This window comes from Bombina bombina, chromosome 1, assembly GCF_027579735.1.
Source record: "Bombina bombina isolate aBomBom1 chromosome 1, aBomBom1.pri, whole genome shotgun sequence".
In the NCBI taxonomy this organism is placed as follows: Eukaryota; Metazoa; Chordata; class Amphibia; order Anura; family Bombinatoridae; genus Bombina; species Bombina bombina.
Window position 1 is genome coordinate 690,161 of NC_069499.1, and position 473,371 is coordinate 1,163,531.

Below are 473,371 nucleotides of genomic sequence, written 5' to 3' on the forward strand. Positions count from 1 at the left end.
ATTGTGTGTGACACTATGTGTGTGTGACACTGTGTGTATGTGTGAGATGTATCTTACAGTGTGATTTACTGACACAGTGTGACACTATGTGTGTGTGACACTGTGTGTGTATGTGACACTGTGTGTGTGTGTGTGACACTATGTGTGTGTGACACTGTGTGTGTATGTGACACTGTGTGTGTGTGTGTGACACTATGTGTATGTGACACTGTGTGTGTATGTGACACTGTGTGTGTGTGACACTGTGTGTATGTGTGAGATGTATCTTACAGTGTGATTTACTGACACAGTGTGACGCTGTGTGTATGTGACACTATGTGTGTGTGACACTGTGTGTATGTGTGAGATGTATCTTACAGTGTGATTTACTGACACAGTGTGACACTATGTGTGTGTGACACTGTGTGTGTATGTGACACTGTGTGTGTGTGTGTGTGTGTGACACTATGTGTGTGTGACACTGTGTGTGTATGTGACACTGTGTGTGTGTGACACTATGTGTGTATGTGACACTGTGTGTGTATGTGACACTATGTGTGTGTGACACTGTGTGTATGTGTGAGATGTATCTTACAGTGTGATTTACTGACACAGTGTGACACTATGTGTGTATGTGACACTGTGTGTGTATGTGACACTATGTGTGTGTGTGACACTGTGTGTGTATGTGACACTGTGTGTGTGTGTGAGATGTATCTTACAGTGTGATTTACTGACACAGTGTGACACTATGTGTGTATGTGACACTGTGTGTATGTGTGAGATGTATCTTACAGTGTGATTTACTGACACAGTGTGACACTATGTGTGTATGTGACACTGTGTGTATGTGTGAGATGTATCTTACAGTGTGATTTACTGACACAATGTGACACTATGTGTATGTGACACTATGTGTGTGTGACACTGTGTGTATGTGTGACACTGTGTGTGTGACACTGTGTGTATGTGTGACACTGTGTGTGTATGTGATACTGTGTGTGTATGTGACACTATGTAAGTGTGACACTGTGTGTATGTGTGAGATGTATCTTACAGTGTGATTTACTGACACAATGTGACACTGTGTGTATGTGACACTATGTGTGTATGTGACACTGTGTGTGTGACACTGTGTGTATGTGTGAGATGTATCTTACAGTGTGATTTACTGACACAGTGTGACACTGTGTGTATGTGACACTATGTGTGTATGTGACACTGTGTGTGTGACACTGTGTGTATGTGTGAGATGTATCTTACAGTGTGATTTACTGACACAATGTGACACTATGTGTGTGTGACACTATGTGTGTGTGACACTGTGTGTATGTGTGAGATGTATCTTACAGTGTGATTTACTGACACAATGTGACACTATGTGTGTATGTGACACTGTGTGTGTATGTGACACTATGTGTGTGTGTGACACTGTGTGTATGTGTGAGATGTATCTTACAGTGTGATTTACTGACACAATGTGACACTATGTGTGTGTGACACTATGTGTGTGTGACACTATGTGTGTGTGACACTGTGTGTATGTATGGTGACACTGTGTGTGTATGTGACACTGTGTGTTTATGTGACACTGTGTGTGTGTGACACTATGTGTATGTGACACTATGTGTGTGTGTGACACTGTGTGTATGTGTGAGATGTATCTTACAGTGTGATTTACTGACACAGTGTGACACTATGTGTGTGTGACACTATGTGTGTGTGACACTGTGTGTATGTGTGACACTGTGTATGTGTGAGATGTATCTTACAGTGTGATTTACTGACACAGTGTGACACAATGTGTGTATGTGACACTATGTGTATGTGTGAGATGTATCTTACAGTGTGATTTACTGACACAGTGTGACACTATGTGTGTGTGTGACACTAGTGTGTGTTGTGACACTGTGTGTGTGTGTGTGTGACACTATGTGTGTGTGTGACACTGTGTGTGTATGTGACACTGTGTGTGTGTGACACTGTGTGTATTGTGAGATGTATCTTACAGTGTGATTTACTGACACAATGTGACACTATTGTTTAGTATGTGGACACTGTGTGTGTGTGTTGACACTGTGTGTGTATTGTGACCTACTAATGTGTGTGTGACACTGTGTGTATGTGTGAGATGTATCTTACAGTGTGATTTTACTGACACAATGTGACACTATGTGTGTATGTGACACTGTGTGTGTATGTGACACTATGTGTGTGTGACACTGTGTGTATGTGTGAGATGTATCTTACAGTGTGATTTACTGACACAGTGTGACACTATGTGTGTATGTGACACTGTGTGTGTGTGTGACACTGTGTGTGTATGTGACACTGTGTGTGTATGTGACACTATGTGTGTGTGTGACACTGTGTGTGTATGTGACACTGTGTGTGTGTGTGTGAGATGTATCTTACAGTGTGATTTACTGACACAGTGTGACACTATGTGTATGTGACACTATGTGTGTGAGACTCTATGTAAGTGTGACACTGTGTGTATGTGTGAGATGTATCTTACAGTGTGATTTACTGACAGTGTGACACTATGTGTGTGTGTGACACTGTGTGTATGTGTGAGATGTATCTTACAGTGTGATTTACTGACACAGTGTGACACTATGTGTGTGTGACACTGTGTGTATGTGACACTGTGTGTATGTGTGAGATGTATCTTACAGTGTGATTTACTGACACAGTGTGACACTATGTGTGTGTGACACTGTGTGTATGTGACACTGTGTGTGTGTGACACTATGTGTGTGTGACACTATGTGTGTGTGACACTATGTGTGTATGTGACACTATGTGTATGTGTGACACTATGTGTGTGTGACACTGTGTGTATGTGACACTGTGTGTATGTGTGAGATGTATCTTACAGTGTGATTTACTGACACAGTGTGACACTATGTGTGTATGTGACACTGTGTGTATGTGTGAGATGTATCTTACAGTGTGATTTACTGACACAATGTGACACTATGTGTATGTGACACTATGTGTGTGTGACACTGTGTGTATGTGTGACACTGTGTGTGTATGTGATACTGTGTGTGTATGTGACACTATGTAAGTGTGACACTGTGTGTATGTGTGAGATGTATCTTACAGTGTGATTTACTGACACAATGTGACACTGTGTGTATGTGACACTATGTGTGTATGTGACACTGTGTGTGTGACACTGTGTGTATGTGTGAGATGTATCTTACAGTGTGATTTACTGACACAGTGTGACACTGTGTGTATGTGACACTATGTGTGTATGTGACACTGTGTGTGTGACACTGTGTGTGTGTGACACTATGTGTGTGTGTGTGACACTGTGTGTGTGACACTGTGTGTATGTGTGAGATGTATCTTACAGTGTGATTTACTGACACAATGTGACACTATGTGTGTATGTGACACTGTGTGTGTATGTGACACTATGTGTGTGTGTGACACTGTGTGTGTATGTGACACTATGTAAGTGTGACACTGTGTGTGTGTGTGAGATGTATCTTACAGTGTGATTTACTGACACAGTGTGACACTATGTGTGTATGTGACACTGTGTGTATGTGTGAGATGTATCTTACAGTGTGATTTACTGACACAGTGTGACACTATGTGTGTATGTGACACTGTGTGTATGTGTGAGATGTATCTTACAGTGTGATTTACTGACACAGTGTGACACTATGTGTGTATGTGACACTGTGTGTATGTGTGAGATGTATCTTACAGTGTGATTTACTGACACAATGTGACACTATGTGTATGTGACACTGTGTGTGTGACACTGTGTGTATGTGTGACACTGTGTGTGTATGTGATACTGTGTGTGTATGTGACACTATGTAAGTGTGACACTGTGTGTATGTGTGAGATGTATCTTACAGTGTGATTTACTGACACAGTGTGACACTGTGTGTATGTGACACTATGTGTGTATGTGACACTGTGTGTGTGACACTGTGTGTATGTGTGAGATGTATCTTACAGTGTGATTTACTGACACAATGTGACACTATGTGTGTGTGACACTATGTGTGTGTGACACTGTGTGTATGTGTGAGATGTATCTTACAGTGTGATTTACTGACACAGTGTGACACTATGTGTGTATGTGACACTGTGTGTGTATGTGACACTATGTGTGTGTGACACTATGTGTGTATGTGACACTGTGTGTGTATGGGACACTATGTGTGTGTGTGACACTGTGTGTATGTGTGAGATGTATCTTACAGTGTGATTTACTGACACAATGTGACACTATGTGTGTATGTGACACTGTGTGTGTATGTGACACTATGTGTGTGTGTGACACTGTGTGTATGTGTGAGATGTATCTTACAGTGTGATTTACTGACACAATGTGACACTATGTGTGTATGTGACACTGTGTGTGTATGTGACACTATGTGTGTGTGTGTGACACTATGTGTGTATGTGACACTGTGTGTGTATGTGACACTATGTGTGTATGTGACACTGTGTGTGTATGTGACACTATGTGTGTGTGTGACACTGTGTGTATGTGTGAGATGTATCTTACAGTGTGATTTACTGACACAATGTGACACTATGTGTGTGTGACACTATGTGTGTATGTGTGACACTATGTGTGTGTGACACTGTGTGTGTATGTGACACTGTGTGTGTGTGACACTGTGTGTGTATGTGACACTGTGTGTGTGTGACACTATGTGTATGTGACACTATGTGTGTGTGACACTGTGTGTGTATGTGACACTGTGTGTATGTGTGAGATGTATCTTACAGTGTGATTTACTGACACAGTGTGACACTATGTGTGTGTGACACTATGTGTTTGTGACACTGTGTGTGTGTGTGTGACACTATGTGTGTGTGTGACACTGTGTGTGTATGTGACACTGTGTGTGTGTGACACTGTGTGTATGTGTGAGATGTATCTTACAGTGTGATTTACTGACACAATGTGACACTATGTGTGTATGTGACACTGTGTGTGTATGTGACACTATGTGTGTGTGACACTGTGTGTATGTGTGAGATGTATCTTACAGTGTGATTTACTGACACAATGTGACACTATGTGTGTATGTGACACTGTGTGTGTATGTGACACTATGTGTGTGTGACACTGTGTGTATGTGTGAGATGTATCTTACAGTGTGATTTACTGACACAGTGTGACACTATGTGTGTATGTGACACTGTGTGTGTATGTGACACTGTGTGTGTGTGTGACACTGTGTGTGTGTGTGACACTGTGTGTGTATGTGACACTGTGTGTGTATGTGACACTGTGTGTGTATGTGACACTATGTGTGTGTGTGACACTGTGTGTGTATGTGACACTGTGTGTGTGTGTGAGATGTATCTTACAGTGTGATTTACTGACACAGTGTGACACTATGTGTATGTGACACTATGTGTATGTGACACTATGTAAGTGTGACACTGTGTGTATGTGTGAGATGTATCTTACAGTGTGATTTACTGACACAGTGTGACACTATGTGTGTGTGACACTGTGTGTATGTGACACTGTGTGTATGTGTGAGATGTATCTTACAGTGTGATTTACTGACACAGTGTGACACTATGTGTGTGTGACACTGTGTGTATGTGACACTATGTGTGTGTGACACTATGTGTGTGTGACACTATGTGTGTATGTGACACTATGTGTATGTGTGAGATGTATCTTACAGTGTGATTTACTGACACAGTGTGACACTATGTGTGTGTGACACTGTGTGTATGTGACACTGTGTGTATGTGTGAGATGTATCTTACAGTGTGATTTACTGACACAGTGTGACACTATGTGTGTATGTGACACTGTGTGTATGTGTGAGATGTATCTTACAGTGTGATTTACTGACACAATGTGACACTATGTGTATGTGACACTATGTGTGTGTGACACTGTGTGTATGTGTGACACTGTGTGTGTATGTGATACTGTGTGTGTATGTGACACTATGTAAGTGTGACACTGTGTGTATGTGTGAGATGTATCTTACAGTGTGATTTACTGACACAATGTGACACTGTGTGTATGTGACACTATGTGTGTATGTGACACTGTGTGTGTGACACTGTGTGTATGTGTGAGATGTATCTTACAGTGTGATTTACTGACACAGTGTGACACTGTGTGTATGTGACACTGTGTGTGTGACACTGTGTGTGTGTGACACTATGTGTGTGTGTGTGACACTGTGTGTGTGACACTGTGTGTATGTGTGAGATGTATCTTACAGTGTGATTTACTGACACAATGTGACACTATGTGTGTATGTGACACTGTGTGTGTATGTGACACTATGTGTGTGTGTGACACTGTGTGTGTATGTGACACTGTGTGTGTGTGTGAGATGTATCTTACAGTGTGATTTACTGACACAGTGTGACACTATGTGTGTATGTGACACTGTGTGTATGTGTGAGATGTATCTTACAGTGTGATTTACTGACACAGTGTGGTGACTGTGTATGTGACACTGTGTGTATGTGTGAGATGTATCTTACAGTGTGATTTACTGACACAATGTGACACTATGTGTATGTGACACTATGTGTGTGTGACACTGTGTGTATGTGTGACACTGTGTGTGTGACACTGTGTGTATGTGTGACACTGTGTGTGTATGTGATACTGTGTGTGTATGTGACACTATGTAAGTGTGACACTGTGTGTATGTGTGAGATGTATCTTACAGTGTGATTTACTGACACAATGTGACACTATGTGTGTGTGACACTATGTGTGTGTGACACTGTGTGTATGTGTGAGATGTATCTTACAGTGTGATTTACTGACACAATGTGACACTATGTGTGTATGTGACACTGTGTGTGTATGTGACACTATGTGTGTGTGTGACACTGTGTGTATGTGTGAGATGTATCTTACAGTGTGATTTACTGACACAGTGTGACACTATGTGTGTATGTGACACTATGTGTGTATGTGACACTGTGTGTGTATGTGACACTATGTGTGTGTGTGTGACACTATGTGTGTATGTGACACTGTGTGTGTATGTGACACTATGTGTGTATGTGACACTGTGTGTGTATGTGACACTATGTGTGTGTGTGACACTGTGTGTATGTGTGAGATGTATCTTACAGTGTGATTTACTGACACAATGTGACACTATGTGTGTGTGACACTATGTGTGTATGTGTGACACTATGTGTGTGTGACACTGTGTGTGTATGTGTGACACTATGTGTGTGTGACACTGTGTGTGTATGTGACACTGTGTGTGTATGTGACACTGTGTGTGTGTGACACTGTGTGTGTATGTGACACTGTGTGTGTGTGACACTATGTGTGTGTGACACTGTGTGTGTATGTGACACTGTGTGTATGTGTGAGATGTATCTTACAGTGTGATTTACTGACACAGTGTGACACTATGTGTGTGTGACACTATGTGTGTGTGACACTGTGTGTATGTGTGACACTGTGTATGTGTGAGATGTATCTTACAGTGTGATTTACTGACACAGTGTGACACTATGTGTGTGTGACACTATGTGTTTGTGACACTGTGTGTGTGTGTGTGACACTATGTGTGTGTGTGACACTGTGTGTATGTGACACTGTGTGTGTGTGACACTGTGTGTATGTGTGAGATGTATCTTACAGTGTGATTTACTGACACAATGTGACACTATGTGTGTATGTGACACTGTGTGTGTATGTGACACTATGTGTGTGTGACACTGTGTGTATGTGTGAGATGTATCTTACAGTGTGATTTACTGACACAATGTGACACTATGTGTGTATGTGACACTGTGTGTGTATGTGACACTATGTGTGTGTGACACTGTGTGTATGTGTGAGATGTATCTTACAGTGTGATTTACTGACACAGTGTGACACTATGTGTGTATGTGACACTGTGTGTGTATGTGACACTGTGTGTGTGTGTGACACTGTGTGTGTATGTGACACTGTGTGTGTATGTGACACTGTGTGTGTATGTGACACTATGTGTGTGTGTGACACTGTGTGTGTATGTGACACTGTGTGTGTGTGTGAGATGTATCTTACAGTGTGATTTACTGACACAGTGTGACACTATGTGTATGTGACACTATGTGTGTGAGACACTATGTAAGTGTGACACTGTGTGTATGTGTGAGATGTATCTTACAGTGTGATTTACTGACAGTGTGACACTATGTGTGTATGTGACACTATGTGTATGTGTGAGATGTATCTTACAGTGTGATTTACTGACACAGTGTGACACTATGTGTGTGTGACACTGTGTGTATGTGACACTGTGTGTATGTGTGAGATGTATCTTACAGTGTGATTTACTGACACAGTGTGACACTATGTGTGTATGTGACACTGTGTGTGTGTGACACTATGTGTGTGTGACACTATGTGTGTGTGACACTATGTGTGTATGTGACACTATGTGTATGTGTGAGATGTATCTTACAGTGTGATTTACTGACACAGTGTGACACTATGTGTGTGTATGTGACACTGTGTGTGTATGTGACACTGTGTGTATGTGACACTGTGTGTATGTGTGAGATGTATCTTACAGTGTGATTTACTGACACAGTGTGACACTATGTGTGTATGTGACACTGTGTGTATGTGTGAGATGTATCTTACAGTGTGATTTACTGACACAATGTGACACTATGTGTATGTGACACTATGTGTGTGTGACACTGTGTGTATGTGTGACACTGTGTGTGTATGTGATACTGTGTGTGTATGTGACACTATGTAAGTGTGACACTGTGTGTATGTGTGAGATGTATCTTACAGTGTGATTTACTGACACAATGTGACACTGTGTGTATGTGACACTATGTGTGTATGTGACACTGTGTGTGTGACACTGTGTGTATGTGTGAGATGTATCTTACAGTGTGATTTACTGACACAGTGTGACACTGTGTGTATGTGACACTATGTGTGTATGTGACACTGTGTGTGTGACACTGTGTGTGTGTGACACTATGTGTGTGTGTGTGACACTGTGTGTGTGACACTGTGTGTATGTGTGAGATGTATCTTACAGTGTGATTTACTGACACAATGTGACACTATGTGTGTATGTGACACTGTGTGTGTGACACTATGTGTGTGTGACACTATGTGTGTGTGACACTATGTGTGTGTGACACTGTGTGTGTGTGACACTATGTGTGTGTGACACTGTGTGTGTATGTGACACTGTGTGTATGTGTGAGATGTATCTTACAGTGTGATTTACTGACACAGTGTGACACTATGTGTGTGTGACACTGTGTGTATGTGTGAGATGTATCTTACAGTGTGATTTACTGACACAGTGTGACACTATGTGTATGTGACACTATGTAAGTGTGACACTGTGTGTATGTGTGAGATGTATCTTACAGTGGGATTTACTGACACAGTGTGACACTATGTGTATGTGACACTATGTAAGTGTGACACTGTGTGTATGTGTGAGATGTATCTTACAGTGTGATTTACTGACACAGTGTGACACTATGTGTGTATGTGACACTATGTGTGTGTGACACTGTGTGTGTGACACTGTGTGTATGTGTGACACTATGTGTGTGTGACACTGTGTGTGTGACACTGTGTGTATGTGTGAGATGTATCTTACAGTGTGATTTACTGACACAGTGTGACACTATGTGTGTATGTGACACTGTGTGTGTGTGACACTATGTGTGTGTGACACTATGTGTATGTGTGAGATGTATCTTACAGTGTGATTTACTGACACAGTGTGACACTGTGTATGTGACACTATGTAAGTGTGACACTGTGTGTATGTGTGAGATGTATCTTACAGTGTGATTTACTGACACAGTGTGACACTATGGCCTAGATTTAGAGTTCGGCGGTAGCCGTCAAAACCAGCGTTAGAGGCTCCTAACGCTGGTTTTGGCCGCCCGCTGGTATTTGGAGTCAGTGATTAAAGGGTCTAACGCTCACTTTACAGCCGCGACTTTTCCATACCGCAGATCCCCCTACGCCATTTGCGTAGCCTATCTTTTCAATGGGATCTTTCTAACGCTGGTATTTAGAGTCGTTTCTGCAGTGAGCGTTAGAGCTCTAACGACAAGATTCCAGCCGCCTGAAAAAAGCAGGAGTTAAGAGCTTTCTGGCTAACGCCGGTTTCTAAAGCTCTTAACTACTGTACCCTAAAGTACACTAACACCCATAAACTACCTATGTACCCCTAAACCGAGGTCCCCCCACATCGCCGCCACTCGATTAAAATTTTTAACCCCTAATCTGCCGACCGCCACCTACGTTATACTTATGTACCCCTAATCTGCTGCCCCTAACCCCGCCGACCCCTATATTATATTTATTAACCCCTAACTTGCCCCCCACAACGTCGCCGCAAGCTACTTAAAATAATTAACCCCTAATCTTCCGACCGCAAATCGCCGCCACCTACGTTATGGCTATGTACCCCTAATCTGCTGCCCCTAACATCGCCGACCCCTATGTTATATTTATTAACCCCTAATCTGCCCCCCACAACGTCGCCTCCACCTGCCTACACTTATTAACCCCTAATCTGCCGAGCGGACCTGAGCGCTACTATAATAAAGTTATTAACCCCTAATCCGCCTCACTAACCCTATCATAAATAGTATTAACCCCTAATCTGCCCTCCCTAACATCGCCGACACCTACCTTCAATTATTAACCCCTAATCTGCCGACCGGAGCTCACCGCTATTCTAATAAATGTATTAACCCCTAAAGCTAAGTCTAACCCTAACACTAACACCCCCCTAAGTTAAATATAATTTTTATCTAACGAAATAAATTAACTCTTATTAAATAAATGATTCCTATTTAAAGCTAAATACTTACCTGTAAAATAAATCCTAATATAGCTACAATATAAATTACATTTATATTATAGCTATTTTAGGATTAATATTTATTTTACAGGTAACTTTGTATTTATTTTAACCAGGTACAATAGCTATTAAATAGTTAAGAACTATTTAATAGTTACCTAGTTAAAATAATAACAAATTTACCTGTAAAATAAATCCTAACCTAAGATATAATTAAACCTAACACTACCCTATCAATAAAATAATTAAATAAACTACCTACAATTACCTACAATTAACCTAACACTACACTATCAATAAATTAATTAAACACAATTGCTACAAATAAATACAATTAAATAAACTATCTAAAGTACAAAAAATAAAAAAGAACTAAGTTACAGAAAATAAAAAAATATTTACAAACATAAGAAAAATATTACAACAATTTTAAACTAATTACACCTACTCTAAGCCCCCTAATAAAATAACAAAGCCCCCCAAAATAAAAAATTCCCTACCCTATTCTAAAATACAAAAATTACAAGCTCTTTTACCTTACCAGCCCTGAACAGGGCCCTTTGCGGGGCATGCCCCAAGAATTTCAGCTCTTTTGCCTGTAAAAAAAAACATACAATACCCCCCCCCCAACATTACAACCCACCACCCACATACCCCTAATCTAACCCAAACCCCCTTAAATAAACCTAACACTAATCCCCTGAAGATCTTCCTACCTTGTCTTCACCATCCAGGTATCACCGATCCGTCCTGGCTCCAAGATCTTCATCCAACCCAAGCGGGGGTTGGCGATCCATAATCCGGTGCTCCAAAGTCTTCCTCCTATCCGGCAAGAAGAGGACATCCGGACCGGCAAACATCTTCTCCAAGCGGCATCTTCTATGTTCTTCCATCCGATGACGACCGGCTCCATCTTGAAGACCTCCAGCGCGGATCCATCCTCTTCTTCCGACGACTAGACGACGAATGACGGTTCCTTTAAGGGACGTCATCCAAGATGGCGTCCCTCGAATTCCGATTGGATGATAGGATTCTATCAGCCAATCGGAATTAAGGTAGGAATTTTCTGATTGGCTGATGGAATCAGCCAATCAGAATCAAGTTCAATCCGATTGGCTGATCCAATCAGCCAATCAGATTGAGCTCGCATTCTATTGGCTGTTCCGATCAGCCAATAGAATGCGAGCTCAATCTGATTGGCTGATTGGATCAGCCAATCGGATTGAACTTGATTCTGATTGGCTGATTCCATCAGCCAATCAGAATATTCCTACCTTAATTCCGATTGGCTGATAGAATCCTATCATCCAATCGGAATTCGAGGGACGCCATCTTGGATGACGTCCCTTAAAGGAACCGTCATTCGTCGTCTAGTCGTCGGAAGAAGAGGATGGATCCGCGCTGGAGGTCTTCAAGATGGAGCCGGTCGTCATCGGATGGAAGAACATAGAAGATGCCGCTTGGAGAAGATGTTTGCCGGTCCGGATGTCCTCTTCTTGCCGGATAGGAGGAAGACTTTGGAGCACCGGATTATGGATCGCCAACCCCCGCTTGGGTTGGATGAAGATCTTGGAGCCAGGACGGATCGGTGATACCTGGATGGTGAAGACAAGGTAGGAAGATCTTCAGGGGATTAGTGTTAGGTTTATTTAAGGGGGTTTGGGTTAGATTAGGGGTATGTGGGTGGTGGGTTGTAATGTTGGGGGGGGGGTATTGTATGTTTTTTTTTACAGGCAAAAGAGCTGAAATTCTTGGGGCATGCCCCGCAAAGGGCCCTGTTCAGGGCTGGTAAGGTAAAAGAGCTTGTAATTTTTGTATTTTAGAATAGGGTAGGGAATTTTTTATTTTGGGGGTCTTTGTTATTTTATTAGGGGGCTTAGAGTAGGTGTAATTAGTTTAAAATTGTTGTAATATTTTTCTTATGTTTGTAAATATTTTTTTATTTTCTGTAACTTAGTTCTTTTTTATTTTTTGTACTTTAGATAGTTTATTTAATTGTATTTATTTGTAGCAATTGTGTTTAATTAATTTATTGATAGTGTAGTGTTAGGTTTTATTGTAGGTAATTGTAGGTAGTTTATTTAATTATTTTATTGATAGGGTAGTGTTAGGTTTAATTATATCTTAGGTTAGGATTTATTTTACAGGTAAATTTGTTATTATTTTAACTAGGTAACTATTAAATAGTTCTTAACTATTTAATAGCTATTGTACCTGGTTAAAATAATTACAAAGTTGCCTGTAAAATAAATATTAATCCTAAAATAGCTATAATATAAATGTAATTTATATTGTAGCTATATTAGGATTTATTTTACAGGTAAGTATTTAGCTTTAAATAGGAATCATTTATTTAATAAGAGTTAATTTATTTCGTTAGATAAAAATTATATTTAACTTAGGGGGGTGTTAGTGTTAGGGTTAGACTTAGCTTTAGGGGTTAATACATTTATTAGAATAGCGGTGAGCTCCGGTCGGCAGATTAGGGGTTAATAATTGAAGGTAGGTGTCGGCGATGTTAGGGAGGGCAGATTAGGGGTTAATACTATTTATGATAGGGTTAGTGAGGCGGATTAGGGGTTAATAACTTTATTATAGTAGCGCTCAGGTCCGCTCGGCAGATTAGGGGTTAATAAGTGTAGGTAGGTGTCGGCGACGTTGTGGGGGGCAGATTAGGGGTTAATAAATATAACATAGGGGTCGGCGATGTTAGGGCAGCAGATTAGGGGTACATAGGGATAACGTAGGTGGCGGCGGTTTACGGAGCGGAAGATTAGGGGTTAAAAGTGTAATGCAGGGGTCAGCAATAGCGGGGGCGGCAGATTAGGGGTTAATAAGTGTAAGGCTAGGGGTGTTTAGACTCGGGGTACATGTTAGAGTGTTAGGTGCAGACGTAGGAAGTGTTTCCCCATAGGAAACAATGGGGCTGCGTTAGGAGCTGAACGCTGCTTTTTTGCAGGTGTTAGGTTTTTTTCAGCTCAAACAGCCCCATTGTTTCCTATGGGAGAATCGTGCACGAGCACGTTTTTGAGGCCGGCCGCGTCCGTAAGCAACTCTGGTATCGAGAGTTGCATTTGCGGTAAAAATGCTCTACGCTCCTTTTTTGGAGCCTAACGCAGCATTTGTTTGAACTCTCGATACCAGAGTTAAATTTATGGTGCGGCCAGAAAAAAACCCGCGGAGCGTTAACAGCCCATTTACCGCCAAACTCCAAATCTAGCCGTATGTGTGTGTGTGACACTATGTGTGTGTGACACTATGTGTGTGTGTGACACTATGTGTGTGTGACACTATGTGTGTATGTGACACTATGTGTGTGTGACACTATGTGTGTGTGACACTGTGTGTGTGACACTGTGTGTATGTGTGAGATGTATCTTACAGTGTGATTTACTGACACAGTGTGACACTATGTGTGTGTGACACTGTGTGTGTATGTGACACTATGTGTGTATGTGTGAGATGTATCTTACAGTGTGATTTACTGACACAGTGTGACACTATGTGTGTGTGACACTGTGTGTATGTGTGAGATGTATCTTACAGTGTGATTTACTGACACAGTGTGACACTGTGTGTGTGACACTATGTGTATGTGACACTATGTGTGTGTGACACTGTGTGTGTATGTGACACTATGTGTGTGTGACACTGTGTGTGTATGTGACACTATGTGTGTGTGACACTATGTGTGTATGTGACACTGTGTGTGTATGGGACACTATGTGTGTATGTGACACTGTGTGTGTATGTGTGAGATGTATCTTACAGTGTGATTTACTGACACAGTGTGACACTATGTGTGTGTGACACTGTGTGTGTATGTGACACTATGTGTGTGTGACACTATGTGTGTATGTGACACTGTGTGTGTATGGGACACTATGTGTGTATGTGACACTGTGTGTGTATGTGTGAGATGTATCTTACAGTGTGATTTACTGACACAGTGTGACACTATGTGTGTGTGACACTATGTGTGTATGTGACACTGTGTGTGTATGGGACACTATGTGTATGTGTGAGATGTATCTTACAGTGTGATTTACTGACACAGTGTGACACTATGTGTATGTGACACTATGTGTGTGTGACACTGTGTGTGTATGTGACACTATGTGTGTGTGACACTATGTGTGTATGTGACACTGTGTGTGTATGTGACACTATGTGTATGTGTGAGATGTATCTTACAGTGTGATTTACTGACACAGTGTGACACTGTGTATGTGACACTGTGTGTGTATGTGACACTATGTGTGTGTGACACTGTGTGTATGTGTGAGATGTATCTTACAGTGTGATTTACTGACACAATGTGACACTATGTGTGTATGTGACACTGTGTGTGTATGTGACACTATGTGTATGTGACACTGTGTGTGTGTGACACTGTGTGTATGTGTGACACTGTGTGTATGTGACACTATGTGTGTGTGTGTGACACTGTGTGTATGTGTGAGATGTATCTTACAGTGTGATTTACTGACACAATGTGACACTATGTGTGTGTGACACTGTGTGTATGTGTGAGATGTATCTTACAGTGTGATTTACTGACACAGTGTGACACTATGTGTATGTGACACTATGTAAGTGTGACACTGTGTGTATGTGTGAGATGTATCTTACAGTGTGATTTACTGACACAGTGTGACACTATGTGTATGTGACACTATGTAAGTGTGACACTGTGTGTATGTGTGAGATGTATCTTACAGTGTGATTTACTGACACAGTGTGACACTATGTGTATGTGACACTATGTAAGTGTGACACTGTGTGTATGTGTGAGATGTATCTTACAGTGTGATTTACTGACACAGTGTGACACTATGTGTGTGTGTGACACTGTGTGTATGTGTGACACTGTGTGTATGTGTGAGATGTATCTTACAGTGTGATTTACTGACACAATGTGACACTATGTGTGTGTGACACTGTGTGTATGTGTGAGATGTATCTTACAGTGTGATTTACTGACACAATGTGACACTATGTGTGTGTGACACTGTGTGTATGTGTGAGATGTATCTTACAGTGTGATTTACTGACACAATGTGACACTATGTGTGTGTGACACTATGTGTATGTGTGAGATGTATCTTACAGTGTGATTTACTGACACAGTGTGACACTATGTGTGTATGTGACACTATGTGTATGTGTGAGATGTATCTTACAGTGTGATTTACTGACACAGTGTGACACTATGTGTATGTGACACTATGTAAGTGTGACACTGTGTGTATGTGTGAGATGTATCTTACAGTGTGATTTACTGACACAGTGTGACACTATGTGTATGTGACACTATGTAAGTGTGACACTGTGTGTATGTGTGAGATGTATCTTACAGTGTGATTTACTGACACAGTGTGACACTATGTGTATGTGACACTATGTAAGTGTGACACTGTGTGTATGTGTGAGATGTATCTTACAGTGTGATTTACTGACACAGTGTGACACTATGTGTATGTGACACTATGTAAGTGTGACACTGTGTGTATGTGTGAGATGTATCTTACAGTGTGATTTACTGACACAGTGTGACACTATGTGTGTATGTGACACTATGTGTGTGTGACACTGTGTGTATGTGTGAGATGTATCTTACAGTGTGATTTACTGACACAGTGTGACACTATGTGTATGTGACACTATGTGTGTGTGACACTGTGTGTATGTGACACTGTGTGTATGTGTGAGATGTATCTTACAGTGTGATTTACTGACACAGTGTGACACTATGTGTATGTGACACTATGTAAGTGTGACACTGTGTGTATGTGTGAGATGTATCTTACAGTGTGATTTACTGACACAGTGTGACACTATGTGTGTATGTGACACTATGTGTGTGTGTGACACTATGTGTGTGTGTGACACTGTGTGTATGTGTGAGATGTATCTTACAGTGTGATTTACTGACACAATGTGACACTATGTGTGTGTGACACTGTGTGTATGTGTGAGATGTATCTTACAGTGTGATTTACTGACACAATGTGACACTATGTGTGTGTGACACTGTGTGTATGTGTGAGATGTATCTTACAGTGTGATTTACTGACACAGTGTGACACTATGTGTATGTGACACTATGTAAGTGTGACACTGTGTGTATGTGTGAGATGTATCTTACAGTGTGATTTACTGACACAGTGTGACACTATGTGTATGTGACACTATGTAAGTGTGACACTGTGTGTATGTGTGAGATGTATCTTACAGTGTGATTTACTGACACAGTGTGACACTATGTGTATGTGACACTATGTGTGTGTGACACTGTGTGTATGTGTGAGATGTATCTTACAGTGTGATTTACTGACACAGTGTGACACTATGTGTGTATGTGACACTATGTGTGTGTGACACTATGTGTGTATGTGACACTATGTGTGTGTGACACTATGTGTGTGTGACACTGTGTGTGTGACACTGTGTGTATGTGTGAGATGTATCTTACAGTGTGATTTACTGACACAGTGTGACACTATGTGTGTATGTGACACTATGTGTATGTGACACTGTGTGTATGTGTGAGATGTATCTTACAGTGTGATTTACTGACACAGTGTGACACTATGTGTGTATGTGACACTATGTGTGTGTGACACTGTGTGTGTATGTGACACTGTGTGTATGTGTGAGATGTATCTTACAGTGTGATTTACTGACACAGTGTGACACTATGTGTGTGTGTGACACTGTGTGTGTGTGTGTGACACTGTGTGTGTATGTGACACTATGCGTGTATGTGACACTATGTGTGTGTGACACTGTGTGTGTATGTGACACTGTGTGTATGTGTGAGATGTATCTTACAGTGTGATTTACTGACACAGTGTGACACTATGTGTGTATGTGACACTGTGTGTGTATGTGACACTGTGTATGTGTGAGATGTATCTTACAGTGTGATTTACTGACACAGTGTGACACTGTGTGTGTGACACTGTGTGTGTGACACTGTGTGTATGTGACACTGTGTGTGTGACACTGTGTGTGTGACACTGTGTGTATGTGTGACACTGTGTGTATGTGTGAGATGTATCTTACAGTGTGATTTACTGACACAGTGTGACACTATGTGTGTATGTGACACTGTGTGTATGTGACACTATGTGTGTATGTGACACTGTGTGTGTGTGACACTGTGTGTGTATGTGACACTGTGTGTATGTGTGAGATGTATCTTACAGTGTGATTTACTGACACATTGTGACACTATGTGTATATGTGACACTGTGTGTGTGTGTGACACTGTGTGTGTATGTGACACTATGTGTGTGTGACACTGTGTGTATGTGTGAGATGTATCTTACAGTGTGATTTACTGACACAGTGTGACACTGTGTGTGTATGTGACACTGTGTGTGTATGTGACACTATGTGTGTGTGACACTGTGTGTATGTGTGAGATGTATCTTACAGTGTGATTTACGGACACAGTGTGACACTATGTGTGTGTGTGTGACACTGTGTGTGTGTGACACTGTGTGTGTGTGACACTGTGTGTGTATGTGACACTATGTGTGTGTATGTGACACTGTGTGTATGTGACACTGTGTGTATGTGACACTGTGTGTGTGTGACACTGTGTGTGTGTGTGACACTGTGTGTGTATGTGACACTATGCGTGTATGTGACACTATGTGTGTGTGACACTGTGTGTGTGACACTGTGTGTATGTGTGAGATGTATCTTAAAGTGTGATTTACTGACACAGTGTGACACTATGTGTGTATGTGACACTGTGTGTGTATGTGACACTGTGTGTGTGACACTGTGTGTATGTGTGAGATGTATCTTACAGTGTGATTTACTGACACAGTGTGACACTGTGTGTATGTGACACTATGTGTGTATGTGACACTGTGTGTGTGACACTGTGTGTATGTGTGAGATGTATCTTACAGTGTGATTTACTGACACAGTGTGACACTATGTGTGTGACACTATGTGTATGTGACACTGTGTGTGTATGTGACACTATGTGTGTGACACACACACACACAGTGTCACATACACATAGTGTTACATACACACATAGTGTCACATACACATAGTGTCACACACATAGTGTCACACTGTGTCAGTAAATCACACTGTAAGATACATCTCACACATACACACAGTGTCACATACACACAAAGTGTCACACACACACAGTGTCACATACACACAGTGTCACATAGACACAGTGTCACATACACACACACACAGTGTCACATACACATAGTATGTGACACTGTGTGTATGTGACACTGTGTGTATGTGACACTGTGTGTGTATGTGACACTGTGTGTGTATGTGACACTATGTGTGTGTGACACTGTGTGTATGTGTGAGATGTATCTTACAGTGTGATTTACGGACACAGTGTGACACTATGTGTGTGTGTGTGACACTGTGTGTGTGTGACACTGTGTGTGTATGTGACACTATGTGTGTGTATGTGACACTGTGTGTATGTGACACTGTGTGTATGTGACACTGTGTGTGTGTGACACTGTGTGTGTGTGTGACACTGTGTGTGTATGTGACACTATGCGTGTATGTGACACTATGTGTGTGTGACACTGTGTGTGTGACACTGTGTGTATGTGTGAGATGTATCTTAAAGTGTGATTTACTGACACAGTGTGACACTATGTGTGTATGTGACACTGTGTGTGTATGTGACACTGTGTGTGTGACACTGTGTGTATGTGTGAGATGTATCTTACAGTGTGATTTACTGACACAGTGTGACACTGTGTGTATGTGACACTATGTGTGTATGTGACACTGTGTGTGTGACACTGTGTGTATGTGTGAGATGTATCTTACAGTGTGATTTACTGACACAGTGTGACACTATGTGTGTGACACTATGTGTGTGTGACACTGTGTGTGTATGTGACACTATGTGTGTGACACACACACACACAGTGTCACATACACATAGTGTTACATACACACATAGTGTCACATACACATAGTGTCACACACATAGTGTCACACTGTGTCAGTAAATCACACTGTAAGATACATCTCACACATACACACAGTGTCACATACACACAAAGTGTCACACACACACAGTGTCACATACACACAGTGTCACATAGACACAGTGTCACATACACACACACACAGTGTCACATACACATAGTATGTGACACTGTGTGTATGTGACACTGTGTGTATGTGACACTATGTGTATGTGTGAGATGTATCTTACAGTGTGATTTACTGACACAGTGTGACACTGTGTGTATGTGACACTATGTGTGTATGTGACACTATGTGTGTATGTGACACTATGTGTGTGTGACACTGTGTGTGTGACACTGTGTGTATGTGTGAGATGTATCTTACAGTGTGATTTACTGACACAGTGTGACACTATGTGTGTATGTGACACTATGTGTATGTGTGAGATGTATCTTACAGTGTGATTTACTGACACAGTGTGACACTGTGTGTGTGACACTGTGTGTGTATGTGGCACTGTGTGTGTGAGACACTATGTAAGTGTGACACTGTGTGTGTATGTGACACTGTGTGTGTATGTGACACTGTGTGTGACACTGTGTGTATGTGTGAGATGTATCTTACAGTGTGATACTATGTGTGTTTGTGTGACACTATGTGTGTGTGACACTGTGTGTGTATGTGACACTGTGTGTGTGACACTGTGTGTATGTGTGAGATGTATCTTACAGTGTGATTTACTGACACAGTGTGACACTATGTGTGTATGTGACACTATGTGTATGTGTGAGATGTATCTTACAGTGTGATTTACTGACACAGTGTGACACTATGTGTGTGTGACACTGTGTGTGTGAGACACTATGTAAGTGTGACACTGTGTGTGTATGTGACACTGTGTGTGTATGTGACACTGTGTGTGTGACACTGTGTGTGTGTGTGTGAGATGTATCTTACAGTGTGATTTACTGACACAGTGTGACACTATGTGTGTATGTGACACTATGTGTGTGTGACACTGTGTGTGTATGAGACACTGTGTGTGTGTGACACTGTGTGTATGTGTGAGATGTATCTTACAGTGTGATTTACTGACACAGTGTGACACTATGTGTGTATGTGACACTATGTGTGTGTGACACTGTGTGTGTATGAGACACTGTGTGTGTGTGACACTGTGTGTATGTGTGAGATGTATCTTACAGGGGATGTACTAAATATCTATTTGATATGTATCATAGTTTAGTTTCTATAGCACTTTTAATTTTACATCCCATTATAGTCTATGGGCATTCCATTTTGTCATTCACCCTTGTCATTCCATAGAAAGCAGCTATAATCTGATGTAATCTCACTTTCAGAATATGCTACTGTACCTGGGGAACATATCTGGTAAATATCTATTTGATATGTATCATAGTTTTGTTTCTATAGCACTTTTAAATGTAATCCCATTATAGTCTATGGGCATTCCATTTTGTCATTCACCCTTGTCATTCCTTTTAGTACATCCCTTTAAAAGTGCTATAGAAACTAAACTATGATACATATCAACTAGATATTTACCAGATATGTTCCCCAGGTACAGTAGCATATTCTGAAAGTGAGATTACATCAGATTATAGCTGCTTTCTATGGAATGGCAAGGGTGAATGACAAAATGGAATGCCCATAGACTATAATGGGATTACATTTAAAAGTGCTATAGAAACTAAACTATGATACATATCAAATAGATATTTACCAGATATGTTCGCTTTGCTAACTGCCACAGAAGGCCTATAGATACGTCATGTCTTCACTATACTCCCCTTGAATGCCCAGCTAACTCCCTAATACCGTCTACACCTACGGCATGACTTCGCTATACTCCCCTGGATTGCCCGGCTAACTCCCGCAGACCGCCTACACCTACTGCATGTCTTCCCTAAACTCAACTGGAATGCCCAGTTAACTCCCACAGAACGCCTACATCTACATCATGCAATCTACCTCACTAAGAAATTATACAAAATAACCTCACTATTATAACTTATACTAGCTGCTGGTGACATCTCCCCTAATCCTGGTCCCCAGCAACTTCCTAGCCGTGCACATCCATGTGTACCCTTCCATAGACTCAGAAAACAAAACTCTGGTAACCTTACTCACATTTTTCTTGTATCTAAACCCACTAACCCCTTCACTTTTGCACTCTGGAAATCTCCCTCTGTTTGCAACAAGCTCACTTCTATCCATGACCTCTTTATCTCCCGCTACCTCAACCTTCTGGCTTTAACAGAAACCTGGCTCTCTCCCTTAGACACAGCATCCACTGCTGCTCTGTAACATGGGTGTCTCCACTTCAGCCACACTTCTAGGTCTGGTAATAGACAAGGAGGTAGTGTAGGTTTTTTACTTTCCCCTCGTTGCACCTTTCAACAAATTCAACCAATCTCTTCCCTCACATTTTCCTCATTCGAAAACCACATTATTTGCTTATTCTCTCTATACGTGTTGCAGTCATATACCGACCCTCTGGCTACTCAACTCAATTTCTAGATCACTTGGCTGCCTGGTTACCTTATTTCCTCAGACACCCCTGCCCTTATTCTTTTTTGTCACAATGGACTGACTCTCCCACTCATAAAGGTGGTCACTCCCTTGACTGACCACCATCTCCTCACTTGCAACATCACCTCCCTCCCTACAACTCTCCCTCCGTCTACTCCTCACACCAAACTTCACAGAAGCATTATGTCTTAGATCAGCAACAGCCTGTTAATTCCCTCAAACCTCTCCTCTCATCCATCTCCTCCTTTTCCTGCCCTGATCAATCTATCTGCCACTATAATTCCACCCTTACATCGGTCCTTGACAATCTCTCTTACCATAGCTGGAAATCACACACTCATCCTCAGCCCTGACATACTCCTTTGACACGGTACCTATGCAGATGTTCCCATACTGCTAAGTGGCACTGGAGAAAATCTCAGAGTTCAGCTCACTACAAGTTCATCTTGAACTCCTACTATTCGGCCATTAATCACTATAAGCAACATTACTTCTCTACTCTTATCTTTACTTTCTTCAAACCCAAAATGTCTGTTCTCCACATTCAATACTCTTCTCCGCCCACCCCCACCTCCTAACACAACTTCTCTGTCAGCTCAAGAATTTACCAGCTACTTCAATAGCAAATTAACTTCATTAGAAACTAAATCAGCTCTCAACATACTTCCATTCTCTCACCTCCTCAAATGCTTGCACTCAACCACAACCTACATAGCCATAAATGTAGCTCTTTCTCCCCTGTAACTGAGGAAGAAGTCTCTGCACTTAAACTGTGCTCTCACCTCACTACCTGTCCCCTTGACCCTATCCCCTCACAGCTACTCCGCTCCCTCTCTTCTACCCTTACCCCTATACTAACACACATTTTCAACCTCTCACTCTGTATATTTACCTCATCTCTGAAACATGCACTGGTCACACCTCTCCTCAGAAAACCTTCTCTCGATCCAACCTCCCCATCCAACTAATGCCCTATTTCCCTACTCCATCTTGTCTCAAAGCTTTTCGAAAAGCTAGTATATGCACACCTATCCCATTTCTTTACATTAAACTCCCTCCTTGACCCACTGCAATCTGGATTTCGTCCCCATCACTCCACAGAGCAATCAAACAATTGTTACAGCAATCGTTAAGGTTACCATCGACCTATTTAGTGCAAAATCAAAAGGCCACTTCTCTTTGCTTATCCTCCTTGATCTGTCCGTAGCTTTTGTCCACCTTCTTTTGCTCCAAACCCTCCAATCCTTCAGCGTTTGTGACACAGCCCTCTCGTAGTTCTCTTCCTACCTGTCTAACCGTAACTTTATTGTCGCCTTCTCTGGGGCTTCCTCTGCCCCATTACCACTTTCTGTTGGTGTACTGCAAGGCTCCATCCTTGGTCCCCTTCTCTTCTCAATCTACACGTCATCATTAGGTTCCCCAAGTCCCACGGGTTCCAATATCATTTGTATGCCGACGACACCCAAATCTACTTCTCTGCACCAGACCTATCTCTTTCCTTGCTAACCCGAAGTCCTCTCACTACCTCAAACTAAATCCCTCCAAAACTGGGGTCCTTATTTTCACCCCTTCTTCCAAAATCTCCACCTCTAATCTCTCTAACTGTTGACAGCTCCATCATTACCCCTATTATTATTATTCTTTATTTATAAAGCGCTGACAGATTCCGCAGTGCTGCCCATGGGTACAAGGATAACAGTACAGTGGAGAAACAATACGATAAGACACCTACCCTGCATGCCTGCTGTCTTGTGGTCGCACTTGACTCAGATCTTTCTTTCACTACTCACATTCAGTCATTGGCTAAATCCTCCCGCCCCAACCTTAAAAACATCTCTAAAATTAGACATTTCCTTACACAAGACACAACTAAGATTTTAATCCACTCTCTCATTCTTTCCCGCCTCGACTACTGCAATTCTGTTCTCTCTGGTCTCCCTAGCTGCTGCCTAACTCTTTTTGAAATCCATAATGAATGCCTCAGCCAGGCTCATCTTCCTTACACATCGCTCTTCATCTACTTCACCTCTCTGCCAATCCCATCACTGACTTCCTCTTGCCTCCAGGATTAAACACAAAATTCTCACTCTGACATACAAAGCTATCAACTGCACTGCTCCCCCCTATATCTCAGACCTTGTCTCCAAATACTCTCCCTCCATCCCCTTCGCTCTGCTCACGACCTCCTACTCTCCTCCTCTATTGTCACCTCATCACACTCCCGTTTACAGGACTTCTCCAGACTGGCTCCCATCTTGTGGAACTCTCTGCCTCGCTCCACAAGACTCTCTTCTAGTTTTAAGAGCTTCAAGTGCTCCCTAAAGACTCTACTGTTCAGGGATGCATTCAACCTACGCTAACCTTTCTTTATACCAGTTCCTCTCCTCCATTGCTATCCCCTTAACTCCCTTAGCATGTAAGCATAAGAGTCCAGCTGTTTGTTGATCACCTTCTCAATAGATGACTACAACAGTGAAACTCTTGGCAGGGCCCTCTACCCATTTGATCCCTATAATTGTTTTGTTGTACTCAGCCTTTGTTAATAGCGCTGCGGAATCTGTTGGCGCTCTACAAATAACCGATAATAATAATAATAAATAATAATAATAATATCTATGTAATATGTGTCATAGTTTTGCTGCTATAGCATTTGAAACATTACATCCTATTAAAGACTAGGGGCATTCCATGTAGTCATTCACACTTGTCATTTCATAGAAAGCCGCAATAATCTCACGTTATCTCACTTTCAGAATATGCTACTGTATCTGGGGAACATATCTGGTAAATATCTATTTGATATGTCTCATAGATTTGTTGCTATATCACTTTGAACTTTACATCCCATTAAAGTATATAGGCATTCCATTTTCTCATTAACCCTTGTCATTCCATATAAAGCAGCTATAATCTCACATATTCTCACTTTCAGAATATGCTACTGTACCTGGGGAACATATCTGGTAAATATCTAGTTGATATGTCTCATAGTTTAGTTTCTATAGCTATTTTAAATGTAATCCCATTATAGTCTATGGGCATTCCATTTTGTCATTCACCCTTGTCATTCCATAGAAAGCAGCTATAATCTGATGTAATCTCACTTTCAGAATATGATACTGTACCTGGGGAACATATCTGGTAAATATCTATTTGATATGTATCATAGTTTAGTTTCTATAGCACTTTTAAATGAATTTCCATTATAGTCTATGGGCATTCCATTATGTCATTCACCCTTGCCATTCCATAGAAAGCAGCTATAATCTGATGTAATCTCACTTTCAGAATATGTTACTGGTTCTGTGGAACATATCTGCTAAATATCTATTTGATATGTCTCATAGTTTTGTTGCTTCAACACTTTTAATTTTACATCCCATTATAGTCTATGGGCATTTCATTTTGTCATTCACCCTTGCCATTCCATAGAAAGCAGCTATAATATGATGTAATCTCACTTTCAGAATATGATACTGTACCTGGGGAACATATCTGGTAAATATCTATTTGATATGTATCATAGTTTAGTTTCTATAGCACTTTTAATTTTACATCCCATTAAAGTCTATGGGCATTCCATTTTGTCATTCACCCTTGTCATTCCTTTTAGTACATCCCTCTTACAGTGTGATTTACTGACACAGTGTGACACTGTGTGTATGTGACACTGTGTGTGTATGTGACACTGTGTGTGTGACACTGTGTGTATGTGTGAGATGTATCTTACAGTGTGATTTACTGACACAGTGTGACACTATGTGTATGTGACACTGTGTGTGTATGTGACACTGTGTGTATGTGTGAGATGTATCTTACAGTGTGACACTATGTGTGTATGTGACACTATGTGTGTATGTGACACTGTGTGTGTATGTGACACTGTGTGTATGTGTGAGATGTATCTTACAGTGTGACACTATGTGTGTATGTGACACTGTGTGTGTATGTGACACTGTGTGTGTGACACTGTGTGTATGTGTGAGATGTATCTTACAGTGTGATTTACTGACACAGTGTGACACTATGCGTGTATGTGACACTGTATGTGTGACACTGTGTGTGTATGTGACACTGTGTGTGTATGTGACACTGTATAAGTGTGACACTGTGTGTGTATGTGACACTGTGTGTGTATGTGACACTGTGTGTGTGTGTGACACTGTGTGTGTGTGTGACACTGTATATGTGTGACACTGTATGTGTATGTGACACTGTGTGTGTGAGACACTATGTAAGTGTGACACTGTGTGTGTATGTGACACTGTGTGTGTATGTGACACTGTATATGTGTGACACTATGTGTATGTGACACTGTGTGTGTGTGACACTGTGTGTGTATGTGACAGTATGTGTGTGTGTGACACTGTGTGTGTATGTGACACTGTGTGTGTGAGACACTATGTAAGTGTGACACTGTGTGTATGTGTGAGATGTATCTTACAGTGTGATTTACTGACACAGTGTGACACTATGTGTGTGTGTATGTGACACTATGTGTGTATGTGACACTGTGTGTGTATGTGACACTGTGTGTATGTGTGAGATGTATCTTACAGTGTGACACTATGTGTGTATGTGACACTGTGTGTGTATGTGACACTGTGTGTGTGACACTGTGTGTATGTGTGAGATGTATCTTACAGTGTGATTTACTGACACAGTGTGACACTATGCGTGTATGTGACACTGTATGTGTGACACTGTGTGTGTATGTGACACTGTGTGTGTATGTGACACTGTATAAGTGTGACACTGTATATGTGTGACACTGTATGTGTATGTGACACTGTGTGTGTATGTGACACTGTGTGTATGTGTGAGATGTATCTTACAGTGTGACACTATGTGTGTATGTGACACTGTGTGTGTATGTGACACTGTGTGTGTGACACTGTGTGTATGTGTGAGATGTATCTTACAGTGTGATTTACTGACACAGTGTGACACTATGCGTGTATGTGACACTGTATGTGTGACACTGTGTGTGTATGTGACACTGTGTGTGTATGTGACACTGTGTGTGTGTGTGACACTGTATATGTGTGACACTGTATGTGTATGTGACACTGTGTGTGTGAGACACTATGTAAGTGTGACACTGTGTGTGTATGTGACACTGTGTGTGTATGTGACACTGTATATGTGTGACACTATGTGTATGTGACACTGTGTGTGTGTGACACTGTGTGTGTATGTGACAGTATGTGTGTGTGTGACACTGTGTGTGTATGTGACACTGTGTGTGTGAGACACTATGTAAGTGTGACACTGTGTGTATGTGTGAGATGTATCTTACAGTGTGATTTACTGACACAGTGTGACACTATGTGTGTGTGTATGTGACACTGTGTGTGTATGTGACACTGTGTGTGTATGTGACACTGTGTGTATGTGTGAGATGTATCTTACAGTGTGATTTACTGACACAGTGTGACACTATGTGTGTATGTGACACTGTGTGTGTATGTGACACTGTGTGTGTATGTGACACTGTGTGTGTATGTGACACTGTGTGTGTATGTGACACTGTGTGTATGTGTGAGATGTATCTTACAGTGTGACACTATGTGTGTGTGACACTGTGTGTGTATGTGACACTGTGTGTGTATGTGACACTGTGTGTGTGAGACACTATGTAAGTGTGACACTGTGTGTATGTGTGAGATGTATCTTACAGTGTGATTTACTGACACAGTGTGACACTGTGTGTATGTGACACTGTATATGTGTGACACTGTATGTGTATGTGACACTGTGTGTGTATGTGACACTGTGTGTATATGTGACACTGTATGTGACACTGTGTGTGTGAGACACTATGTAAGTGTGACACTGTGTGTGTATGTGACACTGTGTGTGTGACACTGTGTGTATGTGTGAGATGTATCTTACAGTGTGATTTACTGACACAGTGTGACACTATGTGTGTGTGACACTGTGTGTGTATGTGACACTGTGTGTGTGACACTGTGTGTATGTGTGAGATGTATCTTACAGTGTGATTTACTGACACAGTGTGACACTATGTGTGTATGTGACACTGTGTGTGTGTGACACTGTGTGTGTGAGACACTATGTAAGTGTGACACTGTGTGTATGTGTGAGATGTATCTTACAGTGTGATTTACTGACACAGTGTGACACTATGTGTGTATGTGACACTGTGTGTGTATGTGACACTATGTGTATGTGACACTGTGTGTATATGTGACACTGTATGTGACACTGTGTGTGTATGTGACACTGTGTGTGTATGTGACACTGTGTATGTGTGAGATGTATCTTACAGTGTGATTTACTGACACAGTGTGACACTGTGTGTGTGACACTGTGTGTGTGACACTGTGTGTATGTGACACTGTGTATGTGACACTGTGTGTGTGAGACACTATGTAAGTGTGACACTGTGTATATGTGAGATGTATCTTACAGTGTGATTTACTGACACAGTGTGACACTATGTGTGACACTGTGTGTATGTGACACTGTGTGTGTATGTGACACACTATGTAAGTGTGACACTGTGTATGTGTGAGATGTATCTTACAGTGTGACACTGTGTGTGTGAGACACTATGTAAGTGTGACACTGTGTGTATGTGTGAGATGTATCTTACAGTGTGATTTACTGACACAGTGTGACACTATGTGTGTGTGACACTATGTGTGTATGTGACACTGTATATGTGTGACACTGTATGTGTATGTGACACTGTGTGTGTGAGACACTATGTAAGTGTGACATTGTGTGTATGTGTGAGATGTATCTTACAGTGTGATTTACTGACACAGTGTGACACTATGTGTGTATGTGACACTATGTGTGTGTGACACTGTGTGTGTGACACTGTGTGTATGTGTGAGATGTATCTTACAGTGTGATTTACTGACACAGTGTGACACTATGTGTGTATGTGACACTATGTGTGTGTGACACTGTGTGTATGTGTGAGATGTATCTTACAGTGTGATTTACTGACACAGTGTGACACTATGTGTGTATGTGACACTATGTGTGTGTGACACTGTGTGTGTGACACTGTGTGTATGTGTGAGATGTATCTTACAGTGTGATTTACTGACACAGTGTGACACTGTGTGTATGTGACACTGTGTGTATGTGACACTATGTGTGTATGTGACACTGTGTGTGTGTGACACTATGTGTGTGTGTGTGACACTGTGTGTGTGACACTGTGTGTATGTGTGAGATGTATCTTACAGTGTGATTTACTGACACAGTGTGACACTATGTGTGTATGTGACACTGTGTGTATGTGACACTATGTGTGTATGTGACACTGTGTGTGTGTGACACTATGTGTGTGTGTGTGTGACACTGTGTGTGTGACACTGTGTGTATGTGTGAGATGTATCTTACAGTGTGATTTACTGACACAATGTGACACTATGTGTGTGTGACACTGTGTGTATGTGTGAGATGTATCTTACAGTGTGATTTACTGACACAGTGTGACACTATGTGTGTGTGACACTGTGTGTGTATGTGACACTGTGTGTGTATGTGACACTGTATATGTGTGACACTGTATGTGTATGTGACACTGTGTGTGTGAGACACTATGTAAGTGTGACACTGTGTGTATGTGTGAGATGTATCTTACAGTGTGATTTACTGACACAGTGTGACACTGTGTGTATGTGACACTATGTGTGTGTGACACTGTGTGTATGTGACACTGTGTGTATGTGTGAGATGTATCTTACAGTGTGATTTACTGACACAGTGTGACACTATGTGTATGTGACACTGTGTGTGTGACACTATGTGACACTGTGTGTGTATGTGACACTGTGTGTGTGACACTGTGTGTATGTGTGAGATGTATCTTACAGTGTGATTTACTGACACAGTGTGACACTATGTGTGTATGTGACACTATGTGTGTGTGACACTGTGTGTATGTGACACTGTGTGTATGTGTGAGATGTATCTTACAGTGTGATTTACTGACACAGTGTGACACTATGTGTGTGTGACACTATGTGTGTGTGACACTATGTGTGTGTGACACTATGTGTGTGTGACACTGTGTGTGTATGTGACACTATGTAAGTGTGACACTGTGTGTATGTGTGAGATGTATCTTACAGTGTGATTTACTGACACAGTGTGACACTATGTGTATGTGACACTGTGTGTGTATGTGACACTGTGTGTGTGAGACACTATGTAAGTGTGACACTGTGTGTATGTGACACTGTGTGTATGTGACACTATGTGTATGTGACACTGTGTGTATGTGTGAGATGTATCTTATAGTGTGATTTACTGACACAGTGTGACACTATGTATTTGTGTGACACTATGTATTTGTGTGACGCTATGTGTGTGTATGTGACACTGTGTGTGTGTGACACTATGTAAGTGTGACACTGTGTGTATGTGTGAGATGTATCTTATAGTGTGATTTACTGACACAGTGTGACACTATGTATTTGTGTGACGCTATGTGTGTGTATGTGACACTGTGTGTGTGAGACTCTATGTAAGTGTGACACTGTGTGTATGTGTGAGATGTATCTTACAGTGTGATTTACTGACACAGTGTGACACTGTGTGTATGTGACACTGTGTGTGTGTGACACTGTGTGTGTATGTGACACTATGTAAGTGTGACACTGTGTGTATGTGTGAGATGTATCTTACAGTGTGATTTACTGACACAGTGTGACACTATGTGTATGTGACACTGTGTGTATGTGACACTATGTGTGTGACACTATGTGTATGTGACACTGTGTGTGTGTATGTGACACTGTGTGTATGTGACACTGTGTGTATGTGACACTGTGTGTATGTGACACTGTGTGTGTGAGACACTGTATGTGTGAGAAACTATGTAAGTGTGACACTGTGTGTGTATGTGACACTGTGTGTGTGTGTGACACTATGTGTATGTGACACTATGTATATGTGTGACACTGTATGTGTGAGACACTATGTAAGTGTGACACTGTGTGTGTATGTGACACTGTGTGTGTGTGTGACACTATGTGTATGTGACACTATGTATATGTGTGACACTGTATGTGTGAGACACTATGTAAGTGTGACACTGTGTGTATGTGACACTATGTATATGTGTGACACTGTATGTGTGAGACACTATGTAAGTGTGACACTGTGTGTATGTGACACTGTATTTGTGTGACACTGTGTGTGTGAGACACTATGTAAGTGTGACACTGTGTGTATGTGTGAGATGTATCTTACAGTGTGATTTACTGACACAGTGTGACACTATGTGTGTGTGACACTGTATATGTGTGACACTGTGTGTATGTGACACTATGTATATGTGTGACACTATGTATATGTGTGACACTGTGTGTGTATGTGACACTGTGTGTGTGAGACACTATGTAAGTGTGACACTATGTATATGTGTGAGATGTATCTTACAGTGTGATTTACTGACACAGTGTCACACTATATATGTGTGACACTGTGTATGTGACACTGTGTGTATGTGACACTGTGTGAGACACTATGTAAGTGTGACACTGTGTGTGTGTATGTGACACTGTGTGTGTGAGACACTATGTAAGTGTGACACTGTGTGTATGTGTGAGATGCATCTTATAGTGTAATTTACTGACAGTGTGACACTATGTATACGTGTGACGCTATGTGTGTGTGATACTGTGTATGTGACACTGTATATGTGTGACACTGTGTGTGTGACACTGTGTGTATGTGACACTGTATATGTGTGACACTGTGTGTGTGAGACACTATGTAAGTGTGACACTGTGTGTATGTGTGAGATGTATCTTACAGTGTGATTTTCTGACACAGTGTGACACTGTGTGTGTGACACTGTGTGTATGTGACACTGTGTGTATGTGACACTGTGTGTATGTGACACTGTATATGTGTGACACTGTGTGTGTGAGACACTATGTAAGTGTGACACTGTGTGTATGTGTGAGATGTATCTTACAGTGTGTGATTTACTGACACAGTGTCACATACACACACAGTGTGACACTATGTATTTGTGTGACACTGTGTGTATGTGACACTATGTAAGTGTGACACTATGTGTGTGTATGTGACACTGTGTGTGTGACACTATGTATTTGTGACACTGTGTGTGTGTATGTGACACTGTATATGTGTGACACTGTGTGTGAGACCCTATATAAGTGTGACACTGTGTGTATGTGTGAGATGTATCTTACAGTGTGATTTTCTGACACAGTGTGACACTGTGTGTGTGACACTGTGTGTATGTGACACTATGTATATGTGTGACACTGTGTGTATGTGACACTGTATATGTGTGACACTGTGTGTGTGAGACACTATGTAAGTGTGACACTGTGTGTATGTGTGAGATGTATCTTACAGTGTGTGATTTACTGACACAGTGTCACATACACACACAGTGTGACACTATGTATTTGTGTGACACTGTGTGTATGTGACACTATGTAAGTGTGACACTATGTGTGTGTATGTGACACTGTGTGTGTGACACTATGTATTTGTGACACTGTGTGTGTGTATGTGACACTGTATATGTGTGACACTGTGTGTGAGACCCTATATAAGTGTGACACTGTGTGTATGTGTGAGATGTATCTTACAGTGTGATTTACTGACACAGTGTCACATACACACACACAGTGTGACACTATGTATTTGTGACACTGTGTGTATGTGAAAATGTATATGTGTGACACAGTCCACTGTGTGTGTGAGACCCTATATAAGTGTGACACTGTGTGTATGTGACAGTATGTGTGTGTGACACTGTGTGTGTATGCGACACTGTATATGTGTGACACTGTGTGTGTGACACTGTGTAACACTGTATTTGTGACACTGTGTGTGTATGTGACATTGTATATGTGTGACACTGTGTGTATGTGACACTGTGTATTTGTGTGAGATGTATCTTACAGTGTGATTTACTGACGCAGTGTGACACTGTGTGTGTGACACTGTGTAACACTGTATTTGTGTATGTGACACTGTATATGTGTGACACTGTGTGTATGTTACACTATGTAAGTGTGACACTGTATTTGTGTGAGATGTATCTTACAGTGTGATTTACTGACACAGTGTGACACTGTGTGTATGTGACACTGTGTGTAACACTATTTGTGACACTGTGTATGTGACTGTGTGTGTGACACTATGTATTTGTGACACTGTGTGTGTGAGACACTGTATATGTGTGACACTGTGTGTGTGTATGAATGTATGTGACACTATAAGTGTGACACTGTGTGTATGTGACACTGTATTTGTGTGAGATGTATCTTACAGTGTGATTTACTGACACAGTGTGACACACTGTATTTGTGTGACACTGTATATGTGACTATGTATTTGTGACAGTGTGTGTATGTGATACTGTATATGTGTGACACTGTGTGTGTGACACTGTATATGTGTGACACTATGTAAGTGTGACACTGTGTGTGTGTATGTGACACTGTATTTGTGTGAGATGTATTGTATCTTACAGTGTGATTTAATGTGTGTCCTTGTCACATTGTGTGTGTGTGTGACACTATGTATATGTGTGACACTGTGTGTGTATGTGTGACACTGTGTGTGTATGTGACACTATATAAGTGTGACATTGTGTATTTGTGTGAGATGTATCTTACAGTGTGATTTACTGATACAGTGTCACATACACACACAGTGTGACACTATGTATTTGTGTGACACTGTGTGTATGTGACACTATGTAAGTGTGACACTATGTGTGTATGTGACACTATGTATTTGTGACACTGTGTGTGTATGTGACACTGTATATGAGACCCTATATAAGTGTGACACTGTGTGTATGTGTGAGATGTATCTTACAGTGTGATTTACTGACAGTGTCACATACACACACACAGTGTGACACTGTGTGTATGTGACACTGTGTGTGTGTGTGTGACACTGTGTGTGTGAGACCCTATATAAGTGTGACACTGTGTGTATGTGTGAGATGTATCTTACAGTGTGATTTACTGACAGTGTCACATACACACACACAGTGTGACACTATGTATTTGTGTGACAGTGTATGTGACACTATGTAAGTGTAACACTTTATATGTGTGACACTGTGTATGTGACACTATGTAAGTGTAACACTATGTATATGTGTGACACTCTTTGTGTGTATGTGACACTATGTATATGTGACACTGTGTATATGTGTGACACTATGTATTTGTGTGAGATGTATTGTATCTTACAGTGTGGTTTAATGTGTGTCTTTGTCACATTGTGTGTGTGTGTGACACTGTATATGTGTGACACTGTGTGTATGTGACACTATGTATATGTGTGACTGTGTGCGTCACTATGTATTTATGTGACACTGTGTATGTGACACTATGCAAGTGTAACACTGTGTGTGTGTATGTGACACTGTGTGTGTATGTGACACTGTATATGTGTATCACTGTGTATGTGACACTGTGTGTGTGACACTATGTATTTGTGTGACACTGTGTGTGTATGTGACACGGTATATCTGTGACACTATGTATTTGTGTGAGATGTATTGTATCTTACAGTGTGATTTACTATGTGTCCTTGTCACATTATGTGTGTGTGTGACACTGTGTGTATGTGACACTGTATATGTGTGACACTATGTAAGGGTGACAGTGTATGTGACACTGTGTAAATGTGACACTGTGTGTGCATATGTGACACTGTATATGTGTGACACTATGTAAGTGTGACACTGTGTGTATGTGTGAGATGTATTGTATCTCAAGTGTGATACACTGTCCTTGTCACATTGTGTGTTTGACACTATGTAAGTGTGACACTGTGTTATGTGACACTATGTAAGTGTAACACTGCGTGTGTGTATGTGACACTATGTATATGTGTGACACTGTGTGTATGGGGCACTATGTATATGTGTGACACTGTGTGTGTATGGGACACTATATGTGTGACACTGTGTGTGTATGGGACACTATGTATATGTGTGACACTGTGTGTGTATGGGACACTATGTATATGTGTGACACTGTGTATGTGACACTGTATTTGTGTGACACTGTATTTTTGTGACACTGTGTGTATGTGACACTATGTGTGACGAGACCAATCTTGCCACTGTGCATTGGAGGGCCTGTTATGGAACATTCTTTGGGCTGGAGGTACATGGGCTTAAGGATACCCAGAGACTGCATGGAAATGTGGGATTTTATATGCTGGACACCCCATGTACTTTCATAACTCTGTCTTATGTCCATGTCACCCTGTATCCATAAATACAGGATGGGTACAGGGTGTGAGTGCCCCTTGTGGGAGCAATTGTGACTCTATAAACCTAGCTGTTATTATATTCTGTAATAAGATGTATTTTATTTTCATTTCTAATCTGTATTGTGTCTCGGGAGCCCCAAGGCAGAACATACAGTGATCTGAGATGTCATCGCAGAAAATGCAGCATGTCTGCAGAAAGAACAGGAACTGTTAGCACTTTAACTTTTCAGCGCTGCTCCACATTAGGCTGTTCTCTTTAAACAGAGCTGTTCTCTGGCTGCATTGTATACGTTTTCCTTAACACAGTGCATCCAGAGCAAAGTGCTGTTTGAAGAGAACAGTCAAATATGCAGTAGTGCTGCAAAGCAGCAGTGCATTGATTGTTGCCTGGCTCTCAGATATTTTTGCAAGCTTGTTCCCTAGCCTTTCACAGTCTGCAAAGCTGTTTTTCTCGTATGAGCAATGCACCTTTTTTATTACTACATTTCTATGTTAGACAAAGAAAACAAATTAATTCAAGCGACATTTTACAATTACTTTTTTTGTCTGTAGCTAATTTGCAATGCAATTTTCAACTACTACACTATATTATGAAACTTTAAATATTGCTTCATTCTCCAGTTAACCAACACATTCCAATTGATCTGGTGATTTATTGTAAATGACAAATTTACAATTTTATTTTATTTAAAAATGACCTACAGAAAAAGTTTCACTAAAAAAAATCTCATGGCAGAAAGTGAAAAAAAGTTCTGCCTCAGGAGTCTGTCTGGGTAAACTGATTTTTTCCCAATTATCGCAAGGATAGGGAGGAGGGGTTCACTGGTACCAAGGGGAGCGTTTATGCCTGAGCCACTGCGATTGGCTAATGTACTATACTTGTCCACCAGGTGAGAGACCTGCTTAAATACCGGGCATGTAGCCCTCAATAAAGAGATTCCTGTTTTACCCTCAAGACGGAGCTTGGTCTCGTGTTTGGGGGGAATTGCTACTTTGGGTTATTCTTTTGCCTGTTCCCGGGGAGAAGGATTTCGTGTATTTTCTCCGTTCTGTGAATTAACTGGGTTTGTGTGTTGCTATTCCCGTATTAAGGGCATCTTTCATCTGGTATAACCCTCGATACCCGGGTTATACCATAACAAGTGGGTATCTATGTGAGCCTGTTTGCTGATGGAGAGGGATATATCTGTTTGCTTTATATGTGCTAGTTAGACTAGTGTGTATCTATGTGACCATGTTTGGTGATGCCGAGGGCTATATCTGTTGGCTTTATGTGTGCCAGTTAGACTAGTGTGTATCTGTGTGAGCATGTTTGGTGATGGTGAGGGCTATATCTTTTGGCTTTATGTGTGCTAGTTAGACTAGTGGGTATCTGTGTGTAATGTTTCAATTTCAGCTCTTGATAAGTTTACAAGATGTGTCAGTTTGGTACTTGGAATTTAGTAACTAAGTATTTTATTTAGAAATAAATGATATGATGTTTCACAATGCTAACCCGAAATAGGAGTGTCCTAAGTTAACAAAATGAATTAATATTGCCAGAGATTAACCCGCTGTACTCCGGAATGCTAGGAGTTCAGAGTGGTTATTAGTGGCTCAAGTTATGGAATACAAAGTTCATACCTTCCTTAGGTGGAGATGGAAAGAGTTAGTGTTACCGGAGGTTTGTTGGAGCAGGTAAGTAACACTTAACGGCAAACCGCATCAACCGCTTCTCAGGGGGAGAGAGACGCTGCTGATAGGTGCGGGCGGTAGCTGATGACGTAACCGCAGCTCCGGCGTCTGTGTCCCAAGGTGTGAGAGCAGGAGCTGACAGGAACAAATTGTGCTGAAGGAAAAGGTATAAGTTTGCTAATTTTGTCAGTGGGGATATCCAAGTTAGATGGCTAGTAGTAACGAAGCTTCTAGTAGAGTAGTCTGCTTCAATAATCCAGCCACTAACTATGCAAGTTATGCTAATTTATAGTGAAGAGGAGGAGTGTTCTTAAAGGGACAGTATGAGAGAAACGGTATTCCTTACATAGTCCCCCCCCCCCCAAGGAAACCACAGCGAGGTTTCAAGGACGAGGTCTGTCCGGATGCCTCCGATGGAACTGAGAGATCAGCCGGGGCACAGAAAGATTTGAGACAGGTTCCCATGAGTCCTCTTCCTGACCAAAACCCAGCCAACGGACAAGGTAAAACAACTGTCCATGATCAAGTCGGGAGTCTAAAATACTATGAACCTGGAATTCCTCCTGGTCAGTTGGTGCTGAAACACCCGGAAGATGAGAAAGCAGGGGTACATCCGAATTACAAGGTTTCACCAGAGAAATATGAAAAGTCGGGTGTACCTTAAGTGACGGTGGAAGATCCAGGGTAACGGTGAGAGGATTCGAGATTGAGGAAATAAGGAACGGGCCAATGAAAGTACGTCCAAGTTTTTTAGATGGGTAGTGCAATTTTAAATTCTTAGTGGACAACCAAACACATTGACCAACTGTGTAGGTTGGTCCAGGTCTGCGCCTCAAGTTGTAGTAATTACTTTGAGTGGTTTGGGAATCAAGAATGTGCTTCTTTACTGAGGAGAAAATTCGGGAGATGTCATTCACCGTATCATTTACCTGAGGGCAAGGTGTGTCGATCCTGGGCAAAAAGTCTGCTCGGGGATGCAAGCCATAATTTATAAAGAAAGGAGTGAACTGAGTTGAGGAATTCACATGGTTGTTATAAGAAAATTCCGCTAAATGGATATAATCAGCCCAGGTATGCTGTTCTTGAGAGCATTAACAGAGTAAGAACTGTTCAATGCTTTGGTTCACTCTTTCAGTTAGTCCATTTGACTGTGGGTGGAAAGAAGTCGTGAGGGACTGTTCCATATGAAGTGATTTGCAGAGATTCTTCCAAAATCTGGATGTAAACTGTGACCCACGATCGCTTATCGCAACCTTCGGGATACCATGTAAGCGAATGATTTCTTTAAGGAATAGATCAGCAGTGATTTTAGAGGTAGGTAAAGCAGTTGTTGGAACAAAATGAGCCATTTTGGAGAAGAGGTCCGTGATGACAAAGATGATATTAAATCCGTTGGATCTAGGAAGATCTACAATAAAGTCCATGGAAACTTTCTCCCAGGGTTTATCTGGTACTGGTACTGGTTGTAGGAACCCAAAGGGTCGCTGTTTCGCATGTTTAGAGGTGGCACATGTATCACAGTTGGATATATAGCTACGTACGGATTGTCTGAGTCTTGGCCACCAGTAGAATCGAGTGAGAAGTTCCATGGTTTTTACCACACCCCTATGTCCTGCTAAGGGTGAGTCGTGTACTTGCTTTAATAAAGATTGGCGAAGGTTAACAGGTATGAATAGTTTGTTCTGCCTGTAATACAAACCATCGGTGTGTAATGTGAGATCGTCTAGGTTAATATCAGTGCTGAGATTCTGATCCGCTTTGATCTGAGATGTAGTTAACCCAACAAAACACTCTTGTGGAACAACAGTAGTAGGTGGATAATCTGGATTTAGATTGATGGGCATTCGAGAGAGGGCATCAGCTTTTCCATTTTTATCACCTGGCCTATAACAGATGGTAAAGCGAAATCTAGAAAAATAGAGGCTCCATCTCAATTGTCTTGAGGAGAGTGTCTTATTAGTTTGAAGGTATTGCAAGTTCTTGTGGTCGGTAAAAATGATTATTGGATGTTCTGCACCTTCCAGGAGATGTCGCCAGTGATCAAATGAACATTTAATGGCCAATAACTCCTTTTCTCCCACTGGATAATTCCTCTCTGCCGGTTGGAGGACTCTGGAATAGTATGCAACGGGATGGAGAGATTCCTTACAAGAGGGCCTTTGTGAAAGGATTGCTCCAATAGCATAATCCGAGGCATCAACCTCCAAAACAAACTGGTGAGATAGATCAGGATACCTCAGGATAGGTTCCGAGGAAAACTTTTGTTTTAAGAAGTCGAACGCCTCTTGAGCTTGGAGTGTCCATGAGAATTTAAGATGTTGTTTAGTGAGATCCGTGAGAGGTTTGCAAATAGCAGCGAATCCAGGAATAAACTTCCTATAAAAGTTAGAGAATCCAAGTAAACGCTGTACGTCCTTCCTGGAGGAAGGAGTTGGCCAGTCTAGTATAGCACTAATCTTTTTGTTATCCATAGAAATACCTTGTTCAGTGATGTTATAACCTAAGAAGGTTATGTTTTTTGCTTCAAATATGCATTTTTCAGGCTTAGCGTATAATTTATTTTGTCTTAACCTGAGTAAAACTTCCTTGACATGACTTCTGTGTTGGGTCAAATCAGAAGAGTAAATTAGAATGTCATCTAAATAGACTATAACGTACACGTCAAGTATATCCCTGAAGATGTCATTTATGAAACATTGAAATGTAGCTGGGGCGTTACACAGTCCGAATGGCATTACAGTATACTCATAAAGACCATATCTAGTCCTAAATGCTGTAAGCCATTCGTCCCCAGCTCTTATTCTTATCAGATTATAGGCTCCTCTGAGATCCAACTTTGTGAAGTACGAGGAACCTCGTAATCTTTCCATTAATTCCGGGATTAATGGAAGGGGATATCTGTTTTTCCTAGTGCGCTTGTTTAGCTCCCTATAGTCTATTATAGGCCTGAGTGTACCGTCCTTATTGTTCACAAAAAATATTCCCGCACCAGCGGGGGAGGTACTGGGTCTTATGAACCCCTTTTTAAGGTTATCGTCAATGTACACCTTTAGGTGCTCTAATTCGGGTTTAGACAGTGGATATAAGTGTCCAAAGGGTATGGACACCCCAGGAAGGAGATCTATGGGGCAATCGTATGCCCTATGTGGTGGAAGACTTTCTGCTTCGGTCTTATCAAATACATCTCTAAATTCCTGATAATGTTGAGGAATAAGTTGTTCACTATTAATCACACTGAGGAGGATAGAGCTGTCTGTCATTTGTGTTTTATCTATTTCCTTGGGAAAAGATATGGTTAGGTGAGCCCAATCTATATGTGGTTTATGAGCCCTTAACCAATTTATTCCTAGGATAACCTTGAACATGGGGGAAGATATAACATCAAATGATATCATGGCAGTTTTATGGTTCTCTAAGTGTAAAGTCAAGGGAATTGTCTGGTGAGTAAGTGGCCCACTTGAAAGTATGCTACCGTCAATAACTTTAACAGAGACAGGTGTTTGCTTTGAAATTATAGGTATTTTATTTTTAAACACAAAATTCATGTCAACAAAGTTTCCACAGGATCCGGTGTCAATTAACGCTGTCGTCTGGATCTTGCAGGAATCCCACTGTAAATTGACAGGAATAGTGAGGTATGTGGCAGAAACGAGTTTAGAAAAGAAATTATGTTGATGGTTTTTTATCTTACCTATTTTCTGTTTTGCCAATTGGGGGCAGTCTTTTACCTCATGTTTGGGTGATGCACAGTATAGGCATAGGTTCAATGTCTTCCTTCTGGTTTTTTCCTGAGCAGATAGAGGGCCCTTTATAAACCCTATCTCCATGGGTTGTGGTAAGTCCTTTGTAGAAGTGGTAGGTGGGATAGAAGGCCTCTTTGCAATACCAATTCTTTCACTACGTCTCTCTCTAAGACGCCGATCAATAGAGATAGCAACTGTATAGAATTCCTCCAAAGTGTCAGGTATTCCTATACGGGAGATTTCGTCTTTAAGTTCCTCACTTAAACCTAAACGAAATTGATTTTTGAGAGAAATCTCATTCCACATAGCATCTCTTGCATAGATCTTAAATTGTGTAATGTAAGTTTCAACTGGGTTTTTTGACTGTTTTAAAGCTCTCAAATTATTTTCTGAAGATATCTGTTTATATGGATCCTCATACAGTGTAGACATCTCAGAAAAAAATGCTTCTAGGGATCCCAGGATAGGATCTTCGGATTCAAAAAAAGCATCTGCCCATGCCCTTGGTTCACCTCTTAGATATGAGATCACAGTTAGTACTCTGATTCTTTCTGTGGCGTAAGTCTTGGGTTTCAGTTGAAACATGAGTAAACATGAATTTCTGAATTCCCTAAACTGAGCCCTATTACCAGAGAACCTTTCTGGAGTTGAAACAGCTGGTTCAGGAGACTGATCAGTAGCAGGTGATTTGGCAGATAATGTTTCCCTAAGACAGGCTTTTAGGGCCTGGTTCTCCAGTTGTAATTCTCTGAATGAGTTAGATAAAAGGTCAACCCTATCAGACAAACTTTTTATGTGGTCAGCCATAGTGTTAGGCTCCATTTCCATGATGAAATAACAACACAAGATAATAGTTTTTTATAATATAACCTTAAACAGGTTGATATGAGCTGTAACTTTTTTCTGGCTGGATTATTATGTAATGTTTCAATTTCAGCTCTTGATAAGTTTACAAGATGTGTCAGTTTGGTACTTGGAATTTAGTAACTAAGTATTTTATTTAGAAATAAATGATATGATGTTTCACAATGCTAACCCGAAATAGGAGTTTCCTAAGTTAACAAAATGAATTAATATTGCCAGAGATTAACCCGCTGTACTCCGGAATGCTAGGAGTTCAGAGTGGTTATTAGTGGCTCAAGTTATGGAATACAAAGTTCATACCTTCCTTAGGTGGAGATGGAAAGAGTTAGTGTTACCGGAGGTTTGTTGGAGCAGGTAAGTAACACTTAACGGCAAACCGCATAAACCGCTTCTCAGGGGGAGAGAGACGCTGCTGATAGGTGCGGGCGGTAGCTGATGACGTAACCGCAGCTCCGGCGTCTGTGTCCCAAGGTGTGAGAGCAGGAGCTGACAGGAACAAACTGTGCTGAAGGAAAAGGTATAAGTTTGCTAATTTTGTCAGTGGGGATATCCAAGTTAGATGGCTAGTAGTAACGAAGCTTCTAGTAGAGTAGTCTGCTTCAATAATCCAGCAACTAACTATGCAAGTTATGCTAATTTATAGTGAAGAGGAGGAGTGTTCTTAAAGGGACAGTATGAGAGAAACGGTATTCCTTACACTGTGTGACCATGTTTGGTGATGGCGAGGGCTATATCTGTTGGCTTTATGTGTGCTAGTTAGACTAGTGGGTATCTGTGTGACCATGTTTGGTGATGGCGAGGGCTATATCTGTTGGTTTTATGTGTGCTAGTTAGACTAGTTGGTATCTGTGTGACCATGTTTGGTGATGACAAGGGCTATATCTGTTGGCTTTATGTGTGCCAGTTAGACTAGTGGGTATCTGTGTGAGCATGTTTGGTGATGGCGGGGTGCCAGTTAGACTAGTGGGTATCAATGTGAGCATGTTTGGTGATGGAGAGGGCTATATCTGTTGGCTTTATGTGTGCCAGTTCGACTAGTGGCTATCTGTGTGACCATGTTTGGTGATGGTGGGTGTGACTGATACCCCGGCTACCCCGACTGGGTAGCTCCGCCAAACGGGTCCTGCTTCCTCCCTGCCAACTGCAGCTATGTAGCTGGCAAGTGACCACAGCCTGTAGCCACCCCTGATGCCCAACAGCATCAGTACCCAGGGTCCCACCTTGTGGCAGACTCCAGCTACCCAGACTGGGTAGCTCTGCCTCATGATCCTTTCTCTGCCTGGAACAGGAAAGTGATTTTAGCTGGAGCCAACCCAAATAACTAGACAAACTAGCATTCAGGTTAAACAAGAACTGGTTTTATTGTAAAACATACACTCCTTTTATACACACAGCTCATCTTGATAACACAAAGGACAATCTCACAATTTTCCCGCCATTCCCGCCCCTCCAGACAGCCCGGCACCTCCATAGGAGCCACAGCCTCACATAATTCCAATACATAGGGGTGGCGGTTTTGGGGTGATCCCGGTGGAGCGGTGTCATTTTAAAGCTCTCCGTCCCCAGATGCCACAGTCCAGAAATCAGCATGATTCGTTACTGGGGACCGGAGTTACAGTCCGTTGAAGTTATTGGGTTAGTGGTGTCCAAAACCCCTGGTTCCCAAAGCAGCTCCCCTCTGGCAATTCCCCCACCCCTTGTACTCCCCAGGGGCTACAAATCCCCAAAAGAGCAGAGCTCTGGGGCACATGGTTGCTGGAGCGACCTGGGTTAAAGTTAGCGGGTGTCCTGCTGTCCCGTGGCCGACCGGGAGTTCCAGGAGCCTGAATAGTCTGAGAGGGGTTAGGCGGGTGTCCGTGGTGGGGCGGCCGACCGGGAGTTCCAGGAGCCCGGCCAGCCTAGGAGGTTTTCCTGGTCATACCCCAGCTCTTCATAAACAAGCAAACCAAAGCTTCCACTAAGAAACAACAGGGGTGAGTTTTTAGGGGGTATGGATTTAACCCTTGCAGCCCAGTATCCGTGACAACTCCCCCCTTCCAGTTCGGCAGACCCGGCTAGATCCCCACGGGTCTACTGGGGGATGTCCGAGGAGCATTCTATTTCAGTCTGCCGGGAAAGTCCATCGGCATTCCCATTGCTCTTTAACGACCTATACTGAACGTTAAAGTTAAAGGGCTGCAGGGCTAAACTCCATCTTAGTAGACGTCCATTATCTCCCGACACTCGATTAAGCCACACCAGGGGGTTCTGATCGGTGAGGACAGTGAAGGGTCTTCCATAGAGGTACGGTTGTAATTTCTTGGGGGCCCATACCAGTGCCAGGCATTCCTTCTCCACCGCCGCATAGCCTACCTCTCTGGGCAGCAGCTTCCCACTAATGTAGGCTATGGGGCGGTCTTGTCCTTCTTCGTCTATCTGGCTTAGTACTGCTCCCAATCCAAACATGGAGGCATCTGTGTGGACACAAAAACGTTTGGTGGGGTTAGGCGCGGCCAGGACTGGGGCAGAGATCAAGGCAGACTTGAGGCTCTGAAAGGCGTTTTCACATTCTGAGGACCACAGTACCTGTCGGGGCAGTCTTTTACGAGTCAGGTCGATCAGGGGTTTGGCTAGGGTGCTATAATTGGGGACAAACCTTCGGTAATAGCCGGCGGTTCCTAGGAAGGCTAAGACCTGGGTCTTAGATCGAGGAGTGGGCCAGTTTGCCACTGCCTCAACCTTGGCGGACTCCGGCCGCTGCTGCCCATAGCCTACTTGGTGGCCCAGGTACTGGACTTCCGAGCGGCCTATGGTGCATTTGTCGGGTCTCAGGGTCAGCCCGGCGGTTCTGAGGCGATCTAGAATGATGCCAAGGTGGATCAAATTATCCTCCCAGGTGTCGCTAAAGATGGCAATGTCGTCCAAGTAGGCACAAGCATAGTCTTGGAGGCCATCCAGCAGGCGATCCACCATCCTCTGAAAGGTGGCTGGAGCGTTCTTCATCCCAAACGGCATGACCTTAAACTGGTAGAGGCCGAAAGGTGATAAGAGAAGAAAAGATAGAAGCGCACACAGAGAGAGTACAATTCAAGTGAAGTTTTTTTACAACAGGTCACACGCAACACATTAAGTTGCACTTACTAGCTCCACGATAAAAACAGGCACTTTACAACTAAGGCTGATACAGATGGTCCGTGGTAGATGTTCAACCAAAGATAAGAAAAACTCGATCCCAGCTTATGGCTTTAGTGTCCCCTCGGCGTCCGGACTGCCTACTGAAGACACTGTTGATCCATGCTCACGGAGAGGTATACAGTTCACCTTACGCTCCTCAACGCGTTTCCCCTGAACTTCGGCCGGGCTTTTTCAAGAGGTACAAACTTTTTGATTTTAGCGCCCTTACCGGCTTTTTAAAGTGTCCCAATCACAGACCTTACTTGCGATGAGTCATCCGGTGGGCGTGCCAGATTACTACTACTAACAAACAATTGATATATACTGCTATAACATAGAATCATTCAATAACACACATAATTTAAAAATCACATAATACATTAAAATACACTTGATTCACTTATTTGGAATATATTTCATCATTTCATTAAATAACTTTATCTTACGGCACACTTAGTTCTCTTATAACGTTTAATTATACCTTTCGGTTTGTGTGTCAATTCCCTAAAACAATTGATGCTGCCTACTAAAAGTTAAAACTAATGGTGTCACATATAAAAAGAATTGTTTCAATCAGAACACAAAAAATATTTCAACTGATACAAATAGACTCTAATATAAAAACAACATATTTGTGATATTTGAAGTACATTTACTCGCTGCATTTAAATCGTATTAATTGTATTGCCGCCCACTTTGTTCTTTTGTAACATTCACTAGTCTATTTCGAGTTATTCCTAGCGCATATTAAACAAAGTGACGATGCTAATTATATACCGGTTAAAAATAAAGTTTGAAACAGGAAAAAAGATGTCTATTTCCCTTGATCGTATATTGACCGGTGAGGGATTTATTGTCTCAATACCAACATTGCTACAGATTATACCTTATAAAAATCTCTAAAGTTTGGATGTTTAATATTTATTGTAACACTACTGAATATACCAGAATTTGATATTGTTGTTGAAAGTGATCTTATTACCCTTACTGGTTTACCTAAAACTTGTAGCAACTTACTTAGATACTATATATTATCTATACACCTCATTGATCTAAAAAATTGTTGTTTCAAATTGTTATGATGCAGAGCTTAAAACTCGGTTGGAACCCTTAATTCAGTTAAAATAATGTAATTACATATAGTCTAATACATCCGATACAACCTACCCTTAAATGTTGCTATATTTTAAAAAACCATGTATGGTATTTAACTCTTTCTCGCAGTTTAATGCCAGAGTACCGGATAGTTGGTTGATTCAACTATATTTGTATAACTAGTGGCCCAATGATTTTCACTATGAGTCAATTCGTAGTGCAGATGTAATGCAGTTTAATGCATTTGATTATACATTAATGCTATATTTGGAACTACCCATACACATCTATTGATTGTGCAAAATATAAATGAACTCCAAAAATGCTCTTTTCATATTATTTTGGCTGACAATAACCCTAAGAAATAAGTTGTACAATAAAAAGGGATACTTCCAATTTTAAGTCTGGCAAGATAAATCACCCATGTTCAAATTATGAATTTTATTTTGAACATATGGATTAACCTAGTGTCATAGGATTACAAACTAATTCCCTACATATAGGCAGCCACATCGATGTCTATGTTCATTCCTAGTGGCTGTAAGGTTTTTAACCTATATATCCATTTAGTTTCCAGCTTTCTTAACTCTAATAGTCTATTTGGTTTAGTGGGCGGAACCCAATCTATGACTTGTACTTTTAATGTTTGTGGGTTTCCACCATGAAGGTCCAAAAAATGTTTTGAAACGCTATGTTTAATAAATTTCTCCTTTATGTTGTAAATATGTTCATTTACTCTACGTTTGATTTTTCTTTTAGTGCGACCTACATAAAGCAGGCCACACCCACACTGCAGAAGATAAACTACATATGTAGAGTCACAGTTTTTCTTTGAATTTATGGAAAATGTTTCAGTTAATTCTGAATTTGAGAAAGTTGGGGATTTGTCCACATGTGTACACATATTGCACCTAGCTTTATTGCACTTAAAAGTTCCCTTCCAAGATGTTAACCAATTGTTGTTTACTGAATTGTTGACAACATTTTGTTCTTTTTTATTTTTTAACTTACTGGGTGCAAGAATGTTCTTAAGGCTCATTCCAATAGGTTTATCATTTAAACTATCTTTCAATAGAGAATCTGTCATAAGTAAGGGCCAATGCTTTTGTATTTTCTCTAGTTTTTTTGATCCTTCATTATATGTAGTAATGAACCTAACTGGTTCTGTGTTTGTTGAAAGTGATGTAATAAATTTATTATGTACCTTTGTCCCAATAGGTTCAATGGACAGTTGTGATTTATTGGTGAATAAAGAATTTCTATCTTTTTCCATGGCCTTGTTTCTTGCTTTTTTAATTATATCACTATTATAACCTTTCTCAAGAAATGTATTTTCCATAATATCTGCTTCCTTCATAAATTCTTCTACATGGGTACAATTCCTTTTTAAACTCAAGAATTGGCTATAGGGAACATTTTCAATCCAACTTTTCTTGAGAGCACTTTTTGCTTGAATAAAACTATTTCTATCGGTAGTCTTTCTATAATTTTTAACCGCTACTTTACCATCTAGATCATTATATAGGATAAGGTCCAGGAATTCAATTTGATCTTTAGAGTGTGATTTTGTAAATTTTAAGTTATAATCATTATTATTAATGTAATTAAGAAAACTAACTATTAGCTCTTCCTCCCCTTTCCATAGAATCAGCACGTCATCAATATATCTCCCGTATTTAATAATATTTTGTCTGAAAGGATTATTGTTCCAAATATGTTCCAGCTCAAAGGCATTGACATATAGGTTGGCATATGTGGGGGCAAAAGTAGTCCCCATTGCCGTTCCCTGTAACTGCAAATAAAACTTCTGTTCAAAAATAAAATAGTTATGGTGAAGAATAAAATTCATACTATTGATAAGAAAATCTATATGTCGTAGTGGTATTTGCCAATTTTCTAATGTTTCCTTTATTTTCTGTAGTCCTTTTTTGTGGGGGCTACAAGTGTACAGGGAAGACACGTTTCAAGTGACCCAAAACATATTGTCTTCCCATTTTAATCCTTCATAGATTTTAATGACTGAGGTGGTATCTTTGAGATATGCTTCCGTGTTTTTAACTATAGGTTGGAGGTAATGATCCACATATTTGGAGACATTATCACTAATAGACCCAATCCCAGAAATGATAGGTCTACCCGGGGGATTTATTGGATCTTTATGTACCTTCGGGAGGTGGTAAAAGGTTGAAATATTAGGTTGTGAGGTACAAAGAAATCTAAAGTCATCAATAATATTATCTTCTTTTGCTTTAATGAGCATCTTATTAAGTTCTTTTGTAAAGTCCTCTGTGGGATCCCTAGGTAATAACTTATAAGTATATTTATCATTCAAGATTTTATAAGCTTCCAAGAGGTAATCTTCCCTTCGCTGGATAACTATATCCCCTCCCTTATCGGCCGAACGTATTACTATCTCGTCGTTATTGGTTAATTTTTTAAGTGATTTTCTTTCAAGAATCGTTAAATTGTCATTATATTTATTTAAGCTCTTATCATCTTTCTTGAAAGAGTCCTCAATATCTTGTAATACAAGTTTAGAAAACATTGAAACTTATTCTCCCTGTGCACCTATGGGATTAAAGCTAGATTTCCCTTTGAAACCTGAATGCTGAATACTTGGTTCAATCTCATACATGGATAAGTTTAAAAGATCTTCCTCTTGATCAATTCCTATAGCGGGTTGGCTAGGGACAATTTTTGATACATTGTCCTCCAAATCTTTTAGAATACTGAGGGTACCCAGATCCCTGGAATCTATATGACACAAATTCTGATTTGTTCTAATTTCTGGATTCTTCAAATAGTACCGTTTTAACGTTAATTTACGTACAAATTTATGTACGTCTACGTACATCTCAAATTTGTTAGGTTTCGATTTGGGTGCAAATTTTAATCCCTTTTGGAGGAGACTAATGTCATTGGAATCTACGTCGATCTCAACTAGATTGAAAATTTCATTCTTAGAATGTTTCACTCTATCCTTAATCGCCCTGCTTGTCTGTATTGATTTTCCTCCTCTAGTTCCTCTTCTCCCCTTTCTAATGATCTTTTTCTTTGTCTTGCCCTTTGATCTCCTGTTTTTTGTTTGAGGAAATTTTGTCCTTCTCCTAAAAAATGATTATGGTTTTCAGAGGTATTTTTTGATCTTGCCCCTTTAAGATCCCAAATTGACACTTCTGGTTCCTTATAATTAGCTAGTGGTTCAAACCTATTATTGATGGGTATATGTTGTTTTTGATAATTTCTATTACTGCTTGAATTACCATTATCTCTATATGAATCTTTTCTTCTCCATTGTGGACGATGGTTTGGACTATTCCAGTTTACATTTGTATTAGATGTATGGAATCTATGTTGGTAATTGGGAGGTCTATGGTTCATATATACATCATTTTCAGGCCTAATGGCTTTTGGGTAGTGTGTTTGATATACATCTGTATTGTAACTCCTGTGCATATCTGTATTATTACTTCAATTCATATAGTTATTCGTATGAGGTTTAAAGTCACATTGTGGATATTGATTCCTTTTATAATTATAGTTAGAGGAATTGACTATGGAACCTCTATCTATAACTGGATGATTTATACTTGTTGTTGCTTTATCTTTATTGAAGGATTTACTTCACCTTCATTATTATTTCTATTTTTATTTTTATATGTATAAACTTTATTCTCTTTGAAATCGTCAATATCCCTCCTTAATTTTTCTGTTTGTCAATTTTGAGTTCCTTATCCAATTGATTTACCCTATATTGAATGCCTTTGTTTCTATTTATCCATTTTTCAACTTTCTTATAAGGTTATATTTTATTTAAAGTGTCATCTTTTTCTAATCTATGCTCTCTATATTTGCTTAGAATCTTTATAAACTTGTTAGAACATTCTTGAATTGCTGCCTCCCATTCAGTTGTATATTCAACTTCATCTAGCTCGAAGGCTGGCTTAAACCCCTTGGTATAACTTTATGAAGCACATAATTTTCAAGCAAAATTAGATCCTGCCAATCTTTGGCATCTTGGCATAATAATTTCTCCAAATTTTTAAATAGATCTTCTGGATTCTCTAAAACGTCCTCTGCCCCTTCTATATGAGTATCTAAGAGATTATATACCCTTGATCTGTTCTCTCATCTGATTATTACCAAAAACACTAATGTGATCACTAACATCCACTCTTTCTACCATAGGCTCAGACATGTCAGCTGCAATTTCAAAGGAATAAAAATAAGCTCAAAACAGGACATTAATAAAATGATATTGCGCTTAACTTGTCTCTTCTGAATAAAATTATTGTTTAAAAAATTATTAAAACAGATCTAAAATATTCAATCTAAAAATATAGAATATAATATAAATAATCTAGTTACATCAATACATAATAATCTAGATTAGGAAAAATATATTGGCTTGAAGAAACTCTATTTTATCTTAGAAAAACATCAGTACTTATATGCCAGAGGTTAAAGTTATACCAAGGGGTTTAAGGCTTTTTAAAAAGCCAGCCTTCGAGCTAGATGAAGTTGAATATACAACTGAATGGGAGGCAGCAATTCAAGAATGTTCTAACAAGTTTATAAAGATTCTAATCAAATATAGAGAGCATAGATTAGAAAAATTAAAGGTAGAAATAGATGACACTTTAAATAAAATACAACCTTGTAAGAAAGTTGAAAAATGGATAAATAGAAACAAAAGCATTCAATATAGGGTAAATCAACTGGATAAGAAACTCAAAATTAACAAACAGAAAAAATTAAGGAGAGATATTGACGATTCCAAAGAGAATAAAGTTTATACATATAAAATAAAAATAGAAATAATAATGAAGGTGAAGTAAATCCTTCAATAAATAAAGATAAAGCAACAACAAGTATAAATCATCCAGTTATAGATAGAGGTTCCATAGTCAATTCCTCTAACTATAATTATAAAAGGAATCAATATCCACAACGTGACTTTAAACCTCATACTAATTACAATATGGATAGAAGTAATAATACAGATATACACAGGAGTTACAATACAGATGTATATCAAACACACTACCCAAAAGCCATTAGGCCTGAAAATGATGTATATATGAACCATAGACCTCCCAATTACCAACATAGATTCCATTCATCTAATACAAATATAAACTGGAATAGTCCAAACCATCGTCCACAATGGAGAAGAAAAGATTCATATAGAGATAATGGTAATTCAAGCAGTAATAGAAATTATCAAAAACAACATATACCCATCAATAATAGGTTTGAACCACTAGCTAATTATAAGGAACCAGAAGTGTCAATTTGGGATCTTAAAGGGGCAAGATCAAAAAATACCTCTGAAAACCATAATCATTTTTTAGAAGAAGGACAAAATTTTCTCAAACAAAAAACAGGAGATCAAAGGGCAAGACAAAGATAAAGATCATTAGAAAGGGGAGAAGAGGAACTAGAGGAGGAAAATCAATACAGACAAGCAGGGCGATTAAGGATAGATTGAAACATTCTAAGAATGAAATTTTCAATCTAGCAGAGATCGACTTAGATTCCAATGACATTAGTCTCCTCCAAAAGGGATTAAAATTTGTACCCAAATCGAAACCTAACAAATTTGAGATGTACGTAGATGTACATAAATTTGTACGTAAATTAACGTTAAAACGGTACTATTTGAAGAATCCAGAAATTAGAACAAATCAGAATTTGTGTCATATAGATTCCAGGGATCTGGGTACCCTCAGTATTCTAAAAGATTTGGAGGACAATGTATCAAAAATTGTCCCTAGCTAACCCGCTATAGGAATTGATCAAGAGGAAGATCTTTTAAATTTATCCATGTATGAGATTGAACCAATTATTCAGCATTCAGGTTACAAAGGGAAATCTAGCTTTAATCCCATAGGTGCACAGGGAGAACAAGTTTCAATGTTTTCTAAACTTGTATTACAAGATATTGAGGACTCTTTCAAGAAAGATGATAAGAGCTTAAATAAATATGACAATTTAACGATTCTTGAAAGAAAATCACTTAAAAAAATTAACCAATAACGACGAGATAGTAATACGCTCTGCCGATAAGGGAGGGGGTATAGTTATCCAGCAAAGGGAAGATTACCTCTTGGAAGCTTATAAAATCTTGAATGATAAATATACTTATAAGTTATTACCTAGGGATCCCACAGAGGACTTTACAAAAGAACTTAATAAGATGCTCATTAAAGCAAAAGAAGATAATATTATTGATGACTTTAGATTTCTTTGTACCTCACAACCTAATATTTCAACCTTTTACCACCTCCCGAAGGTACATAAAGATCCAATAAATCCCCCGGGTAGACCTATCATTTCTGGGATTGGGTCTATTAGTGATAATGTCTCCAAATATGTGGATCATTACCTCCAACCTATAGTTAAAAACACGGAAGCAAATCTCAAAGATACCACCTCAGTCATTAAAATCTATGAAGGATTAAAATGGGAAGACAATATGTTTTGGGTCACTTGTGACGTGTCTTCCCTGTACACTTGTAGCCCCCACAAAAAAGGACTACAGAAAATAAAGGAAACATTAGAAAATTGGCAAATACCACTACGACATATAGATTTTCTTATCAATAGTATGAATTTTATTCTTCACCATAACTATTTTATTTTTGAACAGAAGTTTTATTTGCAGTTACAGGGAACGGCAATGGGGACTACTTTTGCCCCCGCATATGCCAACCTATATGTCAATGCCTTTGAGCTGGAACATATTTGGAACAATAATCCTTTCAGACAAAATATTATTAAATACGGGAGATATATTGATGACGTGCTGATTCTATGGAAAGGGGAGGAAGAGCTAATAGTTAGTTTTCTTAATTACATTAATAATAATGATTATAACTTAAAATTTACAAAATCACACTCTAAAGATCAAATTGAATTCCTGGACCTTATCCTATATAATGATCTAGATGGTAAAGAAGCGGTTAAAAATTATAGAAAGACTACCGATAGAAATAGTTTTATTCAAGCAAAAAGTGCTCTCAAGAAAAGTTGTATTGAAAATGTTCCCTATAGCCAATTCTTGAGTTTAAAAGGGAATTGTACCCATGTAGAAGAATTTATGAAGGAAGCAGATATGGAAAATAAATTTCTTGAGAAAGGTTATAATAGTGATATTATTAAAAAAGCAAGGAACAAGGCCATGGGAAAATATAGAAATTCTTTATTCACCAATAAATCACAACTGTCCAATGAACCTATTGGGACAAAGGTACATAATAAATTAATTACATTTTTCAACAAACACAGAACCAGTTAGGTTCATTACTACATATAATGAAGGATCAAAAAAACTAGAGAAAATAATACAAAAGCATTGGCCCTTACTTATGACAGATTCTCTATTGAAAGATAGTTTAAATGATAAACCTATTGGAATGAGCCTTAAGAACATTCCTGCACCCATTAAGTTAAAAAATAAAAAAGAAAAAAATGTTGTCAACAATTCAGTAAACAACAATTGGTTAACATCTTGGAAGGGAACTTTTAAGTGCAATAAAGCTAGGTGCAATATGTGTACACATGTGGACAAATCCCCAACGTTCTCAAATTCAGAATTAACTGAAACATTTTCCATAAATTCAAAGAAAAACTGTGACTCTACATATGTAGTTTATCTTCTGCAGTGTGGGTGTGGCCTGCTTTATGTAGGTCGCACTAAAAGAAAAATCAAACGTAGAGTAAATGAACATATTTACAACATAAAGGAGAAATTTATTAAACATAGCGTTTCAAAACATTTTTTGGACCTTCATGGTGGTAACCCACAAACATTAAAAGTACAAGTCATAGATTGGGTTCCGCCCACTAAACCAAATAGACTATTAGAGTTAAGAAAGCTGGAAACTAAATGGATATATAGGTTAAAAACCTTACAGCCACTAGGAATGAACATAGACATCGATGTGGCTGCCTATATGTAGGGAATTAGTTTGTAATCCTATGACACTAGGTTAATCCATATGTTCAAAATAAAATTCATAATTTGAACATGGGTGATTTATCTTGCCAGACTTAAAATTGGAAGTATCCCTTTTTATTGTACAACTTATTTCTTAGGGTTATTGTCAGCCAAAATAATATGAAAAGAGCATTTTTGGAGTTCATTTATATTTTGCACAATCAATCGATGTGTATGGGTAGTTCCAAATATAGCATTAATGTATAATCAAATGCATTAAACTGCATTACATCTGCACTACGAATTGACTCATAGTGAAAATCATCGGGCCACTAGTTATACAAATATAGTTGAATCGACCAACTATCCGGTACTCTGGCATTAAACTGCGAGAAAGAGTTAAATACCATACATGGTTTTTTAAAATATAGCAACATTTAAGGGTAGGTTGTATCGGATTTATTAGACTATATGTAATTACATTATTTTAACTGAATTAAGGGTTCCAACCAAATATGAGAAAAATGAGTTTTAAGCTCTGCATCATAACAATTTGAAACAACAATTTTTTAGATCAATGAGGTGTATAGATAATATATAGTATCTAAGTAAATGCTACAAGTTTTAGGTAAACCAGTAAGGGTAATAAGATCACTATCAACAACAATATCAAATTCTGGTATATTCAGTAGTGTTACAATAAATATTAAACATCCAAACTTTAGAGATTTTTATAAGGTATAATCTGTAGCAATTTTGGTATTGAGACAATAAATCCCTCACCGGTCAATATACGATCGAGGGAAATAGACATCTTTTTTCCTGTTTCAAACTTTATTTTTAACCGGTATATAATTAGCATCGTCACTTTGTTTAATATGCGCTAGGAATAACTCAAAATAGACTAGTGAATGTTACAAAAGAACAAAGTGGGCGGCAATACAATTAATAAGATTTAAATGCAGCGAGTAAATGTACTTCAAATATCACAAATATGTTGTTTTTATATTAGAGTCTATTTGTATCAGTTGAAATATATGTGTTCTGATTGAAACAATTCTTTTTATTCTTTTTATATGTGACACCATTAGTTTTAACTTTTAGTAGGCAGCATCAATTGTTTTAGGGAATTGACACACAAACCGAAAGGTATTATTAAACGTTATAAGGGAACTAAGTGTGCCGTAAGATAACAAAGTTATTTAATGAAATGATGAAATATATTCCAAATAAGTGAATCAAGTGTATTTTAATGTATTATGTGATTTTTAAATTATGTGTGTTATTGAATGATTCTATGTTATAGCAGTATATATCAATTGTTTGTTAGTAGTAGTAATCTGGCACGCCCACCGGATGACTCATCGCAAGTAAGGTCTGTGATTGGGACACTTTAAAAAGCCGGTAAGGGCGCTAAAATCAAAAAGTTTGTACCTCTTGAAAAAGCCCGGCCGAAGTTCGGGGGAAACGCGTTGAGGAGCGTAAGGTGAACTGCATACCTCTCCGTGAGCACGGCTCAACAGTGTCTTCAGTAGGCAGTCCGGACGCCGAGGAAACACTAAGGCCATAAGCTGGGATCGAGTTTTTCATATCTTTGGTTGAACATCTACCACGGACCATCTGTATCAGCCTTACTTGTAAAGTTCCTGTTTTTATCGTGGAGCTGGTAAGTGCAACTTAATGTGTTGCGTGTGACCTGTTGTAAATAAACTTCACTTGAATCGTACTCTCTCTGTGTGCGCTTCTATCTTTTCTTCTCTTATCAGCGTTCTACATTCAGAGTCAAAGCAAGGATTACCTGACCTGACAGGAGCGGCACCGGAGGCGATTATTCCTATAATAGGATCAATTGGAATGGTGAACTGTTGAACATAAGTATACCTGTGGAGACTTATTGTACTCAAACCACAAGGTGACATACAAACTTCTTATTTACATGGAATATGAACTATCACTTTAATTATTGATTTCAATTCAGTTTTTCATAATTTTTTTGTTTTACATGTTTTTTCATGTTGTTTGGCTTTTAATATTTTGATATTGTTATACGAATGATTTTGATATTTTTTATGAATTAATTGGTGTTTTTGTTATAGATGAATTATTGAATTTTAAATGTTTCAAATTGCTAATAATTTGTAACAGAACAAAGACTTTATCCTCTTACATATAAGCATGGTTATTAACCTCTGGCATATAAGTACTGATGTTTTTCTAAGATCAAATAGAGTTTCTTCAAGACAATATATTTTTCCTAATCTAGATTTTTATGTATTGATGTAACTAGATTATTTATATTATATTCTATATTTTTAGATTGAATATTTTAGATCTGTTTTAATAATTTTTTTAAACAATAATTTTATTCAGGAGAGACAAGTTAAGCGCAATATCATTTTATTAGTGTCCTGTTTAGAGGCCGAAAGGGGTGATGAAGGCGGACTTGGGAACGGAGTCAGGGTCTAGTGGGATCTGCCAATACCCCTTGCAGAGGTCAAGGGTAGTTAGGAAGTAACCCCTGGCGATTCTATCTAAGAGGTCATCGACGCAGGGCATGGGATAGGCGTCGGTTGTGGTTCTGTCATTGAGCTTACGGTAGTCAATGCAGAACCGGGTAGTACCATCTTTCTTGGGGACCAGCACCACCGGGGAGACCCAGGGACTGTTGGACGGTTCAACAACACCGAGGTCCAACATTCCTCGGAGCTCCCGGTGCATACTGTCTCTGACAGCTTCAGGTACTCTGTAAGCTGCCTTTCTCAGGGGAGCTTGTCCCGGGGGTTTCCACTCGGTGCACAGTCACTGTGGTGTACCCAGGGACATTGGAGAACATCTCCTGGTGGTCCTCTAGTAAATGCCGGATCTGCTGTCTCTGTCCAGCTGCTAACTTCTCATCCAGGATTATGTTGGCTACTCCTTGAAGGGTCTCATCCGGCCCGGGGAGCTCTGTCATGGGAAGGCTCTCTGAGTCTTCCATAGCCGGGGCACAGATAGTGGCTACATCTTGGGGTCTTTCTACATACTCCTTGAGCATGTTCACATGAAAGGTCCGTTGGACCCGATCATCGGAGCATTTTGCTACAAGGTAGGTGGTGTCATTTAATTGTTCCACCACCCGGTAGGGCCCTTGCCAGGAAGCCTGTAACTTGTTCGTTTTGACATGTTTCAAGGCAAGAACCCTCTGCCCTACTGTGAGAATTCGGCTACGAGCATTACGGTCGTACCACTGTTTCTGTCTCCTTTGGGCGCCCTGCAGGTTCTCCCGCACCATGGCAGTGAGGTACTTCAGCCGATCCCTGAACTTCAAGACGTACTCCACAACGGAGGGTCCTTCCTCCCCTGCTGATCCTCCCAGTGGGCTCGCAACAAGTCTAGGGGCCCCCTTATTTTCCGGCCATACAGCAGTTCAAAGGGTGAAAACCCGGTGGATTCCTAGGGCACCTCTCTGTAGGCAAATAGGAGGTGCGGCAGGAATTTTTCCCAGTCTTTGTGAGTAGCCGAGAACGTCCGAAGCAATTGTTTCAGTGTCCCGTTAAACCGTTCACAAAGCCCATTGGTCTTGGGGTGATAGGGGGCACTGTACAGGGGTTTTATCCCACACAGTTCCCATAACTTTTGTATTACCTCCGCTGTAAACTGCGTCCCCTGGTCAGACCATTTCTCGGGGGAAGCCTACCCTGGTGAATACCCGGAGCAACGCACTGGCCACCGTCTCCGCCTGGATATTCGCCAGAGGTATGGCCTCTGGATACCTAGTGGCATAGTCTACTACCGTGAGTATGTATTTTTTCCCGGAGGGACTAGGTCTAGGTAGGGGCCCTACTATATCCACAGCGATTCAGCTAAAGGGTTCGTCAACGGGGAGAGGGTTAAAGGGGGCTTTCGTATGGTCCCCGGTCTTCCCTACCTTCTGACACACTATGCAGGTCCTACAATATTCCTTAATTTCTCTTGTAAAATGTATCGAGTCCACGGATTCATCCATACTTGTGGGATATTCTCCTTCCTAACAGGAAGTGGCAAAGAGAGCACTCACAGCAGAGCTGTCTATATAGCTCCTCCCTTAGCTCCCCCCCCCCCCCCCACAGTCATTCTCTTTGCCTGCTTAACTGCTAGGAAGTGTAAAGTGAGTGTGGTGACAAAAATGTTAGTTTTTATTTTCTCAAGCAAAAGTTTGTTATTTTAAATGGTACCGGTGTGTACTATTTACTCTCTGGCAGAAAAGAGATGAAGATTTCTGCAGGGAGGATGATGATTTTAGTACTTTGTATCTAAAATCCACTGCTGTTCTCACAAGGACTGAAGAGTACAGGAAAACTTCAGTTGGGGGAACAGTTTGCAGGCTAAACTGCTTTGAGGTATGTTCAGTCTATTTTTTTCTAGACAGACTGTGTTAATTCTAGAAAAGGCTGGCAATATCCTCATGAGGGAAGGGTAAGCTGTATTCAGAGACTTAGTAAGAATCCCAGCTTGCACAAAGGGCTCATTAGTTACTGGTGACACTGATAAGGAAACATGTTTTTATTATTATTGCAATAATGTTTTTTTGAGGGACTTTAAGGGGTCTTTGTGGCTTGTTTAAGGGTTATTAACCCACATGGCTAGTTTAGGAAACACTCTGTTGTGTTTCTTTTAGGCCCCATGACATCGAGTGAGGTGGGAGGGGCCTATTTTCGCGCCTCAGTTGCGCAGTTTCTTTTCCTCAGACATCCAGCTGCTTCTCCAGAGGGTCCTGCTGTGTTTGAGGGCTGTAAAGAATTTTTTTTTTCCCCACAAATCGTTCATAAAGGGCAGGTAGGAGCCACAGCAGAGCTGTGGCAAGATGCTGAACATTTTTTACCGGTTTTTGATGTTTTGTCAATCCGGTTTTTACATTAAGGGGTTAATTGTTTATTTGCATAGCTGTGCAAAGTTACTAAGGCTTTATGATGCTACTGTAAAAATTTTGTTGAGTTTACTGCTTTTTTACACTGTTTTGCAGAGTTTGTGCAGCTTTTTTTCTCTTAAAGGCACAGTACCGTTTTCTCCTGTTAAGTGTAGTCAGTCCACGGGTCATCATTACTTATGGGATATTAACTCCTCCCCAACAGGAAGTGCAAGAGGATCACCCAAGCAGAGCTGCTATATAGCTCCTCCCCTCTACGTCACACCCAGTAATTCTCTTGCACCCAACTAATAGATAGGATGTGTGAGAGGACTGTGGTGATTAAACTTAGTTTTTTATATCTTCATTCAAAAGTTTGTTATTTTAAACGGCACCGGAGTGTGTTGTTTCCTTCTCAGGCAGAATTTGAATAAGAATCTACCTGAGTTTTTTGTGTATGATCTTAGCGGACGTAACTAAGATCCGTTTGCTGTTCTCGGGCATTCTGAGGAGTAAGGTAACTTCAGATCAGGGGACAGCGGGCAGGTTCACCTGCAAAGAGGTATGTTGCAGTATATTATTTTCTAAGGAATGGAATTGACTGAGAAAATACTGCTAATACCGATATAATGTAAGTACAGCCTTAAATGCAGTAGTAGCAACTGGTATCAGGCTGATATGTATATATGTTTACACTTAAGTATTTCTGGGGAATGGCACTTCACTGGGAAAATACTGTATGCATATAACTTTTAGCCTAACTTGCAGTGTGAGCGACTAGCAGCAGGCTTTTTAATGACATTTCATATATTAGATTTTAAACGTTTACTGGCATGTTAAATCGTTTAATTATCTGAGGTACTTGGTGAAAATTGTTTTTGGGCTTTATTTCTTCTGTTATGTGCGATCAGTCCACGGGTCATCATTACTTCTGGGATATAACTCCTCCCCAACAGGAAATGCAAGAGGATTCACCCAGCAGAGCTGATATAGCTCCTCCCCTCTACGTCAGTCCCAGTCATTCTCTTGCACCCAACGACTAGATAGGATGTGTGAGAGGACTATGGTGATTATACTTAGTTTTTATGACTTCAATCAAAAGTTTGTTATTTTACAATAGCACCGGAGCGTGTTATTACTTCTCTGGCAGAGTTTGAAGAAGAATCTACCAGAGTTTTTTTTTACTATGATTTTAACCGGAGTAGTTAAGATCATATTGCTGTTCTCGGCCATCTGAGGGAGGTAAAGGCTTCAGATCAGGGGACAGCGGGCAGATGAATCTGCATTGAGGTATGTAGCAGTTTTTATTTTCTGAATGGAATTGATGAAAAAATCCTGCTATACCGTTATAATGACATGTATGTATACACTTCAGTATTCTGGGAATGGTTTTTCACCGGAACTACTCTGTTAAAGGTCACTAATCCTTTTAATAAATATTGTCATGTTAAACGTTTTTGCTGGAATGTAGAATCGTTTACATTGCTGAGGTACTGAGTAAATAAATGTTTGGGCATTATTTTCCACTTGGCAGTTGTCTGCTTTAAATTGTGACAGTTTCGTTTCTCCTCACTGCTGTGTGTGAGAGGGAGGGGCCGTTTTTGGCGCTCTTTTGCTACGCATCAAAAAAATTCCAGTCAGCTACTATTATATTTCCTGCATGATCCGGTTCACTGACAGATCTCAGGGGTCTTCAAACTTCTTTGAAGGGAGGTACATTCTCTCAGCAGAGCTGTGAGAATTTTTATTGACTGTGAATAAAAACGTTACTCTATAATTTTTTATGTCAAATTTAGTTATTTACTAATGGGAACAAACCTTTGCTAAAAGTTGTGTTATTTTAAACTTGATGCTATAACTGTTTCAGTTCATTATCTCAACTGTCATTTAATCGTTTAAGTACCTCTTTGAGGCACAGTACGTTTTTGTTAAAAAAGATTATAACCAGGTTGCAAGTTATTGCTAGTGTGTTAAACATGTCTGACTCAGAGAATGATATCTGTGTCATTTGTTCCAATGCCAAGGTGGAGCCCAATAGAAATTTATGTACTAACTGTATTGATGCTACTTTAAATAAAAGTCAATCTGTACAATGTGAACAAATTTCACCAAACTGCGAGGGGAGAGTTATGCCGACTAACTCGCCTCACGCGGCAGTACCTGCATCTCCCGCCCGGGAGGTGCGTGATATTATGGCGCCTAATACATCTGGGCGGCCATTACAGATAACATTACATGATATGGCTACTGTTATGACTGAAGTTTTGTCTAAATTACCAGAACTAAGAGGCAAGCGTGATCACTCTGGGGTGAGAACAGAGTGCGCTGACAATACTAGGGCCATGTCTGATACTGCGTCACAGCTTGCAGAGCATGAGGACGGAGAGCTTCATTCTGTGGGTGACGGTTCTGATCCAAACAGATTGGATTCAGATATTTCAAATTTTAAATTTAAATTGGAGAACCTCCGTGCATTACTAGGGGAGGTCTTAGCAGCTCTCAATGATTGTAACACCATTGCAATACCAGAGAAAATGTGTAGGTTGGATAAATACTTTGCGGTACCGGCGAGTACTGACGTTTTTCCTATACCTAAGAGATTAACTGAAATTGTTACTAAGGAGTGGGATAGACCCGGTGTGCCGTTCTCACCCCCTCCAATATTTAGAAAGATGTTTCCAATAGACGCCACTACTCGGGACTTATGGCAAACGGTCCCTAAGGTGGAGGGAGCAGTTTCTACTTTAGCTAAGCGTACCACTATCCCGGTGGAGGATAGCTGTGCTTTTTCAGATCCAATGGATAAAAAATTAGAGGGTTACCTTAAGAAAATGTTTGTTCAACAAGGTTTTATATTGCAACCCCTTGCATGTATCGCGCCGATTACGGCTGCGGCAGCATTTTGGATTGAGTCTCTGGAAGAGAACCTTAGTTCATCTACGCTAGACGACATTATGGACAGGCTTAGAGTCCTTAAACTAGCCAATTCATTCATTTCGGAGGCCGTAGTACATTTAACCAAACTTACGGCTAAGAACTCTGGATTCGCCATACAGGCACGTAGAGCACTGTGGCTAAAATCTTGGTCAGCTGATGTTACTTCTAAGTCTAAATTACTTAATATACCTTTCAAGGGGCAGTCTTTATTTGGGCCCGGGTTGAAAGAAATTATTGCTGACATTACAGGAGGTAAGGGCCACGCCCTACCTCAAGACAAAGCCAAAGCTAAGGCTAGACAGTCTAATTTTCGTCCCTTTCGGAATTTCAAACCTGGAGCAGCGTCAACCTCCACTGCACCAAAACAGGAAGGAGCTGTTGCTCGTTACAGGCAAGGCTGGAAACCTAACCAGTCCTGGAATAAGGGCAAACAGGCCAGGAAACCTGCTGCTGCCCCAAAGACAGCATGAACCGAGAGCCCCCGATCCGGGACCGGATCTAGTGGGGGGCAGACTTTCTCTCTTCGCTCAGGCCTGGGCAAGAGATGTTCAGGATCCCTGGGCGCTGGAGATCATATCTCAGGGATACCTTCTAGACTTCAAATTATCTCCCCCAAAAGGGAGATTTCATCTGTCAAGGTTGTCAACAAACCAGATAAAGAAAGAAGCGTTTCTACGCTGTGTACAAGATCTGTTATTAATGGGAGTGATCCATCCAGTTCCGCGGTCGGAACAAGGACAAGGGTTCTACTCAAACCTGTTTGTGGTTCCCAAAAAAGAGGGAACTTTCAGGCCAATCTTAGATTTAAAGATTCTAAACAAATTCCTAAGAGTTCCATCGTTCAAAATGGAAACTATTCGGACAATCTTACCTATGATCCAAAAGGGTCAGTACATGACCACAGTGGATTTAAAAGATGCTTACCTTCACATACCGATTCACAAAGATCATCAACGGTATCTACGGTTTGCCTTCCTAGACAGGCACTACCAGTTTGTAGCTCTTCCATTCGGATTGGCTACGGCCCCAAGAATCTTCACAAAGGTTCTGGGTGCCCTTCTGGCGGTACTAAGACCGCGAGGGATTTCGGTAGCTCCGTACCTAGACGACATTCTAATACAAGCTTCAAGCTTTCAAACTGCCAAGTCTCATACAGAGTTAGTTCTGGCATTTCTAAGGTCGCATGGATGGAAAGTGAACGAAAAGAAAAGTTCTCTCTTTCCTCTCACAAGAGTTCCATTCTTGGGGACTCTTATAGATTCTGTAGAAATGAAGATTTACCTGACAGAAGACAGGTTAACAAGGCTTCAGGATGCATGCCGTGTCCTTCATTCCATTCAACACCCGTCAGTAGCTCAATGCATGGAGGTGATCGGCTTAATGGTAGCGGCAATGGACATAGTACCTTTTGCACGCCTACACCTCAGACCGCTGCAATTGTGCATGCTAAGTCAGTGGAATGGGGATTACTCAGATTTGTCCCCTACCCTGAATCTGAATCAAGAGACCAGAAATTCTCTTCTATGGTGGCTTTATCGGCCACACCTGTCCAGGGGGATGCCATTCAGCAGGCCAGACTGGACAATCGTAACAACAGACGCCAGCCTGCTAGGTTGGGGCGCTGTCTGGAATTCTCTGAAGACTCAGGGATTATGGAATCAGGAGGAGAGTCTCCTTCCAATAAACATTCTGGAATTGAGGGCAGTTCTCAATGCCCTTCTAGCTTGGCCCCAATTAACAACTCAGGGGTTCATCAGGTTTCAGTCGGACAATATCACGACTGTAGCTTACATCAACCATCAGGGAGGGACAAGAAGCTCCCTAGCAATGATGGAAGTATCAAAGATAATTCGCTGGGCAGAGTCTCACTCTTGCCACCTGTCAGCAATCCACATCCCGGGAGTGGAGAACTGGGAGGCGGATTTCTTGAGTCGCCAGACTTTTCATCCGGGAGAGTGGGAACTTCATCCGGAGATTTTTGCCCAAATACTTCGACGTTGGGGCAAACCAGAGATAGATCTCATGGCGTCTCGCCAGAACGCCAAACTTCCTCACTACGGGTCCAGATCCAGGGATCCGGGAGCGGTTCTGATAGATGCTTTAACAGCACCTTGGAACTTCGGGATGGCTTATGTGTTTCCACCCTTCCCGCTGCTTCCTCGATTGATTGCGAAAATCAAACAAGAGAGAGCATCTGTGATTCTAATAGCGCCTGCATGGCCACGCAGGACTTGGTATGCAGATCTAGTGGACATGTCATCCTGTCCACCTTGGTCTCTACCTCTGAGACAGGACCTTCTGATACAGGGTCCATTCAAACATCAAAATCTAACTTCTCTGAAACTGACTGCTTGGAAATTGAACGCTTGATTTTATCAAAGCGTGGTTTTTCTGAGTCGGTTATTGATACCCTGATCCAGGCTAGGAAGCCTGTTACCAGAAAGATTTACCATAAAATATGGCGCAAATACCTATACTGGTGCGAATCCAAACGTTACTCCTGGAGTAAGGTTAGGATCCCTAGGATATTGTCTTTTCTACAAGAAGGTTTAGAAAAGGGTTTATCGGCTAGTTCATTAAAGGGACAGATTTCAGCTCTGTCCATCTTGTTACACAGGCGTCTGTCAGAAAATCCAGACGTCCAGGCCTTTTGTCAAGCTTTAGCTAGGATCAAGCCTGTGTTTAAAGCCGTTGCTCCGCCATGGAGTTTAAACTTAGTTCTTAACGTTTTACAAGGTGTTCCATTTGAACCCCTTCATTCCATTGATATAAAATTGTTATCTTGGAAAGTTCTGTTTTTAATGGCTATTTCCTCGGCTCGAAGAGTCTCTGAGTTATCAGCATTACATTGTGATTCTCCTTATCTGATTTTTCACTCAGATAAGGTAGTTCTGCGTACTAAACCTGGGTTCTTACCTAAGGTAGTTACTAACAGGAATATCAATCAAGAGATTGTTGTTCCATCCTTGTGTCCAAATCCTTCTTCAAAGAAGGAACGTCTTCTACACAATCTGGATGTAGTTCGTGCCCTCAAGTTCTACTTGCAGGCAACTAAAAATTTTCGCCAAACTTCTTCCCTGTTTGTCGTTTATTCTGGACAGAGGAGAGGTCAAAAAGCTTCTGCTACCTCTCTCTCTTTCTGGCTTCGTAGCATAATACGTTTAGCCTATGAGACTGCTGGACAGCAGCCTCCTGAAAGAATTACAGCTCACTCCACTAGAGCTGTGGCTTCCACTTGGGCCTTTAAGAATGAGGCCTCTGTTGAACAGATTTGCAAGGCTGCAACTTGGTCTTCGCTTCATACTTTTTCCAAATTTTACAAATTTGACACTTTTGCTTCTTCGGAGGCTATTTTTGGGAGAAAGGTTCTTCAGGCAGTGGTTCCTTCTGTATAATGAGCCTGCCTATCCCTCCCGTCATCCGTGTACTTTTGCTTTGGTATTGGTATCCCAGAAGTAATGATGACCCGTGGACTGATCGCACATAACAGAAGAAAACATAATTTATGCTTACCTGATAAATTCCTTTCTTCTGTTGTGCGATCAGTCCACGGCCCGCCCTGTTTTTTTTTTAAGGCAGGTAAATATCTTTTAAATTATACTCCAGTCACCACTTCACCCTTGGTTACTCCTTTCTCGTTGATTCTTGGTCGAATGACTGGGACTGACGTAGAGGGGAGGAGCTATATCAGCTCTGCTGGGTGAATCCTCTTGCATTTCCTGTTGGGGAGGAGTTATATCCCAGAAGTAATGATGACCCGTGGACTGATCGCACAACAGAAGAAAGGAATTTATCAGGTAAGCATAAATTATGTTTTTCCACATGGCTGTCGTTTGTTTTAAATTAAAACAGTTTACTGAGCTCCCTCACTGTTGTAGTGTGAGTGGGAGGGGCCTATTTTGGCGCTTTTACTACGCATCAGAAATTCAGTCACAGTCTGTCTTTTTCTCCCTGCATGATCCAGGACGTCTCCACAGAGCTCAGGGGTCTTCAAAACTAGTTTTGAGGGAGCTAATCACTCACAGCAGACCTGTGAGACTGTGCTTGACTGTGATAAAAACGCTTATATTTTCAATTGTTATACGTTTTTTTCTGATATTAAGGGTTAATCATCCATTGCTAATGAGTGCAATCCTTTGCTAAATTTGGTTTCTATAACTAATCCGGTTCATTGTTATTCAACTGTGACAGTTTTTGTGTGCTTCTTAAAGGCACAGTAACGTTTTTACATATTGCTTGTAAATTTAGTTGAAAAGTATTTCCAAGCTTGCTAGTCTAATTGCTAGTTTGTTTAAACATGTCTGACACAGAGGAATCTCTTTGTGCAATATGTTCAAAAGCCAAGGTGGAGCCCAATAGAAATTTATGTACTAATTGCATTGATGCTACTTTAAATAAAAGTCAATCTGTACATGTTAAGCAACATTCACCAGACAACGAGGGGGAAGTTATGCCGACTAACTTGCCTCACGTGTCAGTACCTGCATCTCCCGCTCAGGAGGTGCGTGATATTGTAACGCCAAGTACATCAGGGCGGCCATTACAAATCACTCTACAAGACATGGCTAATGTTATGACTGAAGTTTTGTCTAAATTACCAGAACTTAGAGGTAAACGAGATCACTCTGGGATGAGAACAGAGTATACTGATAATGCTAGGGCCATGTCTGATACTGCGTCACAATTTGCAGAGCATGAGGACGGAGAGCTTCATTCTGCGGGTGACGGATCTGATCCAAATAAACTGGATTCAGACATTTCAAATTTTAAGTTTAAGCTGGAAAACCTCCGTGTATTACTAGGGGAGGTGTTAGCGGCTCTGAATGATTGTAACACAGTTGCAATCCCAGAGAAAATGTGTAGGTTGGATAAATATTTTGCGGTACCGACGAGTACTGACGTTTTTCCTATACCTAAGAGACTTACTGAAATTATTACTAAGGAGTGGGATAGACCCGGTGTGCCTTTCTCACCCCCTCCTATATTCAGAAAAATGTTTCCAATAGACGCCACCACACGGGACTTATGGCAAACGGTCCCTAAGGTGGAGGGAGCAGTTTCTACTTTAGCTAAGCGTACCACTATCCCGGTGGAGGATAGCTGTGCCTTTTCAGATCCAATGGATAAAAAGTTAGAGGGTTACCTTAAGAAAATGTTTGTTCAACAAGGTTTTATATTACAACCCCTTGCATGCATTGCGCCTGTCACGGCTGCGGCAGCATTTTGGTTTGAGTCTCTGGAAGAGACCCTTGACTCAGCGACATTAGATGAGATTTCTCACAAGCTTAAAACCCTTAAGCTAGCTAATTCATTTATTTCTGATGCCGTAGTACATTTAACTAAACTTACGGCTAAGAATTCCGGATTCGCCATTCAGGCACGCAGAGCGCTGTGGCTAAAATCCTGGTCAGCTGATGTAACTTCTAAATCGAAATTACTTAACATACCTTTCAAGGGGCAGACTTTATTCGGGCCCGGTTTGAAAGAAATTATCGCTGATATTACGGGAGGTAAAGGCCATGCCCTGCCTCAAGACAGAGCCAAACCCAGGGCTAGACAGTCTAATTTTCGTGCTTTTCGTAACTTCAAAGCAGGAGCAGCTTCAACTTCCTCTGCTCCAAAACAGGAAGGAGCTGTTGCTCGCTACAGACAAGGCTGGAAACCTAACCAGGCCTGGAACAAGGGCAAGCAGGCCAGAAAACCTGTTTCTGCCCCTAAGACAGCATGAAGTGAGGGCCCCCGATCCGGAAACGGATCTAGTGGGGGGCAGACTCTCTCTCTCTTCGCCCAGGCTTGGGCAAGAGATGTCCAGGATCCCTGGGCGTTGGAGATCATATCTCAGGGATATCTTCTGGACTTCAAAGCTTCTCCTCCACAAGGGAGATTTCATCTTTCAAGGTTGTCAACAAACCAGATAAAGAAAGAGGCGTTTCTACGCTGTGTACAAGACCTCTTACTAATGGGAGTGATCCACCCAGTTCCGCGGTCGGAACACGGACAAGGGTTTTACTCAAATCTGTTTGTGGTTCCCAAAAAAGAGGGAACCTTCAGACCAATATTGGATTTAAAGATCCTAAACAAATTCCTAAGAGTTCCATCGTTCAAAATGGAAACTATTCGGACAATCTTACCCATGATCCAAAGAGGTCAGTTCATGACCACAGTGGATTTAAAGGATGCCTACCTTCACATACCGATTCACAAGGAACATTACCGGTATCTAAGGTTTGCCTTCCTAGACAGGCATTACCAGTTTGTAGCTCTTCCCTTCGGGTTGGCTACGGCTCCAAGAATCTTTACAAAGGTTCTGGGCTCTCTTCTGGCGGTACTAAGACCGCGAGGAATATCGGTAGCTCCGTACCTAGACGACATTCTGATACAAGCGTCAAGCTTCCAAACTGCCAAGTCTCATACAGAGTTAGTACTGGCATTTCTAAGGTCGCATGGGTGGAAAGTGAACGAAGATAAGAGTTCTCTCTTACCACTCACAAGAGTTCCCTTCTTGGGGACTCTTATAGATTCTGTAGAAATTAAAATTTACCTGACAGAGGACAGGTTAACAAAACTTCTAAATGCTTGCCGTGTCCTTCATTCCATTCAACACCCGTCAGTGGCTCAATGCATGGAGGTAATCGGCTTAATGGTAGCGGCAATGGACATGGTACCTTTTGCACGCCTGCATCTCAGACCGCTGCAATTGTGCATGCTAAGTCAGTGGAATGGGGATTACTCAGATTTGTCCCCTATGCTGAATCTGGATCAAGAGACCAGAGATTCTCTTCTATGGTGGCTTTCTCGGCCACATCTGTCCAGGGGGATGCCCTTCAGCAGGCCAGACTGGACGATTGTAACAACAGATGCCAGCCTACTAGGTTGGGGCGCTGTCTGGAATTCCCTGAAGGCTCAGGGATCATGGACTTAGGAGGAGAGTCTCCTTCCAATAAACATTCTGGAATTGAGATCAGTTCTCAATGCCCTTCTGGCTTGGCCTCAGTTAGCAACTCTGAGGTTCATCAGGTTTCAGTCGGACAACATCACGACTGTGGCTTACATCAACCATCAGGGAGGGACAAGGAGTTCCCTAGCGATGATGGAAGTCTCAAAGATAATTCGCTGGGCAGAGTCTCACTCTTGCCACCTGTCAGCGATCCACATCCCAGGCGTGGAGAACTGGGAGGCGGATTTCCTAAGTCGACAGACTTTTCATCCGGGGGAGTGGGAACTTCATCCGGAGGTCTTTGCCCAAATACTTCGACGTTGGGGCAAACCAGATATGGATCTCATGGCGTCTCGCCAGAATGCCAAGTTTCCTTGTTACGGGTCCAGGTCCAGGGACCCGGGAGCGGTCCTGATAGATGCTCTGACAGCACCTTGGACCTTCAGGATGGCTTATGTGTTTCCACCCTTCCCGATGCTTCCTCGTTTGATTGCCAGGATCAAACAGGAGAAAGCATCAGTGATTCTAATAGCGCCTGCGTGGCCACGCAGGACCTGGTATGCAGATCTAGTGGACATATCATCCTGTCCACCTTGGTCTCTGCCTCTGAGACAGGACCTTCTAATTCAGGGTCCTTTCAAACATCAAAATCTAATTTCTCTGAAGCTGACTGCATGGAAATTGAACGCTTAATTTTATCAAAGCGTGGATTTTCGGAGCCAGTAATTGATACCTTAATACAGGCTAGGAAACCTGTTACCAGGAAAATTTACCATAAGATATGGCGTAAATACTTACACTGGTGCGAATCCAAGGGTTACTCATGGAGTAAGGTTAGGATTCCTAGGATATTGTCTTTTCTACAAGAAGGTTTAGAAAAGGGTTTATCTGCAAGTTCGTTAAAGGGACAGATCTCAGCTCTGTCCATCCTTCTACACAAACGTCTGTCAGAAGTTCCAGACGTTCAGGCTTTTTGGCAGGCTTTGGCTAGAATTAAGCCTGTGTTTAAGACTGTAGCTCCACCGTGGAGCTTAAACTTAGTTCTTAACGTTTTACAGGGTGTTCCGTTTGAACCCCTTCATTCCATTGATATCAAGCTATTATCTTGGAAAGTTCTGTTTTTAATGGCTATTTCCTCGGCTCGTAGAGTCTCTGAGTTATCAGCCTTACATTGTGATTCTCCGTATCTGATTTTTCATTCAGATAAGGTAGTTCTGCGTACTAAACCTGGGTTCTTACCTAAGGTAGTCACTAACAAGAATATCAATCAAGAGATTGTTGTCCCATCATTGTGTCCTAACCCTTCTTCAAAGAAGGAACGACTTCTGCACAATCTAGATGTAGTCCGTGCCCTTAAATTTTATTTACAGGCAACTAAAGATTTTCGCCAAACTTCTTCCCTGTTTGTCGTTTATTCTGGACAGAGGAGAGGTCAAAAAGCATCTGCTACCTCTCTATCCTTTTGGCTTCGTAGCATAATACGCTTAGCCTATGAGACTGCTGGACAGCAACCTCCTGAAAGGATTACAGCTCATTCTACTAGAGCTGTGGCTTCCACTTGGGCCTTTAAGAACGAGGCCTCTGTTGAACAGATTTGCAAGGCTGCAACTTGGTCTTCTCTTCATACTTTTTCCAAATTTTACAAATTTGACACTTTTGCTTCTTTGGAGGCTGTTTTTGGGAGAAAGGTTCTTCAGGCAGTGGTTCCTTCCATATAGAGATCCTGCCTGTCCCTCCCGTCATCCGTGTACTTAGCTTTGGTATTGGTATCCCATAAGTAATGATGACCCGTGGACTGACTACACTTAACAGGAGAAAACATAATTTATGCTTACCTGATAAATTCCTTTCTCCTGTAGTGTAGTCAGTCCACGGCCCGCCCTGTTTTTTAAGGCAGGTCTAAATTTTTAAATTATACTCCAGTCACCACTGCACCCTATAGTTTCTCCTTTCTCGTTTGGTTCTCGGTCGAATGACTGGGTGTGACATAGAGGGCAGGAGCTATATAGCAGCTCTGCTTGGGTGATCCTCTTGCACTTCCTGTTGGGGAGGAGTTAATATCCCATAAGTAATGATGACCCGTGGACTGACTACACTACAGGAGAAAGGAATTTATCAGGTAAGCATAAATTATGTTTTTTTCTAAGTATTTTTTACTTTGAATAAAGTGTTTTCCAAGCTTGCTTGTTTCATTACTAGCCTGTTTAACATGTCTGACACTAAGGAAAATCCTTGTTTAATGTGTTTAGATGCCATTGTGGAACCCCCTCTTAGAATGTGTCCACTTGCACTGATATGTCTATAAATTATAAAGAGCATATTTTAGCAATAAAAAATATAGCAATAGATGATTCTCAGACAGAAGGAAATTAGTTTTTGACATCTAGCTCTCCCCAAGTGAGTAACGCCCGCACAAGTGACACCAAGTACCTCTAATGCGTCAAATTCATTTACTTTACACGACATGGCCACAGTTATGAATAAAACCCTCACAGAGGTTTTCTCTAAACTGCCTGGTTTACAAGGAAAGCGTGACAGCTCTGGGTTAAGTAAAGCTGAGCAGTCTGACACTTTAGTAGCCGTATCTGATATACCCTCACAATGTTCTGAAGTAGGGGTAAGGGATTTGTTATCTGAGGGAGAAATTTCTGATTCAGGAAAGACGCTCCCTCAGACAGATTCTGACATGACGGCCTGTAAATTTAAGCTTGAACACCTCCGCTTATTGCTCAGGGAGGTATTAGCGACTCTAGATGATTGTGACCCCATAGTGGTTCCAGAGAAATTGTGTAAAATGGACAAATACTTAGAGGTTCCTGTTTACACTGATGTTTTTCCAGTCCCTAAGAGGATTGTGAATATTGTTACTAAGGAGTGGGATAAACCAGGTATTCCGTTTGCTCCCCCTCCTGTTTTTAAGAAAATGTTTCCCATATCTGACACCATGCAGGACTCGTGGCAGACGGTTCCTAAGGTGGAGGGAGCTATTTCTACTCTATCTAAGCGTACAACTATACCTATCGAAGACAGTTGTGCTTTCAAAGATCCTATGGATAAAAAATTAGAGGGTCTCCTGAAGAAAATTTTTGTTCATCAAGGTTTTCTTCTCCAACCTATTGCGTGCATTGTTCCTGTAACTACTGCAGCTGCTTTCTGGTTCGAGGCTCTAGAAGAGGCTCTTCAAATGGAGACTCCATTAGAGGATATTATGGATAGAATTAAGGCACTTAAGTTGGCTAATTCTTTCATTACAGATGCCGCTTTCCAACTGGCTAAGTTAGCGGCAAAGAATTCAGGTTTTGCCATTTTAGCACGCAGGGCGTTATGGCTTAAGTCCTGGTCTGCTGATGTATCATCAAAATCTAAACTTTTGAACATCCCTTTCAAAGGAAAGACCCTATTCGGGCCTGAACTGAAAGAGATTATTTCAGACATCACTGGAGGGAAAGGCCATTCTCTCCTTCAGGATAAAACAAATAAATTGAGGACCAAACAAAATAATTTTCGTTCCTTTCGGAATTTCAAGGGTAGTCCCGCTTCAGCTTCCCCTGCTGCAAAGCAAGAGGGGAATTTTGCCCAATCCAAGTCAGTCTGGAGACCTAACCAGGCTTGGAACAAGGGCAAACAGGCCAAGAAGCCTGCAGCTGCCTCTAAGACAGCATGAAGGGGTAGCCCCCGATCCGGGACCGGGTTTAGTAGAGGGCAGACTCTCTTCGCTCAGGCTTGGGCAAGAGATGTCCACGATTCCTGGGCTTTAGAAATTGTGTCCCAGGGATATCTTCTGGACTTCAAAGACTCTCCCCCAAGGGGGAGGTTTCACACTTCTCAATTGTCTGCAAACCAGACAAAGAGAGAGGCGTTCTCACGCTGTGTAGAAGACCTAAATACCATGGGAGTGATCCGCCCAGTTCCAAAAGCGGAACAAGGGCTAGGGTTTTACTCAAACCTGTTTGTGGTTCCCAAAAAAGAGGGAACTTTCAGACCAATCTTGGATTTCCGCAGAGTACCATCATTCAAGATGGAGACTATTCGGACTATTCTACCTCTGATCCAGGAGGGTCAATATATGACTACCGTGGACTTAAAGGATGCGTATCTACACATCCCTATTCACAGAGGTAATCATCAATTCCTCAGATTCGCCTTTCTGGACAGGCATTACCAGTTTGTGGCCCTTCCCTTCGGGTTGGCCACGGCTCCCAGAATTTTCACAAAGGTGCTAGGGTCCCTTTTGGCGGTTCTAAGACCGCGGGGCATAGCGGTGGCGCCTTATCTAGACGACATCTTAATTCAGGCGTCGACTTTCCAGCTAGCCAAGTCTCACACGGACATCGTGTTGGCTTTTGTGAGATCTCACGGGTGGAAGGTGAACATAAAAAAGAGTTCTCTCTTCCTCTCACAAGAGTTTCCTTCCTAGGGACTCTGATAGACTCGGTAGAAATGAAAATATTTCTGACGGAGGTCAGAAAATCAAAACTCTTAACCACATGCCGAGCTCTTCATTCCATTTCTCGACCATCAGTGGCTCAGTGTATGGAGGTAATCGGTCTCATGGTAGCGGCAATGGACATAGTTCCTTTTGCCCGCCTACACCTCAGACCACTGCAACTATGCATGCTCAAACAGTGGAATGGAGATTATGCAGATTTATCTCCTCAACTGCATCTGGACCAGGAGACCAGAGACTCACTTCTCTGGTGGTTGTCTCAGGACCACCTGTCTCAGGGAATGTGTTTCCGCAGGCCACAGTGGCTCATTGTAACGACAGATGTCAGCCTGCTAGGCTGGGGTGCAGTCTGGAACTCCCTGAAAGCACAGGGCTTATGGTCTCGGGAAGAAACTCTCCTCCCGATAAACATTCTAGAACTGAGAGCGAAATTCAATGCGCTTCAGGCGTGGCCTCAGCTAGCTGCGGTCAAATTAATCAGATTTCAGTCGGACAACATCACGACTGTAGCTTATATCAATCATCAAGGAGGAACACAGAGTTCTCTAGCGATGATGGAGGTAACCAAAATAATCCGATGGGCGGAGGATCACTCTTGCCATCTCTCAGCAATCCTTATCCCAGGGGTAGAGAACTGGGAGGCGGATTTCCTAAGTCGTCAGACTTTTTTCATCCGGGGGAGTGGGAACTCCATCCGGAGGTATTTGCCCAGCTGACTCAGCTATGGGGCACACCAGAATTGGATCTGATGGCGTCCCGTCAGAATGCCAAACTTCCTCGTTACGGGTCCAGGTCCCGGGATCCCCAGGCGGTACTGATAGATGCTCTAGCAGTGCCCTCGTCCTTCAATCTGGCCTATGTATTTCCACCGTTTCCTCTCCTCCCACGTCTGGTTGCCAGAATCAAGCAGGAGAGAGCTTCGGTACGTCTGATAGCATCTGCGTGGCCATGCAGGACTTGGTATGCAGACCTAGTGGACATGTCATCGGTTCCACCGTGGACTCTGCCATTGAGGGAGGACCTTCTAATCCAAGGTCCATTCACGCAACCAAATCTAATTTCTCTGCGTCTGACTGCTTGGAGATTGAACGCATGATTCTATCAAACGTGGTTTCTCTGAGTCGGTCATTGATACCCTGATTCAAGCTAGAAAGCCTGTCACCAGGAAGATCTATCATAAGATTTGGCGCAAATATTTTTATTGGTGTGAATCCAAGGGTTACTCATGGATGAAGATTTGGATTTCTAGAATATTGTCCTTTCTCCTAGAAGGTTTGGAGAAGGGATTATCAGCTAGTTCCTTAAAAGGACAGATTTCTGCATTGTCTATTCTTTTACACAAGCGTCTGGCAGATGTTCCAGACATTCAAGCGTTTAGTCAGGCTTTAGTCAGAAATCAAGCCTGTATTCAAACCTGTTGCTCCACCATGGACCTTAAACTTAGTTCTTAATGTTCTTCAAGGGGTTCCGTTTGAACCTATGCATTCCATAGATATTAAGCTTCTATCTTGGAAAGTTCTGTTTTTAGTAGCCATCTCTTCGGCTCGAAGAGTTTCAGAGTTATCTGCCTTGCAGTGTGACTCACCTTATCTTGTTTTCCATGCAGATAAGGTGGTTTTTACGTACCAAACCTTGATTCCTTCCTAAGGTTGTTTCTAATATAATATCAATCAGGAAATTATTGTTCCTTCACTGTGTCCTAATCCTTCTTCAAAGAAGGAACGTCTGTTGCACAATCTTGCAAGCAACCAAAGATTTCCGTCAAACATCTTCATTGTTTGTTGTATATTCCGGTAAACGGAGAGGTCAAAAAGCTACGGCTACCTCTCTTTCCTTTTGGCTGAAAAGCATCATCCGTTTGGCTTATGAGACTGCTGGACAGCAGCCTCCTGAAAGAATTACTTCTCATTCTACTAGAGCAGTGGCTTCCATATGGGCTTTTAAAAATGAGGCTTCTGTTGAACAGATTTGTAAGGCGGCTTCATACTTTTTCCAAATTTTCCAAATTCGATACTTTTGCTTCTTCGGAGGCTATTTTTGGGAGAAAGGTTCTACAAGCAGTGGTGCCTTCCGTTCAAGATACCTGTCTTGTCCCTCCCTTAATCCGTGTCCTAAAGCTTTGGTATTGGTATCCCACAAGTATGGATGAATCTGTGAACTCGATACATCTTACAAGAGAAAACAGAATTTATGCTTACCTGATAAATTTCTTTCTCTTGTGATGTATCGAGTCCACGGCCCGTCCTGTCTGTTTGACAGGTAGTATATTTTTATTTGAAAAACTTCAGTCACCTCTGCACCTTATAGTTGCTCCTTTTTCTTCCTAGCCGTCGGTCGAATGACTGGGGGGCGGAGCTAAGGGAGGAGCTATATAGACAGCTCTGCTGTGGGTGCTCTCTTTGCCACTTCCTTTTAGGAAGGAGAATATCCCACAAGTATGGATGAATCCGTGGACTCGATACATCACAAGAGAGAGAGAATTTTATCAGGTAAGCATAAATTCTGTTTTCTCGCGTGATTCTGGGCCAGAAAAAGATCTGAGTAAAAGGCGATGGTGTGTTCGGGAGTTGCCTAAAAAAATGGGATATAGTGCCCTATTCGCAGCAGGTTGGACCGATATTTTTCCGGTGCCACCAGCTGACGTTTGGGCACTGGCCCTTTCTTCCGCCGGGAGACCCGATACAACAGGCCGTTTTCCCATTGGAACCGTTCTTCCCCGGGGCCCTGGGGATCAGTCCCTACTCGGTCTCGGAAGGGGGTAAGGGTCGGGTCGCTCAGAGTCTCTTGCGCAAATTCAGAAGAGAAGGCCCAGGATAGTTGGTCGGGAAGGAGGGCAGGGAGCGGGGTTGGGCGTTGGGGCGTGAGGGTAGGCCGTCAGGGAAGGAAAGGAGTCGGGTGGGGGGTCTTACCTGGGTCCCCAGCTGTGGTGTGTTGGCTTGCCGCTGAGCTTGCCTGCGGGTGGTTACTGGGCAGGTGTCCAGGGGAGTATCCCCCAAAAAGGTTTCCTAGTACAACATCTGCGGGATCTGGCAAAATGGCCACGTCCACAGTGCGGGCTCCGGCGCTCCCAAGCTAGATGGACACAGGCCATAGGGACTCGTATCGTGGCACCTCCAGCCACTCGAACAGCAAGAGTTCTCCTAGTAGCGGTAGAAGCGGAGGCCAGATGAGGCTGGATCAGGGTAATGGTGGATCCAGTGTCCTGTAATCCCTGAGCCGCCTTTCCATTGATCCAAACAGTCTGGCAGTGGTGCTGACGGTTGTCTGTGGATGCCAGGTAGGCTAATTGTAGGGTGCCAACCTCCTCTTCAGCCCATTCAGGATAGTCAGCCAGTGCATAAGCATAGTGGGCAGCGGCTGGGTAGGTTGGGGCGGGAGCTCTCACCCAAGCTGTGGGCTGGAGGTGTCTTGGCTTAGTGGCTGGCTGTTGTCGGACCCGACTCGGGCATTCCCGCCTGAGGTGGCCGGGGTGTCCGCAGGAAAAATATCCCCGTGAGTCCCTGACTCCGGGTGGAGGGACAAAGGCCGGATGGCCCGTAGGCTTATTGGTAGCCGCTGGGGGTTGGACTACTCCCGAAGCTGTGTGGGGCATAGCAAACTTGGCGGCGGGCATCTGTGTACTGATTTGCCAGGACAGCCACCTGGTCTGCTGTGGTGGGCCGCCGGTCCTGGACCCATTCTTTAATCTTGACTGGAATATGATTATAAAAATGTTCCAGTAGAAAAAGCTGTGCCACTTCGGCCCCAGTAGTGGCCTTGCAGCTGGCTAGCCAGGACGTCATCGACCGGGTGAATTGGTGGGTTCATTCTGTGAAAGGCTGTTCAGCCTGCTTCCTTAGTGCCCGGAACTTCTGCCGGTGGGCCTCCGGTGTGAGCCCATATCGGGCAAGGATACGGTCTTTCACCTTGTTATAATCCTTTTGGTCCTCAGAAGGGGTAGCGTGGAAAGCTGCCAAAGCCCGCCCTGACAATTTACCGATCAGGACAGACAGTCTATCGGCATAGGCTACCCCCTGCAGTTCGCATTGGGTCTCAAAGACCTGAAGGTAACAGTCAATATTCTCCTCCTCTTCCTTGTAGGCTCGAGAAGCCCCATGGGGTAGCTTGTGCGGTCGAAGAGCCGGCACTCCATGGGCTGATGGAGCCCCTCCTATGGACTGATGGATTTCTGCTAACTTGAGCTGGGTAACATCCAAAATGATCTTGGTGATGACCTCCTCTGGTGGCCGGGTGTCATATAACGCCAACCGCCACTGCACTTCACGCTGTACATCAGACGTGGATGTCCCCGGAGTAGATACTGTACTTGGGGCTGAACTTGGCGTTGTAACGGATAGCTCATTGCCCGGTCGTCATCCAACCCGCCGGCCGTCTGGTCCTCTCCCAGAATTTCTCTGGTGGGTGTAGTTCTGTTCCTGGTACCCGCAGTCTTTCCTCGAGTCTCCATTCAATATTACTTCTAGCTGGTGGTTTAAATGACCCAGGAAGTTGGAAGCATCCCACCTCTGCCAGCCAATGTGACGGATACCCCGGCTACCCCGACTGGGTAGCTCCGCCAAACGGGTCCTGCTTCCTCCCTGCCGACTGCAGCTATGTAGCTGGCAAGTGACCACAGCCTGTAGTCACCCCTGATGCCCGACAGCATCAGTACCCAGGGTCCCACCCTGTGGCAGACTCCAGCTACCAAGACTGGGTAGCTCTGCCTGATGATCCTTTCTCTGCCTGGAACAGGCTGCTATGTAGCCCAGGAAAGTGATTTTAGCTGGAGCCAACCCAAATAACTAGACAGACTAGCATTCAGGTTAAACAAGGACTGATTTTATTGTAAAACATACACTCCTTTTATACACACAGCTCATCTTGATAACACAAAGGACAATCCCACAATTTTCCCGCCATTCCCGCCCCTCCAGACAGCCCTGCACCTCCATAGGAGCCACAGCCTCACATAATCCCAATACATAGGGGTGGCGGTTTCGGGGTGATCCCGGTGGAGCGGCGGCACTTCCAGGCTGTCATTTTAAAGCTCTCGTCCCCAGATGCAACAGTCCAAAAAGCATGATTCGTTACTGGGGACCTGAGTTACAGTCCGTTTAAGTTATTGGATTAGTGGTGTCCAAAACCTCCGGTTCCCAAAGCAGCTCCCCTCCGGCAATTCCCCCACCCCTTGTACTCCCCAGGGGCTACAAATCCCCAAAAGAGCGGAGCTCTGGGGCACATGGTTGCTGGAGCGACCTGGGTTAAAGTTAGCGCGTGTCCTGCTGTCCCGTGGCCGACAGGGAGTTCCAGGAGCCTGGATAGTCTAAGAGGGGTTAGGCGGGTGTCCGTGGTGGGGCGGCTGACCGGGAGTTCCAGGAGCCCGGCCAGCCTACGAGGGTTTTCTTGGTCATACCCCAGCTCTTCATAAAACCAATGCTTCCACTGAGAAACAACAGGGGTGAGGTTGTAGGGGGTATGGATTTAACCCTTGCAGCCCAGTATCCGCGACACTGGGGGCTTTATCTGTTTGCTTTATGTGTGCTAGTTAGACTAGTGGGTATCTGTGTGACCATGTTTGGTGATGGCGAGGGCTATATCTGTTGGTTTTATGTGTGCTAGTTAGACTAGTGGGTATCTGTGTGAGCCTGTTTGGTGATGTCGAGGGCTATATCTGTTGGCTTTATGTGTGCCAGTTAGACTAGTGTGTATCTGTGTGAGCATGTTTGGTGATGGAGAGGGCTATATCTGTTGGCTTTATGTATGCCAGTTAGACTAGTGGGTATCTGTGTGAGCCTGTTTGGTGATGGAGAGGGCTATATCTGTTGGGCTTATGTGTGCCATTTAGACTAGTGGGTATCTATGTGAGCCTGTTTGGTGATGGCGAGGGCTATATCTGTTGGCTTTATGTGTGCCAGTTAGACTAGTGGGTATCTGTGTGACCATGTTTGGTGATGGTGGGGGCTATATCTGTTGGCTTTATGTGTGCCAGTTAGACTAGTGTGTATCTGTGTGAGCATGTTTGGTGATGGAGAGGGCTATATCTGTTGGCTTTATGTGTGCCAGTTAGACTAGTTAGTATCTATGTGAGCATGTTTGGTGATGGTGGGGGCTATATCTGTTAGCTTTATGTGTACCAGTTAGACTAGTGTGTATCTATGTGAGCCTGTTTGGTGATGGAGAGGGCTATATCTGTTTGCTTTATGTGTGCCAGTTAGACTAATGGGTATCTGTGTGACCATGTTTGGTGATGGTGGGGGCTATATCTGTTGGCTTTATGTGTGCCAGTTATACTAGTATGTATCTATGTGAGCCTGTTTGGTGATGGAGAGGGCTATATCTGTTTGCTTTATGTGTGCCAGTTAGACTAGTGGGTATCTGTTTAAGCCTGTTTGGTGATGGAGAGGGCTATATCTGTTGGGTTTATGTGTGCCATTTAGACTAGTGGGTATCTATGTGAGCCTGTTTGGTGATGGTGGGGGCTATATCTGTTGGCTTTATGTGTGCCAGTTAGACTAGTGTGTATCTATGTGAGCCTGTTTGGTGATGGAGAGGGCTATATCTGTTGGCTTTATGTGTGCCAGTTAGACTAGTGTGTATCTATGTGAGCCTGTTTGGTGATGGAGAGGGCTATATCTGTTGGCTTTATGTGTGCCAGTTAGACTAGTGTGTATCTATGTGAGCCTGTTTGGTGATGGAGAGGGCTATATCTGTTGGCTTTATGTGTGCCAGTTAGACTAGTGGGTATCTATGTGAGCCTGTTTGGTGATGGAGAGGGCTATATCTGTTGGCTTTATGTGTGCCAGTTAGACTAGTGGGTATCTGTGTGAGCATGTTTGCTGATGGAGAGGGCTATATCTGTTGGCTTTATGTATGCCAGTTAGACTAGTGGGTATCTGTGTGAGCATGTTTGGTGATGGAGAGGGCTATATCTGTTGGCTTTATGTATGCCAGTTAGACTAGTGTGTATCTGTGTGAGCATGTTTGGTGATGGTGGGGGCTATATCTGTTGGCTTTATGTGTACCAGTTAGACTAGTGTGTATCTATGTGACCATGTTTGGTGATGGTGGGGGCTATATCTGTTGGCTTTATGTGTGCCAGTTAGACTAGTGTGTATCTATGTGAGCCTGTTTGGTGATGGAGAGGGCTATATCTGTTTGCTTTATGTGTGCCAGTTAGACTAGTGTGTATCTGTGTGACCATGTTTGGTGATGGTGGGGGCTATATCTGTTGGCTTTATGTGTGCCAGTTAGACTAGTGTGTATCTATGTGAGCCTGTTTGGTGATGGTGGGGGCTATATCTGTTGGCTTTATGTGTGCCAGTTAGACTAGTGGGTATATGTGTGACCATGTTTGGTGATGGTGGGGGCTATATCTGTTGGCTTTATGTGTGAATCTGTGTGACCCCATTGGTTGATGGAATCTACTATCTACATGTTGAGTTTGTACTGTTTGTGATACATATGAACATTTTTTATTTTTTTTTCTTGTTAGGCTTTGGCTCGTTTCCAGCAAGCAAACTTCTCTTCTGCAGCTGGCACTGTGGTGAGTCCAAATTATTATGAGGCAAATGTATTGCTGTTTAGCTGATCCATCACAGGAGAGGTTTTGTGGGACATTATACACTAGATTTTTCTTTGCATAAATGTTTTGTAGATGATCCATTTATAAAGCCTATACCGTTTTTTGTTAGTTTTTTTTTTAATGTATAGTTTTGCTTATTTTTAAATAACATTGCACAGATTTTCAGACTCCTAGCCAAGCCTAAATTTTTAGAAGTACACTTATGTATACTTACTGCAGCTTGCTTCTGTTTGTGTAAAGAGAGGAAGGGGGTGTTCATTGGGTTTTCCAGCTAAACTGGGAACTTCCAAGTAAGTTTTTTTTAAACGGTTTTATACTGGATTTCTTCTACAAGATACGACGAGTCCACGGATTTCATCCTTGTGGGATATTATCCTCCTGTTAACAGGAAGTGGCAAAGAGCACCACAGCAGAGCTGTATATATAGCTCCTCCCTTCCCCTCCACCCCCAATCATTCTCTTTGCCTGTGTTATACTAGGAAGAAGGTAAAGTGAGGTGTTAGTTTTATTTTCTAAAATCAAGAAGTTTTTTATTTTAAATGGTACCGGTGTGTACTATTTTCCTCAGGGGGTTATGGAAGAATATTTCTGCCCTTAGGTTGATGATCTTAGCGGTTGTAACTAAGATCCACGCTGGTCCCTACAAGACTTCTGAAGGTAACCATGAGACATCTTCAGTGTGGAGACCGGTTTCTTGCTACAAGCAGCATTAGGTATGTGCAGCCTTTTATTTCTGAGGAGACTTGGTATATCAGAACTGGCTGGCATTTATTTCTCTATATGGGAATGGGGTAAGCAGTAGACCTGTTATACAGAGGGGTGTTACTGGAGTCCCTTGTTATTATTTTTCTAAGTGACATTATAAGGGCATGATATGACACTCTGGGAGAGGCATAAAGGCAGTAAAACGATTGGTGTTTTTATAGTATAACCAGCATGACTTGCAGGGATGTGTTTGGGGTGTTTTAGTTTTCCACTTAGCTTGTGTGCAAAACCGCTTCTCCATGTGGTTGTGTTTGGGCCTACTCTGACATCGGCCATAAGGGGCGGGGCTTGTTTTCGCGCGCTCAGATGCACACTTCCTTCTGACAGAGAAGCAGCAAGCAGTAACTCTGGTTGCTCCTGAACAGTGGTTCTCTGGTCCGGAGTGTTGGCTAATCATTTTGAAGTACCCTGGCGGCAGGTAGGCGCCACAGCAGAGCTGTGGCGAGGTGCACGGGGTATTTTTGTGTAAACTGATATGTCACTTTAGAGCCTTATTTCTCCCCTTATTCCTGGAGTGCAGTAATTTTTGGATAAACCAATAAGTTTAAGCTAATTTTTTAGACAAATTAACGTTATTTAAGCAGTTTTGGAAAAATTGTTCACTTTTTATTTCTTAAAGGCGCAGTACACGTTTTTCAAAAATGTATTTAAAGCAATAAATAAAGTGTTTAAACGACTTCTGTGGTTATTACTAGTCTGTTCAACATGTCTGACATTGAGGAATCTCATTGTTCTATGTATTTAGAAGCTATTGTGCAACCCCCTCTTACATTGTGTACCTCTTGTACTGAAAGGGCCTTACATTGTAAAGACCATATTTTAGGTCAAGATAGTGTGCCTAAGGATGATTCTCAGTCTGAAGAGAATCAGGATATGCCATCCAATTCTCCCCAAGTGACACAACCTTTAACGCCCACACAAGCGACGCCAAGTACCTCTAGTGCGTCTATTTCTTTTACTCTGCAGGAGATTGCTGCAGTTATGTCAACTACCCTTACAGAGGTATTATCTAAATTACCAGTGTTACAGGGTAAACGCAGTAGGTCAGGTATTAATGTGAATACTGAATCCTCTGATGCTTTATTAGCTATTTCCAATGTACCCTCACAGTGTTCTGAGTTGGGGGTCAGGGAATTGCTGTCTTAAGGAGAGATTTCAGACTCAGGGAATGTGTTACCTCAGACAGATTCGGACGTTACGTCCTTTAAATTTAAGCTTGAACACCTCCGTCTGTAACTTCGGGAGGTTTTAGCGACTCTGGATGATTGTGACCCTTTTGTGATACCACAATAGTGATGAACAAATATCTAGAGGTGCCTACTTACACTGATGTTTTTCCGGTTCCTAAAAGAATTTCGGAAATTATAAAAAAGGAGTGGGATAGACCAGGTATACCGTTTTCTCCCCCTCCTAATTTTAAGAAAATGTTTCCCATATCAGACACCATTCGGGACTCGTGGCAAACGGTCCCTAAGGTAGAGCGAGCTATATCTACCCTGGCGAAGCGTACAACTATACCCATTGAGGACAGTTGTGCTTTCAAAGACCCTATGGATAAAAAATTAGAGGGTCTCCTAAAGAAATTATTTATTAATCAGGGTTTTCTTTTACAACCTACAGCTTGCATTGTTCCAGTAACTACTGCAGCAGCTTTTTGGTTTGAGGCTCTGGAAGAGTCTCTGAAAGTTGAGACTCCGTTAGATGACATTTTGGATAGAATTAAGGCTCTTAAGCTAGCTAATTCTTTTATTACTGATTCCGCTTTTCAAATTGCTAAATTAGCGGCGAAAAATGCAGGATTTGCTATTCTAGCACGTAGAGCGTTGTGGCTCAAATCTTGGTCTGCTGATGTGTCATCAAAACATAAGCTTTTAGCTATGCCCTTTAAAGGTAAGACACTTTTCGGGCCTGAATTGAAGGAAATCATTTCTGACATTACAGGAGGTAAAGGCCATGCCCTACCTCAGGATAAGTCTGTTAAGATGAGGGGTAAACAGAATAATTTTCGTTCCTTTCGGAATCTTAAGAGAGGACCTTCTGCTTCCTCTTCCTCCACAAAGCAGGAAGGAAATTTTATCCAATCTAAGTCAGTCTGGAGACCCAACCAGAATTGGAATAAAGGTAAACAATCCAAGAAGCCCGCTGCTGCTACAAAGACAGCATGAAGGGGTGGCCCCCGATCAGGGACCGGATCTAGTAGGGGACAGATTTTCTTTCTTTGCCCAGGCTTGGGCAAGGGATGTTCAGGACCCCTGGGCACTAGAAATAGTGACCCACGGTTATCAATTGGAATTCAAGGATTTTCTCCCAAGAGGGAGATTTCATCTTTCAAGATTATCTGCAGACCAGATAAAAAGAGAGGCATTCTTACGCTGTGTAAAAGACCTTTTTACCATGGGAGTAATTTGTCCCGTTCCGAAATCGGAACAGGGACAGGGGTTTTACTCAAATCTATTTGTGGTTCCCAAAAAAGAGGGAACTTTCAGACCCATCTTAGACCTCAAGTGTCTAAACAAGTTTCTCAGAGTCCCATCGTTCAAGATGGAGACTATACGAACAATTTACCAATGATCCAGGAGGGTCAATATATGACTACCGTGGACTTGAAGGATGCTTACCTTCATATTCCTATCCACAAGGATCATCATCAGTTTCTAAGGTTTGCCTTCCTGGACAAACATTATCAGTTTGTGGCTCTTCTCTTCGGGTTGACCACAGCACCCAGAATCTTCACAAAGGTTCTAGGGTCTCTTTTGGCGGTTCTCAGACCGCGAGGCATAGCAGTGGCGCCTTATCTGGACGATATTCTGATCCAGGCGTCAACATATCAACTGACAAAATCTCACACGGACACAGTGTTGTCTTTCCTGAGAACTCACGGTTGGAAGGTGAACATAGAGAAAAGTTCACTTATTCCACAGACAAGAGTTCCTTTCTTGGGAACTCTGATAGACTCGGTAGCCATGAAAATATTTCTGACGGAGGTCAGAAAATCAGATTCTAAATACTTGCCAAGCACTTCAGTCCATTCCTCGGCCATCAGTGGCTCAGTGTATGGAGGTAATTGGATTAATGGTAGCGGCAATGGACATCATTCCGTTTGCTCGCTTTCATCTCAGACCGCTGCAGCTGTGCATGCTTGGACAGTGGAATGGGGATTATGCGGATTTATCTCCTCAGATAAATCTAGATCAAGAAACCAGAGACTCTCTTCTTTGGTGGTTGTCGCTGGATCATCTGTCCCAGGGGACTTGTTTCCGCAGACCCTCGTGGGTGATAGTGACAACGGACACCAGCCTTCTGGGCTGGGGTGCAGTCTGGAATTCCCTGAAGGCTCAGGGTGTTTGGACTCAGGTGGAGTCTCTACTTCCAATCAATATTCTGGAACTGAGAGCAATATTCAATGTGCTTCAGGCATGGCCTCAGTTGACTTAGGCAAAATTCATCAGATTCCAGTCGGACAACATCACGACTGTGGCATATATCAATCATCAGGGGGTTACAAGGAGTTCCTTAGCGATGAGAGAGGTATCCAAGATAATGCGTTGGGCGGAGGCCCACTCTTGTCATCTGTCAGCAATCTACATCCCAGGAGTAGAGAACTGGGAAGCGGATTTTCTAAGTCGACAGGCTTTTCATCCGGGGGAGTGGGAACTCCACCCGGAGGTATTTGCCTCATTGAATCTCCGATGGGGCAGACCGGAATTGGATCTGATGGCATCTCGACAGAATGCCAAGCTTCCAAGATACGGATCCAGGTCGAGGGATCCTCAGGCCGAACCGATACCTTGGCAGTGCCTTGGTTGTTCAGCCTAGCTTATGTGTTTCCACCGTTTCCTCTCCTTCCACGCGTGATTGCTCGAATCAAACAGGAGAGAGCTTCAGTGATCCTGATAGCGCCTGCGTGGCCACGCAGGACTTGGTATGCGGATCTAGTGGACATGTCCTCTCTGCCACCGTGGAAACTTCCTTTGCGACAGTACCTTCTTATTCAAGGTCCTTTCCGACATCCAAATCTAATTTCTCTGCAGCTGACTGCGTGGAGATTGAACGCTTGATTTTATCGAAGAGAGGATTCTCTGATTCGGTTATCAGTACTTTGATACAGGCTAGAAAGCCTGTCACTAGAAAGATCTATCATAAGATATGGCGTAAATATCTTTATTGGTGTGAATCCAAGGGTTACTCATGGAGTAAAGTTAGGATTCCTAGGATTTTGTCTTTTCTCCAAGAAGGATTGGAGAAAGGATTATCAGCGAGTTCCTTAAAAGGACAAATTTCAGCTTTTTAAATTCTGTTTCACAAACAGATGTGCCAGATGTTCAGTCTTTTTGTCAGGCTCTAACTAGAATTAAGCCTGTATTAAGACCAATTACTCCTCCCTGGAGTTTAAATTTAGTTCTTCGAGTTCTTCAAGGGGTTCCGTTTGAACCTATGCATTCCATAGATATTAAATTATTATCTTGGAAAGTTCTGTTTGTGGTTGCTATTTCTTCTGCTCGAAGAGTTTCTGAGCTTTCAGCGTTACAGTGCGATTCACCTTATCTCATATTTCATTCTGATAAGGTGGTTTTACATACTAAACCTGGTTTTCTTCCCAAGGTTGTTTCCAATAAGAATATTAATCAGGAAATTGTTGTTCCTTCCTTGTGTCCTAATCCTTCTTCTAAGAAGGAGCATCTGTTACATAATCTGGACGTGGTCCGTGCCTTAAAGTTTTACTTACATTCAACTAAGGATTTCCGTCAATCATCTTCATTATTTATTGTTTATTCTGGAAAGCGTAGGGGTCAGAAAGCTCTCTTTTTGACTGAGAAGTATCATCCGCCTGGCATATGAGACTGCTGGACAGCGGCCTCCTGAAATAATTACGGCTCATTCTACCAGAGCTGTGGCTTCTACATGGGCCTTTAAAAACGATGCATCTGTTGAACAGATTTGTAAGGCTGCGACTTCGTCGTTCCTTCATACTTTTTCCAAATTTTGCAAATTTGATACTTTTGCTTCTTCTGAGGCTGTTTTTGGGAGAAAAGTTCTTCAAGCAGTGGTGCCTTCTGTTTAGGTCTCTGTCTTGTCCCTCCCTTTCATCCGTGTCCTGTTGCGTTGGTATTGTATCCCACAAGTAAGGATAAAATCCGTGGACTCGTCGTATCTTGTAGAAGAAAAGGAAATTTATGCTTACCTGATAAATTGATTTCTTCTACGATACGACAAGTTTACAGCCCTCCCTGTCAATTTAAGACAGATTATGTTTTTTATTATTTATAACTTCAGTCACCTCTGCACCTTATAGCCTTTCCTTTCTCTTCTTATAACCTTCGGTCGAATGACTGGGGGTGGAGGGGAAGGGAGGAGCTATATATACAGCTCTGTGGTGCTCTTTGCCACTTCCTGTTAACAGGAGGATAATATCCCACAAGTAAGGATGAAATCCGTGGACTCGTCGTATCGTAGAAGAAATCAATTTATCAGGTAAGCATAAATTTCCTTTTTTATATCAGTATCTCTGCATATTATTCTTTATAGTAGTGTCTGTTACATGCAGTTATATGAAAACTGGTAAATACTGTCCCTTTAATAGGGTCTTGAGAGAGAGGGAATTAGTTTGCGCTCTATAAGTACCCAATAGATAGATAGGGAACAGTCAGGGCCACAGAGAATGCATTATTTTGTAGTCTTCATAAACATGCTGTTAACCTCAAATGGTTTTGTTTGTATTAATCCTGTAATTATAACCAACGGTCTGATGTGTTGTATGACCAACGTTTTAAGGTTAAATACTAGCGACAGGAAATTCATTTGGTGAAAATATGATACTTAACCTTCTGTTAATGAGCTTGGCTCACATTAGCTCTGAAATAAAGCCCGGTGTTCGCTATAGTAACCATTTAAATAGACTGGTCTGTGTTATGAAGCATTATATTGTATTAAAGGACCAATACAGTAGGATAGAACACCTGTATAACACAACACAAAAGCACTTACTATAAATATTATATGAGCAGTAGATTTTTTTTTATAACATATTTCACAATTTACTTCAATTTGCTGACCCCTGTTTCATGTGACAGCCATCAGCTAATCACACTCATATACGTATACACTGTGATCTCTTGCACATGCTCAGTAGTAGCTGGGGCCTCAGACAGTGTGCATATAACTGTATCATGTGACAGCCATCAGCTAATCACAGACTCATATACATATACACTGTGATCTCTTGCACATGCTCAGTAGTAACTGGTGCCTCAGACAGTGTGCATATAACTGTATCATGTGACAGCCATCAGCTAATCACAGACTCATATACGTATACACTGTGATCTCTTGCACATGCTCAGTAGTAACTGGTGCCTCAGACAGTGTGCATATAACTGTATCATGTGACAGCCATCAGCTAATCACAGACTAATATACGTATACACTGTGATCTCTTGCACATGCTCAGTAGTAACTGGTGCCTCAGACAGTGTGTATATAACTGTATCATATGACAGCCATCAGCTAATCACAGACTCATATACGTATACACTGTGATCTCTTGCACATGCTCAGTAGTAACTGGTGCCTCAGTAAGTGTGCATATAACTGTATCATGTGACAGCCATCAGCTAATCACAGACTCATATACGTATACACTGTGATCTCTTGCACATGCTCAGTAGTAACTGGTGCCTCGGTAAGTGTGTATATAACTGTATCATGTGAGAGCCATCAGCTAATCACAGACTCATATACGTATACACTGTGATCTCTTGCACATGCTCAGTAGTAACTGGTGCCTCAGACAGTGTGTATATAACTGTATCATGTGACAGCCATCAGCTAATCAGACACTCATATACGTATACACTGTGATCTCTTGCACATGCTCAGTAGTAACTGGTGCCTCAGACAGTGTGTATATAACTGTATCATGTGACAGCCATCAGCTAATCACAGACTCATATACGTATACACTGTGATCTCTTGCACATGCTCAGTAGTAACTGGTGCCTCGGTAAGTGTGTATATAACTGTATCATGTGACAGCCATCAGCTAATCACAGACTCATATACGTATACACTGTGATCTCTTGCACATGCTCAGTAGTAGCTGGGGCCTCAGACAGTGTGCATATAACTGTATCATGTGACAGCCATCAGCTAATCACAGACTCATATACATATACACTGTGATCTCTTGCACATGCTCAGTAGTAACTGGTGCCTCAGACAGTGTGCATATAACTGTATCATGTGACAGCCATCAGCTAATCACAGACTCATATACGTATACACTGTGATCTCTTGCACATGCTCAGTAGTAACTGGTGCCTCAGTAAGTGTGTATATAACTGTATCATGTGACAGCCATCAGCTAATCACAGACTCATATACGTATACACTGTGACCTCTTGCACATGTTCAGTAGTTACTGGTTCCTCAGTAAGTGTGCATATAACTGTATCATGTGACAGTCATCAGCTAATCACAGACTCATATACGTATACACTGTGATCTCTTGCACATGCTCAGTAGTAACTTATGCCTCAGTAAGTGTGTATATAACTGTATCATGTGACAGTCATCAGCTAATCACAGACTCATATACATATACACTGTGATCTCTTGCACATGCTCAGTAGTAACTTATGCCTCAGACAGTGTGCATATAACTGTATCATGTGACAGCCATCAGCTAATCACAGACTCATATACGTATACACTGTGATCTCTTGCACATGCTCAGTAGTAACTGGTGCCTCAGACAGTGTGCATATAACTGTATCATGTGACAGCCATCAGCTAATCACAGACTCGTATACGTATACACTGTGATCTCTTGCAGATGCTCAGTAGTAACTGGTGCCTCGGTAAGTGTGTATATAACTGTATCATGTGACAGCCATCAGCTAATCACAGACTCATATACGTATACACTGTGATCTCTTGCACATGCTCAGTAGTAACTGGTGCCTCAGACAGTGTGCATATAACTGTATCATGTGACAGCCATCAGCTAATCACAGACTCATATACGTATACACTGTGATCTCTTGCACATGCTCAGTAGTAACTGGTGCCTCAGTAAGTGTGCATATAACTGTATCATGTGACAGACATCAGCTAATCACAGACTCATATACGTATACACTGTGATCTCTTGCACATGCTCAGTAGTAACTGGTGCCTCAGACAGTGTGCATATAACTGTATCATGTGACACAGCCATCAGCTAATCACAGACTCATATACATATACACTGTGATCTCTTGCACATGCTCAGTAGTAACTGGTGCATCAGACGGTGTGCATATAACTGTATCATGTGACAGACATCAGCTAATCACAGACTCATATACGTATACACTGTGACCTCTTGCACATGCTCAGTAGTAACTGGTGCCTCAGACAGTGTGCATATAACTGTATCATGTGACAGCCATCAGCTAATCACAGACTCGTATACGTATACACTGTGACCTCTTGCACATGTTCAGTAGTTACTGGTTCCTCAGTAAGTGTGCATATAACTGTATCATGTGACAGCCATCAGCTAATCACAGACTCATATACGTATACACTGTGATCTCTTGCACATGCTCAGTAGTAACTGGTGCCTCAGACAGTGTGTATATAACTGTATCATGTGACAGCCATCAGCTAATCACAGACTCATATACGTATACACTGTGACCTCTTGCACATGTTCAGTAGTTACTGGTGCCTCAGTAAGTGTGTATATAACTGTATCATGTGACAGCCATCAGCTAATCACAGACTCATATACATATACACTGTGATCTCTTGCACATGCTCAGTAGTAACTGGTGCCTCAGTAAGTGTGCCTATAACTGTATCATGTGACAGACATCAGCTAATCAGACACTCATATACGTATACACTGTGATCTCTTGCACATGCTCAGTAGTAACTGGTGCCTCAGACAGTGTGTATATAACTGTATCATGTGACAGCCATCAGCTAATCACAGACTCATATACGTATACACTGTGATCTCTTGCACATGCTCAGTAGTAACTGGTGCGTCAGACAGTGTGCATATAACTGTATCATGTGACAGCCATCAGCTAATCACAGACTCATATACGTATACACTGTGATCTCTTGCACATGCTCAGTAGTAACTGGTGCCTCAGTAAGTGTGCCTATAACTGTATCATGTGACAGACATCAGCTAATCACAGACTCATATACGTATACACTGTGATCTCTTGCACATGCTCAGTAGTAACTGGTGCCTCAGACAGTGTGTATATAACTGAATCATGTGACAGACATCAGCTAATCACAGACTCATATACATATACACTGTGATCTCTTGCACATGCTCAGTAGTAACTGGTACCTCAGACAGTGTACATATAACTGTATCATGTGACAGACATCAGCTAATCACAGACTCATATACGTATACACTGTGACCTCTTGCACATGCTCAGTAGTAACTGGTGCCTCAGACAGTGTGCATATAACTGTATCATGTGACAGCCATCAGCTAATCACAGACTCATATACGTATACACTGTGACCTCTTGCACATGTTCAGTAGTTACTGGTACCTCAGACAGTGTGCATATAACTGTATCATGTGACAGACATCAGCTAATCACAGACTCATATACGTATACACTGTGATCTCTTGCACATGTTCAGTAGTTACTGGTTCCTCAGTAAGTGTGTATATAACTGTATCATGTGACAGACATCAGCTAATCACAGACTCATATACATATACACTGTGATCTCTTGCACATGCGCAGTAGTAACTGGTGCCTCATACAGTGTGTATATAACTGTATCATGTGACAGCCATCAGCTAATCACAGACTCCTATACGTATACACTGTGACCTCTTGCACATGCTCAGTAGTAACTGGTGCCTCAGACAGTGTGTATATAACTGTATCATGTGACAGCCATCAGCTAATCACAGACTCATATACGTATACACTGTGATCTCTTGCACATGCTCAGTAGTAACTGGTGCCTCAGTAAGTGTGCATATAACTGTATCATGTGACAGTCATCAGCTAATCACAGACTCATATACGTATACACTGTGATCTCTTGCACATGCTCAGTAGTAACTGGTGCCTCATACAGTGTGTATATAACTGTATCATGTGACAGCCATCAGCTAATCACAGACTCATATACGTATACACTGTGATCTCTTGCACATGCGCAGTAGTAACTGGTGCCTCATACAGTGTGTATATAACTGTATCATGTGACAGCCATCAGCTAATCACAGACTCCTATACGTATACACTGTGACCTCTTGCACATGCTCAGTAGTAACTGGTGCCTCAGACAGTGTGTATATAACTGTATCATGTGACAGCCATCAGCTAATCACAGACTCATATACGTATACACTGTGATCTCTTGCACATGCTCAGTAAGTGTGCATATAACTGTATCATGTGACAGTCATCAGCTAATCACAGACTCATATACGTATACACTGTGATCTCTTGCACATGCTCAGTAGTAACTGGTGCCTCAGTAAGTGTGTATATAACTGTATCATGTGACAGCCATCAGCCAATCACAGACTCATATACGTATACACTGTGACCTCTTGCACATGCTCAGTAGTAACTGGTGCCTCAGTAAGTGTGTATACAACTGTATCATGTGACAGCCATCAGCTAATCACACACTCATATACGTATACACTGTGATCTCTTGCACATGCGCAGTAGTAACTGGTGCCTCATACAGTGTGTATATAACTGTATCATGTGACAGCCATCAGCTAATCACAGACTCCTATACGTATACACTGTGACCTCTTGCACATGTTCAGTAGTTACTGGTTCCTCAGTAAGTGTGCATATAACTGTATCATGTGACAGTCATCAGCTAATCACAGACTCATATACGTATACACTGTGATCTCTTGCACATGCTCAGTAGTAACTGGTGCCTCAGACAGTGTGCATATAACTGTATCATGTCACAACCATTAGCTAATCACAGACTCATATACGTATACACTGTGATCTCTTGCACATGCTCAGTAGTAACTGGTACCTCACACAGTGTGCATATAACTGTATCATGTGACAGCCATCAGCTAATCAGACTCATATACGTATACACTGTGATCTCTTGCACATGCTCAGTAGTAACTGGTGCCTCAGTAAGTGTGCATATAACTGTATCATATGACAGCCATCAGCTAATCACAGACTCATATACGTATACACTGTGATCTCTTGCACATGCTCAGTAGTAACTGGTGCCTCAGACAGTGTGCATATAACTGTATCATGTGACAGCCATCAGCTAATCACAGACTCATATACATATACACTGTGATCTCTTGCACATGCTCAGTAGTAACTGGTGTCTCAGAAAGTGTGTATATAACTGTATCATGTGACAGCCATCAGCTAATCACAGACTCATATACATATACACTGTGATCTATTGCACATGCTCAGTAGTAACTGGTGCCTCAGACAGTGTGCATATAACTGTATCATATGACAGCCATCAGCTAATCACAGACTCATATACGTATACACTGTGATCTCTTGCACATGCTCAGTAGTAACTGGTGCCTTAGTACAGTGTGCATATAACTGTATCATATGACAGCCATCAGCTAATCACAGACTCATATACGTATACACTGTGACCTCTTGCACATGCTCAGTAGTAACTGGTGCCTCAGTAAGTGTGCATATAACTGTATCATGTGACAGCCATCAGCTAATCACAGACTCATATACGTATACACTGTGATCTCTTGCACATGCTCAGTAATAACTGGTGCCTCAGACAGTGTGCATATAACTGTATCATGTGACAGCCATCAGCTAATCACAGACTCATATACGTATACACTGTGATCTCTTGCACATGCTCAGTAGTAACTGGTGCCTCAGTAAGTGTGCCTATAACTGTATCATGTGACAGACATCAGCTAATCACAGACTCATATACGTATACACTGTGACCTCTTGCACATGCTCAGTAGTAACTGGTGCCTCAGTAAGTGTGTATATAACTGTATCATGTGACAGCCATCAGCCAATCACAGACTCATATACGTATACACTGTGACCTCTTGCACATGCTCAGTAGTAACTGGTGCCTCAGTAAGTGTGTATATAACTGTATCATGTGACAGCCATCAGCTAATCACAGACTCATATACGTATACACTGTGATCTCTTGCACATGCTCAGTAGTAACTGGTGCCTCAGTAAGTGTGCATATAACTGTATCATGTGACAGCCATCAGCTAATCACAGACTCGTATACGTATACACTGTGATCTCTTGCACATGCCCAGTAGTAACTGGTGCCTCATACAGTGTGCATCTAACTGTATCATGTGACAGCCATCAGCTAATCACAGATTCATATACGTATACACTGTGACCTCTTGCACATGCCCAGTAGTAACTGGTGCCTCATACAGTGTGCATCTAACTGTATCATGTGACAGACATCAGCTAATCACAGACTCATATACGTATACACTGTGACCTCTTGCACATGCTCAGTAGTAACTGGTGCCTCAGTAAGTGTGTATATAACTGTATCATGTGACAGCCATCAGCCAATCACAGACTCATATACGTATACACTGTGATCTCTTGCACATGCTCAGTAGTAACTGGTGCCTCAGACAGTGTGTATATAACTGTATCATGTGACAGCCATCAGCTAATCACAGACTCATATACGTATACACTGTGATCTCTTGCACATGCTCAGTAGTAACTGGTGCCTCAGTAAGTGTGCATATAACTGTATCATGTGACAGCCATCAGCTAATCACAGACTCGTATACGTATACACTGTGATCTCTTGCACATGCCCAGTAGTAACTGGTGCCTCATACAGTGTGCATCTAACTGTATCATGTGACAGCCATCAGCTAATCACAGATTCATATACGTATACACTGTGACCTCTTGCACATGCCCAGTAGTAACTGGTGCCTCATACAGTGTGCATCTAACTGTATCATGTGACAGCCATCAGCTAATCACAGATTCATATACGTATACACTGTGACCTCTTGCACATGCTCAGTAGTAACTGGTGCCTCATACAGTGTGCATATAACTGTATCATATGACAGCCATCAGCTAATCACAGACTCATATACGTATACACTGTGACCTCTTGCACATGCTCAGTAGTAACTGGTGCCTCAGTAAGTGTGTATATAACTGTATCATGTGACAGCCATCAGCTAATCACAGACTCATATACGTATACACTGTGACCTCTTGCACATGCTCAGTAGTAACTGGTGCCTCAGTAAGTGTGCATATAACTGTATCATGTGACAGCCATCAGCTAATCACAGACTCATATACGTATACACTGTGATCTCTTGCACATGCTCAGTAGTAACTGGTGCCTCAGACAGTGTGTATATAACTGTATCATGTGACAGCCATCAGCTAATCACAAACTCATATACATATACACTGTGATCTCTTGCACATGCGCAGTAGTAACTGGTGCCTCAGTAAGTGTACATATAACTGTATCATGTGACAGCCATCAGCTAATCACAGACTCATATACGTATACACTGTGATCTCTTGCACATGCTCAGTAGTAACTGGTGCCTCAGAAAGTGTGTATATGACTGTATCATGTGACAGCCATCAGCTAATCACAGACTCATATACATATACACTGTGATCTCTTGCACATGCTCAGTAGTAACTGGTGCCTCAGTAAGTGTGAATACAACTGTATCATGTGACAGCCATCAGCTAATCACACACTCATATACGTATACACTGTGATCTCTTGCACATGCTCAGTAGTAACTGGTGCCTCAGACAGTGTGTATACAACTGTATCATGTGACAGCCATCAGCTAATCACACACTCATATACGTATACACTGTGATCTCTTGCACATGCTCAGTAGTAACTGGTGCCTCAGACAGTGTGTATATAACTATATCATGTGACAGCCATCAGCTAATCACAGACTCATATACGTATACACTGTGATCTCTTGCACATGCTCAGTAGTAACTGGTGCGTCAGACAGTGTGCATATAACTGTATCATGTGACAGCCATCAGCTAATCACAGACTCATATACATATACACTGTGATCTCTTGCACATGCTCAGTAGTAACTGGTGCCTCAGTAAGTGTGCCTATAACTGTATCATGTGACAGACATCAGCTAATCACAGACTCATATACGTATACACTGTGATCTCTTGCACATGCTCAGTAGTAACTGGTGCCTCAGACAGTGTGTATATAACTGAATCATGTGACAGACATCAGCTAATCACAGACTCATATACATATACACTGTGATCTCTTGCACATGCTCAGTAGTAACTGGTACCTCAGACAGTGTACATATAACTGTATCATGTGACAGACATCAGCTAATCACAGACTCATATACGTATACACTGTGACCTCTTGCACATGCTCAGTAGTAACTGGTGCCTCAGACAGTGTGCATATAACTGTATCATGTGACAGCCATCAGCTAATCACAGACTCATATACGTATACACTGTGACCTCTTGCACATGTTCAGTAGTTACTGGTTCCTCAGTAAGTGTGCATATAACTGTATCATGTGACAGTCATCAGCTAATCACAGACTCATATACATATACACTGTGATCTCTTGCACATGCGCAGTAGTAACTGGTGCCTCATACAGTGTGTATATAACTGTATCATGTGACAGCCATCAGCTAATCACAGACTCCTATACGTATACACTGTGACCTCTTGCACATGCTCAGTAGTAACTGGTGCCTCAGACAGTGTGTATATAACTGTATCATGTGACAGCCATCAGCTAATCACAGACTCCTATACGTATACACTGTGACCTCTTGCACATGCTCAGTAGTAACTGGTGCCTCAGACAGTGTGTATATAACTGTATCATGTGACAGCCATCAGCTAATCACAGACTCCTATACGTATACACTGTAATCTCTTGCACATGCTCAGTAGTAACTGGTGCCTCATACAGTGTGTATATAACTGTATCATGTGACAGCCATCAGCTAATCACAGACTCCTATACGTATACACTGTGACCTCTTGCACATGTTCAGTAGTTACTGGTTCCTCAGTAAGTGTGCATATAACTGTATCATGTGACAGTCATCAGCTAATCACAGACTCATATACGTATACACTGTGATCTCTTGCACATGCTCAGTAGTAACTGGTGCCTCAGACAGTGTGCATATAACTGTATCATGTGACAGCCATCAGCTAATCACAGACTCATATACGTATACACTGTGATCTCTTGCACATGCTCAGTAGTAACTGGTACCTCAGACAGTGTGCATATAACTGTATCATGTCACAGCCATTAGCTAATCACAGACTCATATACGTATACACTGTGATCTCTTGCACATGCTCAGTAGTAACTGGTACCTCACACAGTGTGCATATAACTGTATCATGTGACAGCCATCAGCTAATCAGACTCATATACGTATACACTGTGATCTCTTGCACATGCTCAGTAGTAACTGGTGCCTCAGTAAGTGTGCATATAACTGTATCATATGACAGCCATCAGCTAATCACAGACTCATATACGTATACACTGTGATCTCTTGCACATGCTCAGTAGTAACTGGTGTCTCAGACAGTGTGCATATAACTGTATCATATGACAGCCATCAGCTAATCACAGACTCATATACGTATACACTGTGATCTCTTGCACATGCTCAGTAGTAACTGGTTCCTCAGTAAGTGTGCATATAACTGTATCATGTGACAGCCATCAGCTAATCACAGACTCATATACATATACACTGTGATCTCTTGCACATGCTCAGTAGTAACTGGTGTCTCAGAAAGTGTGTATATAACTGTATCATGTGACAGCCATCAGCTAATCACAGACTCATATACGTATACACTGTGATCTATTGCACATGCTCAGTAGTAACTGGTGCCTCAGACAGTGTGCATATAACTGTATCATATGACAGCCATCAGCTAATCACAGACTCATATACGTATACACTGTGATCTCTTGCACATGCTCAGTAGTAACTGGTGCCTTAGTACAGTGTGCATATAACTGTATCATATGACAGCCATCAGCTAATCACAGACTCATATACGTATACACTGTGACCTCTTGCACATGCTCAGTAGTAACTGGTGCCTCAGTAAGTGTGAATATAACTGTATCATGTGACAGACATCAGCTAATCACAGACTCATATACATATACACTGTGATCTCTTGCACATGCTCAGTAGTAACTGGTGCCTCAGACAGTGTGCATATAACTGTATCATGTGACAGCCATCAGCTAATCACAGACTCATATACGTATACACTGTGATCTCTTGCACATGCTCAGTAGTAACTGGTGCCTCAGTAAGTGTGCATATAACTGTATCATGTGACAGACATCAGCTAATCACAGACTCATATACGTATACACTGTGATCTCTTGCACATGCTCAGTAGTAACTGGTGCCTCAGTAAGTGTGTATATAACTGTATCATGTGACAGTCATCAGCTAATCACAGACTCATATACGTATACACTGTGATCTCTTGCACATGCTCAGTAATAACTGGTGCCTCAGACAGTGTGCATATAACTGTATCATGTGACAGCCATCAGCTAATCACAGACTCATATACGTATACACTGTGATCTCTTGCACATGCTCAGTAGTAACTGGTGCCTCAGTAAGTGTGCCTATAACTGTATCATGTGACAGACATCAGCTAATCACAGACTCATATACGTATACACTGTGACCTCTTGCACATGCTCAGTAGTAACTGGTGCCTCAGTAAGTGTGTATATAACTGTATCATGTGACAGCCATCAGCCAATCACAGACTCATATACGTATACACTGTGACCTCTTGCACATGCTCAGTAGTAACTGGTGCCTCAGTAAGTGTGTATATAACTGTATCATGTGACAGCCATCAGCTAATCACAGACTCATATACGTATACACTGTGATCTCTTGCACATGCTCAGTAGTAACTGGTGCCTCAGTAAGTGTGCATATAACTGTATCATGTGACAGCCATCAGCTAATCACAGACTCGTATACGTATACACTGTGATCTCTTGCACATGCCCAGTAGTAACTGGTGCCTCATACAGTGTGCATCTAACTGTATCATGTGACAGCCATCAGCTAATCACAGATTCATATACGTATACACTGTGACCTCTTGCACATGCCCAGTAGTAACTGGTGCCTCATACAGTGTGCATCTAACTGTATCATGTGACAGACATCAGCTAATCACAGACTCATATACGTATACACTGTGACCTCTTGCACATGCTCAGTAGTAACTGGTGCCTCAGTAAGTGTGTATATAACTGTATCATGTGACAGCCATCAGCCAATCACAGACTCATATACGTATACACTGTGATCTCTTGCACATGCTCAGTAGTAACTGGTGCCTCAGACAGTGTGTATATAACTGTATCATGTGACAGCCATCAGCTAATCACAGACTCATATACGTATACACTGTGATCTCTTGCACATGCTCAGTAGTAACTGGTGCCTCAGTAAGTGTGCATATAACTGTATCATGTGACAGCCATCAGCTAATCACAGACTCGTATACGTATACACTGTGATCTCTTGCACATGCCCAGTAGTAACTGGTGCCTCATACAGTGTGCATCTAACTGTATCATGTGACAGCCATCAGCTAATCACAGATTCATATACGTATACACTGTGACCTCTTGCACATGCCCAGTAGTAACTGGTGCCTCATACAGTGTGCATCTAACTGTATCATGTGACAGCCATCAGCTAATCACAGATTCATATACGTATACACTGTGACCTCTTGCACATGCTCAGTAGTAACTGGTGCCTCACACAGTGTGTATACAACTGTATCATGTGACAGCCATCAGCTAATCACAGACTCATATACGTATACACTGTGATCTCTTGCACATGCGCAGTAGTAACTGGTGCCTCAGACAGTGTGTATATAACTGTATCATGTGACAGTCATCAGCTAATCACAGACTCATATACGTATACACTGTGATCTCTTGCACATGCTCAGTAATAACTGGTGCCTCAGACAGTGTGCATATAACTGTATCATGTGACAGCCATCAGCTAATCACAGACTCATATACGTATACACTGTGATCTCTTGCACATGCTCAGTAGTAACTGGTGCCTCAGTAAGTGTACATATAACTGTATCATGTGACAGCCATCAGCTAATCACAGACTCATATACGTATACACTGTGATCTCTTGCACATGCTCAGTAGTAACTGGTGCCTCAGAAAGTGTGTATATGACTGTATCATGTGACAGCCATCAGCTAATCACAGACTCATATACGTATACACAGTGATCTCTTGCACATGCTCAGTAGTAACTGGTGCCTCAGACAGTGTGCATATAACTGTATCATGTGACAGAAATCAGCTAATCACAGACTCATATACATATACACTGTGATCTCTTGCACATGCTCAGTAATAACTTGTGCCTTAGTACAGTGTGCATATAACTGTATCATGTGACAGCCATCAGCTAATCACAGACTCATATACGTATACACTGTGATCTATTGCACATGCTCAGTAGTAACTGGTGCCTCAGACAGTGTGCATATAACTGTATCATGTGACAGCCATCAGCTAATCACAGACTCATATACATATACACTGTGATCTCTTGCACATGCTCAGTAGTAACTGGTGCCTCAGACAGTGTGCATATAACTGCATCATATGACAGCCATCAGCTAATCACAGACTCATATACGTATACACTGTGATCTCTTGCACATGCTCAGTAGTAACTGGTGCCTTAGTACAGTGTGCATATAACTGTATCATGTGACAGCCATCAGCTAATCACAGACTCATATACGTATACATTGTTATCTCTTGCACATGCTCAGTAGTAACTGGTGCCTCAGTAAGTGTGCATATAACTGTATCATGTGACAGTCATCAGCTAATCACAGACTCATATACGTATACACTGTGATCTCTTGCACATGCTCAGTAGTAACTGGTGCCTCAGACAGTGTGTATATAACTGTATCATGTGACAGCCATCAGCTAATCACAGACTCATATACGTATACACTGTGATCTCTTGCACATGCTCAGTAGTACATGGTGCCTCATACAGTGTGCATATAGCTGTATCATGTGACAGTCATCAGCTAATCACAGACTCATATACGTATACACAGTGATCTCTTGCACATGCTCAGTAGTAACTGGTGCCTCAGACAGTGTGCATATAACTGTATCATGTGACAGAAATCAGCTAATCACAGACTCATATACATATACACTGTGATCTCTTGCACATGCTCAGTAATAACTTGTGCCTTAGTACAGTGTGCATATAACTGTATCATGTGACAGCCATCAGCTAATCACAGACTCATATACGTATACACTGTGATCTATTGCACATGCTCAGTAGTAACTGGTGCCTCAGACAGTGTGCATATAACTGCATCATATGACAGCCATCAGCTAATCACAGACTCATATACGTATACACTGTGATCTCTTGCACATGCTCAGTAGTAACTGGTGCCTTAGTACAGTGTGCATATAACTGTATCATGTGACAGCCATCAGCTAATCACAGACTCATATACGTATACACTGTGATCTCTTGCACATGCGCAGTAGTAACTGGTGCCTCAGACAGTGTGTATATAACTGTATCATGTGACAGTCATCAGCTAATCACAGACTCATATACGTATACACTGTGATCTCTTGCACATGCTCAGTAATAACTGGTGCCTCAGACAGTGTGCATATAACTGTATCATGTGACAGCCATCAGCTAATAACAGACTCATATACGTATACACTGTGATCTCTTGCACATGCTCAGTAGTAACTGGTGCCTCAGTAAGTGTACATATAACTGTATCATGTGACAGCCATCAGCTAATCACAGACTCATATACGTATACACTGTGATCTCTTGCACATGCTCAGTAGTAACTGGTGCCTCAGAAAGTGTGTATATGACTGTATCATGTGACAGCCATCAGCTAATCACAGACTCATATACGTATACACAGTGATCTCTTGCACATGCTCAGTAGTAACTGGTGCCTCAGACAGTGTGCATATAACTGTATCATGTGACAGAAATCAGCTAATCACAGACTCATATACATATACACTGTGATCTCTTGCACATGCTCAGTAATAACTTGTGCCTTAGTACAGTGTGCATATAACTGTATCATGTGACAGCCATCAGCTAATCACAGACTCATATACGTATACACTGTGATCTATTGCACATGCTCAGTAGTAACTGGTGCCTCAGACAGTGTGCATATAACTGCATCATATGACAGCCATCAGCTAATCACAGACTCATATACGTATACACTGTGATCTCTTGCACATGCTCAGTAGTAACTGGTGCCTTAGTACAGTGTGCATATAACTGTATCATGTGACAGCCATCAGCTAATCACAGACTCATATACGTATACATTGTTATCTCTTGCACATGCTCAGTAGTAACTGGTGCCTCAGTAAGTGTGCATATAACTGTATCATGTGACAGTCATCAGCTAATCACAGACTCATATACGTATACACTGTGATCTCTTGCACATGCTCAGTAGTAACTGGTGCCTCAGACAGTGTGTATATAACTGTATCATGTGACAGCCATCAGCTAATCACAGACTCATATACGTATACACTGTGATCTCTTGCACATGCTCAGTAGTACATGGTGCCTCATACAGTGTGCATATAGCTGTATCATGTGACAGTCATCAGCTAATCACAGACTCATATACGTATATACTGTGATCTCTTGCACATGCTCAGTAGTAACTGGTGCCTCATACAGTGTGCATCTAACTGTATCATGTGACAGCCATCAGCTAATCACACTCATATACGTATACACTGTGATCTCTTGCACATGCTCAGTAGTAACTGGTGCCTCAGACAGTGTGTATATAACTGTATCATGTGACAGCCATCAGCTAATCACAGACTCATATACGTATACACTGTGATCTATTGCACATGCTCAGTAGTAACTTATGCCTCAGTAAGTGTGTATATAACTGTATCATGTGACAGTCATCAGCTAATCACAGACTCATATATGTATACACTGTGATCTCTTGCACATGCGCAGTAGTAACTGGTGCCTCAGACAGTGTGCATATAACTATCATGTGACAGCCATCAGCCAATCACAGACTCATATACGTATACACTGTGATCTCTTGCACATGCTCAGTAGTAACTGGTGCCTCAGTAAGTGTGCATATAACTGTATCATGTGACAGCCATCAGCTAATCACAGACTCATATACGTATACACTGTGATCTCTTGCACATGCTCAGTAGTAACTGGTGCCTCAGCCAGTGTGCATATAACTGTATCATGTGACAGCCATCAGCTAATCACAGACTCATATACGTATACACTGTGATCTCTTGCACATGCTCAGTAGTAACTGGTGCCTCAGTAAGTGTGCATATAACTGTATCATGTGACAGTCATCAGCTAATCAGACTTGTATACGTATACACTGTGATCTCTTGCACATGCTCAGTAGTAACTGGTGCCTCATACAGTGTGCATATAACTGTATCATATGACAGCCATCAGCTAATCACAGACTCATATACGTATACACTGTGATCTCTTGCACATGCTCAGTAGTAACTGGTGCCTCAGTAAGTGTGTATATAACTGTATCATGTGACAGCCATCAGCTAATCACAGACTCATATACATATACACTGTGATCTCTTGCACATGCTCAGTAGTAACTGGTGCCTCAGTAAGTGTGTATATAACTGTATCATGTGACAGCCATCAGCTAATCACAGACTCATATACATATACACTGTGATCTCTTGCACATGCTCAGTAGGGGCTGGTGCCTCAGACAGTGTGCATATAAAATAACTGTGCACAATTTCATGATGGAAGTACATTTGAGAAGTCTCTTAAAACATTACGCTCTATCTGAATCATGAAGTTTATTTTTTTTTCTTTAGTGTTTCTTTAATATGTGTATTAGAGTTGGGTGTGGGCTAGAGTTGTTTATAAGGGTAGGTGTAGGAAAAAAAACTGACTTGGTTATTAAAGTTGGGCTATGGGCTAGTCTTACTTTAGTTATTAGGGTTGGGCTGTGGATAAAGCTGACTTGGTTATCAGGGTTGGATGTGGGTTTAGCACACTTGGTTATTAGGATTTGACTGTGGACAAAGCTGACTTGGTTATCAGGGTTGGGTGTGGGTTAGGCACACTTGGTTATTAGGGTTGGGCTGTGGATAAAGCTGACATACTTATTAGGGTTGGGTGTGGGTTAGGCACACTATGGTTATTATGGTAATGCTGTGGATAAAGCTGACGTGGTTAGTAGGGTTGGGTAGTGGATAAAGCTGATGTGGTTATTAGGGTTGGGCATGGGTTAGGCATACTTGGTTATTAGGGTTGGGTTGTGAATGAAACTGACATGATTATTAGGTTTAGACTGTGGATAAAGCTGATGTGGTTATCAAGGTTGGGTGTGGGTTAGGCACACTTGGGTATTAGGGTTGGTCTGTGGATAAAGCTGACTTGGTTATTAGGGTTGGGTAGTGGATAAAGCTGATGTGGTTATTGGGGTTGGGTGTGGATTAGGCACACTTGGTTATTTGTGTTGGGTAGTCTATAAAGCTGACATTGTTTATAGTGTGGGTTTGGCAAACGTGTTTATTTGTGTTGGGCTGTGGATAAGACCGACTTGGTTATAAGGGTTGGTCTGTGGATAAAACTGATGTGGTTATTAGGGTTGGGTAGTGGATAAAGCTGACGTGGTTATTAGAGTTGGCCGTGGGTTAGGCACACTTGGTTATTAGAAGACTAAAAGTGGGATGGCTGGAGAAAGCCTTGGATACCCACCAAGAAGTTTGCACAACGAGCACTCTGGGCCCTGACTTATGAAGGCAATTGCCTCCACAAAAGGAGGGAATAATTAAAATATAACTTTTATTAATAAATATTAGAATCAAACTCAACACACATTTTAAAAAAATCCAGAAATACCTTTGTGATACTCCTAATAATTATTCAGAGAGGGAATAATAATATATCTGGCCTGGATATAATGAGGTAAGTAGTCCCTCTACTGAAAATTTACGTTCACACCACTCTATCTTGGGTATAGAGTAAAATATACCATACGTATATACAACTGCTTTAAACCTAACATTAAAATTATATAGTAATTAGGGATGTGGGATAATTGGGGTGATCAAACGTAGAGAATATTATACTATGCTGGGTTAATTCTTCTTTATTATAAGATGGTTTGTATCTGAGATCATAAAGGGAGGGTTGAGTGAAATGAATTAGTTGTCTGACAACTCTTGACAATAAACCCCAAGATGAGAAATAATGATAATTTGTACCAGCAGTCTAACACTCTGTCTGGTATATCTATTATTTAAAAGGATATGTTGTGCTTAAACACATGTGGTTATACTTGGTTGTTACTTGTTCAATTAAATCTTACACCACCAGATTGTAGCTCAATGTGATCAAAAATGTTACAAATCTACTAGGAGATCATATAAGATCACACTATGATTCAGAGGTTCACTTTAATTCAACCAATGTTAGTTTGTACCCCTTGAATTAGTCACCGGCATAGTATTTATACTGAGGGATCTGATCAGATCTCACTATTATAGGTTACCTTACGATTAACCTCTATTGAAACATATACCTAGTATTAGTCTCTAATGGACTTATACTGCATGTGTATTGCATTTATATTATTTGCAATGTGTGCTATTTATGCTGTTAGAATGATCCAAAGCATATGAGGTTAACTTCATTTAAGGGTGTGTTGTCCGCCACTAGTTTGTATCTATCATAGAGCAAATAAAATCTAACCTAGTGTGAATCTAACCCTAAATCATGTAGCACATCATATGTTAACGGTAAATTGTATATCCGTGTTGTGACCCACTATTTGTGTGATGGATTAAACTCTATTGGTCAAGCTGTGCTCTAGAACATATAGTTAGGTCACATAAAAGTGTTTAGTACAGGGATGCTCTAAAAAACTGGTACATTGCCTGCGATTTGCGTACTGATATCTACTGGCTAGATCTGACATCACCCAGATCACAATATAGTACAATTTGTCAAATTGGACTTAATTATGTGAATTAAATAAGTAAACTACTGTTCTGACTGATTGGAAAAATGCCTAAAATTCAGGCACGGCTCTCATATGGCTAGATCTGACAAAACCCAGATCTCATGATGCTACAATATGAACTTATTAAGTTAGAGTTTTTATGTAGGTAGTATAGATGTTTGGTAAAACAATATTGCAACAAATCAATAAGTTGCCTGTGTTCAAGCAAGGCTATCATATGACTAGATCTGACACAATCCAGATCGTATTGTAGTACACTCAAATATAATTTGTTAAGTTAGAGTATTAATTGTGGATTGTAAAGGTAACACTTGGTTATTAGGGTTGGGTTGTGGCTAAAACTTACATGGTTATTAGGGTTGGGTGTGAGAAAGGCACACTTGGTTATTGGGTGTGGGATAGGCACACTTGGTTATTAGAGATAATTACTGGATAAAGCTGACTGTTATTATGATTGGACTGTGGATAAAGCTGACTTGGTTATTAGGATTGGACTGTGGATAAAGCTGACTTGGTTATTAGGATTGGACTGTGGATAAAGCTGACTTGGTTATTCGGATTGGACTGTGGATAAAGCTGACTTGGTTATTAGGATTGGACTGTGGATAAAGCGGACTTGGTTATTAGGATTGGACTGTGGATAAAGTGGACTTGGTTATTAGGATTGGACTGTGGATAAAGCGGACTTGGTTATTAGGATTGGACTGTGGATAAAGCTTATTTGGTTATTAGGATTGGACTGTGGAAAAAGCTGACTTGGTTATTAGGATTGGACTGTGGATAAAGCGGACTTGGTTATTAGGATTGGACTGTGGATAAAGCGGACTTGGTTATTAGGATTGGACTGTGGATAAAGCGGACTTGGTTATTAGGATTGGACTGTGGATAAAGCTTACTTGGTTATTAGGATTGGACTGTGGATACAGCTGACTTGGTTATTAGGATTGGACTGTGGATGCAGCTGACTTGGTTATTAGGATTGGACTGTGGCTAAAGCTGACTTGGTTATTAGGATTGGACTGTGGATAAAGCTGACTTGGTTATTAGGATTGGACTGTGGATAAAGCGGACTTGGTTATTAGGATTGGACTGTGGATAAAGCTTATTTGGTTATTAGGATTGGACTGTGGAAAAAGCTGACTTGGTTATTAGGATTGGACTGTGGATAAAGCGGACTTGGTTATTAGGATTGGACTGTGGATAAAGCGGACTTGGTTATTAGGATTGGACTGTGGATAAAGCGGACTTGGTTATTAGGATTGGACTGTGGATAAAGCTTACTTGGTTATTAGGATTGGACTGTGGATGAAGCGGACTTGGTTATTAGGATTGGACTGTGGATAAAGCTTACTTGGTTATTAGGATTGGACTGTGGAAAAAGCTGACTTGGTTATTAGGATTGGACTGTGGAAAAAGCTGACTTGGTTATTAGGATTGGACTGTGGATAAAGCTGACTTGGTTATTAGGATTGGACTGTGGATAAAGCTGACTTGGTTATTAGGATTGTACTGTGGATACAGCTGATTTGGTTATTAGGATTGGACTGTGGATACAGCTGACTTGGTTATTAGGATTGGAATGTGGATAAAGCTGACTTGGTTATTAGGATTGGACTGTGGATGCAGCTGATTTGGTTATTAGGATTGGGCTGTGGATAAAGCGGACTTGGTTATTAGGATTGGACTGTGGATAAAGCTGACTTGGTTATTAGGATTGGACTGTGGATAAAGCTGACTTGGTTATTAGGATTGGACTGTGGATACAGCCGACTTGGTTATTAGGATTGGAATGTGGATAAAGCTGACTTGGTTATTAGGATTGGACTGTGGAAAAAGCTGATTTGGTTATTAGGATTGGACTGTGGATAAAGCTGACTTGGTTATTAGGATTGGACTGTGGATAAGGCTTACTTGGTTATTAGGATTGGACTGTGGATAAAGCTGACTTGGTTATTAGGATAGGACTGTGGATACAGCTGACTTGGTTATTAGGATTGGACTGTGGATGCAGCTGATTTGGTTATTAGGATTGGACTGTGGATAAAGCTGACTTGGTTATTAGGATTGGACTGTGGATAAAGCTGACTTGGTTATTAGGATTGGACTGTGGATAAAGCTGACTTGGTTATTAGGATTGGACTGTGGATACAGCTGACTTGGTTATTAGGATTGGACTGTGGATACAGCTGACTTGGTTATTAGGATTGGACTGTGGATGCAGCTGACTTGGTTATTAGGATTGGACTGTGGATGCAGCTGACTTGGTTATTAGGATTGGACTGTGGATAAAGCTGACTTGGTTATTAGGATTGGACTGTGGATAAAGCTGACTTGGTTATTAGGGTTGGACTGTGGATAGAGCTGACTTGGTTATTAGGGTTGGGTTGTGGATAAAACTAGTTAGACAAGGGTATTAGTTAGACTCAGTGGTTTATTAGGATTGGGCTATGGGTTAAAGGGACGTGAAAACCTATTTTTCTTTTTTTTCTTTCTTTCGTGATTGAGCCACAGTACCCAATTTAAACATCTTTCCAAATTATTACTGTTATTTAATTTACTTTATTCCCTTGTTATCCTTTCTTGAAATGCATATCTAGATAGGCTCAGGAACTGCTGATTGGTGGCTGCACATATATGTATGTATGTTTTAGGGATGCACCGAAATTTCGGCCGCAGAAAGTTTCGGCCGAAAATGGCATTTTTGGCTATTTCAGTTTTCGGTTTTTTTGCCTGTTAGTTTCGGTAAAATTATTGTGTAGCATATTTCAAATTTGATGCTAGCCTAGAGCTGCTGTTTAAGTTTATTACTTCACTTACTGTTTATGTGTGTATATGTGTGTGTGTGTGTGTGTGTGTGTGTGTGTGTGTGTGTGTGTGTATATATATATATATATAGATAGATAGATAGATAGATAGATAGAGAGAGAGAAAAAAAAAACAACAACATTATCTTAGTTAGGTTAAATTCTTAATTAGGTGCAGACCCTGTAAAACATGTATCTAGACTTAAAGAAACAGAAACACTGGGGGACACTATCGTGACCCCGCAAAAGCCAGGGATTTTAGCACTCAATATTCTTGTATGAAATAACTTAGTCAATCACACATATTTTAAATAAATCAAAAAAATGAAATTTATTTTGGTCATTTTCACTCCGGTGCAAATTACAGCCGAACTGATAGATGCCTTGGCAGTGCCTTGGTCGTTCAGCCTAGCTTATGTGTTTCCACCGTTTCTTCTCCTTCCACACGTGATTGCTCGAATCAAACAGGAGAGAGCTTCAGTAATCCTGATAGCGCCTGCGTGGCCACGCAGGACTTGGTATGCGGATCTAGTGGACATGTCCTTTCTGCCACCGTGGAAACTTCCTTTGAGACAGGACCTTCTCATTCAAGGTCCTTTCCAACATACAAATCTAATTTCTCTGCAGCTCACTGCGTGGAGATTGAACGCTTGATTTTATCTAAGCGAGGACTCTCTGATTCGGTCATCAATACTTTGATACAGGCTAGAAACAGTGTAGGAGTATGGAGTGAGCGCCAAAGGCAGAGGTGGTAGGATTAATGATATGAAGTGTAGGGCAAATTTTATAAATATATTTAATACATAGTCTATAATAAAATTTAATAAACAATATAAGTAAAACACAAAAATTTACAAACATGGATCCATGTGTACAGATATAAAAGTTCCAAAATTACAGTAATAATGTTAAAAACAATAGAAATACAGCATAAATGGTTTCTAAAAGGGGGATGTTAAATCAGGCGTATCTGATATAAGAACCAGGGTAATATAATTTTGTAAAAGTTCAAATATGTAAAGGACCAAATGTGGTGGACCAATCCAGTGAAAATATCCAAAACAACCAAGTGTATAACTTTATCTCCTGGGTAATTGAGTGTTCAAGAGTGCTGTGGAAAAAATAGAAGTGGTAAAAAAAGGTCCTGTTGTGGTAAAATCCAAAAATCACAAATATGAAAAATCCAAAAAGTGAAATCCAAAAATGTGACAAAGTGAAAAAATGTAAAAAATATAAAATAGTAAAAATTTAAAATTGTGGCAAAAAGGCAAAAAAGAACTTAAAATGGCAACTAAAATAAATCCAAAAAGATGCAATAAAACCTGTGGAAAATGAAAAACAATGCTAAGAGCAATATCAAATACTGGTTTAGAGTATCAGAAAGTATCTCACTATTTATGTCCGGCTAGAAAGCCTGTCACTAGAAAGATCTATCATAAAATATGGCGTAAATATCTTTATTGGTGTGAATCCAAGGGTTACTCATGGAGTAAAGTTAGGATTCCCAGGATTTTGTCTTTTCTCCAAGAAGGATTGGAGAAAGGGTTATCAGCAAGTTCCTTAAAGGGACAAATTTCTGCTTTATCAATTTTGTTTCACAAGCGTTTGGCAGATGTGCCAGATGTTCAGTCTTTTTGTCAGGCTCTATCTAGAATTAAGCCTGTATTTAGACAAATTACTCCTCCCTGGAGTTTGAATTTAGTTCTTAGAGTTCTTCAAGGGGTTCCGTTTGAACCTATGCATTCCATAGATATTAAATTATCTTAGAAAGTTCTGTTTTTGGTTGCTATTTCTTCTGCTCGAAGAGTTTCTGAGCTTTCAGCGTTAGTGTGATTCGCCTTATTTCATATTTTATTCTGATAAGGTGGTTTTACGTACCAAACCTGGTTTTCTTCCTAAGGTTGTTTCAAATAATATTAATCAGGAAATTGTTGTTCCTTCCTTGTGTCCTAATCCTTCTTCTAAGAAGGAGCGTCTGTTACATAACCTGGACGTGGTCCGTGCCTTAAAGTTTTACTTACAGGCAACTAAGGATTTCCGTCAATCATCTTCATTATTCATTGTTTTTTCTGGAAAGCGTAGGGGTCAGAAAGCTACGGCTACCTCTCTTTCTTTTTGGCCGAGGAGTATCATCCGCCTAGCATATGAGACTGCTGGACAGCAGCCTCCTGAAAGAATTACGGCTCATTCTACTAGGGCTGTGGCTTCCACATGGGCCTTTAAAAATGATGCATCTGTTGAACAGATTTGTAAGGCTGCGACTTGGTCGTCCCTTCATACTTTTTCCAAATTTTACAAATTTGATACTTTTGCTTCTTCTGAGGCTGTTTTTGGGAGAAAAGTTCTTCAAGCAGTTGTGCCTTCCGTTTAGGTCTCTTTCTTGTCCCTCCCTTTCATCCGTGTCCTGTAGCTTTGGTATTGTATCCCACAAGTAAGGATGAAATCTGTGGACTCGTCGTATCTTGTAGAAGAAAAGGAAATTTATGCTTACCTGATAAATTGATTTCTTCTACGATACAATGAGTCCACGGCCCTCCCTGTCAATTTTAGACAGATTATATTTTTATTACCTCTACACCTTCAGTCAACTTAAGTCACCTCTACACCTTTTAGCTTTTCCTTTCTCTTCCTATAACCTTCGGTCGAATGACTGGGGGTGGAGGGGAAGGGAGGAGCTATATATACAGCAGGAGGATAATATCTCACACGTAAGGATGAAATCCGTGGACTCGTCGTATCGTAGAATAAATCAATTTATCAGGTAAGCATAAATTTCCTTTTTTCATTCAGATAAGGTAGTTTTACGTACTAAATTAGGATTTCTTCCTAAAGTTGTTTCTGATCGGAACATTAATCAGGAGATTGTTGTTCATTCATTGTGTCCTAATCCTACCTCTCAGAAGGAAAGGCTTTTGCACAATTTAGACGTGGTTCGTGCCTTAAAGTTTTACCTGCAGGCGACTAAGGAATTTCGTCAGTCTTCTGCATTGTTTGTGTTTTTTTCAGGAAAACGTAAGGGACAGGAAGCTACGGCTACTTCCCTTTGTTTTTGGCTGAAGAGTATCATATGTTTTGCATATGAGACTGCTGGAAAGCAGCCTCCAGAGAGAGTTACGGCTCATTCTACGAGGGCTGTTGCTTCCTCATGGGCATTCAAGAATGAGGCTTCTGTGGAACAGGTTTGCAAGGCTGCAACTTGGTCCTCTCTTCACACTTTTTCAAAGTTCTACAAATTTGATACTTTTGCCTCAGCTGAGTCCGTTTTTGGGAGAAAGGGTTCTTCAAGCAGTGGTGCCTTCCGTTTAGGTTCCCTGTCTTGTCCCTCCCGTATCATCTGTGTACTCTAGCTTGGGTATTGATTCCCAATAGTAATTAGATGATCAGTGGACTCGTGTCATTAAAAAGAAAAGAAAATTTATGCTTACCTGATAAATGTATTTCTTTTTTGACACGATGAGTCCACGGCCCACCCTGTTTTTGAGTAGACAGGTTGTTGGTTATTATAAACTTCAAATACCTCTGCACCTTGTTACTTCCTTTCTCTCCTTTACTTCGGTCGAATGACTGGGTTGGGAGGGAAGGGAGGTGATATTTAACAGCTTTGCTGTGGTGCTCTTTGCCGCCTTCTGCAGGGCAGGAGTGGTATTCCCAATAGTAATTAGATGATCCGTGGACTCATCATGTCAAAAAAGAAATACATTTATCAGGTAAGCATAAATTTTCTTTTTCCCCTTTTTCATGGCATCTTGTCTAATAAAAAGGTGGCATAGGTCCTGTTCCTCTGATGGGATACATCTCTTGTGCACATTTCTATCCATTGTGACAGAAATTATTGTTGTACATGAACTCGAATCAGAGGCTGTGAGGGTTGTGCCTCGGCGTGTTAATTGCAGGACAGTGACAAGCTTTACATATTCCCTGTCATGGGGTATATTAAAATGCTAGGCACTTTTTTAATGCAGGCTGCTGCAATGGGTGGTGCCTTGTTCCCACCCTAGGGCATGTTTGCACCTATTTCACCTTAGATCCACTGCACAGTACTCCTATGGAAGAGCAGAAGTAACACGGCTCGACCAATCCGGAGTGGGTAAGATGCCCTAAATAGGGTATAGTTTTTTTGGTGCGTAGGACCTAAATACCCAGCTGTATGTTCACAAATAGCTTTTCGTTCATTATGGACGATTCTATGCTGTTAGAAAGTCTGGAGGTATGTGTATGCTTTGCAAACTATCTACTGTAAACCCTCCGGCACAGCTTTGTGACAATTGCTTATCATAATGTCATGACTTCTCACGCAGGAGGCCCAAGCGGTCAGATTACTGTGGAGCCCCTCGGGCCCGTTCCCTAGAAAGCACTGCTATGGCTTCTCAGGCCTCGGCTGATGTGGACATCCATGTTCAACAGCCTTTTAATACGGAAAGCAGCTCAGCCCTGGCTGGGGTGGGCCATCTACCCGATGATCTTTTTGCCCACATTGAGGCAGCTGTGTCTGCTGCCCTGATTGCTAGACAGGTATCGGGGAAACAGAAGAGGAAGGTTTAAATATTGTTCTCTGACATGTGGCGCAGCGGAGGTCACAACAGAAAGTTTTGGGCAACCATCTGAAGAGGACTCTTTTTTTTTTATTTAGCTCTAAAGAAGAACTTTCTCCAACATAGGTGTGTCCGGTCCACGGCGTCATCCTTACTTGTGGGATATTCTCTTCCCCAACAGGAAATGGCAAAGAGCCCAGCAAAGCTGGTCACATGATCCCTCCTAGGCTCCGCCTTCCCCAGTCATTCTCTTTGCCGTTGTACAGGCAACATCTCCACGGAGATGGCTTAGAGTTTTTTGGTGTTTAACTGTAGTTTTTATTATTCAATCAAGAGTTTGTTATTTTAAAATAGTGCTGGTATGTACTATTTACTCTGAAACAGAAAAGAGATGAAGATTTCTGTTTGTAAGAGGAAAATGATTTTAGCAACCGTTACTAAAATCGATGGCTGTTTCCACACAGGACTGTTGAGAGGAATTAACTTCAGTTGGGGGAAACAGTGAGCAGACTTTTGCTGCTTGAGGTATGACACATTTCTAACAAGACGATGTAATGCTGGAAGCTGTCATTTTCCCTATGGGATCCGGTAAGCCATTTTTATTACATAAAGAAAAAAAGGGCTTCACAAGGGCTTTTAAGACTGTAGACATTTTCTGGGCTAAAACGATTGATATATAAGCATATTTTATACTTCATAGCTTTGAGGAATTATTTTATTCTTGGGAATTATGTAAAATAACCGGCAGGCACTGTATTGGACACCTTATTCTCTAGGGGCTTTCCCTAATCATAGGCAGAGCCTCATTTTCGCGCCTCTATTGCGCACTTGTTTTTGGGAAGCATGACATGCAGATGCATGTGTGAGGAGCTCTGATACATAGAAAAGACTTTCTGAAGGCGTCATTTGGTATCGTATTCCCCTTTGGGCTTGGTTGGGTCTCAGCAAAGCAGATACCAGGGACTGTAAAGGGGTTAAATATAAAAACGGCTCCGGTTCCGTTATTTTAAGGGTTAAAGCTTTCAAATTTGGTGTGCAATACTTTTAAGGCTTTAAGACACTGTGGTGAAATTTTGGTGAATTTTGAACAATTCCTTCATACTTTTTCACATTTGCAGTAATAAAGTGTGTTCAGTTTAAAATTTAAAGTGACAGTAACGGTTTTATTTTAAAACGTTTTTTGTACTTTGTTATCAAGTTTATGCCTGTTTAACATGTCTGAACTACCAGATAGACTGTGTTCTGTATGTGGGGAAGCCAAGGTTCCTTCTCATTTAAATAGATGTGATTTATGTTACACAAAATTTAGAGAAAATGATGCCCAAGATGATTCCTCAAGTGAGGGGAGTAAGCATGGTACTGCATCATCCCCTCCTTCGTCTACACCAGTCTTGCCCACACAGGAGGCCCCTAGTACATCTAGTGCGCCAATACTCCTTACTATGCAACAATTAACGGCTGTAATGGATAATTCTATCAAAAACATTTTAGCCAAAATGCCCACTTATCAGCGAAAGCGCGACTGCTCTGTTTTAGAAAATACTGAAGAGCATGAGGACGCTGATGATATTGGTTCTGAAGTGCCAGTCTGAGGGGGCCAGGGAGGTTTTGTCTGAGGGAGAAATTTCAGATTCAGGGAAAATTTCTCAACAAGCTGAACCTGATGTGATTACATTTAAATTTAAATTGGAACATCTCCGCGCCCTGCTTAAGGAGGTGTTATCTACTCTGGATGATTGTGAGAATTTGGTCATTCCAGAGAAATTATGTAAAATGGACAAGTTCCTAGAGGTCCCGGGGCCCCCCGAAGCTTTTCCTATACCCAAGCGGGTGGCGGACATTGTAAATAAAGAATGGGAAAGGCCCGGCATACCTTTCATCCCTCCCCCTATATTTAAGAAATTGTTTCCTATGGTCGACCCCAGAAAGGACTTATGGCAGACAGTCCCCAAGGTCGAGGGGGCGGTTTCTACTCTAAACAAACGCACCACTATACCCATAGAAGATAGTTGTGCTTTCAAAGATCCTATGGATAAAAAATTAGAGGGTTTGCTTAAAAAGATGTTTGTTCAGCAAGGTTACCTTCTACAACCAATTTCATGCATTGTTCCTGTCACTACAGCAGCGTGTTTCTGGTTCGATGAACTAGAAAAGGCGCTCAATAAAGATTCTTCTTATGAGGAGATTTTGGACAGAATTCATGCTCTCAAATTGGCTAACTCTTTCACCCTAGACGCCACTTTGCAATTGGCTAGATTAGCGGCGAAAAATTCTGGGTTTGCTATTGTGGCGCGCAGAGCGCTTTGGCTAAAATCTTGGTCAGCGGATGCGTCTTCCAAGAACAAATTGCTTAACATTCCTTTCAAGGGGAAAACGCTGTTTGGCCCTGACTTGAAAGAGATTATTTCTGATATCACTGGGGGCAAGGGCCACGCCCTTCCTCAGGATAGGTCTTTCAAGGCCAAAAATAAACCTAATTTTCGTCCCTTTCGCAGAAACGGACCAGCCCCAAGTGCTACGTCCTCTAAGCAAGAGGGTAATACTTCTCAAGCCAAGCCAGCCTGGAGACCAATGCAAGGCTGGAACAAAGGTAAGCAGGCCAAGAAACCTGCCACTGCTACCAAGACAGCATGAGATGTTGGCCCCCGATCCGGGACCGGATCTGGTGGGGGGCAGACTCTCTCTCTTCGCTCAGGCTTGGGCAAGAGATGTTCTGGATCCTTGGGCGCTAGAAATAGTCTCCCAAGGTTATCTTCTGGAATTCAAGGGGCTTCCCCCAAGGGGGAGGTTCCACAGGTCTCAATTGTCTTCAGACCACATAAAAAAACAGGCATTCTTACATTGTGTAGAAGACCTGTTAAAAATGGGAGTGATTCATCCTGTTCCATTAGGAGAACAAGGGATGGGGTTCTACTCCAATCTGTTTGTAGTTCCCAAAAAAGAGGGAACATTCAGACCAATCTTAGATCTCAAGATCCTAAACAAGTTTCTCAAGGTTCCATCGTTCAAAATGGAAACCATTCGAACAATTCTTCCTTCCATCCAGGAAGGTCAATTCATGACCACGGTGGATTTAAAGGATGCGTATCTACATATTCCTATCCACAAGGAACATCATCGGTTCCTAAGGTTCGCATTTCTGGACAAGCATTACCAGTTTGTGGCACTTCCGTTCGGATTAGCCACTGCTCCAAGAATTTTCACAAAGGTACTAGGGTCCCTTCTAGCGGTGCTAAGACCAAGGGGCATTGCAGTAGTACCTTACTTGGACGACATACTGATTCAAGCGTCGTCCCTTCCACAAGCAAAGGCTCACACGGACATTGTCCTGGCCTTTCTCAGATCTCACGGGTGGAAAGTGAACGTAGAAAAAAGTTCTCTGTCTCCGTCAACAAGGGTTCCCGTCTTGGGAACAATAATAGACTCCTTAGGGATGAGGATTTTTCTGACAGAGGCCAGAAAATCAAAACTTCTAAACTCTTGTCAAATACTTCATTCTGTTCCTCTTCCTTCCATAGCGCAGTGCATGGAAGTAATAGGTTTGATGGTAGCGGCAATGGACATAGTTCCTTTTGCGCGAATTCATCTAAGACCATTACAACTGTGCATGCTCAGTCAGTGGAATGGGGACTATACAGACTTGTCTCCGACAATACAAGTAGATCAGAGGACCAGAGATTCACTCCGTTGGTGGCTGTCCCTGGACAACCTGTCACAGGGGATGAGCTTCCGCAGACCAGAGTGGGTCATTGTCACGACCGACGCCAGTCTGGTGGGCTGGGGCGCGGTCTGGGGACCCCTGAAAGCTCAGGGTCTTTGGTCTCGGGAAGAATCTCTTCTCCCGATAAATATTCTGGAACTGAGAGCGATATTCAATGCTCTCAAGGCTTGGCCTCAGCTAGCAAAGGCCAAGTTCATAAGGTTTCAATCAGACAACATGACGACTGTTGCGTACATCAACCATCAGGGGGGAACAAGGAGTTCCCTGGCGATGGAAGAAGTGACCAAAATCATTCAATGGGCGGAGACTCACTCCTGCCACTTGTCTGCAATCCACATCCCAGGAGTGGAAAATTGGGAAGCAGATTTTCTGAGTCGTCAGACATTTCATCCGGGGGAGTGGGAACTCCATCCGGAAATCTTTGCCCAAATTACTCAATTGTGGGGCATTCCAGACATGGATCTGATGGCCTCTCGTCAGAACTTCAAGGTTCCTTGCTACGGGTCCAGATCCAGGGATCCCAAGGCGACTCTAGTAGATGCACTAGTAGCACCTTGGACCTTCAAACTAGCTTATGTATTCCCGCCGTTTCCTCTCATTCCCAGGCTGGTAGCCAGGATCAAACAGGAGAGGGTATCGGTGATCTTGATAGCTCCTGCGTGGCCACGCAGGACTTGGTATGCAGACCTGGTGAATATGTCATCGGCTCCACCATGGAAGCTACCTTTGAGACGAGACCTTCTTGTTCAAGGTCCGTTCGAACATCCGAATCTGGTCTCACTCCAACTGACTGCTTGGAGATTGAACGCTTGATCTTATCAAAGCGAGGGTTCTCAGATTCTGTCATTGATACTCTTGTTCAGGCCAGAAAGCCTGTAACTAGAAAAATCTACCACAAAATATGGAAAAAATATATCTGTTGGTGTGAATCTAAAGGATTCCCTTGGGACAAGATAAAAATTCCTAAGATTCTATCCTTTCTTCAAGAAGGTTTGGAGAAAGGATTATCTGCAAGTTCTTTGAAGGGACAGATTTCTGCCTTGTCTGTGTTACTTCACAAAAAGCTGGCAGCTGTGCCAGATGTTCAAGCCTTTGTTCAGGCTCTGGTTAGAATCAAGCCTGTTTACAAACCTTTGACTCCTCCTTGGAGTCTCAATTTAGTTCTTTCAGTTCTTCAGGGGGTTCCGTTTGAACCCTTACATTCCGTTGATATTAAGTTATTATCTTGGAAAGTTTTGTTTTTGGTTGCAATTTCTTCTGCTAGAAGAGTTTCAGAATTATCTGCTCTGCAGTGTTCTCCTCCTTATCTGGTGTTCCATGCAGATAAGGTGGTTTTGCGTACTAAACCTGGTTTTCTTCCGAAAGTTGTTTCTAACAAAAACATTAACCAGGAGATAGTCGTGCCTTCTTTGTGTCCGAATCCAGTTTCAAAGAAGGAACGTTTGTTGCACAATTTGGATGTAGTTCGTGCTCTAAAATTCTATTTAGATGCTACAAAGGATTTTAGACAAACATCTTCCTTGTTTGTTGTTTATTCTGGTAAAAGGAGAGGTCAAAAAGCAACTTCTACCTCTCTCTCTTTTTGGCTTAAAAGCATCATCAGATTGGCTTACGAGACTGCCGGACGGCAGCCTCCTGAAAGAATCACAGCTCATTCCACTAGGGCTGTGGCTTCCACATGGGCCTTCAAGAACGAGGCTTCTGTTGATCAGATATGTAAGGCAGCGACTTGGTCTTCACTGCACACTTTTACTAAATTTTACAAATTTGATACTTTTGCTTCTTCTGAGGCTATTTTTGGGAGAAAGGTTTTGCAAGCCGTGGTGCCTTCCATCTAGGTGACCTGATTTGCTCCCTCCCTTCATCCATGTCCTAAAGCTTTGGTATTGGTTCCCACAAGTAAGGATGACGCCGTGGACCGGACACACCTATGTTGGAGAAAACAGAATTTATGTTTACCTGATAAATTACTTTCTCCAACGGTGTGTCCGGTCCACGGCCCGCCCTGGTTTTTTAATCAGGTCTGATAATTTATTTTCTTTAACTACAGTCACCACGGTATCATATGATTTCTCCTATGCAAATATTCCTCCTTTACGTCGGTCGAATGACTGGGGAAGGCGGAGCCTAGGAGGGATCATGTGACCAGCTTTGCTGGGCTCTTTGCCATTTCCTGTTGGGGAAGAGAATATCCCACAAGTAAGGATGACGCCGTGGACCGGACACACCGTTGGAGAAAGTAATTTATCAGGTAAACATAAATTCTGTTTTCTTCCTCTGACCCTTCTGATGATGAGTCAGAAGATGACTCCAAGGAGGGGACGGTTAGGCTTGCAATAACTCATATCAGCTTCTGCGCTTGCTAAAGAAGGTTGTGTCAACTCTGGGGGTCCTGGTGGCCAAGCTGCCTGAGGAGGACCAGGTTCAAAAACTGGAACCAGCGTTTAGACCTTGGGCTCCAGAGGCATTCTCCATTTCTAATTATTTAGAGGAGAAAGCTGTTCTTTGTATTAAATTATGATTTTCTTCCTAAGGTAGTTTCTATGGAAAATATCAGTCAAGAAATTGTTGTTCCTTCATTGTGTCCAGATACTTCTAACTCTAAGTAGCTATTGCATAATCTTGATGTAGTCAGCGCTTTGGAATTCTATCTCCAAGCTACTAAATATTTCAGACAAGCTTATAATTAGTTTTTTCACTACTCTGGTACTCATAAGGGGTAGAAAGCTACTAGAGTAGCTTTGGCCTTTTGACACAAAGTGATTCACAAGGCTTACTTAAAGGTGGGAAAGTCGCCCCCTAAGCGTATTACAGATCTTTCTATGAGAGCAGTTGCAGCATTGTGTGTTTGTTTTTTTATGTATCTTTGGAGCAGATTTGCAAAGCTGCAACATGGTCCTCTGCATACTTGTTTCAGATTTTATCGCTTTGATGTTGTTTAGCTTTTTTGCTAACAACTTTTGGCCAGAAAGTCCTTCAGGCCACAGTTTCAGCTAAAAAGGAACTGCCAGAAAAATTATCTCACCCTTTCTGTAACATAGACCATCTGCTTGGGTATTTATCCCATATGTTATGGAGGACTTTAGATCATTATCATTTTACAAAACTGTTTACATTTTTGGGCAATAGTTCTATTGACACCTCTTCAGACCCCTACTTTTTCCTTCCTACCTATGTTTTCTTCATAGATAGAAAGAGTCCACAGCTGCATTCATTACTTTTGGGAAATAAGAACCTGGCCACCAGGAGGAGGCAAAGACACCCTAGCCAAAGGCTTAAACACTCCTCCCACTTCCCTCATCCCCCAGTCATTCTTTGCCTTTCGTCCCAGGAGGTTGGCAGAGAAGTGTCAGAAGTTTGTTTTCTTCTCTTATGGAGGGTTGTACTCTTTGACATGGGTCGGGAGTTTTAAGTAGTCCTGTCAGTCTCTCAGTGAGGGCTTGGATGAATGTTAGAGTCCGGAGATGCAGGGAGTTTCTTTCTGCGAAACCATCCCGACTCATATTTTAACAACTCCACAAGCAATTGGCTTTCTCAAACTTCGCTTCGGTGCATAGACTCTCAAGTCTATGGCGGAGGCAAGGCTACTATCCGTCACACTTGAAGGGCCGTGTTCCTGTTCCATGGTGTAGATTCCGGTAAGATAGTTTCATTTTACTTCTTCATGAATGAGCTGTAACTCATTTGTTCCTGCGAACTCACATGAAAAATACAGGGTCTCAGTGGGACTACTTTTAGTATCTTGGAATCAAGGGTTAATATCTCCTGAGGGAGATATTATTGAACAGGGTTTTTTTTTAATCATGTTTATTTGATTTAATCTGTTTATGTGTAGTGTTAACTGGGCTTGTGGCTTTTGGAACATAACTGCCTTTCGAAGTGACGCAACCTTACGGTTGGGCGCACTTTTTTTGGACTGTACGGTTCACCTTGTGACCGGGCGTGTCTACGTTCTGCTCTCCCATTCCCGCATTTCTTACTGTGTGGCGACAGAGAATTCTGCTGGTGTCTGGTTCATAGGAGGTGGTGAGTGCCCCAGCCATTGTGGGTGTCAGGTGTCATTTAAATTGTTTTATATATAGTCAATTTTTTTGGTATCCTTTATCCAGTTATGGAGGATGCTGATGTTGAGATTGGTCAACTTTCTGATTCAGATTCTTCGTCCTGTGATGAATGCAAATTGGCCCCATTGACTCAGGTCAGTCAGTTATGTTTTTTAGGCCGTCCTAGAGTGCCTTGTTCCTCAAGCTTGGGGATTCAAGGGACTGCTGAGCCATCCGCCTCGGGTGGGCCCTGTCCTCCGGGACACAAGTTCCCTACCGCTCTCTACTACCACTACACATGCAGGTAACCCAGGTTATGTGTTTCCCTCCTCGGAGGGTGAATTGTTCCCCCCGGAGGTTGTGGCACGTTTTTGCTTTTACATACTTTTGGCGCTTGCACGTCTACAAAGTCCAGATGTTTATTTGCGATTGTGCTCATTCCTGATTGCCCCAGGTCTCTCGGCCACTGGAGGGCATGTGCAGTTCCTTGCGGGTGTAACTGTTCCTGAGTGTTGTGCCTTTCGTTACAGGCGGGCTTGCCTTTGTGTTTTACTCAGACACGTTTTTGAGCTGTTTGGGGACCCAATCCTTCTCGGTTATGGGACTCATCAGTCTCCTCCTTTGAATGGCTCACCTCATTAGACATGGGGGGATGAAGTAATCTCCTTTAAGTCTTGTTATCGAGATCATTCCCAGTTTTGTTGGAAGACCAGGGTTTCCGTTAGGCTGGTCCTGCGAAACTTTCTGTTCTTCTTGGGCATTAACCCTCGGGTTGCCCGTTATTTTATCTGGTTAGGATGAATTTTATTTTATTTCTCTTGTTAAGTGTGTTCAGTCCACGGGTCATCCATTACTTATGGGATATATTCTCCTTCCCAACAGGAAGTTGCAAGAGGATCACCCAAGCAGATCTGCTATGTAGCTCCTCCCCTCACATGTCATATCCAGTCATTCTCTTGCAACCCTCAACAAAGAAGGAGGTCGCGAGAGGAGCTGGAGTTTTTACTAATTATTCTTCAATCAAAAGTTTGTTATTTTAAAATGACACCGGAGTGTGCCGTTTTTTTATATCTCAGGCAGTATTTGGAAGAAGAATCTGCCTGGGTTTTTCTATGATCTTAGCAGACGTAACTAAGATCCACTGGCTGTTCTCGACATTCTGAGGAGTAGGGTAACTTCAGAAAGAGGGGAATAGCATGTGGGGTCCCCCGCAAATGAGGTATGTGCAGTACATTATTTTCTGGGAATGGAATTGACTAAGAAAATACTGCTGTTACCCATATGATGTAAGTACAGCCTTAAATGCAGTAGTAGTGACTGGTATCAGGCTGATAAATGTATGCGCAGTTGAGTTATTTTCTAGGGACTAGAATTTGACTGAGAAAATGCTGTTAATACTGAAATTATGTTTGAGCCTTATCTGCAGTGGAAGCGACTGGTAGCAGGCTTAGTGATAACTTTGCATGACATTTAAGATGTTGTTTTTAAAACGTTTACTGGCATGTTATTCGTTTTGTGAGGTACTTTGGTGATAAATCTTTTTGGGCATGATTTTTTCCACATGGCTAACGTATTTTCTGCATAGAAACCGTTATATCAGGTCTCCCACTGTTGTAATATGAGTGGGAGGGACCTTGTTTTAGCGCCTTGTTGCACAGTTAAAATTCTAGCACAGTCTTCCTGTTTCTTCCTCCTTGATCCAGGACGTCTCTAGAGAGCTCAGGGGTCTTCAAAATTCGTTTTTGAGGGAGGTAATCAGTCACAGCAGATCTGTGACAGTGGTTTGACTGTGATAAAAGCGTTTATTCTTAATTTGATATCCGTTTTTGGGTATTAAGGGGTTAATCATCCTTTTGCTAATGGGTGCAATCCTCTGCTAATTAATACATTTCTCGTTAAGAATTGTTGACTGTAACTGAATTGGTTTTCTTTATTATTCAACTGTGTTTTTAAAAGCGCTGCAGCGTTTTTTATATTGCTTGTAAACTTATTGAAAGTGATTTCCAAGCTTGCTAGCTTCATTGCTAAGTCTGTTTAAACATGTCTGATACAGAGGAATCTGCTTGTTCATTATGTTCAAAGGCCGATGTGGAGCCCAATAGAAATATGTGTACCAATTGTATTGATATTACTTTGAATAAAAGTCAATCTGTACCGTTTAAGAATTTATCACCAGACAACGAGGGGGAAGTTATGCCGTCTAACTCTCCTCACGTGTCAGTACCTGCGTCTCCCGCTCGGGAGATGCGTAAGATTGAGACGCCGAGTACATCAAGGCCCTTACAAATCACTTTACATGATATGGCTAATGTTATGAAAGAAGTATTATACAATATGCCCGAGTTAAGAGGCAAGCGCGACAGCTCTGGGTTAAGGACAGAGCGCGCTGATGACACGAGAGCCATGTCTGATACTGCGTCACAATTTGCAGAACATGAGGACGGTGAGCTTCATTCTGTCGGTGACGGTTCTGATTCGGGGAGACCGGATTCAGAAATTTCAAATTTTAAATTTAAGCTTGAGAACCTCCGCGTGTTACTAGGGGAGGTGTTAGCGGCTCTGAATGATTGCGACACGGTGGCAATCCCAGAGAAATTATGTAGGTTGGATAGATACTATACGGTACCGGTGTGTACTGATGTTTTTCCTATACCAAAAAGACTTACAGAAATTATTAGTAAGGAGTGGGATAGACCCGGTGTGCCATTTTCCCCTCCTCCGATATTTAGAAAAATGTTTCCTATAGACGCCACCACACGAGACTTATGGCAGACGGTCCCTAAGGTGGAGGGAGCAGTTTCTACTTTAGCCAAGCGTACCACTATCCCGGTGGAGGATAGCTGTGCTTTCTCAGATCCAATGGATAAAAAATTAGAGGGTTACCTTAAGAAAATGTTTGTTCAACAAGGTTTTATATTGCAGCCTCTTGCATGCATTGCGCCTGTCACGGCTGCAGCGGCATTCTGGTTTGAGTCTCTGGAAGAGGCGATTCGCACAGCACCATTGGATGAGACTTTGAGCAAAGTTAGAACATTTAAACTGGCTAATGCGTTTGTTTCAGATGCCGTAGTGCATTTAACCAAACTTACGGCTAAAAATTCTTGATTCGCCATACAGGCGTGCAGGGCGCAATCCTGGTCAGCAGATGTAACTTCTAAGTCCAAACTACTTAACATTCCTTTCAAAGGGCAGACGTTATTCGGGCCCGGCTTGAAGGAAATTATTGCTGACATTACGGGAGGTAAGGGCAACACCCTTCCTCAGGACAGGGCCAAACCAAAGGCCAAACAGTCTAATTTTCGTGCCTTTCGTAACTTCAAGGCAGGAGCAGCATCAACTTCCTCCGCTCCAAAACAGGAAGGAACTACTGCTCGTTACAGACAGGGTTGGAAAGGCAACCAGTCATGGAACAAGGGCATGCAGGCCAGAAAGCCTACTTCCGCCCCTAAGACAGCATGAAGACAATGCCCCCTATCCGGAGACGGATCTAGTGGGGGGCAGACTTTCTCTCTTCGCCCAGGCTTGGGCAAGAGATGTACATGATCCAAGGACGCTGGAGATTATATCTCAGGGATACCTGCTGGATTTCAAAACTTCTCCTCCACAAGGGAGGTTTCATCTGTCAAGGTTATCAACAAACCTAGTAAAGAAAGAGGCATTTCTACAATGTGTACAAGACCTCTTAGTCATGGGAGTGATCCATCCAGTTCCGCGAACGTAACAAGGACAAGGGTTTTACTCAAATCTATTTGTGGTTCCCAAAAAAGAGGGAACCTTCAGACCAATCTTAGACTTAAAAATCTTAAACAAATTCCTAAGGGTTCCATCGTTCAAGATGGAAACCATTCGGACCATCCTACCCATGATTCAAGAGGGTCAATATATGACCACAGTGGACTTAAAGGATGCCTACCTTCACATACCGATTCACAAAGATCATTATTGGTAACTAAGGTTTGCTTTTCTAGACAAACATTACCAGTTTGTAGCTCTTCCCTTCGGGTTAGCTACGGCCCCGATAATTTTTACGAAGGTTCTGGGCTCACTTCTGGCGGTACTAAGACCACGAGGCATAGCGGTGGTTCCGTACCTAGACGACATTCTGATACAAGCGTAAAGTTTTCAAAATGCAAAGTCTCATACAGAGATAGTTCTAGCATTTCTGAGGTCGCATGGGTGGAAAGTGAACGTGGAAAAGAGTTCTCTGTTACCACTCACAAGGGTTCCTTTTCTAGGGACTCTTATAGATTCTGTAGAGATGAAGATTTACCTGACGGAGTCCAGGTTATCAAAGATTCTCAATGCTTGCCGTGTCCTTCACTCCATTCCAAGCCCATCAGTAGCTCAGTGTATGGAAGTAATCGGCTTGATGGTCGCGGCAATGGACATAGTGCCATTTGCGCACCTGCATCTCAGACCGCTGCAACTATGCATGCTAAGTCAGTGGAACGGGGATTACTCAGATCTGTCCCCTTTGCTGAATCTGGACCAGGAGACAAGAGATTCTCTTCTCTGGTGGTTATCGCGAGTTCATCTGTCCGAAGGAATGACATTTCGCAGACCAGATTGGACGATTGTAACAACAAATGCCAGCCTTCTAGGCTGGGGAGCAGTCTGGAATTCCCTGAAGGCTCAGGGACTGTGGACTCAGGAGGAGAAACTCCTACCAATCAACATTCTAGAATTAAGAGCAATATTCAATGCTCTTCTGGCTTGGCCTCAGTTAGCAACATTGAGGTTCATCAGGTTTCAGTCGGACAACATCACAACTGTGGCTTACATCAATCATCAAGGGGGAACCAGGAGTTCCCTAGCGATGTTGGAAGTCTCGAAGATAATTCGCTGGGCAGAGTCACACTCTTGCCACCTGTCAGCGATCTACATCCCAGGTGTGGAGAACTGGGAAGCGGATTTTCTAAGTCGCCAGACTTTTCATCCGGGGGAGTGGGAACTTCACCCGGAGGTATTTGCTCAACTGATTCGTCGTTGGGGCAAACCGGATCTTATGGCATCTCGCCAGAACGCCAAGCTTCCTCGTTACGGATCCAGATCCAGGGACCCAGGAGCGGTGCTGGTGGATGCACTGGCAGCCCCTTGGGTTTTCAACATAGCTTATGTGTTTCCACCTTTTCCGTTGCTACCTCGACTGATTGCCAGGATCAAACAGGAGAGAGCATCGGTGATTCTGATAGCGCCTGCGTGGCCACGCAGGACCTGGTATGCAGACCTAGTGGACATGTCGTCCTGTCCACCATGGTCTCTACCTCTGAGGCAGGACCTTCTAATTCGGGGTCCTTTCAACCATCCAAACCTAATTTCTCTGAGGCTGACTGCTTGGAGATTCGGTTATTGATACATTGATACAGGCTCGGAAACCTGTTACCAGAAAAATTTACCATAAGATATGGCGTAAATATTTATATTGGTGTGAATCCAAGAGTTACTCATGGAGTAAGGTTAGGATTCCTAGGATACTGTCTTTTCTACAAGAGGGTTTAGAAAAGGACTTATCCGCTAGTTCACTAAAGGGACAGATTTCTGCTCTGTCTATTCTTTTACACAAGCGTCTGGCTGACAATCCAGACGTCCAGGCTTTTTGTCAGGCTTTGGCTAGAATTAAACCTGTATTTAAAACTGTTGCTCCTCCTTGGAGCTTAAACTTGGTTCTTAAGGTTCTGCAGGGTGTTCCGTTTGAACCCCTTCATTCCATTGATATTAAACTTTTATCTTGGAAAGTTCTGTTTTTGATGGCTATTTCCTCGGCTCGAAGAGTCTCTGAGTTATCTGCCTTACATTGTGATTCTCCTTATCTGATCTTTCATTCAGACAAGGTAGTCCTCCGTACTAAACCTGGGTTTTTACCTAAGGTTGTTTCTAACAGGAATATCAATCAAGAGATTGTTGTTCCATCATTATGTCCTAATCCTTCTTCAAAGAAGGAACGTCTTTTGCATAATCTAGACGTAGTCCGTGCTCTGAAGTTCTACTTACAGGCAACTAAGGATTTTCGGCAAACTTCCTCTCTGTTTGTCGTTTACTCTGGACAGAGGAGAGGTCAAAAGGCTTCGGCTACCTCTCTCTCTTTTTGGCTTTGTAGCATAATACGTTTAGCCTATGAGACTGCTGGACAGCAGCCTCCTGAACGAATTACAGCTCATTCCACTAGAGCTGTGGCTTCCACTTGGGCCTTTAAGAATGAGGCCTCTGTTGAACAGATTTGCAAGGCTGCAACTTGGTCTTCACTTCATACTTTTTCCAAATTTTACAAATTTGACACTTTTGCTTCTTCGGAGGCTATTTTTGGGAGAAAGGTTCTACAGGCAGTGGTTCCTTCCGTTTAATGTTCCTGCCTTGTCCCTCCTATCATCCGTATACTTTGGTATTAGTATCCCATAAGTAATGGATGACCCGTGGACTGAACACACTTAACAAGAGAAAACATAATTTATGCTTACCTGATAAATTTATTACTCTTGTAGTGTGTTCAGTCCACGGCCCGCCCTGTCTTTTTTGATGCAGGTTCTAAATTTTAAATCATAACTCCAGTCACCACTACACCCTATGGTTTCTCCTTTCTCGTCTTGTTTCGGTCGAATGACTGGATATGACATGTGAGGGGAGGAGCTATATAGCAGATCTGCTTGGGTGATCCTCTTGCAACTTCCTGTTGGGAAGGAGAATATATCCCATAAGTAATGGATGACCCGTGGACTGAACACACTACAAGAGAAATAAATTTATCAGGTAAGCATAAATTATGTTTTTTCATACTATGTTTCCTGCGGGAACTTAAAAATCTCTGGGATCGATACTCGCTGTTTTCTTCTACGAAAGTTGTTCGGGACCCATGTTTGTCTGTTTTTTCTTCCTCCCTCTTTGAGGGCGGATTTAGCCAGCTTGGCAGTTATGACCCTGGTTGCAGGCTGGTCCTGCTTGGGTTCAGATCTTTGGTCTTGCGGCTTATTCAGACACGTGCTGCCTATTATACCTTGCTGGTCAGGTTGGGGTGCCGAGTGCTCTTAACATTGTTTATGTTACTTGTTTTACTAGTTTCAGCAAACCATTCTCAAGAGGACTTGCGGGTCCGTGCGGCTCTCGGGATTGTTTCAATCCTAAATAGCCGTCGCTCTGGTGACTGGGTCAGTGAATTTTGCTGCGTCACTCTCTGTTGTTTCCGATATCCTCGGAACCTAGAGTATTCCTTCCCACATGGTGGGAAAATTAGAGGGTTTAGCGCCTCTTTCCGCCGGCGACGGTGTTGCTTTAGGAAATTGTCCTTTGTGGACTTGTTCCTTTAGTGGTTCTCTTCTTCATTGAGACCTATTGGATTGTCCGTTTCTCCATGGGATGGGTCGCTTTCGGGGGACTTGGATTCCCTTCGGGAGTTGATTGCTGCTTTTTCGGGACAATAGACAGCGGGGTCCTTTTGGGCTCTGGTTAGGGGTCCTTTCCCGGTGTTGGGAATGCTCTGCATCTCTTTCTTTGGATAGAAGAGGTCCTAGTGGTTTTCCACTCATATGGTTCAGGTATTGCCATCCAGGTGGCATCCAAACCCATGTTTTACTGTCCTCTGACTTCAAATCTGAGGTGATGTGGAGACTTGATGTTGCCTTGTGTCTGGAGCTCGTGGCTAGCTGGACAGCTAGCTCAGCATACTAATGCTCTGTGGCTACTCTGTACTGTTGCAAACTGAGGGTTGCTAGTTCAATCCCTGCCGAGGTCTACTCAGCCTTGCCTCCTTCCGAGGTTGATAAAATGAGCAGCACCTTGAGTCCCTTTTGGGGGATTTGCCGCACTTTTAAAGCACAACCATGTTAATGTTGCTTGGGCTCCTGTTAGCTCTAGTGTCCTTTTATGGCCCTGGCTCTTTGGAGTGTTGGGCTCCTGCGAGGGGTGGTCTCTTCCCTTTGGGTCGGGACTTGCAAGGGCTTCTTGCTTTTGTTATCTGGGTTTTTTTGGATTTTTCCCTGGGAGGGTTTTTTTTTTTTATGTATATCAGACGAGGGATTTATGTTCCTGGAAGATTGTTTAATCTAAACATTTGTTCCTGCGAAATGTTTTAATATGTCGCACAGCCCTAGTTGGGTGTTAATAAAACCGACTTGGTTATTACGGATGTGTTGTGGATAAAGCTCACTTGGTCATTATATGTTTGTCAGGCACACATGGTTATTAGGGTTGGGCTGTGGATTAGACTCTGTAGTTTATTAGGGTTGGGTTTTGCATATCCAGTGTACTTAAATTACTATTCACACTGTGCATATTTAATACAATTTATTACTGTGCAATTTACATACAAATTTTACATTTTTGGTGCAATGCAATTTTTTTTCCCAATTATTTGTTTTTAGTTTATGATTTTCATTGTGCAGTGTTTTCAGATTAAAAGGTGACTTTAGGTATTTCCACCAGGGAAAAAGTGCTGGCAAGCATTCTTAAATAATCACTCTAGCCCAGAGACCTTTACATAATCTGGCCCTTGATTATTAGGGTTGGGCTGTGGATAGAACTGACTTTGTTGTTAGGGTAAGGTGTTGGTTAGGCACACTTGGTTATTAGTGTTGGGCTGTGGATAAAATTGTCTTGTTTATTAGGTTTGGATGTGGGTTATGCTCACTTGGTTATCAGGGTTAGTCTGTGGATAAAACTGACTTGGTTGTTAGGGTAGGGTGTGAAATATGCACACTTAGTTATTTGGGTTTGAATTGTGGATATAACGGACTTGCTTATCCGGATTGCGTGTGGGTTAGGCATACTTGTTTATTAGGGCTGGGGTGTTAATAAAACTGACTTGTTTTTTTTGGTAGGCTGTGGATTTATACTGACTTGTTTATTAAGGTTGGGTGTAAGTTAGGAATACTTGATTATTTGTGTTAGGCTGTGGATAAAACTGACTTGGTTATCAGGGTTGGGTGTGGGTTCGGTTCACTTGGTTATTAGGGTTCACTTGTGGATAAAGCTTGCTTCTTTATTAGGGATGGGCTATTGGTTAGGCACAGTTAGTTATTAGGGTGGGTTAGGCACACTTGGTTTTTAGGGTTGGGCTGTGGATAAAACTGACTGGGTTATCAGGGTTGGGTATGGGTTAGGCATATTTTGGTTATTTAGGTTGAGCTGCAGATATAACTGACTTCGTTATTAGTGTTGGGCTGTGGATAAAGCTATTTTCTTTATTAGGGTTGGACTATTGTTTAGGCACAGTTATTAGGGTGGGGTGTGGGTAAACTCAGTTGTTAGGGTTAGGAGTGGACAAAGCTCACTTGGTTATTAGGGTTGAGAGTGGACAAAGCTCACATGGGTATTACGGTTGTGTTGTGGATAAAACTGATTTGGTTGTTAGGGTTGTGTGTGGTTTAGGCATATTTGGTTATTTGGGTTGGGCTGTGGATAAATCTGACTTGGTTGTTAGGGTTGGTCAGAGTTAAGCACACTTGGATATTTTGGGTTGGGCTGTAGATAAAACTGACTTGGTTATTAGGGTTAATTGTGGATTAGGCAGACTTGGTTATTAGGGTTAGGCTGTGGATAAAGCTGACTTGGTTGTTAGGGTTGGTCTGGGTTAAGCACACTTGGATATTTGGGTTGGGCTGTAGATAAAACTGACTTGGTTATTAGGGTCAAATGTGGATTAGGCAGACTTGGTTATTAGGGTTGGGCTGTGGAAAAAGCTGACATAGTTATTAGGGTTGGGTTTGGGTTAGGCACACTTGTTTATTTGGGTTGGGCTGTGGATAAAACTGACTTGGGTATCAAGGCTAAGTGTGGGTTAGGTACACTTGGTTATTTCGTTTGTGCTGTAGATAAAACTGACTTGGTTATTATGGTCGGGTGTGGGTTAGTTATATTTGGTTATTTTCGGTTGGGCTATGGATAAAACTGACTTGGTTATAAAGGTTGGACAGTGGATAAAACTGGCTTGGTTATTAACCCCTTGAGTGCTAATGATGGCTCTGGGCCATCACAAATTGTCTCAGTCAGGTGCTAATGACGGCTCAGAGCCGTCGCTAGCACTCTCCCACTTTGAGGGAGATCTGGGGGCTCCCACCGTCTCCTACCCCGGCGATCAGGCATGCATAGTGACAGGCATCGCCGGGGCTTCACGTTACGCACAGTGACGTCACGCGCAATGACGTGATGACATCACCGTGCAACTTTATTTAACATTAACAATGTTAAACATAGGAGCAAGGGGGGCATGCTGCTTAGAAGCCTGTATCTCAGGCATCTAAGCAGCTACAGACCCCCAAGACTCAACGTTGGAAAGGTATTCGCATAACCTTTCCAACAGTGTAAGTCTTGGGGATCTGAAATTTTTTAAAAAAAGTTAAAAAAATATATATTTTTGGACTTCCGGTGGGCGGCTCTAGAAGATGGCTGCGAGCCTCTGTTGCTCTGAAGAGCTCTTCTTCTAATTTAAGCTATAGTGCCATTATTCTATGCCATCTGCATTTCCCTTGACAAGAAAGCTGTCCGGGAACCTCAGGCAGATAGAAAGATACCACTCTTTTCTTCCACGGAAGTCATTTGACAGAAATTGAACCCACGAGGGACTTTGTAAATATTATTTGCAGGACTGTTGTTTTAGGGATATGGATCCAGGGTGTGACATGGCTGCGCAGATACTTGCAATTCTCCAGCCTTCATTGGATCGCATATTTCTGAGCTTTGAGAGGCTACATGAAGCGGTACAAGCTGCTGGGAAACCTAACCTTAGAAGCAGTGAGCCGGTATACATGCAAAGCTACCCTCCAGATCGAACTCCGCAAAATCTGCACTGCACTCATCTACATGGGTCTGTCAGAATAAACTACTCACTCGCTCCTGCTTTGGAATTAGCCGATCATTTATCGACACACCAAGAGGAAAAGGATTTGCCCCCTCTGCATTCATCTTCTGATCCGGCGTGCGGCTCTGAAGGAGCTGCTGGGCGTTTCACTTCGCTGGAGAACTCCAGCCTTGCTCATTGTGTGAGACGACTTACCATTGAGACACCACCTGTGTCTATCCCACTTTGGACGTTTTTTTCTAAACTTGGAGCACAGCCAGCCTATATGATTATGGACTGCCACACAGACATCCCAATATACATAAATCCTATCTCGAGGAGATTTTCTACTAGCATCTTAATTGAGAGGGCAGACTATACCAGTGGGAAACGCCTGTCTACACTGGGCATCTCTGAACGCAGCGCAGCCGAGCAATCTCTTCAATTACCGCAGCTGAGATGGCCGCCAGGCCCATACTTCGAACCGCTCGCTCTATCCAGGGCAGGAGTGGGCTAACGCCGGGTGGATCCCAATCTAGCTGTTTCCTACGGCTGCTGAGAAAATACTTCTATTAATTGGACCGGCTACTTTGCACCTTGAGAAATAACCGCAGCCTGAGTTATTTCTATAATGCACACTGTGGAAAACTTAGCAAGACCTCTTACAATACTCATTTTATGTTGTAGCAATTGATTGGGAGCTAGCCTACCAACTCACTACAGTGTGCTGTTACTGTTTCTTGCCTCCCGTTGTAGTTGTGGCCCTGTTGGCCTGTTACGTTGTTTCATTTTGCCTTTCTTTTATTTTTTTTTCTTTCTATAAAGCGGCAGCAGATTTTATACCACACCTTAACCCCACTAATTATTAATTATCAGTATTCCGTTCACCTTATACCGGAACCCCTAAAACTCCTGCCCTCCAATTTTCAATTTTCTTTCTTATTTATTTTTTATTTTTCATATATTCTGGACAATATCGCTTTCGGATAAGTAATGTGAGGCAACACAACCTTAGTCTGCTTGGCATAGCACCTTACTAAGTATAATCCTGTCTATTAAACCCTGGGAATTGTGTTTTACATAACTTGCAAAAGGTTTTTTAAACATAGTGACGCATGATACAACCCTAGTTTACAATATCGCTCGGTCAGACAGAGAGGCTAACCTTACTTAATGTTTGCAATGTCCTTGCAGTTTACTGTCTGCAATACTTGCTCTGACAGTTTATTATATCATCTCCACACCTAATTTATACTGAGCACCTACATGTTCTTTCATTAAAGTCTTTCATACTTTGTCAAATCAAACTAACTACTCTCTCTGTAATAGGAATACATTGTACTGTGGTATGGGGTGATGTTGCCTTGGCCCTGTTGGTCAATTGCTATGTTTAAAATTGTCATAGTCTTGTTAACATAGCTGTTCCAGCGGAATTCTTGCATAGTCCCTGTAATAGTTTAAATAAACAATCAGTGTAGGATCTATGTCTTGCTTGATTTCTCTGTATCTATTTGCTTGTTCTTGACAATATTCTTGTTCTTGACTCACCACTGTTAAATTTGACTTCATGTATTGACCCTGCATAGTGAAAGGTATATGTATTCAAACTATGGCACCATCTGCTCAACTACTGGGCCTAGAGTAGTTCTGGACCCCTCCAATATCATTGCTAACCATACTAGAAAACACTTAGCTTAGTCTGCCCACTGTTACCAAATATGTCACCGAGACTGATATATTCTGTCAAAATAAAATAAAAGACTGCAGGACTGGTTGGAAAGGCCGTGAGGACAGGGATGTTTTATTCTATTTTACTTTATTTTATTATTTTATGTTGTTTGTTAAGTTTTGTTTTGTGTTAATGTATTAATATTAAAAAACTGAGAGGTGCAGGTGCATTATGAGATAACATTCATTCAATGTTTCTATAACCCTTGCTGTACTGTTAATACCTTTGAACTAGTGGATCTCAAATGTATCATACTTTGTACTCACTCTATCATATGAATTGTAATATCGCTGTAACCCTACCTATCAGGGTGTTCACTTAATCATATGTACCTGTGTTTCTTCAATGAAAAGAATTTAAAAAAAATATATATTTTTTTAAAAATTAAAATAAAAAAAACCTTTAAAAAAAATGTAACACCCAGGTGGGAAAGTGCTTAGCACTCAAAGGGTTAAAGGGACAGTCAAGTCCAAAAAACACTTTCATGATTCAGATAGGGCATGTAATTTTAAACAACTTCCCAATTTATTTTTATCACCAATTTTGCTTTGTTCTCTTGGTATTCTTAGTTGAAAGCTAATCCTAGAAGGTTCATATGCTAATTTCTTAGACCTTGAAGACTGCCTCTAATCTGAATGCATTTTGACCACTAGAGGGCATTAGTTCATGTGTTTCATATAGATAACATGGAGCTCATGCACGTGAAGTGACCTAGGAGTGAGCACTGATTGGCTAAAATGCAAGTCTGTCAAAAGATCTGAAATAAGGGACCAGTCAGCAGAAGCTTAGGTAGAAGGTAATTACAGAGGTAAAATGTGTATTATAACTGTGTTGGTTATGCCAAACTGGGGAATGGGTAATAAAGGCATTATCTTTCTTTTTAAAAAACAATAATTCTGGTGTTGACTGACCCTTTTTAAGGTTGTGTGTTGGATAGGCACACTTGGTTATTAGGGTTGGGTTGTAGATAAAACTGGCTTGGCTATTAGGATTGGGCTGTGAATAAAACTGACTCGGTTATAAGGATTGGGCTGTATATAAAGCCCACTTGTTTATTAGGGTTGGGCTGTTGGTTAGGCACAGTTGGTGTGACGACCAGGGTTAACCAACCCTGCACCAGTCACTTGTTTGGCACAGAATTGGTTAACAGACGTTCTCCGCTTTAACCAATCTGTCACAGTCTAGACACTCCAGGCAAGCCTGTGACTTAGTTCAGCGGGTGCAAGGATTAACAACACTCTAGTCTGTCCTAGACTTAAAAAAAATGCACAAAATCCCCTTTAATCACACCCACACTAAACTATCTCTAAGCTGCCACCACTTAAGATTTATTATATGGGAAATCTTAAGGAAAACCCAGACTAACAAATTAAATCTTAGAATATAATTTAGCAAAAAAAAATAATAATGTAAAATTACAGTAACGTTGTTGAAATATTAGGAAAGGCAAAGACTTAATAAAGGAATTATTTATTATGCAAAAAAATGAGGCACAGTGCATTATTAATAAAAAAAAAGATCTTAACAAATAGAATTATAAACAAGCAAACAGTTTTAAAAATAAAAAGGAGAAATAACAGATCTAATAATTTCCTTGCTTAGATGTCTGTGCCAGGGAGATTGGCAAGAAAAGATGGTCACTCGAGCTGTAACAGCCTCCCATGTAGAATGAACAACTTGCATTGTTAGACACATGGTTTTCATATTTTCATCATCTAGTGTCATAATATGGTTAAAGGCATGTCTCAAGTTGTACTAGTGTTCTCTGATTGACCTTATCTAATGCTGGTTAAAGGGCACTGCTTTTGTCTCTGTGCTGAGATGTTTACTTACTTGATGCATCAATACATATGCAATAACATTTGGTCAAGTGGAACTTTGAAACTATTTATGACAGGAGGGCCTGTTTGGTCAAGGAAAATACACAGGGACATACAACCTCTCAAATAAAACAGAATAGTAGATAAGTTAACCCCTTGCACCTAAGTTTTAAGGGTGGGGTGTGAGTTAGACTCAGTTATTTATTAGGGTTGAGAGTGGACAAGGCTCACTTGTTTATTAGGGTTGAACTGTGGATAAAACTGCCTTTGTTATTAGGGTTGGGTGTGGCTTAGGCACACTTGGTTATTTGGTTTGGACTGTGGATAAAACTGACTTGGTTGTTAGGGTTGGGTGTGGGTTATGCACACTTGTTTATTAGGGTTTGGCTGTGGATAAAGCTCACTTGTTTATTAGGGTTGGGCTATTGGTTACGCATAGTTGGTTATTAGGGTGGGGTGTGGGTTAGACTCAGTTGGTTATTAGGATTGGGTTGTAGATAAAACTGACTTGGTTATTGGGGTTGGATGTGGGTTAGGAATACTTGGTTATTTGAGTTTGGACTGTGGATAAAACTGATGTGGTTGTTAGGGTTGGGTTGTGGATAAAACTGACTTGGTTATTAGGGTTGGGCTGTGGATAAAACTGACTTGGTTATTAGGGTTTGTTGTGGGCTAGGCACACTTGATTAGTAGGGTTGGGCTGTGGTTAAAACTCACTTATTTATTAGGGTTGGACTATTAGTTATGCACAGTTGGTTATTGGGGTGGGGTGTGATTCATTTGGTTTATTAGGTTTTGGAGTGGACAAGGCTCACTTAGTGATTAGGGTTGGGCTGTGGATAAAACTGACTTGGTTATTAGGGTTAGTGTGTGGGTTAGGCATTATTGGTTAATAGGGTGGGGGTAAGTTAGACTAAGTTTATTAGGGTTTGGTGTGGACAAGGTTCACTTGGTTATTTGGGTTAGGTGTGGGGTAGGCACAATTGGTTATTAGGGTTGGGTGTGGGTTAGGCATGCTTGGTTATTTGGGTTGGGTGTGGGGTAGGCACATTTTGGTTATTTGGGTTGGTCTTAAGATGAAACCGGCTTGGTTATTAGGGTGGGGTGTGGGTTGGATTCACTTGTTTATTATGGTTGGGCTATTGGTAAGACACAGTTATTAGGGTGGGGTGTTGGTTGGACTTGGTTGGGAGTGGACATGGCTCACTTGGTTATTAGGGTTGGGAGTGGACATGGCTCACTTGGTTATTAGGTTTGAGCTGCAGGTACCCTCCCTTTGTGTGCTAACATTTCCTGTCAGTTTTGAGGTAACTGTTCCTTTAAATGTTTTGAATATGTCTTCACCTATGCTGATTGTTTGTTTGTTTATTTGCAGCCACGGACCAAGCTTTTTATCAATGGAAAGTTTGTGGATTCCCAGACCTCTGATTGGATCGAGATCCACAATCCGGTAAGATAATTTTTTTTGTTAGTGTGCCATATTCGTTTTTGGAGTATTGTTTGAGGACAATGAGTGCTTTTGGGGGGAATTGGTATTTGTTAAATTAAGGTGTCCATTATTGTGTAATGAGAGAATCAGAGACTAATATATCTATATAAGATCAAACCAATTGAAATATTAATTTAGTTTTGTTGTAATTCTCTGATTCCTTAGAAATAGACTAGGGCTGCAACTAACGATTACCTTACAGGTAAGGTAGTTAATTTTTGGTTTCACCTATATTGGTGTATAAAGGTCCACAACAATTGGTTTCCTGAAATATTGTGTCTGTTTTTTATTTTTGTTTTGTTTTGTTTTCATGTACCATGACGGGGGGGGTTATTTTTCTATCGGATTCACCTCTGACAAACTCACATCCCAATGCTTGTTATGATGTTTTTATTGCCCTATGCACCTTTACCTTCCTATTGTGTCAGCAACCACCTCTTATTGTTGTGTAGAGGCCTAATTTTACCTAGCATTAGTTCTTCCTCTACTTGCTATTCAGCAGGAAACCCTTTCCTGAGCTCTACCCAATAACCCATATTTAGCGTCTTTGTATATCCTATTTATATAGGACTGTAGTTCCACACTGTATTATTTCTCTATTTAATTGCCTTTCCTTTCATAAGTTGAGGATAGTCCATAGGTGTCCATAAAATGTGGGATATATTTCCTTCCACTAGGAGGAGGTCAAGAACCCTCACAAGAGCTTTAATCCCTCGCCCCTCCTTTCCCCACTCAGTTTATTCTTGGCCTCTGAGAAAAGAGGTGCTCTGCAAGCAAGATTTTATTATTTTCTTTCTAATCATTTATTGAGAGCTCAGACCTGACTTAAGACCCAGTTACCCCTCTTCCATCTTCACTTCAGGATAATTTCTCCAAATTTCTGAGTGAAGCAGGGCTAAAGGAATACCTCAGTTATGGCATGTCAGTACCCATAACTGCCCTCAGGCGTTGCGGTGACCCTGTCTCTTAACCTCTGCTTGAAGGGTTGCTGGTATATCTGACAGTATCCTCTGCAGTATTTACTTGCACTGGATCAGCATTCTGTGAGGGAGTAAGGCCTCACCACACTGGTAAGATACAATGGAGGGGTGCTGCAGTCCAGTTAAGTGACTCAGGCACTAAACACAGCCCAGGAACTATTCCTAGTACACTGCTTTTATAGGTCCTACATAGTTGGGGGTTCTCAGCCTTTACACATAGTGCTTTACCTATGGGCTTAACACACAGCATTATGGAATTCAGAGTTAAAATACCTCTTTGTTTTACATGCCTTATTACCCCTTAGCAGCCCTTAGTATGTTTAAGACCTGGGTTCACTTTTTCCCTCACAGAAAACAAAACAAAACTATACTTTCTCTTTAAGAAAACTGCTAATTGCCTTATATAATAAGCGGTTAGCGCTTCAGCTCATGTTGAATTTGGTTAGGGTTGGTGTGTTTTAGTGTTTCTTCTCACAGGCCTTAGCCTACACATCGTTCTGGACTTAGCCTCCGCCCTCCCTTTGGTGTCCTTTTTCCTTCACCTGATCTCCAAGTGGCTGAAAATGTACCCTGGGCTTGTCTCCAGACCTTACATGCTATCTGGGTCCAGTTTTAACCCTTTTATATGCCCAAAAGGTTGGTGAGTACCCTCCTAGGAGCTGCTGAGGGGGTGGGTTATAAAAAAAAAATTCTTAACAAATTTGTTCGGGTAATTGAAATGATTCATACAATTTTGCCTCTAATTAAGGAGGTATAAAACAAATGAAGAGAGGGGATTCCCTAAATTAAAATCCCATTATTATATCAAGCATGGGGATACAGACAGCATCACAACGTTTTGGGGGTGTTCCCCTTAATCATGTGATAACAATAATGAGATCTGCACAAACTTATAGTCCTATCAATTAAACAATTAGTCTTAATTAGTCAGTTATTTCCTATTCTTAATCACAAGAGGGCAGCAGAGCACTATAGCATGGATTATGCATCAAAGAATATATACCATTTTAAAACCACATTTACAAATTAAAAACAATGTCACAAAGTATCATGAAAAATAGCACCATAGCAAGAACATTGATCATGGAATAACAATACACAGTTTACTCTTAGATGGCTTAATAAAAGACTGATCAATTAAGTTCCCTGTTCATGCCCTTAGGTTCCATAGTGTCTAACTTAAAAATCAAGTGTACTTCACGTTGTTTGAGAAGGAGTTCCCTATTACCCCCCTCCTAGGGGTATTTACCTTTATTATCACCTGAAAGCGAAGCTGATTTATCTGATGACCTGCCTCTAGAAAATGGGCAGCCACTTGAGCCGTTATTACTTTACAGTGAATATTACTCTTACGTTCGCTTAAACGGTCACCAATGTGCCTAGTGGTCTCACCCACATAGCCATGTCCCCAGGGACACTTAATGAAATAGATGACATACAAAGTGTCACAAGTAAAGTATGTATTATAAAAAAAAACTTTTAATCTGTTGTGGGTGTGCTACATTGACAATAACTTTGGGGTCTTGGTGGGCAACATTGGAACTCTTGAACTTTTTGTAAATTAACTAAATACGGCTACTAATTTCATTAAATTTTAATTGACTTACAGTGAGGTGAGTTTGGATTTTTTGAATGTCACCATTATGAAGGAGGGTGCTAGCTTTAAGACTAATATCTTTAGAAAACCTACAGACAGGAACACCCTCCTCCAGTGCACACAATCTCCTTTTGATTAAATCTTTAACATGGAGCCAATTGTTAAAGTGAAAGTAAGGTTTTCAATACCCCAAGATATTTATGTATTGTACAACAGGCATACATTACAGTCGCTTACTTCATATTTTTAATATAGCGCACCTTTTCATCGCTTCTTCGGGGTCTCTAACTGTTAGACATAATAGCGGTCCCACCCGCTCAATACTTCATTAGCCATGCTCGTTCTCGTTATCCCATTTTTTTTTTGGCGCATGCGCAATGATACGAGCTATGCTATGATACTAAACATTGTATCACTGGTTTCATTGTTTAGTATCATAGCGGTGATCATATGAGTATTTTCGACGACTCTAACAAGCAATCTATATTCGCCCGATAGTTTGTTGCTAATGAGTGAAGTCACTATTAAGATTTCCTTCAGTGGTTTAAGTGTGCATGAGGCTATTGTGAACGCACATCCGATAATGGATTAAATTCTCGGTTAGCCGCATGAGCATAGGAGTAACATGTGGGCATAAAACTAACAGTTTGAGACACCCATGGGGGACCAATTAGTTGTATAGAATGCTTGCTTGTCACGATTAACAAAAAACTAATTAGAATGCGGGCAGAGAGTCAGCTAACTAGATGGACGGCTTTCATGAGTGTAAATAGGTCTATAATTGAATTTGCAAAAAATTAATAAATGAAAGTGATATTTATTTTAGATGAATTATTTAAACATAGATTGCAGGCTACTCAACTTTACTTTCACTTTAAGGGTTATTTTTTTTTTTTTTGTCTCTGATGAGGAGACTGTTCCTTTAAGATTAAAAGAAACGGATGTAATGTTTCTGGAGAGAGGATACCCCCTGAGGAAGTGATTAAAATCCCCAGAAGTAAGAGAGAGAATGACTTTTGTCTCTGAGTTCTCTGTACAGAGTCCTATTGTCTTGAAAACTTTACGTAAACATTGGCATTTGTTAGGAGAATGCATCCCATATGTGGAAGAATTCAGATTTCTTTCATGTAATTGGCAAGAGTCCATGAGCTAGTGACGTATGGGATATAAGGTTAACACAAAACAGTGTAAATAGGGGTGCTATCACTTTAAAATTGTGCAAGTCTGCACAAGACTCAGATGCTAGGTGTGAATAGATACTCAGAGTGTCTATTAAACACAATGAAGTGTAAAAAGGGGCACTATCACTTTAAGATAAGCCATTCTGCAATGAATGGGGAAACAAATATTTGGTATAAATTGTTACTCAGTATTGCAATAAGTGATATGTAAATATGTAATGTGTAAATACAAATTACAATAATGCATATATAAAAAATAACCTATATAGCTATACTATCTAGCAGACCGGATCCTCTGAGTAGTCCGGTACACTCTCTCCAGGTATATATGACAGGAACAGCTGCATTTTGCTAATAGATGGATACATTTCTCTCACTTGTGGTCTAGCACTGTAATGTAGTGTAGACTAGGCAGGCCAGAGCCTCTGAGCTGTCTGGTGAACTCTCCTCCACGATCAAGTGAAACCAGGTGTATGGTGTATCTTTCAGCTTGCTTGCAGAGTTCAGGGTGTGGTTAACAACCACAAAAAAGGTTTGTTATTGTGAATAAAAAAAGTGGATGAAAAATAGCAAGTAACTTTGGAAAACTTAAAAACAAGTGTTTATTAAACACGTAGATAAAATACAGCAACGCGTTTCTCAGTAATGTTACCGTTTCCCCAGTCTGATAAAAATGGTAATTACTTGCTACATGATATACACATGGCTGACCAATCGGAGAGCCAGAAATATACACACACCCTTACTAGTCACATTACTTAGTAAATGGTTTGTGTTTACAATAGGGATAGGTGTAATATGACAGTTTCATGCAGCATACAAACTATATACAGGGAGTGCAGAATTATTAGGCAAGTTGTATTTTTGAGGATTAATTTTATTATTGAACAACAACCATGTTCTCAATGAACCCAACAAACTCATTAATATCAAAGCTGAATAGTTTTGGAAGTAGTTTTTAGTTTTTTAGTTATAGCTATTTTAGGGGGATATCTGTGTGTGCAGGTGACTATTACTGTGCATAATTATTAGGCAACTTAACAAAAAACAAATATATACCCATTTCAATTATTTATTTTTACCAGTGAAACCAATATAACATCTCAACATTCAAAAATATACATTTCTGACATTCAAAAACAAAAACAAATCAGTGACCAACATAGCCACCTTTCTTTGCAAGGACACTCAAAAGCCTGCCATCCATGGATTCTGTCAGTGTTTTGATCTGTTCACCATCAACATTGCGTGCAGCAGCAACCACAGCCTCCCAGACACTGTTCAGAGAGGTGTACTGTTTTCCCTCCTTGTAAATCTCACATTTGATGATGGACCACAGGTTCTCAATGGGGTTCAGATCAGGTGAACAAGGAGGCCATGTCATTAGATTTTCTTCTTTTATACCCTTTCTTGCCAGCCACGCTGTGGAGTACTTGGACGCGTGTGATGGAGCATTGTCCTGCATGAAAATAATGTTTTTCTTGAAGGATGCAGACTTCTTCCTGTACCACTGCTTGAAGAAGGTGTCTTCCAGAAACTGGCAGTAGGACTGGGAGTTGAGCTTGACTCCATCCTCAACCCTAAAAGGCCCCACAAGCTCATCTTTGATGATACCAGCCCAAACCAGTACTCCACCTCCACCTTGCTGGCGTCTGAGTCGGACTGGAGCTTTCTGCCCTTTACCAATCCAACCACGGGCCCATCCATCTGGCCCATCAAGACTCACTCTCATTTCATCAGTCCATAAAACCTTAGAAAAATCAGTCTTGAGATATTTCTTGGCCCAGTCTTGACGTTTCAGCTTGTGTGTCTTGTTCAGTGGTGGTCGTCTTTCAGCCTTTCTTACCTTGGCCATGTCTCTGAGTATTGCACACCTTGTGCTTTTGGGCACTCCAGTGATGTTGCAGCTCTGAAATATGGCCAAACTGGTGGCAAGTGGCCTCTTGGCAGCTGCACGCTTGACTTTTCTCAGTTCATGGGCAGTTATTTTGCGCCTTGGTTTTTCCACACGCTTCTTGCGACCCTGTTGACTATTTTGAATGAAACGCTTGATTGTTCGATGATCACGCTTCAGAAGCTTTTCAATTTTAAGAGTGCTGCATCCCTCTGCAAGATATCTCACTATTTTTGACTTTTCTGAGCCTGTCAAGTCCTTCTTTTGACCCATTTTGCCAAAGGAAAGGAAGTTGCCTAATAATTATGCACACCTGATATAGGGTGTTGATGTAATTAGACCACACCCCTTCTCATTACAGAGATGCACATCACCTAATATGCTTAATTGGTAGTAGGCTTTCGAGCCTATACAGCTTGGAGTAAGACAACATGCATAAAGAGGATGATGTGGTCAAAATACTCATTTGCCTAATAATTCTGCACACAGTGTATCTCTTATTTGTTTAAAATGGTTTTGGTGCATGTTGAAACTAAAAATACATTAGTTTAGAAATTGGCCTTCGATAGAGTGGAGTGGCCCTTCCTCTTTCAGGTTCTGGGGAGATTTGGGATTGTAGGGCATTTTAGAGATTTTGTTATAAATGTCTACTCAGATAGTAAAGCTTCTATATTGATTAATAATGGTATCTCAGATGCCTTTTGTTTGACAAGAGGAACCCGACAAGGGTGTCCTATGTCTCCTTTATTGTTCGATTTGATAATTGAGCCCTTGGCTATCAGACTGAGAAAAATGCTGACCGGAATTAGCATAGGGGAGGTGACACTTAAAACTGCTTTATTTGCGGACGATCTTCTGCTATTTGTAGCTAACCCAAAAAATCAGATCGATGAGATTGTAAATCTTCTGGATCAGTATAGTATAGTTTCAGGTTATAAAATTAATCTTGCAAAATCCAAAATTCTCTGGTTGAAAGAAAATCCGGGGGAGTCCCAGCACTATCAATTTATAGAAACTAAAACTTTGAATTATTTGGGGCTGAACATTTCTGCCAATATGGTAAACTGGTATAGGGATAACATTCTAACGGTTTTGAGAGACACTCGAGACAAGCTGAAAACCTGGGCAACTTCCCCAGTTTCCTTAACAGGTAAAGTGGCTTTGTTTAATTGGTCTGATGGTAGCTGCCATGGACATCATTCGGTTTGCCGGGTTCCATCTCAGACCCCTGCAGTTATGTATGCTCAAACAATGGAACGGGAATTATTCAAATCTGTCTCCGCAGACCTACCTGGGTGATTGTGACCACGGATGCCAGCCTGCTGGGATGGGGAGCAGTCTGGGGCTCGCTAAAGGCTCAGGGGATGTGGACTCGGGAGGAGTCTGTTCTCCCCATAAACATTTTAGAGCTGAGGGCAATCTTCAATGCTCTTCTGGACTGGCCTCAATTAGCTTCAGCCCAGTTTATCAGGTTCCAGTCGGACAACATAACTTCAGTGGCTTACATCAACCATTAGGGAGGAACTTGGCGTTCCTTGGCCATGACAGAGGTAGCCAAGATTATTCAGTGGGCGGATACCCACAACTGCTGTCTATCTGCTATCCACATTCCAGGAGTGGACAACTGGGAAGCAGATTTTCTGAGCAGACAGACCTTTCACCCGGGGGAGTGGGAACTCTATCCGGAGATGTTTTCCAACTTGATTCTCAAATGGGGACAGCCGGAGCTGGATCTCATGGCATTTCAACAGAATGCCAAGCTCCCGAGGTACAGGTTGAGGTCAAGGGATCCTCGGGTGTACTGATGGATGCTCTGGTGGTTCCTTGGAATTTCAGTCTAGCATACCTATTTCCTCCATTCGCTCCCCTCCCATGGGTCATTGCGCAAATCAAACAGGAGAAGGCGTCGGGGATCCTCATTGCACCGGCCTGGCCTCGCAGGATCTGGTATGCAGACCTAGTGGAGATGTCTTCTCTTCCACCTTGGGGACTTCCACTGAGGAAGGACCTTCTACTTCAAGGGCCCTTCCTTCACCCAAATCTTGTTTTTCTGAAGCTGACTGTTTGGAGATTGAACGCTTTATTCTATCTAAGCACAGGTTTTAGGAGTTGGTCATTGCGTAAGCGTGTAACTAGAAATATTTAGTATAAGATATGGCGCAGATATCTATTCTGGTGTGAATCCAAGGGGTTCTCGTGGCGTAGAGTCAGGATTCCTAGAATTTTGTCCTTTCTCCAGGAGGGTCTGGAAAAGGGTTTGTCTGCGAGTACTTTGAAGGGTCAAATTTTTGCCTTATCTATTCTGTTGCATAAACGTCTGGCAGATGTACCAGATGTGCAATCCTTCTGTCAGGCCTTGGTCAGAATCTGGCCTGTGTTCAAACCTGTTACTCCTCCCTGGAGTCTTAATCTTGTTCTTAAAGTTCTTCAGCAGGCTCTGTTTGAGCCCATGCATTCCTTAGATATTAAGCTGTTATCTTGGAAAGTTTTGTTTCTTGTTGCAATTTCTTCTTCTCGTAGAGTCTCTTAACTCTGGGCGTTGTAGTATGAATCCCCTTACCTTATTTTTCATTCGGATAAGGTAGTTCTGCGTACTAAGTTAGGTTTCCTTCCTAAAGTGGTTTCAGATAGGAACATTAATCAAGAAATTGATGTTCCTTCTTTGTGTCCTAACCCTTCTTCTCATAAAGAGCGTTTGCTGCTCAACCTAGATGTGGTGCGTGCGTTTTCTCTGGGAAACGCAAGGGTCAGAAAGTTACGGCTACTTCTCTTTCTTTGTGGCTGAAGAGTATAATTTGCTTGGCCTATGAAACTGCTGGACAGGAGCCTCCTGAGAGAATCATGACTTGTTCCATGAGGGCTGTTTCCTCTTCCTGGTCATTCAAAAATGAAGCTTCTGTGGAACAGATTTTAAAGGCTGCAACTTGGTCCTCTCTACATACTTTTTCAAAATTCTATAAATGTAATACCTTTGCCTCGGCTGAGGCTTCTTTTGGGAGAAAGGTTCTTCAAGCAGTGGTGCCTTTTGTTTAGGTTCTCTGTCTTGTCCCTCCCTTATCTGTGTCCTCTAGCTTGGTATTTGATTCCCAATAGTAATTACTGATGATCCGTGGACTCACCGAGTCATTAGAAAGAAAACAAAATTTATGCTTACCTGATGATAAATTTATTTCTTGACACCATGAGTCCACGGCCCACCCTGTTTATTCAGACAGTCTTTGTTGTGTAAACCTCAGGCACCTCTGCACCTTGTGTTACCTCCTTTCTCTCTTTTTCCTTCGGTCCAATGACTGAGCGTTGTGGGAAGGGAAGTGATACTTAACAGCTTTGCTGTGGTGCTCTTTGTCTCCTCCTGCTGGCCAGGAGTGATATTCCCAACAGTAATTACTGATCGGTGGACTCACCGTGTCAAGAAATAAATAAATTTATCAGATAAGCATACATTTTGTTTTTGTTTTTTTCTTCAGGCCACAAATGAGGTGATTGGACAGGTGCCACAAGCAACACAGAGTGAGATGGAGGCGGCAGTCAGTGCATGTCAGCATACCTTCCCAGCCTGGTCCGAATCATCTATTTTACACAGACAGCAGATTTTTCTGCGTTACCAGCAGCTTATAAAGGACAACCTGGTAAAAAAACAAACACTTTTCAGTGGGGAGAGCAGATGTGAGGTAAAGCAATCTTGTTTTTATTTATACAACCTGTTGTTTACAGAAAGAATTGGCGCATCTGATCACTCTGGAGCAGGGAAAGACATTGGCTGATGCAGAAGGAGATGTTTTCCGGGGACTACGTAAGGTTTTGGGCCGTAGGAAGCAATGTGTTTGTGATACCTTCACATTTACCCTACATTAAATGTTTATTGTAATGTATTGGTCTGGTTCCACATATCCTATAATATAAAAGGCCAAGTGTGTTTGTCCAAAGCTGTCATGCACAGTAGAGACAGCACGAGGATTAACACACCTGGCCTTACCTGACATGCTGTTTGCGACAAAAGTGGGCGTTGCTGGATGGGTGTGTGTGCGTGGCCGGATAGGAGCGTGGGCGTGACCGGGCATGGCCGGGGGCGTGGTCAGGTGCGGTCAGCGCGAAAGAGAGGGGGAGAGACAAAAAGAGATGGGGAAGAGCAGAAGAGAGGGGAAAGTGCAGAAGAAAGGGGGAGAGAGCAAAATAGAGGGGAAAGAGCAAAATAGAGGGAAGAGAGAGAGAAATAGAGAGGGGGGAGAGAGAGCAATAGTGAGGGGGAGAGAGAGAAAAAGAGAGGTGGAGCGAGAGAGAGAGCAAAAGAGAGGGGGGAGAGAGAGATCAAAAGAGAGGTGGATAGAGTACAAAAGAGAGGGGGAGAGAGAGAGCAAGGGGTGGGACCGCTGTACTGCAAAAAATGGCCCGTGTGAACGGGCTTTAGGACTAGTAGCTTATATTTGAATTTTCCCTTGCAGAGGTAGTGGAGCATGCATGTAGTGTAACTTCTCTCATGCTTGGTGAGACGCTTCCCTCCATCACTAAAGACATGGACACATACACCTTTCGATTGCCGCTGGGCGTCTGTGCTGGCATTGCACCTTTTAACTTCCCTGCAATGATTCCACTGTGGATGTTTCCCATGGCCATGGTCTGTGGAAACACATACCTTATGAAGCCATCTGAGCGAGTTCCTGGGGCCACCATGTTGCTTGCCCGCCTTCTGCAGGACGCAGGAGCTCCTGATGGGACCCTGAACATCATACATGGCCAGCATGCAGGTACTGGTAATGAGGGGTTTGACTTTTTAGAGCACTGGGCACTGGGTACAATTTGTACAGTAAGGATGGATTGTACCTGAATGACATGGGTGCAGATGTGTTGGGGCAAAGGATGGTAGCACGTTTAGAAAATCTTTTAAACTAGGCAAAGGGGGGTGGGTCAGTCCATACATAGTAGAAAACAGACAGATCAGTCTGTAAATATGACACACCTAGAAAATCTCAAGGAAGGGATGGCAGAAGGGTACGTTTAGGACATGTCACATTAGAAAGTTTGGAAGAAAGTGCATCAAATAGCAGCAGAAAGCACATGAAAATTAAATGTATGACAGCAAATGCAAGAAGCATGATGGGTAAAATGTGGTAGCTCAAGCTCTTAGTTGCAGAAGAGGACTATATCAGCATAACTGAAACCTGGTTGGATGTTTTTATTAAAGTGATGGTAAACCCAAGCGTATAACAAACACTAGGATTTACCATCACTACAAATAAACAGATGTTTCTCTCATTGTTTCGTAAAAAACAGCATTGCACTAACCCTATCTGTTAGGGGATAAGCTGCATACATAAACCTGACGTTTCCACCTCTAGACCAATAGCCGTGTGTGAACTGACATCCTTGCACAGCTAGAGGTGGAAACATCACCTCATTGGAGAAGAGTGCTGTGCCGTGGGCGGGCGGAGGCGCTGTGCTAGCGATCTACTTTCCTAACAGATAGGGTGAGTGTAATGCTGTTTTTTACGAAAGGATGTGAGAAACTCATGTTTATTCCAAGAAAATTGTTTGTGAAAAGAGGTCACAATTTACGTTGCTGGAGATTAAATCTCCTTTCCACCAGCCTTAAACATTTTTTCACTGTAAGAGCAGTCAAATTGTGGAACTCATTAATAAATGCCAATACCTTAGATACATTTAAACATGGTTTAGAAACGTTTCTGGCTAGAAACAGAATTCAGGGATATAATTGCTTGTGTTAAATGGGTCACATTTTTTATGGGATTAATTTAAGGTCAACTGGAGCTTTTGTTGTAAGTATATTAAGATTTGTATAGGATGAACTCAATGGACTTCCGCCTTTTTTTAACCTCATCTACTATTTTACTAAATGACCATCAATCACCGCTAGAACTCGTCTAATGATTTGTGTAGTTTATGATCTCAGTTTTACTTGGGTGTGAGGTGGGAAGAGACACAAAGTCTATTTGATAATGCCGAAAAGCTTGCAAAAGTCAAGCACTTGTGTTAATCTCTGACATAGCTCCTGTTGTCCTTGGTTGTTGTCTGTTGTGAATAATAGGGAGAATGGTTTCCAAGCCTAGAGTTGTATGATTGCTGAGGAATTGCTTGGAAATTGACCCCAGTACCTGCATTCATGATGGAAGTCTGTGGCTTGTCATAAGTTGTACATTTTGTTTACATTTACTCCTTTGAAAGCTTTGACAAATAACAAAAGCCAAGTAATCCTCTATATATGGCTCAAAGTGTATGATTATATGAGCTATATAATGCTATATGATAAACCTTTAGCAAGTTTTACATTTAAATTGCTGGATTCCACTGGAAATAAATAGCCTTAGCTGACCTCTCACTGGTATTTAATCTGTGTGTCTGGCCCTCTGGTTCAAGCAGTTGTCTCTGTGGCCATATTCTACTGCCTGCAAACTTCCTCATGGGGTGAAGCGGCTCGTGAACCCCACTGCAGCCAACCTTCCACCTCCAGCCAATGAGGAATCAGAGATAGTACTCTTGGTCTGACATTTCCTTGTAGCTCGCTGCTAAAAGGGATAAATAAGTGCCATAGCTCAAGCTGCATACATAAACCTGCATATAAAATCCAAATAGCCAGCAGGCACCACAAAAAAGGCACTTCTTTTTGTTCAAAAATGCTGGTCCATTGTTTTCTTTTTGTTGTTTTTTTAACCTATTTGCTTTATATTTTGTGCCTTCTCATTACTTTAGAAGCACTGATTTTATTTTGTTTTTGTTGAGAATGGCATTTGACAAAATGGGTTTCCTATATAAGAACATATTTATTTTTTTAAGAACTGGATCACCCATAAGTATAATGTCTAGGTAGGGAATACTTGCCGATCAAGATAAGTTAACTGTAAATTGACCTGATTAAATACAGAATTAAAGTGCTTCCTCATCAGTTAACCAAACAAATAAGAGATAATCTAAGTACCTCTTGTATGCTTTGATGTAATGTCTGAAGGGATTTCCACATCCATTCACATGAAAATGCTCCTACCAACCCATAAGCAGGTTGATGTAGGCTGGGACAAATTTTGCCCCCATACAAGTCCCACATCACTGAAGGTAAAAATCTTCCTGAAAATAATTATGGATCAGTAAGAAATATAGAACTTCTCCTAGATTCTTTTTATTTTTTTTTATATTTTTTATTGAAGTCTTGAGAATTGTTACAAACAAGAATCGTCCAAAAGTTGTAATACCACAGAAACATAATAAGCATTGCTATCACACAAACATAACCAGTAAGAACATAGACTGTGGTACTATTTGTTAACTAAAATAATATAGCCAGATCAGCGATAGGGCCATCATCATAGCGTGTAGAGCTATATCTGGTGTAGTGATTATTTATAGAAAGATATCAAAATCTGCCTTGAGAGATAAACAAGAAGGAGTGGTATCATCAGACAGGCTTAGTTACTGTGTGACAGACAAGTCTGGACTAGGGGAGATGGGACTTTATTTTTGTATTATGTCATATAACGAATGCTCCTCGTGATGCCATAGGGGCTACTCTTGGGCCCATCAAATCTAATGAAGTTATTCCGCGAGGAGGTAGCTTTTGACGAGGCCATAGTATATAAGGGGGAAGTGGATACAGCGGGCAAAAGCCGCTCTAAGTATTGAGGGGGAGGGTGGGGGCGGAGCTAGCCAGGGTGGCCGAGTGAGTTAATGAGGGGAGTGAGAATAGGACATATAGTAATGGTATAGGGGTAGCTTCAGAACAAGGTAGCCATTTGCAGGAAGGCAGGGGCACTGTAGGACATTTATCTATGCTACAGTTTCCATCAGAGTAAGAGTGGTGCCAGCTTATATATGTTATAATAGTGCTGATCTCAGAAATGGAAATCCTACGATCTGTTATAGTAGCGTACAGAGCATAGTGCATATCTACCAAGTTTATATACAACAATTATAGATAGAAAATAGGTCAACTAAGTGATTTATAACGGGGAAACATCTGGAACCTCTAATATACAGTATATAACAGTATGCCATGATTCCTTCATTAACATAGGAGGTCACTCTTGGATCTAACCAGAATTATGTAATCTAAAGGAGGAGAATTAGTATTTGAGGTTGGTACTCTTGGACCTAGCTACCTAGAAAGAATTAGCACATTGTGTGATGTAGTTGTAGACAATGCATTATAAGATACCGCAAGGTTATGACATAGAGGCTACTAGGAAGTCTCCTTCCGCTCGGATATTGATATATCTTAGACATTACCAAGGCTATAACCATCAGATTTTACTTATGCAACTTGTGTCAATATATAGGAAGACCAGCAGGTAGTCTATCTCGGGTCAATATGTTATTTACTGAAGGAAATAGTAGAAACAGTCACAAGTATAGTAGATAAGAACTGCATAATATATAACAGTATGTAAAGTAGACCCTTATAATATATATACCTTAAACCGTGATTTCCTGAGGTGTTTACTATGCTATATTTGGGCTAAATTGCAAAATTATGGGGTAAGTCTGGTTAAGATCTCAAAGGTAAAGCCACCCTGTGAAAATTATGAGATGGGAACTCAAGGTAGAAATATTACCATGGTAACTTTTATGGAGAGTACTATATACCACCATATAGACTAGGTGCTGATGTATAAATAGACTTAACATTAAGCTCTGGGAGGCAAATGAACAATTATATAGATAATTAGTCACGTCATAGTTGTGTCTTTATGAATGATAACGAAGGAGTATACTACTGCTGATAGGATTTCCTATTTGAGAAAAAACATTTATAATGGGTATAGTGCTAGCTTTAGGAGGAGGTTGCTCATCATTTAACTTACTATGGCAGGGATTAATTTCCGTTTAACTATGGTTACTCAAAACGAGTCAGAATAGTCCCCACTGTCTCGGCCGCCAACAGAAGGACCACAAGTGACTCAACAAGTATCGATAGGTATTATGTTATACGTACCCTTTTGCCAAGTATAACAAAGAAAGCTGTAAGTTATGTACAAATATTAAGGGTTAAGGTGTCTTGTACAGGAGGAGTTGAACAGAACATTCAATAGTTTGTTTAGATGAGAATCACACATGGCATTCCCAGAGGCTCTTCTAACAAAAGCTTCTTACTTTAGTTAGTTTAGGATCGAACCTCCTTTATACTAATAATATGAGTTAACGATATCAGGAAACTGTTATATAATCATACTGTAAATAACAAATATGGGGAAGAGAAAGCAATAGAATATTCTGGTGAGCATTAAACTCCAAAAAATACTTATTACACTAAAAGGTCTATCCGACTCCAGTTCTCAGAGCATTCAGGATGTGATCAGCGAAACACAGCTGTAAGAGTTTCAGGCATGTCTGTTGAAGTAACCTCTGTGAATCATATATACTGACTATATATATTGTAATATCAATGTGCGTGTAATCCTAGGCACAACGATCAGAGGGGCAGAAGTCTTTATACTCGGTACACAGTCTCCTTTCTCATCTGTAACCGTGAAAGTAATTGTCCCATGTTCTCTGCTGTCGGATGAATCATCTGCACCCTTCAATCCTGTAGAATGATCCTCTATGTCCCCCCTGTCGGCTGTGACCTTTGATATGATGATCAGGGACTTTCCCAAACTAGCTGCTTCTGCTATGGGGTTATAGTGAGATATACTAAATCGTATCGGTTCAGTAGATCTAAATACCCGAGTCTCACCATCCGAAGGTAGTTGATGGGTCACTGGGGATCCCGCTGAAGGCTCTAAATTGTCAGGTGGAGGACCGCTGATAGTTCTCAAGGAGTTCCCATCCTCTGTGAGAATTGTATGGAGCTCGAAAAAATGACCATCCAGCCTCTCCGCCATTTCCTTCAGAAGCGTGATTGCTGCCTCCTCCATCTTGAGTATGCCTTAGCATCAGTGTATATCCTTATGAGGCTCTATGAGGACGTACGTTGCTTTGACGGAGTCACAGCCCCTTTAATCTTGCTGACGGGCTGAAAGACCGTGGTGTTGCCGTTCCCGGGCTATGTAGAGCAATTACTGGACAAGATAGCGACTCGTGCCACATAGATGCGGACCGCTGCAGGCTCCGTTGTCAGGCCCTGTAGACTCTGGCGTTGTAGTAGGTGAGCGCCTTCTAGTAGTCGAAGTCGCCACTTCTCTTAACTCTTATGCTGTAGGGAAATGAGTGTCCAAAGAAGGGTTAGTTAAGGCCGGTGTTAGATCTCGTGATAAGGAGATCTAAGTGGCAGTCAGCAGTTGTAGCGGCGCTCCGGATCAAGGTAACGGAGTTTGGTCCAATTAATTCTGCTTCACTGCTATGCTCTTTTCAAAGCTGTTCAGAGCAGATTATACAGTCAAATAACTTAAATTAGTAAAACTGCTATGGAGCTACTGAGATGTGTGACTGCTCTTGTCCCCTGTTGGCTCCGCCTCCTAGATTATTTTTTAAGAGAGTATCATAATTACTGTAATGATCTAATAAACATTCTACTGCTACTGTGATGATGCTGGAATGCAGAATACATGCCTACCACATCCATGGTAAGTTAAGAACAAACAGCATCCCACTGTACTTCATCCAATTCCTTTAAGTAGGAAGGCATCTGTCAGACGATAGGTTGCAGGAGGGACTCCAACCAATTGGATAAGTGCTCAAAGACCCTATACCCGACACTATGGTTCTCCCTTTTACCTCCTCCAAGGACTTATGGAACTTGGGGAGGTGATGGATAATGGATATCACTGGTTTGGGTACAAACAAATAATCAAAAGTATCTGAGTCAAAGATGCCCTACTGCAAACCATCATCTAGCAGACTCAACATTTGTAACTTTACATTTTCTGTTGGATCTTTGGGTAGTGGCATATAGACCTCACTATCTCCTAACTGTCTCATGGCCTCTAACATTCTCTGTCCATAACACGTATCTGCTTGTTTAATGACAATATCAATTGCCTGTTTGTGTTCAAAAGTCAGATTAGGGGGGCCTTCTTTTGGCCTCTGGACAGTTCAATTAGATCCTCCTCAATTCTACGATGGGATGCTTCCAAAAAGGGACCCCTCTCTTTAAAAGCACTATGGGCTTGATTTATCATTCCAATTCTCCTATATTTTCTCCTAAAAATTCTCATGAAAAATAATGCCCCTATTTATCATTCAAAAATGTTCCTAAAATTGGGCAAGTTTGACTGTAAAATTCTCCTACTCACTCTCCTTATCGAACATATTCTCCAAAAAAAAGAGTTAAATTAGACCCTTTTAGTCGTATTTCATATAGTTCTTATTAATTCTCCTAGTTAGAAATCTATTCTCTACCAGTTGTGGAAGCAATGTTACAAAAAAGGGGCTCTACAAGGATAAAAAATTATCAATAACAAAGCGCAATAATAATGGTTATTGGAGCGATAAAAAATGTATATATAATGGAGTGCTTAATAATATGTAACAGAGCACAAAAATTATATCTATTTGGGCCTAAAAATAAGATATAAAATAAGCACTAAAATTGAAGCACAAAAACAATGAAAATGTAGATCTATTTTCTCACATGACAGTTTGTTGAAGAGGGCCATTTACAAAGCTACTAGGAAGGCTGTATACATATTTATATTGGCTTATATTTCACTGACAGGGAGAATAGATGCTTATTGTCAGTGATAAATATGGCACAGATACTAATGCGACTGGAGAAATTTATCATTAGTTCTCCTCCGCTCTCCTATGGAGAAATAACTTTTTTATGATAAATACAGGTGCACAGGTAAGGAGAGCTGTGGAGAACTGATAGAACAAAAAGGAAAATTCCCCAAATGACTGATAAATCGAGCACTATATGTGTTTAGTTAGTGATGGATTAAATACAGTCTCACCACCTAACTCATGTAAGGCAAGATAATCACAACCTTCTTCAAAGTTAATAAATCTTAGGGATGTTCATCCTGGCTAGCTGAGAATATTTTTCCCTTCAACTTTATTCGAAAGTATTTTTTTTTAAAGTCATATTTCTGACTAACCTGTTCCCAAAAAATAATTCAATCTTTTTTAAAAGAATTATCCGAAGCCTAGACCTAAAACTCCCAACTCACTGGATGTAACAGATTAATAACCTTTAAATGTCGTACTTGTTGCAGTCACCCCACAGCCTTGTCTCTCTTATTTCTGCCTCTTTGGCCGCCGCCGCCTCCTGCTGTTTCCTTGATAACCCTCTGAAAATCTGATTTGATGGAACTCTTGGGTTTAACTACTAACTCTTCATCACATGACAGGCCACTAGAATAATCTGTTTTATCCTCATCCTTATAATCGGTGTCTGAAAAAGTGACACTTCTATCCTGTTTGATGGACTTGTTCCCAATTCTAAACCTATTCCTATTTCAATCAAAGGCCACTCAAAGGTTGCACTAATCGTCGTACAAGTTATGTGATGTATTTATGAGAGTGTTACTAATGTGCCCAATAATATGTGGGTGGCACTACATGTATCAGGGAACACCTTAAGGATATTGAATTAGGTGATGAGAGTTCTGACCTAGCAAGACACTTTATTTTCAAACATATCCAGGAGATTACCACTTTTTACTGGCAAGTGATAGAGTGAGTCCAAGGGTCTTCCGGGGTAGGTGACCTGACCACTTAGCTTTTATACAGTATATAGAGGCTTTCTGGATCTTTTAACATAGAACCAGAAGACCACATGGCTTCAATAATGATGATGACATTATCGATTTTTGGGTGGCGTGATTAATTAAATACATTTTAACTTAATATATTTTGTGTCCAACAGGTTTTGCAGCCATGTTTTTTCTTAAATAATATCTTTTGTATATATATTTAATCATCCCCCCCATTTTTCTACATACTTTTATTTATTATAAACAGAAAAGAGTGAGTTCACAGAAAGGAAAACAGCAGATGAACAAGGTTGAAGCAGAAAGGGCCGTGTCAGTGCCTCTCCCGACATTGATTAGTACAAACAAACTCGAAAAGTTTGCAGTCCAAATACAGCAATACAAAAAAGTCCCTTTATAAACAATCTTCAAACTTAGTGAGGTGTTGAAAAGATAGTGTCATTGGCACATTAAAAGCACTTGAAAGGAGCGATAATACAATTCATACCTTTATTTTCTCGTGTAAAAAACACATACAGCTTTCACAAAGATAGTGATTACCAGGAGACACAGGTGCTAACGGAGTGTGACATCATCTGACGCGTTTCACGCCTTTCTGGCGCTTTGTCAAAGATGTGTATTGGGAGGTTTACTGGCTACTTATAATCCTATTGGATTATGTGCCTCCCCCCCTTAAAAACTCGTCACTAGTATTTGCATACCTAAGTGTTTTATATCCAATACAACATATATTTAAACAATCTTAAAAACTCTATATATATATATATATTTATATATATATATATATATATATATATATATATATATATATATATATATATATATATATATATATATGTCAAAGCCTATCTGACAACGAAAAACTAAAAAGTAGCACACCCATAACGGATGTGTCAATTTGATGTTAGTTACAAAAGTAACATAGGGCTGGCTAAGCAATATTAATTATTGATACAGAGAGAAAAAACCTAACTCATTGTATTTGTTAAAAATCATCTTTTAAAGTGACTCAGGGTATGTAATTCTCTCTAAGGTGTATAGAAACTTTACTTTTAAATTTGTAATAGACATAACTAAATTATCGCTCCAGTTACTAGTCATCAAAAGAAAAAAGCTGTCAGTATGGTTACAGCATAGTGGCTTAAAAACAAACTGTATTCCACACCGGAAATCTATATACATAACCGATATATTCAAAACCCATGTATTATCCACATTGCTAAACAAATATTTATTTAAATAAGATCTTGTAGACTACAAAAATAGTGTGTCCACTAGTCTTCAATCTACAATTAGATTAATGCATGGGCTTCTTCTAATTTGTCTTAAATTATATCAGTTCTAGTCTAATAGTTATTGTTATACTAAGGTATTGGAACTGTTGACTATGACATTTTTGTTAGATTTTAGAAGCATATCTAGAAAAGTGTTAGGAAATAGATGTAATATATATTTGTCAGTGAAAAGATCCTAAGTCAAATCTGAAAAAAAAAATTCCCATATGGAGTTTATTCCTTTGGGTTCTTTAGTCCCCAAATTGAATATCCATTTGGCCTGTCTAGTAAATTTCTAAATCTATCCCCTCCTCTATTGTCTGAGGGTATAAAATCAATTGCTTGAAATTTAAACGCCTTCTAAAGTATTAGCGTGTTTAAAATAATGTTTGGCAATTGGAGTTTTTGGTGGGTCTCTTTCGAGTGATGTAAGGTGTTCATGTATCCTATCCTTTAGAAAACAACTTGTACACCCTGTATACTGTTGTCTGCAGATTTGGCAAGTGATTAAATAAACAATGTATTTGGAGCAACGATCTAAGCTTTGGCTAATTTTATAGCTTGTGTTTGTAGTTGAGGAGGTGAAGGTGTCGCCTATAATACAATGTTGACATACATTGCAAGGATGTTTGCCACATTTAAAGAAACCTTTTTTAGATAGCCATGTTTCTTTTGACCTTTTTATAGAGTTAGTATAGACATATTGGGTTACCTTGCTACCTATTGTTTGTACCTATTTTTTTTTTCAGATTTGACTTAGAATCTTTTCACTGACAAATATATATTACATCTATTTCCTAACACTTTTCTAGATACGCTTCTAAAATCTAACAAAAACAAATGGAATAATTAATTCTATATGTCATAGTCCACAGTTCCAATAACTTAGTATAACAATAACTATTAGACTAGAACTGATATAATTTAAGACAAATTAGAAGAAGCCCATGCATTAATCTAATTGTAGATTGAAGACTAGTGGACACACTATTTTTGTAGTCCACAAGGTCTTATTTAAATAAATATTTTTTTAGCAATGTGGATAATACATGGGTTTCGAAAAAATCGGTTATGTATATAGATTTCCGGTGTGGTAACCATACCAACGGCTTTTTTCTTTTGATGACTAGTAACTGGAGCGATAATTTAGTTATGTCTATTACAAATTTAAAAGTAAAGTTTCTATACACCTTAGAGAGAATTACATACCCTGAGTCACTTTAAAAGATGATTTTCAACAAATACAATGAGTTAGGTTTTTTCTCTCTGTATCAATAATTAATATTGCTTAGCCAGCCCCATGTTACTTTTGTAACTAGCATCAAATTGACACATCCGTTATGGGTGTGCTACTTTTTAGTTTTTAGTTGTCAGATAGGTTTCGATATATATATATATATATATATATATATATATATATATATATATATATATATATATATATATATATATATATATATATATATATATATATATATATATATATTGTTTTTATTAACAAGAGAAATCATCCAGAGTAGATCAACCAGGATGAAAAAAGACAGGGATTTCAGCACTCTTTTTGTGATGGTGCAGACCCTTTTAGAAATATGAAATGTTTTTATTAACAAGAGAAATCATCCAGAGTAGATCAACCAGGATGAAAAAAGACAGGAATCAGTATTACGCCCTGACGAAGCCCGATGTCAATCTTGAACGCACGGGTGAAACGCGCGTCGGCATAGGTTCAGCCGACCGGATCACGTGATGTCCGTGTTTGTGCCCTGGTGAAAGCAACTCTCAGCACGTCTCTACGGTTCCTTACAGGCATTTCAAAAAAGCTTGGAATCACTCTTGGAAATATTTGCCGTTGTTACAAAGAAGCTAAGCACGGCTGAATGAATATCTGGACACTTCAGGTCGTATGGTCCCTTATTATCATTTTGCTCTAACTGTGCTAACCAGCCATTACACTGTGCACTAATACTTGGAAAACGCTGCTCTGTCAAGAGGGCGTCTTGACTTACTTGATAATAGTAAGGACTCAAAACTAAAGAACAGAAATTCAAGCCTGCATACCAAATGAGCGGCATTACTTTGAGCACTAACACGCATGCTTGCTTGCTATTAACCGCATATGCCTATACCATTGCTTGAAATTCATTTTCCAATTTCATATATATGACCGCCTACAGTATTGCATCCAGATTGCGTGTGATGAATAGCACATGCTATATGTAAAACTGATTGTTATGCTCACACACTATTGTGCATATCCTGAGGGCTCGACTGCATTGATCACTTAGATCCCACTTTTCAAACCTGCCCGGCAACATATACCTCAGCCTATGAGGTGTCAGCTGGGTGTAGTTGGTCCTTGCAGCGCATTTCCCTCTGTATATAATATTCCATTTGTACACAGATACCTCGAATGCCTGACATTACTTTACCGTATCCATAAGACTGTCATTTCTCTCTTAGATCCCACTTTCCATTTACCTGCCCAGCTGTGACCTCTAATATGGGGTGCTGTGTGCAGCAGGGTGTAGAAAGAATGACATGCCTTGTAATACCTATGTTGCTATCACATTACTTGTTGATATAAGTATTTCTCAAGTATTTTTACTCGCACATCCCCTGACCGTTCAGGTTCAGTGTATTATGTATGACACAGCTAATACTACTATTATGATGTGTACAGTGGGGCAAAAAAGTATTAAGTCAGCCACCAATTGTGCAAGTTCCCCCACTTAAGAAGATGAGAGAGGCCTGTAATTTTCATTATAGGTATACCTCAACTATGAGAGACAAAATGTGGAAACAAATCCAGACAATCACATTGTCTGATTTGGAAAGAATTTATTCGCAAATTATGGTGGAAAATAAGTATTTGGTCAATATCAAAAGTTCATCTCAATACTTTGTTTTATATCCTTTGTTGGCAATGACAGAGGTCAAACGTTTTCTGTAAGTCTTCACAAGGTTGTCACACATTGTTGATGGTATGTTGGCCCATTCCTGCATGCAGACTCCTCTAGAGCAGTGATGTTTTGGGGCTGTCGCTATGCAACACAGACTTTCAACTCCCCCCAAAGGTTTTCTTTGGGGTTGAGATCTGGAGACTGGCTAGGCCACTCTAGGACCTTGAAATGCTTCTTACGAAGCCACTCCTTCGTTGCCGGGGCGGTGTGTTTGGGATCATTGTCATACTGAAAGACCCAGCCACGTTTCATCTTCAATGCCCTTGCTGATGGAAGGAGGTTTGCACTTAAAATCTCACGATACATGGCCCCATTCATTCTCTCATGTACATGGATCAGTCGTCCTGTTCCCTTTGCAGAGAAACAGCCCCAAAGCAGGATGTTGCCACCCCCATGCTTCACAGTAGGTATTCTGTTCTTTGGTTGCAACTCAGCATTCTCTCTCCTCCAAAACAGTTCTACTTTGGTTTCATCTGACCATATGACATTCTCCCAATCCGCTTCTGGATCATCCAAATGCTCTCTAGCATACTTCAGATGGGCCCAGATATGTACTGGCTTAAGCAGGGGGACACGCCTGGCACTGCAGGATCTGAGTCCCTGGCAGCGTAGTGTGTTACTGTTTGCAGCCTTTGTTACGTTGGTCCCAGCTCTCTGTAGGTCATTCACTAGGTCCCCCCGTGTAGTTCTGGGATGTTTGCTCACCGTTCTTGTGATCATTTTGACCCCACAGGGTGAGATCTTGCGTGGAGCCCCAGATCGATGGAGATTATCAGTAGTCTTGTATGTCTTCCATTTTCTAATTATTGCTCCCACAGTTGATTTCTTCACACCAAGCTGCTTGCCTATTGCAGATTCAGTCTTCCCAGCTTGGTGCAGGCCTACAATTTTGTTTCTGGTGTCCTTCGACAGCTCTTTGGTCTTCACCATAGTGGAGTTTGGAGTGTAACTGTTTGAGGTTGTGGACAGGTGTCTTTTATACTGATAACAAGTTCAAACAGGTGCCATTAATATAGGTAATGAGTGGAGGACAGAGGAGCCTCTTAAATAAGAAGATACAGGTCTGTGAGAGCTAGAAATCTTGCTTGTTTGTAGGTGACCAAATACTTATTTTCCACCACAATATGCAAATAAATTATTTCCAAATCAGACAATGTGATTGTCTGGATTTGTTTCCACATTTTGTCTCATAGTTGAGGTATACCTATGATGAAAATTACAGGCCTGTCACATCTTCTTAAGTGGGACAACTTGCACAATTGGTGGCTGACTAAATACTTTTTTGCTCCACTGTATATGTTGCAATTGATCTAAATAACTGTTTTGTATATATTCCACTTTTCACATTGTGTGGGGGGACGGGCCTACTCTGCCAACTCCTTTGTTATCTATCTCTATTATTACGCTAGTAAAAAATATTTTTTTACTAAGTTTAGCAAGGTATAGCCGGTTTAGGCTACCTTAGGATGACTAGCTTAAAGCAAATGCATCCCTCCTGTATATATTTCTTGATTTTTTATGGTATTATACCAGGTTACTAGGGTTTAGGCCCTGCTTTTCCTGGTCTCCAGTGAGGTTGATACCCCCACTAAAAATATTTATATTGGGGCAACATATTTTTCCCATATAGATAACAGGAGTTGGTGAGGGTACTTTGGGCCTGGCTTTCCACTTAGCTCTGTGAAATTTGGATATATTGCCCTCATACAAGACACCTCTACTATGGCATTCACATTATCAGATGAAAATTGGGAAGCTGAATTAACAGCATCCCTATCTATGTCCAACTTAGAGGAGAGTCAGGACACTAACAGTAAAACACCAGTAAATATTTATGGTGCATTTAAGAGCTATAAAAAATTACTTGTAAAACAAGTAAAACTTAGGGCAGATACATCTAGCCTTGAGAACTATATTAAGATGAAAATTATCCCAAGAGGTCTACGTCTTCGACTTGACCCTGGGACCTATTTGAGGGAAGATGAAGGAGGGGAAGAGTTCATGGAAGGCTGGAATTCCAGCCTCTCAGATTACTCCATCATCCTTATGAATAAGATGGTCACTCGTAACAAAGAGAGATTAGAGAAGACCATCGTACAGGCTGAAGAATCGTTACAATTAGTTAATACCTTCTCAACTAACTTAAATTTTGTAAAACTGAATGAGGAGATAAAAGAACATATAGCTAGACTACAAAATGACATCAAACTTAGAAAAGGAAGAAAATTTTCAAGAGATAATGATGATTACAAAAACAAAAAAGTTTATAATTATCAGTCAGTGAGAGGCACGTATGATTCAGGTACTTATGGGTCAGATGTGGAATCTGAACATCACAGGTCCACCCATAAGAATTCACAATCTTTTTTAGGGGAAGGAGGAGAGGGGGAAGAAAAAGGAGGAGGAGGGGGAGCAAGTTCACACTCAACAGAGAGGAGATACCCCTCCAGACAACGACGGCAGCAGAGTTACGACCAAAATCAGGCGAACTACCCTCGGGCAGATCGCGACGGTTTCGGGGTCGAAGGGGTTATTAAATATGACTGAAGAAGGTCCACAGATAATTAATCTATCTTCCTTCAAACTAATTCTAATGCATATAGAAGTCCTAAAAAAAGGGCTTTCATTCTGTCCTACAAACTCCTTTGATAAGTTCAACTTTATCAAAGATTTACATTTATTTGCGCGTCGGGTAGTACTGTCACAGATTATGAAAGGAAAGAACAGACACCTAGTTGAAGATGTATCTTTGAGTAGGGAATACTCATCCAGCATATACAACCTTCAAAGTCTGTTGGCAGATAATGAAGGTAGTCAGTATATCCCCTCCCAATTGGGTGATTCTACCCAACAAGATAAATTTTCCTCAAACTTTAAGGCGAAATCGAAGTACATGCCACAGTTGTCCACGGTACCCGCCGTGAATATCTTTGTTAGAGAAGTTGAAAAAGAGATAGCGACTGTATCCTTTACAGGATTGGCTAATGACAATCTAACCAAAGCAGAAAGAAGGGCACTTAACCAACTGATGAATGCCAAGGGATTTGTAATTAAACCCGCGGACAAGGGTGGAAACCTTGTCCTCTGGGATGAGAGCATGTATGTTCTTGAGGTCAAACGTCAGCTATTAGACAAAACGTTCTATAAAAGTCTGACATTTAACCCTATCCCTGCACTGCAGTTTACCCTTTTCAACATTCTCAAAGAGGCAAAAAGCAAGGATATTATAACTTCCACAGAATTTAAATATCTCTATCCAGAATATCCGGTGATGCCTGTGTTTTACTGTATCCCAAAGATATACAAGAACGCCAACCATCCACCTGGCCGGCCAATCGTTGCAGGTATTGACAGTTTAACTGAAAACCTGGGCAATTATGTGGACTCCTTTCTAAGACCACCTCTCAGTATCCTACCCTCTTTCGTTATGGATTCTGCCGACTTCCTAAGAAAGATTGATGGACTAGTTGTCCCTAAAGATGCCATTTTGGTCACTTTAGACGTGGAGGGATTGTACTCATCAATCCCTCACGAAGTGGGCATAAGGGCCTGTAAACACTTCCTCTCGATGAGAGGCATGAATGCCATGCAACATACTGACTTTGTAATCGAACTACTAAGGTTTACACTTACCAACAATGTGTTTATGTTCGACAACAAAATATATACCCAACAGCAAGGAACAGCAATGGGAGCAACCTGTGCTCCCACGTATGCGTGCCTCCATTTGGGCATATGGGAGATGGAAGAAGTGTATCAGAACCCTCTCTTTGAGGAAAATATCCACATATGTCTCAGATATGTGGATGACATTTTCCTCATTTGGGAGGGTTCTAAAACACAGTTTGAAAGAATTCGTAGACTGTTTAAATACCAATCGGAGTAACATCTCTCTCACCTTACAGTTTAGTAGAGAAGAAATATCCTTTTTGGATATAACTGTAAAGGTCAATAGGGGATGCTTAGTGACAGAGAACTTTCGCAAAAGTACCGCTACCAATAGCCTACTTCTTGCATCAAGTCACCACCCCTGTCATCTAAAAAAAGGTATTCCCAAGGGTCAATTTCTTAGGCTACGCTGAAATTGCTCTACGAAAGGAAAATACTTCCAGCAGAAATGGAAAAACGTTTTCTAAATAGAGGCTATTCAAAGAAAATAGTCAAAGGGGCCTTAAATGGTGCTGCTCACTTAAATCGAGATAGCCTTCTTGTGCCAAAGGAGAAGGCCAGTGAATCTAAAATTAGATTAATCACTGAATACAACTGCCATTGGACATCACTAAGACAGATGCTTGTAAAAAACTGGCATATCATTCTTAGTGATGAAGGGGTATCTCGAGATGTCGGCGAGTTTCCCAATGTCACAGCCAGAAGGGCGCCCAATTTAAAAGACAAATTGGTAAGAAGCCAATATGTGTCAGCACAGAAACCACCAGATTGGCTCACAAAACATAGATCTTATGGCAACCATCCTTGTGCCAAATGTGTTGCGTGCAAATTGATGGTTAAAACCAAACCTTTTGCTACACATACAGGTAAAACATACACCTTGAAACACTTTGTGAACTGCAACACTGAGGGGGTTATTTACCCCCTTTCTTGTAACTGCCCACGTTTTTACATGGGCAAAACAAGAAGGACCATTAAGGACCGGATAACAGAGCATCAAGATGATGTTAAAAACAAGAATCCAAAAAGAAATGTTGCCAAACATTATGAACAAACACATGTGAGCAATCCTGACTCTCTCTCTTTCATTGGAATAGATAGGGGCATCACTAACAATAGAGGAGGGGACAATGACAAAATCCTCCTTCAGAAAGAATGCAGGTGGATCTCAATCTTGGAAACACAATTACCTGTAGGCCTTAACGATAGAATAGACATGGCCTGTTTCCTGTAATGAATTGTATCCAAAGACTTGTATGCAAAAACCAAAACCTACTTAAAATAGTTGCAACATATACTGATAATTCTAAAGTACCCTTTATTGTACATAGAAAAAAGTATAAATCTCGTTGTTCTATGTGTCTTTTAGCTATAGCTTAATATGTTAATAACCTTAAGCTTAGACAAATGTTTTAAACACTCACTTCGTATAATTAGGTTTTTTATTATTGTTTGATATATCAGAGCTACCTGCAATATTTTCACCCGTCTGTAGAGGCGCTCACTACAACTTGTATAAATGAGGACGTAAGGATTCCCTCAGTATTACGCCCTGACGAAGCCCGATGTCAATCTTGAACGCACGGGTGAAACACGCGTCGGCATAGGTTCAGCCGACCGGATCACGTGATGTCCGTGTTTGTGCCCTGGTGAAAGCAACTCTCAGCACGTCTCTACGGTTCCTTACAGCCATTTCAAAAAAGCTTGGAATCACTCTTGGAAATATTTGCCGTTGCTACAAAGAAGCTAAGCACGGCTGAATGAATATCTGGACACTTCAGGTCATATGGTCCCTTATTATCATTTTGCTCTAACTGTGCTAACCAGCTATTACACTGTGCACTAATACTTGGAAAACGCTGCTCTGTCGAGAGGGCGTCTTGACTTACTTGATAATAATAAGGACTCAAAACTAAAGAACAGAAATTCAAGCCTCCATACCAAATGAGCGGCATTACTTTGAGCACTAACACGCTTGCTTGCTTGCTATTAACAGCATATGCCTATACCATTGCTTGAAATTCATTGTCCAACTTCATATATATGACCGCCTACAGTATTGCATCCAGATTGCGTGTGATGAATAGCACATGCTATATGTAAAACTGATTGTTATGCTCACACACTATTGTGCATATCCTGAGGGCTCGACTGCATTGATCACTTAGATCCCACTTTTCAAACCTGCCCGGCAACATATACCTCAGCCTATGAGGTGTCAGCTGGGTGTAGTTGGTCCTTGCAGCGCATTTTCCTCTGTATATAATATTCCATTTGTACACAGATACCTCGAATGCCTGACATTACTTTACCGTATCCATATGACTGTCATTTCTCTCTTAGATCCCACTTTCCATTTACCTGCCCAGCTGTGACCTCTAATATGGGGTGCTGTGTGCAGCAGGGTGTAGAAAGAATGACATGCCTTGTAATACCTATGTTGCTATCAAATTACTTGTTGATATAAGTATTTATCAAGTATTTTTACTTGCACATCCCCTGACCGGTCAGGTTTAGTGTATTATGTATGACACAGCTAATACTACTATTATGATGTGTATATGTTGCAATTGATCTAAATAACTGTTTTGTATATATTCCACTTTTCACATTGTGTGGGGGGACGGGCCTACTCTGCCAACTCCTTTGTTATCTATCTCTATTATTACACTAGTAAAAAATATTTTTTTACAAAGTTTAGCAAGGTATAGCCGGTTTAGGCTACCATAGGATGACTAGCTTAAAGCAAATGCATCCCTCCTGTATATATTTCTTGATTGATATATATATATTAGTGTTTTTAAGATTTTTTAAATAAATGTTGTATTGGATATAAAACACTTAGGTATGCAAATACTGGTGACAAGTTTTTAAGGGGGGGAGGCACATAATCCAATAGGATTATAAGTGGCCAGTAAACCTCCCAATACACATCTTTGACAAAGCTCCAGAAAAGCGTGAAACGCGTCAGATGATGTCACACTCCGTTAGCACCTGTCTCCTTGTAATCACTAACGGCTAGATTAGGAGTCTTGCGTTAGCCTTAAAAAAGCAGCGTTGAGGGGTCACAACGCTGCTTTTTAACGCCCACTGGTATTACGAGTCAGGCAGGAAAGGGTCTACCGCTCACTTTCTTTTCCGCGATTTTAGCTTACCGCAAATCCCCCTTATGTCAATTGCGTATCCTATCTTTTTAATGGGATTTTCCTAACGCCGGTATTACGATCGCCTAAAAAAGTGAGCGGTACACCCTCTCCTGGCAAGACTCCTACCGCATTTAAAAGTCAGTAGTTAAGAGTTTTATGGAACATAAAGCTCTTAACTAAAGTGCTAAAAGTACACTAACACCCATAAACTACCTATTAACCTCTAAACCGAGGCCCCCCCCCCCCACATCGGAAACACTTAAATAAAATGTTTAACCCCTAATCTGCTTACCGGACATCGCTGCCACTTTAATAAATGTATTAACCCCTAAACCCCCGCACTCCCGCCTCGCAAACACTAGTTAATTTTTATTAACCTCTAATCTGCAGTCCCTAACATCGCCGACACCTACCTACATTTATTAACCCCTAATCTTCTGACCCCCAACGTCGCCGCTATTATATTAAATTTATAGATGCAATCAGCCAATAGGATGGACCTCACATTTATAGATGCAATCAGCCAATAGGATTGACCACGCATTCTATTGGCTGATTGGAACAGCCAATAGAATGCAAGCTCAATCCTATTGGTTGATTGGATCAGCCAATCAGATTTAACTTCAATCCTATTGGCTGATTGCATCAGCCAATAGGATTTTTCCTACCTTAATTCCGATTGGCTGATAGGATTCTATCAGCCAATCAGAATTCAAGGGACGCCATCTTGGATGACGTCACTTAAAGGACCAGTCATTCAGTCGTAGGCCTTCGGATGAAGAGGATGCTCCGCGTCAGATGTCTTGAAGATGGACCCGCTCCGCTCCGGAAGGATGAAGATAGAAGATGCCGCCTGGATGAAGCCTTCTGCCGGTCTGGAGGTCCTCTTCTGGCCAGATAGGATGAAGACTTTGGACCCTCTGGAGGACCACTTGTGCCCGGCTGGGTGAAGACAGCTCAAGGTAGGGTGATCTTCAAGGGGGTAGTGTTAGGGTTTTTTAAGGGGGGATTGGGTGGGTTTTAGAGTAGGGTTGGGTGTGTGGGTGGTGGGTTTTAATGTTGGGGGGGTATTGTATATTTTTTTAAAGGTGAAAGAGCTGTTTACTTTGGGGCAATGCCCCGCAAAAAGCCCTTTTAAGGGCTATTTGTAATTTAGTATAGGGTAGGGATTTTTATTATTTTGGGGGGCTTTTTTATTTTATTAGGGGGATTAGATTAGGTGTAATTAGTTTAAAATTCTCGTAATTCTTTTTTTTCTGTAATTTAGTTTATTTAATTTAATTATAATTCATTGTAGGTAGTTTAGGTAATTAGTTTAATTTATAGTGTAGTGTTAGGTGTAATTGTAACTTAGGTTAGGGTTTATTTTACAGGTACTTTTGTACTTATTTTAACTAGGTAGCTATTAAATAGTTAATAACTATTTAATAACTATTCTACCTAGTTAAAATAAATACAAAGTTGCCTGTAAAATAAATATAAACCCTAAGCTAGCTACAATGTAACTATTAGTTATATTGTAGCTAGCTTATGTTTTATTTTATAGGTAAGTATTTAGTTTTAAATAGGAATAATTTATTTAATTGTAGTAAATTTATTTAGATGTGTTTAAATTCTATTTAAGTTAGGGGGGGTTAGGGTTAGGGTTAGAATAGTGGCGTCAGGTTAGGGGTTAATAAGTGTATGATTAGGGGTGTTTAGACTCAGGGTTCATGTTAGGGTGTTAGGTGCAGACATAAAATTAATTTCCCCATAGGAAACAATGGGGCTGCGTTAGGAGCTGAACGCTGCTTTTTTGCAGGTGTTAGGTTTTTTTTCAGCCAGCTCAGCCCCATTGTTTCCTATGGGGAAATCGTGCACGAGCACATTTTGACAGCTTACCGCTACCGTAAGCAACGCTGGCATTGAGGTGAGATGTGGAGCTAATTTTTGCTGAATGCTCACTTTTCTGAGGCTGCCGGTTTGCAGAAAACCTGTAATACCAGCGTTGTCTTAAGTGAGCGGTAAGAAAAAAAGGAGCGTTAGCAATGCACCCCTGTTACCGCAAAACTCGTAATCTTGCCGTATGTTTGTGAAAGCTGTATGTGTTTTTTACACGAGAAAATAAAGGTATGAATTTTATTATCGCTCCTTTCAAGTGCTTTTAATGTGCCAATGACACTATCTTTTCAACACCTCACCTAGTTTGAAGATTGTTTATAAAGGGACTTTTTTGTATTGCTGTATTTTAGTTATTATACACATTTTTTTTCTGATAAAAACATTGTAAAGATTATGTTTATGCACTTTGGATGCTTGATGATTTATATCATTTGGAATTTAAGAGATTACTTTTTATGATACAGTTACAATGTCATCCACTAGTCTATAAATTAAAAACCTTCTCAAGTCAATCTAGAGAAATGTGAAGCAATGTCTCTAGCCCTCCCACCACATACTAAAAAGCTAATAGAAATCAACTGAAAAACATCTACAATATCTAGGAATAAAATGGACAAAATTCTATTCATAACTTTTATAAAGCAAATTATAAACCCCTTCTTAATTCGACAAAATGAAATTTTATGCAATGGAAAAAAAAACTACTTATCTTGGTACGGTCGTCTTTCCGCAGTCAAAATGACTATCCTCCCTCGCTTCCTCTACCTCTTTAGAGCTCTCCCTATAGCAGTAGATGACAAAGATCTTGACAATATTCAAAGGGAAATCAATAGTTTCATTAGAGGTAACAAAAAAGCAAGAATTTCCCATACATTATTAACCAAATATAGACAACTGGGAGGGGTGGGAGCACCCAAATTTAGAGACTATTACCGGACAGCAATACTTGCACAAATAGCACTGATCTATGAAACTCAGGAGGAGATCAGATGGACCACTTTAGAATCTGACATGGGGGATTTCACCAACAAAAGGGATATATTATGGACTCACCAACAGAAATCCAAATACACCATAAAAAATCTGACAATAACACAATGGACCACACGGACTAAAACCTTAAAATGACTTCCTCACCATACACAAAACCTCCCCCTAAAATATCTTTGTCCTTTCTTACCACAAACAATTTTAGGGAAATGGGAGAACAAAGGGCTTTACAGAGTTTCAGATGTAGTAGAACAGGGGAAAATAATGACCTTTGTACAACTAAGAGATGAACTAGACTCAATAGGCTTACATTGGTACTTGTACCTGCAATTAAACTCAGCCTTTAAAGAATATGTCTCAGACACCAAACTGGGAACCCCAAACACTCTAGAGAAAATTTGTAGTTTCAAAACTAGACCCACAAAACCTATCACCCAATTATGCATCGCGATTCAAGATGTGAATGATAGTGATTAATCAAACCTGCTAGACAAATGGGAAAGAGGCTTAAGAATAGAAAATGACACCAAAAATGGAAGGATACTTTTTTTTCAATCACACAGAGGATTACTTAGCACTGACATAAGGGAAAACATTATTAAAACAACATTCAGATGGTACCTTACACCAATTACTACCTCTCACACTAAAACTCATGGCTTTGCTACAGAGGCTGTGGATTAGAAGGTACATATCTCCAGATGTGGTGGAAATGCCAAGATATAGCCAGCATCTGGAATAGATTGTCACATTTCTTAGGCAGACCAATACAATAAACTGCACCACAGGCATTAATGCATGGAATGATCCCTAAATATACTACCCATATTAATCAAGTCTTAAGAATCGCCCGTACAGCTTGTAAGATGTTGGAAAGAAAGAGCCCCCACATTGGGAGGAAATACTGGCTAGAATTTCATTAATCTATAAAATGTCAGAGCAAGTAACTTGGCTACAAAACACCACAGACAACTTTCAAAAGACATGGTTATTGGATGCTACATGATAACAATTGACATAATATTATATAGCCCTAAATAAAGAAACTTTCCCACCCCCTTAATGAGCAGATAACACATGATTTTTGTACATAATGATAACTATAAACCTTCGGCAAACATATACCTCCTGTTCAGATAACCTGATTATACGGCGAGACAATGTCCTCTCCCTCCACTCTTTTCCTTCCTCTTCTCTTTCTCTTAGTACTTTTTTCTCCTCTCTTTACTTTTGTTAAATTTGTGTTGACATACATCATGTTCTAGACATTGGAAAAAGAAAAGATGCAGGCACTGCTGTGGGTAGCTTAAAAACAATAAGTCTTTATTTGAAAAGCCATAAAAAATAAACAGCTACAACCGCTGTACAGGCATGAGCAAAAGGTACAAAAAACGACAGAGGCAAGGCAGGGTAGAAAAATAGACAGAAAATTGTCTGACTAGTTTCGAGTGCGGACTGCACTCTTATTCATAGACATACAGAGAGAGGGCTAGGCCTGCCTTTTGAAGGGAAAACAGATGTCTGAAAATTCAGCTGATGTCCATTACTAAAGATTAGGACATGAACTTCAGTTAACCCCTCAAAGACAAGTCACGCCTAGTCTCTGTGAGAAAGATTAAAAACAGGATTATAAATTATAAAATTATAAAATTATACAGGATAGAGAGTCATAAAGTAACTGTCCTACTCTGGTTTTTCAGGTAATGAGAAAAACATAAAATAACTCTCTATCCTGTATAATAACAATTTTGCCTTAATTTTAACAGATAATGATACTAGGCACAATAAACTATTGTTCAGTTTTCATAGATTTGTTATTTTACAGGAATAGAATAATAATTTTCTAATGGCACTTATGATATAGTACATAGAATGCTAACTACCTCTGATATATGTCTCTCCCTTTAAAACACTAACTGATATAGCGTGTAACACTGTTTGATATAATAACAACAATCTGAGAATTTTGTTCTTTGTTTTTAATCTTTCTCACAGAGACTAGGCGTGACTTGTCTTTGAGGGGTTAACTGAAGTTCATGTCCTAATCTTTAGTAATGGACATCAGCTGAATTTTCAGACATCTGTTTTCCCTTCAAAAGGCAGGCCTAGCCCTCTCTCTGTATGTCTATGAATAAGAGTGCAGTCCGCACTCGAAACTAGTCAGACAATTTTCTGTCTATTTTTCTACCCTGCCTTGCCTCTGTCGTTTTTTGTACCTTTTGCTCATGCCTGTACAGCGGTTGTAGCTGTTTATTTTTTATGGCTTTTCAAATAAAGACTTATTGTTTTTAAGCTACCCACAGCAGTGCCTGCATCTTTTCTTTTTCCTACATCTACATAGTGGCTGGGTTTCGCCACTGCTACGGCACTCCGTTGGCTCTCTATGGAAGGACTATACTGATACCGGCGTCACTTCCGGTTGTCTCGCTGAGTCCACAGACGCTGCTAGGAACGCCGCACCTAAGTGTCTCTCATCTCATAGCAGATGTTCTAGACATTGTCTACAATCATACAACTTATTTTGCTATTATAAGAATTGAAGCTAGATTTAACTGATAACCACTCTCTCTCCCCAAGAGAAAGAGGTAAGAATGCAATGTTAGCAATAAGACTCCTACGGGCAATGACTTTGTATTACAATTGGAAATGTCTTAAATGTTCTGCATTCTATTCACCAGTTATTGTAAAATGACACACTTATAACTTAATAAAAATCATGTAAACATAAATTAAAAACCTTCTCTTTTCAATGTTTGTCAATTCTATTTGATTGTGTCACATTGTAACGGCTTATGCAGGCCATAAGTTAAAGTGTAATTTTTGCCATGACCTCAGTATGCACCAATCAGAAGTTAGATAAATGGTATTTAAACATAAATCTGGGATTGTCTAGTAATGTCTATGACTAAGGCATCATCTGCCGAAATATGTAAGACTGGAGACATGCTGACGGTCTTATAGATGTTTTTATGTTTTCAGTACACCATCTACTACATTTTTGATAAATAACACTCTTACTGCTTTAAGTGCTGATTTGCATCTGTTTTGTATAATTCCAGACTTTCTTGACAAATTTTTAAAAAATGTAGGGATAAGAAACATTTGGACTAAAAAAATATATTTATTTCTGGCTACTATAGTGAGTGTTTGTTTACCCTATATGTGCCTAGAAGACCTATGCAGCACTGATTTTAATCCCTGTCCAGAGCACACATCATTTTCTGTGCTTCTCTTTTCTGAAAAGCATTATCAGTTTGTTGCTCTTCCGTTTGGTCTAGCTACAGCTCCAAGAATATTTACCAAGTGTCTAAATGCCCTTTTGTCTGTAGTTAGAACTAAGGGTATTGTGGTATTTCCTTACCTGGACGATATCTTGGTAATAGCTCAATCTTCTCATTGAGCACAATTTCACACAAAACTGTTGTTTCTTCAAAGACATGGTTAGAGGATCAATTTACCAAAGAGTTCCTTGATTCCTCAGACAAAGGTCACCTTTTTAGGTTTCCAGATAGCATACGTGTCCATGACTCTTTCCCTGACGGGAAACAGACAAATAAAATTGATATCAGCTTGTCTGAACCTTCAGCCTTTATCATTCCCTTCAGTGGCTCTGTGTGAATTATACTGAGATACCCCAAAAGATATTCTTAGATCCCAGCACACACCTATATCTGACTTGGTGCCTGAATCACCAGTCTATTACTCAGGGGGCTTCTTTTGCTCGTCCTACCTGGTCGTGATCACCACAGATGCAAGTATTTCAGGTTGGGGAGCTGTCTGGGGGTCTCTGAAAGCACAAGGTGTTTGGAATCCTCGGGAGACAAGGTTGCCAGCCAATGTTTTGGAACTCTGTGCACTCTTCAGGGCCCTTCAGGCTTGACCTCTATTGAAAAGGGAGCCTTATCTCCGTTTTCAGACAGACTATGTTACAGCAGTAGCTTATGTCAATCATCAAGAGGGAACTCGCCGTTCCCTAGCCATGATAGAAGTATCTTGAATCCAATGTTTGCCTCAAAACTGTGATTCACATCCCAGGTGTAGACAACTGGAAGGCAGATTACCTCAGTTGTCAGTTCCTACATCCAGGAGAGTGGTCTCTCCACCAAGATGTGTTCTGTTTGATTGTAAAGCACTGGGGCCTACCAGAAATAGATCTGATGGCCTCTCGTTTGAACAGCAACAGTGTGGCCTCACAGAATATGTTAGGCAGACCTGGTCCGAATGTCCATTTGCCCGCCAAGGCCTCTTCATCTAAGGCCAGACCTTCTATCTCAAGGTCTCTTCTTCCATCAAGATAGAAGGTCTCTACACTTTATGGCATTGAAATTGAATGCTTAGTTCTCAGTCATAGAGGATTCTCTGACTCTGTGATTAACACAATGATTCAGGCTCGCAAACCTGTTTCTAGGAAAATGTATCACATAGTTTGGAAAACTTATATATCTTGGTATATCAACCATGATTATTCCTGGCATTCTTTTAGAATTACTATTATTCTTATTTTTTTCTGAATGGTTTAGATAAAGGTTTATCTGCCAGTTCTTTGAAAGGACAAGTCTCTGTTCTTTCTTTTTTATTTTATAGGACAATTACTAACCTTCCTGATGTTCATTGTTTTGTTCAGGCTTTAATCCTGATTATACATGTTGTTAGGTCTATTTCTCCTCCTTGGAGTCTTAACCTAGTGTTGAAAGCTTTACAGGCTTCTCCTTTTGAACCTATGAACATTGGACATTAAAACTACTCAATCCTCCATAGTTACCCATACAGGCCACGTGTCTACGGAATCAAGCTTAACACTTATGCTGCTTAACTAGCCGTTGTTTTCTATATCCCGCACCCATTAATACACTCTGACATTTGTAATTGTGCTCAGAGTGTTTTTTCGCGGTTTCTCATTTGCAATCATATTTTACTATATAAACCATATATAACCTGTGAGTAGTTCTTCTTCATCCTAAGTTAATAACCCCTTATATCACAGGTTGAATATTCCATAGGGTATCTCATAGTTTGTTTGTATGTTTCAACACAAGTTCATTGAAAAATGTAGACAATTTGAAGGCTTATAACCTAGTGAATAATGATTACACTTGATAACCTATTGAACTTATAAGACTTGCAATCTATTTTGAAAGATGAGAACTCACTTAGAATATTACAAAGTTTGTTGGACATCTAGTTATTTTTACTACTATGCTCCATATTTATGATCCATAAGTCTACATAATGAGCACTACAATTTTGAATACTCATAATCTAACAATTCCATATCAAACGTATTGTTTACTAATAGCACCGTTAGTCTATTGTGAACTTACTGTATATGGCTTGTTATAGGTTGTTATATGTTTGCTATGTTTTGTCAATATGCTTTGTACCTATTGCACTCTTTTGTCAAACCGTTTTTTATTATGAAAACCCAATAAAAAAAATATATATAAAAAAATATATATATATATATAAAACAAAATAAATATATATATATATATAAAACAAAATAAATATATATATTTTCTTGGAAAGTGTTGTTTCTTTTGGTTATCTCTTCTACTAGAAGAGTTTCTGAATTGTCTGCTCTCTTGTAAGCCTCCTTATCTGATTTTCAAGATAAAGCTGTTTTGTGGACTATATTTAATTACATTTTTACCTAAAGTTGTTACCTCACACAACATCAATAGGGAAATTGTCATTCCATTCTTTAGTCCTAATCCAAAAAATGCTACTTAAACATATTTACATTTTTGGATGTTGTTAGAGCATTGAAATCTTATGTCAATGCTACTAAGGATTTCAGACAAACTTCTAGTCTGTTCTTTTTTTTTTGGCCCTTAGAAAGGCGAGATGGCTTCTGCTATTTCCTCTTGGTTAAAACTTGCGATTCACAGAGCTTATTTGGAGGCAGAAGAATTACAGCTCATTCTACTAGATCGGTCACCACACCTTGGGCTTTCAAGAATGAGGCTTCAGTTGATTAAATTTTCAAAGCGGCCACTTTCTCTTCTCTGAATACCTTTACAACATTTTACCATTTTTAAGTTTTTGTGTTTGGTAGAAAGGTCTTTCAGTCAGTTGTCTCAGTTTGATAATTTTGCCTATATATTCATTTTTTTTGTTATAAAATACATTATTTTTGAGTTATGGATTTAATTTATCAATTTAAAAAGCTGTTTTTATTTTTTCCCTCCCTTTATTGTTACTCATGGACTTCCACATCTTGGGTATTATATCTCATACATAAGTTTGTGGACTCTCGCCACCTATATGACAGGAAACATAATATATTTCTTACCTGATAAATTAATTTCTTTCATTGTGGCGAGAGTCCAGGAGCCCCCACCCGTTTTGGGTTATTTTTTTATTTAGCACATCTATTTTCCCTGCTCCTCATTATTGGTTTTTACGCTTTCTAAACACCTCACCAGTTGGCTATACATCAAACTATGGTATGAGTGAGGTGGGAGGGGCTTTATAGGCTCTTTGCCTCCTCTTCGTAGGCATGTATATCCCATACGTAACAGCTTGGGGACTCTCGCCAACATGAAAGAAATGAATTAATTGGGTAAGATATAAATTATGTTTTTTTCCCGCAGAACTCAACTGCACTGTAATGTCTTCCCATAAGCTGCAGTCTCAGCAAGACAGAAGCAATATTTTATTACCAGTGATGTGTGGGAGAACCTCTCTCCCTGCAGTAAGCATTGCTAAGCAGTTTTCCAGACACCAGAGCTCATTTTCTAGATGCCACTTGTTCCTGGTTTTATTTATCTCTGTTTAAGTGGTTCACCCATTCCCATTTTACAGAACTTTGCAATAAAAGATACTTGGTATTGTGCTCGTACTGCCTAGGTTTGCTTGTCTACTAGAAGCAAATTGCTGCAGCAGTGGTTAATATTATGAACATATTTATACATCTTGTACCTTTTATAGTAGCAGTTTATAGCACTTTTTGACACTTTTAAAAAACTGAGCTGTACACTGTATGTTTCCTTTCACCTGCACTAAATTTCTATTTGTTGCCTTTGTATTTTTGGCTTTAGTGCTCACGATTAGCTCAGGTGCGCTGTTTTAGCTTGTTTAATGGCATTTTCTGTGTTTTAATCCTTTCCTTTTCCTGTTTTGCTGTAACATTATCAGCATATAGGAAGGCTGTCAGGACGGGTGGAGGTGGATAGTCTCTCTGATCATCAGAGCTTGGCTTCAAATTAGAGATTCACATTTTCTTCTTATTCACCCAGAATCATAGACCCAGTATTTATAAAAAATAACATCAATACCATTATTTTGACAGACATTTTTTTAACCCCTTAATGACCGCAGCACTTTTCCATTTTCTGTCCGTTTGGGACCAAGGCTATTTTTACATTTTTGCGGTGTTTGTGTTTAGCTGTAATTTTCGTCTTACTCATTTACTGTACCCACACATATTATATACCGTTTTTCTCGCCATTAAATGGACTTTCAAAAGATACCATTATTTTCATCATATCTTATAATTTACTATAAAAAACATTATAAAATATGAGGAAAAAATGGAAAAAAACACACTTTTTCTAACTTTGACCCCCAAAATCTGTTACACATCTACAACCACCAAAAAACACCCATGCTAAATAGTTTCTAAATTTTGTCCTGAGTTTAGAAATACCCAATGTTTACATGTTCTTTGCTTTTTTTGCAAGTTATAGGGCCATAAATACAAGTAGCACTTTGCTATTTCCAAACCACTTTTTTTTTCAAAATTAGCGCTAGTTACATTGGGACACTAATATCTTTCAGGAATCCCTGAATATCCATTGACATGTATATGTTTTTTTTTAGAAGACATCCCAAAGTATTGATCTAGGCCCATTTTGGTATATTTCATGCCACTATTTCACCGCCAAATGCGATCAAATAAAAAAAATTGTTCACTTTTTCACAATTTTTTTTACAAAGTTTAGGTTTCTCACTGAAATTATTTACAAACAACTTATGCAATTATAGCATAAATGATTGTAAATGCTTCTCTGGGATCCCCTTTGTTCAGAAATAGCAGACATATATGGCTTTGGCGTTGCTTTTTGGTAATTAGAAGGCTGCTAAATGCCACTGCGCACGATACGTGTATTATGCTCAGCAGTGAAGGGGTTAATTAGGGAGCATGTAGGGAGCTTCTAGGGTTAATTTTAGCTTTAGTGTAGTGTAGTAGACAACCCCAAGTATTGATCTAGGCCCATTTTGGTATATTCCATGCCACCATTTCACCGCCAAATGCGATCAAATTAAAAAAAACCTTAATTTTTTCACAATTTTAGGTTTCTCACTGAAATTATTTACAAACAGCTTGTGCAATTATGGCACAAATGGTTGTAAATGCTTCTCTGGGATGCCCTTTGTTCAGAAATAGCAGACATATATGACTTTGGCGTTGCTTTTTGGTAATTAGAAAGTCGCTAAATGCTGCTGCGCATCACACGTGTATTATGGCTAGCAGTGAAGGGGTTAATTAGGTAGTTTGTAGGGAGCTTGCAGGGTTAATTTTAGCTTTAGTGTAGAGATCAGCCTCCCACCTGACACATCCCACCCCCTGATCCCTCCCAAACAGCTCCCTTCCCTCCCCCATCCCACAATTGTCCCCGCCATCTTAAGTACTGGCAGAAAGTCTGCCAGTACTAAAATAAAAGTTTTTGGGGTTTTTTTTAAAAGAAAAAAAAAAAAAAGCATATTTACATATGCTGTGTTTAGATCCCCCCTTAACCCCCAACCTCCCTGATCCCCCCCAAAACAGCTCTCTAAGCCTCCCCCTCAGCCTTATTGGGGGCCATCTTGGGTACTGGCAGCTGTCTGCCAGTACCCAGTTTGAACAATCAAATGTTTATTTTTTTATTTTTTTTTATTTTTTTCTGTAGTGTAGCTCCCCCACGCACCAACACCCACCACCTAAATTACACCTAATGGGGTTTTTTTTACATTAAATGTCCCACTTTTATTTAGCTTTGGGACACATTTTTTCTGTAGTGTAGCGGCTCCCACCCGCTCCCTCCCCGTGCACGCGCCCGGCCCCTCGTGCACGTGTGCGCGCCCGCGCGCTCCCCCGGACTTCCCCGCCCACGATCCCGCCCCCCTCCACATGACCAGGGCCATCGATGGCCGCCACCCACCTCCCATACCGGCTCCCACCCACCAACGATACCGGCCATCGATGTCCGGTGCAGAGAGGGACACAGAGTGGCTCTCTCTGCATCGGATGGCCGTAAAAGGTTATTGCAGGATGCCTCCATATCGAGGCATCACTGCAATAACCGGAAAGCAGCTGGAAGCGAGCAGGATCGCTTCCAGCTGCTTTCCACACCGAGGACGTTCAGGGTACGTTCTCAGGCGTTAACTGCCTTTTTTCTGAGGACGTACCCTGCACGTCCTCGGTCATTAAGGGGTTAAATTATTTTATTGTATAAAAAATTCACTATACAAAGCTTATTCAGTACAAACTTGTGGAAAAGAAAGAGGAAAAAGAAAGAAGACAATACATGCAAAGGAAAGAACATCATATGTTCCGATTAGTCTCTTCATCTTATACAGAGTTGAGCAAATATTTACAGCTCCTCCTCTGTACAACTCCGCCCCAGCCTTCTCCTCTGTACTAAAAGAGATCGCAAATTTATATTTGAGTCTTACCATCTACAAGCAGTCTCGGAAAAAAGAATACATTTTTTTTGAACGGTTGGCTTCCAAAAATTTAAATCTTATCCACTCATCATTCAAAAGCGTATCCTGTCTCCATTTTTAAGTTCTGATAGCTTTGCAGAATTAGTCTTATTAGATTTTTTCCCCTCAAATTGGATATCTTTGTATAGGGAGATGTAAGGGTAGCTGTACTTGCCTTGGATTCAAGCTGGTACGGGGTTTTTTCTTCCATTTGTTGAAGATATTTATCTTGTTTATCTCCGAAACATAGTACTTGGCTAGCCTGACCATGGGGGGAGTGGTTTTCTTCCCCCCCCCTTTTTTTATTTTGTTCTGTTTTTTTTTTTATTAAAATCAAAATGAAGCACTAAGATACAAAAGGGGCCAGTAATAAATAATTTAAGTTAATTATTCAACTATGTTTATGTATTGGACCATGAAGGAATTTATTTTTCTCATTTTTGTCAATGTTTATTATTCCATGTACTTCTTCAATAAAAAGATATAAAAAATAAGAGATTCACATTTTATTTAACTCTCTGTGCTGTTATCTGCTATGTAAGCCATTTTTGCAGTTTGCAAGAGCTTATTTGACAGTACCTTATGTTAATGCTACTGTTTACCTATTGAAGGTTAATCAGTTTAAAATTGTGCTTTGTCTTCCCTTCAGTATTAACTATTTGTGTGTAGCAAAAAAAAACTTAATAACACTACCTATATAGTTGTGCAATGTTCAGATGAAAGGGTGAATTGCACTTTTCATATGAACATAATGAAGCAGTATGAGAAAGAGAAGAGTCAGTATCAGCCATATGTACACTAGCAAGGGGAGGATACAGATACTTCAGAGTTGCCAGACTTGTTAGCCAACAGCGGGTCTGTTCCTCCTCTGAAGTCGAGTTAGGGGAAAATTAGGAGAGCAAGAGTGCCGGCAGGCCCAGGAGTTGTTAGAAAGCCGCAAAGGGCTGTTTTCAGCATGACCTGTGATAACTTATCTGATCCAAAAGCGATTAGAAACCGCAGGTCAGGCATCGGTCTGACAGCCAGGATGCCAGATCCCTGAGGCAGTGAAAACAGGGATGCTCCAGGAGATTATGGAATTTATATTGAACTCTCTCTGTCCTTGGGACTATTCTGTAGTCTTGGTACCCAAGAGGGATGACACAGATGGTTTGTGTGGATATTTGTAGGTTAAATGACAAAAAAGTGAGACACTTACCCTATGCTATGTATAGACAAACCATAAGACAGACTGGCTCTTGGGCACTTCCTTACCACCCTGGACTTATCGAATGGATACTGGCAGATCTCAATTTTGCGTCATGCCATTTGGGATGAAAAACGCTAGCTAGCTTCCAGCATGTGGTTTATTGTCTGTTAGTTGGTCTGCACAATTTTGCGTGTGTCTATCTAGATGGAATTGCCAATTTGTAGTGCTACTTGGGAGGACCACCTCCACTACCTAGATGTATTTGTACAACTTAGAGCGGTCAGACTAACCATTTAGGCATATAAATGCCACCTTGGGATGGCTTTAGTACAATATCTGAGACACCGGGTGGGGTGTGGGATCCTGAGTCTGCTAAGATTGAAGCAATAGCCAACTGGCCAGTCCCACCACCAAAACCAAAGTTCTTGCTTTCCTTGGCACTGCAGGATGCTATAGGAAGTTTGTACCTGGGTACAGTGACATATTGACAGACCTGACTAAAATAAATCTTCTCAGACAGATCCTGTAGCCCCCAAAGTGTGATACTGCATTTCAAAAAGGAAAAGACGCTTTAATCATCGCACCCATTTTGGCTCTACCAGATTTCACCAAACATTTCTTGATCTATACAGATGCTGTTTGGATTGGGAGCTGTGCTCAGCCAGGTGGCAGCCAAGGGACAAGAACATACTGTAGCCTACTTAAGCCAAAAGTTGTTTCTAAGGGGTGTTAAGTATGCTGCTGTGGCAGAAGATGTTTCCTTTAATTTTAGGCTTGAGCATATTCATGCTTTATTTGCTGTAAGTTTTAATTACTTTAGAGGTATAAAATAGTCTTGCTACTGTTAAGCAACCTCTTAAGAGGACTGATAATTTTTTTAAGGCAGCTTCTGAGCAGCTGCCCTCTTTTCCCGTTCCTAATTCAGTTTCTGAAATTATTTCTAAGGAATTCCAAATATATGAAAACTTAGGAGTTGGCCCATTTCTGGAGCAATATATGGCAGCAGATTTGGATGACTGTTGAGAGAAAGTAAGAGAAAAAAAAAAATCGGAGTGTTGAGACTGTACCTGTTTCTGGGGACATAACTACCAACATTTATTATTTCCTCAAATAAATGTATATTTCTTTTACTAGATACGACGAGTCCATGGATTCATCCTTACTTGTGGGATATTATCCTCCTGCTAACAGGAAGTGGCAAAGAGCACCACAGCAGAGATGTATATATAGCTCCTCCCTTCTCTCCACCCCCAGTCATTCTCTTTGCCTATACTAGTAATAGGGAGGGGTAAAGTGAAAGAGGTGTTAAAATGATAGTTTTTATTTTCTTCAAGCAAGACTTTTTTATTTTAAATGGTACCGGTGAGTGCTATTTTTCCTCAGGCAGCAGATGGATGAAGATTCCTGCCTGGAGGCTGATGATATTAGCAGTTGTCACTAAGATCCAGAGGAGTTCCCACAGAATGGCTAAGGAGTACTTGAGTAGCTTCAGTGTGGGGAACGTTTTTCTTCATGCTACAAGCATTGAGGTATGTTCAGTCATTTTTTTCTGCAGAGACTGTGGTATTTCAGAACTGGCTGACATTGCTCCCATGAGGGAAGGGGTAAGCAGTAATCCTACATGTGATGAAGGGGTTTTACTGGGACCTGTATATTATGGGCTAAATTACACTGGTAACATAACGTTTTGCTGAGAAAACGGTTTTATGCTTAGGGGCAACATAACGTTTTTATGGACAAACATTTTCATGTTTGATGGCACTGGAGGGTTTCACATGGCTTATAGTATTAATTTGGGAATATGAAAAACCCACATGGCTAGTTTCTAGACCGCTTTACAGCGGTTTTTACTAGACAGAGAGACATCATATAGGATGGGCGGGGCCTAATTTTGCGCCTCAGATGCACAGTTGAATTTCAGATGAAAGCAGCAAGCTCCAGCTCCGGTGGGCCTAAGCTGAAGATTTAGCCTAACAAAGTGATAGTGTGAATTATCAGACCCCTGAGGGCAGGTAGGCGCCACAGAAGAGCTGTGGCGAGGTGCAGGGGGTTGCTAGTTTATTTTTCATAACGTTTTTAGATAACGTTTTTTCTTTTGCATGCTGTACGGATTCATCCTAACTTGTGGGATATTGTCCTTCCTGACAGGAAGTAGCAAAGAGAGCACCACAGCAGAGCTGTCTATATAGCTCCCCCCTTAACTTCACCCCCCCAGTCATTCTCCTTTGCTGGCTCTAAGCAGGAAGAGTAAAGAGAAGAGGTGTTAAACTGTTTGTTAGTTTTATTTTATCTTCAATCAAGTGTTTGCTGTTTTTAAATGGTACCGGTGTTGTACTATTTACTCTCAGGCAGGACATAGATGAAGATTTCTGCCTGGAGGATGATGATCTTAGCATTTGTAACTAAGGTCCACTGCTGTTCCCACAGAAGCTGAGGAGTACAGGAAAACTTCAGTGTGAGGAACGGTTTCTTGCTATACAGCAATGAGGTATGTTCAGTCATATTTTCTGCAGAGACTGTGTTAACTCAGAAAGGCTGACAGTGTCCCCATTAGGGGAAGGGTAAGCAGTAATCCTAGTGTTATCAGAGGTTTTTACTAGCTTGCATAAAGGGTTAATTTTTTGTGGGCACTCAGTTTATGTGAATTTGGGACAAACGTTTTTGTGTCTGGGAGTAACGTTTTCTGTTTTATGGGACATTTGCTTGAGGGTTCTTTGGGGTTGTTTATAACCCACATGGCTTTGAGGCAGGGTTTGTTAGTTTTGTGTAGGCCCCAGCAACATCGAGTGAGGTGGGCGGGGCCTACATTTACAAGCAGCAAGCAACTTCTCCTGAGGTCCTGAGAGTCTTCTGAGGGACTAATTGAAGCTTTAAACCCCATATTATCGCTTCCTAAGGGCAGGTAGGGCCACAGCAGAGCTGTGGCAAGGTGCTAACAGGGGTTTTAACCGGTTTTAGACATATTTCAATCCGTTTTTTTCATTTGGGGGTCTATTGCTTTGTTACTTGTGGTGCAATCCTTCTAAAGCTTAGTGGGTACTGTGATGAGAGCAGGGTGTGATTTAACTAGTTGGGGGCGGGGCTTAGGTCCGGTAGTCTGTGTCACAGTTAGTTAGTGAAATCAACCTGACTAGATGTATGTTTCTATGCTCTGTAATAAAATAGAGTTGTACCATCTTTGCTGTGTCCTGCATATGTCCTGCATCTGTCCTGCATCTCATGACATGGTGTCAGAAGTTCTGGCCTGCGCTTCTGTTCCTGATCGATTACAATGTCAAAGTTTACCTCACCTGAGCCTTTTGACTTCTCTCAGCCTGCAGCTTGGCCTACATGGCGCCAGCGGTTTCAGCGCTTCAGGATCGCTTCTAAACTGAACAAGGAGAGTGGTGAAGTACAAGTTAATTCTCTTTTATACTCTATGGGGAAAGATGTAGAGCCAGAGTTCAATGCTTTTACTTTCCAAGAAGGGGAAGAATTTAACTTTGATATAGTTATGGATAAACTCAGTGCCCACTTTGTGCCCAAAAGAAATGTGATTCATGAGAGAGCTTGTTTTCACAAGCGTAATCAGCGTGTGGGAGAATCTGTGGAGTCATTTGTGCGCAGCCTGTATGAATTAGCTGAATTCTGTGAGTTTGGTTTTGCTAAAGAAGAGCAAATCAGAGACAGAATAGTTATTGGAATTGCAGATGCTGAAGTCTCACTGAAGCTGCAGTTAGAGCCTGATTTAACATTAGATGGGGCTATTAGGATGGCCCGCCAGAGTGAACTGGTGAAAAAGCAGAGTGCTGATCTGAGGTCTGAGAGTATTGTGGATGAAGTGCAACAGTCCAGGAAAACTGCTAGTGAAAGGCACAGTGTGAGCGGTAGATCTAAAATAATGGAAAGGCCTAGAAGTGGATAGGCGCAGCATGCCCGATGCACACGGTGCTACCGTGCCCATGATCAGAGTGTTATATGCCTGGCCAGAGATAAAAGATGCAGAAAATGTAACAGAATGGGCCATTTTGAAGTGGTGTGTAAAACTGAATACATTAAGGAGATGCAGGTGGACAGTGACCAGGAGGGTCAGGAAGTGTCTTTTGTGGGGTCCGTTGTGGAACGGCCAAGCTCAGAGGAAGATTGGAAAGTTACTTTTACTGTAATGGGAGCCAAAGTTGATTTTAAGATTGACACAGGAGCAGATATCACTGTAATGTCGTCTGCTGCATTTATGAAACTGCCTCGACAGCCCCAGCTGGCGAAGGTTACTACAAACTTCCATAGTCCTGGTGGCCGCATTGATTGTGTGGGGAAATTTCTTGCCAGCTGCGAGTACAAGCAAAGAAAGTTCACTATGTGGGTGCATGTGATTCGAGGTCAGTGTGTTAGCAATTTATTGAGCAGAAAAGCAGCCTGTGACTTGGGCCTCGTGGCCAGAGTGAATGAGATTTCTGAAGATATGTTTGGCGAGTTGGGCCTACTGAATTGCAAACCAGTCCGTATAGCACTTAAAAGTGACGCAATCCCATACAGTATTTCTACTCCTCGTAGAATTCCGTTCTGGCTCATGCCTCAAGTGGAGAAGGAGCTTATGCGCATGAAGTCTATGGGGGTTATTGAAGAGGTTGTTGAAGCGACTGATTGGTGTGCCCCCATTGTTCCAGTTGCAAAGAAAAATGGAAAGGTGCGCATCTGTGTGGACCTGAAAAGGTTGAATGAGGCAGTGAAGAGAGAGAGATTTGTGCTGCCGACATTAGAAGATATAGCTCCAAAGTTGGCTGGGACGAAGTTCTATTCCACATTAGACGCTTCTAGCGGCTTTTGGCAAATCCCCCTGGATCCAAAGTGCTGTAAACTGACTACCTTTATCACACCGGTAGGTCGGTTCTGCTTCTGCAGACTCCCCTTTGGGATATCCTCTGCTCCTGAAATCTTTCAAAGGGAAATAAGTTCTCTCCTGAGTGACCACGTGGGCACAGTGGTCGTCATGGACGACATTCTAGTGTATGGGTCTACAGTGGAGGAGCATGATCAGTGTTTATGTTGTGTGCTACAGGCTATCAAAGAGTCTGGGCTGAAGCTGAATAAAGAAAAATGTCATTTTAGGAAAACTGAATTATGTTACTTTGGGCATATCATCAAAGGGGGTGGCATCAAGCCAGACCCCGAGAAAATTTGTGCTATTGAACAGATGAAAAGTCCTTCTGATGTACATGAGCTGAGACAGATATTGGGCCTTGTAAATTACGTGGGCAAGTTTCTTCCAGATTTATCAACAGTTTTACACCCTATCACAGAGTTGCTTAAGAAAGACGTTGCCTGGGTCTGGGGACCTGCACAAGAAAAAGCTTTTATGCAGGCCAAGTCCCTGCTGGGGTCTGCCCCAGTGCTGGGGTTCTACGACCCTTCAAAAAAGACTGTGGTTAATGCCGATGCAAGCAGTTATGGGTTGGGGGCTGCTCTCCTGCAGTTAAATGAAAATAAACTACAGCCCATCGCCTACTGTAACTGTTCCCGCACACTGACGGCTGCGGAGTCAAAATACGCTCAAATTGAGAAAGAGTGCCTGGCTGCAGTTTGGGCCTGTGAGCACTTTCAGCGTTATCTAGTGGGTTTGGAGAAATTTAGTCTGGAAACTGACCACAAACCGCTAGTCCCTCTAATCAACTCTTATGATATCGACAAAACACCCTTAAGATGCCAGAGACTTTTAATGAGACTGCTCAGGTTCAATGTTCAGGCAGTGCATGTGCCGGGGAAACAACTGGTTGTGGCGGATACACTATCCAGGCTCCTGCTGGCTGCTGCTGAAGAATCCTCCACTGAATCTGAGGTGAAGGTGTATGTTGATTCAGTTCTGGCCTCTAAGTCCATTTCTTCAAGGAAAGAAACATATTTGGACACAGATCTGCAAGAGGTTATAAAGTACATAAAAGAAGGCAGGCCCGAGAGCCGGGCAGCCTGGATGTCTTTAAGTGCTTACCAGAGGGGTTGGTGCTGTTCCAAGACCGCATCGTAATTCCTGTCAGCATGAGGAAGGAGATGTTAAACAGGATTCACGATGGCCACTTACGCATTACAAAGTGCAGAGAAAGGGCAGCTACAGCTGTGTGGTGGCCTGGGATCAGCTCCGACATTGCAAATCATGTGTCTAAATGTGCCTTTTGCCGGGAACGCTGGCCTACTCATAGAAGGGAGCCCTTGATTTCTACTCCGCTGCCTGCGGGGCCGTGGCAGAAAATAGCTGCTGATTTGTGTGAACTGCATGGGAAAAAGTTCCTTGTTGTGATCGACTACTATTCCAGGTATTTGGAAATTGCACCCCTGAATGATATCACAAGTCAAGACGTTATCATTCGCCTGAAGAGCTTAGCAAAGAAAGAGAAAGTATACACTTCTAGCACTCCTAGGTCAAAAAGTAAATTAAATCTAACTGGATGATACAAATTATTCCCTAAGGAATAAGTGGAAGGGGAGAAAACAGATTGCAAATTAAAATATAACTTTTATTGGGTTACGTTTAAAATAGGAATATACTTAAAATCACACTTAAGTACCGATTTTATTGATGTCAGCAAATAAGTACAAGTTAAGGTTATTGCTCCTAGTACTTTAGTGTTAAATGTGGGCTGGGGTAAGGACTGCTATATACTTGTATCTGGAGATCTGATACACCAAATTATCTGTGTCCAAAGTTACCAATTCTTATGTAAGAATTAAGTATATAATGTATTCTTTATGTCTCCATAATAATATATCTTTCTATGCGAAGCTTGATTAGAATTGAACAGTGGGTATATAATTTTAAATATTTCTGCTTGTTTCCAGCTGAGATTATATATACCCCACTTATTATTAGGATTCTAAATAAAATCCTTTAACTTGTTCAAAATAACTCCGCTTTTATATTAGCAGTTGCCTACCAGAAGATTAAAGTGTAGGCTATTCCCTCCACAGTATCAAAAGCTAACTTACATAAGTGCTTTTAAATTGTATATGAATAATTGAACTGAATTATAATACACTTTATGTTTATTGAAACAATGTATATCGTTGTTCAACTGAATAGACTTTTATATGTTTGGTTTCTCTGCTACAGCTGTAGTTCAGGATATGCCTGAGTGGTATATTACACGACTTGTGAGTCATATATAGTTTTTATGTTATGAATGAACTTCGGTGAAATTTATCTGCTCACAGTTTCTTTTAATACCAGTTTAAGTAGCTCTCTGTGATGCGGCCTTTAAATAATCTTATATGTTACAACAATGGAGCTTATTTGTTCCTATCATCACAGATTTTCACAGATTTGATTGAGTACCTATTTGGATAACTCACAGTGTACCGGTGATTAAATAGTGTAGTTTCTTAGTACAATGAGAAGTAGTTGTTCTCAGTGATACCAGAGTTTTAGCAGATAGATGTACAAAAATTCCGCTTGTATTGTGAGTCTATGGAGTTAAACCTACTGTTCGTTTGGATTTCCACACTCGCAGCTAATTATACTAGTCTGTGTACATTCCACCTTGCATACAAACAAAATTACCACAGATTAGGTTTATGCACTGCTCTGTTGTATAAGCCGTATTAACGGCGGAAATTATGCTTACGTGATCAAGCTGCACTTAATAATCTAACCCAAGGCTAATATAATAGCGCTCTAAATATACTTTGTGCACTTTGGTTTTATAAAATAGAGCTATCTTACAACAAGCAGTATCGTGAATGTATACCCAGAGCAACTCGAAGTTGATTTTAAATTATTAGGAAATAGCCCCAAACAAAATTCTATTCTTTAGTCTTTGTGTATTTTACATATTACAGTTAGCTATTTAAACAAGACAAGTTATGGTGGAACCATCATTTCTTCGAGAAATATATAGAATTAAAATTAATCCCCAGAGGATTGAGAATACAATTATTCCCAGCATTCGAGTTCCGCAACCCATCACATAACATTGAATGGGAAGAAGCATTGACAGAATGCTCAGGAAAACTGATGAAAATACTCATTAAACATGATAAGGAAGAATATGACTGTTTGGAAATCAAAGTTCAGGAATTAAATAAACAATTAGAAGAATTTGAACCTCTTTCTATTTTTGAGGAAACATATAAACAATATCAAAAAGAACTGGATAAGTATGAAAATGAAATAAAACAAACAAAACAAGGTAAACTAAGCAGGGATAAAACTGATTATGCAAATCAAAAGGTGTATAAATGGAAAATTAGAACCAATACCAACAAAGGGCGACAATCTAGGGTAAACTTGGTTCAAAGTGATGTCTCAGACACAGAGGGAGAAGAATCTGAAACTGTAGAATCAGATGTGGAACCTCAAACACCCAATTTGGAGAGAAATATAAGAATAACAAGAGGAAAAAGGAAATATTTTTTAGGGGCAGGAGCCTCTTCGAGCGGAGACACACCAGAAGAGGCAGGGGGAAAACCAAAAAGACAAAACAAAAGTCAAACATCGAACAGAACCAACAAGAAAAATTGGAAACCCTATCAAAGAGCTCCCAGCCCCTTCTCCCAAATCAAACTGACTCACTGAGAATTATAAACTTATCACAAAAACTTCTATCGGAAGCGCATACCCAAGTTTTATCCAAAGGCATGTCATTCTGCCCTACACCGAAACTTGATAAATTCGAATTAATTAAAGATGTACACCTATTTGTTCGAAAAATAGCATTAAAAAGAATCTACAGTAGAAACAATACTCAATCAGAATCTACAGAACCAATTTCAACACAAAGCTGGACAGAAGATGAGAGAGAAACTCTAGAAATACTAGAAACTCTATTGACAGAGAATACTCCTGGACAAGATCAATCAGCTAATTCCTTGACAGAAAGAAAATGGCGAGATAAGATAATAAACAAGTCATATTTTATGCCTAAGATAAATCAATGCCCTCAACTACAGGTGTTCACTGATGTAGTTTGTCTGATAACTGCAGTATTTCATTACAAACTAACTGAAAGAAACTTGACAACTCAGGAACAAAGGGCATTAAATGACATGAGAAACTGGGATGATGTCATCATCCGAAATTCAGACAAGGGGGGAAATATAGTTCTGTGGCCCATTGACATGTACAAAAAAGAAACAGACAAACAACTCAGGGACACATCGTGCTATAAAAAATTAAGCTTTAATCCAAATAAAACATTCCTCCATGAATATATGAATATCATAGAAATGGCTAAATTTGTTAATCTACTCACAAACAAAGAATATCAATTTCTCAAAGTGAAGGAACCAACAGTAGCAACTTTCTATCTAATTCCTAAAATTCACAAAAACCAACAACAACCCCCAGGACGGCCAATTGTATCTGGCATTAACAGTCTTACGGAAAAAGCGAGCAGATACATTGACTTCAGACTCAGGAATTATCTTCGTCAATTGTCATCATATGTACAAGACACCACTGATGTCTTGGTTCAGCTAGAAAATGTACCCCTATTACCATCTACATGGTTAGTCACGGCTGATGTCGAATCACTATATACCTGTATAAATCACGATCTTGGTATAGAAGCTGTACATTGGTTTCTCTCTATGGGATCTGAGGAAGACCCAGCTCATGACAGTTTTATTCTACAATTGTTAAAATTCATTTTGACACACAATTTCTTTACTTTTGATAACGGCTTTTACCTTCAAACCAGAGGCACGGCAATGGGCACCGCCTGTGCCCCCACCTATGCCAATCTCTTTCTTGGCTGGTGGGAGCAAAAACATGTGTTCTCAGATGACAATACTGAGGATTTAAATAAAATACCGTTATGGATGAGATACATAGACGATGTGCTCTTCCTATGGGAAGGCACTCGTACAGAATTGGACCAATTCATGGCCAAACTGAATACCAACACACTAAACATCAAATTGACCTATGAAGCAAGCCAAGAAAGCATAGACTTTCTGGATCTAAAAATTACAAAAACAATAACAGGCACATTGGAAACAGATGTCCATCGTAAGAAAACTGCTACTAACAGTTTACTTTTTAGTACAAGTGCTCATGCCCCCAACACAGTAAAAGCGCTCCCCACAGGAGAATTTCTCAGGATGAGACGCAATTGCTCCACAGAAGAGAATTACAAAATAAGAGCAAAAGAACTAACTGAGAGACTAATCTCAAGAGGTTATAGTAAGAGAATAATAAAAAAAGCAGAATTTAGAGCTAAAAATACCATGAGACATGAACTGTTGAAAACGAAAAATAAATCAAAACAGGAACAAGTGAGATTTATCTCCACCTACAATCCTAAAAGCTCTCAAATTCTTAATATTATGCAAAATAATTGGCACATCCTAACCTCTGATCCTATAATCTCCAAAATCGTGGGAGAAAAAGTACAAACTGGCTTCAGAAGAACTCGCAATCTCAAGGACCTTATCAGCCCCAGCCACTTACAGGGACCAAGAACCTTGGGAGCCTTCAAGAAAGGATCATTTAAATGCGGAACATGCAGCACATGCAGCTTCATGGTCAATAAACAAGAAATCACTGATCACTTTGGGAAAATCCATAAAATTGAATCCTACATCAATTGCCATACAGAAGGAGTCCTATACGTTTTACAATGCAAATGTAATCTGTTATACGTTGGTATGACAACAAGAAAAATAAGACAAAGACTCCAAGAACATTTGAGGAATATAAAAAATGCAACTAAAGATCTGCAAGAAGGTAAAAATCTGACATCTGTAGCTCGACATTTTTTGAAAAGACACAATTCCAAACAGTCTGATCTGAAATGCTTTGGGATCCAGAAAATACATTTGGGCATAAGGGGTGGCAATGTAGAGAATGTCCTACTCAGAGCGGAGAGCAAATGGATCTTTCTTTTGAATTCAGTTCAACCGTATGGATTAAATGAAGTAAATAATTTTACTCCTTTCTTGTAAAAACAGATTGTCTATGTAAAGTAGACAGCAAATCATAGTAACCTTATTTTTCTCACGTTACACCAAAACACACTTATACACTAAGTCACTGGATAAGTGCTAGTGCACTAACTTCAACACCACTCAACATGATTTTTATCATGATTTATCAACGCACCCATATTATGTTAACAAATCTTTTTCTCATATCTCTTTTATAAGACTAAAATTATTATTACACAAGTAATTGCACTCCTCAGGGGTCTACAAATCCCCCATGTTCACAATATAAGCACATATTAATTTGAGTTAGGTTTGAGGTTATAATTTAAACACTTCCCCTCTCCTTCCATGTTCTATTCCTTATTTTTATTTATTAATTTTTTCATCTTTATTTTTCTTTCCAATGTTTGTAATCACGATTTAACACGTTACTTCACATTATAGTCATCTCCATACCACATATTTAGCAGATTAGGCTTCACACAGATCAAAATCCCGGGTACAGATCTGATTTTACCTCTATCAGACCTATCAACATGATAAAAATAATATAATAACATCTCAGGATAAGCCAATTGAAAATAGTATGTCATAACAATACAAACTTATGTACAGAGTCACTGTGGTTAACATAGTATTAGCCACCTCTGTTAACATATTTGGCAAATAATAACTATTTCGAATAGGTTAACTATTTTTACTATACCATCTTTGCATCATTATCTATTATCAGTTTTGAGAACAAATTCAAGAATAAGCTCGTAATTAGAATCAAATAAACCGCTCTAACAGTAGAATTCAGATGCGTCTCTACACGTCAATCACGAGCTCTTCTCATATCATTGGTCTGAATTACAACACACGCCTATTGGGGGCGTGTTTCCAACGGCCTTAAAAAGCCACGAATATTGCGGCGCGTTCACCTTTGAAAAAGCAACGTTAAGTTTCGAAACATGTTAGGGACGATAGGGCAATGGTGAGGAGTCCTAGGAGCTCCTGTGTTTTTAGACAGCCTTAAGCTACCGCAAATTACTGTAGTCAGCCACGGTTTCACTGAATAATGGACGCTCAGATTTAATCATGTGTTAATATATGGTGCTGGTACCGAATATTGTTGCAAGTACTATCCCTCCTATAATAGCTAACTGTAATATGTAAAATACACAAAGACTAAAGAATAGAATTTTGTTTGGGGCTATTTCCTAATAATTTAAAATCAACTTCGAGTTGCTCTGGGTATACATTCACGATACTGCTTGTTGTAAGATAGCTCTATTTTATAAAACCAAAGTGCACAAAGTATATTTAGAGCGCTATTATATTAGCTTTGGGTTAGATTATTAAGTGCAGCTTGATCACGTAAGCATAATTTCCGCCGTTAATACGGCTTATACAACAGAGCAGTGCATAAACCTAATCTGTGGTAATTTTGTTTGTATGCAAGGTGGAATGTACACAGACTAGTATAATTAGCTGCGAGTGTGGAAATCCAAACGAACAGTAGGTTTAACTCCATAGACTCACAATACAAGCAGAATTTTTGTACATCTATCTGCTAAAACTCTGGTATCACTGAGAACAACTACTTCTCATTGTACTAAGAAACTACACTATTTAATCACCGGTACACTGTGAGTTATCCAAATAGGTACTCAATCAAATCTGTGAAAATCTGTGATGATAGGAACAAATAAGCTCCATTGTTGTAACATATAAGATTATTTAAAGGCCGCATCACAGAGAGCTACTTAAACTGGTATTAAAAGAAACTGTGAGCAGATAAATTTCACCGAAGTTCATTCATAACATAAAAACTATATATGACTCACAAGTCGTGTAATATACCACTCAGGCATATCCTGAACTACAGCTGTAGCAGAGAAACCAAACATATAAAAGTCTATTCAGTTGAACAACGATATACATTGTTTCAATAAACATAAAGTGTATTATAATTCAGTTCAATTATTCATATACAATTTAAAAGCACTTATGTAAGTTAGCTTTTGATACTGTGGAGGGAATAGCCTACACTTTAATCTTCTGGTAGGCAACTGCTAATATAAAAGCGGAGTTATTTTGAACAAGTTAAAGGATTTTATTTAGAATCCTAATAATAAGTGGGGTATATATAATCTCAGCTGGAAACAAGCAGAAATATTTAAAATTATATACCCACTGTTCAATTCTAATCAAGCTTCGCATAGAAAGATATATTATTATGGAGACATAAAGAATACATTATATACTTAATTCTTACATAAGAATTGGTAACTTTGGACACAGATAATTTGGTGTATCAGATCTCCAGATACAAGTATATAGCAGTCCTTACCCCAGCCCACATTTAACACTAAAGTACTAGGAGCAATAACCTTAACTTGTACTTATTTGCTGACATCAATAAAATTGGTACTTAAGTGTGATTTTAAGTATATTCCTATTTTAAACATAACCCAATAAAAGTTATATTTTAATTTGCAATCTGTTTTCTCCCCTTCCACTTATTCCTTAGGGAATAATTGGTATCATCCAGTTAGATTTAATTTACTTTTTGACCTAGGAGTGCTAGAAGTGTATACTTTCTCTTTCTTTGCTAAATACGGTTCTATACACAGCACCCACATCCTGACAAACTATTGAATAAGTGTAGGAATCAAGGTCTCATACGTTAGTAGTGCCATTGGTATCTTTTCAAATTCCGCCTGAAGAGCTTGTTCGCCCGGTGGGGCATTCCAATGGAGCTAGTGAGTGATAATGGTATGCAGTACGCTTCTACAGAGTTCAGTGCTTTCAGCAGGGAATATGACTTTGTACATTCCACGTCAAGTCCACATTATCCGAAGGCCAACGGAATGGCTGAAAGGGCAGTTCAAACAACAAAATTCATTCTAAAGCAATCTAAGCCGTACCTAGCCCTCTTGTCATACAGGGCGACGCCCATTCAAGCCATCGGGTTTAGCCCGGCACAGCTGATGCTAGGACGCCAGATTCGCACCACTTTACCCTCAGTGGGTGTCTTCAAGCCGTCTGGCCCTGTTCCTTAGGACAAAGTCCTTAGGAGGGACGAAGAGGCCAAAAAGGGTTATCGTTTCTTCTACGACAGGAGACATTCTGTCAGGCCCTTACAGGAACTGAATGCGGGGCAAACTGTCAGAATTAAACTGGATGATGAGAAGAAATGGAAGATGCCTGCTACGGTAGATGGCCGCTCTCCAGAACCAAGGTCTTATACAGTCCTTACTGAGGGAGGGACGGTTACACGCCGTAACCGAAGACATCTTCAGCCTGTACCTGAGAGTCTGGAACTGGATGCCTCAGTACCACCGCCGGTGGGATCCCCATTTCTAAGAGAGGTGCCTTCCCCTCAGCAAGATCACAGCTGGGATATATCTTTGCCTCCAGCGGACTCTAATTCACCATCTTCTGTATCAGAGGACAGTTAATGCAAAGTTACATTAAGCGGAAGAGTGGTGAAACTTCCGGCCCGATATAGGGACTGACTTTAGCTAGAACAGTGACCGGAAGTATGGGCAGAATAATCCCATGGTCACTGTGGACTAGGGTACTCTACCCTGATGTCTAAGTCAGGATGAAATTTATGTGTTTATATTTTCTGAACCTATTTGTATATATATTGTTCGGAAAAAAAAATGTTGTTGTATACTCTGTTCCTATACCTTGTTATTTGTTATATTCAAATGTATGCTTCGCCTTTGAAAAAGGGGAAGATGTGATGAGAGCAGGATGTGATGTAACTAGTTGAGGGTGGGGCTTAGGTCCGGTAGTCTGTGTCGCAGTTAGTTAGTGAAATCAACCTGACTAGATGTATGTTTCTATGCTCTGTAATACAATAGAGTTGTACCATCTTTGCTGTGTCCTGCATCTCATGACAGGTACACTGTTAAAATTTCCGAATTTTTGAAGCAATTTTAACCTGTTTTGCAGTTTGTGTATGCGTTTTTTTCTCTTAAAGGCACAGTACCATTTCTTTCATGTAATTAGCAAGAGTCCATGAGCTAGTGACGTATGGGATATACATTCCTACCAGGAGGGGCAAAGTTTCCCAAACCTTAAAATGCCTATAAATACACCCCTCACCACACCCACAATTCAGTTTTACAAACTTTGCCTCCTATGGAGGTGGTGAAGTAAGTTTGTGCTAGATTCTACGTTGATATGCGCTCCGCAGCAAGTTGGAGCCCGGTTTTCCTCTCAGCGTGCAGTGAATGTCAGAGGGATGTGAGGAGAGTATTGCCTATTTGAATGCAGTGATCTCCTTCTACGGGGTCTATTTCATAGGTTCTCTGTTATCGGTCGTAGAGATTCATCTCTTACCTCCCTTTTCAGATCGACGATATACTCTTATATTTACCATTACCTCTGCTGATTCTCGTTTCAGTACTGGTTTGGCTATCTGCTATATGTAGATGAGTGTCCTGGGGTAAGTAAATCTTATTTTCTGTGACACTCCTAGCTATGGTTGGGCACTTTGTTTATAAAGTTCTAAATATATGTATTCAAACATTTATTTGCCTTGACTCAGAATGTTCAACTTTCCTTATTTTTCAGACAGTCAGTTTCATATTTGGGATAATGCATTTTAATTTAACATATTTTACCTTAAAATTTGACTTTTTCCCTGTGGGCTGTTAGGCTCGCGGGGGCTGAAAATGCTTCATTTTATTGCGTCATTTTTGGCGCGGACTTTTTTGGCGCAAAAATTCTATTTCCGTTTCCGGCGTCATACGTGTCGCCGGAAGTTGCGTCATTCTTTGACGTTATTTTGCGCCAGAAATGTCGGCGTTCCGGATGTGGCGTCATTTTTGGCGCCAAAAGCATTTAGGCGCCAAATAATGTGGGCGTCTTTTTTGGCGCTAAAAAATTTGGGCGTCATTTTTGTCTCCACATTATTTAAGTCTCATTATTTATTGCTTCTGGTTGCTAGAAGCTTGTTCACTGGCATTTTTTTCCCATTCCTGAAACTGTCATTTAAGGAATTTGATCAATTTTGCTTTATATGTTGTTTTTTTCTTTTACATATTGCAAGATGTTCCACGTTGCAACTGAGTCAGAAGTTACTACAGGAAAATCACTGCACAGTGCTGGAGCTACCAAGCTAAGTCTGCTATAAACTTTTGGTATCTGTTTCTCCAGCTGTTATTTGTATTGCATGTCATGTCAAACTTATTAATGCAGATAAAATTTCCTTTAGTACTGTTACATTACCTGTTGCTGTTCCGTCAACATCTAATTTTCAGAGTGTTCCTGATAACATAAGAGATTTTATTTATTTTAAATCCATTAAGAAGGCTATGTCTGTTATTTCTCCTTCTAGTATACATAAAAGTCTTTTAAAACTTCTCTTTTTTTCAGATGAATTTTTAAATGAACATCATCATTTTGATGCTGATAAATCTTTGTATTTGTCCAAGATGGAATTTATTCGTTCTTTACTTAAGAAGTGTTATTTGCATTAGAAATAGAGGATTCTGGTCCTCTTGATACTAAATGTAAACGTTTAAATAAGGTAGTTATTCCAGAAGTGTTTTATCTCCCTGATGCTATTTCTGAAGTAATTTCCAGGGAATGGAATAATTTGGGTAATTTATTTACTCCTTCTAGACGTTTAAGCAAATTATATCCTGTGCCATCTGACAGATTAGAGTTTTTTGGGACAAAAATCCCTAAGGTTATGGGGCTGTCTCTACTCCTGCTAATGTACTACTATTCCTATGGCAGATAGTACTTCATTTAAGGATCCTTTAGATAGGAAAATTTAATCCTTTCTAAGAAAAGCTTACTTATGTTCAGGTAATCTTCTTAGACCTGCTATATTTTTAGCGGATGTTGCTGCAGCTTCAACTTTTTGGTTAGAAGCTTTAGCGCAACAAGTAACAGATCATAATTTTATAGCATTATTATTATTCTATAACATGCTAATAATTTTATTGGTGATACCATCTTTTCATATCATTAGAGTTGATGTCAGGTATATGTCTCTAGCTATTTTAGCTAGAAAAGCTTTATGGATTAAACTTGGAATGCTGACATGTCTTCTAAGTCAACTTTGCTTTCCCTTTCTTTCCAGGGTAAATAATCATTTCGTTCCTTTCCTCACAACAAGGAACAAAAGCCTGATCCTTCATCCTCAGGAGCGGTATCAGTTTGGAAACTATTTCCAGTTTGGAATATATCCGAGCTTTATAGAAACCTATAGCCAGCTCCTAAGTACCTATGAAGGTGCGGCCCTTATTCCAGCTCAGCTGGTATGGGGCAGATTACGTTTTCTTCAAAGAAATTTGGATCAATTCCGTTCTTAATCTCTGGTTTCAGAAACATTGTTTCAGAAAGGTACAGAATTGGCTTCAAGTTAAGGCCTCCTGCTAAGAGATTCTTTTCTTTCCCGTGTCCCAGTTAACACAGCAAGGCTCAGCATTTCTGAAATGTGTTTCAGATCTAGAGTTGGCTGGAGTATTTATGCCAGTTCCAGTTCTGGAACAGGGGCTGGGGTTTTATTTTATCTCTTCATTGTACCAAAGAAGGTCAATTCCTTCAGACCAGTTCTGGATTTATCATTATTGAATCGTTATGTTAGGATACCAACATTCAAGATGGTTACTGTAGGACTATCCTGCCTTTTGTTTAGCAAGGGCATTATATGTCTACAATAGATTTACAGGATGTGTATCTGCATATTCCGATTCATCCAGATTACTTTTAGTGTCTGAGATTCTCTTTTTAGACAAGCATTACCAGTTTTGTGGCTCTACCGTTTGGCCTAGCCTCAGTTCCAAGAATTTTTTTCAAAGGTTCTCGGTGCCCTTCTTTCTGTATTCAGAGAATAGGGTTTTGGTATTTCCTTATTTGGACGATATCTTGGTACTTGCTCAGTCTTCTCATTTTCGTAGAATCTCATACGAATCGACTTGTGTTGTTTCTTCAAGTTCATGGTTGGAGGATCAATTTACCAATCAGTTCATTGATTCCTCAGACAAGGGTAACCTTTTTAGGTTTCTAGATAAATTCAGTGTCTATGACTCTGTCCTTGTCAGTCAAGAGAAGTTTAACATTGATATCAGCTTGTCAAAACCTTCAGTCACAATCATTCCCTTTGGTAGCCTTATGCATGGAAATGTTGGGTCTTAGGACTGCCGCATCAGATGCGATCTCCTTTGCTCGTTTTTACATGCGACCTCTTCAGCTCTGTATGCTGAACCAATGGTGCAGGGATTACTCAAAGATATCTCAATTAATATCTTTAAACCGATTTTATGACACTCTCTGACATGGTGGACAGATCACCATCGTTTAGTTCAGGGGGCTTCTTTGTTCTTCCGACTTGGACTATAATCTCAACAGATGCTAGTTTTACAGGTTGGGGAGCTGTATGGGGGTATCTGACGGCACAAGGGGTTTGGGAATCTCAGGAGGTGAGATTTCCGATCAATATTTTGGAACTCCGTGCAATTTTCAGAGCTCTTCAGTCTTGGCCTCTTCCGAAGAGAGAGTTGTTCATTTGTTTTCAGATAAGACAATGTCACATCTGTGGCATACATCAATCATCAAGGAGGGACTCACAGTCCTCTGGCTATGAAAGAAGTATCTCGAATTTTGGTTTGGGCGGAATCCAGCTCCTGTCTAAATCTCTGCGGTTTATATCCCAGGTATGGACAATTGGAAAGCGGATTATCTCAGTCGCCAAACGTTGCATCCGGGCGAATGGTCTCTTCACCCAGAGGTATTTCTTCAGATTGTTCAAATGTGGGAACTTCCAGAAATAGATCTGATGGCTTCTCATCTAAACAAGAAACTTCCCAGGTATCTGTCCAGATCCCGGGATCCTCAGGCGGAGGCAGTGGATGCATTTTCACTTCCTTGGAAGTATCATCCTGCCTATATCTTTCCGCCTCTAGTTCTTCTTCCAAGAGTAATCTCCAAGATTCTGAAGGAATGCTCGTTTGTTCTGCTGGTAGCTCCGGCATGGCCTCACAGGTTTTGGTATGAGGATCTTGTCCGGATGGCCTCTTGCCAACCGTGTACTCTTCCGTTAAGACCAGACCTTTTGTCTCAAGGTCCTTTTTTCCATCAGGATCTGAAATCCTTAAATTTAAAGGTATGGAGATTGAACGCTTGATTCTTGGTCAAAGAGGTTTCTCTGACTCTGTGATTAATACTATGTTACAGGCTCATAAATCTGTATCCAGAGAGATATATTATAGAGTCTGGAAGACTTATATTTCTTGGTGTCTTTCTCATCATTTTTCTTGGCATTCTTTTAGAATACCGAGAATATTACAATTTCTTCAGGATGGTTTAGATAAGGGTTTGTCCGCAAGTTCCTTGAAAGGTCAAATCTCTGCTCTTTCTGTTCTTTTTCAACAGAAAGATTGCTATTCTTCCTGATATTCATTGTTTTGTACAAGCTTTGGTTCGTATAAAGCCTGTCATTAAGTCAATTTCTCCTCCTTGGAGTTTGAATTTGGTTCTGGGGGCTCTTCAAGCTCCTCCATTTGAACCTATGCATTCATTGGATATTAAATTACTTTCTTGGAAAGTTTTGTTCCTTTTGGCCATCTCTTCTGCCAGAAGAGTTTCTGAATTATCTGCTCTTTCTTGTGAGTCTCCTTTTCTGATTTTTCATCAGGATAAGGCGGTGTTGCGAACTTCTTTTGAATTTTTACCTAAGTTGTGAATTCCAACAACATTAGTAGAGACATTGTGGTTCCTTCATTATGTCCTAATCCTAAGAATTCTAAGGAGAAATCGTTGCATTCTTTGGATGTTATTAGAGCTTTGAAATATTATGTTGAAGCTATTAAGTCTTTCCGAAAGACTTCTGGTTTATTTGTTATCTTTTCCGGTTTTAGAAAGGCCAGAAAACTTCTGCCATTTCTTTGGCATCTTGGTTGAAATCTTTATTTCATCTTGCCTATTTTGAGTCGGGTAAGACTCCGCCTCATAGGATTACAGCTCATTCTACTAGGTCAGTTTCTACTTCCTGGGCGTTTAGGAATGAAGCTTCGGTTGATCAGATTTGCAAAGTGGCAACTTGGTTCTCTTTGCATACCTTTACCAAATTCTACCATTTTGTTGTATTTTCTTCTTCTGAAGCAGTTTTTGGTAGAAAAGTACTTCAGGCAGCGGTTTCAGTTTGAATCTTCTGCTTATGTTTTTCATTAAACTTTATTTTGGGTGTGGATTATTTTCAGCAGGAATTGGCTGTCTTTATTTTATCCCTCCCTCTCTAGTGACTCTTGTGTGGAAAGATCCACATCTTGGGTAGTCATTATCCCATACGTCACTAGCTCATGGACTCTTGCTAATTACATGAAAGAAAACATAATTTATGTAAGAACTTACCTGATAAATTCATTTCTTTCATATTAGCAAGAGTCCATGAGGCCCGCCCTTTTTTTGTGGTGGTTATGATTTTTTGTATAAAGCACAATTATTCCAATTCCTTATTTTATATGCTTTCGCACTTTTTTCTTATCACCCCACTTCTTGGCTATTCGTTAAACTGAATTGTGGGTGTGGTGAGGGGTGTATTTATAGGCATTTTAAGGTTTGGGAAACTTTGCCCCTCCTGGTAGGAATGTATATCCCATACGTCACTAGCTCATGGACTCTTGCTAATATGAAAGAAATGAATTTATCAGGTAAGTTCTTACATAAATTATGTTTTTTGCAAATTGTGTTTTTTTCATTAAATAAAGTGTTTTCCAAGCTTGCTTGCTTTATTACTAGTCTGTTAAACATGTCCGACACTGAGGAAACTCATTGTTCAATTTGTTTAGAAGCCATTGTGGAACCCCCTCTTAGAATGTGTCCCACTTGTACTGATATGTCTATAAATTGCAAACGGCATATTTTGACTTATAAAAGTTTGGCATTAGATGATTCTCAGACAGAAGGAAATCAGGTTTTGCCATCTAGTTCTCCCCAAGTGTCACAACCAGTAACGCCCGCACAAGCGACGCCGAGTACTTCTAGTGCGTCTAATTCTTTCACCTTGCAAGATATGGCTTCAGTTATGAATACTACCCTCACAGAGGTTTTATCTAAACTGCTAGGGTTGCAAGGGAAGCGCAGTAGCTCTGGGTTAAGAACAAATGCTGAGCCTTCTGACACTTTAGTTGCCGTATCCGATATTCCCTCACAATGTTCTGAGGTAGGGATGAGGGATTTGCTGTCTGAGGGAGAGATTTCTGATTCAGGAAAGATGTTCTCTCAGACAGATTCAGATATGACGGCATTTAAATTTAAGCTAGAGCACCTCCGCTTATTGCTCAGGGAGGTTTTAGCTACTCTGGATGATTGTGACCCTATTGTAGTTCCAGAGAAATTGTGTAAAATGGACAAATATTTAGAGGTTCCTGTTTACACTGATGTGTTTCCGGTCCCTAAGAGGATTTCGGACATTGTTACTAAGGAGTGGGATAAAGCAGGTATTCCGTTCTCTCCCCCTCTTGTTTTTAAGAAAATGTTCCCCATTTCTGACACCATAAAGGACTCATGGCAGACGGTCCCTAAGGTGGAGGGAGCTATTTCTACCCTGGCTAAGCGTTCAACTATACCTATTGAAGACAGTTGTGCTTTCATTGATCCTATGGATAAAAAATTAGAGGGTCTCGTAAAGAAAATTTTTGTTCATCAAGATTTTCTTCTTCAACCTATAGCATGCATTGTTCCTGTAACCACTGCAGCTGCCTTTTGGTTCGAGGCTCTAGAACAGGCTCTTCAGATGGAGACCCCACTAGATGATATTTTGGACAGAATTAAGACTGTTACGTTGGCTAATTCTTTTATTGCAGATGCCGCTTTTCATCTTGCTAAATTAGCGGCAAAGAATTCAGGTTTTGCCATTTTAGTGCGTAGAGCGTTATGGCTTAAGTCCTGGTCAGCTGATGTGTCATCTAAATCTAAGCTTTTGTCCATCCCTTTCAAAGGTAAGACCCTATTCGGGCCTGCATTGAAAGAGATCATTTCAGACATTACTGGAGGGAAGGGTCATACCCTCCCTCAGGATAAGTCAAATAAGACAAGGACCAAACAAAATAATTTTCGTTCCTTTCAAAACTTCAAGAGTGGTCCCTCTACCTCTTCCCCTGCTGCAAAGCGAGAGGGGAACTTTGCTCAATCCAAGCCAACCTGGAGACCTGGAGAACAAGGGTAAACAGGCCAAAAAGCCTGCTGCTGCCACTAAGTCAGCATGAAGGGGTAGCCCCCGATCCGGGACCGGGTCTAGTAGGGGGCAGACTCTCTCTCTTTGCTCAGGCCTGGGCAAGAGACGTTCAGGATTCCTGGGCAGTAGAAATTGTAACCCAGGGATACCTTCTAGATTTCAAGGATTCCCCTCCAAGGGGGAGGTTCCATCTTTCTCAATTGTCTGTAAACCCGACAAAAAGAGAGGCGTTCTTACGCTGTGTAGAAGACCTTTTTACCATGGGAGTGATCTGCCTAGTTCCAAAAGCAGAACAGGGGCAGGGGTTCTACTCCAATCTGTTTATAGTTCCCAAAAAGGAGGGAACCTTCAGACCAATTCTGGATCTCAAGATCCTAAACCAATTCCTAAGAGTTCCATCTTTACAAGATGGAGACCATTCGGACTATCTTACCATTGATCCAGGAGGGTCAATATATGACCACCGTGGACTTAAAGGATGCGTATCTGCACATTCCTATCCAGAAAGATCATCAACAGTTCCTCAGATTCGCCTTTCTGGACAAGCATTATCAGTTTGTGGCTCTTCCTTTCGGGTTGGCCACGGCACCGCAAATCTTCACGAAGGTGCTAGGGTCCCTTCTGGCGGTTCTAAGGCCACAGGGCATAGCAGTGGAGCCTTATCTAGACAACATTCTAATTCAAGCGTCGTCCTTCCAACTAGCCAACTCTCACACGGACTTAGTGTTGGCCTTTCTAAGGTCTCATGGGTGGAAAGTGAACGTAAAAAAGAGTTCTCTTTCCCCCCTCACAAGAGTTTCATTTCTAGGGACTCGGTGGACATGAAAATATTTCTGACGGAGGTCAGGAAATCAAAGATTTTGTCCACATGCCGAGCTCTTTATTCCATTCCTCGGCCGTCAGTGGCTCAGTGTATGGAGATAATCGGACTAATGGTAGCGGCAATGGACATAGTTCCGTTTGCTCGCTTGCATCTCAGACCACTGCAACTATTCATGCTCAATCAGTGGAATGGGGATTATGTGCATTTATCTCTTCAGATAAATCTGGATCAAGAGACCAGAGACTCTCTTCTTTGATGGTTGTCACAGGATCATCTGTCCCAGGGAATGTGTTTCCTCAGGCCAGAATGGGTTATAGTGACAGACGCCAGTCTTCTGGGCTGGGGTGCAGTCTGGAATTCCCTGAAAGCACAGGGTTTGTGGACTCGGGAGGAGGCTCTCCTACCGATAAATATTCTGGAATTAAGAGCGATATTCAATGCTCTCCAGACATGGCCTCAGCTGGCTTCAGCCAGATTCATCAGGTTTCAGTCGGACAACATCACGACTGTGGCTTATATCAATCATCAGGGTGGAACAAAGAGTTCCTTAGCGATGATAGAGGTCTCAAGGATAATCCAATGGGCAGAGGCTCACTCTTGCCATCTGTCAGCGATCTATATCCCAGGTGTAGAGAACTGGGAGGCAGATTTTCTAAGTCATCAGACTTTTCATCCGGGGGAGTGGGAACTCCATCCGGAGGTGTTTGCTCAGCTGGTTCGGCTATGGGGCACACCAGAGTTGGATCTGATGGTGTCTTGTCAGAACGCCAAACTTCCTCGTTACGGCTCCAGGTCAAGGGATCCTCAGGCTGTACTGATAGATGCTCTAGCAGTACCCTGGTCGTTCAACCTGGCTTATGTGTTTCCACCTTTCCCTCTCCTTCCACGTCTGATTGCCAGAATCAAACAGGAGAGAGCATCAGTGATTTTGATAGCGCCTGCGTGGCCACGCAGGACTTGGTATGCAGACCTGGTGGACATGTCATCCCTTCCACCATGGTCTCTGCCATTGAGACAGGACCTTCTGATTAAAGGTCCATTCAAGCATCCAAATCTAATTTCTCTGCAACTGACTGCTTGGAGATTGAACGCTTGATTCTATCAAAGCGGGGTTTCTCTGAGTCAGTCATAAATACCTTGATTCAGGCTCGAAAGCCTGTTACCAGGAAAATTTATCATAAGATATGGCGTAAATATCTTTTTTGGTGCAAATCCACAGGCTTCTCCTGGAGTAAAATCAGCAGAGAGCCGCTGGATTTATCTTCTAAACGCTCTTCAACCCCATGGATTAAATGAGAATAATAACTTCTTTACTTACCTATAATAATATCCAAGTGATATCTATAATTTTCAACAATTTTTAGATATGTCAGAATGCATATGTACATACATGTGCACAGACATATATAAAGTTTATAAGGAATCTGACATAACAGCATTCTACTTAAATCATAATCATTTGGGGCTGTATGCCCCTAATAAATTATCCATTCTCACTTAATATAAATATTTTCATGAATTATTCTTTATGAATTATTATAATTTGGGCTGTATGCCCCTAATAAATTATCCACTCTCACTCAATATAAATATTTTCATGAATTATTCTTCATGAATTATAAAGTTTTTTTCACCATATGTTGTTTGGTCTCTTAGAGGTTTTTATGTATTTATTTGTTCCATGCTTTGCACATTTCATCACCTAAAACATTCACAACAAACTAATTATGAAATTTGAATCTATTATGGAAAAATTATGATCAGCACTTTTAATGTATATAAAAATTCATATTTATTTGATGCACAATAAGCACGTTATCTCAATACATGTAAATTAATTTTAAAAGCACATTAAATCACAAATCGATATTTAGGTATACACATACTTATTTGATATCACCTTGGAGGTTATATTGCACCTAGTATTATATTATTATAGTCCTATATGAAATTTGTGAGAATGGTATTCAAAGGTAATCACAATCTGTTAAGCTATATAGTCACGTTAGTATCACCATTAGTATTGCTATATTTATCTGTAGATAGTCCAGCACATAATATCAATTCTACATATCTAAGTAATGTTCTAAGAATATGCTTCAAGTACTATCTAAGGCTCACCAAAACCCTTTTTTTAATAACACAAACACTATCAGTATATCAATGTAGCGAACACAAATTTATGTGAAAGATCAGTTTTTCCTTTATTTATTAAGAAAAATAAATGAACAATATCAAAGAAAGTTATTTATTCAGTATCCTCAGCATAGGATTACAATGTATAACTTCTCCTTTATACAGATACGATATTGGAGATTGCTGATTGGCCATGCAAAAATCAAGGAGGAGGAGCGAGACACATAAATAGCTGCGTGAACCGCGGCGCCCTGCCTTTTGATAAAGCCGGAAACCCGGCGAAGCATGTCAAGGGAGGAGGGGGAGCTAATGGGAGCTCGTTGTAACTTGCTGGCAGCAATATCCTAACTAGAACTCTTTGTTAACTCTAGATTTATACGCTATCTGATGACACAGCTACTACAAATATGCATAATTTACTCAAGTCTGCAACATAGCAGTCTGTGTCTCTGGGTAGTCATAGTATGCAGTGATGCGTGTCATATCTGGCAGTGTTGTACATTACATTAACGCTACAGATACATTTAATTATTAGGACTCGCTGCTAAGATCTGAAAGGTCTTTGTGGATACAATAATTTGAATCACTCACTTGTGATCTGAGGCTGCAATGAAGTAGCTAGCATAATATTATGTGCCTTTCGCTATTGACACTCAGTAACAATATGTGTCTGAATTGGCAGTGTTCCATATTATATAAACGTTGAAAGGACGTTAGTGTAACGATTCAACTCTAACTAGCTCTTGGCTGTTTAATTTATTTTGTGAGCACCCCGGGTAGCAGTATACATTCAAATATATATAATAAAGGACTGATATAGAGGCTTAAACGTTAGCTCTTTCAGTTTAATTACTCAGCTAAACCAGGTGTGACTCTCAAACTAGATATTCCAATTCGGGTCAAAGTGTGAGTAAATCCAGGCATTATAACGTCTGGCAATTTGACACCAAGCATTAAAGATACTTTACTTGCCTGTATTGTATTATATAACAATAGTGAATTAGATATTCCAATCCGGGTTAAAGTGTGAGTAAATCCAGGCATTATAACGTCTGGCAATTTGACACCAAGCATTAAAGATACTTTACTTGCCTGTATTGTATTATATAACAATAGTGAATTAGATATTCCAATCCGGGTTAAAGTGTGAGTAAATCCAGGCATTACAAAGTCTGGAAAAGTTAACACCAAGCACTAAAGACACTTTATTTGCCTGCCTTGTATTTTATAACTAAGGTTATTAGTTAATTTGTAATTTGATTCAGTTGGAAGCTGAATCTTATTAACAACCGCACAGTTAATTCACTACTATTATCTAACTAAGGTGATTATACCAACACTAATCATACATAGTGATGTTGCGAACTTAAAAATTTCGGTTCGCGAACAGTTGACTCGAACTTCCGCTATTGTTCGCGAACCGCGCAAACCTCCATTGACTTCAATAGGCAGGCGAACTTTAAAACCCACAAGGACTCTTTCTGGCCACAATAGTGATGGAAAAGTTGTTTCAAGGGTACTAACACCTGGACTGTGGCATGCTGGAGGGGGATCCATGTCAAAACTCCCATGGAAAATTACATAGTTGATGCAGAGTCTGCTTTTAACCCATAAAGGGCCTAAATCACCTAACATTAATAAATTGTTTGCAATAATGTGCTTTAAAACATCAGTTATGATGTCGTATCGATCAGGTAGTGTAAGGGTTACGCCCGCTTCACAGTGACAGACCAAACTCCAAGTGTAACGCACCGCAAACAACCGTAAACAGTCCATTTGCACAACCACGAGCTAGATAGATTTGATAGATAGATACATAGATTACATAGCTCAATAGATGCAATATACATATGATCGATACAAATTACATAGATCAATAGATGCAATATACATATGATCGATACAAATTACATAGATCAAAAGATGCAATATACATTTGATAGATACGAATTACATCAATCAAAAGATGCAATATATATTTTATAGATACGAATTACATCGATCAATAGATGCAATATACATTTGATAGATACGATTGATAGTTAGATAGATTTGATAGATAAATAGATAGATTTGAAAGATATATAATTTCCCTGACAGAGTATAACAATAAGACATGCGGTCTGGGACCCGTGGTGTGTTAAGTAGTACTATTCTTAGCAGTTTACTACTACCTGTTACTCCCCCTATCGGGGGAGGTCTATATGGCCTGCATTTTTGGAACAGGGAGATGGAAGAAGATGATTGGTCTGTCCTCCTACTTCTAATTTTTCAAAAACACAAGTGGCTGTCTCAAAACAGTCTGGACATGAGATAGATAGATTTGATAGATAGATATACATAGATTGATAGTTAGATAGAATCGATAGAAGATAAATAGATAGATTTGATAGATATATAATTACCCTGAAAAAGTATAATAATAAAACATGCGGTCTGGGACCCATGGTAACTAGGTTGTGTTAAGTAGTACTATTCTTATCACTTTAATCCCTGTTACTCCCCCTATCGGGGGAGGTCTATATGGCCTGCATGATTACCCTGACAAAGTATAACAACAAGACACGCGGTCTGGGACCCATGGTAACTAGGTTGTGTTAAGTAGTACTGTTCTTAGCAGTTTAATCCCTCTTATTCCCCATATCTGGGGAGGTCTATATGGCCTGCATGATTACCCTGACAAAGTATAACAACAAAACATGCGGTGTGGGACCCATGGTAACTAGGTTGTGTTAAGTAGTACTATTCTTAGCACTTTCATCCCTGTTACTCCCCCTATCAAGTGAGGTCTATATGGCCTGCATGATTACCCTGACAAAGTATAACAACAAAACATGCGGTCTGGGACCCATGGTAACTATGTTGTGTTAAGTAGTACTATTCTTAGCACTTTCATCCCTGTAACTCCCCCTATTGGGGGAGGTCTATATGGCCTGCATGATTACCCTGACAAAGTATAACAACCAAACATGCGGTCTGGGACCCATGGTGGTACTGGTATAACTAGGTTTTCTTAAGTAGTACTATTCTTAGCAGTTTAATCCCTGTGATTGGTCTGTCCTCCTACTTCAAATTTGTCAAAAACACAAGTGTCTGTCTCAAAACAGTCCGGACACAAGATAGATAGGATAGATTGATATACATAGATTGATAGTTAGATAGAATCGATAGAAGATAAATAGATAGATTTGTTAGATATATAATTACCCTGACAAAGTATAATAATTAAACATGCGGTCTTGGACCCATGGTAACTAGGTTGTGTTAAGTAGTACTATTATTAGCACTTTAATCCCTTTTACTCCCCCTATCGGGGGAGGTCTATATGGCCTGCCTGATTATCCTGACAAAATATAACAACAAGACATGCGGTCTGGGACCCATGTTAACTATGTTGTGTTAAGTTGCACTATTATTAGCACTTTAATCCCTGTAACTCCCCCTATCGGGGGAGGTCTATACGGCCTGCCTGATTACCCTCACCAAATATAACCACAAGACATGCGGTCTGGGACCCATGGTAACTAGGTTGTGTTAAGTAGTACTGTTCTTATTAGTTTAATACCTGTTACAACCCCTAATGGTGGGAGGTCTATATGGCCTGCATGATTAGTCGCACCAAATAAAACAACAAGACATGCGGTCTTGGACTGGGACCCATGGCTAACTCGGTTGTGTAAAGTAGTACTATTCTTAGCACTTTCATCCCTGTTACTCCCACCTCTCGGGGGAGGTCTACATGGCCATCATGATTAGCCTAACAAAGTACAACAATAAAACCTGGGTTCTTGAAACCATGTTAAGTAGGTTTATTTCGGTAGTACTGTTCTTATTAGTTTAATACCTGTTACAACCCCTAATGGTGGGAGGTCTATATGGCCTGCATGATTAGTCGCACCAAATAAAACAAGACATGCGGTCTTGGACTATGACCCATGGCTAACTCGGTTGTGTAAAGTAGTACTATTCTTAGCACTTTCATCCCTGTTACTGCCACCTCTCGGGGGAGGTCTACATGGCCATCATGATTACCCTAACAAAGTACAACAATCAAACCTGGGCTCTTGAAACCATGTTAAGTAGGTTTATTTCGGTAGTACTGTTCCTATTAGTTAAATACCTGTTACAACAACCCCTAATGGTGGGAGGTCTATATGGCCTGCATGATTAGTCGCACCAATTAAAACAACAAGACATGCGGTCTTGGACTGGGACCCATGGCTAACTCGGTTGTGTAAAGTAGTACTATTCTTAGCACTTTCATCCCTGTTACTCCCACCTCTCGGGGGAGGTCTACATGGCCATCATGATTAGCCTAACAAAGTACAACAATAAAACCTGCGCTCTTGGAACCATGTTAAGAAGGTTTATTTTGGTAGTACTTTTCTTATTAGTTAAATACCTGTTACAACAACCCCTAATGGTGGGAGGTCTATATGGCCTGCATGATTAGTCACACCAAATAAAACAACAAGACATGCGGTCTTGGACTGGGACCCATGGCTAACTCGGTTGTGTAAAGTAGTACTATTCTTAGCACTTTCATCCCTGTTACTCCCCCTATCGGGGGAGGTCTATATGGCCTGCATGATTACCCTCACCAAAATATAACAACAAGACGTGCAGTCAGGGAACCATGGTAAGGTTACTTCCTTTTGCACAATCAAGTATACCAGTTGCAGACAGATGTTCTGACCCTGCATTATGGCTGCACCTCTCCCTGAAAGAGGCATCTGTTACAGAGTCTGTGGGCATGTATGCAAAGAGCTGGCCTGCCTAAAAGGAGCAGCAAGGCAGTACAGGTCGTTCTCCTTCAGCCGTTTTATACGATGGCCCACGACCCTCAACAGCCACAACAGCATGAAACACCACATATGCCATCCTTTTGCACAATCGAGTGCAGGTATGGCATTGATTTGAGGAACCCAGAGATAATTTAGAGGAACCGGGAATATTGAACAAAAAACGTGCTTGGACACCCAGTACAGGTCGTTCTCCTTCCGCCTTTGTAGACGAGGGTCCAGGACCCTCCTCAGACACAACAGCAGGAAACACCACCTATGCCGTCCTTTTGAACAATAGAGTACAGGTATGGCATCAATTTTAGGAACACAGAGATAATTTTTAGGAACCGGGAAATTTTAAAAGAAAAAAGATTGGACACCCAGTACACTTCGTTCTCCTTCAGCCTTTTTATACGAGGGTCCCGGACCCTCAACAGAAACAACAGCATGAAACACCACATATGCCATCCTTTTGAAAAATCCAGTACAGGTATGGCATCCATTTTCGGAACCCGGAAATAATTTTTAGGAACCGGGAGATGGAAAAAGATGCTTGGACAACCAGTACACTTCGTTCTCCTTCAGCCTTTTTAGACAAGGGTCCAGGACCCTCAACAGAAACAACAGCATGAAACACCACATATGCCATCCTTTTGAAAAATCCAGTACAGGTATGGCATCCATTTTCGGAACCCGGAAATAATTTTTAGGAACCGGGAGATGGAAAAAGATGCTTGGACAACCAGTACACTTCGTTCTCCTTCAGCCTTTTTAGACAAGGGTCCAGGACCCTCAACAGAAACAACAGCAGGAAACACCACCTATGCCATCCTTTTGAACAATAGAGTACAGGTATGGCATCGATTTTAGGAACCCAGAGATAATTTTTCGGATCCGGGAAATTTAAAAAGAAACATGATTGGACACCCAGTACACTTCATTCTCCTTCAGCCTTTTTATACGAGGGTCCCGTACCCTCAGCAGAAACAACAGCAGGAAAGTGCACATATGCCATCATTTTGAACAATAGAGTACAGGTATGGCATTGATTTTAGAAACCAGGAGATAATTTTTAGGAACCGGGAAATTGAACAAAAAAAATGATTGGACACCCAGTACACGTCGTTCTCCTTCAGCCTTTTTATAAGAGGGTCCAGGACCCTCAACAGAAACAACAGCAGGAAAGAGGACATATGCCATCCTTTTGAACAATAGAGTACAGGTACGGCATTGATTTTAGAAACCTGGAGATAATTTTTAGGAACCGGGAAATTGAACAAAAAAAATGATTGGACACTCCCAGTACACGTCGTTCTCCTTCAGCCTTTTGATGAGAGGGTCCAGGACCCTCAACAGAAACAACAGCAGGAAAGAGGACATATGCCACCCTTTTGAACAATAGAGTACAGGTACGGCATTGATTTTAGAAACCCGGAGATAATTTTTAGGAACCGGGAAATTGAAAAAAAAAATATGATTGGACACACCCAGTACACGTCGTTCTCCTTCAGCCTTTTGATAAGAGGGTCCAGGACCCTCAACAGAAACAACAGCAGGAAAGAGTACATATGCCACCCTTTTGAACAATAGAGTACAAGTACAGCATTGATTTTAGAAACCCGGAGATAATTTTTAGGAACCGGGAAATTGAAAAAAAAAATGATTGGACACACCCAGTACACGTCGTTCTCCTTCAGCCTTTTGATAAGAGGGTCCAGGACCCTCAACAGAAACAACAGCAGGAAAGAGGACATATGCCACCCTTTTGAACAATAGAGTACAGGTACGGCATTGATTTTAGAAACCCGGAGATAATTTTTAGGAACCGGGAGATGGAAAAAGATGCTTGGACAGTACACCCATAACAGGTTGTTCTCCTTCAGCCTTTTTATAAGAGGGTCCAGGACCCTCAACAGAAACAACAGCAGGAAACAGCACATATGCCATCCTTTTGAATAATCCAGTACAGGTATGGCATTGAATTTAGAAACCCGGAAATAATTTTTAGGAACCGGGAGATGGAAAAAGATGCTTGGACAACCAATACAGGTCATTCTCCTTCAACCTTTTTATACGAGGGTCCAGGACCCTCAACAGAAACAACAGCATGAAACAGCACATATGCCATCCTTTTGAACAATAGAGTACAGGTATGGCATTGATTTTAGAAACCAGGAGATAATTTTTAGGAACCGGGAGATGGAAATAGATGCTTGGACAACCAGTACACTTTGTTCTTCTTCAGCCTTTTTAAACGAGGTTCCCGGATCCTCAACAGAAACAACAGCAGGAAACACCACATATGCCATCCTTTTGCACAATAGATTGCAGGTATGGCATTGATTTGAGGAACCTGGAGATAATTTAGAGGAACCGGGAATATTGAACAAAAAATGTGCTTGGACACCCAGTACAGATCGTTCTCCTTCAGCCTTTTTATACGATGGGCCACAACCCTCAACAGGCACAACAGCATGAAAGACCACATATGCCACCCTTTTGCACAATCGAGTACAGGTATGGCATTGATTTGAGGAACCCGGAGATAATTTAGAGGAACCAGGAATATTGAACAAAAAACGTACTTGGACACCCAGTACAGGTTGTTCTCCTTCAGCCTTTTTATACGATGGCCCACGACCCTCAACAGGCACAACAGCATGAAACACCACATATGCCACCCTTTTGCACAATCGAGTACAGGTATGGCATTGATTTGAGGAACCCGGAGATAATTTAGAGGAACCGGGAATATTGAACAAAAAATGTGCTTGGACACCCAGTACAGATTGTTCTCCTTCAGCCTTTTTATACGATGGGCCACAACCCTCAACAGGCACAACAGCATGAAAGACCACATATGCCACCCTTTTGCACAATCGAGTACAGGTATGGCATTGATTTGAGGAACCCGGAGATAATTTAGAGGAACCGGGAATATTGAACAAAAAACGTACTTGGACACCCAGTACAGGTTGTTCTCCTTCAGCCTTTTTATACGATGGCCCACGACCCTCAACAGGCACAACAGCATGAAACACCACATATGCCATCCTTTTGAACAATAGAGTACAGGTATGGCATCGATGGAACCCGGAGATAATTTTTCTGAATCGTGAGGTGGAAAAAGATGCTTGGTCGGTCCTCCTACTTAAAATTTGTGCCACTGCGCGTGCAATGTACTGTGCCATCAGATATGAGTGGTGTGTTAAGTAGTACTATTCTTAACAGTTTAATCACTGTTATGTGCCTTTTTTTTTGCTTTGAGTTTTGTAGCCACAGTGCAGCAGCAGAGGCCAGAAAAATTGATGTTTGTAAAACAGTTAGAAAGTGCCCTAAAACATTGCGGCTTGAACACTAGTTGTTGGCGGATAAGTCACGCAAGTCATCCTGCATTCTAAGAAAAAATACGCCAGCGTGTGTACCATTTGTAGCCCAAGGCAGCTCATCTCATCATCAGGCCTTTTTTACTCAAATGTATCGCCCAATGTCAGTCCCTTCGGGATCCATCCCTCATTCATTTTAATAAAGGTGAGATAGTCAAGACTTTTTTGACCTAGGTGACTTCTCTTCTCAGTGACAAAACCTCCTGCTGCACTGAAGGTCCTTTCTGAAAGGACACTTGAAGCGGGGCAGGCCAGAAGTTCGATTGCAAATTGGGATAGCTCAGGCCACAGGTCAAGCCTGCACACCCAGTAGTCAAGGGGTCCATCGCTCCTCAGAGTGTCTAGATCCGCAGTTAATGCTAGGTAGTCTGCTACCTGTTGGTTGAGTCTTTCTCTGAGGCTGGATCCCGAAAGGCTCTGGCGATGCATAGGAGTTAAAAAGGTCTGCATGTCCTCCATCAACAACACGTCAGGAAAGCGTTCTTTCCTGTCCTTGCCGCCGTGGTCGTGGGAGGACGAGGAGGAGGATTACATTCATCTATTCCCCTGTTAGATTCCCGTTGTGCTGTGACATCACCCTGTGTAAAGCATACTTTTTAATTTATTTTGGAAATGCTCCATCCTTTCCGATTTGCGGTAATTTGGTAACATTTCAGGCACTTTATGCTTATACCGGGGGTCTAGTAGCGTGGACACCCAGTACAGGTCGTTCCCCTTCAGCTTTTTTATACGAGGGTCCCTCAACAGGCACGACAGCATGAAAGACCCCATTTGCACAAGGTTGGATGCCGAGCTAATCATGTCCCGTTCCTCGTCCTCACTGATGTCACTGAGGGTATCTTCTTCCCCCCAGCCACGTACAACACCACAGGTACCAGATAGGTGACAACAACGAGCACCCTGGGATGCCTGTTGTGCTTGGTCTTCCTCCACCACCTCCTCAAAGCCACATTCCTCCTCTGACTCCTCTTCCTCACAATCCTCTTCCTGCGTTGCCGCAGGTCCAGCAAGCGATGCTGATAAGGCTGTTTCTAGTGGTGATGGACACCACAACTCTTCCTCTTCGCGCTCATCTACGACCTGATCCAGCACTCTTCGCAGGGCACGCTCAAGGAAGAAAACAAATGGTATGATGTCGCTGATGGTGCCTTCGTTGCGACTGACAAGGTTTGTCACCTCCTCAAAAGGACGCATGAGCCTACAGGCATTGCCCATGAGCGTCCAGTAATTTGGCAAAAAAATCCCCAGCTCCCCAGAGGCTGTCCTAGCACCCCGGTCATACAAATACTCATTAACAGCTTTTTCTTGTTGGAACAGGCGGTCGAACATTAGGAGTGTTGAATTCCACAGTGTCGGGCTGTCGCAAATCAAGCGCCTCACTGGCAGGTTGTTTTGACGCTGGATATCGGACAAGTGTGCCATGGCCGTGTAGGAACGCCTGAAATGGCCACACACCTTCCTGGCCTGCTTCAGGACGTCCTGTAAGCCTGGGTACTTATGTACAAAGCGTTGTACAATCAGATTACACACATGTGCCATGCACGGCACATGTGTCAACTTGCCCAATTTCAATGCCGCCACCAAATTACTTCCATTGTCAGAAACAACCTTGCCAATCTCCAGTTGGTGCGGAGTCCGCCACTGATCCACCTGTGCGTTCAGGGCGGACAGGAGTGCTGGTGCGGTGTGACTCTCCGCTTTCAGGCAAGTCAACCCCAAGACGGCGTGACACTGCCGTACCCGGGATGTGGAATAGTACCTGGGAAGCTGGGGGTGTGCCGTTAATGTGGAGCAAGACGCAGAAGCAGAAGAGGACTCAGCCGAGGAAGAGGTTATGGAAGAGGATGGAGTAGGAGGAGTAGAGGAGGTAACAGCAAGCCTGCCTGCAAGTCGTGGCGGTGTCACCAACTCCTCTGCAGAGCCACGCATTCCATGCTTGTCAGACGTCAGCAGGTTTACCCAATGCGCAGTGTAGGTGATATACCTGCCCTGACCATGCTTTGCAGACCAGCTATCAGTGGTCATATGGACCCTTGCCCCAACGCTGTGTGCCAAACATGCCATAACTTCCTTTCGCACAATCGAGTACAGGTTTGGGATTGCCTTTTATGAAAATAAATTTCTGCCGGGTACCTTCCACTGCGGTGTCCCAATAGATACAAATTTTTTGAAAGCATCAGACTCCACCAGCTTGTATGGTAAAAGCTGGCGGGCTAAGAGTTCAGACAAGCCAGCTGTCAGAGGCCGGGCAAGGGGGTGACTTTGAGAAATTGGCTTCTTACGCTCAAACATGTCCTTGACAGACACCTGACTGTGGGCAGATGACCAGGAACTGCTACGTAAGAGAGACTCAGTGGAGGATGGTTGAGAGGGGGCTAGGAGGACAGCAGTGGTTGACGTGGCTGAAGATGCTGGAGCAGGAGGAGGAGGGCGGCTTTGAGTTTGTGTGCTGCTTCTACTCATGTGTTCTTCCCATTGGCGTTTGTGATGTGAGACCATGTGCCTTCGCAAAGCAGTTGTACCTAGGTGGCTGTTGGACTTCCCACGACTCAGTTTCTTTTGGCACAGGTTGCAAATGGCATCGCTGTTGTCGGAGGAAAACACACAAAAAAAATGCCACACTGCAGAGCTCTGCGATGACGGCATTCTGGTGGTGGCGACAGCATGCGTTGATTGGCGTCAGCTTGCTGTCTGGCTGACCCCGGGTGCCGATGCATGGTGTGTGACTGTGCCACTAGCTCCTTGTGACGACCTCCCCCTGCTTCCAACTCGTCTCCTTTTCCTCCTCTCTGTCTCCCCATCTGAACTTTCCCCCTCTTCTTCTTCTCTTCTAGCAGGCACCCACGTGACATCCACCGACACATCATCATCAACCGCTTCACTTGTATCTGACACATCAACAAAGGAAGCAGCAGCGGGTACAACATCATCATCATCACACCGTACCTCCATGTCTGTAATGCTGCCTGACTGAGACATATCACTGTTATCTACATCCTCTGTCAATGATGGTTGCGCATCAATCATTTCTTCCAACTGATGTGTCAATAACTCCTCTGACAGATCAAGTGAAGCGGCTGTGGTGCTAGTGTTGGTGGTGGCGACAGGCGGGCGAGTGGCACTGTTCACTTGAGAGGTGCCCAAAGCACAGCTGGACATGGATGGTGCGTCAAGGTTAGGAGGACTAGGAGCGGAAGCTGTAGATGATTGGGTGTCCTGTGTTAGCCATTCAACTAGGTCCTCCTCAGAACTTTTCGAGTCCCCCCTGGCACCTGGCACCTGGCCTCTGAACAATATGCATATTTGTAGGGTCTAAAGGAATCACAGCACCACGACCACGACGGCACCTGCGGGTGGCCTGCCTCTGCCTGTCATATTTTTTAAAATGTACACTTACAATACTATTAAACAAATTATGATGAGTGGTGGCACTGGGCAAGTGGGCACAGTATACGCTGTGAGCCTGACACCAAAAAAAAAGACTGATGTTTCAAAGTCAAAAATGTTTATTTTTTAAATATTAAAACTACTGTGACAACAAATATGATTGGTGGCACTAGTTGGCAAGTGGGCCTGGCTGGCACACACTCTGGGAGAAAGGCAACTGCAATTAGATTACACTAGCTGACTGATGCTTCACAGTCAAAAAAGTTTATTTGAAAAAAAAATTCAATACTGTTATAACAAATATGATTGGTGGCACTAGTTGGAAACGGCAAGTGGGCCTGGCACACACGCTGGCAGGCAGGCAACTGCAATTCAATGGCACTAGCAGACTGATTCACAATCAAAAAAGTTTTGATTTAAAATATTTTCAATACTGTTACAACATATATCACAAGAAAAAACACCCAGCGCCTATTGGTATTGGCCCCTAGCTCAGATAAATTGACCCCTAGTGGTCAACTAACAAACAATCAAATTTAGAATTAAATATCCAAGCGCCAACAAAAGAGGCAGGGTCTTAGCTAAAATTAATTACTTGTCACTATTTATTACAATGTTCATTCCATTTCTGGAAAAAAGTACATAAATTAAAAAGCAATGAAAATCAGTGACTGTTACAGTAAACTATTTCCAATTTTCTGCCTTGGACTCTCCAAGTGAATACAATTATTGAATTACAACACTTATGTGTGGAATCTCCAATCTTCTAAAATATAAAAATTCAAGTAGAATATCACATATAAGTCAATATGAACCTTACATTCCCTCATGGATCCATGTTCACAATCTAAAATTGGCTCACAGTTTAAAATGGAAATTGGGCTTTCCCCTATTTCCTTGTTAAAATATATAGGATCTTAAACTCACCTGCTAATGTGATAGCAGGGATTCTTAATACCCTAGGCTTTGTCTATTACTGGCAGTCTCTATTAGAAGGCTGACAACCACTAAGACATCGGCTTGTCTCTTATAGTTTGCACAATAACATACACTCCTAATATCTGAGCGAGTGCAGCTATGTCACAGCGGGTATCGCTATTATGTATACTCGTTACTTCTGGATATAAATGTAACCAAAGTTTAGGCTCATTGATAGAACTTAAGCACAGTGTCTATGATGCTGACAGATACACTTGTGTTTTCAGTGGGTGGCTACTATTCCAATCGCCGTGATGCAGGTAGTGACTGAATGACTATACAAAAATAACCAAGTGCATTCAAATTTCAAAATATCAACTAAATCAACAAAATCAAAAAACTTGTGCTAACCTCTAAAACTTGTGCAAAAAAATTACAGAAGAATTTGTGGATAAAGTAATTTGCTGTGATATCTCACGCCTTTAAACATGTGTTTAACATTCAAAATTGCAAACCTTATAGCTCTAAAATACGCAAATCTTATAGCTTTAAAAACGCTATTTCTGTGAGTGAATCTTTTATCAGTACAATCCAAATGATAATAGATATTACGATACCGTGAAAAAGTTAATGTGAAAACGTAAATAATAAAATCCTAAAAAAGTCTATATGCAGTGTCTCTTCAATATTTTGTGCGGCTAACCATGTTGCCTTAAAATTTCAAATTGAACCAATGTCAAATGTTTTAGACCTTAGTCTTCAATAGCTTAGGTATGTCCCCAGATGGTGTTAATTCCCCGGACCAGTGGAGTTGCCAATCCTCCTTTTCAGTTCGTATATGTATGTGTCTGCAATGGTGTGCGGCTCAGTTCCTTAGCTTCCCAAGTGTTTATACCGCTGCACAACTGATCCCTCTGTTAAAACAGATAAAAACAATAGTGTAGATTACAAATATCAATCCTAATGTAAGAAATACACTTACCAGCCAACGTGTTTCGGTCATAAATCGACCTTTCTCAAGACTGGTTTTCTGTCACAAACAAAGGTGTTCTTATACCTCTTTCATCCTGACCTTAATTTTGGTCCTGGAAGTGTTTATCATAATCCCTTCGGTTTTTGTCTATAATCAACTCTTTCTTAATTTCTATTATTATCTTCATTTTCCTTTGTTTATTCTGATTATATATTTTCATATTTTACTATATTGAGGTCTTTGATTTCTTGTTTTACTGTCTCGTTTTTTGGTCTTTTCTATTGGCTAGTCGGAGTTCCTTTTGTGATACGTAATTGGCCAGTTTCTGTGGGTGTGTGGTTTTTAATACTCCCTATTGGTTGTAGTATATAGCTTTGGTTGTTGTTATTTTAGTTTACTATGCCTTTCAAATATTTTATTAGTTTAGTCGGTCACCTCTTACTCTTTTATTTTCTTTTAATTTGTGTAATCCTAATGTTTTTATCTTTAATTAAAGTATCCCAATTGTTCGTCAAATTCTGGGCGTGTAGGATTTTTGATCATCCCCATTGGTTGCGGTATCATGCTTTTGTTGGGGGTGTGCATTTTATCTCTTTTCTTATTGGTTCTAGTTGAGTTGTATTAAGAATCCCTGCTATCACATTAGCAGGTGAGTTTAAGATCCTATATATTTTAACAAGGAAATAGGGGAAAGCCCAATTTCCATTTTAAACTGTGAGCCAATTTTAGATTGTGAACATGGATCCATGAGGGAATGTAAGGTTCATATTGACTTATATGTGATATTCTACTTGAATTTTTATATTTTAGAAGATTGGAGATTCCACACATAAGTGTTGTAATTCAATAATTGTATTCACTTGGAGAGTTCAAGGCAGAAAATTGGAAATAGTTTACTGTAACAGTCACTGATTTTCATTGCTTTTTAATTTATGTACTTTTTTCCAGAAATGGAATGAACATTGTAATAAATAGTGACAAGTAATTAATTTTAGCTAAGACCCTGCCTCTTTTGTTGGCGCTTGGATATTTAATTCTAAATTCGATTGTTACAACATATATGATTGGTGGCACTAGTTGGCTAGTGGGCCTGGCACACACGCTGGCAGGCAGGAAACTGCAATTCAATGGCACTAGCAGAATGATTATTCACAATCAAAAAAGTTTTGATTTAAAATATTTTCAATACTGTTAAAACAAATATGATTGGTGGCACTAGTTGGCTAGTGGGCCTGGCACACACGCTGGCAGGCAGGAAACTGCAATTCAATTGCACTAGCAGACTGATGATTCACACTCTAAGAATGTTTTATTTTAAATATTTACACTACTGTTAGAACAAATATGATTGGTGTAACTGGTTGGCAAGTGGGCCTGGCACACACGCTGGCAGGCAGGCAGGCAGGCAACTGCAATTCAATGGCACTAGCAGAATGATTATTCACAATCAAAAAAGTTTTGATTTAAAATATTTTCAATACTGTTAAAACAAATATGATTGGTGGCACTAGTTGGCTAGTGGGCCTGGCACACACGCTGGCAGGCAGGAAACTGCAATTCAATTGCACTAGCAGACTGATGATTGACAGTCTAAGAATTTTTTATTTTAAAAATTTACACTACTGTTAGAACAAATATGATTGGTGTAACTGGTTGGCAAGTGGGCCTGGCACACACGCTGGCAGACAGGCAACTGCAATTCAATGGCACTAGCAGAATGATGATTCACAATCAAAAAAGTTTTGATTTAAGATATTTTCAATACTGTTACAACAAATATGATTGGTGGCACTAGTTGGCTAGTGGGGCTGGCACACACGCTGGCAGGCAGGAAACTGCAATTAGATTACACTAGCAGACTAATCTTTCACGGTCAAAAAATATTTTTTAAAAAATATTTCCACTACTGTTATAACAAATATGATTGGTGGCAATAGTTGGCAAGTGGGCCTGGCACACACGCTGTCAGGCAGGAAACTGCAATTCAATTGCACTAGCAGACTGATGATTGACAGTCTAATAATTTTTTATTTTAAAAATTTACACTACTGTTAGAACAAATATGATTGGTGTAACTGGTTGGCAAGTGGGCCTGGCACACACGCTGGCAGGCAGGCAGGCAGGCAACTGCAATTCAATGGCACTAGCAGAATGATGATTCACAATCAAAAAAGTTTTGATTTAAAATATTTTCTCCAACATTGGTGTGTCCGGTCCACGGCGTCATCCTTACTTGTGGGAATATCTTTTCCCCAACAGGAAATGGCAAAGAGTCCCAGCAAAGCTGGCCATATAGTCCCTCCTAGGCTCCGCCCACCCCAGTCATTCTCTTTGCCGTTGCACAGGCAACATCTCCACGGAGATGGTTAAGAGTATGTGGTGTTTAGTTGTAGTTTTTTTATTCTACTATCAAGAGTTTGTTATTTTAAAATAGTGCTGGTATGTACTATTTACTCTGAAACAGAAAAAGATGAAGAATTCTGTTTGTGAGAGGAAGATGATTTTGGCAGACAGTAACTAAAATTGTTTGCTGTTTCCACATAGGACTGTTGAGATGAAGTAACTTCAGTTGGGGGAAACAGTTAGCAGACTTTTCTGCTTAAGGTATGACTAGCCATATTTCTAACAAGACTGTGTAATGCTGGAAGGCTGTCATTTCCCCTCATGGGGACCGGTAAGCCATTTTCTTAGTCTCAAACAGAATAAAGGGCTTAATATGGGCTATAAAACTGGTAGACACTTTTATGGGCAAAATCGATTGCTTTATTTGGGCATTTTATACATGTTTATGCTGGTAATTCACACTTATAAACTTGGGGAACGTTTTTTAACGTCAGGCAGTGTGTTAGACACCGTTTCCAGTCAGGAAGGGCCTTCCCAGTTGTAGGCTGAGCCTCATTTTCGCGCCATTACTGCGCAGTTACTTTTGAGAGCAAGACATGCAGATGCATGTGTGAGGATCTGAAAGTAGTTGGAAAAGTTCCTAGAAGGCTTCATTTGGTATCGTATTCCCCCCTGGGTTTGGTAAAGTCGCAGCAAAGGCTGTAGCTGGGACTGTAGAGGGGTTAAAACTGTAACCGGCTCCGGTTTCATTATTTTAAGGGTTAAAGCTCTGAAAATTGGTGTGCAATACTTTGAATGCTTTAAGACACTGTGGTGAAAATTTGGTAAATTTTGAACAATTCCTTCATATTTTTTCACATATTCAGTAATAAAGTGTGCTCTGTTTAAAATTTAAAGAGACAGTAACGGTTTTGATTTAAAACGGTTTTTGTGCTTTATTGACAAGTTTAAGCCTGTTTAACATGTCTGTACCTTCAGATAAGCTTGGTTCTATATGTATGAAAGTCAATGTGTCTCCCCCTTCAAAATTGTGTGATAATTGTGCCATAGCGTCCAAACAAAGTAAGGACAGTACTGCCACAGATAATGAAGTTGCCCAAGATGATTCATCAGATGAAGGGAGTAGACATGGTTCTACATCATCTCCTTCTGTGTCTATACCAGTTTTGCCCACGCAGGAGGCCCCTAGTACTTCTAGCGCTCCAATGCTTATTACTATGCAACAATTGACGGCAGTAATGGATAACTCCATAGCAAATATTTTATCCAAAATGCCTGCATATCAGAGAAAGCGCGATTGCTCTGTTTTAAACACTGAAGAGCAAGAGGGCGCTGATGATAATTGCTCTGTCATACCCTCACACCAATCTGAAGGGGCCATGAGGGAGGTTTTGTCAGATGGGGAAATTTCAGATTCAGGAAAAATTTCTCAACAGGCTGAACCTGATGTTGTGACATTTAAATTTAAATTAGAGCATCTCCGCGCACTGCTTAAGGAGGTGTTATCTACTCTGGATGATTGTGACAACCTGGTCATTCCAGAAAAATTATGCAAGATGGACAAGTTCCTAGAGGTTCCGGTGCACCCCGGCGCTTTTCCTATACCCAAGCGGGTGGCGGACATAGTGAATAAGGAGTGGGAGAAGCCCGGCATACCTTTTGTCCCCCCTCCTATATTTAAGAAATTATTTCCTATGGTCGACCCCAGAAAGGACTTATGGCAGACAGTCCCTAAGGTCGAGGGGGCAGTTTCTACTCTAAACAAGCGCACTACTATTCCTATTGAGGATAATTGTGCTTTCAAAGATCCTATGGATAAAAAATTGGAGGGTTTGCTTAAAAAGATTTTTGTACAGCAAGGTTACCTTCTGCAACCCATTTCGTGCATTGTTCCTGTCACTACAGCAGCGTGGTTCTGGTTCGAGGAACTAGAAAAGTCGCTCAGTAGAGAGACTCCATATGAGGAGGTTATGGACAGAGTTCACGCACTTAAGTTGGCTAATTCTTTTATTTTAGATGCCGCTTTGCAATTAGCTAGATTAGCGGCGAAAAATTCAGGGTTTGCAATTGTGGCGCGCAGAGCGCTTTGGCTAAAGTCTTGGTCAGCGGATGTATCATCCAAGACAAAATTGCTTAATATCCCCTTCAAGGGTAAAACTCTCTTTGGGCCAGAATTGAAAGAGATTATCTCAGACATCACTGGGGGAAAGGGCCACAACCTCCCACAAGATAGACCTTTCAAAGCCAAGAATAAGTCTAATTTTCGTTCCTTTCGTAATTTCAGGAACGGACCGGCCTCTAATTCTGCATCCTCTAAGCAAGAGGGTAATGCTTCACAGACCAAACCAGCCTGGAAACCGATGCAAGGCTGGAACAAGGGTAAGCAGGCCAAGAAACCTGCTGCTGCTAACAAAACAGCATGAAGGAGTAGCCCCCGATCCGGGACCGGATCTAGTGGGGGGCAGACTCTCTCTCTCTTTGCTCAGGCTTGGGCAAGAGATGTTCAGGATCCCTGGACGCTAGAAATAGTTTCTCAGGAACAAGGAATGGGATTTTACTCAAATCTGTTCGTAGTTCCCAAAAAAGAGGGAACCTTCAGACCAATTCTGGATTTAAAAATCCTAAACAAATTTCTCAGAGTACCATCGTTCAAAATGGAAACCATTCGAACGATTCTACCTACAATCCAGGAAGGTCAATTTATGACTACCTTGGATCTAAAGGATGCGTACCTACATATTCCTATCCACAAGGAACATCATCAGTTCCTAAGGTTCGCCTTTCTGGACAAACATTACCAGTTTGTGGCCCTCCCATTCGGGTTAGCCACTGCTCCAAGGATTTTCACAAAGGTACTCGGGTCCCTTCTAGCGGTTCTAAGACCGAGGGGCATTGCAGTAGTACCATACTTGGACGACATTCTAATACAAGCGTCGTCCCTTTCAAAGGCAAAGGCTCATACAGACATCGTTCTGGCCTTTCTCAGATCTCACGGATGGAAGGTGAACATAGAAAAAAGTTCTCTGTCTCCGTCGACAAGAGTTCCCTTCTTGGGAACAATAATAGATTCTTTAGAAATGAGGATTTTTCTGACAGATGTCAGAAAGTCAAAACTTCTAAGCGCTTGTCAAGTTCTTCATTCAGTTCCACGTCCTTCCATAGCTCAGTGCATGGAAGTTGTAGGGTTGATGGTTGCAGCAATGGACATAGTTCCTTTTGCGCAAATTCATCTAAGACCATTACAACTGTGCATGCTGAAACAGTGGAATGGGGACTATACAGACTTGTCTCCAGTGATTCAAGTAGATCAGAAGACCAGAGATTCACTCCGTTGGTGGCTAACCCTGGACCACCTATCCCAGGGAATGAGCTTCCGCAGACCAGAGTGGGTCATCGTCACGACCGACGCCAGTCTAGTGGGCTGGGGCGCGGTCTGGGAATCCCTGAAAGCTCAGGGACTATGGTCTCGGGAAGAGTCTCTTCTCCCGATAAACATTCTGGAAGTAAGAGCGATATTCAATGCTCTCAGGGCTTGGCCTCAGCTAGCAAAGGCCAGATTCATAAGATTCCAATCAGACAACATGACGACTGTTGCTTATATCAATCATCAGGGGGGAACAAGGAGTTCCCTGGCGATGAAAGAAGTGACCAAAATAATACAATGGGCGGAGGATCACTCCTGTCACCTATCTGCGATCCACATCCCAGGAGTGGAAAACTGGGAGGCGGATTATCTGAGTCGTCAGACTTTCCATCCGGGGGAGTGGGAACTCCACCCGGAGATATTTGCCCAGTTGACCCAATTATGGGGCATTCCAGACATGGATCTGATGGCGTCTCGTCAGAACTTCAAGGTTCCTTGCTACGGGTCCAGATCCAGGGATCCCAAGGCGACTCTAGTGGATGCACTAGTAGCGCCTTGGACCTTCAACCTAGCTTATGTGTTTCCACCGTTTCCTCTCATTCCCAGGCTGGTAGCCAGGATCAAGCAGGAGAGGGCCTCAGTGATCTTGATAGCTCCTGCATGGCCACGCAGGACTTGGTATGCAGACCTGGTGAATATGTCATCTGCTCCACCATGGAAGCTACCTTTGAGACAGGACCTTCTTGTACAGGGTCCATTCGAACATCCAAATCTGGTCTCCCTCCAGCTGACGGCTTGGAGATTGAACGCTTGATTCTATCAAAGCATGGATTTTCAGATTCTGTGATAGATACTCTGGTTCAAGCCAGAAAACCGGTAACTAGAAAAATTTACCATAAAATATGGAAAAGATATATCTGCTGGTGTGAATCCAAGGGATTCCCATGGAATAAGATAAAGATTCCTAAGATCCTTTCCTTTCTACAAGAAGGTTTGGATAAAGGATTATCTGCGAGTTCTCTAAAGGGACAGATTTCTGCCTTATCTGTCTTACTACACAAACGACTGGCGGCTGTGCCAGATGTTCAAGCATTTGTTCAGGCTCTGGTTAGGATCAAGCCTGTTTACAGACCTTTGACTCCTCCCTGGAGTTTAAATCTAGTTCTTTCAGTTCTTCAAGGGGTTCCGTTTGAACCTTTACATTCCATAGATATTAAGTTGTTATCTTGGAAAGTTTTGTTTTTGGTTGCTATTTCTTCTGCTAGAAGAGTTTCTGAGTTATCTGCTCTGCAGTGTACTCCGCCCTATCTGGTGTTCCATTCAGATAAGGTTGTTTTGCGTACTAAGCCTGGTTTTCTTCCAAAGGTTGTTTCCAACAAAAATATTAACCAGGAGATAGTTGTACCTTCTTTGTGTCCGAATCCAGTTTCAAAGAAGGAACGTTTGCTACACAATTTAGATGTAGTCCGTGCTCTAAAATTCTACTTAGAAGCTACAAAAGAGTTCAGACAAACATCTTCTCTGTTTGCCGTCTATTCTGGTAAAAGGAGAGGTCAAAAAGCAACTTCTACCTCTCTTTCCTTTTGGCTTAAAAGCATCATCAGATTGGCTTATGAGACTGCCGGACGGCAGCCTCCTGAAAGAATCACAGCTCACTCCACTAGGGCTGTGGCTTCCACATGGGCCTTCAAGAACGAGGCTTCTGTTGATCAGATATGTAAGGCAGTGACTTGGTCTTCACTGCACACTTTTGCCAAATTTTACAAATTTGATATTTTTGCTTCTTCGGAGGCTATTTTTGGGAGAAAGGTTTTGCAAGCCGTGGTGCCTTCCGTTTAGGTAACCTTATTTGCTCCCTCCCTTCATCCGTGTCCTAAAGCTTTGGTATTGGTTCCCACAAGTAAGGATGACGCCGTGGACCGGACACACCAATGTTGGAGAAAACAGAATTTATGCTTACCTGATAAATTACTTTCTCCAACGGTGTGTCCGGTCCACGGCCCGCCCTGGTTTTTTAATCAGGTTTGATGAATTATTTTCTCTAACTACAGTCACCACGGCACCCTATGGTTTCTCCTATTTTTTCCTCCTGTCCGTCGGTCGAATGACTGGGGTGGGCGGAGCCTAGGAGGGACTATATGGCCAGCTTTGCTGGGACTCTTTGCCATTTCCTGTTGGGGAAGAGATATTCCCACAAGTAAGGATGACGCCGTGGATCAGGTAAGCATAAATTCTGTTTTCAATACTGTTACAACAAATATTATTGGTGGCACTAGTTGGCTAGTGGGGCTGGCACACACGCTGGCAGGCAGGAAACTGCAATTAGATTACACTAGCAGACTAATCTTTCACGGTCAAAAAATATTTCCACTACTGTTATAACAAATATGATTGGTGGCAATAGTTGGCAAGTGGGCCTGGCACACACGCTGGCAGGCAGGCAGGCAACTGCAATTCAATTGCACTAGCAGACTGATGATTCACAGTCAAAAAAGTTTTTATTTTAAATATTTACACTACTGCTATAACAAATATAATTTGTGGCACTAGTTGGAAAGTAGGCCTGGCACACACGCTGGCAGACAGGCAACTGCAATTAAAAAACAATAGCAGACTGATGTAACAGTTTGTTTATAAAAAAGTTACACTAATGTTACAACAGATAGGAGTGATGGCACTCAGGATAGAAGTAGGCACAGTATGTGCTGGCAGCCTGACACACAGGCTGGCACTAGTGGCAGGCTGGCCTGGCAACTAAAATTAAATAACACTAGAAGACTGATGTAAAACTTTTTTTTTTACAAAATTTAAACTGTTACACCAGATAGGAGTGGTGGACTGGCACTGAGGATGGAAGTAGGCACAGTATATGCTGGCAGCCTGACACACAGGGTGGCACTAATGGCAGCCAGGCTGGCCTGGCAACTAATATTATATAACACTAGAAGAGGACTGATGTAAAAAATATTTTTTTTTTAAATTTACACTAATGTTACACCAGATATAAGTGGTGGAAAAAAGAGCTATTAATCACACTATATGATGTGGGCCTGACACACAGGCCTGATGGAAAATGAAATTAGATTACTGTACACTAGCAAAATTATTTAAAAGTTTTTTTTTTTTAATTTTAAATAATGTTAAGCAGATATGAGTGGTGGCTGCTGGCACAGCAATTAAACAACGTTGTATGCTGTGTAAGCCTGACACACAGGCCTGATAGAAAATGAAATTAGATTACAATAGCAAAATTATTTAAAAGTTTTTTTTTAATTTAAAATAATGTTAAGCAGATAGGAGTGGTGGCTGCTGGCACAGCAATTAACCACAGTATGCTGTGTAAGCCAGAAACACACAGGCCTGATAGAAAATGAAATTAGATTACACTAGCAAAATGATTTAAAAGTTGTTTTTTTTTTTAAATTTAAAATAATGCTAAGCAGATATGAGTGGTGGCTGGCACAGGGTCAAAGTTTCCTCAATGATGACACATAGGGGGCGGATCGAACATCGCATATGTTCGCCCGCAGCGGCGAACGCGAACAAGCTTTGTTCACAGTGAACTGTTCTCCGGCGAACAGTTCGCAACATCACTAATCATACATGATATAATAAAACACATATATATATAACATAGCTGTATTCGAATTTGATAATCACAGGCAATAAGGTGCTATTCAACCATTAAGTTGACAACTTTATACTAACGGTAACCATGACCAACATAATATATTCACCAATTTAGGTGGAATATTAGCATATACAATTGCTCCATTTATACCACTTTACCTATGTGTTTAACATAAGCATTACCCTTAAGAGGTTATCTATCTAAATCTCTTCAGCGATTAATTATGTCATCTATGATGCAATAGGAGCAAGCATAATTCGATACTGTAGAGACTATTTATAACTATTGTCACCATTCTTTTGACCCTACTTTACATTGTCTAGTGATATCTTACTTAGCCAGTGTTTTTCTAATCTGCCAATTGACAGCATAATTATTATAGTAATAGGTTCTAGTATCAATACCCATTTTTTTTTTACTGGGAATCCCTGACCAGCATTTTAGTTTTAACCAACCCAGATTTTAAATAGTTCAAATAAAGATTTATGTTTTAATTTGTGTGATTCTTTTTTCCAACTCCATATAATTGGGGGTCTTGTGAGTGCTTATATAGTATCTTCTTGTGGTTAGTTTCTTAAGTTAACCAATCTGTAATGTAGATTTTCTAAGTCATCAGACTTTTCATCTGGGGGAGTGGGAACTCCATCCGGAGGACTTTGCTCAGCTGGTTCGGCTATGGGGCACACCAGAGTTGGATCTGATGGCGTCTCGTCAGAACGCCAAACTTTCTCGTTACGGCTCCAGGTCAAGGGATCCTCAGGCTGTACTGATAGATGCTCTAGCAGTACCCTGGTCGTTCAACCTGGCTTATGTGTTTCCACCTTTCCCTCTCCTTCCATGTCTGATTGCCAGAATCAAACAGGAGAGAGCATCAGTGATTTTGATAGCGCCTGCGTGGCCACGCAGGACTTGGTATGCAGACCTGGTGGACATGTCATCCCTTCCACCATGGTCTCTGCCATTGAGACAGGACCTTCTGATTCAAGGTCCATTCAAGCATCCAAATCTAATTTCTCTGCAACTGACTGCTTGGAGATTGAACGCTTGATTCTATCAAAGCGGGGTTTCTCTGAGTCAGTCATAAATACCTTGATTCAGGCTCAAAAGCCTGTTACCAGGAAGATCTATCATAAGATATGGCGTAAATATCTTTTTTGGTGCAAATCCAAAGGCTTCTCCTGGAGTAAAATCAGGATTCCTACAATTTTGTCTTTTCTCCAAGAGGGATTGGAGAAAGGATTATCAGCTAGTTCCCTAAAGGGACAGATATCTGCTCTGTCTATTTTGTTGCACAAGCGTCTGGCAGATGTTCCAGACGTTCAGGCTTTTTGTCAGGCTTTAGTTAGAATTAAGCCTGTGTTTAAACCTATTGCTCCACCATGGAGTCTAAATTTAGTTCTTAGAGTTCTTCAGGGGGTTCCGTTTGAACCCATGCATTCCATAGATATTAAGCTTTTATCTTGGAAAGTTTTGTTCCTAGTTGCTATCTCTTCAATTCGAAGAGTTTCTGAACTATCTGCATTACAATGTGACTCTCCTTATCTTGTGTTCCATGCTGATAAGGTGGTTTTGCATACCAAGCCTGGGTTCCTACCTAAGGTTGTTACTAACAGGAATATAAATCAAGAAATTGTTGTTCCTTCTCTGTGTCCTAATCCTTCTTGTAAGAAGGAACGTCTGTTGCACAACTTGGACGTGGTTTGTGCTTTGAAATTTTATTTGCAGGCAACCAAAGATTTTCGTCAAACATCTTCTTTGTTTGATGTCTATGATGGAAAGCGTAGAGGTCAAAAGGCTACGGCTACCTCTCTTTCCTTTTGGCTGAAAAGCATCATCCGTTTGGCTTATGAGACTGCTGGACAGCAGCCTCCTGAAAGGATTACAGCTCATTCTACTAGAACGGTAGCTTCCACATGGGCTTTTAAAAATGATGCTTCTGTTGAACAGATTTGTGAGGCTGCGACTTGGTCGTCTCTTCATGCCTTTTCAAAATTTTATAAATTTGATACTTTTGCTTCTTCGGAGGCTATTTTTGGGAGAAAGATTTTGCAAGCAGTGGTGCCTTCCGTTTAGATTCCTGTCTTGTCCCTCCCTTCATCAGTGTCCTAAAGCTTTGGTATTGGTAGCCCACAAGTTAGGATGAAACCGTGGACTCGGTACATCATGCAAAAGAAAATAAAATTTATGCTTACCTGATAAATTTCTTTCTTTTGCGATGTACTGAGTCCACGGCCTGCCCTGTCAATTCAAGACAGATAGTATTTTTTATGTAAACTTCAGTCACCTCTGCACCTTATAGTTTCTCCTTTTCTTCCTTGGCCTTCGGTCGAATGACTGGGGGGTGGAGTTAAGGGGGGAGCTATATAGACAGCTCTGCTGTGGTGCTCTCTTTGCTACTTCCTGTCAGGAAGGACAATATCCCACAAGTTAGGATGAATCCGTGGACTCGGTACATCGCAAAAGAAAGAAATTTATCAGGTAAGCATAAATTTTGTTTTTCTCATAAAGGGTTAAGTATACCTTACTTGTGGTGCAATCTTAGGTTGCAATATAAGACACATATATGCTAAAATTGTGAGAATTATAACATTTTAAAGCAGTTTTGGAAAAATGTTACGCTTTTTTACTCTTAAAGGCGCAGTACCGTTTTTCAGATTGTTGTTTTTTTCACTAAATAAAGTTTTTTCAAGACTTTTTGTGGTTATTACTAGCCTGTTCAACATGTCTGACATTGAGGAAAGTCAATGCTCTATGTGTTTTAGAAGCCATTGTGGAACCCCCACTTAAAATGTGTCCCTCATGTACTGAAAGGGCCTTACATTGCAAAGAACATATTTTAGGTGATATAAGTATGTCTAAGGTTGATTCTCAGTCTGAAGAGAATCAGGTTATGCCATCCAATTCTCCCCAAGTGTCACAACCTTTAACGCCCACTCAAGCGACACCAAGTACTTCTAGTGCGTCTAATTCTTTTACCCTGCAAGATATGGCTGCAGTTATGTCAACTACCCTTACAGAGGTATTATCTAAACTGCCAGGTTTACAGGGTAAGCGCAGTAGGTCAGGTATTAGAGTAAATGCTGAGCCCTCTGATGCTTTATTGGCCATCTCCGATGTACCCTCACAGTGTTCTGATTTGGGGGTAGGGGAATTGCTGTCTGAGGAAGAGCTTTCAGACTCAGGAAAGATGTTCCCTTAAACAGACTCAGATGTGACGGCCTTTAAGTTTAAGCTTGAACACCTCCGCCTGTTACTCCAGGAGGTTTCAGCGACTCTGGATGATTGTGACCCTATTGTAATACCACCAGAGAAATTGTGTAAAATGGATAAATATCTAGAGGTCCCTACTTACACTAATGTTTTTCCAGTCCCTTGAAGGATTTCAGACATTGTTACTAAGGAATGGGATAGACCAGGCATTCCGTTCTCTCCCCCTCCTACTTTTAAGAAAATGTTTCCCATATCTGACACCATTCGGGATTCCTGGCAGACGGTCCCTAAGGTGGAGGGAGCTATTTCTACCCTGGCTAAGCGTACAACTATACCTATTGAGGACAGTTGTGCTTTCAAAGATCCTATGGATAAAAAATTAGAGGGTCTTTTAAAGAAATTGTTTATTCATCAGGGTTTTCTTCTACAAAGCATCAGAAAAAGTGTATAACAGGAGCACCAAGTATAAGGATAAAAAATTAAACTTTATTTAGAACATAAAGGGTGTCTTCACCCTTGGGTAAGAACATACATGAATAGTCAAACAGATGAACAAAAGGCTGACCGGTTTCGGCTGTTGCCGTACTCCTAGCCTGCTTAAAACTGTCTGTCAGTTCTCAGATTTAAAAACCCTCATCTGTAATCCTATTGGTCCAAAAATCCACACCCCTCATTTTAAACTCCCTTCAGCTTGAATCAATTAACTCACCTCTTTAACATAGCTGTATTCATCTATTTACTCAATATTGCAAAAGACTACATTCCTAATCTCCTGTTTATCATTAATAAAAAAACCTGAAGAGAACTGTTAACTGTCTATTTAACATACATTTTTGTATCATTGTATAAGGAAATTGTCTTGGGGCTGGGCCGCTTGTGTATAGAGATATATATTAACTCTAGTACTGTGTGTTAGTATTTAACCAGACTTTTATATATACATAGCAGCTCTCAGTTTTGTTTGATACATCCTAGATTGCCTATTGTTGTTATGGAGAAAACGGTGTATTTTGCTTAAACTCTGTGCTTGTTCGTAATTATTGTTTATAAATGGAGGCTATTCCCCAATCCCTATTGGTTAGATACCGTGTGTGCCGGCCAATCCGGTGCGATCTATCAAACCCCAGTGCTTTGCAGGAAGTCATGTCAGTAGCTATTGGTCCTTGCTTAGTGAGCCCTGATTGGTCAAATATCGTATGTGTGCACCTATCATAACGATGCCTGTCACGTCACACCTCTCTGTCAGTCCCTGTTTTCCTAAGCTGTGCTTTGCAGGAAGTCATGTCAGTAGCTATTGGTCCTTGCTTCCAGAAGAATTTATGTCTTAACTGCAGGTCTACCTTTGTAGTGTACTTGATCTCATGCACCCACTGTGCCCTCCAGTATGTAGGTCTCATGACAAGGGAAGCCAGGGTAAGGATAAAAGAACATCTAGCGGATATCAAAGCGGGGGTTCTCACAACGCCACTTATTAAGCATTTTTCGATTACACACAACAAAGATAATTCGTTCTTTTCCTGGACCATCATTGAGAAGGTACCAGTCCAGATGAAAGGAGGGGACAGAACCCGCAAACTAGGCGAAAGGGAGGCCTTCTGGATCTTTCGTTTAAAAACAAGGATTCCAGACGGCCTCAATTCGGAATTTGACCTCATTAATTTTTGGTAGTATATATTAATTTTTGGTAGTATACATTTTTACATTTTTACCTCTCTTCACACATTTAAAATATGTAGGCAACAATATGATTACCATGTAAACCCAATTCTACCTGTATACTAAGAATACTTACATATGTATAGAGAGTATTTACCAAAATATTAATACACAAACAAAGTACAATATACATCCGGTCCTTGGTAGGAAGTAGCACACACATGGTTTGTCAGAAATACTAAGGTTAAATACATAGCTAGTGCATGAACTCCCAAGGTCCTTATTAATTAGCAGTTCATTTTAAAGCTAAATACAATGGACCTGAAGGAATTTAGCTAAATATACTTTGAATAGGAAATAAGGGTTCTCCACTTGTTGAGGACATTTACTAATAACAAGTATATAGATAGAGTATAACACAATTGGCACTTTTCAATGTGTATTTATGGGTATAACTAAATTAAGTTCTTAAGGGTACATCATAGCAAAGGTGTTATACGTTAAGTAGTGAGTAGTTTAATACATATAACTTTTTTGGTGTTGGGCACAGTAGATCTGAATAATGCTAGGGTAAATATACCTAAAATAGTAAATTAAGATTCACTTCTAATTGGAGAAATCTACTGGAGATAGGTTCTATGCTAGAGCGCAACACACCTACCCCTTTAAATAAATGTGTATTTACACTTGGATAGGGTTCAAAAGGGAGCGTCATAATGGAGTCTTTATTCTTTAATTCAGGTTTGGCAGGCAATACACGCACATAGTGTACGGATACATTCCATTATTCACATGTAGTGAACATTTAGCAGGGACAGCTTAGGAAAACAGGGACTGACAGAGAGGTGTGACGTGACAGGCATCGTTATGATTGGTGCACACATACGATATTTGACCAATCAGGGCACACTAAGCAAGGACCAATAGCTACTGACATGACTTCCTGCAAAGCACAGCTTAGGAAAACAGGGACTGACAGAGAGGTGTGACGTGACAGGCATCGTTATGATAGGTGCACACATACGATATTTGACTAATCAGGGCTCACTAAGCAAGGACCAATAGCTACTGACATGACTTCCTGCAAAGCACTGGGGTTTGATAGATCGCACCGGATTGGCCGGCACACACGGTATCTAACCAATAGGGATTGGGGAATAGCCTCCATTTATAAACAATAATTACGAACAAGCACAGAGTTTAAGCAAAATACACCGTTTTCTCCATAACAACAATAGGCGATCTAGGATGTATCAAACAAAACTGAGAGCTGCTATGTATATATAAAAGTCTGGTTAAATACTAACACACAGTACTAGATTTAATATATATCTCTATACACAAGCGGCCCAGCCCCAAGACAATTTCCTTATACAATGATACAAAAATGTATGTTAAATAGACAGTTAACAGTTCTCTTCAGGTTTTTTTATTAATGATAAACAGGAGATTAGGAATGTAGTCTTTTGCAATATTGAGTAAATAGATGAATACAGCTATGTTAAAGAGGTGAGTTAATTGATTCAAGCTGAAGGGAGTTTAAAATGAGGGGTGTGGATTTTTGGACCAATAGGATTACAGATGAGGGTTTTTAAATCTGAGAACTGACAGACAGTTTTAAGCAGGCTAGGAGTAAGGCAACAGCCGAAACCGGTCAGCCTTTTGTTCATCTGTTTGACTATTCATGTATGTTGTTACCCAAGGGTGAAGACACCCTTTATGTTCTAAATAAAGTTTAATTTTTTATCCTTATACTTGGTGCTCCTGTTATACACTTTTTCTGATGCTTCGCTTATTATTTGGCCAAACAGTGAGCACAGGTTTTGGATATAAATTGCGGTAGGTGAGCTAGAGGCACACTGCACTGACTGTCTTAATATCCAAGGGACACAGGTGGACTTTTTTCAGGGCCCCAAAAACAGAATAAATGGGCAGAGAGTAATAATCCTGGATTACAGGACACAACTGTTCACACCAAAATTGGATACAGCATCCTGATCTGAGAGGAAAAGAAAAAAACACCTCACCAAGGGACTGAAGAGTGGTGAGTCAAGCACTTTACTTGTATATACACGGATGTCAGGGAGTGGTCCCTTGTGAATGATAATATTGTGGGGGTTGTTTTGGGGGAACGCCGCCACATTTTTCTTTTATAAACAGTCTAATTTGTGCAGTGGCCTTACAAGGAATTGTTTTCAGGACTACTCATATATATATATATATTTCTTTAATAACAGTGCATACACCTTACCCCTCCCCCTATTGTATCTTGAAAGTAAGCATTTTCTTCTACAACCTATAGCGTGCATTGTTCCAGTAACTACTGCAGCAGCCTTTTGGTTTGAGGCTCTAGAGGAGTCTCTTAAGGTTGAGACCCCATTAGATGATATTTTGGATAGAATTAAGGCTCTCAAGCTAGCTAATTCTTTTATTACCGATGCTGCTTTTCAAATGGCTAAAGTAGCGGCAAAAAATGCAGGCTTTGCCATTTTAGCGTGTAGAGTGTTATGGCTTAAGTCTTGGTCTGCTGATGTGTCATCAAAATCTAAACTTCTAGCTATTCCTTTTAAGGGTAAGACCCTATTCGGGCCTGAACTAAAGGAAATCAATTCCGACATTACTGGAGGTAAAGGTCATGCCCTTCCTCAGGACAAGACTGTTAAAATGAGGGCTAAACAAAATAATTTCCGTTCCTTTCGAAATTTTAAAGGCAGACTCTCTACTTCCTCCTCCTCCACAAAGCAGGAGGGGAATTTTGCACAATCCAAGTCAGTCTGGAGACCTAACCAGACCTGGAATAAAGGTAAACAAGCCAAGAAGCCCCCTACTGCTACCAAGACAGCATGAAGGGGCAGCCCCCAATCCGGGACCGGATCTAGTATGAGGCAGACTTTCTCTCTTCGCTCAGGCTTGGGCAAGGGACGTTCAGGATCCCTGGGCATTAGAAATTGTGACCCAGGGGTATCGACTAGAATTCAAGGATTTTCTCCCAAGAGGGAGATTTCATCTTTCACGTTTGTCTGTAGACCAGACAAAAAGAAGGGCGCTCTTACGCTGTGTAGAAGACCTCTATACCATGGGTTTAATCTGTCCATTTCCAAAACTAGAACAGGGGCAGGGGTTTTACTCAGATCTGTTTGTGGTTCCCAAAAAAGAGGGAACCTTCAGACAGATTTTAGATCTCAAATGTCTAAACAAATTTCTCAGAGTCCCATCGTTCAAAATGGAGACCATACGAACAATTTTAGCAATGATCCAGGAGGGTCAATATATGACTACAGTGGACTTGAAGGATGCGTATCTTCACATTCCTATCCACAAAGATCATCGCCAGTTTCTCAGGTTCGCCTTCCTGGACAAACACTACCAGTTTGTGGCCCTCCCTTTCGGGTTGGCCACAGCTCCCAGAATTTTCACAAAAGTGCTAGGGTCCCTTCTGGCGGTTCTAAGGCCGCGGGGCATAGCAGTGGTGCCCTATCTGGACGATATTTTGATTCAGGTGTCAACTTACCATCTAGCCAAATCTCACACGGACATCGTGTTGGCTTTTCTAAGAACTCATGGGTGGAGGGTGAATATAGGAAAGAGTTCACTAGTTCCACTGACAAGAGTTCCATTCCTGGGAACTCTGATAGACTTGGTAGACATGAAGATTTTTCTGATGGAGGTCAGAAAATTAAAGATCCTAACTACTTGCCGAGCACTTCAGTCCATTCTTTGGCCATCAGTGGTGCAGTGTATGGAGGTCATTGGATTAATGGTAGTGGCAATGGACATCGTTCCGTTTGCTCGCTTTCATCTCAGACCACTGCAGCTGTGCATGCTCAGACAGTGGAATGGGGATTATGCGGATTTATCTCCTCAGATAAATCTGGACCTAGAGACCAGAGACTCTCTTCTTTGGTAGTTGTCACAGGATCATCTGTCCCAGGGAATGTGCTTCCGCAGGCCAGCATGGGTCATAGTGACGACGGACGCTAGCCTCTTGGGCTGGGGTGCAGTCTGGAATTCCCTGAAGTCTCAGGGTGTTTGGACTCAGGAGGAGTCCCTACTACCAATCAATATTCTGGAACTGAGAGCAATATTCAACGCGCTTCAAGCGTGGCCTCAGTTGGCCTTGGCCAAATTCATAAGATTCCAGTCTGACAATATCACGACTGTAGCATATATCAATCATCAAGGGGTAAAAAAAAAGAGTTCTCTAGTGATGATAGAGGTTTCCAAGATAATTCGATGGGCAGAGACTCACTCTTGCCATCTATCAGCAATCTACATCTAAGGAGTAGAGAACTGGGAAGCGGATTTTCTAAGTCATAATACTTTTCATCCAGGGGAGTGGGAGCTCCATCCGGAGGTGTTTGCGGCATTGATCCGTCAATGGGGCACACCGGAATTGGATCTGATGGCATCTCGTCAGAATGCCAAACTTCCTTGTTACGGGTCCAGATCAAGGGATCCCCAAGCAGTACTGATAGATGCTCTAGCAGTACCTTGGTCGTTCAACCTGGCTTATGTGTTTCCTCCTTTTCCTCTCCTACCTCGTCTGATTGCCAGAATCAAACAGGAGAGGGCTTCGGTAATCTTGATAGCGCCTGCGTGGCCACGCAGGACTTGGTATGCAGATCTAGTGGAAATGTCATCTCTGCCACCGTGGAAACTGCCACTGAGACAGGACCTTCTCATTCAAGGTCCGTTCCAACATCCAAATCTAATTTCTCTGCAGCTGACTGCCTGGAGATTGAACGCTTGATTTTATCTAAGCGGGGATTCTCTGAGTCGGTCATTGATACCTTGATTCAGGCTCGGAAGCCTGTCACTACGAAAATTTACCATAAGATATGGCATAAATATCTTTATTGGTGCGAATCCAAGGGCTACTCATGGAGTAAGGTTAGGATTCCTAGGATTTTGTCCTTTCTCCAAGAAGGATTGGAGAAGGGATTATCAGCTAGTTCCTTTAAAGGGACAAATTTCTGCTTTGTCAATTTTACTACACAAGCGTCTGGCGAATGTCCCAGACGTTAAGTCTTTTTGTCAGGCTTTAGTCAGAATCAAGCCTGTGTTTAAACCTGTTGCTCTGCCATGGAGTTTGAATTTAGTTCTCAATGTTCTTCAAGGGGTTCCATTTGGACCCATGCATTCCATAGATATTAAACTATTATCTTGGAAAGTTTTGTTTTTAGTTGCTATCTCTTCTGCTCGAAGAGTATCTGAGCTCTCTGAGTTACAATGTGACTCGCCTTATCTTATATTCCATTTTGATAAGGTGGTTTTGCGTACTAAACATGGATTCCTTCCTAAGGTTGTTTCAAATAAGAATATTAATCAGGAAATTGTTGTTCCTTCTTTGTGTCCTAATCCTCCTTCTAAGAAGGAGCGTTTGTTACATAACTTGGACGTGGTTCGTGCCTTGAAGTTTTACTTACAAGCGACCAAGGATTTCTGTCAAGCATCTTCCCTATTCGTTGTCTATTCTGGAAAGCGTAGGGGTCAAAAAGCTACGGCTACTTCTCTTTCTTTTTGGCTGAAAAGCATCATCCGTCTGGCATACGAGACTGCTGGACAGCAGCCTCCTGAAAAAATTACAGCTCATTCTACTAGAGCGGGGGCTTCCACATGGGCTTTTAAAAACAATGCTTCTGTTGAACAGATTTGTAAGGCTGCGACTTGCTCCTCCCTTTATACCTTTTCCAAATTTTACAAATTTGATACTTTTGCTTCTTCTGAGGCTATTTTTGGGAGAAAAGTTCTTCAAGCAGTGGTGCCTTCTGTTTAGGTATCTGTCTTATCCCTCCCGTTCATCCGTGTCCTGTTGCTTTGGTATTGTATCCCACAAGTAAGGATGAATCCGTGGACTCGTCATATCTAGTAGAAGAAAAGGAAATTTATGCTTACCTGATAAATTGATTTCTTCTACGATACGACGAGTCCACCGTCCTCCCTGTCATATTAGACAGATTATATTTTTGTATTCAAAACTTCAGTCACCTCTGAACCTTTTAGCTTTTCTTTTCTCTTCCTATACCTTCGGTCGAATGACTGGGGGTGGAGAGAAGGGAGGAGCTATATATACAGCTCTGTTGTGGTGCTCTTTGCCACTTCCTGTTAGCAGGAGGATAATATCCCACAAGTAAGGATGAATCCGTGGACTCGTATCGTAGAAGAAATCAATTTATCAGGTAAGCATAAATTTCCTTTTTTTTAAGGAGGTAATAGTATGTCTTGCTCAATTACGTAATGCTTGTAACAGTTCTACTTCAATCTCATTCTCCCTCGTCCAGTTCACCTTCAACTGTGAATAATCCAGTTGTGCAAGTTAATCAAGATACATCTGATTCTCCGTTACAAGTAGCAGTTTCTGAGGCTCTGGAGTCTTTGCCGTCTCCAAGTATGCACAAGTGAAAGATTAAACACTGTTGGTCAGAGACCCAAACTACTCAGATAGTCAGTGGGTTATCTTCCGTATTAGAGGAACAGGTAACTGCTGACTACTCTTCCTCAGAATCAGAGGAGCATACTTTTCAGTTTAAAATGAAACACTTGCATTTTCTTTTAAAGTTAAATCTTATTTTCAGGCCCAGGTCTCACTTCCCTGAGACTTAACTGGTACCTTCTTTAATTAATGAGATTATTACCAAAGAATGGGACAAAACAGGGGTACCGTTTAATCCGGCTGCAACTTTCAAAAAACTGTTTCTCTTCACTGTGCAATTATAGGGCACTATCCCTAAGGTGGATGGTGCAGTATGTCCTTTAAAGACCCCATGGACAGAAAACTTGAGGGTTACTTAGGATTTTCCACAGGATGGGTTTTCTACAGGGAGGCCTAATGTTTTAACCTGCAGTGAGCATTGCAGCAGTTGCTGGGGAAGCAACTTTTTGGTGCGATACTCAGATTTAGGTTCTAAAGAATCCTCTATTGAGGAAATTCAAAATAGAATTCAAGCTTTGAAAATGTCAAACTCATATGTGATGCCATCATTCAGATTGTTTGTATTAATGTCAAGAACACAGCTTTGGCAGTGCTGTTTCACAGAGCACTTAAATCTTGGTCAGTGGACATGGTCTCAAAATCCAGACTTTTAACTTTGGCTTTTAAAGGTAGAACTTTATTTGGCCCAGTTCTGGATTCCATTATTTCTTGAGAACAAGGGGCAAGGGTGCCTTCTTACCCCGTGATAAGATCTTTTTAGTCCCTTTCGTCAAAACAAAAATTAGAGATCTGTATCATCCCAGAAGACAAATATGCAAAATAATGCTTGGAAGCCAAACCCTGTCTGGAACAAATCCAAACAGCACAAGAAGTCTTCCTCTGATTTCAAAACCACATGAAGGTACAGCCCCCGATCCAGACACAATTTTGAAAGGGGGCAGACTAAGCCTGTTCCAAGAGGTCAGTTCAGAACCCCTGGTTCTTAAACATTGTGTCTCATGGGTACAGAATTGCCTTTAGGTCTAAACCTTCAAAAGGAAGGTTTATTCTGTCACAAATTTAAAAAATGTAGAGAGTGGCTTTTACAGTGTGTAAAAAATCTAGAGGACATGAGTCAACACAGTTCCTTTAAAGGATCAAGAAAAGGGGTTTTATTCAAGCCTTTTCATTGACCTAAAAAGGGAAGAAGGAACCTTTTTGTCCAATATTGGACTTAAAGTGATTGTAAAGTTTTAATGAATTACTACCCAGTATCTAAAAATCTTAAATACAGGGGCACTTAAATTCATTACATTTTACAGATGCTTCTTTTTTAAAATATTTACCATTGCATTATGTAAACATACCACATCTCCTACTTTATTTACAGTTGTGATCATAAGTTTACATACCCTGGCAGAATTTATGATTTCTTGGCCATTTTTCAGAGAATATGAATGATAACACAAAAACTTTTCTTTCACTCATGGTTAATGTTTGGTTGAAGCCATTTATTATTAATCAACTGTGTTTACTCTTTTTAAATCATAATGACAACAGAAACTACCCAAATGACCCTGATCAAAAGTTAACATATATCACACAAATTCACAGTTCCAGTGAAGGGAGGAGAGAGAGAATGATGCAGGTATATTAAAACATATTTGTATTAGTGATTCATAAAACAGACCTGGCACAGCATACAGAGAGATCCTACTGCTGACGCGTTTCCTGCCTTACTGGCAGTTCATAAAAATATGTTTTAATATACCTGCATCATTCTCTCTCTCCTCCCTTCACTGGAACTGTGAATTTGTGCGATATTTGAACTTTGTTGTTAAGGGTTTAGGAGAGCCCTAACTGTTCCGGAGTAAGGACAGCCTGCAACAGAGGTACACACCTGTTGTTTGAGTCAGAAGTTTGGACGCCGTAACGGATCTGGAGGGTGAGTGAAATAATACTTACCCGGCTGCTTGCTACTGTTTGCATTAAAGTTTTGTAACTGTTACACTTGTCAGTTGCTGAAACGGCATAATAGCCTCTGTACTCTTGATACGTCGATTATTAAGGACTCTAACATAAGTCACTAAAGAGCTCAGTGAAATACCCGCTAGAGGTGGGGCTCCAATCAGGAGTGTACGTTCACAAGAGTGATTCGCGATTTTAATCACACGCCAATACTCTGCACTAAGTTTGAATGTTTACAAAAGTTTACATACCCTGGTGATTTTGCCCTGATAATATGCACACAAGTTGACACAAAGGGGTTTGAATGGCTATTAAAGGTAACCATCCTCACTTGTGATCTGTTTGCTTGTAATTAGTGTGTGGGTATAAAAGGTCAATGAGTTTCTGGACTCCTGACAGACCCTTACAAGCAAACAGATCACAGCTGAGGATTGTTACCTTTAATAGCCATTCAAACCCCTTTGTGTCAACTAGTGTGCATGTTATCAGGCCAAAATCACCAGGGTATGTAAACTTTTGATCAGGGTCATTTGGGTAATTTCTGTTGTCATTATGATTTTAAAAAGAGTAAACATAGTTGATAGATAATAAATGGCTTCAGCCAAACACTAACCATGAGTGAAATAATTTTTTTTGTGTTATTCATTCATATTCTCTGAAAAATGGCCAAGAAATCATAAATTCTGCTAGGGTATGTAAACTTATGAGCACAACTGTGTATATATATATATAGATGACTAATCCGCCTTCCTCCAATCGTTGCATGTCCCACAAGCTGGACCCCAAAGAGGGCACTCAACGACTGGAGGAAGCCAGATTTGTCATGAATATGCTCAATACAGTAAAAGATGCGGGCAGAGGATCGCCAGACTCTTCATTTGGGGGAGTGGTCCCTCAATCATGAGATTTTCGGTTGTATCATACACAGATGGGGAATGCCAGAGACAGACCTCATGGCTTCTTGCATAAATTACAAATTGCCTTGGTACGGATCGAGGGACTCTCAAACGGAGTTGATAGATGCATTGACCGCCCCTTGGCGGTACAACCTACTTGTTTCCTCCGATTGTGCTTGCCTCAAACAGGAACGTGTTCCAGCTGTTCTCATAGCTCCGGCATGGCCTCACAGGACTCGGTATGCAGATCTAGTGAGAATGTCCAGCGATCACCCGTGGCATCTTCCTTGAGGTCAGATCTTCTGTCTCAGGGTCCTTTCTTAAATCAAAATCTTCAGTCCCTCAATTTAACTGCTTGAAAATTGAACGGTTAAAACTTTCTCAAAGAGGTTTCTTTCATGTTATTAGCAAGAGTCCATGAGCTAGTGAAGTATGGGATATACATTCCTACCAGGAGGGGCAAAGTTTCCCAAACCTCAAAATGCCTATAAATACACCCCTCACCACACCCACAAATCAGTTTTACAAACTTTGCCTCCTATGGAGGTGGTGAAGTAAGTTTGTGCTAGATTCTACGTTGATATGCACTCCGCAGCAGGTTGGAGCCCGGTTTTCCTCTCAGTGTGCAGTGAATGTCAGAGGGATGTGAGGAGAGTATTGCCTATTTGAATTCAATGATCTCCTTCTACGAAGTCTATTTCATAGGTTCTCTGTTATCGGTCATAGAGATTCATCTCTTACCTCCCTTTTCAGATCGACGATATACTCTTATATATACCATTACCTCTACTGATTTTCGTTTCAGTACTGGTTTGGCTTTCTACAACTTGTAGATGAGTGTCCTGGGGTAAGTAAGTCTTATTTTCTGTGACACTCTAAGCTATGGTTGGGCACTTTTTTATAAAGTTCTAAATATATGTATTCAAACATTTATTTGCCTTGACTCAGGATGTTCAACGTTCCTTATTTCAGACAGTCAGTTTCATATTTGGGATAATGCATATGAATAAATCAATTTTTTCTTACCTTAAAATTTGACTTTTTTCCCTGTGGGCTGTTAGGCTCGCGGGGGCTGAAAATGCTTTATTTTATTGCGTCATTCTTGGCGCTGACTTTTTTGGCGCAAAAATTTTTTTTATGTTTCCGGCGTCATACGTGTCGCCGGAAGTTGCGTCATTTTTTACGTGTTTTTTTTGCGCCAAAAGTGTCGGCATTCCGGATGTGGCGTCATTTTTGGCGCCAAAAGCATTTAGGCGCCAAATAATGTGGGCGTCTCTTTTGGCGCTAAAAAAAAATATGGGCGTCACTATTGTCTCCACATTATTTAAGTCTCATTATTTATTGCTTCTGGTTGCTAGAAGCTTGTTCACTGGCATTTTTTCCCATTCCTGAAACTGTCATTTAAGGAATTTGATCAATTTTGCTTTATATGTTGTTTTTTCTATTACATATTGCAAGATGTCCCACGTTAACACTGAGTCAGAAGATACTTCTGGAAAATCGCTGCCTGGTGCTGGATCTACCAAAGCTAAGTGTATCTGCTGTAAACTTATGGTATCTGTTCCTCCAGCTGTTGTTTGTACTGATAGTCATGACAAACTTGTTAATGCAGATAATATTTCCTTTAGTACTGTTACATTACCTGTTTCTGTTCCGTCAACATCTAATGCTCAGAGTGTTCCTGATAACATAAGAGATTTTGTTTCTAAATCCATTAAGAAGGCTATGTCTGTTATTCCTCCTTCTAGTAAACGTAAAAAGTCTTTTAAAACTTCTAATTTTTCAGATGAATTTTTAAATGAACATCATCATTCTGATTCTGATAATGGTTCTTCTGGTTCAGAGGATTCTGTCTCAGAGGTTGATGCTGATAAATCTTCATATTTATTTAAAATGGAATTTATTCGTTCTTTACTTAAAGAAGTCCTAATTGCATTAGAAATAGAGGATTCTAGTCCTCTTGATACTAAATCTAAACGTTTGGATAAGGTTTTTAAATCTCCTGTAGTTATTCCAGAATTTTTTCCTGTCCCTGATGCTATTTCTGAAGTAATTTCCAGGGAATGGAATGATTTGGGTAATTCATTTACTCCTTCTAAACGTTTTAAGCAATTATATCCTGTGCCATCTGACAGATTAGAGTTTTGGGACAAAATCCCTAAGGTTGATGGGGCTGTCTCTACTCTTGCTAAGCGCACTACTATTCCTACGGCAGATGGTACTTCCTTTAAGGATCCTTTAGATAGGAAAATTGAATCCTTTCTAAGAAAAGCTTACTTGTGTTCAGGTAATCTTCTTAGACCTGCTATATCTTTAGCGGATGTTGCTGCAGCTTCAACTTTTTGGTTAGAAGCTTTAGCTGGGAAAACAGTGGGGTTTTGAGGAAACAGTACAAAAATAAAGAAAAATGTTGCCCTGCGCTAAGGAAAAGGCACCAATAGACCAAGGGAAAAAATGGAGACCCCTATCTCCACAACCAAAAACAGAAAATTTGTATTTTGAAAATCGTGTCCCAGATGGAACCAGATATTTCAAAAGACCTTGGCGCTGCAAAACATTGCAGCTGAAACTAGTGATTGGATAAACCGTGACAATAGTCAAATGTTTAAAATATGAAACCTTTGGCCTCAGTAATGAGATAACTTCAGTAATGAGATAACTTGTTTTAAAAGAATACAATGTGAATTTATTTATACAATATTAAACATAAATTAAAAAAGCTGATCAGCAAAAGAGCAATAAAATAATTGTAGCAATTAAATAGTAAGAATGTAACAATCAAACTAACTTGACACAATATAGCAACACACAATATGGCACTATAGCAAATGTCAGTGTAGCATCAAAAATAACAAAACAACCCTGGAGCTGATATGCGAAACAAATGTTGAAGGTCCGGAAAAAGAGTGAGCGGTCGAGATCCCCAGCTGATTCCTTGAGAAGCAGAGTGAGGCTGGAACGACAAACGGATCCAAATCATACACAAGCAGAAAACCAAACAAAAGGTGTTCACTTTTACTTACACCGTGTCTTGGTTGCTGCTGCGCCGATGGGTCCCTTTTAGCAAGCTGTAGCAGAGCCGGATAAGCCTTTGGAACAATACCGGATTTTTCAAAGATACTCCGCTGAAAGTTGCAGTTAACACAGAAGCCGGTCTGTGTAGGTAATGTTACGTCAGGTGGCGTGGAGTGGGAGGAGCAACGCGTTTCAGCCCGGTCAGGGCCTTTGTCAAGCTCCAGAAAGGTGTAATACAGGGCTTTTTAAACCTGTATTAGCTGTGCTCATTGGTTGGATATCGCAAATGGGAGTGCCTTATGCATAAGAGACATAATGGTAACAGTTGCGCCATATACAGATTAATAATTAGTCACTGTGCAATATCGATACAATATATAATGTGATGATACAAGGAATAAAAATATAGACATCTTAAACTTTATGCCATACGATAGTTAACATTTGGTTATATTAAAATTATTCTCTCTGTTACTGAGACCAAGTGACCCATAAAGTGAGAAATATAGAATAAGTTTGGAATAAGTTTTCTTTCTTTGTGCAAGATGGTGACATACAGCACTGAACATCCAATCTGTTAAATAGAAAAAATAATAATATATATTTTTTGGGGAATGGTGACATAGAAAATCCCTAAAAAAGTTTTTTTAAAAAATTCCATAAAAAATAGAAAATAATAAATAAATAATAAATAATAATTTTTTTCATAAAAAAGTGATTTCATAAGGAATAAAAAAGGTTATAAGAACAAAAAGTCTTAATCCCTAAGATAACACCCTATATCGAAGTCAATGTTTAAACCATTGGGTTGTAAAGTTTTTAAATTAAAAATCCAATTTGTTTCTTTTTTAATAAGCTGGGACTGTATGTTTCCGCCCCTCCAATTATTTTTAACTTTTTCTATTCCTAAGAACGAGAAGTATGCAAGATTGCCATTGTTACATGCCGCGAAATGTTTTGGCACTGGAAGGTCTTTATTCCTATCGGAGTCATGATTTTCAATTGACCATATGTGCTCACGTATACGGTCACGTAGCGGTCTTTCAGACTCGCCTATATACTGCTTGCCACAACGACACTGTATTAAATAAATAACAAATCTGTCAGAGCACCTAATGGTATCCTTTATTTTATATGATTTTCCCGTGATGTTAGAGGTAAAATCCTTCTGTTTTTTAGAATGTTTACATGATTTACATGTTAAACAAGGAAAAAAGCCTTTTATTTTTTTACCTGTTAAATCGATCTGTGATTGGGTTTTGTTTTTATATTTTTTATTTTCAGTGGGGGCCAAAATAGTTTTCAAATTACGGGCCTTTTTATAAACAATTTGTGGTTTAGATGGTAATATTGGACCTAGTTGTTCATCATTTTTAAGAATACCCCAGTGTTTATTTAATATTTTCTCAACTAGATGTTTGTTACTGCAGTAGTCAGTAATAAATGGGATAAAGGTGTGGTCATTTTTTCTTTGTGGCTTTCTATTAAGGGATCTTGTACTATTTTGTACTAGTTCTTGTCTGTTGACGTCTCTCACTTCCCCCCGTATTTTTTCTATCTTGTTTTTATCATAACCTCTCTCTAAAAAATTTTTTGTGAGTATATCTGATTGAGTTTCAAAATCTGACATGTTAGAACAGTTTTTTCTAACACGTAGAAATTGGCCTTTTGGAATATTTTCTATCCATCTTGGGTGATGGCAACTAGTGTAGTGAATATAACTGTTGGCATCTACACTTTTAAAGTGTATTTTGGATAGAATTTTATGGTTTTCATGGAATAGTTCTAAGTCTAAGAAACTTATCTTATGTCTACTTTTTTCACATGTGAATTTAAGATTTAGTTCATTATTGTTCATTGATGAAACAAATTCCTCTAGTAGCTGTTCGTTGCCTCTCCAAATAATGAGGATATCGTCTATGTAACGATTATATGACACCAGGTTTGCTCCAAATCTAGTGTTCACTAGGAACGACTCTTCCCAATGTCCCATAAATAAATTTGCATAACTTGGAGCAAACCTGGTGCCCATAGCCGTTCCTCTCTCTTGGTTGTAGAATTGGTGATTATAATTAAAAAAATTTTGTGTCAAAATGAATTCAATTGATTTCAACAAAAATTCCCTTTGTTCACTCTTTATCGTATTATCATTATCTAAAAAGTGTTTGGTGGCTCGTAAGCCATCTGTATGATTGATGCAGGTGTATAGAGATGTAACATCACACGTGACAAGAAGAAAATCCTCTTGCCACGGGATGTTTTCTATTACTTTTAGTACGTCTGTGGAGTCTTTTAAGTAAGAATGGAGAGATCTAACATATTTTTGAAGAAAGATGTCTAAAAAAGAAACAAATTGGATTTTTAATTTAAAAACTTTACAACCCAATGGTTTAAACATTGACTTCGATATAGGGTGTTATCTTAGGGATTAAGACTTTTTGTTCTTATAACCTTTTTTATTCCTTATGAAATCACTTTTTTATGAAAAAAATTATTATTTATTATTTATTTATTATTTTCTATTTTTTATGGAATTTTTTAAAAAAACTTTTTTAGGGATTTTCTATGTCACCATTCCCCAAAATATATATATTTTTTGATGGCACTAATATATTGCTATTATTATTTTTTCTATTTAACAGATTGGATGTTCAGTGCTGTATGTCACCATCTTGCACAAAGAAAGAAAACTTATTCCAAACTTATTCTATATTTCTCACTTTATGGGTCACTTGGTCTCAGTAACAGAGAGAATAATTTTAATATAACCAAATGTTAACTATCGTATGGCATAAAGTTTAAGATGTCTATATTTTTATTCCTTGTATCATCACATTATATATTGTATCGATATTGCACAGTGACTAATTATTAATCTGTATATGGCGCAACTGTTACCATTATGTCTCTTATGCATAAGGCACTCCCATTTGTGATATCCAACCAATGAGCACAGCTAATACAGGTTTAAAAAGCCCTGTATTACACCTTTCTGGAGCTTGACAAAGGCCCTGACCGGGCTGAAACGCGTTGCTCCTCCCACTCCACGCCACCTGACGTAACATTACCTACACAGACCGGCTTCTGTGTTAACTGCAACTTTCAGCGGAGTATCTTTGAAAAATCCGGTATTGTTCCAAAGGCTTATCCGGCTCTGCTACAGCTTGCTAAAAGGGACCCATCGGCGCAGCAGCAACCAAGACACGGTGTAAGTAAAAGTGAACACCTTTTGTTTGGTTTTCTGCTTGTGTATGATTTGGATCAGTTTGTCGTTCCAGCCTCACTCTGCTTCTCAAGGAATCAGCTGGGGATCTCGACCGCTCACTCTTTTTCCGGACCTTCAACATTTGTTTCGCATATCAGCTCCAGGGTTGTTTTGTTATTTTTGATGCTACACTGACATTTGCTATAGTGCCATATTGTGTGTTGCTATATTGTGTCAAGTTAGTTTGATTGTTACATTCTTACTATTTAATTGCTACAATTATTTTATTGCTCTTTTGCTGATCAGCTTTTTTAATTTATGTTTAATATTGTATAAATAAATTCACATTGTATTCTTTTAAAACAAGTTATCTCATTACTGAAGTTATCTCATTACTGAGGCCAAAGGTTTCATATTTTAAACATTTGACTATTGTCACGGTTTATCCAATCACTAGTTTCAGCTGCAATGTTTTGCAGCGCCAAGGTCTTTTGAAATATCTGGTTCCATCTGGGACACGATTTTCAAAATACAAATTTTCTAGAAGCTTTAGCGCAACAAGTAACAGATCATAATTCTCATAGCATTATTAATCTTCTTCAACATGCTAATAATTTTATTTGTGATGCCATCTTTGATATCATTAGAGTTGATGTCAGGTATATGTCTCTAGCTATTTTAGCTAGAAGAGCTTTATGGCTTAAAACTTGGAATGCTGATATGTCTTCTAAGTCTACTCTGCTTTCCCTTTCTTTCCAGGGTAATAAATTATTTGGTTCTCAGTTGGATTCTATTATCTCAACTGTTACTGGAGGGAAAGGAACTTTTTTACCACAGGATAAAAAATCTAAAGGTAAATTTAGATCTAATAATCGTTTTCGTTCCTTTCGTCACAACAAGGAACAAAAGCCTGATCCTTCATCCTCAGGAGCGTTATCAGTTTGGAAACCATCTCCAGTCTGGAATAAATCCAAGCCTTTTAGAAAACCAAAGCCAGCTCCTAAGTCCACATGAAGGTGCGGCCCTCATTCCAGCTCAGCTGGTAGGGGGCAGATTACGTTTTTTTCAAAGAAATTTGGATCAATTCCGTTCACAATCTTTGGATTCAGAACATTGTTTCAGAAGGGTACAGAATTGGCTTCAAGATAAGGCCTCCTGCAAAGAGATTTTTTCTTTCCCGTGTCCCAGTAAACCCAGCGAAGGCTCAAGCATTTCTGAATTGTGTTTCAGATCTAGAGTTGGCTGGAGTAATTATGCCAGTTCCAGTTCTGGAACAGGGGCTGGGGTTTTATTCAAATCTCTTCATTGTACCAAAGAAGGAGAATTCCTTCAGACCAGTTCTGGATCTAAAAATATTGAATCGTTATGTAAGGATACCAACATTCAAAATGGTAACTGTAAGGACTATCCTGCCTTTTGTTCAGCAAGGGCATTATATGTCTACAATAGATTTACAGGATGCATATCTGCATATTCCGATTCATCCAGATCACTATCAGTTTCTGAGATTCTCTTTCCTAGACAAGCATTACCAGTTTGTGGCTCTACCGTTTGGCCTAGCAACAGCTCCAATAATTTTTACAAAGGTTCTCAGTGCCCTTCTGTCTGTAATCAGAGAACAGGGCTTCAGTCACAATCATTCCCTTCGGTAGCCTTATGCATGGAAATTCTAGGTCTTATGACTGCTGCATCGGACGCGATCCCCTTTGCTCGTTTTTACATGCGACCTCTTCAGCTCTGTATGCTGAACCAGTGGTGCAGGGATTACACAAAGATATCTCAATGAATATCTTTAAAACCGATTGTACGACACTCTCTGACGTGGTGGACAGATCACCATCGTTTAGTTCAGGGGGCTTCTTTTGTTCTTCCGACCTGGACTGTAATTTCAACAGATGCAAGTCTTACAGGTTGGGGAGCTGTGTGGGGGTCTCTGACAGCACAAGGGGTTTGGGAATCTCAGGAGGTGAGATTACCGATCAATATTTTGGAACTCCGTGCAATTTTCAGAGCTCTTCAGTCATGGCCTCTTCTAAAGAGAGAATCATTCATTTGTTTTCAGACAGACAATGTCACAACTGTGGCATACATCAATCATCAAGGAGGGACTCACAGTCCTCTGGCTATGAAAGAAGTATCTCAAATTCTGGTATGGGCGGAATCCAGCTCCTGTCTAGTTTCTGCGGTTCATATCCCAGGTATAGACAATTGGGAAGCGGATTATCTCAGTCGCCAAACGTTACATCCGGGCGAATGGTCTCTTCACCCAGAGGTATTTCTTCAGATTGTTCAAATGTGGGGACTTCCAGAAATAGATCTGATGGCCTCTCATCTAAACAAGAAACTTCCCAGGTATCTGTCCAGATCCAGGGATCCTCAAGCGGAAGCAGTGGATGCATTATCACTTCCTTGGAAGTATCATCCTGCCTATATCTTTCCGCCTCTAGTTCTTCTTCCAAGAGTAATCTCCAAGATTCTGAAGGAATGCTCGTTTGTTCTGCTGGTAGCTCCAGCATGGCCTCACAGGTTTTGGTATGCGGATCTTGTCCGGATGGCCTCTTGCCAACCGTGGACTCTTCCGTTAAGACCAGACCTTCTGTCGCAAGGTCCTTTTTTCCATCAGGATCTCAAATCCTTAAATTTAAAGGTGTGGAGATTGAACGCTTGATTCTTAGTCAAAGAGGTTTCTCTGACTCTGTGATTAATACTATGTTACAGGCTCGTAAATCCGTATCTAGGGAGATATATTATAGAGTCTGGAAGACTTATATTTCTTGGTGTCTTTCTCATCATTTTTCCTGGCATTCTTTTAGAATTCCGAGAATTTTACAGTTTCTTCAGGATGGTTTGGATAAAGGTTTGTCTGCAAGTTCCTTGAAAGGACAAATCTCTGCTCTTTCTGTTCTTTTTCACAGAAAGATTGCTAATCTTCCTGATATTCATTGTTTTGTACAAGCTTTGGTTCGTATAAAACCTGTCATTAAGTCAATTTCTCCTCCTTGGAGTTTGAATTTGGTTCTGGGGGCTCTTCAAGCTCCTCCGTTTTAACCTATGCATTCATTGGACATTAAATTACTTTCTTGGAAAGTTTTGTTCCTTGTGGCCATCTCTTCTGCCACAAGAGTTTCTGAATTATCTGCTCTTTCTTGTGAGTCTCCTTTTCTGATTTTTCACCAGGATAAGGCGGTGTTGCGAACTTCTTTTAAATTTTTACCTAAGGTTGTGAATTCTAACAACATTAGTAGAGAAATTGTGGTTCCTTCATTATGTCCTAATCCTAAGAATTCTAAGGAGAAATCATTGCATTCTTTGGATGTAGTTAGAGCTTTGAAATATTATGTTGAAGCTACTAAGAATTTCAGAAAGACTTCTAGTCTATTTGTTATCTTTTCCGGTTCTAGGAAAGGTCAGAAGGCCTCTGCCATTTCTTATGCATCTTGGTTGAAATCTTTAATTCATCATGCTTATGTCGAGTCGGGTAAAACTCCGCCTCAAAGGATTACAGCTCATTCTACTAGGTCAGTTTCTACTTCCTGGGCGTTTAGGAATGAAGCTTCGGTTGATCAGATTTGCAAAGCAGCAACTTGGTCTTCTTTGCATACTTTTACTAAATTCTACCATTTTGATGTGTTTCTTCTTCTGAAGCTGTTTTTGGTAGAAAAGTACTTCAGGCAGCTGTTTCAGTTTGAATCTTCTGCTTATATTTTCAGTTTTTTTCTTTATAAGATTTAAACTTTATTTTTGGGTGTGGATTTTTTTCAGCGGAATTGGCTGTCTTTATTTTATCCCTCCCTCTCTAGTGACTCTTGCGTGGAAGATCCACATCTTGGGTAGTCATTATCCCATACGTCACTAGCTCATGGACTCTTGCTAATTACATGAAAGAAAACATAATTTATGTAAGAACTTACCTGATAAATTCATTTCTTTCATATTAGCAAGAGTCCATGAGGCCCACCCTTTTTTGTGGTGGTTATGATTTTTTTGTATAAAGCACAATTATTCCAATTCCTTATATTTATGCTTCGCACTTTTTTCTTTTCACCCCACTTCTTGGCTATTCGTTAAACTGATTTGTGGGTGTGGTGAGGGGTGTATTTATAGGCATTTTGAGGTTTGGGATACTTTGCCCCTCCTGGTAGGAATGTATATCCCATACGTCACTAGCTCATGGACTCTTGCTAATATGAAAGAAATTAATTTATCAGGTAAGTTCTTACATAAATTATGTTTTCTTTGATTTGGTAATTGATACCTTAATTCAGGCTCTGAAGCCTGTAAGCAGGAAAATTTACGACAAGGTTTGAAAGACCTATTTCTATTGGTGTTCTAAACAAGGTTATTTTTGGCATTCGGTTTGAATTCCACAAATGTTCTAGTTTTTAAAAAAAGGCCTGGATAAGGGTCTTGCAGCTAGTTCCCTGAGGGGTCAGCTTTGTCTATTCTGGTGCATAGTAAATGATTACCTAACATTCAATCTCTCGCTTAAGCTTTATGCAGAATCAGACCAGTGATTAAGTCACCGTCTTCTCCTTGGAGTTTCAATTTGGTTTTAAAGGTTTTGCAACATCCTCCTTTTGAACCTAGGCATAAGCTGGATATCAAGATGCTTGCCTGGAAGGTTCTTTTCTTATTGGCTATTTCTTCAGCTCGTAGAGTGTGTGAGTTGTCAGCACTTTGTTGGGAGGTATTTCAGCAGGATAAGGTAGTGTCTTTATTGACAATATCAATCAGGAAATAATAGTTCCTTCCTTATGCCCTAATCCCCTTATGAAAGGTTATTGCATAACATAGACGTAGTTAGTCAGTCTTCTGTTTTGTTTGCGTTAGTTTCAGGTAAATGCACGGGTCACTACCAAGAAAGAAATGAATTTATCAGGTAAAAATAAATTCAGTTTTTCCTAATACTTGTACATTGCAAAAATGCATCTGACTATTTTGTCCTTTTAAAGTTACTACATGTATTTATTTAATGTATCACAATGTGCAGTGTGCATTTAGCTGACTGCCTTTTTTATTGCTACAGGGAACCTAGCTAGCAAATCAGCCATAAAACATATACATGATAATGCATGTAATCACAGCACAGATATGCCTGTAATCACTACACACATGTGCCTGTGCATCTAATCACTACACACATGTGCCTGTGCATGTAATCACTACACACATGTGCATGTAATCACTACACACATGTGCATGTAATCACTACACACATGTGCCTGTAATCACTACACACATGTGCCTGTAATCACTACACACATGTGCCTGTAATCACTACACACATGTGCCTGTGCATGTAATCACTACACACATGTGCATGTAATCACTACACACATGTGCCTATGCATCTAATCACTACACACATCTGCCTGTGCATGTAATCACTACACACATGTGCCTGTGCATCTAATCACTACACACATGTGCCTGTGCATGTAATCACTACACACATGTGCATGTAATCACTACACACATGTGCATGTAATCACTACACACATGTGCCTATGCATCTAATCACTACACACATCTGCCTGTGCATGTAATCACTACACACATGTGCCTGTGCATCTAATCACTACACACATGTGCCTGTGCATGTAATCACTACACACATGTGCCTGTGCATGTAATCACTACACACATGTGCCTGTGCATGTAATCACTACATGCATGTGCATGTAATCACTACACACATGTGCATGTAATCACTACACATGTGCCTGTGCATGTAATCACTACACACATGTGCCTGTGCATGTAATCACTACACACATGTGCATGTAATCACTACACATGTGCCTGTGCATGCAATCACTACACACACGTGCCTGTGCATGCAATCACTACACTCACGTGCCTGTGCATGTAATCACTACACACATGTGCCTGTAATCACTACACATGTGCCTGTAATCACTTCACACATGTGCCTGTAATCACTATACAGATGTGCCTGCAATCACTATACACATGTGCCTGTGCATGTAATCACTACACACATGTGCCTGTAATCACTACACACGTGCCTGTAATCACTTCACACATGTGCCTGTAATCACTATACAGATGTGCCTGCAATCACTATACACATGTGCCTGTGCATGTAATCACTACACACATGTGCCTGTGCATATAATCACTACACATGTGCCTATTCATGCAATCACTACACACATGTACCTGTGCATATAATCACTACACAGATGTGTCTGTGCATATAATCACTACACATGTGCCTGTAATCACTACACACATGTGCCTGTAATCACTACACACATGTGCCTGTGCATGCAATCACTACACACACGTGCCTGTGCATGCAATCACTACACTCATGTGCCTGTGCATGCAATCACTACACGCATGTGCCTGTGCATGCAATCACTACACATGCATGTGCCTGTGCATGCAATCACTACACATGCGTGCCTGTTTGCATGCAATCACTACACACGCGTGCCTGTTTGCATGCAATCACTACACACGCGTGCCTGTTTGCATGCAATCACTACACACGTGTGCCTGTTTGCATGCAATCACTACACACGCGTGCCTGTTTGCATGCAATCACTACACACGCGTGCCTGTTTGCATGCAATCACTACACACGCGTGCCTGTTTGCATGCAATCACTACACACGCGTGCCTGTTTGCATGCAATCACTACACACGCGTGCCTGTTTGCATGCAATCACTACACATGCGTGCCTGTTTGCATGCAATCACTACACACGCGTGCCTGTTTGCATGCAATCACTACACACACATGCCTGTGCATGCAATCACTACACACACATGCCTGTGCATGCAATCACTACACACACATGCCTGTGCATGCAATCACTACACACATGTGCATGCAATCACTACACACATGTGCATGCAATCACTATACACATGTGCCTGTGCATGCAATCACTACACACACATGCCTGTGCATGCAATCACTACACACATGTGCATGCAATCACTATACACATGTACCTGTGCAGATAAATAAGATGATTAACAAAATGTATCTTAAGACTGAAAGCATAAAATATAAAAATGACAGTGTGACAGTAAACCTGTTCAGTGCCATCTCAAATGGATGCAAAGAGACAGCACTGACAATTCTATCCTTTTTCCCATAATGTGAATATGTTGTTACATTGTTCCTTTTTCTTTAGCCATTTATTGTGTGTAGATGGGATGCACTGGTGCATAAGTGAGTTTAGCAGTTCAGGACAGCAGACATATTACTTTATAATAACACAAACATTTTGTCATTTATCTTTCTGCAGCTGTAAACTTTATCTGTGACCATCCCGCTATCAAAGCAATCAGTTTTGTGGGCTCCAATCAAGCTGGAGAATACATCTATAACAGAGGGTCAAAGAATGGCAAACGGGTTCAGTCCAACATGGTGTGTGATTAGGGGATTAACTTGTGGTTTGTATCTAGTGTAGAACAATAAAGAGCATGTAATCTACTATTCACAGGGCGCTAAGAACCATGGAGTTGTGATGCCGGATGCCAACAAAGAAAACACATTGAACCAGCTGGTCGGGGCAGCCTTTGGTGCAGCTGGACAGCGCTGCATGGCACTTTCAACAGCTGTATTGGTTGGGGAGGCAAGAAGCTGGCTTCCAGAGTTGGTGGAGAAGTCAAAGGCATTGCGAGTTAATGCAGGTAAATAATGAACCATTTGTCAAAGACGCAGTCATGTGAGATACAACCGCAGTACAATTAGAGTTTGTTAGGAGATTGTGAATTGGTGAGAGTGGAGCACCGTCCTCCTGCACAGTAGGGTTTGTGAATTGGTGAGAGTGGAGCACAGTCTTCCTGAACAGTAGGGTTTGTTAGGAGATTGTGAATTGTCGAGAGTGGAGTACAGTCCTCCTGCACAGTAGATTTTGTGAATTGGTGAGAGTGGAGTACAGTCCTTCTGCACAGTAGGTTTAGTGGTGGATTGTGAATTGGTGAGAGTGGAGTACAGTCTTCCTGCACAGTAGGTTTTGTGAATTGGTGAGAGTGGAGTACAGTCCTTCTGCACAGTAGGTTTAGTGGTGGATTGTGAATTGGTGAGAGTGGAGTACAGTCTTCCTGCACAGTAGGTTTTGTGAATTGGTGAGAGTGGAGTACAGTCCTCTTGCACAGTAAGTTTTTTTGAAAATTGTGAATTGGTGAGTGGGGAGTACAGTCCTCCTTTGCAGTAGGGTTTGTTGGGGCATTAATTGGTGAGTGGAGTACAATCCTCCTGCACAGTAGGGTTTGTTGGAGAATTGTGAATTGGCGAGAGTGGCATACAGTCCTGCACAGTAGGGTTTGTTGGGGGAGTGTGAATTGGCGAGAGTGTATTATAGTCCTCCTGCGCAGTAGGGTTTGTTGAGGGATTGTGAATTGGTGAGAGTGGAGTACAGTCCTCCTTTACAGTAGGGTTTGTTGAGGGGATTGTTAATTGGTGAGAGTGGAGTACAATCCTCCTGCACAGTAGGGTTTGTTGGAGAATTGTGAATTGGTGAGAGTGGCATACAGTCGTGCACTGTAGGGTTTGTTGGGGGAGTGTGAATTGGCGAGAGGGGAGTATAGTCCTCCTGAACAGTATGGTTTTTTGGGGGAACTGTGAATTGGCGAGAGTGGAGTACAGTCACCTTGCACAGTAGGGTTTGTTGGGGGATTGTGAATTGGCGAGAGCGGAGTGCAGTTCTCCTGAACAGTAGTTTGTTGGAGGATGCTTATTGTGAATTAGTGGTGACAGTGGAGTACCATCTCCTTGCATAGTAGGGTTTATTGGGGGATTGTGAATTGGCGAGAGTGGCATACAATCCTGCACAGTAGGGTTTGTTGGGAGAGTGTGAATTGGCGAAAGTGGAGTACAGTCCTCCTGCACTGTAGAGTTTGTTGGGGGATGCTCATTGTAAATTGGTGGTAACAGTAGAGTACAGTCTCCCTGCACAGTAGGGTTTGTTGGGGGATTGTGAATTGTCGAGAGTGGGGTACAGTCCTCCTGCACTGTAGTATTTGTTGGGGGATTGTGAATTTGCAAGAGCGGAGTACAGTCCTCCTGCACAGTAGGGTTTGTTGGGGGGTTGTGAATTGGCAAGAGTGAAGTAGAGTCATCTTGCACATTAGGGTTTGTGGGGGGATTGTGAATTGGCGAGAGTGGAGTACAGTCCTCCTGAACAGTACGGTTTGTTGGGGGGATTGTGAATTGGTGAGCGTGGAGTACAGTCCTGCTGCACGGATGCAACATTTAGTTTCTCCTATTTTAAAGGCCTAATGGACAGAAAACATGAAGGCTTCCACTTTTCATTTTTTGTTCAACTGTGGCAATGATGCACATAGTGTTAAAGACATTACTGTACCTGTGCTAGCCAGACAAGCATTTTGGCATAAGTCATGGTCTGCAAGTATAACTTTTAAAAGCAGACTGTTGTCAATTCCTTTTTAGGGCAATTTGACGCTATGAGGCCAAAGTCTCAAAAGTCTAACTTCTCAACCCAGAGACTGGGTTCAACCTATACTTCTACTCACACCTTATAGTCTTCACAAAAGTGTGTCAGCCACTGTAGGTAAGGTTCCTGTGGGAGGCATGTCATGACTTTTCAATAAGCATTTCAGACACTTGGGTGGTACAGATTGTATTTATGGAATACCAAAACAGCTTTTCGTCCAGACATCTTGAGAAATGATTGTCTCCTTTGTTGCCTGAGATCCAATATGGCAATGGCCCTGGCCCTGCTATTTGTGTAGCTGACCTTAAGGTACAGTAGAGTCAAGAGTCTTATTGAGCATGTAATTTCTTTTCTATGGCATGGAGAGTCCACAAGTTCATTCCAATTACTAGTGGGATTCAACTCCTGGCCAGCAGGAGGCAAAGAGCACCCGAGCAGAGCTGTTAAGTGTCACTTTCCTTACCCATAATCCCCAGTCATTTTCTTTGCCTCTGTCAATGGAGGATGTGCAAAGATGGTGTCTGAAGATATTTAATCCTTTTATGGGATTTCTTGCAAGCAAGTATTGGCGCTATGCTGTGTCCATGTCAATCTATTTAGTAAGAGTAATGGTGGCTATTAGCAGTTAGAAAGCGGCAAGGTTGTGTTTGCTTTATTTCTAACATTATTGCTACCCCATTTATGGAAAGCCATGGTTGGTTACTCTGTTATTTCTTTTCTACCCAGGATCCTGTTAGCTGTTGGATCAAGCTGACAGACTGGGAAGTATTATTATTATTCTTTATTTATAAAGCGCCGACAGATTCCGCAGCGCTGCCCATGGGTACAAGGATAACAGTACAATTTAGAAACAATACCATAAGACAAATACAGGGAGAATTGAGGGCCCTATTCCCATGGGAACTTACAATCTAGATGGGTAGGAGGATGGGAAACAGGAGGTGGGGACTGCAAAGGTGAGAATGATATTAGTAAGGAGATAGAGGGCAACTGTTAGTTAAGTGACGTTAGTTTGTTAATAAGTCAGATGATAGGATTCCCTGAACAGAAAGGTCTTTAGGGAATGTTTAAAGGAGGAGAGGTTAGGGGCAAGTCTGACAGCTCGAGGAAGTGCGTTCCAGAGGATTGGTGCCGCACGAGAGAAGTCCTCTAGTCTAGCATGAGAGGAGGTGATGGTAGAGGACGCAAGAAGCAGGTCATTGTTGGATCTTAGGGGACGGGCAGGAGTATATTTGTTGATGAGTGAGGACAGGTAGGGTGGGACAGCATTGGTGGGGGCTTTGTAGGTCATGGTGAGAATTTTGAATTTAACTCTCTTGTGAATGGGGAGCCAGTGAAGGGACTCACAGAGAGGTGCAGCAGAAACAAAGCGTCAAGAGAGGTGGATTAGCCTGGCAGATGCATTTAGGATGGATTGGAGGGGAGAGAGGCGGGAGAGAGGGAGGCCAGTTAGTAAGTTGTTACAATAGTCAAGTCGGGAAATTACAAGGGAGTGGATTAGCTGTTAAGTAGTTTCAGCATTCAGAAACGGACAAATTTTGGAGATATTGTGAAGGTGGTTGCGGCAGGATGAAGAGAGCAGTTGGATGTGGGGAAGGACAGATTTGAGTCAAGCGTGACTCCGAGGCAGCGGACTTGGGGTGATGGGGAGATAGGGGTGCTGCCAACAGTGATAGAAAAATTAGAAACTGGAGTGGAGTTAGAGGGGGGAATTAGAAGTAGTTCGGTCTTGGACATATTTATTTTTATGTGGTGAGAGGCTATCCAGGAGGAAATGCCAGATAAGCAGTCGCTGATGTGAGAATTGACAGAAGGAGAGAGTACAGGTGGAAAGGTAGATCTGGGTGTCATCAGCATAGAGATAATAGCAGAAGCCATAGCTGTTGATAAGTTTACCCAGTGAAGAAGTGTAAATAAAGAAGAGTAGAGGACCCAGGACAGAGCCTTGGGGTACTCCAACAGACAGAGGTAATAGAGAGGAGGAGTCACCAGAAAAAGAGACGGATAAGGATCAGTTAGAGAGATGAGTGAATCCAGTAGAGGGCAGTGTCACAGAGACCAAGAGAGCTGAGAGACCATAGGAGAAGGGGGTGGTCAACAGTGTCAAAGGCAGCAGAAAGGTCAAGTAAGATGAGTATGGAGTAGTAACCTTTGTTTTTAGCAGAATGGAGATCATAAGTAACCTTGGTGAAGGCAGTCTCAGTTGAGTGTTGGGGACGGAAGCCAGATTGAAGGGGGTCGAGCAATGAGTTGGAGGACAGGAAGAGGGTTAGGCGATTGAAGACTAGTTTTTCAAGTAATTGTGAAGCTAACGGGAGCAGTGATATGGGGCGGTAGTTTGCAGGGGAGTTAGGGTCAAGGGAGGGTTTTTTGAAGATGGGGGGTGACCTTTGCATGTTTGAAAGAGGCAGGGAATGAGCCGGTAGAAAGGGATAGGTTGAATATGTGACTAAGAGCCGGAATGAGGGTGGGAGACAGAGGAGGAATTAGATGTGAAGGAATAGGGTCAAGTGGGCAGGTAGTGAGGTGTGAGGAAGACAAAAGGGAAGCCACTTCACTCTCAGTGGTTGGGAGGAGGGTGCAGAGAGTGGCAGAGTGGGTGACTGGGAGTGGAGTTGGGAGATTGCAGGTTTGTGTCGGGATGTTTCCTCGGATTGCAAGTGTTTTATTGAAAAAATAGTCGAGTTGTGCACTGAATGCAGATGAGGGGGGTGGTGCAGGTGGGTGGAGGAGAGAGTTGAAAATGGAGAAGAGTCTTTTGGGTTTTGAGGAGTGAGTGAATATAAGAGAAGAGAAGTAGGTTTGCTTAGCTAAGCGAAGGGCAGAGGTGTAAGAGTCAAGAATGAACTTATAGTGCATGAAATCGGGTTCAGAGCAGGATTTCCTCCAGGCACGTTCAGCAGTGCGGGAGCATTTCTTTCATGTAATTAGCAAGAGTCCATGAGCTAGTGACGTATGGGATAAACATTCCTACCAGGAGGGGCAAAGTTTCCCAAACCTTAAAATGCCTATAAATACACCCCTCACCACACCCACAATTCAGTTTTACAAACTTTGCCTCCCGTGGAGGTGGTGAAGTAAGTTTGTGCTTAAGATTCTTCGTTGATATGCGCTTCGCAACAGGTTGAAGCCTGGTTTCCCTCTCAGAGTGCAGTGAATGTCAGAGGGATGTGAAGAGAGTATTGCCTATTTGAATACAATGGTCTACCTCTAGGGGATCTATTTCATAGGTTCTCTGTTATCGGTCGTAGAGATTTCTTCTCCTACCTCCCTTTTCAGATCGACGATATACTCTTATATACCATTACCTCTACTGATTCTCGTTTCAGTACTGGTTTGGCTATCTACTACATGTAGAGGAGTGTCCTGGGGTAAGTAAGTCTTATTCTTTGTGACACTCTGCGCTAAGGTTGGGCACTTTATATGTAAAGTTCTAAATATATGTCTATAAACTTATATTTGCCTTGATTCAGGATAATCAGTATTCCTTTTCAATACAGACTGTCAGTTTCATTATTGGGATAATGCATTTAATTATTTTTTCTTACCTTTAAAAATTTCATTTTGGCCTTTTTTTCCTGCATGCTGTTAGGCTCGCGGGGGCAGAAAATGTTTCTTTTTATTACGTCATTTTTGGCGCAAACTTTTTTTTTTTTGGCGCTAAAAATGTTGTCATTTCCAGCGACGTAATTACGCCGGAAGTTGTATTCTGTTACGCATGCGTATTCAGACATTTTTTTGCGCCAAAAAAATGTGGGCGTCTTTTTTACTCACTTTATTTAATCATTTTCTTTTTATGGCTTCTGGTTTCTAGAAGCTTATTATTTTGCATTCTTTCCCATTCCTGAAACTGTCATTTAAGGAATTTGATAATTTTGCTTTATATGTTGTTTTTTCTATTACATATTACAAGATGTCTCACCCTGACCCTGGATCAAAATCCACTAATGGACAGACGCTGCCTGATGCTGGTTCTACCAAAGTTAAGTACATATGTTGTAAACTTGTGGTAACTGTTCCTCCAGCTGTAGTTTGTGAAAGCTGTCATGATAAACTTTCTAATGCAGATTGTGTTTCCATTAGTAATAATCCTTTACCTGTTATTGTTCCTTCAACATCTATTGTTCAGGATGTTCCTGTTAATGTAAAAGAATTTGTTTCTAATTCTATTAAGAAGGCTCTGTCTGTTATTCCTCCTTCTAGTAAACGTAAAAGGTCTTTCAAAACTTCTCATATTTCAGATGAATTTTTAGGTGACCGCCATCATTCTGACTTATCTGTTTCTGATGAGGTTTTTTCCGGTTCAGAAGATTCTACCACAGATATTGATACTGATAAATCTTCATATTTATTTAAGATGGAGTTTATTCGTTCATTGCTTAAAGAAGTTTTGATTGCTTTAGATATGGAGGAGTCCAGTCCTCTTGATACTCAAACTGCTAAACGTTTAAATTCGGTTTATAAACCTCATGTGTTGATTCCGGAAGTTTTTCCAGTTCCTGATGCTATCTCAGATGTGATTGCTAGGGAATGGGATAGTCTGGGTACTTAATTTACTCCTTCTCCAAGGTTTAAGAAATTGTGCCCTGTGCCATCTGATAGACTGGAATTTTGGGATAAAATCCCTAAAGTCGATGGGGCTATCTCTACTCTAGCCAAACGTACTGCTATTCCTACGGCAGATAGCACTTCGTTTAAAGATCCTTTAGATAGGAAAATTGAATCTTTTTTGAGAAAAGCTTAATTATGTTCAGGTAATCTACTTAGACCTGCTATCTCTTTGGCTGATGTTGCTGCAGCTTCAACTTTCTGGTTGGAAGCTTTAGCGCAACAAGTGACAGATCATAATACATATAGCATTGTTAAACTTCTTCAACACGCTAATAACTTTGTCTGTGATGCTATCTTTGATATCATTAGAGTTGATGTCCGGTATATGTCTTTAGCTATTTTAGTTAGACGAGCTTTATGGCTTAAATCCTGGAATGTAGATATGACTTCTAAGTCAACTTTGCTTTCTCTCTCTTTCCAAGGTAATAAGTTGTTTGGTTCTCAGTTGGATTCTATAATTTCAACTGTTACTGGAGGGAAGGGTGCCTTTTTGCCTCAGGGCAAAAAATCTAAAGGTAATTACAGGGCTGCTAATCGTTTTCGTTCCTTTCGTCAGAATAAGGAGCAGAAGCCCGATCCTTCCCCTAAAGGAACAGTTTCCGGTTGGAAACCCAATCCAGTCTGGAATAAATCCAAGCCTTTCAGAAAGTCAAAACCAGCCCCTAAATCCGCATGAAGGTGCGGCCCTCATTCCAGCGCAGCTGGTAGGGGGCAGGTTACGATTTTTCAAAGATGTTTGGATCAATTCGGTTCACAATCTTTGGATTCAGAACCTTGTTTCGCAAGGGTACAGAATAGGTTTCACCGCCTGTGAGAAGATTATTTCCCTCTCGCATTCCAGTCGATCCAGTGAAGGCTCAGGCGTTTCTGAAATGTGTTTCAGACCTAGAGTTAACTGGGGTAATTATGCCAGTTCCAGTTCTGGAACAGGGTCTGGGGTTTTATTCAAATCTATTCATCGTACCAAAGAAAGAGAATTCTTTCAGACCGGTTCTGGATCTAAAAATATTGAATTGTTATGTAAGGATACCAACATTCAAAATGGTGACTATAAAAACTATTCTGCCTTTTGTTCAGCAAGGGCATTATATATCTACAATAGATTTACAGGATGCATACCTGCATATTCCAATTCATCCAGATCACTTTCAGTTTCTGAGATTCTCTTTTCTAGACAAGCATTACCAGTTTATTGCTCTTCCATTTGGTCTAGCAACAGCGCCAAGGATCTTTTCGAAGGTTCTCGGTGCCCTTCTCTCTGTAATCAGAGAACAGGGTATTGCGGTATTTCCTTATTTGGACGATATCTTGGTACTTGCTCAGTCTTCACATTCTGCAGAATCTCATACGAATCAACTTGTGTTGTTTCTTCAAAGACATGGTTGGAGGATCAATTTGCCAAAGAGTTCCTTGATTCCTCAGACAAGGGTAACCTTTTTAGGTTTCCAAATAGATTCAGTGTCCATGACTTTGTCTCTGACAGAAAAGAGACGTCTGAAATTGGTTTCAGCCTGTTGAAACCTTCAGTCTCAATTGTTCCCTTCGGTAGCATTATGCATGGAGATTTTAGGTCTCATGACTGCTGCTTCGGGCGCGATCCCTTTTGCTCGTTTTCACACAAGGCCACTCCAGCTTTGTATGCTGAACCAGTGGTGCAGGGATTATACAAGGATATCACAAATAATATTCTTAAATCCCAATGTTCGATCATCTCTAACTTGGTGGATGGATCACCATCGTTTAATTCAAGGGGCCTCTTTCGTTCATCCAATCTGGACTGTGATCTCAACAGATGCGAGTCTTTCAGGTTGGGGAGCTGTATGGGGATCTCTGACAGCGCAAGGGGTTTGGGAATCTCAGGAGGCGAGATTACCAATCAACATTTTGGAACTCTGTGCGATTTTCAGAGCTCTTCAGTTTTGGCCTCTTCTGAAGAGAGAATTGTTTATTTGTTTTCAAACAGACAATGTCACAACAGTGGCATATGTCAATCATCAAGGGGGGACTCACAGTCCTCAAGCTATGAAAGAAGTATCTCGGATACTTGTATGGGTGGAATCCAGCTCCTGTCTAATTTCTGCGGTTCACATCCCAGGTGTAGACAATTGGGAAGCGGATTACCTCAGTCGCCAGGTGTTACATCCGGGCGAATGGTCTCTTCATCCAGAGGTTTTTCTTCAGATTGTTCGACTCTGGGGTCTTCCAGAAATAGATCTGATGGCCTCTCATTTGAACAAAAAACTTCCCAGGTATCTGTCCAGATCCCGGGATCCTCAGGCGGAAACAGTGGATGCTTTCTCAATTCCTTGGAATTATCATCCTGCTTATATCTTTCCGCCTCTAGTTCTTCTTCCAAAAGTGATCTCCAAAATTCTATTAGAGCGTTCATTTGTACTGCTGGTGGCTCCAGCATGGCCACACAGGTTTTGGTTTGCGGATCTCGTTCGGATGGCCAGTTGCCAACCTTGGACACTTCCATTAAGACCAGACCTTCTATCTCAAGGCCCATTTTTCCATCAGGATCTCAAATCATTAAATTTGAAGGTATGGAGATTGAATGCTTGATCCTCAGTCATAGAGGTTTCTCTGACTCAGTGATTGACACTATGTTACAGGCTTGTAAATCCGTCTCTAGAAAGATTTATTATCGAGTTTGGAAGACTTAAATCTCTTGGTGTTCTTCTCATAAATTCTCCTGGCATTCTTTCAGAATTCCTAGAATTTTACAATTTCTTCAGGATGGTTTAGATAAAGGTTTGTCTGCAAGTTCTTTGAAAGGACAAATCTCTGCTCTTTCTGTTCTTTTTCGCAGAAAGATTGCTAATCTTCCTGATATTCGTTGTTTTGTACAGGCTTTGGTTCGTATCAAACCTGTCATTAAGTCAATCTCTCCTCCTTGGAGTCTTAATTTGGTTTTGAAAGCTTTGCAGGCTCCTCCGTTTGAGCCTATGTATTCTCTGGACATTAAATTACTTTCCTGGAAAGTATTGTTCCTTTTGGCTATCTCTTCTGCTAGAAGAGTTTCTGAGTTATCTGCTCTTTCTTGTGAATCTCCTTTTCTGATTTTTCATCAGGATAAGGCGGTGTTACGGACTTCTTTTCAATTTTTACCTAAGGTTGTGAATTCTAACAACATTAGTAGAGAAATTGTTGTTCCTTCATTATGTCCTAATCCTAAGAATTCTAAGGAAAGATCGCTACATTCTTTGGATGTAGTTAGAGCTTTGAAATATTATGTTGAAGCTACTAAAGATTTTAGGAAGACTTCCAGTCTATTTGTTATCTTTTCTGGTTCCAGGAAAGGTCAGAAGGCTTCCGCCATTTCTTTGGCGTCTTGGTTAAAGTCTTTGATTCATCATGCTTATGTGGAGTCGGGTAAATCCCCGCCTCAAAGGATTACGGCTCATTCTACTAGGTCAGTTTCTACTTCCTGAGCTTTTAGGAATGAAGCTTCTATTGATCAGATTTGCAAAGCAGCAACTTGGTCTTCTTTGCATACTTTTACTAAATTCTACCATTTTGATGTGTTTTCTTCTTCTGAAGCAGTTTTTTGGTAGAAAAGTACTTCAGGCAGCTGTTTCTGTTTGATTCGTCTGCTTATAATTTCAGTTTTTTTTTCATTATAAAGATTAAAACTTTTGATTTGGGTTGTGGATTATTTTTTCAGCGGAATTGGCTGTCTTTATTTTATCCCTCCCTCTCTAGTGACTCTTGCGTGGAAGTTCCAGATCTTGGGTATCTGCTATCCCATACGTCACTAGCTCATGGACTCTTGCTAATTACATGAAAGAAAACATAATTTATGAAAGAACTTACCTGATAAATTAATTTCTTTCATATTAGCAAGAGTCCATGAGACCCACCCTTTTTTTGTGGTGTTTATGATTTTTTTGTATAAAGCACAATTATTCCAATTCCTTATTTTTTTATGCTTTCGCTCCTTTTATCACCCCACTTCTTGGCTATTCGTTAAACTGAATTGTGGGTGTGGTGAGGGGTGTATTTATAGGCATTTTAAGGTTTGGGAAACTTTGCCCCTCCTGGTAGGAATGTATATCCCATACGTCACTAGCTCATGGACTCTTGCTAATATGAAAAAAATCAACATCAGAAAGAGAGCAGAGATAGGAGAATACCAGATCAATCAAGTGTCCATCGTGGTGGGTAGGGAATAGGGTGGGTTGTGAGAAGCCGAAGGAGTTAGTGAGAGAGAGAAGTTTAGAGGCAGCAGGGGCAGATGGGTTGTCAATGGGGATGTTGAAGTCCTCTAGGATTAGAGCAGGTGTATTTGAAGAGAGAAAGTAAGGAAGCCAGGCAGCAAAGTTGTCAAGGAATTGGGAGGTTGGTTCAGGGGGGCGATAGATAACTGCCACTCTGAGAGAGAGGCGAGAACAGGCAAATGTAGTGGACTTCAAAGGAAGAAAAGAGAGAGAGATGGAAATGGGATAGGTACTGATAGGAGCAGTACTGTGTCTGCTCCACAGTTGAAGACCTTTGGATGGTAAGTCCATTTTATATTACTTATGCCCTTCCCTTCCCTGGACAGGTATAACCGTTACTGCCATCTGGGATGGGGGGACGTTAATGGTGACCAGTAAAAGGCACCTCCATTACCCTGTTAGGGGTCTATGAATTTTAATATACCCCTGAGATATTAAGTATGAGCAGCATGTCTCTAACCGGGTCTCAATTTTTAACCCCCTGTGGGGATGTTTTTTTTTTTTTTTTAATGATTTGAGATATTTATCCTTTATTATACAAGCTATTGAAAGGTATACAGGCCCTTCAACCTGTGATGTAACTGCTAAACCCTCAAAATTGTTATTCACGTTTTGTTTTTCTATTATGAAATTGCTAAATTTATGATGAAGATAATGATATTGTTTTCATGTAGTAACAATTTCAAGCTTCAGGGTTTTAATAGCAGATGCATTTCTGATTATGATCAATGGAAAAAACTAAATATACCAACTGACATTAAATTTTTATCCTAAAAACAAATGTAAAATTGTGATCAAGCCCTGTGTGTTTAACCTTTGTGAAGAGGTTTAACAGTCACAGACCAGGCTTGCTACCCCTTGAGATGATTGGAGGTTATGTGTGTATTAAACTCCTTCCTGGGTCAGACATCAGACATGTCATGCTCAGCCTTAGAGAGCACCTTTAACTGTGCATTTTTTTTTATTTTTTCAAAAATAGCTTTATTTGGTTCCAAAAAGAGCTTACAAATCGTACTTCAAATGTACACAACATGTAATGGTAACGTAACAATGTCCAATGGTATCAAACATTCTCGAGAAAGAGAGAAAGGAAACAAAAGGAGACTCATATTTAGGGTCACAGTCTCTGGCTTCTGATGGACAGTTTCTGAGTGTCTTTCTCTATTTTTATAGGCCTCCCTGTGGGGATGTTTTACCCTAAAAATTAAGGTTATATACTGGACACCTGTAAACCCTAAATAAGATACTTATCATTAAAGTAGCTTCCCACTAAACTCACATTAAAAACAAAAGTAGCTTTATTGCACAAACACATACAAGAAACTTATTTCCATCTAAAGGGGAGGAGAGTCCACGGCTTCATTACTGTTTGGAATTAAGAACTTGACCACCAGGAAAAGGCAAAGACACCCCAGCCAAAGGCTTAAATACCTCCCCCACTTCCCTCATCCCCCAGTCATTCTTTTTCTTCCATCACAGGAGGATGGCAGAGAATTGCCGAGCATTCGGAGTAGTCTCTTATGGAGGGTAGTACTCTTCGCATTGGGACTGGAGTTTTAAGTAGTCCTGTCAGCCTCTCAGTGAGAGCCTGGGCGAAAGTTAGAGTCCGGAGATGCAGGTAGAGTCTTTCTGCAAAATCATCCCGACTCATATTAACAGCTCCACTAGCAATTAGCGTTGACAAGTTTTGCTGCCTGCTTTCTGCACTCAAGTCCATGTCAGGAACGAGGCAACTAACCTGTCACACTTGAAGGGCCGTGTTCCTGTTCCACAGCGTAGATTCTGGTAAGATTGTTTAATTTTTTTTTCATAATGATAACACGGAAGACAGGGTCACAGTGTGACACCTTTTATCTTTAAAGAATCAAGGGTTAATATTCCTGGAACTAGATTATTGAACAGGGGGGCTTTATACATATTGTTTATTGTGTCATTGCTGTGTTATGTGCAAGATGAAACTTTGGCAATGTGTGGAACTTTCAGGTTACTGGCGGGAGTATTGCACGGTCCTTTTTGGCGCATTTTCTCCTGCAGGGGCAGTCCTGCCAGACATTCCATGTGACCGGGTCTGCCTATCTCTCTTCCTCTGTTGATCAGCGGCGCAGGAGACAAGAAGCCTGCCGAGACAAAATCGGCATGAAGGGGTGGCCCCCGACCGGTCCCTGGACCATGTAGGGGGCAAATTATCTCTCCTCTCAGAAGCCTGGTTGCAGGACGTTCAGGACCCTTGGGTTCTGGAGGTGGTCACCCTGGGTTACAGGATAGGGTTCAGATCCCATCCGCCCAGGGGCAAATTTCTCCTGTCAAACCTGTCTTCACGACCAGAAAAGAGAGAGGCCTTTCTAGAGTGTACGAGAGATCTTGCCTCTCTCCGCATTATCGTACCAGTACCCCAAACAGAACAGGGTCTAGGGTACTATTCCAATCTTTTTGTGGTTCCAAAGAAGGAGGGCATGTTCTGCACGATTCTGGACCTAAAGTGTTTAAACAAGTTTCTGAATGTTCCATTGTTCAAAATGGAAACAATCAGATTTATCCTGCCCCTAGTTCAAGAGGGACAGTTCATGACGACTATAGACTTGAAGGATGCTTACCTTCATGTGCCAATTCACAGGGACCACTTCAAGTTCCTAAGATTTGCGTTTCTGGACCAACACTTCCAGTTTGTGGCCCTTCCTTTTGGTCTGGCGACGGCCCCGGGAGTCTTCGCGAAGGTTCTGGGGGCGCTTCTTGCAGTGGCCAGATCCAGAGGAATTGCTGTGGCGCCTTATCTGGACAACATCCTAGTCCAGGCGCCGTCGCTCAGTCTCGCAGAGGATCATTCGAGGGCTCTTCTTCTTTTGCTCCAATCTCACAGTTGGAAGATCAACTCAGGGAAGAGTTCCCTGGTTCCCAGCAACAGGGCGGAGTTCCTGGGCACAATAGTAGACTCTATGTCCATGAACATATTTCTCACAGACTGTCGACGCAGGAAGATTGCGTCCACCTGTCTTACCCTTCAGTCCTCCTCAAGCCCCTTGGTGGCTCAATGTATGGAGGTGATCAGACTCATGGTTTCAAGCATAGACATCAATCCCATTCGCCAGGTTCCATCTCAGACCACTTCAATTGTGCATGTTGAGACAGTGGAACTGCGATCATTCAGATCTATCACAGCAGATATCCATGGATGCTCGGACTCAGAACTCCCTCTCTTGGTGGATCTGTCCGGAGCAACTGTCCTTGGGGACATCCTTCTTGAGACCATCCTGGGAGATTGTGACCACGGACGCCAGTCTAGCAGGATGGGAAGCTGTTTGGGGTGCCAGGATGGCACAAGGAAAATGGTCCCAGGAGGAGTCTCTCCTTCCGATAAATATTCTGGAACTCCGAGCAATCTACAATGCTCTAAAGGCATGGCCCCCTCTGGGGTTGTTCAGCTTCATCAGATTCCAGACCGACAACATTACCTCGGTGGCTTACATCAACCATCAGGGCGGTACAAGGAGCTCCCTAGCAATGAGGGAGGTGTCTCGAATCTTGGAGTGGGCGTAGTCCCACAGCTGCTCGCTGTCAGTGATTCACATTTCAGGTGTGGACAACTGGGAAACGGACTTTCTCAGCAGGCAATCCTTCCATCTGAGGGAATGGTCTCTTCACCCCGAGGTGTTTGCGGAGATTTTCCTTTAGATGGGGAACGCCGAAGATAGATCCCATGGCGTCCAGACTCAATTGCAAGCTACGCCGATACAGGTCGAGGTCCATGGATCCCCAGGCAGAGCTGATAGATGCCTTAGCGGTACCTTGGGGGTTCAGCCTAGCTTACATTTTTCCACCGTTACCACTTCTACCTCGTGTAGTGGCACGCATCAAACAGGAGCAAGCTTTTGCCATTCTGATTGCTCCATCGTGGCCGCGGAGGACGTAGTTTGCGGATCTGGTGGGGATGTCATCCTCTCCGCTGTGGAGGTTACCCTGTCACAGGGATCTGCTGGAACAGGGCCCTTTTCAACATCGGAATCTAGATTATCTGAGGCTGACTGTGTGGAGATTGAACGCCTAGTCTTGGCCAAGAGAGGCTTTTCTGAAAGTGTGATTGATACTCTAGTTAAGGCAAGGAAGCCAGTCACCCGTCACATCTACTATAGGGTGTGGAGGACTTGTCCTGGTGTGAGAAGCAAGGATATCCTTGGAGAAGGGTCTTGCCGCCAGTTCCTTAAAGGGACAGATTTCTGCATCATCCGTCTTGTTGCATAGGAGGCTCACTGAGCTCCCTGACATTCAATCTTTTGTTCATGCTCTGTCTAGAATCAGGCCTGTCTTTAGACAGTCTGCTCCTTCATGGAGCTTAAACTTGGTCCTTAGGGTATTGCAGAAGGTTCCGTTTGAGCCTATGCATTCCGTCCTGGAAGGTTCTCTTCCTGTTGGCTATTGCATCGGCACACAGAGTATCTGAACTGGCTGCCTTGCAATGTGAGCCTCATCTGGTTTTTCATGCGGACAAGGCTGTTCTTCGCACATCAATCAGGAAATAGTTGTTGCTTCTTTGTGTCCTAACCCTTCTTCTTCTAAGGCGAGGTTACTTCATAACCTGGATTTCGGTCGTGCCTTAAAGTTCTATCTTCAGGCTACAAAGGATTTCAGACAGTCTACATCTATTTTTGTGGTGTATTCAGGGAAGCACAAGGGACATAGGGCCTCTTCTACTTCTTTGTCCTTTTGATTGAGGAGCTTGATTCACTTGGCCTATGAGACAGCGGGACATAAGCCTCCTCAGAGGATCACGGCTCATTCAGCTAGAGCTGTGGCTTTGTCTTGGGCCTTCAAGAATGAGGCCTCTATGGAGCAAATTTGTAAGGCGGCTACCTGGTCCTCCTTACACACTTTTACAAAGTTTTACAAGTTTGACGTTTTTGCTTCTGAGGAAGCTGTTTTTGGGAGAAAGGTTTTGCTGGCTGTGGTGCCCTCAGATTAGTGTCCGCCTTTTACTCTCCCGGTTTCATTCAGTGTCCTCTAGAGCTTGGGTATACAGTATGTTCCTAACAGTAATGAATGAAGCCGTGGACTCTCCTCCCCTTTAGATGGAAAACATAAATTATGCTTACCTAATAATTTCATTTTCATTGAGGGGAGGAGAGTCCATGGCTCCCGCTCGTATCTCCGATGGGTGGACCTAAATTGAATTTAATCTTCTGGCACCATTTATACCCTGATATTGCTCCTACTGTTCCTTGTTCCCTCGGCAGAATGACTGGGGGATGAGGGAAGTGGGGGAGGTATTTAAGCCTTTGACTGGGGTGTCTTTGCCTCCTCCTGGTGGCCAGGTTCTTAATTCCCAACAGTAATGAATGAAGCCGTGGACTCCTCTCCCCTCGATGAAAAATAAATTATCAGGTAAGCATAATTTATGTTTTTCCAGTGATCTTATGCTTGTTGAATGCTCAAATATTTTAGAATATGAAGTTTAATTACGTGCAGTAAATAAGGTAGTATTTGTGTTTTATTTTATTAAAATCAGTGGGGGGCTTTTTGGTTACTGATGCATGCTTTAAAGGGTTCCATAGCGTATGACTTTCGGATTTTGTGTCTGGGAGCATGTGTGATTTGGAGTTTGAGAGGCTATTTATTATTATGTTTTGTACTCACAGTAGAGTCAGTTTGATAAGGACCTGACAGCAGGGGTGTCTATCTCCTCCCTCACAGGGGTGCACTCTCTTTGCCCTTTTTCTCAGTACTCACTCAGCCTATGCTGCAGCCGATGTTGCCTGCTGCTGATTCTCCTCCTCCCCCAAGAGCCTTATCGCCACCTCCAAACAGCAGGAGGGAGGGTGGCAGAAATGCTATACACTAAAAGTAAAGACAGACATGCTGTGACAATGCCTTCCTGCTCGATGAAGTCACCACAACTAGAGGCATTCCTTAAAGAAATACTCTTTCCAGATTTGGGCCACGTTGGATCGTTGTACTTGTAGTTTCAGGGATATTGCATTTCATTTGCGGGTGTCGGGGAGCGGCTATTACAATGAGGGAGACCCCCTGAACTTCAGGGAGAGTTGGGATGCCTGGTATAGGTGCAGTACACAGTGGGGGCTCTTGTGTAGTAGAGCACAGGTGTATATGGCTGCTTTTGCATTTAGTAGGGGTGTTTCAGTTATGAAGCCCTAATGTTCCTTCCAACAGCCTCTGTTTATTTTAATGTTCAGTAGGGTTGTGTATCTTTTGGCTTCAGACTTTTTTCAAAATTCTACAGTCAGTCTCCTTCTTAAAGGGTTTGTCGCCATCTTGTGGCGTTTTGATATAAATACATTTACTTACATATCCCTTTTTTTATATGCATTCTATGTATTGGAAGTAAACCATGGGATTTGACTACTACAGATCTTTTGTCTCAGGAATGAATAGATTATTTCTAATGTCCCTTGATGAGATACATTCCTCTTGTTAGTGGTTTATCCTAGGCGTGGTGTCTATTTCCACGGGTTTACCTCTTGTATTTGACACTTGTATAGGTTACAATACTTTTCTCATTCTTAGGCACTTGCTTATACCTGTACGGTATTATGTAGTTTGCATGTAATTTACTTAGTTTTCTAAGCAACCTTGCCGATGTCGTCTTTTATTTATATATGGGCTCAATAGTCACTTACTTTTTATTTATTCTGTTTAAATTATCCTTTTTTGTTTTAAGGATTTTTAAAAATATGACATTGTCCTTGTTATTGCATATTCTATGTGAAGAATTTGCTCAGGCATATCAGGTTATTACTATATGCTCTTTCTTGTTGAGGAGACTATTTCTCTCTTTGTTTTTGGTTTAGTTTAGTTATCCTTATCAGAAATAATTTGCAGAAAGCCCGCTGGTGGCTACCTGAGAGACCAGGGTTCAAGACCCGATGTGGGCATGACAATACCCCCTTTCCAAGGCTGACCTCTGGGCGGCTTTAGGTTTTCATCTTCATGCATTGTTATATTTATCACATAAATATATTATTGTGTATGGACTCTATGGGTTTCAACCCAGGTTAAACGCTGCCTCCTCATCCGACAAGTGTTTCCACTGTGGAGTTATAATAAGACAGGTCTATTCTTCTAGTCCTTCTCATAGGCTGATTTGTCCAAGGAAGGTGACCTTTTATTGTGTCCTAGGTAGTACAGTGATCTTAGGGATCTAGCATGTGTATCCATGCTATCTCTCTTCCAGTTTTTCTAGGATCTTTGTTTTTATCTCCATATCAAATTCCTTGTTGGAGTTCTGGATCTCCTGTCTTCTCTTCAGGCCTCTGTATGTCCTTCAGGGCTCTGTGTTTAGAGGTCATTGGTATATTGGGCTTCTAGGGATTTTATTCCTTTTTCTTGTTTCCATCTGAAACCTTTTTAGCTATGCATGCTTCGTCTATAATAGGGGTCCTCTCGGACTTCTCGCAGTGGATAATTCCAGACTTCCTAACTAGAGTCTCTCTATTCTAGAGGATTTTGAAGGACCACCTGGCTCAGGGTTCATGTTTCCTGGGACCATCCTGGTGCTTGTGTCCCCAGACTCCAATCTTTCAGGCTGGGGATGGGACTAGTTTCTTTCATGTAATTAGCAAGAGTCCATGAGCTAGTGACGTATGGGATATACATTCCTACCAGGAGGGGCAACGTTTCCCAAACCTTAAAATGCCTATAAATACACCCCTCACCACACCCACAATTCAGTTTTACAAACTTTGCCTCCCATGGAGGTGGTGAAGTAAGTTTGTGCTAGATTCTACGTTGATATGCGCTTCGCAGCAGGCTGGAGCCCGGTTTTCCTCTCAGTGTGCAGTGAATGTCAGAGGGATGTGAAGAGAGTATTGCCTATTTGAATTCAATGATCTCCTTCTACGGGGTCTATTTCATAGGTTCTCTGTTATCGGTCGTAGAGATTCATCTCTTACCTCCCTTTTCAGATCGACGATATACTCTTATATATACCATTACCTCTACTGATTCTCGTTTCAGTACTGGTTTGGCTTTCTACTACATGTAGATGAGTGTCCTGGGGTAAGTAAGTCTTATTTTCTGTGACACTCTAAGCTATGTTGGGCACTTTTATATAAAGTTCTAAATATATGTGTTTAAACATTTATTTGCCTTGATTCAGGATGTTCAATATTCCTTATTTCAGACAGTCAGTTTCATTATTTGGGATAATGCATTTGAATAATACATTTTTTCTTACCTTAAAAAATTTGACTTTTTCCTGTGGGCTGTTAGGCTCGCGGGGGCTGAAAATGCTTCTTTTTATTGCGTCATTCTTGGCGCGGATTTTTTTGGCGCAAAAAAAATTCTTTCCGGCGTTGTACTTGTCGCCGGAAGTTGTTTGTGTTTGCGTAATTTTTTTGACGTTTTGCGCCAAAAATGTCGGCGTCATTCTTGGCGCCAAAAGCATTTAGGCGCCTAATAATGTGGGCGTCTTTGTTGGCGCTAAAAAATATGGGCGTCATTATTGTCTCCACATTATTTAAGTCTCATTGTTTATTTGCTTCTGGTTGCTAGAAGCTTGTTCATTGACATTTTTTCCCATTCCTGAAACTGTCATTTAAGGAATTTGATAGATTTTGCTTTATACATTGTTTTTTCTATTACATATTGCAAGATGTCTCAGATTGACCCTGGATCAGAAGCTACTTCTGGAAAAACGCTTGACTGAGTTCAGTCCTACCAAAGCTAAGTTCATTTATTTTAAATGTTATGAATGTTTATCTTTAGCTATGGTTTGTAATAGGTTATCATGATAAACTTTTACATGCAGAATCCATTAGTATTTATGCTTTATATATTGCCATTCTTTTTACATCTTATGTACAAGAAAAATGTAGAAGATTTTTAAGAAATATTTTTCTGATTCTATTTTAAAGGCTTTGTCTGACTTTGTGCCTTCTAATAAATTTTTTAGGTCTTTTTCAACTTCTTTTTTAATTATTGAAGTTTCAAATGACCAACAACATACTGATTTATCCTTCTCTGATGATGTTTTTTTCTCATTCAGAATTTTCTTCATCAGATATTGACACTAACAAATCTACTTTTTTATTAAAGTACATTTGTTCTTTGTTGAAAAGGTGTTGATTATTTTACATTAAGGTAACTAGTTCTTTTTCAAGACTAGCTAACACTATTTCTGCTTATTTATTCTTCTGTGTTTTCAGAGGTTTTTTTCCAATTCCTTATACTAGGGAATGGAATAGGCTGAGAATTTTCTTTTATTCCTTCTTCAAAGGTTTTAAACTATACTCTTTGCCGGCAGTTTAATTCAATTTGGAGGGTTCTCCAATTTATTGGTGCTATCTCTACTCCTACTAATTATGCTATTGTTTCTATAGCAAAATAGTATTTATTTTCCTTTAGATGGTTGTATCTTATGTATGGAAAATTATTTAGTTTCAGGTACTTTTCTTGGACCTATGATTTATTTGGATGTTGCAATTGCTTCATTTTTTCTGTTTACTTTAAGTTCAAGTATCAGATTATGATTTATTTTAGCATTGTTAAAGGGACAAAATTTACTAGACTAGGTGCTGTTGCATTTGTCTTGTTGTTTTGCATTTATTGATTATGCAAGTCCACTGTATTGTCTGGTCCTTTAACTGGACTATCATGCTAATAATTTCATTTGTGTCTTCATTTTATTGAATATTTTCGCAAATGAGGTTTAATCTATGTCTTTAGCTGTTTGAGCTAGAAGAATTTTGTGATTTCTAAAAATCCATATTTCTTTTGTTCTAAGATCTTTTTTGTACTTTAATGGTTTTATTCCCCTACATGAATACCTCTGTGTTATCTCTGTAATTTTAACTTTCCCTGTGTTTTTGCTTTTATGACCCTTAGCTCAAATGTTCATAGATATTCCCTCCCCATTCCTCTAAATGTTTGCAGCCCAATCTGACGCTAATTTATCTCTCTCCTTTAGCCTGATTTTTAAACATATCTACCCAAGCCTTGCAAGAAAATACAGAACTTATCTCCTGCTTTGCAAAAAGCCTGATTTTTAAACATATCTACCCAAGCCTTGCAAGAAAATACAGAACTTATCTCAGCTGTGCCCCTGCTTTGCAAAAAGGTAGATCCTGCAAGATAGTTTCCCTCCCACCCTGCCCCTCACCCCACCCACCCCAGGCTCATTTCTTCCTTTATAGATAGTCTCCCACACTTCTTTCATTCTCCTTAAATGACAGCTGCAACCACTGATCAGCACATCCTTCCTTCTACTTAACCCTATAGAATAAATACCCTCTCTTCCTACATATAGCTATATATCACACATCAATAGTGTATATACTTTTCATTTTTATTTTTTATCTACACACCTCATACCACTAACATGAATCCAAATATATCCATACTGTTATTCATGGTAATCCTTTTCTCACTCCAATTTGGTTCACATAATAACCGCCATAAGCACACACCTCAAACTGGAAAACAAATTATCATACATCATGGCCTGCTCTGTTGCTGTAACTTATCTGCTGAGTGCTGGTGGAGGGTTATAAAAAATAACCCTCCTACCCCCACCTCACAAAATTATAAAGTATCACATTCACTATATGGCCAATCAAAAATTATTTCCAAATTCCTATTCCTTATGTTACTTGCCCTTGCAAATGACGTAGAGTCTAACCCTGGTCCCCTAACAAATTCCATTCCTAGCCTTCCAGCTAAGAAAGGCCTCTCCTTTGTGCACTGTAATATCCGCAGCTTACTACCGAAAATTGATGCACTGCAAGCTTGGTGTTTACAATACAAACCCAAAATCATTGTGATCTCTGAATCGTGGCTAACCGCAAAAATACCTGACTCTGCCATTGCAATACATGGATATTCATGCCATAGAAATGATAGAGCAAAGAGAGGAGGCGGCATTGTAATTTATGTTGACAATTCCACAAAGTTCACCCCCTTACAAAAATCTAGCTCTCCTGCCACCTTTGATTTCCTTTCTGGCAAAATTGAAATCCCATGCAGTAAATCAATAATTGTTGCAGGGATCTACCGCCCACCTAGCTCCCCTGTACATTCCCTTTCTGACATAGCACATCTCCTTAGTGAAACCATAGCTCAAAACCCAAAAAGTGAAATTTTGGTTTTTGGAGATTTTAATATTGATTGGCTGATTCTAAAAAATAATAGTTGTCGCTCACTGTTTAAATCTTTGCAGCTAACGCAATTAATCTCCTCCCCAACTCGCATAAACATCAAAAGCCATAATCACACCCTGCTTGACTGGATTCTCTCCACTTCTCCCAACCGAATCCAGGAGGCAGGTGTTCTCCCTAACAATTTCAGTGACCACTGCCTAGTGTACTGCGTGCGCAAAATAAAGGCAACTAAATCCTCTCCCAAGGTTAAAATCACCTGGTCCTTCAAAAAATTTAATCTTCAATCATTTCTAAATGACATTAAGAACCTCCCCTGACACAGATTAAACCTAATCCCAGATCTAGATTCCGCAGTAGAATTCTTCCAGTCTGAACTCCTACAAGTTTGGAATATGCATGCCCCGCTGCGTAAGGTGAGAGTAAAAGGAGCACACTTAAATTGGATCACAGCTGACCTCATTCAAATGTACCAGTTTCGGGATTCATTGTGGTCAAAGTTCAAGCATACAGGCTCTATGAACGATCACTGTGTATATAGACAATGGCGAAATATATGCACTAAACAAACAAAATTGGCCAAGGCCCAATATTTCTGTGAAAATCTGAACAATAACATATCAAACCCTAGAAAGTTTTGGAAACTCATAAACAACTTACAAAATCCACCAATCCACTCCCAACCCCGCACTGTCAATGTGGACAACCAAACCCTGCAACTCCCATTAGAAGTAGCAAATGCCTTTAATAGTTATTTTGTCGGATGCTCCACCACGCTGATTGACAAACTAATAAATGACGCGCATCCTGAAACTACAAATGTGGATCAGGCCCCACTAAATCAGCAAAGACCCAATATACAGAAGTTCAATTTTAGACCTGTACCCATCAATGTAATTAAGAAACACCTTAATAATCTAAAAATGAAAAACCAGTCTGGACCTGATCAAATCCCAGCAATGCTGTTGAAGATCAGTGCGCCGGCAATTGCTAAACCCGTCACAACCCTAATTAACGAATCCTTGGTGTCTGGATACATACCCAAACTTTGGAAAACTGCAAGAGTAGTGCCTATCCATAAAAGTGGGGAGTTAACCTTGGTTTCTAATTATCGTCCCATATCTTTGCTCCCAGTATTGTCAAAAATTTTAGAAAAATGCGTCCATACGCAACTTTGTGAGTATTATCAACAATCTAACTATCTGACCCCTGATCAATCAGGTTTTCGCCCGAATCACTCCACTACAACTGCCCTCCTAAAAGTTTGCAACAACATCCAAACTGGCATGGAACAAGGAGACCTAACTGGAGCTATTTTCCTTGACTTTGCAAAGGCCTTTGACACAGTATACCACGATATACTACTGCTCAAACTAAAAAACTCAGGTATTGGTGATCGTCCGCTAACCTGGTTTCGATCATATGTATCGGATCGATCACAATATGTCTCCATTTCTGACAGTGACTCCCCCCCTCTCCCGGTCACGTGTGGTGGTCCCCAAGGATCCATTCTCGGCCCCCTGCTATTCACATTATTTATAAATGATCTGCCTAATGTCTGCAAATCCTCAACTGTACACATGTACGCAGACGACACGGTAATCTATGTAAACAATTCCGATCTGCCGCAGCTTGAAGCAGTGCTCCAAGACCAATTCACAGAGGTAGAAAAGTGGATATCAAAAAACAAACTCTTCCTAAACACTGACAAAACTGTCACAATGATCTTTGGAACAGGGCCTAAATTACACAAATTACAAAATTCCCATCTACGCATCAAAACAAAATCCAATTGCACACTGACTGCAGTCCACTCTTTCAAATACTTGGGTATGTTGTTAGACCCCAATCTATCTTTTTGCCTCCACATAGAAAAACTTGCATCTAAACTTTATCCAAAACTAGGTGCCCTGTACAGAAACAAATCTTGCCTTAGCCCTACAGTAAAGGAAAAGATTGTACAGCAAATGCTGATGCCTATCATGGATTACGGGGACGTAGTATATGCACCTGCACCGCAAACTCACCTTAATAAACTAAATACGTTATATAACTCGTTCTGCCGCTTTGTGCTACAATGTAACTACAGGACCCACCATTGTGACATGCTAAAAGAACTAAACTGGCTGTCGCTGGAATCCAGACGCTCCCTCCATCTTTCTTGCCTTGTGTTTAAGAGCATTTCTGGGAAGCTCCCACCCTACCTGAGCAGAATGCTCTCCCCAGCTATTCCCACCTCCTATAACCTCCGATCCAATACCAGCACATTATTTAGCTTGCCTCAATACAAAAAGAAAGCAGCTCGATCCTCCTTTTCCTACAGAGCACCACAATTATGGAACAACCTCCCACACGCTTTCAAACCTTCCACAAGCCTAATATCCTTTAAGAGATCCCTCTCTACATATCTCAAAACAGAATGCATCTGTCATGGTTGATTAAATACCTGTTCTATGTTAATTTTTTTTTTTTTTTTCATATATTGTGTATTATTATTGTTTTTTGTATTTTATTGTACCCTATGTTATCAATGCAATGTCTTGTGGACCCAGGACATACTTGAAAACGAGAGAAATCTCAATGTATCCTTCCTGGTAAAATATTTTATAAATAAATAAATAAATAAATAAGATAATCAATTATTTGTTTTATAATTGTATTCAATTCTTAACTGTTACTCTGGGCTTCAAGATTGAGTTCTAAGACTAAAACTTTAAGCTTATACTAGTTTGGTTGTTCTTATTATGGAATGAATTCCTGAATTCTTTCCCAAGTAACATGTTTTTAATTGGAATTTTTTTCCGTTCTAAATCAGCTCCCTTAAATTGCGATGTATATGCCGTATTCCAGCTTGGCTGGCAAGGGGCAGGTTAAGACTTTTTTGAAATTTATTTGGTTCTATTCAGGTCCAAATTTCTTTGATTTTATTCCGGTAAGGCTAACACTTTCTTTAAGTGTGTTTCGGTCCTATTTATTTTGGGTACTGTTGAAGCATGGCTAGTCACCCGTGGGGTTCAAGCGCTGCTCAGACCTGGAATCTTCTGGGGTATTTCTTCCAGTTCCATTTTTAGGAACTGAGTTTTGGAGTTTTTATTCAAACTATTCTGCCTTTTTTTGGTCAGTGATAGCATTATTTGTTTTCTTTAGATACAATAAATGCATATTTTTTCTGTATTCATTCAGATTATTTTCTGAGGATGCAGAATCTCATATTATTCACTTTGTTCTTCAGGACATAGTTAGAGGATCTTTTTTTCAAAAGCTCTTGATTCCTCTCACAAGGGTCACCTTTTTTTGGGTTTCCAGATAGTTTGTGTCACTGTCTTTGTCTCTATCAGACAAGGGACAATTTTATTGGGTTCCGTCTGTCGGTACCTTTAGTCTCTATTATTTCCTTCAGTTGCTATATATGCATAGAAGTTTTAGGTCTTACGGCCACAGCATTGGATTCAATTCCCTTTGCTCATTTTCAATAGAAAGAACCTTTCCAGTCTTTTATGCTGAATTATGGTGCAGGGATTCTAGGATTTCGCATTTTAAATCTTCAAATCCTAATATTTATCTCTCTTGATTTGGTGATTTTAGTTCTACAGGTCTCTTTGTTTCTTTCAACCTGGACCATGATCTCTACAGATGTGAGTCTTTTTGGTTGGGAGGCTGTCTGAGGATCTCTGTCAGCACAAGGGGTTTGGAAATCTCAGGAGGCGAGATTACCATTTGATATTTTAGAACTCCGTGTTTTCTCAGAGTTTTTCAGTTAGTTTCTTTTTGAGGAAGAGACGTTTATTGTTTTTCAGACAATATCACAACTATGGTGTATGTCAATCATCAGGGTAGGACTATCAGTCCTTAGGCTGTGACAGAAGTGTCTCGGATATTAGCTTAGGCTAAATCCAGCTCCTATCTAAATTCTGTGGTTTTTTTCCCAGGTATAGATATTTGGTAAGCGGATTATCTCTGTTAATCAAGCTTTACATCCGGGAGAATGGTCTCTCATACCCAGATATGTTTTTCAATTTTTCAGATGTGAGCATTTCTAGAAATAGATCTGTTGGCATCTCATCTGAATAAAGAACTTCCCAGGGGCCTATTCAGGTCCGGGGATCCTCAGGCGGAAGTAGTGTATGCATTGACATTTCTTTGGAAATTATCTTTTTGCCTATTTCTTTCCGCCTCTAGTTCTTCTTCCAAAGTGATTTCCAAAATTCTTATGGACTATTTGTTTGTTATGCTAGTGGCTCCAGCATGGCCTCTCAGGTTTTGGTATGCAGATTTCATTCGGATGGCCAGTTGCCGATCTTGAACACTTCCGTTTAAACCAGACCTTCTTTCTCAAGGCCCATTTTTTCTATCAGGATCTCAAATCATTAAATTTGAAGGGATGGAGATTGAACGCTTGGTTTCAGGCTCGTAAATCTGTCTCTAGAAAGATTTATTATTGAGTCTGGAAGACCTACTTTTCTTGGCATTCTTTTAAAATTCATAGAATTTTATTATTTTTTTCAGGTTGGTTTGGATATGGTTTTGTCTGCAGTTCTTGTTAGGACAAATCTCTACTCTTTCTGTTCTTTTTTCACAGAAAGATTGCTAATCATCCTGATATTCATTGTTTTGTTCAGGCTTTGGTCCGTATCAAGCCTGTCATTAATTCAATCTCTCCTCTTTGGAGTCTCAATTTGGTGCTGAGGGCTTTACAGGCTCCTCCGTTTTGAAACTATGCATTTTCTGAACATTAAATTACTTTCTTGGAAAAGTATTGTTCCTTTTGGTTATTTCTTCTGCTAGAAGATTTTTTGAGTTATCTGCTCTTTTTTGTGATTATCTTTTTCTGATTTTTCATCAGGATAAGGCAGTGTTACTTCCTGATATTCATCATTTTTTTCAGGTTTTGATTCGTATCAAACCTGTCATTAAGCCAATTTCTCCTCCTTGGAGTCTTATTTGGGTTCTGAAGGTTTTTCAGGCTCTTCTATTTGAGCATATGCTTGCTCTGGACATTAATTACTTTCATGGAAAGTATTGTTCTTTTTGGACATCTCTTCAGCTAGAACAGCTTTTGAATTATCTGTTCTTTCTTGTGAATCTCTTTTTTCTGATTTTTTTCATCAGGAAAAGGTGGTTTTTGCTGTCCTCATTTCAATTCTTACCTAAAGTTGTAAATTCTAACAAACATTAGGGAGGAATTATTCTTTTCCTAAGACTTCTTTGGTGAGATTCTTACTTTCTATGTTGAAGCTATTCAGATTTCAGATAGACTTCTAGTCTATTTTTTATCTTTTCTGGTTTTAGGAAGGTCAAAAGCTTCTGCCATTTATTTGGCATCTTGCTTAAACTTTTGATTCATCATGCTTATTTGGAGTCGGGTGGATTCCCGCCTCAGAGGATTAAGGCTCATTCTACTAGGTAAGTTTCTACTTCCTGGGCTTTTAAAGAATGAAGCTTCTGTTGATCAGATTTGCAAAGCAATGACTTGGTCTTCTTTGCATACTTTTACTATGTTCTACCATTTTGATGTTTTCTCTTCTTTAGAAGCAGTTTTGGTAGAATGGTACTTCAGGCAGCTGTCTCAGTTTGATTCTTCTGCTTATATTTTCAGTTTTTTTCATTATAAAACTTGAAACTTTTTTGATTTGGGTAGTGGATTCATTTTTCAATGGAATTGGCTGTCTTTATTTTTATCCCTCCCTCTCTAGTGACTCTTGCGTGGAAGTTCCACATCTTGGGTATTTATTATCCCATACGTCACTAGCTCATGGACTCTTGCTAATTACATGAAAGAAAACATAATTTATGTAAGAACTTACCTGATAAATTCATTTCTTTCATATTAGCAAGAGTCCATGAGGCCCACCCTTTTTTGTGGTGGTTATGATTTTTTTGTATAAAGCACAATTATTCCAATTCCTTATTTTTTTGATGCTTTCGCTCCTTTCTTATCACCCCACTTCTTGGCTATTCGTTAAACTGAATTGTGGGTGTGGTGAGGGGTGTATTTATAGGCATTTTAAGGTTTGGGAAACTTTGCCCCTCCTGGTAGGAATGTATATCCCATACGTCACTAGCTCATGAACTCTTGCTAATATGAAAGAAATGAATTTATCAGGTAAGTTCTTACATAAATTATGTTTTTTCTTACCTTTTAAGGTCTGACCTTATTTATCTTTAGTCCAATTTTAATAAGAACTAAAGGTTGAGAGTGCAAGTCCTGATGTGCCTTGTTTTCTTCACAGTGAGTGCCTTTTCTCTGTTGGGATACGCTTCTATCCGTTTTTTGCAGACTACCTAATTTTCGTGTGAATTCATCAGTTTATTCCTCGGTGGCATACATCTATCTAAGGGAGGAATTTGGAGTTCCTTATCAATGAAGGAGGTAACTCACATTCTCCAGTGAATTGAGTCTTTCGATTATCTTCTCTCTTCCTTCCTTATCCCGGAGGTGGACTCCTGGGACGTGTTTTTTCTGAGCAGGCAGAGTTTTCTTCCTGAGGAGTTGGCTCTCCACCCAGATGTTGCCTCTCTCTAATAATTTTCTGGTGGGGGGTTCTGGAGTTGTGTCTGTTGGCTTTTCATCTAAACGCTAAGTTTCAAAGTACATTTCTAGAATGAGAGATCCTCTGACTGTTCTGATTGCCATTCTGGTGGGGTCTTGGAACTTCAGTTTGGTGAGCTTGTTCCCTCTTGTTTGCTCTTCTTCCCTGAGTCATTGCTCGTTTCAGCAGGGGAGGGCATCTGTGGTTTTAGTAGTTCCTGCCTGGTCTTGCAGAAATTGGTTTGCAAATCCGGTGAAGATGTCATCTCTTCACCCTTGGTGATTGCCTCTGAGGAGGGACCTTCTACTTCAGGGTCCCTTCTTCCTCCCGAATCTAGTTTCTCTGAAGCTGAATGCTTGGAGTTTGAACGACTAGTCTTGGCTAGGCTTGGGCTTTCTGAGAAAGTCATTATTATTATGTTTCAGGCTTGTTAGCCAGTTACTCGTTACTATAAGGTATGGTGTAATTACCTGTATTGGTGTGAATTAAGGAATTTCTCTTAGAGTCTAGTGAGGGTTCCTCACATTATTTCCTTTCTTCAGGAGAGCCTGGAGAAGGGTTTGTCAGTTAAGAACTCTGAAGGGTCAGACTTCTGCACTGTCTTTTCTTTTTCACTAATGTCTGACAGATCTGCCAGATGTTCAATCTTTTGTTCAAGCCTTGGTCAAATTCAGACCTGTGTTTCAATCTGTTGCTCCTCCTTGGAGCCTTAACCTTTGAACCTATGTATTCAGTTGCTTTTATGTTGTTTTTTTGCAAAGTTTTATTTCTACTTGCTATTTATTCTGATCATAAAGTTTCTGATCTTTCGGCTCTGCAGTGTGTTTCCCCTTTCCATATTTTTCATGCGGATAAGGCGGTCCTTCGTACTAAATTGCAATTTCTTCCCAAGGTGGTATTGGATCGTAACATCAATCAATAAGTTGTTGGTTCCTTCTTTTTGTCTGTATCCTTCTTATCAGTAGGAACGTTGGTTACACAACCTGGACGTCGTGCCTGCTCAAAACTTTTATCTACAAGCAACTAAATATTATCGGCAGTATTCTGCTCTGTTCGTTGTTTTTGCTGGGAAGCGTAAGGGTCAGCAGGCTACTTCTGCTGCTCTTTCCCTCTGGTTGAGAAGTGTTATTAGATTAACATAGGAAACTGCTGGACATCGGCCTCCTGAGAGACTTATGGCTCTCTGGGAGAAAAGTTTTTTTTAGTGGTGGTGCCTTCTTTTTAGGTTTGCCTGTCTTGTTCTCCCTCCCTTTCATTCTGTGTTCTCTAGCTTGGGTATTGGTTCGCACTAGTAATTGGAATTAATTTGTGGACTCTCCATGCCATAGGAAAAAAAACAAAATTTATGCTTACCTGATAAATTTATTTATTTCCAGGCATGGAGAGTCCACGACCCACCCTTATTTTATGACAGCATAGTTTTTAGTATAAACCTCAGGCACCTTTATACCCTTATGTTATCTTTTCCATTTTCCTTCGGCCGAATGACTGGGGATTATGGGTAAGGGAAGTGACACTTAACAGCTCTGCTGGGGTGCTCTTTGCCTCCTCCTGCTGGCCAGGAGTTGAATCCCACTTGTAATTGGAATGCATTTGTGGACTCTCCATGCCTGGAAATAAATACATTTATCAGGTAAGCATACATTTTGTTTTCCCCAATACTTCTATTATCTAATTTGCTTTGCTTTCTTGGTATCCCTTATTTAAAAAGCATACCTAGGTAGGCTCAGCAGCAGAAATGCAGTAATAGATGCTAGCGGCTTATTGGTGGCTGCACATATATGCTTTGTCATTGACTTACCTTATGTGCCAAGCTAGCTCCCTAGTAGTCCATACCTACTCCTTTGACAAAAGGAAATTTGATAAAAGATGTGACAGAATTTCTTTTTATTTCATGCCCATTTAACAGAAAATGACGTCATTGCCCCATTTCCAATAATAGATCAGGGTCAAGGGTTCTACTTCAACCTCTAATTTTCCGTTTACCCTCTCAGGGACATCTGGGCCTTTTTTTTTATCTCACATTTCTAGTTTGACAATCTGGTGATTGGTTTTATTACAAGACCAGAGACAAATATTTAGCATTATCCTTCAATTTACTGCTCAGGGCAGCATGTAAGTACAGTTAAACATCATATAAAACAAAGAACAAACTGCCAGAACAATGGAGACCAATGAGAGAACATTTTGAGTGGACAGTGACAAAAAAAACAAATAGTGACCAGTAAGACACAAACTGTCCTCTTTCTTTTTGCGAATATAAGATAACTCTGCAGTTTAAATAAAATTGTATTAAGTATTTTACGGTTTTTTTTTTATTCTTTTTCTTTCATTTTAATGCTACACCTTTTATTTACTTTTTCAATCTTATTTTTTCTTCCTTTTCACCTTTATTTTATTTAGTTTCTTATCTTTTGTGTTTATTTCTCTTTTTATTTATTTTATCAAATTAATTGTTTCGTTTTTTATTTACCACTTTGTTTTGGGTTTCATTTTCTTTTCTGCCTTGCTTTTCCCATTTTATTGTTTTTAATTGCTACTGCATCCATTTTGAGCGCTCGCGCTCCTTCTTCCTTCCCCTCTTCTCGCCTTTGTCTCCTTTCCCGCCTTACCCGAGCTCGAGACCTCTGTCTCCCTCTGTGACGTTTTCCCCTACGCACTGTTTCTTTCAGCTCCGTCTCCTTCTGGTTTCCTCTCAGACCGGACGTATTTACACTGTGTCTCCTCCCTCACATAACGTCACAGACTTATTATACACCATTTTCATTTCAAATAGTAACATTGTTATATTATTGGTTTTAATACCTTGATACTTGTATTTTATTTAAGTACTGTCACGGATACCAGATTGATAATGCTATTCCCCACCCCCCTACAACCTCACCCCTGTTGTTTCTCAGTGGTTTTGGGCTCCTCAGAGCAACCACAATCTCTGGAAGCTTTTGTTTGCATGGTTTTTGTTCCAAACTTGTTTAGAAAAGAGCTGGTCTATGACCTGGAAAACCCTCCTAGGCTGGTTGGGCTCCTGGAACTCCCGGTCGGCCACCTCACAACGGACACCCTCCTAACCCCTCTCAGGCTGTCCGGGCTCCTGGAACTCCCGGTCGGCCACAGGACAGCAGAACACCCGCTAACTTTACCCCTGGTCGCTCCAGCAACCATGTGCCCCAGAGCACCGCTCTTTTGGGGATTAGTAGCCCCTAGGGAGGACAAGAGGTGGGAGAATTACTGGAGGGGAGCTGCTTTGGGAACTGGTTGTTTTGGACACCCCTACCCCCATAACTGCAACGGGCTGTATCTCCGGTCCCCAATAACGAATCACGCCTCTTTTTGGACTGCAGCATCTGGGGACCGAGAGCTTTCAAATGACAAGTGCCGCCGCTCCCCCAGGATCACCCCAAAACCGTCACCACTGTGTCCTGGGATTCTGTGAGACTATGGTTGCTATGGAGGTGCCGGTCTGTCTGGAGGGGCGGGAATGGCGGGAAAACTGTGGCATTGTCTCCCTGTTTTATCAAGATGAGCTGTGTGTATAAAAGGAGTGTATGTTGTACAATAAAATCAGTTCTTGTTTCACCTGAATGCTAGTCTGTATAGTTATTTGGGTGGGCTCCTGCTACAGTCACTTTCCTGAGCTACATAGCAGCCTGTTCCAGGCAGAGGAAGGACCCTCAGGCAGAGCTACCTAGTCTGGGTAGCTGGAGTCTGCCACAGGGTGGGACCCTGAGTACTGGTGCTGTCGGGCATCGGGGGTGGCTACCGGCTGTGGTCACTTGCCAGCTACATAGCTGCAGTCGGCAGAGAGGAAGCAGGACCCGTTTGGCGGAGCTACCCAGTCGGGGTATCCGTTACATTGGCTGGCAGCGGTGGGATCTGCTTCTTTCACACAGTTTCTGCTGACAGAAGTGACGTACCACAGTAGCCGGTAAATATGGAGGCAGAGTTCCTAGGGAGAGTACAAAAGATGCTGACCGGAACAAATGATCCTTGTTCGGAACAGGACGTTCTGGCACGGAGGAACCTTGCCCTCCGAGACCTCTGGTGGGAGGCTCTGCAACAGGAGCAGGACAAGATTCTGGGTTCAGTGGACTGTGAGACTGCCTTTCCTGGGAGAACAGCCAAAGAAGGAATGGCTAGCTGTTCTTCATAGACTGATCCAGCAAGAGATGTGGGTGGAGGATGGCTATCGGGCCCTCCAATGGCTCGCTATGCAAACGCAGCCATGACTGGAGGAAGGCTCCCCCACAGAGGGCCTTGGCTTCTGCGGCCCCGGATTGCTGTTTACAAAAAGGACAGAGGACCCACAGTTTGGGAGCGAGACAGACCAGGGTCTGGAGGATATCTCTGGGCTCCAAGAGGAACTGCTGGATCTCTTGGAAGAGACCTGGCTGCTGGACGATCTGGATTTTATAATTGACCAGGAAGAGGCACTGTTCAAGGAATACAAGAGGATGCTGGATCTCGCTAAGCAGCGTGCCAGGGGCATACAGATCTGGGGTGCAGCCCTCTGGGATTCATGGAGCTCGACCGTGGAGGAGTGGCTGCATAGAAAAATGGAACCAGGGCTGCAGGATCATGATCAGCAGTCTTGCTCTGAGCTTATAGACTTGGACAAGGGAGCCATCCCAGCAGAAGCGCCTCTGCCCAGCACCTGTAACAGCTCCAGGAAACCCAGGAGCGGAGGTAGTCGTCCTCTCTCCCTTTACAGAGAACCCCTTGCAGGGAGAGATGGATGTCGATAACTCTCCCCAGCGGCAGAGCCAGGAGCCGGGAGAGAAGACAGTCGGTCTCTCTCCCTAGCGGCAGAGCCAGGAGAGGAGACAGTCGGTCTCTCTCCCCAGCGGCAGAGCCATCACCTGGGAGCGGAGGTAGTCGTCCTCCCTCCACGTAAACAGAACCCCTTCCTGGGAGAGGAGACAGTCGGTCTCTCTCCCCAGCGGCAGAGCCGGGAGAGGAGACAGTCGGTCTCTCTTCCCAGCGGCAGATCCATCCTTCGGGAGCGGAGGTAGTCATCCTCCCTCCCCTTACAGAGAAACCCTTGCAGGGAGAGACGGGTATCGATATCTCTCCCCAGCGGCCGAATCCCTTTCTGGGAGAGGAGACAGTTGGTCTCTCTCCCCAGCGGCAGCACAGTTTCCCATGGAGCGGAGGTAGCAGACCTCCCTCCCCAGCGGTAGATATCCTAATCAGGAGAAGAGACAGACGGATTCTTCCCTCAGTAGTTTGGCAGGGTCTCTACCCTTTTCTTGTCCCAGAGTATTTCTCACCGAGGGCAGGCATTGCATTGGGCAAGGAGGATAAAAGTGTATACAGTTGGTGCCACATGTTTGGGCACCCATGCTTTACCTGCCCCACCAAGGAGCAACCTCCCCCTCCGGTCTGGGGTGGGAATACAGCTGGGAAGCCGGCACTAGTTTTGTTTGTGGGTGGGTCAGCCGGTACTAAACAGAGTGTCACAGAGAGAGGCAGTGTGGCCATGGAACTTAAGGACACTGGATCTTGTGGGACAGCAATTGTTTTGGAGCCGGCCTTAGAAAACTTGTTTGGGACGTTGCCTTATGTGACTATCCCTGCGCCCAGGGAGCAGGGTATAAACGTCAGCAGGAACCCCCCAGGATGCCCCAAGCTCAGGAGAGATGGACCTCTCCCAGCAACCCGAGAAGTGGAGGGCCACCGTTGGACAGCTCCAGGCCGACCCGTTAAGGGTCTAGTCCGGTCTGCCGAACTGGAGGGGGGAAGATGTCACAGATACCAGACGGCTAAGGCTACTCCCCATCCCCCTACAACCTCACCCCTGTTGTTTCTCAGGGCTCCTCAGAGCAACCACAATCTCTGGAAGCTTTTGGTTGCATGGTTTTGTGTTCCAAAATTGTTTAGAAAAGAGCTGGTCTATGACCTGGAAAACCCTCCTAGGCTGGCTGGGCTCCTGGAACTCCCGGTTGGCCACAGGACTGTCAGGGTTTTTTCCTGACTTGTTTGCCATGTGCTGCTGGCAGCAATTTTACTCACCTCTCTTCCTGACTTGGTGCATTGTGGGGGATTCTGCTCACTTCCTGCACTTCCTTTTATGGCCAGACTGGTTTACATCATCCATGTGAGACAGGATGCAGTCTCAGAATTGTGATGTCATCACTTATTATTTAAAGGGCCTCTGTTCAGTATGCTTTGTCCTTGCGTTGTCTCACACCTGTTTGTGAGAGCTGTGTATTACCTGGCTGTCTGACGTCCTTCCTGGTTCCTGATCCCTGGCTTGTTCCTGACTCTGCTGTTCTCCTTGTTCCTGATTCCGGCTCGTCGCTTTGGCTCCTGACTCGGCTTGTCTGACTACCAGCTCTGGTTTTGATTCCTGGCTTGTTATTTGACTTGTGGACTTTTTATTATTTTTTGCTATTAATAAAGGTGTGATTATTTTTGCACTTCTCGTCTCAGTCTGATTCCTGGCACCCTGACATTATGCAAGGACCATGAATCCTGATGGTGCTAATAATCCACCTTTACCTGCCATAATTTCCAGGATGGATGAACAGGATCACCGCTTGGATCAATTTGCACTAGACCTGCAAACCCTGCTGACTCGCACTGCACATTTGGATCAAAGTGTCCCGCAAGTTATGGCTGCTCCTGTTTCCGCTGCTGCACCTATGCCTACCAGGAGCATGTCCGGTTCTGCACCTCTACCTCAGCGATATGGAGGCGATCCTAATCAGTGCAGAGGGTTTTTTAACCAGGTGGGCATTTACTTTGAGATGTTACCTCAGGTGTTTCTCTCTGACAGAGCTAAGGTGGGATTTCTCATCTCGTTACTCTCTGACACAGCTCTTGCCTGGGCTAATCCCTTGTGGGAGACTAATAAACCTGTGATTTCAAATTACCCTGAATTTGTGGCCTCCTTTCGAAGGGTATTTGATGTTCCAGCTCGCTCCTCCTCTGCTACTAAACTACTCATGTCCATTCAGCAAGGTACAAGATCTGTTGCTCAGTATGCCATTGAGTTCCGTACGCTTACAGCAGAGGTAGGCTGGGACAATGAAGCCCTTGTTGCCGCCTTCTTTCATGGGCTCTCTGATGCGATTAAAGACGAAGTTGCTGCCAGAGATTTACCAGAGGATCTCGAGGCATTGGTGTCTTTTTTGATCCTAATTGACATCAGACTAAGTGAGAGGCCTTCTTTCAAGGAGCGCTTGCGGAAGCCTCCTGTACCGTTGTCTCCTACGTGTTCGTCCCCGCCCATGCCTCCCTCTCCTCCCATGCCTCCTGGTCCCGAGTCACCAGGTACTGCTGAGCCGATGCAGTTGGGATTCACACATCTCTCCGCGGCGGAGAGGGCCTTTAGGAGGAGGGAGGGGCTCTGCCTCTATTGTGGGTTACAGGGCCACCTTTTGAAGTCTTGTCCTACACGTCCAGGAAACGCTCACACCTAAGGTCCTGTCGGGGGCAGACCTTAGGTGGTTTATCCTTGTCCCCGGAACCGCTAAAGGAGAAACCTTTGGTCACGGTTGTCCTTTCCTGGGTGGACTCCTCCATAGTCACCCAGGCTCTTGTTGACTCCGGTGCTGCGGGCTAATTCATTGACAGTGCTTTTGTATCGAAGCACTCCATTCCTGTTTTGCCTCGGTCCGTTCCGCTTGCTATTGAGGCCATTGATGGCAGGCCCCTTCAGCCCGCACTCGTTACTCACGAAACCGCTCCGTTGTCCATGGCTGTTGGGGCTCTCCATTTTGAAACCCTCCAGTTCCAGGTGATAAACTCTCTGCATTTTCCAGTTCTAGGTTATCCCTGGCTCCAAAAGCACAATCCCAGTCTCGACTGGCGCAGTTCCAAAATTTTGTTGTGGTCTCCGCAATGTATTTCCACTTGTCTTCAGAAACCAGTTAAAGTCTTGTGCACTTCTTCAGTATCTCAATTGCCAGAGGAGTACCGAGAGTTCCTAGACGTTTTTGACAAGGTGCGTGCCGATACATTGCCTCCTCACCGGTCTTACGATTGTGCCATAGACCTGCAACCCGGAACCGTTCCTCCTCGGGGCCGGGTTTACCCTCTGTCTGTTGCAGAGAATTGTGCTATGGAGTAGTATGTTGCCGATGCTCTGTCGCGGGGGATCATCCACAAATCCTGCTCTCCTGCAGGGGCTGGCTTCTTCTTTGTGAAGAAAAAGGGTGGCGAGTTAAGACCATGCATCGATTATAGGGGTCTTAATCGTCTTACCATTAAGAATGCTTACCCTATTCTGCTCATTACGGAACTCTTTGACCGCCTCAAGGGAGCTACAGTCTTTACTAAGCTTGATTTGAGAGGAGCGTACAATCTCGTTAGGATCAAGGAGGGCCACGAATGGAAAACAGCATTTAACACCAGGAGCGGGCATTATGAGTATCTTGTAATGCCCTTTGGCCTATGTAATGCTCCTGCTGTTTTCCAGGAATTTATTAATGATGTCCTACGAGATATGTTGCAACAGTGTGTTGTGGTGTACTTAGACGACATCCTCATACACTCACCCACACTTGAGGCTCATCGTTCTGATGTTACACAGGTTCTTCAGAGACTACGTGAGAACGGCCTGTTTTGTAAACTTGAGAAATGTGAGTTCCATCAGACTCAAGTAACCTTCCTAGGTTATGTTATCTCCGTTGCAGGGTTCTCCATGGATCCTGACAAGTTATCTGCAGTTCTGCAGTGGCCTCGCCCAGTTGGTCTTCAGTCTATTCAACGTTTTTTTGGGGTTCGCCAATTACTATTTAAAGTTTATTAAAAACTTTTCTTCCTTGGTCAAACCTATCACAGACCTGACCCGTAAAGAGAATGATCCACTCCATTGGTCACTTACTGCCATTGAGGCCTTTGATATTCTTAAGACTGCCTTTGCTGCCGCTCCAGTTCTGGCTCATCCTAACCCTGTCCTGCCTTTTGTTCTTGAGGTCGATGCGTCTGAGACTGGAGTAGGTGCCCTCTTGTCTCAACGTCCTACGCCTGACGGTTCCTTGCATCCGTGTGGTTTCTTCTCTATGAAATTGTCTCCAGCGTAGTGCAATTATGAAATTGGCCACAGGGAATTACTGTCATAATTTGGCACTCAAGGAATGGAGGCATCTTCTCGAGGGTACTAGCCAGTGCTCATTCTTACTGACCACAAGAATTTAACTTATCTATCTGAAGCAAAACGTTTGTCGCCCCGACAGGCCAGATGGGCGCTATTTTTGTCTCGATTTAATTATGTGGTCTCCTACCTGCCTGGTAGTAAGAATGTTAGGGCTGATGCCCTCTCTCGACAATTTTCGCCTCTGTCCAAGGAGGAGTCTGTACCTACTCCAGTTATACCTCCTGACCATATTTTGGCTACCATACGTTCTAATTTGACTTCTCCCTTGGGGGAGGAGATCCTGGCTGCACAAACCAATGCACCTCCTGAGAAACCTAGTGGTAAGTGTTTTGTTCCTGAGAATCTTCAAACTAAACTTTTGCACACTTACCACTATCCTAAAGCTGCAGGTCACCCAGGCAAGAACCAAATGATTTGGTCTGTCACTCGACAATTCTGGTGGCCAGGTCTTCGTTCTGATGTTGCTGCGTATGTTGCCTCCTCCTCAGTTTGTGCACAGAATAAGACTCCTCGACGTCTTCCTGTGGGTCTTCTTCAACCTATTGCTAATGGTGAGCCTCCTTGGACACATCTTTCCATGGACTTCATTGTCGAGCTCCCTGTTTCCAATGGCAATACTGTTATCCTTATGGTAGTTGACCGTTTTTCTAAAATTTCACATTGCATTCCCTTGAAGAAGTTGCCCACCACTCAGGAGCTTGCTTCAATTTTTGCCTGTTAGGTCTTCCATTTACATGGGTTACCCAAGGAGATAGTGTCGGACCGGGGTAGCCAGTTTGTCTCCAGATTTTGGCGTTCCTTTTGTGCTCAAATGGGGATCCAGCTCTCCTTCTCCTCGGCATATCATCCTCAATCCAATGGGGCTGCGGAACGGTCTAATCAAGCTCTGGAACAGTTCCTCCGTTGCTATGTCTCAGATCAACACAATAATTGGTCTGAACTGTTACCTTGGGCAGAGTTTGCTCGTAATAGTGCTATTAATGCTTCCTCCAAGTTATCCCCGTTCATGGCGAATTATGGGTTTCAACCATCCTTGTTGCCCGATTCATTCATGTCTATGGGTATTCCGGCTTTGGAGGAGCATCTCCGGCAACTCGGTTTCACGTGGGTGCAGATTCAGGATTGCCTTCATCGTTATATGCAGCGCCAAAAGTTCCAGGCTGATCGTAGGCGTCTGCCTGCACCTTCCTACCAGGTTGGTGAGAGAGTTTGGCTGTCCTCCCGCAACTTGAACCTTTGTGTGCCTTCCAATAAGCTGGCTCCCCGTTATGTTGGTCCTTTTCGAATACTCAGACGGGTCAATCCTGTGGCCTACGCTCTTGACCTTCCTCCTCCAATGCGCATCTCCAATGTTTTTCATGTCTCCCTCTTGAAACCATTGGTTTGTAATCGGTTTACCACTGTGTTGCCTCGTCCCCGTCCTATCTTTGTTGGCAACCATGAGGAGTATGAGGTCAGCAGCATTATTGACTCTCGTATGTCCAGGGGCCGCGTACAGTATTTGGTTCATTGGAGGAGCTACGGTCCAGTGGAGCGTTCATGGGTTCCCTCCTCTGATGTTCGTGCTCCCGCCCTCCTCCGTGCCTTCCATGCCCGTTTCCCCAATAAGCCTTTTGTCCTCCCGCGGGGTCGTTGAGGGGAGGGTACTGTCAGGGTTTTTTCCTGACTTGTTTGCCATGTGCTGCTGGCAGCCATTTTACTCACCTCTCTTCCTGACTTGGTGCATTGTGGGGGATGCTGCTCACTTCCTGCACTTCCTTTTATGGCCAGACTGGTTTACATCATCCATGTGAGACAGGATGCAGTCTCAGAATTGTGATGTCATCACTTATTATTTAAAGGGCCTCTGTTCAGTATGCTTTGTCCTTGCGTTGTCTCAGACCTGTTTGTGAGAGCTCCTGTGTATTACCTGGCTGTTATTTGACTTGTTATTTGGCTGTTATGACTTGTTATTTGACTTGTGGACTTTTTATTATTTTTTGCTATTAATAAAGGTCTGATTATTTTTGCACTTCTAGTCTGATTCCTGGCACCCTGACAAGGACAGCAGAACACCCGCTAACTTTACCCCTGGTCGCTCCAGCAACCATGTGCCCCAGAGCTCCGCTCTTTTGGGGATTAGTAGCCCCTAGGGAGGACAAGAGGTGGGGAAATTACCGGAGGAGAACTGCTTTGGGAACCGGGGGTTTTAGACACCCCTACCCCCATAACTTCAACGGGCTGTATCTCCGGTCCCCAATAATGAATCATGCCTCTATTTGGACTGCAGCATCTGGGGACCGAGAGCTTTCAAATGACACCATGGAAGTGCCCCCCGGGATCACCCCAAAACCGTCATCACTGTGTCCTGGGATTCTGTGAGACTATGGTTGCTATGGAGGCGCCGGTCAGTCTGGAGGGGCGGGAATGGCGGGAAAACTGTGGCATTGTCTCCCTGTTTTATCAAGATGAGCTGTGTGTATAAATGGAGTGTATGTTGTACAATAAAATCAGTTCTTGTTTCACCTGAATGCTAGTCTGTCTAGTTATTTGGGTGGGCTCCTGCTACAGTCACTTTCCTGAGCTACATAGCAGCTTGTTCCAGGCAGAGGAAGGACCCTCAGGCAGAGCTACCTAGTCTGGGTAGCTGGAGTCTTCCATAGGGTGGGACCCTGAGTACTGGTGCTGTCGGGCATCAGGGGTGGCTACCGGCTGTGGTCACTTGCCAGCTACATAGCTGCAGTCGGCAGGAAGGAAGCAGGCCCCATTTGGCGGAGCTACCCAGTCGGGGTACCTGGGGTGTCCATCACAAGTATTTTTACTACAATTAAAGTTCAAATAATAAAAAGAAAATTGTACCTACTACGTTCTATTTCTTCTTCTGATTCAGAAGATAATTTTATTTTTAAATCAAAAACTTCTAAGCCCCACGTAGACTTTCTGTCCGAGGACTGGATTCTGATTTGATGATGATTTGAAGAAGATGGCAGCTACGTAACGTGGAGGTAGTCCGGCTGCCATATTTACCCAGTATTACACAAGTTACCAAAAGTGATTACTACAGAAGCAAGGCGGCATGGCAGGAGGGATTTACTGCAGGCGGATCTTCAGTTCTTATATTTCTAGCGCAAATAATGTTAAGGGAAGTGTTTAATGTACCTTTAAGAAATCTATTTTTTTTTTCGTTTCCTACAATCATTTCAAACTAGAAGGTATTCACCTTCTAAGAGATTGTTTAAGAGACAAAGATTGGTTGGTTCAATTGGATCTTACAGATGCTTATCTCACCATTCCCATTTATCATACTTTCAGGAAATTTCTATGTTTCTTTTGGCAAAACTCTTTATGGTAATTTTCTTGTTTACCCTTTGGCTTATCATCTGCTCCCTGGGTATTTACAAAAGTTTTAAATCTGGTAGTTACGTGGTGAAGATTAAGAGGGATTCGCCTAATTATCTATCTAGACAATATTTTAATTATGCACCAGAATTCTTAAATTTTAATAAATCATCTTTCCACTTCTATTCTTCTTCTAGAGAACCTTGGTTTTAATATAAACAAAAATAAATCCATCCTTTCTCCTACTCAAAATTAGTTTTTTCTAGGTTTCTCCATAGACACAATTTTTTCTACTCTCAGCCTTCCGAAAAACAAATTAAAGAACATAAAAAAGGAAATTTCTTATCTTCTAAAATTAAATTATTTTCCTATCAGAAATTTGGCTCGTATTGTCGGGCTACTATCGTCTTCAATTCAAGCCATATTTCCTGCCCCTCTTCACTAGCGTGCTCTTCAACGTCTAGCAATTTCCAATCTAAACAAAGGTCTCTGTTATTCTCACAAAATATCTTTATCTTCAGAAGCGAAGGAGGAACTCCTCTGGTGGTTATCCAACATAGATGCCTGGAATGGCAAAGCGATTTTTGGAAATTCACCAGATCTGATTATAGAATCAGATGCCAGCAAGACTGGTTGGGGAGCCCGCTGTGGAAATTCTATAACCGGAGGGAAATGGTCCCCTTCAGAACGAAATTTCCACATCAATTATCTAGAACTCATAGCAGGATCCTTTGCTATAAAAGGTTTTATAAAAAATTATCCTATACAAATTCTTTTAAAACGGACAACATCTCTGCAGTTCGCTACATCAATCGTTTTGGAGGTACCAAATCAAAACAACTTTCAGATTTAACTCTTCAATTATTCATCAATGTCTCAATTCCAGTATTTATATCCTCGCAGAATACATTGCGGGTTCATCAAATACTGCGGCAGATTTGGGTTTTCGTTTTCTCAGAGATTTAAGTGATTGGAAACTCCTCAGGAAGTTTTTTTCTTCAGATTCAATCCTTAAGAGGTCCGTTTCTTTTAGACCTGTTTGCCGCTCGCTTGAATTTCCAGATAAAACCATTTTTTCAGTTGGCGTCCGGATCCAGATGCCTTAGCTATAGATGCTTTTCTCCAAACTTGGCTCCTTCTAGGAGCTTACGCCTTTCCTCCCTTTTCCATGATTTCCAGAACCATAACTTATATCCGCAAACATCTTAACTCTATTCTGCTAATAACTCCTCTTTGGCCATCCCAACCTTGGTACCCATCCCTCCTGGAGATGTCTTACTTACCTCCCCTCCTTCTCCCTCCTCTCCTTCTCTCGGATCATCTAGGGAACCCTCATCCTCTAATTTACCAGAACTCCCTTCGACTAGTTGCTTGGACAATTTCTGGGTATCTTGGTCTTGCGAAGGCCTTTCTTCAAGAGCTAGTTCTTTCCTCAGAGATTCTTGGGCCCCAGGTACCATAAAATGTTATGTTTCCGCATGGTCCAGAAGGTATGGCTGGTGCGCTCAAAGGAATTTGGATCCCTTTTCAGCTCCTTTGACTCAAATTTTAAATTATTTATCTTTTCTTTTTGATCAAGGTTTAGCCTATTGTTCCATTAATATTGCTAGATCTGCTTCAGACAATTTTATTTTAAACCTATTTCTTCTATTCCTCATATTCTTATTAATTGATTTATTTTGCTTTAAACTAGCAAAATATGAGTCTCTGGGCTTGTAATAAAAATTCTTTCCAGTTAGAATCTTCAAGTTATGGATTTCAAATTTTTCAACTTTCTTCAAGTTTCTGTTTCAAAGACTTTTTAATTTTTCAATCCAACATTGGTTTCTTTCTTTTTCTACATTTTCCTTTGTTTGATGAACTTTGTTTATTTTTTGCATAAATTCAGAAAGAGGACAGTTTGGGTCTTACTGGTAATTTATTTGGATATGTTAATGACTCTGGTCTTTTTTGTCACTGTCCACTCAAAATGTTATCTCATTGGTCTCCATTTTTCTGGCAGTTTGTTCTTTGTTTTATTTTTAAATTTTATATGATGTTTTAACTGTACTTTTAAATGCTGTCCTGAGAAGTAAATTGAAGGATAATGCAAAATATGTGTCTCTGTGTCTTTAATAAAATCTAGATTATATCTACACTAAAGTTAGAATAATCGGAATGACCTAATCTTGTCCAACAGAGATTTGGCTGGTGAAGTATTATCCCTGTTATCTACGGATGGTGAGAGGATAATGTTGAATTCCTTTCTTCTTTTACGATTCAGACAGAGCACACATTTTTTTTACAAAGTTTCCAATTGACTTCTATTATCAAATTTGCTTTCTTATCATGCTGTTCTTGAATGAAGAGATTGCCTAAGTAGGTAGCGTGCAGATGTCTGGTGCTGTCAGCTATGGATCTTGCAAATGTAAAGTAGAAGTTAGAAAGTGTTTTGCAATCTGAATCATGAAAGAAAACATGGTGTTTCATGTCCCTTTAAGCAATAGATTTTTCTTCAGGACTATTTGGAGAAGGTTTGTCAGCCAGTTCTCTTATAGGACAAATTTTGCTCTGTTGCTTTTAAATCATAAGAACTTAGCTAAGATTCCTCATGTTCACGAGATTCTAGCTAGAATTAATCCTTTTGTTTATCTAGTGATTCCTAGTTGGCGTCTTAATATGGGATTAGCCAATTCTCTTAAAGAACATATTCTGTCTGTTTCTGTATCTCAGGAAGTTAACTAAATTTTGTGAGATTCTAATGCAGGAAAGTTCTGTTGACTGCTGTGGCTGATCAGTAACATGCCAGCCTTACCTTTTTAGTTTCTACTATTCCATGGTGGTCTTGGGTATAAGATCCTACATGGATTGATCTTGTGGACTCTCGCCATCTTATGATGCTTGCCTGGTAAATGTATTTCATGATGCTGAGATTCCACAAGTCCTGCCCTTGTTATTCTCTACAGTTTTCTTTACAACTTGTATGCTCTTCTTAAACATAGAGGTGGTTATTCCTCCTAGTGCACTGGAGTGTAATCCCACATATATCTTGTGGACATTCATCATCATCAAAGAAATGAATTTCAGTTAAGCATACATTTTGTTTTTCAGGGGATCAACCTGGGGCAGACCTGGGGCCTCTTATCAGCCAAGCAGCTAAGGAGCGTGTCTGCAACCTGATAGAGAGTGGAATCAAGGAAGGGGCCCATCTGTTGCTGGATGGTCGAAGAGTCAAAGTGAAAGGCTATGAGAATGGCAACTTTGTTGGACCAACGATTTTAGGAAATGTGAAGGTAATAACAAAATGAGGGGTTATGGGACCTGGGAAGAGTGAAGTGGAGAACAAAGAAGCGGGGATAAAAAGAAGCATAGATTGCATGATTATATAAGCTATGAGTGGAGGTTCTGTACGTGTGCAATAGTATAGAGATCTAATAATCGGAGTAGGGCTGTGTGTGATCAAAGTAGTAGTCAGGGATATAATAGAATTACAGCTTAATGGTCAGCTATTTAATACAAGTTAGTGGCATTCAGTTATATAAGAAGAGCTTGATGCAAGCAGCAATACTACTCAGGGACATAATAGGCGTATGGATGAGTGTGAGTGGCTTCTATTGGGCGATCTAATAGGAATGCAGCTTGCTACAAGTTGCACAGTATTCAGGGAATTAAGGGAGTACAGCTGAGCATTTAGGGATTGTTTTAATGGTTTTACTGGTTCTTGCAGCCTGAAATGACCTGCTATAAAGAGGAGATATTTGGTCCAGTTCTGGTTGTGTTGGAGGCAGAGACATTGGATGAAGCAATTGAAATTGTTAATAACAATCCCTATGGAAATGGAACTGCCATATTTACCACAAATGGGGCAACTGCTCGTAAATACACCCACTTGGTGGATGTGGGGCAGGTATGTATTTCTCTGAAGAATGATGAGAAGGCTATATTTTTACATCTGTACATAAAAAGGGTACTTGTTGCAGTGTGTTGTGGATCTTAAAGATGGTCTCTCTGCCCCTGTGCTGTGTGTCCCATAGGTCCAGGGTGCAGTGAGTGTGTTGTAGACTTTACAAATGGTCTCTCTGCCCCTGTGCTGTGTGTCCCATAGGTCCAGGGTGCAGTGAGTGTGTTGTAGACTTTACAAATGGTCTCTCTGCCCCTGTGCTGTGTGTCCCATAGGTCCAGGGTGCAGTGAGTGTGTTGTAGACTTTACAAATGGTCTCTCTGCCCCTGTGCTGTGTGTCCCATAGGTCTGGGGTGCAGTGAGTGTGTTGTAGACTTTACAAATGGTCTCTCTGCCTCTGTGCTGTGTGTCCCATAGGTCCGGGGTGCAGTGAGTGTTTTGTAGACCTTACACATGGCGTCTCTGCCCCTGTGCTGTGTGTCCCATAGGTCCTGGGTGCAGTGAGTATGTTCTAGACTTTAGAATTAGAGGTTTTTTTGGGGGTGATTAATTGGAGTTAAGTATTTAACAGAAATGGTCCCTTATATTAGAATTACAACACATATATATGTACCTATATGTTATATACATATTACCAAGTGGGATCCATGTCTGATGTGGGATCTCAGAGACAGAACTAAACAACTAGAAAAACTAATTGTATAAGGAATACAATAGGATTCACAGCAGAGATTGCCACAAATTAGGTATTATATAAACTCCAAATAGAAGATTCAGATAAGGATTATATCAAATATTTTTTAAAAAGTTCCATATCATTCATACCTTAATATCTTTATTAGTATATCTAGGAACCCACATTCACACAAAAGTAGCGAAAAAAAAGGTTTAAAAACACTTAAACCCCGTCTCATAATAATTGTTGTGCTGAGAGATCATGTAATTAATAAGTGCCTGCTGGCCAATATCTAAAGTAAACTAAGCCCTTACAATCCGAGGGCTGATTTAACTTTTAACTTGTATTCTAAGCAGGCACCCAAAGAGAACTATTATTTGAGAACACTATCAGTTAGACAAGGGTAAGCAGGTTAAAAACGGCAGACAGGAGAGACAGAGCTGCTCCTGCTGGACCCCTGACGCGCGTTTCACAGAACGCTTCCTCAGAGGGGGTGCGGGCCGCCGCTACTCGGCGTTATTTACGATCATAAAGAGCCCACCTTCCTAACACAATAGGTTGCCCAATATCGGTGCCAGGTATGTGATTCGTTCAGAGATCCGTCAGTCAATGTTGTTTGTTCTGACGTGTGTGATCTCATCATGTGACCGGAGGGCGTGAGTGGTAAAGAGTAACTTCAGTGACTGTTAGCCAATCACGAGTTGTATACAGGGGGCGTGTGAATACTGCTTATAGACAATTGGAAGATCACAAAGCAGTATAAACAAAGGACTGAGTATCATGCACTGATCTAACCTATAATAATAACATTAGCTGTGTCTGGTATATCGAAAAATCTAATCATAAAGCCATATTGTGGTATTAAAAATGACGGTGTCAAATGGCTTTTGGCAGTATTTACGGATCCCAAAATGATCGTTAATTCGGGTTGAAACGAAAAGGATATCTCATAAATATGTCGTTTGGACAATAATATAGTATTGTAACCATGGTCACTAGATGTGTACAAATTAAATAATTAGTTATATAGTCCACTAGACTTAGAAAATCAACAACCTAGTGATGGATGATAAAGATACTGAAGTGTTAAGTGCAAGAGTGTGATATAATGCTTCTCAATAAAAGAAGCAAGAGAGTAACAGCATATAATCATAATGCTGTATATGTGTGTATCATAGTGAGATTAATAACATAACATCATATTATGTATATAAATCAGAAATAAATCAATTCAATATGTAGTGAATAAAACCAAAAAAACAAGGAAGGGAGAGGTGGGTAAAAACGTGTAAAAAGGGTACAGTAAAGAAACCAGTGATGGTGCACAGGGGACAACACCTTTCTCAAAATGGTGTTATAGTGATCCTGAATTTTATCAGGATTATAATAGCAAACATATGATCATGATGTGACATTGTGACGATGTGCATAAAATGCCAGTGTTCATAAATTCAACTTGAAGTTCATACTCTGTATATTTTAATATATATATAATGTTTCCAATATATTTGATGGGAACACGTAGGTTTTTCCATGATTTTAAATACTGAAGGTAAATGTCTTAATTATTAGAGTATACAATCCGATATTACATTATAAGTATACAAAATAATTGTTGAAGTCATTCATACCAGAGGGTTTAACAGTATTAAGAGAGTAGATCCACTTGCATTCGAGTTTCAATAAAGATTTTTCAATATTGCCACCTCTTATACCAAGGGATGCTTTCTGAATTACTGTGTATTTTAGACCTTTCGGTGAGCCATTGTGATGAATTAAAAAATGTTTTGCGACTGAGGTGATTTTTTTACCTTTGTCAGTGTCTCTCTGAGCATATTTAATGTTATAGACATGTTCTAGGATACGTGTCTTGACCTCCCTTGTGGTCATACCCACGTATGCCATCTGGCATGAGCAATAAAGCACATAAACCACTCCTATAGTTCTACATGAGAAACGTGCTTGGAGTTTGTATAATATTCCAGTTTTATCAGTTATTGTTTTCGTTTTCAACACATATTTGCAAGCTGAACATGTGCTGCAAGGGTACATGCCTGGGTCAGTATCTTTTTTCTTAACAGATCTTACAAAATGACTGGAAACTAGTTGGTCTCTTAAATTACTGGGTCTCTTGTATCCAATGGATACTCTCTCTCCTATTACTGACTTAAGGGTATCGTCATTTTGCAGTATTCCCCAGTGGTCATTAATAATTTTGATAATGTGTGGCATTTGGGGGTTGTATGTTGTTATCAGTCTAGGACAGGCTTCTTGGACAGTTCTCACCCTAGGAGTAAGTAATTCATCTCTGCTCTTTCTAAGTGCCTTGTACTTAGCTCTTTTAATGGATTTCTTACTGTATCCCCGTGCAGATAATCTCTGTGTAAGGGCTGTACTTTCTGACATGTAGATTTCAGTGCTGGTACAGTTACGGCGAAGTCTTAAAAATTCACCGTAAGGTATCGCTTTTAGAGTACTGGGTGAATGGGCACTGGTATGGTGTAAGAGCGTGTTTGTTGCTGTCTCTTTTCTGTATATTGTATTGTTGATGAATCCTTCATTGTTTTTAAATATCTTTAAGTCCAGGAAGCATATTTCCTGCTGATTCACTTCATGGGTTAGTTTTATATTGAGATCGTTCTTATTGATTTCTTTCATGAAGGCTTCTAATATGTCATAGGACCCCTCCCAAATGAAAAATACATCATCTATGTATCTTAACCACATGGGTATATGTTCAGTATATGTATTAAGATGATCTGTAAATACATAAAAAGATTCCCAGTAGCCTAGAAATAGATTTGCATAAGTAGGTGCACAGGCTGTACCCATGGCGGTACCCTGTGTTTGCAAAAAAATATCTATCATTGAAAGTGAAGAAATTATGAGTTAGAACAAACTCCAAAAGTTGTATTATGAATTCATTATGTTTGTCATTGTTATTGGAAGTCAGAAAATATTTAATAGCTTTAATTCCATCTTCATGTTTGATGTTAGTATAAAGTGACTCAACATCAGCAGTCACTAGCCACATATCTTCTGACAATTTAATATTTTGCAACATTTGCAATACTTCCATCGTGTCACGTACGTAAGAGGGTAACATTGTAAAATATTCCCTTAATCTGAGATCTACAAATTTGCTAGCATTTTCAGTAAGATTATCGTTACCTGACACGATAGGTCTTCCGGGAGGTATTGATGAATTCTTGTGCACTTTCGGTAGAAAGTATAGAGTAGCAATTTTAGGATTTTCTTTCAATAGAAACTTCTTTTCAGAATTAGATATTATGTTTGCCTGCCAGGCATTTGTTATCATTATGTTATATTGGATAAGATATGAACTCTGAGGATTAAAAATTAACTGCTTATAGCATGACTGGTTAGATAACTGTTTGTTAGCTTCATCCATATACATTTGCTGGGGCCATAGGACCACATTTCCACCTTTGTCTGATGGCTTGATTTGAACATCCTGCCACGATTCAATTTCTTTTAGTGCAGTGATTTCATCATAGTTAAGGTTACGTTTAGTACTGTATATGGGTATTTCTTCGATTTTTTTGCACACCATTTTGCAGAAGATTTGTATTTCAGGAGACATAGAGAAAGATGGTACATAAGTGGATTTTGGTTTCACATTAGATTTCCAAGTACATGAAGTTGATGCTAACTCTTCAGCACCATTACTTATGGTATTTGTTGTTTGAGTATCAGTACCATTTTCAGATAATTCTTGCAGAATATCTACAGTTAACAAATCCTCTGCATTTAAACTATTTGGATTATATGCATATAGTTTTTTAAGCAATATTTTCCTGGAAAACAGATGAATATCTTTTATTACCTCAAATTTATTTAATGAATTCACAGGACAAAAAGATAAGCCTTTAGATAATACAGATTTGTGTGTGGTACTCAATACATGGTCTGATAGATTTATTATTCTCATTTGTTCATCCTTAGTTTGCTGAAGGGACTTAATTCCCTTCTCCTCGTGGATTGTCTGACTGGACCGGAGAATTTCCGTTTGTTCCCCCTGTTCTGTATATTGGTCTGATTGGTTAAGATTACTGGTGGTGTTGTGTTGTGAGGAGTGGTGGACAAAAAAGAGGAAGAAGAAGAAGTGGATGTAGAGGCTTGTACTGAGCTATAGCTCTTGGGTCTGGCACTTCTAGTGTTGGTATTGCTTGTGTTTTCATTCTCAGTGGTAGTGTCTAAATCATTATCAGATATATCTGTGTCAAGTTAAAAGTTAAATCAGCCCTCGGATTGTAAGGGCTTAGTTTACTTTAGATATTGGCCAGCAGGCACTTATTAATTACATGATCTCTCAGCACAACAATTATTATGAGACGGGGTTTAAGTGTTTTTAAACCTTTTTTTCGCTACTTTTGTGTGAATGTGGGTTCCTAGATATACTAATAAAGATATTAAGGTATGAATGATATGGAACTTTTTAAAAAATATTTGATATAATCCTTATCTGAATCTTCTATTTGGAGTTTATATAATACCTAATTTGTGGCAATCTCTGCTGTGAATCCTATTGTATTCCTTATACAATTAGTTTTTCTAGTTGTTATGTTCTAGACTTTACAGATGGTCTCTGTCACTCTTTTATGTGTAACCCCCATAGGTCTGGGGTGCAGTGAGTGTGATGTAGACCTTACAGATGGTCTCTCTGTCCCAGTGCTGTGTGTCCCATAGGTCTGGGTTGCAGTGAGTGAGTTGTAGACCTTACACATGGCCTGTATAAATTGTCAGTATATGGCTGGGTTATAACACAATATATTTAATAATTATCCTTTCAATTAAACCCTTAATCAATATGCATATGCTAGAAACCATTAAATTAATATAAATTCCTGAGTTCTTTTTTATTAGTTGATATTTATAGACACACTGAAATATATTTGTAAGAACCAGAATATGAGTCAAACTATATAGTGTTTAAACTGTTGCAATACTCTTAACAAGGCAAACCAAATTGTAACTTTTTAACTAGCCTTATTCACAATAGGATTTCATTCAATGAACACAATGAGATTCCAAGATATTTAGCTACTAACATTCAAGCAATACAATAATTCCAATTTAGAACATCAGAAATTGTATATATTATTTGCACCAATAACCAACTCTATGCCAATTTATCTAACTGAAATAAATTCTTAGTTATCTCCAATTAAGACAATTCTAGATTATATATATGTGAATTTTCCAGGATAAATTGCTTAGCACTAATGATTAGTTTAAAATACACAGACTATGAAATACTAGTTTTAAAATACACATATGCTCTTTAAATTTATTTACTACAGCAACAAGGAATGCTTATCTTAAATGTTTACCTATATTTTAGCAACCTCTATATATATACTTTACCAAAATGATATTCAGCTTCAAAACTTGTCCCACCTCATATAAAAATAAGTGTCTTTGCAATAGATAAGGAAGGTACAGCCAAAATTTGCTTAGAGTCTTGACTGTCTCCCACGCAACCAGTTATCAGTCAGTTTAGCAAAAATCAGCATCAGTCCCCTTCTCATCCTGCATTCCAGCTTATATTGTTTAATCATAGGTGAGAAAAATGGGCGGCCCTTTGAAAACCTTGTCCCTTCTTATTGGTTCATTTCGGAAATTTATCTTTTTAACAGTCAAATCTTTTGGCTGTAATACCGGATTTTGGCCATCGGGGGGGCAACATGACAAACAAACAGATTAATTTAACCATTTCTAGACAGTAAAAATATTTCTTTAAAATATATATTCAAAATGCCATCATTTCTTTACATTAATAAGTTACATGTTCACATGTACTGGACTATGCCACATTATTTCTTCTGATTATTCTAATAACAAACACATTATGTTTTTAACATTATATTATATCAAAGTAATTTATACTGCTAACTGATTAGCTTAAAATCCATTTAAAATGTCACCAGGTCATTTCCCCACATTGGTATACAAAAACACAGCATATTTTATATTCAGTACTGCACTGCATCCCAACATGAATGTAATATATTTCATATTTCTAATAAATCCTGAATGCATGAATCTTGTCTATGCAGATCTGAAATAAAAATAATAGTGTTATTAATTGTTATGTAAAAATATAAAATATCCACATGTCTGTTTTTATGGCTAAAGATATCTTGTTTCTCTTGTTAAGTGTATCCAGTCCACGGATCATCCATTACTTGTGGGATATTCTCCTTCCCAACAGGAAGTTGCAAGAGGATCACCCACAGCAAAGCTGCTATATAGCTCCTCCCCTCACTGCCATATCCAGTCATTCTCTTGCAACTCTCAACAAAGATGGACGTAGTAAGAGGAGAGTGGTGTATTATAGTTAGTTTTTTAACTTCAATCAAAAGTTTGTTATTTTTAAATGGTACCGGAGTGTACTGTTTCATCTCAGGCAGCATTAGAAGAAGAATCTGCCTGTGATTTCTATGATCTTAGCAGAAGTAACTAAGATCCACTGCCGTTCTCACATATTCTGAGGAGTGAGGTAACTTCAGAGGGGGAATGGCGTGCAGGTTTTCCTGCAATAAGGTATGTGCAGTTAATATATTTCTAGGGATGGAATTTGCTAGAAAAATGCTGCTGATACCGGATTAATGTAAGTAAAGACTTAAATGCAGTGATAGCAACTGGTATAAGGCTTATTAACAGAGATACATACTCTTATAAAAATGTAATATAAAACGTTTGCTGGCATGTTAATCGTTTTTTATATATGTTTGGTGACAAAACCTATTGGGGCCTAGTTTTTTTCCACATGGCTGGCTTGATTTTTGCCTAGAAACAATTTCCTGAAGCTTTCCACTGTTGCAATATGAGTGGGAAGGGCCTATTTTAGTGCTTTTCTGTGCAGATAAAAATACTGACAGAGACATTCAGCTTCCCTCTGCATGATACAGGACATCTCTGAAGGGCTCAAAACACTTCAAAGTCGTGTTTGAGGAGGGTAACAATCACAGTAGACTGTGGCAGTTGTTGTGACTGTGTTTAAAAAACGTTTTTGTCATTTATTATTCTGTTTTTGTTATTAAGGGGTTAATCATCCATTTGCAAGTGGGTGCAATGCTCTGCTGACTTGTTACATACACTGTAAAAATTTTGTTAGTGTAACTGCCTTTTTTCACTGTTGTTTCAAATTTTGTCAAAATTTGTTTCTCTTAAAGGCACAGTAACGTTTTTTATATTGCTTGTTAACTTGCTTTAAAGTGTTTTCCAAGCTTGCTAGTCTCATTGCTAGTCTGTACAAACATGTCTGAAACAGAGGATACTTGTTCATTATGTTTAAAAGCCATGGTGGAGCCCCATAGGAGAATGTGTACTAAATGTATTGATTTCACCTTAAACAGTAAAGATCAGTCTTTATCTATAAAAGAATTGTCACCAGAGGGGTCTGTCGAGGGGGAAGTTATGCCGACTAACTCTCCCCACGTGTCGGACCCTTCGCCTCCCGCTCAAGGGACGCACGCTAATATGGCGCCAAGTACATCAGGGACGCCCATAGCGATTACTTTGCAGGACATGGCTGCAATCATGAATAATACCCTGTCAGAGGTATTATCCAGATTGCCTGAATTGAGAGGCAAGCGCGATAGCTCTGGGGTTAGACGAGATACAGAGCGCGTAGATGCTGTAAGAGCCATGTCTGATACTGCGTCACAATATGCAGAACCTGAGGACGGAGAGCTTCAGTCTGTGGGTGACGTCTCTGAATCGGGGAGACCTGATTCAGAGATTTCTAATTTTAAATTTAAGCTTGAGAAACCTCTGTGTATTGCTTGGGGAGGTATTAGCTGCTCTGAATGACTGTGACACAATTGCAGTGCCAGAGAAATTGTGTAGGCTGGATAAATACTATGCAGTGCCGGTGAGTATTGATGTTTTTCCAATACCTAAAAGGCTTACAGAAATTATTAGTAAGGAGTGGGATAGGCCCGGTGTGCCCTTTTCCCCACCTCCTATATTTAGAAATTTTTTTCCAATAGATGCCACTACACAGGACTTATGGCAGACTGTCCCTAAGGTGGAGGGAGCAGTTTCTACTTTAGCAAAGCGTACCACTATCTCGGTTGAGGACAGTTGTGCTTTTTCAGATCCAATGGATAAAAAATTAGAGGGTTACCTTAAGAAAATGTTTATTCAACAAGGTTTTATTTTACAGCCCCTTGCATGCATTGCGCCTGTCACTGCTGCTGCGGCGGCATTCTGGTTTGAGGCCCTGGAAGAGGCCATCCATACAGCTCCATTGACTGAAATTGTTGACAAGCTTAGAACTCTTAAGCTAGCTAACTCATTTGTTTCTGATGTCATTGTTCATTTGACTAAACTAACGGCTAAGAATTCCGGATTCACCATCCAGGCGCGTAGGGCGCTATGGCTCAAATCCTGGTCAGCTGATGTGACTTCAAAGTCTATATTACTCAACATTCCTTTCAAGGGGCAGACCTTATTCGGGCCTGGTTTGAAAGAAATTATTGCTGACATTACTGGAGGTAAGGGTCATACCCTTCCTCAGGACAGGGCCAAATCAAAGGCCAAACAGTCTAATTTTCGTGCCTTTCGAAATTTCAAGGCAGGTGCAGCCTCAACTTCCTCTGCTTCAAAACAAGAGGGAACTTTTGCTCAATCCAAGCAGGCCTGGAAACCTAACCAGTCCTGGAACAAGGGCAAGCAGGCCAGAAAGCCTGCTGCTGCCTCTAAGACAGCATGAAGGAGCGGCCCCTTATCCGACAACGGATCTAGTAGGGGGCAGACTCTCTCTCTTCGCCCAGGCGTGGGCAAGAGATGTTCAGGATCCCTGGGCGTTGGAGATCATATCTCAGGGATATCTTCTGGACTTCAAAGCTTCTCCTCCATAAGGGAGATTTCACCTTTCAAGATTATCTGCAAACCAGATAAAGAAAGAGGCATTCCTAAGCTGCGTACAAGATCTCCTTGTAATGGGAGTGATCCATCCAGTTCTGCGGACGGAACAAGGACAGGGGTTTTATTCAAATCTGTTTGTGGTTCCCAAAGAAGAGGGAACCTTCAGACCAATTTTGGATTTAAAGATCCTAAACAAATTCCTCAGAGTTCCGTCATTCAAGATGGAAACTATTCGAACCATTTTACCCATGATCCAAGAGGGTCAGTACATGACCACAGTGGACTTAAAGGATGCCTACCTTCACATTCTGATTCACAAGAATCATCATCAGTTCCTGAGGTTTGCCTTTCTAGACAGGCATTACCAATTTGTAGCTCTTCCATTCGGGTTGGCTACAGCCCCAAAAATTTTTACAAAGGTTCTGGGCTCACTTCTGGCGGTCCTAAGACCGCGAGGCATAGCGGTGGCTCCTTACCTGGACGATATCCTGATACAGGTGTCAAGCTTTCAAATAACCAAATCTCATACAGAGATAGTTCTGGCATTCCTGAGGTCGCATGGGTGGAAAGTGAACGAAGAAAAGAGTTCTCTATCTCCTCTCACGAGGGTTTCCTTCCTAGGGACTCTAATAGATTCTGTAGAAATGAAAATTTACCTGACGGAGTCCAGGTTATCAAAACTTCTAAATGCTTGCCGTGTTCTTCACTCCATTCCGCGCCCCACGGTGGCTCAGTGCATGGAAGTAATCGGCTTAATGGTAGCGGCGATGGACATAGTGCCATTTGCGCGCCTGCATCTCAGACCGCTGCAATTATGCATGCTCAGTCAGTGGAATGCGGATTACACAGATTTGTCCCCTCTACTAAATCTGGATCAGGAAACCAGAGATTCTCTTCTCTGGTGGTTATCTCGGGCCCATCTGTCCAAGAGTATGACCTTTCGCAGACCAGATTGGACAATTGTAACAACAGATGCCAGCCTTCTAGGTTGGGGTGCAGTCTGGAACTCCCTGAAGGCTCAGGGTTCATGGACTCAGGAGGAGAAACTCCTCCCAATAAATATTCTGGAGTTAAGAGCAATATTCAATGCTCTTCTGGCTTGGCCTCAGCTAGCAACGCTGAGGTTCATCAGATTTCAGTCGGACAACATCACGACTGTGGCTTACATCAACCATCAAGGGGGAACCAGGAGTTCCCTAGCGATGTCAGAAGTCTCCAAGATAATTTACTGGGCAGAGACTCACTCTTGCCACCTGTCATCCATAACCCAGGTGTAGAGAACTGGGAGGTGGATTTTCTAAGTCGTCAGACTTTTCATCCGGGGGAATGGGAACTCCATCCGGAGGTGTTTGCTCAATTGGTTCTCCGTTGGGGCAAACCAGAATTGAATCTCATGGCGTCTCGCCAGAACGCCAAGCTTCCTTGTTATGGATCCAGGTCCAGGGACCCAGAAGCGGCACTGATAGATGCTCTAGCAGCGCCTTGGTTCTTTAACCTGGCTTATGTGTTTCCACCGTTTCCTCTGCCCCCTCGTCTGATTGCCAAAATCAAACAGGAAAGAGCATCGGTGATATTGATAGCACCTGCGTGGTCACACAGGACCTGGTATGCAGACCTAGTGGACATGTCATCCTTTCCACCATGGACTCTGCCTCTGAGACAAGACCTTCTAATACAAGGTCCTTTCAGTCATCCGAATCTACTTTCTCTGAGACTGACTGCATGGAGATTGAACGCTTGATCCTATCAAAGCGTGGCTTCTCCGAGTCAGTAATTGATACCTTAATACAGGCACGAAAGCCTGTCACCAGGAAAATTTACCACAAGATATGGCGTAAATATCTTCATTGGTGTGAATCCAAGAATTACTCATGGAGTAGGGTTAGGATTACTAGGATATTGTCCTTCCTCCAAGAGGGTTTGGACAAAGGATTATCAGCTAGTTCTTTAAAGGGACAGATTTCTGCTCTGTCTATTCTTTTACACAAGTGTCTGGCAGAAGTTCCAGACGTTCAGGCATTTTGTCAGGCTTTAGTTAGAATTAAGCCTGTGTTTACACCTGTTGCTCCTCCATGGAGCTTAAACTTGGTTCTTAAAGTTCTTCAAGGGGTTTCGTTTGAACCCCTTCATTCTATTGATATCAAACTTCTTTCATGGAAAGTTCTTTTTCTGATGGCTATTTCCTCGGCTCGAAGAGTCTCGGAGTTATCTGCCTTACATTGTGATTCTCCTTATCTGATCTTTCATTCAGATAAAGTTGTTCTGCGTACAAAACCTGGGTTTTTACCTAAGGTGGTTTCTAACAAGAATATCAATCAAGAGATTGTTGTTCCATCATTATGTCCTAATCCTTCTTCAAAGAAGGAACGACTTTTGCATAATCTAGACGTAGTCCGTGCCTTGAAGTTTTACTTACAGGCTACTAAAGATTTTCGCCAAACATCTAACCCATTTGTTGTTTACTCTGGACAGAGGAGAGGTCAGAAGGCCTCGGCAACCTCTCTTTCTTTTTGGCTTCGGAGTATAATCAGTTTAGCCTATGAGACTGCTGGACAGCAGCCTCCTGAAAGGATTACAGCTCATTCTACTAGAGCTGTGTGTGACAAAACCAATCTCGCCACTGTACATTGGAGGGCCTGTTATGGAACATTCTTTGGGCTGGAGGTACATGGGCTTAAGGATACCCAGAGACTGCATGGAAATATGGAATTTTATATGCTGGACACCCCATGTACTTTCATACCTCTGTCTTATGTCTATGTCACCCTGTATCCATAAATACAGGATGGGTACAGGGTGTGAGTGTCCCTTGTGGGAGCAATTGTGACTCTATAAGCAAAGTGGGCATAAAAGACTTTATAGCTAATAAGAACTGTTCCTATATTCTGTAATAAGATGTATTCTATGTATGTTTAAGATCTGATTGTGTCTCAGGAGTCTGTCTGGGTAAACTGATTGTGTTTTGTGTGATTATGTTAACTAGACTGCCCAACATCAGATTGTCTGAGTAAACGTTCTTCCCTAGTTAATTAACTTAATATGTTAATCTGTTTTACCTGTGAATAGACAATTGTTTGATGCATTGTTCATATGTTTGCTTTACTGTTAAACCAATGCCCTTTGTAACCTGAAGCGAGGGTGTATAAATCTGTGTGCTGCCTTCAAATAAAGCAGATATTCTGTTTAAACCTGAAAAACTGGCTGGTTTGTGAATTGCTGATTCCCTATGCAGGACGTTGTTCCCTGGTATTAACCCTTGGTACACTGTTGGTACCGTAACATTGGTGGCAGCGACGGAATGAACCTTATCGCCCAGAAGAGCAACTACACAAGCCAGTAACCTCAGGAAGAGGGGGATTATTACAATACTGACTAAGATGGAAAAGAGAAAAGTAAATTTTGCAGCTTTTAAAAACTTCCTGGAAACAGAAGGAGAGATTGATGGGTACCTTGCGGATTTTGAGAGGCAATGTGCACTACACAAGGTACCCGCAGAGGACTGGGTCACGATATTATCTGGAAAATTATCCGGCCGGGCCAGAGAGGCTTTTCGGGCCATTCCAGATGAGGAAGTCAGGGATTATAATACTGTAAAAGAGGCTCTGCTCTCCAGGTATGCGGTTACACCGGAGGCATACCGGAGGCGGTTCAGAGACACTGTTAAATTAGCTGGAGATTCCTACCTTGAGTGGGCATGTAAGGTGCACCGCACAGCAGCTCACTGGATAGCGGGGTGCCAAGCCATATCTGGGGAAGAGGTGCTGCAGCTATTCCTGTTGGAACATTGCTTCGACAAATTACCCGCAGGAGTTCGAGAGTGGGTTCGGGACCGTAAACCCTCCACCCTGCAGGAAGCGGCTCGCTTGGCAGATGAGTATACGGATGCCCGCAAACTGGACATTGCTACCACTAAGCCCCCTGCTAGAGTGGAGTACAGACCCCCAGTCACCCCAGCAGCTGCCAGTTACCAAACCCCGGCGCACCGCTATACCACACGGCCTCCGGCCACGAACTACCCTCAGAGAGCCCTGTTCAATTCGCGGGGCTACTCACAACCTATTCGGTGCTTTAGATGTAAGCAACTAGGGCACAAAAGACCAGAGTGTCCCCTAAACGCAGCGAACCAAGCGCAGTCCTGGAGAAGACCCGCCGGCGGAATCCCACGTAATCCTCAGCCTGCGGCCCGCTACGTAGAGGCGCAAGAATGCTGGAGCATCCTACATGAGACAGACCTTGTGCAAGCTGCCCACCGGAATAACCGGCAACTGGTTAAAGTGAATGGGAAGAAGGTCAGTGGTCTACGGGATACTGGTGCTACCATGACCTTGCTTCAAAAGAACTTGGTGTCTGAGAAACAGTACACTGGAGACACTGTGGCTGTGAGGGTAGCAGGGGGCGATGTGTTCAGCCTACCTGTTGCCAGGGTACATTTGGATTGGGGAGTGGGCGCTAGACCTGTGAATGTGGGGGTCAAGAAGGACTTACCTGCTGATGTTCTTCTTGGAAATGACTTGGCCCCCCCTTGTTTCTGCCTACGCTCCTATGGGTCCCGCTGATGTTAACTCTGTGACTACCCGTGCCCAGATCCGTGCAGCAGAGACTGACCCACCTGCTGCTAAGCCCCAGGACGCTGAGCTCAGTAAACCTCTATCCGCTATTGATATGTGGAGGTCCCGTTACAATGCGCTGATGAAGGAGAAGAGGAGCGCAGAGGAAAAAGCACGTTTAGAACAGGAATCTCTGCTAGACAAGCTGCACCGACAGACTGCAGAAAACACCAGCTTGAGAGTGGAACATGAAACATTAAAGACAAACTTAGTGACACTGGAGGAGAAGCTGACGCTGGCTCATAGTGAGGTGCAGCAACTCAAGGGCACCCTATGTCAGTATGAAGGGATTGTGGATACCTATAAAGAGCAGGTACAGAAAACTCGTAAAGAAGCTGATGGGATTTTGAAGGACTGTTTGGCCCTGGTCTGGGCACTGAGGAATTTGAACCCTTGTTTGTATGGACAGGAATTCTCTCTCATAACGGGAATACAGATGGATTGTCCAGCAAACTGACATGCCTACCAGGCGCTCTGGTGGTATATGCCACAGTATATACCCTGGACAGCCGAGCATGACAAACCAGAGGGAGAGGAGTTTGATGGTCCTGTCCCCCAGCAACACGGCTGTTTAGCCAAAGGGGAGACGATTGGTCTCCCCCTCCAGCAGCACAGCTATGTATCCGAAGGGGAGACAGTCGGTCTTCCCCTCCAGCAACCAGGCTCCCACCAGGCTACTTCCATGGTAGTGCTGGCACCCGGGCAGAGTACAGCTGGTCTCTGCCCACCTCGCAACCCACCAATTCAGCGTACCAGTCCCCCACACAGCTGTGGTGAGGCACCTGGACATGGACAAGTTTTCCCCGTACTCAGGTGTAGTAACCATTTATTGTGGGTGGGCTGTACTACTAATTGTGTTTTATGGGTGGGTTGCTGGACTAACCAGGGCACTGACCGGCAGGAGGTCAGATACCCTGTTAGTCTGTTTGGAAAAGGGGAGAGATGTGACAAAACCAATCTCGCCACTGTACATTGGAGGGCCTGTTATGGAACATTCTTTGGGCTGGAGGTACATGGGCTTAAGGATACCCAGAGACTGCATGGAAATATGGAATTTTATATGCTGGACACCCCATGTACTTTCATACCTCTGTCTTATGTCTATGTCACCCTGTATCCATAAATACAGGATGGGTACAGGGTGTGAGTGCCCCTTGTGGGAGCAATTGTGACTCTATAAGCAAAGTGGGCATAAAAGACTTTATAGCTAATAAGAACTGTTCCTATATTCTGTAATAAGATGTATTCTATGTATGTTTAAGATCTGATTGTGTCTCAGGAGTCTGTCTGGGTAAACTGATTGTGTTTTGTGTGATTATGTTAACTAGACTGCCCAACATCAGATTGTCTGAGTAAACGTTCTTCCCTAGTTAATTAACTTAATATGTTAATCTGTTTTACCTGTGAATAGACAATTGTTTGATGCATTGTTCATATGTTTGCTTTACTGTTAAACCAATGCCCTTTGTAACCTGAAGCGAGGGTGTATAAATCTGTGTGCTGCCTTCAAATAAAGCAGATATTCTGTTTAAACCTGAAAAACTGGCTGGTTTGTGAATTGCTGATTCCCTATGCAGGACGTTGTTCCCTGGTATTAACCCTTGGTACACTGTTGGTACCGTAACACTGTGGCTTCCACCTGGGCCTTTAAAAATGAGGCCTCTGTTGAACAGATTTGCAAGGCTGCAACTTTGTCTTCCCTTCATACTTTTTCCAAATTTTACAAATTTGATACTTTTTCTTCTTCGGAGGCTGTTTTTGGGAGAAAGGTTCTACAGGCAGTGGTTCCTTCCGTTTAAGTTCCTGCCTTGTCCCTCCCATCATCCGTGTACTTTAACTTTGGTATTGGTATCACACAAGTAATGGATGATCCGTGGACTGGATACACTTAACAAGAGAAAACATAATTTATGCTTACCTGATAAATTTATTTCTCTTGTGGTGTATCCAGTCCACGGCCCGCCCTGTCCTTTTCAGGCAGGTCTAAATTTTAATTAAACTACAGTCACCACTGCACCCTCTGGTTTCTCCTTTTCTCGGCTTGTTTCGGTCGAATGACTGGATATGGCAGTGAGGGGAGGAGCTATATAGCAGCTCTGCTGTGGGTGATCCTCTTGCAACTTCCTGTTGGGAAGGAGAATATCCCACAAGTAATGGATGATCCGTGGACTGGATACACCACAAGAGAAATAAATTTATCAGGTAAGCATAAATTGTTTTTCCTGAAAAATAAAAGGGAAACATTGTCAAATATGTATAAATCTATTTGCAGCATTTATCTAAAATGTTCCTATTAATCATTGCTTTTTTAGGTCCACAAATATCATATATATGGATCCCAGCATTTATACATTCATTTTACAGATATTCATTCAGATATCCCATTACATCAGTTGTTCCTATAATTTTCATTTTCCATTAGCTTCCTGGAACACAGACATTTTATTAATTTTGGAATAACTTAAACATTTTATATCTACTAACGCAGTTATTCATTTAATTTACTTCAATCTGAATTTCAATATAGAAATGTAATACAGTCTAAGGTGTATATATATATATATATATATATATATATATATATATATATATATATATATATATATATATATATATATATATATATATATATTTATATATTAAATATTTTGTCTAAATACATATGTACATGTGTGTGTGTGTGTTTGTGTGTGTGTGTGTGTGTGTGTGTATATATATATATACATTTCTATGCTGTATTCTAACAATGGGTTTAAGAGTATAATTTAGAACATGTGTTTTAGCTGGTCAAATTTTCATTGCTTCAATTACACAGCAGGGACTAATTTGCATTGAAATGTGAATGGTTTCTTTCCCACAAAATATGTCACCTCTGCCAGACATCTAGACTACTTTGTGAGTAGTAGGACATTTTATCACACATTTCTAGGTAGTGACCATATGGTGGCTGTTTAAGTTAAGGAAACCAAATGTTTTATTGTCCTCACTTGGATGCATTTTATCTTTGCATACTGAATGGGGGAGGATTGAATATGGGTTTTAAGTCAAAGCATTTAATGTTTTATGAATGAATGAATCACTTGGTACTGATTAGCCAAATATATAATAATATATATATTAATCTTACATATACCTTGACATAAATCCCCCTTCAAATTTTAAAAAGATGTTGGACACATGTATTTAAATAGGCTTAAAGTCAACGTTATTCTGTGAGGATGTTGACCGTACACATCATAGACAGTCTTCTATGTAGAGAGTCCGTCATTTTTGAGCCTTCATGCTTATCAGCTAGGCATCTTTAAACTACAGTATGTCTTTTGTGTATTTGGGGATACGACACTTCATTTTCCCTCTATGACTTGTAGTTGGGACCTAGGATGGCACGCTCGCAAATGATTGATATGGACCCATTTATCTATGAAACTGTCATTTTTGGGGATCCTTATTTTATAGGCCACTGGAGATATTTTGTCAGTAATGACAAAAGGACCTTTCCACGATGGAAGAAATTTCTTCTCCCTAACATGATCTCTTCCAAAGTTATAAAGATAGACTTTATCATTTATTTCACATTCCTTTTTGGACGTCTTGAGATCATAATAGGTTTTAGTGGCAGTTGCGGCTTTCTCTAAGTTCCTTTGAGCAAATGCAAAGGCATATTGCAGGTGTTTTCTTAGGTTCTCCACATATTGATGTGTATTGGCAGCGTTTATTAAGTTTTGGTCTGATGTATGGTACAGTAGATGCTGAGGTAGAACCATTCTTCTACCAGTCATCAGTTCAAAAGGTGAAATCTTGGTAGCACTACTTGGAGTTGCTCTTAATGCCATAAAGACTAGAGGTAGTTTTACATCCCAGTCTTTACCCGTTTCACTCACAAACATTTTGAGGATTTTAACAATGGACTGGTTGTAACGCTCTACTCCACCACTTGAGGCAGCTCTATAAGCAATATGGAGCTTTCTTTTTACCCCTAGTATTTTCCACATTTTGGTCATCACTTTGCTAGTGAAGCGTGTTCCCCGATCTGATTCAATTCTTTGGGGCAAACCAAATCTGGAAAACACGTGGTTGATGAGCAATGCTGCGCATGTTTCAGCACTATTGTTAGGTGCACTGATGCACTCTACCCATTTAGTGAACAGGCATGTCACTGTTAACATGTATTTGTTACCTCTTGATGATCTTGTTACTGGACCAATAAAATCAATTTGTATATCTGACCATGACATTACCATCCCCCTTTTCTGCAATGGAGCTCTATGCGTTGTCGCAGTGTGTTGGAACTGTGGACAGATTAAACACCCTTGACAGTAGGTTTGAACATCTTTTAACATGTGTGGCCAAAAAGCGTAGTCACGCAATATTTCATACGTGAGTTTGGCACCCCGATGACCAGATGTGGGAGCATCATGGGCATGTTGAAGCATTAGACCTCTAAACTTGGTGGGTACTACCCATTGCTGTATGCCAGTTTTGGAGGTTCTAATTAACAAACCATCCTGTAACTTGAATTGTGATCTGGATTTCATTAAGATTCTAAGATCTTTTTTGCCAATACAATCATCTTTTGAGATGGGGTTGCTTTCAGGATCTTCTATGTGTTTATAGAAGATGCCTACAATGGGGTCTTCTTGTTGACTAGTTGATCAGGTCCTCACTAGGAGAATCCTGACTCCATTGCACCAGGTTAGGCTCACTCTGTTGTTTTGCCTGGTTTCTGGTAATGGCTTCTACCTGAATTGCACCCATTAAATGGTCAATATTAAGGAGTTCTCCAGTTAGGGCTCCTTGTTTGGCTAATGAATCCGCAAGATCATTGCCTTCCTTATCTGGACCTTGAACCCTGGAGTGACCCTTGGTCTTTTCCCAGTGTATGATTAAATCATTGGATACCACCAGATTATCAATCTCGCAGAACAACTTGCCATGCTTGACTGGTTTGTTATTACTTTTCTGCATTCCATTCCTTTTCCAAGTTGGCAGGTATTCAACAAAACTGTCACGCACATAATTTGAGTCAGTTATGATCACACATTCATGAATACCATGTTCAATAGCCATTTCAATGTTTTTTAGAACAGCAGTGAGTTCTGCAACTTGACTGGATCTTGGTCCAATATTGAAACTTATAGATATATTGGGGAATCAATTTGCCCAAGTTATACCAATGCCAGTGACTAGTCTGCGCTCATTATCAATAGTGGCATGGTAAGAACAACTATCAACATATACCCAAGGTAATGTTTGACAATGGTCCTCAGTGTATATTTTATATGGGGAAAGCAATTGTTCCTCCAGAAAATCATCTTCTGATAATTCCTCCCCAGGATCTTTAGCAGTACAGTCGTGGAGCTCAGCAAGCCCCTGTGCGACTGGATTCTTTTTATTCTGCTTGTAGCAAATTTCTAAGGGCCAGCCTTGTAAGGAAAGAGTCCACGCTGTTATGCGGCTATTAGACAAATTCATATCTCTTATTCTCTCCCTTTGCAAATATAGCAAAGGCTGGTGGGCCGTTTCTACAATAATTTTCTCGCCCTGTTTATAGCTGCGAAAATTTTGTAGAGCCCATACGGTAGATAAAAGGGCTTTTTCGCAATTGCTAAATTTTATTTCTACTGGGGATAGAGTTTTGCTTGCATAAGCAATGACTTTACTTAAATTATCATGCTTTTGGTATAAAACAGCACTCATGCTTATATCTGTTTAACCTGTTTCTAAGTATAAAGGTTTACCACCTTCAGGGTATGCTAAGCAAGGTGCTTGTGTGAGTTTTCTCTTCAGCTCTTTGATGGCTGCCTCTTGAGACTCACTCCAGTGCCATTTCACATCTTTCTTTAGCAGAAGTAGTAGTGGTTTAGCTAATTCTGCATAATTATCAATGAATTTGCGAGAATAATTCGTCATACCCAGGAATGATCTCAATTCCTTTAAGTTAGTTGGGTTTTTAGAATTTACTATAGCTTCCACCTTTTTCTTCTGAGGATTTAGCCCTTCAGAAGTAACTTCATGCCCCAAGAAGTTTACACGAGTGCGGCACCATTGAGCTTTTTGTAGGGATAATTTGACACCTGCCCTTTTAAGTTGGCTGAGGACGTGTTTAAGCTCTGCGATGTGTTTTTCAAAGTCTGTGCTTTCTCCAACATAGGTGTGTCCGGTCCACGGCGTCATCCTTACTTGTGGGATATTCTCTTCCCCAACAGGAAATGGCAAAGAGCCCAGCAAAGCTGGTCACATGATCCCTCCTAGGCTCCGCCTTCCCCAGTCATTATCTTTGCCGTTGCACAGGCAACATCTCCACGGAGATGGCTAAGAGTTTTTTGGTGTTTAAATGTAGTTTTTATTCTTCAATCAAGAGTTTGTTATTTTAAAATAGTGCTGGTATGTACTATTTACTCTGAAACAGAAAAGAGATGAAGATTTCTGTTTGTAAGAGGAAAATGATTTTAGCAACTTCTACCTCTCTCTCTTTTTGGCTTAAAAGCATCATCCGATTGGCTTATGAGACTGCCGGACGGCAGCCTCCTGAAAGAATCACAGCTCATTCCACTAGGGCTGTGGCTTCCACATGGGCCTTCAAGAACGAGGCTTCTGTTGATCAGATATGTAAGGCAGCGACTTGGTATTCACTGCACACTTTTACCAAATTTTACAAATTTGATACTTTTGCTTCTTCGGAGGCTATTTTTGGGAGAAAGGTTTTTCAAGCCGTGGTGCCTTCCATCTAGGTGACCTGATTTGCTCCCTCCCATCATCCGTGTCCTAAAGCTTTGGTATTGGTTCCCACAAGTAAGGATGACGCCGTGGACCGGACACACCTATGTTGGAGAAAACAGAATTTATGTTTACCTGATAAATTACTTTCTCCAACGGTGTGTCCGGTCCACGGCCCGCCCTGGTTTTTTAATCAGGTCTGATGAATTATTTTCTCTAACTACAGTCACCACGGTATCATATGATTTCTCCTATGCATATTCCTCCTTTACGTCGGTCGAATGACTGGGGAAGGCGGAGCCTAGGAGGGATCATGTGACCAGCTTTGCTGGGCTCTTTGCCATTTCCTGTTGGGGAAGAGAATATCCCACAAGTAAGGATGACGCCGTGGACCGGACACACCGTTGGAGAAAGTAATTTATCAGGTAAGCATAAATTCTGTTTTTGATTAAAACATCATCAACATAAGATAAGGTCCCCTTTTCCAGTGCATCAGGCATAGCCTTATGCATGAATACAGCAAATTCATGTCCAGAATTTATGTATCCAAAAGGAAGTCTCTGAAATGCATACTGGACCTTTTGGAATGAGAACGCCAGCTTATAATGGTCCTCCTCATGTACCTTTATGGTCCAATATCCCTGTGCACAATCAATGGCAGTGAATATTCTGGATCCCTGCATCTGCACTAGGCACTGGTCAATATATGGCACAGGCCAGCCAGACATGTACACTCGTTTGTTTAGCTGTCTTAAGTCAGCACACAAACGCCATTGTCCATTGGGCTTAAGAACACCTAGAATAGGATTGTTTTAAGAGCTGTGCACCTGTCGTATAATACCCATTTCTTCCAGGTTCCTTATGATTTCTGCAAGAGAATCATATGAGGCTAAAGGAAGTCTTTATTGTTTAACAAAAACAGGTGGTGCATTGGGATCTGTTTGTATTCTTGCAATGTGCAAGTCTGTAGTACCACAGTCATAAGAATCCCTAGCAAAAATATCCTTGTACTCCATCAGGAGTTCTTGCAGCTGTTGGCATTCATCATCGCTGGAGCAGCCATTAGCTAAGGATATTTGCTCTTTGACTATTTGCTGAAATCCTGGAAAGATTTCAGGCTGTCCTATTTCATAGGCTTCTTCCAATCTAGAGGTGAGGTCCCCTTGATTATAATTTACATTGCCCCCATGACTCTGGGTATTGGGGTATTCTTGCTGTTTGATCGGCTGATCAAACACTAGAGAGGCTTATTCAATTTTACAGATGCCTTCCTCTGAGCTGAAGGGATAAATAGACTGAATAGTAAATAGACCCTCTGGTATAGAGGCAAAATATTGTTCTATTAATTGTTCTTCAGTTAAGTATCCTTCAGGTATTAGCCCAATTACATTATTCTGGAATCCAAAAGTGTAATAACTTGATTCCAGCGCATATCCTATGGTAGTTCCCTTAGATAAGGTTATATCCTGTGGGGTCATGTTATGTACAATAGATTTTGAAGCAGAAGCAGGAGAACTAAGACGAAGATTCAGAGAGAGGGGTTATCCAGGCAGATGCCTGAAACGGGCATATCAAAGAGCTAAGGCTCTAGATAGACCTTCACTTTTGGATAATAAGAGAACAGAGATACAACAAGAAAATGTATTACAGATTTGTAGAATAATAGGGACCTATGATGACAAAAATCTGTGTATTAGAAACATTTTCCAAAGACACTGGCATATACTTCAAGAGGATGATCTGACAGAGATAATCTCTGAGAAACCAGTGATAACATACAGAAGGTCAAAAAACTTAAAAGACATTTTAATGGAGAGCCACTACTCAAAAGAACAAGCCAGAACTTGGCTGAGAGAAACGAAAGGCTTCCATAAATGTGGTAGATGCCAAGCATGTAAAAATATGGCCCCAACCAAGATCTTTACAAACCCAAACACAGATAAAAAATATGAAATTACAGATTTCCTGAACTGCAGATCAAAAAAGAGTAATCTATGTTGCAATGTGTAAATGCCCTAGGATCTATGTGGGTGAAACCTCTAGAGAACTACGCACCAGAGTCTTGGAGCACATAGGTGACATAAAATGGAACAGAAATGTACCTGTGGCACAACAAATGAATAATATACATCATGGACATAAATATGAAATGTTCTTTTTTGCAATTGAGCAAATAAAATCAAAAGGAAGAAGGGGTGATATTACAAGAATGTTACTACAGAAACAGGTGGATCTACGAATTACAATCCACTGCACAAAGAGGCCTTAATGAGGCAATATCATATAAGTGCTTCTTGTAAGAAATAGAAGGTGAATATCAATATCCAATATAATCTTTGCCTGATGAATTGCGGTAATTAGGAAATATTCTATCTAAAAGTAAATGGAATATATATATATATATATATATATATATATATATATATATATATATATATATATATATATATATATATATATATATACATACATTATAGTGCAGATAGTTTACATGGACAATACGTAACCATCCTTAAAGGGCCACTGTAAGTAAATATTTTCTATGCCTGTTACTAACTAACTACCCCAAATACGCTTTTTATCAATAGCATTTCATTACCATATCTCTACCGTATATCAGAAATCTTATCTGCAAATTTAATTGTTTTCCAAACCCACTCCGTGGGTATCCTTTGCTCTGTACCAATCCGTTTACAATACCTAGGTTTCAAAATTGCGCTTTAAACACAAAGTTATTGGTTTAAGTATTTTGAACACGCAGTGCTGAAAATAGTGGGAAGGATAACGTGACATCATCAGCGAATAAAAGATATAACTTTTAGAACGTTATGAAACTTCGTTTTGGAGAAAATATAGGTCAGTAGGTTTTAATTAATGTTTATTAACTTTAATATGTTAGTTGTTTAGCTTAAAAATTATAACAGAAAGTAATCCTTTAATGAAGGCACATATGACAATTATATCAGTTTTTTAACATAAAATCTGCTATAAAAAACTTTGATGAATTAAATATATATATATATATATGGGGGAAAATAATAATAAAAAGATAGTAATACCTTTACCCACCAAATAACCTATAACAATTCTCTTAAATCAAAATAATCTACTAAAATATTGAGTGGCAATATGCAAAGATGTCCTGCGAAATAGGACACTTATTATTATTTCTAAGGATTTATATTCTGTTTATTTCAGCACTCTCATTCCCCATTCATGTTTCTTAACATTACTGTTCACGCAAACATTTACTCCCAATTATGTGTTCTTTTTGGGTGTTTTTTTGTTGTTGTGTTTACTTAGGAAAGCAGCCCTATAAATAAGGGTCTGGTTATTCTAAAGGAAATCGGCAATAACCTCCAGCAGTGTTAACTATGTTAAGCACAAATATAACAACTATAATTACGAAAACTTGTTACTTCATAAATAATCACTTGTTGGCAAATGAAAGAGTAATCAGATACTCTCTAATATGATAAGAAGACTGTGCATAAATAAAATGACAAGCCAAAGCGGTGTTACACCTCCGCAAACTGCTTACTAAATAGCAAATGTGTTACTATGACAACTGGAGTGAATAAGAATCGTTGTCTAACGCTGGGCTGGCCCTATGCCCTGACGAAGTCACACTCTGAGTGACGGAAACGCGTCGGTGGGCATGGCCTCAGTGGACAGTGTGTCCGATACATACATACTCTAGCAATCGGAGTAGCGGTTTTTCAAATACCGCTGTTGAAACTTTTTGATGCCAATATATAAGTGATACCTGGTTGGGCGAATTCAGAGCGTGGTGACTCTGTTTATTCACACTCATATTGGCTTATTATATATAATACCACTCTGACTACCCCTTATCACGCTTATAGTTATACATATAGACAACTATTATGCTTGGAACCACATAGACATATGTTGAGCGATAAGTGTCTTATTTGATTAATATGAATGCTTTTGGTACGTTTGCTTGTATGTATGAATGTAACTAATAACATATAGGGATTCAGCTAGGAATCGGCTGACTTTGTTAAATCAAAGCAGTACGCAGGCAGGAGGACGCCCTTGAGCGCATAGCTTGTTTGCTTCTGTGTGGATACATTTCTGAAGAGTGGGCTTTTGATCCTGACTGATACATTGTATGCAGCTTTATCCCTACTTAAAGGAATACACACGCCCTCCGGGCCACTGGCCCCTTTTTTTAATATTAATAGTAGTAAGATGCTAGATAGTTTGATTGTTGAATAAAGAGCTTGGAAGTGCAAATTTCCATCTCTAAATACCTACTACAGCATCCCTCTACTATTGTGTCTGTTTTTTGTAGCCAGATGATAGATGGTTTGTTTGTCTGATATATGAGTTTGGAAGCATAAATTCCCATCTCAAAATACTCACCACTACATCTTCCTACTGTCTGTGTCCATTTGTGTAAATATATGTTAATAAAGTGTAATTGTTAATCCATTTTCTATTATGGCATATCTATGTAAGATATCATTGCCAATGTATATTTGATTATGGGGAGTATTTAGAACTAAAAACAGGTGCTTCACTGACTTATTACCTATAGTGACAGATAATAAGCACTTAGCTGTGATGTTATAGCTTTCAAACCTGTCATCCAGGCTTTGGACACAATGGTCTTGGGGAGAAAGATATTTAATCACTTTAGGTTCAGCTATCTGTGCTAATAAACCTTCGCTTATATAGCTAGCTTCCTGTTTTAAGTTCAATTTGGCATATTTTGTTCTACCAAGGTCATGTTCTTGTATAGGGATAAATAGATCCTCTTTAACTCTCTCAATTCCTGCAAGGTATTGAGCGTGCCCCCCCCTTAGGGATTTTATGATCCCCCTTGTGGAGAGATATGGTTAATACATTGCCGTCTAAGGAAATATTTGCTATCTTTCCAGGCAAAATTTTAAAAGTATTACCATCAGAGCCACTTAAAGGAGTCTGATCATCTATTTGTAAAATAGTGATTTCAGGTACTGAATTATTCCTGAAATGAATCTCCACAGCATCTGGCTTCTCTTCCACCACGTGACAGTTATGTCGGGTGCGAGATATACCGGATTACTCATTGTACTAATTGTCCGTTTTACTTGTGACCAAATTACATTATTTATGCAATCAATTATGGTGCTTAATCACTTCAGGCGATCACTACCAATAATTAAACGATCAGTTGGCAGATCCACTATAATGACAGGGTGTCTTATGACCCTGTCCCCCAGTTTAAATTTTAACCAGGCCGTACCGTAAACTTTTAGAGAGTCACCCCCAAGAGTCACCCTATTAGTGAACCATCAAATTCTTTTATTTTAGGTTTGTGGGGTGTTAGCTCGTTTAGCTGTGTGTAGTACCTGTGGGATAAAATAGTTGCCTGAGACCCAGTATCAATTAATCCCATGATAGGGTTGGAGACTCAATCTTGCAGCTCAGCTAATACATAATATCTCCCTGCAGTTTCTATCATTTCATACATAAAATTGGCATTATCATACATCTGTGGGCTTCGCCACGTGTTACCTGAATCCATCGTGTTACCCAATGCAGAAGAAACTTCATACCTTCCGGTCTCCTCTATGCCAGGTTCGACTGGGTTCTTGTGTACTGCATCTGTGGAAACAAGGTTAAGAGAATACTGCAAAGGAAGATATTTGTTAATGCTTTCTGGCCGAGGTTGCTCGTCATCACAGCTAAATCGTCCGTTTCCGGTCTGTGGGGAGAGAATATGATTAGTACCATTATTGAAATTTATCATTTTATTTTGTATATCTCTCCCCTCCCTTTCAGGGGATACTGCAGTATTTATGACTGTGCCTGTGGCCCACTGCTGTCCACTGGCTGTACCCCTAAAAAAGGATTGTTAGGTTGCTGAGCCGTAAATGCTTGACTCATATTAGCGACTTGTTTGCTCAACCGAATTAGCTGGGTACTAAGCTGATCTACTTGATCGTACAAGTTACCTCTACCCCTGGGCCTATCCCTTGATGCCCCATAGTAGCGATTCCTGGGCCCTTGGGTCCCCTCAGAATCAGGGCCGCTGTTTCTATCCTGGCGTGGTTGCCCCTGGGGTTCAACTTGTTCAGCGTTAGTATTTTGGGGAGCACTATTTACTTGGGGTGTCTGGTTACCCTGAGAGTATTTTTGCCACTTATTCTATCTACCCTTGCGGGGATACCAATTATTTTGTGGGTATTCTCTTTGGGAGTAATTATTTACCGGAGTATGTCCCCCACTTTGAGTATAGCCTCTCTGCACCTCAGTACTTGATGGGGAGGGGTAGAGTTAAACCATTGTGGGGATGGCATGTTTCCACGGGCTACCTCCGCATAGGTTTTCTTTTTAGACTCCAAATTGAGGGGGCTAGGTGACACCCTAGTTTCAGTCACTACTTTAGGATTGGGCTTTCTCTCCCTTTTATCCACCTGTTCACCGGACTGCTGAATAGAGTATAACTTTGTACTCTCTTTGATCAGTCATTCCAATGAGCAGTTCTCATCAAAATCTCTAGCTAAATTAATTTTGATGGGTGTGGGCAGTGCTTCAAAAAATTAAATTCACAAATTCTGAGCATTCAAATATGGGATTATCTTCAGCCTTACTGTACGCACTTTTCAGTATAGAAATAAATTCTATGGGGCTTTGGTTTGCACTACATTTTAAACCATATACCGCTATTTTTGCTGCAGTTTTAGTGCAATGTTGCCCAAATTCCTTTCTGCACTTTTGCTTTGTCTAATCCCAGGAATGAATATTCATATCCTTTAGTGGTCAATTATGGAAGTGGCCCCCCTTTTGGAAAATGGGCGTACTGCATTATTTAGGAATTTAATTATTGTAGGGGTGTCATACACTTTATTTAGTACATTACTGGATTTCATTTGGAACTTATTGTTTGTGTTAGGGTGCCTTTCATCTGTCCTATCTTTACTATGCTGAAATCTTACCCGTGTATTTTTATATGGGCTGTCTGAGAAGCTAGCCCCCCTTTCTGACCCGCTATAGTAACTGACCTCTTCCTCTGAGACGTAATAATCATCTTGTCCTCCAGAGTTAGGTAATTGCCTAGGGGAAAAAGTTATCTCTGGGACTGAATTAGGGCTATAATTTGGGTACTTTTGTCTATCCTCCCGCCTGGTATCTGGAAACTCATTTCTGTCCCAGTCCTTAATTGAGTTTAACATTTCAGCATTAGTGTTATTGCTTAAAGGTTCCTTATTACTGCTGATTTGTCTCTTTAATTTATTTATTTCTTGTTCATATCCTTTTTCAGCCTCACGATATCTAGCTTTTAAAGTTTTATTTTCATTTTGGCATTTTTCATATTCTTCTTCTAAAGCTTTAAATTCAGCCACTAATTTCTGATTATATTTATTTAAGTCAGATTTTTTTTATTAGCTTCTAGAACCTCTAAAGGCTTCTTCAAATTCTCGTAATGAATCATTTTCAACCCTTAGCTGTCCTAATTGTCTGTCTTGTCCTGCCATTTGGCTAGACATCTCATAGCTCAAATACATTAGGATCGCCCAAGTTTTGAAAATCAATTCATCACGCCCTCTAAATTCCGTGCATTTATTAAGTTGCAGTAAAATTTGGTATAATTCCCCATCTTCAAACCACATATCTCTAACTAAATCTTTGGCCTTAGCTTTACACCCCTTAATATACATGGAGACATCGTCCCCAATATCAAGTCTAGTCATGAGGGGGTTCATGGCTTCTAATTTGAGAGTTTTTGCCTGAACCATTTCACGGATAGAGGATCTTGGGGAGGGCACAATTTCATCATGTACAGAAACGCTAGCATTACTTTTGGCTGAAGACATCGTTATTTTAGTGTTGTACTTGATAAGATAAAAACACTAATATAATTTTGACCAATAAGAGAGAGAAAAAAATATATATATTTTCAAAAAAATATTAATATTAATTTTGAAATACGAAAAAAATTTGTTATTAATTTTGAAATATGAAAAATTTATAATAAATTTTTATCAATTTTTCAAAAATTAATTTTTAATATTTCAAGATATCAATATTAACTCTGAAATATTTAATCACAACAAAAAAAATAATAATAATTTTTTTTTTTTTCTGTAGATTAATGTTTTTTTCAATAATAATTTCTATTTATTACAAATATATTATATCAATGTGATAAATATTAATAATATCTCATGCAATAACTCCAAATAATATGTCAGTATATGGCTGGGTTATAACACAATATATTTAATAATTATCCTTTAAATTAAACCCTTAATCAATATGCATATACTAGAAACCATCAAATTAATATAAAGCCCTGAATTCTTTTTTTATTAGTTGATATTTATAGACATACTGAAATATATTTGTAAGAACCAGAATATGAGTCAAACTATATAGTGTTTAAACTGTTGCAATACTCTTTACAAGGCAAACCAAATTGTAACTTTTTAACTAGCCTTATTCATAATAGGATTTCATTCAATTAACACAATGAGATTCCAAGACATTTAGCTACTAACATTCAAGCAATACACTCAGCTATTTAGCCACAATTTATCCTATATAATTCCAATTTAGAACATCAGAAATTGTATATATTATTTGCACCAATAACCAACTCTATGCCAATTTATCTAACAGAAATAAATTCTTAGTTATCTCCAATTAAGACAATTCTAGAATATATATATGTGAATTTTCAAGGATAAATTGCTTAGCACTGCTTAGAGTCTTGACTGTCTCCCACGCAACCAGTTATCAGTCAGTTTAGCAAAAATCAGCATCAGTCCCCTTCTCATCCTGCATTCCAGCTTATATTGTTTAATCATAGGTGAGAAAAATGGGCGGCCCTTTGAAAACCTTGTCCCTTCTTATTTGTTCATTTCGGAAATGTATCTTTTTAACAGTCAAATCTTTTGGCTGTAATACCGGATTTTGGCCATCGGGGGGCAACATGACAAACAGATTAATTTAACCATTTCTAGACAGTAAAAATATTTATTTAAATATATATTATATATTCATAAATATATATTCAAAATGCCATAATTTATTTACATTAATAAGTTACATGTTCACATGTACTGGACTATGTCACATTATTTATTCTGATTATTCTAATACCAAACACATTATCACCTAGATTTAGAGTTAGCCATCCAAACCAGCGTTAGGGGGTCCTAATGCTGGTTTTTACCACCCGCTGGTATTTAGAGTCAGTCATGAAAGGGTCTAACGCTCACTTTCCAGCCGCAACTTTTCCATACCGCAGATCCCCCTATGCCAATTGCGTATCCTATCTTTTCAATGGGATCTTTCTAACGCCGGTATTTAGAGTCTTGAAGTGAGCGTTATAAATCTAACGACAAGACTCCAGCCGCAGAGAAAAGCCAGGAGTTAAGAGCTTTCTGGGCTAACGCCGGTTCATAAAGCTCTTAACTACTGTGCTCTAAAGTACACTAACGCCCATAAACTACCTATGCACCCCTAAACCGAGGTCCCCCCACATCGCCGCCACTCTATTAATTTTTTTTAACCCCTAATCTGCCGACCGCACACCGCCGCCACCTACTTTATCCCTATGTACCCCTAATCTGCTGCCCCTAACATCGCCGACCCCTACATAATATTTATTAACCCCCTAATCTGCCCCCCAACGTCGCCGCTACCTACCTACAATTATTAACCCCTAATCTGCTGACCGGACCTCACCGCTACTATAATAAATGTATTAACCCCTAATCCGCCTCACTCCCGCCTCAAAAACCCTATAATAAATAGTATTAACCCCTAATCTGCCCTCCCTAACATCGCCGACACCTAACTTCAAGTATTAACCCCTAATCTGCCGACTGGACCTCGCCGCTACTCTAATAAATGTATTAACCCCTACAGATAAGTCTAACCCTAACACCCCCCTAAATTAAATATAATTTTATTCTAACGAAATAAAATAATTCTTATTAAATAAATTATTCCTATTTAAAGCTAAATACTTACCTGTAAAATAAACCCTAATATAGCTACAATATAAATAATAATTATATTGTAGCTATTTTAGGATTTATATTTATTTTACAGGCAACTTTGTATTTATTTTAACCAGGTACAATAGCTATTAAATAGTTAATAACTATTTAATAGTTACCTACTTAAAATAATTACAAAATTACATGTAAAATAAATCCTAACCTAAGTTACAATTAAACCTAACGCTACACTATCAATAAATTAATTAAATAAATTATCTACAATTATCTACAATTAAATCAACTAAACTAAATTACAAAAAAAAACCACTAAATTACAAAAAAAATAAAATGAATAAATTACAAAAAATAAAAAAAGATTACAAGAATTTTAAACTAATTACACCTACTCTAAGCCCCCTAAAAAAATAACAAAGCCCTCCAAAATAAAAAAAATGCCCTACCCTATTCTAAAATAAAAAGAAAACAGCTCTTTTGCCTTACCAGCCCTTAAAAGGGCCTTTTGCGGAGCATGCCCCAAGGTAAGCAGGTCTTTTGCCTGTAAAAAAAAAAAACATACAATACCCCCCCCCAAGATTACAACCCACCACACACATACCCCTAATCTAACCCAAACCCCCCTTAAATAAACCTAACACTAAGCCCCTGAAGATCTCCCTACCTTGTCTTCACCACGCCGGGTATCACCGATCCGTCCAGAAGAGGGTCCGAAGTCTTCATCCTATCCAGCAAGAAGAGCTCCTCCAGAGGGTCCAAAGTCTTCCTCCTATCCGGGCAGAAGAGGACATCCGGACCGGCAGACATCTTCATCCAAGCGGCATCTTCTATCTTCTTCCATCCGGCGCGGAGCGGGACCATCTTCAAGCAGCCGATGCGGAGCCATCCTTCTTCACCGACGGACTAACGACGAATGAAGGTTCCTTTAAGGGACGTCATCCAAGATGATTGGATCAGCCAATCGGATTGAACTTGAATCTGATTGGCTGATTCAATCAGCCAATCAGATTTTTCCTACCTTAATTCCGATTGGCTGATAGAATCCTATCAGCCAATCGGAATTCGAGGGACGCCATCTTGGATGACGTCCCTTTAAGGAACCTTAATTCGTCGTTAGTCCGTCGGTGAAGAAGGATGGCTCCGCGTCGGCTGATAATTGTAGATAGTTTATTTAATTAATTTATTGATAGTGTAGTGTTAGGTTTAATTGTAACTTAGGTTAGGATTTATTTTACATGTAATTTTGTAATTATTTTAACTAGATAACTATTAAATAGTTATTAACTATTTAATAGCTATTGTACCTGGTTAAAATAAATACAAAGTTGCCTGTAAAATAAATATATATTATATTGTAGCTATATTAGGGTTTATTTTACAGGTAAGTATTTAGCTTTAAATAGGAATAATTTATTTAATAAGAATTATTTTATTTCGTTAGAATAAAATGATATTTAACTTAGGGGGGTGTTAGGGTTAGGGTTAGACTTATCTTTAGGGGTTAATACATTTATTAGAGTAGCGGCGAGGTCCGGTCGGCAGATTAGGGGTTAATACTTGAAGTTAGGTGTCGGCGATGTTAGGGAGGGCAGATTAGGGGTTAATAATATTTATTATAGGGTTTTTGAGGCGGATTAGGGGTTAATAACTTTATTATAGTAGCGGTGAGGTTCGGTCGGCAGATTAGGGGTTAATAATTGTAGGTAGGTGGCGGCGAAGTTGGTGGGGCAGATTAGGGGTTATTAAATATAATGTAGGGGTCGGCAGTGTTAGGGGCAGCAGATTAGGGGAACATAGGGATAACGTAGGTTGCGGCAGTGTACGGAGCGGCAGATTAGGGGTTAAAAATAATATGCAAGGGTCAGCGATAGCGGGGTCGGCAGATTAGGGGTTAATAAGTGTAAGGTTAGGGGTTTTTAGACTCGGGGTTCATGTTAGGGTGTTAGGTGCAGACATATGGTTAGGGTTAGGAAACAATGGGGCTGCGTTAGGAGCTGAACGCTGCTTTTTTGCAGCCCAAACTGCCCCATTGTTTCCTATGGGGGAATCGCGCACGAGCACGTTTTTGAAGCTGGCCGCGTCCGTAAGCACCGCTGATATTGAGAGTTGCAGTGGCGGTAAATATGCCTGTATGCTCCCTTTTTGGAGCCTAACGCAGCCCTTCTGTGAACTCTAAATACCAGCGGTATTTAAAAGGTGCGGGGGGAAAAAAGCATGCGTAGCTAACGCACCCCTTTGGCTGCAGAACTCTAAATCTAGCCGAATGTTTTTAACATTATATTATATCAAAGTAATTTATACTGCTAACTGATTAGCTTAAAATCCATTTAAAATGTCACCAGGTCATTTCCCCACATTTCTATACAAACACAGCATATTTTATATTCAGTACTGCACTGCATCCCAACATGAATGTAATATATTTCATATTTCTAATAAATCCTGAATGCATGAATCTTGTCTATGCAGATCTGAAATAAAAATAATAGTGTGATTAATTGTTATGTAAAAATATAAAATATCCACATGTCTGTTTTTATGGCTAAAGATATCTTGTTTTCCTGAAAAATAAAAGGGAAACATTGTCAAATATGTATAAATCTATTTGCAGCATTTATCTAAAATGTTCCTATTAATCATTGCTTTTTTGGTCCACAAATATCATTTTGATATGAAACCCAGCATTTATACATTCATTTTACAGATATTCATTCAGATATCCCATGTATGTATATATATATATATATATATATATATATATATATATATATATATATATATATATATATATATATATATATATATATATATATATATATATATATATATATATATATATATATATATATATATATATGTATCCATTTCTATGCTGTATTTTAACAATGGGTTTAAGAGTATAATTTAGAACGTGTTTTTAGCTGGTCAAATTTTCATTGCTTCAATTACACAGCAGGGACTAATTTGCATTGAAATGTCAATGGTTTCTTTCCCACAAAATATGCCACATCTGCCAGACATCTAGGCTACTTTGTGAGGAGTAGGACATTTTTTTATTTTTTTTTTTATTTATTTTTTTTCCTTCAACACAACAGGATGCATGGATATGGCAAAGTCGAGATTGTAAGCACTCTAAAGTCACGAATGTCAATTTATAGGGACAAACAGCGTTCCATCCCATAACCGTCGGGTCTGAGGTTTAAGGGGGGGGAGTTGAGTCAGGGGTTCTCCTAAATGTCAGCCGCTCTGGAATCAATCCGGGATGTAACCCAACTGCTAGCGTGAATTGAAAGCACACGCTAGCACACTGAGAAATATCCAGGACGTGACCCACTCAGGAAGCAGATTAGAAGATAACAAAAATGAATATTGTTCCAGAATGCAGGAAAGCCACAAAGGTTAAAATGTCCCTTTAAGTAGTACAAAGAACAAAAAGGAAATGCTCTTACTTGAAGCTTCTGAAAAAGGTCCTCTTTAGCAGGCTTGTAAAACAAAGGAAAAGTTCTCTTTTGCAGCTTGTAAAAGTATAATGTCCCTTTAAGCAGGTTTATAACAAACAGAAAGGCAAAGTTCTCTTTTGCAGCTTGTAAAAGTAAATGTCCCTTTTAAGCAGGTGTATAACAAACAGAAAGGCAAAGTTCTCTTTTGCAGCTTGTAAAAGTAAATGTCCCTTTTAAGCAGGTGTATAACAAACAGAAAGGCAAAGTTCTCTTTTGCAGCTTGTAAAAGTAAATGTCCCTTTTAAGCAGGTGTATAACAAACAGAAAGGCAAAGTTCTCTTTTGCAGCTTGTAAAAGTAAAATGTCCCTTTAAGCAGGTCTTGTTTAACAAAGAATAGGTTTAAAGGTAAAGGCCAAAGCAAGGTCAGGCAGGCAGAAGTCGGCATCAGAATATCAGCAAAAGGTATAGGCAAAAGCAAGGTCAGGCAAGCAGAAGTCGGCATCCAAGTATCAGCAAAAGGGTAATAGCTACAGGCAAGGTCAGGCAGGCAGAAGTCAATGTCCAAATATCAGCAAGTAGGGATAAGGCAAAAGGCTTGGTCAGGCAGGCAGAAGTCGGTACACAGAAGAACAAAACTGATATGGTACTCACAATCCAGGGAAACAAACAAACGGGCCCAGATTCAGATCTCCCGCCGAGATTTAAAGGGCAGGAGCGTAACCGTCATCAGAGGGGTGAGAGAGAAAGCGTCATGTTGCTAAGCAACATGACGTCAGAGACACAGAGGAGTTCCGGGAGCCGCGGCGACACGGCGATGAACGGAAGCGCTCATGACAGCACCCCCTCCTCAAGGACCCCTCCGGGGGACAGGACCAGGTCTATCAGGATGAGTCTTGTGGAAGGTCTTGACCAATATAGGAGCATTTACTTGATGAGCAGGTTCCCAAGAACGTTCCGTGACTGGATAACCCTTCCAATGAATGAGATAATACAATTTCTTGCCCCGCAATTTGGAATCTAGAATATGGCTGATCTCAAACTCAGGATGTCCATGCACCAATAACGGTGGAGGTTTAGAAAAAGGCTTAGAATACCTGTTAATCATCACAGGTTTTAAAAGAGAAACATGGAATACCGGATGGACCTTGAGAGACTTGGGTAAAGCTACCCGATAAGCAGTGGAACATACCTGACCCAGTATTCGGAAAGGACCCACATATCGTGGTCCCAATTTGTTAGAAGGTTGTTTCAGGCGAAGAAATCGAGAGGAAATCCAAACTTTATCACCAGGGCGATATTTGGGAGCCTTTTTCCGTCGAAGATCCGAAAAGAACTTGTAACGTCTAGAAGTTACAGAAAGAATACAATGTATCTTCTGCCAATGTCGAGTTAATCTTCGGGCTGTAAGATCAGAAGCAGGATTCACTGTGGAGGAAGTATGCAAAGGGAATGTCCTAGGCTGATATCCGTAAGCTGCATGAAAAGGAGAAGTCTGAAGGGAGGAATTGTACCGGGCATTATGGGCCAATTCAGCCAAAGGAAGGTAAGAAGTCCAGTTAGAATGATAATGATCCACATAATGTCTAAGATATGTTTCAAGACACTGGTTTACTCTTTCAGTCTGACCATTCGATTGTGGGTGGTGAGAAGTAGAGAGAGATATAGTAGTACCAAAATGTTTACAAAGTGACCTCCAAAATCGAGAAACGAATTGTACCCCTCTATCTGAAACAATATCTAGAGGAAATCCATGGATTCTTACAATATGTAGAATAAAAAGTTCAGAGAGTCTTTTGGCAGATGGTAATCCTGGCAAGGGTACAAAATGAGCCGTCTTAGTGAACCTGTCGACCACCACCCAGATAGTATTGTTCCCAGTGGACAAGGGAAGATCGGTAATAAAGTCCATGGATACATGAGTCCAAGGCTGGTGAGGTATAGGCAATGGTTGGAGTAATCCTGAAGGAAGTTGGCGTGGAGTTTTGTTCATGGCACATTGTGTGCATACTGAGACGTAATCCTTCACATCTTGAGAGAGTGTAGGCCACCAGACATGTTGTTTGAGGTTTCGAGTGGTAATACTGATGCCAGGATGTCCAGAAAGGGGACTATCATGAGCCCAAAATAAAATCTTGGAACGAAGGCGTTCAGGAACAAAGAGTAAACCATTGGGAGGTTTACAGGACAAAGGAAGATGCTCTTGAGCGGACTGTAATTCTTGTAACCAAGAAGTTGTTAACTGGGCAATGACTTCATGAGGTTGGAGAATGGTACCAGACTCAGGAACTGGGGTATCTTGAAATTGTCTGGAAAGTGCGTCTGCTTTAATATTTTTTGAACCAGGTATGTAAGACAAATTATAGTGAAACCGAGAGAAGAATAAGGACCAGCGTGCTTGCCTGGAATTTAGTCGTTTGGCTGTTTGGAGATACAGAAGGTTCTTATGATCAGTAAGTATAGTAAATGGCAAAGAAGTACCTTCCAGCCAATGTCTCCATTCATCCAATGCCATCTTGATGGCAAGCAACTCTTTATTCCCTACGTCATAGTTAAATTCGGAAGGAGTGAATTTTTTAGAGAAAAAAGCAACAGGATGAATCCTTCCAGTCTCTGGTATTCGTTGAGACAGAACCGCTCCAGCAGCAACAGAGGAAGCATCCACCTCCAGAATAAATTGAAACTCAGGATTTGGATGACGAAGGATAGGAGCTGAGGAAAAAGCTTCTTTGAGAGATTCAAAAGCTTCTATAGCCTCAGACGGCCATACTTTACAGTTTTGTCCTTTTCTTGTGAGAGAAGTAAGAGGAGAAGTAATAGTAGCAAAATTCTTGATGAACTTTCTGTAATAATTGGCGAAGCCTAGGAAACGTTGTAAAGCCTTCAAAGAATCAGGTCTAGGCCAATCCAAAATGGCAGAAAGTTTAGTAGGGTCCATTTCGAATCCAGATGCCGATATTACATAACCCAGAAAGGGTATGGATTTTTGATGGAAAGAACATTTCTCCAGTTTAGCAAACAGATGGAATTCTCTTAGACGTTGAAGTACTTTCTTGACGTGGTGCACATGATCTTGGTGGTTCTGAGAAAAAATTAAGATGTCGTCCAGGTATATGATAACAAAAATATTCAAAAAATCACGAAAGATCTCATTTACAAAATGCTGGAAAACCGCCGGAGCATTGCATAGCCCGAAGGGCATGACCAAATATTCATAATGCCCAAATCGAGTGTTAAAGGCAGTCTTCCACTCATCTCCTTTGCGTATACGGATCAAGTTGTATGCACCACGTAGGTCGAGTTTGGTGAAAATGGTGGCTCCCTGAAGATAAGTAAAAAGTTCAGGAATAAGGGGCAGAGGATAACTGTTCTTGATGGTAATCTGATTCAATCCACGATAATCAATACAGGGTCTTAATCCGCCATCCTTTTTTCCCACAAAAAAGAAACCAGCCCCTACAGGGGAAGAGGAGGGTCGAATAAATCCTCTAGCCAGATTGTCTTTTATATATTCTTCCAGAGCCATGTTTTCTGGTTTAGAAAGTGGATATGTCTTGCCTCGAGGATAGGCAGCCCCAGGAAGGAGGTCAATGGGACAATCAAAAGGGCGATGAGGAGGAAGACGTTCCGCTTCTTTTTTGGAGAAGACATCCACAAAGTCATGGTAATGCATAGGTAAGGATTCCGGAGTTTCAACTGTGAGAGCAATAGTGAGTGGTAACTTAGTAATCTTTTGAAGACATTTAGTCTGGCATGTAGATCCCCAGGAAGTGAGTTCACCGAAAGTCCAAGAAAAAATGGGATTGTGAATCTGGAGCCAGGGTAATCCCAAGATAATGGGAAATTGCGGAGTGGGAATGACATCGAAACAAATTGTCTCAGAATGAAGTATTCCTACGGTGAGGATTAAGGGTTGAGTAGAAAACTGAATGTATCCAGAACCCAAAGGATCTCCACTGACCGTAGAGACTGAAATGGAATACTCCTTCTTTAGTAAGGGTATTGAATGAGTAGAAACAAATGTAGAGTCAATGAACACACCTCCAGCACCAGAATCAATTAGAGCTTGGGTATAGATCTTCTTATGTCCAATTAGAAGAGTTACTGGAACAAAGAGTTTCTTGTATAGGGAATGACCACTATTTTGGCTTAACTCAGTTCCCTGGACTAGAGTTAAGCCCTGGCTTTTACTGGCCTAGTAGGACAATCCCTTAATAAATGTCCTTTAAGGCCACAGTACAGACATAAGCCAAGAGTCCGTCTTCTTAAGCGTTCAGTCTCAGTTAATTTTATACTTCCTACTTCCATGGGTTCAGCCTGATCAGTAGTAGGAGAGGCTGGAGTGACTGGATTAGAAAAACGAGGAGCTAAACGAAAAGGAGTTCGAGTGGAAGTCCTCTGTGTTCTATCCTTTTCTTGTTGGCGTTCACGAAACCTGGCGTCGAGACTGATACAGAGATTTATTAAGGCTTCTAAGGACTCTGGAAGTTCACGATACACCAATTCATCCTTGAGACGCTCAGAAAGTCCTTTACGGAAAGCGGCTCTGAGTGCTCCCTGATTCCAAGTGGTTTCAGAGGCAAGGGTGCGGAACTCAATTGCATATTGAGAGACTGGTTGATTTCCTTGACGTAAATCCAGGAGAGTTGCTTCAGCAGCGGATGACCTTCCAGGTTTATCGAATACGTTTGAGAATGTAGATAGAAATGTATCAACATCCAACAGTATAGGATCATTCTTTTCTAGCAAAGGTGACACCCAAGCCAAGGCTTTTCCTTTCATTAAGGAAATAAGAAACGTGATTCTAGAAGAGGCAGTAGCAAAGAGAGTAGGGCTATTTCGGAAATGAAGACGGCATTGATTCAAAAAGCCTCTACATTCTTCAGGATTCCCATCATATTTATCCGGAAGAGGAATCCTGGGACTTAGTTGTACCTGAGACTGATTGTTAGGAATCGGAGGAGGTAATGCCTCAATCGGATTTGGATTGGGATTAGGATTGGGAGGTGCGGTAGCAACCAAATTTTGTAATAGAGCAGTAATTTGATCAAGTTTAGTGTCCAGAGACTGCAAGTGAGTGGCATGAGAACCCAAGAGCTGTCCCTGGTGAGCCACGGCCATAGATAATTCAGTGGGGTCCATTTTTATGGCCCGTTTGTAATGTCAGCCGCTCTGGAATCAATCCGGGATGTAACCCAACTGCTAGCGTGAATTGAAAGCACACGCTAGCACACTGAGAAATATCCAGGACGTGACCCACTCAGGAAGCAGATTAGAAGATAACAAAAATGAATATTGTTCCAGAATGCAGGAAAGCCACAAAGGTTAAAATGTCCCTTTAAGTAGTACAAAGAACAAAAAGGAAATGCTCTTACTTGAAGCTTCTGAAAAAGGTCCTCTTTAGCAGGCTTGTAAAACAAAGGAAAAGTTCTCTTTTGCAGCTTGTAAAAGTATAATGTCCCTTTAAGCAGGTTTATAACAAACAGAAAGGCAAAGTTCTCTTTTGCAGCTTGTAAAAGTAAATGTCCCTTTTAAGCAGGTGTATAACAAACAGAAAGGCAAAGTTCTCTTTTGCAGCTTGTAAAAGTAAATGTCCCTTTTAAGCAGGTGTATAACAAACAGAAAGGCAAAGTTCTCTTTTGCAGCTTGTAAAAGTAAATGTCCCTTTTAAGCAGGTGTATAACAAACAGAAAGGCAAAGTTCTCTTTTGCAGCTTGTAAAAGTAAAATGTCCCTTTAAGCAGGTCTTGTTTAACAAAGAATAGGTTTAAAGGTAAAGGCCAAAGCAAGGTCAGGCAGGCAGAAGTCGGCATCAAAATATCAGCAAAAGGTATAGGCAAAAGCAAGGTCAGGCAAGCAGAAGTCGGCATCCAAGTATCAGCAAAAGGGTAATAGCTACAGGCAAGGTCAGGCAGGCAGAAGTCAATGTCCAAATATCAGCAAGTAGGGATAAGGCAAAAGGCTTGGTCAGGCAGGCAGAAGTCGGTACACAGAAGAACAAAACTGATATGGTACTCACAATCCAGGGAAACAAACAAACGGGCCCAGATTCAGATCTCCCGCCGAGATTTAAAGGGCAGGAGCGTAACCGTCATCAGAGGGGTGAGAGAGAAAGCGTCATGTTGCTAAGCAACATGACGTCAGAGACACAGAGGAGTTCCGGGAGCCGCGGCGACACGGCGATGAACGGAAGCGCTCATGACACTAAATTTGTCTGATATGTAAGAGTCCCATAAGATTTTGATTTCTAAATACACTTCTTTATGCCTGATTCTCATATAATGGTATTCCTCTAGATCTATAACAGTTTGGCATTGGTCTATCCATTGCGCCAAGGAAGGGGTTGTAGTTACCAGTGCTATTAATTAGAATATGTAGTAACTTAGTTTGAACGGATGTAAGTTTTTTAGGGGTAAGGTTAAAAATCCATAGAAGCGGGTTTTCTGTAATCTTGGGGCCTAGAATAGTGGTTGATTCCTTAATTACTTTTGTCCAGAAGGAGGCGATCGTCGGGCATTGCCACCAAATGTGTGACATTGTTCCTATCTGGGAGTGACATCTCCAGCATTGGTTGCTAATTTTACTAAATAGTTTATGGCATCTGGCTGGGGTAAGGTACCATCTATGCAGTTTTATGTTCATTTCGAGCATTCTACTAGAGATGGAGGTCTTGGTAAGATTGGCAAATATCTGTTTGACTTCTGAAGGGGTAACCTCCAGCTCAAGTTCGCTTTCCCATCTATCCATATAGTAAGGGGATTGACCCAGTGATTGATTCTGTAACAGGGCGTACATATATGATAAAGTGTGATTTATTGGGGCATGTTTACTGCAAAAAGATTCAAATTGGGTAAATGGTCTCATTATGTTTTTCCTGTCTGGATGATTAAAAATTTGAGGAGTAGGACATTTTATCACACATTTCCAGGTAGTGACCATATGGTGGCTGTTTAAGTTAAGTAAACCAAATGTTTTATTTTTCTCACTTGGATGCATTTTAACTTTGCATACTGAATGGGGGAGGATTGAATATGGGTTTTAAGTCAAAGCATTTAATGTTTTAAGAATAAATGAATCATTTGGTACTGATTAGCCAAATATATAATAATATATATATTAATCTTACATATACCTTGACAAGATGCTCCTGAAAACATCAGGTAATTACAATGTGCACATTTTAATTAGAGATTTATGTTACAGGTTGGAGTAAATGTGCCTATCCCAGTACCACTTCCTATGTTTTCATTCACGGGATCTCGTGCCTCATTTCGGGGTGATACCAACTTCTATGGCAAACAGGTATTTGTAATACTCAAAATGGTTTCCAAAACTTTTTTTTTTTTTTTTTTGGAGGGGGGAGGGGGATTTGTTATCCCTTTATTGTTTTATACAATTTGTGCTTTTTGTTTCTCAGGGGATTAATTTCTATACCCAGCTAAAAACAGTCACATCCCAATGGAAGGCGGAAGATGCAACATTAACAAGCCCAGCTGTGGTGATGCCAACCATGGGCCGCTGAGAAGCTACAACACTTTTGCTCTAATTATCCTCATTAAAGACTCTAAACACTAATATTTTTTATGCCCACATCTCTCTGATTTTTTTACCCTGTGTGTGTCAGTGTATCTAGTGCTTACAATTATTATTAACATAAAACTAACGTATCAAATGGGTCACAGTTACTTTAGTGTGTGCAGCTACCCCACCAATCACACACAGCCTACAATGTCTATCAACAGAATTCATTAGTTCTGCTGGGAGTTTAACCTATTCCGGTGCCTTATGATTCGTTCCTGCTGCCTGGTACCTACTAGTTTCTGTCTTCTGCTTTTGAGTTATTCTCCAGAAAATGATTCAAAGGGTTTATATGATATTTTCTTCCAATCAATCTGAATACATTGTGTGATCTGATCCCAAAACCTCTTTTTCTCCAACATAGGTGTGTCCGGTCCACGGCGTCATCCTTACTTGTGGGATATTCTCTTCCTCAACAGGAAATGGCAAAGAGCCCAGCAAAGCTGGTCACATGATCCCTCCTAGGCTCCGCCTTCCCCAGTCATTCTCTTTGCCGTTGTACAGGCAACATCTCCACGGAGATGGCTTAGAGTTTTTTAGTGTTTAATTGTTCCTGTCACTACAGCCGCGTGTTTCTGGTTCGATGAGCTAGAAAAGGCGCTCAATGATAATTCTTCTTCTTATGAGGAGATTATGGACAGAATTCGTGCTCTCAAATTGGCTAATTCTTTCACCCTAGACGCCACTTTGCAATTGGCTAGGTTAGCGGCGAAAAATTCTGGTTTTGCTATTGTGGCGCGCAGAGCGCTTTGGTTAAAATCTTGGTCAGCGGATGCGTCTTCCAAGAACAAATTGCTTAACATTCCTTTCAAGGGGAAAACGCTGTTTGGCCTTGACTTGAAAGAGATTATCTCTGATATCACTGGGGGCAAGGGCCACGCCCTTCCTCAGGATAGGTCTTTCAAGGCCAAAAATAAACCTAATTTTTGTCCCTTTCGCAGAAACGGACCAGCCCCAAGTGCTACGTCCTCTAAGCAAGAGGGTAATACTTCTCAAGCCAAGCCAGCCTGGAGACCAATGCAAGGCTGGAACAAAGGAAAGCAGGCCAAGAAACCTGCCACTGCTACCAAGACAGCATGAGATGTTGGCCCCCGATCCGGGACCGGATCTGGTGGGGGGCAGACTCTCTCTCTTCGCTCAGGCTTGGGCAAGAGATGTTCTGGATCCTTGGGCACTAGAAATAGTCTCCCAAGGTTATCTTCTGGAATTCAAGGGGCTTCCCCCAAGGGGGAGGTTCCACAGGTCTCAATTGTCTTCAGACCACATAAAAAAACAGGCATTCTTACATTGTGTAGAAGACCTGTTAAAAATGGGAGTGATTCATCCTGTTCCATTAGGAGAACAAGGGATGGGGTTCTACTCCAATCTGTTCGTAGTTCCCAAAAAAGAGGGAACATTCAGACCAATCTTAGATCTCAAGATCCTAAACAAGTTTCTCAAGGTTCCATCGTTCAAAATGGAAACCATTCGAACAATTCTTCCTTCCATCCAGGAAGGTCAATTCATGACCACGGTGGATTTAAAGGAATGCGTATCTACATATTCCTATCCACAAGGAACATCATCGGTTCCTAAGGTTCGCATTCCTGGACAAGCATTACCAGTTTGTGGCACTTCCGTTCGGATTAGCCACTGCTCCAAGGATTTTCACAAAGGTACTAGGGTCCCTTCTAGCGGTGCTAAGACCAAGGGGCATTGCAGTAGTACCTTACTTGGACGACATTCTGATTCAAGCGTTGTCCCTTCCTCAAGCAAAGGCTCACACGGACATTGTCCTGGCCTTTCTCAGATCTCACGGGTGGAAAGTGAACATAGAAAAAAGTTCTCTATCTCCGTCAACAAGGGTTCCCTTCTTGGGAACAATAATAGACTCCTTAGAAATGAGGATTTTTCTGACAGAGGCCAGAAAATCAAAACTTCTAAACTCTTGTCAAATACTTAATTCTGTTCCTCTTCCTTCCATAGCGCAGTGCATGGAAGTAATAGGTTTGATGGTAGCGGCAATGGACATAGTTCCTTTTGCGCGCATTCATCTAAGACCATTACAACTGTGCATGCTCAGTCAGTGGAATGGGGACTATACAGACTTGTCTCCGACGATACAAGTAAATCAGAGGACCAGAGATTCACTCCGTTGGTGGCTGTCCCTGGACAACCTGTCACAGGGGATGAGCTTCCGCAGACCAGAGTGGGTCATTGTCACGACCGACGCCAGTCTGGTGGGCTGGGGCGCGGTCTGGGGACCCCTGAAAGCTCAGGGTCTTTGGTCTCGGGAAGAATCTCTTCTACCGATAAATATTCTGGAACTGAGAGCGATACTCAATGCTCTCAAGGCTTGGCCTCAGCTAGCAAAGGCCAAGTTCATACGGTTTCAATCAGACAACATGACGACTGTTGCATACATCAACCATCAGGGGGGAACAAGGAGTTCCCTGGCGATGGAAGAAGTGACCAAAATCATTCAATGGGCGGAGACTCACTCCTGCCACTTGTCTGCAATCCACATCCCAGGAGTGGAAAATTGGGAAGCGGATTTTCTGAGTCGTCAGACATTTCATCCGGGGGAGTGGGAACTCCATCCGGAAATCTTTGCCCAAATTACTCAATTATGGGGCATTCCAGACATGGATCTGATGGCCTCTCGTCAGAACTTCAAGGTTCCTTGCTACGGGTCCAGATCCAGGGATCCCAAGGCGACTCTAGTAGATGCACTAGTAGCACCTTGGACCTTCAAACTAGCTTATGTATTCCCGCCGTTTCCTCTCATTCCCAGGCTGGTAGCCAGGATCAATCAGGAGAGAGCATCGGTGATCTTGATAGCTCCTGCGTGGCCACGCAGGACTTGGTATGCAGACCTGGTGAATATGTCATCGGCTCCACCATGGAAGCTACCTTTGAGACGAGACCTTCTTGTTCAAGGTCCGTTCGAACATCCGAATCTGGTCTCACTCCAACTGACTGCTTGGAGATTGAACGCTTGATCTTATCAAAGCGAGGGTTCTCAGATTCTGTCATTGATACTCTTGTTCAGGCCAGAAAGCCTGTAACTAGAAAAATTTACCACAAAATATGGAAAAAATATATCTGTTGGTGTGAATCTAAAGGATTCCCTTGGGACAAGGTAAAAATTCCTAAGATTCTATCCTTTCTTCAAGAAGGTTTGGAGAAAGGATTATCTGCAAGTTCCTTGAAGGGACAGATTTCTGCCTTGTCTCTGTTACTTCACAAAAAGCTGGCAGCTGTGCCAGATGTTCAAGCCTTTGTTCAGGCTCTGGTTAGAATCAAGCCTGTTTACAAACCTTTGACTCCTCCTTGGAGTCTCAATTTAGTTCTTTCAGTTCTTCAGGGGGTTCCGTTTGAACCCTTACATTCCGTTGATATTAAGTTATTATCTTGGAAAGTTTTGTTTTTGGTTGCAATTTCTTCTGCTAGAAGAGTTTCAGAATTATCTGCTCTGCAGTGTTCTCCTCCTTATCTGGTGTTCCATGCAGATAAGGTGGTTTTACGTACTAAACCTGGTTTTCTTCCGAAAGTTGTTTCTAACAAAAACATTAACCAGGAGATAGTCGTGCCTTCTTTGTGTCCGAATCCAGTTTCAAAGAAGGAACGTTTGTTGCACAATTTGGATGTTGTTCGTGCTCTAAAATTCTATTTAGATGCTACAAAGGATTTTAGACAAACATCTTCATTGTTTGTTGTTTATTCTGGTAAAAGGAGAGGTCAAAAAGCAACTTCTACCTCTCTCTCCTTTTGGATTAAAAGCATCATCAGATTGGCTTATGAGACTGCCGGACGGCAGCCTCCTGAAAGAATCACAGCTCATTCCACTAGGGCTGTGGCTTCCACATGGGCCTTCAAGAACGAGGCTTCTGTTGATCAGATATGTAAGGCAGCAACTTGGTCTTCACTGCACACTTTTACTAAATTTTACAAGTTTGATACTTTTGCTTCTTCTGAGGCTATTTTTGGGAGAAAGGTTTTGCAAGCCGTGGTGCCTTCCATCTAGGTGACCTGATTTGCTCCCTCCCTTCATCCGTGTCCTAAAGCTTTGGTATTGGTTCCCACAAGTAAGGATGACGCCGTGGACCGGACACACCTATGTTGGAGAAAACAGAATTTATGTTTACCTGATAAATTACTTTCTCCAACTGTGTGTCCGGTCCACGGCCCGCCCTGGTTTTTTAATCAGGTCTGATATTTTATTTTCTTTAACTACAGTCACCACGGTATCATATGGTTTCTCCTATGCAAATATTCCTCCTTTACGTCGGTCGAATGACTGGGGAAGGCGGAGCCTAGGAGGGATCATGTGACCAGCTTTGCTGGGCTCTTTGCCATTTCCTGTTGGGGAAGAGAATATCCCACAAGTAAGGATGACGCCGTGGACCGGACACACCGTTGGAGAAAGTAATTTATCAGGTAAACATAAATTCTGTTTTTCTAATAATTTGTGTAACAAACCTTGTTTAAAACCTGTTTTGTTGTTCTCTTTATAATCTTAATATAATCTCTAAGGTGCTAATGTTTTGTTTAGCACCAATATTGATTAATAGGATATGAGGTGAAAATAACTGAAAATAATTAAATTATAAAAAAAATTATTACCACATATAACCTGCATTCATTGTAACATCCTCTATAAAAAGTATTATCATTTATTTGTAAAAATTTTTGTAGCTTATAAACTAATTGTTGGTGTATGAGACGTGTAGGAGAATGGTTTTTATATTATAACAAAAGGCAGCTGTAAGTTTATAGGAACGTGATAAGCTTATCTAACAGGTAGACTTGTACAGAGTAGATACAGCAAGAGACATGCTGGAGATTGATTAGAACGTCGGTACTTGTCCCTTAGCCTGCTCCTTTTTGGATGTCTGCCACAGGTGTCGTGGGAACTTGTCCATTAGCCTGCTCGTGTTGGGTCAGTCTGTCACAGGTGTCGTGGGAACTTGTCCATTAGCCTGCTCGTGTTGGGTCAGTCTGTCACAGGTGTCGTGGGTACTTGTCCCTTAGCCTGCTCGTGTTGGGTCAGTCTGCCACAGTTGTCACTGGTACTTGTCCCTTAACCTGCTCCTGTTGAGTCAGTCTGCCACATGTGTCATGGGTACTTGTCCCTTAGCCTGCTTGTGTTGGATCAGTCTGCCACAGGTGTCGATGGTACTTGTCCCTTAACCTGCTCCTGTTGGGTCAGTCTGCCACAGGTGTCATGGGTACTTGTCTCTTAGCCTGCTCCTGTTGGGTCAGTCTGCCACAGATGTCGTGGGTACTTGTCCCTTAACCTGCTCCTGTTGGGTCAGTCTGCCACAGGTGTCGTGGGAACTTGTCCCTTAGCCTGCTCATGTTGGGTCAGTCTGCCACATGTGTCGCTGGTACTTGACCCTTAACCTGCTCCTGTTGGGTCAGTCTGCCACAGGTGTCGTGGGAACTTGTCCCTTAGCCTGCTCGTGTTGGGTCAGTCTGCCACAGGTGTCGTGGGTACTTGTCCCTTAGCCTACTCCTGTTGGGTCAGTCTGCCACAGGTGTCGTGGGTACTTGTCCCTTAGCCTACTCCTGTTGTGTCAGTCTGCCACAGGTGTCATGGGTACTTGTCTCTTAGCCTGCTCCTGTTGGGTCAGTCTGCCACAGATGTCGTGGGTACTTGTCCCTTAACCTGCTCCTGTTGGGTCAGTCTGCCACAGGTGTCGTGGGAACTTGTCCCTTAGCCTGCTCATGTTGGGTCAGTTTGCCACATGTGTCGCTGGTACTTGACCCTTAACCTGCTCCTGTTGGGTCAGTCTGCCACAGGTGTCGTGGGAACTTGTCCCTTAGCCTGCTCGTGTTGGGTCAGTCTGCCACAGGTGTCGTGGGTACTTGTCCCTTAGCCTACTCCTGTTGGGTCAGTCTGCCACAGGTGTCGTGGGTACTTGTCCCTTAGCCTACTCCTGTTGTGTCAGTCTGCCACAGGTGTCATGGGTATTTGTCCCTTAGCCTGCTCCTGTTGGGTCAGTCTGCCACAGGTGTCGTGGGAACTTGTCCCTTAGCTTGCTCGTGTTGGGTCAGTCTGCCACAGGTGTCGTGGGTACTTGTCCCTTAACCTGCTCCTGTTGGGTCAGTCCGCCACAGGTGTCGTGGGAACTTGTCCCTTAGCCTGCTCATGTTGGGTCAGTCTGCCACAGGTGTCGTTGGTACTTGTCCCTTAACCTGCTCCTTTTGGATGTCTGCCACAGGTGTCATGGGTACTTGTCCCTTAACCTGCTCCAGTTGGGTCAGTCTGCCACAGGTGTCATGGGTATTTGTCCCTTAGCCTGCTCCTGTTGGGTCAGTCTGCCACAGGTGTCGTGGGTACTTGTCCCTTAACCTGCTCCTGTTGGGTCAGTCTGCCACAGGTGTCGTGGATATTTGTCCCTTAGCCTGCTCGGGTTGGGTCAGTCTGCCACAGGTGTCGTGGGTACTTGTCCCTTAACCTGCTCCTGTTGGGTCAGTCTGCCACAGGGGTTGTGGGTACTTGTCCCTTAGCCTGCTCCTGTTGGGTCAGTCTCCCACAGGTGTCATGGATAATTGTCCCTTAACCTGCTCCTGTTGGGTCAGTCTGCCACAGGTGTCGTGGATATTTGTCCCTTAGCCTACTCCTGTTGGGTCAGTCTGCCACAGGTGTCTTGGGTACTTGTCCCTTAGCCTACTCCTGTTGGGTCAGTCTGCCACAGGTGTCGTGGGTATTTGTCCCTTAGCCTACTCCTGTTGTGTCAGTCTACCACCGGTGTCGTGGGTACTTGTCCCTTAGCCTGCACCTGTTGTGTCAGTCTGTCACAGGTGTCGTGGGAACTTGTCCCTTAGCCTGCTCATTTTGGGTCAGTCTGCCAGAGGTGTCGTGGGAACTTGTCCCTTAGCCTGCTCATGTTGGGTCAGTCTGCCACAGGTGTCGTGGGAACCTGTCCCTTAGCCTGCTCGTGTTGGATCAGTCTGCTACAGGTGTCGTGGGTAATTGTCCTTTAGCCTACTCCTGTTGGGTCAGTCTGCCACAGGTGTCGTGGGTACTTGTCCCTTAGCCTACTCCTGTTTTTTCAGTCTGCCACAGGTGTCGTGGGTATTTGTCCCTTAGCCTGCTCCTGTTGGGTCAGTCTGCCACAGGTGTCGTGGGAACTTGTCCCTTAGCCTGCTCCTGTTGGGTCAGTCTGCCACAGGTGTCGTGGGAACTTGTCCCTTAGCCTGCTCGTGTTGGGTCAGTCTGCCACAGGTGTCGTGGGTACTTGTCCCTTAACCTGCTCGTTTTGGATGTCTACCACAGGTGTCGTGGGTACTTGTCCCTTAACCTGCTCCTGTTGGGTCAGTCTGTCACAGGTGTCGTAGGTATTTGTCCCTTAGCCTGATCCTGTTGGGTCAGTCTGTCACAGATGTCGTGGGTATTTGTCCCTTAGCCTGATCCTGCTTTGTCAGTCTGCCACAGGTGTCACTGGTACTTGTCCCTTAACCTGCTCCTGTTGGGTCAGTCTGCCACAGATGTTGTGGGTATTTGTCCCTTAGCCTGCTTGTGTTGGGTCAGTCTGCCACAGGTGTCACTGGTACTTGTCCCTTAACCTGCTCCTGTTGGGTCAGTCTGCCACAGGTGTCGCTGGGACTTGTCCCTTAGTCTCCTCTGGTTGGGTAAGTCGCCACAGGTGTCGCTGGGACTTGTCCCTTAGCCTGCTCCTTTTGGGTCAGTTTGCCACAGGTGTCAATGGGACTTGTTCCTTAGCCTCATCTTGTTGGGTTTTTCTGCCACAGGTGTCGCTGGGACTTGTCCCTTAGCCTCCTCTTGTTGGATCAGTCTGCCAAAAGTGCCAATGGGACTTGTCCCTTAACCTGCCACAGGTGTCGCTGGGACTTGTTCCTTAGCCTGCTCCTGTTGGGTCAGTCTGCCACAGGTGTCGTGAATACTTGTCCCTTAGCCGCCTCCTTGTTGGATCAGTCTGCCACAGTTGTCACTGGGACTTGTCACTTAACCTGCTCCTGTTGAGTCAGTCTGCCACAGGAGTTGCAGGTACATGTCCCTTAGCCTACTCCTGTTGTGTCAGTCTGCCACAGGTGTCATGGATATTTGTCCCTTAGCCTACTCCTGTTGGGTCAGTCTGCCACAGGTGTCGTGGGTACTTGCCCCTTAACCTGCTCCTGTTGGGTCAGTCTGCCACAGGTGTCGTGGGTATTTGTCCCTTAGCCTACTCCTGTTGTGTCAGTCTACCACCGGTGTCGTGGGTACTTGTCCCTTAGCCTGCACCTGTTTTGTCAGTCTGTCACAGGTGTCGTGGGAACTTGTCCCTTAGCCTGCTCATTTTGGGTCAGTCTGCCAGAGGTGTCGTGGGAACTTGTCCCTTAGCTTGCTCGTGTTGGGTCAGTCTGCCACAGGTGTCATGGGTACTTGTCCCTTAGCCTACTCCTGTTGGGTCAGTCTGCCACAGGTGTCGTGGGTACTTGTCCCTTAGCCTACTCCTGTTGGGTCAGTCTGCCACAGGTGTCGTGGGTATTTGTCCCTTAGCCTGCTCCTGTTGGGTCAGTCTGCCACAGGTGTCGTGGGAACTTGTCCCTTAGCCTGCTCGTGTTGGGTCAGTCTGCCACAGGTGTCATGGGTACTTGTCCCTTAGCCTGCTCCTGTTGGGTCAGTCTGCCACAGGTGTCGTGGGAACTTGTCCCTTAGCCTGCTCGTGTTGGGTCAGTCTGCCATAGGTGTCGTGGGTACTTGTCCCTTAACCTGCTCGTTTTGGATGTCTACCACAGGTGTCGTGGGTACTTGTCCCTTAACCTGCTCCTGTTGGGTCAGTCTGCCACAGGTGTCGTAGGTATTTGTCACTTAGCCTGATCCTTTTGGGTCAGTCTGTCACAGATGTCGTGGGTATTTGTCCCTTAGCCTGATCCTGCTTTGTCAGTCTGCCACAGGTGTCACTGGTACTTGTCCCTTAACCTGCTCCTGTTGGGTCAGTCTGCCACAGATGTTGTGGGTATTTGTCCCTTAGCCTGCTTGTGTTGGGTCAGTCTGCCACAGGTGTCACTGGTACTTGTCCCTTAACCTGCTCCTGTTGGGTCAGTCTGCCACAGGTGTCGCTGGGATTTGTCCCTTAGTCTCCTCTGGTTGGGTAAGTCGCCACAGGTGTCGCTGGGACTTGTCCCTTAGCCTGCTCCTTTTGGGTCAGTTTGCCACAGGTGTCAATGGGACTTGTTCCTTAGCCTCCTCTTGTTGGGTTTTTCTGCCACAGGTGTTGCTGGGACTTGTCCCTTAGCCTCCTCTTGTTGGATCAGTCTGCCAAAAGTGTCAATGGGACTTGTCCCTTAACCTGCCACAGGTGTCGCTGGGACTTGTTCCTTAGCCTGCTCCTGTTGGGTCAGTCTGCCACAGGTGTTGTGAATACTTGTCCCTTAGCCGCCTCCTTGTTGGATCAGTCTGCCACAGGTGTCACTGGGACTTGTCACTTAACCTGCTCCTGTTGAGTCAGTCTGCCACAGGAGTTGCAGGTACATGTCCCTTAGCCTACTCCTGTTGTGTCAGTCTGCCACATGTGTCATGTGTACCTGTCCCTTAACCTGCTCCTGTTGGGTCAGTCTGCCACAGGTGTTGTGGGTACTTGTCCCTTAGCCTGCTCCTGTTGGGTCAGTCTGCAAATAGTCAGAAATATACCAAAGCGCCACCCTAACGGAGGCTGGGTCTGAGTGGAGCTATGTATAAAGCTCCACAAATAACAATATAATCAATTGAAATTTAAAAAGTTAAAAAATTACAATGTATTGACAAGATAAAAAATTACAAATTACAATTTATTTAGCAAGTTAAAGAGAGTACAAAAAATGTATATCATGGATCCATGAGATTAACAATACTATTAAAACTTAAAATAAAGATAAAAGCTAACAGGTAATAAATAATTTGGATAAATAAAGTGTCAGTGGCAAACAATGCGGTCACGGATGGTCAATATTCACCAAATACACTTCAAATATGTGCTTAACAAATAAAATTCACAGGGGGACTGTGATGATATAGAGATGAATATTCAGTTGGCTGTTCGGTTCCTATACAAATATAGTGATAGGTCGTAGACGCTAGTATGTTCTAAGCTTCGTGTCTATATTATTTTAATAGTAAAATAATCCAGGTATGTGTGCAATAAAGAAGGTTATATGCAAAATGTAGGAAAAAAGAGCAATTGCAGATGGTAGAAGAAGGTAGCTCACATATACTTCAACTATGTGTTTATTAAATGAGTCACAGACTACCTGCAGTTAAGCAAATAATGGTCTTCAATGAACCAACGAATAACTAGACATGTGTTCAAAGTTGAAGCAATATAGTGGACAGTGAAGACGGGTAAATTACAAACAAGGTGTCTGTATTAGTGTGTCAGTGTTAAAGTGATCCAGGTGCAAAAATAAAGCAAAAGGTATAAACAAACTAGTGTACTATCGCAAAAACAGTGTTGAAAAATCCAAAATAGCAATACTAAAAGTTGGGGAAAAAAATGCTGTAAGTCAGCGGCGGTGAACTGTGTCTTAAATCAAAAAAGTGTCTCAAAAATGTCTTTAACAAAAAATATATGTGGGCAAAATCCAAAAAGGTGAGGTTAACTTGAAATCAAATGAAGAAATACTTAGGTGTCCAAACGTCAGTATTGTGTGTCAATAGCATGTTCAGTGTGTAAGTATTGTATAGTCTTCTTAGACGAAAAGATAGTAGTAAATTTCACCGTTGGTTCAGAAATAGTCCTTCTGCCAAAGGAAAAATGTATAATAGTGTAGATTGTTTTAAAAAATTATAAATATCAGAATTATCCTTACCAGTCAACGCGTTTCGGTCTCACAATGACCTTTATCACGACTGGTTTTTAATTTTGAAATGTGGTCTTATATACCCTACTAGTTATTAACAGCTGTATCGTTATACCGGAAGTGATAGCTTAGTAGTTCCAGCTTTTAAAAAAGTAAATAACTGTTAAAACATAAATGTGTTCTAAAATATTGTGTGGTATAGAGGATCCTTATTCTCTTTAAATGAATTGGTGGAAAAAAAATGTTTGTTTGTACATTATATTAACCCGCCCTTCAGGTTATAAAATTGTCAGGATATATATGGTCCTTTTAGTGTTTTCCTAATCTTATTGTCCCTTTTAGTAGCCAAATAAGATTGTGGTATATATTTTAAACTTATTTCAAGCAGCTTTCTTACAAAGTATAATGGGAACGAACGTTATTATCATTGCCGATTTTCTATAGCTCCTATTGGCTCTGTGTTGTTACAGACTTGGTCCAATATGTGTCTTTGATTGAATAAAAGAAAGGTGTGTGTTAGATAAACCGTCTGATTGGACGGCTAAATGAATTATATTATTTGACGGTCCTCAGTCAGCTGTTGTCGTATCTGAAATAGGAAGTATTTAGTGTGCTTTTGACAGATGGCATGAAAATGACATATATAAACAGTTAGTTTATGCATTTTATATATACATATAAACAGACCCAGCCTTTTTGGTAAATTACTCTTGACGTGGCCAAATTAATAAGTGTTTTAAATATTTTAGTATGTACTTTGTAGACCAAATACGTACTGGATTTATTTTGACAGTTTTCTTGTATTTAGCTGTAACGTCTCCAGGCATTATTTTGAAGTATATTTCTGATTTACGTGCCAACGAGAGAGATATGTATTAAATAGACTGTCCTTTTTTTGGTTAGTTCACATTTGGTTGGCTATCGAATCTTTTCAAGTATCATTATTGTATCTTACTGGGAATAGTGTTTCTTAAATGTATAGAAGAGGTGGAAAAATCTTGCGAAAGCAGTCCAAGTTGGACCAGTAGGAAAGTTTGAAAGTGTTTCGCCATATCTTTCAAAAGTTGTTATATCTTTGGTGCTAGTTATTTTGACATAATTTCCTTTGAGATTATCGATATATATTACTCAATAGTGTTTCCCTTTTATTATTTCTATACTAAGAATCTGTGATATAACTACAGTTGCGTCCATTATTTTGTATGATATATCCATATTAGAAAATGGACAATAGTACATATTTTCTATTATAAAAGACTATATTGTAAATCAGCGGGATATAATCTTGTATATACATCCAACATCTCTTAAATTATACATCCAACATCTCTTAAATTATACATCTTATCTATAGTGCCAAGTTGAATATTTAATGTTCGCCTTTCGTTTGATATATTCAATATATAAAGATTAACCCAATGCATATTCCTTATGTCTATAATAGCTTATAGGTTAAGAGACCATCTATAAATTAGTAGCCTCACATGCGAACACATGTAATCCATTAAATTATGGGCAACATTAGTAGAGACATATAGTTAGGGAATCAAGCTCAGATGGTTTAATGCTCACTTCTCATATTTAGCAACAATCTTGAATGTTCGTTACAAAAAAAAAAGATGAATGTAAAGAATAATAATTGCTCAGCTTATTGTAGTTTAATAGTAGCGATGGACAGCATTCATCTTTTTTGTGTCCAATATATCTTATTAGTCCAATGAGTGTGTATTAATTAGTGCAACTGGCTATGAGTACCTATATAGAAAAAATATGTGCAGATTTCTCTCTCTCTCTCTCTCTCTCTCTCTATATATATATATATATATATATATATATATATATATATATATATAATGTGTGTGTGTCCTAATTTTATAGACACATTACTTGAATTAAATCCATCATATTTGTCTGGAAAATCTTTATAGAGAGTGAGAGACAAGTGTACCTGTGTGCAGTTAAGTTCTAAATTTTATTCCTAGATCGTAGAAGGCCAATTTGGGCTAAAAGGAAATCACTTCAAATTAGGGATTAGTAGGGTTAAACATATCCCTTCATTGTTCCTTAGTTGTTATTCCATGGTCTTCACTTAGTTGAGGTTTAGAAGGTGAGACAAGTCTTCTTTATTGTTTAGTGCTATAGGCAATCTAAATGGAAAATCCATTTTGATTCTTCCGTTAATAACTTTTTTTCGTGGTTACCGCCTTTCCAATTTCTAGTAACCTTTTGGATCCCCATGTATTTTAATGTTTTAATATTTCCTTGGTGTTCATTGGAAAAGTGTTTGTATAGGGGAGTATCCTTATTGAGTTTCTCAATGAGTAGGATATGCTCTTGTATTCTGTCCCTTAGTGGCCTGGACATCTGTCCAACATATTGAAGACCACAGGGGCATTGGAGTAGATAAACCACGTATTTATCTTGGCAGGGGATCAAGTCTTTAATTTTGTATTTCTTTTTGGTGTTGTGGAATTCAGCAGTTTTTTCTCCACATTTGCATGCTTTGCATGTATGACAGGGAAAAAATCCTTTCACCTTTTTCCCAAATGCATCTTTTACTTCTGGAGGCTTCTTCCTCTGTGTGCTAGGCGCCAATTGGTTCTTTAAATTGTTTGTTTTTCTATATACAAATTTGGGTTTTGGTGGTAATTTTTCCCCAAGTATCTCATCGTCTTTTAGTATATTCCAATGTTTACGAAAAATATTTTCGATAATTTGGCTGTTCTCGCTGTATTCTGTTATCAGAGGAATATTGAGGATATCTTTATCTTCATTTCTTTTAGTTTTTTTCTTTGTAGTTGGTCAGTTCTTTCCTTTCTATTTTACTTACTTCCTCTATTCTTTGGTCTAGCATTTCTTCTTCATAGCCTCTCTCTAGAAATTTTGACTTAATCACTTGTGCCTGTTCTTCCCACTTTGATGGGCTAGAACAATTTTTCCTCATTCGTAAAAATTGTACTTTCGGGATGTTGTTTTTCCACTTTATGTGGTGGCAACTTGTTTTGTGGACATAATTATTGCTGTCCACCTTTTTGAAATGAGTCGATGTCTCTATTCTTCCTTCTTTCACCTCTATGTTCAAATCCAGATATGTAAGTGCTGTGTGACTCCATTTGTATGTAAAATTCAGGTTAGCAACGTTTTTATTCATAATGTTAATGGTGTATTCCAAATCCTCCTGTGACCCTTTCCAGACCATGATTATATCATCTATATAACGGCAATAGAGGACCAGGTCCGCGCTAGCTGGGCAAGAATCCCAGAAGATTTCTTCCCACTTGCCCATGTATAGATTCTCATAACTTGGCGCGAACCTGGTCCCCATCGCCGTACCGCAGACTTGTCGGTAAAATTTTCCATCGTTGCAGAAGTAGTTGTGATTTAAGATGTAGTGGATACTATCCAAAATGAAGTCACATTGTTTAGATGGAATTTCTGTGTCTTTCTCTAAATAGAACTTCACTGCCTATAAACCTTCTTTATGCGCTATACTTGTGTACAGGGCCGTTACGTCACATGTCACTAGAATATAGCTTTTTTCCCATAATAGGTTTTCCAGAAGGTTTAATATCTGGGTTGAATCTCTTAAATAGGAAGGAAGTTGTCTCACATGTTTCTGCAAATGTTTGTCCACGTATTCGGACAAATTACTGTTCAAAGACCCTATCCCAGATATTATTGGTCTTCCTGGGGGGTTAGTGAGACATTTGTGGATCTTTGGAAGATGGTATATAATCGGAGTTCTTGGGTAGTGTACGTTGATATAGTTATACTCCTTATCGTTCAGTATGTTATCTTCTTTGGCTTCCTTCAATAAATTCATCAATTTTCCCTTATATAAATTGACCGGGTTATCTTTCAGTCTTTGATAAGTTTTCTCATCACTGAGAATGCGTTCAGTTTCAGCTTTGTAATCTGATTTGTTCATCACCACGATCCCTCCGCCTTTATCGGTGGGCTTGATGATAAGGTTTTGGTTGTGTTCCAGTTGTTTGATGGTTTCCAATTGTTTCCCAGATAGATATTGTCTTCTATTATTCAACTTCTTAAGGTTTATGTCTCATATTTCCCTGCACACTATAGTCTCAAAGGTTTCTCTCCTTTACTATTAACCAATCCTAGAACCACTCAGCAGCCGCTACTATTACCATCCCTGTTGGGTCAGTCTGCCACAGGTGTCGCTGGGACTTGTCCCTTAGTCTCCTCTGGTTGGGTAAGTCGCCACAGGTGTCACTGGGACTTGTCCCTTAGCCTGCTCCTTTTGGGTCAGTTTGCCACAGATGTCAATGGGACTTGTTCCTTAGCCTCCTCTTGTTGGGTTTTTCTGCCACAGGTGTCGTTGGGACTTGTCCCTTAGCCTCCTCTTGTTGGATCAGTCTGCCACAGGTGTCACTGGGACTTGTCCCTTAGCCTACTCCTGCTGTGTCAGTCTACCACAGGTGTCACTGGTACTTGTCCCTTAGCCTGTTCCTTTTGGGTCAGTTTGCCACAGGTGTCGCTGGTACTTGTCCCATAACCTGCTCCTGTTGGGTCAGTCTGCCACAGGTGTCATGGGTACTTGTCCCTTAGCCTACTCCTGTTGTGTCAGTCTGCCACAGGTGTCGTGGGTACTTGTCCCTTAGCCTACTCCTGTTGTGTCAGTCTGCCACAGGTGTTGTGGGTACTTGCCCCTTAGCCTACTCCTGTTGTGTCAGTCTGCCACAGGTGTCATGGGTACTTGTCCCTTAGCCTACTCCTGTTGTGTCAGTCTGCCACAGGTGTCGTGGGTACTTGTCCCTTAGCCTGCTCCTGCTGTGTCAGTCTACCACAGGTGTCACTGGGACTTGTCCCTTAACCTGCTCTTGTTGGGTCAGTCTGCCACAGGTGTCGTGGGTACTTGTCCCTTAGCCTACTCCTGTTGGGTCAGTCTGCCACAGGTGTCACTGGTACTTGTCCCTTAACCTGCTCTTCTTGGGTCAGTCTGCCACAGGTGTCGTGGGTATTTGTCCCTTAGCCTGATCCTTTTGGGTCAGTCTGCCACAGGTGTCGTGGGTACTTGTCCCTTAACCTACTCCTGTTGGGTCAGTCTGCCACAGGTGTCACTGGTACTTGTCCCTTAACCTGCTCCTGTTGGGTCAGTCTGCCACAGATGTTGTGGGTATTTGTCCCTTAGCCTGATCCTTTTGGGTCAGTCTGCCACAGGTGTCGTGGGTACTTGTCCCTTAGCCTGCTCGTGTTGGGTCAGTCTGCCACAGGTGTCCCTGGGTACTTGTCCCTTAGCCTCCTCTTGTTTGGTCAGTCTGCCACAGGTGTCACTGGTACTTGTCCCTTAACCCAGTGATTTTTAACCTTTTTTTTTTGCCGTGGCACACTTTTTTGCATTAAAAAATCCTGTGGCAGAGCACCATCCCAAAATTAAAAAAAAATCACACATTGTAGCCTAATACAGCATATATATATACACATACACACAAACACACACATACTGTATGTATTGTGCTGTTATGCCATGCCTCCTACAAACTACCCCTGCACTGGGAGTAAAAAACAAGCAAAGTTTAAAAAATATGTCACACTGTTGTCAGTCTGCCGTGGCACACCTGAGGATCTCTCACGGCACATTAGTGTGCCACGGCAGACTGGTTGAAAAACACTGCCTTAACCTGTTCCTGTTGGGTCAGTCTGCCACAGATGTTGTGGGTACTTGTCCCTTAGCCTACTCCTGTTGGGTCAGTCTGCCACAGGTGTCGTGGATATTTGTCCCTTAGCCTACTCCTGTTGGGTCAGTTTGCCATAGGTGTCGCTGGTACTTGTCCCTTAACCTGCTCCTGTTGAGTCAGTCTGCCACAGGGGTTGCAGGTACTTGTCCCTTAGCCTACTCCTGTTGTGTCAGTCTGCTACAGGTGTTGTGGGTATGTGTCCCTTAGCCTACTCCTGTTGTGTCAGTCTGCCACAGGTGTCATGGGTACTTGTCCCTTAGCCTACTCCTGTTGTGTCAGTCTGCCACAGGTGTCGTGGGTATTTGTCCCTTAGCCTGATCCTGTTGGGTCAGTCTGCCACAGGTGTCACTGGAACTTGTCCCTTAGCCTCCTCTTGTTGGGTCAGTCTGCCACAGGGGTCGTGTGTACTTGTCCCTTAACCTGCTCCTGTTGGGTCAGTCTGCCACAGGTGTGATGGGTATTTGTCCCTTAGCCTACTGCTGTTGGGTCAGTCTGCCACAGGTGTCACTGGTATTTGTCCCTTAACCTGCTCCTGTTGGGTCAGTCTGCCACAGATGTTGTGGGTACTTGTCCCTTAGCCTACTCCTGTTGTGTCAGTCTGCCACAGGTGTCGTGGGTATTTGTCCCTTAGCCTGATCCTTTTGGGTCAGTCTACCACAGGTGTCACTGGTACTTGTCCCTCTGTATGCATGCGTGAAACGCTTCAGATAGGAGCTTACCTTGTGTCCTTTGTGAAGCCTGCTCCTCAATAAACCTTTTTGATCCACTATGAGACCCAGCGTTTTCTCTTCCTCATCTCATATTTGTCCCTTAGCCTACTCCTGTTGGGTCAGTCTGTCACAAGTGTCATGGGTACTTGTCCCTTAGCCTGCTCCTGTTGGGTCAGTCTGCCACAGATGTCGCTGGTACTTGTCCCTTATCCTGCTCCTGTTGAGTCAGTCTGCCACATGTGTCGTGGGAACTTGTCCCTTAGCCTGCTTCTGTTGGGTCAGTCTGCCACAGATGTCGATGGTAATTGTCCCTTATCCTGCTCCTGTTGAGTCAGTCTGCCACATGTGTCGTGGGTACTTGTCCCTTATCCTGCTCCTGTTGAGTCAGTCTGCCACATGTGTTGTGGGTACTTGTCCCTTAACCTGCTCCTGTTGAGTCAGTCTGCCACATGTGTCGTGGGTACTTGTCCTTTAACCTGCTCCTGTTGAGTCAGTCTGCCACAGGGGTTGTGGGTACTTGTCCTTTAACCTGCTCCTGTTGAGTCAGTCTGCCACATGTGTCGTGGGTACTTGTCCTTGAACCTGCTCCTGTTGAGTCAGTCTGCCACAGGGGTTGTGGGTACTTGTCCTTTAACCTGCTCCTGTTGAGTCAGTCTGCCACAGGGGTTGTGGGTACTTGTCCTTTAACCTGCTCCTGTTGAGTCAGTCTGCCACATGTGTCGTGGGTACTTGTCCTTTAACCTGCTCCTGTTGGATCAGTCTGCCACATGTGTCCTGGGTACTTGTCCCTTAACCTGCTCCTGTTGAGTCAGTCTGCCCCATGTGTCGTGGGTACTTGTCCCTTAACCTGCTCCTGTTGGGTCAGTCTGCCACATGTGTCATGGGTACTTGTCCCTTAGCCTACTCCTGTTGGGTCAGTCTGCCACAGGTGTCGTGGATATTTGTCCCTTAGCCTACTCCTGTTGGGTCAGTTTGCCACAGGTGTCGTGGGTACTTGTCCCTTAACCTGCTGCTGTGGAGTCAGTCTGCCACAGGGGTTGCAGGTACTTGTCCCTTAGCCTACTCCTGTTGTGTCAGTCTGCCACAGGTGTTGTGGGTATTTGTCCCTTAGCCTACTCCTGTTGTGTCAGTCTGCCACAGGTGTCATGGGTACTTGTCCCTTAGCCTACTCCTGTTGTGTCAGTCTGCCACAGGTGTCATGGGTATTTGTCCCTTAGCCTGATCCTGTTGGGTCAGTCTGCCACAGGTGTCACTGGAACTTGTCCCTTAGCCTCCTCTTGTTGGGTCAGTCTGCCACAGGGGTCGTGTGTACTTGTCCCTTAACCTGCTCCTGTTGGGTCAGTCTGCCACAGGTGTCATGGGTATTTGTCCCTTAGCCTACTCCTGTTGGGTCAGTCTGCCACAGGTGTCACTGGTATTTGTCCCTTAACCTGCTCCTGTTGGGTCAGTCTGCCACAGATGTTGTGACTACTTGTCCCTTAGCCTACTCCTGTTGTGTCAGTCTGCCACAGGTGTCGTGGGTATTTGTCCCTTAGCCTGATCCTTTTGGGTCAGTCTACCACAGGTGTCACTGGTACTTGTGCCTCTGTATGCATGCGTGAAACGCTTCAGATAGGAGCTTACCTTGTGTCCTTTGTGAAGCCTGCTCCTCAATAAACCTTTTTGATCCACTATGAGACCCAGCGTTTTCTCTTCCTCATCTCATATTTGTCCCTTAGCCTACTCCTGTTGGGTCAGTCTGTCACAGGTATCATGGGTACTTGTCCCTTAGCCTGCTCCTGTTGGGTCAGCCTGCCACAGATGTCGCTGGTACTTGTCCCTTATCCTGCTCCTGTTGAGTCAGTCTGCCACATGTGTCATGGGAACTTGTCCCTTAGCCTGCTTCTGTTGGGTCAGTCTGCCACAGGTGTCGTGGGTATTTGTCCCTTAGCCTGCTCGGGTTGGGTCAGTCTGCCACAGGTGTCGTGGGTACTTGTCCCTTAACCTGCTCCTGTTGAGTCAGTCTGCCACAGGGGTTGTGGGTATTTGTCCCTTAACCTGCTCCTGTTGAGTCAGTCTGCCACAGGGGTTGTGGGTATTTGTCCCTTAACCTGCTCCTGTTGAGTAAGTCTGCCACAGGGGTTGTGGGTACTTGTCCCTTAACCTGCTCCTGTTGATTCAGTCTGCCACAGGTGTCGTGGGTACTTGTCCCTTAACCTGCTCCTGTTGGGTCAGTTTGCCACATGTGTCTTGGGTACTTGTCCCTTAACCTGCTCCTGTTGAGTCAGTCTGCCACAGGGGTTGTGGGTACTTGTCCCTTAACCTGCTCCTGTTGAGTCAGTCTGCCACAGGGGTTGGGGGTACTTGTCCCTTAACCTGCTCCTGTTGGGTCAGTCTGCCACAGATGTCGCTGGTACTTGTCCCTTATCCTGCTCCTGTTGAGTCAGTCTGCCACATGTGTCGTGGGAAATTGTCCCTTAGCCTGCTTCTGTTGGGTCAGTCTGCCACAGATGTCGCTGGTACTTGTCCCTTATCCTGCTCCTGTTGAGTCAGTCTGCCACATGTGTTGTGGGTACTTGTCCCTTAACCTGCTCCTGTTGAGTCAGTCTGCCACATGTGTCGTGGGTACTTGTCCCTTAGCCTGCTTCTGTTGGGTCAGTCTGCCACATGTGTCGTGGGTACTTGTCCTTGAACCTGCTCCCGTTGAGTCAGTCTGCCACAGGGGTTGTGGGTACTTGTCCTTTAACCTGCTCCTGTTGAGTCAGTCTGCCACAGGGGTTGTGGGTACTTGTCCTTTAACCTGCTCCTGTTGAGTCAGTCTGCCACATGTGTCGTGGGTACTTGTCCCTTAACCTGCTCCAGTTGTATCAGTCTGCCACATGTGTCGTGGGTACTTGTCCCTTAACCTGCTCCTGTTGAGTCAGTCTGCCACAGGGGTTGCAGATACTTGTCCTTTTAGCCTACTCCTGTTGTGTCAGTCGGCCACATGTGTCGTGGGTATTTGTCTCTTAGCCTGATTCTTTTGGGTCAGTCTACCACAGGTGTCACTGGTACTTTTCCCTTAACCTGCTCCTGTTGGGTCAGTCTGCCACAGATATGGTGGGTACTTGTCCCTTAGCCTGCTTGTGTTGGGTCAGTCTGTCACAGGTGTCGTTGATATTTGTCCCTTAGCCTGCTCCTGTTGTGTCAGTCTGTCACAGGTGTCACTGGTACTTGTCCCTTAACCTGCTCCTGTTGTGTCAGTCTGCCACAGATGTTGTGGGTACTTGTCCCTTAGCCTGCTCGTGTTGGGTCAGTTTGCCACAGGTGTTGTGGATATTTGTCCCTTAGCCTGCTCCTGCTGTGTCAGTCTATCACAGGTGTCACTGGTACTTGTCCCTTAACCTGCTCCTGTTGAGTCAGTCTGCCACAGGGGTTGTGGGTACTTGTCCCTTAACCTGCTCCTGTTGAGTCAGTCTGCCACAGGTGTCGTGGGTACTTGTCCCTTAACCTGCTCCTGTTGAGTCAGTCTGCCACATGTGTCGTGGGTACTTGTCCCTTAACCTGCTCCTGTTGGATCAGTCTGCCACATGTGTCGTGGGTACTTGTCCCTTAACCTGCTCCTGTTGGATCAGTCTGCCACATGTGTCGTGGGTACTTGTCCCTTAGCCTGCTCCTGTTGAGTCAGTCTGCCACAGGGGTTGTGGGTACTTGTCCTTTAACCTGCTCCTGTTGGGTCAGTCTGCCACAGGTGTCGTGGGTATTTGTCCCTTAGCCTGCTCCTGTTGGGTCAGTCTGCCACAGGTGTCGTGGGTATTTGTCCCTTAGCCTGCTCCTGTTGGGTCAGTCTGCCACAGGTGTCGTGGGTACTTGTCCCTTAACCTGCTCCTGTTGGGTCAGTCTGCCACAGGTGTCGTGGGTACTTGTCCCTTAACCTGCTCCTGTTGGGTCAGTCTGCCACATGTGTCCTGGGTACTTGTCCCTTAACCTGCTCCTGTTGAGTCAGTCTGCCACAGGGGTTGTGGGTACTTGTCCTTTAACCTGCTCCTGTTGAGTCAGTCTGCCACATGTGTCGTGGGTACTTGTCCCTTAACCTGCTCCAGTTGTATCAGTCTGCCACATGTGTCGTGGGTACTTGTCCCTTAACCTGCTCCTGTTGAGTCAGTCTGCCACAGGGGTTGCAGATACTTGTCCTTTTAGCCTACTCCTGTTGTGTCAGTCGGCCACATGTGTCGTGGGTATTTGTCTCTTAGCCTGATTCTTTTGGGTCAGTCTACCACAGGTGTCACTGGTACTTTTCCCTTAACCTGCTCCTGTTGGGTCAGTCTGCCACAGATATGGTGGGTACTTGTCCCTTAGCCTGCTTGTGTTGGGTCAGTCTGTCACAGGTGTCGTTGATATTTGTCCCTTAGCCTACTCCTGTTGTGTCAGTCTGTCACAGGTGTCACTGGTACTTGTCCCTTAACCTGCTCCTGTTGTGTCAGTCTGCCACAGATGTTGTGGGTACTTGTCCCTTAGCCTGCTCGTGTTGGGTCAGTCTGCCACAGGTGTTGTGGGTATTTGTCCCTTAGCCTGCTCCTGCTGTGTCAGTCTATCACAGGTGTCACTGGTACTTGTCCCTTAACCTGCTCCTGTTGTGTCAGTCTGCCACAGGGGTTGTGGGTACTTGTCCCTTAACCTGCTCCTGTTGAGTCAGTCTGCCACAGGTGTCGTGGGTACTTGTCCCTTAGCCTGCTCCTGTTGAGTCAGTCTGCCACATGTGTCGTGGGTACTTGTCCCTTAACCTGCTCCTGTTGGATCAGTCTGCCACATGTGTCGTGGGTACTTGTCCCTTAGCCTGCTCCTGTTGAGTCAGTCTGCCACAGGGGTTGTGGGTATTTGTCCTTTAACCTGCTCCTGTTGGGTCAGTCTGCCACAGGTGTCGTGGGTATTTGTCCCTTAGCCTGCTCCTGTTGGGTCAGTCTGCCACAGGTGTCGTGGGTACTTGTCCCTTAACCTGCTCCTGTTGGGTCAGTCTGCCACAGGTGTCGTGGGTACTTGTCCCTTAACCTGCTCCTGTTGGGTCAGTCTGCCACAGGTGTCGTGGGTACTTGTCCCTTAACCTGCTCCTGTTGGGTCAGTCTGCCACATGTGTCCTGGGTACTTGTCCCTTAACCTGCTCCTGTTGAGTCAGTCTGCCACATGTGTCGTGGGTACTTGTCCCTTAACCTGCTCCTGTTGGGTCAGTCTGCCACAGGTGTCGTGGGTATTTGTCCCTTAACCTGCTCCTGTTGGGTCAGTCTGCCACAGGTGTCGTGGGTACTTGTCCCTTAGCCTGCTCCTGTTGGGTCAGTCTGCCACAGGTGTCGTGGGTACTTGTCCCTTAACCTGCTCCTCTTGGGTCAGTCTGCCACAGGTGTCGTGGGTACTTGTCCCTTAACCTGCTCCTGTTGAGTCAGTCTGCCACAGGGGTTGTGGGTACTTGTCCTTTAACCTGCTCCTGTTGAGTCAGTCTGCCACAGGTGTCGTGGGTACTTGTCCCTTAACCTGCTCCTGTTGAGTCAGTCTGCCACAGGTGTCGTGGGTACTTGTCCCTTAGCCTGCTCCTGTTGGGTCAGTCTGCCACAGGTGTCACTGGTACTTGTCCCTTAACCTGCTCCTGTTGGATCAGTCTGCCACAGGTGTCACTGGTACTTGTCCCTTAACCTGCTCCTGTTGAGTCAGTCTGCCACAGGGGTTGTGGGTACTTGTCCCTTAACCTGCTCCTGATGAGTCAGTCTGCCACAGGGGTTGTGGGTACTTGTCCCTTAACCTGCTCCTGTTGAGTCAGTCTGCCACATGTGTCGTGGGTACTTGTCCCTTAACCTGCTCCTGTTGGGTCAGTCTGCCACATGTGTCGTGGGTACTTGTCCCTTAAAGGGACATGAAACCCACATTTTTTCTTCCATGATTTAGAAAGAGAATGCAATTTTAAACACCTTTCTAATTTACTTCTATTATCTCATTTGCTTTATTCTCTTGATATTCTTTGCTGAAAAGCATATCTAGATAAGCTTAGTAGCTGCTGATTGGTTGCTGCACATAGAAGCCTCGTGTGATTGGCTCACCCATGTGCATTGCTTTTTCTTTAACTAAGGATATCTAAAAAATGAAGCAAAATAAATAATAGAAGTAAATTGTAATGCTGTTTAAATTTGTATTCTCTTTCTGAATCATGAAAGAAAGATTTTGGGTTTAGTGGCCCTTTAACCTGCTCCTGTTGGGTCAGTCTGCCACAGGTGTCGTGGGTACTTGTCCCTTAACCTGCTCCTGTTGAGTCAGTCTGCCACAGGTGTCGTGGGTACTTGTCCCTTAACCTGCTCCTGTTGAGTCAGTCTGCCACATGTGTCGTGGGTACTTGTCCCTTAACCTGCTCGTGTTGGGTCAGTCTGCCACATGTGTCGTGGGTACTTGTCCCTTAACCTGCTCCTGTTGGGTCAGTCTGCCACAGGTGTCGTGGGTATTTGTCCCTTAACCTGCTCCTGTTGGGTCAGTCTGCCACAGGTGTCGTGGGTATTTGTCCCTTAACCTGCTCCTGTTGGGTCAGTCTGCCACAGGGGTTGTGGGTACTTGTCCCTTAACCTGCTCCTGTTGTGTCAGTCTGCCACATGTGTCGTGGGTTCTTGTCCCTTAGCCTGCTCGTGTTGGGTCAGTCTGCCACAGGTGTCACTGGTACTTGACCCTTAACCTGCTCCTGTTGGGTCAGTCTGCCACAGATGTTGTGGGTACTTGTCCCTTAGCCTGCTCGTGTTGGGTCAGTTTGCCACAGGTGTTGTGGATATTTGTCCCTTAGCCTGCTCCTGCTGTGTCAGTCTATCACAGGTGTCACTGGTACTTGTCCCTTAACCTGCTCCTGTTGAGTCAGTCTGCCACAGGGGTTGTGGGTACTTGTCCCTTAACCTGCTCCTGTTGAGTCAGTCTGCCACAGGTGTCGTGGGTACTTGTCCCTTAACCTGCTCCTGTTGAGTCAGTCTGCCACATGTGTCGTGGGTACTTGTCCCTTAACCTGCTCCTGTTGGATCAGTCTGCCACATGTGTCGTGGGTACTTGTCCCTTAGCCTGCTCCTGTTGAGTCAGTCTGCCACAGGGGTTGTGGGTACTTGTCCTTTAACCTGCTCCTGTTGGGTCAGTCTGCCACAGGTGTCGTGGGTATTTGTCCCTTAGCCTGCTCCTGTTGGGTCAGTCTGCCACAGGTGTCGTGGGTATTTGTCCCTTAGCCTGCTCCTGTTGGGTCAGTCTGCCACAGGTGTCGTGGGTACTTGTCCCTTAACCTGCTCCTGTTGGGTCAGTCTGCCACAGGTGTCGTGGGTACTTGTCCCTTAACCTGCTCCTGTTGGGTCAGTCTGCCACAGGTGTCCTGGGTACTTGTCCCTTAACCTGCTCCTGTTGAGTCAGTCTGCCACAGGTGTCGTGGGTACTTGTCCCTTAACCTGCTCCTGTTGGGTCAGTCTGCCACAGGTGTCGTGGGTATTTGTCCCTTAACCTGCTCCTGTTGGGTCAGTCTGCCACAGGTGTCGTGGGTATTTGTCCCTTAGCCTGCTCCTGTTGGGTCAGTCTGCCACAGGTGTCGTGGGTACTTGTCCCTTAACCTGCTCCTCTTGGGTCAGTCTGCCACAGGTGTCGTGGGTACTTGTCCCTTAACCTGCTCCTGTTGAGTCAGTCTGCCACAGGGGTTGTGGGTACTTGTCCTTTAACCTGCTCCTGTTGAGTCAGTCTGCCACAGGTGTCGTGGGTACTTGTCCCTTAACCTGCTCCTGTTGAGTCAGTCTGCCACAGGTGTCGTGGGTACTTGTCCCTTAGCCTGTTCCTGTTGGGTCAGTCTGCCACAGGTGTCACTGGTACTTGTCCCTTAACCTGCTCCTGTTGGATCAGTCTGCCACAGGTGTCACTGGTACTTGTCCCTTAACCTGCTCCTGTTGAGTCAGTCTGCCACAGGGGTTGTGGGTACTTGTCCCTTAACCTGCTCCTGATGAGTCAGTCTGCCACAGGGGTTGTGGGTACTTGTCCCTTAACCTGCTCCTGTTGAGTCAGTCTGCCACATGTGTCGTGGGTACTTGTCCCTTAACCTGCTCCTGTTGGGTCAGTCTGCCACATGTGTAGTGGGTACTTGTCCCTTAAAGGGACATGAAACCCACATTTTTTCTTCCATGATTTAGAAAGAGAATGCAATTTTAAACACCTTTCTAATTTACTTCTATTATCTCATTTGCTTTATTCTCTTGATATTCTTTGCTGAAAAGCATATCTAGATAAGCTTAGTAGCTGCTGATTGGTTGCTGCACATAGAAGCCTCGTGTGATTGGCTCACCCATGTGCATTGCTTTTTCTTTAACTAAGGATATCTAAAAAATGAAGCAAAATAAATAATAGAAGTAAATTGTAATGCTGTTTAAATTTGTATTCTCTTTCTGAATCATGAAAGAAAGATTTTGGGTTTAGTGGCCCTTTAACCTGCTCCTGTTGGGTCAGTCTGCCACAGATATTGTGGGTACTTGTCCCTTAACCTGCTCAAGTTGTATCAGTCTGCCACAGGTGTCGTGGGTACTTGTCCCTTAACCTGCTCCTGTTGAGTCAGTCTGCCACATGTGTCCTGGGTACTTGTCCCTTAACCTGCTCGTGTTGGGTCAGTCTGCCACATGTGTCGTGGGTACTTGTCCCTTAACCTGCTCCTGTTGGGTCAGTCTGCCACAGGTGTCGTGGGTATTTGTCCCTTAACCTGCTCCTGTTGGGTCAGTCTGCCACAGGTGTCGTGGGTACTTGTCCCTTAACCTGCTCCTGTTGGGTCAGTCTGCCACAGGGGTTGTGGGTACTTGTCCCTTAACCTGCTCCTGTTGTGTCAGTCTGCCACATGTGTCGTGGGTTCTTGTCCCTTAGCCTGCTCGTGTTGGGTCAGTCTGCCACAGATGTCACTGGTACTTGTCCCTTAACCTGCTCCTGTTGGGTCAGTCTGCCACAGATGTTGTGGGTACTTGTCCCTTAGCCTGCTCGTGTTGGGTCAGTTTGCCACAGGTGTTGTGGATATTTGTCCCTTAGCCTGCTCCTGCTGTGTCAGTCTATCACAGGTGTCACTGGTACTTGTCCCTTAACCTGCTCCTGTTGAGTCAGTCTGCCACAGGGGTTGTGGGTACTTGTCCCTTAACCTGCTCCTGTTGAGTCAGTCTGCCACAGGTGTCGTGGGTACTTGTCCCTTAGCCTACTCCTGTTGTGTCAGTCTGCCACAGGTGTCATGGGTACTTGTCTCTTAGCCTGCTCCTGTTGGGTCAGTCTGCCACAGGTGTCGTGGGTACTTGTCCCTTAACCTGCTCCTGTTGGGTCAGTCTGCCACAGGTGTCGTGGGTACTTGTCCCTTAACCTGCTCCTGTTGAGTCAGTCTGCCACAGGGGTTGTGGGTACTTGTCCTTTAACCTGCTCCTGTTGAGTCAGTCTGCCACATGTGTCGTGGGTACTTGTCCCTTAACCTGCTCCTGTTGGGTCAGTCTGCCACAGGTGTCGTGGGTACTTGTCCCTTAACCTGCTCCTGTTGGGTCAGTCTGCCACAGGTGTCATGGGTACTTGTCCCTTAGCCTGCTCCTGTTGGGTCAGTCTGCCACAGGTGTCGTGGGTACTTGTCCCTTAACCTGCTCCTGTTGGGTCAGTCTGCCACATGTGTCCTGGGTACTTGTCCCTTAACCTGCTCCTGTTGAGTCAGTCTGCCACAGGGGTTGTGGGTACTTGTCCTTTAACCTGCTCCTGTTGAGTCAGTCTGCCACATGTGTCGTGGGTACTTGTCCCTTAACCTGCTCCAGTTGTATCAGTCTGCCACATGTGTCGTGGGTACTTGTCCCTTAACCTGCTCCTGTTGAGTCAGTCTGCCACAGGGGTTGCAGATACTTGTCCTTTTAGCCTACTCCTGTTGTGTCAGTCGGCCACATGTGTCGTGGGTATTTGTCTCTTAGCCTGATTCTTTTGGGTCAGTCTACCACAGGTGTCACTGGTACTTTTCCCTTAACCTGCTCCTGTTGGGTCAGTCTGCCACAGATATGGTGGGTACTTGTCCCTTAGCCTGCTTGTGTTGGGTCAGTCTGTCACAGGTGTCGTTGATATTTGTCCCTTAGCCTACTCCTGTTGTGTCAGTCTGTCACAGGTGTCACTGGTACTTGTCCCTTAACCTGCTCCTGTTGTGTCAGTCTGCCACAGATGTTGTGGGTACTTGTCCCTTAGCCTGCTCGTGTTGGGTCAGTTTGCCACAGGTGTTGTGGATATTTGTCCCTTAGCCTGCTCCTGCTGTGTCAGTCTAACACAGGTGTCACTGGTACTTGTCCCTTAACCTGCTCCTGTTGAGTCAGTCTGCCACAGGGGTTGTGGGTACTTGTCCCTTAACCTGCTCCTGTTGAGTCAGTCTGCCACAGGTGTCGTGGGTACTTGTCCCATAACCTGCTCCTGTTGAGTCAGTCTGCCACATGTGTCGTGGGTACTTGTCCCTTAACCTGCTCCTGTTGGATCAGTCTGCCACATGTGTCGTGGGTACTTGTCCCTTAGCCTGCTCCTGTTGAGTCAGTCTGCCACAGGGGTTGTGGGTACTTGTCCTTTAACCTGCTCCTGTTGGGTCAGTCTGCCACAGGTGTCGTGGGTATTTGTCCCTTAGCCTGCTCTTGTTGGGTCAGTCTGCCACAGGTGTCGTGGGTATTTGTCCCTTAGCCTGCTCCTGTTGGGTCAGTCTGCCACAGGTGTCGTGGGTACTTGTCCCTTAACCTGCTCCTGTTGGGTCAGTCTGCCACAGGTGTCGTGGGTACTTGTCCCTTAACCTGCTCCTGTTGGGTCAGTCTGCCACATGTGTCCTGGGTACTTGTCCCTTAACCTGCTCCTGTTGAGTCAGTCTGCCACATGTGTCGTGGGTACTTGTCCCTTAACCTGCTCCTGTTGGGTCAGTCTGCCACAGGTGTCGTGGGTATTTGTCCCTTAACCTGCTCCTGTTGGGTCAGTCTGCCACAGGTGTCGTGGGTATTTGTCCCTTAGCCTGCTCCTGTTGGGTCAGTCTGCCACAGGTGTCGTGGGTACTTGTCCCTTAACCTGCTCCTCTTGGGTCAGTCTGCCACAGATGTCGTGGGTACTTGTCCCTTAACCTGCTCCTGTTGAGTCAGTCTGCCACAGGGGTTGTGGGTACTTGTCCATTAACCTGCTCCTGTTGAGTCAGTCTGCCACAGGTGTCGTGGGTACTTGTCCCTTAACCTGCTCCTGTTGTGTCAGTCTGCCACAGGTGTCGTGGGTACTTGTCCCTTAGCCTGTTCCTGTTGGGTCAGTCTGCCACAGGTGTCACTGGTACTTGTCCCTTAACCTGCTCCTGTTGGATCAGTCTGCCACAGGTGTCACTGGTACTTGTCCCTTAACCTGCTCCTGTTGAGTCAGTCTGCCACAGGGGTTGTGGGTACTTGTCCCTTAACCTGCTCCTGATGAGTCAGTCTGCCACAGGGGTTGTGGGTACTTGTCCCTTAACCTGCTCCTGTTGAGTCAGTCTGCCACATGTGTCGTGGGTACTTGTCCCTTAACCTGCTCCTGTTGGATCAGTCTGCCACATGTGTCGTGGGTACTTGTCCCTTAAAGGGACATGAAACCCACATTTTTTCTTCCATGATTTAGAAAGAGAATGCAATTTTAAACACCTTTCTAATTTACTTCTATTATCTCATTTGCTTTATTCTCTTGATATTCTTTGCTGAAAAGCATATCTAGATAAGCTTAGTAGCTGCTGATTGGTTGCTGCACATAGAAGCCTCGTGTGATTGGCTCACCCATGTGCATTGCTTTTTCTTTAACTAAGGATATCTAAAAAATGAAGCAAAATAAATAATAGAAGTAAATTGTAATGCTGTTTAAATTTGTATTCTCTTTCTGAATCATGAAAGAAAGATTTTGGGTTTAGTGGCCCTTTAACCTGCTCCTGTTGGGTCAGTCTGCCACAGATATTGTGGGTACTTGTCCCTTAACCTGCTCAAGTTGTATCAGTCTGCCACAGGTGTCGTGGGTACTTGTCCCTTAACCTGCTCCTGTTGAGTCAGTCTGCCACATGTGTCCTGGGTACTTGTCCCTTAACCTGCTCGTGTTGGGTCAGTCTGCCACATGTGTCGTGGGTACTTGTCCCTTAACCTGCTCCTGTTGGGTCAGTCTGCCACAGGTGTCGTGGGTATTTGTCCCTTAACCTGCTCCTGTTGGGTCAGTCTGCCACAGGTGTCGTGGGTATTTGTCCCTTAACCTGCTCCTGTTGGGTCAGTCTGCCACAGGGGTTGTGGGTACTTGTCCCTTAACCTGCTCCTGTTGTGTCAGTCTGCCACATGTGTCGTGGGTTCTTGTCCCTTAGCCTGCTCGTGTTGGGTCAGTCTGCCACAGGTGTCACTGGTACTTGACCCTTAACCTGCTCCTGTTGGGTCAGTCTGCCACAGATGTTGTGGGTACTTGTCCCTTAGCCTGCTCCTGTTGGGTCAGTTTGCCACAGGTGTTGTGGATATTTGTCCCTTAGCCTGCTCCTGCTGTGTCAGTCTATCACAGGTGTCACTGGTACTTGTCCCTTAACCTGCTCCTGTTGAGTCAGTCTGCCACAGGGGTTGTGGGTACTTGTCCCTTAACCTGCTCCTGTTGAGTCAGTCTGCCACAGGTGTCGTGGGTACTTGTCCCTTAGCCTACTCCTGTTGTGTCAGTCTGCCACAGGTGTCATGGGTACTTGTCTCTTAGCCTGCTCCTGTTGGGTCAGTCTGCCACAGATGTCGTGGGTACTTGTCCCTTAACCTGCTCCTGTTGAGTCAGTCTGCCACAGGTGTCGTGGGTACTTGTCCCTTAACCTGCTCCTGTTGTGTCAGTCTGCCACATGTGTCGTGGGTTCTTGTCCCTTAACCTGCTCCTGTTGGGTCAGTCTGCCACAGGTGTCACTGGTACTTGACCCTTAACCTGCTCCTGTTGGGTCAGTCTGCCACAGATGTTGTGGGTACTTGTCCCTTAACCTGCTCGTGTTGGGTCAGTTTGCCACAGGTGTTGTGGATATTTGTCCCTTAGCCTGCTCCTGCTGTGTCAGTCTATCACAGGTGTCACTGGTACTTGTCCCTTAACCTGCTCCTGTTGAGTCAGTCTGCCACAGGGGTTGTGGGTACTTGTCCCTTAACCTGCTCCTGTTGAGTCAGTCTGCCACAGGTGTCGTGGGTACTTGTCCCTTAGCCTACTCCTGTTGTGTCAGTCTGCCACAGGTGTCATGGGTACTTGTCTCTTAGCCTGCTCCTGTTGGGTCAGTCTGCCACAGATGTCGTGGGTACTTGTCCCTTAACCTGCTCCTGTTGAGTCAGTCTGCCAAAGGTGTTGTGGGTACTTGTCCCTTAGTAACATAGTAACATAGTAACATAGTAGATAAGGTTGAAAAAAGACTGAAGTCCATCGAGTTCAACCTATACAAATCTAAAATACTTACAAAAAGCTCCAGTTAAGCTTAAATAACCCCATTAAAATGTGACCCATTTAATACTAGCAATCATATCCATGAATTTTGTTTATATACAGAAATTTATCCAGACTATTTTTAAATGTATCTATGGTATTGGCATTCACTACCTCCTTTGGTAATGAGTTCCACAATTTTATTGCTCTTACAGTGAAAAAATGTTTCCGTTGCAGGAGATTAAATCTCCTTTCCTCCAACCTTAAATTATGACCTCTTGTCAGAAACAATTTTCTTGGAATAAAAAGAGCTTCTGCCATCTCTGTATATGGGCCTTGAATATATTTATATAAAGTAATCATGTCACCTCTCAAGCGCCTTTTTTCTAAAGAGAACAGACCCAGTTTGGCTAGCCTCTCCTCATAGGTTAATTTCTCCAATCCCCTTATTAGCTTTGTGGCCCTTCTCTGAACTTTTTCTAGTTCTGCAATATCTTTTTTAGCAATCGGTCCCCAGAACTGCACTCCAAACTCAAGGTGAGGTCTTACCAGGGCTTTATATAATGACAGAATTATGCTTTCCTCCCTTGAATCAATGCCTCTTTTAATACATGCTAGTATCTTATTAGCCTTTGAAGCCGCTGCCCTGCATTGTGCACTCATCTTTAGCTTGTTATCTATTACTACTCCCAAATCCCTTTCCTCCTGTGTTTGGCTAAGTCTTGTCCCATTTAAAAAATACATAGCCTGCTTATTTTTACTTCCAAAATGTAGAACCTTACATTTTTCCGTATTAAATCTCATTTTCCATTCACTTGCCCATAGTTCTAATTTTAGCAAATCCCTTTGCAAAGAGAGTTCATCCTGCTCTGACCTAATGACCTTACTTAACTTAGTATCATCTGCAAAAATAGAGATGTCGCTATTTAATCCTTGCTCCAAGTCATTTATAAAAATATTAAAAAGAACAGGGCCCAGTACTGATCCCTGGGGGACGCCACTGATTACCTTTGTCCAATCTGAGTATGATCCATTTACTGCTACTCGTTGCTCCCTATCTTTTATCCAGTTATTTATCCATGAGCTAACATTTTCAGCTATTCCCAGTCCCTTAATTTTGTGCATTAATCTCTCATGTGGCACTGTATCAAATGCCTTTGCAAAATCTAAGTATATCACATCAACTGATTCCCCTTTATCTATATTTTTACTTACTTCCTCGTAGAATCTAATTAGATTAGTTTGACATGATCTATTTCTCCTAAAGCCATGCTGATTAGAACTCATAATCTTGTTTACACGAATATGCTCATCAATATAATCCCTTATAATCCCTTCAAATATCTTCCCCACTATTGATGTCAGACTAACTGGTCTATAGCTTCCTGGATCATCCCTGCTTCCCTTTTTGAAGAGTGGCACCACATCAGCTTTACGCCAATCCTGGGGTACCATGCCTGAGGATAATGAGTCTTGAAAAATTAAGAGTAAAGGTTTGTCTATAACAGTGCTAAGTTCCCTTAACACCCTTGGGTGTATTCCATCTGGGCCTGGAGTTTTATTTACCTTAATATTTTTTAGTTTTTTCCTGATATCCTCTAAACAAAACCCAGTTAGTGGTATGGACTGGCATGTTCTATTCTGTTCCAAAGTATCATTCAATGGTTCCTCTCTTGTGTATACTGAAGAAAAAAACTGGTTTAGTACCTCAGCCTTCTCCCTGTCATTATTTATCATGCTACCCTCCACACATTTTAATGTACCTATATTATCCTTCTTAGACTTTTTGCTATTTATGTACTTAAAGAACCTTTTAGGGTTAGACTTAGAATCCTTGGCAATTAATTTTTCATTTTCAATTTTGGCTAATTTGATTGCTTTTTTGCATGCTTTGTTACATTCCTTATAAATATTGTATGCTGAGTCTGTACTATTTTCTTTTAATAATTTAAATGCCCTACGTTTTTTTCCTAATTTCTTTTAACACATTTTTATTTAGCCATAACGGCTTAGTTTTTTTATTTTTATTTTTATAACCATATGGTATGTATTGATATGTATATTTATTTAACAAATTTTTAAATATTATCCATTTATCCTCTGTATTTTTATACCCAAATTTGTTACCCAAATGTTCTTTAACTTCTATGTTTGATATTATATCTGTATTGTTTGATAGCACTAAATCCAATATAGCTTTACTCCTAGTTGGCTCCTCTATTAATTGTGACAAGAAGTTATCCCTGAGAACATTTAAAAATCTATCCCCCTTAGCTGAATTACTAGTTTCATTGGCCCAGTTTATATCAGGGTAGTTAAAATCTCCCATAATTACAGCACTGTTATTAGCAGCCTTACCTATTTGGATAAGTAGTTGAGTTTCCTCTGGGTCACTAATGTTGGGAGGCTTGTAGCATGTTCCTAGTAATATTTTTTTAGGATTTTTTTTCCCCAACTCTTTATTGCAACCCACAGGGTCTCTACATTATCTCCTGTATGATCATAAATATCTTCCCTTATTGTAGGTTTAAGGTCAGGTTTAATATACATGCAGATTCCTCCACCCCTTTTATTATTCCTGTCCCTCCTAAATAATGTATACCCCTCTAAGTTAACTGCCCAGTCATGTGAATCATCCCACCAAGTTTCAGTTATACTGATAACATCATAGTCCTCTTCTGCAACTAAGAGCGTCAGCTCCCCCATTTTACCTGTCATGCTTCTTGCATTTGTTGTCATACATTTAATTTTCATGTGCTTTCTGCTGCTACTTGGTGTACTTTCCTCTATACTTTCTAATGTGACATTTCTTAAGTCATCCCTTCCTTGAGATATTAATGGAGTGACATATTCAGACACTGATCTCTCTGTTCTATTTTGTTCTAATTGACCCTCCCCCCCTTTGCCTAGTTTAAAAGGTTCTCTAAACATGCTACCATCCTTTCCCCCAACACACCTGCACCCATGTCATTCAGGTGCAATCCATCCTTACTGTACAATTTGTACCCTAGTGAAAAATCAGCCCAGTGTTCTAAAAAGTCAAACCCCTCATTTTTACACCATGTTTTTAGCCATGAATTAACAGACCTTAGCTCCTTCTGCCTTACTGAGTTAACACACGGCACTGGTAATATCTCAGAAAATATTACTTTGGAGGTCCTTGCTTTAAGCTTGCTACCTAACTCCCTGAAGTCATTTTTTAGGACTCTCCATCTCCCACTGATTTCTTCATTAGTACCAATATGCACCATGACTGCAGGATCAGACCCGCATCCCTCTAACAATCTATCAATACGCTCCACAATATGCCTAACACGAGCCCCTGGAAGACAGCAAACTGTTCTATGTAAAGGGTCTGGATGACAAATTACCCTATCAACCTTCCTTATAATAGAGTCTCCTACCACCAACATCTGCCTCTGGCCCTGACTTGTATGCCCCTCTTCCATGACTGAAGGACTGCCCACCATAGTATGCTCCTCTTCCACAGCTAAAGGACTGTTCACTATACTAGGCAACACGGCCCTCACTGACACTGCCACCCCTGAACTGATATCCCCAACATCTTCACTTAATCTTGCAAATCTATTGGGGTGTACCAGCCCAGAACTGGCCTGTCTCTTCCGCTTACTTCGCCCTCTAACTGTGACCCAGCTACATCCTGGAGTCTCCTCATCTGAATCCTCCCCATTCCCACTGCTGGAACCATTAACAACCAGCTCAGTCCTATCCATTTCCCTTTCAAGTGTCTGAATTTCATGTAGTGTTGCAATTCGTTCCTCCAGATCCCCAATACGAGTTTCTAAAGAGACAATATGCTCGCACTTGCCACAAACATATAATCCCAGAAGCGGCTGCTCCAGTGATGCAAACATGTTGCAAGCTGTACACTGAATGAGATTCTCACACATTCTTAATAAAAGGTTTAACTTAAAAGTATAAAATAAATATATTTCCCCTTGGTTACCCCAAAACCTTGTTTGCCTAACTACCTTGGTTAGCTAACTATTATACTTAAACAGACAATGTTACTTTAACAGAGAATCAATACAGCAAGCCTAAAAGAGCAAGCTCACAGAGTAAATGTGCTAAATTTATAGGCTTGCAAGGCCCAAACAGGTGAAAATAATATAATCCCACCCCTAATTACCCTTAACCTGCTCCTGTTGAGTCAGTCTGCCACATGTGTCGTGGGTACTTGTCCCTTACCTCTCCTGTTGGATCAGTCTGCCACGTGTCGTGGGTACTTGTCCCTTAGACTGCTCCTGTTGAGTCAGTCTGCCACAGGGGTTGTGGGTACTTGTCCCTTAACCTGCTCCTGTTGAGTCAGTCTGCCACAGGTGTCGTGGGTACTTGTCCCTTAACCTGCTCCTGTTGAGTCAGTCTGCCACATGTGTCGTGGGTACTTGTCCCTTAACCTGCTCCTGTTGGGATCAGTCTGCCACATGTGTCGTGGGTACTTGTCCCTTAACCTGCTCCTGTTGAGTCAGTCTGCCACAGGGGTTGTGGGTACTTGTCCCTTAACCTGCTCCTGTTGGGTCAGTCTGCCACAGGTGTCGTGGGTAATTGTCCCTTAGCCTGCTCCTGTTGGGTCAGTCTGCCACAGGTGTCGTGGGTATTTGTCCCTTAGCCTGCTCCTGTTGGGTCAGTCTGCCACAGGTGTCGTGGGTACTTGTCCCTTAACCTGCTCCTGTTGGGTCAGTCTGCCACAGGTGTCGTGGGTACTTGTCCCTTAACCTGCTCCTGTTGGGTCAGTCTGCCTCATGTGTCCTTGGTACTTGTCCCTTAACCTGCTCCTGTTGAGTCAGTCTGCCACATGTGTCGTGGGTACTTGTCCCTTAACCTGCTCCTGTTGGGTCAGTCTGCCACAGGTGTCGTGGGTACTTGTCCCTTAGCCTGCTCCTGTTGGGTCAGTCTGCCACAGGTGTCGTGGGTACTTGTCCCTTAACCTGCTCCTCTTGGGTCAGTCTGCCACAGGTGTCCGTGGGTACTTGTCCCTTAACCTGCTCCTGTTGAGTCAGTCTGCACAGGGGTTGTGGGTACTTGTCCCTTAACCTGCTCCTGTTGGGTCAGTCTGCCACATGTGTCGTGGGTACTTGTCCCTTAACCTGCTCCTGTTGGGTCAGTCTGCCACAGGTGTCACTGGTACTTGTCCCTTAACCTGCTCCTGTTGGATCAGTCTGCCACAGGTGTCACTGGTACTTGTCCCTTAACCTGCTCCTGTTGAGTCAGTCTGCCACAGGGGTTGTGGGTACTTGTCCCTTAACCTGCTCCTGTTGAGTCAGTCTGCCACAGGGGTTGTGGGTACTTGTCCCTTAACCTGCTCCTGTTGTGTCAGTCTGCCACATGTGTCGTGGGTACTTGTCCCTTAACCTGCTCCTGTTGGGTCAGTCTGCCACATGTGTCGTGGGTACTTGTCCCTTAAAGGGACATGAAACCCACATTTTTTCTTCCATGATTTAGAAAGAGAATGCAATTTTAAACACCTTTCTAATTTACTTCTATTATCTCATTTGCTTTATTCTCTTGATATTCTTTGCTGAAAAGCATATCTAGATATGCTCTAGTAGCTGCTGATTGGTTGCTGCACATAGAAGCCTCGTGTGATTGGCTCACCCATGTGCATTGCTTTTTCTTTAACTAAGGATATCTAAAAAATGAAGCAAAATAAATAATAGAAGTAAATTGTAATGCTGTTTAAATTTGTATTCTCTTTCTGAATCATGAAAGAAAGATTTTGGGTTTAGTGGCCCTTTAACCTGCTCCTGTTGGGTCAGTCTGCCACAGATATTGTGGGTACTTGTCCCTTAACCTGCTCAAGTTGTATCAGTCTGCCACAGGTGTCGTGGGTACTTGTCCCTTAACCTGCTCCTGTTGAGTCAGTCTGCCACATGTGTCCTGGGTACTTGTCCCTTAACCTGCTCGTGTTGGGTCAGTCTGCCACATGTGTCGTGGGTACTTGTCCCTTAACCTGCTCCTGTTGAGTCAGTCTGCCACAGGTGTCGTGGGTATTTGTCCCTTAACCTGCTCCTGTTGGGTCAGTCTGCCACAGGTGTCGTGGGTATTTTGTCCCTTAACCTGCTCCTGTTGGGTCAGTCTGCCACAGGGGTTGTGGGTACTTGTCCCTTAACCTGCTCCTGTTGTGTCAGTCTGCCACATGTGTCGTGGGTTCTTGTCCCTTAGCCTGCTCGTGTTGGGTCAGTCTGCCACAGGTGTCACTGGTACTTGACCCTTAACCTGCTCCTGTTGGGTCAGTCTGCCACAGATGTTGTGGGTACTTGTCCCTTAGCCTGCTCGTGTTGGGTCAGTTTGCCACAGGTGTTGTGGATATTTGTCCCTTAGCCTGCTCCTGCTGTGTCAGTCTATCACAGGTGTCACTGGTACTTGTCCCTTAACCTGCTCCTGTTGAGTCAGTCTGCCACAGGGGTTGTGGGTACTTGTCCCTTAACCTGCTCCTGTTGAGTCAGTCTGCCACAGGTGTCGTGGGTACTTGTCCCTTAGCCTACTCCTGTTGTGTCAGTCTGCCACAGGTGTCATGGGTACTTGTCTCTTAGCCTGCTCCTGTTGGGTCAGTCTGCCACAGGTGTCGTGGGTACTTGTCCCTTAACCTGCTCCTGTTGGGTCAGTCTGCCACATGTGTCCTGGGTACTTGTCCCTTAACCTGCTCCTGTTGAGTCAGTCTGCCACAGGGGTTGTGGGTACTTGTCCTTTAACCTGCTCCTGTTGAGTCAGTCTGCCACATGTGTCGTGGGTACTTGTCCCTTAACCTGCTCCTGTTGGGTCAGTCTGCCACAGGTGTCGTGGGTACTTGTCCCTTAACCTGCTCCTGTTGGGTCAGTCTGCCACAGGTGTCGTGGGTACTTGTCCCTTAGCCTGCTCCTGTTGGGTCAGTCTGCCACAGGTGTCGTGGGTACTTGTCCCTTAACCTGCTCCTGTTGGGTCAGTCTGCCACATGTGTCCTGGGTACTTGTCCCTTAACCTGCTCCTGTTGAGTCAGTCTGCCACAGGGGTTGTGGGTACTTGTCCTTTAACCTGCTCCTGTTGAGTCAGTCTGCCACATGTGTCGTGGGTACTTGTCCCTTAACCTGCTCCAGTTGTTTCAGTCTGCCACATGTGTCGTGGGTACTTGTCCCTTAACCTGCTCCTGTTGAGTCAGTCTGCCACAGGGGTTGCAGATACTTGTCCTTTTAGCCTACTCCTGTTGTGTCAGTCGGCCACATGTGTCGTGGGTATTTGTCTCTTAGCCTGATTCTTTTGGGTCAGTCTACCACAGGTGTCACTGGTACTTTTCCCTTAACCTGCTCCTGTTGGGTCAGTCTGCCACAGATATGGTGGGTACTTGTCCCTTAGCCTGCTTGTGTTGGGTCAGTCTGTCACAGGTGTCGTTGATATTTGTCCCTTAGCCTACTCCTGTTGTGTCAGTCTGTCACAGGTGTCACTGGTACTTGTCCCTTAACCTGCTCCTGTTGTGTCAGTCTGCCACAGATGTTGTGGGTACTTGTCCCTTAGCCTGCTCGTGTTGGGTCAGTTTGCCACAGGTGTTGTGGATATTTGTCCCTTAGCCTGCTCCTGCTGTGTCAGTCTATCACAGGTGTCACTGGTACTTGTCCCTTAACCTGCTCCTGTTGAGTCAGTCTGCCACAGGGGTTGTGGGTACTTGTCCCTTAACCTGCTCCTGTTGAGTCAGTCTGCCACAGGTGTCGTGGGTACTTGTCCCTTAACCTGCTCCTGTTGAGTCAGTCTGCCACATGTGTCGTGGGTACTTGTCCCTTAACCTGCTCCTGTTGGATCAGTCTGCCACATGTGTCGTGGGTACTTGTCCCTTAGCCTGCTCCTGTTGAGTCAGTCTGCCACAGGGGTTGTGGGTACTTGTCCCTTTAACCTGCTCCTGTTGGGTCAGTCTGCCACAGGTGTCGTGGGTATTTGTCCCTTAGCCTGCTCTTGTTGGGTCAGTCTGCCACAGGTGTCGTGGGTATTTGTCCCTTAGCCTGCTCCTGTTGGGTCAGTCTGCCACAGGTGTCGTGGGTACTTGTCCCTTAACCTGCTCCTGTTGGGTCAGTCTGCCACAGGTGTCGTGGGTACTTGTCCCTTAACCTGCTCCTGTTGGGTCAGTCTGCCACATGTGTCCTGGGTACTTGTCCCTTAACCTGCTCCTGTTGAGTCAGTCTGCCACATGTGTCGTGGGTACTTGTCCCTTAACCTGCTCCTGTTGGGTCAGTCTGCCACAGGTGTCGTGGGTATTTGTCCCTTAACCTGCTCCTGTTGGGTCAGTCTGCCACAGGTGTCGTGGTTACTTGTCCCTTAGCCTGCTCCTGTTGGGTCAGTCTGCCACAGGTGTCGTGGGTACTTGTCCCTTAACCTGCTCCTCTTGGGTCAGTCTGCCACAGATGTCGTGGGTACTTGTCCCTTAACCTGCTCCTGTTGAGTCAGTCTGCCACAGGGGTTGTGGGTACTTGTCCTTTAACCTGCTCCTGTTGAGTCAGTCTGCCACAGGTGTCGTGGGTACTTGTCCCTTAACCTGCTCCTGTTGTGTCAGTCTGCCACAGGTGTCGTGGGTACTTGTCCCTTAGCCTGTTCCTGTTGGGTCAGTCTGCCACAGGTGTCACTGGTACTTGTCCCTTAACCTGCTCCTGTTGGATCAGTCTGCCACAGGTGTCACTGGTACTTGTCCCTTAACCTGCTCCTGTTGAGTCAGTCTGCCACAGGGGTTGTGGGTACTTGTCCCTTAACCTGCTCCTGATGAGTCAGTCTGCCACAGGGGTTGTGGGTACTTGTCCCTTAACCTGCTCCTGTTGAGTCAGTCTGCCACATGTGTCGTGGGTACTTGTCCCTTAACCTGCTCCTGTTGGATCAGTCTGCCACATGTGTCGTGGGTACTTGTCCCTTAAAGGGACATGAAACCCACATTTTTTCTTCCATGATTTAGAAAGAGAATGCAATTTTAAACACCTTTCTAATTTACTTCTATTATCTCATTTGCTTTATTCTCTTGATATTCTTTGCTGAAAAGCATATCTAGATAAGCTTAGTAGCTGCTGATTGGTTGCTGCACATAGAAGCCTCGTGTGATTGGCTCACCCATGTGCATTGCTTTTTCTTTAACTAAGGATATCTAAAAAATGAAGCAAAATAAATAATAGAAGTAAATTGTAATGCTGTTTAAATTTGTATTCTCTTTCTGAATCATGAAAGAAAGATTTTGGGTTTAGTGGCCCTTTAACCTGCTCCTGTTGGGTCAGTCTGCCACAGATATTGTGGGTACTTGTCCCTTAACCTGCTCAAGTTGTATCAGTCTGCCACAGGTGTCGTGGGTACTTGTCCCTTAACCTGCTCCTGTTGAGTCAGTCTGCCACATGTGTCCTGGGTACTTGTCCCTTAACCTGCTCGTGTTGGGTCAGTCTGCCACATGTGTCGTGGGTACTTGTCCCTTAACCTGCTCCTGTTGGGTCAGTCTGCCACAGGTGTCGTGGGTATTTGTCCCTTAACCTGCTCCTGTTGGGTCAGTCTGCCACAGGTGTCGTGGGTATTTGTCCCTTAACCTGCTCCTGTTGGGTCAGTCTGCCACAGGGGTTGTGGGTACTTGTCCCTTAACCTGCTCCTGTTGTGTCAGTCTGCCACATGTGTCGTGGGTTCTTGTCCCTTAGCCTGCTCGTGTTGGGTCAGTCTGCCACAGGTGTCATTGGTACTTGACCCTTAACCTGCTCCTGTTGGGTCAGTCTGCCACAGATGTTGTGGGTACTTGTCCCTTAGCCTGCTCGTGTTGGGTCAGTTTGCCACAGGTGTTGTGGATATTTGTCCCTTAGCCTGCTCCTGCTGTGTCAGTCTATCACAGGTGTCACTGGTACTTGTCCCTTAACCTGCTCCTGTTGAGTCAGTCTGCCACAGGGGTTGTGGGTACTTGTCCCTTAACCTGCTCCTGTTGAGTCAGTCTGCCACAGGTGTCGTGGGTACTTGTCCCTTAGCCTACTCCTGTTGTGTCAGTCTGCCACAGGTGTCATGGGTACTTGTCTCTTAGCCTGCTCCTGTTGGGTCAGTCTGCCACAGATGTCGTGGGTACTTGTCCCTTAACCTGCTCCTGTTGAGTCAGTCTGCCACAGGTGTCGTGGGTACTTGTCCCTTAACCTGCTCCTGTTGTGTCAGTCTGCCACATGTGTCGTGGGTTCTTGTCCCTTAGCCTGCTCGTGTTGGGTCAGTCTGCCACAGGTGTCACTGGTACTTGACCCTTAACCTGCTCCTGTTGGGTCAGTCTGCCACAGATGTTGTGGGTACTTGTCCCTTAACCTGCTCGTGTTGGGTCAGTTTGCCACAGGTGTTGTGGATATTTGTCCCTTAGCCTGCTCCTGCTGTGTCAGTCTATCACAGGTGTCACTGGTACTTGTCCCTTAACCTGCTCCTGTTGAGTCAGTCTGCCACAGGGGTTGTGGGTACTTGTCCCTTAACCTGCTCCTGTTGAGTCAGTCTGCCACAGGTGTCGTGGGTACTTGTCCCTTAGCCTACTCCTGTTGTGTCAGTCTGCCACAGGTGTCATGGGTACTTGTCTCTTAGCCTGCTCCTGTTGGGTCAGTCTGCCACAGATGTCGTGGGTACTTGTCCCTTAACCTGCTCCTGTTGAGTCAGTCTGCCAAAGGTGTTGTGGGTACTTGTCCCTTAGTAACATAGTAACATAGTAACATAGTAGATAAGGTTGAAAAAAGACTGAAGTCCATCGAGTTCAACCTATACAAATCTAAAATACTTACAAAAAGCTCCAGTTAAGCTTAAATAACCCCATTAAAATGTGACCCATTTAATACTAGCAATCATATCCATGAATTTTGTTTATATACAGAAATTTATCCAGACTATTTTTAAATGTATCTATGGTATTGGCATTCACTACCTCCTTTGGTAATGAGTTCCACAATTTTATTGCTCTTACAGTGAAAAAATGTTTCCGTTGCAGGAGATTAAATCTCCTTTCCTCCAACCTTAAATTATGACCTCTTGTCAGAAACAATTTTCTTGGAATAAAAAGAGCTTCTGCCATCTCTGTATATGGGCCTTGAATATATTTATATAAAGTAATCATGTCACCTCTCAAGCGCCTTTTTTCTAAAGAGAACAGACCCAGTTTGGCTAGCCTCTCCTCATAGGTTAATTTCTCCAATCCCCTTATTAGCTTTGTGGCCCTTCTCTGAACTTTTTCTAGTTCTGCAATATCTTTTTTAGCAATCGGTCCCCAGAACTGCACTCCAAACTCAAGGTGAGGTCTTACCAGGGCTTTATATAATGACAGAATTATGCTTTCCTCCCTTGAATCAATGCCTCTTTTAATACATGCTAGTATCTTATTAGCCTTTGAAGCCGCTGCCCTGCATTGTGCACTCATCTTTAGCTTGTTATCTATTACTACTCCCAAATCCCTTTCCTCCTGTGTTTGGCTAAGTCTTGTCCCATTTAAAAAATACATAGCCTGCTTATTTTTACTTCCAAAATGTAGAACCTTACATTTTTCCGTATTAAATCTCATTTTCCATTCACTTGCCCATAGTTCTAATTTTAGCAAATCCCTTTGCAAAGAGAGTTCATCCTGCTCTGACCTAATGACCTTACTTAACTTAGTATCATCTGCAAAAATAGAGATGTCGCTATTTAATCCTTGCTCCAAGTCATTTATAAAAATATTAAAAAGAACAGGGCCCAGTACTGATCCCTGGGGGACGCCACTGATTACCTTTGTCCAATCTGAGTATGATCCATTTACTGCTACTCGTTGCTCCCTATCTTTTATCCAGTTATTTATCCATGAGCTAACATTTTCAGCTATTCCCAGTCCCTTAATTTTGTGCATTAATCTCTCATGTGGCACTGTATCAAATGCCTTTGCAAAATCTAAGTATATCACATCAACTGATTCCCCTTTATCTATATTTTTACTTACTTCCTCGTAGAATCTAATTAGATTAGTTTGACATGATCTATTTCTCCTAAAGCCATGCTGATTAGAACTCATAATCTTGTTTACACGAATATGCTCATCAATATAATCCCTTATAATCCCTTCAAATATCTTCCCCACTATTGATGTCAGACTAACTGGTCTATAGCTTCCTGGATCATCCCTGCTTCCCTTTTTGAAGAGTGGCACCACATCAGCTTTACGCCAATCCTGGGGTACCATGCCTGAGGATAATGAGTCTTGAAAAATTAAGAGTAAAGGTTTGTCTATAACAGTGCTAAGTTCCCTTAACACCCTTGGGTGTATTCCATCTGGGCCTGGAGTTTTATTTACCTTAATATTTTTTAGTTTTTTCCTGATATCCTCTAAACAAAACCCAGTTAGTGGTATGGACTGGCATGTTCTATTCTGTTCCAAAGTATCATTCAATGGTTCCTCTCTTGTGTATACTGAAGAAAAAAACTGGTTTAGTACCTCAGCCTTCTCCCTGTCATTATTTATCATGCTACCCTCCACACATTTTAATGTACCTATATTATCCTTCTTAGACTTTTTGCTATTTATGTACTTAAAGAACCTTTTTAGGGTTAGACTTAGAATCCTTGGCAATTAATTTTTCATTTTCAATTTTGGCTAATTTGATTGCTTTTTTGCATGCTTTGTTACATTCCTTATAAATATTGTATGCTGAGTCTGTACTATTTTCTTTTAATAATTTAAATGCCCTACGTTTTTTCCTAATTTCTTTTAACACATTTTTATTTAGCCATAACGGCTTAGTTTTTTTATTTTTATTTTTATAACCATATGGTATGTATTGATATGTATATTTATTTAACAAATTTTTAAATATTATCCATTTATCCTCTGTATTTTTATACCCAAATTTGTTACCCAAATGTTCTTTAACTTCTATGTTTGATATTATATCTGTATTGTTTGATAGCACTAAATCCAATATAGCTTTACTCCTAGTTGGCTCCTCTATTAATTGTGACAAGAAGTTATCCCTGAGAACATTTAAAAATCTATCCCCCTTAGCTGAATTACTAGTTTCATTGGCCCAGTTTATATCAGGGTAGTTAAAATCTCCCATAATTACAGCACTGTTATTAGCAGCCTTACCTATTTGGATAAGTAGTTGAGTTTCCTCTGGGTCACTAATGTTGGGAGGCTTGTAGCATGTTCCTAGTAATATTTTTTTAGGATTTTTTTCCCCAACTCTTTATTGCAACCCACAGGGTCTCTACATTATCTCCTGTATGATCATAAATATCTTCCCTTATTGTAGGTTTAAGGTCAGGTTTAATATACATGCAGATTCCTCCACCCCTTTTATTATTCCTGTCCCTCCTAAATAATGTATACCCCTCTAAGTTAACTGCCCAGTCATGTGAATCATCCCACCAAGTTTCAGTTATACTGATAACATCATAGTCCTCTTCTGCAACTAAGAGCGTCAGCTCCCCCATTTTACCTGTCATGCTTCTTGCATTTGTTGTCATACATTTAATTTTCATGTGCTTTCTGCTGCTACTTGGTGTACTTTCCTCTATACTTTCTAATGTGACATTTCTTAAGTCATCCCTTCCTTGAGATATTAATGGAGTGACATATTCAGACACTGATCTCTCTGTTCTATTTTGTTCTAATTGACCCTCCCCCCCTTTGCCTAGTTTAAAAGGTTCTCTAAACATGCTACCATCCTTTCCCCCAACACACCTGCACCCATGTCATTCAGGTGCAATCCATCCTTACTGTACAATTTGTACCCTAGTGAAAAATCAGCCCAGTGTTCTAAAAAGTCAAACCCCTCATTTTTACACCATGTTTTTAGCCATGAATTAACAGACCTTAGCTCCTTCTGCCTTACTGAGTTAACACACGGCACTGGTAATATCTCAGAAAATATTACTTTGGAGGTCCTTGCTTTAAGCTTGCTACCTAACTCCCTGAAGTCATTTTTTAGGACTCTCCATCTCCCACTGATTTCTTCATTAGTACCAATATGCACCATGACTGCAGGATCAGACCCGCATCCCTCTAACAATCTATCAATACGCTCCACAATATGCCTAACACGAGCCCCTGGAAGACAGCAAACTGTTCTATGTAAAGGGTCTGGATGACAAATTACCCTATCAACCTTCCTTATAATAGAGTCTCCTACCACCAACATCTGCCTCTGGCCCTGACTTGTATGCCCCTCTTCCATGACTGAAGGACTGCCCACCATAGTATGCTCCTCTTCCACAGCTAAAGGACTGTTCACTATACTAGGCAACACGGCCCTCACTGACACTGCCACCCCTGAACTGATATCCCCAACATCTTCACTTAATCTTGCAAATCTATTGGGGTGTACCAGCCCAGAACTGGCCTGTCTCTTCCGCTTACTTCGCCCTCTAACTGTGACCCAGCTACATCCTGGAGTCTCCTCATCTGAATCCTCCCCATTCCCACTGCTGGAACCATTAACAACCAGCTCAGTCCTATCCATTTCCCTTTCAAGTGTCTGAATTTCATGTAGTGTTGCAATTCGTTCCTCCAGATCCCCAATACGAGTTTCTAAAGAGACAATATGCTCGCACTTGCCACAAACATATAATCCCAGAAGCGGCTGCTCCAGTGATGCAAACATGTTGCAAGCTGTACACTGAATGAGATTCTCACACATTCTTAATAAAAGGTTTAACTTAAAAGTATAAAATAAATATATTTCCCCTTGGTTACCCCAAAACCTTGTTTGCCTAACTACCTTGGTTAGCTAACTATTATACTTAAACAGACAATGTTACTTTAACAGAGAATCAATACAGCAAGCCTAAAAGAGCAAGCTCACAGAGTAAATGTGCTAAATTTATAGGCTTGCAAGGCCCAAACAGGTGAAAATAATCCCACCCCTAATTACCCTTAACCTGCTCCTGTTGAGTCAGTCTGCCACATGTGTCGTGGGTACTTGTCCCTTAACCTGCTCCTGTTGGATCAGTCTGCCACGTGTCGTGGGTACTTGTCCCTTAGCCTGCTCCTGTTGAGTCAGTCTGCCACAGGGGTTGTGGGTACTTGTCCTTTAACCTGCTCCTGTTGAGTCAGTCTGCCACAGGTGTCGTGGGTACTTGTCCCTTAACCTGCTCCTGTTGGGTCAGTCTGCCACAGGTGTCGTGTGTATTTGTCCCTTAGCCTGCTCCTGTTGGGTCAGTCTGCCACAGGTGTCGTGGGTATTTGTCCCTTAGCCTGCTCCTGTTGGGTCAGTCTGCCACAGGTGTCGTGGGTACTTGTCCCTTAACCTGCTCCTGTTGGGTCAGTCTGCCACAGGTGTTGTGGGTATTTGTCCCTTAGCCTGCTCCTGTGGGGTCAGTCTGCCACAGGTGTCGTGGGTATTTGTCCCTTAGCCTGCTCCTGTTGGGTCAGTCTGCCACAGGTGTCGTGGGTACTTGTCCCTTAACCTGCTCCTGTTGGGTCAGTCTGCCACAGGTGTCGTGGGTACTTGTCCCTTAACCTGCTCCTGTTGGGTCAGTCTGCCTCATGTGTCCTTGGTACTTGTCCCTTAACCTGCTCCTGTTGAGTCAGTCTGCCACATGTGTCGTGGGTACTTGTCCCTTAACCTGCTCCTGTTGGGTCAGTCTGCCACAGGTGTCGTGGGTATTTGTCCCTTAGCCTGCTCCTGTTGGGTCAGTCTGCCACAGGTGTCGTGGGTACTTGTCCCTTAACCTGCTCCTCTTGGGTCAGTCTGCCACAGGTGTCGTGGGTACTTGTCCCTTAACCTGCTCCTGTTGAGTCAGTCTGCCACAGGGGTTGTGGGTACTTGTCCTTTAACCTGCTCCTGTTGAGTCAGTCTGCCACATGTGTCGTGGGTACTTGTCCCTTAACCTGCTCCTGTTGGGTCAGTCTGCCACAGGTGTCACTGGTACTTGTCCCTTAACCTGCTCCTGTTGGATCAGTCTGCCACAGGTGTCACTGGTACTTGTCCCTTAACCTGCTCCTGTTGAGTCAGTCTGCCACAGGGGTTGTGGGTACTTGTCCCTTAACCTGCTCCTGTTGAGTCAGTCTGCCACAGGGGTTGTGGGTACTTGTCCCTTAAGCTGCTCCTGTTGAGTCAGTCTGCCACATGTGTCGTGGGTACTTGTCCCTTAACCTGCTCCTGTTGGGTCAGTCTGCCACATGTGTCGTGGGTACTTGTCCCTTAAAGGGACATGAAACCCACATTTTTTCTTCCATGATTTAGAAAGAGAATGCAATTTTAAACACCTTTCTAATTTACTTCTATTATCTCATTTGCTTTATTCTCTTGATATTCTTTGCTGAAAAGCATATCTAGATATGCTCACTAGCTGCTGATTGGTTGCTGCACATAGAAGCCTCGTGTGATTGGCTCACCCATGTGCATTGCTTTTTCTTTAACTAAGGATATCTAAAAAATGAAGCAAAATAAATAATAGAAGTAAATTGTAATGCTGTTTAAATTTGTATTCTCTTTCTGAATCATGAAAGAAAGATTTTGGGTTTAGTGGCCCTTTAACCTGCTCCTGTTGGGTCAGTCTGCCACAGATATTGTGGGTACTTGTCCCTTAACCTGCTCAAGTTGTATCAGTCTGCCACAGGTGTCGTGGGTACTTGTCCCTTAACCTGCTCCTGTTGAGTCAGTCTGCCACATGTGTCGTGGGTACTTGTCCCTTAACCTGCTCCTGTTGGGTCAGTCTGCCACAGGTGTCGTGGATATTTGTCCCTTAACCTGCTCCTGTTGGGTCAGTCTGCCACAGGTGTTGTGGGTATTTGTCCCTTAACCTGCTCCTGTTGGGTCAGTCTGCCACAGGGGTTGTGGGTACTTGTCCCTTAACCTGCTCCTGTTGAGTCAGTCTGCCACAGGGGTTGTGGGTACTTGTCCCTTAACCTGCTCCTGTTGTGTCAGTCTGCCACATGTGTCGTGGGTTCTTGTCCCTTAGCCTGATCCTTTTGGGTCAGTCTGCCACAGGTGTCGTGGGAACTTGTCCCTTAACCTGCTCCTGTTGAGTCAGTCTGCCACAGGGGTTGGGGGGTACTTGTCCTTTAACCTGCTCCTGTTGAGTCAGTCTGCCACAGGGGTTGCAGGTACTTGTCCTTTTAGCCTGCTCCTGTTGTGTCAGTCTGCCACATGTGTCGTGGGTATTTGTCTCTTAGCCTGATTCTTTTGGGTCAGTCTGCCACAGGTGTCACTGGTACTTTTCCCTTAACCTGCTCCTGTTGGGTCAGTCTGCCACAGATGTTGTGGGTACTTGTCCCTTAGCCTGCTCATGTTGGGTCAGTCTGCCACAGGTGTCATGGGTACTTGTCCCTTAGCCTACTCCTGTTGTGTCAGTCTGCCACAGGTGTCGTGGATATTTGTCCCTTAGCCTACTCCTGTTGTGTCAGTCTGTCACAGGTGTCACTGGTACTTGTCCCTTAACCTGCTCCTGTTGGGTCAGTCTGCCACAGATGTTGTGGGTACTTGTCCCTTAGCCTGCTCGTGTTGGGTCAGTTTGCCACAGGTGTCATGGATATTTGTCCCTTAGCCTACTCCTGTTGGGTCAGTCTGTCACAGATGTCACTGGTACTTGTCCCTTAACCTGCTCCTGTTGTGTCAGTCTGCCACAGATGTTGTGGGTACTTGTCCCTTAGCCTGCTCCTGCTGTGTAAGTCTACCACAGGTGTCACTGGTACTTGTCCCTTAACCTGCTCCTGTTGGATCAGTCTGCCACAGGTGTCACTGGTACTTGTCCCTTAACCTGCTCCTGTTGAGTCAGTCTGCCACAAGGGTTGCAGGTACTTGTCCCTTAGCCTACTCCTGTTGTGTCAGTCTGCCACAGGTGTCGTGGGTATTTGTCCCTTAGCCTGATCCTTTTGGTTCAGTCTGCCACAGGTGTTGTGGGTATTTGTCCCTTAGCCTGCTCCTGTTGGGTCAGTCTGCCACAGGTGTCGTGGGTATTTGTCCCTTAGCCTGCTCCTGTTGGGTCAGTCTGCCACAGGTGTCGTGGGTACTTGTCCCTTAACCTGCTCCTGTTGGGTCAGTCTGCCACAGGTGTCGTGGGTACTTGTCCCTTAACCTGCTCCTGTTGGGTCAGTCTGCCTCATGTGTCCTGGGTACTTGTCCCTTAACCTGCTCCTGTTGAGTCAGTCTGCCACAGGTGTCGTGGGTATTTGTCCCTTAACCTGCTCCTGTTGGGTCAGTCTGCCACAGGTGTCGTGGGTATTTGTCCCTTAGCCTGCTCCTGTTGGGTCAGTCTGCCACAGGTGTCGTGGGTACTTGTCCCTTAACCTGCTCCTCTTGGGTCAGTCTGCCACAGGTGTCGTGGGTACTTGTCCCTTAACCTGCTCCTGTTGAGTCAGTCTGCCACAGGGGTTGTGGGTACTTGTCCTTTAACCTGCTCCTGTTGAGTCAGTCTGCCACATGTGTCGTGGGTACTTGTCCCTTAACCTGCTCCTGTTGGGTCAGTCTGCCACAGGTGTCACGGGTACTTGTCCCTTAACCTGCTCCTGTTGGATCAGTCTGCCACAGGTGTCACTGGTACTTGTCCCTTAACCTGCTCCTGTTGAGTCAGTCTGCCACAGGGGTTGTGGGTACTTGTCCCTTAACCTGCTCCTGTTGAGTCAGTCTGCCACAGGGGTTGTGGGTACTTGTCCCTTAAGCTGCTCCTGTTGAGTCAGTCTGCCACATGTGTCGTGGGTACTTGTCCCTTAACCTGCTCCTGTTGGGTCAGTCTGCCACATGTGTCGTGGGTACTTGTCCCTTAAAGGGACATGAAACCCACATTTTTTCTTCCATGATTTAGAAAGAGAATGCAATTTTAAACACCTTTCTAATTTACTTCTATTATCTCATTTGCTTTATTCTCTTGATATTCTTTGCTGAAAAGCATATCTAGATATGCTCACTAGCTGCTGATTGGTTGCTGCACATAGAAGCCTCGTGTGATTGGCTCACCCATGTGCATTGCTTTTTCTTTAACTAAGGATATCTAAAAAATGAAGCAAAATAAATAATAGAAGTAAATTGTAATGCTGTTTAAATTTGTATTCTCTTTCTGAATCATGAAAGAAAGATTTTGGGTTTAGTGGCCCTTTAACCTGCTCCTGTTGGGTCAGTCTGCCACAGATATTGTGGGTACTTGTCCCTTAACCTGCTCAAGTTGTATCAGTCTGCCACAGGTGTCGTGGGTACTTGTCCCTTAACCTGCTCCTGTTGAGTCAGTCTGCCACATGTGTCGTGGGTACTTGTCCCTTAACCTGCTCCTGTTGGGCCAGTCTGCCACAGGTGTCGTGGATATTTGTCCCTTAACCTGCTCCTGTTGGGTCAGTCTGCCACAGGTGTCGTGGGTATTTGTCCCTTAACCTGCTCCTGTTGGGTCAGTCTGCCACAGGGGTTGTGGGTACTTGTCCCTTAACCTGCTCCTGTTGAGTCAGTCTGCCACAGGGGTTGTGGGTACTTGTCCCTTAACCTGCTCCTGTTGTGTCAGTCTGCCACATGTGTCGTGGGTTCTTGTCCCTTAGCCTGATCCTTTTGGGTCAGTCTGCCACAGGTGTCGTGGGAACTTGTCCCTTAACCTGCTCCTGTTGAGTCAGTCTGCCACAGGGGTTGGGGGTACTTGTCCTTTAACCTGCTCCTGTTGAGTCAGTCTGCCACAGGGGTTGCAGGTACTTGTCCTTTTAGCCTGCTCCTGTTGTGTCAGTCTGCCACATGTGTCGTGGGTATTTGTCTCTTAGCCTGATTCTTTTGGGTCAGTCTGCCACAGGTGTCACTGGTACTTTTCCCTTAACCTGCTCCTGTTGGGTCAGTCTGCCACAGATGTTGTGGGTACTTGTCCCTTAGCCTGCTCATGTTGGGTCAGTCTGCCACAGGTGTCATGGGTACTTGTCCCTTAGCCTACTCCTGTTGTGTCAGTCTGCCACAGGTGTCGTGGATATTTGTCCCTTAGCCTACTCCTGTTGTGTCAGTCTGTCACAGGTGTCACTGGTACTTGTCCCTTAACCTGCTCCTGTTGTGTCAGTCTGCCACAGATGTTGTGGGTACTTGTCCCTTAGCCTGCTCGTGTTGGGTCAGTTTGCCACAGGTGTCATGGATATTTGTCCCTTAGCCTACTCCTGTTGGGTCAGTCTGTCACAGATGTCACTGGTACTTGTCCCTTAACCTGCTCCTGTTGTGTCAGTCTGCCACAGATGTTGTGGGTACTTGTCCCTTAGCCTGCTCCTGCTGTGTAAGTCTACCACAGGTGTCACTGGTACTTGTCCCTTAACCTGCTCCTGTTGGATCAGTCTGCCACAGGTGTCACTGGTACTTGTCCCTTAACCTGCTCCTGTTGAGTCAGTCTGCCACAAGGGTTGCAGGTACTTGTCCCTTAGCCTACTCCTGTTGTGTCAGTCTGCCACAGGTGTCGTGGGTATTTGTCCCTTAGCCTGATCCTTTTGGTTCAGTCTGCCACAGGTGTCGTGGGTACTTGTCCCTTAGCCTGCTCGTGTTGGGTCAGTCTGCCACAGGTGTCACTGGTACTTGACCCTTAACCTGCTCCTGTTGGGTCAGTCTGCCACAGATGTTGTGGGTACTTGTCCCTTAGCCTCCTCTTGTTGGGTCAGTCTGCCACAAGTGTCGCTGGGTACTTGTCTCTTAGCCTCCTCTTGTTGGGTCAGTCTGCCACAGGTGTCATTGGGAGTTGTCCCTTAGCCTCCTCTTGTTGGGTCAGTCTGCCACAGGTGTTGTGGGTACTTGTCCCTTAGCCTGCTCCTTTTGGGTCAGTTTGCCACAGGTGTTGCTGGGACTTGTTCCTTAGCCTGCTCTTGTTGGGTCAGTCTGCCACAGGTGTCATGGGTACTGGTTCCTTTAGCCTGCTCCTGTTGGGTCAGTCTGCCACAGGTTTCATGGGTACTTGTCCCTTGGCCTCCTTTTGTTGGGTCAGTCTTCCACAGGGGTCGTGTGTACTTGTCCCTTAACCTGCTACTGTTGGGTCAGTCTGCCACAGGTGTCGTGGGTATTTGTCCCTTAGCCTGATCCTTTTGGGTCAGTCTGCCACAGGTGTCACTGGTATTTTTCCCTTAACCTGCTCCTGTTGGGTCAGTCTGCCACAGATGTTGTGGGTACTTATTCCTTAGCCTACTCCTGTTGTGTCAGTCTGCCACAGGTGTCGTGGGTATTTGTCCCTTAGCCTGATCCTTTTGGGTCAGTCTACCACAGGTGGCACTGGTACTTGTCCGTCTATACGCATGCACGAAACACGTCAGATAGGAGCTTACCTTGTGTCCTTTGTGAAGCCTGCTCCTCAATAAACCTTTTTGATCCACTATGAGACCCAGTGCTTTCTCTTCCTCATCTCACATTTGTTCCTTAGCCTACTCCTGTTGGGTCAGTCTGTCACAGGTATCATGGGTACTTGTCCCTTAGCCTGCTCCTGTTGGGTCAGCCTGCCACAGATGTCGCTGGTACTTGTCCCTTAACCTGCTCCTGTTAGGTCAGTCTGCCACAGATGTTGTGGGTACTTGTCCCTTAACCTGCTCCTGTTGTGTCAGTCTGCCACAGATGTTGTGGAAACTTGTCCCTTGGCCTGCTTCTTTTGGGTCAGTTTGCCACAGGTGTTGCTGTGACTTGTTCCTAAGCCTGCTCTTGTTGGATCACTCTGCCACAGGTGTCATGGGTACTTGTCCCTTAGCCTGCTTCTGTTGAGTCAGTCTGTTACAGGAGTCATGGGTACTTGTTCCTTTAGCCTGCTCCTGTTGTGTCAGTCTGTCACAGGTGTCACTGGGACTTGTCCCTTAGCCTCCTCTTGTTGGATCAGTCTGCCACAGGTGGCATGGGTACTTGTACCTTAGCCTCCTTTTGTTGGGTCAGTTTGCCACAGGTGTGGCTGGGACTTGGCCCTTAGCCTCCTCTTGTTGGTTCAGTCTGCCACAGGTGTCGCAGGGACTTAACCTCCTCCTGCTGGTTTGTCATAGTACTCCTCTTACAAATCCTCTGCTGCTGTTTGCACAGCACTGGGCTCTCTACCGGAAGCAACATCTGCAGTTGGTAATCACTGGTAGCGTGGGTGTTTATAAGGTAAATGACAAATTTTTTGCACTCACATAGCCCACAGGCTGTTTGAAAGTTATATCTGAAGTAAATCACATCAAGGGGACACATGCATTTACAGACATACCACATGTATTACCTAGACTGTTTAAGGAGCCATAGTTTTGGACACATTTGAACTCTGTGTGTGAAAATTTGTGCATTAGTACTTTTTATTTTTATTCAATATTCATTTTTCAGTACATTCCTGTTAACACGCCCAGTTGGTCTACACATTTATTTTCATTTTACGCTAGAGTTATTTTATTCTCTTTATTCGGCAGTGTAACGAGTTATTCTCCCACTGCTCTAAAAATTGCACATACCTGTTCTCCTTAGTGTGCAGGTCCCTTACTGTCTCGCATTCGGGACAACACTGATTACTTTCTTGGCTATTTCATACCGTGGTCAGTAGCACACCATTTAATTTATCTGCTACATTAAAGTTTAACAGAAAAGTCAGAATTTATTTAAGTAATGTGTGTGGAATGTGAATAGTTTTTATAATACATCTATTATACTGCTAATCCTTTTGCCGCTGAGGTAATATTTTGATAATCGTAAGTTGGAGTTAAAAATGTTTCTAGCTCTCTGTGCTGTCAGAGAACCAAAGGGGTCACTGGATCAAATCAATGCTTAGTTCCTGAAAGTGCAGTTAGCCTGCTTTTTATCCAAAAAAAGGTATTGCTTATTGCTGTTATTCTCGGACTGTACGTGCACGTTCTTGTTTTGGTTTTTTTTTTTGTTTCCTGTCAGGTAGATTGCCATTTTTTCAGCATTAAAAGCCGTAACACAAAACTTGTAATTTCAGCATAAGGGCAGTAACACAGCTATTGCGAGTTGTGTTGGTATAGCTATACCACAAGCATTTTAGCCTCTAATGCAACGTCCATTCCGCACTCAAAAAAATGACGTTTCTTTCATGTAATTAGCAAGAGTCCATGAGCTAGTGACGTATGGGATATACATTCCTACCAGGAGGGGCAAAGTTTCCCAAACCTCAAAATGCCTATAAATACACCCCTCACCACACCCACAATTCAGTTTTTACAAACTTTGCCTCCCATGGAGGTGGTGAAGTAAGTTTGTGCTAGAGTCTACGTTGATATGCGCTTCGCAGCAGGTTGGAGCCCGGTTTTCCTCTCAGAGTGCAGTGAATGTCAGAGGGATGTGAAGAGAGTATTGCCTATTTGAATACAATGGTCTTCCTCTAGGGGATCTATTTCATAGGTTCTCTGTTATCGGTCGTAGAGATTTCTTCTCCTACCTCCCTTTTCAGATCGACGATATACTCTTATATACCATTACCTCTACTGATTCTCGTTTCAGTACTGGTTTGGCTATCTACTATATGTAGATGAGTGTCTTAGGGTAAGTAAGTCTTATTTTATTTATGACACTCTAAGCTATGGTTGGGCACTTTATATGTAAAGTTCTAAATATATGTGTTTAAACTTATATTTGCCATGATTCAGGATAATCGGTATTCCTTCATTCAGACTGTCAGTTTCATTATTTGGGATAATGCATATGAATAAATAATTTTTTCTTACCTTAAAAAAAATTTCAATTGACTTTTTTCCCTGCGGGCTGTTATGCTCGCGGGGGCAGACAATGCTTCAATTTATTGCGTCATTCTTGGCGCAAAATTTTTTGGCGCGAAATTTTGTAATTTCCGGCGCCATAGTTGACGCCGGAAGTTTGTTCGTGGTTGCGTCATTTTTTGACGTATGTGTACAGACGTTTTTTTGCGCCAAAAAATGTGGGCGTCGTTTTTGACGTCAGAGGATGTTGCGTCATACTTGGCGCCAAAAAATATGGGCGTTGTACTTGGCGCTAATAATGTGGGCGTCATACTTGGTGCCAAAAAATGTGGGCGTCATACTGGTCTCCACCTTTTTTCACATTATTTAAGTCTCACTTTTTTATTGCTTCTGGTTGCTAGAGGCTTGTTTATTTTGCATCTTTTCCCATTCCTGAAACTGTCATTTAAGGAATTTGATAATTTTGCTTTATATGTTGTTTTTTTCTATTACATATTGCAAGATGTCACAACCTGACCCTGGATCAGAATCTACTTCTGGAAAGACGCTGCCTGATGCTGGTTCTACCAGAGTTAAGTGCATCTGTTGTAAACTTTTGGTAACTGTTCCTCCGGCTGTAGTTTGTGTTAGTTGTCATGATAAGCTTTCTAACGCAGATAGTGTCTCCATTAGTAATAATCCTTTACCTGTTCTTTTTCCTTGAACATCTAATGTTCAGGATGTCCCTGTTAATGTAAAATAATTTGTTTCTAATTATATTAGGAAGGCTCTGTCTGTTATTCCTCCTTCCAGTAAACATAAAAAGTCATTTAAAACTTCTCATATTTCAGATTAATTTTTAAGTGACCGCCATCATTCTGACTTATCTGTTTCTGATGAGGATCTATCTGGTTCAGAAGATTCTGCTTCAGATATTGACACTGATAAATCTTCATATTTATTTAAGATGGAGTTTATTCGTTCTTTACTTAAAGAAGTGTTGATTGCATTAGATATGGAGGAGTCTAGTCCTCTTGATACTAAATTTACTAAGCGTTTAAATTCGGTTTTTAAACCTCATGTAGTTATTCCAGAAGTTTTTCCAGTTCCTGATGCTATTTCAGAAGTAATTTCTAGGGAATGGAATAGTCTAGGTACTAAACTTACTCCTTCTCCAAGGTTTAAGAAATTGTACCCTGTGCCATCTGATAGATTAGAATTTTGGGACAAAATCCCTAAAGTTGATGGGGCTATCTCTACTCTTGCTAAACGTACTACTATTCCTACGGCGGATAGTACTTCCTTTAAGGATCCTTTAGATAGGAAGCTTGAATCCTTTCTAAGGAGAGCTTATTTATGTTTAGCTAATCTTCTTAGACCTGCTATTTCTTTGGCTGATGTTGCTGCAGCTTCCACTTTCTGGTTGGAGGCTTTAGCGCAACAAGTGTCAGACCATAATGCTTATAGCATTGTTAAACTTTTTCAACATGCTAATAACTTTATTTGTGATGCCATTTTTGATATCATTAGAATTGATGTCAGGTATATGTCTTTAGCTATTTTAGCTAGAAGAGCTTTATGGCTTAAATCTTGGAATGCAGATATGACTTCTAAGTCAACTTTGCTTTCTCTTTCTTTCCAAGGTAATAAATTATTTGGTTCACAGTTGCATTCTATAATTTCAACTGTTACTGGGGGGAAAGGAACCTTTTTGCCTCAGGACAAAAAATCTAAAGGTAAATATAGGGCTGCTAATCATTTTCGTTCCTTTCGTCAGAATAAGGAAAAAAAGCCTGACCCTTCCCCTAAAGGAACGGTTTCCGTTTGGAAACCTTCTCCAGTCTGGAATAAATCCAAGCCTTTTAGAAAGTCAAAACCAGCTCCCAAATCTGCATGAATGTGCGGCCCTCATTCCTGCACAGCTGGTAGGGGGCAGGTTACGATTTTTCAAAGATATTTGGATCAATTCGATTCACAGTCTTTGGATTCAGAACATTGTTTCACAAAGGTACAGAATAGGTTTCAAGGTAAGGCCGCCTGTGAGAAGATTTTTCTCTCACGCATTCCAGTAAACCCAGTGAAGGCTCAGGCATTTCTGAAACGTGTTTCAGACCTAGAGTTGGCTGGGGTAATTGTGCCAGTTCCAGTTCTGGAACGGGGTCTGGGGTTTTACTCAAATCTATTCATTGTACCAAAGAAGGAGAATTCCTTCAGACCAGTTCTGGATCTAAAAATATTGAATCATTATGTAAGGATACCATCATTCAAAATGGTGACTATAAGGACTATTCTGCCTTTTGTTCATTAAGGGCATTATATGTCTACAATAGACTTACAGGATGCATATCTTCATATTCCAATTCATCCAGATCACTATCAGTTCCTGAGATTCTCTTTTCTAGACAAGCATTACCAGTTTGTTGCCCTTCCGTTTGGCCTAGCAACAGCTGCAAGGATCTTTTCAAAGGTTCTCGGTGCCCTTCTCTCTGTAATCAGAGAACAGGGTATTGCGGTATTTCCTTATTTGGACGATATCTTGGTACTTGCTCAGTCTTTACATTCTGCAGAATCTCATACGAATCAACTTGTGTTGTTTCTTCAAAGACATGGTTGGAGGATCAATTTACCAAAGAGTTCCTTGATTCCTCAGACAAAGGTAACCTTTTTGGGCTTTCAAATAGATTCAGTGCCCATGAGTTTGTCTCTAACAGAAAAGAGACGTCTGAAGTTGGTTTCAGCTTGTCGAAACCTTAAGTCGCAATCATTCCCTTTGGTAGCTTTGTGCATGTAAATTCTAGGTCTCATTACTGCTGCATCGGACGCGATCCCCTTTGCTCGCTTTCACATGAGATCTCTCCAGCTTTGTATGCTGAACCAGTGGTGCAGGGATTATACAAAGATATCACAATTAATATCCTTAAATCCCAATGTTCGATCTTCTCTGACTTGGTGGTTGAATCACCATCGTCTAATTCAAGGGGCCTCTTTTGTTCGTCCAACCTGGACTGTAATCTCAACAGATGCAAGTCTTTCAGGTTGGGGAGCTGTATGGGGATCTCTGACAGCGCAGGGGGTTTGGGAATTTCAGGAGGCGAAATTGTCAATCAACATTTTGGAACTCCGTGCGATTTTCAGAGCTCTTCAGTTCTGGCCTCTTCTGAAGAGAGAATCGTTTATTTGTTTTCAGACAGACAATGTCACAACCGTGGCGTATGTCAGTCATCAAGGTGGGACTCACAGTCCTCAGGCTATGAAAGAAGTATCTCGGATACTTGTATGGGCGGAATCCAGCTCCTGTCTAATCTCTGCGGTTCATATCCCAGGTGTAGACAATTGGGAAGCGGATTATCTCAGTCGCCAGACGTTACATCCGGGCGAATGGTTTCTTCACCCAGAGGTATTTCTTCAGATTGTTCAAATCTGGGGACTTCCAGAAATAGATCTGATGGCCTCTCATCTAAACAAGAAACTTCCCAGGTATCTGTCCAGATCCAGGGATCCTCAGGCGGAAGAAGTGGACGCGTTGTCGCTTCCTTGGAATTATCAACCTGCTTATATCTTTTCGCCTCTAGTTCTTCTTCCAAAAGTGATTTCCAAAATTCTAATGGAACGTTCGTTTGTATTGCTGGTGGCTCCAGCATGGCCTCACAGGTTTTGGTATGCGGATCTCGTTCGGATAGCAAGTTGCCAACCTTGGACACTTCCGTTAAGGCCAGACCTTCTATCTCAAGGCCCATTTTTCCATCAGGATCTCAAATCATTAAATTTGAAGGTATGGAGATTGAACGCTTGATTCTTAGTTATAGAGGTTTCTCTGACTCAGTGATTAATACTATGATACAGGCTCGTAAATCTGTGTCTAGAAAGATTTATTACCGACTCTGGAAGACTTACATTTCTTGGTGTTCTTCTCATAAATTCTCTTGGCATTCTTTTAGAATTCCTAGAATTTTACAGTTTCCTCAGGATGGTTTGGATAAGGGTTTGTCTGCAAGCTCTTTGAAAGGACAAATCTCTGCTCTTTCTGTTCTTTTTCACAGAAAGACTGCTAATCATCCTGATATTCATTGTTTTGTACAGGCTTTGGTTCGTATCAAGCCTGTCATTAAGTCAATCTCTCCTCCTTGGAGTCTTAATTTGGTTCTGAGGGCTTTACAGGCTCCTCCGTTTGGATATTAAATTACTTTCTTGGAAAGTGTTGTTCCTTTTAGCCATCTCTTCTGCTAGAAAAGTTTCTGAGTTATCTGCTCTTTCTTATGAATCTCCTTTTCTGATTTTTCATCAGGATAAGGCGGTGTTGCAGACTTCATTTAAATTTTTACCTAAGGTTGTGAATTCTAACAACATTAGTAGAGAAATTGTTGTCCCTTCATTGTGTCCTAGTCCTAAGAATTCTCTGGAGAGATCTTTACATTCTTTGGATGTAGTAAGAGCTTTGAAATATTATGTTGAAGCTACTAAAGGTTTTAGAAAGACTTCTAGTCTATTTGTTATCTTTTCTGCCATTTCTTTGGCATCTTGGTTAAAATCTTTGATTCATCATGCTTATGTAGAGTCGGGTAAGTCCCCGCCTCAAAGGATTACAGCTCATTCTACTAGGTCAGTTTCTACTTCCTGGGCGTTTAGGAATGAAGCTTCTGTTGATCAAATTTGCAAAGCAGCAACTTGGTCTTCTTTGCATACTTTTACTAAATTCTACCATTTTGATGTTTTCTCTTCTTCAGAAGCAGTTTTTGGTAGAAAAGTACTTCAGGCAGCTGTTTCAGTTTGATTCTGCTGCTTATTATTTCATTTTTTTGATTTCGGTTGTGGATTATTTTTTCAGCGGAATTGGCTGTCTTTATTTTATCCCTCCCTCTCTAGTGACTCTTGCGTGGAAGTTCCACATCTTGGGTATTTATATCCCATACGTCACTAGCTCATGGACTCTTGCTAATTACATGAAAGAAAACATAATTTATGTAATAAATGAATAAATTCATTTCTTTCATATTAGCAAGAGTCCATGAGGCCCACCCTTTTTGTGGTGGTTATGATTTTTTTGTATAAAGCACAATTATTCCAATTCCTTATTTTTTATGCTTTCGCTCCTTTATCACCCCACTTCTTGGCTATTCGTTAAACTGAATTGTGGGTGTGGTGAGGGGTGTATTTATAGGCATTTTGAGGTTTGGGAAACTTTGCCCCTCCTGGTAGGAATGTATATCCCATACGTCACTAGCTCATGGACTCTTGCTAATATGAAAGAAATGAATTTATCAGGTAAGTTCTTACATAAATTAAGTTTTTTGCGTGGGATTTTCATAGTGCCAGTATTACAGGTTGTTCGGTCCGGCTAAAATGCTTGCGTTACAGCCTGTACCGACACAATCCATACCGCCATCTGAAAGCAGTAGTTATGAGTTTTGTGCCACAAAAATGTTTCACAAAACATATAACTAAAGTGTTACAAAGTACACTAACGCCCATAAACTACCTATTAACCTCTAAACTGCTACCCTCCCACATCGCAAACACTGTATTAAACCTATTAACCCCTAATATGCCGCCCACCTATATTGTGACCAATAAATACATTTAACCCCTAATATGCCGCTCCCGACATCAATAAAAAATTATTAACCCCATTCCACTGCTCACCGACATCACCGCCACTATAATAAAGCTATTAACCCCTATTCTGCCACTCTCCAACATCACAGACATTAATACAAATTATTGACCCCTATTCTGCCATTTCCTGACACCACCACTATAATAAAGCTATTAACCCCTATTCTGCCGCTCCCCGACACTATAATAAAGTTATTAACCCCTAAACCTCCAGCCCTCCACATTGCGAAACACTAAACTATTAACCCCTAAACCTAACACCCCGCTAACTTTTTAAATTAAAATTACAATATAACTATATTTAAATAAGTAAAAACTTACCTGTGAAATAAAAATAAACCTAACAAACTATAAATTAACCTAACCTTAACTATAAATTAACCTATTCTAATAAAATAAAAATACTACCAATTAAAAAATCTAAATTACAAATTCAAAAAAACCTAACAAACACTAAATTACGAAAAACAAAACACACTAAGCTTTCAAAAATAATAAACCAAATTATAAAAACAATTACACCTAATCTAATAGCCCTATAAAAATAAAAACACCCCCTAGCCTACAATAAACTACCAATAGCCCTTAAAAGGGCCTTTTGTAGGGCATTGCCCTAAGTTAAACCGCTTTTTTACCTGTAAAAAATAATACAAATTCCCCCAACTAAAACCCACCACCCAACCAACCCCCCCAAATAATAAACCTAACTCTAAAAAAAAACTAAGCTACCCATTGCCCCTAAAGGGGCATTTATATCGGCATTGCCCTTAAAGGGGTATTCAGCTCTTTTACATTGCTCTTAAAAGGGCATTAAGCTGGGGCGGAGCCAAACACCGCACAGAGCAGTCGCAACCTTTCAGAGCTCCCACTTATGCACTAGCTTTATGCTTCTAAAAACCAACAAAGGACCGTTTTTTCTTTATCTTTTAAGAGACACTTTAGTCATTATTTAGCTGCTGTGCTCCTACTACCTGCACGTTGAGTCACCCGGTGACTTTTTAGGAGCTGACTTAGGCCGCAGTCTATAGGAGCCTCAGAGAAGAGGAGCTAATCTTACCCAGAGACCGGAGGGTTCAACACAGCTTATACTACTGTATCATATCGCATCTAGCTCCGGAGGGTCGGGGATCCGCTCCGGAGCTTATTTGAGGACGCTGCAGCTGCTGCAAAAGGAGATCTGCCTAAAACAACGCAGAGGTCATTCCTCCGGCAATACAACAGAGGCGGCAAGCGTGAGTAGCACTCGGGCGGACATCGCCTAGAGACAAATTAGACTATCTCCTTCATTAATATTAGTATAGCAGAAACATACCCATTTCAAAACCTCTCATCTGGGTTTCACTGCTACCGGGTGCATATCGTGCTAAGGCGCGAAAGCGCCATCTTGGATTTTTCTCACTACTGACATACACCCGGTGCGAAGTGTGACAGTTAACGCTGTGCAGTTAAGCCCCAATATTTAACATCTGACCTTAGCGCAGTCACAAACAGCTGGTACCGCAGTCTATATAGACATATAGCCAACGGGGAAAAAATACATAAATAAAAAAGGGTGCATCTAAGCCCACTCGCCTCTACTAACTGTATAAATTAATAACCACCATAATACTATTGCCACGTGGGAACCTATTTCAATGCAGGCCTCCACTGGCCATTTTTCTAGTGTTATACCCACAACTGTGTACCTCTAGATCTTTCTCTGATCACCTGGCATATCAGTGAACTATACAGCAGAAGAGCTGCACATACATCCTCTCTGGGCTTGCTTTCCCTGCGGCTAGATAACACTTCAGTCTTAGGTGCCTAGTTCAGGGACACAGTTAAAAGTCTATTGCTAGAACAGCTCTGCATAAGTAAAATCTACAGGGAGGAAAACTTCAGTTACAGCACCCTGTGACACCACACTGTTTTCAAAAGCAAGAAGTACAGCAAAAACAGTTAATTATCTTCAGCCTCCCAACCTCTAGTAAACAAAAGCTGCAATAGTGTGTTATTGAGGCCTGAATTCCTTGCAGTTCATCATTGTTTCTAAGTTTCTATGTACCTGTACTCCAATTAGATGATAACTACACTATAAGAACCATGGAATAAAACAGCTTGGCTGTTTCAGCCTGTCTACCACTCAGTGTTATATAACATAATTTCAGTATATAGATTCAAATAAGTCCGCTCCTGAAGCAGCAGAATACCCGCTAAATCTTAGCTATACAATAAATACTTCGCTTAATAGCATGTCCCAGTCAGCCAGGAAAAAAAATAAACAGCTTTTATTACCAAAAAAGACTGTGATTGATCATTTTGGGCCCCTGTGTACAGCATCACAGCTTAGTGACACTGAATCCCTGGAGTCACCGAGAACCGAAACCTCTGAACTCACGCTGGCAGCCATGCAAGATATCCAGCAGTCTTCACCAACTACAGTTACCCCTACTTTCATCATGGACTCTTTGAAATCTTTACTAGATAATCACCATGCGTCATTCACGGCTAAACTTACAGCTTCTACTGCTGAGCTGAAAAGAGAAATTTCGTCTACAAATGAACGCATCGATTCTCTTGAAAGACGCCAAGAGGATATGACCTCCGAACAATCCAATCTACTAAACTTCGCACAGCGACTTTCTGATTACTTCGATGTAGTAGAAGATAAAATTGCCGACCTGGAAGACAGGTCCAGGCGCAACAACCTACGGATCCGGGGGGTGCCTGAGACCGTCTCCATGTCCGACTTACAACCATTCCTCAGGGAATTGTTCCATCTACTAGCACCTCCAGCCTTGAAATCGGAAGACCTGATTGATAGAGCCCATCGCTCGCTCAAACCCAAAGGCTTATCGGAGGATCAGCCGAGAGATATAATAGTCCGTATGCACTACTACACTTATAAAGAAAGAATCCAAAGGGCCCATTTCCAGAAACCTGCTTTACCTGATAAGTTCAGAAACGTACAAATATTCCCTGATCTGTCTGCAAGGACTCTACAGAAAAGAAAAACCTTTACTGAAGTTACCTCTATTCTCAGAAAGAACAACATTAGGTACAGATGGGGCTATCCCATAAAGCTACTTATCTTCAGAAACAACCAAGTTTTCACAATCATGAAGCCAGATAAAGGCTATGAACTTCTACAACTCTGGAACCTGCTGCCTTCTCGCAAAGAGAACTTACATCCTCAACACAACCAATTAAATGCTTCAGCAGAAGAATGGCCAGCTTCTTCCACTTCCACCTCCAGTGGCCGCCAAACCATCACAAGTCATACAAGAATCAGCCATCCAAACTGGTCCCCAAGCAAGGTGCAAGACCCTATTCAACGTAAACAACCAGAAAGACCCGACTGGTCTGCACTCCCTCGGAGACATAGATCTGGCTCACCGTCAACTTAAAGCCACCCGCAAGACTCTAACTTTGTGCTCTGCACTGTAAGACTATGCTGCAGCTTCACCTGGTTGCCTGGTTAATATATCCTAACGAGAGTGCCTTAAGGACGATAAGTATACATCTAATTTTGTCCTTCATTCTTTTGTTTTAGGTCTCTTATATGTTGATGTTATTGTCAAAAGCTTGTGAGTTTATTTTTCTAGAGAGACTTTTTATAGCTACACCTACAGCAGGGACTGCTCTATGGACCTCATTTCAGGCCTGATGGGGCTCCAATAGCTCATGTCCTAACAACCTAATCATCTGATTGTCTTGCAGACTATTAACTAGATGCTGTCCTTACTGTGTCAACTGTTATTTCTGTTAAAGTTTAATTGTATAGTATTAACCTTACACTACATTCCCGCATGCAGACATTACATTGCACACGCCTTCACAAAAAACATAAAACACACCTTAGGAGGACGTCAAGCTACATAACATCTGTGGTCGAGGGGTCAGCCCGACTTACTTAGGCCATACACTCACTAAACAACGACTTCCATCTCATTACAGAGCTTAACTTATCAAACTTTATGACCCCACTCACATTTACTCGGAACTCCGTTTAGAGGACATCAACATAAATTACCCTTAAACCTACCCGAGGAAACAACGAGACTACATGAGGTAACACCTGGACACTAGACAAACACTCACGGACACATACGGACACATACTCTAATCAGGTGACCCTACATACTAACATGGACAGCAGTACAGCTGCAGCTGGTCTTGTGCATGTGTTACATACAAATACAAATGTTTAATACTCAAAATGTTGAGGTTTGTAAGTTAATGTTTACTGAATGTTCATTGCATGTATAGTATTACTTTTCTCTCCTATGCTGTTCTTTTAGATTTGTATAGACACTGTCAGTATCACCCCTATAGGCCTTAACTATACCACATGACAGGCGTACTGGCCGCCTCACCGAACCTACCTAACTTTACAACTATATATAAATACCTCCCCCCCCCCCACAATCTCTTATCACAATTCATATACCCTTACTTACTACCATTTATTTTCCACAAGGAACCTCCTCTATCGAGGGGGACTACCTAAGCGGTTTCTCTCGACTATACCGCAACTACTAGAAACGTACTTTACATATCGCACCACTTTTCTCATATGATTTAAATTGTACATAACATGAATAATGTGGTTTCCTATTTGGACCCTTTAGAGGTCCATACTATTGTAGATACACCTACTTGAATCCTTGAGACTACAGCATAATAAAGTTGTGAGAGGTCCTCTGGGCCCGTAATGTAGGTGCTCTGTAATGATTGCTAGTATTATTCTCATGTCTTGTTTGTTCTGTTTTTTTTTTTTCTGTAAAGGAAAAGCTTAGACAAGATGTTACCTTAGATTACTCCCTGTTTATGCATATGTTTTGTAACCAATTCATGTTAGCATTTTATGCTTGTATGCCGTAATTAAACCACAATAAAAATTATTTTCAAAAAAAAAAAAAAAAAAAGGGCATTAAGCTCTTTTTCAAAATCCCAAACCCTAATCTGAAAAAAACCAAAAACCTAACACTAACCCCAGAATATCTACTCACGGTTGCTGAAGTCCGGACATCCAGGCGGCGACATCTAAATCCATCGCGGGGGGGGCGTCTTCTATCTTCATCCCGGCAGTGCGGAGCAGCGAAGACATCCAGCGCGGATCGTCCTCTTCATACGGCCCCGCCATACACTGAAGCTTCAATGCAAGGTAGCAGTTTCAGAATGGCATACCTTGTATTCCTATTGGCTGATTTGAATTTGAAGAGTGTGTCAAAGCAGCTCTTGGCTTTTGTGCGGTATGGAGCTTAACGCTACCATATTGCACGCACAAGGAGGCTTTTCAGTAACTCGTAACGGTAGCGCTATGGTGAAACAACACAACTTTTTTGGCGTTAGTTTTGCACCCTGTTTAGCGCAAAACTCGTAATCTAGGTGTTTGTGAGTTGCTGATGTCTGACTGCAGTCTTTTTAGATGCACGCTTGTCAGTTGCCTGCATTTAATTTGTTTTTCCCTCTTTGCCCTTCGTCATATTGTTAGTGCTGCTGGATGAACAAATAACACTTCTGGTTATTGTGCAGGGGATAAGATTTTCTGCCAAGAGCTTCTTTGTAGGATTTTATGTTTTTCTTGCCTTTCTTTACTTTAAAGGGACAGTCAACATCAGAATTGTTGTTGTTTGAAAAGATGAATAATCCCTTAATTACCCATTCCCCAGTTTTGCATAAACACAGTTATAATAATAAATCCTTGTATCTAAGCCTCTGCAAACGGCCTCCTTATTTCAGTTCTTTTGACAGACTTGCATTTTAGCCAATCAGTGCTTACTCCTCGGTAAATACACATGCCTGAGCTCAATGTTATCTATACGAAACACATGAACTAACGCCCTCTAGTGGTGAAAAACTGTCAAAATGCATTTAAATTAGAGGCAGCCTTCACTGTCTAAGAAATGAGCATATAAACCTCCTAGGTTTAGCTTTCAACTAAGAATACCAAAAGAATAAAGCAAATCTGCTGATAAAAGTAAATTGGAAAGTGGTTTAAAATTACATGCCCTTTTTAAATCATGAACTTTTTTTGGACTTGACTGTCCCTTTAATAATTATTATGCTTTAATTATTTATTTACACCTAGATTACAAGTTTTGCGTTAGAGGCTGTGCGGTGCTAACGAGCAGTTTTCCCTCACCGCTCACTTACATGCAGCGCTGGTATTACGAGTTTTCAGAAACCCGTCGTTAAAAGACAAGAAGTGAGCGTTGAGCAAAATTTTGCTCATTACCGCACTCCAATACCAGCGCTGCTTAAGTTAGCGGTGAGCTGGTCGTATGTGATCGTGCACAATTTCCCCATAGGAATCAACAGGGAGATCCGGCTGAAAAAAAGTCTAACACCTGCAAAAAAGCAGCGTAAAACTCAGAAACGCAGCCCCATTGATTCCTATGGGGAAATAAAATTTATGTTTACACCTAACACCCTAACATGGACCTTGAGTCGAAACACCCCTAATCTTACACTTATTAACCCCTAATCTGCCGCCCCCGACATCTGCATTAAATTATTAACCCCTAATCTGCCGCTCCGGACACCGCCACCACCTACATTATACTTATGAACCCCTAATCTGCTGCCCCCAACATCGCCGCCACCTACATTATATTTATTAACCCCTAATCTGCCTTCCTCAATGTCTCCGCAACCTACCTACACTTATTAACCCCTAACCTGCCGCCCCCAACGTCGCCGCCACTATATTAAAGTTATTAACCCCTAAACCTAAGTCTAACCCTAAACCTAATACCCACTAACTTAAATATAATTTAAATAAATCTAAATAAATATTCATATCATTAACTGAATAATTCCTATTTAAAACTAAATACTTACCTGTAAAATAAACCCTAAGCTAGCTACAATATAACTAATAGTTACATTGTAGCCAGTTTAGGATTTATTTTTATTTTACAGGCAAGTTTGTATTTATTTTAACTAGGTAGAATAGTTATTAACTATTTAATAACTACCTAGCTAAAATAAGTACAAAATTACCTGTAAAATAAAACCTAACCTAAGTTACACTAACACCTAACACTACACTATAATTAAATAAATTAACTAAATTAAATACAATTACCTAAATTACATTAAATTAGCTAAAGTACAAAAAAACCCCACTAAATTACAGAAAATAATTAGCAAATTACAGAAATTTAAACTAATTACACCTAATCTAATAGCCCTATTGAAATAAAAAGCCCCCCCAAAATAAAAAAAAAACCTAGCCTAAACTAAACTACCAATAGCCCTTAAAATGGCCTTTTGCGGGGCATTGCCCCAAAGTAATCAGCTATTTTACCTGTAAAAAAAATACAACCCCCCCAGAGTAAAACCCACCACCCACACAACCAACCCCCCAAATAAAATACTATCTAAAAAAACCTAAGCTCCCCATTGCCCTGGAAAGGGCATTTGGATGGGCATTGCCCTTAAAAGGGCAGTTAGCTCTTTTGTCGCCCAAACCCTAATCTAAAAATAAAACCCACCCAATACACCCTTAAAAAAACCTAACACTAACCCCCTGAAGATCGACTTACCGGGAGACGTCTTCATCCAATCCGGGCGAAGTGGTCCACCAGATGGGCAGAAGTCTTCATCCAAGCTGGGCAGAAGTGGTCCTCCAGACGGGCAGAAGTCTTCATCCAGACGGCATCTTCTATCTTCATCCATCCGACCCGGAGCGGGTCCATCTTCAAGACATCCGACGCGGAGCATCCTCTTCACCCGACGACTAAAGCATAATGAAGGTACCTTTAAGTGACGTCATCCAAGATGGTGTCCCTTAGATTCCGATTGGCTGATAAAATTATATCAGCCAATCGGAATTAAGGTAGAAAACCAGCCAATAGGATTGAGCTCGCAATCTATTGGCTAATTGGAACAGCCAATAGAATGTGAGCTCAATCCTATTGGCTCATTGGATCAGCCAATAGGTTTGAGCTTCAATCCTATTGGCTGATTGCATCAGCCAATAGGATTTTTTCTACCTTAATTCCGATTGGCTGATAGAATTCTATCAGCCAATCGGAATCTAAGGGACGCCATCTTGGATGACGTCACTTAAAGGTACCTTAATTATGTTTTAGTCGTCTGGATATAGACTTCTGCCCGTCTGGAGGACCACTTCGCCCGGCTTGGATGAAGACGTCTCCCGGTAAGTCGATCTTTAGGGGGTTAGTGTTAGTTTTTTTTTTAAGGGTGTATTGGGTGGGTTTTATTTTTTAGATTAGGGTTTGGGCGGCAAAAGAGCTAACTGCCCTTTTAAGGGCAATGCCCATCCAAATGCCCTTTTCAGGGGAGCTTAGTTTTTTTTTTGATAGTATTTTATTTGGGGGGTTGGTTGTGTGGGTGGTGGGTTTTACTGTTGGGCTGTAATGATGTCGCGAATAGTTCGCCGGCGAATAGTTCCCGGCGAACATAGCATGTTCGTTTTCGCCGCGGAGGGCGAACATATGCAATGTTCGATCCGCCCCCTATTCGTCATCATTGAGTAATACTTTGACCCTGTACCTCACAGTCAGCAGACACATTCCAGCCAATCAGCAGCAGACCCTCCCTCCCAGACCCTCCTACCTCCTGGACAGCATCCATTTTAGATTCATTCGGAAGCTGCATTGTTAGTGATAGGAGGGACAGTGTAGCTGTTGCTGAGTTAATAGGGAAATTGATAGCTAGGCTAGTGTATTCAGTGTCCACTACAGTCTTGAAGGACTCATCTGATCTCTGCTGTAAGGACAGCACCCCAAAAAGGCCTTTTTAGGGCTAGAACATCAGTTTGCTTTTTTTTTTTTTTTTCCTGTGTAATCTAATTGCAGTTGCCTGCCTGCCAGCGTGTGTGTCAGGCTCACAGCGTATACTGTGCCAACTTGCCCAGTACCACCACTCATATCTGGTGTAACAGTAGTGTAGATTTAAAAAAAAAAACTTTTTTTGACTGTGTTAAATAATAGCAGTCAGTTTCCTTCACACGTGTGCGTTTCAGGGCCTGCCTGCCAGGGCACAGTGTCACCCCAGTGCAAGTCATATCTGGTGTAACAGTAGTGTAGATTTAAAAAAAAAAACACTTTTTTGACTGTGTTAAATAATAGCAGTCAGTTTCCTTCACACGTGTGCGTTTCAGTGCCTGCCAGAGCACAATGTCACCCCAGTGCAACTCATATCTGGTGTAACAGTAGTGTAGATTTAAAAAAAAAAAACACTTTTTTGACTGTGTTAAATAATAGCAGTCAGTTTCCTTCACACGTGTGAGTTTCAGTGCCTGCCTGCCAGGGCACAGTGTCACCCCAGTGCAACTCATGTCTGGTGTAACAGTAGTATAGATTTAAAAAAAACAACACTTTTTTTACTGTGTTAAATAATAGCAGTCAGTTTCCTTCACACGTGTGCATTTCAGTGCCTGCCTGACTGCCAGGGCACAGTGTCACACCAGTAAAACTCATATCTGGTGTAACAGTAGTGTACATTTAAAAAAAAAAATATACAATTTTGACTGTAATAGATTAAATAGCAGTTAGTTGTCTGCAAGCGTGTGTGTCAGGCCTACAGCGTCTACTCTGCCAACTTCTGCCAGTGCACAGTGCCACTCATATCTGTTGTCACAGTAGCTTGCACGCATAGTACCACTAATCGAAAAAAAAATGACAGGCAGAGGCAGGCCACCCCGCAGGGGCCGTCGTGTTTGTGGTGCTGTGATTCCCTTTGCCCTAGAATAATGCCCAGTGTTCAGAGGACACGTACCCCAAACTCGAACATTTCTGAGGACATAGTTAACTGGCTAACACAGGACACCCAATCTTCTACAGCTTCCGCTTGGAACCTTGACGCACCATCCTCCTTCAGCTTAGCTTCTGGCACCTCTCAAGTTACCACTCGCCCGCCTGCCGCCACAACCAACACTAGCACCACAGCCACTTCATTTGATCTGTCAGAGGAGTTATTTACACATCAGTTGGAAAAAATGAGTGATAGTGATGTGCAACCATTATTGCCAGAGGATGTAGATAACAGGGTTATGTCTCAGTCAGGCAGCATTACACACATGGACGTACGGTGTGATGATGATGATGTTGTACCCGCTGCTGCTTCCTTTGCTGAGTTGTCAGATACAAGTGAAGCGGTTGATGATGACGATGCGTCTGTGGATGTCACGTGGGTGCCCGCTAGAAGAGAAGAAGAAGAGGGGGAAAGTTCAGATGGGGAGACAGAGAGGAGGAGGAGATGAGTTGGAAGGAGGGGGAGGTCGTCGCAAGGAGCTAGTGGCACAGTCAGACAGCATGCATCGGCAACCCGGGGGCAGCCAGACAGCACACCAATCAACGCATGCTGTTGCCACCACCAGAATGCCGTCATTGCAGAGCTCAGCAGTGTGGCATTTTTTTTTGTGTGTCTGCCTCTGACAACAGTGATTCCATTTGCAACCTGTGCCAAAAGAAACTGAGCCGTGGGAAGTCCAACACCCACCTAGGTACAACTGCTTTGCGAAGGCACATGATTGCACATCACAAACGCCTATGGGATCAACACATGAGTACAAGCAGCACACAAACTCAACACCGCCATCCTCCTCCTGGTCCAGCATCTTCAGCCACGTCAACCACTGCTGTCCTCCTTGCCCCCTCTCAACCATCCGCCACTCCGTGTCTCGCCTTGGCGCAGTTCCTGCTCATCTGCCCACAGTCAGGTGTCTGTCAAGGACATGTTTGAGCGTAAGAAGCCAATGTCACAAAGTCATCCCCTTGCCCGGCATCTGACAGCTGGCTTGACTGAACTCTTAGCCCGCCAGCTTTTACCATACAAGCTGGTGGAGTCTGAGGCGTTCAAAAAATTTGTAGCTATTGGGACACTGCAGTGGAAGGTACCCGGCCGAAATTTCTTTGCACAAAAGGCAATCCCCAACCTGTACTCGATTGTGCAAATGGAAGTAATGGCATGTCTGGCACACAGTGTTGGGGAGAGGGTCCATCTGACCACTGATACCTGGTCTGCAAAGCATGGTCAGGGCAGGTATATCACCTACACTGCACATTGGGTAAACCTGCTGACGGCTGCCAAGCATGGAATGCGTGGCTCTGCAGAGGAGTTGGTGACACCTCCACAACTTGCAGGCGGGCCTGCTGCCACCTCCTCTACTCCTCCTACTCCATCCTCTTCCATAACCTCTTCTGCTGAGTCCTCTTCTGCTGCTGCGTCTTGCTCCACATCAATGGCACCCCCCCCAGCTCCCCAGGTACTATTCCACATCCCGGATACGGCAGTGTCACACCGTCTTGGGGTTGACTTGCCTGAAAGCAGAGAGTCACACCGGACCAGCACTCCTGTCCGCCCTGAATGCACAGGTGGATCAGTGGCTGACTCCGCACCAACTGGAGATCGGCAAAGTGGTTAGTGACAACGGAAGAAATTTGGTGGCGGCATTGAATTTGGGCAAGTTGACACATGTGCCGTGCATGGCACGTGTGTAATCTGATCGTACAACGCTTTGTGCATAAGTACCCAGGCTTACAGGACATCCTGAAGCAGGCCAGGAAGGTGTGTGGCCATTTCAGGCGTTCCTACACAGCCATGGCACACTTTTCAGATATCCAGCGGCGAAACAACATGCCAGTGAGACGCTTGATTTGCGACAGCCCAACACGTTGGAATTCAACACTCCTAATGTTCAACCGCCTGATCCAACAAGAAAAAGCAGTTTACGACTATTTGTATGAACTGGGTGCTAGGACAGCCTCTGCGGGGCTGGGAATTTTTTTGCCACGTTACTGGACGCTCATGCGCAATGTCTGTAGGCTCATGTGTCCTTTTGAGGAGGTGACAAACCTAGTCAGTCGCACCGAAGGCACCATCAGCGACATCATACCATTTGTTTTCTTCCTGGAGCGTGCCCTGTGAAGAGTGCTGGATCAGGCCGTAGATGAGCGTGAAGAGGAAGAGTTGTGGTCACCATCACCACCATAAACAGCCTTATCAGCATCGCTTGCTGGACCTGCGGCAACGCTGGAAGAGGATTGTGAGGAAGAGGAGTCAGAGGAGGAATGTGGCTTTGAGGAGGAGGAGGAAGACCAACCACAACAGGCATCCCAGGGTGCTCGTTGTTACTTATCTGGTACCCGTGGTGTTGTACGTGGCTGGGGGGAAGAAGATACCTTCAGTGAGATCACTGAGGATGAGGAACGGGACATGAGTAGCAACGGCATCCAACCTTGTGCAAATGGGGTCTTTCATGCTGTCGTGCCTGTTGAGGGACCCTCGTATAAAAAGGCTGAAGGAGAACGACATGTACTGGGTGTCCACGCTACTAGACCCCCGGTATAAGCATAAAGTGCCTGAAATGTTACCGAATTACCGCAAGTCGGAAAGGATGCAGAAGTTCCAAAATAAATTAAAAAGTATGCTTTACACAGCGTATAAGGGTGATGTCACAGCACAACGGGAATCTAACAGGGGAAGAGGTGAAAGTAATCCTCCGACTCCCACGACCACGCCGGCAAGGACAGGATGCTTTACAGACGTGTTGTTGATGGAGTACATGCGGAGCTTTTTAAGTTCTACGCATCGCCACAGCCCTTCGGGGTCCACCCTCAGAGAATGACTCGACCAACAGGTAGCAGACTACCTCGCCTTAACTGCAGATATCGACACTCTGAGGAGCGATGAACCCCTTGACTACTGGGCGTGCAGGCTTGACCTGTGGCCTGAGCTATCCCAATTTGCGATAGAACTTCTGGCCTGCCCCGCTTCAAGTGTCCTGTCAGAAAGGACCTTCAGTGCAGCAGGAGGTATTGTCACTGAGAAGAGAAGTTGCCTAGGTCAAAAAAGTCTAGATTACCTCACCTTTATTAAGATGAATGAGGGATGGATCCCGAAGGGACTGACAGTGGGCGATACATTCGACTAAAAAAGGCTTGATGAGATGAGCTGCCTTGGGCTAAAAATGGTCCACACGCTGCTGTATTTTATCTCTGAATGCTGGATGACTTGCGTGACTTATCCGCCACCAACTAGGGTTCAAGCCGCAATGTTTTAGGGCACTTTCTGCCTGGGAGACAAACATCAATTTTTCTGGCCACTGCTACAGCAGCGGTTGCAACAATACCTAGATTTTCAGGCATGTGTACATGCCTAATTTTTCTGGCCTCTGGTGCTGCACTGTGGCTTCAAAAACCAAACCAAAAAAAAAGGCACATAACAGGGATTAAACTGATAGTAATAGTACTACTTAACACACCACTCCTATCTGGTGGCACATTAGATTGCACGCGCAGTGCCCCAAATTTGAAGTAGGAGGAGCGACCAAGCATCTTTTTCAATCTCCCGGTTCCTAAAATCGATGCCATATACACGTCCCCTGATAGGGGACGTAACAGTGATTAAACTGATAAGAATAGTACTACTAAACACACCACTCCTATCTGGTGGCACATTAGATTGCACGCGCAGTGCCCCAAAGTTGAAGTAGGAGGACCGACCAAGAATCTTTTTCCATCTCCCGGTTCCTAAAATCGATGCCATATACACGTCCCCTGATAGGAGACGTAACAGGGATTAAACTGATAAGAATAGAACTACTTAACACACCACTCCTATCTGGTGGCACATTAGATTGCACGCGCAGTGCCCCAAATTTGAAGTAGGAGGACCGACCAAGCATCTTTTTCCATCTCCCAGTTCCTAAAATCGATGCCATATACACGTCCCATGATAGGGGACGTAACAGGGATTAAACTGATAGGAATAGTAATACTTAACACACATTATAATAACGCAGAGAGAGGCAATACAGAGAGAGGAGTCTGAAGAAGAGGAGTCAGAGGAGGAAGGTGGCTTTGAGGAGGTGGAAGACCAAACACAGCAGGCGTCCCAGGGGGCTTGTTGTCACCTTTCGGGGACCCTTGGTGTTGTACGTGGAGGAAGAGACCTTCAATGACATCAGTGAGGACAAGGAACGGGACATGGCTAGCTTGGTATCCAACCTTGTGCAAATGGGGAGTTTGCGGTTGTGCAAATGGACTGTTTGCGGTTGTTTGCGGTGCGTTAAACGGGGAGTTTGGTCTGTCACTGTGAAGCAGGCGTAACCCTTACACTACCTGATCGATACAACATCATACCTGATGTTTTAAAGCACGTTATTCCAAACAATTTAGGAATGTTAGGTGATTTATGCCCTTTATGGCTTAAAAACAGACTCTGCATCAACTATGTAATTTTCCATGGGAGTTTTGCCATGGATCCCCCTCCGGCATGCCACAGTCCAGGTGTTAGTCCCCTTGAAACAACTTTTCCATCACTATTGTGGACAGAAAGAGTCCCTGTGGGTTTTAAAATTTGCCTGCCTATTGAAGTCTATGGCGGTTCGCCCGTTCGCGAACAGTTGGGGAAGTTCGCGTTCGCTGTTCGCAAACCCAAATTTTTATGTTCGCGACATCACTATTGGGGTGGTGTTTGTATTTTTTTTTTTTTTTAACAGGTAAAATAGCTGATTACTTTGGGGCAATGCCCCGCAAAAGGCCCTTTTAAGGGCTATTGGTAGTTTAGTTTAGGCTAGGGTTTTTTTATTTTGGGGGGGCTTTTTTATTTTAATAGGGCTATTAGATTAGGTGTAATTAGTTTAAATTTCTGTAATTTGTTTATTATTTTCTGTCATTTAGTGTTTGTTTTTTATTGTACTTTAGCTAATTTAATGTAATTTAGGTAATTTTATTTAATTTAGTTAATTTATTTAGTTATAGTGTAGTGTTAGGTGTTAGTGTAACTTAGGTTAGGTTTTATTTTACAGGTAACTTTGTATTTATTTTAGCTACGTAGTTATTAAATAGTTAATCACTATTTACTAATTAGTCTACCTAGTTAAAATAAATACAAAGTTGCCTGTAAAATAAAAATAAACCCTAGCTAGCTACAATGTAACTATTAGATATATTGTAGCTAGCTTAGAGTTTATTTTACAGGTAAGTATTTTGTTTTAAATAGGAATTATTTAGTTAATGATAGGAATATTTATTTAGATTTATTTAAATTATATTTAAGTTAGTGGGTGTTAGGTTTAGGGTTAGACTTAGGTTTAGGGATTAATAACTTTAATATAGTGGCAGCGACATTGGGGGCGGCATATTAGGGGTTAATAAATGTAGGTAGGTGGCGGCAATGTTAGGGATGGCAGATTAGGGGTTAATAATATTTAACTAATGTTTGCGAGGCGGGAGTGTGGCAGTTTAGGGGTTAATATGTTTATTATAGTGACAGGGCGGCAGATTAGGGGTTAATAAGTGTAGGTAGGTTGCGGCAACATTGGGGGCGGCAGATTAGGGGTTAATAAATATAATGTAGGTGTCGGCGATGTTGGGGTCAGCAGATTAGGGGTTCATAAATATAATGTAGGTGGCGGCGATGTCCGGAGCGGCAGATTAGGGGTTAATAATTTTTATTGGGTTTGCGATGCAGGAGGGCCTCGGTTTAGGGGTTAATAGGTAGTTTATGGGTGTTAGTGTACTTTTTAGCACTTTAGTTATGAGTTTTATGTTACGGCGTTATACCATAAAACTCATAACTACTGAACTCATAACTTAAATGCGTTAGGACTCTTGACGGGGTAGGGTGTACCGCTCACTTTTTGGCCTCCCAGTACAGACTCGCAATACCGGCGCTATGAAAGTCCCATAGAAAAAAGACTTTACGAAGTTTACGTAAGTCGTTTTGCGATAAGGCCAAAGAAGTGTGCGGTCACCCTAAACCTGCAAGACTCGTAATACCAGTGGGCGTAAAAAAGCAGCGTTAGGACCTCTTAACACTGCTTTTTCAGCCTAACGCACAACTCGTAATCTAGCCGTTTGTTTCCACATTATTTCTTTCTGTGGTTTCTTAGGCTTGTTACTTCATAATGGAGCATACTGAATCTGTCCCCCATTATTATGAATGTAAGTACCTCAGAAGCTATATCCACTGAACACTTTCCTTCTAATATGAAGTGTGTGTTCTGCTAGCTAATTATACACACTGCTCAGCTTTAAAAATCTTGTATGGATCATTTAATCCATTCTAATCAGAGCAACGCTCTTTCTTCTAACGATATGCTTGCTCCAGGATTTAAAGATTTTATATGCTCTACTGTATCTGAGTTATGCCTCCAAGTAAGTGTAAAAGTTACTGAAATTCACTCCACTTGCTTATCTGATTTAAGTACATTCAAATCTCTTCAGCTATGGTGCTTCTGAATCCTCTGAGGGGGAGGTTTTTTCAGATGATCAGGAGTAGGTTTCTATTCAAGCAAAAGAGTCATTCCTGTTTCTGTTTAAGCTTGAACAGAAAAGTGTTCTGTACCTTAGGGGCTCGGGATACAAAACGTTTCTGAGGATAAGTCCGTGAGGCAAATGGATTTTCTTTTTAAACTTGCTGCTCAGTCTCCAGAGGTTTTTCAAGTTCCAAATGCTATCTCTGAATTGATTTTTAAAGGTATCCTCATAAACTGGGACAAAGTATTCTCTAATAAAAATACAGAGAATAAATGGCTAACATTTAAAAGGTTGTTAAATATACATATCAAGACAGAGGGTGGAAGCAGGGAAAGGAGCTCCGCTGCCTACAGCCCCTAACTTGGTGAAAAACCTCACAAGTGCCCCTAAAACACGCTGAAATCCTTGGCAGGGGAAACCACAACTGCCCGGAGACACTTCAGCAAGGAATCAGTCATCGGATTCCCCCGCCGCAAAAGCCGCCAGATAGAAGAAGTAGGGACAAGCTGCGGCTGCAGCCGCGAAGTTACCTGACAAAGACAGACTCCACACGACCCCCAAACACCAAGCAGGGGACAAGTGCCAAGACTTCAAGTACCCGGTAAGAGCCCTGAACAAATTTTTAAAGCATCCGAGGGGCCGGGAGGGAAGGTCCAGATAACGGCGGGAACGCCGCCATTTTGCCAATCTGCTGCCGGACCTCCACTATTAGATACGCAGCACAACAAAGGCCACAGCTTACCCGAGAGTGAAGTGAGAACTAGATTAACGGCGAAAAACTGCTGTGAACAGTGCCGACATTCACTCTCTGCATACCACACTCGCACAGCAGGGGGGAGAGCCCCACATAAATTCACATAGACTGCAGAACCACAGGGCGCAAAAATAAGACACAGAGGGGAACGAGAACAGTCACACAAGGAAAAGGGCATATAATCACTCATGCTGCATGCTCTCTCAGACATTGAAAGACAGGCCAAAACATTAAGAAAACCTAGCCCTTGAAACTAGCTCTCACTACAGCCCTGGAATTAGGGCACACTTTGAAAAGGCTACATTGAGGGTCCTGGTGGCTAAAACCTAAAACCACTAGAATCATTATCTCTTTTTCAAACATCAACGGTAACTAACACATCATGCAGGGCTAGAGGGCTCGGGCCTGCGTCCCCCCCCCCCCCCCCCGCTCACCCACCGCTTAACAAGCATATCACTGGCCTTGAGTTTGATATCAATCTATGATCTGAAAGGAAACAGACAGAAGCTGCAAATTTGTAGTGAAACAAATATAAAAACACACCATATAGGGCAGCATTAGCTGGGACTTTTAAAGCTGCATGCAAAAATACTATAACTCCTATAACAAAAAGACAGGAACAATGGCTAGCAGACTTAAGAATGCTGATAAGAAAAGGAATCAAGTGGAGACAACACAGGCACCTGTAGAGGCAGAGGATATGCCGAACTCTATTCCTATGGACACCCACCCAATTGTCTCACAGATCTCTGCACTGTTCTTACCGAAAATTGAACAGTTGCAAACAGGGATGGATTCACTTACAACAGAAGTAAAATCTTTCAATGGCAGACTAACTCAAGTGGAACAAAGGGTTGCAGAGGGAGAGACTCGCCATAGAGAAGCTGAGACCAATATTCAAACACTACAGCAGCAGAATGATAGGCTATGGGCCAAAATCGACGACCTGGAGAACAGGTCAAGAAGAAACAACCTAAGGATTGTAGGAATCCCAGAGTCTCTCCCAGGATCACAACTCATAGACTTTGCAGAAAACACCCTGCCAAAGATGTTGCACATTCCTCAGTCATGTCTTCCATGCACAGTAGAGAGGGCCCACAGAGTTGGTGACCCGAGAAAACAGGAGGAAAATACCCAACAGTCGAGACAAGTTATGGTGAAGTATCTCAACTTTAAAACAAAAATAGCAATCCTTCAAGCCTACAGAAAAGCCCCGTCGCTGGAATTTGAAGGCAGAAAACTATATCTGTTCCAGGACTATTCTGCAACAGTAGCAGCCAGAAGAAAAGAATTCACACCTTACTGCAAGCAACTCATGGAGCAAGGCAGGCCAGCAGCCCTTCTATATCCAGCGAGACTACGGCTGCATACAACCAATGGTCCTCTGTTCTTTGAGTCACCACAGCAGCTCAAGCTACATTTGCAGAGAGAGAGCGAACAACGACAACCACAAGATCAAGAAAACCGTCCCTCTATCTCAGGAAGATGAGAATTGCTGCCAGGATCATAGAAGAAGAAGTATAAAGCACCTTAAACACTAAGAACTGTTAATCCAACAGGGCCACTACGTTCAGCCAGATGACTTTTGAAAACAGAGACACTGCTTAAGGCCTCAGAAAGCATAGAGTAAAGCCTCTTAAAAACTAAAGGACATGAAAACCTATATCCTTTACAAGTGGGGGGGGGGGGGGGGAATGGGAAACGGGAAAATTCTGTTACTATTTATTGTCTGTTATACTGTTGAAATTTATTGCATGTATTTGTCTCTTTTGCACAAATTCAAGAAACGGTTTTGAAAGTTTAAAAGTTAAGACTCACTAACCTGATTGCTTATTGTTTATCATAGTGATAGATAGACTCCATCAGATCTAAGGGCGCTCCCCCAGGGGGAAAATAGTCAGATTTTGGACACTGCAGAAAACAGTAAGTAACGCTTATTAACCTATACTGCAACACTCACACATAGCACTTCACACCTCACAACCTAGACAATTCGTGACACCCATACACACAAGACACCCACTGTAGCACAATGAAAATCACCACCTGGAATGTGGGAGGGATAACATCGCCCATTAAAAGGAAGGCGATTCTGAGACAGTTAAATACAAAAAAGGCCGACATAGCCATACTAGAGGAAACACATCTATCGCAAATAGAACATCAAAAACTTAAGCAGGGATGGGTGGGAGAAGTACTCTTCACACCCTATGAAAACAAAAGAGCGAGAGGGATTGCAATACTGTTTCGAAAGGGACTGAATTATGACATTTCACAGGTGATCTCTGATGTTGAGGGTAGATATCTGATTATAAAACTAAAAATTGACACACTATCCCTGATTCTTTGCGGTATATATGGCCCCCAGACACAGAAGAGAGAATTTTTAATACACCTCCAAAGCAAACTCTTGCAATTTTCAGACCTACCCATTATAGTGGGTGGGGATTACAATATAGCGCCTCAGACACCTGCAGACAGATTCCGTAACCCCACTAGCAACACAAAACCCAAACAGCCATGGACAGGATCTAGAAGAGAAACATTGATTCTTAAAAACTTTAAAAATAGTCTAGGTCTTATAGATGTATGGAGAGAAAGAAACCCTGAGGCTCGGGATTACACATGTGCACATCCATCGAAAACCACACTTTCCCGCATAGACTATTTCCTAGTCTCAAGTCACTTATCCTCTAGGATAGGAGACATTATGATAGATCCCATAACCATCTCAGACCACTCACCAGTGACACTAGTGTTAACTACTGATGCCCCTCAGAGAAAGATGTGTGGGTGGAGATTCCCTACGCATCTGTATCACGACCTCAACTTGCGAAAACACTTGGTGGGAGAGTGGTTAGCTTACAAAGATCTTAACAAACAACACATGAACGACATCTCGCTGTTTTGGGAAACGGCAAAAGCGGTGCTAAGAGGGGCGATCACAACTTATGCAATTAGAATAAAATAAATTTGCAGAAAGAGAGGTGAACTACTTCTCCGCCAACTCCTAAATGCAAGGAATCAATACCTTAGACACCCGACAGACCAAAACAGATTACATTACAAAGACATCAAGACAGCAGGCAGAGCCCAAACTCGAATGCAGGCTAAATTCTATCGTTATGGTAATCGCACAGGTAAATTACTAGCAAAAATCACCAAACTAACCAGGAAACCTAACACTATAGAAGCCATACAGAAACAGGGAACAATACTAACAAAAAAAGAGGATATACACAAAACATTCGTAGACTACTATTCCAAACTGTATAGCCCACAGAGAGTAGATGAGGAACTGAAACAAAACTTTTGGAAGGACTTGGCCCTCCCTCAAATAACTGAGGCACAGTTACAGACCCTAAATGGCCCAGTGGACTCCCTAGAGATCACTAGGGCTATTGACGCTTTGCCCCTAGAAAAAACCCCCGGCCCTGACGGCCTACCGGGGGAGTTCTATAAAATGATCAGGGAGGAGGTGGCGGAGACACTCACCTTACTGTTCAATGGCATAATGAAAGGAAGGGCAGACCTATCAAATAGATTCACGGAAGCGAATGTGACAGTCATCCCCAAACCAGACAGAGACCCACTACTGACATCCTCGTATAGACCAATTTCACTACTCAACTCAGACTACAAACTGTTCACCAAAATTCTAGCCAACAGACTGACGGGGATATTACCGGACCTGCTACACGAAGACCAGACAGGGTTTGTTAGAGGGAGATCCTCAGTTAAGAACATGAGAAAATTGCAGCTAGTTCTGTCACACTACTGGGGGGAAGGAAAACAGGAGGGAGACCAGAGGGAGGGAGACGCTTGTATATTACTGGTAGACGCCGAAAAAGCGTTTGATAAGATACTGTGGGACCATCTCTTCACAACCCTTGGGAAATTTGGGATTCAGGGCGACTTTATGACAGCCACCTACGCACTGTATGACGAACCCTGAGCAGCAATTCTAGTTAATGGCGAACCATCACACACTTTCCCGCTAATGAGAGGCACAAGACAGGGATGCCCACTATCTCCGCTCCTTTTTGACCTGGCCCTTGAACCACTAGCAACCAAAATTAGGAAAAACACAGAAGGATTAACTATAGGCAAAGAAACTCTCCACATATCCCTTTTCGCAGATGATATGATCCTATATGCCAGCGACCCCAGGCGAAATATCCCTATTTTAATGCACATCATCACCGAGTTCGGCCAAATCTCAGGATACTGCATAAATAAAGATAAGTCAGAGCTGTTATGGTTAAGGAATGAGTCACCAGCAGAACCACTACAAGATAATTTTAAGATTGTTACTAACTCGTTTAAATATCTAGGTATTATTCTCTCTAGAGACCCCAGAGAGTGGTATGGACTTAACTTCAGACCACTAATCAAGGAACTAAGACGCACACTCCTAAATTGGACACCACTACCACTGACACTGTCGGGAAGAGTAGGGCTAATTAAGATGATCCTGTTTCCCAAACTGCTATATGCACTACAAATGCTACCCGAACTCCTACACAAACAAGACCTACAGACACTGAATAGAGACATACTTCACTTTTTATGGAAGGGGAAAAGACATAGAATAGGACATAAAAAAATGACGTGCACACCAGAGATGGGGGGACTAGCACTCCCAAATATAGAGTACTACAACTGGGCAGCTTTAGCTAAATATGTAATGGATTGGCTTTTGGACAGAAATGTCTTCACAAATGGTACACTAGAGTCAGAACTTATTGCTCCGTGGTCACTAAAAATGCTCCCACACATGACTCACACACAGCTAGAAAGAACAGTAGGGCACAATACTATCTTCCTCCAACCTGTAAGAGCATGGCGGAAAATCTGCAGGGCCTTGAAAATAACATGCAAAAATACAGTATACTTACCCCTACGAGGTAACCCAGATTTCCAGGCGGGTTTCACCACATCGCCTTTCAGACAATGGGAAACAAGGGGACTGACTACTATCAGACAAGTCCTGACGCCAGACCAAAAATCAGTCAAATCGTTTGCCGAATTACAATTAGAATTTAATCTACCTTACAAACACCACTTCGCATTCCTACAGACAAGACACTACGTTCAAAGCATTCTGGGGACGGGTGACATGCCGGACACCAACTGTGAAATATACAAGCTACTGACTCTGACAAGGGGAGGACTGACCTCAATCTCACATACATACAAAGCACTCCAAACATTGACTAATAAGGCTGCGAGAGATCAAATTCAACATAAATGGAGCACCTGGACTCCAAACCCAGTTACGGACCAAATCATTGAACAAAGTGTTTTAAAGGTGAGGAAGGCATCACTATCAAACGACATCAGGGAATCACATACAAAACTACTACATAATGCTTACATAACACCAAAGATGTTCCACAAATGGTGTCCTGAGACTTCGGGACTTTGCCCAAAATGCACGCACCCAAACCCCAACATCCTCCACATGATTTGGCAATGCCCAAAACTCACGAGATTCTGGAACATGGCACACAAATGGGCAATGAGAGTTACGGGAGGGAGTATAGACCTAAATATCCACGTGGTGATATTCCTCCACACACAATCGGACACAAACAAACACATGACATTTGTTCATAATGTTATACTGCTTGCCAGAAAGCTTATCCTCAAGAAGTGGATGGAGCCTGATCCGCCAACACTAACACATCTCAAATTAGAACTACAACAGCAAATGATTCGGGAACAAGTAGACACACAGGGTGACATCATAAAACGAACTAAACATTTCCTCAACAAATGGGAACCCTTGATTCACACCTTAGACTTAACACATCAGAGACAAATACTGTACCCACTCAAAAACTCAGAGGTCGTTCTGGAAGCCCAGTTACGAGGCAAATGGAACATTTTCTAAACTTTCCAATTAACAAGGTACCGAACCAATAGAGAGACTAAAGATGAGAGACAGGAATGGAACCCTGGGGGGGCGCTCTGGGTCAAGTCAGGAGAAAATAGGAAGCAGAGATGGATGGGGAGGAGGGGAAATTAAGCTGTTGATATATGAAATCCAACATCGAATGAAGGACTCACTCATGATAGAGCTGCAATGACTTGCTGATTGCAAAGAACTACAAAACACTAAAGACTCTTGGAAATCTTTTGATCGGCTCTAATATGTTATGCAAGCTATACTGTTATCTGTTGCCTTACCAGATAGGGGAACTAGATGTAAGAAGTTAGATGAGAAGTGAGGGAAGACAAGTAATGTCTGGAGTAGCTATGTTAATAGATTATAGAAGAAAATACAGTGCTGTCTTTGGTTGCAATTATTGTCATCATATTTTACAAATTTTCTGTATATATCATTTGTTGCCTTATTCAGTGCTGGATATATAAATAAAGAATTTAAAAAAAAAATAAAAATATACATATCAACACATATCACATGGTTATAAAAGTAAAATAAATAAATCCAAGCCAATGTGACTAAATAAAAATTTATTAAGAGAAATTAGGGAAAAAAAGGTAGGGCATTTAAAATAATATTAACATACCAAATATATAAGGAATGTAACAAAGCAGGCCAAAAAGCAATTAAATCAGAATCCTTTGCAATAATCTATCATATTCAATTTTGGCTCCCATAGGAGTGCAATGCTTCCTAGCAATGTGGTGCGAGCTTGCGTTCACATTGTGGCTAACTTGTAATACCTTCACACATTGCTGTGCGCTGGTATTACAAAGTGGAGCCCTAAGTCTGCTGAACAGGACTTCAGCCAAAGAGCTCCCCAAATCCAGAAGACTTAGCCTTTAGACAAATTACCTGTATGATAGCGTCACAAATAAAGGAGTTAGCTGTTTATAGGGTGCTTATCTGGTCCTGGATATCCTCCAAAGGAGTCTCAACCAAAACCAGCTCAGATAAGGAATTGCACCAGAAGGTGGCAGCTCCCATTACCACTGATACCCACTGCAGGTTGAAAAAGTAAAACCATTTGCATAAACATCCTTCTTAGGTAAGCGTCTAATGGTGTGTCCATGGAATCCCTAAAATAGGTACTATCTTCTAGGAGATTAGTGGTACATTTAGCACTGGAAATGTCTTTTTAAAATTTGGAGAAGGAGAAAAAGGAACTCCTGGCTTCTCCCATTCTTTGAATATAATATCTGCCATAAGAGTAGGAACTGGAAACACCTACAGAGTCTTTAACTTAGTTTGATAAACCAAGTCCAGCTTGTGAACCCTTTTTTTCCTCAGAGGGTTTAGTCTCAGGAACGTCTAAAGTAGATAAAACCTCTTAAAGCAAGTATTTTAAATGTTCAAGCCTGAACCTAAAATTAACCTCCTCTGAATCTACAGCCTTTCCAGTAGATGAGTTAAAGGAAGAAAGTTCCCCCTCAGATGCTACTGAGAAATGATCTTCTTCAGAATATTGCACATGACTGACCATAGAAGCTTCCAGACAGCTACTGGTCCCAACCACAGAGGCACCATGCTCAGTGCAGCAGAACTGCATGTGAAGGCCCTGGAAAGGGTGACTGCGGTAAAAGTACAGGCATATCAGGGTTAACAGAATCATGTGAGGTCACATGAACCAGAGAGTTAACCTGGGCTACAGGGGATAATGCAGGTGTCTTAATATTAAGGCTACTAGAATGAGACTGCAGTATAGAGGCCAGACATACAGGGCATAGATGAGCAGGGGGGGGGGGAACTATGGACAGTCTACAAAGTGTGTCTAGAAGTAACAGTGTCACGCTCCCCTGAGACACCCCTCTGCATGAGCGCTTTCTGTTACAAGTGTCTGCTGTGTAGAAAACATTGCACGCCAATTTGACAATTAGCCGGACTTTTAAAATAAAGGCCTTATAGCCCTAAAATGTCAGTCCGGCAAGTAGCCCACAGAGTGCGGCGGTTTCAGCCAGTTCCCTTGTTACCGGGAAGTCACCACCGCAGAGAATCACTGCATCCACCTAGTCAGCCCCTACTAAGAGCAAACAAGAATGGTGACATCCTGCACACTCATGCCCACCCCTACCAGAGGCTATCTGGGATATTTTATGTATGATCCCTTATCCAATTATACCAGGACATATATACCCTAACTTAGGAGCCAGGAGACAACCTGCACACTCATGCCCACCCCTAACAGAGGCTACCTGGGATATTTTATATCTGATCCCTTATCCAATTATACCAGGACATATATACCCTAACTTAGGAGCCAGGAGACATCCTGCCCACCCCTACCAGAGGCTATCTGGGATATTTTATGTCTGATCCCTTATCCAATTATACCAGGACATATATACCCTAACTTAGGAGCCAGGAGACAACCTGCACACTCATGCCCACCCCTTACAGAGGCTACCTGGGATATTTTATATCTGATCCCTTATCCAATTATACCAGGACATATATACCCTAACTTAGGAGCCAGTCCTCAGTAAATAAAAGCCTTTAAAGGAACAAAGGTAATTTAGGCAACAAGCCATTATAGATGATCAAGGGGATTCAGGGACTTACCCATCAGAGGTCTTCTTGCTCTTTATGTACAGTAAGATCCCCCATCTGACATCTGTGACACAAAAGGAAATCAGTAAAACAAACACTATTTACCTAGAAGGGAGTAGCATTAGTAACTGGAAGGAGACATAGGAAGCTTCCCTGTGACATCCAGTGGCTACCTTTCACCACATTAACCCAGTAAGAGGATTACATGGCCACTAGAACACACCCCAGTCCTCTCTGGCAGGAAACAATCCATTGAGAAACATAGAAATTCAATCTTCTACAGAGCACCTCTCTCTGCCAACCTCCACGAGCAGGGTCGGCTTCAGAACGAATGAAATGGGGGGGCATTTTATTTTCACGAGGGGGCACGCATTTACAAAGCATGTATGAGTCAAAATAAGAGCAGACCTACAGCTTCTGGCTGGCTTATCCCCCACTATTAACATTTGGAGAATATGTGCTAAATCACTAGGTAAAAGAATGAAGTCTAAATCCTATGAAATGCACTAAAACAGAGCCATTAAACTTGAGACCCCCAGTGCAATAGCTCCTTAAAAAGAATTCACCCCTTAATCACCATGATCCAAAACCCTTAAACTTATTCTCACAGTTTGGCAGCTAACTCTGCCCTCAGCATGCAGCATTACATAACAATTCATTATTTTATTTATTATTTTTAAAACGTATGATGATATCAATATTTTTTGAGGGGGCACAGCATTCTATTTGAGTGGGCATTGCCCCCCAATGCCCCCCCTTGGAGCCAACCCTGTCCACGAGACGAGGCAAAGAAATACGGAGAGGGTAAGGGAAGTGTGAGGGATATTTAATGCGTTGCTTGCCTGGTGGCAAGGTGATTTATTCCCATAGGTAAATGATGCCATTAGAAAGAAAATGGCAAAAAACAAACATTTTCTGTACTGAGCAAAATAAGCATTAAAACCCCATAAAAAAAACATCCACTACAAAATAGAGAGTGCACAACCAATATTAGGGTTAATATGGCTATGTTGTACCTACAAATAGCCTCTGAAGAGCGTGTGCTAAAGGTAAAGCACTTACCCGCAAAAAAAATCACCCCTCTATCGGCTATGCAGATGCAGCAGCATCCAGAGGGGAGTCCATCCAGTGCAGATATAGGTATCACAGAGGAAATCTTATAGGATTAGGCCCAGCTTGCAAGGAATCAGCATTACCCATGATGAATATAGAGATCAGAGGAGTGGGGAACCCACACCAACCACCCAGCAGCCTAACTACTACTAAAAGCAGCAACCAAAAACAAATCCCACTTAGAATTGTAAAAATATTTATATTCCTCTGAACTCTCTCTGTTTCCTTAGTAGACTGAATATCTGTGCTAAATAAGATAGCACAAAGCTGGCCAAGGGCATTCCTAATGGATTCTACTAGGAAACACATATGCCCCCAAACATAACTTACCTCAAAAAGCTTTTATCCTAGTACTGAAGCATGTCCTGGAGTAAAAGCCTAATAAATACACAAGAGGTTCCCTGCACTAAATATTAAAAAATAATATATTTATCCCTTTTAAATAAAAAAGTACAATGATCAACTTAATGTAGAATACTCCAATATGTCCCTCATGAACTACAGGAAACAATAAACAAACAATCTTGCACATCTCCATTCTTCACCTACCTCCAGCGGAGGCAAAGACAAGACTGATTACAAAAGAGGTGGGAGGGTTTATATAGAGCTATGAGGTTTGTGAATCTTTGCCTCCTCCTAGTGGCAGGAAAGATAATGGATCATGGACTCTTATCACCTATATTAAAGAAATACTGGTATGTGTGTACTGCGTACAAATGCAAGGTAATTCATATTTCAAAGCATACATTTCATTTAATAGATGTCTATGGCAATATATTTTAAAATTTAACGTTCTGTATAGAGAATTATATATATATATATATATATATATATATATATATTTATATATATATATATATATATGAGTTTCCTATCGCTTTAAAGCAATACAATTTAAACAGATAACCTAAAGCTTAGTTTAAATACTCATTTGTTTCTCTAACAGTCATGTTTTGCATTCTTTGCAATATACACGGCAAGCATATTTAGGCTAATCCTTGAAGAAGTTTTTTATTAATACAAATAATTGTTAATATATACATTTACATATTGGCTTGTCTATTATAAAATGTGACATCAAACAGACAGACAATGTAGTTCAATACAGACTATAATAAGCTTCAAACAGGTCAACGTTGTAGAATTTGAAGTCCAAAAATCCTTTGAAAATCATTGGAAGTGTATTTATTGGAATACTGGTTTAGATAACTGTGTACATGTAATAAGGCAGTGTTATTGTGCCATTAATGAAACTATTTTCTAAAGACAGGTTTCCTGGCAGCATCTATTGTGTACTGTAATTAGGTTTATGTGATAAACATTCATATTGTTTAATCACCTCCAGAGAGCAGACTTCCAGGTGATTAGAAGGACTCCATTGTTTTCTTGTGTTTAAATTGTTTATTTGGTTAAGTAATGTAATTTTATTGTATCATGTCAAAGTGCGTCTTCCCTCTATCTAATGTAAAATACTCTTCCAACCCCCCATCTGGTCTCAGACCTGCATAAATACTGGGCATATAGCCCTCAATAAAACACATTCTGTTTTTACCTTCAATATGGAGCTTGGTCTCATGTTTGGGGGGAATTAGCTGGGTTGTGTGTTGCTGATCCCATATTCAGGACATCTTTCATCTGGTATTAACCCTTGTTATCGGGTTATACTGTAACAATTGGTAGCAGCGGTGGGATGATCCTCATCACCCAGAAGAGTAACTACACATCCGGACCTAATGGGAATACCATATGAAAGACTGAAAAGAGCCACCCTTAAAGACCTGCTAGAACAAAGGGGCCGACAAGCCAGTAACCTCAGGAAGAGGGAGATTATTACAATACTTACCGAGATGGACGGAGTACCAGGGCCCAAAGGAACCAATGAGCCCAGCATATCAGACAGAACCCCCAAAGAAGCAAGCTTTGACCGGGCGGTTAAAATAAGACTGGCACATTATGGCCCCAACCTGTCTGCCGAAATTATCGACCGGGTCATAGCAGCTGTGGAGGCCAACCTACTTCGCCAAAGCGGCACTGCAGCAGCCCAAGTCACAGCAACCCCAGTGGAAAAGAGAAAAGTACATTTTGCAGCTTTTAAAAACTTCCTGGAAACAGAAGGAGAGATTGATGGGTACCTTGCGGATTTTGAGAGGCAATGTGCCCTACACAACGTACCCGCAGAGGACTGGGTCACGATATTATCCGGAAAATTATCCGGCCGGGCCAGCGAGGCTTTTCGGGCCATTCCACATGAGGAAGTCGGGGATTATAATGCTGTAAAAGAGGCTCTGCTCTCCAGGTATGCGGTTACACCGGAGGCATACAGGAGGTGGTTCAGAGACACTGTTAAACTAGCTAGAGATTCATACATTGAGTGGGCATGTAGGGTGCACCGCACAGCAGCTCACTGGATAGCGGGTTGCCAAGCCGTATCTGGGGAAGAGGTGCTGCAGCTATTCCTGCTGGAAAATTGCTTCAACAAGTTACCCGCAGGAGTTAGAGAGTGTGTTCAGGACCGTAAACCCTCCACCCTGCATGAAGCTGCTCGCCTGGCAGATGAGTATACGGATGCCCGCAAACTGGACACTGCTACCACTAAGCCCCCTGCCACAGTGGAGTACAGACCCACAGTCACCCCAGCAGCTACCAGTTACTAACCCCCGGCGCACCGCCCTACCACACCGCCTTCAGCCACAAACTATCCTCAGACAGCCCGGTTCAACTCATGGGACTACTCACAACCTATTCGGTGCTTTGGATGTAAGCAACTAGGGCACAAAAGAACAGAGTGTCCCCTAAACACAGCGAACCAAGCACAGTCCTGGAGAAGATCCTCCAGCGGTAACCCACGTAACCCTCAGCCTGCTGCCCACTGCGTAGAGGAGAAAGAATGCTGGGGCATCCTACATGAAGCAGACCCCGTGCAAGCTGCCCACCGGGATAACCGGCAACAGCACCGGCAACTGGTTAAAGTGAATGGGAAGGAGGTCAGTGGTCTACGGGATACTGGTGCTACCATAACCTTGCTCCAAAAGAACTTGGTGTCTGAGAACCAGCACACCGGAAACACTGTGGCTGTGAGAGTAGCAGGGGGTGCTGTGTTCCGCCTACCTGTTGCCCGGGTACATTTGGATTGGGGAGTGGGCGCTAGACATGTGAATGTGGGGGTCATGAAGGACTTACCAGCTGATGTTCTCCTTGGAAAGGACTTGGCCCCCCTTGTTTCTGCCTACGCTCCCATGGGTCCCGCCGATGTTAACCCTGTGACTCTATCCGCTATTGATACGTGGAAGCCCTGTTACAACGCACTGATGAAGAAGAAGAGTCAAGTAGAGGATGAAATGGTCATGTTAAACAATCACGTAACAGTGCTAGCGGGAGAGAAGAGGAGCGCAGAGGAAAAAGCGCGTTTAGAACGGGAATCTCTGCTAGACAAGCTGCACCGACAGACCGCAGAAAACACCAGCTTCAGAGTGGAACATGAAACAGTAGAGACAAACTTAGAGACACTGGAGGAGAAGCTGACGCTGGCTCATAGTGAGGTGCAGCAACTCAAGGGCACCCTACGTCAGTATGAAGGGATTGTGGATACTTATAAAGAGCAGGTACAAAAAACTCATAAAGAAGCCAATGAGATTTGTCTTCAACTGGAAAGAAGCGTCTCTGAAAACAAAAACTTGAAAGACTGTTTAGCCCTGGTCTGGGCACTGAAGAAGTTGAACCCTTATTTATATGGACAGGAATTCTCTCTCATAACGGGAATGCGGATGGATTGTCCCGGCAAACTGACATGCCTACCACCTCCTAGTCCAGTCATCCCTAAGTTGACCCGCCAAAGGGTCAAGCCGGGTCTGCCGGAGTGTCCCACCAGGAGCAAGCCGTGTGACAGACCCCTCTGTCAGTACTGGAAGGGTTAACTTTGTTCAGCTTTGAGAAGCTATTTTCTAAAGACAGGTTTCCTGGCAGCATCTATTGTGTACTGTAATTAGGTTTATGTGATAAGCATTCACATTGTTTAATCACCTCCAGAGAGCAGACTTCCAGGTGATAAGAAGGACTCCATTGTTTTCTTGTGTTTAAATTGTTTATTTGGTTAAGTAATGTTATTCTATTGTATCATGTCAAAGGGCGTCTTCCCTCTATCTAATGTAAAATACTCTTCCACCCCCCCCATCTGGTCTCAGACCTGCATAAATACTGGGCATATAGCCCTCAATAAAACACATTCTGTTTTTACCTTCAATATGGAGCAAGGTGAAGACATTCCATAGATGAGCATAAGAAATAGTCATATAGTGACCAGCATGTAGCAAGGTGAAGACATTCCATAGATGAACATAAGAAATAGTCATATAGTGACCAGCATGTAGCAAGGTGAAGACATTCCATAAATGAACACAAGAAATAGTCCCATAAGGATAAGCAAAGTCCACATAAAACCGAAACTGGAGAGAACTTGATTGAAGAAAAAGATTATCTTCTCTTTAATAAAATCTAGATTATTCCATCACAAAGCTAGGATAATCTGAATTCTATTACAAGAACAGAGACTCCTAAGCAATCATGAGACTTACAGGTGTGGCATCGTATTACTGGGTAAAAACATTGTCAGAAGACCAATCAGCAGCATTTAAACAAAACTGAAGGGAAACTGCTTTAGAAGCTGTGTCTCCACACCAGCCATGAGTCATGTTAACCCATCTACTAATTATAGCGGAGGACACTGGTAAATGATGTACAATATAGGAAATTAACAGTTGTCTGGAAGAATATCTAATGAGTTCAGTTCTAGATTCATATTCTTTAAAGGGACACTGAACCCAGATTTTTTTATTTTGTGATTCAGATAGAGCATGCAATTTTAAGCAACTTTCTAATTTACTCCTATTATCAATATTATCTTTGTTCTCTTGCTATATTTATTTTAAAAATAAGGCATCTAAGCCAAGGAGCCAGACAATTTTTGGTTCAGACCATGGACAGCACGCACTTGCTGAATGGTGGATAAATTCACCCACCAATCACCAAGAACAACCCAGGTTGTTCACAAAAAATGGTCCGGCATCTAAATTTGCATTCTTACTTTTCAAATAAAGACACCAAGAGAATGAAGAAAATTTGATAATAAGAGTAAATTAGAAAGTTGCTTAAAATTGCTGCTTTGTCTGAATACCAAAAGAAAAAAATGTGGGTTCAGTGTCCCTTTAACACAAATAACAACACAAAGTTTTGGATGATCATGAAAATAAGCATAAAAAATAGAATTAGAGAGAGTTTTTGTTCTACGAGATAAAGAAAAAAAGTACACCCTGGGGAGAGAAGATTTTAGAATCATAGTCAATAGCCTTAAAATCAGAAACCCTGGGGGGGGGGGGGGTGGAGCCAACCACCATACTGAGTGGTCCCATATGAGAGAAGCTCCACAAAATGAGTCTCTCTAAATAGTTTTTTCAGGCTGTTAATCAGGCTGATCCTACTCTACCAAGACTAATCAATTTTCACAGGACCCCTAGATAATATCGGTGACAGGTGTGACTATCCCTGCATAAGATGGGAGGAAGCTGTGAGCAAGATTTGAATTGACCGGTATGGGACCAATACTGAGAAGCACTCCAGAGGGTTGGGGCTCTGCTCCGGAGTGAGAAGTGGCCAAGATTGGAGGAATGTGGGAGTGAATACTCCCAATCTGGCCGAGTGGGCTGTTGACAACAGAAAGGGTCATTCAGATCAGTCCTTCCCGCCATGCACCTTCTAAGATCCTGGGCTGAATAGGACTGGAGTTTCGAGAGCCTCCGGAATAGCATAGAGTAAACATGCTTTCTGACACCGGGACGAAGGCAAGATACAGGCTCCTGTTGGATTCTGCTGCCCAAGACTCCACGCCATATATTTGACCCACGTGGCACTTCAGAGACACAGCTGTAAAGGCCAGAAGCCTCAGGGAGATACAGTAACGGTCCTCAGTTTTTGGACTTATAAGGGCACCTATAACACAAAGCACAGCAGATCCACTATTTAAATACAGAGCGGCACATTATAGGCCACAAGCACCCCTAGGCTGCACTAAGCAGCATAAATCTGGGCACAGCAACAGGTGGGAGAATAGAACATTTTATCAGTCTGCACAAACCCATATGCCTATATGTCAGGGTTCTGACCCATATATACTTAGGGGCACTCATAACCTGCAGGTGAGGCCCCAAATAAGGCCTATACTTTGTCAGTCATTTACTAGTTAGAAGACTACATAATGGAAGATATCTGCTAAGATGTGTGTGTAAATCATATTTGACTATCCTGGCCAGGATACTGCAGGTGGGCCCAAGAATTGTTCAAATAATTTAGGCTGAAAGTTGGCGCTCTAACACTTTGTTTATGCTCGCACCTTGGTGTATCTGTTAAAGTGTACGACTCGAGCTGGCACCAGACAGCTATAAGATCTTCCTAACATGCCACAGGGGTCTAAAAAGAAGACCACAATCTCCTCAGTGTCAGGGTGCCAGGAATCAGACTGAGACGAGAAGTGCAAAAATAATCACACCTTTATTAATAACAAAAAATAATAAAAAGTCCACAAGTCAAATAACAAGCCAGGAGTCAAAACCAGAGCTGGTAGTCAGACGAGCCGAGTCAGGAGCCAAAGCGAATAGTAAGACGAGCCGGAAACAGGAACAAGAAAAACAGCAGAGTCAGGAAAAAGCCAGGGATCAGGAACCAGGAAGGACGTCAGACAGCCAAGTAATACACAGGAACTCTCACAAACAGGTCTGAGACAATGCAAAGGCAAAGCATACTGAATAGAGGGCCTTTAAATAATAAGTGATGACATCACAATTCTGAGACTGCTTCCTGTCTCACACAGATGATGCACACCAGTCTGGCCATAAAAGGAAGTGCAGGAAATGAGCAGCATCCCCCACAATGCACCATAGTCAGCAAGAGAGGTGAGTAAAATGGCTGCCAGCAGCACATGGCAAACAAAACAGGGAAAAAAACCCTGACAGTACCCTCCCCTCAATGACCCCTCCCCCCGCGGGATGACAAAAGGCTTATTGGGGAAACGGGCATGGAAGGCACGGAGGAGGGCGGGAGCATGAACATTAGAGGAGGGAACCCAAGAACGCTCCTGTTACGGTTGCCTCCAGGCTGGCTGGAAGTTGGACCGTAGAAAAGGATGCTCCTAGCGCTCACCAAAGGAGCAGCAGCACCGTAGACTCTATAACTGCTGCGTAGCCACCATAAGTAATGCAGACTCTATGAACCACCGCTGCTGGGCTGGTATCTTGCCGTCTGCTCTGCGCCCTGGACCTACGACCAGGCTCCAGTAGGTGAACCTCTTCCTTCTGTAGCAATCCCTGTAGCTAAGGGAGTATGAAAAACATAGCAATCCCTGTAGTGATATAAGCTGTATCCTACAAACATGAGTCAAAGCTTCAAGTTAGAGGGTCAACATAGGTCTGATGTACTGGAGCACACAGCCTGCTTTTTATTGAGGTTACATGCAAACAGGACACTCTCAGGGGGAGGCATAAAATCCCCCATCACACATTTGATATTAGATAGAGACACTCCCTTTGACAGGCCACAACATTACTTCAGCAGATAACATTTTACACACAATAAAACAATGCAGTCCACCTTATCAATACTAGTCTGATTAGACAATGGGAAAGTTGATCACTAAACCTAATTAGAGCTAATCCCAGCAGACTTGTATTTAGAATAGGTTTCTTGAAGCTGAACAAAATTTAACTCTTAATGGCACACAATGAAACTGAACCAAGTGGGAGAAAGCCAGGGACAAGTCATTTCACAGGTCTGGGGACATAGTCTTAAAGGGGGCATTGTTCACCAAAGTCACAATATGTCCCCAGACGGTTCCCAAAGGGCCACACACACCTAACAAAAGTTAATAGGTTTTCAGGGGCACAATCTTCCAGGGGCCATAGTCATGTGGAAGGAGGCTGGCAAATAGGCTTCTCCAAAATCCAGGGAAGCAGGGCAATTTTCCATTTAAAGGGCCAGTTACAAACAGCAGTTTGTAACATATCTCCCCTTTTGGAGGGAGACTAACCAGGCACCTGACCTTCTGCCGGTCAGTGCCTAAGTTAGTCTCGCAACCCACCCACAAATAATCGTTAGCAGCAAAGTAGCCCCCCCACAATACGTAGTACTGGCCTGTAAGTTCCAGGTTGTAGGATGAAAGTGTAGCATCCTCGGCCTTCCTGGCGCAGCTGGGCAAATAGCTGATGGTACTTGGGGGGCAGAGGCCAGCGGCACTCTGCCCTGGTGCCAGCGCTTCTGCTGGGGTGAGGGGTTTGCAGGCCAGTCCTGTAACAAGGACAAGGTCTGTAGGGCAGAGGCCAGCAGCGCTCTGTCCTGATGCCAGCTCTTCTGCTGGGGGAATTGAGGCATAGTCCTGCCCAGTGGCAAAGGGAACGTGGGGGTCAGTGGGGGTTAACATCTCCACTGTTAACCCTGGGCCCAAGTTAGGAGTTAGCTGGGGAGGGGGAGATTGGCTTACCTCCTCCTCCTGATACTCCGGCGGCCGTTGGGAAGGGAGGTCGATGCTCTCCGCTTCCTGTGGAACATGCTGCGGCTGGGGAGAGAGACCGGTTGTCTCCTCTCCCTGGAAGGCACACTCCGGCTGGGGAGGGAGGTCGATGCTCTCCCCTCCCTGTAGCTGGGTCTGTCGCTGGGGATCTGGGCCCCTGCCCAGCATCCCTGTAGGGCCGGTAGAGAGACTGCGGTCCCATCTCCACCTGCCTGCTGGGGGTCCTCCCAGGACCAGTCTATGAGGCCTGCTGCCTCTGGTATCTCTGGTTGGGGTTGGGGAAGGAGACCGGTTGTCTCTTCCCTCTGCACAGTATACTGCCGCTGGGGAGGGAGGTCGCTGCTCTCCTCTCCCTTACATACTTCCAGCCGCTGGGGAATGGAGTCTGGGCTCACAATTCCCTGCATATTCCTCTGCTGCTGGGGGACAGGACCAACTGTCTCTGCCCCCTGTAACTCATTTTCTCGCTGGAGAGCAGGTGTCCATACCCCCAAACTCCACAGTTGGCGCTCAAAGGCTCGTGCCGCTTTGTTCTCCGTATCCAATTCCAGGATTATGCGACTGACTACCTCCTGCGCAGGGTCTGGACCATATCGGACTAGCCGCCTCTTTACCTCTGGAACGAAATCCGCGCCCTCATAGCGACGGATCCGGTTGAGGTGCTCTTCACATGGTTCTGACCAGTATCTTGTCAGCTCCATGCTGCTGTAGGTAGGGACGCTGCGCAGTGGCTAGCGTTGCCCTCAATAACTCTCCTACGATACCAGTGCTGTTGTGGTGCTGCTCCTTGCGCTAGGACGCCAATCCCACCGCTGCCGCCAAATGTTACGGTTGCCTCCAGGCTGGCTGGAAGTTGGACCGTAGAAAAGGATGCTCCTAGCGCTCACCAAAGGAGCAGCAGCACCGTAGACTCTATAACTGCTGCGTAGCCACCATAAGTAATGCAGACTCTATGAACCACCGCTGCTGGGCTGGTATCTCGCCGTCTGCTCTGCGCCCTGGACCTACGACCAGGCTCCAGTAGGTGAACCTCTTCCTTCTGTAGCAATCCCTGTAGCTAAGGGAGTATGAAAAACATAGCAATCCCTGTAGTGATATAAGCTGTATCCTACAAACATGAGTCAAAGCTTCAAGTTAGAGGGTCAACATAGGTCTGATGTACTGGAGCACACAGCCTGCTTTTTATTGAGGTTACATGCAAACAGGACACTCTCAGGGGGAGGCATAAAATCCCCCATCACACATTTGATATTAGATAGAGACACTCCCTTTGACAGGCCACAACATTACTTCAGCAGATAACATTTTACACACAATAAAACAATGCAGTCCACCTTATCAATACTAGTCTGATTAGACAATGGGAAAGTTGATCACTAAACCTAATTAGAGCTAATCCCAGCAGACTTGTATTTAGAATAGGTTTCTTGAAGCTGAACAAAATTTAACTCTTAATGGCACACAATGAAACTGAACCAAGTGGGAGAAAGCCAGGGACAAGTCATTTCACAGGTCTGGGGACATAGTCTTAAAGGGGGCATTGTTCACCAAAGTCACAATATGTCCCCAGACGGTTCCCAAAGGGCCACACACACCTAACAAAAGTTAATAGGTTTTCAGGGGCACAATCTTCCAGGGGCCATAATCATGTGGAAGGAGGCTGGCAAATAGGCTTCTCCAAAATCCAGGGAAGCAGGGCAATTTTCCATTTAAAGGGCCAGTTACAAACAGCAGTTTGTAACAGCTCCTCCGGACCATAGCCCCTCCAGTGAACCAAATACTGTACACGGCCCCTGGACATACGAGAGTCAATAATGCTGCTGACCTCATACTCCTCATGATTGTCAACAAAGATAGGATGGGGACAAGGCAACACAGTGGTAAACCGATTACAAACCAATGGTTTCAAGAGGGAGACATGAAAAAACATTAGAGATGCACATTGCAGGAGGAAGGTCAAGAGCGTAGGCCACAAGATTGACCCGTCAGAGTATTCGAAAAGGACCAACATAACGGGGAGCCAGTTTATTGGAAGGCACATGAAGGTTCAAGTTGCGGGAGGACAGCCAAACTCTCTCACCAACCTGGTAGGAAGGCGCGGGCAGACGCCTACGATCAGCCTGACACTTTTCGAGCTGCATAGAACGATGAAGGCAATCCTGAATCTGCACCCAAGTGGAACGGAGTTGCCGGAGATGCTCCTCCAAAGCCGGAATACCCTGAGACATGAATGAATTGGGCAACAAGGATGGTTGAAACCCATAATTCGCCATGAACGGGGATAACTTGGAGGAAGCATTAATAGCACTATTACGAGCAAACTCTGCCCAAGGTAACAGTTCAGACCAATTATTGTGGTGATCTGAGACATAGAAATGGAGGAACTGTTCCAGAGCTTGATTAGACCGTTCCACAGCCCCATTGGATTGAGGGTGATATGCCAAGGAAAAGGAAAGCTGGATCCCCATTTGAGCACAAAAGGAACGCCAAAATCTGGAGACAAACTGGCTACCCCGGTCCGACACTATCTCCTTGGGTAACCCATGTAAACGGAAGACCTCCCGGGCAAAAATTGAAGCAAGCTCCTGAGCGGTAGGCAACTTCATTGAGGGAATGCAATGTGACATTTTAGAAAAACGGTCAACAACCATAAGGATAACAGTATTGGAAGCAGGGAGCTTGACAATGAAGTCCATGGAAAGATGAGTCCAAGGATCTTTTATACTGGAGTCTCCTCATCATCATTTATTGCCAAAAAAGGTTCTGGAGCAGAAAACAGCCTTGGTTTTGATGTGCGCTGGGCCACTACAATATACCCAGCATGCTCCATTTGCACTATAGTGTGCTTTACACCCTGTGAGTATCCATTTGTTGGGAACAGTGAGTGGGGTTAATATTATTTACTGATCTGCACTAGGAGTCGCCCTCTTTACTTTTCCACTTTCCAGACTATAGAAAATTGCATTTTCCAGGAGGAGCTGCCCTTGCATTGGTGCACAGTTAACTGGGACGCTGCAGAGTTCCCAGACCGTTCACCTAGCCATTATCTTTGCCTTCAGAAATTGTTAGTATCACTCTACTGTATGAGAAATTACCCGATTGTTTATTGGCTACACTAGGAGGCGCCCTTTCTCTTCTTTTATATTTTAAAATTGGGGTATTGTCGCATATGGAGAATAAAAAGTGGCTGTTTGCTTATAATAACTGCAGCAGTTATTCCTTCAGGGTTCAGCAAAAATGGTTTACCAGTCAAAGTTAGCCAGAGTTAGCCAGCAGCAGCCTTTTTTTCTCTCTATGCTTGGGGTTAAATCATCTGATCTCACCCCTCCCCTTTTTTGATCAGTACCATCATTGGTGATATTGGAAATGCCCAACGGAAGCTTGTCTTGGATTGGCCCTTTGAAACTGAACATGAATTAGTTCATCTGGGAAGTATCTTTTAACAGTCAAGTTTTTTTTTTACTGTAATACCGGACTTTGTCGATCGGGGGCAACATGACAAACAAAACAGATTCATTCTTAACATTCATCTTTGCTACAATTTAAATATCTCCCATATAATGATTATTTAAAATCATCATAATTTCTTGCAATGATTACTTATACTCCAAATTCCAGGCAGGATAGCATCATGTGAATTTTCTGATTATTCTAATACTAAATACAGTATGTTTTTAACATTAGATTATATCAAAGCAATTATACTGCTAATTTCCAAAATTAATAGCATTTAAAATCCTGATATATATATTCATACAAATACAGCATGTTTTATATTCCATATTTCTAACAAATCCTGAATGCATGGATCTTGTCTATGGTCCACATTCATAGGACATCCTGTCATTATATGTCTGAAAAATACAGAGACACAGAGGTTATTAGTCCACACAGACCAATACTTCATATCTGCATATCTCTCTTTGAGAGGATGAAATACACAGGATTTCATTTAAAATATCAATTAGATATGTACTTCTTAGATGCGTGGAATGAAAGAGACAATTGCCAGAATGCTCATTTTAAAATCCTAAAACATTATATGCTTCCAAAATATATATACAGTGAGTGCAGAATTATTAGGCAAATGTGTATTTTGACCACATCATCCTCTTTATGCATGTTGTCTTACTCCAAGCTGTATAGGCTCGAAAGCCTACTACCAATTAAGCATATTAGGTGATGTGCATCTCTGTAATGAGAAGGGGTGTGGTCTAATGACATCAACACCCTATATCAGGTGTGCATAATTATTAGGCAACTTCCTTTCCTTTGGCAAAATGGGTCAAAAGAAGGACTTGACAGGCTCAGAAAAGTCAAAAATAGTGAGATATCTTGCAGAGGGATGCAGCACTCTTAAAATTGCAAAGCTTCTGAAGCGTGATCATCGAACAATCAAGCGCTTCATTCAAAATAGTCAACAGGGTCGCAAGAAGCGTGTGGAAAAACCAAGGCACAAAATAACTGCCCATGAACTGAGAAAAGTCAAGCGTGCAGCTGCCAAGATGCCACTTGCCACCAGTTTGGCCATATTTCAGAGCTGCAACATCACTGGAGTGCCCAAAAGCACAAGGTGTGCAATACTCAGAGACATGGCCAAGGTAAGAAAGGCTGAAAGACGACCACCACTGAACAAGACACACAAGCTGAAACGTCAAGACTGGGCCAAGAAATATCTCAAGACTGATTTTTCTAAGGTTTTATGGACTGATGAAATGAGAATGAGTCTTGATGGGCCAGATGGATGGGCCCGTGGCTGGATTGGTAAAGGGCAGAGAGCTCCAGTCCGACTCAGACGCCTGCAAGGTGGAGGTGGAGTACTGGTTTGGGCTGGTATCATCAAAGATGAGCTTGTGGGGCCTTTTCGGGTTGAGGATGGAGTCAAGCTCAACTCCCAGTCCTACTGCCAGTTTCTGGAAGACACCTTCTTCAAGCAGTGGTACAGGAAGAAGTCTGCATCCTTCAAGAAAAACATGATTTTCATGCAGGACAATGCTTCATCACACGCGTCCAAGTACTCCACAGCGTGGCTGGCAAGAAAGGGTATAAAAGAAGAAAATCTAATGACATGGCCTCCTTGTTCACCTGATCTGAACCCCATTGAGAACCTGTGGTCCATCATCAAATGTGAGATTTACAAGGAGGGAAAACAGTACACCTCTCTGAACAGTGTCTGGGAGGCTGTGGTTGCTGCTGCACGCAATGTTGATGGTGAACAGATCAAAACACTGACAGAATCCATGGATGGCAGGCATTTGAGTGTCCTTGCAAAGAAAGGTGGCTATATTGGTCACTGATTTGTTTTTGTTTTGTTTTTGAATGTCAGAAATGTATATTTGTGAATGTTGAGATGTTATATTGGTTTCACTGGTAAAAATAAATAATTGAAATGGGTATATATTTGTTTTTTGTTAAGTTGCCTAATAATTATGCATAGTAATAGTCACCTGCACACACAGATATCCCCCTAAAATAGCTATAACTAAAAACAAACTAAAAACTACTTCCAAAACTATTCAGCTTTGATATTAATGAGTTTTTTGGCTTCATTGAGAACTTGGTTGTTCAATAATAAAATTAATCCTCAAAAATGCAACTTGCCTAATAATTCTGCACTCCCTGTGTGTGTGTATATATATATATATATATATATATATATATATATATATATATATATATATATATATATATATATATATATATATATATATATATATATATATATATATATATATATATATATATATATATATATATATATACATATATACATACATACATACACACATTCATTTCTATGCAGTGTTCAAAATTATTCAAAATCCAGCAAATTATAAATTGTTATATATTTATTAAAATTTTCAGGCTGTATAAAAAAAAAATATATATATATATATATATATATATATATATTAATCTTTACATATACCTTGACAAGGCACACTGTCGGTTTCGCTCTTTAGAGCTACGACAACGCACCTCAGCCCTCACAGACTTGGGGCAGGAGGTCAGGGACCTCAGAAAGCATATTTGTCAATTAGAATTTAGAAAGTCCCAAAACAATCTTTTTAAATTAAAAAAGCTTATGTACTTGAACGGTAACACAGCAGACACCATTCTCGCTAATAAAATAAGGCAGCGTAAGGGCGTATCCCGTATTCATGAGCTTAAACAGGGCATGCAGGTTGTCAGACTTCCCTCCTTAATTGGCCAGTAGTTTAGTGAGTATTACTCCAAACTTTACAACATCCAGGATCAGGTGGGGCATGAACAGTCTCCATCAGTACATATAGGCCCGTTCCTGCACTCTTTGAAACTTCCCACTCTTGATGAAGCACAAATGGAACTTATAGATGTACCTATCACATGCCAGGAAGTCAAGCAGGTAGGTAAAAATCTGAAACCCCTTAAGGCCCCCGGCCCAGATGGCTTCACTGCAATATTCTACAAAACATACTCCCAAGAAATTATACCCACCCTTACCAGATTCTTCAACTTAGCAATGGAAGAGGGCACATTTAGGGGTGAGTTCCTTAAAGCCTCTGTCATTACTCTACCCAAACCTAACAAGGACCTAACTTTATGCACTAACTACAGACCTATATCACTTATTAATACTGATGTTAAAATTGATGCCAAGATACTTGCCAACAGACTAGCGAGACTACTACCTACTCTTATTAACCCCGACCAAGTGGGTTTCATCCCGGGAAGGGAGGGAAGGCCCAGATAAAACCAGGAGGTTGTTGAACATCCTACTCGAAGCTGGGAGGTTGAATAAGCCCTTGGCCGTGCTCTCCCTCAACGCAGAGAAAGCCTTTGACCGGGTCCACTGGGATTATTTGTGGAGAGTTCTGGACAACTTCCAGTTCCCAACACAGATTATTCAGGCAGTGAAGGCTCTGTATTCTGCTCCCACGGCCTCGGTCAGGGGCCTAGGGTTTAGCTATCCACCTTTTTCCATCTCCAACGGCACATAACAGGGCTGCCCCCTCTCCTCCATCCTTTTTGCATTGGCGATTGAGCCCCTAGCTGCTGCCATCAGAGAAGATAGGGATATTGTAGGAGTTACACTCCATGGTATGACTTACAAGGTTGGCTTAATTTGCCGATGACACAACAATTTTCACCTGCAAACCCATACAAATGATACCCAAACTTTTATCCCTGCTAGAGACATTTAGCACCCACTCATACTATAAATTGAATCACAATAAATCCGAAATATATGTGCAAGGTTTCTCTGAAGATGTCTCCAAATGCCTACATGACAGACACAAATTTATAGTTAACAATTCCCATGTTTCTCATTTGGGAATTAAAATATCTAATTCACTCCCCCAAATGTTAGACAATAACTACAATCCCCTACTTTCGGGACTCCGGTCCTTGGGTGGGAAGTGGAACTTCAAAACTGTCTCATGGCTAGGTCGTATTACTGCCCTAAAAATGAGCTACCTTCCCAAACTCACATATGCCTTTAGATGCCTGCCTATCAGGGTCCCTTGGTCTCTACTCCTACAGTTTCAGAGAGCATGTACCAAATATATCTGGCAGGGCAAACCCCCTCGCATAGACCATAAATGTTTGCAGTACCCTAGAATACATGGGGGTAGCCTCCCCGTCCAAATCTAGAAACTTTGAGGCGGCTCACACACATATCCCAGTGGGGCATAAAGGACACACATAGTAAATGGAGGAGCATTGAACAGGCCTCTCTACTTTATGACCTGTCCCTGAGGGACTTAATATGGACACCTCCACATTGTAGGAGACTTTTCAGTGTGATGAACCTGGTAATCCTAGAATGCCTAGCAGTTTGGGAACATTTGCGACACTACAAACAGGTGGCTCCCCATCTGTCCCCAATAACCACTATTGTCGGCCTCCTAACGGGCCTGCCGGGCTCACACCCAGTCTCCTGGGCTAAGCTGGGGATCTTAAAAGTAGCGGACCTATGGTCCACGACCCCTCAAGGAGCATACATGGAACTCACCCAAATCGATAGCCCCCTGCCCGTCCCACCATACATGACTTTTGAATACATTAGGGTAACCAGTTTGTTATCTAGATGGGGCTTTAAGCCCTCATCTTCACGCCAGTTAACAATATGGGAAGCCAGATGGCAGCAGGGACTTCAGTTAGGCAAACCACTATCCCTACACTACACTCTGATGGAAGGCGCGATTCCAGTTGATAAAGCCCCACATATTCTTAAATAGGAACAGAAGTTGAACATGTCAGTTCCTACTAAGGAATGGCACCGCACATTCTTGTTCATGAAAAAAGTATTACATTGTGTCACTATATACGAAACCTACATCAAACTTCTCATGCACTGGTACTATGTCCCAGCAAGGTTAGTCACACTCTTCCCCACGGTTTTCCCATCCTGTTGGAGAGACTACGCCCACATAGGAGACATGACCCATATCTGGTGGAGCTGCCCTAAACTTAAACCACTCTGGATGAAGTGCTTTACCACACTAACATACATGGGAATTACCCTCCCCAGGACCCCAGAGGTGGCCCTTTTTCACTTAGGAACATGTAAATTACCCAGACACCATGGCACACTCTGCATATACCTATTCTCAGCTGTTAAACCTTCTATAGCCAGAGCATGGAAAAGAACGAGCCCTCCTGCATGGTCGGATGTTGTTTCCTTAATGGCGTACATTTACTCGATGGAAAAAAAAATACTACACTGGAAAAATCTGACTTTTTCAAATTAATATGGTCAGAATGGAAATGTAACTTTGACACTCTATGGCTCCCCAATTTTGAGACTTAGGATAGTATGCCTATGCCTGCTGAGAATGTCTGTTGCCCCTCCATCTCCCTAGCCAACATGGAAACCCCTATATCAGTCCGTATTCCAAGCATCTAAGTTCTGTGGACCCTTTCCCCCCTTCCGACTTAGTATTGAATCATATTGATGGATCCAGCTAGCTCCCCTAGGAGTATGAAGGAGAGCTGGGATCCACAAAGTCATATAATTCTTGTTGTACTGTTCATACTTTTGTTGATCTAATATTATATTCATGCATTTTTATGTGATCCTTTATTTGCAGTACGCTTTGGTCGTACAGTTGTCTTTATTATCTAATGAAAAATCAAATAATATATTTAAATCAAATAATATATTTAAATCAAATAAAATAAAAAAAAAACACCACAGTTCCTTTTCATGTATAATCCGATAAACCAAGAGATGTCATAGCACGTTTCCACATACAAAGAGCAGATAATGAGAGCTATGTTCTCCAGCCCACACCTGCTGGAACGCTTTCAGAACATCCAGGTCTTCCCAGCAGACCATTCAGAAAATAGGAACTTTTCGAGATGTTACTTAATCCCTCCGACAATTGAACATTAGATACAGATGGGGATACCCAACCAAACTTCTGATCCATAAGGAGGGTCACCTCTATACAGTGAACACCCCAACTAAAGGTCAACAACTCCAAAAGGAATGGTCTACAGCAAATGATTCTACAACTTGAGGAAGATCTATCTCATCTAATGGAGGAGATTTCTCTAAGCCTCCGTCTTTGGACCTTAGACCCTTTGCGTCTGAGTGGAGACCTTTGACTCAGGGACAGGCACCTGGGAAACGACAAAACTTTGCCTTAAATTTGCCTCCACGACAACCACCCACCAGAGACTTGGACCAGAATGATCCAACTGATCCAACAGCAGATGACTCAGCATGAAGCAGGTGTTAAGTACCACATTTATGAGGTAGACTCATGATAATTTTTAAACTGTGATTCTATATAAGTATATGCTATTCCAGGGTTGGACTATGCTACTCTGGTACCACCAAGGTTCCACACTAAACCGGTCAAGCAGATTGGCATCTCAGACTTGGAGTGGAAATGATATGTTTACTCTCTGTCCTGCAATGATCTAATTATCACATGTTCAACAGGAGACCGATGTTCAAAATTAAGCAGTCTTTAAGTATCACTTACACTGGTAGACCATTTAAAATACATTCACGCTGCTATACACAAAAAAGAACTTCACACAAGGCATATATAACAGAGAGCTGGGTGATATCTGTTTTACTACAGGAAAAACTTCCTACAACATACACACTTTGGAAGGGGCATGTTTAGAGTCAGTCTCCGGAGATCTTTTACCCAAGTAATTGATATGGTATTTGCTTTCGTGTCGGGATGTAGGGCCTTCTCTCGACGTGACCGCATGTCCATTAGGAAATAGATGCATACACTGTAGGGGTTTATTAATACCACTTCTATCTGGAGACAATATAAAATACAATCACACAGGGGCGAGGCTTGGCCACACTGTGTAATGGCTGCACACTGATTTAGCTCCTGAGCCCGGAACCCCCAAAGCGGCACCTACAGCAAAGCAAGCAGGCTCCAAAATACAGCACATGGAGTAGAAGAGCTCCCTTACTCATAAGAAGAACCCAGAGAGCCTAAGTTATCGCTACTGAAGAACAAGGAGCATAACATCGGAACGGATCGCGAGGGCTGGGCCTAAGCGCAACAACGCCATTCCACACATCATCCGGCATCATGACTCAACAAAAGGCAACTCATACCGCACCATAGACCCACTGGTCTAATCAACCACCTACCGCTGCACAACACATACGGGTCAGTCGGAGCGCAACACAAACCTGTGGCCTAGTGCCTTGAGGTAATATTCGCCACACAGTAGTTCAAAGGGTGGTAAACGAGACACATGAAAGACACGGGTGTAGTTTACCAAGACAGCACTACTGGACCCGATTATAGACAGGCTACCAATTAATATGTTAGAGGCCCTGAAAGGGATTCAGTCTGTTTAAATAAAGTAAATAAAAAGGGGGGGGGGGAAGAAAAACCACCTATAAAAAAAAAAAAAAAAAGTTGCTTAGGCTATAATACGCAGCAACATACCCTCCAGCACTAGACAAGTGCCCTGAGACATAGGGATTACTAGCAGAGCACTATTATTACCAAAGCAGACCGCCACACGCAGAAGCCATCATACTGCTTAAGGGTAATTTCACTCAAAAAAGTTACACAAAAGCATATACAATAAAATAAAGTAAGCTCAACACGCATGTTGCTAGCTGTTAAAGCAGACCCCCACACGTGGCCTTCATATAACTTCATTGAAGCTACTGCACGCAACTGAATAAATAAAGCCAACTATAGAGATATATATTACTGCAGCCAACATCAAGGAGCAGTTATTTATACAAGCCAACACGTGTGACAGTGTTTATACTTGATGTTGGACATTCCTCACTTATAGCATTCATTGAAGGCTAAGAAACCTGAAAACCCTCTCAGTCTAGCTGGTAACAGACGAACAAAGCATCATCCAAGATGTATCTGTATTAAACAATCTGAAACAAATACTTAAAAATATCCACGCGGTTATGCCAGCTAAAAAACAACAAAAAATTGAAACACCAGCTAAATAAAAAATGATCAATCAATATCTTAAGCAAGTTGAAGGACCCTCGCCTACAGATTTTCATCCTCCAACTCCAATATCTTCGTCCGCCTCACCCACAGAAGTGCAAATACATGACGCAGCCGACCATTCTTCTTCTACTGAAATAAAAGCTGATATGAAACTCAAAGCTACAAATGACAACATAAAAACTGCTATGTCTGACATAGGAGACATGTTTAGTGAGATGAAAAAAGACATTAAAAAAGTCGACCATAAAGTATCAATGCTAGAAGAAAGCCACAACACCGCCACACAGGACATCCAACATCTCTCACAGCTAAACTATAATCAAGAGGAGACAATCCACAACCTTATGGACAAAATAGAAGACCTTGATAATAGAGGATGCAGGAATAATTTGAGAATAATAGGGGTGCCTGAGTCTGTCCAACCCGCGGCGATACAAGGTTATCTTCAAGACCTTTTCAGAACTATCAAAGGTACCAGCAATTCACCAAACCTCATCATGGAACGGGCTCATAGAACACTCAGAGCCAAACTGACTGTAAAGGCACCGCAAAGAGATATAATAGTAAAATTTCTCAATTATTTGGACAAAGAAGAAATCTTAAAACATGCAAGGCAAAAACATTAAATTGCCCATGCGGGCCTCCCAATCCAAATTTTTAAACATTTGAGCACTACCACATTACAAAAATGCAGAGAACTGCAATTTATAACATCAGTACTAAGATCTCAAAAGATACCGTACAGATGGGGTTTCCCAGTAAGCCTAACAGCAACAAGAGGAGATACGACAGCAACCTTCCGCAACATTGATGACCTATCGTCGTTTTGTAAAGCCTTACAAATACAAACTCCGTCCCCCACTGGACTCCAAAACCCAGCAAGAGCTAAAGTTCCAGTCGAACAGCACAAAGATGATCATAACTCAACACTTGCACACCACCAGAACCGTCATTAATGGCCTTCTAATATTGCAACTAGAGACATTTGGTACAAAGGGACATTTATCCTATCATCTGACTATAACAGTTTAATTTAACTTAAAATATGTTTTTGTGTTGTCTATGCAGTATTGAAGAACTTTGTATGTTATTTTTTCCAGTTATTAACACTTTCACCCTCACATTACTTTAAACAAACACACAACACGCCAGCAAAGACACACACAAGCAATATAGTCTAGCCGGATACAATCATACAAACACATTAAACAACACTCCATACCGACATTTAGATGATATGGGATGCTATAGAGGGCTCAGTTTAATGTTACCTATCCAAGGAACACAAAATAAGTACAACAGCAGCAGTCTGGGTTACTTATAAGGAGAGTTCTTTGGAAATGCACATATGCATACACATTGAGCCTGTTAGATACCACACGCCCACAGGCAATTATTTCACTTTTTAATCAGGTGCCATGGTGGGGGAGAAGGACTCTACACCCAATTATCATACTTGATTCTATTTAACCTTGTACTTAACTTTGTTTCATCTTGACTTGTTTTGTACACATTACGTAAAAGAGGAGACTTCATAGTCTCAGTTCACGCATATAGAGCACTACAAGTTGTTGGTGCTCTATAGGCCATTATATTTTTGTTTGTTATACTTTGCATTCATAATATCCAGTGGTCTCCACATCAATCCCTACACCAGTGTAACGCATGACACACCTTTCCTCTCCCTTCCTCTCCAATCAAACGAAAAACACCTTCTATTGCTAGCAAAAGACCTCACTCTTCACCCATTGCACAGGACACCAATGGCACACCCAATAAACATAACTATAAATGTCGGGGGGCGGAGCTTTCCACGATACAGGGTGGCTGCACTTCAGAAAAGCTCTGTGGACCAAGTGCGTTTTAATATACTTTTAGGGGTTTTTACAACTCCTTATCCATATACCCTACATCTCTGATCCTAAAGTTCTTATCCAAGCAAAGGATGAAAAAGGAAAAATGTAATTTGGTAGAGATTGGAGGACTTTTCTCTCCCATATCTTATATTGCCCTGCAGTGACAAGAGGTAACTTCCGGTGTCTCTCCGGACCCTATTTGGTGCCATTATCTAGGATTAACGTTTGCCATCTGGCTACTACCTACACAAGCCATCTTCGCCATACCTTCTACCAGATCTCCCCTAAACGGGGTTGAAGCTTCTAGAATTCCGGGCGGCCGGGCAGAATCTGGAGTGGAGCTGTGATAGTAGGCTGGCGAGATCCGTGTGCGATGCTGACACGCCAGAGATAGACAGATGTTTGACTCACTTCCTGCTGCGCTCTACACACTCCAAACTAGGCTGTCACTTCAACCACCCGGACCGCAATTAAAAGCCTCCGCTCCTGTCTACAGCCTGCACCAAGCTGAGTGTAGTGAAGGTTTTGACCGCAGAGGTTGGAAGAGATCCAGCAGTGGATAGACGCGGGCGGTAAGCAAATAGACCCCCCACACACTCACTTCTAGCTTATAAGGTTGGAGTTAGCTCACTCTCCATGGCCCTCCGGTCATTTACCTACTGGCATCCCTGGAATTATACTGTGCAGCCTCTCATAGCTTTTTTTTTTTTTATCCTTCAAATTTTTCTTTATTAAGAATGATACAGAAATAAACAAATAAACAACACAAGATACAGTATGCTCAATATGTCACAATATGTCACAGGATGATGGTACAAATAAAGCAAAAAAGTCATGACAACCTTAAAAAGTCATCCCAATTATTATGGTGAGTGTACAGTAATGACAACCACGACTGTTTTGGCACAGGTTGCAAATGGCATCGCTGTTGTCAGAGGCAGACACACACAAAAAATGCCACACTGCTGAGCTCTGCGATGACAGCATTCTGGTGGTGGCAACAGCATGCGTTGATGGGCGTCGGCGTGCTGTCTGGCTGACCCCTGGTGACGATGCATGCTGTCTGACTGTGCCACTAACTCCTTGAGATGACCTCCCCATGCTTCCAAATCGTCTCCTCCTCCTCCTCCTCTCTGTCTCCCCATCTGAACTTTCCCCCTCTTCTTCTTCTCTTCTAGCAGGCACCCACGTGACATCCACCGACACATCATCAACCGCTTCACTTGTATCTGAAACATCAAGAAAGGAAGCAGCAGCGGGTACAACATCATCATCATCATCATCACACCGTACCTCCATGTCAGTAATGCTGCCATACTGAGACTGATCACTATTATCTACATCCTCTGTCAATGATGGTTGCGCATCACTCATTTCTTCCAAATGATGTGTCAATAACTCCTGTGACAGATCAAGTGAAGCGGCTGTGGTGCTAGTGTTGGTGGTGGCGACAGGCGGGGAGTGTCACTGGTCACTTGAGACCTGCCCAAAGCACAGCTAGACGTAGATGGTGCGTCAAGGTTAGGAGGACTAGCAGTGGAAGCTGAAGAAGATTGGGTGTCCTGTGTTAGCCATTCAACTAGGTCCTCCTCAGAGGTTTTTGCGTCCCCCCTGGCACCCGGCGTCTGAACAATGTGCATATTTGTAGGGTCTAAAGGAATCACAGCACCACGACCACGGAACCTGCGGGGTGGCTTGCCTCTGCCTGTCATTTTTTTTTTTTAAATGGACACTAACAATACTATTACACCAATTGAGTGGTGGCACTGTTAAAGTGGGCACAGTATACCCTGTGAGACTGACAACAACAAAAAAGACAGATTTTTTAAAAATCACAAATTGTTAATTTTTTAAAATATTACAAGTACTGTGACAACAAATATGATTGTTTGGCACTAGTTGGCAAATGGGCCTGTCTGGCGCACACTCTGGGAGAAAGGAAACTGCAATTCAATGGCACTAGGAGACTGAAGAATCACAGTCAAAACAGTTATGATTAACAGAAATTCCAATCCTGTTACAATAAATATGATTGGTGGCACTAATTGGCTAGTTGGGACTGGCACACAGGCAGGCAGGCAGGCAGGAGGAAAATGCAATTCAAGGAGGGCACTAGTAGACTGCAGATTGACAGTCAAAACAGTGCTGATTGACAAATTTTGCAATACTGTTAAAATAAATATGATTGCTGGCACTAATTGGATAGTTGGGCCTGGCACACAGGCTGGCAGGCAGTAGAAAAGTGCAATTCAATGACACGAGCAAACTGAGGATTAAGATCAACAATCAAGAATTTTTTAATTTTAATTAGTAACTATACTGTGACAAAAAATTATGATTGGTGCAAATAGTTGGCAAAACGGCCTGGCACAAAAGGCTGGCAGGCAGGAGGTAGATGCAATTCAAGGACACTAGGAGACTGATTACTGACAGTCAAAACAATGATGATTGACAATTTTTGCAATACTGTTAAAAGAAATATGATTGCTGGCAACAATTGGCTAGGTGGGCCTGGCTAACAGCAGGCTGCAAGGCAGGAGGAAAGTGCAATTCAATGGCACCAGCAAACTGAGGATTCACAACAACTATTAACAAAAATTTTAATTTTTAATTATTAAGAAAACTGTGACAACAAATATGATTGGTGTAAATATTTTTCAAGTAGGCCTGGCACACAGGCTTGGAAGGCAGTAGAAAAGTGCAATTCTAGGGCACGAGCAAACTGAGGATTAAGATCAACAATCATGAATTTTTTAATTTTAATTAGTAACTATACTGTGACAAAAAATTATGATTGGTGTAAATAGTTGGCAAGACGGCCTGGCACAAAAGGCTGGCAGGCAGGAGGTAGATGCAATTCAAGGACACTAGAAGACTGATTACTGACAGTCAAAACAGTGATGATTGACAATTTTTGCAATACTGTTAAAAGAAATATGATTGCTGGCAATAATTGGCTAGGTGGGCCTGGCTCACAGCAGGCTGCAAGGCAGGAGGAAAGTGCAATTGAATGGCACCAGCAAACTGAGGATTCACAACAACTATTACCAAAAATTAAAATTTTTAATTATTAAGAATACTGTCACAACAAATATGATTGGTGTAAATATTTTTCAAGTAGGCCTGGCACACAGGCTTGGAAGGCAGTAGAAAAGTGCAATTCTAGGGCACGAGCAAACTGAGGATTAAGATCAACAATCAAATTTTTTTTTAATTTTAATTAGTAACTATACTGTCTGTGACAACAATTATGATTGGTGTAAATAGTTGGCTAGACGGCCTGGCACAAAAGGCTGGCAGTGGCAGGCAGGAGGTAAATGCAATTCAATGGCACTAGGAGACTGAATATTTGCAGTCCAAAAAATTATGATTTCTATTTTTTTATATACTGTTACAAGAATTATGATTGTTGCCACTAATTGGCTAGTTGGGCTTGGCACACAGGCTGGCAGATATGAGTCGTGGATGGTAGGTAGGGCAGCAATTTAACACAGTATGCTGTGTAAGTGACAAAAACACAGGCCTGATAGAAAATTAAGTTAGATTACACTAGCAAAATATTTTAAAATTTTAGATTTTAATATTAAAATTATGTTAAGAAGTGCAATGCACATATGACTCTATGAGTGGTCGCACTGGCTGGCTGCTACGTAGGGCAGCAATTAACAACAATATGCTGTGTAAGTCAGATAGACAGTTAGACACAGGCCTGATAGAAAATAAAATTAGATTACACTAGCATAATGATTTAAAGACTTTTTTTGGGGGAATTTAAAGAAAAAGGTTAAGCACATACATATGAGTCGTGGCTGATAGCCTTGGAAGGGCAGCTATTAAAAACAGTAGGCTCTGTAAGTCAGATACACACACGCCTGATAGAAAATACCATTAGATTACACTAGAAAAATTATGTAAATTTTTTTTTTGGGGGGAATTAAAAAAAGGTTAAACACATATGAGTTGTGGCTCATAGACTAGGGAGGGCAGCAAGTAAACACAGTAGGCTCTGTATGTCAGGAAAACACACAGGCCGGATAGAAAATTATATTAGATTACACTATCAAACAAATTTAAACTTTTTTTTTTATATTAAAATTAAGGTGAAGAAGATATGAGTGCTGGGTGGCTGCCTGGCACAGACCAATTAACCAAAAGACTGAAAAAAAAGAGGTATATTAATGCTGAGTGAGCCTGACAGACACAGGCCTGATAGTAAATGTAATTAGATTACACTAGCAAAATATTTTTTTTTTTTTTTTTTAAATTTAAAATAATGTTATAAACGGATATTAACACTGGTGGCTGCTGGCTGGCACAGAGCAATGAACCAGAGTATATGCTGTGTGACACTGGGCTGATAGAAAATGAAAAAAAATTACACTAGCAAAATAATTAAATTTTTTGGTTAGTTAAATTTAAACTAATGTTGTTAGGGAGATATCAGTGGTGGCAGTAATCACAGCCGCATATGCTGTGAGCCTTAAACACACAGCCTGAAAGCCAGGCAAATGCTAATAATAAAAAAAAAAAAAAACGGCACGAAATATAGCCCTAAAAAGGGCTTTTTGGGGTGCTGTGCTTGCAGCAGAGATGAGTGGAGTCCTTCTGGACTGTAAATACACTAGCCTAGCTATGTTTTTCCTATTAATGTCAGGAGCAAAAACACAACACGTCCTCTCATTAAGAAAGCAAGGTCGTTATGAGTCTAAAATGGCGGATTCCGAGTAGCTGGGAGGGTCTGTGAGGGAGTGTCTGATGTTGATTGGCTCTAATGTGTCAGGCGGCTGTGACATAAAGGGTCAAAGTTTCCTCAATGATGACACATAGGGGCGGATCGAACATCGCCATGTGTTCGCCCACAAACACGAACCTGAACAAGCTATGTTCGTTGTGAACCGTTCGCGGGCGAACAGTTCGGGACATCACTATTGTTTATATATTTTTTGTTGACGTATTGGCGTTAAGTACCAGCAAGACAAAAATGTATAATTCATTTCTTGAATTTTGGCTGAAGTTGATGGTTTATTATGTGTTTGTAATATTTTTGACCAGTCTTTAGGGGTAATATCTATGCCTAGTTCTAAATGCCATTTGTGACAGTATGAGAAAAGGGCGTTCTAGAGTCTGGGAGAACCTTGTACAAGGATGATATGGCGTAGCGGGGGTAGTGTGCAGAGGTTTTCAAAAGGTGTGGATGCAATATGTTATGTTTTTGTTTGTGAGTATTGAGATAGTGAATTAGCTGCATATGGATGAACCAGGACATTTGAGTGTTTGCCATTTTGCTTGCCATCTCCTGTTGTGTTAGAGGTTTTCCTCCTGGGGCGATAATCTTCAGTATAAAGTCCCTTAACTGTGGGGGATTTGGTTGTTCTACTTTAAATCTTTGCAGGAATGAGAGGTCAGGGTTATTGATAATCGAGGTCAATGGTGCGGGTTGTGTTGTGATATGTGTGCTGGTGTTTATTATTGCATCCCACTGTGTGAAAAGTTCTGCTAGCAATGGGTAGTCCCAAATTTTGCCTGCTCTGTGTATTGGTTGCAACCACACCAACCATCCCACATTTTCTATTTGTAAGATTTCCCTAACTAATTGAATCCATTGTTTGTTGTTTCAGACGTGACTCCAATCTATTATTATTTGAAATATTGTTGCTAGTCTGTATCGCAGAATGTGTGGAAGTCCCAAGCCCCCCTCTCTCTAGGTAAATATAATGTACTTTTTGGTACTCTGGGTTTAATGCCATTCCATATGATTTTTTTCTAAGTTACCCTGTAACTGGTTGAGATAGTCTTTTGGTAAGGTTATGGGTAGGCTGACCATATTGCCACTTTAAGAAGGAACACATATGAAAAATACATATGTGAGGGTTCTTATACAAAACCATTTCTTTAAACAGCCCTGAAAACAGCCCTGACATATGTATTTTTCATATGTGTCCCTTTTTAAAGCGGCAATATGGTCAGCCTAGTTATGGGTAGTGTCTGTAGTACATATAGTATGTGAGATAGAATATTCATCTTAACAACATGAATTCTCCCTATCCAGGATAATGGTTTGTTTTTCCAGCTCGATAAGTCTCTTACTACATTGTTCAGTAGGAGTCGAAAATTAGCCGCATATAGGTCTTGGGGGTTGCTAATTATTAATATCCCTAGGTATTTTAGTTGCGTTTGTTGAAAGAGAAAGGGGCAGCCACTTCTTATTCTGTTTAAGCAATGCATGGGGGCACTCACATTTAATAACTCTGACTTGGATAAATTTAAGTGACAATTTGACACTTTACCATTGTCTGTATTTAAATGTAACTAACCAATCACAGTGCAACCCAGGTTTTGAACCAAAAATGGACCGGCTCTTAAATATGCATTTCTTTTACAAGATATGACAAGTCCACGGATTTCATCCTTACTTGTGGGATTTATCCTCCTGCTAACAGGAAGTGGCAAAGAGCACCACAGCAGAGCTGTATATATAGCTCCTCCCTTCCCTCCACCCCCAGTCATTCTCTATGCCTATGTTAGTAATAGGAAGAGGTAAAGTGAGGTGTTAGTTTAGATTCTTCAATCAAGAGTTTATTATTTTTAAAAACACAATTTATGCTTACCTGATAAATTTATTTCTCTTGTGGTGTATCCAGTCCACGGATCATCCATTACCTGTGGGATATTCTCCTTCCCAACAGGAAGTTGCAAGAGGACACCCACAGCAGAGCTGTTATATAGCTCCTCCCCTAACTGCCATATCCAGTCATTCGACCGAAACAAGCCGAGAAAGGAGAAACCATAGGGTGCAGTGGTGACTGTAGTTTAAATCAAAATTTTGACCTGCCTTAAAATGACAGGGCGGGCCGTGGACTGGATACACCACAAGATAAATAAATTTATCAGGTAAGCATAAATTGTGTTTTCTCTTGTAAGGTGTATCCAGTCCACGGATCATCCATTACTTGTGGGATACCAATACCAAAGCTAAAGTACACGGATGAAGGGAGGGACAAGGCAGGTACTTAAACGGAAGGTACCACTGCCTGTAGAACCTTTCTCCCAAAAATAGCCTCCGAAGAAGCAAAAGTATCAAATTTGTAGAATTTTGAAAAAGTATGAAGCGAAGACCAAGTCGCCGCCTTGCAAATCTGTTCAACAGAAGCCTCATTTTTAAAGGCCCAAGTGGAAGCCACAGCTCTAGTAGAATGAGCTGTAATCCTTTCAGGGGGCTGCTGTCCAACAGTCTCATAGGCTAAGCGGAATACGCTTCTTAGCCAAAAAGAAAGAGAGGTTGCCGAAGCCTTTTGACCTCTCCTCTGTCCAGAGTAAACAACAAACAAAGCAGATGTTTGACGAAAATCCTTAGTAGCTTGCAAGTAAAACTTTAAAGCACGGACCACGTCCAGATTATGTAAAAGACGTTCCTTCTTTGAAGAAGGATTAGGACACAATGATGGAACAACAATCTCTTGATTAATATTCTTATTAGATACTACCTTAGGTAAAAACCCAGGTTTTGTACGCAGAACTACTTTATCTGCATGGAAGATCAGATAAGGAGAATCACATTGCAAAGCAGATAACTCGGAGACTCTACGAGCCGAGGAAATAGCCATCAAAAAAAGAAGTTTCCAAGATAAAAGTTTGATATCTATGGAATGAAGAGGTTCCAACGGAACCCCTTGAAGAACTTTAAGAACCAAGTTTAAGCTCCATGGGAGAGCAACAGGTTTAAACACAGGCTTGATTCTAACCAAAGCCTGACAAAATGCCTGAACGTCTGGAACATCTGCCAGACGCTTGTGCAAAAGAATAGACAGGGCAGAAATCTGTCCCTTTAAAGAACTAGCTGATAATCCTTTTTCCAAACCCTCTTGGAGAAAAGACAATATCCTGGGAATCCTAACCTTATTCCATGAGTAATTCTTGGATTCACACCAATAAAGATATTTACGCCATATCTTATGGTAGATTTTCCTGGTGACAGGCTTTCTTGCCTGTATTAAGGTATCAATGACTGACTCGGAGAAGCCACGCTATGATAAAATCAAGCGTTCAATCTCAGAGAAATTAGATTTGGATGATTGAAAGGACCTTGTAGTAGAAGGTCTTGTCTCAAAGGCAGAGTCCAAGGTGGAAAGGATGACATGTCCACTAGGTCTGCATACTAGGTCCTGCGTGGCCACGCAGGCGCTATCAAGATCACCGATGCTCTCTCCTGTTTGTTTTTGGCAATTAGTCGAGGAAACGGTGGAAACACATAAGCCAGGTTGAAAGACCAACGCGCTGCTAGAGCATCTATCAGCGTCGCTTCTGGGTCCCTGGACCTGGATCCGTAACAAGGAAGCTTGGCGTTCTGGCGAGACGCCATGAGATCCAGTTCTGGTTTGCCCCAACGATGAATCAGTTGAGCAAACACCTCCGGATGGAGTTCCCACTCCCCCGGATGAAAAGTCTGACGACTTAGAAAATCCGCCTCCCAGTTCTCTACACCTGGGATATGGATCACTGATAGGTGGCAAGAGTGTCTCTCTGCCCAACGAATTATCTTGGAGACTTCTAACATCGCTAGGGAACTCCTTGTTCCCCCTTAATGGTTGATGTAAGCCACAGTCGTGATGTTGTCCGACTGAAATCTGATGAACCTCAGGGTTGATAACTGAGGCCAAGCTTGAAGAGCATTGAATATCGCTCTCAATTCCAGAATATTTATTGGAAGGAGTTTCTCCTCCTGAATCCACGATCCCTGAGCCTTCAGGGAGTTCCAGACTGCACCCCAACCTAGAAGGCTGGCATCTGTCGTTACAATTGTCCAATCTGGCCTGCGAAAGGTCATACCTTTAGAAAGGTGGACCCGAGATAGCCACCAGAGAAGAGAATCTCTGGTCTCTTGATCCAGATTTAGTTGAGGGGACAAATCTGTGTAATCCCCATTCCACTGACTGAGCATGCATAGTTGCAGCGGTCTGAGATGTAGGCGCGCAAACAGCATTATGTCCGTTGCCGCTACCATTAAGCCGATTACTTCCATGCACTGAGCCACCGAAGGGCGCGGAATAGAATGGAGAACACGGCAAGAATTTAGAAGCTTTGATAACCTGGACTCTGTCAGGTAAATTTTCATTTCTACAGAATCTATCAGAATCCCTAGGAAGGAGACTCTTGTGAGTGGGGATAGAGAACTTCTCCTCGTTCACTTTACACCCATGCGACCTCAGAAATGCCAGAACAATGTCCGTATGGGACTTGGCAATTTGGAAGTTTGACGCCTGTATCAGGATGTCGTCTAGATAAGGGGCCACTGCTATGCCCCGGGGTCTTAGAACCGCCAGAAGCGACCCCAGAACCTTTATAAAAATTCTTGGGGCTGTAGCTAATCCAAAGGGAAGAGCCACAAACTGGTAATGCCTGTCCAGAAAGGCAAACCTTAGGAACCGATGATGATCTTTGTGTATCGGAATGTGAAGGTAAGCATCCTTTAAATCCACTGTGGTCATATATTGACCCTCCTGGATCATAGGTAGGATGGACCGAATAGTTTCCATTTTGAATGATGGAACTCTGAGGAATTTGTTTAGGAGCTTTAGATCTAAGATTGGTCTGAAGGTTCCCTCTTTTTTGGGAACCACAAACAGATTTGAGTAAAATCCCTGTCCCTGTTCCTCCTTTGGAACGGGATGGATCACTCCCATAACTAGGAGGTCTCTTACACAGTGTAAGAATGCCTCTCCCTTTATCTGGTTTACAGATAATCGCGAAAGGTGAAATCTCCCTTGTGGTGGGGAAGCTTTGAAGTCCAGAAGATATCCCTGAGATATAATCTCCAACGCCCAGGGATCCTGAACATCTCTTGCCCACGCCTGGGCGAAGAGAGAAAGTCTGCCCCCTACTAGATCAGTTACCGGATAGGGGGCCGTTCCTTCATGCTGTCTTAGAGGCAGCAGCAGGTTTTTTGGCCTGCTTGCCTTTGTTCCAGGACTGGTTAGGTTTCCAGGCCGGCTTGGACTGAGCAAAAGTTCCCTCTTGTTTTGTAGCAGAGGAAGTGGATGCTGCACTTGCCTTGAAGTTTCGAAAGGCACGAAAATTAGACTGTTTGGCCCTTGATTTGGACCTGTCCTGAGGAATGGCATGACCTTTACCTCCAGTAATATCAGCAATAATCTCCTTCAAACAAGGCCCGAATAGGGTCTGCCCCTTGAAGGGAATGTTAAGTAGTTTAGACTTTGAAGTCACGTCAGCTGACCATGATTTAAGCCATAGCGCCCTACGTGCCTGGATGGAAAATCCAGAATTCTTAGCCGTTAGTTTAGTTAAATGAACAATGGCATCAGAAACGAAAGAATTGGCTAGCTTAAGTGCTCTAAGCTTGTCAAGTATGTCATCCAATGGAGTCGTGGCCTCTAAAGCCTCTTCCAGAGACTCAAACTAGAACGTCGCAGCAGCAGTGACAGGAGCAATGCATGCAAGGGGCTGCAGGATAAAACCTTGTTGAATAAACATTTTCTTAAGGTAACCCTCTAATTTTTTATCCATAGGATCTGAAAAAGCACAACTGTCCTTGACAGGGATAGTAGTACGCTTTGCTAATGTAGAAACTGCTCCCTCCATCTTAGGGACCGTCTGCCATAAGTCCCGTGTGGTGGAGTCTATGGGAAACATTTTTCTAAAAATAGGAGGGGGGGAAAACGGCACACCGGGTCTATCCCACTGCTTATTAATAATTTCTGTAAACCTTTTAGGTATTGGAAAAACATCAGTACACACCGGCACTGCAAAGTATTTATCCAGTCTACACAATTTCTCTGGCACTGCAATTGTGTCACAGTCATTCAGAGCAGCTAAAACCTCCCTAAGCAATACACGGAGGTTCTCAAGCTTAAATTTAAAAGTAGAAATATCAGAATCAGGTTTCCCCGAGTCAGAGATATCGCCCACCGACTGAAGCTTTCCTTCCTCAGCTTCTGCATTTTGTGAGGCAGTATCAGACATGGGCCTTAAAGCGTCTGTATGCTCTGTATTACGCCTAACCCCAGAGCTATCTCGCTTTCCTCTAAATTCAGGCAGCCTGGCTAATACCGCTGACAGTGTATTACCCATGACTGCCGCCATGTCTTGTAAAGTAAACGCTATGGGTGCCCTTGATGTACTTGGCGCCATTTGAGCGTGAGTCCCTTGAGCGGGAGTCAAAGGGTCTGACATGTGGGGAGAGTTAGTTGGCATAACTTCCCCCTCGTCAGAATCCTCTGGTGATAAATTTTTTAAAGACAAAAGCTGATCTTTATTATTTAAAGTGAAATCAATACATTTAGTACACATTCTCGTATGGGGTTCCACCATGGCTTTTAAACATAATGAACAAGGAGTTTCCTCTATGTCAGACATGTTTATACAGACTAGCAATGAGACTAGCAAGCTTGGAAAACACTTTAAATCAAGTTAACAAGCAAATATAAAAAACGGTACTGTGCCTTTAAGAGAAACAAATTTTGTCAAAATTTGAAAATCAGTGAAAAAAGGTAGTAAATCAAACAAAATTTTTACAGTGTATGTAATAAGCTAGCAGAGCATTGCACTCACTTGCAAATGGATGATTAACCCCTTAGTTCAAAAAAGGATCAAAAAAATGAAATAGACTTTTTAAACAGTCACAACAACTGCCACAGCCCTGCTGTGGCCCTACCTTCCTCAATACACGAATTTGAAGCCTTTAGAGCCCTTCAGAGATGTCCTATAGCATGCAGGGGACTGCTGAGGGAAGCTGAATGTCTCTGTCTGTAATTTTAACTGCGCAAAAAAGCGCTAAAATAGTAGGCCCCTCCCACTCATACTACAACAGTGGAAAGCCTCAGGAAACTGTTTCTAGGCAAAAATCAAGCCAGCGATGTGGAAAAAACTAGGCCCCAATAAGTTTTATCACCAAAGCATATATAAAAACGATTAAACATGCCAGCAAACGTTTTATATTGCAATTTTATAAGAGTATTTATCTCTGATAGTAAGCCTGATACTAGTCGCTATTAAATCACTGTATTTAGGCTTAAATTACATTAATCCGGTATCAGCAGCATTTTCTAGCAATTCCATCCCTAGAAAAACTTAAAACTGCACATACCTCATCGCAGGATAACCTGCACGCCATTCTCCCTCTGAAGTTACCTCACTCCTCAGACATATGTGAGAACAGCAGTGGATCTTAGTTACAAGCTGCTAATAGATTTGAGTAAAACCCCTGTCCTTGTTCTGATTTTGGAACTGGACAAATTACTCCCATGGTAACAAGGTCTTTTACACAGCGTAAGAACGCCTCTCTTTTGATCTGGTCTGCAGATAATCTTGAAAGATGAAACCTCCCTCTTGGGAGAAAATCCTTGAAATCCAACTGATAACTGTGAGTCACTATTTCTAGTGCCCAGGGGTCCTGAACATCTCTTGCCCAAGCCTGGACAAAGAAAGAGAGTCTGCCCCCTACTAGATCCGGTCCCGGATCGGTAGCAGCGGGCTTCTTAGATAGTTTACCTTAATTCCAATTTTGGTTGGGTCTCCAGACTGACTTAGATTGGGTAAAATTCCCTTCCTGCTTTGTGGAGGAAGAGGAAGTAGAAGGTCCTCCCTTAAAATTCCGAAAGGAACGAAAATTATTCTGTTTACCCCTCATCTTAACAGACTTATCCTGAGGTAGGGCATGGCCTTTACCTCCTGTAATGTCAGAAATGATTTCCTTCAATTCTGGCCCGAAAAGGGTCTTACCTTTAAAGGGAATAGCTAAAAGCTTATGTTTTGATGACACATCAGCAGACCAAGATTTGAGCCACAACGCTCTGCGCGCTAAAATAGCAAATCCTGCATTTTTCGCCGCTAATTTAGCAATTTGAAAAGCGGCATCAGTAATAAAAGAATTAGCTAGCTTGAGAGCCTTAATTCTATCCAAAATGTCATCTAACGGAGTCTCAATCTTCAGGGACTCTTCTAGAGCTTCAAACCAAAAAGCTGCTGCAGTAGTTACTGGAACAATGCAAGCAGTAGGTTGTAAAAGAAAGCCCTGATTAATAAACAATTTCTTTAGGAGACCCTCTATTTTTTTATCCATAGGGTCTTTGAAAGCACAACTGTCCTCAATGGGTATAGTTGTACGCTTAGCCAGGGTAGATATAGCTCCCTCTACCTTAGGGACCATTTGCCACAAGTCCCGAATGGTGTCCGATATGGGAAACATTTTCTTAAAATTAGGAGGGGGAGAAAATGGTATACCTGGTCTATCCCATTCCTTCTTTACAATTTCCAAAATTATTTTAGGAACCGGAAAAACATCAGTATAAGTAGGCACTTCTAGATATTTGTCCATCTTACACAATTTCTCTGGTGGTATCATAATAGGATCACAATCATCCAGAGTCGCTAAGACCTCCCGAAGCAACAGACGGAGGTGTTCAAGCTTAAATTTAAAGGATATAACGTCCAAATCTGTCTGAGGTAACACATTCCGAGTCTGAAATTTCTCCCTCAGACAGCAATTCCCTGACCCCCAACTCAGAACACTGTGAGGGTACATTGGAAATAGCTAATAAAGTATCAGAGGATTCAGTATTTACATTAATACCTGACCTACTGCGCTTACCCTGCAACACTGGTAATTTAGATAATACCTCTGTAAGGGTAGTTGACATAACTGCAGCCATCTCCTGCTGAGTAAAGGAATTAGACGCACTAGAAGTACTTGGCGTCGCTTGTGTGGGCGTTAAAGGTTGTGACACTTGGGGAGAATTGGATGGCATAACCTGATTCTCTTCAGATTGAGAATCATCCTTAGGCACACTATCTTGACCTAAAATATGGTCTTTACAATGTAAGGCCCTTTCAGTACAAGAGGTACACAATGTAAGAGGGGGTTCCACAGTAGCTTCTAAACACATAGAACAATGAGAATCCTCAATGTCAGACATGTTGAACAGACTAATAATAGCCACAAAAGTCGTTTAAACACTATATTTATTGCTTTAAATAAAACTTTGAAAAACGTGTACTGCGCCTTTAAGAAAGAAAAAGTGAACAATTTTTCCAAAACTGCTTAAATAACGTTAATTTGCTACCAAAATTCACTAAAACTAAATGGTATATCCAAGAATTATTGCACCCTATGAGAAAGGTGAAAAATAAGGCTCTAAAGTGAAAAATATATCAGTTTACACAAAAACAAGCTCTGACCTCATCACAGCACTGCTGTGGCGCCTACCTGCCCCCAGGGTACTTTGAAATGAATAGTCAACACTCCAAGCCAGAGACTACTGCCCAGGAGCAACCGGAGTTACTGCTTGCTGCTCCTCTGTCAGAAGGAAGTGCGCATCTGAGCGTGCGCCGAAGTTGGAGTAGGCTCAAACACAACCGCATGGGAAGCGGTTTTTCATACAGCTAAGTGGAACACAAAACACACCCCAAACACATCCCAGCAAGTCATGCTGGATATATAATAAAAAATAGCTCAATCGTTTAACTGCTTATCGATTTAAAGCCCTTATGCCTCTCCTAGAGTGTCATATCATGCCCTTATGTCAGAAATATAAAATAATAACAAGGGACTCCAGTAACACCCTTCTGTGAAACAGGTCTACTGCTTACCCCATTCCCATATAGGGAAATAAATGCCAGCCAGTTCTGATATACCAAGTCTCTTCAGAAATAAAAAGCTGCACATACCTTAATGCTGCTTGTAGCATGAAACCGGTCTCCACCCTGAAGATGTCTCATGGTTACCTTCAGAAGTCTTGTGGGAACCAGCGTGGATCTTAGTTATAAATGCTAAGATCATCAAACCTCAGGGCAGAAATCTTCTTCTATAACCCCCTGAGGAAAATAGTACAGACCGGTACCATTTAAAATAAAAAACTTCTTGATTGAAGAAACTAAAACTAACACCTCGCTTTACCTCTTCCTAGTATAACACAGGCAAAGAGAATGAATGAGGGTGGAGGGGAAGGGGAGGGGCTATATATATATATATAGCTCTGCTGTGGTGCTCTTTGCCACTTCCTGTTAGCAGGAGGTTAATATCCCACAAGTAAGGATGAAATAAGTGGACTCGTCATATCTTTGTAAAAGAAATAATAAAAATAAGAAGCAAGAGGATAAAAATAATAAAATTTTAATAACAATTGGAAAAAGGAACAAAAACATAATTTATGTAAGAACTTACCTGATAAATTCATTTCTTTCATATTAGCAAGAGTCCATGAGCTAGTGACGTATGGGATATACATTCCTACCAGGAGGGGCAAAGTTTCCCAAACCTTAAAATGCCTATAAATACACCCCTCACCACACCCACAATTCAGTTTAACGAATAGCCAAGAAGTGGGGTGATAAGAAAAAAGTGCGAAAGCATATAAAATAAGGAATTGGAATAATTGTGCTTTATACAAAAAAAATCATAACCACCACAAAAAAAGGGCGGGCCTCATGGACTCTTGCTAATATGAAAGAAATGAATTTATCAGGTAAGTTCTTACATAAATTATGTTTTCTTTCATGTAATTAGCAAGAGTCCATGAGCTAGTGACGTATGGGATAATGACTACCCAAGATGTGGATCTTTCCACACAAGAGTCACTAGAGAGGGAGGGATAAAATAAAGACAGCCAATTCCTGCTGAAAATAATCCACACCCAAAATAAAGTTTAATGAAAAAACATAAGCAGAAGATTCAAACTGAAAACGCTGCCTGAAGTACTTTTCTACCAAAAACTGCTTCAGAAGAAGAAAATACAACAAAATGGTAGAATTTGGTAAAAGTATGCAAAGAGGACCAAGTTGCCGCTTTGATAATCTGATCAACCGAAGCTTCATTCCTAAACGCCCAGGAAGTAGAAACTGACCTAGTAGAATGAGCTGTAATCCTATGAGGCGGAGTCTTACCCGACTCAACATAGGCAGGATGAATTAAAGATTTCAACCAAGATGCCAAAGAAATGGCAGAAGTTTTCTGGCCTTTCTAAAACCGGAAAAGATAACAAATAAACTTGAAGTCTTTCGGAAAGACTTAGTAGCTTCAACATAATATTTCAAAGCTCTAATAACATCCAAAGAATGCAACGATTTCTCCTTAGAATTCTTAGGATTAAGACATAATGAAGGAACCACAATGTCTCTACTAATGTTGTTGGAATTCACAACTTAGGTAAAAATTCAAAAGAAGTTCGCAACACCGCCTTATCCTGATGAAAAATCAGAAAAGGAGACTCACAAGAAAGAGCAGATAATTCAGAAACTCTTCTGGCAGAAGAGATGGCCAAAAGGAACAAAACTTTCCAAGAAAGTAATTTAATATCCAATGAATGCATAGGTTCAAATGGAGGAGCTTGAAGAGCCCCCAGAACCAAATTCAAACTCCAAGGAGGAGAAATTGACTTAATGACAGGCTTTATATGAACCAAAGCTTGTACAAAACAATGAATATCAGGAAGAATAGCAATCTGTCTGTGAAAAAGAACAGAAAGAGCAGAGATTTGACCTTTCAAGGAACTTGCGGACAAACCCTTATCTAAACCATCCTGAAGAAACTGTAATATTCTCGGTATTCTAAAAGAATGCCAAGAAAAATGATGAGAAAGACACCAAGAAATATAAGTCTTCCAGACTCTATAATATATCTCTCTGGATACAGATTTACGAGCCTGTAACATAGTAGTCAGAGAAACCTCTTTGACCAAGAATCAAGCGTTCAATCTCCATACCTTTAAATTTAAGGATTTCAGATCCTGATGGAAAAAAGGACCTTGAGACAAAAGGTCTGGTCTTAACGGAAGAGTCCACGGTTGGCAAGAGGCCATCCGGACAAGATCCGCATACCAAAACCTGTGAGGCCATGCCGGAGCTACCAGCAGAACAAACGAGCATTCCTTCAGAATCTTGGAGATTACTCTTGGAAGAAGAACTAGAGGCGGAAAGATATAGGCAGGATGATACTTCCAAGGAAGTGATAATGCATCCACTGCCTCCGCCTGAGGATCCCGGGATCTGGACAGATACCTGGGAAGTTTCTTGTTTAGATGAGAAGTCATCAGATCTATTTCTGGAAGTTCCCACATTTGAACAATCTGAAGAAATACCTCTGGGTGAAGAGACCATTCGCCCGGATGCAACGTTTGGCGACTGAGATAATCCGCTTTCCAATTGTCCATACCTGGGATATGAACCGCAGAGATTAGACAGGAGCTGGATTCCGCCCAAACCAAAATTCGAGATACTTCTTTCATAGCCAGAGGACTGTGAGTCCCTCCTTGATGATTGATGTATGCCACAGTTGTGACATTGTCTATCTGAAAACAAATGAACAACTCTCTCTTGAGAAGAGGCCAAGACTGAAGAGCTCTGAAAATTGCACGGAGTTCCAAAATATTGATCGGAAATCTCACCTCCTGAGATTCCCAAACCCCTTGTGCCGTCAGATACCCCCACACAGCTCCCCAACCTGTAAGACTTGCATCTGTTGAGATTATAGTCCAGGTCGGAAGAACAAAGAAGCCCCCTGAACTAAACGATGGTGATCTGTCCACCATGTCAGAGAGTGTCGTAAAATCGGTTTAAAGATATTAATTGAGATATCTTTGAGTAATCCCTGCACCATTGGTTCAGCATACAGAGCTGAAGAGGTCGCATGTGAAAACGAGCAAAGGAGATCGCATCTGATGCGGCAGTCCTAAGACCCAACATTTCCATGCATAAGGCTACCAAAGGGAATGATTGTGACTGAAGGTTTTGACAAGCTGATATCAATGTTAAACTTCTCTTGTCTGACAAGGACAGAGTCATAGACACTGAATTTATCTAGAAACCTAAAAAGGTTACCCTTGTCTGAGGAATCAATGAACTGAATGGTAAATTGATCCTCCAACCATGAAATTGAAGAAACAACACAAGTCGATTCGTATGAGATTCTTCGAAAATGAGAAGACTGAACAAGTACCAAGATATCGTCCAAATAAGGAAATAGCAAAACCCTATTCTCTGATTACAGAAAGAAGGGCACCGAGAACCTTTGAAAAAAATTCTTGGAACTGAGGCTAGGCCAAACGGTAGAGCCACAAAACTGGTAATGCTTGTCTAAAAAGAGAATCTCAGACACTAAAAGTGATCTGGATGAATCGGAATATGCAGATACACATCCTGTAAATCTATTGTAGACATATAATGCCCTTGCTAAACAAAAGGCAGGATAGTCCTACAGTAACCATCTTGAATGTTGGTATCCTAACATAACGATTCAATAATGACAGATCCGGAACTGGTCTGAAGGAATTGACCTTCTTTGGTACAAATGAAGAGATAAAATAAAACCCCAGCCCCTGTTCCAGAACTGGAACTGGCATAAATACTCCAGCCAACTCTAGATCTGAAACACATTACAGAAATGCTGAGCCTTTGCTGTGTTAACTGGGACACGGGAAAGAAAATAATCTCTTAGCAGGAGGCCTTAACTTGAAGCCAATTCTGTACCTTTCTGAAACAATGTTTCTGAAACCAGAGATTAAGAACGGAATTGATCCAAATTTCTTTGAAGAAAACGTAATCTGCCTTATTCCAGCTCAGCTGGAATAAGGGCCGCACCTTCATAGGTACTTAGGAGCTGGCTATAGGTTTCTATAAGGCTTGGATATATTCCAAACTGGAAATAGTTTCCAAACTGATACCGCTCCTGAGGATGAAGGATCAGGCTTTTGTTCCTTGTAAGGAAAGGAACTAAAATGATTATTTACCCTGGAAAGAAAGGGAAAGCAAAGATGACTTAGAAGACATGTCAGCATTCCAAGTTTAATCCATAAAGCTTCTCTAGCTAAAATAGCTAGAGACATATACCTGACATCAACTCTAATGATATCAAAAGGTGGTATCACCAATAAAATTATTAGCATGTTATAGAATAATAATAATGCTATAAAATTATGATCTGTTACTTGTTGCTCTAAAGCTTCTAATCAAAAAGTTGAAGCTGCAGCAACATCCGCTAAAAATATAGCAGGTCTAAGAAGATTACCTGAACATAAGTAAGCTTTTCTTAGAAAGGATTCAATTTTCCTATCTAAAGGATCCTTAAATGAAGTACTATCTGCCGTAGGAATAGTAGTACATTAGCAGGAGTAGAGATAGCCCCATAACCTTAGGGATTTTTGTCTCAAAAAACTCTAATCTGTCAGATGGCACAGGATATAATTTGCTTAAACGTCTAGAAGGAGTAAATAAAGTACCCAAATTATTCCATTCCCTGGAAATTACTTCAGAAATAGCATCAGGGAGATAAAACACTTCTGGAATAACTACAGGAGATTTAAAAAAAACTTATTTAAACGTTTACATTTAGAATCAAGAGGACCAGAATCCTCTATTTCTAATGCAAATAACACTTCTTTAAGTAAAGAACGAATAAATTCCATCTTGAACAAATACAAAGATTTATCAGCATCAACCTCTGAGACAGAAACCTCTGAACCAGAAGAACCATTATCAGTATCAGAATGATGATGTTCATTTAAAAATTCATCTGAAAAAAGAGAAGTTTTAAAAGACTTTTATGTATACTAGAAGGAGAAATAACAGACATAGCCTTCTTAATGGATTTAAAAAATAAAATCTCTTATGTTATCAGGAACACTCTGAAAATTAGATGTTGACGGAACAGCAACAGGTAATGTAACAGTACTAAAGGAAATTTTATCTGCATTAATAAAGTTTGACATGACATGCAATACAAATAACAGCTGGAGAAACAGATACCAAAAGTTTATAGCAGATACACTTAGCTTGGTAGCTCCAGCACTGTGCAGTGACTTTCCTGAAGTAACTTCTGACTCAGTTGCAACGTGGAACATCTTGCAATATGTAAAAGAAAAAAACAACATATAAAGCAAAATTGATCAAATTCCTTAAATGACAGTTTCAGGAATGGGAAAAAATGCCAAAGAACAAGCTTCTAGCAACCAGAAGCAATAAAAAATGAGACTTAAATAATGTGGAGACAAAAGTGACGCCCATATTTTTTCGCGCCAAATAAGACGCCCACATTATTTGGCGCCTAAATGCTTTTTGGCGCCAAAAATGACGCCACATCCGGAACGCCGACATCTTTGGCGCAAAATAACGTCAAAGAATGACGCAACTTCCGGCGACACGTATGACGCCGGAAACGGAAATAGAATTTTTGCGCCAAAAAAGTCCGCGCCAAGAATGACGCAATAAAATGAAGCATTTTCAGCCCCCGCGAGCCTAACAGCCCACAGGGAAAAAGTCAAATTTTAAGGTAAAAAATGTTAAATTAAAATGCATTATCCCAAATATGAAACTGACTGTCTGAAAAATAAGGAAAGTTGAACATTCTGAGTCAAGGCAAATAAATGTTTGAATACATATATTTAGAACTTTATAAACAAAGTGCCCAACCATAGCTAGGAGTGTCACAGAAAATAAGACTTACTTACCCCAGGACACTCATCTACATATAGCAGATAGCCAAACCAGTACTGAAACGAGAATCAGCAGAGGTAATGGTATATATAAGAGTATATCGTCGATCTGAAAAGGGAGGTAAGAGATGAATCTCTACGACCGATAACAGAGAACCTATGAAATAGACCCCTTAGAAGGAGATCACTGCATTCAAATAGGCAATACTCTCCTCACATCCCTCTGACATTCACTGCACGCTGAGAGGAAAACCGGGCTCCAACTTGCTGCGGAGCGCATATCAACGTAGAATCTAGCACAAACTTACTTCACCACCTCCATCGGAGGCAAAGTTTGTAAAACTGAATTGTGGGTGTGGTGAGGGGTGTATTTATAGGCATTTTAAGGTTTGGGAAACTTTGCCCCTCCTGGTAGGAATGTATATCCCATACGTCACTAGCTCATGGACTCTTGCTAATTACATGAAAGAAATATAATTGATTGAGAACAAATATAATGAAGAAAAAAAAAAAACAATGAATGAGCAAATCAATAGCACTAATCTCTCTAAGCAGCAAAGAGAAGAGAGGAGGAATTGCTACATGCTGGTCACCTCTGATTGATCCATTTTTTCTCTAACCTCTCAAGCTGTGTTTTCATTGGTTTCTGCGTTATACTCATCGTTTTCTATGATGTTTTAAATGTATTGTTGTTTTTCTTTAAAATGCTGTCTGAGAAGTAAAGAAAAAGTTATAGTAAAATAGGAGTCTTTGTCCTTGTAATAAAATTCACCGCAATGTACCATGATGGATTAGTATGTGGGCTAATACTACAACACAGTTTCTCTGACTGCTTTCTTCAAGACCTTTCAATTAAGTCATTTTGATATCCCACATTTTTTCTTCCTTATCTACAGTGGCCATAACTCAATGTTTTCAACATGAAAATAAATCTGTTGGAGAGTTCCCTCTAAGCTAAAAGGGATATGAAACTCAAATATTTTATTCTTTCCAGTGGTATGGAGAGTCTACAAACTCATTCATTACTGTTGAGAATTCACTTCCTGGCCACCAGGAGGAGGTGCAGACACCCACGCCAAAGCATTAAATAACCCTCCTACTTTCTATAGTGCCCCAGTCATTATTTGTCTCTGTAACATGGTGGATTGTGAAGATGGTGCTCTGAAGAAAATGGATTTAAGTTCTTTAATGGGTAGTTTCCCTTCAAGATAGGACACTATATAAATAGGTGCTAGTTGGCATCTTGTGCCTTTCAGAGGATCTGGGAATCATTATCTAGCCTTGGTGCAGGCTAGTAATTATTTGGGCAGCAAACCAATTACGTTTATTTCACTGAGATGCATTACTCTTATGCTTTCATGTGATTTTAGTTCCATTATAGGGGCAGAGCTTTGGAGGTTATATGAGGCATGTGGGGCTTATAGGGCTGTTGGACTTTATTTTCAGGGTTTTAACACATGAGGACTTGAAGAGCAAGAGGAATTTTCCTTCTTGCTATCAACATTATGTTTCTCACGGCGAACACCGCTTTCTTTTCACAAGCTTCCACACTTGAGAGTGGGCAGTTCGTATCGGTCTCCAAACCCTGTGGGTCGCTGTGCGCTGCTTCCTCCTTAGTTGTGCAGCACGATCAGATCTCTCAGAGAAGCTCTTCTTTGTCACGGAGCAGGTATTGGAAGCAAAGCGCTCCTGTCAAAGCAGGGTATTATAGAGACAGCCTTAGTCTGAATAAGGTAAATCTTTATGTGTCTGTTGATTTTTGTACCTAACTGTGGAGGTCAATAGTGAGTTGACAGAAAGTTTTTTCCCCCCCTTTATCTTTATCTCAAACCTGTTTCTATTGTGAAGAGGTCCAGGTGTCCCCCCTTGCACAATTTTGTTCTAAATGTGTCAAATTTGTTTTACAGTCCAGGTCCAGAGGAAACAAGTCTGGTAGTAATGTGTCTAAACAAATGAAACCCTCAGAGCCTTCCACCTCTCTGAATTCTGTTGCCCTAGACATGCCTCAGCTTTCTCGTCAATCCCCATCCCTAGGGGCTGCAAAGGCAGTGCCCTGAGGCTCAGCTCATTCCTCCTCAGGTGGAATTTATTTACCCAGGGATTTTGCAGCACAACTTCAATCTGCTGTTTCTGCCACTCTAAGTGCCTTAACCATTTCAGGTAAGCAAAATATTAATCATGTTTCCCTTGACACAGGAATTGCATCTCCTATTAAATCTGCATTAGTCAATTTATCCCATCATTCTGAGGATGAGCATACCTCAGTAGCCTCTGAAGGTGAATTGTCTGATTCTGTTACGGACAGATCAGTGGAGCCGGAAGAATTAAACTTCAGATTCAATCTCAAACACCTTCGTTTGTTACTTAAAGAGGTATTATCTACTTTGGATGTCCCTGATCCAAAACCTTCTGAGGAACCAAAGATTCTAAAATTGGATAGTTTATGATGTTAAACCCAGAGCCTTCGGAAGTTTTCCTGGTTCCAGCCGGCATGGTCGGACATCATCTCTAAGGAAAGGGAGAAACCGGGGGTTCCATTTTCCCCGTCCTCTAATTTTAAGAAAATATTCCCAGTTCCATATTCTAATATGGAGCTACGGGAATCCATTTCTAAGTAGGATGGAGCTATCTCCACTCTAGCCAAGCGAACTGCTATCACTCTGGAGTATAGTACCTCTTTTAGGGACCCCATGGACAGAGGGGTACTTAAGGAGAATTTTTCATTAGCTTGGACTTCTC

The 473,371-nt window shown here is 41.8% G+C and overlaps 1 protein-coding gene across 1 annotated transcript; it reads left to right on the plus strand.

Annotated features, from left to right (window-relative positions):
- The first annotated feature begins 80,749 nt into the window (after window positions 1–80,749).
- Window positions 80,750–342,078, plus strand: ALDH6A1 (aldehyde dehydrogenase 6 family member A1). The gene is made up of 11 exons (XM_053697045.1): window positions 80,750–80,820; window positions 136,645–136,719; window positions 145,878–146,039; window positions 146,125–146,203; window positions 146,853–147,155; window positions 255,277–255,398; window positions 255,475–255,664; window positions 299,399–299,580; window positions 300,015–300,194; window positions 341,707–341,805; window positions 341,921–342,078. The coding sequence occupies exons 3-11, from the start codon at window positions 145,926–145,928 to the stop codon at window positions 342,023–342,025; spliced, it is 1,374 nt and encodes a 457-aa protein (XP_053553020.1). The 5' UTR covers window positions 80,750–80,820; window positions 136,645–136,719; window positions 145,878–145,925; the 3' UTR covers window positions 342,026–342,078.
- The last annotated feature ends 131,293 nt before the right edge of the window (window positions 342,079–473,371 follow it).

What these genes read in the sequence shown, in the direction of transcription:
- ALDH6A1 (XM_053697045.1), top strand. Translation starts at nt 145,926, where the DNA reads ATGGAGGCGGCAGTCAGTGCATGTCAGCATACCTTCCCAGCCTGGTCC. An exon ending in AACGGGTTCAGTCCAACATG is followed by an intron (nt 255,399 to 255,474) that starts GTGTGTGATTAG and finishes TACTATTCACAG; the next exon opens with GGCGCTAAGAACCATGGAGT. An exon ending in CCAACTTCTATGGCAAACAG is followed by an intron (nt 341,806 to 341,920) that starts GTATTTGTAATA and finishes TTTGTTTCTCAG; the next exon opens with GGGATTAATTTCTATACCCA.